This window comes from Leopardus geoffroyi, chromosome E1 (assembly GCF_018350155.1).
Source record: "Leopardus geoffroyi isolate Oge1 chromosome E1, O.geoffroyi_Oge1_pat1.0, whole genome shotgun sequence".
In the NCBI taxonomy this organism is placed as follows: Eukaryota; Metazoa; Chordata; class Mammalia; order Carnivora; family Felidae; genus Leopardus; species Leopardus geoffroyi.
The window spans coordinates 11,862,434-12,343,313 of NC_059330.1; the positions used below are offsets into that span (position 1 = coordinate 11,862,434).

General features: G+C 49.4%; 7 protein-coding genes, 4 long non-coding RNA genes and 1 pseudogene across 28 annotated transcripts; 6 read left to right on the top strand and 6 right to left on the bottom strand.

Annotated features, from left to right (window-relative positions):
* Positions 1–3,903: 3,903 nt before the first annotated feature.
* On the bottom strand, positions 3,904–37,073 carry NT5M (5',3'-nucleotidase, mitochondrial). 4 transcript variants are annotated; one of them, XM_045487627.1, is made up of 5 exons: positions 36,602–37,073; positions 32,789–32,889; positions 20,657–20,717; positions 6,080–6,212; positions 3,904–4,727 (listed from the first exon to the last, which is right to left on the bottom strand). In XM_045487627.1, the coding sequence occupies exons 1-5, from the start codon at positions 36,869–36,871 to the stop codon at positions 4,585–4,587; spliced, it is 708 nt and encodes a 235-aa protein (XP_045343583.1). In that variant the 5' UTR covers positions 36,872–37,073; the 3' UTR covers positions 3,904–4,584. The 4 variants fall into 4 exon arrangements, with proteins under 4 accessions (XP_045343583.1, XP_045343584.1, XP_045343585.1 ...); XM_045487628.1 differs by having other exon boundaries at positions 6,098–6,212; positions 36,602–37,055; XM_045487629.1 differs by lacking the exons at positions 3,904–4,727; positions 6,080–6,212 and adding an exon at positions 15,949–17,266 and having other exon boundaries at positions 36,602–37,060.
* A 4,430-nt stretch (positions 37,074–41,503) lies between these two features.
* On the bottom strand, positions 41,504–54,682 carry LOC123603130. Of its 2 annotated transcripts, none has more exons than XR_006714753.1 (3): positions 54,305–54,682; positions 53,789–53,993; positions 41,504–42,097 (listed from the first exon to the last, which is right to left on the bottom strand). It is a non-coding gene; the product is annotated as an uncharacterized LOC123603130 (long non-coding RNA). The 2 variants fall into 2 exon arrangements; XR_006714752.1 differs by lacking the exon at positions 41,504–42,097 and adding an exon at positions 51,241–51,621.
* Positions 54,683–54,856: 174 nt separating this feature from the next.
* COPS3 (COP9 signalosome subunit 3) lies at positions 54,857–81,950 on the top strand. Its single transcript, XM_045487625.1, has 12 exons — positions 54,857–54,964; positions 58,551–58,680; positions 61,515–61,627; positions 61,720–61,769; positions 63,508–63,600; positions 65,016–65,195; positions 68,380–68,520; positions 70,414–70,587; positions 73,493–73,579; positions 79,974–80,087; positions 81,247–81,327; positions 81,628–81,950. The coding sequence occupies exons 1-12, from the start codon at positions 54,910–54,912 to the stop codon at positions 81,679–81,681; spliced, it is 1,272 nt and encodes a 423-aa protein (XP_045343581.1). The 5' UTR covers positions 54,857–54,909; the 3' UTR covers positions 81,682–81,950.
* A 6,540-nt stretch (positions 81,951–88,490) lies between these two features.
* Positions 88,491–107,484, top strand: FLCN (folliculin). Of its 5 annotated transcripts, none has more exons than XM_045487634.1 (14): positions 88,587–88,724; positions 89,328–89,406; positions 91,262–91,376; positions 93,462–93,734; positions 95,008–95,154; positions 96,235–96,456; positions 97,656–97,816; positions 99,763–99,854; positions 101,472–101,662; positions 103,153–103,266; positions 104,073–104,196; positions 105,207–105,338; positions 105,442–105,547; positions 106,213–107,484. In XM_045487634.1, the coding sequence occupies exons 4-14, from the start codon at positions 93,486–93,488 to the stop codon at positions 106,412–106,414; spliced, it is 1,740 nt and encodes a 579-aa protein (XP_045343590.1). In that variant the 5' UTR covers positions 88,587–88,724; positions 89,328–89,406; positions 91,262–91,376; positions 93,462–93,485; the 3' UTR covers positions 106,415–107,484. The 5 variants fall into 5 exon arrangements, with proteins under 5 accessions (XP_045343588.1, XP_045343591.1, XP_045343590.1 ...); XM_045487633.1 differs by having other exon boundaries at positions 88,598–88,724; positions 93,480–93,734; XM_045487632.1 differs by lacking the exon at positions 89,328–89,406 and having other exon boundaries at positions 88,491–88,590.
* Positions 107,485–116,264: 8,780 nt separating this feature from the next.
* LOC123603134 lies at positions 116,265–119,672 on the top strand. Its single transcript, XR_006714754.1, has 3 exons — positions 116,265–118,163; positions 118,452–118,687; positions 118,839–119,672. It is a non-coding gene; the product is annotated as an uncharacterized LOC123603134 (long non-coding RNA).
* Positions 119,673–120,066: 394 nt separating this feature from the next.
* On the top strand, positions 120,067–125,000 carry PLD6 (phospholipase D family member 6). The gene is made up of 2 exons (XM_045487646.1): positions 120,067–120,595; positions 123,083–125,000. The coding sequence occupies exons 1-2, from the start codon at positions 120,154–120,156 to the stop codon at positions 123,328–123,330; spliced, it is 690 nt and encodes a 229-aa protein (XP_045343602.1). The 5' UTR covers positions 120,067–120,153; the 3' UTR covers positions 123,331–125,000.
* A 1,760-nt stretch (positions 125,001–126,760) lies between these two features.
* Positions 126,761–128,323, bottom strand: LOC123604221 (annotated as a pseudogene).
* Positions 128,324–130,461: 2,138 nt separating this feature from the next.
* LOC123603132 (myosin phosphatase Rho interacting protein) lies at positions 130,462–284,296 on the bottom strand. Of its 9 annotated transcripts, none has more exons than XM_045487639.1 (26): positions 284,166–284,296; positions 250,635–250,712; positions 248,730–248,795; positions 200,187–200,338; positions 194,884–194,968; positions 188,897–189,122; positions 187,664–187,823; positions 187,310–187,462; positions 175,009–175,150; positions 174,007–174,120; positions 172,382–172,438; positions 171,057–171,125; positions 168,439–168,528; positions 164,237–164,346; positions 160,764–161,328; positions 158,388–158,504; positions 151,844–155,710; positions 148,217–148,364; positions 147,390–147,507; positions 146,372–146,531; positions 145,186–145,305; positions 144,346–144,432; positions 143,368–143,530; positions 141,928–142,013; positions 141,336–141,397; positions 130,462–137,455 (listed from the first exon to the last, which is right to left on the bottom strand). In XM_045487639.1, the coding sequence occupies exons 1-25, from the start codon at positions 284,286–284,288 to the stop codon at positions 141,365–141,367; spliced, it is 7,089 nt and encodes a 2,362-aa protein (XP_045343595.1). In that variant the 5' UTR covers positions 284,289–284,296; the 3' UTR covers positions 130,462–137,455; positions 141,336–141,364. The 9 variants fall into 9 exon arrangements, with proteins under 9 accessions (XP_045343595.1, XP_045343596.1, XP_045343593.1 ...); XM_045487640.1 differs by having other exon boundaries at positions 141,332–141,397; XM_045487637.1 differs by lacking the exon at positions 141,336–141,397.
* Positions 284,297–303,157: 18,861 nt separating this feature from the next.
* LOC123603135 lies at positions 303,158–319,652 on the top strand. Its single transcript, XR_006714755.1, has 2 exons — positions 303,158–303,327; positions 318,216–319,652. It is a non-coding gene; the product is annotated as an uncharacterized LOC123603135 (long non-coding RNA).
* Positions 319,653–331,099: 11,447 nt separating this feature from the next.
* On the bottom strand, positions 331,100–352,796 carry LOC123603136. The gene is made up of 2 exons (XR_006714756.1): positions 352,703–352,796; positions 331,100–331,391 (listed from the first exon to the last, which is right to left on the bottom strand). It is a non-coding gene; the product is annotated as an uncharacterized LOC123603136 (long non-coding RNA).
* A 7,232-nt stretch (positions 352,797–360,028) lies between these two features.
* On the top strand, positions 360,029–397,406 carry TNFRSF13B (TNF receptor superfamily member 13B). 2 transcript variants are annotated; one of them, XM_045487648.1, is made up of 6 exons: positions 360,029–360,132; positions 380,566–380,703; positions 384,489–384,734; positions 395,534–395,710; positions 396,087–396,349; positions 396,566–397,406. In XM_045487648.1, exons 1-5 carry the CDS (start codon positions 360,075–360,077, stop codon positions 396,335–396,337), a joined length of 870 nt encoding a protein of 289 aa, XP_045343604.1. In that variant the 5' UTR covers positions 360,029–360,074; the 3' UTR covers positions 396,338–396,349; positions 396,566–397,406. The 2 variants fall into 2 exon arrangements, with proteins under 2 accessions (XP_045343604.1, XP_045343605.1); XM_045487649.1 differs by lacking the exons at positions 395,534–395,710; positions 396,087–396,349; positions 396,566–397,406 and adding an exon at positions 394,830–395,533.
* A 9,916-nt stretch (positions 397,407–407,322) lies between these two features.
* On the bottom strand, positions 407,323–453,332 carry USP22 (ubiquitin specific peptidase 22). Its single transcript, XM_045487647.1, has 13 exons — positions 452,904–453,332; positions 434,666–434,798; positions 428,037–428,150; positions 426,136–426,237; positions 425,276–425,445; positions 424,112–424,259; positions 421,811–421,916; positions 418,734–418,892; positions 414,117–414,243; positions 413,129–413,220; positions 412,255–412,317; positions 411,178–411,327; positions 407,323–410,421 (listed from the first exon to the last, which is right to left on the bottom strand). Exons 1-13 carry the CDS (start codon positions 453,072–453,074, stop codon positions 410,379–410,381), a joined length of 1,578 nt encoding a protein of 525 aa, XP_045343603.1. The 5' UTR covers positions 453,075–453,332; the 3' UTR covers positions 407,323–410,378.
* Positions 453,333–480,880: the final 27,548 nt, after the last annotated feature.

Genomic DNA, 480,880 nt, shown 5'->3' on the forward strand with positions numbered 1-480,880 from the left:
CTGACCCGACCCTTATCTGCCCTCGGGCCTGCTGCAGGCTGAGTGCCTGAATACTCTCCTCTTCAGACGGAGGCCCATCCCTTGAGCACTGACTCGGCTTTAACCATGGACACCTGAGCCCTTAGGGAATTCTGGATTGGAGGACAGTGTTATGTAGAGGTCGCAAGCCCCAGAACATAGCTACGTGGGCTAAAATAGCTATGTGGGCTAAAATCCTGGTGGCACCACCGACCTGGCACACCCTCGGTCGGGACAGCTGGCTCTGCTGAGACCACAGCCCCATCAGTAAGTGGGAGTGACCACAAGAGGGTGGTTATGAGGCCACAGAACGTGCTCCTCAGCATCTGGAACGCGGAAGTACTAAGGAAATGACCATTAGTGAGGTTATGATGTCGGAATGGGTCCCAGTGGGGAAACCGTGACCCAGAAGAGTGGAATAACTATACTAAATCTTTCTGCCTCAGACCCCTGGCTAACCTGGAGGCCATGGCTCCCTCCAGGGGCTCTGGTCTTATTTCCAACATCATCAAAGGGGTAGATCTCCACTCCTGACAGGAGCTGAGCCTGTTGAGGCCAGCCAGTGAAGAAGGCAAGGGACCATGCTGATGGGCCATCTCATCTCGGGGCAGGACAAGCCTGGCTTTGCTACCAGGAGGTGGACTCCCTTTTCTGCAACTCATTAAACGGTGCTGAAGCCAAACACGTACTTCGTGGGCTTTGAAGAAAGTCACCTTCATTTCACTTGTGTGTATCCTGTTGGAAGGAAGGAAGGAAGGAAGGAAGGAAGGAAGGAAGGAAGAGGGGGCGAGAGAGAGGAGGGAGTATGGAAGGGAGGAAGGTTGGGAGGGAGGAAGGGAGGGAGGGAGGGAGGGCATGAGGAAGGGAGCGAGGGAGGGAGGAAGGGAGGGAGGGAGGGAGGGCAGGAGGAAGGGAGCGAGCGAGGGAGGAAGGGAGGGAGGGAGGGCATGAGGAAGGGAGCGAGGGAGGAAGGGAGGGAGGGAGGGAGGGAGGGCAGGAGGAAGGGAGCGAGCGAGGGAGGAAGGGAGGGAGGGAGGGAGGGCATGAGGAAGGGAGCGAGGGAGGGAGGAAGGGAGGGAGGGAGGGAGGGCAGGAGGAAGGGAGCGAGGGAGGAAGGGAGGGAGGGAGGGAGGGAGGGCAGGAGGAAGGGAGCGAGCGAGGGAGGAAGGGAGGGAGAGAGGGCAGGAGGAAGGGAGCGAGGGAGGGAGGAAGGGAGGGAGGAAGGGAGGGCAGGAGGAAGGGAGCGAGGGAGGAAGGGAGGGAGGGAGGAAGGGAGCGAGGGAGGAAGGGAGGGAGCGAGGGAGGGAGGGCAGGAGGAAGGGAGTGAGGGAGGGAGGAAGGGAGGGAGGGAGGGAGGGAGGAAGGGCATGAGGAAGGGAGGGAGGGAGGAAGGGAAGAAAATCATAAAGCCGAGAAGTCCTGGCCTCTGTCATCAGCTGCTGCAGGTGTCCCTTCCTCCCAGCACAATGAGGGCAATGATGGGACCCGGCAAAGTGGGTGCCACAGGACAGGCAGCACCTCCATGCTGGTTCTCTGCCCAGGCTCCACCTCCGACCTGACCTCCCCATCTCTTGTCCAGGTTCGTTCTGCTGCTGCTTCCCTCCTACCCTCTTCAGCAACCCCCTCCAGCCCCAGGCCCTCTGCACAGCTTTCCCTCAGCCAGGAGGGCTCTCCCTTTCTCTACCCAGACCTCAGCCAGTGCCGCCTGCTGGAAGAGGCCTGTCCGGGCCCGAGGCTGGCCAGGGCCCCACTCCAGTTGCTCCCGCAGCCCCAGACCTCTCCTGTAGCTCAGGGAATCACAGTGAGTTCTGGGTGGCTCGTCTGCTCATCCAGTGGGGCCGCATTCCGAGGCACTGACTAAAACATCTTTGCCGCTACAATTCTTTTTTTCTCCTTTAAATGAATTAGGCGGCTGAGGCCGCTGCCGCCTCAGGGTGAGGGATCCTGGATGAGCAAAGAACAAGCTCAGCAATCCGTAGCTTCGGAGTTTGTACACTCAGGCTGCCAATCAGTCCCGAAGGAGAGGCTGTGGGAGAGCCAGCCTGCTGAAGCCAGCACAGCACCCACGCCGTAGCTCTGTAAGAAGCAGACCTAGAATCAGGCCCGCGCGGGCTGGGAGCGGACAGCAAGGGCTGGCAGAGACGAGGGACAGAGTGCCTGCGAGGGGGCTCTGTGTCCTGGCCCCCCCACCCCACCCCAGCTTTTGCCCGTGGCCCTGGTGCTCCCTGCGGGTCACCAGGGGCCAGGAGCACGGGGAGGAGGCAAGCGGGCAAAGGGGTCGCACCGCCCCCCAGCGGGGCACAGTCTGGAGCAACTCTCTCCCTGTGGCCGAAGGGCCCCCCCCGTCCACCAGACGTGGGGGGGGACAGGCTATCCCAGCAGTGTCGGCACCCACTGGTCCGGCGACACCAGCGTGAGGATGAGGAAGGGGGTTCCCTTCCCACTGCCATTGACATGAAGAAAGGAGGCCCCTGCATCCGCACACCCCACCTCCCCACCACATATCCCAACACCCCTCCCACCCCGTGCTTGGGACACTCCCTGGGAGGAACCAGATGTGGCTGAGAAAAACCTGATGGGATTAAGTCTCTGTCAGGAGCAGAATGAGGCCCCAAGAGAGAAATGAGCTAAGTGGCTTGTTTTTTCAGAGAGCCAGGCTGGGTGGGTCTGGTTCACTGCTGTGGCCTTGGGCTAGCACCAACCCCTCGAGCAGCGGGTACTCCGTCCGTGGGCCCTCCTCCCGGCCAGAAGGTCAAGTCGGGCGAGGGTGCGGTTCTCACCAGGCCAGAGGCTGCGATGCCCTGCCAGTCCCAAGCTAGGGCGTCCCGGTGGATCTACACACGGTGACTACGCAGGGGCGGCTCTAGGAAGAAGCTCTGTGGGCCCGGTGGGCAGGAAATGGGCCCAGGAAGAAAGTATATCATGCAGGTGACACGGTCTCCTGGCCCTTAGACAGTGGCCATGTCCTCGAGTGGGCAGCCACAGAGGGTCTCTGGGGAGCAGCTGGGGGGCCAGCCCTTCAGGGTCTCACTTCGTCCAGAGCCACAGGCTGGGAGGGCCAGGACTCCTCTGGACACTGCCCTGCTTGGGCCAGGTGGACCCTGGATCAGGTGACTCAACCCCAAATACACTCCTTGTCAGGACGGACGTACAGAGCCCCCACCCCAGCCCCAGAGGGATACAGCTGCCGAGGTGGGGACAGCACAGTGGAAAACTGCTCTTACCCGAGCAGAGTCCTTCCTTCCTCATCTGGATGCCCGAGCTGGTGAGGCCCTGAGAGCCAGAAAGTCAAGAAGCTCAGGCTGGCTGAGCTTCAGCAACTTTCCCTCACCTTGTCTCCTACTTGACCCTACCTCCTGGGGCAGCCCTAGTGTACCTGTCACAGGGGGCCTGGCAGGAAGACCCCAGAGATGGGACAATCAGGGGTTCCCTGCAAGGGCAGTGGAGGGGGGAGGCCTTCAAGAAAGCCTGGGGATGTGATGGCTGGTTCGCATCACCCTTCCCAGCAGACTGAAAAGAACAAAAGTGGAGACTCTGACATCACCCCGCCCCCTCCCCACTTGGCTGCTGGGATCTCAGGGACGTGGGGTGAGAGGAGCACAGAGTGGGGGACCCTGCTCTGAACTGTGAAGGACAGGAGGGGCTGGAGACCTGGGGGCACAAGGAGGGGACCAGTCAGCGTGGTGGAGGGTCTACTCAGGGGACCACTATGGCCGCCAGCTTCTCCACCTGCCCATCCCTCCTTGGTCCCAAGTAACACCTGCAGCACCCATGGCGATGGGCGGGGAAGCTCCTCAGCCCCCCTCATCAGTGTGGGGGGCAACCCCCCAAGATGTGCAGCTGGGTTCCCAGGGGCCAGACGCCGAAGGACCTCAGGGCAAGGGCTAGAGGTGGCCACTCCTTGAGTGACACGTGAACAGCATTTATTTTCCAGGCCTTCAGCAGACGTTCCAGCCTGCTGACTGTGCTGTGCCCCGAGCAGGGCCCCAGGGCCGGAGGTACAAGAAACCTCGGAGCCGGTCAAAGGCAGGATGGCGTGCGGTGCCTGGAGACGGGCGTGCCCTGGAATTCGGGGTGTCTGCTGAATCCACGGTGGGTCCCAAGGGGGAGCGGGGACCAGGCGGGCAGGCAGGGAAGGGGCTGCAGCTCAGAATGAGGGCTCGGGGCCCTCTCACTCCAGAAGCACCTCACTGCTGGCACCCTCGCCGATGGGCCGCAGACCCGGGAGTGGGGACTTCCCTGAGGGGTGGGGGAGGCCTGCTGGACCCTCGGCTCCTTCCGGCCTGGAGCCCCGAGCCCTGAGCAGCCGGCCGTGGCCTGAGGTCAGCCTGCATGCCCCGGGGGGCACGTGTCTTGTCCAGGGCCCCTGGGCCAGCCCTGCCCCGAGATCAGTTTAAGGCCTGGCAGGGCTGGGGAAAGGGGGGAGACATGCAGTGGGCCCGGGACATCGGAGAGGGAGCCCCGGGCCAGAACACTAGCCCTCCCCCACCACCCCTCACAGGCCCTGAGGCGGGAGCCCTGAGGCCAGGGGCCCTGCGGAGAAGCCCGGACGGCGCACAGTCCAGCTCAGCGGGGCCGCTTGCTGTCCAGAATGGCCTTCCAGTCGTCTGCCCACGAGTGCAGCCTGCGGCTGGGAGGCTGCAGCTGCAGGTGCCGATTGTGACAGGCCGTGAAGAGGATGTGCTCCCAGCTGGGGGTCGGCTCGGCCCCTGTGGGCGGGAAAGCAGCACTTGAGGCCGGCTCCAGGAGGCCCGGGGCGTCCTCAGCAACAGCAGGCCTCTCTGAGACCCGGCTTCCCCATCGGTCAGGTGCTGACTGCGCCAGCACCGGCTCACTGGGGGGTTGCAAGGGTTAAATGAGATGGGCCACGCGGAGGAGCACTTGGGACGGCCCCCAGGGGACCCAAAGCAAACGGTGGCTTCCGTGGCGGTGGTGATGGTGGTGGTCGTTCTCACCACGGCCGCCCTCAGAGCTGAGCCCTGCTGACGCCCTGCCCTTCCCCTCCCTCGTGCTTGGCCTTCCCTCGCTGGCCAGTGCCGGCTTCGCAGCTTCCCACCTGTCGACCGTGGGTAACCTTCGATCCCTCAGGTCCACCTGTCCACACCAGCACTCTGGTGCTGATCCTGTCCCCCGGGTTACAGCCTGACTCCCCGGCTCCTCCTGCACAGGCCTCCCCCCTGCTCCCCGTGGTCAGAGACAGAAGCTGGGCGTGGCTCCGTGCCCCCCATGTGCCCTGACTCTCCTTGTGGAAGCACGTGGCTTGGGAGGTCAGGGGTGGGCACACGCATGAATCCCACTCTCTGGACACACTGTGACCCGTGTGGGGATAGATGGGTGTGTTTCCCAAGCCAGCTCCAAAGGCCATTAGGGAAGCGATATTCTGTATTCTCCCACTGAGGCGACCAAAAGAATAGGCGTTAACTCTGAAAGCCCTGATGGCTACCAGGAGAGCCTGACCGAGTACAAAGGCAAAGCAGAGCAGTCAGGAGATAAAAGAAACCGAATTCTGACTGGTGTGTGAGTTCCTAGATTTACCGCAGCAGAAGCCTTCCTACGCAGTTAGGTGCGCTGATGAATTTCCCCTCTCCTCTCGAAGGTGGTATAACCGTTTGTTTGTTTGGAGGGAGGGAGGGAAGGAGGGAGTCACCCATCAGCAAAAGGGACAAATATAGCTCCTTCAACTAGACACGTTACGCTTTTCTGTTTTCCAGCAGGTTCAGTCCACATTGCCCTTGGGGGAGAAAAACGGCTTTGTTGCTAAAAACAAATGTTTGGAGGCCGGCCTGGTCCTCATTTTACATGAGGTAAAAAAGGGACTCATCCGACGAGTCACCCCAGGAGCTGGGACCTGCTTCTCCCGACTCCCAGGGGCACCCCTTCCAAGGCCAGATGCTGCCGGATGCTGAGAATAACCTTGCCTTCCCGGTAGGGGAGCATTGGAGGCTGAAGGCCTAATACACATCTGGTGATTAAGTGGGGACCACTCAGGACAGGGGCCGTGAGGCCAGCCCTGCATGCTGTCGGTCCCAGTGGCTCCCAGCTCTCCACACTTGCTCCTCACCTGTGGCAGGCCACTTGCCTGTGATGTCTGGCCGGTCATCTATGAGAAGGTCGGCAGAGACCACGGTCTTGTCTGTGGCCAGCACAATCTGATCCAGAAAGTCGGGGCCAAAGTGCTTCTCCACCCAGGCATACTGGAACACAAACAGGGAGGGGGAGAGGAAGGGGCCATCAGGCCTGGGCACAGACACGGCTGGGGCACAGCCAGGCTTCTTCCAGGAGGAAGGGCCACCATCAAGATGTGACGATCCCGGTGGCAGCAGAGGAAACATACTCAAGGAGATGGTGGGACTTGTCCATGTCCCCATAGCTAGAAAGCGGCAGAACCCTGGCTCAAACCCAGGCTGCCCGCACTCCAGCTCCAAGCCTGCACATGCCTGGCCTACTCAACCCAACACTCATGCTATGAAGGCCTCCTGCACCTTTTATTTTTAATGTTTATTTATTTTTGAGGGGGCGGTACAGAGAGAGAGGGAGACAGAGGATTCGAAGCAGGCTCTGTGCTGACAGCAGGGAGCCCAACGCAGGGCTCGAACTCATGAACCATGAGATCATGACCTGAGCCGAAGTCGGACGCTCAACCGACTGAGTCACCCAGGTGGCCTGTCACCACCCATCATCTTTTTAAACAAAATTTTTTTAAGATTTATTTATTTCTGAGAGAGAGAGCATGAGCATGAGCAGGGGAGATGGGAAAGTGGAGGTAATGGGAGTATTACCTCACGGGACTCCTTTGGGGATTAAATGGGACAATGTACGTAAAAGTCTTAGCACAGTGCCTGGCACACAGAAAGTGCTCGTACAAGGCAGCTGGACAAAGGGTGCCACTTCTGGTCTCATCTCTCCTCTCCTGTGGTTCTGATGTGTCTGAGCTGCGGGACTTAAACAAACCATTTAACCTTCTAAGACCAGTGTCTTTGCAGTGTGGTTATGATCACATTAAATCTGCGTAGGACACAGAGTAATGCCTGACACGTAGTAAGTAGTTAATAGATGTTAAACTTTGAGAGCCCTGAATTATATGTAAAAAAAGCTACTAGAATAAAGAAGTTTAGCAAGATGGCAGGATACTAGGTCAATACGCAAAAATCACTTGTATTTCTACACCTTTGGATATTGAAACGAAAGAAACAATACCTTTACAATAGCGCCAAAAAGAAACATGAAACAGATTGACTCTACTCTTAGAAATAGTTTAGATGGTAAATTTTTTTTTTAATTTTTTTTTAAATTTTTGAGACAGAGAGAGAGACACAGCATGAGCAGGGGAGGGGCAGAGAGAGGGGGAGACACAGAATCCGAAGCAGGCTCCAGGCTCTGAGCTGTCAGCACAGAGCCCGACAAGGGGCTCCAACTCCTGAACCGTGAGATCGTGACCTGAGCCGAAGTCGTACGCTTAACCAACTGAGCCACCCAGGCGCCCCTCAGATGGTAAATTTTATGTTATGTGCACTTTACCACAATCTCCAAAAATTGTTTAAAAATACTTTAAAAATAAGGACAGGCTTGGGTGCCTGGGTGGCTCAGTCGGTTAAGTGTCCGACTTCGGCTCAGGTCATGATCTCACAGTTTGTGAGTTCGAGCCCCGCGTTGGACTCTATGCTGACAGCTCGGAGGCTGGAGCCTGCTTTGGATTTTGTGTCTCCCTCTCTCTCTGCCCCTCCCCTGCTTGTGCTCTGTCTCTGTCTCTCTCTCTCTCAAAAATAAATAAACATTTAAAAAATCTTAAAAAAAAAATAAGGACAGGCTTTATGCAAAAAAAAAAAAAAATGCACAAAAACGAGAAAAGCAAAATAGGAATAAATTTAACAAAATGTGTGCAAGACCTGTATGCTGAAAAAATACAAAATATTCCTGAAGGAAATTTCAAAGATCTAAAGAAATTGTCACTTTGTATGAATGACATATGTATGAATGTTCATGGCTCAGCAGATTCAATGTCATTAGCCTCCACTGATAAGATGCAATTCAATCAAATTCCCACCAGGCTTTTTGTAGAAATTGACAGCTGGTTCTAAAATGTATAGAGAAATACAAAGGACCTAGAATAGCCGACAGTTTTTTAAATGAATAAAGTTGGAGAACTCACATCGTTTTCAAGAGTTACTCTAAAACTACAGTAACCAAGAATGATATTCACATAAGGATAGACATTTAGATCAAAGAGACAAAATATATTTAAGAAACACACCCAAAGGTACCAGGGTAATTCAACAGAGGAACAGCTGGGCATCCACAGGCCAAAAAAAGAAAAAAACAAAACAAAACAAAAAACAACCCGACACACAAAAACTTTTATTTTTAACTCTTACCAGATATAAAAAGTAACCTGACATGGGCCGTAACCTAAATATAAAACCTAAAATTATAAACACTGCTCTTCCAAAGCCACAGTTAAGGAAAGGAAAAGACAAGCCACAGACTGGCAGAAAATATTTGTAAAATCCGCTATCTGATAAAGGACTTGTATGTAGAATATACAAAGAATTTTCACAACTCAGACGAAGACACAAACAGCCCAAGAAAAATCAAAAAATGTAAACACTTGGGGTGCCTGGGTGGCTCAGTTGGTTGAGTGTCCGACTTCGGCTCAGGTCATGATCTCACGGTCTGTGAGTTCGAGCCCTGTGTCGGGCTCTGTGCTGATGGCTCAGAGCCTGGAGCCCACTTGGGATTCTGTGTCTCCCTCTGTCTGCCCCTCCCCCCTCATGCTCTGTCTCCCTCTCTCTCTGTCAAAAATAAATGAACATTAAAAACATTTTTTTTAGGGGCGCCTGGGTGGCGCAGTCGGTTAAACGTCCGACTTCAGCCAGGTCACCATCTCGCGGTCCGTGAGTTCGAGCCCCGCATCAGGCTCTGGGCTGATGGCTCAGAGCCTGGAGCCTGTTTCCGATTCTGTGTCTCCCTCTCTCTCTGCCCCTCCCCCGTTCATGCTCTGTCTCTCTCTGTCCCAAAAATAAATAAAACGTTGAAAAAAAAAAAACAAAAACATTTTTTTTTAATGTAGACACTTTATCAAAGAAGGTATACAGAGGTCAAATAAGCACAGAAATGATGCTCAACATCGTTAGTCATTAGGGAAACACAGATCCAAACTGCAGAGACAGGTAACTAGGAACCTACTAAAACAGCTAAAATTTAAAAATATTGAGGGGTGCCTGGGTGGCTCGGTCGGTTAAGCCTCTGACCCTTGGTTTCGGCTCAGGTCATGATCTCATGGTTTGTGGGTTCGAGCCCCACATCGGGCTCTGTGCTGACAGCACAGAGCCTGCTTGGGATTCTCTCTCTCCCTCTCTACCTGCCCCTCCCTGGCTCATGTGCATGTTCTTTAAATAAATAAGTAAACACAGAAACAAACTTTAAAGAAGTGAAACACACACCCACCATACAACCCAGCCAATCCTACTTTCGGTATCTGCCCTGGAGAAATGAAAGCATATGTCCACCCAAAGATGTGGACATGAATGTTTACAGGAAATTTATTCACAACAGCCAAAAGCTAGGAATATCCCAAATGTCCATCAACTGGCACATGGATAAACAAATGACGATCCAGCCATAGAGCAGAAATATGTTCAGCCAGAGACAGGAATAAAGTCCTGATGCATGCAACAGCATCAGTGTATCTCAGAAGTATTATGCCTTTACTTTTTTTAAATGTTTATTTTTGTTTTTGAGAGAGAGAGAGAGAGAGAGAGAGAAAGTGTGAGTGGGGGAGGGGCAGAGAGAGAGGGAGACACAGAATCCCAAGCAGGCTCCAGGCTCCGAGCTGTTAGCACAGAACCCGACGCGCGGCTCAAACTCACAAACCTCAAGATCATGACCTGAGCCGAAGTCGGATGCTTAACCGGCTGAGCCACCCAGGCGCCCCTCAAAAGTATTATGCCTTCAAATGAAAGCCAGACACAAACTGTATGAGTCCCTACTATACGACTTTCCATAAAAGGCAAAACTGTAGGAACGAACACATCAGTAGTTCACTCCTACCGACAATACCCAGAGAGGGAAAGGGCAGGGAAAAGGGACTGACTGAAAGGGACACAAAGACACACTATTTTTTTTTTTTTTTTTTTTTTAGAGCACTTTTAGGTTCACGGCAAAATTGATCACAAAGTACAGAGAGTTCCCATATAATTCCTGTCCCCAAATATGCACAACTTCCCCCATTATTCACATCCTGCAACAGAGGGGGGCATTTGTTATATTCAGTGAACCTGTGTTGACACATTGCTATCACCCAAAGTCCACATTTTATGTGAGGGTTCCCTCTTGGTGTTGTACATTGTATGGACTTGGACAGATATATAATGACCTGTATCTGCCATGAATAATTTCACTGCCTGAAAATCTGCTCTCCATCTATTCATCCCTCCCTCCCCACTGATCTTTTTACTGCTTCCATAATCATGCCTTTTCCAGAATGTCATATAATTGGAATCCTCTGCTATTTTGGCTTCTTCAGATTGGCTTCTTTCACTCGTAACATGCATTTAGGTTCCTCCACGTCTTTTCATGGCTTGACGGTTCATTTCTTTTCAGGGCTGAAAATATTTCATTGCCTGGGTGTACCGTAGCTTATTATCCATTCACCTACTGTAGGATATCTTGGTGGCTTCCAAGTTTTGGCTATCACGGATAAGGCTTCTATACACATCTGCACACAGGTGTTTCCGTGGACTTAAGTTTTTAACTTGTTTAGACAAATACCACAGAGTGTGATTAGTGGATCACACAGTGAGAGTGTGTTTACTTGTGTAAGGATGTGCCCAACTGTGTTCTCCAAGTGGCTGCCCCATTTTGTATTCCCACCAGCAATGAACGAGAGCTGCTGCTGTTCCACATCTCCTCCAGCATTTGGTGTTGTCAGCGTCCTGGATTTTGGCCATTCTAACAGGTGCATAGTAGCATCTCACTGTTGTTTTAATGTGCGGTTCCCTAATGGCAAAGGATATGAGCACACTTTCATGTGCTTATTTGTTGAGTGTAAATCCTCTTTGATGTGGTGTCTGTTTAGGTCTTAAACCCATTTTTTAAAGTTTTCTTTTTTTAAAAAATGTTTATTTATTTATCTTGAGAGAGAGAGAGAGAGCGTGCTAGTGGGGGAGAGGAGCGCAGAGAGGGGGACAGAAAATTCCAAGCAGGCTCCACACTCAGCACAGAGTCAGATGCGGGGCTCGATCCCACAACCCTGGGATCATGACCTGAGCTGAAATCAAGAGTCAGATGCTTAACCGACTGAGCCACCCAGGTGCCCCAAGACCATTTTTTAATCAGGCTACCCACTTGCTTATTGTTGAGTTTTCAGAATGCTTTATGTATCTTAGAGAACAGTCCCGTATCACTTATGTCTTTTGCCAATATTTTCTCTCAGTCTGTGGCCTGTCTTCTCATTCTCTTGACAATATCTTTTGCAGAGCAGAAGTTTTTCATTTTAACGAAGCTCAGCTTAACCAACCATTTCTTTCATGAATCGTTCCTTCGGTGTTGTATTTAAAAAGTCCAAGGTTGTATTTAAAAAGACCTATCCAAGGTCGTCGAGACTTTCTCCTAGGTTATTTATATTCCAAGAGTTTTGCAGATTTAAATTCTACATTTAGAGCTCTAATCTATTCTGATTTCTGTGAAGGGTGTAAAGTCTATGTACAGCTTTCTTCCCCCTGTGGATGTCCAGTTGTTCCCGCACCATTTGCTGAAACGTCTACCTTTGCACCACAGTACTGCCTTTGCTGTTTTGACAAAAATCGGTTGGCTACGTTCATGGCAGTCTATTTCTGGGCTCTCCGTTCTGTTCCACTGATCTATGTGTCTCTCCTTCCATCGATACCATTTTGTCTCAATTCCTGTATCTTTATAGTAAGTCTTTTAAATTTTTTTTTAACGTGTATTCATTTTTGATGAGTGAGAGAGACAGAGCGGGAGTAGGGGAGGGGCAGAGAGAGAGGGAGACACAGGATCCAAAGCAGGCTCCAGGCTCTGAGCTGTCAGGACAGGGCCTGACGCGGGGCTCGAACTCAGGAACTGTGAGATCATGACCTGAGCCGAGGTCAGACACTTAACCAACGGAGCCACCCAGGAGCCCCCCCTTTAAAAAAAATTTTTTTTAAACATTAGCTTTTTAAATTTTATTTGTTTGCACTAAAACAAACAGTTCATCCATTTCTCCCATCCCCCACCTCTTACAACCACTGACTTGCTCTCTGCATTTATGAGCTTGGGTTGTTTTGTTTGTTTGTTTTCAGATTCCACATATAAGACAGATCATACAGTGTTTGTTTCTGTCTGTCTGACTTATTTCTCTCAGCATAATGCCCCCAAGGTCTATCCATGTTGTCACAAATGGCAAGATTTTCTATGACTGAGTCATTTCATTGTGTATAATAACTAAATTTCTTTATCCATTCATCCATCAACGGACACAGGTTGTTTCCACATCTCGGCTATTGTAAATAATACTGCAATGAACAAAGGGGTGCATATATCTTTTCAAATTACTGTTTTTGTTTTCTCTGAATAAATACCCAGAAATAAAATTGCAGGATCATTCGGTAGTTTTGTTTTTCATCTCTTGAGGAATCTTCATTCTGTTTTCCTGAGTGGTTGTACCAATTTGCGTTCCCACCAACTGTGCACAAGGGCTCCCTTTTCTCTACATTTCTCGCCAACACTTACTATTGCTGGTCTTTTTGGCAACAGCCAATCTAGCAGGTGTGAGATGACACCTCATTGCGGTTTTGATTTGCATTCCCCTGATAATTAATCATGTTGAGCATCTTTGCACGTACCTGTTGGCCATGTGTGTATCTTCTTTGGAAAATGCCTATTCAGATCTTTTGCCCATTTTTTAATCAGATTGTTTGGTTTGGGGGTTGTTTTTTCTTATGGAGTTGTATGAGTTCTTTATATATTTTAGACATCATTTTTGCAATTATTTTCTTTCATTCAGGAGGTTGCCTTTTCATTTCGTTGATGGTTTCCTTTGTTGTGCAGAAGCTTTTTGGTTTGATGTAGTTATCGCTTGTTTATTTTTGCTTTTGTTGCCTTTGTCTTGGTGCCAGATTCAAATCACTGCCAAGATGTCTGTCAAGGGGTTAACCGCCTATTTTTCTTCTGTTTTAAGGTTTCAAGTCATACATTCAAGTCTTTAATCCATTTTGAGTTAATTTTTGTGTGTGCTGTAAGACAGTGGTCTAGTTTCATTCTTTTGCAAGTGGCTGTCCAACTTTCCCACCATTTCTTGGAGGCTGTCCTTTCTCCATTATCTATCCTTCACTCCTTTGTCCTGAATTAATTGACCACACATGCATGGGTTTATTTCTGGGCTCTTTATTCTGTTTCATTGATCTAGGTGTCAGTTTTATGTCAAGACTATACTGTTTTGATTACTATAGCTTTGCAATATCGCTTGAAATCAGGGAGCGTGACACTTCCAGCTTTGTTCTTCTTTCTTAAGAGTGCCGTGGCCATTAGGGTCACTTGTGGCTCCAAATTTTTGGATTGTTTGTTCTAGTTCTGTGGAAAAATACCAATGGTTTTGTTTTTTTTTTTTTATAGCGATTGTACTGAATCTGTAGATTATTTTTGGATAGTATGAATATATACATTTTTTAAGTTTATTCATTTATTTTGAGAGAGATAGCATGAGTGGGGGAGGGGCAGAGAGAGAAGGAGAGAGAATGCCAAGCAGGCCCCACACTGCCAACACAGAGCCTGCTGTAGGGCTCGAACACACAAAACCATGAGATCATGACCTAAAAGCCCAAACCAAGAGTCAGACGCTTAACCAACTGAGCCACCCAGAGCCCCTGGATAATATGAAAATTTTTTAAATATGAATTCTTCCAATTCATGAGTACAAAATATCTTGACATTTATTTGTATCTTCTTCAATTTCTTTCATTAAGGTCTTATAGTTTTTAATATACAGGTCTTTCACCTCCTTGGATAAATTTATTCCAAGGTATTTTATTATTTTTGATGCAATTATGAATGAAATTTTCTTAATTTCTCTGACAGTTCATTATTAATGTAAAGAAATACAACAGACTTTTGTGTAGGATTTTGTATCCTGTAATTTTACTAAATTTGTTTACTAGTTCCAACAGTTTTTTGGTGGAGTCTTTAAAGTTTTCTATATATAATATCATGTCATCTACAAACAGTGACAGTTTTACTTCTTCCTTTCCAATTTTTTTTTTCTTGCCTAATTGCTGTGGCTAGGACATCCAATATTATGTTGAATAAAAATCCTGTCTTGTTCCTGCTCTTAGAGGAAAAGCTTTCAGCTGTTCACCATTGAGTAGAATATTTGCCGTGAATTTGTCATAATGACCTTTATTTTGTTGAAGTACATTCCCTCTATATCTGCTTTGTTGAGAGTTTTTATTAAAATGGATATTGAATTTTGTCAAATGCTTTTCTGCATCTAGTGGGATGATCATATAATTTTTATCTATTTTGTTAATGTAGCACATCACTTAGTTGATTTGCATACATTGAGCCATCCTTACACTCCTGGAACAAATCCCACTTGATCATGGCATATGATCCTTTAAATGTATTGTTGAAATCAGTTTGCTAGTATTTTATTGAGGAATTCTGCATCTGTATTAATCAGGGATATTGACCTCAAATTTTCTTTTGTGTGGCATACTTGTCTGGTTTGGGGATCAGGGTAATGCTGGTCTCATAAATGTGTTTCAGAGTCCCTCCACTCCCCTTCCATTTTGGGGAAGAATTTGAGAAGGGTTGGGATTAATTTTTCTTTGAATGTTCGGCAAGATTCACCAGTGAAGTCGTCTGGTCATGGACATTTGTTCACTGGGAGGTTTTTGGTTACTGACTCATTCTCCTTGGTAGTAACCGAGCTGTTCGGATTTTCTATTTCATCGCAATTTAGTCTTGGAAGGTTGTGTTTCTCAGAATCTATCCATTTCTTCTACTGTTGTCCAATTTGCTGGCATATAATTATTCTCAGTGGTCTCTTATCCTTTGTATTTCTGTGGTATCAGTTGTGACAACTCTTTCATTTCTGGTTTTATTTGAGACCTCTCTTTTTTCTAGCACATTATTTTCTGTATTGTAAAAGGCTGTTTCCTTTTTATCTTACTTCACAGTCATTTTTATATATAATTTGCATACCATAAAATTCAGCAATTTTGAGTATACATTTCAGTGGGTTTGCTTTAGTAATCCACTATGTTGTGCGACCATTGCCCATGTAATTCCAGAATGTTTCCATCATCCTCCCAAAAAAACCCTGTGCCAATTACCATGAACAGCCAATTTTTTTATAAATAGTAGTTGGGGCCAAAACATAACATGAGCCCCAGTTTGAGACTCTCCTAGGTAGCACAAGAGGTGGGAGGTACCACCAGAGAAAGTTCCTGAAATGTTGGCAGTATGACTCTCACTGCTCCTAAAAGAAATTATGGTTTATTTTGGCGGCAAATGATGTGCTTTTAGTGTAAGTCTTAAAGGAGGTTTAAGTTCTGGGAGCAGTTGGACAATTTTGGTGTGAAATATGTGAAGAAATTTCATTCATTACCTTCTGAAGTTCAAAACTTGGCCGACATTTTTTATTTGAGTTCAAGTGAAGAGGCTCACTTATGGGGTGGAAATGTTTAACATTTATTCTTTTTTTTTTTTTTTTTTTTTTTTTTTTTCAACGTTTATTTATGTTTGGGACAGAGAGAGACAGAGCATGAACGGGGGAGGGGCAGAGAGAGAGGGAGACACAGAATCGGAAACAGGCTCCAGGCTCTGAGCCGTCAGCCCAGAGCCCGACGCGGGGCTCGAACTCACGGACCGCGAGATCGTGACCTGGCTGAAGTCGGACGCTTAACCGACTGCGCCACCCAGGCGCCCCAACATTTATTCTTAAAATCAAACACAGAATCTAGCAGACATATCAGCTGGAGACCAGACTTCACATGAAAAGCACGTGTCCCATTGTTACGTCCAAGCATCTCACTTAATCCCACTTGTGATCGGAATACGGAAAAGTAAGAGTAAAATATCATGCTTGAGCATGAAGCATTTACCGTAGATTGTTTTTAAATCTCTTCGGGGGGGGGGGGAACCCTAGTAATATCGTGCTAAGTTCTGAATCAGGTGGAATTAGAAAAGGGGGTCAGCATAGCACAGGTACAGAGCACAGGCCCTGGAGTCAGACTGCCCAAACCTGACTCGCCATTTCTCGCTGCTGACCTTGGGCAGGTGACTTAACCTCTCTGTGCCTCAGTTCCCTCATCTGTAGAATGGGGATAATAACAATACCTACTTCAAAAGGCTATTATGAAGGTTAATGGGTCATTGCAGGTGAAGCCCTTGCCTGCATGTACATCTGGGTGTAAAATGTCAGCACGGTCGAGCCAGAAAGAAGGTTCTGGTTCTGATAACCTGAATGGTACCTAACTCTGACGCCCTAAGTATGATAAAGAAGCTGACCTCTTAGCAATTGGGTTTCCTTCCTTTGATTGGGTCTCGAGGGGAATCAACTAAGGAGAAAAACTCCCACGTCTGCTGCCAAAGGCTGATGCTGTCCTGGGGGCAGGCGCGGAGGGAAAAACTCTGTGAGAGGTCCAGGTCGTGGGCACCCACCGGGGTTGCCATGAGGGCAAAACATCCATCCTCAGTCGACGTCCTGAGACAGGACATCACTCCACCGCAGGCACCAGCAGAAGAATCAGCAGCAGCAGCTGCCCCCAGCCTCAGCTGGCCAAGGACAGAGAGTCCGTCTACTAGGGATGGGAGGGCACACAGATGGTGGGAGGGGAGGTGGCTACAGCTACTTTCATCTCTTCGCAAGACACAGTCAGTCCGCCTTCCCCTCTGGCTTCCGGTGGGGGCGGGGCGGGGGGGGGGAGGAGGTGACAATGTAGCTGAATGGTGACAGAGGGCTGGGAGATGAGCTTGCACCCCAGCCTGATCCCAAGCCCACATCCCAGCCAGGCCCCAAGGCCACCAGCCAACACAACTCACCCAAAGTTCCTCAAACATACCCCGCATTTTGCTGTCCTCATGTCTTTGTTCAGTACTCCACTCCCTCCACTGACCGACCCTCTGTGGCCCGGCCTGGCCCCTGCCTGACGCCAGCACAGCGCCAACCGTGTGACCCTCCCTCCCTGTAGTGCGGGTCATGGTAGACCCTCCTTGTGGGAGCCAGGAATTCTATCTCCCGGAATCTATCCTGTGGACACAATCATATGAAGATTTATTTACAAGATGACTTTGGCTATTAGCAATCATGTTTTTCCAAGAATACTTGGTGACAGAACAAAGGCTAAAACTACATTAAGTGGAAAGAGGATGCTACACCACAGGAAGTTTAAGTTTTGTTAAAATACATGTATTATATTTAATGTGCATCAAAGAGAGGGCGCCTGGGTGGCTCAGTTGGTTAAGCATTTGACCTCGGCTCAGGTCATGATCTCACGGTTTGTGGGTTCGAGCCCCGCGTCAGGCTCTGTGCTGACAGCTGGGAGCCTAGAGCCTGTTTTGGATTCTGTGTCTCCCTCTCTCTGCCCCTCCCCTGCTCTCTCTCTCTCTCTCTCAAAAATAAACGTAAAAAAATTAATACGCATCAAAGAGAAACTAGAAAGAAACACCTCAAAATATTAATAGTGTTTTCATCACAGGTAGCAGTTTTATAGCCAGGGTTTTGTTATTTTTTCCCTTTGTTTGGTCAGGGCATCCACTGCCCACTATTACTGAGCCCCTTCCTCTGATAACAGCACCTCACTTTTTCTCTTCAAAGACCCCTGGCCTTGATGGGATGTCAATCAGGATGCCCACCGTCCCCTGACCAAGGGAGGGGAACGTGACCTGAGCTCAGCCGGTAAGCCTCCCTCCTGGGAACGTGAATCTTGGGCAAACACACCCACGGACGGAGAACGAATGGGGCTGTGGTCTTTGCGAGCACAAGTGCTTGGAGAGACCCCCTGCTGGCTCTGGCTCCCCAGCGGCTTGTCGACGGGCTGCTCCTTCAGATCCTCTGGTGGTTCTCTGAGCAAAGCAACGGCCTCCTAATAAACCCTATTTTTCTTCAAGTTAGCGGGACGCCGTTGATGTCGCTTGCAACGAAGGAGTCCCAAGTGGTATCATCTGTGTTCGCTGGACTCTGAGCCCTCTGCAGTGCGCAGGCGCTGCTGGTGGGAGCAGCTAAGGGCGCGGGCTCTGGGACGCACGGCTCTGGACCAAGCCCCGCTGCCTGTGCGATCACCAGGCTCAGGGACAAGCTGCCTCGCCTCTCTCAGCCTCCCTCTTCGTCCCTCACATCAGAGGAGCACCCTGTTTCACAGGGAGCTGCCGTACTGATAATAAAAGTACAGTGCCTGGCATAGCTAAGGCATCAGATAAATGGCAAACGTGGTTACTGGAATATGTTTGATGAGTGCCTGTTGAATCTATGCGTCCGACAACAAACACTGAGTGCTGTTAGCGTGCCAGGCACTGGGACCAAAAGTAAGCAAGACAGACACAGTCGCTGCCCTCATGGGGCTTGCAGTCTAACGGGGAGACAGATAACAAGACACAGACGAAGACGTAAACCCCTTGCAAGTGTTTATACAGGAAACAAGGGGCTGAGGGACGGAACAGCAAGGCAGGGAAAGAACAAACTTTTAGGTACGGGCAGGAAACGGGGTTGGGGGGCGGCTGAGTGAGGCCTCAGGGAGGAGGAAGAACCAGGCACGCAGATGGCCCAGCATGTTTAAGGGCATGAGCCAAGAACACCGGGCCTGCTCGAGAAATAGGAACACGGAGCATCCGTTGAGAACGGAGGATCAGGAACTTAGGATGGCAGGAGAGACGGCTGGGCAGGCCTTGCGGGTTATGATGAGGAGTTTGTGTGTGTGCGTGTATTTTAAAGTTCCATTTTAAGTGCGGTGGAAAACTACTGAAAGGTTTTACAGCGTGGGACTCACTTGATCTACTTTGTAGAACCGTGTGGAACTGAAACGAGCAGGCAGTACGGACGGCTCTTTTGGCGGTTCTGGGAAGAGAAGCCAAGGTGGTGTGACGGAGGGAGAAGCAGGCGGATGCCAGGACCCCGAACAGGAAATACAACTTGCTGATGCCCTGGGCGTGGGGGGTAAGAAGGGCATCACCAAGATGGCTCTGTGGCTCTCAGACTCAGAGGCTGGTGGACGATGCCAGTTTACTGAGAGGGACAGACAAACATGAAATGGGGACATCAGGAGCCCAGGGGCATCAGGTTTGAGTTATCCAGAGCTCAGAGGGCGGTCTTGGGCGGAAGCCATAAGGTGGGAGGGTGGGCATCAAGATGGCGCTTGAGTCCACAGGCACGCAGGAATGGCTGCCATTTTCTCAGTCTTACTCCACTAAGCACCAGGCAATCACCCTGACCGCCCACTACAAGCACAGTTGAAATAGTTACTCTGGCCCAGTGACTCACCCCTGCGGGTACACCTGGTGAACTTGTTAAAACACACTGGGCCGCTCCCAGAGCTTCCGACTCAGAAGGTCACAGGAAGGGCTGGAAAACGTCCACTTCTACCAAACATCTGGGGGATGCAGATCCCGCCGGTCTGGGGACCTGACTTCGGATCATTGCTCTGCTAGAAGCAGGGGGCCAGGCCTTCAGTCCTAACTCCACACTTACCGATGGCAGGTCCTTAGCTCCCTTGAGTTTAGCGCAACTCATGTTAAAAGTCAGAGGGTAACCAGGGAATGGGTGAGGAGCACGGAATGCAATGGTGACGGCCAAGCGCCTCGCCTAATGCCACCGTTCCCTGCTCAGCAAGGGTGAGTTCCCATTGCACTTAACGCACACCCAAGGCACTCAATGTCGTGAGGACTGTGTATGTTTGGTTCCTAACACGGAGTTGGAGAGAGGAGAGACTGTGTGAGACACTTGAGAAAATTCCGTGCCGAGCAATCCCCCTGGGGGGGGGGGGGGGCGGGGGGGGCGGTGTTCTGGGCGCCCAGTCCCTCCTTCCTGGACTCGGGAGGCTGCCCCCACTTCCCGTGAACCCACCTGTGGTAGGAGTGCCCACCTCCCGGGCAACACGCCTTTCCCGTGGGTTTGGTACCACAGGTTCTCAATTTCCAGAAAAGCCCCAGCATTACATCATTCTAGTTCTTTCCAATAAAGATGACATGAGCATGTGTAGCAAGACGCCATGTAACCGCCTCACCTTTGTAAGACTTTTGTGTGAACAGAGTCAGGTGCCCCAGTATTTGGGTGGGGGTTGCCTCCACGGCCTCCCCTGGCACGTTTCTCTCATCTCACCCTTCACAAATGATGCTTCCCTAACATGGGGGTGGTCAGCCTCCCCAGAGAACCTGGCACCCTCCCCAGGGTCCACGCAGAGAACGTGCTGGAATTTCAGACTGGTGCTAGAGAAGATCTTTGGGAGAGGAGACGCTGGCACGGACAGGAGGGAGGGATGGGAGAAGAGGCAGACACGAGGCCGCCCGAGCTCCCGAAGGCGGTGCGGTGAGGGCCGTGCCTTCCCCCGGGGGGTACTGAGTGCCAGCACCCCTTACCCGCGGCACCATGGGGTAAAGGTGAGAAGAGGCAAAGCACCAGGCCCTCCAAGCAAGCTGCACATCTTACCTTCTCGTAGGGACAGTACTTGTACATCTTGATGGGGCTCGTGCAGATGAAGACATCAGTGCTGCGACAAGAGGAAGGAGAGTCAGCCTGAGCACCCACGTCTCCGCGGCCTTCGTCACCCCCACCCTCCTGCTCTGCGGGCGTCAGGCCCTCACGGGTCTGCACCCGTCACCTGGAACCGGAAAACCCACTGCCCTGCATTGCTGTCCAAGCCAGAGACATCTGCTCTGTCCCACAGCCCTGAACAGCCACGTGCGACATCACCTCCGGCCCCGCGACCAGCTCGGGGACGGGCATCCCACGGACGGCACTTCTGCATGTGGCCGGAGCCAGTTAGCTGGCGAATCTCTTGCCCTCTCGGGGATCTGAACGGGGAGATGCCGAGAGGAGGAAGCATGAGCGACGAGAGGCCTTAAAAGGATGCAGAGCAAGTTACCTGAGGGAGAATCAGGGCCTCATGCCATGCAAAGGAAAGAACCCCGTGAGGGAGGAGCCTTCGGAGGGAGTGTGCCCTCCAAGCCCTCCGGCGGAGGTGACAGAGAGCAGCGGCCCCATCCTCTGGGTCAGGCTAAGCGGCCGGACGATGGCAGGGAGGCCCCTCAAGACGGGCACGGGCTCTGCTGAGGAACACCGCCTCCCCACCGTCTGGCTCTGCTCTGGTGACAGTGGGGAACTGACAGGAAGGGCCTCATCCCCACGGCTCAGGGGCCCCGACACAGCCATCTGGTCCCAAACAGCCACATAAAGCCGGCATCGAACGAGCCCGGGAAGACTAGGTTTCCGGGCTCCTTTTCTCTTTGGCAAAAAGACGTCAGACTGCCAGGTCCCCTGGCAAGAATGCCTGTGCCGTCCAGCGACCCCTGAGGCTCGGCTCTCGTGGCGCTGCCCCTGCCACCCTCACTGTCCCCGCCCGCGTGCAGGGTCCGTCCCGTAGGCACTGAGCCTCTCCTCGAGGTGCGCTCTCACCCCCTGCCCGCACTGAAACCTGGCCTCCCACGAGGAACCTGCCTCCCCTGCGTGCCTTGCAGCGAAAGCTGTTTTTCCCTCACACCCCACGTGCTTCAGAGACACAAGATGAGGAGGCTCTTCCTCGCTTCCAGACCTTTCCTCCTGTTAGAGTGGATGGTCCGTCAGGTTCTAACAGGAGGCCTAGAGGCCAGCAGAGAGGAAGTGCCGGTCAACTCTGAGGAAAAGTCACAGGCGCGGTCCAGGCAGCACCCCGAAACAAGACCACGAGAAACCAGATCAAACCAGACAGGCCCAAGATGGCTGATAGAGTATCACTAAAATCTCCTCCCTAAGGGAGCCTTGACAGGACCCCCCCCACCCCCACCCCCGACCAAATCAGGAAGAAAAAGCGAGTAACCCACAGTCCTGGAAGGGACTGCCCCCTGCTTCCAAGAAATCTCCGACTCAAGGAATGACTATTCCACCCTGCTGCTAACACCTGCCGGTGAAAGACAGAGACTCAAACCCCCGTGGGCACAGCTCTCTCTTGAGCTCGCCGGGCCTCACCCCTCGAGAGTGTACTTCCGCTTTAATACACCCCCTGGCCTGTACTGCTCATCCGTTGCGTTGTGTCTGTCCTTGAAATCTTTCGGGAGACCAAGAGCCTCCTGCGACACCTCTGGACAGGCTGGGCCGAGGCCTCGGGACCCCGGGCCTCCCCCGTCCACACAGCAACACTCCTTCAAAATCCCTGACTCGGTGAAGCCTGTGCCCAACGGCCCCACGCCTGCTGCCCTTCCCAGCTGCCGTCACCTGCCACCTGCCCAGGGGCCGTCCCTCATCCCCCCCACCGCCCGAGGGCTCACCGACGCGCCTCCATCCTGCTGCGCACACACAGTGGACCCAACCCCACCTCCCAGGTCCGGCCTGCACGCCTCCAAAATCCTCCTCTGCCCCACCTCCGACACCCTTCCCACGGCCACACCTGGATTGTGTCCTCACTCTGCCCGCCACCTGCTGTCCTCCTGGCGGAGGCATCTTCACTCAATGGCAAGACAACAACCCCGAGGCTCAGCACACTTCTGTCATCCCTGGCCACCGCCCTCCCTCAGGTCCCTGTGGCCCCCCCTGCCATCTCTCCACTCATCCTTCTCTCTCTCCACCAAGGCCCTGAAAGAACCCAACTCTCCAGCTTCTACCTGCACCCAAGGAGCCCAATGTTGCACCTCATCAGTTTGGCCGTTTTAACCTTAAATTCATGACCACAACCCCAAGGCAGTGGTGCAGGAGCCCGGCAGCCTTTCCCCGCGAGGCCCCGCCGTGTGCTCGTGTTTCCGCTCCCCAGGACAGCCATGGGACCACCCCCCTTTCCTCAGACTTCTCGGCCGCGAGACCCCCCGTCTTCCCATCGTGGATTCTAGAAACGTGCCTGTGCCTGAACTTCCTTCTCTCGCTCGATGGCACGGGAGGAGCAGGCCTGCCTCCCTCCCTCCTCTCAAGGCAAGCCCTTCATTGGTGTCCTGGATTCCATCCCTTTATCTTCGCAAGGAGACACTTGCAGGGGCGACACTTCGCAGGGGCCCTGCGACACCCCCTTTCCCTGCGCTCCTCTTCCATACAACTCATTCGAGCGTGTTCTGTTCTCTCCCGTCTTGTAACATACATATACACACACACGACCTTGACCTCACACCCGCCCCTGTGACCTCCCACGTCTCTGACCCAATACATCTGCCAGGCGGCCTGCACTTGGTGACCCCACTTCCTCACCTCCGGAGCCTGCTTCAACCCACCCAGCCTGGAGCCCACCCCCTCTGCTCCACAGAAAGTGCCTGTTGTCACCAAGGACCCTCATGTCACCATACCCCACGCACACCCCACTCTCCTCTTGCTCACCAGCACCCGAGCGGCCGTGCCCTCCTCTGTGACAGCTCCTGCATTGGCACGCCTGCCCCTCGCCGGCCGCCCCAGCATAATCTCCCAGCTTCTCTGCTGGCTCTGACCCTCAGGGGCTCTTTGCCTACACTCCCTGCTCAGTGACGTCATCCAAGGCTTTACACGCCATCTTTATGCTGGTGTCCCCCCCCCCCCCACCTTAACTTCACAGTCCAGCCCTCTCCCCCGCATGCCAGGCTCGCATCCTTAATGGTCTACTGAATATCTCCATGTGGACATCTCGTCAGCATCGCAAACTCAGTTCTTCCAAAACGGAACATGTGGTCCTCCCCGCTCCCCAGACCTGTTCCTTCCCTAGTTAATGGCACTATTATATTCATCTAGCTGCTCAAGAAAAAAAAATGAAAAATCACGCCTTTTCCTACCCTTCCCCCAGCTCCAATATCCATCCCCAGACCTATGGGGTCTACCTCCAACGCGTGTTTCATTCCACCGACTTCCCTCCACGGTCCTCACCCCAGTCCCGAGCCCCACCATCTCTTACTGAGTTACCACAACCACCTCTGATGGTTCCTCAGCTTCCAATTCTGCCCCTGCCAAGCCTTCCTACCCCCATGCCCCGGCCAAGCATCCAGACTGACCTTTCTTTTCCCCCCCCTGAGGGAGACTGCGAGCAGGGGAGGGGGCAGAGGGACAGAGACAGAATCTGAAGCAGGATCCAGTCAGCACACAGCCCCACGCAGGGCTCAATCCCATGACCCTGGGATCATGACTTGAGTCAAAATCGAGTTGGACGCTTACCCCACTGAGCCATCCAGGGGCCCCCATAGTTAACATTTTGAGGAAACGTTTTCTCTAGTGTTTTCCACAGCAGCTGCACGCCTTTACAATCCGACCAGCAGTGATAAGGGTTCCAAATTCTCCACATCCTCGGCCACATTTATGATTGTCCTATTTTTCTTATTATTACGGTCATTCTCGTGGGTACGAAGTGGTATCTCATTACGGTTTTGATTTGCATTTTCCTACAGACGAATGATGTCGGGGCCAATTTTCATGCCCTCGTTGGCCATTTGCATATCTTCTTTGGAAAATTGCCTGTCCAAACTTAGCGCCCCAAGCCCATGTTTTTAAAATCTAAGTTAAATCCCATCATTGTCTCTTCGACCTGCTCCTCTGCCAGTGTGCCGTCCCTCCCACCCACACCACGCTCCCTGAATTCTAGCCACACTGGTCTCCTCTGAGATGTCACTCAAATAAGCAGAATCCTTGCCCATCTCAGGGCCTTTGTACCCTGGCTCCTTACTAACTAGCTCATTCTTACCACTTAGCTCTGAAGTCAAATGTCACCTCCTCAGAGAAACCTTTCCACCCCACCTGAAGCAGTCCCTTCCCCGTTGACTCTCAAATATATCGCCTGTTTATTGCCTTCACAAAGCTTGTTGCAAACTGAAATTATTTTTCTTTATACTTGCCATCTTCCCCACCGTATTGAAAACTCCTTGAGACCTGAGACCTTAGGTTGGGTGTCTTATTTTGTGCTGGCACGGTGCCAGGCACATATGAAGTGACACACAACATACGTGTTTAGTGAGTGAATGAATACATTGCCTCCTATGCCGGGCTCCGCGATCGTAGGCATGCTCACAACACCAACCCCACCTTTGGTGTCCTTCATCTTGCTCGTGGGCAAGCAACGGCCTCCCTTGGGGGTGCGTGTTCCAGGCCCCTTGGAGGTTAATGTATGCCCTGACCGGAATGTAGAAAGGCTTGCTCAGATCTCTCCTAATGATGTTGAGATACCTAGTAGAGGTAACATAGTTTCTTCCCCCGCCTTCTGGTACCCACATGGTGCCATGAGGTCTGCCAAGCCTTAGTCCCTCTGACCTCACCACAGTGCTCTCTGCACATCTCTTCCCTCTAGAAAATCTACGGCCTCACGTCAGGACTTGGCAGAGAATGGTTGTGCAGTTCTGGATCGCTGCTCACCTGATCGCCCCATCAGAGTCATCCTGAATTGAAACTGTGTAAACTGTACAGAGTCCCCAGAAAACTGTATGTTTTCTGGTCTCAAAGCGCCTTCTCGGTTTGGAGGACGCTTTACTGTCCCTCTTTCACCTTCTAATAATAGGTATTGAAAGGCATGGCTAAACACAGGCGTGAGCGGGGCACCTGGGTGGCTCAGTCGGTTAAGTGTCCGACTTCGGCTCAGGTCATAAGCTCATGGTTCATGGGTTCATGGGTTCGAGCCCCGCATCAGGCTCTGTGCTGACAGCTCGGAGCCTGGAGCCTGCTTCAGATTCTGTGTCTCCCTCTCTCTCTGCCCCTCCCCTGCTCGTGCTCTGTCTCTCTCTCTCTCAAAAATAAACATTAAAAAAAAAAAAAAAAAAACACAGGTGTGAGCACAACTAAACTTATCCTTATAAATGAGTGGTGCTAAGTAGTCCCCCTAGGATGTCAAATACTTGTTTTGGCAAACACTGCCACCGTTTCATACATGTTTGAAGTTATACATATTATAATGACAACTACGGGGAAAAGATCTGTATGCAAGAAAACTCCAGCAAAAACACCAAAATATAAGTGGTTGTTTCAACGTGATGAGGTTCTAAATGACTTTTTATCCTATATTTTAATTTTCCAAATTAACCATTGTTTTTTTAAAACAAACATTTTTCAGCCTTCTCTTAGGGACTGACCTCTGAAGCCAATTATAATCCCGACAGAAAGTGCTCATTGCTTTAGACATCATGAGTTCCTTTTATTCAGCACATACTAAAATCCATCATATTCTAGGGGTGCCTGGGTGGCTCAGTCGATTAAGTGTCCAGCTCTGGATTTCAGCTCAGGTCATGATCTCATGGGTTTGTGAGTTCGAGCCCCATGTTGGGCTCTGTGCTGGCAGCATGGAGCCTGCTTGGGATTCTCTCTCTCTCTCTCTCTCTCTCTCTCTCTCAATAAATAAATAAACTTAAAGAAATCCATCATACTCTAAGCACTAGGGAGATTCAGCTATGACTCATTCAGTTGCCGGCAGTGACTCCAAATCAGTTTTGGCTATTTCCACACGTCAAATGCCCCTTTCAAGGATAAGTCATGCTGACTAATGGCACTTTATATGGAATATACTATGCTGGTTGTTCTGGGGGAACATCTGCAGGAAGAATAGCATTTAAGTATCACTTAGTGTGTATCAAATTTAAATATAGAGCACAGACAAGAGGTGGGTGGGGGGATGGCTGAAACAGATAAAGGAGATTAAGAGTGCACTCACTATGATGAGCACTGAGTAATGTACATGATTGTTGAATCATTATATGGTACACTTGAAACTAACGTAACACTGTATGCTAATTATATTTCAATAAAAATTGTTTTTAGATGCATATGGAGGGGCGCCTGGGTGGCTCAGTCTCTTGATTTTGGATCGGGTCATGATACCAGGATCGTGAGATCAAGCCCCATGTCGGGCTCAGCACTGAGGGTGGAAGCTGCTTAAGATTCTCTCTGGGCACCTGTGTGGCTCAGTCATTTAGGCGTCCAACTTCAGCTCAGGTCATGATCTCATGGTTTGTGAGTTCGAGCCCCCTGTCGGGCTCTGTGCTGACAGCTTGGAGCCTGGAGTCTGTTTCGGATTCTGCATTTCCCTCTCTCTCTGCCCCTCCCCTGTTTGTGCTCTGTCTGTCTGTCTGTCTGTCTCTCTCTCTCTCAAAAATAAATAACCATTAAAAAAATTTTTAAAAAAAGATTCTCTCTCTCCCTCTGCCCTTCCTCTGCTCGTGCTCTAAAATTAAAAAAAAAATAATAAAATAAAAATGCATATGGCTTTGATCCAGCTAGTCCCCTCTTGTACAGAAATACTTGCCTGTGTACTCATTGTAGCCCTGATAAACAAGGAGCAATGAGAACCAACTTAAATGTCTATATGGAACGCATTAAATACATGATGGTATATGTATACAACAAAACACGATGCAGTAGTTACAAAGAATAAGATAGTTCGATAGTGTTGTTGTGGGAAGGTAGCTAACACATATTGTCAAGTACAAAAGAGAAAGCAATAGAATAATATAGAAGACCACATCCTATTTTATAAACAACAACTATTCTGTGAATGTTTATTCAGCAAACACCTCAGCCTGTACCCTGTGCCAGGTAGCACCCTAGGGACCAGGAATATAGCTCCCTGACCCCAGGGAGCTGACATTTGAGAGAGGAAGGGACAACACAGACACACAACATCAGCTTAGAGAACATACCCAGGGGATGGGGAGGAATAGCTGGGTGGGGACAGTGGCCTCTTTAGCTACAGCAGCATGGCCACTTTGAAGAGGGGACACGAAAGCTACTCAGAGCTAAAGGATTAAAGTCAATGTGGCCACACCAAGTTCTAGCAGGGAAATATTCCAAGAGGGTATGTTAAGAGTTCTGTAAGATCGGAAACAAGCTTGGTGCATCCCCGGGGCAGAAAATAAGCCAGCGTGCCTGAAGCAGGTGAAAAGAGGTTGGAGGGCGACACAGCGGGTAGCAGACCACCTCACGGGCCTGGCGGACTTAGGGTAGGAAGCCAAGAGGGACAGGGGGAGGGGCAGAGAGGGAGGCAGACAGAGAATCCAAAGCAGGCTCCACACTGACAGCACAGGGCCCTACGCGGGGTTCGAACGCACAAACTGTGAGATCGTGACCTGAGCAGAAGTCAGACGCTTAACCGACTGAGCCACCCAGGTGCCCCCCAAGAGGTAGTTTTAGGAGGCGACCAACATCACCAGAATTTGGTTTAAGAATATCCCTCTGGGGGCGCCTGGGTGGCGCAGTCGGTTAAGCGTCCGACTTCAGCCAGGTCACGATCTCGCGGTCCGTGAGTTCGAGCCCCGCGTCGGGCTCTGGTCTGATGGCTCAGAGCCTGGAGCCTGTTTCTGATTCTGTGTCTCCCTCTCTCTCTGCCCCTCCCCCGTTCATGCTCTGTCTCTCTCTGTCCCAAAAATAAATAAACGTTGAAAAAAAAATTTTTTTTTAAAAAAAGAATATCCCTCTGGCTGCTGGGTAGAACATACAAATTTATATACAGATAAACCTGTATTTGTAAACCATACAGATATGTGCATAAATGCATTTTAAAAGGTCTGTAAGCATACACCCCAAATTGTTAACAAGGATAGAAAGAGCGGGGTTGAGGGAGATGTACATGAGAGTGTGGAGAAAATGGGCAACTCACATTTTTTCACATATGTACACACTGCATTTTTCATAAGAATATACTCATGTATTACTGAATAATAATAATAATAATAATAATAATAATAAAGGGTAGGGGCACCTGGGTGGCTCAGTCAGTTGAGCGTCCGACTTTGGCTCAGGTCACAATCTCGAGGTTTGTGAGTTCAAGCCCCGCTTCAGGCTCTCTGCTGTCAGCACAGAGCCTGCTTCGGATCCTCTGTCCCCGTCTCTCTCTGCCCCTCCCCCGCCAAAAAATAAAAATAAACACTAAGAAAAAAAGGGTAGTTGCCACTGAAGATAGTCCGAGGAAGCACAGCCCCTGCTCGGCGCTGGTGGAGGAAGGACACAGCATGCCAGGAAGGCTGTTTTAGGACAGTGGGCAGATAAGGTATTCGCTCACTGTTCCCCTCCTACCTGACACCCCCTTGCCTTCTGCACCTGCCAGATCCTTTTCATTTTTCAAGATGACAGCTCAAGTGTCACCACCTCCTCTGGGGACTATTAGCCCCTGCCTTCTGTATTCATACATCTACCACACCACTTCTAGAACTATGTTCCAGTCATCTGTTTACTAGTGAACTCTTTGAAGGCAGGATCTCTTACCTACTTCTGTATCTGCAGCATCTTCTAGGAAGCCTAGCATGTACCAGATGCCTGACAAATATTCCTTAAGTAACATTTTAAACCTTGGCCTCTGTCTACTTTGGTACTAGATACAAAGCTACCCACTTAGTTACTGACTAGATCCCTCTCTCTCTCTGTCCAAACTTTGGGCACTGACTGACCTTAGGAATCTACCCTGTTAGGAGCCAAATGGAAGTACAAGACCTGTGGTATGGTCTAGACTTGCATTTTCACAAAAGCGTTAACAGGGAAGCTATGGGGGGAAAAATGGGGGGAAAAGTGTTCTAGGCTAGAATACATATGAAGAATGCTATATCCTCTGCTACCCCAGTGAAGAGTCATGATGCACACACTAGCAATCTGGAAGCCCTTAGAAGTCTGATCTTAATCCAATGCCCTCCATACTGTTTTGGTTAAAGAATACTTTTTTGTTGCATACCTATTAAATCTTGCAGGATAGTAACCACAGCAGCTAACATCTACTGAGCACTTACAATGTGCCAGGAGCTATATATACTGAGGACTTTCTCGTAACCCTCCTTCTACACTTGAAGAAACTGAGACCCGGAAAGTTTAATAACTTGCCCAACATCTCAGAGTTAGATTCGGGAAAAGCCCGGATGTAAGCCTGGGCAGCCCAACTCCAGTTAGGATATAACCTTAACCACTATGCTATCTAGCACCCCAGAATACAGTTGGCTGAATGCGGTCCAGGAAACGCTGATCCAAACCCAAATAGAATTTTGAACAGCTTCAGTGCAGATACACATACACTTTGCCCCTCTAGGCTCTTCCTGTAGGTGGAAGAAGTCGTACAACAGTATTCCACCATAAATCAAGTTCAAATCATAAACCAGAATGAAACACAGTACTCTGCAGGACCTGACTCAAGTCTAAAACTAAACTGCCAACCAAATGAGTCTGAAAAACTCTAACTCAAAGTTCTAATGGTGGAACTTTGAACACTGATGATTTGGGGAGGCATTTATATGGCACAGTAAAGACCAAATCATACCTTATGTTTGATTGGTCATGCAGGCTGGTAAATTCAAGCAAAACTGTGACCAATAAAAGTTTATGCAAGTCTAGAAATAAATCTTAAACACTTACGGTCAGTTGATGTTTGTCAAGGAAGCCAAGACCATTCAACAGAAGGAAAAAAGAGTCTTTTCAACAAGTGGTTCTGAGAACTGGATTTTCACTCACAAAAGATTGAGGTGGGACCCCTTCCTTACACTTGATGCAAAAATTAACTCAAAATGGATCAAAGACCTACATGTAAGAGCTAAAACTATAAAGTTCTTAGAAGAAATCATAGGAGCAAGTCTTTGTGACCTTGGCTAAGGCACATGATACTTAGATACGACAGCAAAAACACAGGGGCAAAAGAGAAAAACAGATAAAGTGAACTATATCCAAATAAAAACTTTGGGTTTCAAAGGACACCACCAAGAAAGTAAAGCAACAATCCACATGGGATGAGAGAATATATTTGCAAATCATATATCTGATAAGGGACTTGTTATCTAAAATAAAGAACTCTCAAAAATTAGCAATAAAGGGGCACCTGGGTGGCGCAGTCGGTTAAGCGTCCGACTTCAGCCAGGTCATGATCTCGCGGTCCGGGAGTTCGAGCCCCGCGTCGGGCTCTGGGCTGATGGCTCAGAGCCTGGAGCCTGTTTCCGATTCTGTGTCTCCCTCTCTATCTGCCCCTCCCCCGTTCATGCTCTGTCTCTCTCTGTCCCAAAAATAAATAAACGTTGAAAAAAAAAATTAAAAAAAAAATTAGCAATAAAAAAGATCAATAACCCAATTGAAAAAAAAATAGGAAAGGATCTGAATAAACATTTCTCCAAAAAGGATAAACATATGGTTAAAAAGCACACAAGAAGATGCTCAAAGCATAAGCCCTCAGAGAAATGGCAAATCAAAAGGACGATGAGATATCTCTTCACACCCACCAGGACGGCTACAGTAAAAAAGACCACACGGGGAGCCTGAGTGGCTCAGTTGGTTATAAGTATTCAACTTTGCATCTCAGCTCAGGTCTTGATCTCAGAGCATGAGTTCAAGCCCTGCACTGGGCTCCATGCTACGTGTGAAGCCTCCTTTAAAAAAAAACAAACAAAGCCCACAAGTGTTAGCAAGGGTGTGATGGAATCCTCATCCATTGCTAACGGGAATGTCAAATGGTACTGTCACTTTGGAAAAGTTTGGCAGTCCCCAAAATGTTATACATGGATTTACCGCAAGACCCAGCAATCCTGCTCCTAGGTATATATACACCTAAGAAAAATGAAAACATATGACCACAAAAAAAACCAAAACTTGTACATGAGTGTCCATGGCAGTATTATTCTTAATACCTAAAAAGCAGAAACAACCCACGTGTCTACTAACTGATGGACAGATGAACAAAACGTGGCATATCCGTACCGTGGAATATTACCCAGCCATGAAGTACTGATTTGTGCTAGGAAGCAGATGAACCCTGAAAACACAAGACGGCATAAAAGAAGCCAATCACAAAAGACCACACAGCGTATGTACATGAAATGCACATGAGATGTCTCGCACGGGCAAATCTACAGAGACTCGGAGTAGACGGTGGCTGCCTAGGGTTGTAAGGGAAGGAAAAGAAGGGGTGGTGACTGCTGATGGGTTTAGGGTTTCTTTTGGGGGTGATGAAAGTGTTCTGAAGTTGACCATGGTCATGAGTGCACAACTCTGCGAACACACCCGTTGAATTAGACACTTTAAATGGCTGTACGGCACGCGAACTACATCTCAGGATGGCTTTTGTGTTTTCTGTTTGAAGTCCTCAGGGAAGGCCATCATCTGTAACTGCTGATGGATTTTAGTGGGTGGTGATGGAGCGGGAGCTTCAGCTCACAGAAGCAACGGCTCCACCGGAAGCAAACAGAAATACCTCACACAATACTGCTTCCTCACCACCTTTCTCGTTAGGTCTCCCGTTAGGCCCCTTCGTACCCCTTACTCTGTTCCTTTTCAGCACTGCTCACAGTCCATGATTATCTCTGCTTGTGAGATTCTCTAACGTCAGCACCCACTCTCCGGCAGGGCTGGGAGCTCCAAGACGGCGGGACGATGTGTTGTTCGTCTCTGTATCACTGGTGTCCAGGAGCATCTAACAGAGTCGGTTCTCAGATATTTGCTGAATACGGGCTCATCCAGCACCCAGTCACCCAGATCCCGTTAGACTCGATATTTTCTCCTGTTACTGGATCAAAACACCTTACTAGCCTACAGGCTGAGTGTGTGTCACTCAGGGTGTTACCATGTCCAGGGCTGAAGAGACAAGCATGGAGGCCTGTGCAGGGACGAGGGAGAGAGAAGGCAGGGCGGCAGACGGTGGGGGCAGCAGGGGAGAAGGGGAGGCGCCGGCCGGGGGAAGGCGCAAATACTCAGGCGGGAAGACAAACTTACTTTTCTAGGTTGGCCATCTGCTTCACCGCTTCCACAGCCCCCGGTAGAGGCTCCAGGTCAAGAAAGAAATTTTCCGATTCCCATATGCTAATGGCCTTCTCCTAGAGAGAGAAACATGCGACTTACAGGGTACTCAGCACCTCGCCTCACCACAAGGACGGCACAGCTGGGAAGAGCTGCTGACAAGAAGAGTGTGAGCCTTCCACGCTCCCCTTACCCCCCAACATACACACACACACACACACACACACACACACACACACACACACGGACATATCCCAGGGGGAGGGCGGGTCACATGGAGTATGTGTGTTCCAGCCCCTCTCCAGGGGCTCCGACTTCAGCAAGGATCCAGCAGAGACCAGCTAAGGTGTCAGGGGCCATGAATTCTGAAGCCTGCTCTGCTAGAGGCACGGCTAGGGCCACCTGGGACCCAAGGTAGGTCATGAATCATATGCACTTGCTTGATTCGAACGGCCAGAGGCATTGTAGAGGCTCTGAGCATGGACCAGGTCTTGCCATGGCACTAGAGTCCTTGAATTCAAGAGCTGGAGGAACTTAGAGATTTTTCAGCGCACCTCTGTGCAGTGTAGGTTAAGGGGGGGCTGGTGGAGAGCAGGTGGAAGGCCAGTTGAGCAGAACTCCAGGCTCCTCACTCATATCAACTACGACAGCCCTTTTGTCTGCTTTGTGCATTGATATGTCAGTAAGTACTTTGTGTAAAACGTATTCTGCAGCTTTTAAAGTTTGAAAGCCATGGGGCGCCTGTATGGCTCAGTCGGTTGAGCGTCCGACTTCAGCCCAGGTCATGATCTCACGGTTTGTGAGTTCGAGCCCCACGTCGGGCTCTGTGCTGACAGCTCAGAGCCTGGAGCCTGCTTCGGATTCTGTGTCTCCCTCTCTCTCTGCCCCTCCCCCGCTCATGCTCTGTCTCTCTCTCTCTCTCTCTCTCTCTCTCTGTCAAAAATAAACATTAAAATTTGTTAAAAAAAATAAATAAATAAAGTTTGAAAGCCAAAAATCCAGACCTGCATCTGTCATATGAGAAAATCAAGGCTCTGAAAAGAGAAGGGTTTTTCTGAAATGTCACCCAGCAGAACAGTGGCATTGCTGAGAGCTGAACACCACCTCCCAAGTCCCAGGCTAGAAGTTTCTACCTCATGTTACGGGGCCAAAACCAAGTCTGCAGAATGCCACAGTTCTCCAGGCCCGGGACAAGGGGAAGGAAGACAGACCCAGGCCTCTGAGGAGCAGGAACCTGAACCCCATGTGTGTGGTCCAGCAAGGGTCTCTGCCAGGCCAGAGGCCACACGCTCCAGAACCACCGTGTCATACGGGCGGGGAGAACCCTGAGATCACACTGGCCATATTCTTGCAAACTGTGTGGGATTAAGCAAACGAGTAACTCTTGCTAATGTCTGTTCTCTCTTGTTTGAGCCTCACATCCCACAAGGGGCAAGAATTGCTATCCTTGGCTTACTGATAAGGAAACTGACGTTTACAGAGGAATTTCTTTTTCAAGGCCACTTATGGGTGATACTGTCAGAACATGACTTACGGCTTCTGACTCACACAGAGGCAGCATAGGCTGGTGGAAAGCGCACTCGACAGAGGGGTAAGAGGTCCTGGCCCCTTACTGTGTGACCCCGGCCTAACCACCTCACCTCAGTAATCGGCGTCCCAGCCACCTGACCCTCCTTCCATCACTAACTGGGCTCTGAAACTCTGGTCAAGGCACTTCCTGTCTCTGGGCTCAGTTCCTCAACTGTTCTGACCATGCGGGATTCCAAGTCAGTTAAGGGGCGCCTGGGTGGCGCAGTCGGTTAAGCGTCCGACTTCAGCCAGGTCACGATCTCGCGGTCCGTGAGTTCGAGCCCCGCGTCAGGCTCTGGGCTGATGGCTCAGAGCCTGGAGCCTGTTTCCGATTCTGTGTCTCCCTCTCTCTCTGCCCCTCCCCCGTTCATGCTCTGTCTCTCTCTGTCCCAAAAATAAATAAACGTTGAAAAAAAAAATTAAAAAAAAAAAAATGAGCACTGCCTTCCACCTCAGCCCCGGTGACCCCTCAGAGTACCGTGGAGACCAAAGGGGATACAGATAGAGCAGTGTTTTATAAAGCAGATGTGCCTACATAATTAAGCTGGGTTGACTGATTGGTTGTCTTTAACTGTAGATGCTGGGCCAGCTCAGCCCAGGTGAGACCCGGGGATGTCCTGCTGTGAGCTGTGCTGGGGACAAAGGGCACGTGTCCATTTATTAAAATCCCATTTCCTGCAATGTTCCCAGAAGCAGAACTCAGCACGTCACTCCCAGAACACCCCTTCCTTCGTGTCCCAGGAGCTCTGTTCCTTTGCCTCGTCCTTAGAAAATGGTAATTCATCTCCTTAGTCCTGGGGCCTGCACACTTGTACAAAGGACTACAAAAGCCACTGTCCTTTCCAGGATGGGGGACGGGCTTTATTTTATTGCCCTAATACACTTCTGGAAGGAAACAAGGTGCCCAGACTGTCAATACCGTGCACCGTCTATAAACGAACACACACACAGAGCAGGGGGGTATGTTACTGAGGCCGCAAAAAAATTACTAGGGTATTCTCTCCACTTCGAAGTTGGTAATCAGCCATTAGAGCTGGGAGGAGTGAGCACACAGAACTCTGGGAAAGTCACCTTCTGAAGTGCATGGTGTTAAGAGGGACATGGTGCTTGATTTTCTTTTCAACCTGCCTCTCAACAGACCAATTATTGTCAAGTAACCTTTTCTAAGTCGAAAGAAAAGTTACTTGTTAGAGCAGGACAGAGAAGAGGACTTTGGGGTGGCGAAAGCTAAATGTGCTTCGGAGGCAGACGGACTTGGGTTCCAATCCTAGCTGAGCCCCTTACTGGCTATATGACTTAGGACAAGTTTCCTCGCCTGCATGATGGAGATATAACATCTATCTCACATGGGAGATAATGCAGTCAACCTACGGATACAAAATAGGCTCTAATACCATCATCATCATCATCAAACTTCTGGTGACCTAGGTGACCCTAGGTGGCCAATCAAGGGATGCCAGAAAACATCCAGCCTCTTTAAGTGGGCAAGGCAAAATCCTGTTCCTTCCACCAAACAGTTTAAGCTCACAAACCAAGCCATCTGTCTATAAACGTGCCTGGATATTTCCCCTCCATCCATCGCGGACTCAGAGAGCAGAGCACATCAGGAGTCAGGGGGATGTGGCGGGCTCAGGTTCAGCAGGGCCGCCAGAGCAAGGGGATAAACCAAGGAGTTGATCCCACCCCATCTTGACCACTGACGTATTGTGTGATGTGCAGCACTCCACTTCTCTGGACCTCAAATACCACTGGGAACTAATGCATTCATGGAAAAGGGCAAAAAAAGAATGGTAAAGACACTCATCAAATTCGCGAGGATGAAGAAGTGGGCACGTGACTGTGGCAGGGGTCAAAGAGGACTTTACCTGTAACATTTATTTCATTTAAAAAATTAAAAGACTCGTGGCCAAATGCACCAAAACTTAAAAAGTCTGCTGAAGACAGTATATTACGCTTCCTATTCTGACTTTTGAAAGGACAGCCACCAGCTCCTGCGCGCAGGGCTGCGCCCTCGGTCCTCCCCAGGCCCCCCTTTCACACGAGGACTACCCCGAGGCTTGGGGCGATGACCCACCCAAGGTCACGCGGGCTCCCGGCCCAGGACCGGGAAGGAGGGCCTCAGTCCCGCCGGGCTGGGCTCGGGGCCCCGGAGCGGGAACGGCTGCCCGGCTGCAGCGCCGAGCGGGGCCGGGGCGGGGGGGCGGGGGGGGGGGTGCTCACGCTCAGGCCGGGCTGCAGGCGGCCGTACTGCTCCGACAACCAGAAGCCGCGCCGGTCCTCCAGCGCGATGTAGGGCTGGTCGGGGAAGCGCGCGCGGAACTTCCTGAGGAAGCCGCCCTCGAAGTCGGCCAGCACGCCGTCCATGTCCACCAGCACCCGCAGGGAGCGGCCGCCCGCCCTGCCCGCCGGCTCGCCCGACCCCCAGCGCCGCCCCGCGGGGAACGCCGCGCCGCGGGGCCGCCGCGCACACCAGCAGCCTAGCCGGATCATGGTCCCTGGCGGTCGCTCGCCGCGGGCGCCGGGGCCTGGGCCGCGCCACCCCGCCGGGCCGGACCCGGAGACATGACCGCGATGGGGGAAAGAAACCCCTGCCGGCTCGGGCGCGCGGGCAGCGCGGGGCGCGGGGCGCGGGGCGCTGGACGCGCGGGGCGCAGCGCGCAGGCTCTGGCCCCAGAGCGAGGCTGCGGCACGCGCCCCGGCGGAGGCGGAGCTCAGGGGGGCGGGGCTTTGGGGACAGGCCACAGTCCCCTGCTCTCCACTCGCATCTTCTCCCGGGACCCCGGGCCTGGACTGCCTCCTCCCACAGCCGCAGCGTGACTGCAGGAGCAGTGCGCGCTGATGGAGCGAGGCTGTGTCACTGAGCATTCACTGTATGGGGCTGTGGACAAAACTGACCAGGTCCCTGCCATCCATCCTGGAATTTACCTCTTAGAAGGGAGACAGATGAAAAGCAAACAAACGTACAAAACGGGCAAAAAATTTTTCAGAGAGTGACAACAGTATGAAGGAACCAAAACAGGATGATGTGCCCCCGGAGAGCCTCCCTGCTTTACAGCGAATATCTGGGGAGAGGCTGATATAAGTAGGACAAACAAACACCTTGCAAACATTACAAAGCCTTCATAAAACTGATGATTTTCAAATAAATCTGTAAGTATATATTATTTTGTACCCTGGTACCCTTGCTTAAAAAAAAAAAAAAAACACGAAAAACAAAAACAAAAACAAACCAAAAAGCAGACGATGATGCAAAAAGCACCCGATGATGGCCTCTTACAGGAGGTGATGCTGGAGCAGAGACATAAATGATGAGAATAGGGGATGCAAAAAAACAGAAAGACTGAGCGGTCCAGAGAGAGAAAGCAGCAAGGTCAAAGTCCTGAAGCAGGGACAGAGGCTTTAGGGGGTAGAGAGGCCACTGAGACCACAAGCTTCATTCTTATATTTCCTTGGCACCATACTTGCTGAACATCTCCTATGTGCTTGGTGGTGGATATCAAGCAGTGAACAAAGTCCCCACCCTGATGGAACGGACATTTTTGGATCTTTCCGAAATTATGGTGAAGGAAGGGTAAGGTAGTCCACTCTGAGGCCAGAGAGGCAGAGCCACAAGGAAGCAGTGTGGAGCGGTTAAGAAAGTATTTGGGCTGTGCTGTCCCACTGACCCACGCTCCAGCCGGGGCACATAGTAGGTCCTCAGCACCTTGGCACAAGTGGTTACTCTCCTGACATCTCCCGGATTCAAGGGAAGAGACCAGGTCTGATTCGTCCCTGCATCCTGAATGAGTGAGTGAGTGAATGAATGTGATCCTGGAGTAACCTTGTCTGGTTACTCCCTGAACCCCTCACTAAGACTCCCCACTGTGTTTCTCCACTTGGATATTCATTCTTTAATTATGTCACCATGTGTTGCTTCCTAATTTTATTATAAAAGTTTTCACCCAGAGGAGTTGAGAGACTTGTATCATGAAGATACATATATGCCCACCACCTGGATTCCACAGTTAACAGTTTGCTGTATTTGCTTTACCATACGTCAGTGAGCCTCCCCATCCATCAGCCCATCTTATTCTTGGATGCATTTCAGAGTAAGCTGCAGACAGCAGCATACCCCACCCCTAAACACATTAGCCTAGGTAGCTTTAAGGGAGTTCAATATATTTAAAGGTAAATTTTACAAATGAAATGCACAAATCTTAACTTTATCATTCCATGAGATTTGACAACTCATCCCTAGGAATTCATCCCTAGGAAGATACGGAACAATGCTATCCGGATACAGTAGCCACTGGCCATGTGTGGTTGTTGAGTAATCAAAATGTGCCTATTGCACTGTGGAGTCAAAGTTTCCATTTTATTTAACTTTGAATAATTTAATTTAAATAATCCACATGGAGGCGCCTGGGTGGCTCAGTTGGTTAACCGTCCAACTCTTGATTTTGGCTCAGGTCATGATCTCACAGTTCGTGGGTTCGAGCCTCATGTCGGGCTCTATGCTAATGGCGTTGAGCCTGCTTGGGATACTCTCTCTCTCTCTCTCTCTCTCAAAATAAATAAACATTAAAAAATTAAAAATAAAAACAATAATGATCCACATGGCTGGTGGCCTGCATGTCAAACAATGCAGCTCTAGAACATTTCCATCTTCCCAGAAAGTTCCTTCCTGCTCCTCCTCCATCAAACCCATCTCCCACTGTTCTCATTTTTTTTTCACCATAGATGAGTTTTGCCTGTTCTAGAACTATAAATGGAATCATATGTTATATATTTGTTTTGTGACTTCTTTCACTTAGTATGTTTTTGAATCATTTGTGTTGTTCACGTTGTATCAGAAGATTCTCTTATTGCTGAATTCTATTTAATTGCAGGAATATATGTCATTTTGTCCATTTTCCCATTGATGGGCATTGAACTGTTTCTAGTTTGGGGCTATTATGAGTAAAGCATCTATGAACTCATACAAGTCTTGGTGTGGATTTTCTTCTCTCTTGAGTAAATACCTAAAGCGGGATCATTGAGTCCCAGGAAAGGTGTGTGTTTAGTTTTATAAGAAACTTCCAGATATTTTGCGAACTGATTGAGCCATTTTACACACCCATAAGCAATGTATGCGAGTTCTGTTTGTTCCACATACTCACCAACATTTGATGTTGCCAATCTTTTTAGCCATTCTGGTGGGTTATCTCACTGTATTTTATTTCTCATACAACACCATGTTTTGCTTCCTTTTTCTAAAATGATTTGCTTTATGGGGCACCTGGGTGGCTCAGTCAGTTAAGTATCCAACTTTGGCTCAGGTCATGATCTCACGGTTCATGGGTTCGAGCCCCACTTCGGGCTCTGTGCTGACAGCTCAGTGCCTGGAGTCTGCTTTGGATTTTGTCTCTCTCTTTTTATGCCCCTCCCCCACCTCTCTCTCAAAAATAGATAAAAACATTAAACTTTTTTTAATAAAATGATTTGCTTTGGGGCACCTGGGTGGCTCAGTCAGTTGAGCGTCCAACTTCAACTCATGTCATGATCTCACAGCTCATGAGTTTGAGCCCCGTGTCGGGCTCTGTGCTGACAGCTCAGAGCCTGGAGCCTGCTTCAGATTCTGTGTCTCCCTCTCTCTCTGCCCCTAACCCACTTGCATTCTGTCTCTCTCAAAAATAAACATTAAAATTTTTTTTTAATGATTTGCTTTATTGTTTACTTGTCGGTTTTTATTTTTTGTCTTCCCCTTTTGGAATGTATGTTGCATAAGGGTAAAACCTTGTCTGGTTTGTTTAGTGTTATGTCCCTAGTGCCTAGAACAGGGCCTGACACATAGTATGTATTCAATAAATTCACTTGTGGGGCACCTGGGTGGCGCAGTCGGTTAAGCGTCCGACTTCAGCCAGGTCACGATCTCGCGGTCCGTGAGTTTGAACCCCGCATCGGGCTCTGGGCTGATGGCTCAGAGCCTGGAGCCTGTTTCTGATTCTGTGTTTCCCTCTCTCTCTGCCCCTCCCCCGTTCATGCTCTGTCTCTCTCTGTCCCAAAAATAAATAAACGTTGAAAAAAAAAATAAAAATAAAAATAAATTCACTTGTGCATGCATTCAGCAAACAGTTTTTATGTGCCTTGAACAGAGTAGATATCACTAATCCCATTTGATAGGTGAACAAACTGAGACTAGGTGACAAGAGACATAGCCATGTTCCACATAGCTAATAATAAATGGCAATCAGAGCTAACAGATACGGATGCCTCCTATGTGTCAGGCACCATCTAGGCTCTTTCTGTGATTTGTCTCACTTAACCCACAAAGTTGCTAGGAAGAAAACTAATATTAACCCATTTGAAAGGATAAAAATACTGAAGCACTGAGACATTAATAACTTGCCTCTTGATGTGGTCATTTTAAATAAATGATTTTGGGGCGCCTGGGTGGCACAGTCGGTTAAGCGTCCGACTTCAGCCAGGTCACAATCTCGCGGTCCGTGAGTTCGAGCCCCGCGTCAGGCTCTGGGCTGATGGCTCAGAGCCTGGAGCCTGTTTCCGATTCTGTGTCTCCCTCTCTCTCTGCCCCTCCCCCGTTCATGCTCTGTCTCTCTCTGTCCCAAAAATAAATAAACATTGAAAAAAAAATTAAAAAAAAATAAATAAATGATTTTGATACATGTCCCTTCAAAAGATGGAGCTGAATTCCTGTGCCCTGGGATTTACGTATTCACTTCTGACCAATAACATGGTAGAAGAATAGGTCATTAAAAGGCATTGTGGCTTCTCTCTCTCTCTTTCTCTCTCTCTCTCTCATTACTCTCCCTGCCATGTCTATGGACACTCAAGCAGCCCCATGGAGAGGTCCCCATGTTAAGGAACTCAGGCCTTCTGCCAATACCCAGAGAGGAACTGAGACCACCTGACCTTAAGTAGTCATGTGAGTGAGCCACCTCAGAAACAGACCCTTCCACCCCAGTCAAGCTTTCGGATGATGTATCTTCAACTGATACCTTGACTACAATCTCACGAGAGACCTTGGCTCAGAACCACCCACCTCAGCTGGTCTCAGATTTGTAACTCAGAAACTGTGAGATGGTAAATGTGATTTCAAGCCTCCGAGTTTCAGGGTAATTTTACACATCAATAGGTCACTAATACACTAGGTCACTAGCAAGTGTTAGAATTGGGATTCAAATCAGTCGGATTCCAAGCGCCACCAAGACCACAACGACATCGATCTTTCACCGAGTGTCTCTCAGGGGCCAAGCTCTGTGAAATGGTCTCCATGCATTAGCGGCTTTGATCGGAACCTGGTACCTGATCTTTGCACTGTAGCGCAGTGACTGGGGACGCAAGTTCTGGAGTTTGACCGCCTCCATTTTAATCCTGACTCTGGCACTTACCAGCTATGACACTTTGACATGTCTTTAAACACCACTCATTAAATTTCCTCATTTGCAAAACAGGAATAATAATAGCACCTGCCTCATAGGGTTCTTGTGGAATGACATGACTTTTTGCACTTCAAGCTTTCAGAACTGAGTCATACACATGGTAAGCACTCAATGCGTATCGGTTGTATTACCTCACATATTGTTTTCTTTATCAGTCATGGTGACCTACGCACAGCGTGCAAGCACTTTATCGTGTTGTATCTTCACAATGACCCCACAGGTAGGTATCTTCATTTCACAGGGTAGAAATAGCCTCAGGGAGGTAGAGTAACTTTTCCCAGGTCACACAGCGGGCCTGTAAATCAAGTCCATATGACTTCAAACCAATCCTTTTCATCATATGACCCTCCGACCTCTGCATTAATCTAGATGTTCTGCTAACCGGGTTAGGGCGGACAGAGAACTCACATTTACTGCGGGCTTACTGTGTGCCAGGCACTGCGCCAAAGGCTTTCCATATGTTCTTTCATTCACCCACGGGCCATAGCAGTGATTCACTACATGTTTCCCCAGGTTCCTTCCTATGCTTGGCACGTGAAAGGCACGCAAAGAGTTCTTGGTGAATTGAAAATAGCCTACAGTGTGCCAAGTTGATTTTTATAATAAAAAGGATTATTTTGCCCTATTGGTGGAGGACCCCGCCTGCCAAAAGCATTGTCTTTGCATAAAATAGATAGGATCTCCTCCCACCCCACCATTTGGACCTGTGTCTTCTTCCACTGTCCAGGCTAGTGTTTGCTGGTGATTCCTTCCAGGCAACATGATGGCCGCAAGAATAAGGCTTCATAACTCCACGGTGGTAGGCGGGCAGAAGCTTGGATTAGCGTGCTGTTCTTGCTGTCTCTACACCATAGCTGTTTGTACCAATCCCCTCCCCCCCGGCCCCCCGTGCTGGTCTACACTGAGATGCCTGTGGTCCTGGCCTGTTGCCTCTTCACAGAGTCCTTGAACTGCAGCCTCTGTGTTCTGACCGTCTCCTTGCAGCCCTGGGTACACGTGAGCCACAGCATAGCCCGTGCAGGACGCTACCTCAGGTCCACTTGGTGCTGGACACCTCCCTCAGATATTGCAGGCCTGCCAGTGAGGAGCCGTGCTGATCTGGCACCAAGTTAACACGATCCTTCTCCAAGAGGGCTTGCCCCCTTCCCCGTTGATGCCAGGGAAGCTCTGGGAACTCTGTGGTTTCTAACTGACCTGCCCTTTGAGGCTTTCGACTCAAGAGTGAGAAGAAGCCAGGGCCAGCATCTGACTGCTTCCCTATCTAATTTTCCTCTCAAGCTCCTGGTTCCAGAAGCCTTTCCCATTTCTTCCTAGGTGTCTAGAAGCTCCCTTTGGATAGAATGCTCCCCACGGCAAAGAACACCATGCATTTCCTTTGCTATATGGAGGGAATTTTTAGAATTTAGAATTTTTTTTTAATGTTTATTTATTTTTGAGAGAGACAGAGACAGAATGTGAGTGGGTTAGGGGCAGAGAGAGGGGGGAGACACAGAATCCGAAGCAGCCTCCAGGCTCCCAGCCGTCAGCACAGAGCCCGACGCGGGGCTCGAACTCATGAGCTGTGAGATCATGACCTGAGCCGAAGTCAGATGCTCAAACGACTGAGCCACCCAGACGCCCCTAGAATTTAGAAATCTTAACCAAAAAGCTGACTTTGAATCAAATGACCTTTGTATTCTAGCTGCTGCTATTTCCCCTTCCCTTTCTGGGGCTGCATAAACCTCATGGCTTAAGCTTATACAGCAAAAGGGGTAAAGAGAAGCCAGCTAACTCATAAGGGGAAGGTACGTCAGGATGTTTTTCAGATATGCTCTGCCCAAGAAAAAAAAGAAAAGACTTCACCAAAATTTGAAACTTTTTATGCTCCAAAGGGGCCTACCTAGAAAGTAAAAAGATAACCCACAGAATGAGAGGAAATGTTTGCGAATCGTATATCTGGAACAGGACTTTTACTCAGAGTATGGAAAGAACTCTTACAACTCCACGGTGAAAAGACAAATAACTCAACATAAAACGAGCAACGGGTACGAACAGACATTCCTCCAAAGAAGATACGGCCAAGAAGCACAGAGAAGACCCTCCACATCATTGCTCATTAAGGAAACGCTAATCCAAACCACAGTGAGATACCGCTATATACTTACTAGCGACTAAAATTGAAAAGACTGAACATTCTGAATGCAGCAAGAACGTAAAGCAACAAGAAATCTCACGCATTACTGGTAGGCTTGTAAAATGTGCCACAACTTTAGAAAATAGTTTGGCCGGGGCCTCTAAAAGTTAAACTTAGAGTTACCATATGACCCAGAAATTCCACTCTTGGATATAAATCCAAGAACACTGAAAGACTATATCCACACCAAAACTTATACATGAATATTCATAACGGCATTACTCATAATAACCAAAAGGTGGTAATAACCCAATTGCCTATCAACTGATAAACAGATCAACAAAATGTGGTATTATCCATGCAGTGGAATAGTATTCAGCCTTGAAAAGGAGGGAAATTGTGACATGCTACAATACGATAAGCCCTGAAGACATTATGCTAAGTAAAAGAAGCCAGACATAAAAGGTCACATACTGCATAATTTCATTTATCTGCAATTTCCATATTAGGCAAATTCATAGAGATGGAGAGTAGGTTAATGGTTGCCAGGGGATGGGAAGAGGTAAGAGGGAATGGGGAGTGACTGCTAATAGGAAAGTGACTTCTTTTTGGCGTGAAGAAAATATTCTGGAATTAAGTAGTGGTGATGATTGCACAACTTCGTGGTATATGGAAAACAGCTGAATTATACAAGTAAATTGTAAAAGGGTGAGAGATTATGGCATGTGAGTTATATGTCAAAAACTGAACAGAAAGGGGCGCCTGGGTGGCTCAGTCGGTTGAGCATCTGACTTTGGTTCAGGTCATGATCTCACGGTTTGTGCCCCATGTCGGGCTCTGTGCTGACAGCTCGGAGCCTGGATCCTGCTTCAGACTCTGTCTCCGTCTCTCTGCCCCTCCCCTGCACATGCTCTCTCTCTCTCTCTCTCTAATATATTTAAAAAAAAAAAACAGAAAAAACTGAAAAGAAAAAATATACTATGCCTCGAGTATGTATGTTTCATAGTTTCCTTAGATATGAAGCAGATAGAAGATACCATGACATTTATAGTCCAGTCAGTTCTTATGTCAAAATTAAAGGCTCAAATAAATAATGTTTATTTATTTCTGAGAGAGAGAGAGAGAGAGCGAGCACGAGCCAGGGAGGGGCACAGACAAAGAGGGAGACACAGAATCCAAAGCAGGCTCCAGGCTCTGAGCTGTCAGCACAGAGCCCGATGCAGAGCTCAAACGCGGGAACCGTGAGATCATGACCTGAGCTGAAGTCGGATACTTAACCGACTGAGCCATCCAGGTGCCTCAGAGCCTCAAAGATTTTAAACACTAAGACATTTGAGTGTTGATTAGCTGTTTTGTTTTAGGATTTTAGAAGACATTTTTGTCTTTTTTCTCATCCTGGGGGAAAGAATTCACTTTTTCACCATTAAGAATCATGTTAGCTGTGAGCTTTCTGTAGATCCCACCCCCCTCCCCTCTGTTTTTAAATCCAATTAAGGAGTGCCTTTCTATGCCTAGTTTTCTGAGAGTTTTTTTTTTTTTTCAACGTTTATTTTATTTTTGGGACAGAGAGAGACAGAGCATGAACGGGGGAGGGGCAGAGAGAGAGGGAGACACAGAATCGGAAACAGGCTCCAGGCTCTGAGCCATCAGCCCAGAGCCTGACGCGGGGCTCGAACTCACGGACCGCGAGATGGTGACCTGGCTGAAGTCGGACGCTTAACCGACTGCGCCACCCAGGCGCCCCTTTCTAAAATTTTTTTTTTTCAACGTTTATTTTATTTTTCTGAGAGTTTTTTAAAATCATGAATGGATGTTGCATATTGACAAATGCTTTTTCTGCATGCAGCAGTTTATAGGATCATACAGTTTTCTCTTCTTCAGGCTGTTGTTGGCTGGATTACAATGATTTTCAAACAATGAACATCTCATACATTCCTGAGAAAAACCCTACTTAGTCATGGTATGACCTTTTTTTTTTTTTTTTTTTTTTTTTAATCTATTGCTGAATTCAATTTGCTTACATTCTGTCGGGGGTTTATATGCTTATGTTCATGAAGGATATTAGTCTGTAGTTTTTGTGGAAGTTTAAATTGTTGTTTAAGAATTTCTTCTTTTAAAATATAATGTGTAATGCTATACTATTTTCTCTAAGCACTGCTTTAGTTTCATCTCACAGATTTTGATACATTGTATTTTAATTTTCATTCAGTTCTAATTTTTTTCTAATTTCCCTTGAGACCTCTACCTCAGCCCCATAAACTGTTCAGAAGTGTGTTCTTTAATATCCGAATATTTAGAAAATTTTCAGTTATCTTTTTGCTTTTTTATTTCTTCTTTAATTCCATTATTTAGAGAACATGCCTTGTATGATTCCAATTCTTTTCAATTTGTTAAGGCCTGTCTTATGACCCACTACATGGTGTATCTTGGTGAATGTTCCACATGCACTTGAAAAGAATGTGTATTGTGCTGTTATCGGGTGAAGGTTATATTAAATGTCAATTAGATACAGTCAGTTGATGGTGTTGTTTGGTTTTTCTATTTCATTGTTGATTTGTTGTCTAGTTATTCTATCAATTACTTACAGGGCAATGTTAAATTCTCCAATTATAATTATGGATTTGTCCATTTCGGGGTTTTGTTTTGTTTTAATGTTTATTTCTTTTTTAGAGAGAAAGAGACAGAGAGCAGGGAAGGGACAGAGAGGGAGGAAGACACAGAATCCGAAGCAGGCTCCGGGCTCTGAGCTGTCAGCGCAGAGCCCGACGCGGGGCTCTGACCCACCAACTGTGAGATCACGACCTGAGCTGAAATCTGGTGCTTAACTGACTGAGCCATCTAGGCACCCCAATTTCAGGGTTTTTAAAGTCAATTTTTGGTTTATACATTTTGTGGTTCTGTTAGGTTTATATATATTTAAGGTTGTTTTATCCTCTTGGTAATTGACTTTTTCAGCATTATTTTTATCTCTGTTAATTTTCCGTGTAGGATTTATCACTACAGAATCTGCAAACACTATAAGGATAGGAGAATACTATGAACAACTGTCTGTACATAATCTTACTATGTTTGATATTAATACAACCACCTCCAACTTTATTTTCACTATGTTTTCAAAGCATCTCTCCCCATCCTTTTATTTTTTATCTTTGCACTAATTTGAGCTGAGTTTCTTATAGATAACATACACTTGGATCTATTTTTTGATACATTCTGACAATCTCAATTCTCTTATTAGTGTGTTTAAACCATTTATATTTAATGTAATTGTGCATATTGGATTTAGGCCTACTATTTCACTATGATTTCTCTTTGTTTCCTCTGTTTTTGATTTCCTGCCTTCTTTTGAATTATTTGAAATTTTTAGTATTTTTAATGTATCGATTGAGTTTTACTTTTTAGTAGTTACAATACATACTTAACTTTTCATATACTACTAGTAATAAATATTTTACCACTTCGAGTAGAATATAGAAACCTTACACTATAAGGTCCATTTACACTCCCGTTTTCTGTTGTAGTTGTCACATTTACATCTACAAACACTGGAAATTCCATCAAACCATATTATATATTTTTTTCATCATGCTGAATGTACTCTTTAATCCCCATCACCTATTTCACCCATTCCCTCCCACCGCCCCACCACCCCATGACTGTCAGTTTGTTCTCTGTAGTTAAGAGTCTCTTTCTTGGTTTGTCTTTTTTTCCCCTCTGCTCATTTGTTTTGTTTCTTAAATTCCACATAGGAGTGAGATGACACGGCATTTGTATTTCTCTGACTGACTTACTTTGCTTAGCATTATACTCTCTAGTTCTAGCTGTTGCAAATGGCAACATTTCATTATTTTTATGGCTGAGTAATATTCCATTATATATATACCACTTCTTCTTCATTCATTCATCTATTGGTGGATACTTGGGCTGCTTCCATAGTTGGCTATTGTAAATAATGCTGCCATAAGCATAGGGGCGCATGTATCCCTTTGAATTTTTGTATTTTTGTATTGATATTGTATTTTTGTTTTTGTATTGCGGGGGGGGGGGGGAGGGTGTTGTACCCAGTAGTACAATTACTGGATCCTAGGGTAGTTCTATTTTTTATATTTTGAGGAACACTCGTACTGTTTCCCACAATGGCTGCACCAGTTTGCATTCCCACCAACAGAGCAAGAGGGTTCCTTTTTCTCCACATTCTTGCCAACACTTGTTTCTTTTTGACATTCTGACAGGGGTGAGGTGATAGCTCATTGGAGTTTTGATTTGCATTTCCCTGATAATGAGTGATAATGAACATCTTTGCATGTGTCTGTTGGTCATCTGGATGTCTTCTTTGGAGAAATGTCTGTTTGTGTCTTCTGTCCATTTTTTAATTGGATTATTTGTTTTTTGAGTGTTGGGTTGTATAAGTTCTTTGTATATTTTGGATACTGACCCTTTATTAGATATGCCATTGGCAAATATCTTCTCCCATTCAGTAGGTTGGCTTTTATTTTTGTTGTTTCCTTCACTGTGCAGAGACTTCTTTATTTTGACGTAGTTCCAATGGTTTCTTTTTGCTTTTGTTTCCCTTGCCTCAGGAGACATATCTTAAAAGAAGTGGCTGAGGTTGATGTGAAAGAAGTCACTGCCTATGTTCTTCTCTGATTTTTGTGGTGTCAGGTCTCACATTTAGGTCTTTGATCCATTTTTAACCTATTTTTGTGTATGGTGAAAGAAAGTGGTGCAGTTTCATTCTCTGGCATGTCAATGTCCAATTTCCCCAACAGCATTTGTTGAAGAGACTATCTTTTTTCCACTGTATATTCATTCTTCCTTTGTCAAAGACTGATTGACCGTATAGTTGTGGGTTCAGTTCTTGATTTTCTATTCTATCCCATTGATATTTGTGTCTGTTTTTATGCCAGAACCATACTGCCTTAATCACTACCACTTTGAAATATAACTTGAAGTCTGGAATTGTGATACCTCCAGTTTTGTTTTTCTTTTTCAAGATTGTTTTGGCTATTCAAAGACCATAGTATAAATTTGGCTTTCAAGCATTACTAACTGGACTGAAAAAAAGAATGGGATGCAGCCTCGAGTGGAAACAGGCTGTGGTGTGGGCATGAGGAATTAAATTAGAGGTATCAAAAATACCTTTTGGAACTTTAAAGGTAGAAGCAGAAGGAAAGGAGAGTAGATCCTCCAGAATACAGCTAGGAAAGCTCTACCTTGACTACCCTTCTAGCTCCGTACAAGGCACAGCTTGTTTGGAGGAGGTTGTGCTATTAACATATAAAGGCCACTGATACCTGCTTGGTAGCATTTCTACAAAGTTGCCATGTGCTGCATGAAAAGAAGTCTGGACTGGGATTCTAGCAATGGAGGTCATATTCCTATATCTGCCACTAGTGTGCTGTGTGACCTCGGGCAAGTTACAGCTCCTCTCTGGCCTTCATCGACTCATCAGTAATAGGAAGGGGTTGACAAAATAGTCTCAGACAAATCGTTCTTGATTCTGTCCATCTTCTAAACAACCAACCAAACAAGCCAATTCTGCATGTGGCTGTGGGTAGAAACTTGGACCTGCTAAAGTGATCAAAGAAAGATGGTGAATCTGGGAATACAAAGTGCGTTGGAGCAGAGCGCAAGGAAGTAGGGCATGTTTTTGTCAGGGTTCTTTCTTCTCACCCGCTCACCCCACGTTGCTGTATACTCTGGCAGTGATGTGGAGGGCTGCTACTGACCCACTGACTGAAACTGAAGGCCTTTTCCACCCCCACATTTCACACTTGCACCATGTATACGGTGAATGGAAGTTCAGACTCTGGAGTCAGATATAGATTTAAATCCTAGTTCTGCCAGTAACCAACTACGTATCTTTGGCCAAGCACCTAAATCTCTCTGAGCATCAGTTTCCTCTTCTGAACAATGAAGAACAAAAGTTGTATTGAGGTGCCTGGGTGGCTCAGTTGGCTCAGGTCATGATCTCCCGGTTCACAAGTTCCAGCTCTGTGTTCGAGCCCATGTCAGGCTCTGTGCTGACACCTCAGAGCCTGGAGCCTGCTTCAGATTCTGCGTCTCCCTCTTTCTCTCTGCCTGTCCTCTGCTCATGCGCATGTTCTCTCTCTCTTTCTCTCTCTCTCTCTAAAATAAATAAGCATTAAAATTTTTTTTAAAAGAATAGAAGTTGTATCAAATGAGGATAGTCTACCTTAAGCTGCAGCAGTAATCAACCCCAAATTCTCAGTTGCTTAACAAAAGTTTTCTTCTCACTCATTATGGTAGGCAGCCTCCAAAATGGCTCCCAGGAAGCCCTGCCTCCTGGGAGTCATACTTGTGAAAAATCCCTGCTCATGGGTGTGGGCTGCACCTAGATTACAAAAAAAAAGGCTAGGACTTCAGTATTGCATCTTGTCCCACCCCTCTCGGAATCCACTTGCCATGTTATGAGTGGCCTTATGGAGAGGACCAAATGGCAAAGAACTGAGAGAGATCTCCAGCCAACCATCAGCAAGCAACTGAGGTCCTAAAGCTGTGAGTACCTGAATCCTTCTAATAACCATGCAAATGAGCTTGGAAGCCAACTGTCTCCCCATCAAGCCTTCAGATGAGATCACAGCCCTGGACAATACCTTGATTGTGGTCTTATGAGAGTCTTAAGGCAGAGGTACCCACGTAAGCTGTGACAGAATTCCTGATCCACAGAAATTGTGAGATAATAAGTGTTTCTGAAACACTAAATGACAATCCTCTAGATTTTGAGGTCATTTTTACAGAACTCCATGTCCAAAGTGGTCTGAGGAATGCTTGACCCACCCTAGTCAGGGACCCATGCTGATGGAGGTTCCATCTCAACACCTGCATCCATGGGCACCCTGACAGAGGAGGAACCGCACACTGGCACTTAAGACCCCTACCCCAAGAGTGACACATGCCACTTCTACTTGTGTTTCATCGACCAATGAAGTCACATAGTCACAGTCACACTTAACTTCAAAGGAGGGTGGAAGGAAAATAAATGGAATATTTGTGAATAGCCCCTATGCCTCACACAATAAAATCTGCCTCCAAGGATTTTTTGGGAGGACTATTAAAGTGCTGTATCAGGATCCCTGTAGCTACAAGTAAGAGGAAACACCATGGGAACTTAAACAATTAAAGTTTGGGGGTGCCTGGGTGGCTTAGTTAAGCATCTGACTGTTGATTTTGGCTGAGGTCATGATCTCATGGTTCGCAAGATCGAGCCCCACGTCAGGCTCTGCGCTGACAGTGCAAAGCCTACTTGGGATTCTCTCTCTCCCTCTCTCTGTGCCCCTCCCCCTCTCAATAATTAAATAAACTTTCAACAGTAAAACTGTAAACAATCAAGGCAAATTTTTGGCTCATACTTTTTGGCGAAAGATCTAGAGGAAGGATTACTGCAGGTAAAAATGGATACGGTGACTCAAAGATGCACAGGGCTGGTTTCTGTACCTCTCTTCTCCGTATTTGGAGATATTGGCTTCATTCTAAACCTTGCTCCCCTTGGGGCTCCGAGGTGGTTGCCAGAAGCTGTGGGCTTCCTTGCTCAATCCAGCAGGGAAGAGTGGTCACAGAAGTCCCGAGCTTTCCTCTGATTGGATCATCCTAGTCATATGCTCAGGGTGGCTTGAGGGGACTGGTGATGGCATGTGAGGATAGTTTCCCCGGGTCACTTTGCTCAGATCTCCAAGTCAGGTTCCCTGGAACCACATGAATCTCCAAATAGAAATGGAATGTGTGGATAGTGCCTGACACTGTTTTTTCTCAGTATTATCTACTATTCCTTTCCTTTTTTTTTTTTTTTTAACTATTCCTTTCTTTTGAGTCACTTTACTTGGTAAAGCTATTTCACTGATGAATTTGCAAATATCTAGTGGATCTGAAAATGCTTTACAAATTGAAAAAGCTGGACAAACCTAAGCGATTGTTATTATTGTTACAGACAAGTAGTACTCATGAGAGACACCAGGATCCTTCTCATTCACCATATTTTAGCCACACTGGCATTTCTTCCCGCCCAGAAACACACCAAGCTTGTTTGGGCCTTAAGATCTTTGTATACCATGTTTGCTCCTCTTTCTCTGGAATTTATTCCCCTGGAACTTTTTTTTTTTCTTTTAATGTTTATTTATTTTTGAGAGAGACAGAGACAGAATGCAAGTGGGTTGGAGGCAGAGAGAGAGGGAGACACAGAATCCGAAGGAGGCTCCAGGCTCTGAGCTGTCAGCACAGAGCCCCGCACGGAGCTCGAATTCACAGACTGAGAGACCATCACCTGAGCCAAAGTCAGAAGCTCAACCAACTGAGCCACCCAGGCGCCCCTCCCATGGATCTTTTTTAACGGCTCTTCTCATCCTTCAGACCTCAGAAACATTTCCTGACCTTCCTGCACCCAATCACCACGTGACTTCTTCAGACCCTATATTAACTATATGAAGTTATTTTGTTCATTTGCTTGCTTACTGTCTTGTTCCCCAAGCCAGAACTTCATGCAGGCAAGGACCTTCTGTCTTGTTCACAGACACAGGGCTTGACACATATTAGATACAAAGTAGATGTGTGTTCAAAGAATGAAAGAACAAATGATTAAGTGTAGCATCTCCACCCACTGGTGTGTCTTTCTTTATTGTAAAATGTGTCTCAAGTAATTGATGCATTTTACAAATGACTAGCCTTAAAAAAGATGTAAATTAGAATATACTCAAGGTTATCCTTATAACCCCAATCTCTTTCAGTCAGTTCCCTCTGGAGAGGAAGACAGAAAGGTAGAATGAGTCTTAGCTGTTTTGAAATGAGTGTAATTTGTATCCTGGCGCCTCTCTGCCAATTTAGTGTGCATCAGAATTACCTGTTTGTCTCAGATTACAGGTAACCACCCACCCTCAGAGTTCCTGATGCAGTGAATCTAGAGTGTGGGTTCAAGAATTTGCATTTCTAAGAAGTTCCCAGATAATGCTGATGCTACTGGTTGGAGAACCACATTTGGGGAGCGGTTGGCACAATCCAAATAGGCAACAAATTTTAAAGTAGGATTAGCAGCTGTGGCTGTTTTGAATTACTATAGTGCTCTACTCCACAATGTTTTTCAGCTTTCATTCAAATCCATGTATATCCGTAGAAGTGTGTCCCCTAAGTCAAAATATCTGTCTTATGCGTTGCCAAAGATCAAAGATTCAGGGTCAAGTGCTGCCATAGAACATTCAGGGGCATTTCCATCTTAAGTACAAGTGTTAAAGTCATTCATCTAAGCATATCCCAAATTCACCAATCTATTTCAATCTACTTTTTCAATATACAATTATTATTATTATTATTATTATTATTAATTATATTTCTTGTTGACTACTATAATATCTTCCTAAGTGGCTCTTTAAAGTCATCCATGACAACATTTTCTTTTCTTTTTTTTTTTTTTTCAACGTTTATTTATTTTTGGGACAGAGAGAGACAGAGCATGAACGGGGGAGGGGCAGAGAGAGAGGGAGACACAGAATCAGAAACAGGCTCCAGGCTCTGAGCCATCAGCCCAGAGCCCGACGCGGGGCTCGAACTCACGGACCGCGAGATGGTGACCTGGCTGAAGTCGGACGCTTAACACACTGCGCCACCCAGGCGCCCCATCATTTTCTAAGTGCAAACCCAATGATGCTACTCACTTACATAAAACTCTCAGCAGTTTCCCCATCTTCTCAAGGAAAAGTCTAGTATCTTTAACACAGCTGACTTGATGTGGTCCCTGCCTACCTCGCAGCCCCATCTCATACCACTGCTCTCCAACCATCCTGATCTACTTTCAATTCCTCGATCTCAGATAGCAAACTCCCTCCCACCACGGCTGTTCTCTCAGGAAAATTCCTTACCCCTTACCTTACTAACTCCTACTCTTTCTTCAGAGCTCAGCTTATGTCATTTCTTCAAGAAAGTCTTTCCAATTGTTCCCAGGCGAGGTCAGTTTCCTCTGTTGCATGATCCTACAGAACTTTGTTCCGTTCCTTAGAGCACAACTGCTTTTTTCGGGGTCTTTATCTGTTCATTATCTTCAGGGAAGAAGGAGCGTGACTGTTTTATACACCTAGCAGAGCACATTGTAAATGCTCGACAAATATGTTGGATGAAATTCAAAATGTACACTAATTTGCTCAGTCCCCACTATGGACCAGATCCCGTGGTAAGCCCTTAGAAGATACAGGAATGAGTAAGAAAGATGCTTCAATTTAAGGGACTCCAGGCCAGTTAAGAGCAATGGGTATGGTGTGGACTTTGGAGACAATTTTCTGCGACAGAGTGGAAGTGGCTATATGAGAGGAACAAAGTGCTTTGGGAGTCGACTGGAAGTAGGACAGATCAATTTCAAATGGGGAAATCAATTCATTCAACATATACCTGAATGAAAATGCAGTCCTCACTGTGTGCTGTGCACTGTTCTGTTTTAGTGATTGAGGTTATTGTAAGAATCTTACAGATGGCTAATACAAGGCAGGGGACGGCCAAGTAAATTTGTCCAAATCCACGCAGCTACTAAGTAGGAGGAAAGGGATCTGAATCCAGGCAGCCTGCCTGGCTCCAGTCTTCATTACAGGAAAAGCCTCGTGGAAGAGGTGGCAATTAATCCAGGCGTGAAGGATTTGGCTAGGTGGAAAACGGGACGGTCATTCCAAGCAAAATCCGGGAAATATGCGCCTAATTATGAGTTTAGCGTCTTCCTTTGCTCACAGGCCCACTAAACAGCAGGAGGAGTTTCACAAGGGAACGGCATAAAAAGCGAAGGAAAAGAAAGCCAACTTCCGGCTACGGTGAGTAGCGGAGCTGTGTCCATGGAAACAGTAACTGGCCCCCAGGTAGGTGAGATCTCGCGGTGCTTGAGCCGGCGGAAGTGACGTCCGGCTGCTGTCGAGGCCCTGTGGTGGATCGCCGCGGCCCCTCCTCCCAGAGCAGCCTCCTTTTCCCGCGTGAGCTGCCTCTGCTGCTCGGGCCGCCGGGGGGGAAACATGGCGTCTGCCCTGGAGCAGTTCGTGAACAGTGTCCGACAGCTCTCGGCTCAAGGTGAGGCCCTGGGCCGCCGAGCTGGGCCTGGGAGGGCCCCCCGGGCCGCGGGGACGGACTTGCATCCCTAGCCGCCAGCGCGGACGGCTGGGACGTCCCTGTTAGTGCCGAACCTCGCCTCCGGGGCTGGTCTCGGGGTTGCGGCGCTTAGACCAGGGCGGGATCGGGCGAGGCTGAGTTCAAGCAGCCCTCTCGCGCTCTCGGTCTTCGTTGCTCTAGTCTGCCGGCCAGTGTGCTCGGCCGCCTGGCTATCTCCCCTCCCTGGGGCCGCCCGGACCCTCCTCCCCCCGGCCCGGGCCCCTTCCACTCGGGCGCTTCGCTTGACAGTTTTGGGGGCGGTGACTTCCGCTGGACGCCTTCCCCAGCGCCCGTTGGTCTCTTCGGCCTCCCTTCCCTGCGCTGATTGGTGCACCGCCTCGTCTGTCCCGGTGGCGCCTGGCCGCCTCCGGCCTAGGCCGCGGGTAGCGGGCGCGAGGCGAATCCTTTCTGGGTGCCTTGGCTCGGAGGCTCGCCTTGGCCGGCCGGCGTGCCCTCGGGAAGCCTCCGCGCCTATTTTAGTCTTGCTGAATGCCGAGGGAGCACTCACTCGTAGGGCTGCATTTCCAGGGGTAGAACTGTGACCATTAATACTTAAATTTTCGTGCTTTTTGGTTCATTCAGCTCATCACCTGAGTATAGAGCACTGGACTCCGAATTAATTAGCTGCAGGCTGTGAAGGTCTCTTTAAGCACCCTGTTTCTTCATCTCTAAAATAAAAATAAGACCCTACTTCAGAGGGTTGTTGGGATTGAATGAGAGAAATCATGTAAAAGTACTTGAAACAGTACCTGTTATTTAGGGTGCGATAGATACAGTTGCAAATGATTGCTAACAGCTGTTAATTGTAAACTTCTAGGAGCTGCCTGACCTTGGATAAGTCACCCTTAATCTCTTGAATCTCTTTATCTCCATTTGTAAAAATGGAGGCGTGCGATTTACCTCACCGGTGCAAGTTAACTGACCGGGTTGAAGCCATGCCTAATGAAATACTTTTTTCCCCTTATTATTGATAGAAACTAGGTTCACAGGTAAGGCACAAACTTGCAGCCTCCATGAATGAAGGAACCATTCATTCATTCATTTATGCTACAAGTATTTGGTTTCTCCTTCCTGGGGTGTAGTATGGTTATTTAGATTTGGGTTGGAATCCTGACAGTGGCTTCTTGGGCCAGTTTTCTCATTTACAAAATGGGACTGGGACTATTTAGCATCAAGTGAGATCACTTATCTGAAAAGCTCTGTATGCGTGCTCTGCGAGTCACTGCGTTAGGAACAGTCAGGCAGAGACAAACAAGATACTTTCACTGCCTATGGCTTCTGTGCCTCATGCTCAGTGCATAGGAAATGTTTATGAGGTTTCTGTTTTTTCTGCACTTACTCAGAGTTTCCTAACATGGACCTTAAGTGAAGGGAACTTCATAATTTCCAGCTTTCTTTGATTAGAGGGAATTTCATTGGCCACATCTCTGGGCTCATGTCAGATGCACCCTGTGGCACTGCACTTACTGTGAATTCTTCCCTTGGCCCACAGTAGTTAACTATCTTACGATTTCATAATGACCCAGCTTTTAGTTTAAGTCTCAGCTCTATATTGGCTATTTAATTGGGGGGAAATGATGGACTGAAATGCTTGTTTCTGTGTGGTTCTTATCATTGTAAGTGTAATTATAGAGTAGTGAGTAAAAAGGGGGGGGGCGATTATTTAACTAGAAGAAGCTATTTTGTATTTACCAGTGAGATTTGTAATAAAATGATGGTATTTTCCTGTTCAACTTGTGTTATCATGAGAGAGAGTACCTAATCAGATCACAGATTTTTTTTATTCCTGCTTTGCAGTGCATGTGATAATAATAGTATATTTCTTTATTTTTGGAAAAAATTTTAAAGTATAGTATAGAAGCCTCAGAAACAAAATTACCAAGCTGCAGTCACTTGGATTTTAAATTTTTTGGTATTCACGTGGGTTTTTTTTTTTTTTTTTTTTTTGGTGGTGGGGGGGGATATGGGAAAAAACCCTCAGCTACTAAATAGAAATAGCTGATATATATAGCTTGAAGTTCAAAATGTGAAAGAGAACTATAAAGGAGGAAATTTAAGAAGTTGTTGCCCATGCCCTTATAGACATTTTTTTTAATGTTTATTTATTTTTGAGAGAGAGAGAGTGAGTGAGGGCCAGAGAGCAAGGGAGACACAGAATCCGAGGCAGGCTCCAGATTCCGAGCTGTCAGCACAGAACCCGACATGGGGCTCGGACCCACAAACCGTGAGATCACAACCTGAGCTGAAGTCGGATGCTTAATCGACTGAACTGTCCAGGCACCCCTGCCCATTCCCTTGTATAAACTCCATACATACCACCAACCACCACCAGAAAGACAGCTAGTGGAATTTGGAGGTATAGAGTGTGGCCATGGTGTCTCGGAATAACCCATCAAAATCAGTGAGTCTACTTCAGAGTACCAATTCAGGCCTAATTAGATTCTATACCTTAGTTGTGAAAACATAACATTGTGGTATGGGGGGGGGGCGCGGGGAATCGGTGGATCAATTAGGAGATTAATTAACAGGCTGTTGATTGATTCGCTGGTAAGTAAGCACTGTATTCTGAAACTGGAGACATGAGACAGCCTCTCCTCCTGAGTTTATGTTGAGTTACCCAACCACCACAATCCTAGGTGATGCAGAGAGGGCACAGAGAGAACACATTTTTCAAGTTAGCTCGGGGAAAGGGGGTAAGATGAGGGTCCAAAGTCCCAGGCCGATTGCTGCATGAAGTGTATGAGTCAGGTAGTAGAAGACCCAGGAGAGCAGAGTGAAGGAAGGAACAGCAAGCTTGCAGAATAGGATGTGTAGAGGCAGAAAGGTGAGACGACATGGAATGTTGAGTGAATTTTGTGAACTCAGTGTGACTAGAGAGTGTGTGTTGGGGGAGAGAGGGGTGGAAGCAGGTGGTAAGGCTGGGGAGGTGCAGCGGCCTCTTACCAGGCTGAAGCATTTGGACTTCTTAAAGCCTTTGGAGTAATTTGATTGGATTTTACATTTTGGGAAGGTCATACAGGTACAATATGAAGTATGGGTTGGAGGAGAGAAAGAGTGAGGTAAGGGGACCGTTTAGAAGATTTATGATGTAGTCCAGGCAAGAAGTGATGAGGGTCTGAATAAGGCAGGGGAGGGAGAAAGGAACGGAGCCAAGAGACTTAGGAAGTAAAATTAAAAGTAAAATCGTATTTGGTGGCATTTTGGATACAGAGAGGGAGGTGAGGGTGGTGGTGATAGTAATGTGTGCATTTCTGGCTTGGGGAATCGAAGAGGGAATAGAGGAAAAGTAGAAACTTTCAGGGCCAGAAGGAAGTAGGAGGTCTAGTTTTGAGTCAAGGCCATTTCACTTCTCTGACCCTGCTGACCCATTTCCCCACCTGAAATGAAGGAGCTACAAGTAGTCACCGTTAGATTATTTCTTGCTCTGAGGAATGAAGTCTGTGGTTATAGAGTTTCTCTAGTTTGGTTAGTGCTGTAACTGAATGATGGTGTTATTCCTGTTTTCCAGGGCAAATGACTCAGCTTTGTGAACTGATCAACAAGAGTGGTGAACTCCTTGCAAAGAACCTATCCCATCTGGACACTGTGCTCGGGGCTCTGGACGTACAAGAGCACTCCTTGGGTGTCCTTGCTGTTCTGTAAGAGGCGTCTCCTTTTACAGTTTAGTGCTAAACCTGAATGCTTGCTAAACCTGAACGCTACAGCCTTTCTGGCTATAGGTGTTTTTGTTTTTGTTTTTTTGGTGTAGAAAGCATACCATGTTAAACAACAGTGAGCTCTTTTGCACAATTATAAAGTCAAGTCCTCATAGTTACATTTTACTCCTCCTAGCTAATCCTTGTTTGTTATATTTTCAATTTTGGTATTTTTTAATTGTTTATACAAATTTTGAAATTTATTAAAAAAATTTTTTTTCATGTTTTATTTCTTTTTGAGACAGAGAGAGACAGAGCGTGAGCAGGGGAGGGGCAGAGAGGGAGGGACACACAGAATCCGAAGCAGGCTCCAGGCTCTGAGCTGCCAGCACAGAGCCCAACGTGGGGCTAGAACTCACAAACCGCGAGGTCATGACCTGAGCCGAAGTCGGACGCTCAACCGACTGAGCCACCCAGGCGCCCCTTGAAATTTATTTTAAAAAATAAGTGGCCATCTCAGTTGTGAGCACTATAGTTTGCATTTATCTGAATACTTTTATTCACATAATCTGTCAGATTGTCCACATTTTCTAACTTGGAAAGAAACTAGGGAAGGGTGATGTAGTAGGACACAGTGGAATATGTTGAGTGAAATTACCAGCGATCCAAAGGAACTTTGCTTCAGATTGCCTTCAAAGAAGTTCAAGCCGTTTAAGACCAAATTAAATAGACCTTATTTCAGTTGGGGTTCCTTGTAATTCTGTGTGCTTGACAGAATTCTTTTCCTTTCGATGTTTTAGTATTAGAAATTGGGATGTTAGGGTTGTCATGAAAGTCGAAGCAATATAAATAAACTGAGAGGAAATGGACTTAAAGCGAGGGTCTGGCTTCGCTGGCGCAGGGACCCCTGAGACAAAGATGTGTCAGGAATAGAGTTTAGAGAAGAAACTTCATCAGCATGAAAGGGTCAAGAGCAGTGCTCTACCACACAGTAGCCACTAGCCACAGGTGGCTATTTAAACGTAAATTAATTAAAATTAAAGCTTCAGTGGCTCTGTCGCACTAGCCACTTGTCAAGTACTCAGTAGCCACCTGTAGCCACTGTGTTGGACAGCACGGATACAGAACGGGTCTACCGTTGCAGCAAGTTCTTTTGGATGGTGCTGGCGGGTAAAGATTTTTACTGTCTGTGTTTGCTGGCTAACAAAATGGATAGCGTGCATATTTTATGCACATACAACCTTCTATGTGGCTGTGTATCAGGTGAGGTAAGGTGCATGACAGCATTTTGAAGCTATAAGGCATTTTACCATTGTATATCTGTAAAAGAAAGCCTGGAGAGAACCCTGAACTTGTTTCCCAGTACCCTGGATTTGAATTATGTTCTTCCAATTATAAGCCGTGGGGTCCTGAGCTGCCTGTTTTTATTTATAAGATGGAAATCACAATGCCGTGCTGATCTCTTGTGAAGCCCAAATGAGATCGTTTGATTGCATGTTGATGACGAGAAAGTTCAATTACAGATGTGAGGTGACATTGTTAAGTTGAATGATACTACAGAGAGGAAAGGACACATGCAAATATGTAGGAGAGATTGGGTTCAGGCAGTAATATCCATTTGGTTTTACTTGAAGTTAGTTTCAACAGTTCTCTAAAAAAAATAAATTAAAAAAAAGCTGGAAGTTTACTTTGTAAGCAATACCTGAGTGGTAGTAGCTTATCTGATTTCTTCCCCAAAACCTGTCTCTGGTCCCCTCTCAGAGTGTTTGTTGGAAGGCCCCATCTGCCCAGTGACTCAGGGTGGACCATCCGCATCCTGCCTCTTATCTCCCCCACTCCTCTGTCCTGCACATCAGCTGGTTCTTTCTCCCATATGGACCTCAGCACCCCCTGAAGTACAGTCACAGTCTCCAGCCAGTCGGAACTTCTCAGTCCTTGTGCCCCTTCAATCTGTCATCCTTAGAGCAAGAAAAACGACTGGTTTTTTGTTGTTGTTGTTGTTGTTGTTGTTGTTGTTTTAATGTTTGGTTATTTTTAAGAGAGAGAGAAACAGAGAGAGTGAATTGGGGAGGGGCAGAGAGAGAGGGAGACACAGAATCCAAAGCAGGCTCCAGGCTCTGATGTGTCAGCACAGAGCCAGACACAGGGCTCAAACCCATAAACCGCGAGATCGTGACCTGAGCCGAAGTTGGACACTTAACCGACTGAGCCACCCAGGCACCCCTACAACTGGTTTTTAAATGACGAAATAGCCCTAACTACATGGGAGCTCAAAAGAAAACTGGTTTTGAAAACTTTGGGTTAAAAGTTCATGTTCAGTTCCTTCACGAATATTAGACAACCTGATATTTGGCCTCGTTTAATGGAGTTTTCTTTTTTGAAAATTCTTTTTTGGGGCGCCTGGGTGGCTCAGTCAGTTGAGCGTCTGGCTTCGGCTCAGGCCATGATCTCACGGCTGTGAGTTCAAGCGCCTCATCAGGCTCTATGCTAACAGCTCAGAGCCTGGAGCCTGCTTCAGATTCTGTGTCTTCCTCTCTCTCTGCCCCTCCCCTGCTCACGCTATGTCTCTCTCTCCTTCAAAAATAAATAAACATTAAAAAAAAAAAAATTCTTTTTTAAGCATATTTTTCTCAGCCTTCATCTGTGTCTGTGTTCTGTGTTTTGACCTTGCAAACAACCGGGCCAGTCCCATATACTCTTTCCTAGTTTTTAAAAATATCGGTGACTCATTTACTTTCATAGAGCACTGGAGATAGGATGAACTTCTGGCCCCAGTGGCTTTTTCATTTTCCCTTATAAAATATCAGAAGGAATTGATTCTTTTCTCTTTATTCCAGATTTGTGAAGTTTTCCATGCCCAGTGTTCCTGACTTCGAAACCTTATTCTCACAGGTTCAGCTTTTTATCAGCACTTGTAATGGGGAGCACATTCGATACGCAACAGACACTTGTAAGCCAACTAACATTTTGTTATTTCCCACCGAATGCATTTTACCTGTGTAGTCATTGATGTTGTCAACATTTTGTCCTTGCCGTCTCTAGTTGCTGGGCTTTGCCATCAGCTGACAAACGCACTTGTGGAAAGGAAACAGGTAAGCAATGTTAGTCAAATATTTTAAGAAATCTCTGATTTACACAATGAACTCCTTTGTTAAGGTTCCAGGTTAGTACTGAGTATCCTAACAGATCTGTGTGGTCGCCAAGCATCTGCTGTGAGGACCTCCAGCTCGTACATCAGGTGAGGCCTCTCAGAGGCATGGGAAGTAGGGCCTCAAGGGAGGCTGCTGCTGGCAGTGGATGTTTTTGGAGCTACCGTTCTGGTGCCCTTTATGTAGTCATATACTGGGTTTTTGTTTGCTCAGACTTTGAACTTTTAATTATGACATTTTAGCTTTACAATAGGAAGAATCCCCATGTACCTTTCACCCAGATTCTCCGGATGTCAACATTTTACCCCACTTACCCTTTTCTCTCTCTCTTGAGCCATTGGAAAGAAAATTGCAGATATGTTACCACTTACCCTGAATACTTCAATGAGTGTTTCCTAAAAATTAGGACATTCTCTTCTACAACCACAGCACAATGATAAATATCAGGAGATGAACGTTGATATAATCTTTTAAACAAATCTGGCCTTATTCATATTTTGCCACTTACTTCCCTAATGTCCTTTACAACGAAGAAAATCTCAGGTCATGAATTCCATTAGGGTGTCCTGTGTCTTTCATCTCCTTTAATCTGAAACAGTTCTTTGGTCTTTAACTTTTGTGATACTGACACAAGTTATAATTTGGAGTGTTTTCAATTATTATTTGAAATTGAACTTGAAGATAGAGCTTGGAAGGAGACCAGACAGAAAGAACCATTTGGGATTTTGTAGGAATATTAAACAAATTGTGGTTTGAAAGAAATGGTTAAAAAAAATATTTATTGAAAACCTCATGTGAGTTATTTAGCTATTTTATATATATATGTATAAGTATATATGTGTGTGTATATATATGTGTGTGTATGTATATGTGTGTGTGTATACGTGTGTGTGTGTGTATGTATATATATATTTAACGTTTATTTTTGAAAGAGAACAGGGAGGTGCAGAGAGAGGGGGGACAGAATCCAAAGCAGGCTCCAGGCTCCGAGCTGTCAACACAGAGCCCGACAGAGAGCTCGAACTCACGGGCCGCGAGATCATGACCTGAACCAAAGTCATACACTCAACCAGCTGAGCCACCCAGACGCCCCTTATTAGCTATTTTAGAGTCCTATCTCCTGTTCAGAAACTGACTGCCTCACTTGAAACTTTGTCTTGTTATTTATCATCAGGGCAGGAAATGATCTGTTTGTAAGTTATGATATTGGTTTCAATAGTCATTTATAATCCATTAAAAGATGGTGGTGGTGGAGAGAATTTACAGACGATATCTAGACTGCCCTATGGTAAGATGCCAACATCCTTAGCCATAGTTACGCTTACTAAGCATAGGCTCTTTATTGTAAATGATTTGGAAATTTTTTGTTTGTTGCAATGTAAATACAATGAACTGTTGACAGAGTAATATTGCTTTTGATTATTGATCTTCATCGTAAGAAAAAAAGGTTTATAACCTAAAAAATGGTGCTGAATTACTCTAAAATAGTGTAAGAAACAGCTTAAGAAAGCGTTTTTTGACTGAATAGGGACAGATATTTCCTGAAAGAGTATGGAAACCTCATATTGTTCTTTAAAGGAACCTATCAATTAGTGTTATTTTTTATTTGTAAGTGACAACATAAGATCCAATGTGCTGCCATCTTTGAGAACTTATCTGAAAGAGATGTCATTTCTGACAGCCCCTGCGAGGAATTGGCGTCCTTAAGCAAGCCATAGACAAGATGCAGATGAATACAAACCAGCTGACCTCAGTCCACGCTGATCTCTGCCAGGTAAGCAGCAGGGGAGTGAGTCACATGGGGTCAAAGGTGGAAGTTGGGCTGTGCGCTTGCTCAATAAAGGAGAGCAATTTGGTGGGGACTGTGATGTGTTCTAGAAGTTGAAATGTGTAGGGACGTTATCAGTGCGGGAATTTGCAACTGGCTGCTGGAACGCAAACTATCGAATGGGTCTCAGCCAGCGGGCTTCTGAGATGAGTGAGGAGACCGGTTAACGTTTGCGATGTTAAAAATGTCCCAAGTCACTTTTATGTTATTTTATGTGGCTCAGACTCCGGAAGGCAAAAGAGAAGGTGGATAATGAAGTCACCTTGCTCATGAGCCACCCATCTCTTCTTTCCAGAGGAAATCAGTGTTAGTTTTTTGTGTATCCTTCCAAAGATATTTTATGCACATATAAGCAAATATGTGTATTTTTCTCTCAGTTTTTTCGTACCAGTAGCAATAATCTGTATGAACTCATATGTACATTGTTGTTTTCCTACTTGATGTATCTTGGAGAGGTCTCCGTATCAATGTTTTACAGCTACAGATTATACCATAATGCTCTGGGGTTTAAGCAGCTCCTGTGGGGTATGGATTGTTTCTTTAATAGCATGGTACCTGGATTATTCCAAACACATGTTCTAGTTTCACATCAAGGTGCTTTCTTTCTATTTTTTAAAAAACTTTTGTGCTTGAGGTATGACCTACACACAGTAAAGTACATCAGTCTTAATTGTACAGCTCTGAGTTTGTACCTGTAACTACACCTGTACCAGCATCATCCAGCTACAAAACGTTGCCATGTGCTTGCTGTCTTGAGTTTGAGTTGAGCAATTCCCTACGCTTACGGAAACGATTCAGAAATTAAAAAGAAATAATTGAAGAAAAACTGCCATTGTTATCACACCATATTGGTCTATGTCTATTCTGCTAATTCAAAAAGAAAAAGGACTCACTTGTTTGTGCATCTATAAGCCGAGTGGGTGCTGGGCAGGCTAAGTAATAGCTGAACTTTAATTCGTCTGTGGAGTGCTTTATCTCCTGCCTGCTTAGTCTTTTATAAACACATGCTGTTTGGTTCTGAATGCTTAGGAAAACGGAGTAATGTGTCAACACTTAGAACAGTTTTAATCAGTAAGATGGTTTAAAATGTTTTCTTCAGGGGCGCCTGGGTGGCTCAGTCACTAAGTGTCTAACCTTAGTTCAGGTCATGATCTTGCAGTTCATGGGTTCAAGCCCACACGTTAGTGCAGAGCCTGCTTGGGATTCTGTCTCCACTCCTCCCTCACTTGCTCGCTCGCTCTCAAATTTAAAAAAATAGTAAATAAAATGTTTTCTTGAACATTCTGGAATCTATGAATTTGCTCCTGCTAAAGCCTGCCAAGTACAATTAAAATGATGATTCAATGTAAAATTTTTCACAGCTTTGTTTGCTGGCAAAATGCTTTAAGCCTGCCCTTCCATATCTTGATGTGGACATGATGGATATCTGTAAAGAGAATGGAGCCTATGATGCAAAGCACTTTCTATGTTACTATTATTATGGAGGGATGATCTATACCGGGCTGAAGAACTTTGAAAGAGCACTGTACTTTTATGAACAGGTAATCATCTCTCTAAATGCCCCTGAGGTTCTGTTGAACTTGTATGCTCAAAGAAGTGCACAGCTGGTGTGGATTGATCTTGGGCCTCTGAGTTTCAGGTGGAGGTCCTTTCAAAGATCATTTGTCTGGGATCGTCATGCACATGGTGATAAACTGTCCTTGAGTTGAAGGGCAGTAGGAGTGGAGGGAAGAGCACTAATGAGTGGGGTCTGATCTAGGCTTTGCCACTCATATCCTGTGTGATTCAGGCTAAGTTCTGTATGTCTCTTGACCTTTACACAAAGGGAAGAGATTGAGCTGAATGATCTTTGAAATGTCTTTTTGTTCTAAAACAATGTGTGGTGTTTTGTTAAATTTTATTTATTTTAATATGTAAAACAGTCTCATGGTTCAAAATTCAAAGGGTATTGAGCATACAGTGGAAAGCCCCTACCTGCTTTGTCTATGTGATGGCCCTTGGTCTGTGTAATGACCTGTATAGTGCATAATTTGGTAGAATGTTTTAGAGTCTGAAAAAGAGATACAATATTGGCTAATACTAGAATTTTAAGAAATTTGTCAGAGGTTTAATATTTCTTATATTCCTGTCACATATTAAGATAATAAAGGATATTCTAAGCCTTGAAGAAGCTCACAATTTAGTTGAAAATGCTAAGACATAAATACACATGCATGTATTTATTAGCATTGCCTCAGGGAATTGTCACCAGAAGGTGCTGTTGGGCAGGGATGATGTCATTAGAACATGTCTAGTCAGGAGCATTCAACTGGCTCCGTCAGTAGAACATGCAAGTCTTGATCTCAAGGTCGTGAGTTCAAGCCCCATGTTGGGTGTAGAGCTTACTCAAAGAAAAAAAAAAAAAAAAAGGGGGGGGGATGTGTCTAGTCAAGTAAGGACCTTCAAGGTGACTTCTCTTTTTTTTTTTTTTTTTTTTAACATTTATTTATTTTTGAGACAGAGAGAGACAGAGCATGAACGGGGGGAGGGTCAGAGAGAGAGAGGGGGGAGACACAGAATCCGAAACAGGCTCCAGGCTCTGAGCTGTCAGCACAGAGCCCGACGCAGTGCTCGAACTCACGGACCGCGAGATCATGGCCTGAGCCAAAGTCGGACGCCTAACTGACTGAGCCACCCAGGCGCCCCAAGGTGACTTCTTTTTAAGAGTACATAGTCAAAAGGGGCGCCTGGGTGGCGCAGTCGGTTAAGCGTCCGACTTCAGCCAGGTCACGATCTCGCGGTCCGTGAGTTCGAGCCCCGCGTCGGGCTCTGGGCTGATGGCTCAGAGCCTGGAGCCTGTTTCCGATTCTGTGTCTCCCTCTGTCTCTGCCCCTCCCCTGTTCATGCTCTGTCTCTCTCTGTCCCAAAAATAAATAAACGTTGAAAAAAAAAAAAAAAAGAGTACATAGTCAAAAGCTTTAGTTCTTCAGAAAATTATAAACATATTTCATAGCCACTGGTCAAATGATTTTATAGTCCAGTATGATAGCTGACAACATATTGATGATCCAGAAATATCAAGATGATGAGGGCTTTGGAAAAGGCAGGAAAGTATGTAATGCACTTAGAAAAGATATTTCTATCCCAAATAATTAAAATGTTAAAAGTAAAACATTTTTGATACAGATAGGAACGTTTTTGCTGAAAATCTATTTATACCCTGATTTTGCCTTGACCAGCATTGTCTAGTGTTAGGGTACTTCATACAACTGTGTTTTAATAATATACATGAAGCTATAGATGGTATTAGTACCTTAATTTCAGAAGGTGATACAGATTTCTTACTGCTTAAAAAAAAAGAATCGAAGAGAGGGATGTACTTAGTGGAAAAAAATCAGATCATTCAGCTTACATAAAGCAAAAAGTGAAAGAAAGCAGCTTTGTCTTCTCATATCACACCACACATTGACCTACTTAGTTTACTGGTCTTCGGTCTGTGGGAATGTAAGTCAATTGCAGTTTTTCACTGTTTAAGCAATGCTGTAGTAGAAATCATTGCGCGTGTAAACATATGCACTCGTTTGAATGTTTCTGTAGCATCTCAAAGAAGCACCTTACAGGCTCAGTGGTTTGGGTTTTGATTTGGAATGTTTGAGCTGATTTGGGTACGATAGTTTTCATTTCTCCCTGACCTTCATAAATCTGGGTGAAAGAGAGTAGAAAGTCAGCCACAAAAGAGGAGGAGACATTTGCAGATCTCTGATAAGAGACTTGCAACCAGAATGTACAAAGACCTCTTACAACTCAACAGTAAAAAAACTAAAATTTAAAAATGGCCAACGAAGAGAAATTTCTCCAAAGAAGATACACCAACGACCCATCGGTACATGAAGAGATACTCCTCATCAGTAGTCATCAAGGACATGCAAATCACAACCACAATGATACCACGAGGACAGCCCGAATTAAAAAGAGACAGCCAACAAAAACGAGCATTGACAAGCAGGTGGAGAATTTGGGATCCTCATAACTGCCGACGGGAGTGTGAAACGGTGCAGCCACTAGGGAAAACAGTCTGCAGCTCCTCAAAGTGTTAAACATAGAGTTACCACCCTCGCCCAGCAATTCCACTCCTAGAAATATACCTGAGAGAAATGAAGACAAATGTCTGCCCCAAAACACGTACACTGATGTTCGTGGCAGCTTCATTCGGAGTGGCCAGGAGGGGAGACAACCCAGATGCCCGTCACCTGAGGATGAGTAAACAAAATGTGGTCTGTCCATATGGTGGGATATCATTCAACCATAAAATGGAATGATGCACCAGTACCTGCTACAACACTGAAGAACATTGGAAACAGAGAGGCCAGTGACAAAAGACCACAGATTTATCTGAACTGTCCAGACTAGGCAGATCCATAGAGACAAAGTGGCATGGTGGTTTCCTGGGGCTGGAGGGAGAAGAGAATGAGGAATGACTGCTAGTGGATATGAGGTTTCTTCTTGGTGGGGTGAAAATGTTCTGAAATTTGGTAATGGTAATAGTTGCACAGCACGGTGAATATACTGAAGCCACTGTCTGGTATACTTTAAGAGGGTAATTTTATAGCACGAGAATTCGTTCTCAAGACATTATTAAAAATACTCATAGGACACGAAATGTAAGAATTGTTTTTAATTAAAGTGATACGTGTGGCTGATTGATTGCCCTTTCTGCCCTGGTGTGCTCTCTCTTCTCTTGCTCAGGCCATAACTACTCCTGCCATGGCGGTCAGTCATATCATGTTGGAATCATATAAAAAGTATATTCTAGTTTCTTTGATATTACTTGGAAAAGTACAACAGCTACCAAAATATACGTCTCAAATTGTGGGTAGATTCATTAAGGTGAGTTTTTTAAATTGATTTCTTAGGTGACATGTTAAGTCCATAAGGAAATTATAATGATATGTAGTTCTGTAATTTTATTTTATAGTGATTTGGCTCTCCCGGCAGCTTCAAGTTAGCAGACATTTAATACATTTCATAGTGGACATTATTGTCTGGGAGCTGCTGTTCTTGCAGAATCTTGGCCTCTATTCCAGTCCATGCACCCTCTGATCACTGACCGGGGGGGGGGGGGGGGGGAGGGGGGGGCGGATTGTTACTTAGAAATCTGTTTTCAAACTTTTGCTCTGAGTAATTATTGCCATAGATGCCAAAGCTCCTGTAAAGACTGATGATGATCTTCTTCTTTGTTACAGTTTAGCGAAAGTACTGAAAAGACAGTGCTGAGTTTATGGAACTGCATCTGCCCGAGTGTTAGGAAATCTTTCTAGAGCCCCTGAATGAAAACCCCAAGTTCTGCTCACTGAACTTTTGTTTCCACTGAGGACCCAGCTTTGGACCACATTGAAAAATAGATTTTTTTTTTTTTATTTTGAAATACATCCTCATGGTTTAGAATAAAATCGGGCAGTTCAAAAGGTTATGAGGTCACAGTCATTTGGATAACAATTTTAACCCTGTTATTCGTACAGAACTCAGAATTTCAGGGTATCAATTTGAAAATCTTCCTAATGAGAAGATTTTTATGCTGTCTTGTTGCAGACAGCCCTGTGTCCTTCACTACAGAGCCTTGCTGTGGTTCTTAGGGCTCTGGGCTGCCTAGTCACAGATGAGGGAGGAGAGGGAGGTCCCTTGAATCCCATGAAAGAGTCAGAGGCAGGGTAAGTTTAAGGTAGCCATTCTCAGATCATTTGGGAGAACTCCCATGGTCCCTTGAGCTGGCCTGTTTGAGGTAGAGTAGTTGCGTAAGACGACGTCTTCATGACTACAGGGTGTCCTTCACAGCATTCGTGGTTTATGAGGCTAGCATCCATGGTGAAGAACACAGACTTCGGAGGAGAGACACAGATTTGAATCCGCGTTACACCTGTGCTCCTCATGACCATCCCACATTCTCTCAGACCTCTGCCCCAATCTCCTAATATTTAAAGTAGAGGATATTGGGGCGCCTGGGTGGCTCAGTCGGTTGGGCGGCCGACTTCGGCTCAGGTCATGATCTCACGCTCCGTGAGTTTGAGCCCCGCGTCGGGCTCTGTGCTGACAGCTCAGAGCCTGGAGCCTGTTTCAGATTCTGTGTCTCCCTCTCTCTGACCCTTCCCCGTTCATGCTCTGTCTCTCTCTGTCTCAAAAATAAATAAACGTTAAAAAAAAATTTTTTTTTAAGTAGAGGATAATGTATATAAAATGCATAAAGCAGCTTAGGCTCTTAGGAGGCCCTCAGCTGCTGTTGGTTCTCTTGCTCCTATCTTCCTTTTTGTCGAAAATAGATTGTCCTGTTGCATCTGGTGAGGGGTGTGTGTGTGTGTGTGTGTGTGTGTGTGTGTGTGTGAGAGAGAGAGAGAGAGAGAGAGAGAGAGAGCAAGAGAGTTGAGAATGATAGGAATCTTGCCTTCTTTTTTTCCCAGTGTAATTTATCAATAGGAAAAGAAAAAAGACACATGCATTTATTAAGTGCAGTATACTTTCACCTGCTATGCCGTTATTTGCTCTGAAATAACAAAGTTTTTTTGACAATACGTCACTCCATAGTGAATTTCTGTCTTTGGTCTTAAAAACTAGGCATTTGCTCTGGGTAACAATAGGTTAAGGTTAAGCAATAGGTTGCTTAGGTAACAATAAAGGATATTGAATATACTTGCGCATGATATAGTACCGTGTTTTCTTTTTGCTTCCTATACAAATTTTGTATCTCTAATGTTTCAATCTGATTTCTTCCCACCTTTAAATCTTCAGCCTCTTAGCAACGCATACCACGAGTTAGCACAAGTTTATTCAACCAATAACCCCTCAGAACTCCGCAACCTGGTGGGCAAGCACAGTGAAACTTTTACTCGTGATAACAACATGGGGCTGGTGAAGCAGTGCTTGTCTTCTCTTTATAAGAAGAATATTCAAAGGCTAACCAAGGTGAGGCAAGCGACGCCCTCAGATAGCATCTCCTGGTTCCCCCGGGGCCTCCCCCTCTTCTCTCTCTTCCTTCTCAGTGCTGAGGAAGCAGATACAGGGATAAAGTGTGGCAGGATTTCTTTACTAAGCAAGAGCTCTCACAACCGATGACTTAGAAAGAGTTTGATTTATACCTTTTGGTCTTTTCAGGGCTAGAACAGGGTTTTTGAGAAGAGGAACAGGTGAAGAGGAAGACAGGTAGGAGATATGGCTACATGGGGAGGCAGAGACAGGTAGCCTGAGAGAGGTAAACGGTCCCATGGGCAGAGGGGTGGCGCTAACGATGCAGACACAAGCCCCTTGTGACCAGCCGTGGACCCTCCCGGGCTGTGCTCATCTGTACTTGAACTTCTTGCTCGAACATTCAGCACTACCTCGACGTTGCCATTTAGGCCACAGGTGGACGAGCTATGTGCAGCTGAACTGTAGGAAGTAATGAAAACGACCTGCTGGTTTTGGATTAGAGGAAATATGCTTATTACCCGGTGTTCAAACGGTACCGAAAAGCACGAGAGAAAAATGAAATCCCACGTGACCTCCAAAGGCATGTGCTGCAAGTAACAGGAAGCGAACAGCCGCTTCAGCAAACAGGATTGGTTTTTCCTCTTGAGAAGTAGTGTAGTCAGAGGGGGCGTTTCACAGCCGGCGAGAATGTGGTCAGTCTGGCTCTGGGCATACCCTTTACCCTGCGGTAGCCGCGGGACGGGGCGGAGAGGCAGAGGAGCCAGAAGAGGGGGTGTCTGCTGCTGGGTGCCCTCTCCGTGGGAGGGCCGCTGGGCTCTGGGTGGAGTGTCCGGCAGTGAGAGCCTGGAGAAGCCAGAGGAGAGTGGTGGCAAGGGGACGGTCATGGAATCAAGTGAGCCGCGCAGGGGGGAGAGGGAGGAAGGCGAGGAGACGGCCAACGAACAAGAGGAGGAAACTCCTTACAAATACTCTAGAGAGAGCAACCCTAGCTGCCCCACTCCCATACGGAAATCAGAGGATTTGTAAAAAGTTGGTTTGTGGAAGGAAAATGAAAGAGAAAGTAGCTCAAGAAATATTAGAAACAAATGTAACCTGTCTGCCAGAGGAAAACTGACTTTATCTATGGGCAGACAAGGCCGGGACCTAAGAGATTCAGGGTAACAAGCAGCCTGATTCTCCCCACAAAAGTTTTTCTTTTGAGAACCACTCTGTCCCTTGCTGTGTCACCATTGAGAGGTAGCTGTTGACAAACAGATGCCCCCCGCTTGTGACTAGCACTTGCACGTTAGCTAAAAGAATCAAAATGTTAACACAGGTAAGAGAGGGTACCTTTCAGAAAAATGTTAAATTGCAGAATGGCAAATAAAAGTTAAATGAAGAAGGTTAAATCTTCACTGGTGGCTGTTGTGCTTTTAGGCATCATGTCTTAGTGCCAGAATTCTAGAAGGGGGAATAATCCACGGATTTTCTAGCCACGCCAGGCTCTTTCTTATTCCAAAGTCAGAAAACCAGACGTTTTTCAGAAAGTCTCAACAAGGAGACCGTGTGTCCATGTCGGTGACGGGAATGATGTTCTGTGACATTGCTGGCTGGAAGGCAACTAGGGACAAGGGGTTCTCACATGGGGCTGAAATCTGCCACTTCATGTTAATGTTTTGATGGACATTTTTCTAGATTCTTCTTGCTTCTCTCTCTCCTCTCTATGTAAATGGAGACACTCACAGTTAAATGTGATTAGGGTTATGTTCTAAACCTCTTTCCCTGGCAAAGTAAGCCTGTATCACAGTTCCCCTATATAGTAGTCTGTTTTATGGATGAATCACGATTGATTCATTCAACTGGTCCTCTACTGATGGACATTCAGGTGGAAGTTTCTCTTTATTTTGAAACAGGAAAAATGATCCATGTATTTAGAAATGTTGACTTCTAAGTCTTCATTTGTGTTCAACTGCTTATGTACTTTAAAAATTAACAATTACATTTTCTTGGATGCTACTCCCTGAACTAAAGTACACATAGACTTTTTGGTCATTGGCTTATTAATTTTCAACATCAGGGTTTTAACATGCTCTGCTCTGAAAAGGCCATTGCTGTAAATATTGCCAGCTTTCCTTAAAAAAGAGCTCTTTTAATTTGTTCCTGAAGGGGAACATTTTCATCAAGTCCCAAGCAGAGTTGTGGGAAACACTGGCTTCCTTCTAACACCCCATGTGTTTATACATTTTAGCTTCGCATTTTGAAGAATGAAAGTGATGTCAATTTTATTTAATAGGTAGTATGTTTACAGTACAAAATTCAAAAGACACACAAATCTCCATGCAGGTCCTATACCCCAGCCACCCCTTTTCTTTCTCTCTGAAGAAAGTGTTACCAGTTTCTTGGGTGTCCTAGAGGTTGTCTGTGTGCATATACGTACATATCCATACACACTGTCACGGGTACATAAAGTTTCCTTCCATTTACACAGCATGCCATGCACACTGTTCTTCATTGAATGGTGTACATTATCTTAGATTCCATTTCAGTTCATGAGAAGTATCCTTTTTAATTTTTTTTTTTTTTTTTAACAACAGCACAGTCATCTGTAGACTCAATTATACCAGACGGCACCAACGAATCCTTCTAGGTGGTCCCGGTGCTGCAGTAAAGAACTTTGTGTGTGTGTCACTTCACTTGCGTGTCTGTGTAGGATACATTTCCAGAAGTCCTTACACCTCTAGGAAACCGAGGACTAAAATTTACACGGGTTTCCTCAACTCTAAGTCATCTTCACAACAAAAAATTATTTTGCACAGTCACAGAAAGCAGATTTTGAGTGATTCATTAGAGCTCTGTACACATTTAGTGAAATTTACGTCCTCCGTTGTTTCTACCCGTGATTAATTCTACTTCTGAATTTCAGACCTTTTTAACACTATCATTACAAGATATGGCAAGTCGTGTGCAGTTATCTGGACCTCAGGAGGCAGAGAAATATGTCCTACATATGGTGAGTGTGTCTTCATTTCTAAAAAGTTCCTTGGTGGATTTTTGTCCTTAGAAAAGTAACAGGTGTTCATTATAGGAAATACAAAAAAAGAGAGAGAGAAAGAGAGGGACATCCAGAGTCAACCTCTGGACATTTTGGTTTATTTCCTTACAATCTATGGGGTTTTCCAGTCATAGGTACCCATGTGATATACATGGTATGTCCTGTTTGTCCTCCTTACTTATATTTGTAAAACACTTGTGAAGTACAGAGTCCTAGAGCAGTGCTACTCAGCATGGTGCTCTACAGTGAGGACATGACCTTGTAGCTGTATGGAGGTCAGGGCACACACACTCCTGCCCACACCGAGGAAGTCCTGTTCAGCTAGAGAGGGAGCAGTCGTTGACTGTGATGTGACTTGCGTTCCTTCCCTCCTTGTGGGCCATTGTCAGTTCATTAGTACGCTTAGAGTTAGCATTAACAATAAAGGGGGCTAAAGCAGACACTATCTCAGCACCTGCCTTCAGAAGTCAGATACTACCAGCATCCCTGTTTAAAGTGTCCCAGATGCATCTGTCCACTCCCCAAATTTAGAGAGGCAGTATTTAAATATGCACAGGATAACCCACCGAGTTGATAGATTATAATCTACCTACCTATTCAGTTATGTAAATACATGGCTAAGATCTGATCCGTCAGACCAGACTTAATGTCCTCAGCCCAGGTCAAGCAAATCTTAGGTGTAGAAAGTCAGCATTTTACATTTTTCTGCTGATGATGTCCCCTTTGATTTTAGGAACACTGCCATATCAGGATTAGGAATAATGAAACTATTTTCCACTGTGATAATGGAGTACTTTATTTCCATAGTGCAATTTACAAACGTTTTGAAGTTTTAATCTTTCATCCTAATTCTCAAAACACTCGCTCATCCCAAACAAACAAAACCTGTCTGACTTGACCAACCTTGGAGTGCTCGCTAGGAGCACCTTGCTAAACCTCCCCAGGGGTTTAAGCATCAGTGAGCCACACAGTACCCCCAGGAAACTCACTATTTGGTGGGTGAGAAGAAATACATGAGTGGTTATGACACCAGCAAGGAGTCAGAAGCTATGCTTTGAGGGATCAAAGGAGGAGGAAGGGGCTTTGAACACTGCGTGACCAACCCAGACGAACCCTGACAGGCTCTGGATCAACCAGGGGTGTTTTGTCTGCCAGGGGACATTTGGCAATGTCTGAAGACATTTTTGGTTGTTACAGCTAGGGGTACTACCATCTAGTGGATAGAGGCCAAGGATGCTGCTGTACGTCCTATGATGCAGAGGACAGTTTCCACGACAGAGAATTCTCTGGCCTGGTGTATCCATCCTGCGAAGCTTGAGTGTAAGCTCAAGACTTGCCCTAGAATATAAGGTCTATGAGGGTAGGGATTTTTTTTTTTTTTTTAAAGAAGACATTTTTTTTTAAAGCAGTTTGAGGTTGATAGCAAAATTAAGAGGAAGGTACAGAGATTTCCCGTATGTCCCCCGCCGCTGCACATCCATGACTTTCCCCATCATCACTAACCCTCACCAGAGTGGTGTGTCCTAGTTGTGACACGTGTGCGTGTGTCATGGTTGGTGAGCCAACCTGACACGTGGCCACTGCTGTACTTTGTGCAGGTTTGCACAGACGTATAATGCCATGTACCCATCATTATGGTGTCACACAGAGTTATTTTTACTGCCCTAAAAAATCCTCTGTGCTCTGAGACAACCACTGATAATTTTTATTGTCTGCATAGTTGTGCATTTTCCAGAATGTCCCGTCGTTGGAATCATGCAGTTATGTAGCCTTTACAGACTGGCTTCTTTCATTTAGTAATCAAGATTTAAGGTTCCTTAATGTCTTTCCATGGCTTGATAGCTCCTTTCTTTTTAGCGCCGAATCATATTCCATTCCTTGGATGTGGCACGGTTTATCCATTCACCTCCTGAAGGACATCTTGATTTGCTTTCAAAGTTTGGCAATTACGACTAAAGCTGCCGTAAACATCCCTGTGCAGGTTTTTGTGTGGACATAAGCTTTCAACTCCCTTGGGTAAATACCACGGAGTGTGATTGCTGACTCAGATGGTAAGACGATATTTAGTTTGGTACCAAGCTGCCAAACTGTCTTCTCAAATGGTGGCAACATTTTGCATTTCCACCAGCAGTGAAAGAGAGGTCTGATTGGCCCACATCCTGACCAGCATTTGATATTGTCAGTGTTCCAGATTTTGGCCACTCTAATAGGCGTATAGCGGTATCTTGTTTTAATTTGCACTTGCCTGATGACATACGATGTGGAGCAACTTTTCATATGCTTATTTAACATCTGTATATCTTCTTTGGTGAAGTCCCTGTTCAGATATTTGGCCCATTTTTTAGTCTGTTTGTTTTCTTGTTGAGTTTTAAGAGTTCTCTGTATGTATTTTTCTTTTATTTTAAAATAATCTCTCTGTCCAGTGTGGGGCTCAAACTCAGGACTCCCGAGATCAGGAGTTGCGTGCTCCACCCCCTGAGCCAGGCGCCCCAGTCCTTTGTATATTTTGCATAACAATTCTTTGTCAGATGTGTCTTTTGCGAATATTTTCTCCCAGTCTGTGGCTTGTCTTCTCATCTTCCTGACATTGTCTTTTGCAGAAAGAAGCTTTTACATTTAGTGGAGCCCAACTTATCCATCATTTCTTTCCTGGATTGTGTCTTTAGTGTTCTAGCTAAAAAGTTATCATCACACCCAAGATCATCTAGGCTTTCTCCTATGTGGTATTCTGGGAGTTTTATAAGTTTTGCGTCTTACATTTAGGTCTGTGACCCATTTGATTTAATTTTTAAGGATGGAGCGGCTGCACCTAGATTCAGTTTTTTGCTTGTGGATGTCCAGTTGTTCCAGCACCATTTGCTGAAAGGAGGATCTTTGCTCCTTTGTCAAAGATCTGTTGACTGTTGATGTGGGTCTATTTCCGGGCTGGCTATTCTGTTCCATCGATACATTTGTCTGTTCTTTCACCGATACCACATTGCCATGATTACCGTAGGTGTATAGTAAGTTTTCTTTTCTTTTCTTTTTAAGATTTTATTTTAAATAATTTCTACACCCAGTGTGGGGCTTGAACTCACAACCCGAGATCAAGAGTTGCATGCTCCACCAACTGAGCCAGCCAGGCTCCCCTTTAGAGAAGAGTCTTAAGGTCCGGTAGTGCCAGTCCTCCAACTTTGTTCTTCTCCTTTAATATCGTGTTGGCTATTCTGGGTCTTTTGTCTCTTCATGTAAATGAGAATCAGTTTATTGATATCCATAAAAATAACTTGCTGGGATTTTGATTGGGATTGTGTTGAATCTATGAATTGAATTGGGAGGAACTAACATCTTCATGATACTGTCTTCCTATTTAAGAACATGGAATATCGCTCTATTTATTTAGTCCTTTTGGATTTCCTTCCTCATCCTTTGATTTCCTCATAGATCTTGTACATCTATTGTTAGATTTATTCTTAAGTGCTTCATTTGGGGTGGGGAGGATGCTAATTGTATCGCTTTTTTTATTTCAAATTCCACTTATTCATTGCTGGTATGCAGGAGAGCAATTCACTTTTCCATATTAATCTTGTATCCTGCAACCTTGTTGTAATTACTTATTAGTTCCAGGAGGGTTTTTTGTTGTTCATACTTTCAGGTTTTCCATATAGACAAACTTATCATCTATAAACAAAGACACTTTTGTTTTTCTTGTCCTAACTTTTTATTTCCTTTTCTTGTCTTCCTAGACTTCCAGTACAATGTTGAAAAGGAGTGGTATGAGGGTGCATCTTTGCCTGGTTCCTGATCTTTGTGGGGAAGCTTTGAGTTTCTCACCATTAAGTGTGATGTTAGCTGTAGGATTTTTGTAGATGTTTTTTTTTTTTTTATTTTTTTTTAACGAGAGATAGAGAAAGACTGAGCATGAGCAGGGGAGGGGGAGAGAGAGGGGGAGACACAGAATCCGAAGCAGGCTCCAGGCTCTGAGCTGTCAGCACAGAGCCCGATGCGGGCCTCAAACTCACAAATCATGAGATCATGACCTGAGCCGAAGCCAGACACCCAACCGACTGAGCCACCCAGGCACCCCTGTAGATATTCTTTATGAAGTTGAAGAAGTTCCCCCTCTAGACTTAGTTTACCGGAGTTTTTATCATGAATTTTCATTGGATTTTATGAAACACTTTTTCTGCGTCAATTGATAGGATCATGATCTCTTTAGCCTGCTGATGTGATGAATTACATTAATTGATTCTTGAATGTCCATCCCGCCTTGCGTACCTGGGGTAAATCTCACTCGGTTGTGGTGTATAATTCTTATATATTATTGGATTTGTTTATATTTTCTTGAGGATTTTTGCACTTATGTTCATGAGAGAGGTTGGTCTGTAGTTTTCTTGTAATTTTTTGTCAGGTTTTATTAATATCAGGGTAATGCTGGCTTCATAGTAGTTGGAAGGTATTCTCTTTGCTTTTGTCGTTGAAAGAGATCGTACAGATTGGTATAATTTCCTCCTTAATTGTTTGGTAGGATTCACCAGTGAATCCTTCTGGGCCTGGTGGTTTTGTTTTAGAAGATTATTGATTCATTTTCTTTAATAGATACTGGCCTATTCCGATTGTATGTCAGGGATTTTTAAAAAAAAATTTTAATGTTTATTTTTGAGAGACAGGGCATGAGCAGGGAAGGGGCAGAGAGAGAGGAAGACACGGAGTCTGAAGCAGGATCCGGGCTTTGGGCTGTCAGCACAGAAGCCTATGCAGGGCTTGAACCCACAAGCTGTGAAATCATGACCTGAGCCGAAGTCAGATGCTTTACTGACTGAGCCACCCAGGTGCCCCAGGAACTTTTTTCAGTAAACATTTATTGAAATATCACTTGCCCAGAGAAAAGTACACTTAAGTTAATAGCTAAATACATTTTCACAAAGAGAAGACACGTGTGAAACCAATACCTAGATCAAAAATCAGAGTATCAGCATCCCAGAAACATCTCTCATGCCTGCTTCCAGCCCTACTCCTGGCTCGCCAGGTTCTTATCCTGGCTTCTCACATTCTATTTTGTATTTGTTTCTGAGCTGTATATAAAAGGAAATACACAGTATGTATTTTTGGGGGTCTGGCTTTTTTTGCTCAATATTATGAGCAAAATGTTGTATGTGGCTCCATTCATTTTCAGGGCTACAGTATCTCACTGTGATTATACTCATTTCAGTTGTTTCTAGTTCTGGTTATCACAAAAAGAGCTGCTGTGGTAAAGCTAGGTTTGCATTTCATTTGGGCATGTTCTGTCCACGTTTAAAGAGGCAGCTCTCCGTGATCACACAGAGAATGATGTATTCCATTTAATGTGTGTTGGGCTGGTTGCTGTTTCATTAAGCGGCATCTGTCCCTTCCAAAGCTAGAATGTGGAGCAGTGTGTTAGGAATAACGAGTCCTATTCAAGACTTCCTGGTTTCTCACTTTTTAACTTCAGGACAAGATTTGGCTGTGAGGGTCAAATAACTCCTCAGTCATTGATGCAAATAAAGAACATAGCCGTGAAACTACCTTGGGATCAGCATTAGCAGAAAAGATTTTTTGAAGGATCAGAAGAGAATTTGTACGGGGGTGAACCAAATGTGTTAGGGTTTCATGTTTTAAGGTGCAAGGCACTCGGATGTTATGCTGGGTGATGCAGGAAACAAAAGAAACATACACAATTCAATTCATGTGAAGTGTCCAGAACAGGCAGATCCCTAGAGCAGGAAGTAGTAGATTGGTGGTTGCCAGGGACGGAGAGGATGGGAAAAGGAGTCACTGCTCAGTGGGGACAGGGTTTCCTTTTGGGCGATGCAAATGTTTTGGAACTAGATAGAGTTGGTGGTTACACATTGCAAATTACACTGAATTGTTCACTTTGTTTTATTTATTGATTTATTGAGAGAGAGAGAGAGAGAAGGAAAGTGAGGGGGAGGGAGAGGGAGGGAGAACCCCAAGCAGGCTCCACGCTCGGCGCCAAGAGCGATGCGGGACTGACCTCACGACCGAGAGATCATGACCTGAGCTGAAATTAAGAGTTGGATGTCCAAGGCACCCCTGAATTGCTTACTTTAAAATGGTTAATTTATACTATGTGAAACTTAGCTCAGTAAAAAAAATACAAGAGCGGGTATACGTGTCTCTGTATGACTTTTGTAGCCCTTAGTATCTGCAGTGCTGTCTAGCACATAGTAGGCGTTCAGTAAATACTTGTTGAATAAACAGATGGTGCCTAAAAATAAACATACAAATTTATATATTGTTTTTTGTCTCCCCTCCCCCCGATTATATTGAAACATTATATATCCACATAGTATCTGAGTCTAAACTACTTTCCTGATTTCTTTTTTTACAGATAGAAGATGGTGAAATTTTTGCAAGTATTAATCAGAAGGATGGTATGGTCAGTTTCCATGATAACCCTGAAAAATATAATAACCCAGCCATGCTTCATAACATTGATCAGGAGGTAAATCTGAATGCCAGGTTTTGATTGATGTTTGAGATGCTGTATTTGAAATACTGCTCCCATGCTCCAGGATAATTTTAGTTGTTTGTTTTTTGAGAGAGAGTGCATGCAAGTAGGGGAGGGGCAGAGAGAGAGAATCCCAGGCAGGCTGTGCGTTGTCAGTGCAGAGCATGATGCAGGGCTCAAATTCACAAACTGTGAGATCATGACCTGAGCCGAAATCAACAGTCAGATGCTTAACCGACTGAGCCACCCAGGCACCCCTTACATACAGGTAGTTCCCAACTAGTTTCTGGGAACATTTTAGTTCCTACAAAGTTGTTTTGAATATGAGCATTGCTTAACCCTCTTCCAGATTGTATGGTTATAAGTCAGTGGTGGGTTGGATTTCCCAGCAACTCACCACAGCCTAGTTTAGCTACTGAAACACTTTAGGGTCTTACAGTCAGTATGCTTTTATCCACACCCAACCACCTTTCATAATGCAGAGCCTCATTTCTGCGGTAAAGTATAGTCAGAAGGTCAGAAACCTCTGTGTGTCAGGAGAGGGAGGAAGGGGGGTAGCTGGAGGAAGAAAGTCCTCCGTTGGGCATGGCCAGAGTGGTCCCTTTGCATCTTCCGAGGTCACGTGTTCTGACTGCCACTCTGGGTTCCAGACAGGAGTCGGGATTGTGTGGGCGTCTGTGTTTCTTACCTCACATTATGGAAGTAGATGGAACCAGATATTAAATCTCCGAAACCTGAAAGCAATGCATAGTAACATAGTAGACTTCCACACTCCTGGTTTTGCAATTTAAAATCCAAAAAAACCATGAAAACTGGAGGGTTTGGTAACTAAGTGTGATGGCGAATTACACCTGAAATGATGCATAGTCTTTATCCCACTTTGTGCATATTTTTAGGCCTCACTGCAAAAGATATTAATGTGTTTGATTATGGGGCATACTCTAGATCCTACTGGGATGTTAGGTAATATACAGTACTTGTACAGTATTAACTTTCTGCATTCAAAAAATTCTGACTCCAAACCTGTGTCGCCCCAGGGGTTTCAGATCATGGGACTGTGAACTTGTAGCACCCATATTAGTAGCCTAGGTTAAAAAGGAGGTAACTGACCTAGACTCGCTTACTAACCACCTTCAAACATGTCTATCACCAGATGCTGAAGTGCATAGAGCTGGATGAGCGACTGAAGGCCATGGACCAGGAGATCACAGTGAACCCCCAGTTCGTACAAAAGGTGATTAGGGTTCCCTTCATTAATTAGAAGTGGCCTGGACAGAAAAGGAACATGAACTTGATTTGAGGTTAAATGCTTATTAGTTGCCTGAAGTTCTTGAAAACCTTTGTGACCAAGTTCATGGAGAGATTCACTGAGAGCATTATCAAACTGCAGCCTGGAAGTATGCAAACTATGGCCTGTTTGTACACAGGGTGACCGACTGTCCTCACAGAAGAACAGGGTGTGCTTGTTTGGGGCCGGTGGGAAATCTCTGGCAAGGGCAAGTGTGAATACATCGTCTCACTTTCTTCTTTACAGAGCATGGGATCCCAAGAAGATGATTCTGGAAACAAACCGTCTAGTTACTCTTGAAACTAACATCCATCCTGAGTTAGATGAGAGAAACTGATCACCTTGGCCAGTGGCAAGCGGTAGGAGGGCAGCAGGGAGGACCAAGCCTGTTTCACCTGGACATTAAGAAATTACATTTTGTTTTGACATCTTCAGTCCCATATGCTTTAAGAAAACCATTCTCTCTGCAAAGAAAGGAAAAAAAAATGCAAACTTTAAAGTCTGTTGTGGATTTATTTATCCTGATTAATGTTGTTATTGCATTAAATCTACCTTTTTGTTTTAAATTACTTGAACATTAATGTGTCTTCTGTATCGCTTTTTTCCCCCTCTGAAAAGTTTTTAAGGGCTATGTTCATTGAGAACAGAAATGGTTAAACTTGAGGAATTTTTGGAAGATTTGAAAAGTCTGGGAGTCCATAACACAGAAGCTAATTTTTTATAATTAGAAGTAACATGCGTCTTGGTGACAGTACCCACTGTGAATCCGAGATGCTTTGTGCTCTTTCTGACCTGTGGGGTGGGCTCCACTCTTCTGCAGTCTTGAGACCAGGGCCGGGCTTTGCTACCTTTTCTTCCAGAAGGATTTTCAGTGAAGCTGCACAGCTGCCTTGTGATTATTCCCAGGGTCTCTCTGCAGAACTCTGCAATTTGTGTGACAGGGCTCACCAGTTAAGCCCGGGAATGGTGTGGAGTCTTTGTAAAGTATGAGAAGCCTGAATTAGAATTTAGTCCTTAAAAATGTCCCTCTCTTGCTAGCAACATTTCACTTTTTTAAATGTGTCAACTTTATAGTCGGTCACATTTTCATTATCAAAAAGAAATCTCATGAGTCATGTAAAAAGTTGCCCCTGCTAGGCTTTGGGGGGGCATGTGGTCTGTTGTGGTAACTACTCCGTTTTGCCGCAGGAAAACAGCCACAGTGAGTCCCAAGAAAATGAACACAAAAATAGGCCGAGGGCTGGATTTGACCCTTCGTCAAAACCCTCAAATTCTCAAGCTCAGATTAGTGCCGCTTGTGGACTACATCATTTCCACTTACTTTTACATGTGCCTATACTAAGGAGAGAACAGTTATTTCACAGAAATTTTCCTTTAATCAGCATAGCAAATTCCAGACTTTTTTTAAAAAACAAGTTGGACAACTTCTGGTTTACCTGGATGTAAATTAAAATCACCTAAGATGTGTTTGAGAATCTTAGTAGCTGTGAGTCATGACTGTTTAAAGAATAATTCTCTCGTGGGCTTCAAAACGAATTCATTAAAACACCACATTATTTTGAGACCGAAACTATGGTATTTAGGGCCCGGTCCTACTATATGCAAACCACATCCTGGCCCCTCCTCTGTCAGTGTTGTCTCCACTTAACGCCCGCCTTATTCTTTCTGATTCTAGGGCTAGAACTCTGCATACCGCATTTCTTTTTTTGCCAGCTAGAGGCAGAATGGAAGGCTAGAGAGGAAAAAAGGACAGGCTTCCTACTGTCTGCTTCCTGTTGAATAGTAAAACCCCAGCAACAGCTCTTCACCCTCGCAAGGATGGTTCAGCGCAACAGCGAGGACCAGGCTGTGATTCCCATGCTCCTAGAATTAACCTCATCACACCCCTGGAGAGATTCCAGAATCGGAAGGCGGGCCTCCCCCACCTGCCCCCATAGCCCAGTTAGTTCCACTGGGGACCTCCCACCTTCTAAATTCTGTTACTGCTAATATCTTCCCTTTGTTCCCCCAGCCCTGAGGGTGGGATCTTTCCTGCAGTTACTACCTTGGTGAGACATTTTCCCCCTTTCTCCAATACCTAGCTAATGCATCGATTAAATTATTTCTGTTAAAGAAACGGGTGAGTGGTTTCTCTCTCTTGACAGCAGTTACCTTTGAAAATCTTGGGTCAAGGAGATGAGTGGCCTCATTTGTTACTAAGAGAATGTAAGATTTCACACATGCTGCCTCTGAAAAATCTGGAGCCTGGCTATGCCCAGTGTCTTGGTTGAACAGGTATCAGAATCTGTTTGCATGAATAGTTAAGCTGAGTTCTTCTCAGCAGCAAATTACTTTCTGAACACGTTTACTTATGGATACCTGTTGCCTTTTGATGGTGCCAAAAGATGGTGAGTTTGTACCTAGGGAATTAAGGCTGTTCTGAGGACCAGGGATATAGCCTTGGGCTGGTGTTCATTGATGGACCTACCAGTTTTTTGAGGAATTTTCAAGTTTCATCTTTTCATGGTGATATCAGATGTTAATAAATACTCTGGATTAATGAGAACGATTGCCCTCAGATTTCAGTACCTGCTTCATGTATTTGTTTCTATATTTCTATTTCCTGCAGTTACTACCTTGATGAGACATTTTCCCCCTTTCTCCAATAGGTGCCAGGTAAACCACCCAAAGGGACAACATTTAGCTTTTCATACAGGCTTTCTTAAATGTGTGTGCTTGATCTGAGTGACCTCAGATTTGGGATCTTGTAGTAGAAGGTATTATTCAAAGAAACCTCTGGTTGCACGTTTTTGTATGGTAGCTGTTTTCTGAGCCCAATAATGGTAGCGATGAGCAATAAAGTGGGGGAGGAGGGCCTTCTGCCTTGGATGGACGGCACCTCCTTTGTTTAGTAAATTGAAACTCTAAACAAAGCTAGGTGATAGTACTGTAACGGATGCCTTAGTAACAGTAATGCCTTGCAGTCTAATCAGGGACAAATACTTGCACTTTTCTAACAGTTTGGCAGAGGGGAAAGTTAAGTCTTGGGTTTTTAGGTGTGCTGAATCCTTGGTGTCCTTTGGTGGACCTACCTTGTTCAAGTTCCCTCCTCTGTTTATGCCAATGGTCGGAATGGTATTCTGATTCTCTCCCACTGCTTGCTTTACAGAGATAGAGTTTTGGGTTTGTTAAGTTCTGAGTTTCTGGGTTTGCGACTTGAAATGGTAACCAATTTGTAGAAGAAAACATTATTTGCACGCAAGTCTGAGAAGTTGCGAAAGGCCCAGAGAAAATAAATGACGGCAAATCGGGTATTTATGAATAAGAAAAATCAATGGTAACCTTTTAAGGCAGTTGAATCAACGATGGTAAACAGAGACCAACTCCTATCTGCATCCTTTCCTAAAATCAAAAGTTGAGACAAGAGAATTTCTGTTAATTGTAAAAGGCATTTAACAAGCCTGGATCCATAATGACCTGGTAAAGTTTATCAGACATAAAGAAGCCACTTGGCATTTAATATTTAACCAGCAGCTAGTATTAGGTTAAAACGCAAAAAGCTAATCAGTTGAATTCTGAGGGGAAGGGTTTCTTAAAAGGTTTCTGAAAGTGCTATGGTTAAAAAAAAATGCTAAATTAACATTAGCGGCTTTTTTTTTTTTTAAGAGAAAATATTACACTATTAATAGTTCTTGCAACTAGCTGGACACCTTATATGCAGAGTTAATTGTCTAATAACCTAAAACTTCAAACTGACTTAGAGGCTTTGCATGAGTTCCACCTTCAGAACTCACTGTTTGCAGCCTTTCGACAGCCCCCCAAACTTAAACACCTCTGAGAACACAGAAAGTTATTTTAGATGTTGGACGAAAGGAAAGCTTAGATTATTTTTATAACAGAGAATCTATTGTAATACCCTTAAAATAATGAGATGTGATTAAAAATATTAGATGTAATTGCTTACAAATGAAACACACTTCTTCCTGAAACTGAAAACTGATTCAGGGACATGGTGGTTTGACTCATAAAGCCCAACTGTATTGTATAGCCATATAAGACCGTATGTTGGTAAGGGCATACCTAAAAACCTCTATGAGGAATTTCACAGTGAGAATTTGTTCAGTGGTCTTGGTTCAGTGGTTCAATGGTCTTGGCAACTTGTGTCCCTAAAGCACTCCATCAGTCTGGATGATGAGCTGGTCAATACCTAGTCAGTCAAGCCTTTTGATTAGTAGTAGGAAGGCAGAAAAGCATCAAGAAATCTTTAGTTCTGATTGAGCCCATTTCACTGGTGGGAAAACATGTTCTGGACTGTAAATGCCAGGATCCAGGAAGAGGGGCAGAGGGAGAGAGAATCTTAAGCTCCACGCTGAGCGCAGAGCCTGACGTGGTGCCCAGTCCCATGACCCCAGAATCATGACCTGAGCCAAAAATCAAAAGTTGGATGCTTAACTGACTGAACCACCCAGGCACCCCCATAAAATTCTTATTATGGGATAGAAGCTTTGAGCTTAGCATGGTATTTCATTTCGTTGAACATTGTTGGGCATTATTGCCTGCTTTCTCACTGATAATGTGGACTACATTTTCTGGCTTCCAAGATGTCTCTTTCAACTGAATGTCCTTGAAAGTTTATACTGTGTGGCAGCATAGTTTAATTAATCTTTGGCACAATTCATTGAGGCAAGGAATTGATTGGCATGTAGTTGTTACTTTTAAACAGATTTATAGGTTTGAGAAAGCACCTCCAGAAGATGTAGGTGGTGGTGCTGGAAAGGATACTTAATGACACAAATGGAGTCCAGCTATAGTCGAATGCACACTGAATTGCATTGAAAATGGCAGTGGTTGAATAAACTGTCCTCCACTTGGCACAGTCATTAGCCTATCATTATGAAAATAAGGATAATCTGAGCTAGGTGGTGTCCTCCACTAACAAATCGAGGAAGTTAATTCTTCAAATCAGTTACAATACAGGAACAGATATTTGTTGTTTCTTGGCTTAAAACCTGTCTAACCAATGTCAGTTTCAAGAATAGCTACCACTAAGAGGAAAAAAGGGAAAAAACCCCAAAGATTACCAAAAAAAGGAAAAAAAAAAAAAGAAGCATTTTCCTGGCTTTCTTGAAACAATAGAATATGCAAGCAGCTTATATATATGATGTAATATATATATATATAATATATATAATATGTAATATATATATTAATCTTGTAAAATAAAAATAGTCATGGTAACTGAAATTTTTGGAAAGGATTGTAAATTACTTCCTTATAGTGTGGAAGTCAGTTAATCAGATTTGTATTTAGCATTGCTGCTATGGTAATTTTTCAGGGTAAATCCTGTTCACTTTGACAAATGTTGGCAATGTTGGCAATGTTTTCTTTTAGAAATCGGAAAGGCACAGTCACATGAGGTGGCTGCAAACATTTCTTGCATCTTTCCACTAAGGCTTTCAAAGAATTCTGCAAACTCAATAAAATTCAAGTATCTGAAATTAAAAAAAATTTTTTTTACATTTATTTATTTATTGTTGAGAGACAGAGACAGCACAAGCGGGGGATGGGCAGAGAGAGAAGGAGACACAGAATCCCAAGCAGGCTCCAGGCTCCGAGCTGTCAGCACAGAGCCTGATGTGGGGCTCCAACTCACAAACTGTGAGATCATGACCTGTGCCAAAGTCGGCCGCTCAACCAACTGAGCCACCCAGGCACCCCTGAATTAAAAAAAAAAAAAAAAAAAAAAAAAAAAATATATATATATATATATATATATATATATATGTTTATTATTTTTGAGAGAGAGAGTGAGTGGGGGAGGAACAGAGAAAGGGGGACAGAAATCAAAGCAGGCTCCAAGCTTAACCAACTGAGCCACCCAGGCACTCCTCAAGTATCTGAATTGTTGATGGCAAAAATAAAAAAACAGAATTCCAAATCAGTATATCCTTGTGGGTTTTCTGTTATTTCCCTCAAAAATTATCTTGTGACTTACTAGCCAATATATTCAGTTTGTGCTGTTCAGTATCAAGAGGAAATGGAGCGGTAGGACGAGTAAACATATAAAGGCAATGCCTAACCTCATAACTCCCATAGTCCTTCATCTTTTATCACACCACTAAAAGAAGACAGAAAACAAATTGTAAATTTGTCTTCTGTCTTCTAACATGGAAATTCAGAGAGAAAGAAATAACCCGGCTATTTGAAATAACACAACCACCTACTTCTACTTCAAAATGGTTCATGCTTTTTCCCCAACACTTGAGACAACCGCCCTCTGGACACCCCGGCGGCAGTCACAGGGAGCAGGATTCCGCCATAAGGCGCCCAGAGAGGTCGGCGGTCTTTGGACCGGCCCGGACACAAGGTGGCAGCACCATCTCGTAGGTCAAACCGAATTTCCTGTGGTTCAGGGTGTGATTCACATCCCTCTAGCTCTTCACTTTAAGGACCGACGTGACACCTTGCACTGATGGCCTTAAAATTAATCTTTGAGTAGACAGACTCAATAACAGGCACCCGGGTCTTAAAGATATATATTGCTTAATAATTGACTCATAGTTTTAAAAAGCCTGGATGAATTATAGTTCGGGTAGGTGAGTGGGTCACGCATGCGCACTCAAGCCGCACCCCACCTCCAGTTACCGAACCGGCCACAGCACAGCGTCGCGCGCTTGCCCACGGTCATGTGACGGCCACCTCCCGGCCACCTGCCCGCACGTCCCACCGAAGACGGGGTCCGTCGGCAATTTAATAAAAGCCGCAGGTGACACTATAAGACATTACCCCGCTCTAACGTCAGCCATTCTCTTTCATTTTCTCTTCGGTGTGGACCGGGAGTACTATACTAAGCTGGCTATATTTTTCCTCAAATCTCTTTTGAAAATGTTTTTTAATTTTAAGCATCCTCCCCTCCCTCCCCCCATAGTTTCCTCCATTCGCCGGGCCGGCGCGGCTGAAACCATTCCGTACTTCTCGGTGGGGGGAGGCGCGGAAGCCTGGCGGCGAAAGACGGGGGTGTCGGGCAGCCGCTTCGGGTTCAGGTCAGAGCTCGCGTGGCCGGGCTCGCGCGGTCTTCCCGAGGGTGCGGGCTGGGTAAGGCCCCGCTCGCGTCGCGGTGCAGAGGCGCCCTCGGCCGACCCGCACGCCCCCCCTGCGGGGGTGGGCGGATGGTCCGGCCCGGCCGAGTCACGCGCCTCGGGCTGGGCGCCGCGGCTGCAGCGGCCGCTGGTGAGTGAGGCGGCCGGGGTTCCAACCGAGGGTTTCCCTGCCGGCCGGGAGGCGCGGGGACTGGCGGGTGTCCCGGCGGGCCGACGAGCTCGAGCAGGGGCGCAGGGCGGGTCGTGTGAGGAAGAAGCCGTCAGGTGCGCCGCGGCCCGGGCGCCGGAGCTGGGCTCGGAGCTCTCTCCGCCCCCTGGAATTCAGCCTCGCCGCGGCCCCCGGGGCGACCCGGGCCCCGACTGCCCTTGCGGGAGCGAGCCCCGGGCTTGTCCAGGCAGTTCGAAGAGGGGCTGTCGGGGCTGCTTCGTGGAACTTGAAGGGAGCCTGGCTTCCGGGAGGAGGGTAGTGGCGGCGGGAGGGAGTCCCTGGGGGCGGGGAAGGGGAATGGGCCCGCGCCCGTGGGCCTTGGAGAAGCCTGACCGCCTTCGGGTTAGCTGCGGGGACCCAGCCGGGCTCTGAGTTGCTGTGCGGTGTTAGTGATCGGAGTGGCCGGGGGCCAGAGTGGAAGGGGTTGCAGAGAACCTGAGATGTGGATGGAGGCGGGGCGGGGTGGGGTGCGGGGCAAATCCACGAACCGTAAAGGGATGGGGAACGTGACATGGGTGCAGACCCCATCAGCGTCGTCGGTTTATTCTCCAACGTTAGAGATGCTGCCGGGAGACTGCACTCTTGGCATCCCTCCCACCCGGGTTTTGCCTTCCTTCTGGTTTAGGGAAGAGGGTGTGTCAAAATTCATTTTTCCTCAGGCTGGCGTTCTGAGGCGGGCACTCTGATGAGCCGATAGGCCTAGAAGGATGGTAGAAGAGCACATTTCCCTCCAGTTTGGTGGGTATTGTTAGATGCGCCCTTATCACCTGGGAAAAATGTTTCCCCAAGAATTGGCTCATTGTGGGTTGAGGTCCCAGCTATTGGAGGCAGAGGGCAAGGGTTTGCTGAAAGGAGGTACTGGTTCTCCAGCCCGTGGTGTCCCGCCAGAGTGGCCCCAGGGGCTCCGTGTCACAGCAGAGAAAGTGCTGGAGGCATTGGGTTACCAACATTGTTAGGAAGAGATTGGGAAATAGCGGCAGGTGACTGTGTGTGCCCTACTGGTGTCACATATCAGGACACTTTGTAAACCAAAAACCAGGTGAAGGCAGTGGGAATAGGAAAGCCACCATGGTGTGACTGCGCTGGAGCTGGAAGTAATCCCCTGTGGAACTTTTCACTTTGCACCTGCCGAGATCCAGCTGCTGACCTAGTGAGACTCCCCTGTGGGAGACTAGGTGGAGAAGCCGCAGGGGATTCTGATGGTCATTACTGGCTAAGAGCTACTATGATACTGGATTTCTTTGCAAAGCCCTCTGTGATCCTCTGTGGTCCTAGGAGAAGACCACAGAAAGCGGGGATGAAATAGGCCCAGGGCCAGCCTCAGCCACTGGGGGAGGGGGGCCATGGGAAGGGCCCTGCCTCCTCCAGTTGTTTGGATTCTTTCTTGGAATATAAAGTCGAAGAGATTTGGCCAGGGTGGGGTGTGAGCGTGTGTGGAGATTTCTGCCTCCTTGGATTCCGGAAGGCCCGCTGGAAGCGAAGAACTGTTAGGCATACTCAAGCCAGTTTGTTTTCTTCAGTAAACATCTGATGAGATTGGAATTGGAGAATGAATAGAGAACTGATCTCCTGCTACTCAGAATTCTGATGCCGCGTGCAGTGGCTAACCTGAGAGGTGGGGGTTCCTCTGTTTCTCAGCTTTAGGGTGGTGCCAGATGAGGATAAATAAGATATTGGACATCACCTGGCAGGTAAGAGCTGGAGACAGGCTTTTTCTGTGTGACTTCAGAGCCAAGTGGTACCTCCCTGTCTTCCACTGGCTGCCTGGCACCATGGTACTCCTGATCGGAAGAGTCAGAAGTCTTGTCCTCTTGTCCGACAGGACTGCTTTTCTTTAAAAAAACAAAACAAGGGGGTGCCTGGGTGGCTCTGTCTGTTAAGCGCCTGATTTCAGCTCAGGTCTTGATCTCACGGTTCGTGAGTTCGAGCCCCGCATCGGGCTCTGCTGAGAGCTCAGAGCCTGGAGCCTGTTTCAGTTTCTGTGTCTCCCTCTCTCTCGGCCCCCCCCACCCCCCGCTGCCCCACTTGACTCTATCTCTTTCTTAAAAATAAATAAACATTAAAAAATAAAAACAAAATAAAAACCAAAGCAAAAACCAAAAAACTATTAGTGAGAGTAACCCAGGCTGACCATGGGTGCTGGGAAGTAGCTTAGCAACATCATCTCTGATCTTTCCATTCGAGGAGGAGAGAAACTTGTAGGTCTAAGGTCTGAAGGGTTGAATTGGCATGGTGTGGGTGCTGCCAAGGCAGTCCCCTTGTAACCAAGGATAGGAAGGATGAGGACCTTATATTTTTAAATATTTTGTATTTTTAAAAAGACGTATTTCTATCTAAAGAAATCCTTTACGAAATATTCCTGTAGAGGTGTAAAAGTTCAGCTCACATTTTGGCTGCAAAGCCAGCTTGCTGTCCGCTGCTGCTCAAAAGGCAAGAGGCCCGCGAAGCCATTCAGAGCCCTGGGCAGCCCCATGTCTTCTTCTGTGATGTTCTGATTTTAAGTCGGCGGTAACTGTTTGCTTTTTATGTATCACTAAGTCAATTGCTCTTAGAATTCACTCTAGTTGTTTTTTTTTTTTTTTTTCTTCACTAGAAAACGTCAGGTCTTAGAGCTGAAGTATGGCCGCCCTGCCTGACTCATCTGGAAATGGCCTTGCACGCTGTTGCGTAGGCGGGACGGTGGACGTGTGACTTTGCTGAGTATAAAGGTTCGTGTGGATGCTCTACACGTCGGGTGAAGCTTAGCCAAGTGCTGCTTTCATGCGAATGTTTTGCTGGAAGGAACCTTATTTCTCTTCCCTTTTATGTCTCTCAAGGAAGATGTGGCCTCTTTTTCCAGGGTTAATGCCTCTGACTTTGGGTCTTAGTACTAATTTTCTGAGGTTCTTACTCCATCAGTGGTCACCTCACCACCCCTTTCACAATGGATTCTTAAACCATCATTTTCCTTAATCTCACCAGAATGAGCCTGGTGGAACCCCTATTTAAATCTGGCTTACTTGGGTCTCGTGCCACTAGGCTCTCAGACTGCTGTTCCCATGGTTGTGCTCTTGAACCTCTCCTGCCCATAGAGATCCTCAATGAGTTCTCCACTTCCTGTGGCAGCAACTGCCCCCTTGTTACGGGCAGCTCCCAAATCCCCTGTCCAGTATTTTAATGTGGCGCCTACTGTGCGTGTCAGGAACTATTGTAGATACAACCTCAGGCTGACTCCTGTCGCCACTTAGGGAACGTTTGTACAGGGGAAGCGCAGTGCAGAGGAGGGGAGAGTGAGGCGGTGGGAGTGAGCGAGTGTTCTGGGGTGCTGGTTCGGGAGGCCTCTCAGCAGGAACGTGCCAGGCAGAACGAAATGGTGAGGATGGGGAGTCGGGTAGAGGTCTGTGGAGTGGCTCGGGGCTCCCTGATAGCACGGTCTGGAATCTCCACGCAGCTCTCAGGGTTTTCCAGCTACATGTCCTGCTGTCTCTCTAACCCTGTCTCCTCTCCCACTGCCCACTTCCCTCCGGGAGGTGCCCCAGCTCTCCCTACGTGCCAGGCACGTAATCCCCGTCTGACCCCCATGCCTGACTCACATCAGCCCAGCTGATCTCTCCAGTTTCTGTTTTGTGTTGGCCTCTGCCATTCCCGCTGTAACATTCGAGCTCCAGCCCCTCCCTCAGGGACAGGGGCAGGGCAGGGGCAGTAGTAGTCGTGGCAGCTGAGAGATCGTCTGCGAGATGCCAGCTGGGTGGCAGAGTAAGCGAGCTGGCTGGAGAAGGGAGGCTGCTGGGAGGACGTAGTGACGGACACACCACGTGGGGTTTTGAGGACCCTGTCACCCAGGACTTGCTCACCGCCCCCCATGCATGTTCGTACTGGGTCTGCCACTTTGTCTCCCTGGGTTCAGCTTCCTGGGCAGGTGCCTCTGACTGGCCAAGCCTTGGTCATGCCCATGCGGGGGGATGAGGACAGAGGATGTCTCGCCTTCGGCTCCGTGATGGGGGAGGGGGTCCCCAAAGAGAAGAGGGTTTAGATCCTGGCCACCGGCCACTATGCTCCTTTACCATATTTTTCATCAGAACCTATCAAAGGCTCTCCAATCTGTAGATAATTCCGGTCTTTACTAAGGCCTAGAAGGCTTCCTAAAATCTACCTCCTCCTCATATTCTGCCTTCATCACCCATCTCTGTAGACAGACCCCTAGTCCTGCCCCCTCCGCCTCCACGGCTCCCTTCAGCTCTCACTCAGCGAGCCCTTGTGTCCAAAACCGCATCCCACCTCTCCAGCACTTCTCTGCCCTGGCCTTGCCATACTGTCCTTCCCAAGGCTGGCACCGTAGGAGAGCAAGCAGTCTGTCACGTGTCCCTTCCCTCCTAAGGGTAAGCTCCGTGAGGGCGGTGGCCTATCACCCAGCACAACTGCTATTGATTGAATACATTGAAAAAGTGTCTCCTCCAAACCCCACTGTTACTTATTTGTGTCACGTTTGCCCTATTGTCACTCACACATGTGTTCTCTTCCGTGCTGTCTACCCTGTAGCCCTGTCACAGCTGTAACTGAAGGGTTTTCTGTGTGATCCTTGAATTATATCCTCCTTCCTCTGTTGTGACTCCTGGTCAGCACGGACCGAAGACGTGGTTTTTCCCGTACACCTGACACAGTGCTGGGTGGGTGACCCGCCTTTGCTGGTCAGGAAGCCTGTCGGTGGTGTCTTCCCAGTGCCTGTGCTCCAGAGGAGTTGGCAGGTTCTGTAGCGTGAACACAGGCTGGGCGCTGATGTTGTTTCCTCTCTTCCCTACCCCCCATACACACAGGCCCCCTTCTGTCTCCAGGACACCATGAACGCCATCGTCGCTCTCTGTCACTTCTGTGAGCTCCACGGCCCCCGCACTCTCTTTTGCACCGAAGTTCTGCACGCCCCACTTCCTCAGGGGGCTGGGAATGGGGACAGCCCTGGGCAGGGCGAACAGGCCGAGGAGGAGGAAGGTGGCATTCAGATGAGTAGTCGGATCCGCGCTCACAGCCCGGCGGAAGGGGCCAGCGCAGAGTCCAGCAGCCCGGGGCCCAAAAAGTCAGACATGTGCGAGGCAAGTGTCTCTCAGGGTGTTGGAGACGTTTACTTCCCAACAGGGACTCAGGCTGTGTATTTGACCTCCTGGAGAGTGGGCAGGACACCCTGTGGGACTAAGAGCAGTGGACGTGACCTCACGGGAAGGTGTGAGCACGGACCGTTCTTTGTGGGCCCTGTGGAATATGCTTGCTTCTTCTCATGTCCTTTTAGTTCTTTCCCTTCACCCCAGCGTTCGCTTTTTCAGCCCTCCCCTCTGCAGCTCATGTCTGCATGCCAGCCCGTCGTAGGCTCCGCTTCCTTCAGTCCAGTATTCTCGGGAAGTTTTCTCGTGGGGTCCTGGCTGTTACTTCTGGTGTCATTTTGTGAGCTCTGGGGGATGAGGTTTAAGTTCCCTCAACAGGCTGCTGCTTTGAGTGACAGCTCTAGGTCGGGACCTGAAATCAGAGGCAGTGTTAGACCTGTCACTGCAGTGTGAACAGGAATCCAACTGCATGAGCTTGGTTCCACTGCGAAGCAGGTATCATGCCCAGGATTGCTGTGTTTATTGCTGGAAACACCCGTGAGGAAGCAGAAGGTGGGGAGAGCCTCGCTGCTGTGAACAAGTGTGACAGCTGTGAAGGAGAAGGAAGGAAAGAGGAGGGCTGGGCAGAGTCCTTGAGCTGGAATTGCCATGTCCTGCATCTCACGGGAGGGGCTTGCCTCCATACCCTCTTGTGCAGTCTCAGGGTGGGGAGAGCCTCCGGGATGCGTGATCTCGGCACCAAGGTGGTGGTGGCTCCGGAGGGGCAGCAGCTGGGGCCACCAGTCAATCTGCTCCACAGCACACGATCTGAGCTTGTGTTCTCAGGCTGCTGCAGCAGCTTGGAAGTCTGGCAACCTCCTGAGGCCCTCAGTAAGTGGCTATGTCAGGACCAAGGACAGAGGCTGGCACATAGTATGTGAGCCACTTTGCAGCCCCGAGCCTCAGCTTTGCCTTCTGTAAAATGGGGATTCTCACCGTAATTATCTCATAGGGTTGCGCTTTGGACTATATGAGGTAATGTATGCAGAGCTCTTCATAATACCTGCTACGTAAGTGCTCAGATTAGACCTCTTATTCACACTCTTGATGATCTTTGTGATCTCTCTGTCCTGGTTTTCCTGTTCAGGAAACATTTGAGATCTTCAGATAAATACTCTAGAAGCCAGTTATTTTTATATGAAAATCGATGGAGTCTTTTGTTCCCATGTGCACAAGAAAGTTTGTTACCTGCTTCCTAATTGGTTCTCTTTTCCTTCTGGGGGGGCAGGGCTGCCGGTCACTTGCTGCAGGCCATCCTGGGTATATCAGCCATGATAAAGAGACCTCGATTAAATATGTCAGTCACCAGCACCCCAACCACCCCCAGCTCTTCAGCATTGTTCGCCAGGCCTGTGTGCGGAGCTTGAGCTGTGAGGTGAGCACCATGACCCCAGGGGGCACTCTGGGGATATCACACACATCCAAGGTGTCCCAAACAAGTTCAGTACTGGTTACAGTGAGGAAGACAGAGTCCTGCCCTGAAGAGGACGTGGATCAGTGAGTAGGAGCACGGAGCAGCCCCAGGTCTCTAGGACGCCAGAATAGGTTGGGTTGGACTCCAGTTTTCTAAATGGTTGCTAGCTTATAATTTCAAGCACCAGACTTCTGTTATCTGTTCATTCTTGGTGAATATATTTCTAAGATATTAAGTATTTCTAGGATATTTCATTTACCATATCAGATATCACTTTTTTATTGTCTCTGTCATCATTACAAGCCTTAGTGGTCACCGTGTGCTCTTAGAACCTGCTGAAGGGTAAATCAGTTTGTTCCTTAACTATACCCCACTGCTGTTTTGATTTCAAGTCTTAGCTCAAGTCTTTTGATTTCAAGTTCTTAGTCTGTGTTTGTATCTGTCACGAATTCATAATCCCAGTTGTAGAATTTCCCTTTTCCATACTGACTTGAGCCTCTCTGTTTTCACTTACGGTTGCTGTGTGCCTACCTTCAGCTCGTTCCCTCTTTTTGATTTCTTGTTGGCTAGTCTGCTAGAAGCAGATGATTGTGCCAGATAGAATTGTGTATAAAGTAAGAGTGAGTATGTCATGAGGGAGACCTAACTTTTCTCCTATAAACGAAGTATGCAGATTTCCTTGAATGGACCCTACGGTGACTATTTTGACCTTCTCCAGTATATTCCAGATGAGTGACAATGGCAAATTTGAGTCTGGAGTATTTACAGTATTTGAATAGGAGTTATTTATGGCTCAAGGTAGAAAAAAGTCACGAACCTACTTGCCCTTGCAGTCCATGGTAACGAACGTGATCTTTAGACAGTTTGATCCCAGGAGCAGATGAAAGCAGTTTTCCTGTCTTGGCCCCCACCTTTCCCACTCTTCCTATGACAGATGCTAGTTAATTAGGCCAGAGAGATAAGTCTGAGGAGGAGGGTTTGACTTTGTGTCACTAAAGCCAGCACAGGACTGTGTCCTGGAATGACTGCTGATTTTCACAGGTCTGCCCTGGCCGTGAAGGCCCCATCTTCTTTGGAGATGAGCAGCATGGTTTCGTGTTCAGCCACACTTTCTTCATCAAAGACAGCCTGGCCCGGGGCTTCCAGCGCTGGTACAGCATCATCGCCATCATGATGGACCGGATTTACCTCATCAACTCCTGGCCCTTCCTGCTTGGAAAGATCCGAGGGATCATTGACGAACTTCAGGGCAAAGCACTCAAGGTGACCCCACAGAAAGAGTGGGTGGCAGTGGGGGAGGAACTTCACGCCGACAGGGGGGTCAGAGCACGGGTGGATTTATGACCTCTAGGTCTTGGTGGCTGTTGCTCTGTCTGAATCTTCTGCCTTCAGACTCAGGGCTGGTGATGAGCCTCACCGTCAGTCCTGCTTGCTTTACGGGGCTTTCTGGAGTCCGCTGTTGTCCCAGTTCTCCTCCAGCTCTGGCTTCTTTACTGCAGTCGAATGCCCTGGTGTCTCCCTGGTGCCTGTGCTTCCTCTGACCTTCATTTCCGAAGCCTGTCCATTAATCGTGTTGTAGACCCACCACCAGCATAGGCCTCTAGCTGTGGCATCACGTCTCTCAGGATAGGCTGGGTCATGCTGTGGTAACAGACAGCCCCTGGACCTCGGTGGCTCAAAGCCACAGTTTGGTTTTTGTTCATGTTCTGTGTCCATGGCAGGGAAGTGGGGGGATCTGCTTACTGCAGTCAGCCCAGCAGGCGGAGCCACAGCCAAAGGGGAATGTTGCTCGTTTCTCTGCTGGAGGGGTAGACGGTGCTGGAGGGCCTTGTCTCTCTCTCCGTCATTGCCAGAACTAGGCACGTGTCCCCCCCACACCGGGTCCCTCCGTGGAAACCTCCGTGGGCCTGGGACTGGAAATACTTGCAGAGCAACACTGATGACCACCCCCACACGTGCCACCCGAGTACTGTCAAGTGCCTAATGAGCAGGTTGTGGGAGAGGGACAGGAGGGCACTTACCCCATTCCTCTTCCTCGGGTGGCTTCTAATCAAGATGCGAAGCAAAACCATTCTGTTTGGAATTGTGAGGCTGGCGGCACTTTCTGTGCCCTTCAGAGGGGGACTGAGTTTTCAGGAGCAGGATCCAGGATGTTGGCTGTGAATAAGCTGGCTCTGGGTTTCTTGGCTGGTTTGGTTTGGTTAAAAGGCTACCTCTTCCCAGGGCGTGTGGGTGGCTCATTCAGATCAGCGTCCGACTTTGGCTCAGGTCATGATCTCACAGTCTGTGAGTTCGAGCCCTGTGTCGGGCTCTGTGCTGACAGCTCGGGGCCTGGAGCCTGCTTCAGATTTTGTGTCTCCCTCTGTCTTTGCCTCTCCCCCACTCACATTCTATCTCTCTCTCAAAAGTAAACATTAAAAAAAAAAAAAAAAAAAAGACTAACCCTTCCCTTTGCATTTCAGGTATTTGAAGCAGAGCAGTTCGGATGCCCACAGCGTGCCCAGAGGATGAACACGGCCTTTACGCCATTCCTGCACCAAAGGAATGGTAATGCCGCTCGTTCGCTGACCTCCTTGACAAGCGATGACAACTTGTGGGCGTGCCTGCACACCTCCTTTGCTTGGTAAGGAGATCTTCAGGTCTTTTAGCACCGGTTAGAATGGGTACAGTCACGGTATAGTGGTTGGGTTATGCATGAATCTGGGGAGAAGGGTTGTTGGATGAGTTCCCCTCAGTGCCTCTCTGCTGTGTGCTTGTTGGCAGGCACTGACCTGGGCTACAGTCCTCCTTTCCCTCCAGGTGTCTCCCCCTGAGCGTGTGGCAGATTTACTTAGGTGGCACTCACTTCCCTGTGGTCTGTTGGTTTATTATTTAAAAAAAAAATTTTTTTTCAGTGTTTATTTTTGAGAGACAAAGAGTGAGCGGGGGAGGGGCAGAGAGGGAGACACAGAATCTGATGCAGGCTCCAGGCTCCAAGCTGTCAGCACAAAGCCCAACATGGGACTCAAACCCACGAACCGTGGGATCATGACCTGAGCTGAAGTCGGATGCTTAATCGACTGAGCCCAGGCGCCCCTATTTACTTAGTTTTTTAATTAATGTTTAAGAGAGAGAGAGACAGAGAGCATGAGCAGGGGAGGGGCAGAGACAGAGAATGTCAAGCAGACTCCACACTATCAGTGCAGAGCCCTGCTCGGGGCTCAAACTCATGAACCTCGAGATCATGACCTGAGCCGAAACCAAGAGTTGGATGCTTAACTGGCTGAACCACCCAGACGCCCCTCCCCATGATATGTTTAAAATGATGCTCCCATACCAAGAGCAGTGATCACCTCCCTTTTTTGTCTACAACAATAAACGTTTCTCTCACACAGCTCTGTGGGTCAGGAATTCGGGAGTGGCTTAGCTGAGTGGTTCTGGCTCAGGTTCTTAGGAGTTTATCGGTTGGGTCTGCAGTCATCTGGCAAGCTGGTGGTGCTGTGGGCGTGGTCACGTCAAGCACCTGTTGTTTGTGAGGAGTGTGCCATTCGCTAACACCTGCCAAGTCAGGAGGAAAGGATTGCCTTTGAAAACCACCATAGTCTGGCCTCTGGCCTCAGATCGCTTCTGTTCCTTCCATTGTAAGATGTTCTCACGAAAACTCCCAAACTCTCGTTCTTGTGCAGCAGCGGCCCCAGGTGTGGGGGCTCGTCGTCGAAATCAGGCCCAGGTACAGATGAGGCACCTAGAACGAAGGTCTTTGAGGGTGGCCCCTGACGACCTGTGACGTCAAGAGAAAGTATCTGTCTCCCCCACCCAATGTACAGTCATTTAGGGAGGTTTTCAGACAGACCCAAAATAGAAATAGTCTAATGAACTGCACACCCTCATCATCTAGCTGTAGTAGTTACAACATTTTACTGCTTTTTCTGTCTCCTCACTTTTTTCTGGAGTGTTTTCTTTTTGTTTTTTATTTTTTTTATTTTTTTTCTTTTAATGTTTATTTATTTTTGAGACAGGGAGAGACAGCATGAATGGGGGAGGGTCAGAGAGAGAGGGAGACACAGAATCTGAAACAGGCTCCAGGCTCTGAGCTGTCAGCACAGAGCCTGACGGGGCTCAAACTCACGGACCGCGAGATCATGACCTGAGCCGAAGTCGGACGCTTAACTGATTGAGCCACCCAGGCGCCCCCGGATTTTTTTCTTAAAGCACGTTTTAGTTGTATCATTTCAAACATAGAGCCATTATCCAGCAAAACTGACAAATTCCATCGTATCATCCAGCCCAATCCATGTTAAGTTTTCCTGTTTTGCCTCAGAACTGACCGTTGAAGTGGGGTCGGGTCACCCCTCCACTTGCACATTGTTCTCTGTGCCTCCGCCACCGACTCTCCCGTGCCTTTTGTTGGAGGACCTGGGTCACTTGTCCTGCAGAATTCTTGTTTTGGATTTAGCTCAATGCAACTGCAATGTGATCTTTTATCCCATATTCTCTGTAAACTAGTAGCCAGATCAAAAGGCTTGCCTGGCTTCAGGTTACGTTTTTCTTCTGGCAAGAACCCTTCACAGATGGTGCTTTGTTCTCCAGGCTCCTGAAAGCGTGCGGCAGCCGGCTGACTGAGAAGCTCCTGGAGGGCGCCCCCACGGAGGATACCTTGGTCCAGATGGAGAAGCTTGCGGGTGAGCTGGGAGAGCCCGTGCTGGAGGCCTTGCCTGTGGTGGCTGGCGGGGGCCACGTCACAGCCTCCAGGCCCTCCTCCGTCCTCATGAAGGGGACCCAAGGATGGGAAACCGGGGGGAGTATCTGCAAGGGCTTGCCCTTTATTCTTGGGTGTTTTTATCGTGATCTCCTGTCTCCTTTTTGACAGTCCTATGAAAGAATCTGCTGCTCTGGGCAGGTTGGGAAAATCTGCTAGTTGGGGTTGTTTGAGGGTGGAGAGGACAGATCGATTAAAGGTTTTCTTGTCCCTGTTTTACAATATCCAGGTGCATGGTCTCTCTAGACAGTCTCTCATTCTTTGTTCTTTAATGACAAAATGTTATGCTTCAGCTGGACCCAAGGTTTCTGTCAAGGATGGTTCCCAAGCCTTTCCAATGTCTGGGCAGTCCTCCCCAAGTTCGTGACCAGATCTGGGGCTCAGGGTCCTGGAGGTTTTAAGTAACTCCCCAGGTGATTCTGGTGCGCTGTGCACCAGCACAGGAACCTCTGGTCTCAATCCCTGCCGTGCTTTTCCCTCGGAGGTGATTTGATTCTTGGTGATCTAGGTCCACGGCCTCAGCTTCGGGGTTGGGTGAACCAGACTTGGGATGTATGTCGTGTGTGATGTGTTACCAGTAACACTTGACGTGCTTCAGGTTGCGTGTAATGGACCTTAATGAATCGGAGCTGGTTCTTCCTAGTCAGGTGACTTCGCACGCACTTGGATTCCAACATGCTTCTTTCCTGAGTGGGAGAAGGGGGTAGAGTATCAGCAGGAGCAGGGCAAGCTCTGAAAAACAAAGCCGTTGCCGTCCGCCTTCGTGTCCTCGTGGATCAAGTCGGGCCCAGAACCATTTGCTACTCTGATTAGAAATGAGAAATTTCGAGGCTAGTGAAGATGGCAAGGGTAGTCTGTTGGTGAGAGTATTTACACAGAGAGCGAAGCAAGTCCATCCGAGCTTGTAGGAAGGATAGACATGCAGGCACGCGGGGCTCTCTGTCATGTCTTGGACTGTAGTTTAGCTCCGAGCACACACTTGGATTTGGACAGACCTGGGGCCAGATCCTGGCTCTGTTCCTGTCGTGTTCTGTGTGCACAGATCAGGCCTCTTCCCTGCAGGTCTCACTCGGAACACGGAATGAAGATGTCCTCATTTGTGACAGTTGTCACACAGATTAGTGGAAGTAACAACTATTTCTTTATCTGTAAAATGAGAATAGCACTGACCTCAGGACACTTGGAAGGATGAAGAGGAATAGCGTGTGGCCGCCCCCAGCATAACACCTGCCTGGGGAAGTGTTCAGTGAATGAGCTGTCAGCTTGCTCAGCATTGCATTTTTCCATGACCGTGAGCATCTCCTAGTCTTGCAGGTGCCTGCTTCCTAATGCAACGTGAGGCTTTGAGCTAACTAAATAAGTAAGCAGACCAACCCTCCCTGCTCACCCCGGGGCTCTGAGAACAAGATGTATGAAAGCTGGCCCAAACCAGAAATCGGGAGATGCCTTGTGCTAAAGCGGACACGACCCTTTTGCATCCAGGGAATGAAGGGATCCAGGGGCAGCATGTTCATAAATGTCTGTGTTGTCCGCCTTGCAGACTTAGAAGAGGAATCAGAAAGCTGGGACAACTCTGAGGCCGAAGAGGAGGAGAAAGCCCCTGTCGTGCCAGACGGTGCAGAAGGGCGGGAGCTGACCAAATGCCCAGCAGAGTCTTCCTTGCTCTCAGACTGTGGAAACTGGCAGCCCCGAAAGCTGTCTGTCTTTAAGTCCCTTCGGCACATGAGGCAGGTAGGCGGCAGAAAAGCACACCCCCGCTCAGAAGCTCTAGAGAAGAGCCCAGCCCCCTCATCCAGCACGCTTTGTCCTTCTGGCCCGTCGTGTTCGAGAGCTGGCAGGAGTGTCGGTTAGGAGTAACCAAAAAAATCCTTGATGGCTGGCTGAAGACGGCAGTGGCTGTCTGGGGTTTCTTAGCCACAGGATGTGTGCTCCCCTTTTAGTGATGATGTGCGTGTCTGTTTTAAAGAAAGACCTGCGTGGTTGGCTTCTCACGGTTCTCTCATTGTGTCATTCTGGAACCTTTTAAAGGAATTGAACGTCACTATTGATTTGCCTGCAGCCTAGACACTTTGTAAAGTAGAAATGATGGCCCTTTTTACAAAAAATTGGAAAGAACCCAGATGTCCAACCAAAGGAATTGCATCCAAATGATGGGATGTCATTAAACACAAAGAAGAGAGCAAGCGGTGTATTGTGCAGGGTGGTAGGTGTGTTTATATGCGGTAGCAGAGACAGAGTCTCACGCAACACTATTGACCATGGTTATATTTGGTCATACAGGAGGAAGAGGTCACAAGATTGTAAGGACAGTCCCTTTTTATACTTTTCTGTGGCTATTTTTACAGTGAGCGTGAGTTTTATCAAAAGATATTTCTGTTTTGGAAAATGGAGTAAGGACTGATTTAATGGCAGATGCTCTGTGGGGCTGGATGAGGAACAGTCACCCATCAAAACCATGTATTTGGCTAAAATCATCCTTGTCGATTGCTCATGTAGTTTAAAGTTGGAAGGAATCTTAAATTCCATGGGAAGTGGGAGTATTTTTTGAAGCTATAAGAGTCTTCTAAAATCTCTAGTATTTCTAGCCTCCCTTTTTATTTTTTAAAGCCATGCTCATAAGTCATAGGATAACAGACTGAATTCTCCTAAAATGCCAGTATCGGGGAAGTTATAAAAAGTCGGGTGGAGAGAGGGACTGTTCTGGCTAAAGTAGGATAAAGATAGCAGAATAAATAAAACAGTCGTGATCCTTAAGTGAATCCTGGATTGAAAGAATAGCAACTATAGAGGATATTGTTAGAGGTTTGGGGATCCAGATACTGGGTTGGTGGCACATGCATGTGGGGCTTCTGGGTGTGGTGTATACTGGGTTGTGTTGGAGAGCCCTGTCCTTTCTGGGTGCTCAAGTGTCATGCTGCCTGTCCCTTACTTTCAAATGGTTCAGCAAAATAGTGTATATATAGAGAGAAAGTGAATATTGCAATTCTCTGCCTCAAGTGTTTAAAAATAAAATTGGAGAAAAGATCTCAAAGTGTGCAAGGGCTTTGCGGTTAGGCTTTCAGGTGCAAATCCAGAGACTTCCTGCTGCATCTTCCCGGCTGCAGGCTAGTTACCAGCTCTTCTCTCTTGACCCATCTCCCTTCCCTGTACAGAGAGCACACAAATAACTTGAGGTGCATGGAAGAAAATTCACAGAGAAAACCCTGAACTATATCTTTCAGGTCCTGGGTGCCCCGTCTTTTCGCATGTTGGCCTGGCATGTTCTCATGGGGAATCAAGTGATCTGGAAAAGCAGAGACGCAGACCTTGTCCAGTCAGCTTTTGAAGTTCTTCGGGTAAGAGGATTTTTTCTCTTAATTATTTTGTAGCAGGACCGGGTTTGTCTAGTGGGTTTTTTTTTTTTTAAATCCTGACTTCGGGTGTGAATGTTAAGAGGCATTAATGGCTCAGTGTAAAGGTTTGTGCCTGAATCTAAGATATGTGTTGTTTTCTCCACTGTGTAAAATGGCAGCCATCAATGGTCGTTCTTTCCAGTGGAAGGAGTCTGTGCTACCCTGATAGATTGATAACTGACTACCTTATACCCCATCCCTAAGTCCCTCCAAGAAGTCACGGGCATGGTTCACAGCTACCAGAGAAGCAGGTCTGGGTCACCACACGTTCCTGGGCACAGAACATTCCCAATGAGTCAGATGAGATGCAGGTCTACCATGCTGTCTGCGCCCCAGTGGCGCAGAGGGCGCCAAGGCGTAGGTCTGACTCTGATGATATTTAAGTCATCAGAAACCTGGTGCATGCCTCACATCTTGCTAGGCCTTTGAGGGCACAAGATGAATGTGACACAATCTATCAGAAAGCTTAAAATCTTTTTGTGGGATGAGGGAAGAGACAGAAACCGAAGATCGATAGATTAATACTGCAAAGCAAGAGGTAGCATAAGTCCTGTATGACTGATTGCCGGAATAGGAGTCGGGGCCGTGTGGGAGACACCCCAGTGGGGCTGTGTGACCAGGAATGCCTTCTGGGAGGAGAGAGGCTTTGCACTGAGCTGCAGAGGGCGCTTGGGGTGTGGGTGATGGAGACAGGCAGTGGCGGGGGACATTCCAGCTGGTGTCAGCCTGAGTCACTGGGTCCTCTCTAGACTATGCTGCCGGTGGGCTGCGTCCGCATCATCCCTTACAGCGACCAGTATGAGGAGGCCTACCGGTGCAACTTCCTGGGGCTCAGCCCCCACGTGCAGATCCCCTCCCACGTGCTGTCCTCAGGTGCGTACCTTTCCCGTCTGACCCGAGTCCCTGCGCCTTAGGGCACACGAGCAGAAGTGGGTCTCCGCCGTGGATGTGAGGATGCTGCTGGCTCGAAGCAGGAGGAGCAGCTTTCCCGGCGGCTCTGGGTGTCGATTTTCTGTCCGTGAAGCGGGTGAGGGTTGGACAAGGCGGCCTCAGAGTGAGGGTGGCTTGTCTGGATGTGTTCTCGGTGGAGGGCAGGATACAGTCCTGGGGGTGGGCACAACACAGATGGCTGCCAGGCTCAACCATGCCATTGTGCTCAGTTGGTGATGCCAACAGGATTCCAGAGACAACGACTCTTTTATGTGCCTTAAATCCATCCTTGATGTTCTTGAGTACAGTGGGGCTTGCTCAGCCCGGCTCCTCCCTCAGTGCTGGCAGGTTCCCTCCTCCGGGCAGAGCCAACAATCTAGTCAGCGTCCTCGTCTTTTGGTTTGGGGACTTTAGCAGTCGGCGTGGGTGTAAATCCCAGCCTCCCCAGGCAAGCCAGGGGCTTCTCTGAGCACCCGAGCACACCGATGCAAGGCGGCCAGGAAGTTGACGGGCAGAGCTTCTGGCGCCCAGCAGTCCTGAGCTGCTGCTGCAGTCAGCACCCGGGCTGGGTCCTGAGTCCCTCAGACGGCACCTGTTTTTGGAACACGGGTTCCTGGTGTCAGAGATGGGCTTGAATTTCTTCACCACTACTAACTGTGTGACCTTGAGCCAAACCGCTTTGTTCCCCTGTCATAAAATGGGGCTAACAGCGGGACCCTGCCACAAGGCTGTTTGGCATTAGCTGAACTGAGGTATGTAATCAGTAGTGACTGTAACATAATGCGTTCGCTGAGGCAAGAGTTAACCCTTAACCTGTATTCACAAGTACACCAGAAAAGGCTTTAGATGCCCAAGCGTTAGTCCGGGGAGGTGTTTCCGCTCTGTGATCCGAGATGACTCGGAGTGGCGGCGGGAGGCAGGCTCCCCGAGCGGTGCGTTTTGTGTCGCTGCAGAATTTGCTGTGGTCGTGGAGGCCCACACAGCCCCTCGCTCCAGCCTCCACCCGGTCGGGTGCGAGGATGACCAGTCCCTCAGCAAGTATGAGTTCGTGGTGACCAGTGGAAGTCCCGTAGCCGCGGACCGAGGTGGGCGCTGCTGAGCAGGGCTTCCTTTCGCAGGGGGAGCGGGAAGGAGGGTGAGGCTGCCTCTCACTCCCCATCGCGCTGACGGCCCCGCCCTTGTTCCCAGTTGGCCCCACCATCCTGAACAAGATAGAAGCTGCTTTGAGCAACCAGAATCTGTCTGTGGGTGTGGTGGACCAGTGCCTCGTCTGCCTCAAGGAGGAGTGGATGAAGTGAGCACACGCCCTGTCGGCCCCCAGAGTTGGCTTTCCCCGGGGGCGGGCTGGCAGCCAGCGGCAGTTATATTCTGCTGGCGAGAGCCAGAAGCTGTTTCCAGAAGAAGAAGCCGTGGCCTCCGTGAGAAATGGGGTAGAATAGGAGTTAACAGTGGGTTCAGATAGCATCTTCGCCATTTAGTCTGTTAGCTGGGTGGCCTCAAGCAGGGTCAGCGCTCCTCGTCCCCACGCGGGTCCTCTGTGACATGGGAGTGACACATGCCTCCAAGAGAAGCAGTTATTTTTGCTGCTTAATTAACTTTAAAAATCTGAAAGCCAGATAACAGACGTTCCCTTTCCGTTGAAGCTAACTAGTTATTCCGTTAGTAATTTTTCCTTAGTAATTTTCTGTCAAATTCAATTAGACCTTGTCCTGATTTAATAATATAACGAAGCTTGGGAGCACTGAACTCCTTTAATGAATTTAAAGAAAATGTGCGTTTTCCCCCACCCTGAGGCCCCAGCCATGTGACCCAGGGCGGAAGTGTGGGGCAGGCGAGAGGTCCTGGGGTGTGCAGGCGCCTGCAGGGCTCTGGCTGGTCCTGAAGCCGTCCGGCCTCAGCCCAGAGCCCTGGTGCGATTATGCTGTGGTGTCTGAGTGCTCTGTGTTTGATTTTCTTCAGCAAAGTGAAGGTCCTCTTTAAATTCACCAAGGTGGACAGTCGGCCCAAAGAGGACACGCAGAAGCTCCTCAGTATCCTTGGAGCATCCGAGGAGGACAATGTCAAGCTGCTCAAGTTCTGGATGACGGGTCTGAGCAAAACCTACAAATCGCACCTCATGTCCACCGTCCGCAGCCCCACGGCCTCAGAGCCTCGTAATTGACCCCGCCGTGGGAATCTGAGCCCACGTTCACCTGAAAAGCGGCGATTGCCATCTTCGCCGCTGAGCTCAGAGATGGGTCTCCGAGGGCAGTCACAGACCACTCCTGTTTCCTGGTAAGGAATGGAAACTGTTGGGGCTGAACTTTGCCCTCTCTGTGGGATTTGGGCCTGGTGTAGTTTTCAGTACCATGCCACAAGCCAGGTGGATTGCTCCAGCTCTGAAGGGGGCACAGAGACACTTGGGACACTAGGTCCCCTGTGTGTGTGCACCTCTGTGAGAGATGACCAAAGACAATGTGCATCTCCTGTCTCTCAAGGATTTCGATCTCAGAATTTATAGGGAAAACATGTGAGGCCAGTCCCAACTTGGGTATTTTGGCCACAGTAAAAAACCTCTCTTAAGGTTAATGTTTGAACCTTTCTGTTCTGAAACCCAAGACTTTTCCAGGTTTTATATGTCTTCGTGTATGTTTTGCTACGGTTGTGACTTTTCAGGGTCTGTGCCGATCCTCAGTCATTGTTAGTGATCTGGTTTTGAGCTCTAGGAATGGCTTTTGGGGTGGAATGGATGTTTTCCTCATCTTTGGGCCCTCTGGGGTTCATGTTCTGGAATCATGTAACTTCCAAGGCTTCTGGCCATGCTCTTGGGTGGTTGCTTTGGCATTTCCCTATAGCTTGAGGACAGGCCCTGATCTTTTTTCTTTTACACAAAGATGATACTTTGCTGAAATGTTGGATGGAGCCATTTGTCTTGCCTGACTCACTGGATGTGGAGTTGAGGAACCCACCACAGTTCTCTCCCATATCACTTTGCCCTTTATTGCTTCTTTAAACATTTACATTTGGCAGCAGGTAACAATTTTCAGAATATGGTGATTTAAGAACATTTTCTCATGCCAGTGTGCACCTTTAATAAGGATTCATGGCTTGGAGGGATTTTCCAGCAGTTTTGCTGATTTGTTTATAGTTCTTTGTTTGCTTAATTTATATTTAACATGGAGACTAAGTTTATATGACTAGGTATCTATCGTGCAAGAACATTGAGACACAATAAAGATGTATTTTTTTAAACTGTTGACTACGTGGTTTTGTTGGTTTGATACCTAGAATTTTCTTGGGATCAGTCACAGAAAATACCATGGCTAAAATCAAACCTGTGTTGATAGAACCATTTTGGAACTCTGGAGTCTGTTAAAGACTTGCAAATTCTAGAAGACTTGGACTGGACATTGTGGTCAGTTTTGATCAATTTCAGCTCGTAGCACAGAAGCACTACCATCCCCCAATCCTAGCCACATAGGTGTGCAGGTGTTCCTGGAGCAGCCTGCACACACCATATGGGAGCTATGGTGAGTAAAAAGGACCCTAAACTACAACCTTGGAGAATCTGTGCTCTGATCACTCATTGCTGCTTCAGATCACAGGTGCAAAGAGCCTGGCAGCCATTGTTTGCACCTCCCCTCACTGTTGCAAGCCCCTCCCCCTCTGGCTGCCAGAGGACTTAATGGTCTGATGCCCCTGCCCCCGCTTCAGTTTGTGTGTGTGTTTCCCCTTTCAGGAGCCAGACGATAAAATAGGATGTTTAGAAACAACTGCATATACAGGGGAAATTAGAAATTGTGCATGCCCAAGGAAAGGCTCAGAAAGACCTGAGAAAAGTAGAAGTTTATACCTCAGTCTGATCCTTGGCAAAGAGCTTACAATGATAGAAATAGAAGACAAAAAGCAGCAAACCTTGGGGAAGAGGGAAGTATCTGATTTTCACTTATCACATGATTAGATTTAAATGTTCAGTGTTCAACCAAAAATCACAAAGCATACAAATAAATAGGAAAGTATGTCCCATCCAAAGGAAAACAACAGAATTGGTCCCTGGGAAAGACTTTTAATGGCAGATATACTAAACAAAGTCTTTAAAACAATTCTCAAGATGCTCAACTAAAGGAATATGTGAAGAAAGCCAAAAAAATGTATGAGCAAAATGGAACTATAAAGAAACAGAAAACCTAAAAAAACCAGAGTTCCAGAGCTGAAAACTACAACTGCAATGAAGAATTCACGAGAGTGCCTCCAAGGCCAACTTGAGCAGGCAGAAGAAAGAATCCATGAACTTGAAGATAGAACGAACAGTGGACATCAGTGAGGCTAAGGAACAGAGAAAAATTGAAGAAAAGTGGACAGAACCTAAGAGAACTATGGACACTATCAAAAGGATCAACCTGCACATTGTGGGAGTCCCAGAAGGCAAAGGGGCAGAGGACATTCAAAGAATGGCTAGGAGTGCCTGGGTGTCTCAGTCAGTTGAGCATCAAACTCTTGATTTTGGCTCAGGTCATGATCAAAGAGTCGTGGGATTGAGCCCTGTGTTGGTCTCCGAGCTGAGCATGGAGCCTGCTTGAGATTCTTTCTCCTGCCCCCCACCTCTGCTTGCATGTTCTCCCTCTAAAATAAAAAAAATAAAATTAAATAAAAGAATGGCTAAAAACTAACCAAATTTGGTGAAAGATAGGAACATAAATATATAAGAAGCTCAGAATCTCCCAAGTAAGATGAACCCAGAGCCACACTGAGACACATTCTAATCAAACTTCCAAAAGACAAAGAGCAGATCTTGAAAGCAGCAAGAGAGAAGCAAATCATCACATATGGGGATCTTCAATGAGAATGTATACAGATTTCTCATCAGAAATGTTGGAGGCCAGAAGACAGTGGGCCAATATAGTCAAAGTGCTCAAACAAACAAACAAACAAAACCCCTGTCAACCAATAGTCCTATCCAGCAAAACTGTCCAAAAGTGGGGGAGAAATCAAGACATTCCTGGATAAAAGAGGAGGCAGTTTGTGATCACTAGAACTGCCCTACAAGAAATGCCCACAGGAGTTCTGCAAGGTGAAGTGAAAGACACCATCAGTACCTCAAAGCCATATGGAGAAATAAAGATCTCAATAAAGGTAGATCATGAGCAATTATAAAAGCTAATATTGTAGCAATGGTATGTAACTGTACTCTGTTTCCTGCATGACTTAAGCACACCTAATAATGTAAAAGTTAATATTGGGGTGCCTGGGTGGCTCAGTTGATTGAGCATCCCACTTTGGCTCAGGTCATGATCTCTCATTCCATGGGTTCACGCCCCACATTGGGCTCTGTGCTGACAGCTCAGAGCCTGGAGCCTGCTTCCGATTCTGTGTCTCCCTCTCTGCCCCTCCCCCACTTGTGCTCCCCCTCTCTCTCACTCTCTCAAAAAATAAAAACATAAAAATTTTTTTTTTTTTAATCTCCCAAGAAAGAAAACTCCTGAAGTCAATGGCTTTACTAGTGACTTCTACCAGACATTGAAATAACTAACTTGCAAAAAAAAAAGAAGAGGAAAGAACACTTCCTAACACATTCCATGAGCCAGCATAATCCTGATACTAAAGCCAGAAAAGACACTATAAAGAAAACTACAGACCAATATCCCTTATAAACATTGATGCAAAAATCCTCAACAAGATACTAACAAGTAGCATAGTAAAAGGTCCATACATCATGGCCAAATGGGATTTTATTTCTGGGATGCAAGGATGGTCCAACATAAGACTATCAGTGTAATATACCATGTTAGTAAAAGGAAAGGGAAAAAACCACATGTCATCTCAATGCAGAAAAAGCATTTGACAAAATTCAACACTCTTTCATGATAAAAATATAATGTGTAATCAATATAAAAATATATAATTATAACTATATATAATAAAAGTTGTATATGAAAAACCTGTGGCAAACATAGTACTCAGTTGTGAAAGACAAAGGTTTTCCTCGAAGATCAGGACCAAGGTAAGGTTGGCTACTTTCATCACTTCTATTCAACACAGGACTGGAAGTTTTAGCCAGAGCAATTAAACAAGAAAAAGAAAAGGCATCTAAATTGGAATGGAAGTAGTAAAATTATTTGTTTGCAGATGAGATGCTCCTTATATATAGAAAACCCTAAAGACACCACACAAAAAACATTAGATCTAATACAGGAATTCAGCAAAGTTGTACAATACAAAATCAACACAAAGAAAACAGTTGCATTTCTATACATGATGAACAATCTGAAAATGATTATTATAAAACAATTTCACTTATAACATCAAAAAGAATAAAATAAGAATTAACCAAGGAGGTGACAACTTGTACAATGAAAACTACAAAACAATTGGGGGGAAAAAAACAATTGCTGAAAGAAATTAAAGAAGACATAAATAAATAGAGGGATGCCTGAGTGGTTCAGTCGGTTGAGCTTCTGACTTCTGCTCAGGTCATGATCTCCCTGTTCATGAGTTCGAGCCCTTCGTCGGGCTCTGTGCTAACAGCTGAGAACCTGGAGCCGGCTTCGGATTCTGTGTCTCCCTCTCTGCCACCTCCCCCCACTAGCTCACGCTCTCTCTCTTTCAAAAATAAATTAAAAAAAAAAAAAGTAAAGAAATAATAATAAATGGAAACACATCCTATGTTCACAGATTGGAAGACTTAATATTGTTAAAATGTCAATATTGTCCAAAGCGATCTGCAGATCCAATGCAATCCAATATCAAAATCCCAAAAAATAATCTTTTGCAAAAATAGGAAAACTCATCAAAAAATTCATATGGAACCTCATCCAAACGGCCTAAACAATCCTGAAAATGAACAGATCTGGAGGACTCACACTTTCTGATTTCAAAACTTACTTTGAAGATACATAATAAAAAGTGTGGTATTGGCATGAAGACAGACATATAGACCAGTGGAATAGAATAGAGAGCCCAGAAAAAAAATCCTCACAAATATGAACAAATCATTTTTGACAAGTGTGCCAAGACCATTCAATGGGGGAAAGCACGGTCTATTCAACAAATGGTTCTGGGGAAACTGTCCACATGCAAAAGAACAAAATTAGGCCCTTACCTAACACCATATGTAGAAATTAACCCTCAAAAAGTAACTCAAAATGAAACCAGGACCTACATGTAAGAGTTAAGATGGCAAAACTCTTAGAAGAAAACACAGGGCAAAAGCTTCTTGATTTTGAATTTGGCAGTGATTTCTTGGATATGACACCAAAGGTACAGGTAACAAAAGAAAAAAATAGACAAATTGGCTTCATAAGAATTTAAAACTTTTCTACATCAAAAGACACTATCCACAGAGTAAAAAGGCAAGCCACAGAATGGGAGAAAATACTTGCAAATCATACTAAGGGATTAATATCCAGAATATATAGAGAACTCCTAAAATTTAACAATGAAACAACCCAATTCAGAAAATGGGCAAACGACTTGGATAGGCATTCTACTGAAGAAGATATATGAAGGTGGTTACTCTGGGGGGGGGGGGGGAGAGGGAGTGGTGGGGACAGGAAACAAGTGTTGGTGAGGGTGTGGGAAAATTGGAACACTTGAGCATTGTTGGAGGGAATATAAAATGGCTCAGCCACTGTAGAAAACAGTATGGAGATTCCTCAAAAAATTAAAAATAGAATTACCATATGACCCAGCAATTCCACTTATGGGTATATACCCAAAAGATTGGAAAGCAGGGTGTTGAAGAGATATTTGTGACCCATCTTCATAGCAGCATTATTTGTAACAGCTGAAACATGGAAGCAGTTGAACTGTCCATCGACTGATGAATGGATAAGCAAAATGCAGCATATCCATACAATGGAATATTATTCGGCCTTAAAAAGGAAGAAAATCCTGTAATATGCTACAACATGGATGAACCTTAAGGACATTATGCTAAATGCAATAAATAAATCACAAAAAGACACTCCGATTCCAATTATAGATCATACTTAGAGTAGTCAAAATCATAGAGACAGAAAGTAGAATGATGGTTGCCAGGGGTGGCAGAGAGGCAGAGAGGAGAGAGGGAGTGGCAGAGGGGGGGTGGGGGAGAGAGAGAATCCCAGCAGGTTCCATGCTGTCAGCACAGCGCCCCACACAGGGCTCAAACTCACGAACCATGCGATCATGACCTGAGCCAAAACCAAGAGTTGGGTGCTTAACCAACTGAGCCACCCAGGCGCCCCTTAAGATTTTATTTTTAAGTAATCTCTACATACAACATGGGGTTCAAACTCAAAACCCAAGATCAAGAGTCGCATGCTCTATCAACTGAGCCAGGACGTGCTCCATCAGTGTGAATATCTTTAATACCACTGAACCGTACACATAAAAATAGTTGAGATGGTAAATTTTATGTTATGTGCATTTTAACACAATTAAAAAAGAAAACCAATGACACCAGTGAGTGGCCAATTCTCTGTGGTATGGAAGTTTAAGCTGCTTTAGTGATTTTGGATGGTCTTCTCAAAGTTAGTGTTTGGAGTTGATCATGGAGACGAGGTAACTCTCATTTATTCCAAAGACATCTCTTGAATGTCTACAGGTGTGTGCTTAACATTTTGTTCAACTTTGGGGAATAGTTCGTCCATTAAAAATATTTAAAGACAAATCCGTTTGAAAGGAAGATGGTGGGAAGCGTACCCAGGTGACCTGGAACCCTTAAACTGGCAGCTGTAGGTCTTGGTCATCTTCTCAGACTGGGAGGGAACTCCAGGCCCACATGGGTAAAGGGTAAGTGTGGGGGGGAAAGATGACTTCCCACTGTGCCCCTTATCTTTGGGTACAGATGTTTCTCTTTTTCTGGGGAATGACATTCTCTGGAAACCTTGCTCTCATGTTCTAAAGAGGATTTTGCCAGTTGTCTGCCAGGCTACTGACTGACTTCCCTCGGTGGGTAGAACCCAATGTAAGTGTCAGGTTTCGTTTTATGGGAATGTGTGATCTAAATTTCCAACATACAATGAAGCTTTTATTGACAAGAATGGGCAGGTAGGGCCATATATTGATTGGTTTCTATGGGCAGTTGTGGCCTTTTTCACCTGAGAATGTGCAGCTCTTGAAGACTGATGGCCATCAGAGGTGAGGGTGCAGAAGACATGGTGGGCAGATGAATCTGTACTGACCTAGTTCGACTCCTGCCTTGGGGACTGAGTCTGGTTTTGTGCTTTTGTGGCTTTTTTGCACTAACTGGGAGAGAGAAAACATTCTGGGTCTTGAGCTTTCCCTTTGTGCTTGAAGGGTTGCAATACTTACACTTTTCCAAGAACAGACCATCTGGAGCATTTGTTCAGAGTGTTGGGCAATGACTTAAGCATCTTTCCTAAATTCCTCCATTTGAAATTCTTTTTCTTTAATGTTTATGTGTTCATTTTGAGAGACCATGCACAAGGGAGGGTGGTGCAGAGAGACAGAGGGAGAGAGAGAATCCGAAGCAGGGCAGAGCCGGACAGGGGGTCCATCTCTTGAACCGTGAGATCATGACTTGAGCCGAAATCAAGGGTTGGACGCTTAATGGACTGAACCACCCAGGCGTTCCTCCATTTGTAATTCTTAAGAATGTCCCATTAAATACTAGTGGTATTTAACACCTTTTTTTAAGTCCTGCCAAAGTTAGTAACATAATTTTTTACTTTGAATATTATTTTTTTGTCTTAAAGCCTATTTTATCTGATATCGATATGGCAAGTCCACCTCTCTTATGGTTGCCGTTTGCGTGGTGTATCTTTTTCCATCTTATTTTCAAACCACTTGTGTCTTTGAATCTACAGTGTCTCTCTTATAGGCAGCATATATTTGATCCTGCCTTTTTAGCCTGTCTGACAATCTCTGTTTTTTTATTTGGAGCTCTCAGTCTACCTGAATTTAATGTAATCATTGGTGTGGTTAGATTTACATGTGCCATTTTGCTACTTTTATTTAATTTTAGAGACAGTGAGTGAGTGGGGAAGAGGAGCAGAGGGAGGGAGGGAGAATATTAAGCTGGTTCAGTGTTCAGCACGGAGCCCGACTCGGGACTCAATCCCACGACCCTGGGATCATGACCTGAGCCAAAATCAAGAGTCACTCAACTGACTGAGCCACCCAGGAGCCCCCATTTTGCTATTTTCTGTATCTCTTATGTCCATTTTCTTTTTTTTTTTTTTTTTTAATTTTTTTTTTTCAACGTTTATTTATTTTTGGGACAGAGAGAGACAGAGCATGAACGGGGGAGGGGCAGAGAGAGAGGGAGACACAGAATCGGAAACAGGCTCCAGGCTCTGAGCCATCAGCCCAGAGCCCGACGCGGGGCTCGAACTCACGGACCGCGAGATCATGACCTGGCTGAAATCGGACGCTTAACCGACTGCGCCACCCAGGCGCCCCTCTTATGTCCATTTTCTATATATTTATATGTTTCTATATGACATATAGAAAACATTTAAGACTTAAAAATGTTTATATTGTGGTAATATATATAACCTAGAATTTTCCATTTAAACTATTTTTAAGAGTAGAATTCAGTGGCATATTATATTTATAATGTGTCTCATGTCTTTTTGTTCCTATTTTTAACGTGTTTATTTTTTATTGAATGACTATGTTTTAGAACATAATTTTAATTTTGGATTTGTAAACCTAGTTTTTTAAGTTGTGTGTGTGTGTGTGTGGGGGGGGGGGGTGCTCCAGGGATTACAATATGCATCTTTATTTTTGTTTTAATTTTTTAAATTTATTTTGAGAGACACAGAACATGAGCAGATGAGGCAGAGAGACAGGGAGAGAGAGAATCCCAAGCAAGCTCCACACTGCAGAGCCTGACATGGGGCTTGAACTCATGAAACCATGAGATCACGACCTGAGCCAAAACCAAGAGTTGGACACTTAACTGACTGAGCCACCCAGGTAACCCTCACATTTAGGTTTTTAATATATTTTGAGTTTATGGGTGCGTGGCTGGCTCATTCAGAAGAGCATGCAACTCTTGACTCAGGGTTGTGAGTTCAAGCCCCATGTTGGGTGTAGAGATTACTTAAAAATAAAATTTTAAAAATTCATTTTGAGTTTATTTTTGTGCATGATGTAAATGACTTCTTTTCATAAGAACAGTTTTAGGTTCACAGCAAAATTGAGGGAAAGGTACAGAGATTTCCCATATACCCTCTGCCCCAACACATGCATAGCCTTTCCCATTATTAATATTCCAACCACAGTGGGCAGTTACAATTGACCCTAATTGACAGTTTGCATAGACTTTATTTATTTTAATGTGTATTTATTTTTGAGACAGAGAGAGACAGAGCATGAACGGGGGAGGGTCAGAGAGAGAGAGGAAGACACAGAGTCTGAAACAGGATCTAGGCTCTGAGCTGTCAGCACAGAGCCCGAAACAGGGCTTGAACTCACGAGTCATGAGACCATGACCTGAGCTGAAGTCGGACGCTCAACCGACTGAGCCACCCAGACAACCCTTGCATAGACTTTAAAAAATAATTTGTGTTTCTCTAAGGAGTATCTGTGGACTCATTATCATTATATTTTCCTTTAATTCTTTGAACATTTCTGTAAGAATTGCTTTGAAGTGTTTTTCTACTAATTCCAACATCTGGGTCCACTCAAAGTCAATTTCTATTGGCTGCTGTTTTCCCTGTATGTTGGTCACACTTTCCTGCTGCTTTGCATGTCTATTATGTTTTCGTTGAAAACTGACATTTTAGATAATATAGTATAGCAATTCTATTACATTCTATTACATTTTTCTAAGGTTGTTTTTCTTTGGAAACGTGCCTGGACTTAAACTGTAGAATCTCTCCCTCTGTAGTGTGACGCTAGTGTGTCTGCTCAGTTTGTTGTTGTTTTTTTTTTTTTTAATATTTATTTTTGAGAGACAGAGAGAGACAGCATAGGCAGGGGAGGGGCAGAGAGAGAGAGAGAGAGAGAGGGAGACACAGAACATGAAGCAGGCTCCAGGCTCTGAGCTGTCAGCACAGAGCCCGACGCGGGGCTCGAACTCATGGACTTCGAGATCATGACCTGAGCCGAAGTCGGACGCTTAACCTACTGAGCCACCCAGGTGTCCCAATGTTTTTTTAAATCCTTATTTTTATTTATGTCTAGAGGTCACTGCTGTGTCTTCCTAATGTAGTAGTCAGCCAATGTTTTTAGGCAGAGGTTGTACCCAAATATTTTAAGCCTGTGAGAATCCTGTCCTCTGCTGATCGATGTGTTTGTGGGTTGGGAACCCTTTCAAGCCTCCATTGGCTTTCGCTCTTCCCTGGCCTCTCCTGGGTCTCTCCCATTCATGCATAGCTCCCCAGTTCACCAAGGATGTGTGGAGAGTGTAGGTCAGCTTTTCTATGGTTTTCTCACTTTGGGGCCCTTTCTGTCCTATTTTCTGGCTGGTCTTACCCCACCTTGGACCAGAAGCTTGGGTTGGTAAGGCTGCAGGTGTTTGTCATTCATTTCCCAACTGAACGAACCACTTTTAGCCAGCAAAAGTAAAAACCTAGATTTTAGGGTTTTGCAGCCGGTCCCACATTGGTAAGGCCACCATTTTTGCCAATTGAGCTGGGAGGGTGAACGGCTGGGAGCAGCCTCCAGCAGTTTTAAAAAAAATGATGCCTCTCATTTTATTGTCTGCCTTTGGTGGATTTCCAGCACCCTGAAGCAGTTGTTATTGACCATTTTCCCTAATACACACGCACACGCATGCACGCGCATATTTGGTTGGTTGGTTGGTTGGTTGGTTGGTTGTTTTTACAGAGAGGAATCGACTACCTCTTTATATAGGACTGTGCTCACCTTCTTCTCATTCTTTACTATCTTTTCAGGTGAAGAAAGTGAGTCTCAAAGAATGAAGCAATTCGCCCTAGGTCACGCAGCTGTGACGTAGGGGACCTAGAATCACACTGTGGGGCTCTATTTGTAAATTTAAAAAGGCACTTTTAAGAAGTATGGCTGACATACAATAATTTATACTCATTTAAACCATACACCCTGACAGGTTTTGACATATGCGTATGCACATTAACGCCATCAAGATAGTGAACATCTCATTGTATGTTTCTTTATACTCTTTCTTCCCTTCCCACATCTCTAGGCAACCACTGATTTACTTTCACTCTAGTTTGCATTTCCTAGAATTGCATGTTGGTGCAACCACACAGAATATACTTTCTTTTGTCTATCTTTTTTCACTCAGCATAATTTATCCATATATATCAGCAGTTTGTTTCTTCTTATTGTGAAATAGTATTCCATCGTATGGACAGGCGAGGGTTCGGCTATTTATCTGTTGATGGATGTTTGTATTATGTCCAGGTTTGGGTTATTACAAATAAATCTGCAGACATTTGTGTACAAGTCTTTGTGCACACACATAGACGTGTGCTTTCATTGCTCTTGGGTTATATTTAGGAGCGGTATAGCTGGGTCATACGGAAGGTAAACGTTCAACATTTAAAATAAGTTTTAATTTGGAATAATTTTAGATTTACTGACGTTTCAAAGATAGCACAGACAGTTTAGTTTCCGTTATTATTAGCATCTTACATCCCTATCATGCATTTGTCAAAGTGAAAAAACTGACACTGATACGTGACTATTAATTAAGCTCCAGACTTTTTCACATTTCAGCCCTTTTCCCAGTTACACTATCTTTCTGTTTCAGGGCACCACATTGCATCTAGTTGTCCAGTCTCCCTGGTCTCTTCTGGTCTGTTACAATTTCTAAGCGGTTCCCTTCTCTTCATGACCTTGGAAGTCTGGAAAAATACTGGCCAGTTATCCTGTGGAATGGAATAGCAAGTCCTTCCATCTGGATTTCTGACGTTTCCTCCTCGTGATAGAACTGGGTGTATGAGCTTTGGGAACAACCACCGCAGAAGTGAGGTGCCCTTCTCATCATATCCGGGGTATGTAACATTCACACATCTCTGGTGATGGTCACTATCACTTGGTTAAGGTGGTGTTTACAAGGTTTCTCCCCACTTTCAAAGGGGCAGAGAGATTTAGTTCTCCCTCCTGTAGCAAGGAGAAGCTACATATATTATTTGGAATTCTTCTGTAAGGAAGACATGTATCTTCTCTCGTTTCTTTATTCAGTCATTTATTTATAGCAGTATAGAGTCATGTATATTTATCTCGCACTTGGGTTATAAAAACTATTGCAAATATTTATTTTGTTTCTCCATGTGCTCCAGTTTTGGCCGCTGGAGTCTCTTTTAGGCTACTCCGGTGTCTTTTGTTCCTGCTGCCATGTCCACATGCTCAATTTCTGGTACTACAAGATGCCGAAAATACATCTACAGTCTCCGTGCCCAACCCCCAGAATCTGTTATTTCTTCAAGGAGAATGGTGTTTGGAAACTAAGATCTGGGACCTAGCATGCTCGTTATTGCTGGGGTGTCACTGCTTCTGGGCCTCTTGGGGGAATGAGGTATGTGAGGTATGTCAAAACTGACATAGTACGTATTTTACTATAAATACTAAGCTAACCATGAGTTCACTGTGGTGTCTCTGACCCCAATCCAGTACCAGAGGGATCATTCAAGCCTTCTCCGGTGCTTATCTCTTACCCCATCCAACAGAGAGAACCCTATCCGCTCCCACTATCCGCCAACCAACGACTAATGCACTCGACCCCAGTGCGCGTGTATGCAGTTCCCCGCCTTGGGAAATAAAGGTATCACCCAGAGTACAGTGTTGACGGGCAGCTGCTGTTGTGTTTAGCCTTGTGGTTTCCAGTTAAAACGTGGTTTCCCAAAGTTACTTAGATCAGTTCCTTTCCCCCCATCTGGGGAGTCTGTTTTTTAATGGATGGAAGTCATGAAGACCATCAGCTGGTTACAAGGAGGAGACTGTGGACTTATTTCCTTTCAAAGACCATAGACAGACTTCAAATTAACCGTGGAAATTCCTGACCAGGATTCAAGAACGAAAAAATAGAAAAAAGAAAACTTAACCCTTCTCTCTTTTCTCTCCCTGTGAAAGTAACAGCCCCTCCTAAGTGATACAGTGGGTCCAGTGCTTGCTAAGACAGGACCGCGGCCTTCTTACGTTTTCACCGTGCTTATGCTTAAAGCAGAACGAACAGGCATCTCCAAATAACAAGTTTATATTGGGAAAGTCTGTAGAAACACAAGGGGCTTAAGACTGGCTTTGGGGCCATCCCCATCACACCACTGTCTCTGACACTTTGGGTTCAAACCCTGCCACCAGCTTAAGCATTCCTTATTTGACACTCTCAGTGTGTTTCCAGACCCTTCTCCCAGCCCTGCCTAGCCGCGCCCCTAAAGCAAAAGGAAAGGTTTGAACTGAGCGGTCACGGCTGCTCTACTGCCCCTCAAAGGGAGGAGGACCTGGATTGTTGCAGGCTCTGCGGGGAGCGGAGCGGGTGGTATCGGGGCGCCTGCGGGGCTCACGCATTTCCACAGGGCTAGGCGGGCGCGGCCCGGTGCACTTGGGCAGAGCGCGCGCAGACGCGGTGGGGCCGCGAATAAGCCCAGAGAGGCGGTGTGCAGCCAGGCTGCGCGTGCGCAGGCGTGGTGGGACCTGTGGGAGGGGGGCACGGGGGGTGGGGCGCACGGGGTCTGCGGGTGCACAGGCACAGTGGGCCGTAGCTGGAGGGCGGTCGCACGTGCCTGGGGTTGCGCAGGCGCGGTTGGCCGGGGGTGGCTGTACAGGGCCGGGGCGCGCAGGCGTAGTGGGTGGTGTGTATGGGGGAGGGGGTCGGGCGCACGTGGCCGGCCGCGGCGCAGGCGTGATGGGCAGTGGGGGGGGGGGGAGGGGGCGCTGAGTGCACGTGGCTAGAGATGCGCAGGCGCAGTGGGTGGGGAGGTGCGGGCGCACGTGGCCGGGGGCGCGCGCGCAGGCGCCGTGGGCGGCGGGGCAGGTCGAGGCGGTATGGAGCGGTTACGTTGGCGGGTGGCGGCTGTGGCGACCATGGGTCTCGCGCTGGCTCTGGAGGCGCTGCCCTCCGTGCTGCGCTGGCTGCGGGCCTGGCGACGGCGAGGGTGGCGGAGTCCTCTGCGGCGCGAGGTGCTCTTCTTCCCATCGCAGGTGACCTGCACCGAGGCTCTGCTGCAGGCCCCGAGCGAGGGGCCGTCGGGGCCGCCAGCGGGCTGCCCGTGCAGCCTGCCCCACGGCGAGAGCTCGCTCAGCCGCCTGCTGAGCGCCCTGTTGGCCGCCCGCGCCAGCCTCGAGCTCTGCCTCTTTGCCTTCTCCAGCCCGCAATTGGGGCGCGCCGTGCAGCTGCTTCACCAGCGCGGGGTGCGCGTCCGGGTCATCACCGACTGCGACTACATGGCCCTCAACGGTTCACAGATCGGCCTGCTCCGCAAGGCAGGTAGGCCGCGCCAGAGAGGCTGGGAGTCCCGGCTTGGGACTCAGGTCCGTGGAGAACCTCTGGGGAGGGTCATCAGGCCCCCAGCCTGGCGAATGATGTGACCCCGGGGGCTTTAGGCAGTGGGGTAGAATGTCAAAAGCAGAAACTTGGTGGGGGGTCTGAGTATAGGTGAGACCCCATATATGTCCCCTGGTGGCCTTGTGAGGTCAGGATGGTTTTAGCCTGGAGAGACTCCAGGGCCGTCTGTAAAGAGCACCTGCCTTCACCCAGTGGGTGCACTTCTGTGCAGGGAGGTGTTAACGCTGGATACCTGAGTGTGAGCCCGGAGGAGTGAGCAGGCTGTGTGTTCCCAGCTAGTGGAGAAGATCTGGGGGATTCTCAGAGGCTGGAGGCCTGCCCAGCGACACCGGGGAAAGCGGACGTAGCTCCTGTGATTCCCAGTTTCTGATGACTGGCGTTGGCCTTGGGGGGCTGTGGGGAAAGCCTGTACCGGGTAGAGGCAGGGGATGTAGCCCCACCAGCTGAGTTTTTGACGTTGCAGACTGAAATGACAATGGCTTAGCCAGGCAGCACTCAGGAAATCAAGGGCGAACTGTAAAAACAAACCTGCAAGGCTCGCCGCTAGCGGACTGTCAGTGACCGTGTGCATAGGAGCGGGTGTGCCAAGATGGTGAAGGTGGGGCTTCGGGACTGAGGGGCTAAAGGAGGAAAAGTCATTTCACCTTAAATCCACTAGTGAATTTTATGCTGGGGCTTTTGAAATGAATAAAAATGATATACTAAAAAACGTGGAGCTAAAATGTTTAGATGGTGAGCAGTTAATTTGTTTCTCCGGCTGCAGGAGGACAGGTAAGACGGATACCTCTGGCTGGCCTTTCTCTTGCACTGGGATGGGGACGGTTGAAGCGGGAAGTATGAATAATTTTGCAAAGGGTCTAAATTCAGATTCTGGGCTTACCCGTGAGGTTTGTATTTCCTCCTCAGCCTCAGTATAACAGTGTGTTTTGCATGTGGGACTTAAGATCTGTTCTGAAGGTAGAGCTAACAGGAGTTGCTGGCGGGTTGGTTAGAGAAGCGGTGTTCGGGTCCCCTGGGATAGGAAGGTTACAAGGCAGGGTTGCTGGCAAAATACAGGATGTCCAGGTAAATTTGAAGTTCAGATAAGCAACGAATGCTTTTTAGTGTATGTCCCAAATATTGCATGGGACACACTTACTTTAAAAAACTATCTGTAGGGGCACCTGGGTGGCTCAGTCGGTTAAGCGTCTGACTCCGGCCCAGGTCATGATCTCACGGTTCGTGAGTTCGAGCCTCATGTCCAGCACTGTGCTGACAGCTCAGAGCCTGGAGCCTGCTTTGGATTCTGTGTCTCCCTCTCTCTCTGTCCCTCCCCTGCCCCTGCTTGCACTGTCTCTCGAAACGTTAAAAAAAAACCCTTTTTTTTTTTTAAATAAAAAAAGTATTTGTTGTTTATCTGAAATCACATCTTACTTTGGACATCCTGTATTTTTATTTGTGAAGTCTGGTGACTCTGTTGCAAAGCAGCCTATTTTAAACTGTTCTCTTAAATCACACATTTCTTATGTTCTCGTCCACTAAGCAGATAACCCAGGAGGTAGGCATTATTCCAGGGTTGAGGCAGAGGAGGATGGACAGACGGGTCCTGCCCGAGGGGAGTTTGAAAATGGTAGGAGAGAGACAAACAGGAAAACAAAAGGCAAGGATTACAGGCTCCGTGGCGAGTGAAGGAGGCAAAGCGAGGGAGAATTCGGTTTTGTAGCAGTTAGAACTCTTTCTGCTTTGGTGGAAAGGCCCAGGGCACGCTGGGAGTTAGGGGCCCCAGCCGGCTGGCTTTGGGGTGACACTTAATACCCTCACCCGAAGCACCCAGGGCCTGGCTTCTCCTGCAGTCTTCCTGCTTGAGGCCCATCCTCCCCTTATGCAGTGGGGTGTGGTGCTGGCGTGCGTGGCGTTGGCAGGGGTGCCCCAGTTCCAGGGGTGGGCCCAGTGAGAGCGTGAAGGCAAGGAAAGCCTGGCGAACGATTGTTGCCCTGACCCCTCTGGCAGGGTCCATGATGGGCCCTCCCAGAACCAGTAACCCGGGATTGTGCTGGTTGTTGCGTCCTTGAGAAGTGCGGGCGGGCAGACCTCACCCAGGTTCCAGGGCTGCCTGTTGGCGCCAGAAGGCAAGTTGTGTGAGTGTTGCCGTCCCGCCCCTCGGGACCGGCTGTCCCCACTGCCCCCCGGTCCTGGGCCACCAGGCTCCCCGTTCCCTCGGCCTTCCCTCCTGTGCGCTGGCGGCGGCTGGTCACCATCTGGCTCGGCCACCGCCTCCTGCCCAAGGGTGACGAGCTTCCCGTCTCCCCTACCAAGTCAGAACTAGAGCAGCAGCTGCTGGGAAACGGTCTGCACTTGAGGAGGGGCTCCGGTGTCTGAACGAAAGCGTTGGAAGAGGCGGTGGAGAAGTCTGACTTGCCCTTTTTGCAGGCATCCAGGTGCGACACGATCAGGACCTGGGCTACATGCATCACAAGTTTGCCATAGTGGACAAGAAGGTGCTGATCACGGGCTCCCTCAACTGGACCACTCAAGCCATTCAGAACAATAGAGAAAATGTTTTGATTATGGAGGATGAGGAGTACGTGAGGCTTTTTCTGGAAGAATTTGAGCGTATCTGGGAAGAGTTTAATCCTACAAAGTATAGCTTTTTCCCACAAAAGAAGAGGAATCACTGAAGCTGTGCTCTCCTCTGTCTTCAGAGTTCAAGGCGAGAACGGTGTTCGGTGTTACAGAACTTTTGTCTCCATAGTCGAAACCACACCATATCTAAAAGGATGGGACTCAGGACGGGCCTGTGCCCGCCCAGAGCGGCTGCCGGGTTCCGTGTCACACTGTGCAGTCTACGTGAGAGAAATCTCAATGTGAGGAAAAAACACATTCAGACTCCGTTCTCGTTCATTAAAACACTAAAGTGAAGTGCAGAGTGGGGTTAAGGAGGAAGGGGAATCCCTGCAACCCGAGTCTCTTGTTTCAGGTCAGCTCGCTTCCCACCAGTACGTTCGGCGACAGCTTTTCAGGAATGGGCATTCTGGAACGCGCCTCCTGCCTTGGGCCGGGTTTCTCCTGCTGTACAGAAAAGGCAAGATACCTCTTTCAGGATGTAAAGGCTGATTCCTCTTCCTGACTCTAGAGAATCTCTTGCTATGGCATCCGCTCCCCTGGCACTGTCTCCCACACTGTCTCCTCCTTTCCTGTTGGCCTGGCCCAACCCTTCCAGCACAGCTAACCCCCTGGGATGGGCCAGAGGTCGGCAGTCTCTCCATTTCTGCTGTCACCGGCTCGTGGGTGCTTATGGGCAGGTTTGAGTCCGAAGATGTTAAGGAGAGAAGTCAGGAAAAAGGGCAGGAGAGGGGGGTGCTGGGCACGGCAGGAGTGGGGAGCCGCCTTCCGGGCCCCCCTGCAAGCATTGGTTGCCACCACAGCAGGCAGGTCATTGTCCTAGCCGGGGTGCCTTGCATGGTGACCCTTTAAAATAAATACACAGGAGAAAAAAAGAACCCCACAAGTACCCAGGAGAATGTTCGTCTTCCACAGCTTCCCTTCTGTTTTCATCGTGGTGAGTTGCTCCGTCTATCAGCAAGGACTGGAAGTGGCCAGAGGCTGCTTCTGTTTCTGTGTGTTAAGCCTTTAATTGTTAGCATGCTTGCATTCAAGGTAATTTTGTGCTCTTAGAAGTGACCTTCACTGTACCACCTGTGAACTTGGCTAATTGGCATTTTTGGCTCAGCGTAATCAATCATGGGTTACCTGACCATCTGGAGGAATAAACTAGAAGAGGGCCTCTTTTCAGGCTGTGGCATCTCACAGATCTGTTTTTATTCTCAGCTCAGGGATTTGCTTTCACCGTTAATTAGAATAGCTATCTTACGTACATTTGTGAAATGTTATTTTTTCATTAACGTGTATCTTTATAGAGAGATTGTTCACATGACACCTGAATAGCGATTTGGCCATCTTGTCCTATTTCTGTATGTAATCGTCCTGACGTCTGTTGGGCGCATTTCACTTTCCCCATCATACTCATGGAGCCACCTGGAGAGACCACTCATCGTTGCATGTTTTTCCCTGTTTAAAGTTATCTTTGACTTACTGTGTTAGGCAAGTAAATGCAAAGTTAATTTTCCTGATTTAATTGAAGCTAACGAGTATAATACATGGATTGGAGCTCACAGGAAATGGTTTTGGACTGAATGTGTTTTTTTTCCCCAAGTTGCTTATGCACTCCCGCAGCCTGTGTTCTGGAGAGAAAACAGGAGGAGTTGTAGGATGTGTCTGTGTCCTGGATGCTGAAGCCGCATCGTCCTGCACGTCTGCATGTTTGAATAAAGGCGTTCTTACTCTGGAATGTTAGTAGTGTGTCTTTGCCTTTTGCAGATCCAAATCGTGAGTGCTGTTAATGAAACAAATACCATTTTGCAGCAGTGGATGACATATGGCTGTTTAGAGACTGCTGGTCAAGATAGGAGCCCCAGGCAGGAGTAAGACCTCAGTGTTCCTTGGGGGACCTTCTGAAGTGTTCTCCAAGATGTCCATGCCGCCGTGGCAGGATTTCCAGCATTTTCCTCCAACCTGTGAAGGTTGGCTTGCGTGCAGCTCACTCCCATTGGTATCTGGGTCTTTGCCGTGGCTTGCATCCCCTTCTTCCAGAAGCAGGCTGGTGCTCAGACGTATGTTAGTAACCATGCGCGCATAAGGTGACCTAGCCGAGCTGTCTGGATATTTTCAGGATTCTTAAATGATCTCGTAAGATTTTTTATTTAATGGCTTTGTTTATATTGTTATCTTCATTATCTTAGCAGTAGGAAATCAAATCTCACAAGATTCAGGTTTTCTGAAAAGAACTGTGGTAAGACAACACTTCCTCCTGCAACCCTTATGATTAGAAAACACCGTTGGAGTGGGAATTGGCCTCCACAGTGCCCACAGCTGTGAAGTACACCAGGAAGGTTTGAAGGAACCAATACAACGACATCGTGTCTTTTTAATTTATTGGGAGAGAGACAGACACAGTGCGAGGCAGAAGCTGCGAAGTTGTGAGATCATGACCTGAGCTGAAACCAAGAGTTGGACACTTAACCAAGTGAGCCACCCAGGTGCCCCAACAATATTGTGTGTGTGTGTGTGTGTGTGTGTGTGTAAAGTTTATTTATTTTGAGAGAGACAGTGAGTGGGGGAGGGGCAGAGAGGGAGAGAGAGAATCCCAAGCAGGCTGACAATGTGGAGCACGAATTGGGGCCTGAACTCACCAACTGCGAGATTGTGACCTGAGCCAAAATCAAGAGTCGGATGCTTAACCGACTGAGCCAACCCGGTGGCCTACAGCTGTCTTATATTTTAAAGCATGTTTTGGTTCTTTTGAATTGTTTTTAAAACAGCTGATTACTTAAAAAAAACACTTCATGGAGATTCATATATGAATCATACATGAAAAGATTCACCCTTTTGAAGAATGCAATTCAGTGGTTTTTAGTACATAACAGAGGTGTGCGGCCATCACCACTCTCGGATCCCAGAGCGTATTCTTCAGCCCAGAAAGAAACCATGTCCCAAGAGCAGCACTCTCCGTTCTCTGCCCCCTCCCAGCCCTTGGCGACCACTGTCTCCTTCCTATCTCTGGATTTTCCTATAAATGGAATCCTACAGTATGTGGCATTTTGTATGTGCCTTCTTTCATTCAGCATAATGTTTTTGAGGCTGTCCCTGTTGTAGCACGTGCGTGTCAGTATTTCACTTCTTTCTGTAGTTGAGTGATAGAATATTCTGTCACGTGGATATACGACATTAAAAAAAAACCCATTCATCGTTTGATGGACATTTTGGTTTCCACCATTACAAATAACGATGCTGTAAACATTTCACATGTAAGTGTTCATGCCGACATGTTTTCACTTCTCAAGTACATAGCTAGGAGTAGATTTTTGGGGTCCAAGAACTCTTGTCTGAGAAACTATCAGACTTGTCCATTCCAACCAGCAGTGTAGGAGGGTTTCTTCTTCTCCACAACCTTGCCAACAAAAAATTATTACTGACTTAAAATTATAGCCAGCTCACTGGGTGTGAGGTGGTGTCTCATCGTGGTTTTGACTTGCCTTTTCTTGATGACTAATGAGGATGAACATCTCTTCATGTCCCTGTCGTTTGTATATTGTCTTTGGGGAAATGTCTGTTCAAGTCCTTTGCCCATTTTTAAAATATTGGGTTGCCTTTTTATTGATGAATTATAAGAGTTATAAGTTATGACCTATAACTTCATATGAATTATAAGGATTGTAAGAGTTCTTTTTATATTTTGGACTCCAGTCCCTTATCAGAAATATGATTTGCAAATAATTTCTCCCATTCTCTGGATGGTCTTTTTTCACTTTCTTGGGTACTGTTGGCATTTGCGTGTTAGAAATACCTGTTTTTACCTCTGTTTGGATTTTGGTGTCATAGCTGAGAAACCGTCACCCAACCCAAGGTCGCAAAGATTTGCTTCTGTGTTTTTTTCTCGGAGTATTATTCTCTTAGCTCTTGTGTCAGTCTGTGAACCACGTTTTTTCTAGGTCTTATATGTTTATTCAGAAAGTGATTCAGCTATGGAATGATGCATTTTTAGCACTATGAAATACAATGTTTTGAAGTACTTTCCCCCTACAGTTCTGTTTATAGCAGGATTACAATCCTGGAAATTCTCTTATCTGAAGTTTTTCATGCATTCGGGTATTTTGCATGATGCCTGATGTGACCAGCAATAAAGATTGCAATGAAGTAGTGACTGTGATCATAACCCACTTGTAATCCAAAAGCAAAAGGGACTCTCTTTTCTGTACAGACAGCTGTGAAGTTACTAGGTAGTAACTGTCCATCTGAAAGGAACTGGCCATCTTTTTCCTGACCAATTAGTGTGTCAGGCTGAGAACCTGGACAGGACCACAAGATGGATGGCATCAGAAGCCTTCCCTTTACTTTGTATCTGATCCCAAATATTCGCTAAAGGCTTCTTTTTTGCCTGCAGGACAGAGCGCTGGGTTGCACACTGGAGAGCTGCTGATGCAGATTTGTATTTTCCAGGATTCTTCCAACACACGTCAGAGCTCTGTGGCCTCTCGTGGAACGGCCCCAAATAGACATCCTTTGGGGGCCCACTGGAAAGCTGGCATTTATGAGTTGAGGAAGTGCCTCAGTTACATAAGAGTGCATTCTGTAGGTAGTTTTCCAAGGCTCTTCAGTGGCATCCACTTAAACCCAGCACCAGTGCCAAAGTCCCAGCCCTCGCCTCCCTTAATATTGCAGCCACATGTGCTGGTATCTGGAACGGTGAGGACAAGGACACGTTCTGAAGCAGCTTGATGATCTTTCACATAAAAGTTTGTCCTGTGCAAGTTAAACTAGACAGCCAGTATAGTGCAGGGCATTTTCCAGTTTCTGCCTCTGGTTGTAAGTAGATAGCTCATTTCATCTTGCAGTTCAGTTCAACACTGTCGTGTTCAAAAACTTTCTGAAGTCCTCCAGAGCACCTGTTGCAGGCATTCTTCTCCCGACCAATTGCTACTTGCCTTGTTATCTGCACCAAAAGGTAGGTGACCCTCGGGGGTCAGTGGTGGTGGGAAAAGCAGTGGTTGGAATGGAAAGGTGAGGCCTCAACATGGCTGCCCATGCTACCCTCTCCGGTGTCTTCATTCTCATCCCTGACCCCCATTGGGTCTGCCCACTTTTGGGTCAGGTCTGTGAACCATTTTGAGGTTTTGTGTATGGTGAGAGGCAGGGGGTCCAACTTCATTCTTTTATATGTGGATAGCTAGTTGTCTCAGCACCATTTGTTGAAAAGATTATTCTTTCTCCACTGAATGGTTTTGGTATTCTTGTTAAAAATCAGTTGATTACCTAAATGCAATTGCTTATTTCTGGATTCTTAATTCTGGTCCATTGATCTGTGTCAGTCCCTGTGCCAGTACACACGCTGTCTTGACTACTTAGGCTTTGTGTCAAGTTTTGAAACCCGGTAAACAAGTCCTTTAACTTTGTTCTTCTTTCCAACATTGTTTTGGCTATCCTGGGTCCCTTTACATGTCTTTATGAATCTTAGGATCAGCTGATCAGCTTTTGCAGAAGCAGCTGGGATTGTGTTGAGTGTGTAGATCAAGTTGGAGAGTATTGCCGTTCTAACGATATCACATTTTCCAACCCGTGAACATGGGATTCCTTTCCATTTGTTTAAATCTTACTTTTTTTTTTTTTTGTAGTTTTCAGTGTCTAAGTCTTACACTTCTTTCAAAAAAGTTGATTCCCAAGTATTTTATTCTTTTTGATATTATTGCAAATGGAATTGCTTTGTTTCAGGTTGCTACTAAATACAATTCATTTTTGTATATGAATCTTGTATCCTGCAAACTTGCAGACCTCATATCAGTTTCAATAGATTTTTTTTAGTGGATTCCCTTGGGTTCCCATATACAAGATCATGTTACCTGCAGATACAGTTTTTACTTCTTCCTTTTCAACATGGACGTTTTTCCTATTTCTTGCCTGGCTAGAATCTCCAGTACAGTGTCGAATATATATGGTGAGAAGAGCTATCGTTGTCCTGTTGCTGATCTTAGGGGAAAGCTTCCAGTTTTTCACCATTAAGTATGAAGTCGTGGGGTTTTTATAAATGTTCTTTATCACACTGAATTTGCTTACTTGTATTCCTAGTTTGCTGAGTGCTTTAATCATGAAAGGGTGTTAGATTTTCTAAGTGCCAACTGATTTTCACAATTGCAATTACACAGCTTTAAAAAAATGTTAAAGTTATTAGAATACCATTAGGACCAATGTCTAGAATTTTTTTAAAGAACAAAAAATTATCGAAACTTTTTTAAACAACTGGAATAGCACACTGGAGGTATGCTACTTTGTATGTCTGTACTCTATTTTTTCTAAGTTTTTTGAACTCCAGAAGTTGATTTCCAATAGGTAGAGTCAGAATTTGTTTTTTTCTGTTTACTGAATAAAAGTTTGGATTTCCACACACTTTCATCTATTTCATTCTAAAGGGTGTGGCAATATTGGGAAAATCCAGTTTCTTATTTTCCTATTCTATTCAGTGGGCCACAACTAGAATTTTAAAAAATTTAACAGAATGTAGGGTGTATTCTTTTGTGAAATTTTGGGTTATGGTGTGTGTGTGTATTGGGTCATGAGATAGGATGTATTTTCTCTTTGAAACACCAAGTACAACTTTATTGTAAAAAACATAATAAAGAGGCAGATATGAGAGAGTTCTATTTCCTTGATTGATAGTTCTAGCTCCTTCCTCTCTTTAGTATTTTTTATGCTGCTTTTAGCCTCCCTTGAAGGTTTCTAGAGCAGAGCCAATGTACCTTCATTTGATTCATGATATAAAATATTTATTATGCATTGTATGTGAACATAGGTAGTTTTTTTTTTTTTAAACTTATTTTGAGAGAGAGCGGGAGTTGGGGAGGGACAGAGAAAGGTCAAGAGAGAGAGAGTCTCAAGCTGGCTCCCCGCTGTCAGCGTGGAGCCCGACGTGGGGCTCAAACCCACAAACCGTGAGATCAGGACCTGAGCTGAAGTTGGATGCTTAATCGACTGAGCCACCCAGATGCCCCACAATACAGACTTTTATGTGAAATCTCCTGATTTTAAAATGCTGATAAATCCCTAACTTTGAAAACACTTTTTTTTTTTTTAAAGCCAAACAAAACGAAAACCAAAAAACTCCAGGATAAGTCTCTAGGCTACTGACAGGTTTCCATATTCTGATCTAAATGAATATTGTGCATGTCTCTCCATTGAACAAACTCCCATTCACAGCATGCCAGGGTGATGCAAAAATAGTTTATTATGATATAGTTTATGTAAAGTTAGGTAATATTTACAAAGTAGAAACGATCAGCTGCATCCATGGGAATCTAGCATGTCACACAAAGGAATAAATATTTTGACAAAGGAACACTTCAATTGTGAACAGTTGTTCAGAAACGGTTTATTTTTTTAAAAAAGCCTCAATGAAACCATCAAAATGTTGAATTGTCGGAAGAGCGAGCAGCTTGGCTGACCGGGCTCACCTCTTTGGGAGGGCAGTGTGGCCGGACAGAAGATGCCACGCCCCCCCTCCACCCCCTGGCAGAGCCCCTGGGGCCGCCCCAGTGGGGGGGGGGGGCAGTGGGGGGCTGCCGAGCCCAGTGGCCTCCGCACACGTTCAGAGAACGTTACCACTTAGCATTAGTACAGAAATGAAACCCCGGTTAGAATTACACGGGCTTGTTGTTTGAACACGTTATCACCCGACTGTTGCAATAATTTGCTGTGACAGAAGTCACTGCTGTGGATTATTTCCAAACTTGTCACAGCAGAAAGTTATCTACACGTTCCACTTTGTTCGTGTATCAGCTCCCCCAGCAGTTTGGCCTAGCGTTGTCGTCCTTGGTCGCTGGACTGAGACGTTCCCTCTGACACAAGAGTGTATTTGTGAGAAAAGTTATTAAGAATTACAATTGGTGAGGAGTCACTTAGAAACTTTACACTTTATAAATATTACTTAGGAAAACCACATGAATTCTTAGCACTTAACTGGTTTTAAGTCCTAACAGTAAGTCAGTAGAGAAGTCATTAATACTAAAGGTAAATCCTAAAATCCATCGTAATTGGTTTTGTGATACAAACTTATAACACAATAATGACTTTAGTGTTCTTTATATAATCTATTCCTAGCTTCCTATAAAACAAAACTGAAATATGTGATACAACTAGTTGTGAAGGGCACAGACACGTGACGGGTGGCAGGCCGACTGTGTCCGGCGACCGCTGCTTTTCCAGAACTTCATTCCTTCCGGTGTTCGGACTGCATCCCGAGAAGCTCTCCCTTCCCCCACCAGCCCCCGACCGGCGCCCACGGACCATGTGCTTCACCCTCGGGGCCTCCGAGTCCTCCTGGGTCAGCCTATGCACCGGATGAGCCGGTTTCCTGCACGTTCCCTCCCCAAAGTGACGCAGACACACGATGCAAAGGGACCGCGCTGGCAGCTCTGCACCCTTGACACTTCCCACAGGACCTAGGAGTGGGGGACATGCAGACGCCCGGCCCGGCGAGGGGTCACGAGTCCCCCCATCCGGCCGCTCGGGCCAGAGCGGTGCCTTCCACGACGTCTCCCTACAGGCCGGAAATTGCCACGGAAAGATCTGGGGAAGATGTGCCCACTACGTTCTCCACGGTCCTGCTTTTCCTGGAGGCCTCCGAATGACTCGGCCGGGAGTATGACGGAGTTCTTCCAGAGAAAACGCGCGTGGATGCAGGCCTCCTGTTACTTCAGATGCTGGCATGCACTCCTGAAAACCGCCCATGAGGTGACCGAAGCTTTGAAGAAGGTGCATCACCCGTCAGAAACGGTTCCTTATCACTCTGGGTGGCATTCAGTGTTGAACCCAAAGCTGTCCTCCCTAGCTTGCGAAGGGATATTTTTAAACCCATACCAACTCTGTCACAAAAATCCCTGCGGTAATTTCTGAGTAATATTTACACCGCTCACTCTGTATAACGTAGGTTATTTCGAAGAAAGTAAACAGTGGCTTTTACACAGAGAAGCTGGAAGCCAGTGAGGCGGGCTCCTCTCCACAAGGCACGCCGGCACCTAGGGGGAAGGGGCCCAGGCTGTGTTGGGGCAGGTGGTCCTTGCTCCCTACAGTGGGGCTGGGGTGGTGCTGAGGTATTCCTCGTACTCTGCTCAGATTCCTCTGCTCAAAGACAAGAAGGGAGACCCCTTCCCTTTAATAAACCAGAATACTCGAAACTTGTTTTCAAAAGGGCAGAAGAATGAGGCTGGGTCTTTTCCAGCCGACAACCCTTGAGAGAAATAGATGTTCGTTTTCGTACTGTGTTTATGTCCTGTCTTCCTCACAAAGAACCCAAAACAAGTGGTTTTACCAGACTCACTTCGGGCTGGTTGTTATTGAAACTTTCCACCGTGGGAAGTACGGCCTCACTGAAAGCGTCCAGGTGTGAGAGCAACGGCACCCCATCCAAGTACCACGGACCCCGTCTCTGGGCAGACGCGGCCAGCTATGGAGCGGGGGATGCGTCCTACGATGTCCTACGTGGTGCTGAGAACAGTGGACTTTACCTTTTGACCCAATCTCAGGTGGATGGAAAGATCTCTCCTCGGATCAGGGGTCTCCTGTCTGAGCTCACGCCTTTTAGGTATCGTAGCGCTCGCTGACTGAGCGGACAGTACAGGGCTTCGTCTCTCAAGAATGACCCAAGGGGCGAGAGCCTGCGATGAAAGACTACACAAAGCAGCACGCAAATACCTGAACTGTAAGAAGCGTCAGCACAAGCAAGTTTTCGGCAGCACCTCCCCAGGCCCTGGTGAAGAGTGGACGCCGTGGCGCCGGGGCCCCGAGAGCTGCCCGCCGATCCCAGCTGATGGAGAACACGTCCGGGCGGCACGTCAGATCTGTTTGTGAAGCAAATTCCTATCTGACAGAATGCATGGCAGGAGCTCCGCTTCCAGGATGTTCAGGGTGGGAGGTGTTCCAAAGGACGGACGTTTCCAGACAAGCGAAGCTGCCGATGAGCACAAGCTTTTTTCCTTTTACTACCTGCTTCCCTGTCCTTTGTAAGAACTTTAAAAATCCCCCCTCCCTCCCACCTTTCTTGGTGATGAAGGGTCGCTGAATTCTGTAGTTTTCCGGCTTTCTGAAGTTGTGTGTTCAACGGAGTTAAAATTGTGGCAAGCTTCCGTGGGACAGCGATGCGGGCGCTTACTTTCAGGACTACTTTTAGATTTGAGAAGACATGTTGATGGGCCGCATTCTTTCCACTCTGAGTGAAAACAGCTCCGAGTGCCTGGAGAAGAGCTGGTGTGTGGTCAGCCGTGACAGAGCACACGGGGCCCGAGATCGGGTGATGCATGGGCTGAGTCTGCCGAAGGGGCCTGGGCAGCTCTGGGAGCCAGGGGAGTGGAAGCAGCAACGCACTGCCCACTGGCTCATCTGAGTGGGGAACACGTGGGGGTGCCCGCAGTGCTTCCCTGTAGCCGGCGAGCTGTCGGGGACCCCGGCACAGCCGCGTGAGTTGCTTTAAAGCCCAAGAAAAGTGGCCACGGGGCAGGTGCCTGGCCTCCAGCAGGGGTGGGGCAGACAAGTGCTGCCCCAGGCCCAGTCCCAGGCTAAAGACGGACTCGCCAAGGGGACCGCCAGGCAGCAGTGACAAGGATCGTGCTCGGTTTTCAGGTTAAGTGTTCCAGCTCCATGGTGAGATAAACACTATCAACTGGAACTCTAAAACTTGTTTTTTTATGCCATCGATTTTGTTTCGTGGCCTTATTAACAACTGTCACAGTCCCTTTCAGACAGACTCCGAGGGCCACAATTACGTTTCTTAGGAACCGCAATTCGCTCTCCCCCCGAGTCTGGCCACCGTGAGGCCCCCCGAGGCCTAGCTGTTGGGTCGGTGAGCTACTGACTGGTGAGTCCACGGCGTGACAGGTTCCTCTTAATTAGCCAGAGCCTGGGGCCTTTCCACTCACTGGATTCCTAGGGAGGAGCCTCTGATCCTGGCTCTTGACAAACCCACACACTCCTCCCATGGCCCCCACCTGTCGCCCCAGGATGGCCCTAACCTCCTCCATCAAGTTCAGACCCAGTTTGAGGCCTTACGGTGCAAGTTTCCATTTCCAAAGGCAAAGTGCTCTGCCGCACGTCTGCCAGGGAGGCCGCAGACAGCTACGGTCACTGGAATGCTAGCAGGCGCTGAAGTCACACACATCAATAAAGGAGCCTGACTGGCAGAAAGCGGCTCTTCGGCATGTGTGCGCACGCATGTGCAGACGTGAGAGCGCGGATCTTACGCACAGACCCCGTCGATGTCAAACGGTTCCATTTTCCCGTTCGAGTGTTTGATGGCTTGTCAGCTGCTAGCGAACCACAGAGGGACCAGTGACCATTTACAGGAAGATCATTACAACTGGGAAGACTCGATGCACGTGCTCATCTTCCACTGGGAAGTGGGGACACCCCCACTGCCCGGTCAGCACCAGGAGCAGTGGGAGCACCCCAAGTTCACAATCACCTACACTACCCCATCCACCGAAGGACCCTTCTCCATCGGCACAGAAAGCAACTCCACCCCCACAGCTTTATTCTTTCTTCTCTCAGGAACTTGGTGGCTAAAACCTCCTCGAGGTTCTGGGTGCTCTACGGAGACCATGCACAGCGGGATTGGGGTGCAACACAGAGGTGGTAAAGTGAAGCCCCCTTTATTCTGTTCTGTCTGCTCTCTCCAGCCAGAGGACCGGCTTATCAGCAGGTGGCTCAGATCGGGTTCTAGGCCATAGCCGTCACTATGCGACGCTCAGCAAGACCAGGCTAGGCTCGGGGCCTTTTCTGGAGGCTGCAGCAGGAGCAGCCTTTTGTTGGAGAGAAGCCAGGGCGCCCCGGTTTGTAGCCCGTTCCTGGTAACGCCCAGACTGAAGCAGCCCAGGGGAGCGAGTTCTGTGGTCTCTGGGGCGAGGAGGCGGAGCCCTCAGAGGCTGTGGTGACCGATCTGTCTGTCTTGGTCTCTGCCTTCCACCTCCGCATACTGCTGCTCCTGAGGTGCGACCTCAAGGGCTAAGTGATGAACACAGGTGCGTAAAGTGCTCTGACCTATTTAAAGTACTGCAGGTTTCGGACCCTCGGCACGGTCCGAAGGCAGGTGGGGCTGGATTTCATGCAGGGACCCTGCCAGGAAACCAGAAGCCAGAGAGGGCTGGAGGCAGGGGGCTGCCTGGAGAAGGGCTAGAGTCCCCAGAGGCAGCAGGGACACTCACTAAGGAAACTGCGGTAGAAGGGAGTTCTCCGAAGGAGTGACGTGAAACCGTGGTGCTGAGACGGTCTGTGCGGGGACCAGGCAACAAGGCCCCTGCCCCATCAGATCCTGCTGGCCATCACCTCACTCTCTGCCCTGGAGGACATACGTGTTAAATAGCGTTCTAGAGCCCAAAGAACGGACCACGGGATCCGGAGCATCCCATGCTGAGCGGCACACGCACAAAACCGTGGTCCTTCCTACAAATGCTGCCAATCTACACCAGGGGTGGTGCGGGGAGTGGTGTCTGGTGAGTAGCATTGAAAACCCAGACCTAACATTCTCTTGCCTTTAAAAACATGGAATAGCAGCAAAGGAGTGACAGGTGTGGGTTAAGGCTCTGGAGGTCGGTGCACAGAAGAGCCTCGATGCCAGTGGACGGCTCGGAGTTTATTCCCACCAGAAGACAGCACGCCCCAGGCCCTTCTGCCCGGCCCTTCCAGGGCTTTCCCTGGATGACCTTGTTAACCGAATCTAGAGACTGAGCAAGGTGATTTCCACGTTTCTACCCCCAAAGTACCCACGTACCCAGACTCCCCACCTAACGGAAGCATCGACAGAGTGAAAGTGCGCTCTTGGCAATAAAATCAACGGGAGACAGAGGCGGCGAGACCAGAACGAGCTCCTCCTGACACTCTATTGCAGCACTTCCGGCCGCTCTAGAGCCGCGAACGGCTTCCCACTCGGCGGGGCTTTGTTGACAGTCCTCGTCTCAACAGGATTAATGGTTTTCCGGGTGCCGGGACGGACACCCCAGCGTGAGAGGTTTTCGAGAACTGCCGTCGTGTTTCATGGCAGGTAAAGAGGTCTCACTCTGTTAGAAAAAGCAACATTGCTAGCACAGGTTTACTTTAGGCTCTCTGAATGCTGCGCGAGAACCTTTCAGAGCTCAGAGTAGAGTTAAAAACAACAGTGGCAGTTTTCATCTGATTCCGACATCCTCTGCACTTTCTTTTTGACTTAACATAGGGGTCTTCACTCAGCCTTCTCAAAAGCAATGTGGAGGTTTCTTTCAGAAAGGTTAAAGACCGGAACAGTCTTTCCCCTTGACTGATTCCCCAAGGGAATTCATCAGGCTTTGTAAGCACGGTCTGCAGCCCAGGCCACAGGTCAACACTCTTAAGTTGTTAGGAAGAGACCAGGGCTACTGGTGACCAACAAAGGAGCGAGCGTAGGAAGGAATGCGAGGGGCCGGGGTTTTGTGCAAGATTTAATAAAAAACAAACAAAAATAGGAATGGCTGCTTTCGACATTCTCCAGGTTGTGAACGGTTTCCCGCGATTATCTGCGGTGCGGCTCTAAGCTGAATTAGTGGGACCCATACAAAACGCCGTCCTTCTCCCAAGCCAAAGGTGGTGACCGGGGGTTGTGAACCGTGCCCCCCGACCTGCTCTCCCAGCTTCTCCCGAAGGCTAGTGAGCTGTCGGTGCCGCCACCTGATGCCCTGCTCTCTCCTAGTGACCCAGACGCGGCAGAGCGAGAACTGCCCGGGCCCCGACTCCGCACACACAGTGCACTCGGCAGGACGAGCTAGCTTATCGACAGACTGCTGGGCCTTAATACTGACGGTGAGTGCGGTGGCTGCGGCGGGAGGGGGCTCTATGCAGACCCGGCCAGGAGCGGACAGCCCTCCTGGCCCTCGCTGCCTGGCGGGTTTCTGGATACTGTGGGAACGAAGCTTTGACGAGGACACGGGAACTGGGAATCAACACAGTGGGGAACGATGTGAACAACCCATAAACCAGTCTCTCATGCATCCATACCCACAGTTAATGATGACAACGGTAACGACAACAATAATAATAATAAAAAATAAAGGTACAGACAAGAAGCGGCACTTGGGTAGTGCTGCCGCGAGCCGGGAGGGGTGTGTGTTCAAGTTGAACGGGACACAGCTAGTCTTTCTTCAAGTCCCTGGATTCAAAGAGCTTCAAGCGTTCTTGCACGGTCAGGCCTTCCTTCAGACTCTGGGTGGACACGAGGGCAGGAGAAAAAGAAACACACCGTTAACAGTGGGCCCAGCACCGTGCGTGCAGGTTGCAGTCAGGCAGAGGTGCGGGTGCCGGGGTGGAGGGCGGGGCGGGAGGGGCTCCTCGAGAGATTAGTGGGGCATGCTAAGGAGAGAGATGTCCCCTGTGAAACGGTGTTATCTGGATGAAAAAAGGAAAAAACCAGAGAAACAGACCACGTGTGTAAGCAGCTGAATTCCGAGCTTAGGGCTCTTCGGACAAGCAGCGATCAGATCGACTCAGCCAGGGGAGAAAGGTATGCCAAGAACTAGAAATCCGCCCGTCTGTGTCCTTCTGTGGGCTCTGTCCACATCTGGTCCCTCCGTGACCGTGACGCTGAGCCTCGTGAGGACGGCGGGGGCCCCCGCTCCCTGGGCTGCACCCTGGCAGCGCCCGCTTCCCTCTAACCTGCTCCTGGCCCGAGCTGCTCCCTGGCCAGCGGCCCTGGTGGCTTTACTGTCACTGGGGACCTGGGAACATGTCAACATATTTACTAAAGTTTTCAGAATGCGAAGCCAATACTCCCTTCAAGTGTGACCTCGGTAATTTTGAAATCTGTGTGCTCCAAGATGAATGACACTTCACTAACTGGGGGACAAAACAGTTCCCCCTGGCCCTTAGAGGCTTTTCCCAAAGATCTAACTTGTCGACAAGAAAAGGAACATCCTCAGAGCATGGCTGAGGTTACTTCGGCACCAGCTCGGATGGGGCTGGTTCCTCAGTGGCCACGTGATCTTCGTGGCCCGTCTCAACACCAGCCTCCGACTTGCCCACTGGCCGGCATGTGCCAGAACTCACAAAGGTACAGGCTCCTCTGGGACGTATGAACCTCAAGGGTGGCCTCGGGTACAGGCTCCAGGTGACCACTGTGGTTTTTAGCCAGAAATCAGAGCACCGTGAAGTGGGGTGGGGCGGGGGGGCCCGAGGGCCCGGCCTGCCGTTTCCTGCTCTGGCACACTCCTGGGAGCTCCCGGCGCGGCGCAGGCTGCTGCCTCGGAGCGCGTGTCTGTGAGCGAGGACTGTGGGACACAGCTTCCCACAGAGTTGGAGGCAGGAGAGGCGGGCCCTGGCGTCCCCCCACCCCATCGCCTAGAACAGCTCTGCCTGCTCTCTGTACTGTGGAGCTGTGAGCTCTAGGTGTGTAAATGAATGAAGTCACTGGTTTTCGTTTTTCTTTTAAATAAAGGGTTCTATGAGTAACCCTTCTAAACCCATTGGTCCAGATTGAGAAGCAGGCATTAGGGGCCCTGTTGAAGCCTGCCGCTGGGTCACCCGGAGGACTCAGCGGGGCAAATCCGTGTCCCGCCCTGAAGTGTAAATTTCCTTAATGCACATAACCACCTCATCCGCTCTCGGGTCTTTCCCCCAGTGCTTCAGGTCAAGGGGCAGCCACGGGCAGAGAAGCATCAGGTGCTGGACGTGGCCACGGTGCAGGAGGCTCCACACCTAAGTGCCAGCCGGCCCGTCACTTGCCACACCACTTTGTTCTGGCGGGGGACTTGGTGGGGAGGGTCCTCGGACGGAGGGAGAGCAAACGTTCCGCCTCCGGTGGGCTCTCTGGTGTCAGGAGTCCCTGCTGTGCTCGGGACAGGCAGTTGGGGAGCAGGGCGGCGAGGGGCAGCCCGAGGCCACGGGCTCAGGGTCACATACCGCTGTGCGCCAGAGCTGAGCTATCAGGGTAGAAAGTAAGTGATCCCCGTGCTGACCCTGTGCACCCAGACGAGGGCTCCCGGGGTATACACAGCCAGCTCCTCTGGGGCTCGTTCCTCCCACAGGGCTGGTCTCTCCAACAACTGCCTCCGTGACCCCAAACTCAGACCACCGGACGGGGGCCTCTATGAGGACCCCGTGGGAAAGGTCCGCTCTGGTCTCGATCTCAGAAAAGCCACGAGGCTCTGAAGCAACGGGCTTGCTTTGACTGTGTGGGAGCTGAGACTGTCTATCTTTTTGAGTGCGGCAGGATACGGAAAGAGAACATCAACGAAGGACATTACGAGGACACATCAGATCCCACATCAAAGAGCACCACCGACAGGTGTGGATTCTGGGCAGCCTCATTCCCGGGTCTTCCTGTGGTGGTGGGGTGGGAGCGGGGCGGGGAGGGATCTCCAAATACATCCAGGGAGAAGGACGGCGCACGTCCGAGAGTGAGCACCGGTGGATACTGCAAACAGGCCTAGGCCTGCCTGGCATCACAAGAGGTGTCCTTAAGGACATCTGCGAGGTCCCCTTCTACTCAGGCCAGGGGGACAGTGTGTCCCAGAGACACTGGAAACTTGGCCAAGTCACGTGGACTCGAACACATCTGGGAAAACCCCATTCCTGGCCTCCTTACCCCTCTCATTTGGGTGCTGGCACCTCCGAGGGTCTGAGGCTGCGCTGGGGGCCCCGACCTTCGTGGGTGTGCCCGACAGTGCCCTCACTCTCCACCTTGCCTTTAGCTGCCTCCTGGCCAGCAAAAAAGGTCTTCCCGGCACATCACCGCAAAGTCCCTTATTGGTCTTGTCACTGACTTTCTGGCCTTTCTTCCAGAAGGGACAAACTCAGACACACCCCCGGGAAACATAATGTGTTCCGACGGGTGGCCTGACCGCAGCCAGGTCCCGGGAGGGCGCAGCAGAAGCTTTTCATCGCCCGTCATTTGCCGGGATGGGCAACAGGCCTAAATCATTAACAGTGAACTTACAGCGGCTACGGTTCAACCTCAAATAGGAAGTAGAACCTTCAATAAGAAAACCGTAAACGAAAGAAGTTCTCCTTTTGCTAAACAGAGTGTTTTTCACGTTTACAGAAAAAGCCCAAACAAAAGTTTTCAATCAAGCCTCAGTCATATCTGGTTCTAAGTGACTTGGGACTGTAGAAGAATAAATAAAACCAAACTGACTAGGTTTGAAACTTGTGTTTTCTTAAAAGTCCTCCTTTTAAAACAAACCCGCTTCCCCCGAGCCATCGGGCTGAAGCCCCTCAGCCGGAGGATGCCGGCCCGTGGATCCTCAGAGCGAGCCGCGGACACACGAGCACGAGGAGCCGGTGTGTGGCCCTGGGCCCGTCGGCGTCACCGCCCACTGTGGTCAGAGAACTAATGAGATCGGGTCGGCTCGGCCAGAGGCACACCAGGAGTGAGAGGCTGTGTGACCGGGACGCCGGCCTGGTGGCAGGCTGGGGGTGTCCAGGCACGGGCCCACTGTCCTGTTTGTTTTCCGAGAGGCTGGTATTTCTCAGCCAGCACCTGGGTGCGCCCACCGCCTTCCACAGCACCCAGAAAGAAGCTTTTCCTTTTGTTAAAAACAGCCCCAAAGTGCTGGTAAACATTCAGCCCCGACCCCTCCTGGTCCTCTCGCTCTGCTGAGCCGTTTTCCTGGCCATCCCCACGACGTACTGGCTCCCTGAATACCGGGGTCCAGCCCTGCCTTGGCCCGTTAACTCGGTGCGGGGGTTCTCTGAGATGCAAGACCCTGTTTGCCAGTGGCGGCCGGGTCCCTGCCGGGTCCCTTCTGGAGGGTTTACCCCAGAGAACGTGGAATACGCCGATCATTCGACCTGTACTCTGACCACCGACGGGGGCCACTCGCGAGCCCACGCCCACCCGAGACGCCGCCTCTGTGGACCACCTGCCAAGCTAGGGGGATGCTCCCCTCGGCAAAGGGTCAAGCCTAGTAGGAGGTTCCAGTGCCCGTTAACCCGTTAATAACAGGTGAGGGGAACCTGACCCGGGCTGCGTATGTGCTTGCTGGAGCGATAAAACAAGGAGCTTGCTATGGAGGTGTGAGCCGTGCATGCAGCCTGCCGCCCCCTCGAGGGCGGCAGATGGGTGGGTGGTGAGAGGTGGTTTACCTACATGACAGGGGACCTGGAAGCGGGCTCGTTTCAGTTATCCCATGAGACCTGCTCAATTACGGACTGTCAGAGGAAAGAGCAAAAAATAAGACACACACAATAAATCCTAAATGCAACATGCTCGTTACTCCCACCCTCCGCCCGTCCTTCCCGTGGAGAGGCGCTTGGCCGGGTGGGGGCCATGCGCCGGGAGGTGCTACCACGTGGCTGGGGCAAGAGGCGTAGGCAGCTTCCTCTCTCGAAGGCAGGTGGCGTTGTATTAAATTAGGGACGTGTGCAGAACAGCGGGGCTGGCCCAGGAGGGCACTGGGGTGAAATCCGGCCTCGGACGTCTAAGGTCGAATTCACTCCGAGCCCTGCTTCTCAGAGGCCTGGCCCCTCAATCGTCACTGTCGAAACTTGGTTCCACCTCGGCACGAAGGAGCTTCTGGGGCTCGAAGCCACCAGAACTGGCCCAGTGGGTAGGCATGTGGAGCCAGATGAGTTCTGGGACCTGGGGACCCTCTGCTGCGGCCCGTGGTGGGCTCTGACTCCAGCTCCTCTCCCTAAAGTCCAAGAGCCCCACACAGCTGGGGGCAGGATGCCAGACTCACCTTGGACCTGATGTTTCTGAGTTGCCGGCTGACACAGGATCTGTCTTTCTTTAAAAAGTCAGGGTTGCTTTTAGATTTCATTATATCTGAAAGAACAAACAGAACCGTTACTTTGGTTTTAAAAAACCCCAGGGAACCAGACTGAATGTTAAAAAATCTCCAAAGCTTGTTTTTATTGCCACACTCATGACATTTCCTTACACAGCTTTGAGAGAGCACAAAGCCAGTAACCGTAAAACACACTAGATCCTTCTCGGAACAACTCAAAGCGCGGGAAGCACCGGAGAACGCCTGTGTGCACGCGGCTAGGCCGTCCTCGCCGGTGCGGGACACTGGCTCAAGTGGCACTCGGCAGGGTGGCTGGCGCGCTTCACTCTGGGACCGCGCCGCAGCGCTAACTGCCGAGCGGACCAACTGTCCCGCTGCTTATTTAACCACACCTTCCCCCTGACAACCCGGGACTGTTACGACCCATCGTAACCCACCCCCACGGAGACAACCCCATTCGCAGTCTGGTGCACAGTCCTGCAGGCTTCTTAAACATGGCTGCTTAAACGAACGTTCGCTGGGTCGCACCGCACCCCGTGTCCTGCTGGGGGTGGGGCTTACACTTAGCACACTTAGGGATCTCTTTCCACGTCGAGACACAATCTCTACCTGGCCTCTTTTAAGAAGCCATGATTCTCTATTTGCTGCAACTGCTAAACATCCTTGTTTGCACATCTCTGTGCTCTTGGTTCTTCAGAAGTTAAACTGGCAGGTCCCAGGATATATGCATTCTCCCCCAAATTCCACGTCTTCCTCTCTCCATGGCCCCTGCCACCCCAGGCTCCGCCTTGGAAGCGGCCACTGTCGTCACTTTGTCAGCCTCCAGGGTTAGTCTACAGTTCGATTATAGATGGTGCTCTCGTGCTGCCTGCCCGCCTCTGGCAGCAACACAAGTGACCTTTCTTCTACCTGGCGGCCAGCACCCCTGCGACCGCTAGTGCTTGGCTGGTTGAGAGACAACATGTCTTCGGGGGGGGGGGGACTGTCCTCCCCTGCCCCTCCCCTCCCCTCTCCTGCCCCCATGGCCTCTTACAGATTTTATGGTTAAGCCCCAGGGTCAAGCAACTGGTGACAGCTGCTGTCACCAAGCTATTGAGTTCTTGAGGAAAACAGAAAAATGCAAAAAACGCAACCTGTTATTACTGGGAAAACACACGCTAATGGAGCAACGTCCCCTTCAAAGCCATCAGTACACCGTCCCCACCGGCGTGCCGAGAGGAAGATGGTTTCCCAACCCTGGGGAGCCTGTGGAAGCCAGGGCACCCTCCAGCCCCAGTGCCTTCTCCGAGGAAACTCAGGTCGAAATACAGAGAAGACTCTTCTGCCTTCACTCGGGTGCTGGTGAAACTGTCTGACCACAGCTCGTCTGGGCCCAGAGCCTGGAGGACTCACCATATCCGGACACAGGGGTGTTTTCAGGGGATTTTTCACCCAGTGCTTCCGTTGCTGCTTTCAGCTGCTCTTTCAACCTGCTGATGTCACAGTCGGCCTTTGCTCTCACGATGCTGAGCTCTGTGTAGATGTCCTTGTACTTGTCACTAGCATACTTCTTGTCCTTGGGGATAAAAAGGACAGAAGCAAGTGGTGGTTAGGGCCAGGCCAGGTGGTCCGTCTCCCGGGGCTGGAACGCTTCTGCAGAACGACTGAGGGATGCCGTGGGCAGTCAGGAGAGGCAGGTCGACGCCCGTTTTCCAGAGGCAGGAACTCAACACAAAGTCAAACAGGCATAGCTGAGAGTCCGTCTCAACATGGGATGAGACTCCCTGGGAGCTCTGGCAAGCACGGGCATAGACTTGACCCACTGAAGACCTCCCGGAAAACCCCTCCTCTGTCTTGGATTTCCTAAGTGACTGAATGGCCCCCAGGGATTCCATCATCTCCTCTCTGATTCCAAGAATGTCCTGGTGGAGATAAGTGGGCTTCACCAAACTCTCACTTTCCAGGACAACATTTCTGTTTGGTCTCACAGTCCCTGCCAAAGCACACAAGAGGCATGGAGAACAAGGACCTGCCTAAATGCTGTTTTAAGAGAACTCAATTTTGAGGGGCGCCTGGGTGGCTCAGTCAGTTAAGTGTCTGACTCTTGATCTCGGCTCAGGTCACGATCTCACGGTTCTCTTGCACGGACAGTGCAGAGCCTGCTTGAGATTCTCTCACTCCCTCTCTCTCTCTGCGCCTCCCCTGCTCATGCTCTCTCTCTCTCTCTCTCAAAATAAATAAACTTAAAAAAAAAAAAGAAAGAACTCAATTTTTTGAAACCACGTCCCTCATAAAAATGAAATCCACTCTAGAAGAGCCTGCGACTGGAGTGCACGGGACCTCCACCCTGAGCCCATCTCCAGATCTGTCTCCCACGGCAGGTGCCATTACCCGCAATGCCGTCTGTAGCTCGTCCTTGAGAGAGCTGATCTCCTGTTTCAGGTACTGTATTTCTGACTCCTTGACCCGCAATAAGACCTAGAATGAGAGAGAGGTTAGGGACTGACGTTCAGCAGCAAAGGGACTTCCAGAGTCTTGAAAGCAAAGATGAGGGCCGAGCAGGGAACCTCTCCATGCCCTGGGAAGCAGATACTGTCCTCGTCCTCCTCCCTGCCAACATGCGGCCAGAAACGCCACCAAACACACTTAACCATTGCTAACAGCCTGCACATCACATACAGAAACAGAAAGGAATCACTGCGATTCCTCCTGGACCCAAGAGTCCTGTTTCTCGGCCGAGGGGCCATGGTGAGCTCCCGGGACTGGGCCCATGAAAGCATCCTGCTGAAACTTTTCCTGACCTCACTCAGCCTCCCTTCACGTCACTGAGCATATTTTCATGACCAAATTTTAACTGAATGGGGAGAAAGACTCTAAGTGCTTTTATAAAAAGACATACAAATCAATCATCCTGACTTAAAACTGCAAGCAGCTGTGGTGTTCACACAGCTATTAAATGTTTCACTTCAGGTGGTCGGTATCTGTGGTGTGGCCATGGGGTCAAAGGTCCCCGTGGCCTCCCAAGAGGTCCCCCACTCCTGCCACGGACCCCACGCTGCCTGGCAGCTAGTGTCTTTTGTCGCCCTTGGGGTGATCTGGATCCTTCCACGTACTTCCCCTCCTGCTGTCTCCGACTCTCATCCCTGCAATGATACCATAAGCTAAGGGCCACCTCTCGGTCCCCACCTGGGGCTCGTGTGGTGTACGGCTCGGGGAGGGGCTGAGTGGTACCTCTAACTCATAGGCATCCTTGCCCTGTGTGAGAGGTGAGCCAGCGGCCTCTCCACCGGCATCCCCGGTCAGCAGCGTCCGTAACCGTGAGATCTCTGCAGCCAGGCGGTTGTTCAGCTCCTGCGAGACAGCAACACAGCACAAAAGGATGCTTAACCGAGCCACCTGGGGGCAGCACTCACACGACACAACCAGGAGAGGTGGGTTTCCTGTGTGAGCACAGGAGGCCACAGGCAGTGCTTGTGCGCACACACACCGTGGCGTTTTAGATTTAACGTGTGAGTCTGTCACCGCCTGTGATTTATATCCTTGCAGAAGCTGTTCACGTGGGCTCTGTAAGCATCTGCTGAATTGCGTATGCAGGATGCCGTAATCCTCGATACCTTTCTGTCACCATAACTAGCGTTTCACGTGCGTTTCACGGTTTGCTGAACTGAGTTTCCACAGGGTTAGGCCCTTCTTGCCGTCCTCCCTGCTCACTTTCTGAACCATTTTTTCCAACTAACAAGTGGACATGTTAGGCCCCTGCAGTGACTAGGCAGAACGAGTCCCACCATAGCGCCCTCCTACGGGTTGACCATAGGCCCACGGAGACCTTGAGTCTGGAGCTGGCCAACTCAGTGCCTGCGGAAGACCAGCAGTGGGTCACGCAGATAGTGGTCCAATTTGGTACAACAGGGTAGCTTTTATCAAACTATATCTACCTTGAGCCTTTCCATTAGCCAGGATTTTAAATGTACCCCGATTTTCTGAACAATAGGCAAAATTTAAAAGAATAATCTGACAAAAAAAGTGTGAACAGTGTATGGACTCGACTGGGAGATGATTAAATACAGTCCCAGCCTCGGGGACAGGAGACCTGGACCAGATGCAATGCCGCTCCCTCTCGGGCCCTGCTCAGCAGTCACGAAGCAGAAATCCAGAGACGCTCAGGAGAGACTGAGGCATCTCAGAGAGCCCAGATCGGCTGGAGCCAAAGTGACTCCGAAGTGAAACAGCTGGTTCAGGTGGCAGACGGTCCCAGCTCCGCCACCCGCAGGGAGTTTCCGTCAATATGCCAGGAGACGTCAGACGTCAGGGAGAAGCCTGTGGATGGGGGGCCGCTCCGTGGCTCAGGAGCTCGGGGCCACCGCACGTGAGGCCCGGCTCCCAACTCCAGCTCGGGCTCGCCTGGCCGCCGGCTCACCTGGTTGTGGGCGTTGAGCTCCTGGTTCTCACGCTGGCACTGCCGCAGGGCCTGGCGCTCGGCCTCCAGCGCCTGGGCCAGGTGGGCGTTCTCCAGACACTTCTGCGAGTACTGCTCCGAGAGCACCTCCAGCTCCCGCTGCACGGACTGCAGCTCCTCCCTGGGGAGAGGCCACCGCTCACCTCTGCGCCCTTACGCCCGGGGCCAGGCCTCTAACAGGCTCTGTGAGCCCCTTTTGCAAAACTTGAGGAACGATGAGACACAAGGCAAAGGCTGAGCAGAGAGGGGGGCCCGTGCATTCATTCTGTGGCCTCAGCAAGTTCGTATCCAGCTAAAACAGGGACACTTAAACAGTACTACAAGGCGCCCGGGGGGCTCAGCTGGTTAAGTGTCTGACTCTGGATTTTGGCTCAGGTCGTGATCTCGCGGTTTTCATGGGATCCAGTCCCGTGCCGGACCCTGCACTGACAGTGCGGAGCCTGCTTAGGACTCTCTCTGTCCTCTCTCTCCGCCCCTCCCCTGCTCGCGCATGCTCTCTCTCTCCAAATGAATAAACAACGAAAAAAGCACCGCAAGCTTACAGAATCTGTCCTGTAGCCTGACTTGCTCCTCTCCCAAGTAGCTTAACAGTCCCACGGACAAAACTCTCATGTCAGCAGAGAATTCACTCTAGTGATTTGTTTTCAACGCTAACTTTTGAGGTACTTTGCGTCTGATAACCGGGACCAGGCTTTAACCATGCTCAGAAAATCAAAGCCTTGTGATGCTGCTGTCAGCAGCCTGGACCTCTTGGAAAAGGCTGCTTCTTCCACTAGTGGAACTGGGAAGGTGCTCGGCCCCTCAGGAAGGGTAGCTGAGGTGCTCTCAGAGCCCTCGGGCCTCCGCCAATGCCCACCCTTGGGACCCGTGTCCCTGTGGCTCTTACAAAGCCACAGGAAAGGTGTCCCTCCCCGTCCGAAGGGCTTCCCTCCAGCCCGGCCCACAAGGGCCGCCTCCAGTGGGCAGGAAGCAGACTCACAGGTACTGCCGTCGTAGGGCCTCAATGTCCGAGTTGATACTGCTGATCTGGGACCGCTGGCTCTTCTCCAGCTCGCGTTCCATCTCCTCCCGGTGGGCGTTCTTCATGGCTTCGATGGCTGCAAAGACATGGCCATCAGCACGAGAGGCTCGGGGGGCAAGGCGGACAGGACAGCCTGATGGCTGCCCACTGTTAAGTCACTTGTGGTCTCTCGAGCGGTCAGGCAGGCTTCTCCCAAACCGATTCTCCGAGGCAGGCACGAGCCAAGCAATTTCCAGGGGACTCCCACCACAAGAGGGATGCAGGTGCATTTTTTCCCCCGTGTGTTAGAAGAGAGCCAAACTGATGAAATAAGTGTCGACACTGAAATCAAGCATGAGTTTACAAAACAAGCACGTGTTCAGGTTGGTGTGTTTGTTTCTTCAACCCTAAAATGACAAACCACCATAAAGTAGGGTTACACGAAAGGAAGGTAACACAAAACCGACGGCACCAACGCTTGCTCAGGGCAGAGCGCGTCGGCCCTGTGATACGGTCTCCTCGCCAGGTAGAAGCCGCAGCTCCTCTGTGCTGATGTTACCGGGCACTGGGGGCAGAGGGGGTCTCATGTGGTCAGAGGGCTGTGGACAGCCCCTCAGGTGTAGCTGGGGGTGCCGGCTCTGGGCCTGCAAGCCCTCGGAGGGCCCCCCAAACCAGAGAACTGTCAGAGAAAGATTCTCTTGGATAATGAAGCTTAAGTCTCAAGCAAAAGCCCGTGCAGTCAGCTCAGGAAGCCGGCCACCTGCCACGCCCCTGGGGTTAAACTGGCTCCCAGGCCCAGCTCCCACCTGAGATGGTGGCCGCCGTCTCCTCAGCCAGCAGGCGGTCCTTCTCCTCTCGCAGCTTCTCCAGCTCCCGTTGGTGCTGCCTCTGCAGGTCCTCGATCTTCTTCTGGTGCGTTTCTTCCATCGCAGCAAACCCTCGCTCGCACGTAGCCTGTAAGATGCAAAAGGGACTCCATGGATTTCTTTACCTTTCAGCTGGGTGTTCTGTTTATCAGTGCGCCAGCAGCCCGGCCCCTCTAGGCTCCCTGGTCCAGGCGGCAGGCTCCTTGACACCGCGCACGGAGCCAACGGAGCATCTGACGCCTGTGTGCAGGCTCCCACCGATGCTGCTGGGTGTTTCATGCTATCGGCATTTAGAAGAGAGTTTATAGCTCTGTGCTCTCTTATTTCCATGATTGTTCTGAATCCTGCTTTGTGGAAAGTCGGTACTGTGGTGGGAAGAGGCTGCAGTGGAACTGAAAATAGCTGATTCTGGACCTTTAGAGAATTGCTGCTGGGCAGGACTGACCACAGGGAGGGAGAAGAGACTGGCTGTGTCTGGTTCGAGTTATACGGCACCAAACAGGGCATTTCATAAGCAGTCACAAACAGGGACGAGTCTTTGCCAGCTGGAGGGAGCCAGGACCATCATCCTGTGAATGATGGGGACTCTGGTGAGGACAGGGGGTGGGGGTGGTGCACACAGCCCAGGGGGTCTGGCCCTGCCACTAACCAGCTGGCCACCCTAAACTGGTGTCCACTGGGGGACTCAGGTTAGGCCACACGATCTCTTCTCTTCCAGCCTGCATCTTCCTTCTTCCTCTTTCAAGGAGGACAGAGAGGGGCACTGATTAACTAACTGAAACGAGGGACATAACAGAACTGCTTTCCAAGCCTCTCCGGTTCATGTCTTGTTACAACGCAGGCTGGTTTATTACCTGGACACGGGTTTGGGGGAAGCACACAGGTACGCCCTAAGACGGGATCAAACCATCCTACACATCCACACAGAGAACCCCGGGCATGGCTAATCAGACTGCTCTTATCAGAGGGGCAGATGAACGTGCCACACGGCTGTGAGAAGGTGGGATGTGCAGCTATTTTGGGCATGGAGGTACACTCTCTGTCTCAATCCCTCGCAAGATCTCATTCAGAGTAGGGATCAGGCCTTTCGGTGATTAAAAAACAAACAAACCTGAAGAATATGGCCATGTTAGATCCCAAATGCAAAGTATGGTGGGGCTACTCCCTCCCAACCTATATGTTCTTTGGTCAATCTTCTTGCACATGGATTCAAGAAAGGACACAAAGGAATCAAATCACCACACTTGGGTGTCCCTGTCTGAGCCACCGCAGTAACTGAGTGGCCTGAGATTCTCTAGTCAGTATTTTTGAATTCGTGGTCACGGTCTCGACTTCATCTCCACAGACTGGCTGCACTGTGCAAATGGTCTTAACTCTTGTCCACCACGACCTGGGCATTACTTCCCCCAGGTGGCTCCCATCTGGAAGCTGGGGGCCTCCGCTCACACCACAGGCCAGCTGGAGGAAGTGTAGGGCTGTGGCTCCCGGCCCCCGGCCCTCTCCAAGCCCCTCATCTTTCCTCTGGCATGCTCTGGTTCACAGTGAACACACAGCTAGTAGGTCTTTTAGGGTTTAGTGTGACTTGAGTGCTTTAGAATACTTAAAGTTAAGGGTGAAAATTCTTCCTATAGAAAACATGGAATGATCTTTAAAGACCAGCTGCTTCCTTGGACAGCATACGTGTTTAAAAAGGATTCCCCTGTAAACAAATTTTAATTTTGAAGCCAGTAATCCCTGGGATCAATACAAGTCTGTCAATGACTACCGTGCAGAGTTGTGAGGGGAGGTGTCAGCCTACAGCTGTCAGAAGAGGGGCTGTCGGGCCAAGACCCTGGTCTCCCTGACCCAGGCAAAACTCTGCACAAAGTAACGGCCATCAGCCAGACCCCCTTGGGAGTTCTGTCTGGTTGTCATTTCTGTGTCTCGAGGGGGTGAGAACACAGAGGATGGGCTGGATGCTCACAGGCACACGACAGAGGATACACAGCACGAGCAGCGTCCAGGTCCCCAGAGTCACGCTACCAGAGGCCCCCAACGTGACTTCTCGCTAACTAGTGGGATCACGTCACCTGTTTGGGTCTCATCGGTGCCCAGCTGACTGACACAGGGCTGAAAGTGCCTCACTGCACAGGGACTGTGCCGGAACACGGAGGGGAAGCAGTTCACTGTGACACAAGGTGTGAATGTGCCCAGGCGCCCGGCCACACAGACCCGCTGGGCATCACGGGAAGGAGCGGAGTCCTCTCCCGGAAGGGCACTAGGGAACAGTGTCTGTGCACGCTGCTTTGGAAGGTGAACCTGGCCCCCATCTGCAGGCGGTGCTCACACACACTGAGCGCCACAGGGGGCGTCACCTGTACACTTTTGTTAAAAGAACAGTGAAAACGGCCTCTCGGCCGTCGGAGGGCTTGCCGACGACCACACGTGCTCGTCCGTGGTCAGCGGGCTGCGCCGTCACACAGACGCCAAGACCACACTGCTGACTCACAGCACGTTTCTGTTCCGCTTCCGGGGCCACAGGGACGAGCGGCCCACTGGACAGCAGCGTCAGCCCCGCGTGTGGCGGGAGCCAGCTCTGGGCGCCGGCTGAGCGAGGCGCCATCACGCTAGGGACCTGCCTGGGGACGGACGTCTTGCGAGGAGCCTGGGCATTTACTGCGCGCAGCCCCGAGGGATGGGGGTGAAGCTCAGGAGGAGGGTGCTGAGAAGCTGAGGGGAAGCTCCGGGCAGGCGCAGGCAGGCACCTCTAGCTATGACGGGGGCGGGGGAGGACCCGGACTGGCCCACGCGCCCAAGGCCCCAGGGAGCCTGGGAAGGTCACCTTGACACGACAGGGCCTGGGTACTCTGCCTAATGAGGCAGAGTGTGAAATGCGGTGGGCTGTGGGGGACAGTTGCTGGGCAGAGGTCATCCCTCTCGGCCCCCGGAAAAGGACACCAGTGGCCGAGAGGCGTGCTCAGTAGAGAAGCCCATCTTTCACAGAGTGCCCATTAAGTGCCAGGTCCCCACAGGGAGCTGGAACGGGAGAGGGACCCTCGACACCATCTTTTGGGAGCCCCAGCTCTGCTCTCTTAGGACAGTTAGAAGGAGGCACCCTCTGAGGGAGCCTCCGGCCCCTTCTCCTGGGTGCTTCTCAGGTTTGCATCTATACCGGCCTGGAGTGGGTTCCTCAGGGGCAGAAGAGAGGGTGAGGCTGGGACAGGGACAATAGAGGCTTCCCTGCTGGGGCACACAGAGGGACAGAGCAGAGAGGTGATGGGGACACCACACTCCCTGTCCCGCGGTGCTCCTGCTGTCCTTCCGCGAGTCCTCCTTGGGGGATGGGGGGGGCGGGGTGGACGTTGAGCAGAAGGCTAGACCCTTGCCCAGGCCCTGTTCTGAGACCACAGCATGCCAGCGAGGGGTCAGGGGAGGGACAGCTTGACTCTGCGTGTTCAGTCACCCAGAGCCAAGAACCGGGTCTCGGCTGTACCCTGAGAGCCCTGTGAGGCAGACGCTGCCCCCCCGAGACAAGCGGCATGATGCCCGCCCCTCAACTGCCTTGCAAATTAAGCGATGCTCCAGAACCTTAAGGTTCTCAAAGTCTTTCTGGTACTTCTCCCGCAGCGTGGCCGCATTGCCCTCCAGGTCCTTGTGCTCCAGCTCCTCCCGCATGATGTCCATCTGGGCCTCGAGCTCCTGGATGCGCTCTCTCAGCCCTGTCATGGAGTCAGCCTCTCCCCCGGTTGGCTGCGGAGCGTCCCGGGGCCGGTCTGCGGGCCAGCTAGAGGAGGGGGGCTGCCGAGGGCCCCCCGGGGGGCCGGGGGCCGGCAGGGCTTCGGGGGGCCGCCCCTGGTAGTGGTGCAGGGCCTCCTGCAGGCAGCGGAGGCTCTGGGCGTAGTGCTCCTGCAGGGTCCTCAGCTCCTCCTCGTGTATGGTCTGCAGCTCTTTGATCTTGAGCTGGAACTTGTCCTCCAGGCTCTGCATCTGCTCCACGTGGTGCCTCTCCATGTCCCGCCGGTCCCTGACCGAGGCGTCCAGCTGACTCAGGACTCTGCTGTGCTCGGCCTGCAGCGTGTCCCCTGCCCTGTTCAACTGCTCCACCACACACCGGATCTCCTCCTCGTACCTCCCTTGCAGGGCACACATGTTCTCGCTGTGTTTGCTTTCTGCTTCTTCCAGACACCTCTGCTGATGGTCCAGCTGGGCGACCTTGGCCTTGAGCTCTGCATTCTCCCTTTCGATGATGGCAATCACTTCCAGGTACTCGCTCTTTTGCTTCCGGAGAAGTCCCTCATACTCCTCCCTCAGGGCCCCGACCGCTTGCTCGTGCTCCTGACAGGAGGTGCCCCTGCTCTGCCAGGACGCCTTGTAGCACCGGAGCTCCTTTTCATACTCCAGCCGGATTCTGCAGGCTGCATAACACACCTGAGCCTGAATGATTGCATCCTGAACTAATAACGAAGAATACTGACCGAGGCCTCCCAAGTAAGTGTTACAGGACAGATTCTGGGATGCCTGGAGAAGCTTCTGGCAATCTCTTACTGATTCCACCGGGGGGAGCGAGGTTAAAGCGGCAGATATCTCCCCTAAGAGGCTGGCCTTATCTTTAAGCTGCAGGGCGAGCTCCTCCTGAATGGCAACAAGGGCCCTGGAGCTCTGGGTGGACAAGTAGAAGGGCTCCTGGAAGCCGGCTCCTTCTTGAGGACTCAGTACTTCTCCCAACGGGCTCAAGTCCCAGGATGCCTGCATGCCATCTTCAACGCCTGCGGGAAGCTGGAGGGCTTCGGAGACCTGCTGCATCACTCTCTCAAAGTCGGGGGTTCGGTAGGCCCCCAGGATGTCCCCGAGCGCGCGCTTGTGCTGCTGCAGCGCCATCTGGGTCCCCTGGAGGGTCTCCTGGATGCTCTGCAACCGGCGGTGGAATGACTCCCTCACTGACTGCAGGGCGAAGCTGAGCTCTGCCCTGACCCACGTGGCGTCTGCCAGGGCGGGGACCAGGGCTTGCGGGACGCTCTGCTGCCCGCCTCCTGCTGCACCGGCCGCCTCTCCTCCCAGCGTTCCCAGGTGCTTACTCAGGGACTCCACCTGGCTCCAGAACTCGCCATCCACCAGCACCTTCTTAGCCCAGGTGTCCGCTGGGGCCCCAGGACAGACAGCAGCACTTTCAGGTTCCAGTGGCGACTTTGCTGACTGAGAAATCTCGTGCAGAACACGCGAGATATCCGATGTTGTGTTTTGTAAAGAGTCTGCTATCTGGTTGATCAGTGAGGCTTCCAGGGCTATCTGGTCAGAAAGGAGTTTCAGCTGCTCCTGCTCACTCAGTTCAGGCCGGTGCAGTGGCTGTGAAGTTGCCTTCCCCAACTCCGAGAAAGCCCCTTCCTCTGGCTGGGCCTGCGCCCCGCTGTCTGCAGGCGCTGGCCAGCGGCTCCCGGCCTGGACGCTGCTGCCCGGCGCGTGCTCCACGCCGACCAGGGGGCCCGCTCCCGCCTGTGTTTCCTCCTGGCTGGCCACCGGCAGGGATCGCAGCTGCTCTCGGCAGTTTTCTAAGCAAGCCAGAGCCTGGCTGTTCTTTACCTGGAAGTCGCCCAGCTCCCCGACGTGATTTTCGACCATCTTCGCCCTCGCCTGTCTTTCCTGCTCCAGCTGGGAGGCCAGCACTCCGACCTGGAGCAGGCTGGCGCGGAGCTGCTCGCGGAGCCGCGCCTCGGTGCCAGCCCACTGCTGGTGCAAGGCGAGCAGGGCCTCCTGGCTCTGGCCCTGCTGGCTCTCCAGCTTCACCGTCACGTCTTTGAGCTTCTCCTCCGTGATGTAGAGCTTGGTCTCCAGGGAGTGTATTATGGAGAGATAGGTGTCGGAGTCGCTGGCCGCGGGCAGGGAGCTGGGGGTGGCCTCTGACGACATGCTCTCTTCCGAGGGGGACCGGTCCTGGCTGGTGTCGGAGGACGTGCTGCTGGTCCAGGTCTTCTCGGACCCATCTGGGTGCGTGTATTTTTGGCACTGGATCGTGGAGAACCGGATTCTTTGCCTTTTAACGCCAGGTACTCCCTGGTCGGGTTTTGTTGTGCTCTGAGGGGGCCCCTCCCTGTCGGGCACCTCCGACTTCAGGGTCCCCGGACTCTCTTCTCTCCTGGGGCTGCTGTCACCACGCTCCTCCCCTGGGACAGCCCCCGGATCCTCATCCTCGAGCCTCGGATGTGGGAAGGCTGGAGGCGCGACGGCGGCTTGGGGTTGCGGGCCCGACAGCACGATGCCGTCCTCCGCCTCTTCCGGGCAGCTCCGTGGCTCCTCCGCGTCTTCTGATGACTCCTTCACAAACTTCCTTAAGATCTCTTCCTTTGCCTGGAGCTTCATTTCTGTCTCCTCCAAGCTGCTCCCCAAGGCGACCATTTTAACCAAAGCCTCATTGAGGTCCTGATCTTTCTTTTCCAGAACCTTCTCGTGCATCTCCTTGATGTGTTTCAGCTCCTCCTCCTTTTCTTTCAGCAGAGTGTGCATGCTCTGCAACTGGCTGGCCACCCTCCTGTAGGAGTGCTCCAGGCTCTGGCAGTCGGCCTCCCTTCCCCTCAGCTTCTCCTGGAGCTCGGCGACGTCCCCGTCAGACAGGGCGACGCGGTCCATCAGCTCCTGGAAGCGCTGCCTGATCAGGTCCCGCTCGTCCCTGAGGCTCTGGACGTGCTCAGCCAGCTTGTGGATGCTGGCCTCCTTCATCTCCAGGCGCTCCTCCAGCTGGCGTACCACCTCGCTGCCCTCGAACTTGGCGCTCAGCTTCTCCTTCTGGAGGACCTCCACCTGCTGCTCGTGGTCCTGCAGCTGGTCCTCGTAGGCGCGGGCCTTGTCCTCCACCTCCTTCAGGTTCTGCAGCAGCGCCTGCTTCTCCTTCTCGCAGCTCTCCAGCAGCGCCTCGTAGTTGCTCTGCAGCTTTTCCTCCATCAGCCTCTGGGCCTGCTCGCTGGCACTCAGCTGCTGGCTGAGGTCGGCGATGCGCCCCTGCAGCCGCTGCGCCTCCCTCTGCCGGTCGCGCTGCAGCGCCTGCTGCAGCTCCAGGTCGCGCAGCTCCTGCGTCTTCTCCAGCAGCAGGGCCTCGGCGCCCTTGAGCTTCTGCTCGCTAGCCTGCAGCTGAGCGCTGAGCGCGGCCTCGCTGTGCTGCCGCTCCTCCAGCTGCTCGCGGACCTTGTCCTTCTCCAGCTTCAGGTCGCCCTTGAGCTTGGCCAGCGCCTGCTCCTTGATGGCGAGCTCGGCGGCGGCGTTGCTGAGCCTCGCCTGGAGGCTCCGGATCTCGGCCTCGTGGTGCCGGATCGCGTCCTTGGCCTCCCCGTAGCTGCGCTTCAGGGACTGGATCTGCTGCGTGACCAGCTCCTGGCGCTGGCACTGGGCCTCCAGCTCGCTTTGGAGATCCTGGTTGACTCTATGGAGCCTCTGCCAGGCACCGGATGGGGAGGTGGCCACTTCAGTCTTAAAAAAACCGATTAAACACTGGTTAGTAACACTCGGGCCTCCCCGTTCTGAGTGTCACACCTCTGGCCAGGGTCAACCACAGAAAAGCTCCTTGGTGGGTTTGCCTTTTATCCTCGGCATAATTTGTTTTTTTTTCAATTAAGAAAAGAATCCGACAAACCGTCTTAATTTTTTTGGCAAGTAGCTGCTTCTAGGTAAACAGAAAACATGGACAGGGACATCACACGGCTCTAACCAAGCGGCTTCTAGGAGAACTAAACCAAACAAAACTGAATAATGGAGCACACTGATGGGCAAAACGAAGACCAGACCGGAGGACAAGAGATCGCTGGGAAGGACAGGGGGAGGAGCAGAGCGGCGGGATTTGTTTGTTTGTTTGTTTGTTTGGCAACACAAAGGGTACCCGGCTCTAGGCAACAAACCCTAAGAAAGCCAGGACTGGGGTGCGGGTGGTGGGTGGCGGGTGGCGGGTGGCACTTCCTTCTAGGACGGGGAGAGAAGGAAGGGAGGCCACTGCTCGGGAGCCAGTGAGGTGACAGCTGAAACATGTTCCTTTGGGAAGCGGAGCCCGTCCTCTACAGTAACAGGAAGAACTAATCTCTACCTGCAAGAAGACAAAATGAGGGGGAAATGGAAACCAGGGAGTAAAACGTGATCATCAACGAAACAAACAAACCTTTGTGGAATTCAAAATAAGAAAGTGAAGCATGCAAGAAACAAAACACAAATGAAACAAGACTCCCCCAACTGAAAGGCATGCAGAAGAGACAGAACTAATTAATGCAGGGGGAAAAAAACGAGAACATGAACAAGAGTGAGAAGAGCCCAGCCTAAGAATTTGGCCTGCCTGTGGCTCGCTCTAGGTCTGGTCTGCTGGCAGGGAAGCCACAGATGTGACACTCAGTTATGTTACAGTTACACTCCACGACATCCGAACATGCAGGCTCCTCCTCCCCAGCACCAGCAGTGCAGTGCCTGCCCCGGGGTAGGGGCTGACTCCTCCTGACCCTCAACCCCAAAGGCCCCCTCCCCTGCTCGTTCCCAATGACTTGGTTAGAAGCCTGTTCAAAGCGCCAAGGGAGGCTAAAAGTCACAGTTGTTAGACCTAGCGGAAAGGCCAGCCCCGCCCAGCTTCGCCAGGGGCTTTGGCTCAGGCTCATGCAATCATCCAGGTTAGACACGGAGGCAGGTTCTTAGGTTAGCAATGTGCAAAATCTGCTGCTAGTTTCTTTGCCACCTGATGTGAAGTGAATTCGTGCAGGTTTAAAAAGATGCTCCCTGAACCCGGAAGGTCTACACGAAATGACCCAGGAAGCCCTAGAGTGACATTTATGGGAAGGAGGGACACCCACCATCACCAGTGCCTGGTGCCTGAGAGTCTGACCTGGGCATGGCCATAACTTGGCTTGAAGGGGCGGGGGAGGGGGTTCCAGGGCACACGAGACACCCAGGGCCACGGTCACAGCTGGGAGAGAAAGAGAAGGCAAGGGGAACACGCAACAAGAAACGGCACGGAGACAAGGTAGACTCTGCCCAGAGGTCCACGTGCTGCCTGGCATGACTCGGACCAAGACGACCGGCGTGCCGCAGTCTGGAAATGCCGACACAGCCACGTATCACAGAGACTCTGGGTCACTGAGAGCTGGAAAGGCCCTTGGGGTCAAGTTCTAAGTCTCCACAAGCAAGGAGGCTGAGGCCGTGGGGAGGGGCACCAGCTTCTACTGGTCAGTGGCAGGACCCTGACTGGAAGGCCGCATCCTCAGCCTTGGCCGAGAGCTCAGGTCCTCCCCCCCCATCACCCCATCTTGCATTTCCCCAATGCTCCTTCGTCGACCACCTCTCCCCAGCAGCATGTCAGCAGGATGGGGCAGGAGTGTGTAGTTTTGTACCCCAGAACTTGAATAGGGCCTGGGATGCTGGCCGACCCCGTCCAGGCGCCCTCCTGCCTGGCGACACACTGGGGCAGTGCCCGCCGCTTGCTGGCCAGCACGCAGGCACGGAGCTCCCCAGTCTCGGAGAGGCGTGGGTTTGGATCTCCGCTCACGACTGGGGCTGCTGCCCTTCTTATCAGGCTCCCCGTTAAGCCACTGGAGGAGTCAGCTCATGGCTGGGCGACCACACTTTCCCTCGACACTTCAGCCTGGGCAGAAAATAAGAAGGGGGCCACTAGGCTAGTGCTAATAGCCCCAGGTTGCCCTGTAGCTGTGGGACACACAAGGTCACGGACAAGGAACCAATTTTAGCTCTGCCACTTACAGTGGTAAGGAGGCACTGGGCTGGCTGTTACTCATTTTCTTCAGTTGGTAAAATGGGCCTAACACTGCCATTGTGAAAGCAAGTAAAAACGACAAATATGTGACGTTTATAATAAATACACAATTAAGTACTCTGAGAGCCAAGAAGAAAGACAACTAGAATGACTTCATTAACAAACAAACAAAAAAACCCCTCAGATACAGAGGTTTCAGGCACATTCTCCAAAATGTCATGCTAGGGTGAAAAATGAAGACGACCCATGACACAGAGCCCTGATGCTGCGGCAGAGGAGCCCAGAGGCACGGCACCGGGGAGAGGCTGCCCCCCACTCAGCCAGGTTTTGCACATTCCTAGCCTGCCTGGGCCCTTCACACCGAAGGCCAAGTGAACGAGGGCCGCAGCAGCCCCTCAACCCTACCTGCAGCACGTAGCCCTCCCGGGCGCTCTGTTCCCGGCCCAGAGCCACCCTCAGCTGGTCCTGTAGGAGCCGGTTCTGCTCCAGAAGGTCCGAGGCCTCCTTCTGGCTCTGCTCCAACTGTGGACAAAAAGACACACATTTTTAAGCAAAGTGATGGCAATGAATAGACAGAGCAGCACAGCACAGACCCACAGAGGCATTTCTTTCTTTCTTTTTTTTTTAATGTTTATTTTTGAGAGAGAGAGAGCACAAAAGGCAGAGGGACAATGAGAGAGGGAGACACAGAATCCAAAGCAGGCTCCAGGTTCTGAGCCGTCAGCACAGAGTCCGATGCGGGGCTCAAACTCGCGAACCGTGAGATCGTGACCTGGGCCGAAGATGGACGCCTAACTGACTGAGCCATCCGGGTGCCCCCACAGAGGTGTTTCTAGCTCCCGCTGGGCCAGAGCACAATGGGACTCCCCGGCTGGCCTTCATGTGGCCACATTTCAGTGCATGTGCTGATCACATCTTTACCTGCAGCACTTGGAACTGAAGGTTCCAGCTCAAGCCATAGATAACAACAGGAGACTTTTCCCTGGGTACCCACAAAATTCCCACATCCCTAGAAGGATGTGATGGGCAGACCCCACCAGCAAACGAGGGCTTTGTGCCTGTTGTCAGAAGATCACCCTGGGGCGCCTGGGTGGTTCAGTCAGTTGAACGTCCGACTTTGGCTCAGGTCACGATTTCACGGTTTTTGAGTTCAAGCCCCAACTCAGGCTCACTGCTGTCAGTGCAGAGCCTGCTTTGGATCCTCTGTCTCTCTCTCTCTTTCTCTCTCTGCCCCTCTCCTGCCTCAAAAATAAATATTAAAAAAGAAGAAGAAGAAGGAGACGACCACCCTGCTGGGGTCCTTCTGGTTTCCTCAGTGGCCACTGATGCCCTGGGGCAGCCCTCACTACAGGCTTCCGCCAAAACAACTCGTTTGACCACTTTTTTTTATAACAGATTCCATACAAAATTCTGTTTGCAGAAAGGGTTCCTGAAGGGTTCCATAAGACGTACGAAGCAAGTGAGCTACGTCACACTCTTCTTGCTTTCAATGGCTTTGAATTCAGTCATTCACCCATCCACCTGTTCTCCAAACACTCCTTCGGTGCCTACTGGATGCCGGGTGTGGGCGCCCCCGGCCCGCCCGCTGGAGCGGCTGTGGTAAGTGGAAGCTGCATGTGCAGCGGATGAGCTGGGCGCCGCCAGGCTAGGCTGTGGGAGGTACAGAGACTCCTGGCTTTCCGACTCCGCTGTCTACAGCAGATTCGTGGCCTGACATGTGTGGCCTGCAGGCCAGCAGGCCCATTTTGACAGTTTAGAGCAATGGGAGTTTGAACTGTTTTATTGCACCTTGACTTTATTATTACATTAATGTGTGTAGAAAATGGAAAAGAAATTAAAGTGGTGATGTTAGTGATGAAGGTCAGCCTTGTGAACTTGACAGGAAAAAGGTAAGAAGTGAAGGCAGGCCGAAGTGACAACCCTTCCACTTCACTTGGCGACTTGTGTCAAAGAACACATTTAAAACACCCTGCTGCTGAGTGCTCCTAAAAGGCCGTCCACTGCTGGACCTTCTTGTCCAGGAAACTCCCTGTTCAGACTTAGAAATTCACTATGGAGTTTCCCAGATTTGATTTCTGGACATGCTTTCACGTACGAGTACACCGTTACAAACGCAGGGACTGGCTCATCTCTGCATCCCAGAGGGCAGCCTTCAAATCGGCGGCAGGGCAGCAATCCTGTCACCTGGGGCCTCTGTTTTACATCTCGAATCTACCTGACTAGCTAGAATCCAGCCTCTGCCTCCTGCTACCTGCCCCACTCCCCCCTCAGTTCCCATCAATGGTTACCAGGCTGCTGCGAAAGCCTCGGGGCTTGGCTCGTCTCTGCCTCCAGCTCTGGCCCCTTCAAACCAGGGCCGCCTACCAAATGTGGAAACCTAACTCTGCTTACGCCCCTCTCCTGCCTCAAACAGGGTAGGACAAGGACCCACCTGGGCCCTGGGTCCCATTAGCCTAGTCTCTGGCCACCTCCGGCTATATATGGCATTCTCCTCCCCCCCACCCCCCCATATGGCTAATGCCTTTTCCTTCTGAGAAAGCCTGGTGTCCCCTCCCTGCCACCCTGCACGATCTGGCACTCTCTAGTACCTCTCAGTGCCTACACTGTACTCTAAGGACCTGTCTGTCCATGTGTCTGTCTCGCTGAGTGGTCTGAAAGTCCCTGAGAGGAGGGACCACATTCCCTCAATATTATGTGGCTGAACCATTCAGGCCACCACCAGGCACAGTGGGTGCTGGGGAAGGCCGTCGCAGGGAACCCGGTCACCTGTCCACCCATTACCTCCTTCTCCAGCAGAGAGGTCAGCTCGTGGGTGGAGAGCCGGTCACTTCCATCCTCGGAGGAGGACAGGTGCAGGGGGGCAATGGGCACCTGCTTTTCTTCCCGGAGAGGAGTGGTCTCCACCTGATGCCACCGCTGCTCAATTTCCACATGGACGTTCTGGGTCTTGAGGTCGGTGGTCATAGGCAGCCCTGGGCTCCGGTCAACCTCCATCCGCAGGGCCGTGTCATCAGTGCCCGGCCCGTCCACAGTATCGAGCATTCCAAAGCGCTTACGGCGTTCTTCCCGCCGCCGTGCACGCTCCCGCTCCAGCTCACCGGCCTCAGCCTCGGGGTGGGCGTCAGAGGCCCCAGTGGCGCTGGCCCTCTCCTGGGCCAGGGCCTGCTGGATAGGGCGGAACTCGGCCCAGTCAAAGGTCTTAGAGCGCCCCTCCCGCCTCCGCTCACGAGCCCGGCTCCGCTTCTGCTCGGGGTCTGGCTCTCCACGCTCCACCTCTGGCTTCTCACTCGGCCTTGGGCAGGTCTCAAAGGAGGAGCTGCTCCGGTTCTTTTCCTCTGGCAATGAGCTGGGGAACAGGGGCGGAGAGCCTGTCAGGTGTGGCTCCTGGTGACAGCCACCCATCCAGGTGGGGCACCCAGCTCCACCACGTTTTCTTTCTGTGCAGCCAGGGTTCCCGCAGGAGAAGGGAGGAAAGAACACTGCCTTTGCCCATGTCCCTTCCGTGCAGGGGGACCCAAACCGGGTTCTGTGTGGGGATGGGAAAGGAAGAGCCACAGATGGCTCAGAAGTTTCCAGTCTCAACCTCGGAGGGTCCTCTGACACAGGAGATGTTGTAGCGGAGCTTCATGATGGAGACCCCATCAGGCTGCACCAGGAAGGGGTGACAGAATGAACGAGACCCAACCACTTTTCTCAAAAGGCTCAAGGGTTTTTAAAGAAGCAAGTAAATAAACCAAACAGTCTGTATTTTAGGAACACCACTGCGGGGGCTGGTGTGACAGATGGATCAGAGAGTGAAAGGCCCGAGACCGCTGTGGCCAAGTGAGAGAGATGGCCCAGGTGGCAGGCACATGCCCGCACCATGCAGCGGCCCACCCTGTGCAGGAAGTGAGAGGGGAGCAGGATTCAAGGGCACCTCTGCTTGCCAAGTAAGGAATCCATGCCTTTATCTAATATGCCCCAGAGCAAAGATTTCTAGAGAGGATGCCACCTGAGCAGGGGTGAGGTGGGAGCATGAGTTGTGGCGGTTTAAGGTCCCCAGCCTGAACAGGGTGGCCTCTGGTCCTGCCCAAGCTGGCAGAATAGAGCTGTAAGCCACTCAGGGCCACGAGGGCCAGTGAGGGCGGTGGGAGTGGGGGTGGCAATGCTCCAGGGAGCGCCTGTCTTCAAAGACAGTGGGGGTCAAAGAGAAGGGAGCCTGAGAAAGAGGTGCCTCGGGGAAAGAGAACATGGTCGTCACCATGCTCTGGCCATCTGTCCCAGGGGCTTCAGGGTGGTGGGACCTGCAATTTCCCCATTTAAGACCACATGTGCATTTGAATGACAGTTCTCCAGAGAAGACCTTCCAATGCCACTGAGCAGAGAGGCTGACCCGGGCTTACAACTGTGTAAGGTGTCACGCCCGCACGGAGAGCTGGCAGCCACCATCGCAGCACCACAAGAGGAAGCCCCTCCAGCTCCCAGGCAGGACGCCCCTGTAACTCTCCGCCACAGACACAGGGTGACTATGGCGCCTGGCTCAAACCTGTGCCTCTGACGTCTGTATCTGTTTCTAGTACCTTCTTGGGACTTGGACCACCTGTAAGTGCTTAAAAAAAAAGTCCAAGTTTTTCTCAAACCATAAAAGCTGACATAAAACAAGCAGAAAGGCTGAAAATGGGGGGAGAGTGAGGACCCCCATAAGTTTGAGATGTGCTAATTCTGAAGTAAATTCTCGTCAGGAAGACAATCACTAAGTCAACCTTCCCACACAAATAAAAGCCCTGGCCCCTGTGGGCCTGCAGTCCCTGCACAGAGCCAGCACGGGACTGCGGCAGGGAACTGTGAATGTCAGCCTAGAAGGTGCCTCTCAGGAGAGGCGTGTGCACACGCGTGTGCTCGTGTGTCACTTCACACCTGTTCTGAGGCCAAAGCCACATGCTTGCCCTGTGACATCCCAAAGGTGACTTCCCCCCAGCCAGGACCCTCGGTCCCCACACAGGGCCAGGCCCTGGACAAGCAGCCAGCGCCGGCTGGGACACAGCAGGCAGGGGAACGCTGGGGCCAGGACGGTCCTCTCTTGTCCACCACCCACGTCACCGTGGCAGCAGCCTTGCCAGAGAACCCCGACGTGTCTTTCTTGCTTTGCTATGGGGGCTTCCTCAAGGTGCTCAGGGTGTTGACCTTGTAAAGCTTTAGTCTCTGCTCCTGGCTGGGAGAGAGCCAGGGGGCAGCCAGAGGCCGCCAAGGGACATGGCCCAGTGAGGACGAGAGTGCCCCCTTCATCTCTGCAGGCAGGGGACATCCCATTAACAAATACGCCAGCTCTCCTAATAGGACCCTTGAGAGCTTGCCCTGGCCACCAATGCCTGGTCTTACTGACAGAAACAACTCAAAATTGTTCATTTCATAAATGAAGGAACTAACAATGCCAATAAACACAAGAGAGAACACTCTCTTCCTCCCTTCTTGTTCAAAGAGGTGCAGTGTCACCAGGACGGAGGCAAGGCCTTGACAGAGACCTGGCATGGCCACAGCTGCCCCAGGCCTCTGAGGGGCACACAGCCCAGTAGCGGCCAACAACACGAGAAAGACACTTGAAGAGCCATTCAAACTACCTGCCCTGAAAAGTGGGAACAAGAGGGTCTCAGGACAGGATGGGGCTCTGAAGTCTTCAGGTGAGAACGCTCAAGTTCTGGGCATCATGGAACCAGCCCCCCACACCAGAACCTTCTTTCTTTTAAAATGAAAATGGGTTTCTGACCCTCACAGCAGAGGAGGAAGGCATGTGACATGCAAATCACGAGGTACAAACCACAGAGACTTTAACGTGAGGGAAGAACGAGTTTTTCAACTCAAGCTCTAATGCGGAATCTCAAATAAGTTTTTCCTGGTTGTGTACAAATCCAACAGATGTAGGAGTGAAGCAGAAAGACCAAGAAGACATGCTCTGGTGGCCCGTGAATGTGGCTCCAGGGCTGCCCAGCGCCCAGGCCAGAGGGCCTCCTCCTGCTAGGTGCAGTCCCAACAGGGGCACAGACACTACTTGTGCAGTTACATCGGCCAGGCTTCAAGGAGGAAAAGGTAACCTGCGGCAAAAAACCAGGAAGCCAAAGGGAGACCGTGTGGGGCCAGCCGATGGTGGGACGAAGGGTGGAAGGAGGTGGCTGTGCCAGGACAGGTGCGAGCTCGGGTCCCAAAGGAGCCACAGATTCGGAAGGGAGCGGGGCGGCGGCCAGAGGGGAAGGCAGCTCCCTCGGGCACCCAGGTCTTACCTCGTCACGTCCGGGGCAGAGGTCGGGTGGACGTGCTTCATGATGGTCTGGATCCAATTCCGCCGGATTCCAGATGTCATAGCAGAGAGCGTGAATTCGCCCTCCTTTGTCTACACAAAAGATGAGCCCTTATCAGTGACTGTCACCTTCCAGCCCCCAAAGGATATCCAGCGAGGTGGCTGTCCTAGAGCACCGTGTGCACCCCACCGGCCCTCAAATAAGAGCCGGAAAGTAAAGGAAGGAAAGAGCAAATATGCTTTCATGGCAGACTCAGCCACCTCCCTCCGTTTCCTGTGTGCCTACAATGTCCCCGGCACCCAGATGGCTCCCCTGCTCTTCAAGGGGCTCACAGGGGAAGGAGACGGCACGACCCGACAACAAAGCCAGTGTGTGGGAACGGCGGGTGGGAAGGGGACCCCCGGGCCGGGGACATGGCCCAGTGCCACGCAGCCACACACAGCAAGTACACAGGCGACCGGGACACGAGTGGCAGGCACGGGACTTAACAGGCGGTCTGGGCACGATACGGGCCACACGGTGAGGCTGAGAAGGGGCAGGGAGACCCACTGGGCCGCTAGGGCAGTGGTCCAGATGGTGACAGAGAAGAGGGAGGTTCTGGAGAGGTAAAGGAGGTGGCTGGCGCTCAGTCCCTCACGGAGAAGATATGGGAGGGGAGCCAGACAGGGGCTGAGAGTGGCAGCAGGGCCAGCAAGTGAAGGGTGGCCTCTGGGACACAATCCTTGCGTCACTGAGCCACCCTGCCTGGCACCACCCAAGAAGGGGAGGGGCAGGAAGCACAGGTAGGTGGTGGTCTCGCGGAGTCCATTTCCGGCTTCTGCATTCCAGGCTCCATGTCACACAGTGAGGGTGTCAGGACTGTTCGCTATGCTGCTCAGGCTCATGAGCGGGCCTGTGAGATGCGCCAGCCGCTCAGCTGACGGGAAGATGAAATCACCCGACGGTTTGGGGATGGGTGCCGGCACAGCCAGGGGCCAAAATACCAGAGACCGCGAGCTGACCCAGCGAGAGCTGACCCAGCACGCCGCAGAGCGTAGCTTGCTCACGACCGCCTCCTCTAGCGCAGGCCCCCGCCCGCATGCCCAGTCAGACGGCACACGGCCCGCGCCCAGCTCATCTCTCCTTCTTCTTTGGCTTCCCCTCCATGTACGCCAAAGGCAGGGGTGCCGCTCAGAGCTCTCCGAAGCACGGGCCCCTCACGCCCCCGGGACCAGCTCCCACGCACCCCTGGGTCCTCTGCTTCCTCTCGCTCCAGGTGTGGGTGCTTCTGGAGTCTGACCTCAGCGATCTGCACGTTCTCACCCATGAGCTCAGCTCTCACCTCCAGCGAGCTCTTTCCCAACCGGGTCCATGCTCGTGGCTTCCTATCTAATGCTCTTAGGGAGTCCACCAGGGCCTCAAACACACTGCTGGCCAGAATTCCAGAGGCTCTCCTCCTGGGAAGCTGCCTCTACCGCCCGACTTCTGCACAAAACTCACCATGCTCCGGGGTGCGAGGCCTCACACCTGCTTCCTCCTTCACCTGGCAGAGCCACGGCCCACGCACCCTTCCACCGTGGGCCCTCTCGCCACTTTGCCTGCCTCCTGCCTCTACTTTCCCACCTTTCTAAGTGCCCTGCACGTCCTGCTGGAGGGGTCTTACTGAGGCACAACTGCCTTGCGCCCTCCAACACGTTCTAGAGCTTCCTCCAACCTCAGGACAAGACAGCCTCCCGACCTGGCCCTCAGGGCTCCCATGTGTCACCCTCACTTGGCTTCTGCACTCCGCTCCCTGGAGGGTGCCACCAGGTCCGGCGGCCGGGCAAGAACACGTGCACGCTCAGCTCTCAGCTGTGTCTCTCAACCCCCTAAAGCTGCCTAGTGGCCCGGGCCGAGCCCCTCCTGGAAGCCACCCTCCCTCATTGAGAGTAGCCCTAGAACGGTGAAGTTGTGACGAGCTCAGTGAGAGGCGCTGACTTAGTGATAAAACACTCCTCACCCCCAGGATGCCCACCCAGAGAAAACTGCTCTTTGAAACGGAGAGGTAGGGCTGACCGTGGGGGGACTCGGCACGGACCCAGACAGCCAGAATTCACCCCTGCCTCCAAGGCCGCCCGACGTGTTGGCTCACCAAGCCCGTCTATTCCTCTTGTGGGTACGAGGGCAGAAAAGCACCACAGCAGGGCAGCACGGGCCGCCGAGATCTGTCGGCTTCTGCTCCAGCCCCGGTGCCAGGTCATCAGTGCAACCTCCAACTAGGACGTGGCATCCCCACAGCTGCCCCCATGGAAGGAACGCCACGACCGGTAGCCCGGTGGGCTGCTGACTGGATTTTGCCTTATAATGAACTCTCCAGCCTTCGGGTCTGAACCTTGGCCTCCTCTGGCTTGGTTAATATGAGTCAGTCCCAATGTGCCTGATCTACTCTAAGTCCAGAAATACAACTGAGCTTTCAGATGCAAAGATCTAAAGGCAAGATCCTGCTGGGGCGCCTTGGCGGCTGGGTCAGTTGAACGTCCGACTTCGGCTCAGGTCATGATTTCACGGTTCATGAGTTCAAGCTCCGCACTGGGCCCTGTGCTGACAGCTTGGAGCCTGAAGCCTGTTTCGGATTCTATGTCTCCCTCTCTCTCTGCCCCTCCCTTGCTCACACTCTTTCCTTCTCGCTCTCAAAAATAAACAAACATTAAAAAAAAAAAAAAAAAAAAAATTAAAGGTGAGAGCCTGTTAAAGGTAACCCCCCTGCCTGGAGCTCTAGCTCCCTGTGAGAAACCAGCCCCCAGTGGCAGCTCTGGCCAGCTGCTCACCATCACACACTCCTAAGGCTCTTGTGACAGAAGGATTAGCTCTGCCCAGAGAGAGGTCTGGCATTTGTCCCAGCTCCTGGGAAGTAACCTATTTAAGGTGGGGGCTGGTCACTCCAGAAAGACCAGCCGTGAAGGGAGAAGGCTGGGGCTCTGGGACACATGAAATCAGCCGACGTCTGGGGAGAGGGCCAGAAATTGCGCTCGATCACATGGATAGTTAACTCGATCAGCAACAACCATGAAGCTTTGATAAAAACTCTGGACATTGACTGGGTGAACTTCCTGAGCTGGAAGCTCTGGGTAGAGCCACACATCACCCAAGAGGGTAATACATTCCCGAGGACTTGGAAGGTTTGTGGTTAGGGCCATCCCGGTACAATTCTCCAGGTGTCTTCCTCCGGCTTGTTCTGGTCTCTATCCTGCTGCTACAACGACACTACAATTGTATGTACAGTGCTCCTATGTTCTGTGAGTCTTTCTGGCTAATTGTTGAGCCTGAGGGTAGTCTGGGGCACCCCTTGATCTTGTAGTTGGTGTCAGAAGGCAGATACACCAGTTGGAGATTGTGCCCCTTTTTTTTAAACTTTTTTTAGCATTGTTTATTTTTGAAGAAGAGAGATACAGAGTGTGAGCAGGGAAAGGGCAGAGAGAGAGAGACACAGAATATGAAGCAGGATCTAGGCTCTGAGCTGTCAGCATTGAGCCCGACATGGGGCTTGGACCCACAGACCGCGAGATCATGACCTGAGCTGAAGTTGGACGCTTAACCGACTGAGCCACCCAGGTGCCCCGACTGTGCCCTAATCTTGAGCCTGGCTGCCTCCAGGTAGCCCTCAAACCACCAGCTTTAATGAAATGGCCAAGAATCATTTTATTTTTCCTATCATATTTCTTTTTGAGGGCAGGGGCAATGCCTTGCTTGCCTGAGTCCCTCACAAGATTGTGGGGGAACAAAAGACATGAATAGATGGATAAATGTCCAAATGAAAGAACAAATCAGTAAAAACCTAGTATTCAAGGCTTAACTAACACTTCTATTTTTATTCCCCAATCCCATTGTCTTTCCCCAACACCAGCATTTAAAAAAAAGAACCTTAGGTAACAGAAAGCTTCTAAATGGTACCTAGAAGAAAGATGCTAAAGATGCTAACATCTAATTGTTTTGTTCAGATCACAAGTTGGAGTTGGGATGAGGTGCTAAGGACACAGGAAGGCACAGGTCAAGGCACTCACGCTGACAGAAAAGAATGTATGCTGATCATGCCTGTGAGAGGTCAGGCTTATCCACAGGTGTCCCTGGACCAGGACATCACGTTTGTGGAGAAATGTCCCAGCGGGTCAAGCCCGTGTCCCCCACCTCCACACCAAGCCTGTGTCCAAGCTCCACCCCAGGCTCACATGTATCTGAAAGCCGTAGTTTCTCTGGACTGGATACTCCGTGACATCATAACACGTGGATAAGTCAATTTCCCCGTCCAGGTCAGCAGCCTACAGAGAAACAGGAGAGGATCTTAGGTGATTTTAGAAAGTAAAAGTCAGCACTGAGGCAAGCGAATTTCCACGTTAGCTTTATTTTTCATGGGCATGTCCACTGACCAGTGAGGACACTGCCTATCTTTGGCTACCTGGAAACAGCGAGGCTATTCCCCTGAGCATCCTGCCAAAGATATCCAACCCCTGCCAACGGTTCTCAAACGTGTGGTTGGAACCCTTATGCTCTTAAAAACTGAGGACCCCAAAGAGTTTTCATTTATGTGGGTTTCGTCTACGGATGATATTGAACACAGTAGAAATAAACGTGAAAAAAAAAAAGTAAACCTATTTATTTGCTCATTTAGGAACACAAACCATTTTAGTTTTTATTAAAAAATATTTTTGAGTCGGCAAGAGATTTTTGCAAATCTTTAAATGCTTGGTTTCCAAGGACAGCTGGATTCTCTCATCTGTTGCTGCATTCAACCTGTTCGATGTATCATTTTGACTGAAGTACGGTTGACCCTCGAACAACGTGAGCTGTGTGGGTCCAGTTATACATGGATTGTTTTCAAGGTAGCACAGTCCTGTAAATGTATTTTCTCTTCCTTAGGATTTTCTTAACAGCCTTTTCTTTTCTCTGGTTTATTTTATTGTAAGAATATAGTATATGCTGCACATAACATATAGATATATGTTAATCTATTGGCAGGCTATTAGCCGTTACGTTTTGGGGGAGTCAGAAGTTATATGCAGGTTTTCAACTGTGCGAGGGGTCAGCACGCCCAACCTCTGCATTGTTCAAGGGTCAACCGCATATGAAGACAGTCCAGCGTAAGGAGACATATTTTAATAGTTGTTTCTGCCCCCCTCCCCCCGGTTTTGAGGAATAATCGACATACGTCACTGTATAACCCGAAGACGTACAGCATGATGGTTTGATGTACATATATCGTGAAAAGGTGTACTTTCTTAAAGGTGAACTGCAGAATGGAATCGGCAATCCTGTCAAGGACCTTTCCATACTGTTATATTAAAATCCATGGTTTTCTCCTGCCCCCCGAATGGCTCTATTACTCGTGCATGATTTTCTAACTTTACGTACTGGTCATCTGGAAGATACCAAGTTACGTGTATCTTCCAAAAGTTGACACATTTCATTACATCAGATCAGAACATCTGTTAGTGTGACCACCTACTCCATTAGGAGAGTCTGTCAATACAGGGAAGTTGTCAAGTTTGTGACAATGAATACGAATTTTCCAAAGTTCCAGTTTCGCTTGTAAGCTCAAACTGTATCACTGGCAACAAACAGTGGATTGTTTCCTTTGAAGGAATAGGCTCCCTTGGTGCATTTTAAAGCAAATGTCTGCCAGACACCAAAACGGAATGAGCAGTTTGTCTGTCAGTTGTTCTGTCAAGTGCAGGCAGTACTGCACGAGGAGAAGCACGAGGGGAAGTCTGTCTGGCAGCGCAGACGGGGTGCAGGTGCTTCCAGCGAGGGACCCACTACGTTCTATTACGCAGCAAAGGCGCCTTATGCTCACTGCCCATTTTGAATCACAGAATACAGAAAAGAGGAGTATCTGAGAATTGACACTTTACATGGCATTTTAACTTTTTCACAATAGTTTTGAGTATACCGGTCCGTCAGCCCCCCGAAAGGGTCTCCAGGGGTCCACAGACCGCACTCTGAGAACTGCTGGTCTACGCACACACTACCAACCACACGCTCCCGCGTTCCTTGATTTCAGGCAGCACCAGGGGCCTGCCGCCCACACTGCTCTCGTCTATCCCGTATCACTAACATCTCTCCGCTGCAGCCCGTAAGCGTTCAGGCTATGTAAATGTATATAACGAGCTAAGGACGGATATTAGATTCTTGCCAATCTTCTGCTACCACAAAAGTGCAGGAATGACTAACCTTGGGCTATATGTGGGAATATATCTGAAGGATCCCTGGAGTGGATGCAAGGGAAAAGGTAGGAACACAGACTCAAAAAACTCAAAAACCACGGTATTTTTTAAGGAAGAGAAAGAGCCCCTTCTGGTTGGTCTTCAACCATGAAATCAGGACAGTCAACTGGGCCACCTGAATTCATTTGCCACATCCCATCTTTGTCCAGAAGACAAAGAACAAGATTTAGTTCTGTTTCAAGACATTCAATTCTCCGCGAAACCTTTGTAGAAAAAACCAAACTGTTCATCCTGAGTTTTAAAATAAGACATCTTTCGGTGTTTTTCAAAGAACAGAGAAAAGAGAAGCCACTGAAACACTCTGCACCCAGGTGCCTCAAGCAGAGACTCAAAACAGCCCAACATTTCAGGAAGACTCAGTCACAAGAACATCAAAAGCTGATGATATTATGCTCAGACTTCGCACCAGATCTACACTAGAAAACCCAAGATGGCCACTCGGACACCTGTCAATAGACACAGGGGATGTCAGCCTAGAGAAGCAGTGTCTGGGAGCCTTGGGCTCCTGGGTGTCGCCTGGACCCCCAACTGTCTCCACAACTAGGAAGGAAGCCAAAAACACTCACCTCCTCAGCCACCGAATCCCTGTAGTATCTTAGGCTTTGATCAGCAAGGACAAACCAGTGCTTCTTCCACTAAAAGGGAAGGGAAAAACCAGACTCAACTACCATGCAGCACATCTACTGCTCCAAGGCAATCCACAGCCAGAGTCCTGGGGGCACCTCCCAGAGCACAGGAAAAGCAGAGGGCAGGCGGCCCCTCCCACGAGTGGCAGACACACACAGGACTCTGCTCAGGCCGCAGGCAGCCATGCGCGCATGACGTCAGGGCACTTGCTAAGCCGCGGCTCCCCCGTGACAAGGCAGCATGGAGAGCTGGGGTGGGCCGCAGGCTACGGGCTTTCTGTAACCCACAGTGGTGTGGCTGGTGAAAAGTGCTTCGCAGTCCTCGATCTCAACTCCAGAGGCTGCAGACAGGGGGCTGGGCCCCCAGAGCTGGAAAGTGGCTGTGGAAACAGCATCTCCATCCTAAGGGGCTGCCTGTGAGCCACAGCCACTGGCTGGCTAACCAGAGGGGCACGCCCACCTGCAGCCAGCAGGAGCAAACCAGCCAGCCAGATTCCCAAGTCTTCACTGTGAGTAGCAAGGAGGGAGACTTGAGTCTTCAGGCAAGGCCAAGGGGATTGATATGGAGAAGAGAGAAAAAGAGGATGTTTCGGCACGGCTGCTCAGGAAGCAAGAAGGGGAGCTCAGGAGGGCAGGGTTTCGGGGCCTCTCGGTAGGAACTAGCAGACTCCTCTTCATGCCTCCTTGGAGGCCTGGCCTTCCAGCCCCAAGCAGGGTGGAAGTGGGGTGGCAGGTCCAGCTGCAAATGGCTCTTCCTGCTGGAGTCTGACGGCAAGAACGATCACACTGGCTTCTCTCAGGACCGCGGCTGAGCTGGAGTCCCCGGCAGAGTCTAGCAGCCCTTGGTTGCTGTCAACGTGGCCTGCCTCAGACGCATCCACAAGCCAACAACACCAGAGGCCTCCCCCATTCCTGGGAAGCCTGGGCTCTCTGGGAACTTTTAGGAAAGACTACCAGGTAGGGAGCTAGTGCTGTAGAACATTCCCCTAGCCTGAGGTTGCGATCCTTGCTGGGTGCAGGGTGGTGGTCTTCTCCAGCGGCCCCCGCCTCTCACTGCAGAACTGAGAGTGGGGGCGGCTGTGTACCTCAACTTCCCTGAGGAGATGGGGGTCTTGGCCACAGTCCTGGTCAACCACACAAGAGGTCATGCCGGAGGTGGGGGATCGAGCCAGCACTCCCACCCCTGCTGGGGACAAGGCCAGGCAGACCCCACCCCTGCTCCCCAGTCTTTGAGGGGCCACAGCAGCCCAGCCCTGCACACTCACCTGGCCGTCCTCATACTGCTTGGTCAGCCAGCCTTTCTTGAAGTTCAGCAGGTCAGGCTAAGAAAGGGAGAAAAAAGAACAGTTCAGAAGAAGGCACTCTGAGCTATCTCAGTCGTGGGGAAAGGGTGACTGACTGAGGGGCAGCAGGTGTCTCTGTCCGCATGAGGTGGGCAGCGGGAAGAGGCATTTCTCCACCTGCCAGACGAGCCAGGATGGCCTGCCTTGCCCAGGCGGGTGCTGCCCACAAACCCTCCACAGATTCATGTGTCTTCAAGGAAGGAGACGCCGGGCTCAGCGGGATGATGGGGAGGGAAGGGCATGGCCTCAGCGCCCTGCGGGCACAGCAGCAGCTAGGCTGCCCAGACGCTCTGACGGAAGCCTGCCCAGCGGCAGAGGACGGCCCAGAGGGAGAGTCAGTCGGTGTTTCACACGAAGGTGAAAACCTGCAGTGACCACTAAAAGGAGAAATCAGAAGTTCCCGCAGAAGCCACAGGAAGGCGGAGAGAGGAAGACGGAGGAGCGGAGACCAAGCGTGGCGTTGAGCAAGATGCAGGAGCAACCTGCCGAGACCTTGGGGCCACCTATCTACCAGGATGAGTTTGAGTCTCCGTTTCTCGGCAAGATGCAAACCCAGGACAGCTGACAGCAGATTGGGGGAGCTGGCCCCGCTGGGCTCTACTGCACCCGTGTCCTGGGCCTGGGGAGCAGCCCAAGGAAGCACTTTAGGCCCACCCGCAGCCCTGCCGGGCCCTGCTTGTGTTCACAGCTGGGCATCTGTCAAGTTGACACCTGAAGAGATGAGGATCATCCTTCCCCTTGGCCCACGTGCTTGCTCTCACTTTTCTACAGGTATATCTCCACCTCCACCAGAAATGGGCTGTGATGTCTTTCTGTATCTGAAGGACCGGGAGGGAGCTGTTCCAGGAGCCTCTGTGCCAAACCTCTGAGCAGCACCCAGACTCCAGGAAAAGACAACCCTCTTCCAGGTAAGAAGCCCTCCTATCCTGGCTCAGTTCCATGTGTGTGGCTGGTGGCTCCACACCCTAGGGGTACAAGTGGCACCAACCACTTCTCAGAAGACCGCGGACAAGGCAGAGAGGAGCCCCGGGTCACCATGTGCATAGCTGTCCTTCATTCCCGGGGCCTCTGGCCGGCCACTCTCGGCTCCCCAAGGGAGCGAGGGTCCCGTCTGGCCACTCCCCACCTGCACCTCCACTGCTGCAGCTCAAGTGACCTCGGGCAAAGGCGTCTCTCCTGTCCTGAGACACCATGAACGAGGCAAGGGCTCCCAGCAAGAAGGGGCTCCTGCCTCCAAAATGTCACAGAAACAAACACCCAAAGCAAGAACAGAGGTTCCTTGTTGCTGTGGCCCTGGTTCTCTGAAATCAGGATTTTGCTGCCTTGGCCAAGTGGCCTCCTCTACTTGTGACCTCAGAGCTCAGGACGCCTATGTATCCAGAAAAGGGAAAAGGAACACCACATCTGCTTCCCACGCACAGACACAAAGGCCCGTGCAGAGGGGACAGCCAGCATGGACGCACGGACATAAGCAGACAGTGACCCCAAGTGACAGAAGCAGCAGGAGCGGCGTCTCCAGGCTTTGGTGTGCGGGCGCCTGGGCTCACCGTCAGGGAGGACTCCGTGGACCTCCTGTCCAGTGACTTGGCTCTTCGGTGTGGAGACAGGGGGGAGGCCGAGGTGTCCGGGAGAGGAGCTGTGGGGGCTTCGCTGGGGAGGTCCTGTGGCAGAGAGCAGCCGCCAGTCAGTACAAGCCAGTAAAGTCAGGTGGGGAGCAGGGAAACCAGGAGCCAGAGCTGTGGGAAGGTCAAGAATGTTCCCAGGCGAGGAGGAAAGCACTCTGTCTGGGCTCTGTCTGGGCAAGTCTGGACCAGAGCAGGGACGGGAGCCAGTGTCCTGGGACTCCTCGTCCGGCTCCTTCCGCTTTCACGCAGCGGGTTCAAAGACGCATTAGTTGTTAAAGCAGCCTTTTCTTTCGGATGCGCTAGTCACCGTCACTCTCCTGGTCCCATCCCCATCCCCTGGCTTCTCGGGGTCGCGGAAGGAAGAGCCCCAGGCTCTGAGGCAGCGAGCAGCAGAACACCTCATGAGCCCAGACAGGGGCTGGGGAGGAAGATGAAGATCGGACACAGCAGGGCCACAAGAGGCAGGTGGGCTGCCTGGGAGGAGGAGGAGGAGGAGGAGGAGGAGGATTTCAGAGAGACCTGCCTTGTGGACTAAGTAGAGAAGCGAGGGCACTGGCCGCCACTCGAAAGAAAGAGGAAGGAAGGTGCTCAGCCTCGCGGCCGGGCTGCCTCGAAGAGAAAGAGAGCAGCTCCGGTTATGAGCTGGGACCTAAGGCTCGCTAGACTGGCCTTTAGCAGAGATGGGTCAAGTTCTGACAGGAAGACGCAGAAGGCAGGCCTCGCCCTCGAGAAAGTCACTAACTGGAGGAGAGGAGAGACATGAGCAAACAAGTAGGAAATGAGAACAGGAAGCCCAGTGGAAGTGCATCCGGGTGCGTCTGGGGGCCCTGTGAGGAGGTGTGGGGCCATATGCTGATGGCGCCCCAGTGGCCGCACGTGGCACCGCTTGGGCCTCAGCGCTGGCCCCAGGCCCCAGACGCTCACCCGTTTCCTGGGAAACGCCCTCTTCTCACTGCGGCCCTGGCGAGTGTCACTTGATGGCGAGGGCCCGGCTGTCGAGTTAGTCTCCATGTGCTCTGCCTTCTCAATGTCCAAGGCCTCAAATTTCTCAATGACCTGGGACCTCCTACAAGAGAGGACATGGGGCTGCTGAGGGGGAGACGGGGTCCCCCCACAGCCTGAGGCGGGCTTGGTCTTCAGTTACAGAGGGCTCCTTCAGCCAATACCGCCATGCCTGGCCCATCCCAGTCTTCCCTGGGCCTCCCCCTTCGCAGGGCGTGTGGCCTATGCACACAGGACACTTGGCTAGCTCACCGGACACCCCGGCCCAAGCTCCCTCTCCCACCACCGTGGAGGGGGAAGCCATGCAGGGGCTGGGAGCAGCTCAAGGGCAAGGGCCTCCCCTTCCCCCCAGCCTGTCCTTGCCCTCTATCCCCACGCTGGAAGCCCTGCATGGTCTGTTGACACACTTGGCGGTCACACAGCTCATTGCCTGGCCTCCTCTCCTGAGCCACAGACATGATCAGAAGGCAGCCACCACCTTGGAGGGTGGCAGCCTCAGTCCTCATTGCAACCCTCAGCAGACCACGATGCAGCCCCCACCCCAGGGCAACCAAAAGTTAGCAAGAAAAAGGCCCATGAATTAACATTGTTTCTGCCAACAGTAAAAAGAATCAAAAACCAAATTAAAACAAAAACAAAGCGAGTTGATTTCGTGTGAAAGGCCGGCGCATCATCAGGCCATCTACGGCTGGAGACGGAGCTGAGATGGGAGCGAAGCAGGCGAAGGAAGGGCGAGTAACGTCACACAGCGACACAGCAGGAGAAGGTGGAGAGGGGCAAGACCTGAAAGAAAATAAGGCTGGAAAATGAATAAACAGAAAGGGACTGCTTTTTAAAATCAAATAATGGTAAATCAAAATTATCCAAAGAATTAAAGAAACAAAAACCCAAGGTGATCACTGAGAAGGGGAGACCATCCTTGTCCCTGAGTCACAGGGAGTCGCCATGGTGGCTGAGGGCAGGGAGGCCAGGGGGGGCACGTGGGCTGAGGCCTAGTCCTCACCCTTGGGGGCCTGAGACTTGGGCACTGTTTAAAACAGGGACAAGGCCCCAAATGGAGTCACCTGTGCTAAGCCCACATCACCAAACTGAGACTTGATATTTAATTACAGTTTCAACCTCTCCCAGGAGTGGAATCTTAACCCAGCCAATCTGGAATTACCTGGTCAGCACTAGTGAGGTGCTCTGCCTGAGAGCCCTGTGCTGTCCCCCAAAGGAAGGTGAGCTTGCCTGAAACAATGCACGTTTTGCCAGTAACTTCCTTGTCCCACTCCCTTCTGCCTACAAAAGTCTTTCATTTTGTACAGCTCCTTAGAGCTCTCTTCTATCTCCTGGATGGAATGCCGAATCACTGAATAAAGCCAGTAAGAGCTTTAAAATTTAAAATTTGCTGAATTTTGTTCTTACAAATTTGGTGGCAGTGGTGGGACTCAAAGGAAACTTTGGACAGCTTCAAGGACAAGGAGAAACACAGCCAGCTGTGGTACCTGTGAACCCTTAAAGTTTTCGGTCTTTCTCACCATTTCCGAGGGCCATGGGAAGATCCTCTTGGTTCTGAGCTCTGCTCTCTTCGTGTTGAGCTCCTGATCTAATTGGTTCCCTACAGTCCCCCACTCGACTGGACCATGCTGGGAACTGTGGCTAGTTCAGTCTGTAGTATTCCACTTGACTGGAATCCCCCATCCTTGGTTTAGTACTCAGATTCCCTACTGGGGGCTTCTGATGGTTCAGTGTGCATTCCCCATTTCATGGGAATCCTAGTCCACAGTCCCCATTCTTTGGGGTCTGCTGCTTCACCACCTTCCCTAGTCCCCAGTTCCACGCTGAGAACTGCTGGTGGTGCACACAAAGCCTTTTACTGGTTAGAAATGTCTCAGCTACTGCTGGTGCATTAGCGTGCACAGAAGGTAAAGGCTATTGCTAATGAGAATCTCAGAAGCCAAAAGCTACAAAACTGGTGGGCACAGGCTGAGCACTTAAAAACTCTTAGGAGGGCTCGGCACCTAACTCTAAGGCTCCCATGTCAAGATAGGCTGGTCATGGATGGACACAAGAGCGACACTAGGTCACCTGCCAACCTCAAGAAGCTTTCCGTGCAACAAGGTACACTGTAAAACACCACACCCTTCCCAACCCAGCAGCACCCTTTTAGGCATCAATTTGGTTCTGCGAGACTCGAAGACTTAGCTAGAAGAAACGGGATCTTTAAATTCTATAGTTGAACACGCTGACTTCCAGCACACTTACACTTATTTTATGGCTTAAGAACTATAAGGGCCAGAAACTATAGATACCTACAAAAATGCAAAATCTTACTAAAGACAACCAAGAATCACAGGGGCTGTTATGGGAGTGTCCCAATTAGACAAGATCATTTATTTAAGAAGTGCACTTAAAAGCAGGGGTTCCTAATCAAACAAACAGAATGGGATACTTATTTTAATTGGTATGCAGAAGCTTCCAAAGGCTTCAAGATTCCAAAACAGTTTCATTGAAAGTTTTGTTGTAAAGGCTAATGAAAAATTAAAGACACAGAAGGTATCTAAAACAACACATAGGCCTCTCCCATTACACCTTCCGAGGAGTCTAACATCAAAACACTGGCTCAGAAATGAGTATCTCATTTGTAACCAACTGGACCATTAGAAAAAATTTTGTCCTCAAACATTTTGGGTAAATCCCTCAACACCAACTTGAATGCTTTCAAATCTGCCTTTGAAGGAGGTGCCCATATGGACCCTCCCAGAGGTGGTGGGACTCTGGGGAGCTCCCTGGTAAACTGCTACATTATTCTCTGAAACAGCCAACGGAAACTAAAATTAATGAAAAGCCTTGCCAAATTCTGGTAGATAAGAGAGGCCACAGAGGGGATCCTGGGAGAATTGGCAGAAGCCAGACAGTGAGAATTCATACCTGAGTCAGCTCTCCTGAATGCCCAATTCAGAGACCAAAATAAAATTTCACACTCTCCCTTCCTTTCCAAATCCAAACCCACTGGCTCTTGATCGTCTCTTCAGGGACAGCTACTACCTTCTTGCTTGTTTTGTGTCCTAAGAACTTGGCTTAGTTTTCGGCCCGGATGGGGCATACAGGTTGCTGGTTCTTTTTGGCTCTCTTTGAGAGAAACTCTGGATCTTGGGAAGGTAGTAAGTATCCTTTACATCCTCTTTGAGTCCCCACTTACATTAACGGGGAGTTGTTCAATACTGCCAGAAACATTTGTTTGTCCTGGCTGAAAAGTGGCAAGATATTTAAAACAAGTTTTTAAGTAGTTCTGTGGTTACAAGTCAGCCAAGTTGGAAGCGGATAACCAGAGCCTGATAGGGTTGTTTAGGCCTTCTCCCTTAAGCTAGAATGAAACTATGTACCAGAAGAAAAGAAAGTATCTGAAACCTCTGTGAAAGGATATATTAGAACATTCCAAAGACAAACAGTTCTAAATCCAGAACACAGAAATCTTTTGATTTCCACCCAAGTTGGAAATCTCCTTCCTGATACACAGAAGCAAACTGAGGATAATGTAGCTGCACGAGTGGATCGACTTACGATACCGTTTAAGTCAAAACTCAGAAATCTTTGAGGAACTGGAGCAATTGTTCACAAAACCAGAAATTCGGCTCTAGAAACACTTCACAGTCCGTCTATCCTTTTTTACCAATACCAAAAGCTCCTCTACAGATCTCCAAAGGCTTGTAAAGTATTGTAAAAATTCTGGCCTCAGGAAACAAAAGGCCTTCTTGGAAGCCTTTATATTCTTTCCTTGTGCCTTTGTGATGTAAATGTTCTACCTGGTCTTCTCTGGGACCTCTTATCTAAGGGTCTACTCTTTGAAATACCAACTCCAGGGAGGGAATTCTGATCAGAAAAGCAAAAGGGGGAAAGATTATTTGGAACATGAGTGAACGAAAGATCGTAAGTGTCTTCTCCATAAAAATAAAAAGCTCTTGCCATCTGACCAGGTAACCTTATTTCATCTGCCAGAAACACAATTTGGATCCAACTTCTAACCAGTGCATTTTATATTAATGTATCTTTCCACGGCTAAAATTTTAGAATGGAAGCTATGAGATGTGTGTGTATGTGTGTGCGCGTGCACGTACATGTGTATTTTCTACCTATAGATGATACTGCCAAAATTAATTTGTAAAAGAGCTCTCTCAGGTCATGATCTCATGGTCCATGTGCTTGAGCCTTATGTCAGGCTCTGTGCTGACAGCTCAGAGCTTGGAGCCTGCTTTGGATTCTGCCTCTGTCTCTCTCTCTCTGCCCTTCCCCTGCGTACGCTCCCGCGCACACACTCTCTCTCAAATATAAACATTAAAAAAAATTAAAAAGAAAGAAAAGAGCTCTATTTAATTGGCTTCAAGAAAATTAAGTACTTATATGAATTAAGTACTAACAATATTCTAAAACTTACAACAGAGAGTAACCTAATGCTTTTTAGATTCATGTGCTCTAGGAAAATATTTCGTATTAACACTGATTTAAGTGTGTTAATTTAGTTAAAATAGACGTGTCTTCAGAGTTATCAGCATTAACTATAATACCTTTCCACAACTTTTACTCTATCTAGGTTTACTGGTCAAATAACCTCATGGTGTCTATGTTATAACAGACGTTGCTGGCTGACTTTGTCCAAATATTTCACAAAGTCTTCATGGGTAGTCTAAACACAACTGATCTATGAACTGAGATATGCAATTTTAGGTGAACTTTTCAGCAATAATTATATTTTTGATATGCCTACTTAAATGGTTTCCCTAAATCTTTTTGGTAACTTAAAAATCTGAAGAGTTTTACTAAATTAAATGAGTAGTAGTCATTGAATGCCTAGATCATTTCCAAATAAAATACTGAAACAATTACTGAACGTTGGTTCATCTCCTTTTTTGCTTATTATAAAGAAATTAAAGAGATTTGGGTCATTAAACATATTTTGTGCTACACTAAAAAAATCTATTATGAGAAAGCATGTTTCCAGAAAATACAAAATGTATTTATACATTTGCCAGGCACAGAATGCTAACATAAGACAGTTCACAATTATTTATTACTTTATTTTCACAAGATATTAAGTTTTTAAGGGATAACAATTGTAACACATGTAGGATGTGTGTTTCGGGTAAAAGAAGATATGAGGAATGGAGATCAATTTTTGTTGAAGGAAAATAAAGTAATTTTATCCCAAAGTGAGACTAGTTGTTTCAGAATGAAAAAGAGAAAAAAACAGGACAAAATCGGAATGTAAGAAAGAAAACTAGAGAAGGTCTGTGGAAGGGGAATCTTGGGAAAAGAATTTTATACATGGTCAAGCTAACATTAAAATGAACTTGAACTGAAAACAAAAAAGATAACTATTAACCTCAAAAGTAAGGTGGTACAGTATCAGAATTTGGTATTCTCTCTTAAAATAAGGACAAAATTTTCTAGGAGTATTGGTCTGCTATTGATAAGAAGTTGTGAAAGGGTTTTTACTTTTTAATTAACCTGCTGAGAAAACAAAGATTTTGTGTCTTATCAAAATAATGTCCTGTGTTTCATGTGGTCTTTATCAGGTCTTTGATCACTGAAGAAATCCTCTATTAAAAGAGCTTAGGGCTTTTGTTCTTGTTGTTTTACAATCATGTAACTTTCTGTATTTGCCTATAAAGTCTATAAAGTCTATAACTGCCAGTTTGGTTAAGTGATAACAGAGTGTTGTTTCCTACTGATCTGAGATCCTATGTGACCAAGTGTTTTAAAACCTTTTGGTATTTTGACGAACTTCTCAAAAATGCAATTCTAAACCAAGTCTTCTTGACCTAGCAGTAACTTTGGGATTTTTCAGAGGATCTCTAAAAATCATAAAAGATTTGCTCTCTCTCCTTTTAAAAGAGAGATGTTCACATTGCATTACATGGGCAGCATTATCACATGTGAGGCTAAGCCTTCTTAGGTTCTGATATGTCCTGATGCAATGTTATCAGTCATAATTCTAGCTGTTATCTTAAAATGTTGAACCTCACAAAAATAACCAAATTTCCCTGTCATTTCCATTATGGTGAACTCTCGTCTGATCTTTATGGGCATTAAAAAAAAATTTTTTTTAATGTTTATTTATTTTTGAGAGAAGAGAGAGAGTGTGAGCAGGTGAGGGGCAGAGAGAGAGGGAGATACACAATCAGAAGCAGGTTCCAGGCTCCAAGCTGTCAGCACAGAGCCCGACGTGGGGCCCGAACTCACACACTGTGAGTGAGATCATGACCTGAGCAAAGTTGGGACACTTAACCAACCAACTGAGCCACCCAGACGCCCCTAACTATGGGCATTTTTTTAAGTCTTCTGTTATTTACAGAGAACTACTGTTTTACTCTGATGCTTTTATGGAAGTGTTCATGGAAAGGACTTTGACAAATAAAGATTTCTAATAGCTTTAAGACCATAAAAATGAACTGGGGAAGAATTTCCAAACTAATGAAAAAACTGGGTTCAAGCAGAACGAGAATTACATAGGACTGAATGAACTGAGGATGATTATAATTTTACATGACCTTTTGTTTGAAACGCTGCTAGTTCCTTAATGTTTTGCTCTTTCAGATCTAGGGAAACCTTTTCACTCAAGGGATCTATGACCTACAGCAATTTCGTAGGGCATACCTTTATGGTTAAAACACTTACTTTTTCTCTCTACCTGATCCCTCCAGAATTCGTAAACTCTTGAGTATTCTTTTCATGGCAATATATTTAGTTATTTGTAGAAGTTCAATAAAAATTTGTTCTCCCTAGAAGAGGACACAACTGGAAACACTGGCTTTATTACCAAGGCTTTGACTGGAATGTTTCATTTTGGAGATATGCACAGACTCAGATCTGACCAGACAGCTTTAAGGAGCTGCTTGGAAAAATCGGGCTGGTACCTTGCTATAGGGTTCCCAGCAGCCTTCCAGGTGCTGGTGACTTCCTGACAGGCCTATGAACCTCAGGACATTTGGAGGGAACTTTGACAAGAGAGAGATTCACCCAAACTATAGGTATTGCAAGTAAAATCTAATGGTGAGTCCTTGGCTTGGCTTCCTGGCCTCAGAGAAGAGATCAAAGTTCCAGCAAAGCTGTCTTAAAAACAGCTTATATGGTTGCTATTTTTGCTGTACTTATAAAATCAGGCCAAATTTAATGCAAACCAAGTAATTTTACTGTGACTATCTTTTTAAAAATGGGAATAACTAGAGAGAAAAACTTTGCATCTTCGTAGGTATGAGATTCTAGTCTGTTAATTGTCTTTGAGGTTTGTTGGGCTCCATACCTGTACATAACTTGGCCTGTCTAGTTTTTGCAAATATCTGGCTATGACTCTAAACTAACATTTCCAATTTTCTCTCCTCCTTCTGATTTGGAATCACTAAGAACAAAGACTGCCTTTAAGGGTACTCCTCACTCCCCAGATGGCAACCAAACTTTAGAGAACTGAACCTTGGGTCTACATCTCCTAAGTAAAAAGGGCCCCACAGCAGCTGGAGACCTCAAAATCAAACTAAGAAGAAAAGTAGCTGATATCAAAAGACTGCTTCTACCCAAGATGCTGCATCAAGACTTCATTCTTTAAACATGAAATGAAATTCTTTCTTCTTCTCTTTCCTTTACTCTGGCACTGGTCTGGAAAGAATGCCATCATCCATATCTGTCAGGCCATTACTAAGGGAGGGGGTGAGGTGGGATGCGGGGCGGTGGGGGGGGGGGACCTTTTGGATTGCCAGATTTATCATAAACAAAGAGCTCTTATCTGTCAGTTGATACTAGAGATCTCCTGGTCCTCCCCATGACCAATTTCTCTTCTAGTCCCAACTGACCCCCTGAACTTAGGAGTCACTTACAGAATCTGACTTTTACATCCAGAACATCTAGTGCCCTGTTTTCACCTTTGTACAATTATAATTGTACTCGCCCAATAGATACAAATTCCTAAGCAAATCACAGTACATTTGCATTCTGGTGTTCTTGTGATTATCTAAGTCAGATCTGTCCCCCATTACAAAAAGATCTCACTAGCAGTACCCATCTTTGGAAGGCCAAGGTTGTTCTTGGTAATAGGATATCCCTTGATTATTTTTCAGCTAAATAAGAAAATGTCTGTGCTGTGGTCAATGCCACTTAGCGCACCTGGATTCATACTTCTGGGGAAGTTGACACCTGGCTACATTAAATCACTGAAAAAGCAACTTCACTTAAAAAAGTGATTCCTGGGGCGCCTGGGTGGCTCAGTCAGTGAAGTGTTCGATTTCGGCTCAGGTCATGATCTCGCGGTTTGAGTTCGAGCCCGGTGTTGGGCTCTGTGCTGACTGCTCGGAGCCTGGAGCCTGCTTCTGATTCTGTGCCTCCCTCTCTCTCTGCCCCTCCCCCACTCATGCTCGGTCTCTTTCTGTCTCAGAAATAAACATTAAAAACATTTTTTTAAATAAGAGGAGGAGACTGCTTTAAAAAAAGAAAGAAAGAAAAAAAGACAACAGACCCAGAATAAAGTCACCTTTGCTAAATCCAAGTCACCAAATAGTGGTTAATCCCTAACTTAATTATAGTTTCAACCTCTCCCAGACAAGGAATCTTAAACCAGTAAATTTGGAATTACCTAGTCAGCACTAGTGAGTTATCCACCTGATAAGACCCCTGCTGTCCCTCAAAGGAAGGTGACCTTGCCCAAAACAATGCACTCTTTGCTATTATTAACTTCCTTGTTCCACCCTCTTCTGCCCATAAAAGCCTCTCTCTTCTACCTATAAAAAGTTTTTCATTTTGTACAGCTCTTCGGAGCTCCTTTCTATTTGACAGACGAGATGCTGTGTGATTCATGAATTGTTGGATAAAGTCGATAAGATCTCTAAAGCTTACTCAGTTGAATTCTGTTTTTTACAACCGTGACATGCCACCAGACCAAGGCCTGCCCTCTCAGGGACACCCAGGCAAGTGCCCCAAGGTCACCCCACAGGAAGGGTTTTTACTTTCATTCTGGACTAGTGGCAGAGTCAAGGGGAGCAAGCGAAGGGCCTCTGAGCCCCAAAGATAAAAATATAAGGGAGACTAATATCTAACTCTAGAAGGAAAAAGAGGAAATGGGCTCAAATCCTGAGACCCCGCCAAGAGACTCAAGAAGGGTTACCAGTAAAAATGGATCTCTTAGGGCTTCTTCATCCCAGAAGCTTAAGACCAAGGGCAGAATTCTCGGGTCCTCTGGGCTCTCCGCCCCTCTCTGTGCTCACACACAAAGCAGGAGCTCTGGGGCCCTAAACCTCTGCAGAACCTTCTCCAGGAACAGAGCTTGCTCCCAGGCCAACCTGCCAGAACCAGCAGCGCAGGCAGCAGGCAGCAGCGGTTGAGGGAAGGCGGCAAGAGAGGGTGTGTGCAGCGAGCGCAGGCAGCGCGGGCAGCGGCAGGAGCTCCTGGGAGCCACAGGAAGCTCTTGCAAGCGCTCAGCCTGCTTGGGTGGATGGGGCCCCAGGCGCCACCACCCTGGAGGTTCCAGGCCCACGCACAGACCCAGGTACCACCACTTGCAGAAGGGGAGCCCCTCCAACTGACCCTGGGGCCTAGAGAGCCCTGGGAAGGCCGCATGGAACGGCGCCCCACCGAGTCACCTGCGGCTCACGAGCCACCGGCCTGCCAGGGCTGCAGAGAGGGGAGTCAGATGAGGAAAGGAGAGTGGCACTTGATGCGGCCTCTCCACACAGAGGGGGGTTTCTGGTGAGGTCAGCCATGGCTTATTTTGCAAGGTGAGTGAGACGCTTTTAAACTGGTTCCCTTGAGGTACTGCAGGTGTGGCAGGAAACGTCCCCCTGGGCTGGCTGACAGAGAGGAGGCACCTGCACCCGTGCCCCGCCTGACCTCTCCAGGTTCCCGGCCCAGGTGAGGGGCAGGACCACAAAAGACCTGGTCCTGGTGTCAGTCACCAAGAGTTTAACAAGGGCCATGGCCTCCCCCATGCGTGTTTGGCAGTGAGTCACCATCCAAGAAACATCTGAAAAGCTCTGGAGCAAATCTGAAGAGCAATCTGAGCGGCCCATAAAGGATTGCTTCAGGGCCTTGGCCTGTCAGGTGACCACCCCCCACTGTGCCCCCCCAACCTGGCTCCGGGGCCAGCCTGGCTCAGCTGTGGCCGACGTCCTGCCAATATGGGGTTCTGCTCTATTCAACCAGGACGCAGGGATCCGATCAAGCACAGGGTGAGCTAGAGTGCAGGCCTAGCAAAGTGACAGCAGCCAGTCAGATGTCATTAGGGTAAGAAAGTGACATTACAATGTGAGGACGCAGAGCGGGTGGGCTCCAGGGGTGCCAACACCAGGTGGAAACCCATCTCCATGGTGGCAAGGAGCATGCAGAGAGGAAAGCCCCAGAGATGCCATCTACCCCAGGCTACTAGACAAGAACAAGTTCAAAGCCAAGCAGGTGTGCTGAACGTTAATTCTTCGGTCTGCCGCTGAACCAGGGCACAGCTGCCCACTCGGGAGCCTCCAGGATCCACAGCCTGCCTGCCGGCCAGTGCAAGCCTCTTCTGCTCTGGCCCACAGGCCTCCTAGTCTCTGGCAAGCCCTCTCAACTTATGTATTTACTTAACTGCTTTAAGGGCAGCTGTGGTCCCATCCTGGGTCACATCATGGGAGCAGGGTCTTTCCAGTTAAGGGCCCGGTGGGGATGTGCAGCCTAGCTCTGTTACACCAGGCTATTCCTGTGAGGAGTCACCCTGCTTCTGAGGCCCCATCTCTGTGTGTGACCCAGGCACCTCTTGGGGTTGCTAATCAAACAAGAAGACAGCCAGGGCTTGAAGGCCGCCTCCCAGGCATCAGGTCAGCTTCCTTCTCCCTCTGCCTAGGAATCAGGCACATCTGCTTTCTTCTCAAGACCAACAACTCTGGGCATCTCCTTATTCTGGAGGTGGACCCACAAGTGCACAGGTCCCTCCCACCTGGGGCTTTGGGAGAGCAGGTGGGTATTAAGAAAAGGGAGCAGGAGAGAAAGGCACCCTGCTCACAGCTGGCCCCTCGAGGAGGGGAGCTCATCGCCACCCTAGCCTGTCTCTTCAGCATGCCGACTCTGAGCTTTAGTTAGGCTTCGGCAGGGTGGGGAGGACATTCTGGGAATGCTTTGGGAATTTAAGTCTGAACCTCTTTTTTCGGAAAGAGGTTTCATTCGGGAACCTAATGAAAATTTCGGACTTTCTTTTCCCAGAAAAATGTACATATGGACTCTCCAATCATTTAGGGGGGTTCGTGGACCTCCAGCAGTTCACCCCCGGACCCGGGTGAGACCCCTGTTGTCAAGGCTCTGTTTACAGACTCAGGGATGAAGTTCCTACTGGAAGGGGGCACTCCGGTGCAGTGATCCGGGTCAGGGCCTCAGAGATGGAACCAAGCTCTTTCCATGGCTCTCTGGGAAGCACAGGGCCGGTGGAACAAGAGAAAAGGAGGACAGAGCCCTCCTCTCTTCACACCACAGTTGAGTTCCATGCCTCTGTCCCAGGCCCTGTCCCAGTTCTCATCTCTAAACCCTGTCTCTCCCCAGGAAGCTGTGGTTCTGTGAGCCTCCCCATGTCATGTTTCAGCCAAGCCCGGATGAAGAGCGATGCTGTTGGATGCTCGGTAACCTCACAGGCTACCTCAGCTTCCCTGTGACTTCCCGTGGCTGCCCACCCCACCTCCTTCGGTTCCCTCCACCCGTGCCAGGAGCGTAAGGGCAAGGGGAGCCAGCCCCTACACTTCTGGGCTTTCCCTGCCTTCACAGGCACCTCAGAGAACAGAAATGGACCAGGAAAGAACAGATGCAGCCACATAAGGCCCAGCGGCCCTTAATGTATCAGTGCCAGGAGGCACTCACAGGAAGCAGCTGGCCTCTGGCCCAGATCTCTCGGTGTCCAGAGAGGGATCCTACATTTCTGGCTACCGGGGGCTGAGTTCTGTGATCAGAGCCCAGGCTCAAAAAGGGAAGGCTCCCCACACACTCTGAACAGAAAGGGAGAACAAGTGTGCTCCCCCAAGAAATGCTTTGGGAACGTGTGCATGCATGTGTGAGGTGAGGAGAGGAAATGTGTGCATGAGAGTGTGTGTGAGGAGACATGTCAAAAGCATGTAAAAGAACACAGGAGTGTGTGTGTGTGCGTGCGTGCGTGTGAGTGTGAGAGAGAGAGACAGAGAGAGAGAGAGAGACTGTGAAAGGAGGGGCGCGTGTCTGTGCACATGTGGCCCTCTAATCCCCTCCTTACCTCCGCTCGTTGCCAAACAGACGGGCCACCTCTTCCCTGCCAGGGCTCCGGGCCCGAGTCCTACGCTCCAGCCGCCTTCTCTCCACTTGGAAGGCTTCTCGGTGGCTGATCCTGACGGCCTTAGGGACGTCGGCCAGGGCGGCATACTGCCTGCTGGCTTTAAAGGCAAAGGTGCGCCCCAGTCTCTCTGCTCCCCGCCCCCCAGCGCTGCTGGAGTCCGTGTGGGCGGGGGGCCGGCTGGCCACGTCCAGGGAGCCACGGGAGCTGCCGCAGACAATTCGGCCGGGGGGTCGAGAACCTGGGGAAGGAAGGGGATGACCAAGCTCCTGGGAGGGCGGTCCGGGGCCACTATACCTGTTGTTGGGGGTGCTGGGGCTGGGAGGGGAGAGCGGCGGGGGCAGCTGCTGCTCCTCGGCCTTCAAGTCCTGCTTGGTCTTCTCCAGGGAGAAGTAGCCGCTCTCTACCCGGACTTTGCGGCCACAGTCCATGCGGTCGCTGCTCATGGCGCTCTCCTCTGGAAGAGACAAGGGAGGCGGGAGACACACTTAGCCTGCTGCCATCTTTGGTTTCTGGGAACTTTTTAAAGTCCTATATGGCTCGCCCTACTGCAGAACCTTGGGACAGGAATGAAATACCCTTCCCACACAAGTCCCTCATCCATCTCTCTCCTAACCTGGCTGCCCCTGTTAGACTGCCTGGGGGTCCCTGAGCTTCTAGTCGGAGGGCTTTTGGGGGGAGCAGGATCCCTCGCCCCCGAGAGAGGTCCCACCAACAACCGCTTCTTAGCAAGCATCAAGGAGGAAACCAATGGCCAAGTAGCCGTTCGGCCTTTTAGCACATCTGGGGACGGCAGAGGCAGGGGACTTCTGCAGGAACGAGGGGAATGGATGGGTGCTACCCATGAAGAGCTGAGGCAAAACGTATTTTGGCCTGAATGAACTGGGTCAGTCCTAACTGTCTTGTCTTTAATGAGCTGGACAAAATATAAATGGGAGAGGCCAGCCTATGTCACGCGGAGCCCTCGAGGGCCCAGGCCAGGGAGGCAAACGGTGCCTCGCTGCCTCTGCTCTGGTAATTCCAAAGCGCTAAGTGAAGGGAGCACAGCAAAGCCTCCGGAGCACCCTCTTCCCTACTGCGTGCGCCCAGGGGCTGGGCAGGACGGGACAGGGAGAAGGACGAGGCTGCCCTAACGAGTGCTGCTCTCAGGACACGCTGGGCTGCCAGGGTCAACTAGGCCATGAACACAATGCAGCCACTGTGACAGGAAGGCCTCCTGGTACACAGACCTCGTTCCGGAGCAGTTTGATTCTCACGACACCCACCTGGGGCTGACGGAGCAGGTGCTGTCTTCCTCCTTTACAGATGGGACTGAAGAGCTAGAGGCGCGAGGCCAAGGCCGGCGTCCAAGAATCCCAGGCCCACCCAGGCCAGGCCCCTGCCGAGGGCTGACGGACACGGAAGGTGAAAGAGCCTGAGGCCCAGGGCTTAGGACTGGGCTGCACCGGTCCCTGAGTTCCCAGCACCAGCTCTGTGGGGATGGACGCCTGTTGCAGAGCTGTGAGGTCGGGCCCCAGGATTCCCACTCACCGTCTTTGCTCTCCAGCCCAGGTTCCCTCAGTGTGCTGGCAGCGGGAGGCTGGCTCTGGCTGGGACTCTGAGCTGGACTCAGGCTGCTCCCGTCGGGCTGGTCCTTGGCCCTCATTTCTTCCTGCCAGAGTGTAGACTTGGTGGTGGGGACTTTCTCAGCACTGGGGATGCTGCTGCTGCTGCTGCTGCTGCTGCTGGTGACAGCCATCTTGGCCGGCCCTGGTTCCTGGGGGAGAGAGCAGCGTCTGTGCAGCCACAGCACACAGCCTGAGCTGCTGCGCAGGTCCTGGCTGCCCGGGTGCCTGGCCACAGGGGACACTAAGGTCAACCGCACTGTGTCAGTGGCCCGGAATCCCTGGCAGGGGAGGCTCAGAACAGAGATATCTTGGTCAGGTGAAAGCTCCATCTGGATGGCACCGTGGCCGTTTCCCCTCGACAGCCCCAGTCAGTGCGCCCAGAGTGCCTGGTCCGACTGGCCTCAGGCCAGATTTGGTAAATACACGGAGCAGAGGCTTAGGGTTTCTGCCTGGACCTCCGACAGCAAACACACGCCAGTGTTCCCTGCCCACAAAACCACAGAGCCCAGAGCAGCGGACCAGGCACTAAAAGTGAGATGACAAGTGGCTGGCTCAGAGTCTGTCGTTCCTAGACTTGTAGGCGCTTAGGACACGAGTCACAAAAGATGGGGTGGGGTGAGGGAAGAACACACCATGGAGATGGCCACTGGGAAAATGCAAAGCACGTGTCCACACAACACCCATGCCGGGGCCAGCCCTTGCCCACCCCCCACCTTCTGGTTCTAGAAAGCTCAAACAGGACATCTGGGACACTGTGTGAAGGAAGAGTCATCAGATACAAACAAAACATCCAAGTACATGCATGCCCTCCCACCCCGCCACGAGCCCATATGGGAGCAGTGTCCACCCCACGTCTCCCCAGATCGAAACTGGTGCTGCTCTGTGGGAGAAGCATTCACATGGGAGGTACTTAGCCAAATACAGAAAGTCCGTTTCCAGAGCAGGCGCAGAACTGTGACTCAACCTCGAATCCAGGGCCTGGACAAGGGCCCGGCTGGGATCTCTAGCTGCCCTACAGCACCAGCTCACCCGGGCTTGGCCCAGGGTCCTAGGTGCCAGCTACAGAGGGCACTGCTAGCAAGACGGCTTTGCTCTCAAAAGCGAGACATGTCTCAGCTGCCTTCCCAAAAACATGGGGATTATGCACAAATGCCCACCTTCCACTCCCGTCCTGGCGGCCAAGTCTCAGTTTTAGAAACCTACCTTAACCCAACTCTCGAGGTGGGGCCCTTGGCGAGGATTACAGATGACACAGGTGATGTGTCTGTGCGCGAGCAGGGTTTTAACCGCCGAGATTAACCGCTGGGTTATCTGCCACTGAGCACGGACCATGTGCTGGGCTCTGGTACATCACTGTACCATCCAGTCCTCACCAACACACCTCGCAGGGGAGGCTGCCTGGGCTGAGAGGAGACGGCATGCTCATGCTCGCATGGCCAGTAAGGGGCAGAGTGGGGCTTCAAGCCTTTTCCATCACCAGTCACCCTCAGGAGTGGCAGTGGGGGGGGGGGGGGGGGGGGAGGAGTATGCTTTGGATGGGCATCCTAGAGGGCCCACTGAGAAGCCCAGGCACCAGGTATCTCAATGTGAAAAAACAGGCATTTTACCAGGTCCAAAGTCTTCCTTGGCTTTGCAAGAATTCCGGAGCCTCAAGGGATGGGATAAAGATAAGAAGGCTCTTCCCACAGACCCAAGACACGCCTGACTGCCCAACAGAGCTGTCACCAGACCTGGCTGAAGATTCCCTGCAGCTCTTACCCACCTTGTAAGAACTGGACTTCTTGTAAGAAAATGGCAATGGTTTCTGACAGTTTCCTGAGGGCTCCAAAAGAACCAGGCTCTAATGATCTAAGGAGCGCCAGCCCCAGGGCCACCTGTCCTTCCAGTCAGCCCACCGCCCTCAATCCATGCGCCCCAGCAACGCATCCCTCAAGCAGAATTCACTCCAGGTCCCCCTGCCGTGGCCCCTTCTGGCGACTGAGCCTTCTGTTCAAAGGCCAGAGGCTGGGCACGCTCTGGTGGGCTCAGGGTGGAGCTGGGACTCCTCCTAGAGAACTGGGTGGGGTGGGGTGGGGTGACGTGAAGATGGTCGGTGAATCCGTCCCCCCCGCGGAAGTCCAGCTGCACAAGGATACGGAGAGGTTGCCAGAAAGGGCCCAAGAGGAATAGGCGGCAGCTGTGCTTGTGAGGGAAGTGGCCTCAGCCCCACGCTGTGGGTGAAGTGCCCATGGCATATGCACACCCCTCTCTGATGCCTGTGGCTCCAGCACGGAGCAGGTGGGCTGCCACGGATTCCCAAGAGGCCGAGGAAATTCTAGGCTTGAGATCCAAGGAGCCATGACAGGGAGCTTGGGAAACAAATGCATGTCTCAGCACCTCGTGGCTACACACCCACCTTCTGGCCCTGGGCCTCCCAATCTGTGAGGGCTGGTCACATCTGCAGATCCCTCCCCACGCTCCCCACTTCTGGAAAACACCTCCCAGAGAGTGAGGGCCCTGAATGGCGGCCAAGGTCCACAGGCAGTTCTTTTTCTCTCCTCTGGAGGCTCTGCTTTCTCTTGCCTCTCGGCCAAGCCTTATCGAATCGGTGGAGACAGAGGGACAGTCTGGCAGCAGGAACAAAGCCACGCTGGCTTCCAGGAGAGGGGGCTGGGTGGGTGATAACAGGAAAGCCTGATCTCTGGGTAAAGTTGCTGCTCTTTTCCAAAGCGGATGTGTGGCGGCTGTGGGGCACTGCCTCTGCTCCCCACACTTGTCGCCGTTGGGGTGGAGAGGGTGCTGGGGGTCACAAGGACACAGACCACAGGTGCCTGTGGAAGAGGAAGGAGGCAGAGGTGCTGGGTTTCCTACGTGTTAGTCCCTGCATGGTCGGGGCTATCAGCGTTTCACTGCTGTAACGAGGTCTGTGCTGTTCATCTAGCAGCTCACAAAGGGCTTTGAAAGGTAGGGAGGAAAGAGAAAGGCAGGCCCGGGCCGCTGTCGCCTCCACATGCTAGCTAAGCAGGTACCCTCTCCAGAGGAGGTTTCACAGAAAGCCTGCCTTTCTACTTCCTGGGCACAGGAATGGAGCGGGGACCCAATGAAAAGAAGGATGTGACCTGGAGCAGCCACCCAAGTAGAGAACAAGACACCCCAGAAGAAGTGGCAATCCACAACACACGTGTGGGCCTGAGAAGAACCAGCGTACTGGACCAGTAGGGACATTCCTCCGGGCATGTCTCTGGTCACATTGAGAGGGGTCTGTTGTTTTACAGGTCTCTCAAGAAAGGCGGAGAAGCAAGGGCCAAGAGCCTGGCGGGCGGGGGCATGGGAGAAACCAGCATTCCAGAGCTCCACCTGATGAATCAAGCCTCCCGGCCCACACACTGGCAGGGGGAACACGCAGCCCCTGGCCCCAGACCTGGGATTTGGGGAGAGGGCGGTAAGATCTCCGTCCTTCCTGTCCTGGTCGTACCTGGCATGGATCATTATTCCTTCTCTCTAGGCATCTCGGTATCAGAAAAAGTCTTTCCTCTTGGAGGGAACAGGGACTGAGTAAAGCAGCAGCTCCCAGAACCTGTATCTCAGGCCTCAGGCTTTGGAGGCCCTGGCCAGGGCCAGCCTGACTCCCTGCTGCTCTTGGCTCTGCTGGGACCCATGTGCCCAGTCTAGAGGCTGTCTGCTCCCCCCTGTAGCTTGATCTTCATCCTCCCTCAGGGCCTGGCATGGGTCTCTCTCTGATACTCTCAGGAAACCACTTGGTGAGTGTACTCTCCATGGCCCCAAGTCTTAACTGCTTGAGACATCCTTCTTAAAGCGGGCCCCTGTGGGCTCGCCTCCTGAGTTTCTGGAGGGCACGGCACAGCACAGCGACACTTCCAGATCCCCACTGGTTTTATGTGAAACTCTCCCAGGCCACAGAGAAAGAGGCCAGATATGGGGTCCTGAGTTCCTGCCTCGATGGGGGGCCCACAAGGCTTTAGGCTTCCCTCCCTGTTCCATTCAGGGTAACAAAACACCTTCAGCATCAGGCTGTGGAGGGAAGGCCTGCCCAGAGATCCCCAACTCTCCTCTGGAGAGACCCCACATCACCTCATGAGACTGATTCACAAGAAGATGGGCCCCAGATGAAAGTTTACAGCTTCCAGAAACCAATGGAATCAAATGTGATGCTCTTGGGAACAAGGGGCAGAAAGAAGAGTCCCTGCCAGGCTGGCTTCGGCTGGGGCTCAGGAAGGGGTGAGCAGAGCAGGCTGGGACACCCACGTTCTAAGAGACTCTCAGGGAAGCGGGTGATCTCCCCACCCTGTGATGGCGTGGCTCCTGCTACCAACGGAAAAGGTGAAGCTCGGCCATGGCTAGCAGTATCTAGAGGGAGGGGACAGCCGGGGAGCAGGGACACAACCAAACTCCCCGGTCTGGGCCGAACGTGTCTATTGCACATGTCGTTGCCTTATTTGGAGGTCGGAGCTCCGCTCTAGCGATGTTTCCAAGACATCACTATAGAAACGCAGAGTAACCCTAAACGCTATTATTCTGCCTGGGATTTTTTCTCTCAAACCAGGCAGCTTTGGGGGATTTGTGTGTGTATCTGCTGTTCCCTAGTAGGAAGCCCCACTTTCAGTCTCCAGGAATGACTCCAACTGCATTTTGCTGACTTCTTGCCAGGTATACTACCTTCAGAGGATGCTGGCCTGAGACACCTTGGGGAGCGTGGACAGACAGCAGACAACAACCACTGGCTGAGAGCAGGCCCAGAGCCGCACTCCATCAGGGCCTGTGCAAGGAAGCCCAAGGTGGGTGTGTAGAGGGCGAGGGACCCAGGCCAGCACACACCTACCAGTCCTGCCCAGGCTGACCTCTGCCACTCGCTGAAGCAGAGAGTATCCAGTAAGGACTACAGAGCCCCAGTGGGTAGCCAGGTTCTGTCACGGGCTGGCTCCCTGTCAGACTCTGGGCCTTGCAAGATCCCAAGGGAACCCGATTCCCATTCTGCTCACTCTTAGAGTTGCTGTGAGGCTGGATCAGGCAGGGCAAGGCACTCGGTAACTGTGAAGTCTGGAGCAGAGAGGAGGAGCATTCGCTGAGCGCCCATCAGGGGCTCAGCGCTTCCCTTCTTGCCCACAAAAATCCTATAACCAGATCTCAAAGGGCCCGTTCTGCAAATCAGTTCACTGAGGCTCAGGAAGGTTAATTCGCTCCGTCAGGGCCCCGGGAGTGTGAGGAGCATGGCAGGGAGGTGCACAGCCCTTCTGGGTGCCCTGTGCCCCTGCAGAGGTGGAAGAGAGTGGCCTTTGGGAAAGTACTAGACCTGGTGGGACTATGCAAGCTACCTCCTGCTCTGGTCACATGGGAGGTAGGACAGGGGCCCACAAGTCAAGGTCGTACCAAGTTTTTTCCATTTATGGTCAAAGTTCAGAGCAGGAACAGAGCCCTGAGAGCCCCTCACTCGGCCAGGACACTCCCTGTCTGGCCTTCCTTCCCAGCCTGCTGTCTGTAGGATCATCTCCGTGTGTCAAGTAGAGCTGAACTGAGTCCCTTCCTCAACCGTGGTGCGCGAGGACATGCGTGTGCAGCAAGTAGCCTTCCAAGCATGCTGTGTGCTCCCTAGCAGCTGGCAGGACAGCCAGGGAAGGGACACGTGCTGTAATACTGCTGCTCAGCACTGGCCCACTCACTGGAAACCGCCTGGGGCAGCCCCAGAGCGTACACGAAGGCCACCCTGGCCCATGGAGGGTCCTGCCCTGTGGCTTGGAGAGGAGCGTACCGATTGCAGCCCACAGACCACTGGAGGGAAGGAGAGGACACGCAGGGCTGGTGACCGTCTCAGCCCCATCTGGATCCTTTTCCTCAGCCCTAGTTTTAGGCCGGGTCCTTCCGGGGAGCTCTCACTTCATCCCAGCTCTACTGAAACGATACCACTTTGCCTACCTGTGGTGTGGGAGGCTCCACCTTCCGCTTCTTCTTTTGGTTCTGCTTATTGGTCCTGGGATAGACCATGAGCATCTCTAGCCATCTGGAGAGAGAAGAGGGGGGGAAGCACTGGATCAGATCCCTGCTCTTGGGGACTAGGAACCTCGTCGGGTGGTCTAGACACCAGGCGCAACGCTTCCTGCTTGGGGGCATCCACCCAGTGGTCAGGCCTCTGGGCAGCCGAGCAGGGCAGAGCACGACCCAGATGTGAGCCTGCTACCACTGGGGCAGGAACTGCCAGAAGTGCAGCCCAGGACAAGCACAGGCTGTGTTGGGACCAGGCCCAGAGGCTGACCCCACAATGACCAGAGTGCAGGTGGGGAGGGCCATGTGGTCTCAGCCCAGGCACAAGGAATGCTTCACCCTGGTGGGGCAGCAGGCCTGAACCACAGGCCTCAGAGTGCAGAGCAAGCACCTCACTGATCCCATCTTCGGGGCTTCAACTTGGTTTTAAAATGGTCCTCCCAGAGAAGATTTGTTTAGCATACGGATGGGCTGCTGTTGGGTGTCCTTTAGGGCTACAGAGGCAGGAACCAAGAGTTGTGCTACCAAAGTTCTCTGCAGCAGATCACTTCCGGGGGCTGAGCTGATGACCTCCCAGACCCACTCTCTCACCTCTGGGCCCCACCACCTGCACAATGAGGGCTCTGGGCACCTCGGCTTTGGGGAAGGTCTGGCAGAGCTGCCCAGGGACCCACCCCAAGACCCACATGTTGGCAGGTCCACTCTGGACCAGGAGCAGAGAAGGCAGCAGGGGAGTGTGGGAAGAGCAGTGGCTGATACAGATCTGGCTGTGCGACTCTCTAACCATGACCTTGGGTGGCTCCCAGCCCCTCCGGGCTTCAGTCTCCCCACCTCTGGGGCGGATTAGGCCGTGACACATCCGCTGCTTGCCTCACCTGAGCTTCATTAACTTCTGGGAGGGTTGGGTGAGAGGAGACAGGAGGAGTGGAGGGCAGGAGGGACCTGGTGATGAAGGGCGCTCTCTCTAGAGGGCAAGGAACGGCAGGAGACTCTGGTCTCCCTTCTTCCTAGAACACGAGGGTCTGTGTTGGGCCAGCGGCAGCAGCTGAGCTGCGATGTGAGGCAGAGCCCACACCACCAGCGCCCTGGCCGGAGGCTGCAGCAACCCCAGGACCCGAGCCTGGGTCAGGAAGAAGGGTTTGCGCCTTTCGCACTTGCTGGTGCTTCTTTAATCTGGGACGGAGGAGGGGAGGCCAGTCACAGTCCGTGACCTTGCAGGACAGCCTTAGGAGGTGTGCTGGTTGTTGACAGCAGGCAACGGGGAAAGTGGGCTTGGGTGTGAGGAGTCACAGCACCTGGGCAGAGCCGAGCTCAGCTCCGAACAGGTAATTCTCAATTTGCTGAGAGAACGAACAACTGCCTGTCCCGCAGAGACCTAAGGCACAGGTCCTGTGGGTCACTCCTCTGTGGGCTGGTCCCAAAGCAAGAACAGAGGCCATGACTGTATCCGCAAGGACAGCAGATGAGCAGACTCCCTGAGGGCCTCACTCATATGTCATCTGAGGAACTCACATGCTCCTGGGGTTAAAAGACCCACTTTACAGCCTGCCACAGGGGCTGAAAATTCTTTTGGGCACTCTAACAAGCTGTCGAAGACCCCTCTCATAGCTTCACTTAGGAGAGGAGAAGAGACTGCCTGACAAAGTCACCTCGTCCTCCAGGGCCCCAGGAGCACGGGGAGTATGGCAGGTGGGTGCAGAACCTGTGGGGTGCCCTGAGTCCCTGCCCACGAGCCATTCAGGACAGGGCCTTGAGGAAAGAGATCTGTGCTGTGGTTGCACTGCTGACTGAACGGAGCTCAGGGAGCTGTGCTGGAGACTCAGAGGCTGAGCACAGGCAGGGGCGGGCTGGGCTCGGAATGTGTCCCCTGAACTCGGATTTCTCACGGAAGCCCAGTAGGAAGCGTGTGTAACGTCATTCGGATGTGTTACTATGTAAAATATACCCGGGAAGAGAAGAGAGGCAAGGGGTGAGTACGGACACGGGATCAGTCATGGATGTGAGTGCCAGGGACGTGGTAGAGTGTTCCCCGACTCTGACAGCAGAGCCAGGGTGAATAAGACTGAAGGGGACAAAGCTGAAAGGCAGGGGCTCAGAGAAGGGGGAAAGCTTGGACTCAGCCCAGCTGGAGAGCACGGAAGAGCCCCCCGCCTCCCAACCCGCCACCAACTCCTGCTCCCCTCCCAACTCCTCTAAAAGAGCTGCATTAAGCTGTGCCCCCAAACATCCTGAAGGCTCCTCCTGGCACAAGAGAGCCGGGAAAAAGAACTGCCAACTCTCTCCATCCGGCTCTGGGAGAGATGCCACGGGCTGCTCAGGGGCCTCTGTTCAGAGAAGACCCCGGGGAGAAGGCTGGATGGACTGTCCCCAACTGCTCCTGCTCGAAGTCAGTCCAGAGGAAGTGTCTGCCGCTCATTAGGGAGCTGCGTGCTTAGACCCATCTCAGGGTCTCAGGGACCAGATGAGAATACCTGGGCAAAGGAGCTGTGCCAGGTGGTGAGGATGCCAAGGGAGGAGTCCATCCACAAAGGCAAGAGGCAGACGAGGGAGAGGAGGTGGAGGCAGAAGTCTGTACCCAGGGGACACCGCCCCCCACCTGTCTCCCTGAAGGAGGCCAAGTGTCCCAGCAGGTGGTGAAGATAGGGAAGCTGTTGCCCAGGGGTGCAGGGACAGGCTGCCACGGTGAGCCCTGCCTGCTGGGCAGGGGTAAGCGAGGCCCGGACCCAGGATGAGGAGAGAGGAAAGCGCTGGGTGGCTTTGGCTCCAGGTACACCACCGGGCCACAGCACAAATCTCCTAACCTCACGACAGCCCAGCCTACTTGTGGGACCCTGAGAGAATGTGCATCTGGTATCATGGTTCATCAATGACTTTGCCCACACTGCATGGGAATGGCAGTCCCCATTCCCCATACAGGTGGTGACCTTAGGAGGTCTCCTGGCCTGTGGCAAGTGCCTAATGGTAGGATTCAGGCCACCTGCCAGAGGCGCGATCAGATGCCAGTTTCCTAATGCCATGTGGCACATCACTATATCCCTGACCTGGTCCCCTAGTCACACATGATCCAGCCTGTCCTGGGGACCCTGGACACCCCTTTCCCATCCCACCTGCTAACCAGAAGCCTCCACAGGACCTAGCTCCCAAGGCTAGATCTCCCCCTAGGAATCCAGCTGGGCAGTGGAGCCCCGGCCTGAGTGTTTCTGTCAGACAGGCCGCAGCAGCAAGTGTGAGCCAGGAAGTGCAAGTGGTTCTGTGCTGTCACTCAGGCCTGGAGGGTGGCCCTTGGTCAGGGTCCTCTCGTTTCTAAAACTTTAGTTTCCCAACTGTAGGATGAGGGATCTCTTTGTAAAAGACCTCTATACTTTTTTTTTTTTAAGTTTTTTTTTAAGTTAAGCTCGAACCCATGACCCCGAGATCACGAGTCGCACGCTCCTCTGACTGAGCCAGCCAGGTGCTCCACGCTCTCTACACTCTCAAACCATATGGTTCTAGAATTAAGGCCAGGGAGAGGCAGAGGCAAAGTGGTCCTCCTGTTTGCCCCCAGGAGTCAGAAATGCAAACCTGCCTCTCTCCAAGGGAAAAGGGCTCAGGGTGAACTGGCACCCCCCAGCATAGGGTCACCTGGTCACCCTGCAGTGCAGCTCTGGCCCTCTGCTCCTCCTTATCACAGTGTGGACTTGAACTTTTTTTTTTTTTTTAATGTTTTTATTTATTTTTGAGACAGAGAGAGACAGAGCATGAGCAGGGGAGGGGCAGAGAGAGAGGGAGACACAGAATCCAGAGCAGACTCCAGGCTCTGAGCTGTCAGCACAGAGCCTGACGCGGGGCTCGAACTCACAGACTGTGAGATCCTGACCTGAAGTCGGATGCTTAACCGACTGAGCCACCCAGGCGCCCCTGGACTTGAACTTTTGAACTCGGCAAGAACTGGGGACCTTCTGACCAGTATCCTCGCTTCCTCATACAGCAGCCTTAGCCTGAGATCCTGAAGGATAGTGAAGCCCAGGCCAGTGCTCAGTCTTTTTACTTATTGAAACCAAAAGGCTTCATGCTCGATTTCCCTCTATTCTGTGCTGCAATAATCAGCCCAGCACCCCTCACCCCCCAGGTTTACTTTCTCTCAAAGCTTTCTTAGGTCTTAAAGGACCAATGGGATTTTCCAAGATCCAGTGCCCAAGCTCCTGGCCGGGCTGGTGGAGCCTGCTCACTATGCACATGCTGGGTGGTGAGGTCGCACAGAGCTGGCAAGCGGTGCCCTGGGAGCAGGGACTCACCGCGTGGGCTTAGGAGCACGGAGCTCTGCCTCCCACCCCGGACCGTCGGCCTCAAACCTGGGCCCCCCTCCTGCTTCCAGGACTCCCCCTGAGCCTCTGCACATGGCATGGTCAGGGCAGTGGTGTCACTCAGAGACTTTCTTTCCTTCCACCTGGACAAAGAAGCCAGTGTACGCAGCAGCACTGGGGTGACCGTGAGCGAGACGCAGCCTCCTCCCTCAAGGACCTGCTGCTGTCTAAGGAAGCCACGTGTGCACGCAGACAATCTGCATCTTTTCTAAGGGCCAGCCGATGGCGCCAGGTGCCTCAAGGGGGAAGGCTTCCTGGAAGAGTGCACGCTCTGGCTGACTCTACCAGTCTGAGGGATGGAGGGATCATTCCCCACTGAAGGCACAGAGCCAGTGGGCAGCAGGGGCATATGTGGTGACAAGCAGCTCCGTGCTGGGACACGAGGGTGGTGGAGGTGAGGCTGGAGGGCTGTGAAGGGTCCCCCCGTCCAGGGCCAGCCAAGGAACCTGGACTTGTTCCCCAAGTGATGGCGTTTTCGGCAAGGTCAGACGAGCTCTGGGACTGAGCCCCTCACGGTTGAGTGACACCAGGTTGGGGAGGCGTGGGAACGGAGGTGGGGAGACCAGCGAGAGGCCTAAAGGAGACGAGGTAGCCCCGGAACCGGGCAGTGCCAGCAGAGGGAGGCGCCCGAGCACACAGGACATGAGGAGACAGCCTTGGTGGGTATGTGGACATGCGGATGACGCAAAGGCGGGTGGAGGGGGAGGCCAGTTTCTGGCGTGGTGACCAGGCACACAGTAGCGCTGTGAAGAGAAAGAGCGGACTCAGAAGCGGGGACACATCTGATGAAGAAAGGGACGGCAATATTGCCCAATTTGTGCCAAAGGGAACCGGTCCGAGAACCCGCTGTTGGGCAAGGAGCGCCTCCTCCCGAAACGTGTGGGGCAGACTCACCCGCTGATGATCTCCTTGGTCTCTGCCCGGATGAAATGCTCCTTCTCAGGGGTCAGGATGCACAGGGAGAACTTCTGGCCTGTCCGGGCCTCCCCATCCACCACATCTGTGCACTGGTTCATGTTGATGGTGCCCTGAGGCAGGGTTGTGGGCTGTAAGAAGATGGGGCGGGGAGTCACTCAGGAGCCAGCACTCATGGGTCAGAGTACGGCAGCATGGACTGTCCTTGTAGCCCCCGGCCCTCTCAACCCTTGTCACTTTGACAGGCACCTGAACCTCTCACGGCTGTGTGAGTCCCCAAATACAACAGACGCACGGGGTGGTGCTCTGCCTCGCCGCCACCCTCCTGGCCCCGCTTCCTCCCTACCCATCCCCGGGGAGGAGAGGTGACAGGTCTGTTCTTCTCGGAGGACAGCCAGCTGGACATTCCTTCCTAGCTGGAGAACAATATCCCAGCTGGTACTGGGGGAAGGGGGAGAAACAGGAAGGGGACAGCTCTGGGAGGACAGCTGAGGGGACAGAGGCAGCCAAGAGCCAGGTCTCACAGGGGTTACTGATCCAAGAGAGCAGTGAGAAAAGGCTCCAGAGGAGGTGGTTCTAAAATAGCAAGGTTATTTTTAGAGGCAAGGAGGGGGCCAGGGAGAAGCCACATCCTGGAAGGCAGGCTGTGGGGCTGGCAGGCTGGAGCCACACACATCATAAATGCTTTAAAGGTAGGCCAAGCCCACTCGGGGCAGATGACCCACCGTCACCTCCCAGGAAGCACCCACGAGGATTTGCTACAAGGCTGCCTGGCCAGCACCGGAATAAATTTTTTTTTTTCCCTTTTCTGACACTGTTAGACCCTGAGATTTGGGACAGAACGCAAGCAAAGAAGGCTTTAGATTCCTACTGGGGTGAGGGTCAGCAGAGAAGACCTTCCTAAAGAGGATCTGTTACCCCTGCGTCCTGTGGCCCTTCACCTTTCCCCCAAACAGGAAGATGCTTTGGGGAGGGAAACAAGGTGCCGTGGCTGTCACCATGCCAAGGGCAAGAGCTCCCGACCTCACCCAATATGGCTGCCAGCTTTCTGGTCCACAGGAGGGGGAAGGAGTATGCTTTCCAGCTCCAAGAAGCCTTTCCTCATGGAGCCTCTAGGCTCAGCCCGTCCTTCCTCAGGCTCAGCTCAGAATGCGGGCGGCAGGGCAGGAGAGCCAGCTGTTAGCTGGCCTCTGACTTCAGGTGTGGATAGAGAGGGGGCAGAGTCCCACTTCTGAGAGGGGGCACACCCATACTAAGCCTAGTGTGGTCCTTCAGTGAAGCAGACTTGTAGCATCTCTCCTGGGCCCTTCTGGAGAGTCTTTGAGCTGGAAAAGGGAGCTTAGTGGCTTATCCTGCAACCAAGCAGGGAGGTTCTTCAGGAGCAGGGAACAAGACTGGTAGCCTGGGACACCGCCCCCCCCCCCATCTGTCTTCTGGCTGGGGAGGCCCACAGGCGTCTAGTGCCTGCCCCCACCCCCAATGAGTAGTGCTCCCACCTTCCAACCCAGGGTGGGGCCACATGGTCTTCCTAGGCTTCCCAACCTCCTCAATCCAGGTCCATCACCTCCACTCTTCAGAATTTCTAATCCCAGGTCTGCTCTGGCATCATGCCACTGCCCCATCTGAACCCCCTTTGGGCAAACTAAGGGTGGTGACTTCTGCTCTTTTAGCTCAGCGTCCCGCACGCTGAAGCACATGTTCCCCCTTGCCACCGACAAGGCTCATGGATCCTCTGAGGTGGGTCCTTGTGCCTGAAACAAGAACACTGATGCTGTGGACTGCTGTGAGGATCAGGGCCCTGAGCAGGGCCACAGAGGGGAGAGGGGACAGCAGAGGGGCTTTCCCAAGGTCACGTTTCCTCCTTTGTCCTCGATGTCCACCCCAACTTGGACTCATGGGCGTCACAAGGTGCCAATGTACACCCACCTGTGGCACATGGAAGCGTGATGTAAGTTATCTATCTGTACTATTGTGCCAACAGCTTATAAACTATAACACATACGTAACACACACAGGGAAGTTAAAACACACCAACAGAAATTCTAATACTTTCCTCTCACTATGCCACCTGGTGGGCTTATCTTTAGAGACTACTGTGCCAGGGTTCAGGGTCACGAAACTGCTCACCGTCCCCTCTTGCACAGTAGTTGTGTTTGCTGGACACATGGCCACCGGCCACCAGCAAGATTTCCCAGCCAGCCCTGCAGCTGAACGCGGTCGTGGGACCTCGTCACCAGTCGTACCCTAAGACTTCCTACAACCTCTTTGTGCCTCAGTTTTGTGTGTGTGCAAAATGAGGTCTCTACCTCCTTCCAGGCGAGCTTTCAGAAGCGTCAATAAAAAGCAAAGACATAACAAGCTATGGCCAAAGGAAATGAATGTTTATTCACTATCTGTGTGTCAGGGTCTTATCGTAAGTACGACTTCTTCCATGCCTCCTTAAATATTACTTATGAGGCAGGCACTGTCTAAAATCCTATTGGACATGTGGAAAAAGGGAGCAGAGTCCACAGCTCCTCCTGAGTCTGCACAGTGCCACCGGGGAGAAGCCTCACCAGCACCGGGGCCACCGGCTGTGAAGGTGCTCACTCTCCCGGGCGATCACCGTTTGCTGGGCCTGGGGCCAGCACGTCCTCTTACCGATACTCCCGCAGCCCCCCCCCCTCCCCCCAGGCTGCCAATACCGCCACCCCCATGTGCTCCTTCACTAGTCTGCCCTCAAACCGTGGACCGGGTCAACCAAGGGTCTCCAGAGAGCCCCCAGGCACAGGTGTGGCCACACCCTTCTGCATTCTCAGAGCTGAGGAGAGAGAAGACCCTTGACAATCCAACTCCCGGCCAGACAAGGCCTCGTGCTTAGAAAGCGAGGGCAGATATCCAGGCTAAAATCCACATCCAGCCAGAGGGAACCCCTCACCCCAACACTGTCGGCAGAGCTCAGCTCCATCTGACAAGCTCCCTGCCCTCAGTCTGTACCTCCAGAGGTTAGGAATCCAGGCCTCCGACGAGGCCGAGCGACACCTAGTTTTGCTCAATTTCAAAAAAGAGGTGGCTGTCTGCAGGCCACCCAACTCTGCTCTGTTGCCAAGTTATGGGTAGGTCCTCAGCCGGCAAAGTCACCAGATGCTCTCCGGCCACCTGGGGGCTTCCGGTCCTCTTCTGGCCTCCACACACATCAGCCTGGATGGTAGGGCTGCATCAGTGTCAACTAATCCCGAGGCCGAAGACCACGGAAGCATAAAGTGACCAAGCGGGACGGCTAAGAGCAAGGCCTCTCTCCAGGGATGTGAGCACACCCTGCTGAGAACCCAGCCCTTCTGTCATTTGCCCCCTGGCCCACAAAAGGCCAAGGGAACCTCTCCCCACTGCAGCCGGGCACCTGCCAGGGGCTTGCTTTGGAAGACGCTGCCACAGCAGCCTTACCACCTGGAGACCCTCCACCCCCACCCATCCCAGGCACTTTAGGGAAAACAGGCCTCCTCCACTTCTTGTTGGATCTAGAAGTTTGGGAAGTTTCTAAGAGCCAGAGGGAAAGAAGAGGAAAGTAGCACAGATGTACAAGGAGAGGCCAGTTAGAGCTCTCCATGGGGGTCCTTCCCTCCAGGCAGCTGTGGTTACAGAACCAGTGGCCAGGCAAGACTTGGATGGACCGGGACCACTCCAATTTACACGCCCTCCCCCATTCAGATGGGGACACAGAGACAAAGGCTTTCCCCCAGGGCAAAGTAGTGCTCACAAAATCTTAACCCAGTCAACTGCAGGTCGTGCGACAGTTCGTGTATTTCAAGCGAATCTGCTCATGACTGACAGAGAAGAGCGCACTTCACTTTGGGATGAACAGCTGCATGGGCACACACACACACGGAATGAAAAATTACGGGGCAATACTTTCACCGCGTGCGCTGCGTTCTGTATTAAGTTCTCTCACACTCCCCACGACCCACTTGAGGAGTAGGAAAAGCAGTGCTACCCGGTGGTGACAGCGGTCAGCCAGCACTTCTCCAGGCTGCCAGAAGCAGGGGCGGAATATGCTCCAGGAAGGACAAGAAGACTCTACCTTTCAGTAGGAGCCGCCGTGGCAAGAATAATATTGTCTTCCGGGGTTGGGCAGGCTCGGAATAAGTAGTTACAGGCTCACTCTGATGACAGCCACAGGAGGAAGGCGCTCTGACAGGCTCGACACACAGATGCCCAGGCTGGGGCTCAGAGCGGGAAAGGGGCCTGGGGTCACCCAGAGCAAGGGTGGCCCGTGCTTACTGCAGAACCTGTCAGCAGGCAGGAGCAGAGAGAGCCCTCGCGGGAGCATGACCTCCTCCACCCTCCCCAGAGGTGACCATAACGGCTCCCACAAGCTCCCGTACGGAGGCCTCCCTGGCGGCCACACTGGAGGCATGGTCAGGCCGCTAGAGCCAGGTACAAGGAGAGAGCACAGCCTTTCTTTGGGATTAGGGAGGTTAGATCTGAATTTCCTCTGCAAGGAAGGTGGCCCTTGGGGAGCTCTGCTGAGTACTGCTCCCCATCTCAGGCGCCCCTGGAACCCCGCTCCCTGAGAGGAACACGCGCTGGTCAGGATCACAGAGACTGTCCCTTGGCTCTTCCTGCTACTGCCAAGCTGCTCAGAGTCCTGAGTCTAACGAATCATGAGTCCCTCCCTCAAGAGGTGGGACACCAAATGCCATCCAGGTGTAGACTGGGCCACCTGACTCTCAGCACCTGACTCTCTCCAAGGCCACAGTTCTCCCTAGTGAGCAGCTCTCTTTACACGAATATCCTCAAAGTCCAATTCTCAAAGGAAACTGGCAAGACCCATGGAAAAGGGGTCTTAAGACATACCCACGAATCCACCCAGGATTGGAGTGAGCAAAAGCCGCCACCTCACCCCTCTGAGAGCTCAGAGAAGCAAGCGCCTTCCACCAACCTCGGCCAAGGGCCCCAGCAGGTGCCCTCCACACAGAACTCCTTTCCTCCTGTTCCTTGCCTGGCAAGAAGCCAGCAAAGTCCCCCGCCCAAGCATCCTCCCACGCATTCCGCAGTCCTCATGGTCTGTGGGGTGGCTCACAACCATCCTTCACACCCGCGGTCTCGCCACAAGTCTTCGGGTGCCAGGTCTGTTTCTGTGGCCTCACGTGGCTCCTCTGGAGGGAGAGCCCCCTTCTGCACCCCCTCTGCCCTTTAGGGACTCCAACATGAAACCTGACTGCTGCAACTCTGCCTACAGGAGGAGGCCGGGCCAACCAGGCTGGGGGCTGTGGTGTGGGAGCCTGTCACCTGTGTGCCCAGCACCCCAGGAGAGGAGGAGCCAGATGACTGAGCCTCTAGCCCCTTGTTCCCCACAAAGGCTCAGGGACCTAATGTAGCCTCTGGGCTTTACGTTTCTAGAACCCAACGAGCCAAGAAGCGCACCACCTCTGGTACAGAGCCTTACATCTGCCGCTCACCACATAAGTCACCTTGGGCGAGCTGCCGACTTTAAGCCTCAGTTTCCACAAGTGTAAAACAGGAGTAGCGATATCCCTTACTTCAAATGTAAAATGAAGCAGCTACTGTGGACAATATTCTGGAGGTTCCTCAAAAAGTTAAACATGGAGTTGCCACATGACCCAGCAATTCCGCTCCTAGGTTTATACTCCAAAGAACTGAAAAGAGGTGTTTAAACAAAACCTGTACACAAATGTTCACAGCACCACTATTCACAATTGCCCAAAGGTGGAAACTGCCTAAACGTCTATCAATTCTAGTCATACAACAGAATGGTGTTCAGCCCCAAGAAGAATGAAATACTGACACGTGCTTCAACACAGATGAGCTGAGCCTTGAAAACATTAGCTAAGTGAAAGAAGCCAGAGACAAAAGGACACATACTGTATAATTCAGCTTAGATGAAATATCCAGAACAGGCAAATTTATAGAGACAGAAAGCAGATTAATGGTTGCTAGGGGATGAGTGGGGGAGTGGGGAATGACGAGTGACTGCTTAATGGGTAGGAGATTTCCGTTTGGAGTGTTGAGAAAAGTTCTGAAACTAGACAGTGGTGATGGTTGCACAACATTATAAATGTACTAAATGCCACTGAATTGTACACTTTGAAGTGGTTAAAACAGTACATTTTTGTGTTGTGTATATTCTACCACAATAAAAGAAATCCCTTACCTCACAGAGTTGTTCACAGGAAGTGAGGGCTCAGGGCTGGCACATGACCCAGGCTGCCTCCCTTGCTGTTTCCCAGCACACACACACACACACACACACACTCCCCACCAAGCAAGGGGATGGTGGAGAAAAGACCATTTATTCAATACATTTTCTGACTGCTTGCCCCACGGAAAAGAGAGGAAAGCACCGGACACATCTGTCTCCTACCCAGGGACAGAGAAGAGGCCAGCAGGGTGAAGAGAACGGGCCTGGCTGGACTGGAGGGGCCATGGGCCGCCCTCTCCCTGAGAAGGGAGAAAACGCCAGGCCTCCAAGCCCACACTGGAGGCCAGTGACTGGTCCTAAGATGGCCAAAAACAGGCTCTTGAAAATGATGGGCCAAACCAAGGGGTTTATCCAAGGGCAGCAGAGCAGTTTGCTTGCATTGTCTGTGTGTCCCAGGCGCTACGTCAAGGCCCCGGGAAAGATCAGAGTCTGGTTTCCCCATCACACTCCAATGCGGCCGGGTGTCTGCCCTTCTTTGGAGCACCAGACACTTCACCTGCTCTGTGGCCTAGCCCTCCTCCCCCGCCAGCTCCCAGGCGCAGGCAGGCCCACACGTGAGTGTCACACCCATCTCTTTCTCACTGCCCGCCCCAGAGTCATCCCACTGCTCACTGATCCCAGTCGAGCCAGGGAGCTGGGAGCCTCTGGGATGTGTTCTGTGGGAGGCACGCAGAAGCAGCTGGCATCCAGCGGGAAGGTCTGTGGTTTCTATTCTCCCAGGCACGGCACTCAGCTCCTCAGCACTGTTCCACAGTTAGGACCCAGGCCTAGGGGGCCTTGACTCTGCTGGTCTCCCCATGGTCGCCAGTACTGGTCCAAGAATGACCTTTCATGAGCACAAATGTGGCCAGGGCATTTTCTGTCTTAACTGCTCCCGTAGCTTCGAGCCCAAGCTCTCCTGCCCCGTGTTTGAGGCCCTCAGGAGCCCCGTCCTCACGTCCTGCCCAAGCTTACAGGCCTAGGTGCCCCACTGGTGAATAGGCTGGCCTCCTTTATAGCCATCTTCTGCCAGAGATGCCTGCCTCACATCCCTCACCTCCCCTCTGAAGGAAAGAGCCCTGCATGTAGCCCTGAGTCCACTTTTGGGTCTGCCCATCTCTTCTCCACAATAGATGGTGAGGTCCTCAATAAAATTAATTTGATTTTCCTCTATATGCCTACATTGGCACCATTCAAAATGAGCTTCAGCACTTATTTTTGAATGATATATGGGGGAAAAAAACCGACCCCTCTAAGTTTACGTTGCAGATTCATTGTATAAATACTATGCTTTATTTATAAATATTCTGTAACATACATACCACAACATTCTACTTACAAATATGTATTATTTTATTGGTTATTTTATTTGAGAGAGAGACAGAGACAGAGAATCCTAAGCAGGCTCCACCCCATGCCCCTGAGATCATGATAGCCTAAATCAAGAGGCAAGATGTTCAACCGACTGAGCCATCTAGGTGCCCTTGAATATGTATTATTTATAAAATAGGAACACCCAACCTTGCCCAATCTCATTTTTGCTAAGTGGGTAGCCGGATGCTCCATGTGCAAAGGTAACAAGTCCTCCACCATCTGAGGGCCATGAAGTGCAGGAGCCTGAAGGAGGAGCAGGGCCCAGAAAGGGCCCGACCACCAGAGGACCACAGTGTGCAGCCACCACCCCTGGGGCCAGCAGATGATAAAGATGAAACGCAAGAGGTGGGTGTGGCCATACTGCATTAATCCCATTTGTAGGAAACGGCCAGAGCACGTAAATTGACAGAGACAGAAAGTAGATCAAGGTTGCCAAGGCCTGGGGGAAGTTTAGGGGATGACAGATAAGGGGTACAGGGTTTCTTTGCGGGGGGGGGGGGGGGGGATGTTCTAAAATTAGATGGCTGTACAATCTTGTTACCACACTAAAAGGCAATGACCTATATACTTACAAGTAAAACAAAACAAGACATTGCACAGGTACAGAAATAATCGGCACGTGGCAGCCCTTTCAGAGGCCCACGCTGCTCCACTCAGGCCCCTGCAGGAAGAACACTCACAGCCTGCTGCCTCCAACCTAGGCCTGGAACGCGCCTGATGCCCCTCCCTCTGTCACGCGTCTCAGACGTGGAAGCCACGGCCCAGACGGACACAAGGACTAGAGCCCGGCTTTCCAATTCCTAACCCACCTCAACACATTACCTCTACTGCAGCAGCTAGAGCCAACCACCCCCAAAGAGCTAACTTGCAGCCTACCAGGCTCTGACAACAGGCGTCTGTGCGAACACATAGCAGCTCTGAGCTCCTGCCAGAGATGATGATGCTCCTGTCCCTGGGAGGTTCCCTTCAAGATTTGGCTCTGGCCTCAACCAGGGGCAGGATGGGCTTTCTGAGGCATTCAGGGCTTCCACAGATTCAGCAGAAAGGGACCCACAAATGGGGGAACACTGGCTAATCCCAAGCAGCAACGAGAGCTGTGTCCAGTGCCGTGGCCACACTGGGGCTGTAGCCTGGGAGCTGCAGGAAGAGAGGGGCTGCCCAGCCCAGTACAGTACATGCAGGGAGTCGGTGGGGTGCTGTGGAAATGACCCACTAAGGGCTCTGTCAACCAGCCAAACTCACTGCCTTTGTGGAGCATTGTTAGGGTTGGCTAAACTTCTTTTTTTAAGGGAGAAAAGAATACAACAAGGACCTTTTTCACTTGCTGCCAATGCCAGGAAGTTCCTTCTCACACCTGCTGTGCCAGACTGGCCTGCTGGCTTGGGCCGCTGGCTGGGCAGCAAAGACGTCTAGGCTCCCACCAAGCAGCCAAGGGCCCTCAGCTCTCCTTGGGAAGCCATCACTGCCCAGCCAAGGCTCACTTTGCTCCTAAGACCAGGGGCAAGGGAAGACGGGGAAGGGCAAGGAAGGCAAGGGTAAGACCTTTTATCCTCCTCACTCACCCAACCAGGATGAGAGCAGGACTCCACAAGAACCAAGTGCCCACTATACCGTATATGACAATTAACTCACGCTGAATCGAAGACCTAAATGTAAGAGCAAAAATATACAACTCTTAGAAGACTGAGGCAAACAGCTTCGAACACTGGATTTCACAAGGATTTGGATAGAACACCAAAAGCACAGGCATTAGAGATAGAAGAAATGAGACTTCATCAGAATTGAAAACTTTTGTATGTTGAAGGACACTGTCACAAGAATGGACAACCCACAGAATGGAAAAAAATATTTACAAATCACACATCTGATAAAGGATCAACATGAAGAATATATAAAGAACTACAACTCAACAGCAAAAAAAAAAACATATGAGCTAAAAATTTAGATAGACATTTCTTCAAAAAAGATAGAAAAATGGCCAATAAACACATGAAAAGGTGCTCAACACCAGTTATTAAGGAAATGCAAATTAAAACCACAATGAGATACCACCTCACACCTACCACGATGGCTTTAATACAAAAGAAAAGAAAAGAAAAGAAAAGAAAAGAAAAGAAAAGAAAAGAAAAGAAAGAGAAAAAGAAAAAAACAAAAAACCTGAAAACAACAAGTGTTGGCAAGGATAAGGAGAAATTGAAACCTTTGTACATTGCTAGTGGAAAGATAAAATGGTACAGCCACTGTGGGCAACAGTTTGGCAGTTCCCGAAAAAATTAAACACAGAATTACCCTATCATCCAGCAATTCCACTTCTAAATATATCCCCAAAAGAACCGAAAGCAGGGATTCGAACAGATATTTGTATGCCCATGTTCATTTCAGCATTAGTCACAACAGCAAAAAGGGAGAAACAAGCCAAGTGTCCACTGATGGGTGAATGATAAACAAAATGTGCCCCCTCCCCCCACAGGAATATTATCCAGCCACAAGAAGGAACGAAATTTTGATACATGCTATAACATGCACGAATCTTAAAAACATTACATTAAGTGAAATATACCAGACACAAAAGGACAAATATTAGTGTTTAAAACTCTTAGGGGTTCAGTTGGGAAGATAAAGAAGTTCTGGGGATGGAGGACCCTGATGGTTGCACAACAGCATGAATGTACTTAACGCCACTGAATTGCACACTGAAAACAGCTAAGATGGTAAATTTTGTGTTATGCATATCTGAAGACACACACATGCAAGTGCACACACATCCAGGCCAAGGTGGATTCCCACACTGGGAATAACCGCAACATGAACAGTAGAAACAGAAACCGGGCAATGGGTAGAAAGAAATGCGTCATTTCAGCCAACACGCTCCTTGTCTACAGGCGGAGTCTGGCCAACTGTAGCCCAGTTACAGCAGCCTTGCGTGAGGTCTCCCCAGCGGGTACGGAACAGAGGCAGCAGTGGGCATGAATCTCAACCCTCCCACCCTCCAGCTTCCTATTCCTCCCTCTCCCCATTCCTCCCTCTCCCCATTTCCAATCCTCACCTCGAGGACAGGAGCAGCGCCTCTCCCCCCAAAGGATGGACCCCAGAATCCTGCCGGGGATCAATATTCTCCTCTAGGGCATTGATACTTCAGAGCACAGCTGGACCTGGACAACATAAGAACTATCTTTCTGACAGGTGTGGTGACCTCAGGTACAAACGATGTACGAATGAGCATCTGTTACAGGAATGAGCCTTTTGACTTGAACACGATTAGTAAGGTTTAGCACGCTGGCCAAGTTCGCCCCAGAGCCCCAAGCTTACTTCCCTAGCTCCAGACCTTGAAGTAAATCAATCTCCTCCCCCCACGACGGAACCACTAAATCCTGCCTTTATAGTTTTGCCTTTCTCGGTTTCCACCTGGCACCTAAGCCCCCTCCTCCTCCCCAGTTCTGTTGCCTACCTGCCTGCGCAAGTGTCCCTTGTCTCGGCCTCTTCTCCTGGTATGTCCCATGGTCCCTACACTTTTTGGAGGCTGACGTGGAAGACTCCTGGAGGAAGTACGTTATCACCCGTCTGACTCACACAACTGGACCTGTGGGCCTGTGGCCCCCCGCCCCAACCTAAATTCTCAGGGCTCTGACTCTAGCTCCACTTTATACTTTTAATCCCATCTACTGATAGTGAAGGAAGTCTTCAAGGCCCTGCCTAAAGTCCATGTAATCACCTTAGAACTGGCTAGACAAATGTTTAGGAATAGACAGCAGGTATTTACTGAGCACCTACTTTATGCCAGGCACACACTGTGCTTGGTTGGTGCAGGGGAGAGGTGAGAACAAGTCAACGGGCCACCTTAGTGAAGCTCACTTCATTCTCATGGTGATAAACGTAAATAAAAAGAAAACAGAGCAGTGAAATAAATGACTGAAGGAAAGGAAAGCAAGTACAGCGCTAGGGAACGCCTGGGGGGTGGACCCCACGGAGGCCAACAGAGGCAGAGTGGAGGAGAAAGTAGTGCTGAGGCCGTGGGGCAGGGACGAGCCGGGGCCGGCCTGAGGAAGCTGGTGGGCAGGCCTGCTGGAGGACTGCAATGAAGGGGGTCCAGGGTGGCCACAGCCAGCCTGGCCCGGAAGACATGACCTGCCAAGGACGTGTGCCAGCAGAGGAGGCCTGGCTGTAGCTCACAAGAATACTCTGACCCCAGACAAGTGAGGCAGGCAGATGAAACGGTGGCCCAGACTGCGATGCTGATGGTGTGGGGGGCTGCATTCGGGTTATGCTGAAGGTAGGGCACAAAGGATTCGAGGCCTATGAGGCTAAGAAAAAAAGAGCACACGGGGATGACTTTTAGGATTGGGCCTCAGTGACTCAGGGCTAGAGCAGGTGCTAAACTAAAGGACTAATTTTTCTCTCCTTTTCTTTTTTCTTTTTTTTTTTTCTGTGCTTCGCCTATATTTCCAGCTACCTTTTTTTCCATCTCCCTGCTTCATAGAAAGTATACCTTCCTAGGCTAAAGCCACAAGTAATGGGAGGCAGGCAGGCAGGACAAGAAGGCAAGTGGAGCCACAGAGGCAGGGAGACAGGAGCCTGTGTAGACTGTCAGGGCTGGAAAGGCCTCTGGGAGACTGCTAAGGGCTGGCTAACAGGACAGTCTGTCTGGGGCAGGGGTGAGGCAGGAAAGGGAAGAGGATGTCCAGGGGTAGAGGACAGAGCAGGAGCACTGGTGGGGCAGAGTCTGAGGGACGAGGCAGGCTGAGGAGGGCGGCAATCAAGAAAAGGACTTAAATCAGCTCTCCTGTCAGATGCAAAGGAGATGGAAGCAATGTGTCTGTGGTCAACAGTCCTATGTCACTTCTCAACAGAAAGAGCTTCCTTCTGGGAGGGGATCATGTCCATTAGAGTGAAAGCCTGAGACATCAGGTACCCAGCAGGCAGTGAAGCGGGCCCCTGAGGGGTCAGGTGACCGAGGGGCACACAGGCAGATGGGCAGAACTGACCCCAGGCCCATGAAGCCCAGGGCCACCGAGAGGCCTCCAGGAGGCAAGGGCGGGGGGGTGGGGGGGGGGTGGAGGGAAGAATCATGTGAGCTGGGAACAGAAAGGCTAGTGCCGGTACCACCAAAAGAAATGCCCAGCTCCTCCCTCGTGGATGGGGGTCGGGCGGGATTTGGCACCTGCCGCCCAGCCCCAGCGGCAGCTCTGTCCGCCCCTGCTCCCCCCTCAATCCATCCCCGCCTGCTCCACGATGCCGCTCCAGGCAGCCCCAGCCCCAGTCCAAGGAGGCCATCTTCCTCCAGTGGAAGGAGCAGAGAGAAGGTGGCTTGAGAACAGGGCTCATACAAGTCAGGGCTCAACAAAGGCCAGAAATAAACGGAAAGAACCTGGTTCACAGGAGTGACAAGCGGTGGAGAGAAGGGTCCCAAATTGAGTCTTACATGAGTAGACTGAAGGGGCCAGGGCTACTTAACCTAGAGAATGAGGGCTGACTGAGGAGGGGCTAAGGATACAGAACAGGGCCGCTGTTGCCAAAAGTTATTAATTCAACAGACAGGCACTGGACACCAGGCCCTGGGGACAGTGATGAGTAAGACGTGGCACCTGCCACACGGAGGCTGGCGCTAAAATGAAGGTATGGACACAGCCTGTGGGAAGCAGGGTATGAGGACGCCAAGAACAAAGGAGTCAAATGTCCTAAAGGCTTCTCGTGGTACCAGGATCAGACCTGTCCAGCAAGGTCCCCACAGGACGGGCTAGGCTGAAGGGGGCAGGAGGTGCTGAGACGGAATTCAGCTAGAGATGAAGAAGGGCATTTACTAGGCTCTTTCAATAAATGAACATTTTGTCTCCATAAATCTGAGGCTGGCATCATCTCCACTGTGGATGCACAGAAAAAAAAAAAAAAAAAACACTCAGCAAAGCAAAGCAGCTACTACCAACAGCGTTCATCCACTTAGGTATCTACGGAGTACCTACTATGTGCCAGGCACGCTCTCTAGGCATTGGGAACACAGCACTGAACAAAAGCGACAGAATCTCTGACCTCATGAGGCTGACCTTCCAGGCTAGAGTCAGCAGGTAAAGTCAGTGAAGTATCAGGTTGTGGAAGGGCCAGAGTGGAAAATGAAGCAGGAGCAGGGATGGAGGAGCTTGGGGCAGGGGAGAGGGGTCTGAGCAGGGCAGGAAGCAGGAGGAAGGGGTGAGGTGCAGGGAACAGGTAGAGGGCAAGCCCAACAGCAGGGGACTGGGGCACAGGTCCGACCTCACACCATGCCTGGGACTGGAGGGGACCCGTGGGGAAGCGGGAAGGCTGCCAGCCCTCCCTCCAAGTGCTGAGGGAACCGCTGATGGAGGAGTCAGTCCTCAGTTCCCCCATTTCAGTCCTGCTGCCTTGGTCTAACCAGACAAGATTGTGAAAGAACCTTGTTACTAAAGCACAGCTAGTCCTGAGAGGGACTCCAGGCCTCCACTGTGGTTCATTCCCCAGCATAATTCCTCGCCACCATACCGGGCCTCCTGCTGTCAAGGCAGGAAATGGAAGCTCCTTGACAAAAGGTCACGGTGGTGGGTGCCCAGGGCCACTGGGAGATGGGGGGAAAGCCCCGGTGATGCTGCGATCATGACCCAAGCCCACCCAGTCTCCAACTTGGCTCCTACCATCCCAGCCCTGGACGAGCAGGGCTGCATACCTGCCTGGGCTTCCCGGCCAGGGGGTGGGGTCCGCCCTTCCTTCAAGGGCAACTCCACTGGCACCTCATTTGCCAGCCTTTCCTGGTTTCCCAGTCTACACTTCCTCTTTCTCTAAGTTTCTATGGTACTTAAAAAATTTTTTTTTATTTAATTTTTTAAATTAAAAAAAATTTTTTTTTAACATTTATTCATTTTTGTAAGTGAGAGAACACAGAGCATGAGCAGGGGAAGGGCAGAGAGACAGGGAGACACAGAATCCAAAGCAGGCTCCAGGCTCTGAGCTGTCAGCCCAGAGCCCAACGTGAGGCTTGAACTCATGGACTGTGCGATCACGACCTGAGCCAAGTCGGACACTCAAATGACTGAGCCACCCAGGCGCCCCCTCCGCCAAAGTTTTTTTAAATCAACTTTTATTTCAGGATAGATTTAGACTTACAGAAAGTTATGAAGCTAGTATAGAGTTCTCATATACCCTTCACCCATTTTACCCTATTATTAACACCTTACACTAGTGTGGTACATTTATTATAATTAATGAATCGATAGTGATCTATGATTATTAAATAAAGTCCCCACTTTATTTGGATTTCCTTAGTTTTTTCTTAACATACCTTTTCTGTTCCAGGCAGAAAGATCCCATATTACATTTACTTGTCATGTCACCTGAGGCTCCTCTTGGCTGTGACAGTTTCTCAGACTTGCCTTATTCATGATAACACTGACTGGCCAGGTATTTTGTAGAGTCTCTCTCAATTGAAATTTGACCGTTTTCTCATGGTTAGATTGGGGTTATGGGTTTGGGGGAGGGAATCCACAGAGGTAAAGCCCCCTTCTCTTCATGTCCTATCAAGGGCACAGGACTTAATCGCTGTTGATGCAGACCTGGCTGTGTCTGCCGGTTCTCTGCACTCTAAAGTCAGTATTTCCCGTCTCAGGAGGGAAGTCGCCACCTGTAGCCCACGAATAAGGAGTGAGGAGTTAGCTCCACCTCCCTCGGCCGGGGGGGGGGGGGGGGGGGGGGGGTTGGGAGTGGGGGGTGGTGGGAATCGCCACACAAGTTATTTGGAATTCTTCTGCAGGGAGATTTTGTTTCTTCTCCCTTATGTGTTTATTTCTCTATTCATTCATTTACCTATATAAACTTGTGGATATTCATTTTACACTTCAGGCTATAATCCAGTCCTACATTATGTATTTTGTTTCTCAAATTCTGTATTTTTTTTCTAGCTTCAGTCACTGAGGAGGGCTTTTTCAGTCGGCTCCTGTGTCTCTCTGACATATCCCGCCAGTATGTGCACACGTCCACTCTCAAAGTACTTCCTTACCGTCTGCAATGATAAGGCCTCAGAATGGACCAAATATCTCAGCCTGGATATTTCCCACCCTAGTCCTAGAATCGGCTAGAATGGACTTAGACACCAAGACCCAGGGGCTAGGCGTGCTCATTGCTCCTGGGGTGTTGCTGCCTCCCGGTCTTCTCAGCTGATGGCAAGGAAATACAGGTGCATATAAATCCATCTATGTCCATCTACCTACATCCATCCAGCTCTCTCTCTCTCTCTGTCTCTCCTTCTGTATCCCTATTAAACTAAATATACTGATATCTTCGACTCTAATCCAGCACCATGTGGATCCCTCTAGCCTCTCCCCTTGTTTGTCTGTAACCACCCACTCCAACAGTGGCCCCGCTGTCTGCCGTCCCTTTACTTAACTGCCGGATCCCGGGACACGTGCATCATGTTTCAGAACTCTTAACCAGTACCCCGAGGGAAAGAACCTTATCAACTAGAGCAAGGTGCTCACATGCTGTCTCGCTTGCCTTCAGTCTCATTCCATTCACTTCCAGAGGTACACACCTCCTTTTTACACCACTGCCTAGAATCTCTCCCAGTGAACTCCTAGGGAAGAAGAGCCTGCCAGAGTTCCCCGTATACCCAAGAGCTCAGCAGTGAGCAGGGCAGGTCTAGATGAACCTAGAACCCATCTAGAAGATGTTAGACCTTCTGTGTGAGTTCTGAGCCCTTTCTCCCACGATGTGTTCGATAAGGAGGGAAAGGAGAAGACTGGAGAAAAGACAGAACACACAAAAGGGAAACGGGTGGGAGGTGAAAAGCACCCCCTGGCCGAAGCTGCCCTCAGGCCTGTCAGAGTCGATGTCTCCCAGCACAGCAGGGCAGGTGGGAGGGAGCCGCTCTGAAAGGAGGCGGAGGCTGGCTGCAGCAACAGTGGCCTTATATGGAGATTCCCACGTCCCAGCTCCCAGCCTTCGGCCGCTGCCACCCTTCAAATCTGCCTTAGCTTGGGAGAAAGGGGTGCCTCTGTTCCACACGGTGTCACTGCTTTCCTCCCCAAAGGCCTGCCAGGTAGATCTAGGGAACACAGGCTGCTGTTTGCCACGGCAAGACTGAAAGCGATGCAGCCACTGGGAGCCGTAACCTCCACCGAGCCCCGTCTGCCGCAGCCTCCCACTCACGCCCAGTACTGCAGTCTGGAGGCAGGGAGAAGAGGCTCTAGGGGACCAGAGCCTCACCAGAGAGCCTAGGAAGAAGGGAAACAGTCTTAAAGCACAAGGTTTTGGAGCTCAAAGCAATGGTTCTCCACTTCTGCTGAATAATGGAATCACCTGGCAAGATTTTTAAATAGAGGTTCCAGGCCCAGAGACTCAGATTTAAATTTTCCGGGGTGGGGCTTGGGCGTCAGGATTATTCAAAAAGCTCCTTAGCCCTTCTAATGTCCACCCAAAGTTGGGAACAACTGCCTCAAGGGGAGACCCCGCTCTCTGCTGTCGCAGTGCGCTCAGCTCTGGGGCTGGCTGGCTGTCCCAGGCGGCCATCCAGCTGGATTAAGTCACTCACAGCTTTTGGCTGGGCCAAAGAGGACCTGATGAAAGCAAAGATGGAGAGGGAGAGCAGAGACAAAACACAGCTGTAAAGAGCCTGCTGGAAGAGGGGGGAGGTGGGGGCTGAGAGGGCACAAAGGGAGAGCAGATGCCAATGGAGAGGTCTCATAAGGTGCCCAGCACCCAGTGCTCGGGGTAGCAGCCTCAAAAACCCTGCCAGCCACAACAGTAAAGAAAATGCAGCCCCCGGGGCAGCCTGAGGGGAACGGGTGGGAGGGAGAGGGTCATTTCCCCTCCAGCGACACTGTATAAGAACCTTGGGAAAATGGAGACCATGCCAGGCAATCTTACCGCCTGTAAGAGATGTGACGGGGAGGGCGGGGGGAGAGGGGGGGTGGCCAGGGCTACAGCATGTCTGTGTGATGACAGGGGGCAAAGCCCAAGAAAGCCCTTGCCTCAGGAGGAGGTACCCCAAATAACCAGCAATTCAGGAAGCAGACTTCTGCCTCCACAGCCCCCTGCCGTGAGCTCTGGGTCCAGTTCTTTGGCTTCTGCTTGGTGCGAGCGTCTGGCTGGAGCACAGCGTGTGCAGGGAGCTTGCTGCCAATACCGGGGACACACCGAACCACAGGGTGCACAAGTGGTGTATGCGTACACACCCCTTCCCATCACCCATATGGCTCAGCCTCAGCAGCAACAGCCCTGGGGCCGTCGCAGGGCTCAGCTTAACAAGACCCACACGCACTGGAAGCCCAAAGGACTTCAAATGGCCCTTTGGGGAGAAACTCGCACATGTATATAAAGAACCCAAACATGCTAGAGACAGAAACTTGAGCCTGTGACATATCAGGAATCACTGGGCTTCCCCAGCTGTCCAGGTTTGGGAACACAAGGGGAAAAGAGAGGGGTCACGAGAGGCCTCTGGCAGGAGACCCTCAGGGATGACCTGGGCCTGGGTCTGTGCATTGACTCCACCTGAACACAGACCAGAGCGGAGCCATGGCCCTCCATCGCTTCCCTTCCCCTGCAGGGACACCAGACTCCAGGCTTCCCGTAGGCCTCAGGACAAAGGGCAGAGGAAGCCTGTTCTGTGGTCAGACTCAGGCATGTATTGGCAACAACAGCAGTGGACTCAGGGTGCACCTGTTAAAGTCTAGAGAAAGCAACCGGCCCAGGACTGAGTTCCCTGAAATCCCTCTAAGGACAGGCTCTGTGCCCAAATCCCATGGAGGCAGAAGCGGTCTGAACAGGGCCCAGTCCCGCCTGCATTCCATTGTCACCGGGAGGAGGTACAGCCACCTGGAGGAACACCCTCTTCTTCCCAGACCCCCGTACTTCTCCTTCATTGCCAGAAAAAACCCACAAGCACCAGCACCCTCCCTCTTGGGGTAGGGAGCCTGGAACACATCAAAACCTGACGCCCTTCTGGTTAAAAGGCAGGAGAAGCAGGAGCAAAGAAGTAAGAAACGTGTGGAAGATGCAAACCTTCGCTGAGAAGGGGGCTTGATGTCGAGTTTCTTTTCAGCTTATTCTCTGCTTCCAAAGATGACACCACCCCAGTGAAAGGATTCAGTAAGACCTGAGATCCTCTGCAAGCATCATAGGAAGGCCTGCATTTGACAAAGAAGTCCCAATCGTGGATGCTATGCTCTCTCTTGTTTCTTTCCTACTGACAATTCCCAACCAGTCTCTCAGAAATTCCCACCTCCTGGGGCTCTGCAGTGATATGGTGATGTCTTAAGAGCCACCTTTATAACCGGCCACTCCCAACATGTTCTTCCAAGGTTGAGAAAACTTACAGATTGGTCAGTTATAGGGTTATGTACACACGGGGTCTTTTTTCCCACAATGCTCATCAACCCTAATGAAAACCTAGTCTCTGAGATAGACAGAGGTCTTGCACAGGACAGGGGCTGACCTGCCTCCCCCTGAACCAGCTCTCCACCCTGAATCTCTCCAAATGGCCTGGCTAGAGCCTTCAACTGGTCAGAGGCACTGAGGCACTCAGAAGGACACAGCTCTGGACCAACACAATCCTGTGGTGGGCCATGTCCAGGCCCTGGGAGGCCTGTGGGTGGGCAGGGTACCCGGGAGAGTGGTCTCCAGAAGTGTTCTTGGAGAAACAGCCTCTCTCTCGGGACCACATCTCAACTCTTTTAAGACCACAGGCTTTCTCACAGCAGGCTCTGTGCATTCTCGTTGCCGCCTGCCACCATCAAGTCCCCTGGACGGAGGCGCTTCTGCAAGTTGACTACAAAGGGCCAAGAGGCAGAAATGCCCAGAAACTACCACAGGCTTGTTGGGAAAGACCCACAGTGTGGGAATCAAATTTCCTTTCACTCATCAACCATTCAACAGACTAATAAATACTGAGTGCCTCTGCTGTGTCAGCAGGGTTGAAGGGACACAGTGGCCCAGGATGGCACCCCATAGACATTTACCCTGGACGAGTTCCCCCAACCCACCTGCGCTTCCTGAACCCGGTGCTGGCTACAGAGGTGTGTGCCTGGTTTGTGAAAATTCATCAAGCTGTACCTTGTGATGCGTATGCTTCTCTGTATGTATGGCTTACATCAATAAAAGGTTTTTAAAAGCCTCCCTTTGGGTGGAAGATATCCTAAATGGTGCAGGAACTGTCATTTAAAAGACTGAAGTGTATGAAACAAGCCCTGCCCAAGTCACAGAGCATTGCCCCTTTCTGAAGAGCTGCATGGTTTCGAGAGGAACACCCCCTGGCTGGAAGAAGAGGTCAGAAACTGCCTCTCCTGTGCCAGGGCCTCCAACAGAACTGCCACCACCAAGTAGCCGGCCCGCCCCCTTCTGCCTCCGTGGAGGGGACTTAGAGGCACAGTCTTCCATGTGGCCTTGCAGACGAGGGCCCCAGGGGGCCAGAGCAGTTCTGCCCCAGTAAGAGCAGCGTGGGGTGGGAGGGTTCCACGCAGTCTCAAGGGCAACCCTGCCAAAATACATCTGCCACAGACAGTGATGGGTGACCATGGACTCAGAACATGGGTGACCGGGGAGCGGGACAGAGGCCACTGGGGAGCTGGCCTGGAGCCTACGGGTAGAACGGCCCGACGGCACCATCGCGCCCCGGCTCGGCTCTCTCCCGGCACGCAGGCAGGTGACCCTGCACGGGGCAGATGACAGCGCTTCCCGACACTGGAGGAAAATGATGCCCATCTCAGGTTACGCTGAATGAGATTAATGTCCACCTAGGATGAACAACCGAGGTCTGTTTCTAGTGTTTTGTGTGAGGCTTATGTAACCCTAGAGTGGAGAAACCATGATACAAGAGGAAATAGAGGAAAAAACAAAGCACACGCGGTGGACATTTGGGACTGTCCCAAAGATGCACTTGAAAGCAGCAAGGCCTCTCTCAGCACCACCCAATGCCAACCACTCCCCAAACTAGTAAGAACCCTAGGAGAACAAGCTTCTTTCAAGACAGAAAACCTTACTAAGTGCCCTAGAACAGACTGTCTCAGGGAAATAACAGAATGGGGGCTTAAGAACAGGGCTGGTGGCCCAGGCCGCTGGGCAGCAACTCTCTTTCTTGGGGGGGGGGGGGGTGGGGGAAGACAGAAAGCAAGACTGGAGGGGCGGGCTCACATTCAGAATGGAGGGGCGGCTCCCTGGAGCAAACTGGCTGGCCCAGCAAGGGCCTGCTCACCGAGCCCCTAGGGGGTGACCTCGGGGCGGGGTGGGTGGGGGGCAACTCAGAGAAGACACAGCTGAAAGAAAACAATTGGGCCTCTGTCCCTGTGACACTCTGCCAACTGCCAGGGGAGGAAGGTGACGGGGACAAAGGAAGGATGGAGAAGCAGTTCTGCCTTAGTGGTTCCCACCCAGACCTGACTGCAGCCTTGGACTGTTCAGCAGGAAGGAAGGATGAAAGATACAACTGCCCAAGGGCAGAAAACAACTTGTGCCCATCCTTCATGGGACATCTCTACCGGCGACACCGAAGTAACTATCAGAAAAGGGAAAATAAGTTCTGGAAATTCACCATCAACTTATACAGCCAGAGGCTCAGGACAGCAAACCCCATGGACGTGTGGCCCAAGCAGGATCACACCTGGTGTATTTCACCATGTATATCCAGGAAACCGCTGCCAACATGCCGAGAAATGCCAGGCACTGGGTGAGATCGTTATTCAAATGGTGGCACAGCAATGTGATTTCAGGCAAGTGACTTATGCTCTCTGTGCTTGAGTTCTTCTCATCTACTACATGGAGGTAAAAACAGTACTTGATTCATAAAGGCTGTCACAAGGGTTAAATGAGCTAACACGTAGGGAGCACTTAGGAACGATGTGCGACACACGCTGAATATCTGACAACAGGGGCACCTGGGTGGCTCAGTCGGCAGAGCGTCCGACTCTTGATTTCGGCTCGGGTCATAACCCCAGGGTGGTGGGATCAAGCCCCACACCAGGCTCCACGCTGAGCATGGATTCCCTCTCTTTCTCTCTGCCCCTCCCCTGTTCTCCCTCTCTAACAAGAAAACGAAGTTTATTGGAAGAATACATGACAAATAAAATATACATTCTTCATGATCATCCCAGATGTACTCAGAAGAAAACACATTCATTCAGAGAGGTTAAAAGATTGGCTCAGCCATCGAGAAAATGCAAATCCAAACCGCAAAGAGAGAGCACATCATCCCTACTGGGGTGAGTATACTGAAAAGGTACACAAGGGCGTGTTGCGGAAGGCGTGGGGAAATCAGGCCCTTCGCACACGGCCGGTCAGAATGTGAAACGGGGCAGCCGCTGTGGAAAACGGTCTGGGAGTTCCTCAAAAGATTAAACACAGAGTTACCACCCGACCCACAATTCCATTCCCAGATAGATGTCCACAAAAACTGCAAGCACAAACACCCTCAACAAAAACTACGTGGGTGTTCACAGCAGCATTAGTGGTAAGAGCCAGAGAGCGCAGACAACCCCGGTTGTCCACCTACAGAAGAACGAACACACCAAGTGTGGTATATCCATCTGATGGAATATTATTAAGCCTTAGAAAGCAATGAAATTCTGATATGGGCGACAACACAGGTAAACCTTGAAAACACTGTGCTTAGTCAAAGAAGCAGACCCAAAAGGCCACATATCGTATGATTCTGCTTCTATGCAACGTCCAGCATAGGCAAAGGCACACAGCAGAAAGTTGCCCAGAGCCAGTAGGTGTTGGAGGAAAATGGAGAGCAACTGCTGATGGGTGCACACTTTCTCTCCGAATGAGGAAAGTGTTCTGGAATTGGTTGTGTGGATGGTTGCACAACTCTGCCAAGACACCAAAACCCACTGAATTGTTTGCTTTAAATGCAGGAAATACATGGTATATGAATTACAGCTCAATCAAACAGTTACCAAATAGAAACTGCTCTTACTTGAAGTCACACAATCAGCAGGCTGCTGCGCCAGGGCCTGGAGGTGAAAGTCTCTGCTCAGCAGCCCCTCTGCGGCCCCTCACGGGCCTCCTTCCTGGTGGTGTGGGCGTGCTGGCCTCCGCTTCTCTGATATCTCCAAGTACCAGAGTTTATGAGAATTCATGCAGCCATGCCAAAGAGAAACTAAACTAATGTTACGTTTGCCACACGGAGATTTTGTAACAAGCACACCTCGTCCGTCTAACCTCATCACTATTCCTGAGGTTTCAGCAGGCCACTCCCCACGCATGGGGCCTTAGACAGGGTCCTCTCTGTAGAAGTATAACCAGGTTCTCTTCCGGGACGAGGCGGGTGCGAGAAGAGAAGGTGTAAGAATCACACGTACACACTCTCCCCACCCGGTTAAATCGCGAAGGCCCGGGATGTGGACAGCAGGGGCACAAAGGAGTTTCCACCTTGTCCTTCCCGCCCCAGACCAAACGAGCCTGAGGCTCCTCCCGGCAGGCCAGTGCATTCATTCAGCTCCACGGGGCTGGAAGCTCCTATCTCTTGGGAGGACTGGCCGTGCTCCCAGGCACATCTCTCTCCAGGTCTCATTCACACCGGTCCCCACCCCCGGGAACCCCACCAGCTGCCTCCAGCTCTCCTCCCCGGAGCAGCGTTTGCCTCCTCAGGTGTGCATGCAAGGCCTAGAGCAGCCCGGTCAGGAGGAAGGGCTCCTCCAATTTCCTAGCGCACCAGCAGAAACACAGTAGTGCTCAGACATCACCAAATGAACGAGCAAGCGAGGAGATGGCAAGGTGCCTCCTTTCTGTCAGAAGAGTTAAGGCCCTGAGTGCTCAGCTCCTGGGTCTAATTACAGAGTGTTGGGTCAGGGCAGTCATCGCAAAACAAGGTACCAAATGGAATGGTCAGAGAGAGTCATTTCCAGTAAGCGCCCCTCAGAACAGGGTCAGACAGAGAACAAAGACGCCCAGGTCGGTATGCTAGGTCTACTGGCCCACAGGCATCAGCTGACATTTATTTCTGTTTCTCAACCTTCCAGAACACTCTGGCACAAGCAGAGGCAGGTCTCTGTCACCGTGACAGAGCCTGCACCTCGGCTACCCCCCGCAAGGAAGCTGGGCTTGGGTCACAGAATTCTCTTCACATTTACTCCTCACAGAAACCATCCAGAGTAGGCAGGATCCCTGCGTCTGTGTGGAGGGGTGGCGGCTCAGACCCCCTGAGAAGCTGAGGGGGCTGTGTAAGTTGGGAAGGAACCGAACCAGAGGGGGTGCTCCTGGCCTGCTGGAGAACCCACACGGCGCCACCCGGCGGACAAGGCTGTCTGGCGAGCAGTCGGGATTGGTCACATGGCCAGAAGCGTCCAGAGGGCCGCACCTCGCCGCCACCGGAGTCCTCCTTGCCCTAACCGAGCCTCCCGGCTGCACAGGTCCAGCATCCCTCCCCGGCACCACACGCGCTCTACTCACCTCCCCCCTGAAGCTAATTAAACTCTTTAGGTTAATTTTAGTCCCAGGATTTCGACACTTGGGGTGAGTCGACATGCCGGGGTCATTTACTAGATGACACCTCAATCGTCTCTGAAATGTCGGCCCCCAACGGTAGATGGTGTTGGGGTCGCAGGATGAGACCCCTCCCTCAGGCTGTGAATGTATTCTACACGCTGAGCCCGTAGCTGCTAAAGTCATAAAACATTCCGCCTGTTTGGGGAAAAGTTAAATGCTCATTGTTCCCAAGAAAACACCCTACCTCATGTTCTAGGAGATGTCCTGTTGCTAAAAAGGAACAAAGAAGCTTTACTCAAAGATTTGATTATTCCAGCTTAAAATAAAACGAGGGCATCAGAAGTCAGGGAAGTCGTGTGCAAAGGGCCATTGTCTGAGGCAGGATGTAAGGAGAGCATATTTGAAACCAATCTGTTTTCCTGCAGAGAATTATGCTTCCATCTTTTTCAATACTCTTTTCACTCCCGTGATGTCTTGATACAGCAGATAAGAGAGGGAGACGCTCGTTCACCATGAGGGATCATATGAGGAAGGAACCGACATCAATGCTGACAGCCCTACTGGAAAGTACTTAAGAGACAACAGGGGCCATGGGAGGGGCAAGGCTGCCACAGCGAGAGCCTCTGTCTCCAGCAAAAACAGATTTGCTCTGGCTAGGGCATGAACTTCAACTTTCTCCATGTAAAAAGAGAAGGCCAGACAGAAGGATCAAAGTACAAGGTGAGCTGGTTCAGCTCCACAAGGCTTCCAATTAGGCAGCTTACTAAAAATAGAGGCCACCGCTTCTAAAACAGCCAAGGTGGCCGGATCCCAGCAAAGCCACTGCTGCCCTGGGGTCAGGCAAACATGTCCAGTCCGAGCTTCCCTCCAGCACTGCGGATGGTGAACACAGGACTCCAGAGCTAGGGTAGGACAGGGACAGTGACAGTCACTGGTTCCTCTGTACAGGAAGCTGACCGGACCAGAGAAGGAAACACGTGAGGCCTCCGTAGCTCTATACTTTACTGATATTTTTTTACTCTAGACTTTCACCAAAGCAGGAAGTGGAAGCAACTCAGTCCACAGCTGCCTGGAGTGACCAGGCCTTCTGACTCTCAGTCCAGTATTCGCTTTACCACATCACCCTGCTTTGAGGGAGACCAGACCTCAGGGGGCGGAGGGAACAGACTGAACACCTACGGGCAGGGAAGAGGAGAGGGAGAGCCCCGCAGGAAGCACTGAACAGGACGGGCTGTGCCTTGTCAGGCACACATGGGTTTTTCTGACCCGTGGGCATCCGTGCACACGTTATGGACACGCGCTGCTTCAGGTGGATGAGTTCCACACAGGCTTTCAACTCTCGGGGCACATGCCAGACTGGTTACAAAAGGGATGAATAAGTGAGGTCAAGCCACAGAAGGGCACGGGGTCTGGTTAGATAAAAGCAGGAGGAACAGCACCCAACTACTTTTCCAGAGGTAAGCCCAGAACAAAGGGCACGGGACGGCTGCCTCTCTATTGCCCCAACAACCCTCGAGAAGCTTCTCGCAGAGACCTGGACGTGCCAGAGTTCTCTAGGAACAGGTGCCCCTTAGCTGGGTTGGGAATGCAAAACATCGGGAGGGCGGGTGTGGCACCCTGGCCACAGAGGGGTGCACACTCAGCACAGTGGCCACCTGACACTCATCTCGTGGACCCCTCAAGACCCCAAGGTGAAGGCTATCACCAGGGCACCAGATAACTCCCAACAATAGCAAATAACATGCACAAGGTCCTTGCTATTGTCAATACTGCTCTCAAAATGGTTCTGAAGTTTCTGCGTTTTATCTTAAAAAGAACATGGAAAAACATATTTTAAAACCTGGGTATAATATTACCAAAATGTTAACCTCGGCTTCCTGGGTCTGAGAGCAGAAGGGGCTTCCCTTCAGGGTGACGCCTGCCTTCGCTTTGCTCAGAGGGCCTGACGACGAGAGCAGGACACGGTGGCCAGTCTCCCTTTCGTCTCCTCAGTGGCTAAGATGGATTCCCCAAATGAAACAGGAGGCTGCGAGGGACGACCAGGAAACACAGCTCCCCTGAGTTCTTGTTTAGTGTCCACAACCCTAAAAAGCTGTTATTACTCTCCCCATTCCACAGATGAGAAAATCCCCATTCAGGAAGCTTACAAAAAGCATTCCCGGTCAGCTAGCAGGTGGCAGAGCTGGAATTTGAACCCACACACACCAAACCGTATTATTTTCTGACAAACTGCTTGAGAACAGATTAACTGAATTTAGCTTCATTTGATACGCTGCACAGGGCGTGCAAAACCCCGCCTGGAACAAGCAGGGAGCCTGGACGGCACGGGTTGGCTGTGCTGTCTTCCCCTGCATGGTGTGGACGCTGGGCTCCCCCCAGGCCAGACTTCCCTGGGGTGTTCACGAGGGGCAGCAAGGCGCTCTGGAACACCTGCATCTCAAGTCAGAGGCCCTGTGTGATGGAGACCTCTCGCTTTCAGGCTAACTTGTCACCACTCTAAACCTGGGTCCTGTGTCCATTCAGGTCACCTCTGCCCACGAGGGCTGCAGTGGAGAGACAGAGCCTGGCCAGAGTCACTGAAGGACTTCTGTTATGGATGGAATGTTTGTGTCCCCGCCCCCCGCCAAATTCCTGTGTTGAAACCCTACTTACTGCCCAACAGGATGGTAGTAGGAGGTAGGGCCGTTGGGAAGTGAGTTAGGATTAGATGAGGTCATGAGGGTGGGGCCCTTAGGAATGGGATTCGAGGCTTCTCAGGGTCAGAAGAGAGCCTATGTCTTCTCTCTGCTCTCTGCCACATGAGGACACGACCAGACGTCAGCCATGCACAATCTGGAAGAGGCCTCACCAGATCCTGGTCGTGCTGGCACCTGCTCTCAGGCTTGCAGCCTCTGGAACTATGAGAAATCAACTACATGGTTTTGTGAGCCTTTCAGTCTGTAGTACTTGTTACAACTGCCTGGACAGCCTCCAGGAGTTGGTCCCCCACCCAGCACGCCCAAGGGGGGGATGCCACCCCTACAGAAGGATGGTCCACGCCGCCCTCTGTGGACTGCCCATGTGACAAGCTGACGTCAGAGAGGTGATGCCTGGAAGGATTTCTCCTCTGGGAATAACTAAGCAAGTAAACCTAAAAGGACCTATCATCATTTAAACCCCCAAATGTTCACAGCAGAGGATTTTTCTGGGTATCTGTTTATCTTTTCATCTTTGTGCTTTCCTGTTTTCACAAACTTTATACAATAAATATGTTAACTTTGTAACTGGGAAAAACAGTTGTAACAGCAAACAGTTTTTGTGGCATTTGCCCTCTTGCATGTGACCAATCCCCATGGTTCAAGATCCAAATCCATTCTTTACGTATTTTTGTCTACATTTATTTTTTTTGTTCAAAAAAATATTTTTTTTAATGTTTATTTATTTTTGAGAGAGAGACAGAGACAGAGACAGAGCGTGAGCTGGGAATTGGTAGAGAGACAGGGAGACACAGAACCCGAAGCAGGTTCCAGGCTCTGAGCTGTCAGCACACAGCCCGACACGGGGCTCAAACTCATGAACTGCGAGATCATGACCTGAGCTAAGTCGGACACTTAACCGACTGAGCCACCCAGGAGCCCCTAATTGTCCATATTTTAGCCACAGATTTCCTTCACTTTAAGATATCTGAACGGGAAAATTCAGTTACAAGAAAAGTAAATGAAGGGATGACTTTTCACAAGAGGATACGGCCACCTGTGAGTGCACTTAGGTGTTATACTTGGGAGTCCCCTGACAGAAGCAGTGGGGGTGTAGTACTGGGTGGCTCGGTCCTTCTATGACTGGGCAAGAGCTTACAAAGAAGGGGCCTGGTGAGGAAGAGGAGAGGAAGGAGGAGGAGGGCTGAGAAGCAAATGGCTTTCAGCTGGCTCCCCGTTTACAAGGCTTGTGCCTTTGACATGGCTATTTTTGGGTTTCTGAGTGGGGGGAAAAAGAAATTCTTCCCACAACTGCCTAGCTTGGCAGCTCCCTTGCCCTACACTCCCCCTCCCTGCTCCTCCCCGCCCCTCCCCAGCCCCTCCAGGATGAAGGAAGCAGGCCCTTGAGTATTTCTCTGCCCCCAGCCACCCTCTTACCCCCCAACCCCATGCTCTTAGAGTTTCTGTAGGCCTCACCCACTTGCCTGTCTCTACAGAGCTGGGAAAATGTGGAAATAAATAAAGCCTCAATTAGGCAGGCATCCAAGGTTGGGGGGGGGGGGAGGGTGCGAGGGGTCTGAGGCTCTGTCCCAATCCAGGAATGCCTGAGAAAGCTCTGGGAGCCTCAGGCAGCCTCTGAGGTTGGAGGCTTCCCACAGACTCCTTTTGGGTCTGTGCTGACCAGGCGGGGCCAGGGGCCTGGGAGCCCGGTTTCATCTCCATGCCGAGGCTCACATCTTGCTACCCACCTTCCCGTAGGAAGGCCTGGCTTCCTTTGGCCTCCCCACACACAGAAGGAAGGGAGGGGTCCTCACTCACACCCCTTCTTTCTTCCTCCTTGATTCCCTTCCCAGAGCAGGAGGCAGGACCCTCAGCGCGGACCTGGACCCAGGCACGGTGGCAGTGCTCCAGACCGAACAAAGGCAGTTTTCCCCTTTTAACTGTGGAAACTCAGCATTTCTTATTTATTCCATTCTGAGCCTGGAAAGAGCAATGAGAGGGAGATCTTATTTCTTCCCCCAAGTTGAGGGGTGGGGAGAGAGAAGCAGATTCTGTAGGGACGAGACTGGGCGGGGAGAGGCTCACAGATATTTTTAGAGACATGGGAATTCAGCAAGCCCCTTCTGCGGCCGGAAATGATCTTGTTTCAATCCCAACTCTGAAAGGCAAATAGGTGGTGGGGAGTAAGGGGCCTGGAAGAGGCAGAGTGTGGCAGGGGCAGCATCGGACTCCAGGGAAAAGGAGAGACGCGCTGAGGGCTAAGATCCCCGCAGGCCACTTCCTTCTCTGTGCTAGTGTCCAGTCTGCTTCTGCACGTTTAACAGCTGGGCCAATGTCACCACTTCACGGCAGCGCGGGCCGGGCACTGAGTGAGAGCCGGGTGCCAGCCGGGCCCCTAGCAAGGCCATCCTTCACCTGCCCCCTCGTGGCCCCCTAGCTCTCGGAAGTACAGGGAGGTGGGGGAATAGGGGGGCGTGCTGAGAATGTCAATCCCCAAGCTCCCTTTGCTGTTAGTTCTGGTTTGACAGTGGAAAAAGAAAATGGGACCTAAAATAAGATTTTTCTGTTTTACTTTTTTTAAATTATTATTATTATAGTTACTATTTTTTAAGGAGGCTCCACGTCCAGCATGGAGTCCAACACGGGGCTCGAACCCATGACCCCCTGAGATCAAGACCAGAGCTGAGATCAACAGTCGGACGCTTAACAGACTGAGCCACCCAGGTGCCCCTAAGATAAGATTTTTCAATTATCTGCAGGCTTCTAGTGAGTCAGGCTAACTCAGTACTTTAAGACCACAAATATGGTCTCAACCGTCTGCAGGGTGCCTCACTCAGAAAGCATCACTCTACAACCTTCAGCACGGCCACACAAAATCTGGGTGTAGGACACAGAGAAAAGGGAAATGTGGAAGGTGAGCAACCAGAGCACCCTCCTGCAGAATCAAGTCCAGCCAACTGATAGAATAGTATGTATTAAAAAGACCGTGTTTCAAAATAGGAGTATATAACTACACACTCTAAGAGGATACACAAACCATGATATTAACAGATTTTGATCTCTGGGTAATAAGACTTAATGGGCAGTTTTGTTCCTACATGCTTTTCTGTGTTTCCCAAATTTTTCACCATGACCATATTTCACTTCTGGCATTTGCGGGGAAATCACTTTTGTTTTTAGCCCCACCTTCTGCCACGTCGTGTGCTCTGACCAATCCTGCCTTCTGTACCGATCACTCCCCCTCTACCTAGACACACCTTCTCACCTCCACCTCCAGTTTATTCCTAACGTGGCCTTTTCCAAGGACTTCCAGAGCTTGCCAGACTGGCTCCTGTGCCTAGCCAGGGCATCTGTGTCTGTCTGTCTCTCTTAGTACTTATGTTCCCCATGATGGAGGACTCTCTCCTTTTCCTGACTATAGACTATGAGATTCTGGAGGGCAGGGATGCTTCTTTACCTTTATTTTTTCCAACTCCCAGCCTGTCCATGGCACCCAATAAGCAAGCAACAAGTCAAAATGAATTCAACCTCTCTCCTGGTTTCCAAAGGTCCCAGCAAAAGAGTCATCAGGAAAACATTTGGTGTAGGGAAAAGGAAAATACAACAGTGCTACGTGGCCTTGGGATAAGGACAGGCCTGAGCCCCTGATCTCCCTGACGGTATTTCTCAAGGCAGCCAGGGTATCAGTTGCAGAACCTGCCTCGTCTACGACAAGGGTCTTATTGTTGGTGCAGGTAGGTGACTGGGCCTGATCAGTAAAGGGCCTTATTCGCCAGAGGGAGATTAGATAAACTGTCTCCCTCTAACTTTTCTTGGAACAGCAATCATCATTAACCCTTGGGTTTCCAACCAAAAGAATGTGGAATTTCAACTATTTATGAAAGTATTTCTTCCTCATAAAAGGTGTTGAAGCAAATTATTCCATTTTCAAACATTCAATTCAGGAGACAAATGCACATACACCTAGCAGGCATGTGCGCGTTCACTCTCAAACACAAACACACACACACACACACACACACACACACACACACACACACCCGCCAAGTACATACAAAGGGCCATACAGACCCGGAGCCACAACGTGACCCACCCATGACAAAACAAGGAGAGAGAACAGAGAAACAGAGGGGTGGGGAAGGCAGGAGTGACTGACCAACAGGGGAAAAGCACCACACACCCTCTGTCTTCCTGAAATGCATGAGAGGGGCCTCCAGTTAAACATGGCCAGCAGAACATAGCAGTGTGCTCACGTTCCTGCTAAAACCTTAATAAAAATGGCCACAAGGGAATTTGTAAAAGGTATAAACTCTCAAGGACTAAAAACCAGAGAAGAGACAGCAACAGATGTGGGATATTAAGTGTTGGAACACAGAAGTGGCTACATGCACGGGGAGTGACTTGGTAGAGCAGAGGAAGCTTCTGGCCAACACTGCCTGGGAACACCAGCAAGCTCAGGGTCTGGAGACCCCAGGCATCTGTGACCAAGGAGGTGAGGCTAAGAGCAGGAGGACTGGTCAGGGCCTGTGCAAGCAGTCAGAGCCAGAGGCCAACTCCCATTAGCAATAACCAGAGGGTACTCTCTGGAAAGGCTCTGGACCTGGGGTAGTAGGCATCACTGGGGCAGAGGGGAAGGAAGGGTGGAAGATTCCTGAAAAATTGGGATCCCCCAACTTAAAGTCCTTCTGCTGCCCACAGGTCGCCCTAGCCTGCACAGGAGAACTGTACCTGGGGAAACCGATGAGCCCGAGAGAAAAGCCTCCTAAAACTGGCATTATCCATAGACTGAGAGGATTTATATTTGGGGACATTTGAGGGTCCCCCTGAAGTCACCAGTTTTCTGCCTGATTGTCCCTCCAAGGCAAGGTCAACCAGTCGCCCCCACATACACCTGCATTTGCACAGTCTTACTCTTAAATACAAATGCACAGCCAAGAGTGACTACTCATTGAGAGAGCCCAAGACCAAAACAAGGACAGAAAGAGAACCAAGAAGAAAGGGAGTCAGATCAGGTACAGAGTAGAATTTCAAAATAACAAATTATGAAATTACTGCATCCATGAAACATGAGTAAGATGCTATAAAAAGGGACAAAGAACAAAAAATGAGCCCCGAGAAACCAAAAATATGGTAACTGACATAAGAATCTGAATGAAAATAAGAAAACAGGACATTATCTGGAATAAGAAACAAAAGGGTTTAAGGCAAGGTTAATGGAATCTCAGGCATAACAAAGCAATGCAAGAAGACAGTAAAACTTGAGACTCCATCCAAAAGAACCGACAGCCACATAGGAGTTCTAGAGGCAAAGACCAAGAAAAACGAAGCAAAGGAAACCACCGGAGGAAAAAAATACAAAACAACTCTCTGGACCAGAAGGACAGAACTTTCCATGTTGAAAGGTACACAGGCTTCTAGTTCAATGAAAGAAAACAGATCCATACACCAAGGTATATCTTCATGAAATTTTAGAACTCAAGAGATAACAAGAAACTCTTCGAGGTTTTCAGAGAGAAAATGCCTCCGTTTACAAAGGATCAGGAATCAAATCCTTCGTACATGAGCTTCTCAACAGCGAATCTACAAGTTAAAGACAAAGAACAGTGCCTTCAAAATTCCAAGGGAAGATTATTTCCGGCCTAACACTTCACAGCCAGTCCAGCCACCAATCAAGAGTGTGGGCAGGAAAGGCATTTTTAGACATGCAGAGTCTCAAAACTCAAAAGGCTTCACCAAACACAGAATGAAGCAAAAGAGAACGATCTAAGAAACTTAGGAGCAGGAAGAAGGGAATTCCCAGGATGATGGAAGGCAAGTCCCAGGTCAAGAGCTATGCAGCAGGCCTGGAGAAGAGCCAGTCCAAATTGGAACAAGAGGATAGACGGCTCCATGCAAAATGTTACCAGGACACGAAAGAAAAGAAAGAAAAGAACAGAACCATTGCACTAGGTACTTGCCCACACCAAAAGGAGTTTTATAGTTCCGTTGGGAAGTTTAGGGTTCAACTAAGATTATACAGACAATCAAATGAAGGGGGAGGGTAGCAATTATTAACTGTGAGAAAAGCCAAATACAAGGAAATAAATATAATCATGGTTTACTACATGGCTTGAATGTGCACACTTTTTACATTTCCTAATAGTTTAAGCCCTACTGATTTCACCCTCCTACCTAATTTAACTGCACAGAAGGAAGGAAGGAAGGAAGGAAGGAAGGAAGGAAGGAAGGAAGGAAGAAGATGTGAGTCTGCATGTGCCTGCACATACGTGTGCACACGTGTGGCAAAGCCATGCACGTGAGAGAACTAAATCCTATCTCATGGTGTGCACAATCAACAGAGAATACCTTTAAAAACTCAAGAAATAGCAGTATAAATGTGTTATTCACAAACACAAAGGTCAGCACTAGAATCCTCAAGCTACAGGAATTGGAAATGGCCTCCTCTGGGAACAGGCTCAGGGGTAAGGAGGAATAGAGCAGAGTAATACTCTTGTATTTTAAGTATCATGGTTACATATTCGGCTTTCTAAACTATGTACTTATGTTATTTTGAAAAGAAATTAAAGCTCCCGTGATACCTTAAAAATTCCCTCCTGGCCCATTTTCAGCCGTCAGGTATATCAGAGAACACAGTAAGACCCCCAGGTAAATACTGAACTGTAGGAAATGGATACAGAACCCTCTGAAATACTGCCTCTCTATCACACCAACGAGAAAACAACTTCCACAGATCTGGGAGATCAACTCCCCAGGGCCCTCAAATCAAGCAGGCAGCTCTGGATACAACTTCTCTTTAGGATGTGTTCATAGATCATCTTCTCGTTGGGCAAGGCCACTGAAAATAAAAGACTGTTCCTCCTAAGTCAAGGAGCTCAAATAGGGCATTTGCTGGAGGAGAGTTTACCTGCTGCCCACAGGAGTTGTGGAAAGATCATCTCTCAGGTTGTTAACAGTTTCAACACTTGATTTGGGGCTTTCGTAGAGTTTAAACCAAATAACTGGATGTGTTCTAGGCAAATGCTTTTCTCCCAGATGGGGAAGAGCTAACAATATGTGGAGGGAACCAGCGTGGCCAAAACTGTGACCAGGCTGTCAGAAGTTCATACGTGCTATTAAATTAAAAGACTAAAGGTTCAATACAGAAGACCTCTCCCGTCTTCCATCCCTCACATCATTGCACAGGCCACCCTTACAGCCTCCCTTTGGAACAAACACCTGTGACCTCCCCAATGGTTAGTGAACGGACGAACGAACAAATGGAAGAGATACGTGCTTCCACGTCCATTCCTTTCTGCAGATAACTGGGCCTTCCTTTCCCTCTGGGCAGTGGTGGCGGCCCTCCCCTGGCCTGGCTGAGCACTACTCTGCTTGCCTCCAGAGGCCACAGCAGTAGGACGAGGAGTCCCATCCAAAGAAGACATCCTGACATCCATCAACGTCACCTACATGAACTTGTGTCTTTCCCTACAGGGCCTACGAAGAAAAAAAGATAAAACGTGGCTAAGTGACCCTATGAGGAAATGTTCACTCCTCTTTCCCTACTTTGGAAAGGCAGGACTTATGTTTATTTCAGTAACAGAAAGGCAGCTAAGAAGCTGGGCACAGTGATCTGATCCAGTGGGCCAACAGAAACAAATGACAAGAAACAAACATCAGGTGAAACCTTTGAGAATTCCCGCCAGCCATGCTCTGACCTCTCCATGCCCAACTTTCACCCTGGTAAGACAGAGAGAAGAGAAGGGTTAGAGACGTGCCCCTTTCTAGACCTAGTGCCTGAGGACAAACAGGGCTGTTGTTTGTGTCAAATACATGACGTGAACTGGTGTGTGTCTGACACGGACTCAGAGTAGTTACCCTTTTTCTGATCATTTAACATGCACTTTCCATACGATCATAACAAGTCTCAGCATAGGAAGCAGAGAAGGTTAAGTCTGGCGACACGGACAATGTCAGTTGAGAACGGGGGACCGAGCGTCTACCACACTTTGCCTTGTAACGCTGCCTATCCTCAGAGGAGGGACAGAGATGCCTTGGAGGATATGCTGGAAGAAAGCAATGAGATTGATTATGGGCCATCTGAGAGAGCCCAAGAGAGTGAGGGAGCAAGAGAGAAGCCCATGCCAGGTAGGACCCGGTGGGGTGTTCGGGTTATTTCTTGCTGAGGGCTCTGGTCTGAATCTCAGCCCTGCACCTGCCCTCTCCCAGTGCAGCAGCCACATGTCAGCATGAAGCCACATGTCAGCACAAAACAGCCAAACCCCATCTTCAAGGATACTTTGACTGCACTTGGCTCTCCCCAGTGTCGATGTTGATGTAGAAACCCGGCCCAGGCAAACTTGGGCCGGGGCTATTTTCCTAACCTTTCCTCATTAGAGCATGGATTGTGTTCTCTTCTCCATCTTGGAATGGAGTCCCTAAAATGTAAGAAACCTGACGTGTTCTCTCGCACGTGCTGCCATTCTGCTACCCCAAAGCCCAGGTCCATCACACTGCCAACCTCCTGGTTCTTCCCCATCTTTGTTTCCTCAGCTTTTCCAAGGCTGGAAGCCCTAGTGGCTTCCTCAGCCGGGTGCCGGACCAACCGATTGCATGACCCCGGATGAGGCGGGTCCATTCCTCCCACAATTACTGAGGGCTTACTACAGATGCAAGGGCTTGCTGGTACAGAAAATAAGGAAGTGTGTCTGTTTCTCAGTAGCTCATAGCTCGTTAAGGACCCCACTCTGTTCGCACACAATCCCAACTCTAGACAGTGAGAACCACTGCATGCAGGCAGAGATGTGTCCCTGTAACCTACCGGTGAGTGACTGAAGTGGGTGACCCCTCTTCCCCTCCGGCTTTCAATTTCCTCATCTTTCAAAGGCCTGAGGGCTAAACTCGAGGATGTCTCCGAGGACCCTCCCAACACCACACTACACCCACCATTCCCCTGGTCCCTTCAGATGCAGCCAGGGCGCCCCCCTGCATTGCTGGGACCAGAATGCGTGCCCATGCCGTCGGGTCTCCTGAGAATGCACTAGAAGTCAGGACCAGGCGCATCCTCCACACCCAGGCGTAAGTAAATCTCACTCCACCCCAGTGGGTTCTTCAGACATTAGCTGCCTTAGGGGAATGAGGAAAAGAGGTGGCCTACCCTCTACTGCCCCTTGTCACTTCTCTGCGCCAGCTGGGTACGCGGTGTGTCAACAGGTGCTAGTAATCCACCAGCTTTAGCACCAATCACACGACAAAAGTGTAAAGACTTCTGCTATCATTTATCCTGCCATACCAGAACTCTTCAAACATCAACCAGGCAAAGCTCTGGAATCCCTGAGCCAGTAGGGGTGTCTGGGCCCCAGCTCAGTGACGGGAACTGAGCCAGAACAGCTCCACCCACCGGGCCTTCGACCCATGACTTGATGCACGAAGCTCAGCTCTCTTGGGGGAAAAAAACCTTACCCTTGGGCCAGTTACTGCTCTCTCCACGGACCACGTGAAGGATTCAATGTGAACCCAGGGAGAACAGCTAGCACTGTGGCAACGTGATTTTTCACCTCTGCATTTATCACAGAGGCTGGCTTGTTCCAACAAAAGGTACGTGGCTACCTGAAGGAAGTGAACCTCAGGCTCCCGCCCCAGCCACAGCCACCATGCCCTTGGACAGACAGCCGGACGCCACTGAGAAGCATCTGTGCACACAGATTTCCAGCTGGGGCCCGTGCACCGCAAAGCGCCGTCAGCCACCGTGCATCTTCACTGGTTGACGGGAAGACAGCTACAAGTCTCACCAGCGGGTTCAGAGGAAGAAAAGCCAATGACTCGTATTAGACTTTGAAGGGCATCCCATCCACCTCCCTCCCACGCAGGCAAAGGTACAAACAGAAGCCCAAAAAGGTTACCTGACAAGGGACAGAGACCAAGTTAAACAGAAGCTGGGCTGGAATCCCAGCGTTGGAATCATGCCTCGCGACCCTCAAGGCGAGGTGCACCCATGTGGCTAGAAGTGCGGCACAAATGGGACCGTACAAAGTCCTTCAAGGCCTCCGTGGCTTCGGGGAGTTGCGGTCCTCCCCCACCTGCACTCCCGCACCTTAGTGTGCCACGGGGCTTGGTAAGCAACAGGACATTCGTTGGAAGTCAACAAAACCAGTCTTGCCACCAGGATGCACACTCCTTAGGAACAGCGCAGAGATTCCCCTCTCCCTCCCCACTCCCTGCGGGCCATGCCACATGTAGCGCCTTCCACTCTGAGGGGCTCATCTCGTCTCCAGAACTGACTCGAGTCAGAGCAACCGCCAGAGCTCCGCAATGCTAGTCTCCACGCTGCCACGACCCAGGCAGAATCACTTCTCCGTCACCCGCTCTGTTGGAAGGGCTGGTCCTTCCAGGCCCTTCCCTACCCTGACATTCTACTACTGACTGACTCTGAAAACAGACACGTGACACTCGCTGGGGCCCGTGACATCAGGGACAGTCTCTGGTGGCGCCATCTTTTCCTTTCCTCCTCTATGTCCTGCCTTTCCTCCTCTTCCATTCCCAGTGCCTCCGTGTCATGCCTGCCTGCCAGTGGCCCCCGTGAGCAGTGCCGAGCCTGGCCCAAACCAGAGCTGGGAGAAGACGGGGGGATAACAATGCGAAGAGGAAGCAGCCATATGCCCTGATTACTCGGAAGTCATTCTTCTGCCAGGAAGGGGGGAGCCCTCCCCACCATCTCTCAGCCTGGTCTAGGCGACGCCACTCCGCCCTGCAGACCCAGGCCAGCTCATTTCTCCGGTGAAACCTTCCAGGTGGAGTCAGCTCGCCCTCCCCTGTTCCCACTTTGTGATAGCTTCCATTATCATACCCTCTGTGTCGGTTGAGTAATGGCCCCCAAAGACAACCGTGTCCCAATCCCCAGAACCTATGCATGTGACTTTAGATAACAACAGGGACTCTGCAGGTGTGATTAAGGCAAAGATCTTGAGATGGGAGAGGAATCGCTTATCTGGAGGGCCCAATGTCATCACAAGTGTCGTCTAAGACAGAGGCAGCCGGAGATGTGACAAAGAGGAGAAGGAGATGTGACAATAGAAGCCAGAAGCAGCAGTGACTGAGGAAGGGGCCACAGGCTGAGGAACGCAGGCAGCCCCTGGAATCTGAAAAGAAAACGACACGGGTTCTCCCCTGGAGCCTCCAGAAAGAAGCAGCTCTGCTCAGAGAAATGGATTCTGGACTCCTGACCTCCAGAACAGTAAGAGAACGAATCTGTGTTGTTTTCAGCCACTAGGTTAGTGGTGACTTGTTATGGCAGCCGCAGGCAACTAACACCCGCCATGTTGCGTATCATTATCAGTCGGGACTTCATTCCCAGAATGAAAGCACCTTGGAGTTCACTTCTGACACACTGTAGGCACTCAACGGATGTCTAAGAATGAATGACTCATCAGCATGCACACGCACAAGGCCTGGACCAGCTCTTGTGAAGGATGCCCCTTCCTTAAGATCCTCCACCTGCCTGCCTGCTATGGCTCCTGTGATTTCACCAGTGGAAACACTCCCTGGCTTCAGAGAGCTCTCCCACCGTAAAGAATAGGCACTTCCTTTCCCTTCCCTTCCCTGCAGAGGAAAAGATTCTTCCGGAAAAGTGTTTTGTGGAGAGAAGGGAGGGCAGGAGACATTAAGACCCACACATTAGTTAAGCTGCCTACCCACAACTAATACTTTCAGTGGCTTGGCTTACCAGGACAGCATTGCCCATGTCCCAGGGAGTCCAAAGCAAAACACTCAGCCAGGGAGAGCAGGTGCAGGGGCAGCAGGGTCCTAACCGGGGCGGGGTAGACTATGAGGGCCCGAGAGGTAAGGGTGCCGGGACTTGGCCCCTGGAGAACTCTGCGGCCTGGCTGCGCGCTACCCAGCCCCACGTGTGCATGTGTGTGTGAGCACCACATGTGCACATGTAAACATACTAGTACGACTCGCTTGGCCTTGTTTTCTCAACCCCAAATGTTTTCTGTTGCTAACTTCTATAAAATGACTCTTTTTCGACAGTTCTTTCCCTGCTGCTACTTAATTAGTTCCCTAACCAATTACTCCAAGCTGTTCGCTTTCCTAATACCCAAAGTCATTTCTCTCTCTGCGGGAGGGAGCCACCCAGCCCGTTATCACAGACTCGCCGCAGGCCAGCCGCAGCTGCCACAGAGAAGTCAGCCCACAGCTCTGAAGATCTCCAATAGGGGTGCCGATCACAGCCCATCCTCGGTCGCTATCCCGGGGCAGAGGAAGGGCCACACAGATCCCTGTGCACACTCCACAGAGGTGCTGCTCCCACCCCTCCTCCTGTCACTGAAAGAGCTGTGCACACACAAAGGGCTGGGCAGATGGCACCCAAGTGGACAACGGGCCATAAAACCATATTCGGCCGCCTCTGTTAATGAATCATGGGTATCCAGAAGCCTTCTCACTCAGTACCCGCGGGCGCACTGGGGGAGGCACAGAGAACGTGGGTACCTCATAATGGCTCATGGACACTGAATACAGGCAGGCAGCTAATCACTATCTTGCCGCCCTTGACTCACCACTCATGTGACTGGGAAGGAAGGTAAGCACACTGGACGGTCCCAGTGAGACAGAAAGGCACTCGTTGGATAACCCGAGGTCACCAAATCCTCAGTGCTGTGTGAAAGTCAAAGATGGCGGGTACTCCGTGGGAAGCCTTCTTAAAATCTTTACAACAGTGGGGCGCATGGGTAGCTCAGTCAGTTAAGCGACTGACTTCGGCTCAGGTCATGATCTCATGGTTTGTGAGTTCGAGCCCCGGGTCGGGCTCTGTGCGGACGGCTCAGAGCTTGGAGCCTGCTTCAGATTCTGTGTCTCCTTCTCTCTCTGCCCCTCCCCTGCTCAAGCTCTGTCTCTCTCTCTCTCTCTCAAAAATAAATAAATATTAAAAAATTTTTGTTTTTCTAAATTTTAAATGTTCACAACAGAGAATCAAACACCGGAGTCAAGACAGTAGACCCATTTACCACACAGTCAGCTTGTCCCATCCCTAGGTATGTTATTTAATGTCCTGTCTGTGCGGGCAAATACCAGGCCCTGTCTTGAGGTGCTCACTGACCTAGAGAGGGAGACCAACATGGCAGAAGTGTCTCAGGGATCAGGGACAGAGGAAGGAGGATCACATGTGACCTGGACCCATGTGGGAGTGGTACCTTTGTCTTCTCTTGGTTCTTGCAAATAATTCAGGGTTACCTGCAGCAACCCCCTACCGCACCTGGCAAGGATTTCTTTGTTCCCATCTCCTTAACCCTCTTTACCCACTCATTCCTGCATGTTCTCTCTTTGCTCTACAAGGCTTCGGCCATCCATGTGAAAGATTCTAACTCTCCACCCCACACTTAGGCCCCTGTATGTAAAACAGCCCTCCCCACCCCCCCCGCCCCCCCTCACCTCCCCCACTCCCAAAGGGCAGCCCGTAGGCCACCAATCAGGACCAGGCAATCAGAACCTGGCTGCTTGGCTTACCGCACACCTACTGGTTGAGTCCCCAAGGTCAAGATTGTTAACCCCCTCCCTTGGGTTTCCTCACCATAAAATGGAGGTCTGGACCGGGTCATCTCCTGAAACCCGTCTGCTATAACAGAGTCTGCTCTGTTCTTTATCCAAATAGCCCCACGGTTAACCACTGGTGGCTTTCATGCCCCAGCTGCTCTGTATGCGAGATAAGTCACCCGGGCCAGCATACAGAGTTGTAAACGACAAGAAATGACAAGAAAAAGCTACCAGAGGCAGAATGCTGCACTTTGCAATAATGCCAGGCTCAGATGTCTTAACAAGCCCGTGTTCCCAAACTCCTCCCCAACTTACTTTAAAAGGAAAGGAGCGGAGGGTCTTAAATTTGGTCCCTGGTTTCATTTCCATTTGCCCTGAAGGTCCCAGAGAGACACAAAGAAAAGGTCCCTGCATCTACATGCTTCTTGCTAGTGGGTGAAGTCGCGTGCATCACAGTAAGTCAAACAAAAGTAGAAATGGCGTGTGGCACTTGTCAGCTTCACCACTGACCCCTGAACTTTGACAACAGGATTCAGCTGGGAAGAGTTCCCAGTCCCACCTGGGTGAAAGTGAGTCATTCCCTGCTCACTCACTTTCACGTTTCGTAACATCCACTTCCCGCAGGAAGCCCAGAGGCCAAGCACAGAGGGCCCTCTTATGACCCATCCCTCACCCTGTCATCCACTCCCTGCCACCAAGGGACACAAATTCCACCAGGACTAATGCCTCACCTTCCAGCCAAGCGACTGTTACAGTATCACTCCCAAAGAGCTGAAAATCGTTTTTTGGTTGTTGAGACGAAGTAAAGATGGGATAAGGGACACATCAAAGACCCCCGTGTCCAGAAAGCTAAAGCAGGCAGGGGTAAAACACCTCCATACCCTGGAATCACCTTGCACACAGCCTGGGCTGTGCCCAGCCCGACAGCCAGCACGCCGGGCCCTGCCCCTCCCCTCCCCTCCCCTGCCCGTCTCCCCATTACTTTCTACTTCTTGCAAACGTCAGCCCCAACATGGGCCCCAAAGTTAACCTAGAAAGGGGAGTCCTATTCACACATCGGCCCACATTAGCAAAACACTACTTTTGCAAATGTTTAAAAAGTCCATTATTTTGGAAAAATAAGTTAATTACGTGGCCGAGGCAAGAAGAGGTGCCTGGCCTGTATAGGCACGTGGTCTAGGCCTTCACGCATCTGGATAATTCTGCCACAGGAGGTCCGTCCAGTCACGGCATATTCTTCAGTATGGCTCGGGGGGGGGGGGGGGCTGGTGAAGAAGGGGTTGGGATTATCTCACAACTTTAACTGACGAGGCACCAAACTGCATCCGTTTTAAACGCTGCAGTGAGGTTCTCTGCGGAACTGCACTTCAAGTCAGAGCTCTCCCACCCGCGTGTGACAGTGGCCAGAGACCTCAGTGGAACCTGCTGCATCTGTAGGGCCTCAGGGCTTGCTTCCCCTCCCAACGGCTCCCCATCTTGCTCCAGGGGCTGGGTAGGGAAACGCTTCCAAGTTCACGGTCGGTTTCTGAAAGTGCCTGTATTACCACAGCGAGCACGGGACTAGCAAAGAGCAGCTGAGCAGAGGAGGGGAAGGAGGGAAACACAGGCTGGCTGAGGCCCCGAAACCCTCATGAGGTTCCTGTGGAGGGAAAAGGGGCAGGGAGGAGGGCCCCGCTCAAGGCCGCTCAGCCAGAAACAGAGGAAGGAGATTAAAACCCACATTTACTGGACTCCTAAACCAACACCCTCCTTGCATCCTTCAGGCTCCTGGCACCTAGACACAGCAGGCCTGCCTCCGTTCCCTGGAAGCGGAAACCTTGTGGAAAAGAATGAAGGCCAAAGCAAGGCTGAACGCGTGACAGACTCAAAAGTCAATCTAAAAGCATGGGACTAATGCATAAAATACCTTCCCAGGTTTGCCGTCTCAGCCCTACCCCTTGAACATGAGGGTTCCCTGCATCTGAGGAAGCTTCTCTGCCTCTGGGCACAGGCACAGGGAGGCACCCTTCACTCTTCTGACCCTACACATCTCCAACAGACGTTCATTCGCCAAGACTGCAGGCCTGAAGTTAGTTTAGCTCGACCGGCTTGAACACACAAGGGAAACTACTCTCGCCGCCAGTTTATGGCTACAGACAAACTCGAGGGGTGGGAAGGATGCCGAGGGCCCAGCCTGGCCCTCAGCCAGCACCATTACCCTCCCCCATTCAGGCAGCAGCTGCCGGAGAGTCAGCCGTGGCCAGACACAGGGAAGGACGGGACCGGACTGGACCACTGGGGAAAAGACACCATCATTCTCCCAGAAGGTGGCTCACCTGTTTACAAATCCCAGTTCCGTCACTCAGAAGTTGAGCGACCCCACCATATGCCTGGGCCTCAGTTTTTCCGTCTGTGAAATGGATACAACAGTATCTATCAAGGGAGTGTCACGAGGACGACATCAAAGATCCTGCCTGAAGAGCCAACACACACGCAGCACTGGGCCAAGCACGCTGTGCCTCCCCAATCTCCGTGACAAGCAGGAAGGTGGCCAACGTCCTCTCTTTCCTTTCAGAAGACTTCTCTGACCCTCCAAACCACCATGACCCCGAACAGTGTGCACATCGTGGCTTCGCTTTGATGTTCAATCTTCACGTGTTCATGGAGGGGTCCCAACAGACTGCGTGAGGTTCACCACGAGGGGGACCTCCTTTCGGCCACGTGTTCTTCCCCTGCAGCTTGCCTTGGATACAAGAGCCGCCGCGGTCACCAACGGATCGGACACATCAGCCCTTCTCTGCCTCGGAAAGCTCCAAGCGAGGAAGAAACAAAGCCAGAGCCTACGGAGGAGGGTCTCGAGCGTTAGGGCTTCCTAAGCATCACAAGCAGTGGTTATTTAAACTCTGGAAGGCTGGGCCTTGCCCTCAGAAGATTCTCATACAGGGGAACGCCTGGAAAAATATGCGATGGGGGACAGAACAAAAGAACCTCAGAGACAGTTCCTAAAGACAGTAGGGCCAAGCTGTGACGCCCCTCTTCCACGCTCTCCTATGGCCCTGGGCAGCTGCCCACCATTCAGGGCACATGACACAACACCGAAGTAGGTGAGATCTGACAAGAACCAAGTGGGCAAAGGTCCCGAGATCAAAGCAAGCTCCGGGATTCTGACAGGAGGCAAACCCTTACCGAGGAGCCAGGATCCTACCCCGTTAGCACTTGGCATCCGCGGAAGAATGCTCGCACCAAGCTCACCTCATGACACAGAGACAGATACTCTGAGCACAGACACCCCAGAGCGACTTCTCTGGCCGGACCTCTGCATTCTGTGGGATGGACAAACCCACGGCTGCCCCTGAAAAGGGCACGTCTCCAAGGACCAGAAGTGTTTTCCCCACGATGCCTAAGGATGTGAACGAAGCTAAGGGTCCTCGGCAGCGCAGCCCCTACAGAGTCGCGCAGCTCCAGTCCGTCCTGACTCTCAAGGCAGAGGATGGCGAGGTGCCCCACGAAGTGAAAGGCAACGACCCTCAGTACCACACGCTCGCCACGGAAGCGGAGCTACACTCCCTCTACGGCGTCCCCGCGGGAGGAACCCGGGGTCCGTTTGCTCCAGAGCCCAGACGGTTCAAGAGCATGAGACCACCAGAACTTTTAAAACAAGGAGATTCTGACACCTGCTCCAACACGGACCAACCTCAAAGACTTTATGCTCAGTGACATCAGCCAGACACGGAAGGACCAATACTGTAGGACTCCACCTGTATGAGGTACACAGAGTCGTCAAAATCACAGAGACAAAAGCAGAAAGGGGGTTGCCAGTGGCCAGGGGGCAGAGAGGCTGGGGAGTCAGCGCCACGTGGGGCAGAGTTTCGGGGCTCTGCAGACGAGTGGGGCTGCCAGCCGCACAACAGTGGAGTCTGCTTGACCACACAGCACCACACTCTTAAAGACGACTGCAACAGGAGGTATTGTTATACATAGCTGATAATTTAAAAACAAAACAAAAGAACCTTACACCGTCTTTTTGGCCTGGCTTCTAGGAGCTAAAAGCAAGAGGTTATGAAGGCAAGAGAGCAGACCACAGCTCAGCAGGTACGGTGCCAACAGAGCCCCAGAGCCACACGGCCCGGCACCGTTCCACCGCAAAGCTGGAGGCCCCGCCGTCGAGCAGGACTTGGCGCTTCTCTGAGAAACCCTCTAGTGGGTGACCTTTGGGCTCCGACGAAACCAGTACCTTAGCTTTACGCCAGTCTCCAGAAGCTTAAGGAGACAGGGCAGAATCTGGTACGATAACGGGCAGGTTACAGAGGAAGAAACAAAAGCAGAAGAGAGAGGGAGAAGTCTGGGTTTCTAGATCTTCTCCTCCGTCCACTCCTGAAAAACCAGCGGCCCAGCCAAACTGCTCAGGCTCCCACTTGTCTGTGAGGCTGCCCTGAGCCCACCTCACCTCAGCTTGTGTTTGGGAAAATTTCTTTCCCTTTTTTGGGAAATGTGCCTCTCCTCCACACCCACCAGTTACAGGGTATGTGGGTGTATCGAGAAAGAAATTTCCCAAAAAAGGAAAAGCGATTCGCAAAGGTTAGCCCCATCTCAGAGCTGCCGGGGAGAGAATGGCAACAGTCAGCCCGTGGAGCGGGACTAGGCCTAACGGCTCCAGACCCAGCAGAGGTCTCAGAACGAAAGAGCCTCTGGAAGCAGCCCCTGAGGCAGGCACAGCCCCAGGGAGCGCAGCCTTCCTCCTCCTCCCGGGACCTCCTGACAACCGCCAGGCCCTTGTCCGTTCCAGCCCAGGGGGGCCCGGGACAACCTTTCTCACACTGTTCTCTGGAGCCTTCCGGAGCGCGTTCTCCCCTCCAGTAAGAGCTGGAACACACAACACACCTCGTGCCTCTCCCGGAAGCTGGTTACTTCAACTCAACAAATATTTACTAGGCCTGTGCCACCCCAGCAAGGCCCCGGCTAGATGATGGAGACAGAGACCAAGAATTATCGAGGGCCTAGTGATGGAAAAAAAGTCACCATCTAATTGGTAAGATAACATTTAAACCAATGAAAACAAACAATAACATTGTATAAAAGTCAGGTAACAACTTGAAACAGATTGTGACTCGTGTTAAGGGGACAGCCCAGCCCTAAAATGCTATGACGTATTACAGGCAGTAGAGGAGCTCTGAGCAGGAGGGTCGAGGGGGCGGGCGGGGGGGGCGCGGGCTCGGCAGGAGCGGAAGGACCAGCAGTGGCTACAGGCTTCCCGGAGCCGGGGCCGCTGCTGTTAGAGACCAACCAACACCAAGGTGTGGCCATTATACAGCATGGTGGTCTGAGCACAGCGCAGGAAGTGGTACGTATATGCTCCCTGGGTAGCAGCTACGCACATAGGCAATCCTCCTAGACCTGTGGACTCCCAATGTGCGGGGCCCCCGGCAGAAACCACTGCACTCCAGGAACAGGCCTACCCCATTCCACGTCTGGCATTTACCACGCCAGCCAGCTGGCTAACGCTGCCCCATTCACCTCCCCCACTCCCAGGAAATCAGACAGTGGAGTCCTTCCTCACCTCAAGAACAGGGGTGAAAAGAAAGCAAGTCAAACTTATATTTTAATTCAAAAAATAAAAAAAATTTTACACAAGCCACTGACCAGATCACCCGGGAGGGTCTCTCAGCCTTAGCACTGCTGACATTTGGGGCCGGATCGTTCCCTGTTGTGAGGCCTGTCCCGTGCGTCACAGCAATCCTGGCCTCTACCCTTAGGTGTCCAGAGCAACCTGCACAGTTGCAAGAGTCGAAGATTCCAGACGTTGCCAAGTGGCCCTGAGAGGCACAGCGGTCCCCAGCTGAGGACCATGGCTCTACTTTACGTACTCTAAGAGAAACTCCCAGCACAGCTGCGTTCAGTTCAGACAACAGCCTGCCTGCAAAGCTCTCCCGCTCCAGGTCTCAGGACCCTGCCAGCCAGGCAGAGGCAGGCGTCTAGGCGTCAGGAAAGCTGACCTCTGGGTTGGGGCTCCAGGATTCTGGATTGTGCTCACTGGGGAGTGGCCAGGAAGAACAAGGCCTGATACGGACCACTGGGGTGGGAGAGGCCCCTCCAGCCCTTGCAAGATAGAGCCCACCTGCAACGGCCGCCAACGCTGACCATGGGCAGCTGGCATCTGACTGCCTCCTTCACCCAGCCTCTTGTCAACTGCAGGCCAGAAGCTTTCCTGCAACTTTCCCCCAAAGCACTTTCCTAACACAACAGGGAAAACCCTCACACACCTGAGATGCTGCTTTAAAGGTATTTCAACACAACTGATACTGTCTTTTTTCACTCACAGAAATAACGCCTCTCTACTCCCTGGAGGTGCAGCGTCTCTGCAATGCCCACACTAACATTTCAACACTAAATGGCACACCAGGTCAGCCTCTTCGGCTCCAAGGGCATCTGCCAGAAAGTGGCCCATGGCCCAAAACTCAACTCTGGGCATCCCCCACAATGCCCTCTCTGTAGCCCACGCTTTTCCCGGGGCTTCTTTTCCCATGTGGCTGGCACGGTCCCACCTCTGCCCCAGCGGCACGTGAAATAATACCCAACCAACATTTGGGTTGCTGGGAGACCAAAACGTACTGCAAGGTGTCAGTACTCACGGCTCACCAGCCTCAATTCTTTAGGAGCAGCTCTTGGGATGCATCATGTGCTCTCCATTTGTGCAGACACAAAGGCATCCACGGTAGCCACCCTCGCTTTGTGCATGTGCAACTGAGCTGAAGGGAACAAAAGACCGTACTGGACTCCAGTAGACCTACAGAAAGGTTTCCTGACCAGAATAATCGGTCTCCAAGCAAAGTCCAGGGAACTCTTTTTCGGGAGGGTTCACGGTGTAGCCCAGCCTGGATGTAAGCCAGTGACCTCTGAGGCTCCTTCTCTACTACTGTTAGGCTTTGGGGGACTTAAGAACAAGGCAGCCAAGCACAGGGAGGACAAAGTAAACTTCAAGGCTTGCAGAAGCCCATCTCCCACCCGGGGCCACGACCTGCACGATGGCCAAGCTGGAAGAGTGCAGAGGGCAGGGCCGGGTCTGCCTCCAGGCCTGCTTACCTTTTCCCTGAAGGAAACGGGTATCCAAGTGAATCGGTTCCCCTGTTCCTTTTTCTAGTGAATTCTACCACACCCTACCGATGCTCACCTCCAATCTACTTCGGACCACAGATGCTTCCATGGCAAAAAACCCTCTGGGGCCCATTACACTGTTCTAATACACTCACCAGAAAGAATGAGAAAGAAGGAACCAATGAGGCAATAGTTGATATAGAACAGGTATCATACCTGCTAATTCCATTACCTAAACATCATACCCACTAATTCAGCTGAGAAACAGAAAAGAGAAAGCATCACATCACAAATATTAGGACCCCCATTTGGAAATGGACTCACTTGTGGCCTTGTCACCCAGCTCTACTGACCACCCTAAAATCCAAATGTCCCAACAGCCTACAAGGTCCTTGGAGAGGACAGTTATCTCTGTTCACACTTCCAGGACCCTGCCCTCACTCCTGTAGTGAAAAGAAAATGAACTCTGGGTGGGATGGGGGTCAACCTATTTCACACAGTATGACCCGATTTTCCAGGACACTCCCGGTTAAAAATGCTGCCCACATAAATGCACACAAACTCAAGTGGAACAGGAAAAGGTACTACAATCTTCTGCCTTCAACCCTTCATAAAACTTGGAACTCAGTCATACTTTAGATTAGTTAGGAGACCGATCTCCGTAGAGAAAAACTCAGGCGACGTGGATGGAAAAAGAAAAGCCACAACAACTTTCCACCTGGTTGGTTTTCAGGTTTGCCTCTGGACCAAGAGCATAAACACTCATCCAGCCCAGGAAGCAGGGAGCAAACCAGAGCAAAGCTGGTGCACGGCAGGGCAGGAAGGAGCCCCGTGTCCTGTTTCAACGACCAGGAGAAAACTGACCCCATGGCCAGGAGGCCCCAGAAGGTCCAACAGGACGAGACTAACTGCGGCAATGGAACTGAGAGGCAGTCCTTGGACGACAGCACGTGAATGTACATGTGCTCAACTCACACACGCATGCCCAGGGTCGGTCCCCCACCTGTCCCCGCAGGCCCACAGCCTGTTCTGCTTCTCGCTAACTGGCCAAGTGGGACTCCTGTCAGCCTGGAACGCAAGGGCTTCCTCCCTTGCTACTCACTCTCACCTGTGACGATGCCGCCCAGCAAAGGTCTGGGTTCTCAGGGCCATCTCTCACACACACCCCAAGTTCTTCAAATTCCAGGCTCCCAAAGGAACACCCAAGCACACCGCTGTGCTTGCAGACGACCCAAGCGCAGCCGCGATGAAGGGGCCCTAAGGGAGGCGAGAGGCACGGAGGGGGCGCCGAACGACACTCACCATCTCGTCCAGGGCGTAGCGCAGGAGGCCGTGCTCGTAGAGGATGAAGAACCGCCGCTGCCATTTCTGCAACGGAGCATAGAGCGGGTGGTTAGGAGGGAGTCCCCGTGCCTGACAAGCCTATGTCAGACGAATGCCGGCTCCACGCCTTTCATTTCTGGGGCAGATGGCAGGAAAAGAGGGACCCAAGGCATAAGAATGGTAATTTATTAGACAGCCAGGGGAGTCTTTTCTGTATTTCTGTATATTCTGTGTTTTCTATGTACCCAGCACAGAACTTACCACATAACGTGGTGTCAGTTTTTATTTGATGAACTGTATGGCACAGTATGGAATAACCTGAGAATGCCAGGCCCTGATCCCCCACTTCTAAAAAACACCTAGGAAACTGCTATAAAAGGGTTGTTCCAATGACCCACAGGGAATCAGAGACAGGGAAAAGGCAGTCAGGCTCCAGTGTTCACTGAGGATAAGTGAGCAAACAAAAATCAAAAGTGAGGAGGAGGGAGACCCGTAGGAATGACTCTGATGTCCGAGGAGTGATCGACAGCGAAGGGCGCCCCTCTCCACGCTCCACCCAAAGGACAGGCCGTGGGGGCTGGCGGACCCCAAAAGCACTAACAGCAGAACAGAAAGAGCCACAAGAGCCAACGCTTTCCTTCTTGTCGGGGGGAAAACATGTCCAGCACAAGAGACTCTTGGTCCCTGAACCCCAGAGATCATCATGGGGATCCATGACCTATTTTGAACATTTCAAAAAGCCCAACAAAATTCATACTTTCATTGGCAATAAGGCCACAAGAACTAAGCTATCACGCCTCTCTGCTTTGGGCCAGAATTATATCATTCGTAATAATGTTTTTCTCATCAGAAGCTGGAAATGGCAATTCTGTATGACCCAGATATAAAACAGGAAAGGGAGCTGCTCCCTGGTTACTGCGGACATTGGAACACAGTCACCCCTGTCGTCCTTCTGCCTGGATGGCACAGGATGCCCAAATGGCCTTGCAAAGAGGACGTGGAAGGCTGGTCCCATGCTGGGTGTCCAGGGAGAAGCCACTTGAAATCTTCCTGAGAAACCTCTTCAAGGCTCCTATATGGCATCTTTAAAGTCAAAACCCATACCAGAAGTCATCCTAAAGATCCCAGGCATAATGCAAGGTCTGTGGGGCACCACGGCCCCCACCCCAGAGTGTAGCATTGGGGCCAGGGGGGCAGCAGAGATCAAGAGGCAGAGCAGAGGCTCCCTCAGGGACCAGGGGACAGGAAGGAAGAGGAGCTGGAGCAATTTACAGGGTATGGGCCGCAACACCTGGAAAAGAACACGTGGAAAAGGAAAGATGGTGTTTTAACTAGTCATCCAAAGAGGCCCCCAGGCAGAGGAACAAAGTACTGTTCGGGACAGTGTTGGTTTAATCGTCTCAATGCTCCAGCGGACCTGGGTGCTCCCGTACTGGGCTGGGGTGCCCAGGAGAGATGGGGCCAGAGCAAAGCTGGCCCTCCAGTCCCTCATCCCTTCACTAGTGCTCATCTGCTGATCCCCTCACCTGGGAGGAGAGATGAGGCAAGGAGGGAAGGAGCTAACTGGAAGCCTAATTAGCATAATGCAAATGTTTGCTGAACTGCTATTCTGCTTTTTACATTTAACTGTTTCTGGAGTCAAGCTGACCCAAGAAACAGGAGGCACCAGGTGAGAGCAGCTCCTTTTCAAGGGTGGCATAACTAGGATCATGGAGACTTTTCCTGTTGGACCTACAAGTCTGCCAAATGGGGGTTCCCTGCTGATCCTGCCATCTCACGACCCACTGTTAACTCCCCATCTCCCTTCCCCACTCCGTCGACTTGCCCCTAGAAGGGTCCCTCTGGAGCTCCTCCCACTTCGAGAATTCATTCTGACAACCTTACCCGAGACCGATGTACTGGGTTGTCAAAGTCAGTCCCATCTGGAGCCAGGAGCAGCCAGCCACCATAAATAGGTTTTGCCTGGAGGAGAAAAAAGAGGGCAGAGGTCATCAGTGCCTTGGACCGGAGAGAGAACAGGTTCGGTGGTCAAGCTGAAGATAAGCACTCACTGAAACCAGAAGTCACCCCTGCTTAGCACACACCAGGCATGTCACTCCCCAGGCCGAGTCTCCAAGAAAGATGTTTGTGACCAAGAAGCTCCCGAGGGGTCTGCAGAATCTGGTGTGCAGCAGGTAACACGAAACCCAGCAGAACCCTGAAAACCTGGAGAGCACACGGACTCCTAAGAAACACATGCCTCCCTCAAGTTCTTGATCAAGCCACCACGGTCAGGAAACAATGGTATTTTCAATCACCAGGTGAGTGTAATGCGTGCTGGGTACTAGGTGTATCACACAAACAACAGAGTCAAAAGTCCTCATTCTAACGATACAAAAAGGCCTGGGAGAAGAGACACCGCTTTAGTGATCCCGGCTAACACTGGCCAAAGAATCACCAACTTCCCGGCTAGGTGACATTGGGCTGAAAATGCTGGGTCTCAATTCTCCCACTTGGAAGGTGGGGGTGATGATAACTGCATCTATTCCCTACGAGACGCATGTGAGGACTGATGAGGTAACGTAAGTAAGACAGCACAGGAATATAAAATGGTGCAGCCACCGTGGAAAAATCTGGCAGGTCCTCAAAGAGTTAAACATAGAATTCCACACGACCCGGGACTCCACTCCTAGCTATACACACCCAAGGAAACTAGAAGCAGGTGCTCAAATAAAACTTGGACATGAACGTTCATAGCAGCACTCCTCACAATTGCCAAAAGGCAGAAACAGCCCCAATGCCCAGCAACACGTGAATGGATAAACAAAATGTGGCCTATCCATACAACAAAGTATTAGTAATAAAAGGGCATGAAGTACCGGCACATTCTACAACAGGGATGAACACTGAAAACATGCTAAGTGAGAGAACACAAACACAGAAGACCACATTTTGTATGATTCCATGTACATGAAATATCCAGAATAGCTAAATCCACACAAACAGAAGGCAGATTAATGGTCGCCAGGACATGGAGGGAGCAGGAAAGGGAAGTGACGGCTAACAGGTATGGGGTTTCTTTATTTTTTTAAAAAAACGTTTATCTTCTTTGGGACAGAGACAAAGTGAGCTCAGGAGTGCAAGCAGGGGAGGGGCAGAGAGACAGGGAGACAGAGGCTCTGAAGCAGGCTCTGCACTGACAGCACAGAGCCCGATGAGGGGCCCAGACTCACAAACCGCGAGATCATGACCTGAGCCGAAGTTGGACGCTTATTGGACTGAGCCACCCAGGCGCCCCATTCTGAATGGTACGGGGTTTCTTTCTGAGGGTGATGAAAATGTTCTGTAATTAGGAAGTGGAGATAGATACTCAACTGTGCACTTTAAAAGGGTGAATTTTGTTGTTGTTTTTTTTTAACGTTTATTTATTTTTGAGACAGAGAGAGACAGAGCATGAACGGGGGAGGGTCAGAGAGAGGGAGACACAGAATCTGAAACGGACCGCGAGATCATGACCTGAGCCAAAGTCGGCCGCTTAACCGACTGAGCCACCCAGGCGCACCAAGAGGGTGAATTTTATAATATGTAAATTGTATCTCCAAAAAAATTGTATGAGAAAAAGCCCACTAAGCACAGCGTTTGGCCTGTAAGTGCATAATAAGCATTAGCTATTCATTTTTTTATGAAGAGTTCCCCCAGCCCCAAGACCCTGACAGTAGGAACTCAACATGAGTTAAAAGATCTAGACAGACACTCTGGCTCCACATCCCTTTTCAGCCATACCCAGCTGGCAAAGAGCAGCTGGAAAAGGCACAACCAAGCCAATTTGTCCACTACCCTTTGGGGGGCAGTAACACAAATTAAAACCCAAACCCCTACACCCATGACTAATCTCTGGGAAAGCCTTAGGGGTCCTCTTAACATGCTTTTTATTCAACACTTTCCAAACTGGACACCCTGTCTGTCACACCACCTCATTTTATAGCTGTGGAATCTGTGACTCAGAGAGGGAAGGTCACTTGCCAGAGGTCACACAGCATTCCAGGGTAAGCCAAGAACCTCCCCCTTTCTTGGCTTCTGCAGGGTCCTCAAGGCCCCCAGGGGAGGCTCTGGCTTTTCCCCATGAAAGTGAACAAAGTAAGTAAGAGGGGCTTCAGGCAAGGGGCATGGAGTGGGCTGAAGAAAGGGAGTGAGGGACTGGCTTTGATGAAACACAGGAGGTGGGTGCTGGCAGAGAACCAGGGGTTAGAGGGACACGACCCAGGAGGGCCACGGGGGAGGTGGAATGAAATTCTGCCTCGGAAAGCACAAGCAAGGATAGTAAGGTCTGTTTTCTCAGCAAACACGAGCAGCGCCCAGCCATTCCCTAAGCCGGCAAGCAAACCACTCAGGAATATGCACACACAGGATGGATGGGTCAGGGCCAGGGGGGGATCCTGGGCCAGGTGACTTCGCTTCTTGGACGGCAGTTCCCTGACGTGTGAATTCAGGAGGCTGGACAACGATCCCGTCTGGTTTTGACTGCATGCCACTCTCCTACTCTCTGGCTGCAGGGCTTTGGGGTGAACTCCTATCATAGCTACATCTACCTGCACTTTCCCCGAAAGGAGCAGTGGGAGACCGGAGGTCCCCTCAGATCCTGGCCCGCTCCTACCACAAACCCATCACTGGCACCGTTATTCACTCAACACTTACTCGAACCTACTGTGCGCTGGCCCCGTGTACCATATGCCAGGGAGACTGGTAGCACCCGCCTCACTTTGCCACGTCCTTCTTGCTACAGACCACCCAAAGGGGACCCTTCCAGGTGGGCAGGCTGTCCCGAAAAGTGGGAAGGCTGGGCCAATGGAGGACACAGGGCAGGAAAACAAGTGCTTTACAGGAAGAGCAAGCTGGGAAGCAGGTAACGTTCCATCAGGAGCATTTACCAAGGCAAATCCATAGGGACAGAAAGCAGATTAGTGGCTGCCTAGGGCTGCCTAGGACTGAGGGGATGGAAGGACTAGGGGGTGACAGCTAAGGGATAAAGGGTTTCTTTTTGGGATGACGACAACGTGCTAAAATTGATTTTGGTGATGGATGCACATCTCTGGGAATATACTGCAAATCATCCAACTGTATACACTTCAAAATGGGTCAACTGTACGGTATGTGAATTTTATCTCAATAAAGTCGTTAAAAATCATTTCCCAGTGTCAGGCAGTGGGGAAGCAGAGATAAATAAGAGACTGCTCCTACCATCATAGCTGCATAGTCCCAAGTAAACGTAAACTAGTGAGTCATTCTCCCAAACCTTGGGAGGGGCGGAGGAGGGGGCATCACTATGTGAGTTTTCAAGTGACTCTTGCCCCCGGCCCCTGGCCCCTGGCCATATTTGGGGAAACTCCATTCGAAGACACCAGGACAAAGGCTTAAAAGGGCAATGACCCCAGTCCACGGGTTTGTAGAAGAGAAGCCAGAACGTGCCAGACAGAGCTTAGAGAAGAGCCAGAGGCAGCAGGCACAGACCTGACAGGGTAGGGGTGCAAAAAGGAGCTCCTAAAAGGGTTGCCTTGGTACCTGGAAGTGGATGCCACGAACCTCCAGGTGTCCACTGTGCAATTCTAGGGTCATCAGGAGACAGGAAGGTACCCGCCACCCTACACTGCCATCCAAGCGAGCAAACAGGAGGTAGGGCGGGAGCAACCGTGACGGAGGTGAGGGGCCCCCCTCCCCCCACCCCCACAGAAGTGTGGCCTGGGGTGGAGAAGACTCTGGGGACAGGCATAGTCAAAGCAAAGGCATAGGGGTGGAACGAGTGCGTCTGTGGAGATGGAGAGGAGGAGCCAATCTAACAGCACAAATCCCTCCTTAAAACTCTCAGGCATCTCTTACTGCGAACATCGAGACTAACCGTTTCGCAAGCCCAAGAGCCACACACCGGAATACCCCACTCTCTGATCTTCTTTCCCAGATAACCCATGGTCCTGACTTGGCCACCCGGCTCTTCGTCCTGCAGGCACGGGAAAGGCATCCCAGGAAGCCCAACCGCTTCTCCCACGATTTCTCTGACAGCAGACCCAGCCACATCGGTATGTCCTTAGTGCCACCAGAGCCGCTCTTGTAAGGCAGCATTCCTCCCTCTCTGGCCTCATCTGCTTTGCTGGGGCTGGGCCTCCGACAAGCTGGACAAGGCATTCTCCTTCTGAGAGCCCCATAATAACCTGAAACGCAGATTTTGAAACAGACAACCTAAAGGAGCTGGCACAGGGGAGTGAGCTCTAGCAACTCAGTGGTATCCTAGCTTTGATGTTGCTTCCTGGCTGGGGCACAGGGGCGGGGGTGGGGAAGAGGGTGAAGGGGAGAGGCAGGTATTTGTTGTCGATACTGAGGATCCAAGATGCGCTGTAAGGACCCAAAGGAAGGGACTGAGTTCTGTTTCAAGCAGGCCACCCATGCTTCAAGAGGAAGCATACTGGTCCAAACCCCATTAATAGTCATGATAGGAGAGTGTCCCCTGAGCTCTTTCTCTTCCCATTAAACTCAGCCTTCCCTCACAGATCCAGTAAACCAGACGCCGCACTTCTGGCTGGTCTCTAGGGAGAGGCTGTTGGTGGTCTGGCACACTCCTCAACCATAAGCCCTTTCAAAAATGGTTACTTGAAACTTGTGCTTCCTGGGAAGCAGGTAAGACGTTAATTTGCCCTATCCCTCTTACTAAGTACAAGTAAAACCCTGGACACTGTATATAAGAAAAACATAAGACTCCGCAAGGTGGAGAGAAAGTGGCAGAGAAGGGGGCTGGGGACTTTGAGACCTAAAAACAACATGGAGACGTGTGCCCCTGGGTTCTCTTTTTGTCTCACCGTCCCAGACCAGGCATTAGAAGAATGAGCAACCAGGAAATGCCAACAGGCACAAACAAAAGCCCCAATAAAAGCTGCTCTCTCTAGCTGAAGAACCAGGGAAGGAAGAACCTGGTAAGACAGAAAATTCTTAGATTATAACTGCCCTATTCCAGCCAGACATGACAGGAAAGCCTCAGCCTAGCCCCATGCCAGCAAAGGCTTCCACCTTGCCAGCAAAGAGGTGCCCCACCACCCCTATCAGGAAGGTGTCGGGAAGCCAGACAGGGAGCCGGGATTTTTCACCCCCACCCAGCAGTAACAAGGCCCCCTCCCTCACCCTGGTGGGGCGGAGTCAGAGGAAGCCATGTGGGGAGCTGAACTCTCACTCCAGCTCTGCAGGAACAAGGAACCTCTTGCCTCAGGTGTCAGTGGAGGCCAAGTGGAGAGCCTAGACTTCTACTTACACCTAAAAGATGTCAGCAGCCGCCCCTACATCCCCATTGGAGCAGTGTCTGAAAAAGCCTACTGAAAGACAAGGGTCAAACACAATCCACAGTCACCTAAAATAACACAAAAATGTCCAGGTTTCAATGGAAAAATCGCCGGCATTCTAAGAACCAGAAGAGTCACCAACTGAATCAACAAAGACAACAGTGTCCAACTCTTGATTTCAGCACAGGTCACAATCTCATGCTTCGTGAGATGGAGCCACGCACTGGGCTCTGTGCTGACAGTCAGGAGCCTCCTTAGGATTCTCCCTCTCCCCCTCTCTCTGCCCCTCCCCTGCTCAGCGTGCTAGCATGCTCTCTCTCTCTCTCTCTCTCTCCATATAAATAAACTTTAAAAAACAAAAGAAAGGAAATGATAAAATAAGGAAACTTGGATCATCATCAAAGAACACAGTAAGCAAAAATACATGTAATCAGGCTTTCCCTCTCTTGAGTTTTCTACATTGTGTTTGATGACTGAAGCAAAATTATAACACTGTCTAATGTGGTTCTAAATCACATAGAGGAAATATTTAAGACAGTTGCCTACAGAAGGGGAAAAGGTGTAAAAAGAAGTACTACCTGTACTTCAACTGGTAAAACGACACCACCAGTAGACTGTGACACCACCAGTGATGAGCTGTGTACATAATGTAATGCCAGGAGCAATTACTGAAAATCTATACTGAATAGAATCACCACATATAAATCATGAAATTGATCACTAAAAAAAAAAAAAGTTGAAGAAGAAAGAGAAATAATAATCAAAGAGAACACACAGGAAACAAAAAATAATTATGGCCTAACATATCAATAATTACATTAAATGTAAATGACCTAAATACAACTAAAAGAGACAAAGATTTTTTTCAAATGACCTAACTACATACTATAAGAAATTTACTGCATATATAATGATACAAGTGGGCTGAAAGTAAAAGAATGGAAAAGATACATCTTGCAAATATTAATCAAAGGACAGCAGAATTGCTATATTAGTATCAGATTAGAATAAAGAAAATAACCAGAGACAGAAACATTATATGGTGACAAAAGGATCACTTCCACAAGACAAAGCAATCCTAAATGTATATGCACCAAATAACAAAACCGCAAAATAATGTGAAGCAAAAACTTCACAGAACTGAAAGGAGAAATAAATCCACAATTATAGTCAGAGACTTCAACACTCCTCTCTCTACATCTGACAGACAAATTAAAAAATCAGCAAGAATACAGAAGAAATCAACACCACCACCAACCAACGGAATCTAATCGACGATTATTAGAACAATCCACTAAACAACGGCAGAACATGCCTTTTTTTAAGTGACCACAGAATAGCTACCATGATAGATCACATCCTGGGCCATAAAACAAGTCTCAATAGATCAAAGAACTGAAATCATAGAGTATGTTCTTTGACCACAATGAAAGGTAAAAGGAAATCTCCAAACATCTGGAAGCTAAACAATATACTTCTTAATAATCCATGGGTCAAGGAAGAAACCTTAAAGAAAAATGTTAAAAGTAACATATCAAAATTTATAGGACACAACTAAAACAGTCCTGAGAAGGAAGGTTATAACATTAAAATGCTTACATTAGAAAGAAGGAAAAGCTTCCAACCAATAAACTCCCACCTCAAGAACCTAGAAAAAGACGTATAATATATACCCAAAGAAAGAAGGACATAAAAAACAGAAATAATTAAATTGAAACAGAAAAACAGTAAAATCAATGAAACAAAGAGCTGGTTCTTCGAAAAGATAAAAAAAACTGACAAACTTCTGGCAAGCCTGATGAAGAAAAAGGCATAAATTAAAATCAAGATTCAAATAGGAAATATCACTACAGATCCTACACACATAAAAAAAATAATAATAATATGAAAAACTCTACAAGCATTAATTTGACAATTTAGATGAAATAGACCAATTTCTTAAAATCACAGATAATCTGAATGATCCTCTATTAGGGAAATTGACATACAATTTTAAAACTCCCAAAAAAGAGGAGTACCTGGATGGCTCAGTCGGTGAAGTGTCTGACTCTTGGTTTTGGCTCAGGTCATGATCTCACAGTTTGTGGGTTCAAGCCCCGCATCGGGTTCTGTGCTGACAGCTCAGAGCCTAGAGCCTGCTTTGGATTCTGTATCTCCCTCTGTCTCTGGACCTTCCCCTGCTCACGCTCTGTCTCTGTCTCTCAAAAATAAATAAATGTTGAAAAATAAAAAATAAAAAAAACTCCCAAAAAAGACATCTCCAGGCCTGGATGGTTTCATCAGGGAATCACAAGTGTTCAAAGAATTAACACCATAGTCTTTTCCACAAAACAGAAGAGGAAGAAACACTTTCCAATTCATTTTATGAAGGTAGTATTAACCTGATACCAAAATCAGATACATTATCAAACAAAAAAACAAAAACAAAAAAAACCACAACTATAGATCAAAATCCCTCATGAATATGGATACAAAAATCAACAAAATATTAGCAAACGAATTCAGCAAAAAAATTAAAAGAATTATATACCATGACCAAGTGGGGTTTATTCCAGGTATGCAAGACTGGTTCAATATTTAAAAACTCAGTCAATATAATCCACTATATTAACAGCCTAAGAAAAACTATGATCACATCAATTAATGTAGAAAAAGCGTTTGACAAAATTTGATACCTATTCATGACGGAAGGGAATTTCCTCAACTGACAAAGAGCATCTATAAAAACCTACAGCTAACAGTATACTTAAGGTAAATGAGAGATGAAATGCTTTCCCTCTAGGATCAGGAACTAGGCAATGATGTCCACTCTCAGAACTATAGTGCTAGAGGGGCGCCTGGGTGGCTCAGTCAGTTGAGTGTCCGACTTCAGCTCAGGTCATGATCTCTCATGGTTCGTGAGTTCAAGCCCCGCGTCGAGCTCCGTGCTGACAGCTCAGAGCCTGGAGCCTGTTTCGGATTCTGTGTCTCCCTCTCTCTCTCTGACCCTCCCCAGCTCATGCTCTGTCTCTCTCTGTCTCAAAAATAAATAAACGTTAAAAAAAAAAAAAAAAAGAACCATAGTGCTAGAATTTCTAGCCAGTGCATTAAGGCGAGAAAAGGAAACAGAAAGCACATAGATCGAAAGAAAAAATAAAATGTTTACACATGAGACAATTTTCTATGTAGAAAAACATGAAACGTATTTTTAAAAACTCCTAGAGCTAATAAGTGAGTTCAACAAGGATGCAGGGTATAAGATCAGGATACAAAAATCAATTGTATTTCTATATACTAGCAGTGAATATATGGACACCGAAATTAAAAATATAATACCATTTACAATCACTTAAAATAATGAAACACTTAGGTGTAAATCTAACAAAGCATGTACAAGATTTGCATGCTAAAAACTACACAACACTGATGAAAGAAACCAAAGAAGATCTTAAAAAATGGAAAGACCTATTATGTTCATAGACTGGAAGATTCTAAGATGTCAATTCTCTCCAAATTGATATACAGAATTAATGCAATCACTAATCAAAAGCTCAGTAAGACTTGTAAATATAGATAAGATTACTCTGAAACTTATACGGAAAGTCAAAGGAACTAGAATAGTTCTTTAAAAATTAAAAAAAAGAATAAAGAAAGAGGAATTCACCTACTCAATTACATGATTTATTACATATCCACAGTACTCAAGACTGTTATATTAGTGGAAGGTGAGACACATAGATCAATGGAACAGAAGAGAGAACCCAGAAATAGACCCACACAAATATGTCCAACCCAATTTTTGAAAATGGTGCTAAAGCAATTCGATGGAGGAGAGACAGCCTTTTGACGAAGGTGCTGGATGGAGCAACTGGACATCCACAGGCAAAAAAATAAAGTTCACTCTTCCATAAAAATTTACTCAAAATGAAACACAAACTTAAACTAGCAAATTGGACTTCATTAAAATTACAAACTTTTGCCGTACAAAAGGCCCTACCAGGAGGGTGAAAAGATAACCCCACAGAGTGGGATAAAAATATTTGAAAACCACATAGCTAACAAAGTATAGTATATAAAGACCACTCAAAACTCAATAGTAAAAAAAAACAATCCATTGGGGCTCCTGGGTAGCTCAATTGGTTAAGCATCCGACTCTTGATTTCAGTTCAGGTCATGATCTCACGATTCATGAGATCGAGACCTGCATCGGGCTCCACACTGACAGTGTAGAGCCTGCTTGGGATTCTCTCTGCCTCTCCCAGGCTCATTCATTCTCTCTCTCTCTCTCTCTCTCTCTCTCTCTCTCTCAAAAAATAAACTTTAAAAACCAAAACCAAAACAAACAAAAAAACCAAAATGATCTGTTTGGAACCATGGGCAATAATACACAATTATCAGAATGGCTAAAATTAAAAATGGTGACAATACCAGGGCGCCTGCCTGGGTGGCTCAGCCAGTTGAGCGTCCGACTTTGGCTCAGGTCATGACCTCACAGTTTGTGAGTTTGAGCCCCCCATCGGGCTCTGTGCTGACAGCTCAGAGCCTGGAGCCTGCTTCGGATTCTATGTCTCTCTCTCTCTGTGCTCCTCCCCTGCTCATGCTCTGTCTCTCTCTCAAAAGTAAATAAACATTAAAAAAAAAAAAAAATTGGTGATAATACCAAATGCTGGCAAGAATGTGAAGTCTATCACTCACACATTACTGGAGGCAATGTGAAACGGTACAGACACTATAAAAAAGCTTAGTGGTTTCTTAAAAAAATAAGCATGCAATTACCACGTAATCCAGGAATTGCACACCTGGGTATTTATTCCAGAAAAATAAAAATTTGCATCCCACAAAAACTGTACCTTTATGAACGGTTATAGAAGCTTTATTTGTAATAGCCAAAAATTGGAAAACCAGATGTCCTTCTGATGGTTGGTAAAAGAAACTGGTACAGAGGCGCCCAGGTGGTTTAGTCAGTTAAAGCCTCCGACTCTTGATCTCAGCTCAGGTGTTGATCTCAGACTCGTGTGTTCAAGCCCTGAGTTGGGCATGGAGCCGACTTAAAACAAAAACAAAAAAACAGAAACAAAAACTGGTACATAAACACGACGGAATACTAGTCTGCAGTAAAAAGGAACAAACTTGATATATACAATCTGGGTGAATCTCCAAAGAATTATGATGGGTGCGGCGGTGGGGGGGGGGGGGGGGGGGGGGGGGCGGGGACAGTTCTGAAAGGCTACATGTTATGTTAATTCCATTTATATAAAATTCTTGAAATGTGCAATTTATAGAAATGGAGAACAGATTCATGGCTGCCAGGGATTAAGAGACAGTGGTAGTGGGAGGGCAGGAGGCTTGACTGTGAGGGACATGCAGGGATAGAAATGCCTTGCATCTTGACTCCATCAATGTCAATATCCTGGTTCTGACATTGTACTATAATTTTACAATGTCACCACTGGGGAAAACTGGGTAAAGTGTAGGTAGGATTGCTCTGTGTTATTTGTTACAACTACATGGGAAACTACATTTATCTCAAAATAAAAAGTTCCATTAAAAAAAAATAGACACACCTGTTACTTCCTGCATACTCCCCCTCCACCCACATACAGGCATTTAGCCCTGGAAAGGGACCCTCCACAGCCCCGGAGCACAAAGGCTCCAGCCATGAAGACCTCTGTAGTCCACAAGGGTCTTCCCCAGCCAGGATGGTCCTCCATGGCCCTCAGCTACGCTGCACGAGCTCCAGTGCCCTTTCCAAAGCTTCTCCCAGAGGCCACACACACCCACGTGCGTACGCCCTCTTGGGCCTGTCTACTTGACTGTGGCGAGGTTCTTCTGCCCCTTTCCCTCTCACCATCCTCCGGGCAGTTCTGGGTTACATCAGGGAAAGCCCAACTATCTCAACTCAGGCCAAGTGGGCAGGCTACAGGCAGCGGAAGACGCAAATGTCCCGGCCTGCTTTACACAGCATTGTCAAGCTGCCACACTGATGCTTCCCAGAAACATACAGGCCTCTGGACACAGCCGTCCGATCACAATCAGCTCCAAGGCATCCAGAACATTACATGCTCGGCTTTCGGCAACACGTGGCCTGTCTGAGGCTAAAAGAGCAGGAAGTCAGTGATGGATTTCTAACAGGTGGTTAACCTCGCTTTTCCTGTCCTCAGATTCACCCACCCTGAGTGTACGTGGTGTTGAGAAAGGCAGTCAGACATATTGCACAATATGACACCGGAGAGCGAGCACCCAAAACTGTGGATACAAAAACGTGGGTCCCACCCTTCCCTGCCCTTGATAACATCCCATCCTCCTGAAGACCCTCTATGGTCTGATGTCCCCTTTCTGTCCCCTACACAGGCCCCCTCAAAATCCCACACCCCCTTCAAGTACAGGAACTGACCCAAAGCCAAGTGTTTACTGGGAACTTACTGTGGCTGCCGCTGCCATTAATCCAGGACACTGCCACCTCCCCCTTCTCTGAACTGCTCTGTTATACTTACACCTCCCAGGGGGAAGAAAAATATTCCAGGCCTCTGGGCTAATGCACAAGCAGTTCTCTGTGTAGAGGGCTCTTTGCCCCATTCTGCTCACCCTCCCAGGTTCCAAATCTCCCGACCCCAAGCCGTCTACGTTCCTTCCCTCTTACAACACCTCAGCTCGCTGCAGACAGGAATCCCGCCTCCGTCTAGCACAGCACCCGGTACAAAGCAGGGCTGCGGTGACTGAAAAAACAGGTATGTGAATGACGCAGTGGACTCCCAGTCGCCACCACACGGCCGAGAACTGAGCATTGCTGGTAAGGCCTTCCCAGCCAAGACCTGGGTGAGCTCAGTCCACACTTCCAACCTCCACACTCGGAGCTCCCGGTTGCTCATCGGTTCTGCTCAGCACCTAACCCTGGGGACAGCCAGCAGGCTGCAGGGCAGGCAGACAGGCTGAACCTCAAGGGCACTTCTCCCTTCTCTGAATCCCATCTCCAGTCTTGCTGCCGCGTGTGCCACGCTGGCAAAGACACAAGGCAGAAGCACTGCAGAGAACCTGGCACTTTCCGAGAGCGGCCGCATGGCCGTCTGTGGCGGGAACCACGGCGTTTCCGTGCTCCAGCAACCCCAGGACCAGAAACTAAGCCTAAAGAAATAACACAGAGAAACAAAAAGTTCCCCTCATGATTTAGTAGGAGGAACTCAATGTCCAACAAGGGAACGGCTAAATGAATGCTGATTATCAACTCATGAAAATATTACACAGGCATTAACTGTAAATAACTATGAGGAATTCAAGAAACCCTTGAGAGTATGTACCCGCGGGATCCCATCAAGCCAGTGCTTCCTGCATAGGGCCAGGTGGCTTCATTCCATCTGTCTCCTGGGTGACCGGCACCCTCTGGAGGTGTTCAGGAGAATGTTCCCAGGAGATGCTGTGAAGCTGGAATCAGTCAAGGTGGAATCACTCAAGGTATCAGACAGAGATAAAAACATGACATGCACACAGTCCCTGCCCAAGGGACTCTTGGTCTAATGAAGGAGACCAGGCATGTGAACAAGCATCCAGGGTAGGATGTAAAAATGTGGTCTATTATTACAAAATGCATAATAAGGACAGAGAAAGATTGAGAGCCAATGAGAAAACAGCCATTCTGTTGACTGCTGGTGTTTGCTTCTATCGGTTTTAGGTAATGGTACTACATAGCACTTACGAGATACTACTTTTTCAAGGGAGGGGAAGAGGTTTGCCTGACTGTGCATGCATGATTTCCGATATAGTACCAGCAGAATATCTTCCAAAAAATGGCGGGGGCGGGGGGGGGGGGGCATTTGACTGTTCCTGGCAGAACAAACGGGTGAGATTAGGGAGTCCCTCCGCTCTCCACCAATGGCATGACCTGACAGCTCTGGTTAATTAGTGTGAAGACCTTGGCCTGGGAACCAGAAGGCCCAAGTTTAAGTCCTAGTTCCATGACTCAGTTGCTATTGTGGCCCAGGGCAAGACATTACCTCTGTGAATCTCAGCTTCATCACTACAATAATAGAAAAATACACAGATATTTTCCATACCATTTTTTAAAAATTTCTATCAGACACTGACACACCCTGGGTCACTGAACAATCAATGCCTCAGAGTCAGGGACATACATCCCAGCACCCACACAGGGCTGTGCACACAGCTGGCACTCAAACCAAACTGGGGGGTGGTGCCTGGGGACCAGCAGCACTCAGTAGAGTGAGCCCCACAGTGGAGGCGGTGAATGGGGACCCCAAAAGAGTGTGATGGGCAGGACTGCAGAATATCTGAGACCAGTCCAGAGGGACCCCAGGACTCCTGACTCTGAGGGCAGGGGCAGAGCATACAAATCCCCACACAGGCTCTGCCATACCAGGCTAAATGCCTGATTCCAAGCACAGTGACCGTAGTCATAAAAGTTCTTTAAGAGGAAAAGTCCCACAGTCCTGAAGAAGGATCTGTCTCTGTGGCGGCCAGTATTCCAGCTTTAGGGGAAATTCATGGGGCAAAGATTTCTCTGGGCCAAAGGTGGGGGATGGGGACCTGCACTCAAGCATGAGCTGGGGGCAAATGGCCCTTGGTAGAGGATTCACGAAAAAATTTATGGGCAGAATATGTACAAATTACATCTATAGTTTTGAGGCTGGTTCCCTGCCCTTTTTTCCCCCAAAAGAGTTTCTGTGAAAACGCTTCCAAACTCATGGTAAACGGGCTGTTTAATATTCTGCATTTTGATTCTAAAAGGAGAATGATGCCTGGGTAGCAGCCTTCTGGCCATCTTTATAAGCTTGTAAATCAAGGGAGATTTCAAGGTCACTGAGACATTTAGATGTAAGTCAGTAAAAGGAGAAGTGAGCACATGTCAGCCAGTCTCAGGCCTTAACCTTGACAAGACCTTACTGTGTCCTATGTGCCCACCTGCCCAGCCCAGGCCAGGGGAGTTAGCACACAACTCTGACCATGCCCACTAGGACCAAAGCCCTCAGGCAAGTACAGCTTCTCTTTTAGAACAAGCCTGCCGGGGCCAACCATCATCAGTGAGGGTGCCAGCCATCACTACAGACCGCCTGAGAGGCCACACACACACTTGTTCCCGAAAAGGCCCTGTGGTCCAAACGATGCTGGGACTCTTAAGACTTGTCCATGGGGTCTATGGGGTCTCAAGCTCCAGAGAATACCACAGTGTTGCTTTCCAGCCATTCAGTTCTGAACCCAAACTCAATGTGGGCACCAGTGGTTGCCAGCACGGGCTTCTAGGGCCTGTCATCTGCCTGTGAAAGTCGGCGGAGAACAATCAGCCACCACTAAGATACTCACAATCGTATAGCCATGCCAAGTGATTCAACGTGATCAGACCCCCGGGCAGGGACCAGGGTGAAATCCTGGGCTTCCACGTGAAAAAACACTGCTGCTTCCCAGCTGGCAGGATGGCGGCAAGTACATGGCCTGGAGGACACACACTCCATCCGAGCGAGCACAATGGAGAGTCTATTTAAAATGCCCATCGGTTTCCTGGCTTGGTCACATCTGTCCTGCTTCTCACTGTCACGAGAGCTAACCTTCACAGCTTACGAGGCTGGTCACTGCTCCACACCCTTGACATTCTCTTGTATTCTTTGATCTTCACAATAAACCTGTGAGGTACGTACCATTACCACCTCCATTTTATATTCAAGGAAACCGAAGTGCACAGGAAGATGAAGCGACCTAAGCAGGGTGTGAGCCAAGACCACGTGGCCCCCTATCCGGCCTATAACCACTCCACACTGCTCCACGTCAGTGAGCCGCTTCCAAAAAATGCGAAGGCTGGAGCCATCTGAACAGGAAGCAAGTTCCCAAGTTGGGTATTCTCCCAGAGGGTCTAGTCCTGACCAGCACATCACACAGGGTGTCCCCCCAGACATCTCTGCAGACAGGCCCAGGGCCTGGGCGTGCATGGCACCTGTAAGGAGTTCATCAGTATGGGATGAACCAACCACAAGCCACCCTCTGTGGAGCCACCCGTACAGCTTGGCCAGGCACCATGGAATGTTAAGGTGTTCTAGGAGTGGACAAAAATCGTGGGGGTTTTCTCTGGCAGGATGAGTCTTTTCCTCCTGTGCAAACACATAAGTGTGAGCACAGGCCCCCACCTCCTCCCCATCCCAGATAAAGTAAAATAAACCTGTAATTTACCATTCAAACAGGGATAATTTGGGGAAAGAGTAGAGACCCTATTAATTATACCAGGACACGTGACCCTGAAACTCAAGAGCAATACAGTTTACTGACCTTTGGTGCCAAAAGCCAGGATGCAGCACCATCGAAGCAAAGATAACAAAGCCACTGAGAAGACCCACAATGAGACAAAGGCACAAAGAAAGGGAAAGGGACTCGGCACCGGGGCAGAGAAGAGGGGTCTGGGAAAGACTTCTGTAAGAAGTGAGCAAAGGAGGGGTGCCTGGGTGGCTCAGTCGGTTAAGTGTCCGACTTCGGCTCAGGTCACCATCTCACAGCTCATGAGTTCGAGCCCCGCATCAGGCTCTGTGCTGACAGCCCAGAGCCTGCTTCTGGAGGCTGCTTCAGATTCTGTGTCTCCCTCTCTCTCTGACCCTCCCCCGTTCATGCTCTCTCTGTCTCAAAAATAAATAAACGCTAAAAAAAAAAAAAATTAAAAAAAAAAAAAAGTGAGCAAAGGACCAACTTCAGAAACTGAAGCCAGGGACGTGAGCCCAGGAAAAGCAGACAGAACTGGGCCAGAAGAAGGCCAGCTGGCGTATGCAGAGGCTCAACCTTCCTTCCAGAGGATGCAGCAGAACCTTCCACACATCTGGGCATGCACAGCACCTGGCACAATACTTCCATCTGGCAGTGTTGTGGCAGCACGGGCTCGGGGAGGAGAGGGCACATCCCACGAACTCCACGAGGCTCGGGAGCATCGGGGCCCACTCCTCCAGAGCTGCCTCGGAGACCCCAAACCTCTAGACAATCTGCAGACAGTCCCACCCTTTGGCCAAATCAGAAGGAGCATCGGGAGGAGGCAAAGGCAGTAAAATAAATATTTGCTGAAACAACGATCTGACTCTGAAAAGCGTTACCGGACGGCACGCTGGTTTCAGCACAGAATGCTTCCGCACCGCTGACACATACTTGACCAGGCTGCACACATGGGCGGGAACACGCGGGCCACCACCCTGTCCACTCAGTGGGCGGAGGGAGACCTGGGGTAACCAGGACAGAGGAGAACGGAGGTGGGATCTGTGGTATTAGCTACACATGGATAGCAAATGTCCAACAGGAAGACAGGAAGATGGCACATGAAGATGTCAAATAACGGTTTAGTGAAGTATGAATTATGCGCACAAACCAAGAATGAGGTGGGATAGTTATCTGTTTTGGGGTATTTTTGTAATGGCTTTCGTGAGATATGATACACATACCATGCAACTCACCCATTTAAGAGTACAATTTTTTTTTTAAAAGTGAGTACAATTCAATGGTTTGTAGTGCATCGATCACCACAATTTTAGAGCCCCCGATTTCTGCCACCCCCAAAAGAAACCCTGTACTCTTTCGCTATCATTGCCTAAAGCCTCCATTCCCCACCCCCACCCCAGTCCCCGCAACCACTAATCTACTTTGTGTGTCTACAGATTTGCCTCTTCTGGACACTCCGTATGAATGCAATCGCATAACAAGTGGTCTTTTGTGACTGGCTTCCTTTACTCAGCACGATATTTTCCAGGTGCACGCACGTTGCAGTATGTGCTGGTATTTCTCTCCTTTTTATGGCCAAATGATATTCCATTTACGAACATACCACATTTTGTTATCTACCCATCTGCTGCTGGACACTGGAGTCGTTTCCCCCTCTTGGCGGCTGTGAACCTTCATGTACAATTTGGTGACTGTTTTTCAACCATCTTTACGAGAGATAAAAGAGGTAAACACCACTTATCAATGTGAAGTCTGGACAAAGCCAAAAGAAGGAAAATGGGTTGAAGGAGGTGCTGGAAAGGGCTTCCTGTCAGCAGATTCAGGGCAGGTAGCACTAGCTATACGGACCAAGCACAAGCTGAAAGCACCTCAAAGGAAACAGACGCAGGCCTTCCATATGGATGGGCTGCAAAAGGAAGGGCGGCGAGCAGAGAAGAAAGGGGCAGGGAAAATATTTTTTTTTAAAAACAGATGCCATAAAAAGTAGAGTCATAACAAAGATTGTGGTGTACCTAAAAGATCTGAGTCCATGGAGATAACTTCCTTATCCAACATTAAAGACATCAAAATTCCTGTCCAGCCACTGACTCCAAGGGGCAGGACCTGGCTGAGGAGCATTACCTCAAAGAGAAGAGGTAACTTTCCTCTGAGCGAAATTCTGAGGGTTGATCCAAACTTCTTCCTAAAAATAAAATTTAAACCTCCTAATTGTGTCACACATACCTCGGGGGCCTCCAAGATTCCCTTGAATCCCTTTCCCATCCACCTGCTTTGAGGGCTCAGGACCCGATCATCACTCTGAGACCACAGAATCCGAATCTCCCTCTCCACCCTGACTTCTGATCCAAGCCCCATCCCTGTATCTTCAGGGAAAGGCCATTGCCATGCCTCCAACTCATGGGTCCAAAGCTCCAGGTCAGGAACTGGGATGGGGTCCTAGAAATTACCAAGCACCACTAAGTGAACAGATGAAAAGATCAAGGTTGTCTTGCCTTCCGGCCACAAGGCAAATCAGTGACAAAGCCTCAAGGAGAACCACCTGAGCCAGTCTGTTAGTCCTTGGCCGCCTCTCGCTCCCCACAGCAGAACCCAACCCTGTCACTCACTAGTCTAGTCTCTACCCTAAAACGTTCCAGTCGCCTCCGACCCCTCCTTTCCAAGAGCTGCAGAGTGCAGTGGGGAAATGTAACAGCAAAGCCACCTCTTTCTCCAAGCCTCAGAATCCTGTCTGTGCAGTCAGAAGAATATAACCAGGGTGCCTGGGTGGCTCAGTCAGTTGAGCATCTGACTCTTGATTTCAGCTCAGGTCGTGATCTCACGGTTTGTGGGATGGAGACCCGCTCTGGGCTCTGTGCTGACAGCAGGGAGCCTGCTTGGGATTCTATCTCTCCCTCCCTCCATCTCTCTCTCTCTCTCTCTCTCTCTCTGCCCTTCCCTTGCTCACACAGGCACACATGCACGCTCTCTCTCAAAATAAACATTAAAAAAAAAAAAAAAAAAAGAATATAACCTGCCCCATACTCTTCACATTGAGTCCCTACCACATGCCCTGTACCCACACTTCATTTATTCTTCAGAGAGCCCTTGGTGGCAGGAAGTAAGGGTGAGTCAGTCCTGGAACGTGCCTGCTGCTAGAGAGGGCAGGCACTTGTCTCCAGTGGTCCCCTTATCACCTTCTGCCCTTTGCACGTCTGACGCCTCACTCCCAGGGCTGCCTCCGACCCCCGCCCAGATTCTCCATCACATCAGCCCGGTCATGACAGGCGTCCTCACTGCCACTCCTATCACGGCCTTCTAACAAATGGTCCACAAGGGCCAGACCGGTGATTTTCAAAGTGTGGCAGTTGTTCCCCTGGGTGGCTGAGTCGGTTAAGCATCTGACTTCAGCTCAGCTCATGATCTCATGGTCTGTGAGTTCGAGCCCCGTGTCAGGCTCTGTGCTGACAGCTCAGAGCCTGGAGCCTGCTTCGGATTCTGTGCCTCCCTCTCTCTCTGCCTCTCCCCTGCTTGTGCTCTGTCTCTCTCAACGTAACATTAAAAAATATAATAATAATCAAGAGCTTAAATAAAGGGTCACCAACACAGAACGTGTGGGAACTACTGACCAAGCCAATCATCACCCCAGCAAATCCTCGGGTCAATGACTGGCCCGTCCTGCCCTCACGACACCCCTGCTTCCCTCAGCGCTCTGCTCAAGGTGTCACCCTGGCCCGATTATACTTCTCTGGCTCTCTGTCAGCCTAAACACAAATGAGCCTTCAGGTCCATCTCCAAGTTTCTACTCAGACTCCTTTCTCCTCAACAGCACTACCTTAAAAGGCCGCATCTCACACCAGACTCACCGCAGAGGCGGTTACATACAGTCCATCTGGAAATGAAACAGACTCCTGCACACGCCAGGCAGGGAAACCTTCCTCTCGGCGAGGCAGACCTCTGCCAAGGAGAGGAGGCCTGGAGAAGGGGCTGGGCTCCACAGGGGCCACGCCCACTGTGGGTCCTCTCCCCCGAGGCCTGCTGCCAAGGGAGGCTGAGATGCCAGAACGACCAAGCGTTCACGACCTGAGCGTTCCTCAGGAGTCCCATACGTACACTGCACATACACTGCACTTACGTCCTTCTGTATACATCAAACACTTTAATCTACTTGGAAATATGTTTTAAGTTTATTTATTTTGAGAGAGAGAGAGAGTCCATGTGGGAGGGAGGAGAGAGAGAGAGAGAGAGAGAGAGAGAGAGAGAGAGAGAGAGTCCATGTAGGAGGGACAGAGAAGAGACAGATAGAGAAAATCCTAAGCAGGCTCCACACTGTCACCGACTCGGGGCCTGATCCCACAAACTGTGAGATCAAGACCAGAGCCGAAAACAAGAGTCGGAGGCTTGACTGGCTGAGCCCCCCAGGGGCCCTCTGTTAGAAAACAGCCATGCAGGGGCTAGAGTAAATCAGTGGTTTTCGAACGGTGAAGACAACTGGAGTTTGTGCTTTGGGAGCCAGGGCAGAGCACGGGGTGGGGCGGAGCCTGGTAAGGGTGGTGTCACAGGTGACACCACAGTCTCTCCTCCTAGCCCTCACATCTGAGTTCTGTGTTCCATTTCAAGGGGCTCTGTGCCCCACTACTAAAGAAATGGTCTGAAAACTGATGGCAGAGTAGTGAACAGGCCAGATAAGCTCTTTTCCCTCTAATTTCCCCCAGGATCCCTTGGAGGCCCCAAGGCAGCAGCTCCCCACGCACCTTACCAGCCGAGTACCCCCGCGGCGCCCTACGTCGTCTGGCCTTCAACTTCCAGGCCTCCTCCGCCCCCTCCCGCCAATATTAAAGCCCCAACTTAGCTCCTTCCTGGCAGCTCCACTCATCTTCAGGTTAGACAAAAAGGAAAGGAAGGAGAGACTGAAGCTCAAAGTGGCTCAGCCACCGCTGAGCACGGACACAGCCCCTCTACCACCACGTCAAAGCTGCACACCGTGCCTGCAACCCGGAGGGTTGGCCTGTACCCCAGCTCCCCACCCTGGACTCCTACAAATGAGGAACTCCGGGCTTTCAGCAGCGCCATGCGCACCGTCCTCCCACCCGGCGGTCTGCAGTGCTGGCGTCTGGCCTGATGTACTGATTCAAAACACAGCAGAATTAGCAGGGGACCCGGCAACTCCACGCCTCGGCCTCCAACCAGAAGAACCAAAAGGAGATGTCCAAACAAAACATATATGCGAACGTTCACAGCACCATTCACAACGGCCAAGATGTGGAAATAGCCCAAACATCCATCTACAGATGAACAGATAATCCAAATGTGCTATGCCCACATACTGGAATATTATTCAGCCATAAAGAAACAATGAGGTACTGATTCATGCTATCACATGGATTAAGTCTGAAAACATGCTAAGTGCAAGAAGCCAGACAAAACACTACATATTCTAGGATTCCATTTTGATGAAATTTCCGTAACAGGTAAATCCATAAGGACAGAAAGCAGACCAGTGGTTGCTGGAAACGGGGGTGGGGAGTAATGCCTTAATAGTTACGGGTGTTCTTTAGGGACGATAAAATGTCTTAAACTACAGAGTGGCAAGGGCGCCTGGGTGGCTTAGTCAGTTAAGCATTCGACTTCGGCTCAAGTCATGATCTCGGGGTTCGTGAGTTCGAGCCCTGCGTCGGGCTCTGTGCTGACAGCTCAGAGCCTGGAGCCTGCTTCAGATTCTGTGTCTCCCTCTCTCTCTGCCCTTCCCCCGTGCACATGCTCTCTCTCTCTCTCAAAAATAAACGTTTAAAACATCTAAAAAAAATTATAGCATGGTAGTGTTAGCACATTATGAATGTGCTGAATGCAACCAAATTGTACACTCCAAAATGGTTAATTTCGTGTTATGTGAATTTCACTTCAAAAAACAAAAACCCCAAACAAAACCCACACGCATGGCTCCTTAGATCCTCAGCACAGAGAGAGTGAAGGAAGGAACGCAGCTGATGGCCTGCTCTCGGTTCTCCCCTCCCACACGTCCCAACTCAGCTGCCCGCTCACCCCTCTACCCACACACATGCCCTGCAAGCCCAGCCCATGCTCAGGGCTCCTCCCGGGATTGCAGCAGCTGGAGGAAGAGGGAGAAAGTGACATTTTAAAAAACCTCTTCCCTGTTCAGTCTTGACAAGGAGCCCATGGCCGCGGGATTTTTGGAACATGACGCCATTTGTGGCAAAGGGAGGAATGCTAGAGAATGCGTGGGGACACATTTCTGGGGCTTTGCAGGAAAGAGTCACACCCTCTCCCTTAAAAAGCAGCGCTTCCCATTAAGAAACAGGTAGGACAGGAAAGTGTGATAGGAAGGAAAAAAGAGACAGGAAATCTAAATAAGTTCAGCCCTAGCCTCATACTCCAACCCCACCCTTCCCAGCACCCACGGGCAGAAACCCAACGTCCAGAAGGCCCACCTGACCCCGCTCAGGTCAGCACGGGAAGGAGTCGGAGGAGGAGGCCCAGCGTCACACTGTCTGGGTTTGCATCCCAGCTCTACCACTTACTGTATCGCCCTTGGGCGAGTTACACGACCTCTTTCCAGCTCAGGTTTCTTATCTCTCTACTTCATAAGGCCGCTGTGAATATAAATGAGTTAACCGTGGCCTGGCACACAGCAATTACTGTTAGCTACAAATGCCATCGCCTCCACAACAAATCATCCCAGAGCATGTCAACTGCTCCTTCAATTTAAGTATAAGAAAACCTCCACATCACGGGAGGCTGCATGGCCACACTGCTTGGTCCAGCTCCCCCAAAGAGGACCCCTAGGCTCACCGGGTTTCGAAGCAGGAAGGGAGCTGGAGGGACCAAGAGTCGGCAGGCTGTCTGCAGAGATGGCATCTGCCTGTTAGAAGAACTTGTTTGAGGCTCTCACAAGGAACCACTTCTACTTGTTTAGACCCTATAGAAGGGTCCCCTCGGCAGAAGGCTCCCTCCCTGGAAGTGTGTGGGATTTGTAAAGCCTGGGGACAGGGTGCGGGGAGGACACTGGAAGGACCCACCAGCTGGCTGAGGTGAGTGAATCAACACTGGTGACCAAAGGGCCAGGACGTGCCCTGGCCCGATCTCCCACCCACCTGCCCATCAATTTGGAACGAGACCTGGGCAGCCCCCTACCCTCCTCCGGCAGCTTCACCAGGCCAGGGGCACAAGGACTTTGATTCCTAGACAAGCGTCCCGGGGACACCAGCAAGAGTGTGGCTTCTCTCAGTCCTCCCCTACCTTGTTGAAGACAACTCAGGACACTTCCATGCATAGTGACTCCTGAAATCAGGATCTGCCACTGTCATTCACGGGACCTGCACCTGGCACTTCTCTGAGCTTGGCCGGGGCTCCGACGTGGCTGCTGTGCTGGCCACTGCCCTCTAGAGCAGCCCACGTCCTCTAATAGTAAGTCTCAGGCTAATGGCACTTGGCCCCTTCACTTCCTATCCTCGACAAATTCTTAAAACCAGTTCAACCTTTACACTTTAAACATGTTCTGAAAATCAACTCCACACAAGCAAACGGACTGCGGCCTTTCCAATCCCAAGGGGCTAACGTGAGGAAGTTGCTAGGGTGGTGCCAAGCAGCTCAGCAGGAGAGGAGGCAGTCTGGGCTTTTGTTCTGTGGGCGTGGAGGTAGACAAGAAACACAGCTGGAGGGGTAGCTGTTCCACAAAACCAGGGAAGCAGGTCCCCTCTCTGCGTCTACGTTTGGGAAAACGAACCCAATTTCCTAAGCGCCCCCGATGTACGCAAACATTTACAAATTTGGCACTTACGACTTACACCACCTTCCAGCATTAATATCACAGGCAACCAAGACATGGGTAATATATAGACCCCAGTTTTCAGAGGAAGGACACAGACACTTCAACTCTGAGAAACCTGCTCCATCGGCATGAACACAGAGCCAGGACGGGAACCCAAATCTGAGCTGAAAGCCCCCACCGCCAACCATTCCATTCCCTTACGTGAGCACATTAAATGAAAAGTGGGACTGTGTCAGATTTCTAGGTCAGAGCAGGTCCCCGGCGGAAGACAAACGAACGTCTTAATCCCAGTGAGCCCTGAGGCTCCCCGCACCCCAGGTCGCTCACCAGCCCGAGTGGAGAAGCTCTGGGTGTGGCACCTGGAGACCCAGGAGACGTGGACTCTTTCTGTGGCTCAATGGAGACTCCCAGAAGTTGCTCCCCCTTCCTCTGGCCCTTTCAGCTACCGGCCAGGACCCGTAGGAGGTAAAACGCTGCATCTCAAAGGGTGCCACAAAGCCTCCCTGGTCCGTCTGTTAAAACCAGTGTTTTAGGACCTACAGAGACCAAGGACACAAGATCTCCTGATTCTGAATTCCTCTGGGGGAAAAACAGTGCTTCCCGTTCAGGGCTGTGCCAAAGGTGTGGTCACTGCCACAGACCAGCAGCCTACTGGGGGACACGGACCACCCCAAGGCTGAGAAGATTTTAGGACTTGCACCATGTCCTGCACCACTGCCCTCCCCACATTCACCCCCGTGCACCCCAGCAACTAAGGAATCCAAGTCAGGGCAAGGCCCTGTTCCTGATAGTAAAGGTTAACACTTTTTATCAAACATAGGGAGGTCAAACAGAACTTTGGAAAACCCACACTAGCTTTCCTGTGACCTAGGCAGGTCACTGAACTGGGTCTCAGTGGCTCCATCTGCTAATTGGGGATGACCCCTCACCTGCTTAATTACTGGCACGGGGGGGGAGTTTAATCACCCAGCCCCTGCAGGCCTCTCCTCCCAGAGCTAGGAAGTAGAAATCCCTTAAACAGCTTTGATTTTGTCTGCAATACCCAGCCTCCTACAGAAATAGCACCAAGTGAACAAGTCAAAGTGGCCTTCCCAAGAAGAGGGAAGACAGGTTCCTGGTCTCACAAAGGCGGCATGGGAACTACATGGAACCAGGTTCCATATCACAGCTCCATTGCTAGGCAGCTCAGTGACCTCGGACAGACAACCCAACCTCTCTGAAACTCAACATCTCCTCCCCTACAGACGACCAAGCTGCCGAGAGCGGAACGAGACTGTGGCATACAACACGATGCAAAACAGTGGAGGCTCAGGGAACCTGGGTGGCTCAGTCGGTTAAGCGTCCGACTTCAGTTCAGGTCACGATCTCATGGCTCGTGAGTTCGAGCCCCACGTCAGGCTCTGTGCTGACAGCTCGGAGCCTGGAGCCTGCTTCACATTTTGTGTCTCCCTCTCTCTCTGTCCACCCCCCCCCCCCCAAGGCTCTGACGCGCGCGCACTCTCTCGAAAATGAATAAACGTTAAAAAAAGATTAAACAACCAAACAAACAATGGAGGCTCAGGAGGGTCTGATGTACCCATCTTACTGCAAACTGCCCCGAAGACGGGGCAGGTCACCATCCAGCACCGTGTGCAAACATCAAGCTGAACATAAAAGGAGAAAGGAGCTGGAAGGGTTACAGGCTCCAGGCAAAAACCAGGCTGTGGTTTCAAGTGAACTAGGATGACCCTGACTGAGAAAACCAGCGAGTGGTTTGGAAGATTCCAGTTCCAGTCTCCAGAGACAAAATGCCAGCGAATCAACCCATTGGCTCTCTTGCCCCCAAAGGAAGTGATAACATAAAGGGAGCGGTGGGGCTGGGCATTCAGGGGTTCCAGGCCGGAGCAGCTGTGAAAGTGTCCACAGATGATCCTACGGAACCCTAAACTGCTAAAACTGGAGGAACCACAAAGTCTAGGGCACTTTTCAAACCTGCCCCTCACAGCCTCTGGAGATGACCAGAGGACCCACGGGTGAGAAGCAGAGGTGGCTGAGAGGCCAAGCTCCAGGCTCCAACCTTGTATCACCCAGAACCGTGTCACTTTTTCTGTTTCACACAGGGCATTTCCACAGAAGATTCCTTGGGGTGAAAGGCTGTGCGATTTACTGTACCTCTGAAAACTAATGACCTGGTCCAACTGTGCCATTTCAGATGGGAAAGTGAGGCTCTGAGAGGGAGTTTCTAAGGATAAAAGAAAAGCCCGTTTTCTCAGGTTAGATACTTCTAAATCAGCATCCAGCGCTCCCCCCCCCCCCCCCCCCCCCGTATTAGGATGTTGGCAGTAGGATATTACCTCCCTCTTGTCTCTTTTCCCTCGTTGCAAGACTTTCTGGTCTCTTTCAAGACTAAATGGCAGCTTGGGAACAATTTAAAGATAAACATTCCAAGTCAAATTTCTTTATTTCAGCTAAACAGCATCAGGGTTCTAGTAATCAGGAAACAGCCCAAACAAAGACTATTCCCCACACGACAGGCCGTCAGCATGCTTCCTGGAATATTAATTACCACAAAGGGGGTTCAGTAACCTCCACAGGCCCGGCCAGCACCCTCCATCCATTCCATTAGTAGACCACTCCCTGTACACAGAATGGGGGCACCAGCTTTATAGGTGGGAAACCAAGGCTCAGAGAATGTAAGTGACCTTCCTGGGTCACCCTGCACGTCTGTGCCAAGAATAGAACACAGGTCTTCGATTGTAGTCCTTCTGTGTGGCGAAGGAAAAAGAACTCAGAAAGGTCAAGTAGCAGGCTAGAACACAGGGAAAAAAGCAACTAGAATATAGCTGCAAAACACTCACAAATACAAAGGGCTGTGTCAGAATGCAGTCATGGTGTCCAGTGGGAGGGGGCCGGGAGGGGGCATGCCAGTTTACCCCCCAGGCTCTCACTGGCACCCTCCTCCCTTCTGCTTCTGGAAGGAGAGTGAGGGCCGGAGCCCCAGAGCTCTCAAACACCACTAAAAGGAGTCAGCAAGACGTGACGTTCGAAGAAAGAACCCTCAAAAGTTGGCAAGAGACACCAAGCGGAGGACACAGGAGGAGAGAACTGTTCCAGGAATCCTCAACGCAGGCTGTTGGCACGACACCCCGAAGGGGGAGGAACCTCCCCCCCCCCCCGCCTCCCGGGCACGGCCTTTACACTCTGTGCCTCCCCCGAGGGTCTCAAGGGCCTAGCTGTGGGCCCGGCTGCCCCATCCAACACTGTCCAACGCTGCCAGCACCAGCCCGTGTGGCCAGAGCTCCCAGAAAGCAGCTAGCCTGAACCAAAAGGTGCCGCAGAGGTAAAAGAATAACTTCTTCATATTTTGAAAGGATAATACTTTGGATTTGTTAGGCTAAATAAGATAGAATTACAATGAATTTCACCTATTTCTTTTTACCTTTTTTTTTTTTTTTTTTAAATTTTTTTTTTCCAACGTTTATTTATTTTTGGGACAGAGAGAGACAGAGCATGAACGGGGGAGGGGCAGAGAGAGAGGGAGACACAGAATCGGAAACAGGCTCCAGGCTCCGAGCCGTCAGCCCAGAGCCCGACGCGGGGCTCGAACTCACGGACCGCGAGATCGTGACCTGGCTGAAGTCGGACGCTTAACCGACTGCGCCACCCAGGCGCCCCTCTTTTTACCTTTTTTAATGTGGCACATAGACAATTTTAACCCACAAATGTGGCTCACATTATAGTTCTATTGGACAGGGCTGGTCTACCCCACAGGCCAAATCTAGCCACTAGCTGGTTTTAAGGCCCCCAAACCACGAACGGCTTTCACGATTCTAATTGATTATAGAAGTACCTTCATAAACTCCTCAATTTTGCCTATTGGCCTACAAACCCTAAAGCTTTTACCATCTGGCCCTTTAAGAAAGAGTTGTTTAATCCCCAGGTCTAGACCCTAAACACAATCAGATATGCACTCCAGTGACACAAGGAGCAGAGGGCAGGTTTGGGATACGTATGTGCGTGTGTTATCCTTGCACACTCAGTTTTAAAAATGAAGGTAAAGGGGCGCCTGGGTGGCGCAGTCGGTTAAGCGTCCGACTTCAGCCAGGTCACGATCTCGCGGTCCGTGAGTTCGAGCCCCGCGTCGGGCTCTGGGCTGACGGCTCAGAGCCTGGAGCCTGTTTCCGATTCTGTGTCTCCCTCTCTCTCTGCCCCTCCCCCGTTCATGCTCTGTCTCTCTCTGTCCCAAAAATAAATAAACGTTGAAAAAAAAAAATTAAAAAAAAAAAAAAAATGAAGGTAAAAGCCACGTAACATAAAATTAACCATTTCAAAGTGAACGAGTCAGTGACATTCAGTACATTCACAATGTTAGGCAAACGGCATCTCTATCCAGTTCTAAAACATTTCATCACCTCCCACAAAGAGAACCCCAATCCCATCTGCAGGCACTCCTCTCTCCCCCTTCCCCCAGGACTCTGGCAACCACTAATGTGCCTTCCCTTTCCATGTATTTACCTATTCTGGACATTTCACGTAAACTGAACCGTGCAGTATCTTTGTGCCTGGTTCTTTCATGGAACACATTTTCGACAGTCAGTCAGATCGCAGCATGGTCAGTACTTCGTCCCATTTTTACAACTGAACAGCCCATGATCTGGATATACCAAAATCTGTTTACCCATTCACCCACTGACGGAAATCTGGGTTGCTGCTACCTTTGGCTGTTATGAGTAGCGCTATCGCAGACGTACGCATGAACGTATTTGTTTGAATACTTGTTCCCGATTATTTTGGATATACTTAGGAGTGGAATCACTGGGTCATACGGTAAGTCTTTTGAGGGAATGACAACTATTTTCCACAATGGTTGCACCATTCTCCATTCCCATGAGCAATGCATGAGGTTCTAATTTCTCCACATCCACACCAACACTTACTACCATCCCTTTTTTCATACAGCCATCCTAGTGGGGGTGCAGTAATACCTCACTGTGGTTTTGATTTGCATTTCCATAATAACTAATGACACTGACCATCTTTTCCTGTGTTTGTTGGCCGTTTGTAAGGTCTGGGATTTTTACATATCCCCTGCCAAACACTCTACCAATGTGCACATAAATGATAAATCTTCTGAAAAGGATGAGCATGAAAGCTCCCCGTTGCTTATGAGACAAATGTTAAGTGAAATAAAGAAGTTCCAGGCCCTAGTTCTTTTTTTTTTTTTTTTTTTTTAACATTTATTTATTTTTGAGACAGAGAGAGAGCATGAACAGGGGAGGGTCAGAGGAAGAGGGAGACACAGAATCTGAAACAGGCTCCAGGCTCCGAGCTGTCAGCACAGAGCCTGATGCGGGGCTCGAACCCACAGACCGCGAGATCATGACCTGAGCCGAAGCCGGACGCTTAACCGACTGAGCCACCCAGGCGCCCCTGGGCCCTAGAACTTCTAAGAATGTCACAGGAATAAAGGGAAATCATGATTTACGGATACCAAGTCCTGGCACGCCCACCTGTGTCTGGGACTCCCACCCCAAGCCCCCAGCACCCCTGGCAGTGGAGGGCAGCACAGTGAGGGGCACCATGAGACTGAGAGGGCTGAGAGGAGACGCAGGAGGGCTGGAAGGGGCCTGGCGGAGACCAAGACCAACCTCCTCATTCTCCGGACGGGAAAATCGAGGCCCGAGGAGAGAAAACAACCCAGCCAAGGTCCCACAACAAAACAGCAGAAGAGGCAACTAGAACTTAAGTTCAGATGCAGGACTCCTTCCACAAAAGGCACGCTTAAAATCGTACAAGTCGGTAGGAGAATGAGACATCACGTCAGGTCAAGAGCCACCACCAACCCCAGAAACCCACACTAAGGCTGGGAAGGGGATCTAGAAGCCAAGAACCCTTGGCTCCAGACCTACTGGTCCCACTGACCACCAACCCCTGTGATTCACCTCCTTTCCCCACCTGCTTCCCTTGTTTTGCTCTAAGTGGCTTCCTGAGTGACTGACTGCACTCACTCCCCGGACTCCAGAATTCCTACCCAGCCCACACCACTCATCGAATCACCTACTTGCCTGAGTGGGTGATTGCACCTAAGAACCAAACCGGACCTCCATCCCCATGAGGTCAAATTTACGTATTAATTTTGTTTCCTCCCCACCCCACAAATCTACTCCCAGTCTGTTATTCTCAATCTTTGTAAAAGGTACTGTTATCCACCCAGGTCTTCTCAATCCCCACCTCCAATCAACCTCCAATAATATCCTGTCCCTAGTGTCTGATGGCTCCTTCCATCCTGGCCAACACGGACCTGGAGAAGACCTTTACTGTAATTTACCTGGATGATTCAAGACAGTCTTTTAGAGCTTCTGCTTTAGGCCAAAATTATTTTCCTAAAACACAAGTCTGATGGATTAGAAAGTTATGCATAAAAATAACTACAGGGGAAGTATCTGAGACTTTATCATCTTGAAAACAAGACCTTCATAAGCATGAGATTAAAACTACAAGCTAAAAAGGAAACACGGAAATTTAACTGCATTCATATTTAAAACTATCACTTAAAAAAGAGAAAAAGAGAAATGCAGGGAGAAAATACCTGCAATATATGACAGGTTCAGATTAACATCTAGAGGAGGAGACAGCAAACTATAGTTTATAGGCCAAATCCTTCCAGCTGCCTGTATGTGTAACTTTGTAAATACAGTTTTATTAGAAACAGCGATACCCCCAGTTAGTTTGCGTATTGTCTAAAGTGGCCTTGCACTGCGGCTTTTGCACTACAATGACAAAGTTGTGTAGTCGCTACAAAGATCATATGGCCCACACTGCTAAAATATTAACTATCTGGCCTTCTAGAGAGGGAGTCCACGGACCCCTGACTTAGGATATATACAGAAAGCTCCTACAAACCAGTTTGGGGGAGGAGGAGAAGGCGGGGAAATTGACCCAACAGAAAAACATATGAATGGGCAGTCAACATAAGAAACAAAACACATGTAATAAATATTATAAAAAGAGGCTTAACCTCACAGGTAATTAGGGAAATTATTAAAGAATTAAATCGTTTTGATAACTTCCAATCCTGGCAATGGTATGACACAGCCCTTTTTGGAAGGCAATTTAGTAATATCTGTAAAAAAAAATTCAATGTGCTTGATGTCAACCCAGCCATTCTATTTTTAGCTATCTGCCCCCAGAGGAATACTTGCATTCGTGCACGCACACACACCCAAAAGCATTTAGAAAACTGTTTGCTGAAGCATTCACAGGCTGTAACAAACCCAGAAGTAACCTTGCTGTCCATCAATAAGGGAATGGTTAAACTATGGCACATCCCTAATGGCGTAATATGCAAAATAATTTTGGTGTATTTATATGTCACACCATGAAAAGAGCTGTAAGACACATCATTAAGCAGCAAAAAAAAAAAAAAAAAAAAGAAAGAAAAGAAAAAAAATGTTCCTGAACAAATACATATATAGTTTAAATACATATATCATTTAGGTTAAATAAAGGTTTTAACTGTGTATTCAAGTCCATATGCATATAGGGAAACACACAGGACTGAAGGCTAAATGCCTTAAAAAGGGGGGTGGTGGCCACAGTGATCACTGATCTATCTTCCAGCCTTGAAGGTCTAAAATAAGCGAGGGCAGGGAGGGGCAGCAGGAAGCAGGGCCTTGGGGGAGACTGATGGGAACCAATTGGCTGAGGTTTTCTAATGGAGCCAAGAGGATGAGAGTAAGGCTGGGGGAGGCCGGATGCAGAGAGCAGCAGCTAACGCTGCTGGCAACAGCCCTGCGTCTCCCTCCTTCTCTTTTCAAGAGCAGTTTCTTCCTGAAAGATCCCAGGAGGTGGAAGGCTGGCCTAATCTCTCCCTGCACAAATAACCCCACTCATTATTTCAGAAACTACCATCCCAGTTGTGCCCTGGAGGACTCAGGCCTGTTTTAAAATCCACAACTGAACCGTGAATACAGCTGAAGAGTAAAGTACTCCAAATATGCAACACTCTCTCTCTTGATCCAATTAATAATCAACAGAATTAAAAAAAAAAAAAAAAGAATTTAACAGATTCAATTCAGATATGCAGATCCTATTCTAGTTTCTCTAAGCTTCAGAACCAGAAAACAGTCCTTATGAGGTGTAAACATCCAATCTACCAATTTTGGCAGTTGCCTGGAATAACCAGAAAACTCTCTCAGAACAACCCTTGCCAAACCCATAAAATTCCTAAATCCAGGTGTACTATTCCGTAGGTGATTTTTGCTTGTTTAATTGTTAAGAGTTTAATAAGATACCATTCTTTGCTTTTCATAGGGTGAGAGAGGTAAGCCAGGGATCCCTACTCCCAAATTTTAGAAAAGGAAATGAAACTATACAGAGACAAAAAGAACGTATTCAAGGTCACACAGCTGAAAGTGACAGCGAAGACAGAAGAAAGGTCTCCTGACTCCTGGTCCAAGTCCATCATCACCACATCAACTGCTTCCCCCCAAAAAAGGCATCCAGTTGAGAAGACGGGAGTCACCCTTAAAAGCCCACCCCTGAACATCTTACCAGGAAGCTGAGTTCTACTCTTCCCAAACTGACCTGGCCCTTCTATCCTAAAAATCTATGACTTTGCAGCCATGAGTGTTTGGTTAAGCTTTCGGTTTTGGATGAAAGGAGTCTTTTCTGGCTGTTGGGATTCTGCTCTCAGAGAAAGACACCATGTCTCAGGCCATAACCCCGGCCCTGCCACCCCACTCTGGTCTGCCATGTAAACAAGTCAAACCCTGTGAGTACTTAAGTAGCATTAAAAACAGCCAGGCCGTACACTTCAAAGCAATGTTTTCCATCTAAGGGGTTCTTCTGCAAAAGGAGTGGCTACAACTAGGTCACACCGGACCGGAATGTGAAGGGAGGTCCCCTGGCCTCATTCGGGGTATGAGAGAAAGCTCTGAAGAGGACTGAGACTGGGGGAGAGGCAAAAAGGGGCCACAGATACAGCCCAAGGGGATGCAGACAGGGCTTGATCAGGAAATCCAAGGAATCTGCTTGGCCCAAAGACCTCCAAGTACTCCAAAGAATCCTGGGGATCCTGAGGATTCTCTGGTACACTGGGAGCTCAGAGAGGAGCAACCAGGGCAGGGGTGCCCAAAGGCCAGTGGGGACCGCAGCCCAACTTCTTAGGGAGCTGTTACGACACAAATTCCTTCATCTCCTAGATCATTCCAGGAATGGGGCTCCACGACTCTGTATTTTTAGAATGTGACTCTGATGCAGGTTTGGAAGCCGCTGAACTAGTCCACAGCCCTCATATGGCAGACAAGGCCGTGAGAAGTGAACGGACTTTGCCGAAGGCACGCAGGTCTCCCCATCCCTAGCCAAGCGACCAAGAGAGCTGGGAGAAAAGGGTGGGGAGAGGAGCCCCCAGCTCTCCCATCAACAAAAAGCCCTCTAGTTCAAGTTCAAGCGCCAAGACCCTCCTCCTCAGACTTGAGGACCATTCACCTCTCTCCCATCACTGACAGTGACAATGATTCAGAAAACGGACAAGCTGGGTCTGACAGGAGGGAAGCCCACAGTCCACCCTGACCGTCCTGCTCCCCTGGCCTCTCTGGGTGCAGAAGTCAAAGTCGGATCCTAAAACAGACTCTATGGGGGGTACTGCGAAGCAGCAAGCAATCCCCAAGCGCTTTGTTCCTCCTAAGAAAAACCAGGCATTTTTGAGTCACCCAAAAAGCATGAATCACACGGCAGGGCTATGGGAACGGGAAAGGATGTTATTTTTCGGCATACTTGAGGATTTTCCCTTTGTCCCGGCTCTATCAATACACTTCCCGCTCCCTCCCTCTCCCCCCCCCCTCCATCTCCATCTTCACCACCCTCCCCAGGACTCATGTACATTCTCTCTGCTCCGTTTTTATTTTCCCCAGGATCCTTCAGACGCACCCCCACCCCCGCCTGCCTCGGGAACTGGGCAACGTCCGCTCTCCTTTCCAGAGAAGGATGGTGGTCTCACCGGCGTCAGAACTGGGGGGAGGCGGCCAGCGCCCCCTGCGAGCCACTCTCGCCCGCCTCGGCCGACTGCCTGCAGCACCTAGCGGGGCGACTGCGCCCCCGGAAACTTCCAGCCCAAGGGGGCCGCCGGGGGTCTGGGGGCCGCCCAGCGCAGGGCCCCGGTCTCCGCCTCGCGGTCGACCCCGGGACCCCCCACCCGCTCACCTGCGTCAAGTCCTCGTCGTTGAGCAGATGCGACTCGCGGGGCTTAAAGCAGTTCTGACACTTGCTCTTGTTGAAGATGTTGGCCTGGAATTTCCTACACGGGTTCTCCTTGGCCGCCGACATGGTCGGCGCGGCGGCGGCACAGGCCCGGCGGCCCGGCCCGGCCCGGCGCGCGCTCCGCGGCGGACGGCGGACGGCGGCGGGCTGGCGGCGGCACCATGCACGGCGGGCTCAAGCCGGGCTCAGCGCGGGCGCCGAGGCATGCCCCCGCCGGCCAGCCGCCTCACAGCCGGGCCGCGGACGCAGGCCCGGCCGCGGCCGGAGCGCGCGCCCCCGGCAGTCAGGGCGGCCTCGCGGGCCCCGGGACGCGAGCGGGGCCTCTCCTCGCACGACGGCGCTGCGCTGCACGGCGCGCCGGGGCACCTCGGCGCCGAGCCCCGCGCCCGGGCCCTTAAAGAGCTCGCAGTCCCCGCCGCCCGCCCGCACAGCCGCCGCCCGGCCTCCGCGGGCCCATGGACGCGGCCTCCCGGGCCCGCTGCCTCCCCGCGCTCCGGCCCGCCTCCCAGGCGCCGGGTAGTTGCCGGTCCCCGGGGTCGGTCCCCGCCGCCACAGCTGCCCTCGGCGCCCAGCGGCCGCAGCAAATGGTAGCGGAGCGCCTCGCGCACTCCCGGGGCGGGGCAGGCGGGTGGGCGCGCGGGCGGGCGGGCGGGGGAGGAGGGAGCGATAGGGGCAGCGCGCGGGGAGGGGCCACGCCCTCCACGCGATCGGCAGCGCCTCCGGCCAATAGGAGGGGAGCGCTCCAGCTAACAAAGAAAACCCTCGGCCAGTGGAAATCGGAGGCGGGGACAAAGGGTAGCCGGGCGCAAGGTAACTTGTGTAGGCGAAGGAAGGTGGGGGCGCCGGGATGGGACGTTCAGGTTTGGTGGACTGGCGCCGGAGCTGGCTGGGTCCTGACAGCTGCACGGGCTGGGGCGGGGGCTCGCGGGGGAAGGGGCGGAGCCGACCTCCCGGCTGGTTCTGCAAACCTCTCACTTCCAACCTCGTCTTTCCGCGCCCTTTCTGGACACCCGAGCCCAGCTCTGAGCGGATTAATTTGACACCTACTGTGTGCCAGCCCCCTCCCCGCCCTCTGCGCCGTAGTTATCATTATCCATAGGGGCTACTGTCCCGAGTGCTTGATATGCGCTAGCTCATTAAAGTTTCACAGCCTCTCCATCATCATCCCCATTTTACGTATGAGGAAGCTGAGGCTCAGAGAAGTTAAGAAATAGGAGGTAGAGTTTCAAGGGATGACTAAGAGAAGATGTCAGCCTTGAAGAGCTGTCAGTTCTATTATGGGAGATTAGTGAAGGCTGACTCTATGCCAGGTACTGAGCTAGGCATTCTTTCCCCCATTATGTGTTTGAGGAAATTAAGGCTCAGACGCCTGAAGTAATTTGTGCAGGGTCGCTCTGCCAGGGGGCCAAATTGTTACTCCAATCCTACACTGTCCAGCCTCATGGCCAAAAGACCTCCTGGGAGAAGGCTAAAGGAGGCACAGGCAGAAGATCCAGGGACCCAAAGAAGCGGATGTGCCCTCTTTGGGGAATTAGGGGTGGCTTCAAGGAGGAGGGGAAATTTAAGCAGATGGTGAGAGGTTGAGAGCGGCTGGAGGTGGAGGTTAGAGAAAGAAGGAGCAGGACAGAAGAGGCGAAAGGGATTCACAAGGCCAGATCACCCAAGGCCTTGGGCCTTGGATCCCAAGCTCGGGAGTGTAAATGTCATCCTGCTGGCAGCCAGAAGTTGACCACGGGAGTCTTTAAACAGTGGGGTGAGCTAACTCAGCCCTCACAGAGGAGGTGACATTGAAGCATGTGTTAACAGCAGCGACAGCAGCTGTTGCTTAGGGAATGAGAAGGTTTTAGGAGAAGTAGCAAATGCTTCCAGAGCTGTGTACTTTTCCACTGATCATCTGGTGAATATCCCAGGGAGGTGGATTTCAACTTAGTGTGAGAAAATGCTTTCCTCCAAAGCAAACTGAAGGGAGGTGGATCAAAGTCCTGTGGCAGCCTAAGGGGGAAGCCCAGCTCCACCCCTCTCTAGCTCTGTGGCCTTGGGCAAGTGTCTTCACCTGCCTGCTGCCTCAGTTACCTCATCCACAAAATTGGCATGATTATATGGTTGTTGTGAGCATTACATGATATAATGCTTGTGCAATATTTTGCATAATGTGGCCAAATGTTAATTGGTGAATCTAGGCAAAGAGTGTTTATTGCACTATCCTTATAACTTTTCTGCTGGTTTAAATTTTTGCAAAATAAAAAAGTGCACGCGTAGGAGAGGAGACAGACCATTCTTGCCTGCAGAGAATACTCAGAAACTGATACCAATGATGGCCTCTGGGGAGGGGTGCTGGGTGGTTGAGAGGTGACCTACTTTTAATTTTCACTGTAAGCCTTTTTGTTCCCCTCGGATTTGGTAATGTGCACATGTACACTTTGTTTTAAAATAATTCTTAAAAGTCCTATCCATGCCTCAAGGCAAACTCAAAGGCCACTTGCCTTAAGAAAATGCTTGGCATGCTCTGCTCAAGTCAGTGGACACATCCAGCACCTGCCTTGAACAGGAAGGGTCCACAGCTGGGGGTATAAAAAAACCTTTGATTCAGGCCTGCCTGGAAGGAGCTCAAATAGAAACAGGAGACAGACAAATTCAATGTAGGGTGTTGTAGGGGTCCAGACAAGAGCACTCAGCTCTGTATGCAGCTTCAGGGAGGGCTACTTGGAGGAGGCAGTGCCTGGGCTGAGTCCTGAGCCCAGGTATACTCAGCCAGGAGAAGGTAGAGTGAAGGCATTCCAGACAGAAGGAGCACCGTGAGCTCAGGGACTTGAAAGCAAAGGGTGTATCCGTATATAGAAGCACCTCGACATTACTGGGCAGTGCAGAGAAGCAGGAGGGACAAGCAGTGAGAGCGAAGGGTTGGCACCTGATGTATGAATACCTGTAATGATACATTAAAGCTCAACCTCCTCAGGGAGATAGGGGGTGTTGTTGTTGTTTTGGTTATCATTATTATTATTTTATCTCCATTTTACAGAAAACACACATGAGGCTCAGGGCATTTAAGGAATTTGCCTGTGATCACACTACAGACCCTCTAAGTGAGGATTCAAGCCCACACAGCGAACCGTTAACTGAATTTTTTAGATTGAGCACTTGAATAAGGGCTGTTGGCCTGGAGAATAAATCAGAGGCAGAAGACTAGAAACACAGCTTACGAGGAAACTGCTATAACAGCCCAGAGCCACCACCCAGCCTGGGTGGCTCACTCGGTTGTCTGACTTGGACTCAGGTCATGATCTCACAATTTGTGAGTTCGAGCCCCACGTCAGGCTCTGTACTGACAGCTCAGAGCCTGAAGCCTGCTTCAGATTCCGTGTCTCCCTCTCTCTTTCTGTCCCTTTCCTGCTTGTGCATGTGTGCTCTCTCTCTCAAAAATAAATAAATAAACATTTTAAAAAATATATATTTAAAAAAAATAGCCCAGAAAGTAGAGATGGTAGGAGCCTGAACTAAGACGGGGTCAGTGAGAGAAGATCAGAATGAACTTGGGAAATATTTAAGAGTTGGAATAAGCATATTTAACCTTTCATTGTGCTGCTGTCCAAAACTCGACTAGACTATGACTGCAGGGCCGGATCTTGGTCACTGCCGCATTTCCTGTGCTGGCTTCAGTGCCTGGCACATAGTAGGTGCTCACAAAGCACATGCCGAGTGAATGAATGAAAACTTACTCTTCTGGCTTGTATTGTCGTATGTCCCACAGCAGACTATAAAACTCACACAAACAGGCTCTGTGTCTTATATAGCCTTGGCTTCCATTTCCAGGAGTCTGGAAGAGCACTTTGCACAAGGCCAAATACTCAATGTAAAATGTTCATTGGGCTGTACACTTAAGATTTGCTCACTTTATTGTATACATCTCAATGTATAATGTATATTTCAAATAAGCAATAAACAAAGGAACAGGCCAGCAAAGGCCTCTCAAGTGGGCCCCAAGTGCAAGGAAGTCCTGCTATGTGCATGGCATCTTAGGAGGGAGCAGAACTCTCTCTCTCTCTCTCTCTCTCACACACACACACACACACACACACTCACACATACACACACACACACACATCCACCCTCCAATCAAGCTCTAGAACCTCCCCCACACACAGGCACAAACATAGAAGTAACCACTATTTGATCTCTATCGCTGTAGGTTAGTCTGGTCTGTCCTTGAACTGTGTACAAGTAGAATCTGTACTCTGTGTGTCTGGCTTTTCACACTCAACAGTAGGTCTGCCAGATTCATCCGTGTTGTGGCGTGTGTCAGTACCTCATGCTTTTCACTGCCAGCCGCAGAGTCCACGGTGTGGCTAAACTATAGTTCACCTAGCCGTGCTCCTGTGGGTGGCCACCAGGGATGTTTCCACTTTGGGACATTATGAACAAAGCTTTTAGGGACATCCTCATGCATGCCTTTATTTCTGTTGGGAACACCCAAGAGGGGGACAGCTGTGCTTTTGGTGTAAGTGTCACGTTTAACTCAACAGGAAACTGCCGAACAGCCCTTCCAACCTGGGAGCTCTCTCTTCTCTCTCCCTTTTTCTTCTAAAGTTGATAATAAGGTTTACCTGGGATAACATGTTAACTCTGCAGCTTACCAGGGCCTTCCCATGGCAAGTCTGAATCAGTGTATCTGTTGGAGGTCAGGAATCTGTTTTTTAAATAAAGGTGCCAGGCATTTCTTGTCTTTAGGCAAGTTTTGGAAACAGTGGATGGGGCCATGTTTCCCAAATCCTGCAGGATTTAAAAAATACCTACTCTGAGCCTTCATTCCCAGGTATTCTGGAAAAGCTCTGCAGGGATTCCAGTGTCCATGCGGGGGCGAGGACCACTGGTTAAGGGAGCGTGAAGAGGAAAAGGCTTTGAGGTCAGACAGAGCTGGGATACTCCCAGTAGACGTCATGTCTCAGGTGGGTGTTGCTACATAAAACCACCCCATCCCTACAGAACGGGTGGCTTAACCACTGTTTTATTGCCTCTCACTGTTCTGCTGGTCTTGCCTGGGAAGTTTCATACAAGTACAGTCAGATGGTGACCAGGCCTGGGTCCTCTGAGGGCTTGACCGTAACCCCAAAGCGGGCCATCTGGACCACTCCCTCTTCTTCCAGTCTCCGAGCCTCCTCTCTCCCCCATGGCCTTTCCCCTTGTCTCTTCAGTGGCACCTCAGGGTTCCCCAAAGTGTCCCAAGAGGGAGGAGCAGAAGCTACCGGTCGTCTCAAAGACTAGGTTGGCATTGGCATGCTGCGTCTGCATTCTATTAGCACAAGGCTGCCCCAGACTTGTGGGAGTGGACCACACAAGGGCGTGAATCCCAGGAGATGTGGTTCGCGGGGGCCAGCTCTGAGACTACCTCCCACAAATAGCGTCTACGTCATAGGGTTACTATGAGGACTAAATAAATTCATATACGTGACATGTTCAGAACGGTACCTGAAGCATAGTAAGCGCTTCAAAACTATCAGCATTTATGATTATGCCCACAACCCTATGTTGGCAAATTTTTTTCTGTAAAGAGCCAGGGAGTAAATGTTTTAGGCTTTGCAGGCGATACGGTCTCTGTTGCAACTACTCTACCCTGCCATTGTCACATGGAGGCATTCACAGATAATACATAAATGAATGAATATGGCTGTGTTCCAATAAAACTTTATTTACAATGACTAGTATTCGGCCAGGTTTGGCCGTCTTTCTTGGCTCCCCTCTTTTCCTATCACTTGAGCCTCCCCGTACTGGCCAGTCTGTCAAAATAGTCTCCCTGGTCCCGGCCTTCGTCTAGCCCCTGTCAGGGAATTCGTGATCGTGGAACACTGACAGTGTGCTGGGCTCTGTGCTGGGGGTGCTGGGAATCCATCACATATAACCTCACGAAGCCCAACTATCACCCTTTGAAGTTAGCTCTGGCAGTGACAAGTGGTGCCTGATAGGGGTCTTTGTACCCTGCCCCTTTGGGGACACTGCCCCCAGTCTCCCCAAAGCCACCCCAAATGAACATATACTTTAATTAAAATGCAGGTACAGTGCAGCTTTGAGAAAAGCCTCCTAGCCCTTCCCTGATGGCCACCTGGGATTAGTATTATTCCCAGTTTACAGATGAGGAGGCTCAAGTGGCCTCTTTTCCGGCTGGGACTCTATGTTGCTCTTCTACCGCAGGCACCAAATGACAATAATCCTCAGATATGTACCGGAAGAGAATGTCACACACTGAACATACAAAGTCGACCACAAGGGCCATGTAGCCATTCTGTTAAGATTTGAAATATACATATCCTTTGACCTAATGATTCCACTTCTGGAAAGGTACGTTGTAGAATTACTCACACAGATACACAAAGATACGTCGCATACAAGGATGTTGTTCACTGCATCATTGTTCTTAAGAGCAGAGACCTGGAGATGTGCCAGCTATCTGCCGTGAAAGGATCAGATAAATAAATTATGGTTCTTTGATCCAGGGGAGTGCCACCAAGCTATTAAAGAACGAGAGAGTTTTGAAGCTGCCAACCGTCTGCAAAATATGAAGCTTGAACCCTAGTGGGTAAATGGTGTATACAGTGGTAGCTCATTCCTGTTTTAAGTATATATGTATCTGCAATATACAGTCAGTATTTGCATAGGAAAGGTCTAGAAGCACATACACCAAACTGTTGTAATTAATCATGGGAGATAAAAGAATGGCGACTCTCACCTAAGCTCTCGATTTCTATAGTATATAAAAACTTTTCTTAAACATTTTTTAATGTTCATTTATTTTTGAGAGAGAGAGAGAGAGACAGTGCAGGCAGGGGAGGGGCAGAGAGAGAGAGAGGGAGACACAGAATGTGAAGCAGGCTCCAGGCTCTGAGCTGTCAGCACAGAGCCGACGCGGGGCTTGAGCCCATGAACCGTGAGATCATGACTTGAGCAGGAGTAGGACGCTTCACTGACTGAACCACCCCGGTGCCCCTGTAAAAACTTTTTAAACAAGCTTTCGGCTTTTTACTCAGGTAGAGAGAATTGTACTTTGAAGGTCAGCCTGCCGATCACCCAGCTTCAACAATCAATTCAAGACAAGTCCCATTTCTGGTAAAACCCCATCCACTTCTCCCCTCCCACATTATATTGAAGCAAATCCCCAACTAATATCATTCCTTCCATAAATACTTCAACGTGTGCCTCTAAAAGATAACTATTTTTAAAAAGTAGCCACAATGCCTTTATCACACCTAAAAAAATAATTCTTTAATATCATCAAATGTCCAGTAAGTAATTTCCAGTTATCTCATAAAAACATGACTTATTTTTGTAATATGAAAAAATAAAGCTTGCAAAAGAAAAAAATGTCAATCCAGACAGTAGACTAGTATAACTTTCCTGGAGGTTTGTTTAGTGATACTTATCAAAAGCCTTGAAACTGTGCTTATCTTTTGACCCGGGAGTGCCAACCCATGAATTTATTCCAAGGAAACGAAAGAGGGACACAGATACCGTTCGCCAGGGTGTGTGGTGCCTGTTACAGAGAAGTTGCTTGAAAAATATTTGTTGGATCTGAGGTTGAGCCGCAGCTTGTCCTTTGCAGCTTTGTTTGTAAAAGGAAAAACTGAAAGCAGCAGGAACACACGACATGAGGGTACTGGGCTAAGTAAGTGACGGCAGACCCATGAAATGAAATGTTGTCCTGCCACTTAAAATCAGGTTGTAAGAGCACATGTAGCTCCCCCTCCTTCAATGGGTGCAACTTAGCCCCCCTCCCCTGGAATGTGGAGACGTCTACGCAGTGGAGTGCAGAAGGGAGAACACTACTTTACCCTGGAGAAATCCAGCTCCCTTACCTTAACACCAGCAGTGGATAAATCATGTGGATATCAGGTATTCCCTGATCTGATGTAAGGGGCACCTCACCCTTGTGCTCTTTTCTCACAAAAACCGCAACCCTGGTCTCATCGTTAGAAAAACATCAGACAATGGGGCGCCTGGGTGGCTCAGTCGGTTGAACGTCTGACTTCGGCTCAGCTCATGATCTCGCGGTCCGTGAGTTCGAGCCCCGCATCAGGCTCTGTGCTGATAGCTCAGAGCCTGGAGCCTGCTTCGGATTCTGTGTCTCCCTCTCTCTGCCCCTCCCCTGCTCATGCTCTGTCTCTGTCTCTCTCTGTCTCTCTCTCTCTGTCAAAAATAAATAAACTTTAAAAAAAAAAAAGAAAGAAAGAAAGAAAAACACCAGACAAGCCCACATTGAGGGGCATTCTACAAAATCCCTGAGGAATGTTCTTCAAAACTGTCCAGGTCACGAAAAACAAGGCAAGACTCAGTGTCATGGACTAGAGGGGCTGAAGGAAATGACTTTGACTGAATGCCACGTGGGACCCAGAGGGGGTCCTGGAACAGGAAAAGGACATTTGTGGAAGAACTGGGAAAATCCTAACAAAGTCCGTAGCGTAGTTAACGATATTTTACTAATGTTAATGTTTCCATTTTGGCAAACGGACTGTGGTTATACAAACGAGATGTTAACGTTAGGGGAAGCTAGGTGAAGAATATATGGGAACTCTGTTGCTCTGTCTGCTGTAAATGTAAAATCATTAAAACATTTAATATTAGGGAGCAGCTGAATGGCTCAGTCAGTTATGCGTCTAACTTAGGCTCTCGCAGTTTGTGAGTTCGAGCCCTGCATCGGATTCCACGTTGGCAGTGCGGTCTGCTTGGGATCCTCTCTCTCTCCCTCTCTCTCTGCCCCTCCCCTGCTTACTCTCTCTCTCTCAGATAAATAAATAAACTTAAAAATTTTTTTAATATTATTTTCTTGGAGAAAAACCAGAATGTATGTATTTATTAGCATAGAAATATATTTATGATATGTTAAGGGAAAATCTGTGGACGGCCTCATACAGTTTCTGCCGAATGAGCCCATTTTTGTAAAAAAAAAAAAAAAAATGTACTAACAAGGTGTGTGTATACACGTGAGTGGATGTACCTGCACATACACACATAGGCAGGAAAACAAAAGCCTGGAAGCATATACTTCCGCGGCTGTAGCCTCCAGGGGCCAGGCAAGTAAGGAGAGCAGCGATTCGGGTGACAGCTGGAATGTTCGTGGTCCTTCTAAAATGGACCGTGACCTCGCGGTGCCAGCCAGCTGCGGTCCCGCGGGACCCGGTCTGGAGAGATCTTCTCATTTTCCAAAAGAAACCCAAATCCAGGTTGTTACCCCAATGTCCAGGGCCCGCTCCGCTGTGGGAAAGAGTCGTTCAGGGTCTCACAGCCGAGGAGAAGAGGCAGGCAACACAGGCGACCAGCTGGACTGCCCCCGCCTTGGCCTCACCATCTGCACCGGGGCCTGGAGGACAGCCAGCTGTCCGGGGCAGGGAGAGGCTGCCGCTTTCCGGCCTCTGCGGGCCTGCGTGCGGCCAGGCTGAGGGGTGGAGGCTCATTGCCTGCATGCCTGGGTTCTGACCCTCTGGTTCACCAGGTCGCTATGCGGGCAGTCGCTCTGTGGGTGTGCGTGTGGGCGTGTGGTATGGACATAGCATCTCCTTGGGCATCCGTGTCTGTGCATGTCCGCGTGGGTCTATCTTTCAGGGTATACATAGGCACGGCCACGTTATGTTTCTACACGCGTATTGGCATGCTGATCCATGGGTCCGTGACTGCGTACATGAGGGTAGTACACATGCACACATCTTTGTATCTGTTGCAACCGTGTGAGATGATGCCACACGTTTGTGTCTGTGAGCAGCTGCGCGAGCTGGCTGGCCCCGATGCCCGCGTATCTGTGTTTCTACGGGACTGCCTATGTGTTTACACTGGCTGTGCGTGTATCTGCTCTGTTCAGTTGAATTGCATCTGCCTGCACGTCTGTTGCGTGTATGGGGGTCTTGGTTGTGTCCGTGCCTCTGTGTGAGTACATTCCAGCATCTGTGTCTGTGTGTTGTGTTTGGCTGAGTGTTCCTGTGTGTGTGCGTGTGTGTGAGTGCTGGATGCTGGGGGGCCTGCCCACTATAGCCAGGCCCATTCTGAGCCCTGGAGATATAACAGTGGGGGGTTGGGGGTCAAGGTTTGAGTCACTCACGATCAGTGCCAACTTCTCAATGCCCTGTGCCCGGTTCTTGTAAGTTGCCATAAGAAGCACGTAGAGTCCAAGCACCCCCCTGCCAGCCCCTGAGCCCCAATCACTGGGTGAGAAGCACAAGGGTGACCAGCTGCAGGGGCCGGGCTTGGGGGACCCCAGAGTCCACTCCTGGTGCACAGACACAATGCAGCTAGCCGCCAGCCTGCCTTGGCCTGGCTCCTCCCATGCCCTTGGCCTGCCAGTCTTTGGCCCAGGCCACAGCCCCCACAGCCTGCTACCACTGCATCATCTCCCACAAGTACTGCCTGAAAGCCATTTGTTTATAGGAGACGAGTGCAGCGTAGCCTGATTTGATCACTCCCCAAACATAGGCTTCTGGTACAGGAAGCCTGTCTGGTCATCCTTCCTATGAAGTGACTTGGGGGGTGGGAGGGAGGAGGGGAGAACCAAGGAGACCGGTAAGTGAGGGGCAGTTTGGGCACAGTAAAAGAAACAGGAAGTCTCAGAGCCTTGAGGCCGGAGGGGCCCTTGGAGACCAATCCCCTGTTTTATAAATGGAGACCCTGAGCCCAGACAAGGCAAGATCCTGACCTGAGGCAACACAGCAAGGCCCGGGCAGAACCAGCATCGCCTTTAGAGACCTGGGTAGTTATAGAATTCACAGGCCATAGGATTCATTCATTCATTCATTCATTCATTCATTTAACAAGTATGAATTGGGCACCTACTATAGCCAGGCCCATTCTGAGCCCTGGAGATAGAACAGTGGACAAGACAGACACGGTCCTTACCCTCACGGAGCTTATACTCCAGAGACAGACAGTAAACAATGAAGTTAATGTCAAATCATGTAAAGGATACGAGATAAGAATATGCTTCATGATACATATGGTACCAGTGGGTACCGTGCTAGGCCACACAGAGAGAGAACATTCTCATCATTAAGGAAAATCCTTCCGACGGCACTGATCTAGAGAGTGAACAGAGGGACTGCGGTATTGGAGGGCCGAGGACGGTGACATCTGGGCTGTCCTGATGAGGAGCCAGCCAAACAGCAATGTGCCAGGAAGGGACAGCAGGGGCAATGTCTGTGAAGTAGGAATGAGCACGGTGTGTTCAAGGGACAGAAGAACGGTGAGGAGAGAGGACAGTGAGACGGGGTTGGGGAGGTTAACATGGGCCTTTGGGGCCTTGATAAGGTTCTATTTTCTATTTCTGTTCTATTTTCGGGGCACCAGGATGCCATGGGCAGGGAGGGAGTCAAGCAGGGGAGTGACATGGTTTTTAAAATTTATAGAGAATGGATTCATGGGGAGGGCGTAACAAGAATGGAAGGACAGAGACCTGAGGAGATTGCCGTCACATCGCAGAGAGGACGGTGACTGCTATTGGTGATGGGGGAGAGGGAGAGAGCCACCAGCCATAATCAAAACTTAGGGTGCTGGACCAAGCCATACCTGAAGCTAAGATCTGCCTGATTCCCAAGCTCCCATTTCTTCTCTCCTTTTGAGTACCAAGCACTGACGTGAACACCTTCATGAGCACCACCCACCTCTTTCCCCTCCCCCACAGGCTGCCTGAAAAGCCTCCAGTCTCTGTATAGAGCACTCAGACCGGTTCCCCAGGCTTCACTCAGTGCCCCAGGTCCAGTTGCCCGTTCCAGGATTTTGCCCCCTCACCGCATCTTGGGGCTGATAAGATAGGCCCATCTGTTGCCTTGGGTTTGTGGGAAGAGGCTTTATGTCACTGGTGGTTCATTAACTTTCCCCACCATGATGGTTATCTCGGAGCTGGTGAGGAGGAGGCAGGAGGAACCAGCTCGCTCTGGTTCCAGGGGGCCCTAAAGGAGAAGGCTTGGGCTTTACTTGATGTGGGAGGGACTTTGGTTTGGTCTCAGGAAGAACTTCTTTTCTACAAAAAGCTGACGGCATAGCTGTGCGTTACTAGTGGAGGCGACTCCCAAGGGTCCCAGAGTGGTGCCGGTAACCCACTCCCTAGAATGGGTACTGCAGAGACTGCTGTCTGTCCCTCTCATGCTCAAAGCTCATGCTTCCTCGGGAGCTTTGCACTCGTCCTTCTCTCTGCTGGAATGTTCTTCCCCCAGGACCCCATCTCCACTAATGGGCATTGACACCCTGAAGTCTGGTGTGTCTGTCTCCTTCTGGACCCCGAGTCTGAAACCATGCCTAGCACGTGGTAGAGGCTCCCATGAGGTTTCCAGAATGAATGGGAGGCCCAGGTGAGCATCCCCTGGCGGCCACCATTTAGAGAGCTTGCTCTGTGCCGGGCACCTTACCGCATGCCCTTACCACACCCCCAATGGCCCTTGGAGGAAGACGTCTTCACTCCTGTTGGCTGGATCCAGAAACCGAAGCTGGGGGAGGTAAGGTCACGTGCACAGGCGGTTTGTAGCGGCCCTGCCCGGGAGAGGCCCGGTAATGACGAAGGAAGGGCCAAGGTTGGGTGAGGCTGCAGGCACACCGACTTTCCACATGACAGCTCCCCATTCATCCCCAGACCTCCACTTCCTGCCAAGCCCCACCCAGGCACCCCCACTCGCCCGAAGTCCTCAGGTATGACCACTTGCTCAAGGGCACTCGCTGTGGTGCTCAGTGGCGGAACCGGCGAGCCAGAGTCACGCAGCTAAGGAAAGGGACACAGCTGAAAGTCTCGCCCATCATGACCCTGGGCACGCCCGTGGCTCCACAGTCACAGGGCAGGCAGACCTGCCCGCGGAGTGCACTTGGCCATGCCCTGGGCTCACAGCAGCTGGGTGGATTTGGGCAGCCTCTCCGAAGAAAGAACGGGGCTCACTCTTAGCGATCCACCAGGATTCCTTCCTGACCGGCCCCACCAGGGGGTGGGACTGTCCAGGCTGAGAGGGTGGCTGAGGAAAAGGTTGCAAGAAAGCTGGTTCCGTCCTCCCAGCAACCTCTGAGCGGCGCCAGGAATTAGGACCAGAGTCCCCATCACTATCTGACCTTTCAACTGCACACAAGTGTGACTTTTATCACGAGAGGGCGAAAAAGCAGTACGTGTTATAAGAATAACACCTGTCAACACCCAATGCCAGAACCATTCTAGGCACTAACTCACACAACTCGCCGAGGAGAGGGTTGTCGTCACCCCCATTTTCCAGCTGGGGAAACTGAGGCCCAGGTAACGTGACCAAGTCCACAGTGAGCAGGGGAGCCAGGACTCACACCTGGTGTGCTAGGGTTCGTGATACCCACCCACCGCCCAGCCCCAGCAGGCTGAAGTTCTGGATGCAAACCGTAAAGGGTTGTGTACTAGTGAAGAGCATCTTTGGTCTTTAGAGCCTAATCTGCATGGTGGCTATGGGACCGTGACCCTCATGTCTTGTCCTTGACTGTAAGTTCCTCGCGCACAAAAGAATGCGTCACAATCACCTTTGCTTCCACAGGCCCCGGTCCAGAAGGACCACATGACACAGTGTGCCATATGATGGCGAGAAGTGCAGCCTCCCGTTGGTGCGGGCGCTTTGAACGACGGTTTAATGGAACACACACAAACTAAACAGAAATGGCACTTATGTCCACCCAGAGAAATGTACAAAAACATTCACAGTGGCCTTATTTGCAATTTTTTAAAATGTTGATTTATTTTTGAGAGAGAGAGAGATGGAGGATGAGCAGGGGAGGGGCAGAGAGAGGGAGACACAGAACCCAAAGCAGGCTCCAGTCTCCCAGCTGTCAGCACAGAGCCCCACGCGGGGCTTGAACCCACAGACTGTGAGATCATGACCTGAGCCGAAGCCGGATGCTTAACCGACTGAGCCCCCCCGGGCGCCCCACGTAGCGGCTTTATTTGTAATAGCCAAGAACCAGAGACGGGCATGTGGTATGGTCACACCATAGTATATTCACACACCCAGTCACACTCAGCAGCAAAGACTAAATTACTGATAAGTGCAGCAAAAAGCTCAGAAGGCATGTTGAGGGCAAGGAGCCAGACGCAAAAGGGAACGTACTACAGGAATCCGTAGGCAAGAATTTCGAGAAGAAGCAAGTGAGTCTGTGGTGCTGAAAGACCAGTGGCTGCCTCTGGTGGAGGGCATTTCGTGGGAAGGTGGGGGGCCTGGTGGGCTGCCGGACCTGCTCTGGAGGTTGGTCCAGGCTGTGGTCACACACGTGCGTCCGATTTATGGAGTTTATGGTGTGGGACTTATAGGACATACGTTTTCCAAAAAGTGAGTAACTGTGAAAAAAAGAAATGCAGGCTTGGGAGCCTAGCTTAAATCTCGCTGTCGCTTCCGAGCTGGGTGGCCTCAGTTAGGTACCTTTCCTGGCTCGCTGGGCCCCCATCGCTCAGGACGAGGATAACACCACTACTGTAACAACGGGGTTCTCTCGAGGGGCAAAACGGGGCGTAAAGCACTTAGCACAGTGCCTGGCCCAGAGGAAGCGTTCAATGATTGGTAGCTATTATCGATAATGAAAGATTTGCACCACAAATCGTGAGGCGTTTAGTCCACAAATATTTACTAAGCGCTCCATGTGCCAGACGCTGGGCTGGGCTGTGCAGACAGAGCAGGGAACAATAGACTTAGCCCTTTCTGTCATGAGTTGACGTTCTGGTTCTTTCACCCGGTCAACACGCACGGCCCGTGACTTGCTCACAGTTGCACAGCTGATAAACACTTCGGCCAGGGCTCACATTCAGCCAATCCGGCTATTCCAGAGGTTCCTGAAGATAGTCCCTGCCCAGCCCCTGGCCCTCTGTGCCTGTCACCATGAGAGGGAAGATGGCAATTCTGGGAGTTAAAATCCATGAGGGGGTGTGAGTTAATGAGTAATCCGCAGCTGCCATGCCTCCCAGTGGGAGAACGGAGGTATATGCCCCACCTCTTCAGGGTCCCAGGGGGATTAGTAGCAACCTACTCACTACAGCACATTGTACTAGCCTCCCTCCCTCCCCAGTCTCCTTCCTTACCTGCCTACTGGTACTTTCTGGGGTCACATCTCCCCACAAAACGATTTGTCCCCAAATCCCCAAATCAGAGTCTGCTTTTTAGGAAATCCACCTGAGAGAGCTGGCCGTTGGCCACGTGGTGGGGAAGCAAAGAGATTGAGGATGGTCCCTGGCTAGGAGGCTTGGGTCCAGCTGCCCTCCAGACAGCTAGTCATGAAGGCTTCTCTCTTTCAGGAAGGTCCTGCAGAGAGCAGGGAGCCTTGCTGTGGCCTTGACATCACCTGGCTGCCCTCCCCAGTCCTGAGTTTGCCGGTGGCCTCCATCACAGAGGGGACAAGGCTGGCTCTCAGCAGGACTGCTCATCTAGAGTACCTCTTGGAGAAGCAGGTGGCTCAGGCGTTCCCATGCCCTCCCCTGCCCTGAGCACCCAAGACACCCAGCCCTGGCCCCATAGTGCTCTGGCTCCTACTCTCGGCCAGATGACAAGCCCTGAGGCCAAGTGGCCTTCCCTGATGGTCTCTGAGGCCGGATTTTTCTTCTTTTCCCCTGCCCCCATGCTTCCTACCTGTGTTCTGTTCCTACAGCCTCCAGGACTTTGTGACCTTTGTAGGGCCGGGCAGGCTCTTCTGGAGTCTGGTGTTGGGACCATAGGGCACGGGGTGGTTTCCAATCCAGCGTCTGGGGTGTGGGTAGCAGATCCTTATTGGCAGGCCAGGGAGATGCTGCAGGCCTGGATTCCAAAGGTCGGGATCTTCAAGTCCATCCTTCTGTGAATCCTCCCAAACTCTGTGCCGATAGCCATGGCAACAGGAATGGTAATAGCGTCTCCTTATTAGGAGATGGGATCTTTACAGAGGTGATCAAGTCGAAATGAGGTCATTCAGGCAGGCCTCCTCCGACATCACGGCATGCTTATAAAAGGGGGAAATTTGGACACAGAGACAGACAGACGTGCACAGATGGAAGACAGCCATGTGCAAGCCAGGGAGAGAGGCCTGGAACGGATCCCTTCCCTCACAGCCCTGGCAACACTTTCATTGGACTTCCGGCCTCCAGAACAGTGACACAGTAAATTTCTGTTTAGTTCCCCAGTCTGTGGTGCTTTGTCATAGCAGCCCTAGCAAATGAATATACATCTTTCTTGAGATATATTTCATATGTCACAAAATTCACTGATTTTTTTTTTTTTTTTTAGCGTTTGTGTTTGAGGGAGAGAGAGAGAGTGTGCAAGCAGGGGCGGGGCAGAGAGAGAGGGAGACACAGAATCCGAAGCAGGCTCTGGGCTCTGAGCTGTCACACAGAGCCCGACACGGGGCTCGAACTCATGAACTATGAGATCATGCCCTGAGCCAAAGTCGGACACTCAACCAACTGAGCCACCCAGACGCCCCTCCACATTTTCTTTATCCATTCATCTGTTGATGTAGAATCTAATTTATTTTATTTTTTAAAGTTTATTTAAATAAACTCTATACCTAATGTGGGGCTCAAACTCTGGACCCTGAGATCAAGAGCCACATACTCTACCGACTGAGCCAGCCAGGAGCCCCTAATTTTACTTTAGAAAAAGGATTTGAGGGGTGCCTGGGTGGCTCAGTCGGTTGAGCTTCTGACTTTGGCTCAGGTCATGTTCTCATCATTCGTGAGTTCGAGCCCCGCGTCCGGCCCTGTGCTGATGGCTCAGAGCCTGGAGCCTGCTTCGGATTCTGTGTCTCCCTCTCTCTCTGCCCCTCCCCCACTCATGCTCGCTTGCTGTCTCTCTCTCTCTCTCTCTCTCTCTCTCTCTCTCAAAAATAAATAAACACTTTTAAAAAATGTGTACTGGAAGGGACAGAGGATGAGTCTCCAGCCATTGAAGAGAGATAATCGTTGCTGACATTGGAAAGGAAAAGATGGGTTGAATACTAAGGAGAAAGAAAAAATGTTCCTGAGCCTTCTCGCCCGAATTCCTGCTTCCCTGCTGACCCCAGTGTCCCAGGGACAGGGACCACGTAGGCTGCGTTCTCGGCTGCCTTCCCAGTGGGGCCCAGACCAAGGCCAGTGCTCAGAGAAACTGTGGACTATCCTCTGAGGGTGGCGGGCCCGCCGCTGTGGAAAGGGGTGCGCTAGGCTCCCGTGGCCCTGCCTAGGTCTCCAGTCACTACAGCCTTCTCTCTCCCCACCTGAAGGTTCATTCCAGCCAGACTTTGGCAACCTGCCTCATGCATTGATGGGAAGCTCACTCCCTCATGAGGTGGTCTCCCGCTATCGAGAGCTCGGCATGCTTCGAGGTAAAAGCGCTCAGGGGGCACCTGGGTGGCTCCGTCGGTTGAGCGTCTCTCGAGAGAGAGAGAGAGAGGAGAGAGAGAGAGTCCGATTCTTGATTTTGGCTCAGGTCATGATCTCGCGGTCTGTGAGTTCGAGCCCCGAGTCGGGCTCTGTGCTGACAGCTCAGAGCCTGGAGCCTGCTTTGGATTCTGTGTCTTAAAAAATAAATAAAAATAAAAAATAGTGCTCAGAGGGACAAAGCACCGCCAAGATCCCACGGCAGGTGAGAAGCACGATCAGGGCTCCGGCTTATTGTATGCCCCATACCCTCCTTGTTAACTCACAGCACCAGCAGCAGACTGGAGCCCGGGACTCCCCAGCTTAGCTGATGGTGGGGTCCCCGCTCCCCTAATCCATGGGAGCATCCTGCAGGGCCCATCTTGGCCGGACCAGGTCCATCTCCTGGTTCCGCTTGTTTATAAAAGCTTTCTCTGGACATTTGTGACGACGCGTTGAGACAAAGCTGTCTGTGTTTCCTTGAGTCTGTCTGGATTTCACCCTGCTTATATTTAGCAGTGGAGAAATCTACAGTTGTCACCCAAGGTGATGCCTTAACTGTCAAGAACTGTGCCCTGATGGTGGAATTTTAGGTGTGGTGGCTGAAATGTGGCCCTAGGCCTGGAGGAGGGGCTGTTTCAGATTCTCCTGGAGGTGGTGAGGAGGGGAGTGGTCCAGCTCGTCTCAGTCTAAGGAAAGGGCCACGCTCTGCCCCACCCCCGGGGCTGAGAGAAGGTACAAGAGCGTTTCTCAGGAATGAGCTTCAGAGGGAGCCAAGATGTGGCGGGGGGGGCGGGGGCAGACCCAGTCTCCCCTCCCACGGGACTGGCATTCTTTCCTGGAAACCTTGCAAGATGTCTGTGTGGCTCCCTGCTGTGGCCCGGGGTTCCACGGCATCCCCGAAATGCCGGGAAGGGCAGGCACGCTGGGCCAAATGGCTGCTGCCCCCATTGCCCCGAATTATGTGCAGCTGAATGGGTGGGCCCCTCCTACTTCATCTGAGTCCCAAGAATGCTGTCATCTGGCCACCCACAGCCTTATCAGCTTGGCCTTTCTCAGGATTGCTGGGACAAGGGGCGTGGGCGTTCTCAGGACTCCAGGGGATGATGGGAATGCGTCTTTGCCTCCCCAAATCGCCGGCTCTCAAAGCTGGACGGACCTTCAGCTCCCTCCTCACTGAAGGGGAAACTGAGGTCCAGAGGGGACGGGGGCTTGCTTGCGGTCATGACCGATGTTTCAGTGCAAGGGACCCTTGCTTCTCAACCTTCTCCCTAGAAAAGAGTGCAAACCATGCCACTTGGGGACCGCGTCAGGGGGCAGCGCCCCTCAGAAGCCCCAGTCACAGCATCGGAGGCTGGTGGTGATGGGGTTTCAGTGGGAAGGGCCAGCTGGAGTTGACACAGCACTGGGCGAGGAGCCAGCAGGCTGGGCTTTAGCCCCTGCTCACCCAGACTTGCTGGAAGGATCCCTAAGGAACGTCTCCTTCCAGTTTAGGAGGCTGGAGGCCAGAGGGGTTAAGCAGGAAAAGGTGAGGTCAGCACAGCAGGTGTTAGATACGAGGTCAGATCACTCCGGGCCTCGTGGGTGGAGTTGGGGCCCCGAGGAGCCCATAAAGCGGGGGAGGGAGAGATCTGACTTCATTCCTTCACTTGCCTCTTAATTCCGGCTGTCGGTTCACTGTCCTTGCTTCCTGACCGGGGAGACAAGCGTCTTAAACAAACCCAAACCTCTGAGAACACAGGGGGTGAGGCAGGGCAGCCGGGCCTTGTGCACAGCGCTGCCAGGCGGATTTGGGTAAATCCTCTCTCCTTCCGTTCCCCCCACCACCTTCTCTCCCAATGTTCCTTCCCAGACAGACCAAACATTCTCACGGAGAGGAAGGGTGCCCCTGCAGCCACTTGGAGGTGTGTGGGGTGGTGGGAAGAAACTGGCATCAGCTGTACTTGTCCAGGTACTGTTTGGGGACCCAGGGCGATTCCCTTCCCGCCTCTGAACCTCAGTTTCCTCAAGTGTAGAGTGTAAAAGAGCCACAGCCCAGCTGCCAGTCCATCTTCCTCCAGTTCGGCTCTCGGGTCCTGCCTGCGTAGGAATCTACTGAAAACACAAATTCAGTTCTGACCATCTTCCCGCTCAACGCCTCCGCACAGCGCTTTGCAACATACCCAGAGTGACACTTGGTTGGCCCCCATGGCTTCCTGGACCTGACACTTGGCCCCGCTCCCCTCTCCTGCTCCATTTCTCTCTCCCCTGCCAGCTTCCCTTCTGGAGTTTCAAAATGTCTGCTCTTTCCTGGCCTTGGGGCCTTTGCACTCGCTGTCCCCTGCCTGAACTATGTTTGCGGGACACCCTCTCTGAGTCAACTTCCTCATCTGTCCCCTAAACCTGCCTCTCTGCCCTTGGCCCTCGGAGCTACCTGCTTGCTTCCTGCCCGGTACTCAAGGCTTTGAGGATGGGAATGCTTGCGCCATGCCTGGCTCCCCCCCCCCGCCCCCCCAGGCCACAAGCCACAGTGGATCGGGCAGCAGATCACCTTGTGCCCGTCTCTGCCTCCTCAGCTCTGGCCTGGCTGGAAGTGGGACACTGGAAGTGTTCAGGGATTTAAAAAAAACAAAAAAACAAAACCCAGATTCTGGAGTGCCTCCTGTGTTTTCGGAAGGGCTGAGGGCTGAGCCAGGGTGTGGCACCAGGGCAGATCCGGAGTGGGCCCTGTCCAGGGAGGGGCCTGGGACTCAGAAAGCCTCTGTGGCCTTTTCGGAGCCACTTGCCCCTGAATGGGTGGACCGGGGTCCCAGGGGCCTTGCACCCAGCCAGACAGGTTCCCCAGCCAGTTTGGCAGGATTGCTGTGGCCAGTGTGGAGCTCTGCACCTGTGGCCTGGTTACCTGGTAAAAGGTTTTAGACTCTGGGCCCAGGGGATCTGGCCTCAGTCCCCCTGGCTCCCTGGCCTTCTCTGCATGAACCTCAACAACATCCACCCGGTGATTCCTACTTGTAGGGGCTCTGCTTGGGCTGGGGGCCAGCAACGAGTGGAGTGGCGAGGATGGGTCCCCAGCCTTTTGTGGAGTTTACAGGGCGGGAATATCAAGTTATACCCAGTGGCTGGGGTGTGGGAGGAGGGGAGCAAGGGGTCTCTTGCAAAAGCTCTACCTTAGTGTCCCCAACCCAAGATAAGATTCTGAGGGTAGTGGCTAATGCAGAGGTGATCCAGAAAACACCCATGGGTGCATGGCGAGGTGAGACGCAGAGGGGAAGGAGCCCAGATGGGTGGCATTGGTTGGCAGGCCCCCAGGTGTGGGCACCTGGGGCTGCTCCCCCCGCCCCCTGTGCAGATCCCCCCAGGGTCAGCCCAGTCCCACTGCCAGCCAGCCAAGGTACTGACCCACCAACTCCTGCCAGGCGTTGGCTGCTGCAAGGTTGGGGATGATAGGATTAATTCTGAGGTTCCCCTCTGGTGCAGTGTGTCACTGACAAAGCACTTCCTGGGTGTAGCCTGGGATGGGTTCAATGACAGCGTCTGCTCCAACTTTTAAGGCCCTTTCTGAGGCCATCTAAGGAGTGGCAGGTTCTACAAATCATACCTCTTCCCCTCATCCCTCACCGTGACAACATGCGCAGCTAAAACTTTTAGGGGACGTCCGGTTGTCCCCAAAATTATTCAGGATAAACGCTAGTCTCTATGGTCAAGGCAGCCAGCAATGGTCCGAGCCTTAAGTGAGTTGGATCCCACTTGCATTCAGCCTCGTCCAGCCTGCCTGTCTCTGCCTGCGCTCGGTTCCAGCCAGGCTGCCTTCCAACAGTTCCCGGCACCTCAGTGGCCTTTTCCAGCCTCGAGGCCTTTGGTCATTCCTACTGCCTATAGCATCCACTCCGCCCTGTTGTTTCTGTTCTCACCTGGTCTTGCTCAGGCAGCAGTCGCCTGACCAACACCCCTTTATACTGGGACACACGCCCTGTGGCCTCCTTGTCCCTGTATTTCAGATGGGGTTAGGTGTTCGCTTGTTGAGTGGCCCTGTCTGCATGCTATGGTACCCAGTCACTCAGGAATGTTTGCTGAAGGAATGAACAAACACTCGACAGCGATCCAGAACCAGACTCCCAGGCCCGCAGGTGCCCCTAACTCAGAGCACAACCTGGTCACCGTCTGCTATGCACCATGTCTCCGGCCATGAGGGGCCACTCCCCAGACGTAATTATCAAGGGAGATCTGCTCTTCACATTCCCGGAGCCAGAAGCACAAGCAAACTCTAGATCAATCATTGCCATCACCTTCCAAAGGAAGACAGCAGGACCTGAAGCCCAGACATAAGGACAGGGCAGAGGAGCCTGCCAGTGGTTGGTAGGTTCGCTGGTTGCCTTGGGCCTGGAAGTGAGACAGGCTGTAGAGAAGGCAGAGAGTCCTGGGTGGAGGAGGGAGACCCCAACTCAGACTCTTCCCCCTGGAACCTTGACCTGGTAAGGGAGGGCATATACATCAAGCTTCCTTAAACCACTGAAATCCACTCTGGAAAGTTAAGCCAAAACGAAACAAGCCAGGAATGTATTGGGAGACTATAGATTAGCTCACAGAAGCAAAAGAGTAAGTGAGGAACCAGACGTTGGAAAGGGCTTGTCGGGCCAGGAGATTTAGGGAACAGAATTCATGGGCAGCTTTTGGGATGAATGTACTTTTGCTCCCATCCTTGAGTCATTTTGCTCACGACTCAAATTTCCTTAATATGTAGAGAGTTCCTATAAGTCAACAAGAGAAATAAAATCGCAATAGGAAAATGAGCGAGAATGTGAACCGACAGCCCACAGAACAGGGAACACAAACGACTCTTAAACGTATAGAAACGATGTTTAGTCTTATTCAAAATAGAAGCCTGCTTTGGAGCCTGTGTCGCCCTCTCTCTCTCTGCTTCTCCTCCACTCACGCTCTGTCTCTTTCTCTCTCTCTCTCTCTGTCTCAAAAATAAACATTAGAGAGATTAAAAAACGAAAAAAACAAAATAGAAGTGCAAATTGAAACCACAGTCCAATACCAGTGTTCATATATCAGATTGGTGTTAAAAAGGTTTCTACACTCGGGATGATCTCCTGCACAAACTATTAAGTGAAAAGAGAAGGATTCAAGGACAGAGTATTGTGTACACGCACGTGTCTGGTAAAGCCTGTTTCCTGTCTCTTCATTCCGGATCCGCACCTTCGTCCTGTAGCAGCTCCTGTTTTTGGGCTCTGCCCAGGTCCTAGCAGGGCTGTTCCCACGCACCCCTGTCCTGGCCCGCCTGTGCTTTGGCTTTTACTGTCCATACCTGAGATTCTTTAGAGGGGGCTTTTACTGGAGCCGTTTGTCCCTCCATGCAGAGAGCTGGAAGTGTCCCCCCAGGATGGCCCTTCGCTGGTGACTAACAGGTTGGGGAGCGCGAAAGCCCAGCATCCCACTTCAGCGTGGGGAATGCTGACACGGGAGGCTCAGTCTCCTGGGGACTCTGCGGGAGCTGCCCTTGGTAGGTCTCTGCCAGGGCTCCCAGCCTTACCTGGTTTCTTCCCTCTTCTGTCTGCTTCCCCCGCTTCCCTCACCACCCTCTCCAGGGTGCTCCTCCTTCATACATCACTGCCACATAAATCAGGATCTGCTTCTGGGAACCGTGATCAAGTCACCTCCTCTCTCCTCCACCTGCTCTTTCTTTTTCCCTGCCTTCCGCCATGCACGGAGGGCTTATAATGTGCTAGCCATCTCCTTACAGTAGTGTCGTGAATACTATTAATAAAAATACTAAAAAATAATGTTAGCAAAATAGCCAACATGTACTGAGCGGTGTCTACGTACCAGGCCCCGAGTTGAGCACTCTGTATGCATTACCCTGTCTAATCCCCACCACAATCCTTATGATGTAGGCATTATGATGGCCCCCACTTTACAGGTGGGGGAACTGAGGCTCCCAGAGCGAAGCAACTTGCCTCAGGTCCTGTGTAGGAAGTGCAATTGGCTTTGAACCCTTTGTGTTGAAGTTTGTCTCTGCTGCCAAACTCATATCCACTATTAAATGGAACATCGCATGATGTGGTGAGTACGAGAGTTCCGTGTGTAAGGCAAATCTGCAGTTTCAAAGCAGGCAAATAAGGAAAGATCATTCCTTGTTGCAAAGGATTCCCTACTTTGTGATCTTTCCTTCAAAAACACACATCCCACGCTCAGGAGCAAATCCCGGATGAGAAGTAGGATTCCAAGGTAGCCCCTGGTTTGCAGAGGTGGGAAGGGAGCCCCACCACTGGGAAAGGTGTCCCCGGTCCCACTGCCGTGAGCTATTCTATTCAGCCTTCTGATTTCCTGAGACTGTGGGCGGGAAACCGGGTGGGGGACAGAGTAGAGAGGCTATTGGTACGTTTGCATACTTTACTAGAGAGACTCCTTGCATTTCAACCCTGCTTCTCCTTTCTGACCCATGTGCCACACAGAACCACGAGACTCCACCCTTGGTCCTGAGCCTCCATGTACTGACGCCAGGCAGGTAAGTCTGCCTAGGGAGGAAGGAGGGTTCCTGGAAGCCAATCCCCCACAGAGATGGCTAGAAACAACTTAACTATACAAGGAAGCACCTGGGAATGTGTAAGTATAGCCCACTCAGCCCAGAGACCCTACCTCCAGTTTGTCTCCCTGTGGTGTTCACAGTTCTCAGATGTCTGTGGCCACTCTAACACCACCCTATTCCCCGGGGGAAGAGTGAAAGGGAAGACAGACCGTGGTCTTGGCACACTGTGGTTAGATATCTTTCTGATGCAAAGTTTTATGCAGCATATGCTCAGGCCACAGATGGCTGGTCATACAACAGACCAGCCAGAGGCCACCAACATTCTCGGAGGCCTCTTGCCCGAGAGCTCTGCCCAAGAGAACCTTCCACATTGGATGCATGGGCACTCTGTGCCCTTCTCTCCGCGGGGCTGGAAAAACCAAGGCCACTTCAGAGGAAGCTAAGGGCCCAGGGAGATACCGAGAAATCAAGAAATACGTAGTTGTGATTCAGCAGGTGGGCCCTAAAGGACATTAGCTCCCGAGGGGACAAGGGGATGGAGTTGTCCTGTACCTGGCCCTCTTGTTCTCCTGGAGGCCCTGTCCTGTGGATCCTAGGAGGAATCTGGGTTCCTCTTGTCCTGAGCATCCCTGTGATAAGGCACCTGAGCTCACTTGAGCAACTGCTTGCGACCAGATGGCCTGGAGCCTGCACAGGATCTGAACAGGTCCTCCCTGCACTTTCCTCGTATTTCACTGCTTTTCTAGATCCAGGGTCTTATATTCAACCCCAGAACCTGGAAGTCAATCAGGGGCTTTTGACTACGTTGACTGATAAAAATATCACCAGCTGGAAGCTACAAACAGTGTTCTCCACTGTTTCTCTGTCTAGAAAAGCAGCCGACACATAAGAGGCTTCTGATGAATGAAGGACAGTAATTGTTTGTTGAGCCCTTTACAGAAGCCACAGGCACACCCCTGTTGTGGGTTATCTCCTTCACTTCCAAGGGTAGCCCTTTTCCAGATGGATAAATAAAGCCTCAGAAAAGAGAATATACTTGTCCAGGGTCACAAGGGCGTGATGAGACTGGGATTCGAAACCGTCTGCCAGCCTGAGTACTGCCTTGATAAAGATAGAAAGAGGAGGGGTCTGATTCCAGCTTCAGGAACCAGGCGGCAGAGAGGGCCAGAGCTCTGGCTACACCGGAATGTTCCCATGACCCTCTTCTCCCTGTCTGCTCTTTTCTTCTCCACAAGTCCCACTGTCCCTGAGCAGACTCTTCCCTGGGAGTGCAGGGCAAGTAGCAGAAGAAGGAGTGGGGTGCCCAGAGGACCCCAGACCCATACCCCTCGTGGAGAGCAGCTCCCTGCAGGTTGAGTGCCTTTGCTGGTCAAGAAGGGACATGGGTATCTGGGGAAGAGACTGAGGGAGGAAGAAAGGAGCCGTTCCTCTTCAAAGGGGTGTCAGCCCTCCAATCCCAAGGAACCCTCAGTGTTTTAGTCTGCAGAGTCCGGTCCCAAAACTGCAGGAGCCCAGCGCCCTAAGAGGACCCCTGTTCATCCCTTGTTTCTGGGCAGATCCTCTGGGCAGTCATCTCTTAGAGCCATTGAATCCCTGAGCATTGAATATAAATATAAAAACCAGAGTAACCTGTGTTCTTTCTCTTGGTTCTCGGTTCTAAAGACATAGAAAAACACAACAGAAAGATAAAATAACCCACCACTTAGAAATAACCAAGTCCCCCAACATTTTATGATGGTAAATTCCAAACATACGGAGCAGTTGTAAGAATCACGCAGAGACCTCCCACACACTCACTACCTAGATTCTGCAGTTCACATTTCCTCGTTTGTGTGCTCACAGCTCCATCACCCAGCCTCTGTATATCCATCCATTTATCGTATGTTTTTTAAGTTTATTTATTCATTTTGAGGGGGCGGGGAAAGGGCAGAGAGAGAAAGGGAGAGAGAGAGAAACTCCCAAGCAGGCTCCACACTGTGATCACAGAGCCTGATGTGGGGCTTGAGCCCACAAACCCCGAGATCATGACCCAAGCCGAAGTTGGATGCTTAAATCAACCAACTGAACCACCCAGGCGCCCCCATTTATCTTATTTTTGATGTATTTCCTACTAAGGTGAAGACAACAGTGTGCTCTCCCGAAACGCTTCAGCATGAATATTATTAGAGTGAAATCGTTAAAAAAAACCCAAAAAATTTTCATTATGGAAATTTTCAAAAGTTGAGAGAATAGTATGATTATACCAGAACATCCATCATCCAGCCTCAGCAATTGTCAACATTTTTACTGCCTTGTTTTATCTATCCCGTCTTTTTTTTTTTTTTTTTTCAACGTTTATTTATTTTTGGGACAGAGAGAGACAGAGCATGAACGGGGGAGGGGCAGAGAGAGAGGGAGACACAGAATCGGAAACAGGCTCCAGGCTCTGAGCCATCAGCCCAGAGCCCGACGCGGGGCTCGAACTCCCAGACCGCGAGATCGTGACCTGGCTGAAGTCGGACGCTTAACCGACTGCGCCACCCAGGCGCCCCTATCCCGTCTTTTTTTTAATGAAAAATCACTAATTTTCTAATACTAAGTTTTACCTTACATTATAAAAGTAATACATACTTGTAATAGTAATTGCTAATAGTAATTGATTCAGGCATTTGATGGATGTTCCATCTGTGGGTAAAAACTTGGTGGGGAGTGGCACCTGGATGGCTCAGTCGGTTGAGAGTCTGACTCGATTTCAGCTCAGGTCGTAATCTTATAGTTCGTGGGATCAAGCCTCCCGACTTGGGATTCTTTCTCTCCTCTCTCTCTCTGCCCCTCCCCCGTTCTCGTGCACCTTCCCACCCTCCTCCCCCCCCCCAAATAAATAAGCAAACATTAAAAAAATTATTGCAAAAAAAGCTTGGTGGGGAACAGGATATTCACACAGAAATATCACTCAGAAATTACATATTACTTGGGGCGCCTGGGTGGCTCAGTCGGTTAAGCGTCTGACCTCGGCCCAGGTCATGATCTCACGGTCCGTGAGTTCGAGCCCCTGTGTCGGGCTCTGTGCTGACAGGTCCGAGCCTGGAACCTGCTTCTGCTTCTGTCTCCCTCTCTCTCTGCCCCTCCCCAACTCACACTCCGTCTCTCTCTCTCTCTCAAAAATAAAAGTAAAACATTAAAATTTTTTTTTAAAATATCACTCCCTAGTAAATCTGTCCATAATTTCTTTAGCTGTTCTCCTTTGCTGGAGTTTGTGTATTTTTCTGCTTTCTCACCAGTGTAAGTAATGCTGCACTGAACAACTTTAAGTTTTAATTTATTTGAGTAATCTCTACACCCACCGTGAGCCTGGAACTCGAGGCCCAGATATCAGGAGTCCCATGCTCTTTCGATGGAGCCAGCCAGGTACCCTTGAACAGCTTTGTATGTTCACCTCTGCTGTGCCTCCGATCGGTCTCTTCAGGAAGATTCTAAGGAGGGAGAGCAGAGAGGAGGACGGCTAGCTTTTAAAGGCATTTGGTAGGTCCTGCCAAGTGGCCTTCCCGCATTCCAGAAAGGTTGTACCAACGGGCACACCCACCGGCAGCGGAGCACCTGTACCACAGCTCGCTGGCAAGCTGGGGATTAGTATAAATCATTAAAACACTTACCAATTGAAGACATCCCCAATGCATATTACTGTTTTCTTTGATTATGAATATGCCTGGTTCTGTGGCTTTCCTTCTGCGTATTGTCCGTTTGCCTCCTTGGCCCTTTCTCTGCCTGTCGGGGAGTTTTTTTCTTATCCATTCTGGGTGGTTGTGGGGATTAACATGAGTTAATGCTTGTGAGGAGCCAGAACAGCACAGAGGAAGCATCCCGCCCCACTGGCTAGGGTGCCACCCCACTGCCTGGGTCAAATTCTGATTCTGCTGCCTGCTGGCTGGGCCGCCTACCCTCAACGTGCCTCAGTTTCCTCCTCCGTGTTAGGGGTTACTATGAGGATGGCAGGAGATGCTGCGTGCAAAGTGCTCAGAACTATTTCCCTCCCTTACCGAGCCCTCGCCAAATGCCACCATTATTTGTGTATTAAGGAAATCAGCCTTTTGTTCTATCTGTTGCCAGTCACTTCCTTTTCAAATCTGAGAGCTTTTTAGTGTCACTGGGTAGGCTCCCGCGGGGGAAGGGGGGGGGGGTGAGGAGCTGAGGAGTTTAGTGTTCACTGAGCAATGTCTTGGAAGGAATGTCTACTACTTGAAAACATTCTCAGAGCCATGAAGATAGGCTGGTTGGCCCCGAACCAAAACCCAAATCAGTCCCAAGGAAGATTTCGCAACTTCCTTTGAGAGATGCCTCCCGGTATCCCAGGCTTGGGCCGGAGAGTCCTGCTCAATGGCTAACCCAATTTTTTCCTGCTCCCCCGGCTTCTCTCCACCCTCCTTGGGTGGAGACAGCAGGGACTTTAACCCCAAAGAGAGCTCTCCCAGGGTTTGGCAGGTGGGACTCACCTCAGAGCCAGGTGAGGCCCGAAGAGGGCGAGACCAGGCCCTCTCTGTTTCAGCCCACGCCCTGTTTCCATTCCCTTCCCGTGACTCAATAGGGGAGGGGCCTTGGGGCCACTCACCCTGTCTTCTCAACCTGCCCCTCATTCCTGGATTCCTGGAGGGTCTCTCCGGTCTGCCTGGAGGAGCAGGGGCAGCCGGAGCCAGAAGCGGGCACCTCAGTTGGGGTGGCTTGAAGAGGCCACACCCACTCTGACTGCCCCGCTCGAGTCGTTCACCTCCTGGCCTCTGGAACGTGGCCGGGAACTTGAAGTTGTATCTTGGCCCTACCTCTGTCCCCCATCACCTGACCTCCTGGGTGACCCTCCTGTTGGCACGAAGACAATTGTTCCCACTGCCCCACGTGAACCTCTGCGCCCCCCGCTTGAAAATCAGCCAGCTGGGCGATGTCTTAGAAGCTCTTCCCATGTGTGAAAACCATGCTGTCAAGAAAAAAGCATTTCTTACCCTGCAGCTGTGTGAGGAGCTGGGGGTCCCCATGCCAGGTCCCCCAGCCCCCAAGAGGTGACACCGACAGAATGCCATCAGCCTCAGTACCGAGCCCAGTGAAACCGCAGGCCTGAGGCCTTCTGGATCTCAGCACCCAGGCCTCTGGCCTGGCTTGGCCCCGGCGGACGGGACTGACTCCTGGCTGAGCCGGAAGAATAGCACCCTCAGCGGGGAGGGACTCAGTCCTGCTGGGACTTGGGCCCCAAGGGGAGGCGGGTGCTGCCCAGCAGCAGCCCCCAGGGATGGACTGAGGAAAACGCCTGGCGCTTCGACAGTTTGGAGGAGTCGGAAAGCATGGGAAGGGGTCAGGCACCCGGGAGACACAAGAGCTTACGTGCACCCAGGGATGCTATTGCATTCTGTAAAAACGGGGAACAGAAGTTCTCCAGCAGCAGACTTGAGAAAGTGGGACGCCATGGGCTACTACACAGCAAAGAAAAGGAACAGACTCCTCTTACATGCAGCTGCGTGGACTAATCTCACAGAGTGGGACTAGAGAATCCAGACACGGGAAGAGCACCAACTGCACGGTCCCATGCAAGTTCAAGAATAGGCAAAGCTAATCAAGGCGATGGGATCGGAGCAGTGGTGTCCCCGGGAGTCTTCCCGGGTCGACTGGGATGGGCTCTATCTCTACCCAGAATGTGGCTAATGGGCTATACAACTAAGTGGGTGCGCTTTGCTGTGAGTTCTACAAGAAGAGAAAGGAAGAATGTGGAAGCCGTTAGAGCCCAGCGCTCTTGATCCTTGAGCATCACTCGTTCAGCCCTCCCGTAGCCCCGGTGAGATTGGAGCTAGAGCGATCGAGGCCAATAAAACAGATTGCTGGCTGCAGCCCAGAGTTTCTGAGTCAGCCGGACTGGGGTGGGGCCCAGGGATTTGCATTCCGGACACCTTGTCCATCCACAGGCTCCTGAGAACTGCTGGTCTGTGTGTGAGAATAGAAGCTGTTGCAACAGGTGCCCCGGGAACCCCCCAAGTCGGGGAGGATGCAGGCAAATTCCGAGGGAGGTGCCCTTGGGGATAAATAACCTCTGAAAATGCTAAACAAGCAGGAGGTGGGGGTTCCAGGAGGGGAAATCGGTGGGAGCAAAGCAAAGAGGAAGGCAGCATTCCAGTCCCCAGGGGTGCAGGCTGGGTGAGGGGACATGTAGCTTCTGCTTGCTTTCGTTTTTGTTTTTTGTTTGTTTGTTGTTTCGAGTGACAGCTTGAAAACAAGAGGAAGGGCACGACTCCTCTAGAACGCCCTCCCTCCCCCAACGCCGCTGCTACTGTGGGATTATGTTCCAAAGTCAGGGGATGAAATAAGTCATTCACCTGTGACAACCCCATAAGTGCCCTGTGGAGGGCGGAGTGGAGCCCGGCTCAGTAACAGCAGATGTCATGTCACTGTTGGGCACCAGGTGACATCAGCCGTGTGCACTGAGTGGTTATGCTGGCTGACACACTGGGTGAAGACGACCCAGCGCTGTCCTGTAACCTGTGGGGGGGTGGGGAGGCTGGTGGGAGCAGAGGGAGGATGGGACTAAGCGGGGAGGGCCTGCCCCTGTTGGTATATGAAGCATCTGCCCTTGACCACCTTCTCCACAGGCCTCGTGACCTTGCTTTCGGCACTTCCCCGATGCTGCTATCTTTCCAACTTCGTCTTATAGCTATCATGCTGGGTACCATGTCAACCCTGCTATCCAGTAATTTCATTTCTAGGTGTGTGTGTGTGTGTGTGTGTGTGTGTGTGTATGAATTAAAAAAAAAAAAAAGAAAGAATTAAAAAGAAGGAAAGAATTCAAAGCAGGGACTTGAATAGGTATCTCTATACCCAAGTTTGTAACAGCATTATTCACAATAGCCAAAGATAGAAAGAGTCCAAGTGTCATGGATGCCAGAATGGAGAGACAAAATGTGGTCTATCCATGCAATGGAATATATCCAGCTTCAAGAAGAACGGAAATTCTGGGCACCTGTCTGGCTCAGTCTGTGGAGCATGTAACTCTTGATCTCAGGTTTGTGGGTTTGAGCCCCACATGGGGTATAGAGATTATTTAAAAATAAAATCTTGAAGGGGCACCCGGGTGGCTCAGTCGGTTAGTCATCCGACTTTGACCCAAGTCATGATCCCACACTTTGTGGATTCAAGCCCCGTGTCGGGCTCTGTGCTGACAGCTCGGAGCCCGGAGCCTGCTCTGGGTTGTGTCTCCCTCTCTCTCAGCCCCTCCCCTGCTTGCACTCTGTCTCTCTGTCTCCCAAAAATAAATAAATGTTAACAAAAACCTTACAAATAAATAAATAAAATCTTTAAAAAATAGAAGAGAGGAAATTCTGGCACCTGCTACAACACGGATAAACCTTGAGGACGTTGTGCCAAGAGAAATAAGCCAGACAAAGAAGAACAGATGCGGTGTGATTCCACCTACCTGAGGTACCCAGGATGGTCACACTCACAGAGGCAGAAAGTAGGGGCTGAAGCTGGGGGGGGGGAGCGGGAGGGGGAGTCAGTGTTGAAGAGATACAGAGTTTCAGTTTGGGAAGATGAAAAAGTTCTGGAGATAGGTGATGGAGATGGTCGCTCAGTAATGGTCGATTGTATGTGATGTACGGTTTACCAAAGGAAAAGTCGTTGTGTGCCCAAAAGGGGTGCCTCCCTCTGCCTCGTTTCCCTCACCCCACCCGGCCCCGACTAAGCTTCTGTGCTGAGGGCCGGGGCTGGCGGGCTGCTTACATCTTTTCCAGAGGCACTATGTTTCTGACAGACTCCTAGTGTGGACAAAAAGAATGGAACCCGGCACTTAGGCTATAGATTTGGTCGCAGGTACCAATGGTGAAATCCAGTTCTCCCACATACAGTGTGGAGGCAGGCTGTGCAGGGCTGGCGTGGTGACCCTTCTTGGTGTGGTCCTTCAGGAACCCAGGCTCCTCTCTCGTCATCCCAGGGGTGTTTCTCTTGCCTATGGCTCAAGATGGTTGACCACCGTGTCCACGTCCTTAGCTACAGGGGGAAGAAAGGAGAGGAGACACGTTTCCTTCCTTTAAAAGACACTGCACTGGGGGGCCCCTGGGGGGGGGGGCTCAGTCGTTTCAGCGTCTGACTTGGGCTCAGGACATCATCTCGAGGTTTGCGAGTTCGAGCCCCGCATCAGGCTCTCTGCTATCAGTGAGGAGCCTGCTTCAGATCTCCTGTCTCCCTCTTTCTCGACCCCTCCCCCACTTACACACACACACACTCTCTCTCTCTCTCTTTCTCTCTCTGTGTCTCAAAAATAAATAAATGTTACGAAAAAAAGAAAAAAAGAAAAGACACTGCCACTGGGTGTCTGTACCGGAAATTGCTGCTGGGTGGATGGGCCGTCCCCTGTATCCCCTGCAGGATGTCAGCTGCACGCCCCCTGCTCTGGCAGTCCTGGAGGTGTGCCGCTCCAGTCGCCCCTCCAGAGAGAAGCTTCCACAGGAAGCGCTGGCCAGCCCCCAGCCGTGGCACCTGTAGGAAGCTCCTTCCTGGCTGGCCTGGATGTGGAGTGCCCAGCAGGCTGGCCATGGCTCCCCGCTGATCCCCCTGCCCCCGCCTCCTTCGTGGGCTGGAGCCTCTCCCTTCCCGCTCACATCCCCCCGACACATCTCTTGCGTTTCCAACTCCAATGCTGGCTTCTCCGAGGACCCGAACGGACACCTTTGCTCCATGCCACATCCGCAGCACGTAGAAGGGTGCCTCGCACTTAAGGAGGCACTCAGTGAAATCTCCCAGGTGAACAAGAAACTACAGCGGGGATTCAGTACATGCGTGTTGACCTGAGCAGACTTCAAAGCAGCTGGGAGCCAGTCATCTGCCCGGTTCACCTGAGAGTGTGGGGTTCCCCTGTCACATTCGCCGGAGCCCTTTGCCAATGAAAACAGGAATGGAAAGTTAGAACCAGACCCACTCCAGCCGCAGGGCCCCCTTCCTGCCACCTGCAGGGTGGGGTCTTCCTGAGCCCCATGGAGGGCACAGAGGGAAACATCCGCTCCTGGCCACACAGGCCTTCCTGGAATGGACATCCTGCGGGTCCCAGGCCTGGGGGCCAGGAATGACAAGGAGGCTGCTAGGGGCTGGCGTCCCAGGATGTGCGCCCAGGGCAGACCGTGTCCCCCTGGAAGCCTGCTGGGCTGGAGTGTTGGCAGTGATGCGTTTTTCCCCTGCTGCAACTCCGTCCGTGGAGATGTTTTCAAAGCCCTGCGTGTCCCCCACTCTCCCTGCTGCTGGCCAGGAGGCAAGGACAGCAGCCTCCTAATGACCTGTTTGTTTATCAAAGAACCGCAGAGTCCGCTGTAGGAGCTTGCATTGCGTCCTTCTCTGGACTCCTGGTCTGTGGGGGCTGTGAGGGCACGTGGCCAGCTTGGTCCATAGACGATGCGCCGCATGAGGCTCAATAACGCACGGGGGACGGGCCAGTGAGGAGCTGCAAATGGTTCGGGCCACAGGGATTGACATGAGGGAGTGTGTTCCGAGAAGGCAGGAAGGAGGCACGAGCAGGAGCAGACCGGGGGTAGCCGCAGATGATTCTAGGTCATTCCAGAATGATCTGGATGATTCCAGAATCGTCTGGAAGACTGGATGATTCCCTCCTGGTAGAAATAATGACATTGTATGCTGACCCTGGGGCTGAGCTGGGAGCGAGCCCCACTTGGCAATGGATGGTGATAAGCAGCTGTGTTGACTGTACTTAAGAAAGGTGTTGCTGTCAGATCAGAGTCGTATGATCGGGCTACATTCCCGAGGCTCCAGAAAGGAGGAAAGTGAGAGGTGGACCTCAAGGCATGTCAGAGAAGTGGATGGGAACAGTGGAGGTGGGGGGTTCTAAATGGGGTCATGAGCAAGGCAAAGGGGTCCTGAGAGTTTGCTCTTGTGGGGGCGGTGGTAGACAGATGGCCACCTGGTTTTAAAAGGACAAGAGAGGGGCACCTGGATGGCTCAGTCAGTTAAACGTCTTGACTTCGGCTCAGGTCATGATCTCACAATCCACAGATTCGAGCCCTGCCATCAGGCTCTGTGCTAATGGCTCAGAGCCTGGAGCCTGCTTTGGATTCTGTGTCTCCCTCTCCCTCTCTGACCCTTCCCAGCTCGTGCTCTGTCTCTCTCTTTCTCTCTCAAACATAAATAAAAACATTAAAAAAAAATTTTTTTTGAAAAGGACCGGAGAGGCTGGGACAGAGGGACAATCAAATCTAGAGAGAACGGCAGGTCAGTCTGAAGAGGGAGGCCAAGGATTGGAGTTTAAGAGGGGGAATTCAACATAGAAACCAGAAGTGACAAAGGAAAAGAATGACAACTCTGACCACATAGACACGAAAACCTTCCAAAGACAGACACCAAACCGGATAAACACACGAACCCCCCCTCAACAAGGCTGAAACTGAAATGATGAGCTGAGGAAATATTTGTAACCTATCGACCATGACAAAGGGTTCAATCCATTGTGTAAAAAGACCTTACAGATCAGTAAGAAAAAAGCAAACAAATAGCAATTTGGAAAAGGACAAAAAGGCCGTGCGCAGAAGTGCCCACAGGCATCCAGCATAACGCCGAACACGGAATCCTGTCGAAGAGGCAGGAAGCAAAATGACAAGATGCCACTCTGCCCAACAGGCTGGCACAGATTTAAAAGTGAATACCCAGTATTGCCGAGGATGTGGGGAAAGAGCCCTATGGGTCAGAGTATGACTCCGTGCAGTGTCTTGGGGCGGGAGGGGGGCAACTTGGCAACGTCTATCAAGTTCTAGAATTGTCACATGTGCTTCTCCTTTGATCTAAGAATCTTTATCGTCTGCAATACCAGGAAGTACCCAGGTGTCACCTGTCCCCACTCTGACCCTATGCCAGAAGGTGGGATGTTCCAATTGTCTTAAAAAGGTGGGATGCCCCAGACCTAGTGTGGTTTTCTCAGTGATATAAAAGGGTCACCTCCTTGCAGTCGACTTTGTGAGCAGGACCATGTGGCCCTGTTGAGGGAGACGCTGGGAAGAGAGAACCCTGTTGTTTCACTTAGGACCAAACCTTGAAGACCTGTGGTGACATCTCTATTCATTAGGAACTGTGTCCAATGACAAGTAGAAGAGACCTGGAAAATAGTGGCTTAGATAAAAATAGAGGTTTATTTTCGCAGGCCACAGAAGTCAGGGAGTCCCAGGACAGTTCTAGCCCATTCTCATGAACCTACAATCCTTCTGTCTCTCTGCTCTGTTATATTCAGTTTGACTCCATCCTCAAGGTCACAAAATGGTCACTGGAGTGCCAGCCATCGTGTATACACTCCAGGCAGGAAGAAGAAGGAAGAAAACCAAAAGGGCACCCGCTGTTTTCTTTTTGGAGCTTTCCTGGAAAACCTGCCCAGCAGCCTCTGCTTCTATCTCATCAGCCATCTTTATTGGCTTGGGAAGTGGGAAATAGAAGTCTTTTGGCTGCTCACCTGGTCACTTTGAGCAGGCTCTTGTTCCACATCCAATCCCAGTTTTCTTTTACCTTGTTTGGGATATTGAGGGACAAGGAACTCTCTGATGCTTGCAACTGCTAAAAGCAAGTCAGCTTGATTTCTGAAACAAAATGCTTTAAAACAGGGGCTTTGCTAATGTGTCTGGCTCTCCTCCTTCATCAGAGACATGCAGTGCACCCTTGGGAAGAGGGCACAGGCCTTTCCTGAGGAACATTAGAGCCTGCTCACGGCAGGTGCTTGCTGAGATAAGGAAAGGTTACATTACATGCTAATGTCGGGTGGAATCATGCTCTGTGGGGTGGGGAGGAGGAGATTTATGTATGAATTTTAGGCTGGTTCTGGAAGCGGAGCCCTGAGACAAATAATTGTGTATTTTTACGGAGGAGGGTTAGCTCCCAGGCACCCCGGCTATGCCTGTAGGGAGAATTGGCTCCAGGGGCCCCAGGGTGTCCTCTGAAGGGTGTACAAGTGAGTGGCTGCAGGAAAGCTGGGGGGTGGGGACGGGGGTCAAGCAGCTACATCATGTACCTTATTTACTGTCACAACCCCGAGAGGTCAGATAGGGAAACTGAGGCTCAAGGAAGGAAAGTGACCTGTTCCGAGGGTCAGAGCTGGGACTCTAACCCAGACCCGAGTGTCACCAAAGACCCAGGTCACCGCCAAAACTTATAGTCCTCCCTTGCTTATCCAATAAATCGACCGGTATTTGCTGAATGCGCCCTGCACACAAAGCTTGGGCCTCAGCCCTCCGGACGGGAGGCTGCCTGCTGCGGGCGCTCCTGCCGGCTGAGCCTCAGACTCTCCTGGCCAAGTTTCTTTGTGATGTTCCCGGGAGACAGGCAATCTCCGATGTCATCAGAGTGGCTGGGTACATCAACTCGGAGCCTCCTGAGGAGCGGGTCCCAGGAGGGCGGACGGTGGGGCCCTCCCGAGGGAGGTCCAGGCCAAGATGGGCTCAAGAGGTCTGTGGTTTGACCCCGGCGTTAACCAGGCCGGGACCAGCTTGTCCTTGGAGGGAAGTAGGTGACACCGACACGGCCTGCAGTTCAAGAGGGTGTCTCTGGGAGCTGTGGGTTCTCACACCAAGATGGGACCTCGAGGGGCAGCTGGCTTGCACACAGTCACCCGGGACTCGGAGCCCGCAGGCACGCCAACTTTACTGGGGTTTTACTGCTTCCTGCCTGTGCAACCTTGGGCAAGTTAATGAACCTCTGGGCCTCTGCTTCCTTTCTAGAAAGTGGGAGAAGGCATCATGGGAGGGTTGGGGGGGGGGACTCTGAGTTACTGAGGTGGCTCCTGGCACAGAGCAAACAGTCCACGGGGTTGATGATGATGGTACAAAGCATCGACGGGACCGTCTGCGAGCAGAGGGCCCTTCCTTCCTGGCCTGCGGTAAGGTGGCCAGATGCCTCGGTGGGGACTTCCCGGCTCCCGGCCTGTTCCCTCTGAGCTCAGCTCTCCCGCGTCACGCGGCCGCCACGTTCACCCACACGGCTGCATTCGTGGCCGATGGCTTCGGCCTCTTGCCCGTGACTAAGGACAAGGATACTGCCAGCTCGTGGGTTCTCAGGTGCTTACGATGGACCGGATGCCGTGCCGGAGGACGTTCCACACATTTTCTCAACTCTACCCCAGCCGTCTTGCTCATTCACGCCCCCTCCCTGGGCCGGTGGTCCAGGGTGCTTTCAGACGAGGCTGTCTGTCCTGCCTCCGTGCCCCAGACTGTGTGTTGGTGGGGGGCCCGGGAAAAGGCACGGGGCCGCGTCCTGGGCCCAGCACACAATAAGGGCTGCGAACGACGGCTGAGCAAAGGAGTGACTGAAGGGACGAATGTGTGAGTGAATACTCTGTCGCATGACCAGCTCTTCTTGGGGATTTGCCTCCAAGTGTTCTGGGCAAGGTGCAGCCAGAGAGGAGACTTACAGCAGCCCGGCCCTGGCAAGGGTGGGGACGGGCACGAGGGGTCTGTGGCCTGAACTCTTGGACATGGGAGTAGGCTGGGGGAGGGGGGTGTTCATCAGGCTCTCAGGGTCCCCCCACCAGAGGCCTCTTCCTCTTTCGACTTCCTGCCTGGAGCAGAGCTGCCCACAGCTGGCCCCACCCCATGGAGCCTTGAGGGGCATCCCAGCCCAGCACTGGTGCCATAGGGGGGCCTTCAGGGGCTTTTGGAGGGACCCAGGAGGCCCTGTCGAGGGTGGAGGTCAGTGCTGCAGGGATGGGGGACCCTGCTGGATGTGGGAGGGCTGTAGCCAACAGCGGCAAGGTATTCCTGGAGGCCAGCGGCTGCCTTGATCCACCCGCAGGAGAGCACTGGACGGGAGTCCCGTGAGCATGGACTCCGGGTCAGACAGGCCCACTTCTGCCCCGTCGTGCTGTGACCTTGGTTTCCTCCTCTGTGTAATGGGACGCACCAGGGCTACTACGCGGACCCCTCTGACTCCTGCACACTTGATGGTGGGTCGGCAGTTCTCCGCCCTCTGCCTTCACTGAGCTCAGGTAGGCCTCCTAACAGGTGAGGCTTGCAGACACACAGAGAGGCAGAGGAACTGCCCGAGGTCACACAGCTACCAGGTGGCAGTGGCCGACACGGGACCGATCGCTTCATGCCAAAGGCTGGGAACACCTGTGACTGCTCCTTGGGGCTTTTTTCCAGCCGCAAGGCCAGGGGGGGTTAAACCAGCTGGCGGTCTAGGGAGTTACCGCCCAGGAAACAGTTCTCAGCCAACGGGGATGTGGGATCGGTGGATGGCTCCCGCAGCTCTGCCCCTCGCTCGGGGGACGTCCTCCACACTCCCTCCCAGGGCTCCCCAGTAGGACTGAGCCCCAGCGACCCGGTGGTGACACTGTTGGTGTCACCAAGAGTGCTTTGCTTCCCTGCCCTCCTGGTTCCTTCGCTTCCCTGCCTTGCTTGCCCACTGTCCCGACAGAACCGCTCAGACCAGGTCCTTGCCCTTGAATCCTTGTCCCAGGGTCTGACTCTGAGACGCTGACCCCCCAGGTCAGGAGGTGGGCCCAGACAGTTGGGCTCCAGAATACACATTCTTCAGCACAACTGTGATTCCTCCCGTTGAGAGGGGGCGGCCTTCCCTGTGAGGCCGAGCCCCCAGGGACAGCATGACACAAGGAAGGCAGAGGCTAGGGTTAGCTGTGTGTTGTTTCATCTGGGGTAGGACAGTCCCTACTTTGGAAGGTCCCTCCTGGCTCCTGCCTTCCAAGACTCTTTATGTGGTTACAGGCGGCCCCGACGAGTGTCATCTCGATGAGGGTGAAATGTTTCTATTTTTTTTTTTTTTCAACGTTTATTTATTTTTGGTACAGAGAGAGACAGAGCATGAACGGGGGAGGGGCAGAGAGAGAGGGAGACACAGAATCAGAAACAGGCTCCAGGCTCTGAGTCATCAGCCCAGAGCCCGACGCGGGGCTCGAACTCACGGACCGCGAGATCGTGACCTGGCTGAAGTCGGACGCTTAACCGACTGCGCCACCCAGGCGCCCCGAGGGTGAAATGTTTCAAGAGGGTGTAGACACAAGATTCCTGAGCCTCTGAGATCTTCCGTGAGGCCTTCCTTCTAGCCCCTCACCCTGTGCCTGTCTCATAGTATCCCTCACCAATGAAAGGCTTTCAGTCTCTACTTGCATACCTTCGGGGACAGGGGGCTCACTATCAAGATTCCTTCTGTATGGAAAGCTTGTCTCTCTATGGAGCCAACGCCTGCCTCTGCACTAGCCTGGCTTTGCCGTCTAGGTGCCAATGAAAATCCTGCTGGCATTGGAAGAGCAGAGGCCCAGGCAGTGTGACTCCTGAGCTGTCACTGTCCTTCCCTTGGCCCTTCTTGGACTCCCGAGGTGCAGGCAGGCAGACCAGGCACAGCAATTCTTTGCTTCTTCCTCTTCCTCTTCCCCAACGTGAGCACATTCTCTGCCCCTGAATGCGCTAGGCAGCTTTGAAGCGTTTACATGTCACGTGAACACAGTTACATAAACATTACGTGTGCACGATGTTAAGGATCATAAGTGCAGAGGTTTCAAGGTGAAAAGATTCTTTGTCTTTTTTTTTTTTTTTTTCTGAAAAGATGTTTGAACGTGGGACATTTTAGGAAGAGACTGACAGGCGTGGGTGGTTCTGTTTCGGAAACCTGCCTTCCCTGGCTTCTAGGCTCAGCTGGGCGGCTGCAGGATTAATCAGTTGCAAATCTGATTATTCTCGCCCGGCTCTGGGTTTAGAGCTCACATTGCAAGCGCAAGCCCACATCCCTGATGTCACAGAGTAGGCTTATTCTCCCATGATGGGCACCCACGCTTACAGAGGGTCCTTGAGAAACAGGCACTGGAGAGACAGACCTCCTACGCGGAGCCTATGGTCCTGCGTGGAGCCGACCGCCAGCATCACCTGTCACAGCAGTGGCCAGGGCCCTGGAGGGCTGCACAGAAATCCGACAGCTCGTAATGGGGACATTTGTTCTAGTCTGGGCAAAGGCTTCCCGGAGGAAAGAACCTGTTTTCTTTTTACTTCTGTTCTCATACAAAGTATGCACTTTTAAGAATGCAGCTTGATGAACTCTTACCACTGTGGGCCACCGTGCAATTACCATCCTGACCAAGGTAGAACGTTTCCAGCTCCTTGAAGGCTCCCCGCACCCTGTCCCAGCCAGTGCTTACCCCCCAAAGCGATCATTCTTCTCAGCCCTTTTGCCACAGATTAATTGAGTTCCATGTGCGCATATGGAATGAGCATTTTTGCGTCTGGCTTCTTCCCCGAACAATTTTGTCTGTGAGATGCATGCGCGTTGTTGCACGCGGTAGTAAGCCACTGTTTTTCGTGGCTGTGTAACATTCCACTGCGTGAATACACCGTCGGTTGTTGATACGTTCTCCCCTTGATGGATATTTGGGTTGTTCCGATTTTTTTTTTTTAACATTTATTTATTTTTGAGACAGAGAGAGACAGAGAATGAACAGGGGAGGGGCAGAGAGAGAGGGAGACACAGAATCCGAAACAGGCTCCAGGCTCTGAGCTGTCAGCCCAGAGCCCGACGTGGGGCTTGAACTCACGGACCGTGAGATCATGACCTGAGCTGAAGTCGGACGCTTAACCAACCAAGCCACCCAGGCGCCCCTGGGTTGTTCCGATTTTTGCCTACCGGGAACAAAGATGTTAGGAGAACGTGGCGTTTTCAGCTGAGTTAACCCGATATGTGGAGGTAGACGGGGTAAGGGGGAACATTCGAGAAGGAGGGAGTGGCACCTGCGAAGGCCTTTGGCAGGAGGGGTCCTGCAGGCAGGGGTGGCTGAAGGGGGCCACTTTCTGGCATCACAAACTCGGAAGATATCAACAGCAGCGCCTGGGCCCCGAGCCGCTGCTGAACTGGCACCCGGTGCATGGCCCCCGCATCCCTTCCCACGCTTTATGTGCCTCCCTGGCCTGCAGAGGCTAGAACGCCGAAAGACCGCATTTGCCAGGCTCCTTTGCAGCTAGGCTCTGGCTGCGGGTTAGGGTCCATCAAGTAAACACGGTGAGTGAGAGGAAGGAGGCAGAGGGAGGGGGGGCCGTCTTCTTGCTGCTTTGGCTGTGTTCTGCTGTCTAGCAGGGTCACTGGGTCGTGGGATTTTCTGTGGCAGCCTCCAGGATCTGATCTTGGGCTGCTGAGCTGTAGGACAGAGCCCTGATCCCGGCTCCCTGCACCGAGGGAGATGTGCGTGATGGCACCCACCGTCCCCCTGGCTGCGGTGGGGGAGGCGGCGCCCTCCCACCCTGTACACAGGTTCTGCAGGGATCTGGGAGGCCCCTCCCCCAACTCTGGCGAAGGGTCTCTTGCCCGGCCCTCCCAGTGATTTTGTGAGTACCCATCACTGTATCAAAGCCAGTGTGCTTCATACACCTGGAGGTGCTCACACCCATGGGGATAGCCACTGTACAAAAAAAAAAAAAAAAAAAAAAAAAAAAAAACCTAGAAAATAACAAATGCTGGTGAGGATGTGGAGAAATCGGAACCCTTGGCATTGCTGGTGGGAATGTAAAATGGAGCAGCTGCTGTGGAAAGCAGCTGGCAGTGCCTCAAATATTAAAAATAGAATCTCCATATGATCCAGCAGTCCCACTTCTGGGTCTGTATCGAAAGAATTGAGAGCAGGCTCTCGAAGAGACATTTGCACATCCCTGCCCATTGCAGCATTATTCACAGTAGCCAAGGGGTGGAAGCAGCCCAAATGCCCATCGACAGGTGAGTGGATAAACAAAACGTGGGGTGTGCACGGAATAAAAGATTATTCGGCCTTCAAAGCCCATGAAATTCGGATACCTGCTTAACACAGATGAACCTTGAGGAAACCATGCTAAGTGAAGCAAGCCAGTCACGAAAAGACAAGTCCTGTACGATTCTATTTATATGAGCTTTCTAGAGCAGTCAAATTCACAGAGACAGAGAGCAGAATGGTGGTGGCCAGGGGCCGCGGCAGAAGGGAATGGAGAGTTAATGTTGAATGGGGACAGAGTTTCCGTTTTGCAAGATGAAAAGAATTCTTTTCATGAAAGTGGTACATTTATTCTATGTGTATTTTACCACAAGCACCCCCCCCCCCCCAAAAAAACCCCTCCAAAACACCTGGAGATGTTTCACATGTGCTACAAGCTTTGCCTTGTGGTCGGAGTCTGTTGTCTTGATCGGTTCACACAACCTCCGTGAAAAACAGGTGCACTAATCTGGGCCCATTTTACAAGCAAGAAGCTGAAGGTCGATGAGAAGTGTGATCAGCATGGCTGGTAAACGGTCCAACTGGGACTGGCTCTCAGGTCTGACTCCAGACTCTGTGCTCTTTACCTTTCCCGCCGCCTCAGGCCACCCACTGGCCCCATAAAGAACGGGAGGTGATGAGTCCCTTGGGGAGCCAGCATTTCCCACCTCTCTGGGGCCTGCCCAGAGGGAAGAGGAAGAGACCATTGCCCAGGGATTCCGCTGGAGGACGGTGGGGTGATTTTGCACGGCATCTGCCGTCCTGAGGTCCTGGGGGCAGACCCCTTCCTCATTCTCAGTGCGTGTGGATCAGGCCGAGTTGGGGATGGGGGTTGGGCTCCTGGAGCAGGCCTCAAGAACGGGGTTGGTTCCAGGCAGCCCAAGGCTGAGCCTCCGAGCAGCTCCAGCCAGGCCATCCTGATAGGTCAGGACACCCCAGCGCCCCTGTGGACGTTTTCTGTAAGGTCACACGTTCCAATGCATACGAGGGATTTCTAAGCAGGGACACCAATGGGGGAGCATGGGGTGGCCCATTGCCCTCCAGCACCCGGGTTAAGGGGACAACGACCCTTTTCCCTGGCCAGGGTCGTGCATCCCTGGGAAGTGTCGTCCTCTGCCGCCTCCATTCCACCCTTACATGGAACAACATGAACTCTCCGAAACCCACACCCTTAGAAGGGAGAAAGAACTCATTCCATCTCTGTGTGTCCCCGGGGACCAGTGCCCTGCCAAGGGAGGGCAGCTCAGCCCCTGCCTGAGGCCTCATCGGGAAGGCAAAGCAGTGGGGCGCTTTGGCGCTCACCCCCCAACGTCTGCCATCCTGGAGGCAGCAAGCCCAGGGCACCCTGTGCTCCTCTTAACCTGACCGGGGACTCCAGGCCCTGGGTGGGGGAATGTGGGGGTGGGGGTGGGGGGGCGGGGAGCTGGAGCGTAAACCAGGGGTGCCACCTGCTGGTGACAAGTGGGAAAGCCTGTAGCCCTCTGGGGAGGGGCCCACCCATAAGGAAGGAACAGAGGGCTTTTTTGACAAGGTTTTCCTCAAGGCCGCCGTGGCTTGCTGGGACTGCTGTCACAAAGTACCCCAAATGGGGGCAACAGAATTTTATTGTCTCAGTTCTGGAGGCCAGAGTCAGAAATCAAGGTGTTGGCCTGGCCACGTGCCCTCCTAAACCTCTAAGGGAGGGTCCTTCTTTGCCTCCTCCCCAGCTTCCGGTGGGGGCCAGCATTTCTTGCCATTCTTCCACTGCAAATGCAGCCCCCTCCAACCTCCGCCTGTCTTCAGGTGGCCTCCCTCCCTGTGTATCCTCATCCAAATTTCTCTTTTCCTGTAAGGACATGGGTCATTAGATCAGGGCCCACCCTAATCCAGTATGACCTTATCTTAAACTGATTACATCTGCAAAGACCCTCTTTCCAAATATGGTCACATTCCTAGGTACCAGGCAGGCATGAATCTCGGGGACGCATTATTTAGCTCACCACAGAGGCCCAACTCAAATGCTGCCTCCTCCGGGCAGCCCTTTCCCCCACCCACCGGGACCACCTCCTGTCCCGAGTTCCAGCGAGGCCTGTGGGGCCTTGGGAGAGGTTCTGCACCACGTTGCACTGGACACATCAGTTGTGTAGCATATTCTGTCCCCTACATCTTCCTGTCACCACCCGGCTGGGGCATCACCTGCTCTGAAAGCCCAGTTGGAGCCCCCAGCCCCTCCCTTGTCCTGGTCTTAGGTGGTATGAGTGAGACAGTGCCCAGGTCAGTGCTCAAACTACAGAGGATTCTTCTTTTCCTCTCGAGTCACCATCATTGATGGCTAGACTCGGAGTGCTCAAAATGGAACTCAGCTTTTACAAGACGAGCCCATGGAAAGAACCCTCCGCTTTCCATGGTGCAGCGGCGGCTTCATAAAATCAGTCTCAAGAAGGCCTGCGTTTATCCAGGTGGTTAGTGGAAAGGCTATAGCTGGCGTGGTTTAAAGCAGCAGCCCAGTGACTCCTGTCTGCCCGTGCCGCTGCATTCTCGAAGAGATGTGCGTCCCTGCCAGCCAGCCGTGCCAGAAACGATCTTCAAGATAGGTTTGATTCAAGGGTTTATGAAGAATAGGGATGCTTTGGGTAGGGGGAGTGGATTTCTGCCCAAGGTGGTTCCTACATACGACAGACAGAGCAAACCGATGTGGCCCACAGAAGCAGCAAAAGAGAAATTGGTATGTGGAAATGTGCCTTTGAGATTTAAGCGTTTTAAGATATGAATCGAAGGGCCCCTGGGTGGCTCAGCTGGTTAAGCATTCGACTCTTGATTTTGGCTCAGGTCATGATCTCTCAGTTCGTGAGATGGAGCCCTCCGCGCTGACAGCACAGAGACTGCTTGGGATTCTCTCTCTCCCTCACTCTGCCTCTCCCCCACTCTCTCTCTTTCAAAATAAATAAACATTTAAAACTAACTCACTAAAATAAATCAATAAATTGTGAATCCAATGTGGAGAGTGCCAAAAAGGAAAAAGAAAGTTACGTTAGCACATTATGCCACGTTGGAATCTAGAGTGGAGGGGGGCGGGGGTGGTGGGACAAATGATGTGTTGTGGACCCCACCTAACCCAATCAGTAGTAAGGCCTTGGGGATCCTGTCCACTTCCTGTCATAAGAAAAAAGAAAGCATATTTTCATAGTAGACAACAATTACGATCATATCAGACGATAATCACTAATATTGTATCATCCGTATCTGTTGATGCTTCTTTACGGTCTTCATGAAACCCATTGTAAGTGGCTGCAAAACATTCTTCCCACTGGGCGAACATGACCCTTAACCAAGCTCTACTGCTGGATATTTGGGAACTTTCCAGTTTGGGGCTCTAAAAATGATACGTGTATTATTTATTCTGCATGGATCCCTGGAAGTGAAATTCCTAAGTCAAAGGGAAGAATGATTTTTAGGTTTCTTTATGAGAGATTTCAAACTGTTGGCCAGAGACCCAATTTGGCTCTTAGCTGAGTTGGATTTGGCCCGTGCAAATTAAAAAAAAAAAAAAAAAAAAAGTTTAGAAAATGTTTAAAAGTAAGACTATGTCCCATTAGATTTCATATTTCCACCAATCTTGGAAAATCAGAGCTGCCCAATCAATCAATGTAATATATCCCATTAATAGAATGAAGGAAAAAAGCCACATGATCATCTCAATTGATACAGAAAAGGCATCTGACAAAAAGCCAACACCACTTTTGATAAAACACCACACTGGGAATAGAGGAAACTTCTTCGGTGTGATAAACGATGTTATGAAAAGCCCACAGCTGACATCATACTGAGTGGTGAAAAATGAAAGCTTTCCCCCTGAGACAGAAACAAGACAAGGATGCCTGCTTTCACCACTGCTACTCAACAGAGTGCTGGAATTCTGGCCAGAACAATTAGGCAAGAAAAAGCAACAAAAGTCATCCAAATTGGAAAGGAAGAAGTAAAACTATCTATATTCACAGATGACATGAAAATTCAAAGACTCCACTGAATAGCCATTATTGCTAATAAATGCACCCAACAAAGTTGCCAGGTAGAGGATCAACACACAAAAATTAGTTGTATTTCTATAATAGCAATGAGCAATCCCAAAAGGAAACTAAGAAAATAATTCCACTTATAGTGGCATCCGAAAAGAATCAAATACTTAGGAATAAATTTAAACAAATAGGTTAAAGATGTGTATACTGAGAGTTACAAAATATTGCCAAAAGAAATTAAAGAATGTCTAAATACACAGAAAGACATCCCATGTTCATGGATTGAAAGGCTTAACGTTGTTAAGACGCAATACTACCCAAAGCAATCTACAGATTCAATGCAAACCCCACCAAAATCCTAATGGCCTTTTTTTTTTTTTTTTCTTTAGAATGGAGAAGCTGATCCTAAAATTTGTATGGAACTGCCAGGGACCCTGAATAGCCAAAACAATCTTAAGAGAGAAAAACAGAGAGAGAAAAGTTGGAGGAATCACACATCCTGGTTTTGAAACTTAACTACAGAGCTATAATAATACAAACAGTATGGTAGTGGCATACAGAATAACATATAAATGAGTGGAATAGATTGAGAGTCCACAAGTAAATCCATACATATATGGTCAGTTGATTTTTGACAGGGGTGGCATAACCATTCAATGTGGAAAAAATAGTCTCTTCAGCAGGTGGTGCTGGGACAACTGAATTTCCACAGAAAATAATGAAGTTGGACCCTTACCTCACACCGTCTATGAAAACCAATTTAAAATGGATCAAAGACCTAAATGTAAGAATAAAAATTATAAAGCTCTTTGAAGAAGACCAAGGGGGAAAGGATCTTACATTGGATTTGGTAAAGATTTCTTGAATATGACACCAAAAACACAGGCAACAAGAGAATAAATAGATAAATTGGACTTCATTAAAATTTAAAATGTGAAGCAAAAAAACACTATTAAAAGACATACCCACAGAATGGGAGAAAATATTTAAATGCATATAGCTAATAAAGGTTTAGTAACCAGAATAAATAAAGAACCCTTACAATTCAACAACGAAAAGGCAAAAAATCCAATTTTTAAATGGGCAAAGGACTTGAATAGACAGTTCTCAAGCACAGGAAAAGATGTGTAATGTCATTAGGAAAATGTAAATGAAAACCATAATGAAATACCACTTCAGACCCACTGTGAGGGAAATAATGAAAAAAAAAAATGAAAAAAAAAAAAAAACATTGGTGTGGATGTGGAGAAATTTGAACCCTCTTACATTGCCGGTGGGAATGTAAACGGTGAAGTTGATGTAAAAAACAGTTTGACAGTTCCCCAAAAGGTGAACATAAAATTACCACATGACCACACGTTCTCATTCTTAGGTATATACCCCAAGTAATTGAAAACAAATACTTGTACAATATTATCCAGCATTATTCACAATGGCCAAAAGGGACGACAACCTAAATTCCATCAATTGATGAAGGGATAACAAAATGTGGTCTATCCGTACACTGGAATATTATTCAGCCATCAAAAGGGAATGAACTGGGGGCGTCTGGATGGCTCCATCAGCGATTGCCTCTTGATCTCGGCTCAGGTCTTGATCTCAGAATCATGAGTTCAAGTGCCAGGATGTGCTCTTGTGCTGGGTGCAGAGCCTAGTTTAAAAAAAAAAAAAAAAAAAAAAAAGAGGGAATGAACTGCTGATATACGCTACGGCATGGATAAATCTAATAAAACATTCTGTTGAGGAAAACAGCCGGACACAAAAGATCATATATGGTATGATTCCATTTTAATAAAATATCCAGAATAAGTGACAGAGACAGAAAGCAAATTAGTGGCTGCAAGGCCTGAGGGGAGGACAGGATGGGGAGTGACTGCTAATGGGGTAGGGTTTCCTTTTCAGGTGATGAAAATGTTCTGGAACTAAACAGTGGTGATGGCGGACCCCTCGGAAGCCCTCAGCTGGGACGAACGGCCCAGCCAGGGGAGAGACAAGGACTGCTCAGGCCTCTGAGTCAGTGGACTGATGTCAGTTATCTTCGCCGCGGGACCATCTTCCTCCAACACTGTGGAGTATGGCCCACCATGCGGCTTGCGCTTAGAAAAATTACAGTGCATTTTTCTAAACCTGTGTAAGTGCAAACAGCTTGTCTATTATCTTTGTAAATAAATATCTTTGTATCTTCACAGCACCTAGGAAAGGCCTTAAACCATAGGTGCCCAGTATAAGTTTGTTCTTTTCCAAGATTTAGATCTTATCACCCCCCACCCTCACGGAGGGATAAAAACCAGCAACCAGCATATGGGGTGAAGCAAAAAACTGCCGTTCGTACATCTGTGCACCCAACGTTCGTCAAACATGCAGTACATACTAGGCTCTGTGGGCGGGTAGAGCTGGAACAATGTCTCCGTGCCTTTATCAGGGTCCAATTAGGAGACAGAAGCCACACCATCATTGGAATACAGAATGTTTAATACAAAGGATTACTGACAAAGGATGGGTGTAACAAGGGATTCACTGAAGAGACGTAAAGATAATTCTAAACAACATAGGATAGCAGAATGAGGAGCAGCCGCTGGCCCCAGGGCACAGATGGAGCACCCAAGGGAGAGAGCCCACCACCCTGTCCACTGGAGCCAGGGCCGAGATCCAGACCTCGCTGGATGGGGCATGGCCGCGGTATGCCGCCTGGCAGAGGAATGGGGTGCCAGCAGGCCTTGCTGGAAATCCACCCTCCGGAGTGTTGGGAACGCCGCCCACAGGGGGGCGCCATGCCTCAGAACTTGCGGAAAGGTATCTAGAAGGTGCCTGGGGAAAGTTGTCGCCTGTGTGTGTGTGTGTGTGTGTGTGCGCGCGCGCGCGCGTGTGCGTGCTGTATGTGCATGTGCGCGTGTGTGTGAGTTATACGGGATAAGATGGTGTCAGGGAGTATCTTTCTGATAAAATGACATTTGAGCAGAGACCTCAAAGAAGCAAGGTAATGACAATGTAGGTATTGGGTGGGCGAAAGAGAATTCTGAGCAGAGGAAATAGCAACTGAAGAGGCCCCAAAGCCGACCTGGCTGATGCGCTCAAGGAACTGCGAGTAGCCAGGGGTGGGGTGGGGGGGGGGGCCTGGAGCTGGGGAGAGAGCAAGGAGAGAAGGTAGGAGATGTGCTCAGAGATGACATAGGACCTCGAGACCAACAGGGCAACGTTAACTTTCGTTCTGGGTGAAACATGTGCATTTCAAAATAATAAACTCACAAGTGTGTGTAAGGGATTATGGGAGTCTGGAAGCAGGAAAGATCGGCTCTGATTTGGGTGGGGGCTGAGAGGAGCAGGAGATTCCAGAAAGAGTGTCCATAAGCCAGGAGGGAAGACAGCTGGTTGGAGAGGCCTCCCCCAGCCCCTGGAGCAGGGGCTGCCTGCCCTGTCCACGGCAGGCATGCATCAGGGAGATGAGATGCAGATCAGTGCCTCCTGATAGAACTTTCTGTGATGTTTGGAGCTGATCTCTATCTGCATTGTCCAGTATGATAGCCACCAGCCAGTAGGGCTTTTGAGCGCTAGAAAGGTGCCTAGTGGGACTGAGACACTGAATTATTAAAATTTGGTTTACATTTACACTTCAATTGCCGCAAGAGACTAGCAGCTACCACGCTGAAGATTACACGTCCGTGTTGCTTCCATGCTCCATATAAACCGATTCAGCCTCAAGTGAATAGAACTCACCTGGGCGCTAAATAAAGCAAGTAGGACCTTGCCTTGCTGACCACCTCCCCATGCCCCGCCCTGCTGTTTGGTCTGGGCCACACCGAAACTCTCAAGGTCAGCTCATCACCACATCTCATTCTGAATTAGCAGTCGAGAGATATTTCCATTCTACTAAAAAAAAAAAAAATGTTCTCTTTTTACACATAAACCTTGTTCTTTGCCTGCTAGGTTAGTCTCCCAAACATCTGCTCCTCTTATGATAGGAGTGGGAAGGAGCTGGTCAGAACGAAACCCCACGGCCACAGCAGATGGTCTCATCTGACATTAGCACCTACCTTTCCTACCGAGAGCCAAGAATATTCAGGTTGCTAATTTGAACCCAAACAGTGAAGTTCTCTCCCTCTCTCCTTTTTGGGTTCTTATTCTGTAATTTCAGTTTTCAAAAACAAAACCCTTCCGTATGCAAAGTTCTTAGGATGGTTGTGGTCTCCAGCATGTTCCTTGTCAAACAAATGCATTCTGCTTGTGGTTTTAGAGTTTCATAATCATGCCATGTAGGAGTTGTGCTGTGCAGGTTTGAAGGAAGGCTGGCGCAAGGCTGTACGTGAAGGGGATCGGATATGGAGCATTTTTTTTTTAATTTTTTTTTGAATGTTTATTTTTGAGAGAGAGAGAGAGAGAGAGAGAGAGAGCGCAAATGGGGGAGGGGCATAGAGAGAGGGAGACACAGAAGCAGAAGCAGGCTCCAGGCTCCGAGCTGTCAGCACAGAGCCCGACGTGGGGCTTGAACTCACGAGCTGTGAGATCATGACCTGAACCGAAGCCGGACGCTCAATCAACTGAGCCACCCAGGAGCCCCTGGAGAATTTTCGATGAGCGACCAGTGTGAACCAGGGCTCTTCAGCACTACTGACATTTTGGGTCAGGTCATTCTCTGTTGTGGGGCTGTTGTGTGCATTGTAGGATGTTTGGCCGTGTCCCTGGCCTCTACCCACTAAATGCCAGTGGACACCTGTCCCCTGCCCACCGCACCACCATTGAGACAGCAATGTCCCCAGACCTTGTCCCTGGTTCCCTGGGAGGCGGCAGAACGGCCTGGGTTGAGAACCACTGGTATAGATAAAACCGGGATGGGGAGAGGGATGTCGAAGACCTCCAAAGTCACCACCCCCCACCTTGGGGATGAAACCGTTAACACGATGGACCCCCAGCAAGTGAGCATTTCTGTGTCTCTCAGCATAGACAGTGTTGTTTTGGGGTTTCTAAGCTTTAAACAGGAAGAGTACGTTCTGTAAGGTACACATGCCAGATTCTTTTTTTTTTTTTTTTTTTTTTTGCCAGATTCTTCATCCATTGTGTCTTAAGTGTCAGGCCCTGGGGATGTGGTAATGAATAAACATATTCATTAATTCACTCAACAAATATTTATTGCCTACTATGTGTCAGGCATCGTTCTAGGCACTTGGTGGATTAGTCAGAGTACTGCAGAGAAACAGAATTATGTATATAAGGAAAAAAACATATATATTTACATACACCATGTGTAATACCATACCATGCTTGCAAATTCCATATATCGTACTATATTTACAATTCATTCTGCTTTTCATTTTGGATTTCACTCTCCACTTGAGTCCTGCAGTTGGTCTCAGGCAGTTAGCCTCTGCTGGCTCTGGCCGAAACAATTACAAGCATACACACACACACACACACACACACACACAAATACACATACACATATATAGTCAATATATATGGCTATATATGTATATATATATACTATATATACATAGTCCATATATGTACATATATAGTTCTGTTTCTCTGGAGAACTCTCAAGAGATATATGATATGTATAGAGATGCAATGAACCTAGAATATCCAAAACAACTTCGAAAAAAGAATTAAGTTGGGGAGCCAACACCAGCTGTTTTAAGCTAGTGTTAAAGCTATATAGTAAAGTAATGGCATGCATAGTATAGTATAGGAGAGTAAAGTTATTTCTAGAACATAGTAGTACCATATATAGCTATGTGGTGTTGGTGTACAGGTTGACAATGGAACAGAGATCAATAGAATAGAATAGTTAATAGTAATATACCACATATAAAGAGTAACCCAAAATAGATCATAAGCTTAAGTGTAAAACCAAAAGTATACAACTTCTAAAAGAAAATGTACGAGAAAACCCTGGTTAGGCAAAGGTTTCTTAGATATGATACCAAAAGTATAATCCATAAAAGAAAAAAATGGATCAAGTGACTTCATTCAAATTAAACTCTTCTGCTCTTCCATAGATGCTGCTAAGAGAATGAAAATACAAGCCACAGACTGGGAGAAAATATTTGCACTACTTATGTGATAAAGGACTAGTATCAGAAGGTATGAAGAATGCTCCAAAACCCAACAAGAAAAAGAACAACTCAATTTTTTAAAAGTGGGCAAGGGGCACCTGGGCTATTTAGTCAGTTAAGGGTCTGACTCTTGATTTCAGCTCAGGTCATGATCCCAAGGTCGTGGGATTGAGCCCTGTGTTGGGATCTGTGCTGGGCAGGGAGCCTGGTTGAGATTCTCTTGAGATCTCTTGCTGTCTCTCCCCTCTGTCCCTCCCCTACTCATGCACAGGCACACTGTCTCTCAAAAAGAAAAAAAAAACACCAAAAAAAAAATGGGCAAAACATGTGAACAGACACTTCCAAGGTATATGTATGTATATGGATGGCCAATAAGCACATGAGAAGATGCTCAACACCATTAGCGATTAGAGAAATAAAAATTACAGAAAACCATAATGAGATAAGCATGACACGCCTATTAGAATGGCTAACATTAAAAAGACTGACCAACACCAAGTGTTGATGAGGATGCTACTGAAACTTTCAGAGCTACTGAAACTTTCATTCCCTGCTGGTCAGAATGTAGACCGTAGGGCCATTTTTGATATTAATCTGGTAGGTTTTTGAAATTTTAAATACATACCTACGACACAGATTCAGAAATTCCTAGACGCTTACCCAAGGGAAATGAAATACATCCATACAAATGTGTACCTGAATGCTTATGGCATATACCAGCTCTGTTGGGGAATTGGCAAAAACTGGACACAACCGAGATGTCCATCACCAGGCGAATGGACGTGTCCATACAGAGGAGTATTACTCAGCAATGAAAAGGAGCGAGCGTGTCCTGGAAGGGGTGTGTTCTCCAGAACCCTGGGGCCAGGGTTTTAGAGACGGAAGAGCTAGGCCCCTCAACCCTTCCCATGGCTCCCATCTCACTCCGGAAAAAACGACTTCTGCACAATGACCAGACCCTCCACACTGTTCCCTCAGCTGCCTCCCCTCCTTCTCCTCTCCCCTCACTCCCTGCGCTCCGGCCACACTGGCTTTGCTGCTGTTCCTCAGACTCGCTGGGCCTGTTCCCTTTGCCTGGAATACTCTTCCATGGAGAACCACACGGCTCCCTTTCCCTCCTCCTTCAGGTATTTATTTATTTATTTATTTACTTATTTATTTTAAATGTTCTTAAAATTTTTTTTTAATGTTTATTTATTTTTGAAAGAGTGAGAGAGAGCACAAGCAGGGGAGGGGCAGAGAGAGAGGGAGAACCGAGGATCCAAAACGGGCTCCGTGCTGACAGCAGACAGCCCGATGCAGGGCTGGAACCCATGAACAGCGAGATCAGGACCTGAGCTGAAGCCGGACGCTCAACCACCTGAGTCACCCAGGTGCCCCCAGGTCTTTACTTAAATGTTACTTTGCACCTATGGGACACTAAAAGACCTCCAGGTCCTAATTCCTGGGCCCTGCGAATATTCCCTCATCTGACAAAGGGACTTTGCAGATATGGCTGAGGTAAGGATCTTGAGATGGGGAGAGGATCCTGGACTATGGGCGGGGGCGCTCAGTGTAACCTCAAGAGTCCTATGAGAGGGAGGGGGAGGGAGGGCTGCCATAGAAGAGGCAGGTATGGCTTTGAAGAGGGGGGAAGTGGGGGGCACCTGAGTGGCTCAGTTGGTTAAGTGTCTGACTTCAGCTCAGGTCATGATCTCGTGGTTCATGGGTTCAAGCCCACTTTAGGCTCTGTGCTGACAGCTCAGAGTCTGGAGCCTGCTTCGGATTCTGTGTCTCCCCCTCTCTCTCTGCCCCTCCCCTGCTCCCACTCTGTCTGTCTCTCTCTTAAAAATAAATAAACATTAAAAAATTTAAAAAGAAAGAAAGAAGATGGAGGGAGGGGCCAGGAGCCAAGGGACGCCAGGAGCACAATTCGTGAAGCTGAGAGTGGCCAGGCATGGATTCTCCCCTGGAGGTTCCAGAAGGAGCCAGCCTCCCCTCACCTTGACGTTAGCCCAGCAAGACTGATTTGGGACTTCTGACCTTCAAAATTATAAATGGGGAAACGAACAAATGAGGGAATAAATGTGCGTTGTTTTAAGTCACCGGTTCGTGGCACTTTCTTCACCCTGGCAGCCGTAGGAAACTAGTCCGCTATCTTCCTTAACATTTCGGTCCCCATGCCTGGAACTCCTGTCTTCCTTCCCTGCTCCATGCTCCCTCGTGGCCCTGATCAGGCTATAAATTTCACTTATCTTACGTCTTGTGTGTGTCTCCCATAGACTCCAAGGACGCAGGGGTACTTTGTTCTATCCGTGCTGTATTCCCACAACTTGGGATGTAGGAGGGCTCAGCAAACTACGCGTAGAAACGCAGCAGTGGAACATGTATGTACAAGATCTTCATATTCAGAACAGCACGGGAAATAATTTAACAGCAGCCACACGGGCCTTGTTTACGACTGGTCGAGTTTGTTCCATGTTTCCCTTTTCTAAGCCACAAAGCACCGCACATATGGTCTCTGTCCCCTTTGACCGGGTCCACGAGTGCCATCCCCTCCCCAGAAGGAGTTTGTGAGTTTGGTTTGTGTGTTTCCAGGTCATTTCTGATATCTTAACACCCGTGTGCAAGTGTACGTGAGTTATGCCTAGGTCTGTTTAAAATCCATACCGATGGTGGGGCGCCTGGGTGGCTCAGCGGTTGAGCGTCTGACTTGGGCTCAGGTCATGATCTCACGGTTCATGAGTTCACGTTGGGCTTTGTGCTGACAGCTCGGAGTCTGGAGTCTGCTTCAGATCCTGTCTCTCTCTCTCTCTCTCTCTCTCTGCCACTCCCCCAGTCCTGCTCTCTCTCTCTCTTTCTCTCTCAAAAATAGATCAACATTTAAAAAAAAAATCGACACCATGGGACGCCTGAGTGGCTCAGTTGGTTAAGCCTCCGAGTTCGGCTCAGGTCATGTTCTTGCAGTTCATGGGTTCAAGCCCCACATCAGGCTCTGTGCTGACAGCTGGGAGCCTGGAGCCTGTTCGAATTCTGTCTCTCTCTCTCTCTCTCTCTCTGCCCCTCCTCAGCTCCCCAGCTCCTGCTCTGTCTCTGTCTCTCTCTCAAAATTAAATAAATATTTTAAAAATTAAAAAAAAATCCACACCCATGGAGCCACAGGGTAACCCGCCTTTCTCTACTCATCACTGTGTTCTTGAGAGACCCAGGGTGGAGATACGCGTAGGCCTGGCTTTCTTCTTTTTCCCGCTGCACATGCTCCACGACAAGCATACATCACATTCGATTCATCCCTTTCCCTGCTGATGTCTCGGGCAGGGTCTGGGCGGGAAACAGACCAACCACTCAAAGCGAGAAGGAACTGAATGAAGGGACTCTTTGGAAAGGTGTGGGCAGGGCTGAGGAAAACAACCCACTGAGCGGCTTTACCTCTGTCCCCCGTTTCGAATAGTGCTGCAGCCAACGTGTTTGTCCTCCCGCCCACGTGCAGAAGCTCCTCCGAGGTCCCCTGTGAGGGGACTGGCTGGGCCAGGTTATTCTCAGACCCTGTGATCCCCTTGAATCTGGTTTTATGTAAGGAAGTAGGGGGTGACTATCTCGATCTATGAGCGTGTGCACCTCAAAAGGAATTTACCCCGAGTCCCCTCTTCTTGGAGTCGTCCAAGAGGACTGTGGATGGCCTTTCTTCACACGGCGATGTCCCCTACAGATCTGTCTGCATGTCCCTACCGAACAAATTGCAATTCATAGAATGATGTAGGGCAAGGAATCCTGGGCCCAACCTCAGCCCCATTCCTGTGACTTTGTACACGTGTCTTCGTCCATCAGGGTCAGCGACAGCGCAGCCGGAGCCCCACCTTGCCAAGAACCGGTGGGGGGTGGGGGGTGGGGGGCCAGGTCTGCTCGGGGCCCTGGGGAGCGCCTGGCAGGTCCTGCAGAAGCAGTTCTTTTCTGCAGAAAGAACAAAAGTGCCCGCCTTTCTCTCACTTCCTTTTTGGGGCCTGGGAGGGTTGGCCTGTGAGTGGCCAGCTGCTATTTCTGGGCCTCGGCTGCTCTGTGTGAAACCCCAGTCCCTCCCGAGAGGAAAGAGTGGAGGAAGGAGGGGGGTGCCAGGTGACCTTGCCCTTGGTCTGCGGTGCAATGGGCCCAGGTGTGGCGGTTACAGTCTCGAGTAAAACCGACCCTAGAAGGTCGGGACGGTTCTGGCATGGCAGGTTTCCTAGCAGAAAAGCACTGTGCACGTGCTATTCATAGACGCTCAGAATAGAGTGGGCTGCCTGTTGAAGGATGGCATCCACTCTCCCTGATTTTGACAGAAGGGGAAACTGAGGCTCAGGATGTTGAGTGCCAGGTCTGAGGTCACACACTGAGCTTGGGACAGAAACAGGACTAGAACCCAGTGTCTGGACTCCCTCCTCAGGGAATGATAGGGTTGCCTATGTGGAGCAGAGGCGAGATGAGTTTTGAGGGCCACTGAACGTCTTCCCCCTCCCCTAACCACCGCCAGGCTGGTATGGTCCAGAGCCCAGGGTGTCTGTGAGGTGGGGGAGGGAAGGCACGGTTGGGAGGCAGAGAGGATGCTATACCCATCCGGGGTCTCCAGGCCTCCATCCCTCCCTCTCCTACCCACCTTCATGATTCATGTTGGCCTTTTCTTTTTTTAAATTTTTTAATGTTTATTTATTTTTGAGACAGAGAGGGAGACAGAACGTGAGTGGGGGAGGGGCAGAGACAGAAGGAGACACAGAATCCAGAGCAGGCCCCAGGCTCCGTGCTGACAGCTCAGAGCCCGACGCGGGGCCCGAACTCACGAACTGTGAGATCATGACCTGAGCCGATGTCGGACGCTTAACCGACTAAGCCGCCCAGGCGCCCCCATATCGGCCTTTGGTAATCTTTCCTTTTGCACCATCTGGGTCGCTCTTTGGTGTTCCCTGGAACCTGATTTCACTGGAACAAAAATGGCTGTGTGGTATTCCTTCCTTCATTCCTTCTCCCTCCCTGTCTTCTCTGCCTCCCTCCTTCCCTCTCTGCCTCTCTTCTTCCCTGTGCTTGTTGAGCATGTACTACCTACTGGATACCATTCCAGAGATGGTCAGGGCTGTCCTCATTGACAAGGCAAGATTTGAGCCCAGATTTGTAGGAAAGGAGGTCTGACCCAAGCAGCTATCCGGGCAAAGAGCATTCTAGGCAGAGGGAATAGCAGGTGCAAAGGCCCTGAGGCAGGACCATGATCGACATGCTGGACGTGCAGGTGAGTGACTAACGTGGCTCAAAGTGGGTAGGGATCAGGGAGGAGGTCAGAAGTGGTCATCTTCTCCCACAGATGTGGGAGGTGGTGGTGACACAGGTGGGGGAGGTGGTAGTGACACAGGTGTGGGTGGTGGTGACACAGGTGGGGAGGTGGTGACACAGGTGTCAGTGGTGGTTGTGACACAGGTGTGGGAGGTGGTGACACAGGTGTGGGTGGTGGTGACACAGGTGGGGAGGTGGTGACACAGGTGTCAGTGGTGGTTGTGACACAGGTGTGGGAGGTGGTGACACAGGTGTGGGAGGTGGTGACACGGGTGTGGGTGGTGGTGACACAGGTGTGGGAGGTGGTGGTGACACGGGTGTGGGAGGTGGTGACACAGGTGTGGGTGGTGGTGACACAGGTGTGGGTGGTGGTTGTGACACAGGTGTGGGGAGGTGGTGACACAGGTGTGGGAGGTGGTGACACAGGTGTGGGACTTGGTGGTGACACAGGTGTGGGTGGTGGTGACACAGGTGTGGGACTTGGGGATGATACAGGTATGGGTGGTGGTGACACAGGTGGGGAGGTGGTGACACAGGTGTGGGTGTTGGTGACACAGGTGTGGGTGGTGGTTGTGACACAGGTGTGGGGAGGTGGTGACACGGGTGTGGGTGGTGGTGACACGGGTGTAGGAGGTGGTGGTGACACAGTTGTGGGTGGTGGTGACACAAGTGTGGGAGGTAGTGACACGGGTGTGGGAGGTGGTGGTGACACAGGTGTGGGAGGTGGTGACACGGGTGTGGGAGGTGATGACACGGGTGTGGGAGGTGGTGGTGACACGGGTGTGGGAGGTGATGACATGGGTGTGGGAGGTGGTGGTGACACGGGTGTGGGAGGTGGTGACACAGGTGTGGGTGGTGGTGACACAGGTGTGGGAGGTGGTGACACAGGTGTGGGACTTGGTGGTGACACAGGTGTGGGTGGTGGTGACACAGGTGTGGGACTTGGGGATGATACAGGTATGGGTGGTGGTGACATAGGTGGGGAGGTGGTGACACAGGTGTAGGAGGTGGTGGTGACACAGGTGTGGGAGGTGGTGACACAGGTGTGGGAGGTGGTGACACGGGTGTGGGTGGTGGTGACACAGGTGTGGGAGGTGGTGGTGACATGGGTGTGGGAGGTGGTGACACAGGTGTGGGAGGTGGTGACACAGGTGTGGGTGGTGGTGACACGGGTGTGGGAGGTGGTGGTGACACAGTTGTGGGTGGTGGTGACACAGGTGTGGGAGGTGGTGACACGGTTGTGGGAGGTGGTGGTGACACAGGTGTGGGTGGTGGTGACACGGGTGTGAGTGGGGGTGACAGGTGTGGGTGGTGGTGACACAGGTGTGGGTGGTGGTGACACAGGTGTGAGTGGTGGTGACACAGGTGTGGGAGGTGGTAACACAGGTGTGGGAGGTGGTGGTGACACGGGTGTGGGTGGTGGTGACACAGGTGTGGGTGGTGGTGACACGGGTGTGGGAGGTGGTGACACAGGTGTGGGAGGTGGTGACACAGGTGTGGGACTTGGTGGTGACACAGGTGTGGGTGGTGGTGACACGGGTGTGGAGGTGGTGGTGACACAGGTGTGGGACTTGGTGATGACACAGGTGTGGGTGGAGTTGACACGGGTGTGGGAGGTGGTGGTGACACAGGTGTGGGAGGTGGTGACACCGGTGTGGGAGGTGGTCGCGACACAGAGGTGAGTGGCAGCTGCCACATAAAAGTGGGCAAGGTGTGCTCCTTTAGCCCAAAGTGGTTGAAAACGTCCCATGGCCCTGTTAACGGGGCCAAAGTTGGGGCAGACAGTCGGTGTGGAGGGACAGCCAAATGCTGGCCTCGCCCCCACGCGGGGCGTCAGGCCTTCCCTGAGGAGAGGGGTGCCGGCGGGTTAGGGGCGGCCGGGAAGACGGTGGCCGGTGTGAGGCTCGCGCACACAGCCCCTCCCCCGCTTTGGGGAGGTCCTTGCGGTGGGGGAGGAGCTCGAGTTCTGGGGCGTTGGCAGCCATCCTGATCCCAGAGGTGGGTTGCTTCTGGAAACAGAGATCCAGGGCTTCTCCTCCAGGGACAGATAACGACTGGCACCTCGGGTCCCCCTGAAGCCTTCCCATTGGGCCATGAAGCCGTCTTCTCCCTTATTTCTGAGGAAGGGAGAATTGCGTCACTCGTGGTAGTCCACGCTGGGTGAAGAGCTTAACATGCTTCGTCTCGCCCAGTCCTCGCGACGGTCCTGTGAGGTAAGGACCACCGTCATTCCATTTCACAGATGAGAAAACTGAGGCTCAGAGAAGGTATGGAGTCTGCCCAAGGTGTCCCAGCGGCTAGGTGGCGGAGTGCGACTTGACCCAGGTCTGTCCGGCACGGCCTGAGCGGCTGCTGGAATCCTCCCGCACGGCTGGAGGGAGGTCAGAGGTCCAAGCGCTTTGGAAAGTAGTTATGTGACTTGGCAGAATTCGCTAAGGCCGTGCCTACGCCTCCCACGAGCCAGCAATCTCACTCCTGGGTACGTGCCCAGCAAAGTCTCTCCGGGAGCTCTGTGGACTCGGGCCTGCAGGCTCGCCCCACCTCCGCTGCCCGCTCCTGGCCCCCGAGCAAGTCCACAGTGCGCCCTGGGGACCCGGTGGGACCCCAAGGCCTTGCCAGGAGACGTGCCGGGTCCCGCCTTGCCAGTCACAGACCCACGTGAGGTGGGTTTTCTTCCGCACTTGCACCGCAGCCGGCTGCGGGGGCCGGGGCCGGGGTCCCGTCGCCTTGTCCTAAGCCAGACTTTAAAGAGATTCGGGAAAATGTTCAAGGGCTGCTCGTCTCGCTAATTCCCCTTCAATACATACTGACTTCCTCATAACAGTATGTTATTTATCTTGACAAGCCGTGGGTGGAGCTAGAGAGTATGACGCTAAGTGAGAGGAGTCGGTCAGGGAAAGGCAAGTACCATACGATTTCACTCCTATGTAGAGTTTAAGAAACAAAACCCACAGCAAAGGGGAAGAAAAAACTGAGAGAGAGACAAACCTAGGAACAGACTGTTAATTATAGGGGACAACCTGATGGTTGGGGTCGGTGGCAGGGTTGGGATGGGGATGGGATTAAGGAGGGCACTTGTGATGAGCACAGGGTCGTGTATGGGACTGTTGAGTCACCATAGTGTGCCCCTGAGACTAGTATAACACTGCATGTTACCTCCCTGGAGTGATCAACTTAAATTTAAAAAAAAAGAATGAAAAAAAATAAATCAATAGGTAGGTCTTTAACTTCTCAGTTTTAATTTCTGACGCGGTCACTACTGATAGGTGTGCCCACAAACAACAGCTCTCTGGGCTCCTCCACTGGGATCGGGACCAGGCAGGGGTCCCCGGGGACAGATGGCAGGAAACACAGGCCCAGGCTCCCCGCAGGCTCCGAAACCCTTCCTGTCGGGGTCGTCCGTGGTGCTCCTCAAAGCTGTATGGGTCGTGAAAGACGAGGAAAGACCGAGAAACTGTCACAGGTTGGAGGAGACTGAGGAGACAGTGTGCGTTGTGAGGGGGGCTGGATGGGACTCTGGAACAGATACGGGAGAGTCGGGATAAACGGGTGACATGGAACAAAGGCGACAGTTTGTATTGTCGACCCAAGTCGAGTCCAGAGACTGTTATTACACGCTGAGCACAGGCCAAGTGTGTTAGAGTCCCCCGGAAGAAGAGAACCAGCAGGAGGCACATACATAAAGAGAGAGACTTATTTTAAGGAATCAGCTCATGCAATTGGGGGCTGGCAAGTCTAAGATCTGCAGCACAGGCTGGCGGGCTAGAGACCTAGGGAAAGAGCTAGATGTTGCCGTTACAAGCCCGAAGGCCATCTGGAGGCAGAATTCGTTCCTCCTCAGGGAAACTCAGTCTTTTGCTCTTAAGGCCTTCAACTGATTGGATGAGGCCCACCCACTTTGTGTGTGTGTTGGGGGGGGGGGTCATCTGCTTTACTCAAAGTCCACATGTTTCACTGATAATCTCATCCAGAAATACCTTCACAGCGATATCTAGATTAGCATTTAACCAAATATCCAGGCCCTGTGGCTCGGCTGAGTGGACACATAAAGTTAACCATCCCAGCAGGGAGATGGTGGGACTGAGATGTCAGGGATCCAGGTATGGTTCTTAGAAACAGCCCCACCTTCCTTTTGGTTTCTTCCCGGGCTTATCAGGATCTCAATACAGGTTTCAGGTGCCCTGCAACCCAACAAGGGCCTCTCGTACAACGAGGCCCCGAACACCGTGCAAAGCAGAGCCCTTGGAAACGCAGCTCTGTGTGAGACCAGACAGAAAGATCAAAAGGAATGGCCCCCTCCCGCCTCAGACACCCTAGGGTGAGCTCTCCTACCTGGGAGTCGAGTTTAGCACTTTGCTCTCGCGTTGTTGTGCTTAGACCTTTATACAACTCTATGCAGAGTGATGTCCTCTCAGCCAGGCAGTGGACACCCGGAGGACAGAGACCCGGATTGCCTGTCGAGTAGCAGTGATGGGGAGCTCACTCCTCAGCTGAGGCAGCCTTCGGATGGTGCTGACTGAAGGAGTTCTCCTCAAAGTTGCACTAGCACTCTCGCCCCAGGTCCTTCACACCCCATGGAACCTACACAGGATGACCCCCAGGATGGCACCTGGGGCGTGTGAGGACTGTCACTGAGCCTTCTCTTCAGAGGAGGCACAGTCTTGTTCCTCACGACGGACGGGCTCCAGGCTGCTGGGGGCCCTCCTCTGATCACATTCCTGTTCTGGAAGGCCCCTTCCCGCTCTCCACGGGGCCTGGCCAACAGCAGACTCTCGATAATCGTCTTGAATAACAAAGCGAGCCCATTCGAAGAGCTAAGTCGTAGTCCTGCCCAGCGTTCTAAAAGTTCACTTATTCAATAAGTATTTATTGACTTCCTACCATGTGCCAGGCTCCGTGTTAGGGTCTGGGAATAAAATGGTCCCCCAAACAGACGTGACCCTATAAGGGCCCTGGCGGATCCCCCTCAGGCCTCTCTGCTTCCCTGTACCCCAACTTCCAACCGCCAGGGCCCATGGTTCTGACTCCCGGGAGGCTGTCATGGTCATGCTCGCTGCTGAGCAAGAAGGAAGTGCCAGGGGATTGATACGCCCCGGGAACAGCCCTCAACCAGTAAGACTGGTAGGGACTGGTGTGTAAATATCCTGCCCACCCCCCCCCCCCCCGCCGCTTCCCCAGGCACAAGTTTTACACCATTTCCCAGACTTGCCCTCTGGGATTGAGCGCCAGGTGCCCACCATGGCAGCTGGCATAATAACATACTTTCCTGGTTGCTTTTCCTGCCTTGTGTCATTTCCCTACCCCTTACCTGCAATTCCCGAATGAACAACTTGTGCTTCATCTTCCTCTCGGGGTGTGCTTGTGGGGAGGGCAGACTAAGACAGCCCCGGCCCTCACAGGGCTTCCAGCTAGTGAGAAGATGGATAATAAATGGGCCATAACAAATCAATATATAATTTGAAATTACGATAAGGGGTGTGAAGGGAAGAACAGGGTACATATGAGGGGCCAGGTGGAGAGAAGTGTGAATGTACCGCTCGAAGGTGCCAGAGCGCAAGGTCAGGAAAGGCTCCTCAAAGGAAGTGACATTTAAACAGAGACCTGGAGGATGAGGAAAAGGAAACAGCATTCTAGATGGAGGAGAGCATGTGCGAAGGTCCTGGGGCACAAAGACGCTTGGCATAGTTAAGTTACAGGAAAAGAGCCTAACATCTCACTATAGTGTAGTAAGCAAGGGAGAGAGTGGTATGACAGGAAACTAGAGGGCCGGGCGGTATCGAAATCAGGTATTGTCTGGTGAGCAGAACAAGAAGTTGTTACTTTTCTCTCAAGATAACGAGGGAGCTTCCAGCAATGGTAAACTAGATTATTTCAGACCATTCCTCCCGCTGAGAATCCTAGAAGAGCTGGACAAAATTAAAAAGGAAAACCTGTCTATTGGAAGGTACCAGATAACTATCAAGGCAGTGAGAAATTATGGGGATTATGGGGCCAAGATCTGGGAGAGCATGGATGCCCAGAGAGGAGGTGAGGCTGGCTGTCGATACCACTTTTCCCCTCAAGGGGATTACCGACTTGAAAGCAAGGTTTGAGAGGCTGAGAGGTTGAGCAGAGCTTTTTTTTTTAGACTCCGGTAGCTTACTTAGAATTTAGAACCTGCCAAGGAAAGAGTGTTTATTAAACATCCAAAGGTTTGAGTCGGGATCCGTAAGGGCTGTGTGTTAAGAATAAAGATGAAAAGGACACAGACAAGCCCTCATAGGAAATGAATTCCAGCTTCAAGGCATATCAATTCCTGACTCAACTAAGGGGATCTGGGGCTGCCCAGCTAAGGTGATCCCAGCTTAGCTCCCTGCCCAAAGCAAAAGTAAAAAGGAAGACGCCATCAAGTTATCTGTAACTTTTCATACTCAACACCCGGCCCTACAAGAATACAAGATTCGCCAGCAAATCAGGGGAAAACACGCACACACACACACTAAAGAGACGCAAGATGATCTAGATATTGGAGTTATAATATGGATTTTGAAAATAACTGCAATTAAATGTTCAGTGAAGCGGCACATGGGTGGGCTCAAGCGTCCAACTTCCGCTCAGGTCATGATCTCACGGTTCATGGGTTCGAGCCCCGTGTCGGGCTCTGTGCTGACAGCTCGGAGCCTGGAGCCTTCTTCGGATTCTGTGTCTCCCTCTCTCTCTGCCCCTAACCCACTCGCATTCTGTCTCTGTCTCTTTCAAAAATAAATAAACATTAAAAAAATTAAAAAAAAAATTTTTTTTAAATGCTCAGTGAGTTATAGGACAAGATGAGAATTTGGGCAATGAATGGGGACTCTGTAAAAGGGAATCATAAAATGAAACATACTCTTGCCATGTGATCCAGAAATTGCCATCCTTGGTATTTACCCAAGTGAACTGGAAATTTATAAGAACATTAAAAACCTACACATGGACGTTTATGGCAACTTTACTCATAATTGCCACATCTTGGAAGCAGCCTTCAGAGGTGAACGGGTAGATAAACTGTAGTACATCCAGACAATGGAATACTATTCAGTACTAAAAAGAAATGGTTATTAAGCCACGAAAAGACATGGAAGAACCTTAAATGCGTATTAATAACTGGAGGAAGCCAATCTGAAAAGGCTATGGACTGTATGACACAGCTTTATGACATTCTGGGAAAGGCAAAACTATGCAGACAGCACAAGGTTCCGTGGTTGCCAGGAGTGACAGTGGCGGGAGGCATGAGCAGGCAAAGCACAGAAGACTTTGAGGGCAGTAAAACAATTCCGTACGATACTAGAGTCTACACATGCCATTCCACATTTTTCAAATCCCATGGAATGTACATCAGGGTGATCCCTAATGTAAACTGGGCTTGAGTGATGATGACGTTTCAACGTAAATGCACAACTGTAACAAATGTCCCACTTTGATGTGTGGTGTTGATGGTGAGGAGGCTATGTATATATGGGAAGCGGAGTAGGGGCATGTGTGAACTTTCTGTATTGTCTGCTCAATTTTGTTGCGAAGCTAAACTTGCTTTAAAAAATAAAATCTCGGGGCGCCTGGGTGGCGCAGTCGGTTAAGCGTCCGACTTCAGCTCAGGTCACGATCTCGCGGTCCGTGAGTTCGAGCCCCGCGTCGGGCTCTGGGCAGATGGCTCAGAGCCTGGAGCCTGTTTCCGGTTCTGTGTCTCCCTCTCGCTCTGCCCCTCCCCCGTTCATGCTCTGTCTCTCTCTGTCCCAAAAATAAATAAACGTTGAAAAAAAAAATTAAAAAAAATAATAAAAAATAAAATCTATTATTTTTTTAAATAATAGAAGAAAATCAACTGAAGGAAAGGAAAAGAAAGGAAAGGAAAGGCAAGGCGGAAGGGAAGGAAGGGAGTAACAAAAGGAAAGGAAGGAGGGAGGGATGGAGGGAGGGAGGGAGGAATGGAAGGAAGAAAGGAAAGGAAGGGAAGGAGGAAGAAAAGGGAATCAAGTGGAAATTGTGGACCTGAAAAACGGGGTAAGTGAAATTAAAAACTCAAAAAATAAGTCTAATAGTTGACTAGATGCGGCTGCAGGGAAATGGAAGAAAATGGAAGGTAGCTCACAGGAAAATATCCAGGCTGAAGACAAAAAAGAGAAAAGGAGAAAAATGAAATATGGGACATGGTATAAAAGACCTAACACAGGCGTAATTGGAGTCCCAGAAAAAGAGGAGAGAGAAAGTACTGGACAGTGGTGGTGGTGTCAGAAATAATGACGAAGCGTATTTCAAATGAATGAAAAGACATCCAGCCATGGATTTGAGAAGGACTATGAACTCTTAGCAGGATAAATACAAAGAAAACCACACCTAAGTACAGCCCGATAATATCACTGAGAATCTAAGACAAGAAGAAAAAGCTTAGAAGTAGACAGAGAAGACAAAAAAATAGATTTCAGGGCGCCTGGGTGGCGCAGTCGGTTAAGTGTCCGACTTCAGCCAGGTCACGATCTCGCGGTCCGTGAGTTCGAGCCCCGCGTCGGGCTCTGTGCTGACAGCTCAGAGCCTGGAGCCTGCTTCAGATTCTGTGTCTCCCTCTCTCTCTGCCCCTCCCCCACTCAAGCTCTGTCTCTGTCTCGGAAATAAATAGACATTAAAAAAATTTTTTTTTTTTACATAGAGAGATTTCAAGTAGGGCCTGATATAATATCTGATTTACATTTTGAAAAGTTCATTTGCAACTGCTGGAGGAGAATGGGCGGTAGCAGGTGAGTTAGGGGCCCAGCAGAAGGCGAGGCGAGGTGGGTACGAGAGTGATGGCAGTGAGGATGGGAGGGAAGCAGCCATGGGGAGGAGGTTCTGTATTTCGGAGACAGAATAGACCACTTGGTGATGGAAAAGACCCGGGAGGAAAGGAAAGAATCAAGGGTCGTCCCCAGACTTCTGGTTTGAGTCATTCAGTAAACGGTGGTCATTTACTGAAATGGGCAAGAATGGGAGAGGGAGTGGCTTGGGGTATGTTATGTTGAGTAGGTGATTTGCTGTCTCTGAGCCTCATTATCGTCTTTCCAAAGTGGGGTCATACTTGTACTCACCTCAAAGCTTCATGACTACTACTATCATAGACATCCAAGTTGAAGTGTCTGGTCGACAGTTCAGGGCAGGCAGCTGGAAGCAGGATCTCACCATTTGTACCCTGGGGTCCCTGTGTCCTTAGCCGCTTTAGACCCAACAGAGCTGAAACAACTAGGCCAGCCCAGCCATGTGGTTGAGGGGGCCCAAGAGCTAGTTTAACCACCTGTACTGGGGCCAATTTCCCACTTAATCAGGAAAAAGGAGAAAAATACGCTAGCCTTGAATAGTAGCAGGAGATTAAATTCAAATCCTGCAACACAAACGGTCTTAAGTATTTTTTTCTCCTTCGCCCAAAACTTTTTTTTTTTTTTTCAACATTTATTTTATTTTTGGGACAGAGAGAGACAGAGCATGAACGGGGGAGGGGCAGAGAGAGAGGGAGACACAGAATCGGAAACAGGCTCCAGGCTCTGAGCCATCAGCCCAGAGCCCGACGTGGGGCTCGAACTCACGGACCGCGAGATCGTGACCTGGCTGAAGGCGGACGCTTAACCGACTGCGCCACCCAGGCGCCCCTTCCAAAACTTTTAAATTCTGCTTCTGCAATCTGATGCTTGCTAACCTGCCTTATTCCATCTGCATTTATTGTTTTGCGTTTGCTAGCTGCTGGGAGATCAACACTCACCCTCTCTCTTCTTGGAGGGAATTTTCCTGTGAGACTGCGAGGCTGCACCAGAAACTGTGTTTGGTTTTTTTGTTTTCCCCAAGCGTTGATCTGATTCAATTCAATTCAATCCAACTCAGATATATCTGGAGGACTTTCTCTGTGCCAGGTACTGAGGGAGTCCAACGTATTATTTCAATCATTTCTCTGTTCAGTAAACATTTGTCTGCTACTTCTCAAATCCACCCCCGCAGGCCTTTTTCGAGCTCACTGTGCACTCACTGTGGGCTTCCCTGGAGGAACTTTGACCTTCACACTGCCATGTCTCCAGCACCCCTGCACGCAGTAGGTGCTCAATTAATGCTTGTGGACTGAGTGAGTGAACAACTCTGCCTTTGGTCCGACATGTCCTCTCTGAGAGGGTCCGGGGTCCCCGGCAGAAGAACGTCAGGGTCAGGCAGGAGCTCAGGCTCATATTTGGAGCTTGATGAACATTTGTAACCCCAGCCGATCCGGCACCCACTGGGAAGATCATGGGCTCCGGGGTCAGATACTATGGGAGGAAACCTCAGCTCTGCCCATTCTTGGCAATGGGGAAAATGCTCAGTCTCTTTAAGCCTCGACTCCCTTATCTGTAAAACGGGGGCCTTGGTGGCATCTGCCTTATTTTGAGGATGAAGCAATTTAAAATAAAGCTTGTGCCTGGCACATCGTAGTAGTTCAACTAACTATGGTCACTGATTATTCTCCTAATGCCTCCCCCCAGCACACACACACCATTGCCTTCACTGTGGGGCCCAAGCCCCTTTTCCAGCTGATCTCCTACTGTGTACAGATAAGGGATGCCAGAGGCCTCAGCACAGAAATCGGCAGCTAGTCTCCTCCTCCCTCTCATTCATGCAGCAACTGTCTGTTGGGTGCCTTTCACGTGCCAGGCACAGCTCCAGGTACCAGGGACACGGTGATGTCAACATGAAGCCCCTGCCTGCCGTAAGGCCTGCTGAAGCTTACGTTCCGCTGGGGAAGCGGATGATCTGCCAGTAAGCACGTGAACAAGCTCACTCTAAGCAGATGTGAGCGCTCAGAAGGAAATAAACCAGATGAACGTGGCAGCGGGTGATTGGGTTGAGAACGCTGGTCATGGCTGAGTACCTCAGCAGGGAGAACGGCAGGGGCAAAGGCCCTGAGGTGGGGAATGTGTCTGGCTGGTCTCCTGGAGTGAGCAGGGGAGAGAGGTGGGAAAGGAGAGCAGTGATGCAGTGGGACTAGATAGTGTGGGGCTTTGTGCAGGTTCCGTGCCTGGCTTTGTACTTCTAGCCTCCCCCCTGCCCGGGACGTCTGTGAATCAGTGGACTGTGGATGCGAGTGCTCGCTGAGTCACCTCTGCCTCACTGTGGGGCCCAGTCTCATCTTCTCACGAAAGACCCGGTTCACTGATTTTCCTTCCCTGAATTGGTCGCCGCCCAGCAGAAGCCGAAGGAACCAAAATCTTGAGGGCTTTGTTCGTTTTTAATTTCCAACCTTCTCATCCATTCGTTTATTCACTCAACAAATCTTTGTGAGACGTATATGACATGCTGAATATTTTGCTGGGCTCTGAGGACAACTCACAGACCAGCCCAGAGCCTAGAGACTTCAATGCCTCAGCTTTCCCATCTATAAAATGGGCAGGCTGGAACTGACGTCTACGAACTACTTCTCTTCTAGAGTCCGGATGACAGTGGAGACGTCTGTAAATATCTCTGCCCAACATCACATGTACAAGAGAGGGCTTGGAGGGAGAGGCGGAGAGACTCCTCTTGTTCCCAAACTTAAGAGATAAAAGGTCCCCCCCTGTTGAGTCTCGTAGCTCCATTGCCCACCCACTCCGGCTCCGACCGATCCAAAAACTGTAAAAGGTTTAAGAGATGACTGACTCACCTCTCCTTCCTGAGCTGCAGTGAGGAAAGAACTTTAAGCTGCCTTCTCTGTTTGTCTCCTGATCCAGAAACCCGAGTCAGTGGGCTGGGAGCTATTTGCAAGGCTGCACTTTTTGGTTAACAAAAAATTTCTCTGCTCATAGCCAAGGGGAGGGGCGGGACAACCAGAACCCCACTTCTTCTTTTGGTAAGAAGTCACCTTTTCTTCTCTCCGGGAACTGTCTGGGCATGTGGGAGGAGTATGGAGAGGCGATGCTGCCCAGAGGGAAAGGTTTGGGCGCTGCGGGTAGCCCACTTACCAGCTCTATGACCTTAGGCAAGTCACCGTACCTCCCTGACCCTCAGTCTCCTCTTCGGTAAAATAGGAATAATAATAAATAGGTTTCTGAGAGAATTAAATAAAATCTATAAATTGCCTTGTGCATGGTAAGCCAATAATCGGTGACAAGTATTATTAACACAAATACAGGGACATTATGAATCGAGAATAATCGCATTCCCTCCATGATATCCACCTGTTAGCTAATATAGCACCTCACTGGCTTAGGGTGGGCTTCAGGGGCACCAGATGTCTCCACGAGAGTGAATAGTAGTGCATCCCCCCCCCGCCCCCTGCCTCTTGTCACGTTCCTTCCTTCCCAGTGAGTAACTGCAAGCCTTCACGTGGCCCAGCGGCCAATAAACATCGGTGCACAGCCTTGCTGGCCATCAGGAAATGCAAATTAAAGCAACAAGATGCCAACGCGCACCCATTAGATTGCCAGAACATCTGATACCAAATGAAACAGTCTGAGGCCGCCCTATGTAGATCAGAGCTGCGGGGATGGGATAGTGATACCCTGCCAGTGGGAATGAATCTCAGTGTGGCCAGTTTGGCAACAGCTACTAAAATCGGGAAGGTGCATGCCCCACAATTCAGAGGTCCTGTTTGAGAACGTCCCCACTAGAGAGACTTTCACGTTTGCACAAAGAAGCATGCACAGGCCTGCCCAGGATGGCACGATTCATACAGCAAGGAATTGGAAACAACGTAAATGTTTCTCAACAAGGCAGGGACAGAAGACTAAATGAGAATATGAGGCAGCAGTTAAAAGGAATGAACTAGCTCTGTATGAATTAATATGAGTCGATCTCCACAATGTTGGGAGAAAGTAGGAAAATGCATAATGGCCTACACAGAATACCATAAATAGTGATATACACTGTATCATTCACAGATAAACACATACTTATAAAGGCATAAAAAGAAGCCCGGAAGATGAAGCCATCCTTACGATGGATGGTTCCATCGGGGGAGGGGAGGGGTTGGGGGGAGGGGGAGGGGGCCGGGGAGATTTCAGAGCTATAATGTTTTCTTTCTTAAAAGAAACATTTGAGGGGCGCCTGGGTGGCTTGGTCGGTTAAGCGTCCGACTTCGGCTCAGGTCATGATCTCACGGTCTGTGAGTTCGAGCCCTGCGTCGGGCTCTGTGCTGACCACTCAGAGCCTGGAGCCTGTTTCGGATTCTGTGTCCCCTCTCTCTCTGCCCCTCCCCTGTTCATTCTCTGTCTCTCTCTGTCTCAAAAATAAATAAACGTTAAAAAAAAATTTTTTTTAAATCTTCAAAAAAAAAAAAAAAGAAACATTTGAAAGTGAACATGCCAACCGGCTCACACATAACTCTGGGCGGCGAAAATATGGGCTTTGTTATCTTACTCACGGTTATGTTCTGTGTAGTCTTTTCAACCAGAGAAATGAAAAGGAAGCCCGTCACTGAAAACACCGGCTAAGGAATGTGGAAGGAATGATAGCTTTAGAAAGCCACCGTATTTTAAGTGCTAGGCTTGTTTCAGATGACGACCCTCGGTGAATGGTGGTTGGGGACCAGGATGTGGAAGGTGCCAAAGTGCCACCTGCAGGGGACACTAATTGTGGAGGGGGCGTGTGTCGCCAGCTTAACAGGTGATCCAATCCGGCCTCGCCACGTGGGGGACAGTTGGCCCCACGTACCATTTGATGAGATTCAATAGGAAGAACACCCCACCCCCTGGGAGGGCTTCTCCCCCAAATCCTAGAGAGTGCCCAGCCGTAGCATTCCACTTCCAGAAAGTCACACAGGATAGAGGAACCTGTTAAACCACAGCCGAGGAAGCAGTCAGAGAGGCACATGTGGGGCGTTCTATAATAGAGAGGCTGAGTCCATGTCAGACAAAGAAATGAAAGGAAAAGAAGATTAAAAAAAGAAAGAAAGAAGAAAGCGAAAGGGAGGGGACTGTTCTACACCCCAAAACTGGCTATAAAGAGACACAATCGCCAAATCCCATAGTTGACCCTTGACTGGATTTTGATTCAAAAGAGGCTGCCAAGGGGCGCCTGGGTGGCTCAGACAGTTAAGTGTCTTCAGCTCGGGTCACGATCTCACAGTTCGTGGGTTCGAGCCCCGCATCGGGCTCTGTGCTGACAGCTCGGAGCCTGGAGCCTGCTTCGGATTCTGGGTCTGCCTCTCTATCTCCGCCTCCCCCGATTGCACTCTGTCTCTCTGTCTCCGTCTCTCAAAAATAAATAAAACATTAAAAAAAAAATAAAAAAAAATAGGGGTGCCTGGGTGGCTCAGTTGGTTAAGCGTCCGACTTCAGCTCAGGTCATGATCTCGCAGTCCATGAGTTCGAGCCCCGACGTCGGGCTCTGTGCTGACAGCTCAGAGCCTGGAGCCTTCTTCGGATTCTGTCTCCCTCTCTCTCTGCCCATCTCCCACTTGTGCTCTCTCTGAAATAACAAATGAATAAACTTTAAAAAATAAATAAATAAAAATAAACTAAATAAATAAATGGCACTGTAGAGGTTTCTTTAAAAAAAAAAAACAAAAAACAACAAAACAAAAAACAAAAACGGAGGCAGCCAAAAAAAAGCTTTGTAGGACAGCAGGTGAAGTTTGAATATGGACTCGATATTGGGTGGTGTGTTGAATTACTGCTGATTTTCTTAGGTGTGGAAATGGCAAGTCTATGGGAGAGAACGTCCCCGTCTTGGGAGATGTCCGCTGGAGCGTTGAGGAGTGAATGTCACAGTCTGCAAAGCTTTCAGATGTCCCCACGGGAAAGTTGATAGGAGGACACCCATGTGAACACTGGTTAAGTCTTGCAAGACGGTCTGTGGGTATCCCTTCTACGTTACTTTTTCCTCTTCTCTGAGTTTTGAATTTTTCACCATAAAAATTTTGAGGGAAAATTTTTTTTAAATGGAAAGAGAAACTAAGTCTTCCCACCAAAGCTGGGGCTCTTCCTGTAGAAACTGCCCTTTGCTCCTTTGAAGCAGGTTTTGCTAAAGGTATTTAGCATTTCTGAGAAATTAGCACAAATCGAGGGAATAGGTACATTAGCAATACAGGAAATTCACATCTGAGTCGTATATGTAAATTGCAATCATGAAAATCAGGGCTTTCACTGCATTTCTAAGAAATGTCCTTTTTGGGACACTCTTGCTTTTGTCTTACCTCTAGGACTCTCTCAGAGAAGGTTCAAGAGTACGGCCTCAGAGGGACCGGGGGAGGGGGGTTGGCAGACAGCAGGCTGTGGAGAAGACAAACCCTCGCTGCCTCAGAGAGACCAGAACACCTAGCTTGGGCAAAACGTTCTCAGGTCCAAAATATCACCAACGCCCTCGTGTAGAGGGGCACAGTCTCATTGGAAAATATCAGTCAACGTGACAGCCTTTCCTCTGACCAAGTAATCCACTTAGGGAATTCAATCCAGTCTGTGAGACACAAAGACAAAATGTATGTTAAATGAACAGATATATAAAGGGTTTAGAATAGTGCCTGCAACATGGTAAGTGCCACATAAATGCTCGCTGTTGTTATTATTTCCAATGAGCATTTTAAGAGCTTGTTTAAAAAGGTAAGATTTGATTGATAGGATATATCAAGTGAAAAAAGGTCAGATGTTTACAGTGTGTTTAATCTGTATAGACCAGCAATTGTGTAAAAAAAAAATGTATGTTGGGTGGGAGGGCTGAGGCGAAATCTTACCATCCATCGACACACACATGTGTGTAAATGCCAGGGCTTTGCGGAAGCCTGTATGAACCAGATCTGGTCACAGTTGCTGCCTCCAAGCAGGGAAAGGGCCGACTAGAGTATCTAGATATGAGAGAAGTTTCTTTTTTGTCACTATATTCCCTTTCACACCGTGTGAATTTTTCTTTACCGTCTGCTCATTTTCACTGTTTAGGTCCACATATTTGAATGAATCCGCTCCCAAACCTGGACATATACAAGGGATCTTTACCCTGGGTTCCAGAACTCTTCTGTCCCCTTAAGTGTGGAGCTTAAAATTAGAATCTTGCGCCCCCCGCCCGCCCCGGGAGACAGCTCGGAGAGGGCTGGTTTCAGAATGAGGCTCAGAAGTCTCCAGCACCTGTTCTGAGGGAGCCCAGGGAGGAGGGGACTCTATTTTCATGGGTCGTGAAATCTGAGCTCAGAGGCAGCAATAATAATAATTGTGAACAATTGTGTGGCCCTGGTGGGGAGGGGTCACGTGAGCTTTGGTCTGTGCTGTTCAGCTTCACATTCATCCATTAGATCAGGAGAAAATGAGGCCCTTGGAGGTTGGACGACTCCTTCCAAAAATGTCCCATAGCTTTGCTCTGTCTGGCTTAACAAAATCTGACACCAACCAAAAGAAGTCAGAAGAAAGTTGTGGATAATCCCCTCTGTATGTTCCTGTTTCCTTTTTTTAAACATAATTTATTGTCAGATTGGTTTCCATACAACACCCAGTGCTCATCCCAACAAGTGCCCTCCTCAATGCCCATCACCCATTTCCCCTCTCCCCCATCCCCCATCAACCCTTAGTTTGTTCTCAGTATTTTAAGAGTCTCTTATGGTTTGCCTCCCTCCCTCTCCCCTGTATGTTCCTGTTTATACGAAGTTCAGGAACAAGCAAAAATGAATCTATGGGGACAGAAGTCAGGATCATGGCTATTCTGCGGTGGTGGGGTGACTTCCTGGAAGGGGCAGTGAGGGGGCCTTCTGGGGGGGCTCCAAATGTCCAAAGTCCTGATCTGGGTAGCGTTGTCTGGGTACGCACATAGTAAGCATTCATTGACCTGCACGCTCAAAATTCATGCATTTCACTTCATGTAAATTACACTCCTGATGAAAGAAAATAGAAAGCAAATAAAATCCATTATCTGTAAAAGGTGTTTGAGCGACAGCGCTAACCAGCTTCGATCAGCAATGAGACTTTAGGAAACTCTACCATTCTGTTCCTGGCCACCCTACAAATCAGATTGGATTGTATTTGATTTTTGTTTCCTGCCTAACCCGTGCCTGCTTTCTAACTCCAAAGTGCTATCTCATTGAGCAAGGCAATGTGTGTGGCTGCAGAAAATAGCAATCAGTCTAGCGGGTCTGTTTCTGGAAGGCACAGCCTGCTCGATAGACAGAGACTGCTTTTTAACGGTCAGAACTAACCCCCCGGGAGCCAGCTGCTTTGTGAGGCGGTGAGAGCCCCAGCTCTGGGTAAGAAGGTAAGGAGGAGACTCACTGAGGGCAGCCAACATTGACTCTGGGCTTTCAACAGGCAGAAAGTTCCTGGCAACAGTGTCGGTGACTGCCTCTGGCTCCCAACCCCACCCCGCAGCTTTGTTACTTTTCACTGACACAAGTAATACGTGAGTATCTTCTCTGTGTAAAAATTAAAGCGTTACAAATAGGACTAAAGTCACCTTTGACCATCACCCCCAAACCTCGTCCCATCTTGTTCTACCCTGAGGCAACCATCGTCATCATGCCCACTGTGTAGGGGGCCATGGAGAATGCGATTCATGACTCTGCTTCACGAAAAGGTATCTTACCGTAGGTATCAGGCTACAAACTCCTTTTTTTTTTGTCGTTTTTCACTCAGCGATTTGTCTTGACCATCACTCTACATCACTGCCTACAGATCTGTCTCCTCTAGATCTATGAATATCTCCATTATAATATCCCTGGTTACGACCTGTGAACCTCACTTTATCCGGCCATGCTCTGTGGGTTGGACATTTATGTTGTTTCCAGATGCTCCCTAGTATTAGCTAGGCTTCCGCGAACAGCGCTGTGCACCTGCGGCACGTGGAGGAGAATTTCTGGGTTGTGGGTTGGGTGTAGGCTGTGCGTTTTCATTGGTCCTGGCAGAGTGCCCTCCAAAATGGTAGTACAACCCCCTCCCTCCAGCAGGGCGTGAGGTCACATTGCCCTAGATCACCTCTAGTTCTCGGCATGATCAAAGTTTCAGATTTTGCCAACCTGACGGATGAAAATTCCTTCTTCATCGTTGAGGTTGTGTTTCTCTGATTTTTGAGTCCGAGCACTTTTTAAGGCTTACCAATCATTTGTATGGCCTCTGCTGTTGTCTCAGGTCAGGTTCATCCAAATCAGCCTTTCGCTTTCCTCCCTTCTGCCCTCGCTCCTGTCCTAACTGCTTCCTGGGATGCCCTCCTGCTTCCCCTCCACCTGCCTGATTCCTTCCCAGCCCTCAAACTTCCTTCCTAGATGCCATGGGCTCCTAAATTTGTCTCACGCCAGTCTTAATCCCATGGAGGGAGTTGGGAAGCCATGGAAATCAAGTCACAAGAGTGTGATGAGGGCTACGGTGCTAATCCTCCAGATTGTTTCTTGAGAACTTGCTACATGCTGAGAACTTGCCCTAAGAATTTAACTGTGCCCCTTCCATTCTCCCAACAACCCGTGAGCCAGGAACTGTTGTTATACCCACTTACGAGGAGAGAAAATGGAGGCACAGAGAAGTTAAGTGAATTGTCTCCAAGGCTTTCTGCTGGTAAGTGGCCGGGCTGAGATTCAAACCCAGGCTGTCCTGCTCTAGTGTCGGCCTGTTGAGTGCTTTGACACGGGTAAGGATAGGGCTTAGGAAGCACAGAGAAATCAGGGATGGCTTCCCGGAGGAGTTGGCCCCTCAGTGGAGCCTGAGGACCAAACAAGAGATGACTCCGCAATGAAATAGGAAATGGTCGTCAAGGAAGGGGGAAGGGCCTGAGGCTGGAGAGCTGGTTCGTCCTGGGTGCAGCCTGGGGTGTGTGCCAGGGGGCAGGAAACCAGGTCCAAGTGCGGGGTCAGGGCCAGATGGGGGTCATACCAGTCTATATCTCATCTCAAGGCCAGACCAGCCCCCCCCTGCTCTGCGGGCCCTGCCGGGCAGCATGCAGGGGAGGCTCCGCAGACAGCACCGTTGGGGACTCCTGAAGCACGCCCAGGCCACCCGCCTCGGCTCCTACCACGCAGGTGCAGGGGCGGGAGGGGGTGCCGCTGATTTACATCCTACAGGTTGGGGGGAAAACCCAGGAAGTGCAGCTCAGGCACTAATCAAATCTAAGGCTAATAATAAACGTCCTGAGTAATGAGTGGCTTGGGCCGGAGCAGGCGAGGTGGCCGGACCCGGGCGGGCCCGGAGTGGTGTGAGTAGCCGGGGAGGTGGCCGGGTGGGGGGGCAGTGGGGGCAAGGAGGGCTTGGCCAGGGGCGCCCCGCCTGGGTTCGGTGGGGTTCGGCGCGAGTAGCACCCACAGCAGATGGACAAGCTCGGGCTTGTCTGGGGGCCACCCCAAGTCTGGGGGCTCTGGGGGTTTGCAGCTTGCACGCCGGGAGAGGAGCTGGGAGGCTGGAGGGTAGGTATGCACCTTCTGCATCCATCCCCTGACTTTAACAATTATCAACGTATGGCCAGCCTTAGATCGTCTACGCCTGCCATTTTCCCCCTCCAGCCCCACTGGATCTTGTTAAAGCTAATAACGAACATTGTATTCTTTGATGTGTGGATGCCTCAGCAGCCATCTCTTAAAAACTTTTTCAGAAAACAACACCCAGAAAACTAACCATCATGGCCTGACCAATTCTGAAAAGACTGACCCCCTAGTACTAGGACCAAATAGCCGATCAGGGTTGAGGTTTCCCAATTGTCTGATCAATGTCTTTTCCAGTCGGTTTGTTCAAATCAGGATCTGAGCACAGACCACATTCTACCTTTGATTGTATGTGTTAATCTAGAGCAATTCCCATCTGGTCTCATTTATTCCCCCTGCTGTTTATTTATCGAAGAACCTGGATCGTATGCCCTGTAGAATTTTTATCAGGGTTTTAAAGGTTCGTTCAAAGTGACAGAGCAGGAAGCATAGGTTGCTGGAGCCGATGGGACCCACGCTGCTGCTCTGTCCCCCACACGTCAGGCAAGGAGTCTATCTTTTCTCTGATTCCTTTTTGCATCCAGTGACCGTGTCCCCAGACAGGTCCCCAGCGAAGGGCTCAAATGTATAACATTTCTGAGACAGCCGGAACAGGTGAGGACACCCACCTTGACGCAGGGTGAAAGTGCCGGGGCCTCCAGGACCACGGGCTGAGAATCGGTCAGAACTGTGACCCAGTGCTGAGCGAGGCTGCCTGGCACAGCAGAATCAGTACCGGCCTGCAGTCAGGGGTTCTGGCTCCTCATGTTCACGGACTCACTGTGTGATCTTGGACGGGCCCTTCACCTCTCCAGACTCTGTTTCCCCAGCTGCACAATGAAGAAGAGTCTCTGCCCCACCAGATGTCCCTCAAAACCTCACAAGGGCTTCGAACCCTCCAGAAGCCCTCTTGAGGAGTCACAAGCAAAGGTTCCGAGAAGGGCTGTGGAACTTCCTCAGGCTTCTCTTCTGCCCAGCCTGTGTCGGTCCTGGGGTTTTCCTGCCCTTCTTTGGGGACGGATGATGGTTCTGGGATTTTATGTAGGTCCAGGTGGTGGTTGGGGAGTGGGGAGCAGCCACGGCACCCTCTGGTCTGCTGGTTGTCGGCCATCCGCCCCACTATGTCCCCATCAGTCTCCACAGCTTGCTGGCTTCCAGACCACGAATGAGTCTTAGAAGCTCTCTAGGGCTGCCCTGTCCAATCTAACCCACTGCCCACCCAGCCATCCCTTCACAGTGGGTTAGCACCCTCCCTCTCCTCTCCCCAAATGAGGGAAGGGTCAGAGGTCTCTTTTTAATTTTGTGTGATTCTTCGGCGTTTTAAATTTGCTTGTTAAGGGGCGCCTGGGTGGCTCAGCTGGTTAAGCAGCCGACTCTTGATTTCGGCTCAGGTCATGATCTCACGGTTTGTGAGTTCAAGCTGTGCGTGGGGCTCTGTGCTCTCAGCTCTGCACAGAGCCTGCTTGGGATTCTCTCTCTCTGCCTTTCCCCCCTCCTCTCTCTCTCTCTCTCTCTCTCAAAATAAATAAGTAAACTTTTTTAAAAGTTGGCTTTTTGAGTAGGTAGTGGTCACGCTTTGCAAGCCCAGACAGTATAAAAAGGTATATAATATGAAGTCTTCTTCCCTCCCTGCCCCCCATCTGCCCAGTTCCTGCCTCCCCTGGAATAAACAGCCTTACCGACATATAATTTACATGCCTGAAAGTTTACCCATTTAAAGTGTACAAGTCAATGTTATTTATTATAGTTACAGACTTGTGCAATCATCACTATAATCTAATTTTAGAACATTTTCACCACTCCCCACCCCTCAGTCCCTCCACACCCCCAGCCTTAGGCTTACCACTGATCTACTTTCTGTCTCTATCCATTTGCCTAATTTGGACAATTTTATAAAAATTGAATGTGGTTTTGCAACTTTCTGTCTCTACCAATTTGCCTACCGTGGGCCATTTTATAAAAATTGAATGTGGTGCTTTGCGACTGGCCTCTTCTTCTTAGCATGATGGGGTTTTTTTGTTTGTTTGTTTTTTTAATTTTTTTTCAACGTTTATTTATTTTTGGGACAGAGAGAGACAGAGCATGAACGGGGGAGGGGGCAGAGAGAGAGGGAGACACAGAATCGGAAACAGGCTCCAGGCTCGAGCCATCAGCCCAGAGCCCGACGCGGGGCTCGAACTCACGGACCGCGAGATCGTGACCTGGCTGAAGTCGGACGCTTAACCGACTGCGCCACCCAGGCGCCCCTAGCATGATGTTTTTAAGGTTCATTCATGTTGTGGCACATGTCAGCACTTTGTTCCTCTTTACGGCCAAATTATATTCCATTTAATGGACATGCCACGTTTGTTTATCCATTCGTCGTGTGGTGGACATTTGGGCCGTTTCTGCTGTTTGGCTATTATGAATAATGCTGCCGTGAACTTTCGTGTTCAAGTATTTGGGTTGACATATGTTTTCATTTTTCTTGGAAGTGCGATCGCAGCAGCTTGTGGCAATTCTGTGTTGAACATTTTGAGAAACTACCAGATTGTTTCCCACAGTAGATGACCATCTGATCATCTTGCTTCAAATTCTCCACATCCTCACCAACACTTGTCATTTTCCATCTTTTCATTATAACTATCTTAGTGGGTATCTCAGTGTCGCTTTGATTTGCCTTTCCCTAATTGACAAATGATGTTGGGTGCCTTTTCCTGTGCTGATTCAGATATATTTTTGGAAAAATGTCTAACTCCTTAACCCATTTTTAAATTGAGATGTTTCTTCATTGTTCAGTTATAAGCATTCTTTATATATTCTGGATCCCTTAACAAATACATGATTTGCAAATGTTTCCTCCACATCTATGGACTGTCCTTTTCTTTTCTTTCTTTTTTTTAAATTATTTTATTTATTTTGAGAGAGAGAGAGAAAGAGGCAGAGAGAGAGGAAGAGAGAGAATCCCAAGTGAGGCTCGATTTCACAAACTGTGAGATCACAACCTGAGCCCAAATCAAGAATCGGACACTTAACCAACTGAGCCACCCAAGCACCCCCCCCCCTTTTATTTTCTTGATGGTATTTTGTGAAACACAAATGTGTTTGATTTTCATGAAGTTTAATCTCTTCATCTTCTCTATAGTCATTTATGCGTTTTGTGTCATTGCCTAACCCCAAATAATGAAGATTCACTCCTGTTTTCTTCTAAGCTTGTCGTTTTAGCTCTTACATTTAGATCTACGATCCACTGTGAGTTAATTTTTGTGTATGGTGTGAGGTAGGCGTCGAAATTTGTTCTCTTACACATGGCTATCCTGTGGTCTCAGCACTATTTGTTGAGAAGATTATCCTTTCTCCCATTGAATTGCCTTGGTACCCTTATCAACTGAACATAAATGTTAAGCTTTATTTGTGGACTCTCAATTCTATTCCATTGGTCTATGCTTATCTTTATGCCAGTATCACACTGTCTTATTTACTATTGCTTTGTAGTAAGTTTTTGAAATTGAAAAGTGTGAGTCTCCCAGCTATGTTTTTCTTTTTCAGGATTGTTTTGGCTCTTCTGGGTCCTTTGCGTTTCCATAAGATTTTAGGATCAGCTGTCAAATTCTGCGGAAAAGCCAGTTGGTATTTTTATTAGGATTTCATTGAATGTGTAGAATAATTTGGGGAATATTGCCATCTTAACAATATTAAATCTTTCGATCCATGAACATAGGCTTTCTCTCCATTTATTTAGGTCTTTAAATTCTTCTTTCAACAATCTTTTGTAGTTTTCAGTGTACAAGTTTTACACTTTTTGGTTAAATTTATTTCTAAAAATTGTATTTAAAACACCATTTTTTGTTTCTTAAGTTTCTTTGCGGTGTTTCGTTACATATATACCAACTCTTATAGATTTGAACTTCTCCCCTCTGCAAAAATAAAGAAAGAAGGAAGGAAGGAAGGAGGGAAGGAAGGAAGGAAAGAAGAAGGAAGGAAGGAAGGAAGGAAGGAAGGAAGGAAGGAAGAAAGAAACCCTGTTTATTTTTATTTTTGTTTTTCCACATAATATATCTTGGAGTTCTTTCATAGTAATATATAAAGAGCTTCCTCATTCTTTTTTATAGGTGCATAGTCCAGTATATAAGAATATTATAATTTACTCATTCACTCCCGTATTGATGGGCAGTTGGTTTTTCCCCAATCTTCTGCTATTACGAACATCGCTGCAATGGATTTATTCTCTCACACTTTGAGATAAATCAGAGTTTGATCACTATATCAGTGGTCAGTACATCAGTAATTTTGACAAATGTTGCCAAATTGCCCTCCACGAGGGCTATCCCTGTTTCCCCTCTTTCCATGGTGAATGAGAGTGCCAGTTTCCTTATGGCCCTGCCAATAGAAGGTGCAATTAAGCTTCTGGATTTTTAAGTCTATTAAGGGAAGATAGAATCAGCATAGTTTGAATTTATCTGTCTATTAGGAATGAGACCAAACATCTTTATGATGCTTTCCCCTGTGAACTGTCTGTTCATTGTGTTTGCCCAATTTTTTATCGGGTAGCTGGCCTTTTCCTTTCTGTTTAGAAATAAAAGATGCAAATGTTTTGTTTCCATTTTTCATTTGCCTTTGGACTTTCCTTGAGGAGTTTTTGGCCATGTTTGGTGATTTTTTGTTTGCTTGTGCTGTGTAGTCTATTTTATCAGTCCTTTTACAGATTTTGGATATGGTGTCATAGTTAAAAAAGTCTTTCATATTCCAAGGTTATAAAGAAATATCAGGTCATTTTTTTCTTTAGAATTTTAATAATCTTATTGTTTTCCACATTTAAATCTTTGGGCTATTTTTTTAATAGAGGAGAAATTATTTCCTGTGCCCAGTTACTTTAAAAAAAAATTGTTTTTATGTCTGTTTATTTATTTATTTATTTATTTATTTAGGTTTATTCATTTTTGAGAGAGAGGGACAGAGTGTGAGCAGGGGAGGGGCAGAGAGAGAGAGGGAGACACAGAATCCAAAGCAGGCTACAGGCTCTGAACTGTCAGAACAGAGCTGGACATGGGGCTTGAACTCAAACCGTGAGATCATGACCTGAGCCAAAGTTGGGCACTTAACTGACTGGGCCACCCAGGCTCCCCATAATGTTTACTTATTTTTTGAGAGAGAGAGAGACAGAGTGCTAGCGGGGGAGGGGCAGAGAGAGAGGGAGGGGCAGACACAGAATCCGAAGCAGGTTCCAGGCTCTGAGCTGCCAGCACAGAGCCTGACACAGGGCTCGAACCCACCAACCGTGGGACCATAACCTGAGCTGAAATCGGACGCTTAACCGACTGAGCCACCCAGGCGCCCCTCTGGCTCAGTTACTTTGTCTCTGTCAAGAATATCCTCCCCTAAGTTTTGAAAGCAAAAGCCAGCATTTTTTTCTCCTCTCCCTCTGCCAAGACACCTTTACCCTGAGTCCTACTTGAATGACAGAAATGCAGGCAGGGGAGGGGGCAGAATAAAACTTAAATATTGTCCCAATCCAGCTGTCTATAACACAGTGCAAAAATGGAGACTGCTTTTCATTCCACAAGTCTTTACTGGGGACAATGATGGACAAGGTCATTTATGAGGTCATTTATCAAGGACCTACTGTGTCCTGCTATTATGGAAGGCACCGGATACAGAGATGAATGAGAGTGTCAGGAGACAGAATGGTGACTCCCAAAGGTCAAATTACAAAACAAGAACCATCACCAGGAAGGCATGCTCAGGCCACACGGTTGTCCAGGAAGGCACATGTAAGAGCTCAGAGGAGAGGCAAGGGGGCGAGGCAGCTATGGGGGCAAGTGTTTTTAGAAAATTATGGTGCTTAAGCCACAGGTTGAGGTTGTGGGAGCAGTTCCCAGGCCTGGAGTGCTAATTTGATGATACTATTATTATTAATAATGATGTCACAATAATTCTCCATCATTATGACGATATGGTTTTATATGACCATAAGATGATTTTAATTGTGACTGCAATTAATCCATTATATTTTTTGCCACTTATATCAGACTAATAACGGCCACTTGGCAGCTTCGTCTCTGGCCAGTTATACGCATGTCACGTACACGTCCCTGAGGGAAACTTCTCTGCAGAGGGAAGCCTGGAACGTCCATTTTGCAGATAACGAAAAGCGAGGTTTTGTGCCCTTTCCCAAGGGGATCGGTAATGACACGAGGCATAACTGTGCTTTCCCCACCACAGACCCCTTTGCTCTCTCACGCATGTTCTGCCACTGAACTGTGGCAAACCGATTTTCAAAATGAGCTAACAGGAGGCAAAAACTACAATGGGGAGAAATGGTCGCCCCCTTTCTACAAACACGAACCTGAGAGGGGCCCCTGGTTAGGCGTCCGACTCTTGCTCTCACCTCAGGTCTTGACCTTGATCTCAGGGTCATGAGTTCAGGCTCCATGTTGGGCCTTGTGCTGGGCGCGAAACCTACTTAAAAAAAAAAAAAAAAATTCCCTATAAGCACAAAACTGAGAAAGTGACTTGACTAGTACTCCCGGGACTCGGTTTAGTTCTGACTTAGATCCAGCGTGGGGATGGTGGGCTCACCACCCTGACAATCTCTGAAAGGTAGTTTTGGGTGCAGGTGGGGGCTCCCAGAGGTTGGTCTCAGAGCTATTTTCAATACCTCAGAAGAGCCTGGTAAGAAATCACGTACAACGAACTGAAATGAAAAGCCACCTTCTCATTTCCTTCTTTGCCTCCTCCCCACTCCCCCCCCCCCCCCCCCCCCCCCCGCCTCCTCTCCCTTCTTCACGGGAATAAAAGCGGCTTCTAAGTGGTCATTGCCGGTTCTCCCACATGTGCCCCAGGTGTCAGGCTGTGACCTCCTCCGGGGCACACACCCCATCTCTTCATGTTGGAATCTCCTTCTGACCCCTCCCCCCACCCCCGACAGCCTAGTTCAAAGCCCCCAGCTCATGTGTTTACTCAAAGATGGGTGAGAAATTCCTCCTGTCTTGAAGCTTTTTATGGTCCCTTCTTTTCAAGTCACATTGACAGATTTTCTTGGCAAAATTCCAAAGAACGAGAAGGAGCTGCTGAGGCTTTTATCCATCTTGCTTCTTTCTCATGGGGACAGGACCCTCTCCCCACCATGGCGAAAGACACAGGGTTGTCTTGGGTCCTTGTGGCAGGAACTGGCCCTTTTAATATTCCCTTGACCCAGGTCCAGGCCTTGGCCAGTACAATACTCCATAGTGCAAGGAGTGGCAATGTTAATAAGGGCAATAGCTCAGGGGGTTAACCTTTTACTAATTGCACAGTACCATACCAGGCAAAGCACTTGCCATGCATGTAATAACCACAATGGCCTTATGAAGTCAGCAATAACATCCCCATTTTACAGATGAGGACTCTGCGTTTCAAGGAGGCAAAGTTCTGCCCAAGGTCACACAGCTAGGAAGTGCTGGACCCGGGGTATATAGTCCAGTGGTTTCCAGCCATTGCTACCTGAATGTCCAGAATATGATATGCACACACTGCTAGTTCTTGACTTTTCGATTTTAGACATTGTGCATTAATTTCCTGCTTTCTAAGATGAGAACTCAACTCTTACATCACCCTCTGTGTACCCACCACCTCCCCTCCACCCAGTCTCCCAGAGCACGGTGTTTAGTTAGATCCGTGGAGACGGAGAGCAGTTCTGGCCCCAGCAATGGGGCTGACCCCATGGCAGATGTGGCAGGACCAGCTGACCATACTCCCGACAGCCTGCGCATCTGTCCACTCTGACGCCCTCAGGATTTCCAGAGAGTCCATCAACAATGGAAATTCTTTTGGATCCCCAGTGCTCAAGGGTAGACTGCCAGCTAATCAGCTTGCCCCCAAATGTAAAACCCTCCACGGTATTGTTCTCCCTTTTCTTCTCCCTCTCTCTCCTAAGTCCTGGTATTGCCTTTGTTCCTTGACAGTGGTCCAATGACTGTCCCCGCTCACGCAGATGAGGAAACTCTTGTATGGGAAGCATAAGTCAGAGTCCTTGAGTTATTCACTGACAGTTGCTCACACGTTTATGATGCTGTGAATTTTGTTCCCAGCTGAACTATCCGTGTGCTATGATATCCCTGGCGTTGACAGCTCCTGAGTTCTCTCTGCACGTGTCAGCGATTTATCCTCAGCTCTGTGACAAACCCAGCCTGTCAGTTGGTCAAACATACTCAATTGTCTATTATTTCAATGTTCATCAGAGACATTCCTTCCCTCTTTTATTTTAGCTGGGACAGTGTTCCCTCCAGGCCTGCAGGCAGCTGTCCCCCGAGATTTCCTTCGGCATCATTCTGAGAATTTCTACCTGCACCTCTTTGCTGAGATGGATCCTGTGTTTCTCCCCGACTTGCCACCATTTGGCTTACTCCCTACATTGGATGGAGTGTATCCCCTAGCAGCTTACCAAGTCACCACTATCTAGATCCAAAATCTCTCATCATCCCAGCTTTCCCCTCCCCTCAGCCCCTGGTAACCCCTGGTCTACTTTCCGCCGCCATGAATTCCCCTATTCTAGGTGCCTCGTGTAAGCAGAATCAGACAGTAGCTGTCTTTTCATGGCTGGTTTATTTCACTTACCATAAGGTCTTCAAGGTTCATCCGTGTTGCTGCATGTGTCCGTACTTTGCTCATTTTAATAACTGAGTAATATTCCAATATATATATAGCACTTTTTATTTATCCCTTCATTTATCGATGAACACGGGTTTTCCACTTTCGGTCTATTGTGCATAATGCTGCTGTGAACGTTGGTGTACAAGTATCTATGTGAATAGCTGCTTTCAGGTCCTTTGGATGTATATCTAGGAGTGGAATTGCTGGGTCATATGGTAGCTCTATATGTAACTTTGTGAGGAAATGTCAAAGTGTTTTCTGTAATAGTTGCAGCATTTTTCATTCCCGCAATCAATACATGAGGGTCCCAATTTCTCCACATTCTTGTCAAGACTCATTATTTTTCACTTTTTGGATAATTGCCATTCTAATGAGCATGAAGTGGTGTCTCACTGTAGTTTCGATTGGAATTTCTCCAATGACTGGCGATGTTGAGTATTTTTATATGCTTATGGGCCATTTGGATGCCATCTTTGGGGAAACGTCAACTCAAGTCTTTCACCCAGTTTTGACTTGAGTAGTTTCTGTTTTGGCTATTGAGTCTCAGGGGTTTTTTATGTCTTCTGCCTATTAATCCCTTATCAGAGATGTTATTTGCAAATATTTGCTCCCATTCTATGAGCTTTTTGCTTTTACTGTCTTTTTTTTTTTTAATTTTTTTTTCAACTTTTATTTATTTTTGGGACAGAGAGAGACAGAGCATGAACGGGGGAGGGGCAGAGAGAGAGGGAGACACAGAATCGGAAACAGGCTCCAGGCTCTGAGCCATCAGCCCAGAGCCCGACGCGGGGCTCGAACTCACGGACCACGAGATCGTGACCTGGCTGAAGTCGGACGCTTAACCGACTGCGCCACCCAGGCGCCCCTGCTTTTACTGTCTTGATGGACAGAAGTTTTTAATTTTGATGAAACCCAACATATCTAGGTGTTGTATCAAAAGCGGAATTGCCAGATGGAATGCGTAAAGGTGTTACCCGGTTTTCCTCTAAAAGTTTTATAGTTTTAGTCTGAAGTTTAGGTCTTTGATACATTTGAAGGTAATCCTCCAACTCTTCTTATTCTTCAAAATTACTTTGGCCTATTCAGGGCCCCTTGCAATTCCATATGAAGTTTTAGGATGAATTCTTGTATTTGTGTAAAAAAGTCACCGGGATTTTGTTAAGGACTGTAATGAATCTGTAGATCACTTTGGGGAGTATTGCCATTTGAACAACATTAAGTCTTACAGTCCATGAACATAGGATGTCTTTTATTTAGGCTTCTTTAATTTCAGCAGTGTTTTGTAGTTTTTCAGGATATACTTTTTTTTTTTTTGTCACCGTGGTTAAATTTATTCCTAAATATTTTATTCTTTTTTTACGCATTTGTAAATGGAATTGTTTTCTTAATTTCCTTTCAGGATTGTTTGTTGCAAATATGTGTGTGTGTGTGTGTGTGTGTTTGTGTATGTATATATATACTTGCATATAGATATATTTGTGTATATATATATGTGTGTGTGTGTATGTATATATATATATATATATATTTGCGTGTGTGTGTGTGTGTGTGTGCATTGGTTTTGTATCCTACAACTTAATATTAGTTCTAACAGATGTGTGTGTGTGTGTGTGTGTGTGTGTGTGTAACTTTTAGGGACTTGACATGCAAGATCATGTCATCTGTGAACAGAGATCATTTTATTTTCTCCTTTCCAATTTGGATACCTTATTTCTTTTTCTTGCCTAATTTCTCTGGCTAGAACTTTCAGTACTATGTTCAATTGATGCAGGAAGAGTAGGCTTTCTTGTCTTGTTGCTGATCTTAGGAGAGAAGCTCTTAGTCTTTCATCATTGGGTAGGATGTCAACTGTGAGTTTTTTCATATATGGTTTTTATCATATTGAGGAAATTCTCCTCTATTTCTACTTTACTGGGTGTTTTTTTTAAATCATGGAAAGATGTTGAATTTTGACAAATGCTTTTGTCTGCATCCATTGAGATGAACATACAGTTTTCTTTCCATTCTTTTACTGTGGTGTGTTGCATTGATTGAGTTTCATGTATTGATCCATTATTGCATTCCAGGAATAAATCCCACTTGGCTGTGGTGTAGAATTCTTTTAATATGCTGTTGGAATTTATTTGCTAATATTTTGCTGAGAATTTTTACATCCATATTCATAAGGAATATTGGTCTATAATTTTCTTTTCTTGTGTTGTCTTTATTAGGCTTTGGTATCAGTGTAATGTTGACCTCATAGAATGAGTTAGGAAGTATTCCCTCCTCTTCAATTTTTTAGAAGAGTCTGAGAAACACTAATGTTAATTCTTCCTTAAATGTTTGGTAAAATTCACCGGTGACACCATCTGGGCTTTTCATCATGGGCCTTTCATTGAGAGGTTTCCGATTACCGGTTCAGTCTCCTTACTTCTTATATATAGGTCTGTTCAGATAGTCCTTCTTCGTGTGTCAGTTCTTATAGATTGTATGTTTCTAGGAATTTGTCTATCTAGGTTACCCAATTTGTTGGATGTATAATTGTTCATAGTATTCTCATAATCTATAAAATCTGTAGTAATATCCCCACTTTCATTTCTTTTTTTTTTTAATCTTTCTCTCTTTTTCCATTTTATTTTATTTTCATCATGATAGGTGTACTCTTTAATCCTCAGCCTCTATTTTCCCCTTCCCCCCACCCTTTTCTTCTCTGGTAACCATCAGTTTGTTCTCTACAGTTAAGAGTTGGTTTCTTTTTTTGTTTGTTTGTTTACTTTTGAGAAAGACAGAGAGTGTGAGCAGGGGAGGAGTAAAGAGAGGGAGAAAGAGGATCCAAAGCGGGCTCCATGTGAGTCTAATGTGGGTCTCGAACTCATGAACTGTGACATTACAACCTGAGTCAGAGTTGGACGTCCAACTGACTGAGCCACCCAGGTGCCCCAAGAGTTTGTTTCTTGGTTTGTCCTTCTCTTTCTCACCCCCCCCCCCTTGTTCGTTTGTTTTGTTTCTTAAATTCCACATACGAATGAAATCATATGGTATTTGTCTTTCTCTGACAGACTTATTTCGCTTAGAATTATACTCTCTAGCCCTATCCATGTTGTTGCAAACGGCAAGAGTTCATTCTTTTTTATGGCTGAACAATATTCCATTGTAGATCTATATCACCTCTTCTTTATCCATTCATCAGTTGATGGACATTTTGGCTGTTTCTATAGTTTGGCTATTATAAACAATACTGCAGTTAATATAGGGGTGCATGCTGTTGGTGGGAATGCAAACTGGTGCAGCCACTCTGGAAAACAGTATGGAGGGTCCTCAAATAATTAAAAATAGAACTACCCTACGACCCAGAAATTGCACTACTAGGTATTTATCGAAGGGATACAGGTGTGTTGTTTCAAAGGGGCACATGTACCCCCTTTCATAGCAACACTATCGACAATAGCCAAAGTATGGAAAGAGCCCAAATGTCCATCGACTGATGAATGGATAAAGAAGATGTGGTTTATATATACAATGTAATACTACTCGGTGATGAAAAAGAATAAAATCTTGCCATTTGCAACAACATGGATGGAACTAGAGGGTATTATGCTAAGTAAAATAAGTCAGAGAAAGATATATGATTTCACTCTTATATGAAATTTGAGAAACTCAACAGATGAACATAGGAGAAGGGAAGGAAAAATAAGATAAAAAGAGAGAGGGAGGCAAACCATGAAAGACACTTAAATACAGAGAACAAACTGAGGGCTGCTAGAGGGAAGGTGGGTGGGGGAATAGATGAAATGGGTGATGGGCATTAAGGAAGACACTGGTTGGGATGAGCGCTGGTGTCATATGTAAGAGATGAATCACTAGGTTCTACTCCTGAAGCCAAGACTACACATATGTAAACTAACTTGAATTTAAATGAAAAAAAAAAAAAAAAAGAAAGAAACATAGGGGTACATGTATCCCTTTGATTAGTGTTTTTTTTTTTTTTTTTTTTTTTTTGGTAAATACCCAGTAGTGCAATTTCTGGGTCGTAGGGTAGTTCTATTTTTAATTTTTTGAGGAACCTCCATACTGTTTTCCAGAGTGGCTGCACCAGTTTGCATTCCCACCAGCAGAGCAAGAGGGTTCCTTTTTCTCCACATCCTCACCAGCATTTACTGTTCCTTGTGTTGTTGATTTTAGTCATTCTGACAGGTGTGAGGTGATATCTCACTGTGGTTTTGATTTGCATTTTCCTGATTGTGAGTGATGCTGAGCATCTTTTCATGTCCCACTTTCATTTCTGACTTTAGTAATTTGAATCTCTTCTGTTTTTCTTAGTCAATCTAGCTAAAGATTTGTCAATTTTGTTAATCTATTCCAAGAACCGGCTTTTGGTTTTGTTGATTTTCTCTAGTACAGTTTCTTTGTTCTCTATTTTATTTATCTCCACTCTAATCTTTATTATTTCCTTACCTCTGCCATCTTTTGGTTTAATTCATGCTTCGTTTTCTAGTTCCTCATAGTGTACAGTTAGGTTACGATTTGAGAATTTCTTCTTTTTTAGTGCATATGCATTTACAGTTATAAATTTCCCTCTTAGCGTTACCTTTTCTGTATCCCGTAACTTTTGGTAACTTGCGTTTTCATTTTCACTTATCTCAAGATATTTTGTAATTTTCCTTGTGATTTCCACTTTGAGACATCAGTTGTTTAAGAATATGTTGTTGAATTTCCACATGTCTGTGAATTTTCCAGTTTTCCTTCTGTCATTGATTTTTAGTTTCATTCTATTTTGATCAGAAAAGATACTTTGAATGATTTCAATTTTTTAAAACCTGTTAACGTTTGGTTTGTGATCCAATATATGGTCTACTGTAGAGAATGTTCCATGTACACTTGAGAAGAATGTGTATACTGCTGTTGCTGAGTGTAGTATTTGTATATGTCTATTATGTATCATTGATTCATAGTGTTGTTCAAGTTCTCTATTTCCTTATTGATCTCTTGCTTGGTTCTTCTATCCATTACGAAAAGCAGGGTATTAACATATGCAAATATTATTGTAGAACTATCTATTTCTCCCTTCAATTCTGTCAATTTTTGTTTCATATATTTTGGGGCTCTGTTGTTAGATGCGTGTATGTTTATAATTGTTATTACCTTCTTGCCGTATCAAACTTTTCATCAATATATTTTGTCCTTCTTTGTTTCTTGTAACCTCTTTTGACTTAAGGCCTATTTTGTCTGACAATAATATAACCGCCTCAGCTCCCTTTTGGCTATTATTTGCATGGAATACATTGTTCATTGTTTTTAGTTACAATCTCTTAGTGTCCTTTTATCTAAAGGAAGTCTCTTGTACACAGCATATAGAAGGATACTGCTTTCTTTTTTTTTTTTTTTTTTCCAACGTTTATTTATTTTTGGGACAGAGAGAGACAGAGCATGAACGGGGGAGGGGCAGAGAGAGAGGGAGACACAGAATCGGAAACAGGCTCCAGGCTCTGAGCCATCAGCCCAGAGCCCGACGCGGGGCTCGAACCCACGGACCGCGAGATCGTGACCTGGCTGAAGTCGGACGCTTAACCGACTGCGCCACCCAGGCGCCCCAATACTGCTTTCTTTTTTAATCCAATTTGCCAATTTCTGCCTTTTAATAGGGGAATTTAGTCCATTTACTTTGATGTGATGACTGATAAAAAAGGATTTACTTCTGTCATTTATCTGTTTTCTGTATCTTATGTTTTTTGTTCCTCAATTTCTCCATTACTCCCCTTTTTTGTATGTAGTTGGTTACTTGTAGTGTAACATTTTGATTCACTTTTTCTTTCCTTTTTTTTAAATGTTTATTTATTTATTCAGAGACAGCGAAGTGGGGGTTGGGGGGAGAATCCCAAGCAGGCTCCATGCTGTCAGCAAAGAGCATGACACAGGGCTCGATCTCACAAACCGTGATATCACGACCTGAGCCAAAATCAAGAGTTAGATACTTAACCGCCTGAGTCACCCAGACGCTCCTCCTTTTTTGTACTTTTAAAGGTTATTTCCTTAGTGGTTACCTTGGGGAATATAATTAACATTTTTTTTTTTTCAACGTTTATTTATTTTTGGGACAGAGAGAGACAGAGCATGAACGGGGGAGGGGCAGAGAGAGAGGGAGACACAGAATCGGAAACAGGCTCCAGGCTCTGAGCCATCAGCCCAGAGCCCGACGCGGGGCTCGAACCCACGGACCGCAAGATCGTGACCTGGCTGAAGTCGGACGCTTAACCGACTGCGCCACCCAGGCGCCCCTAATAAACATTTTAAACTTATAAAAACTTAATTTTAATATTAACTTAGTTTTGATAATATACATTTTCTTGCTATATCTCTGTCCCTTCCCATTTACATTGTTATTGTCATAGATTACCTCTTTATGCATTTTATGCCCATTAACATAGGTTTATAATCGTTTTATGCATTGGTACACTAAATCATATAGGAAAAAAAAAAAAAAGAGGAGTTACAAACCACAGAAAAAGTACAATAATACTTGCTTTTATATTTATCTATGTAGTTACCTTTACCAGTGTCCCTTATCTGTTCTCATGGCTGTGTCTACATCTAAGGTACTTTCATTTCAACACAAAGGACTCCCTTTAGCATTCCTTGTAGGGCAGGTCTAATGAACTGGGAATGAACTCCCTCAGCTTTGAAGGATACTATTGCTGGATATGTAATTCTTGGTTGGCAATTTTTTTTTTCTTTCAGGACTTTAAATATATCATCCCACTGCCTCTTGACCTCTATGGTTTCCAAGGAGAAATTAGCTGTTAATTTTATTGAAGGTTACCTGTATGTGAAAAGTTGTTTCTATGTTGCAACTTTTACAATTCTCACATTTTGATTACAATGTGTCTCAGTATTGGGCTCTTTGAATTTACCTTATTTAGAATTCATTGAGGCTCTTGAACATATATTTATGTGTTTCCTAAGATTTGAGAAGTTTTCAGCCTTATTTCTTTTTCAAATATTATGTCCTTTTCTCTGTCTCTCTCTCTTCCTCTCTCTTTCTGGAACTCCTAAAAATGTATGGTGGCATGTTTGATGGGGCCCCACAAGTCCCTCAGGTTCTGTTCGCTTTTCCTCATTTTTAAAAATTTCTGCTTCTCAGACTAAGCAATTCAATTGTCCTTTCTTCTGCCTGCTCAAATCTGTTGTTGAGCCCCTTTAGCGACCTTTATTCATTTCAGTTATTAGATTTTTCAATTCCAGGATTTTTTTGTTTCCATTTTTTTATTTAAAAAAATTATAAAAATGTATTTTGAGAGACAGAGACAGAGAGAGAGAGAAAGAGAGAGAGTAAACACAAGCAGGGGATGGTCACAGAGAGAGGGAAAGAGAGAATCCCAAGCAGGTTCTGTGCTGTTAAAGCAGAGCCCAACGTGGGACTTGATCTCATGAACCATGAGATCATGACCTGAGCCAAAATCAAGAGTCAGATGCTTAACCGACTGAGCGACCCAGGTGCCCCTGTTTCCATTTTTAATAGGCTATTTTTAGAGCAGTTTTGGGTTCATGGAAAAATTAAGTGGGAAGTACAGAGAATTCTCCTATACCTCATTCCCCCAAACATGCACAGCGTCCTATACGATGAACATCCTGCACTAAAGTGGTACATTTGTTACAACGGATGAACCTATGTTAATACATCATCATCACCCAAAGTCCATAAGTTTACACTAACGTTTATTTTTGGCGTTGTACATTCTACGGGATTTCACCAACGTAGAAGGACATGTATCCACCATGATAGTATCAAACAGAATAATTTCAGTGCTCCCTTCCCCAACCCCTAACAACCACTAATCTTTCTACTGTTTCCATAGTTTTGCCTTTTCTAGAAGGTCAGATAGCTATAATCATGCAGTAGTAGCCTTTTCAGCTTGGCTTCTTTTAGTTAGTAATATGCAGTTAAGATTCCTCCATGTGTTCTCATGGCTTGATAACTCAATTCCTTTTTTAAAAAATTTTAATGTTTATTTTTGAGAGAGAGAGAGAGAGAGAGAGAGAGAGAGAGAGAGAGAAAGCATAGGGGCAGAGAGACAGAAAGCGAGACATAGAATCTGAAGCGGGCTCTAGGCTCTGCATTGTCAGCCCAGCGTCCAATGCAGGGCTTGAACCCACGAGCCATGCGATCATGACCTGAGCTGAAGTTGGACGCTTAACCCACTGAGGCACCCGCGTGCCCCAATAACTCATTTCTTTTCAGTGCTGAGTAAATTCCATTGTTTGGATGTACCACAGTTTATTTATCCATTTACTTACTGAAGGAAACCTTGCTTGCTTCCAAGTTTCGGTTCCCGTTTTACAACTTCTATCTCTTTATTCATATTCTCATACTTCATTCATACATAATTTTTTGATTTCCTTTAGTTCTTTGTCCATGATTTTCTTTAGGCATTGAATATACTTAAGACAGTTGATTTAACATCTTTGACTAATATTTCCAACGTCTGGGTTTCCTCAGGGATAATTTCTGTCAAATTCTTTTTTCTGTAAATGTGCCATATTTTCTCATTTCTTTGTATGTTTCGTAAGTTTTCTGAGAACTGGATATTTTGAGTATTCTGTTGTAGTAATTCTAATTCTCCCGTTTCTCGGGGATGACTGTATCTTGCTTGTTGATGGCTGGAATCCATTTGTGGCTTTTCCAAACTATTTTTGCAAAGTATGTATTTATTGTGTGTGGTCACTGAAGTTTCTGTTCCTTTATCTCTGCAGTCAGCCAGTGACCGGACAAAGGTTTCCTTAAATGTCTGGCTCCCAAGAGTTGGGGGGAGAAGAGCACCATCTCTTTTAAATTCCCTGGAAGCCACCTCAGCCATTGGGGGTTGAAACAATGGTCACCAACCTCTGGGCCAGCCCCTCACTGATCAAAAGCAGCAAACAGCAATCCGAACCTACAACCCCAGTGTTTGGAGGACAAGGTCCTCCTCACCCATCAGGGTTCCAGCAAGTTTCACCGGCAACGTGAGCAGCTGCCTGCACGGCGGCACACATGGGGTGGGAGACCAAGGAATACTAGCCACCACCATGAAATACATTGAGATGCACCAAAATTCCAAAAATGTGCCAGCTTCTTCCTCCAGTTCTCCCTGGGATAACTTCCAAAACAGTCACTTCAGATGGTCGCTGCTAGCTCAACATCTGTTAGGAGGGAGGGCAGATTACTGGCGCTTCTACTCTGCCGTCTGGCCTGACTTCTCACATCCCAGTTTTGATTTGGGATCTCCACTGACTTCCTAACGGAACTCTGTGGGTAGCCTGCTTGTTCTCGAGAAGGTTTTAGAACCTGCTCTTAATCTCTGGTCCTCCTACATTTTATGATGATGGGTCACGGCTTGTGAGGATTTATTGTGCCAGACACCCGACTGGTTCTTTGAATCTGGAAGCTGTATCCTTGAAGTCTGGAACTCCCATTTAATCAACCTCTGGGCTTCCTGAAGTGATTCTACAATTGTCGTATCTTTTCTCTCCCTATTTTCTAGGAAGTTTCTTCAATTACATCTTGCAATCCCTTCTACTGATGTTTATATTTTGGCTATTATATTTTTAATGTCTAATAATTCTCAGTTGTTCTATACATATCCTTTTTTAAAGACAGTACTCCATTCTTTTTCATGAGTGTAAAAATTCATCTATCTTTCTATCAATATCAATATCATCAATATCAACTGTTGCTATTGTTGCCTTTTAATTTTCTCCAGTTCCTTGCATTGTCTCTCTTGGCTCCCAGCATGTCCCTTCTGCTTGCTTTGTTTGAGTTCTCTTTCATGTAGGGGTGGCACTCCAATATCGGGTGACCTGTGGCTTTTGGCTCAAACTCAGATTGAGGCAGAAACAGCTGTTGGAAGTTCTGGGTAAACGAATGGGGTTGTTAATGCAGAAGCTTTGCTCTCAGAGGGTCAAGCAGCAAACTTGGCCATTTTCTTGAGAGAATCTCCCAGTTAGTGCTTTTGGGTCTTTTCCTCTGGGTCGGTTTTCCCAGAGAAGGGTCTGTTGATTCCCTGCCAGTGGCTGGATGGGGAAGGAGACGTTTTTTAAAAACATGGTCACACTACTCCTTAGGTAGTATTTTGGGGAGTGTGGACCTTAGGGCTGCCCTCAGCTGCGCCTGAGAAGACACCAAATCTTCTGCTTGGGTTGGTGAGAGGCTGTTACCTGCCTGGACATGGAATCCGGCTGGGGTCAAGCTGTCTTTCTGTACATTTTCAACCAGTCTTTCTTTCATTGTTTTGCTTTCCCATCTCCCGTTGTCAGAGGTACTTGGTACCTCCAGTTCCAGAGGCTTCCTGGGGTTCTGTGGCTCAAGTCAGCTTCCTTCTCCCTGCGGGCATCAGAGAAAAGAGACCTTTAACTGAAGTCAGTCACCCCAGTCCACATGCCTTCCATATTCCAAAATGTTGCTCACATCTGTCTCCTGGTGCAGTAACTTCTTCCGCTCTCTTTCCCTTTGAAGATAAATATCGTTTTGGATAAGCTAATACCAGGAAATCAGACAGAAAATTCTAGAAAACGTGGTGCGTTCATAAAATGGGAGACTCGTCAATACAAAGCAAATGATTGAGAGAGCCTCAACAGAGAATGTGTCCCAGATATCTCGTGGAGCCAACGACCAGACACAAAAGTTCAAGGATGGGCAATATTAATGACCTACAGGGATAAAAGTCAGAATGGAAGTTACCGGCGGAAGTGAAGTATTGGACGGGAGGGGACCCAAGAGAGTCTTCAGGGAGCCAGAAATTTCTAGGCCTTGATGTGCGTTGTGACACAGGTGTATACATATGGAAAAATTCATCAAGTCGTGCACCTAAGATCTGTGCATTTTACACACATCATTTTGTGTGTCTCATGCCGCGGCACAAGAAGGGAAGGGGAAGGACATTGACATTTATTGAATGCTTGCTGTATGCTAGGCACTGGCTGGATCTGCTTTTCTTTTTATTCGGCTAATGAGCACCCAATAGGTCCTAGGCATTCTCTAGGTTCTGAGGGCCGAGCAGTGAACAAAAAAATTAGAGTTCTTGCCTGCGTGATGCTCGCAGCTGATGGGGGAGACACTATCAAAGTGGTAGTGTCTGCAGTCATAAAAGTGAAGTGAAAACAGTGCCAAGTAGTGCAGAAGAAGAGGACGGTCCTAATCTGGGAAGAGAGCCGGGCTTTTCTGAGGAAATGACATGGAAACAGTGACCTAAAGGATCAGGAAAAAATAACCAGCAGAGAGGGAAGAAGGGCATCTTATGCAAAGGGACAAGCAGGTGAAAAGGCACTGTGGTAGAACGAGGCACATTAGACAGGACAAGGAACGAGGATGAGAAGGGCACAGCTGGTGCAAGAACAGTGGCCCCAGAACTGCCATCTCACACATGGGGAAACTGAGGTTTGGGGACTTGAGATGGTTGCCCCGGGTCACCCAGCAAGTGCAGCTGGGGTTGGAAGCTAGCTGTGTCTGGTTCCCCCTCTGCGTGCCGGGACAGAGTAGGAATGTGAGTGGGAGAGGCTGGGTTCTGACCTACGGCAGGGTGCCAGCTACCCTCATGCTCCCTGCCTCTCAGCTCCACAGGGCCTGCGGATGGGGGTGGCCATGGGTCAGTGCCCCGAAGAACAGTACTGGGATCCCCTACTGAACATCTGCCTCTCCTGCAAACTCATCTGCAGCCATCAGATTCCACGCACCTGTGCAGCATTCTGCAGTGAGTTCTGGGGCCTGAGCCCCACGGGCTGGATCACCCCTTCCTTCCCTGCAGAGATCCCCCTGGCCCGTTGCACTTGGGTGCCTGAGAAGGAGGTGGGGGAAGGAGATGTACACTGTGGCACCCCTTTACCCCTGGGTCTTTCTGCTCTGGCCACGCTGGCCGCCTTGCCGTTTCTTGAACATGCTGTGTTTCTTCCTGCCTCAGGGCCTTTGCACATGTTGTATCCTCTGCTTAGAATGCCTTTCCCTGTTATTCTTCCCTCAGCTCCCTCCTATTCAACCAACCTTCAGGTCTCAGGCCAAATGTCAGAGGTCTTATCTGATGGCCTAATATATTAAATCCCCCTTTGTCATTTTCTGTTCTGACTTGCTTTTGACACTTTTTATTACAGGAACTATCACAGAGGATAGCATAATAAATCCCTATCTACCCATCATGAGCTTTATAGATTCTGCCTTTTTATTCCCCAACCATTTTTCTTTTTTGCTTGTGCATTTTAAAGCAAATCCAAGAGCTCATGTAACTTTACCTGTAAATACTAGATCATGAATCCCCAACACATAAAGGCCTTCAAAATATAACCTTAATATCTCGTCACCCACAGCAATAATTCCTTAGCATCATCTGTACTCAGGCTATATCCAAGTTTTTCTGATTGTCTTGAAAAAGATATTCCGCTTGCTATTCTCTTATTTTCAATGTTTGTTTATATTTGAAAGAGAGAGACAGTGTGAGCAGGGGAGGGGCAGAGAGAGAGGGAGACACAGAATCCGAAGCAGGCTCCGGGCCCTGAGCTGTCGGCACAGAGCCCGACGCGGGGCTCGAACCCACCAGCTGTGAGATCGTGATCTGAGTGGAAGTCGGACGCTTAATTGACTGAGCCACCCAGGTGCCCGTGTTTGTTATTCTTTTTCATAACTTGTTTTTTTCCTCGATGGAACTTCTCATGATTTGTGTTACATTCTTTTGTGTGTATTTGTTTCATGTATACCTCAACCATCAGTCCGTGAACTCCTTTTGAGCCTAGCACCGTGACTGAAACATAGTAAGCGATTCATAAATACTGATTGAGTAGACCTCAGAAAGGCTGAGTTGCTTGCCCAAGGTCACACAGCATAATAATGGAAAAGTTAGGATTTGAACCAGGACTCTCTGACTCCAAAGCCATGACTCTAAACTATTCACGGTTGACTCTTCTATCATTAGGAGGTAGAATATTCATTGTGTCATTCCACGAATATTCATGGAACTCTCTAGCCCCTTGAAAATAGGAAACTGATGTGATCCTTTGAAGGGACTATCATCTGACGGGAGAAATAACTACAATCCAGGGGAGAAGAGTAAAGTACCATAAAACGCTACAGTTGGGAGAGATGCCCCCCCGGCTGATGGGTTGGGGGGCAGGGAAGCATTTTTGGGGTAAGCGCACCGGAGATAGATTATTAAGGGTCTGTAGACGCGGCAGTCAGATGCAGGGGGCAGGGCACTCCAGGAAGGACCAGTATGGGCAAAGACAGGGAGGTAGAAAACACAATAGGAAATATCAAGGTCATAGGGGAAGTTTATGGGGTTGGGCAGTGAGGGCTGGTGGTCTGGGGAGCTCAGACAGCACCTGCAACAGCCACGCCGGGGGCCCTGAGGAGGGGGGGGGGGTCCACACATAAGACCCCGGGAACACCACTGCCCTCATGTCAACTCTGTCTCATGAGTGGCGGAGCCAGTGGTCCTATGTGACTTAGTGGGACCCCGGGGCGGAGACAGGGCAGGGGGAGGTCACCGGTCCCATCTGAATCTTCCCTGAGATCCCAGGTCGACCGTCTTCCTGGTCTTTTCCTTTCTTCGGTCAAGGACATAAGAGCTGGTGTGTTTGTGCTGCAAAGAGGCACCAATGAATATTCTACTTAAACCTCCCATTCACCCAAATGTCTTATCACGCATCGGGCACTGTGCCGGGAACTTCAAATCCTCATAGCGACTCTAAGATGTCAATATTATTATTACCTCTGTCCTGGAAGTGAGGAAACTGAGGCATGGAGAGGCTAAGACCCCACAACCTTCAAAGGTAGGGCTAGGGATGCTCTTAAACCTGTCTGACCTTGAGGTCTGTGTTCTTACCCTCTATCTGGCACTGCCTCTGGAATGTGCCCTTAAAGATCTGTGTGAGTCCCATTTTCACATAAATAGAATCTTATTGTAAGACAAGGGAAACTTGCCCTGTGAAAGTATAGATTGCTGTTATGCACTCAAAATTGCTCTCTGAGGGGCGCCTGGGTGGCTCAGTCGGTTAAGCATCCGACTTCAGCTCAGGTCATGATCTCATGGTTTGTGAGTTCGAGTCCCGCATCGGGATCTCTGCTGACAGCTCAGAGCCTGCCGCAGATCCTCTGTCCCCCCACCCATCTCTTCTCTCTCTCTCTCTCTCTCTCTCTCAAAAATAAACATCTTTTAAAAATTCCTCTCTTACAGCAAGTGTGATTAAGCTGTAGTCTGCGTGGCCTCTGCTCCTTGGCACTGACCCCTGTTTAAGCTCTTCTAATTCTCACTCATTACGACAAAAGAAACACTATTAATTTGAGCTTTTCCCTCTCCCTTCCAGCCCCCTCCCTCAACTTGCCAAGGTGGTTTCTGGCCTCCTCCTCCAATCCTTATGTTAATATGAAAGGTTACACCTTTATGAAGTTGGGAAAATGCAAGTACACGACTTATGTGATGATGTAACAACCCAGACTTCAATTTTAAAAGATAACTAGAAAATTCTTATGTTTAGAAGCTAAGAAATGCACTTTTTAAGTTGTTGTGGGGTTTTTTTAAGTTTTATTTATTTACTTTGAGGACAAGAAATAGCCGGTGCATCTGTGCGCAAGTAGGGGAGGGGCAGAGACAGAGAGAGAGAGAATCCCAAGCAGGCTCAGCACTGTCAGCATGGAGGCCATGGTGGGGCTTGAACTCATGAACTGTGAGATCATGACTGGAGCCGAAATTAAGAGTCAGATGCTTAACTGACTGAGCCACCCAGGTGCCCCAGGAAAGGCACTTTTAAATAATCTATAGGTCAAAAAAGAAGTAATAATGAAAAGTAAAAATAGGGTAAAGTAGATATAGGAAAAATATTACGGATCAAAAGTATATATTGTAGCTAAGACAGTATTTATTGGACAATGTATAGCCTTCCACTCACGTATTGGGAAAGGCCTTGCATCACTCTGGAATTTCTTCCGGGGAATTGCATTGTGATTTTTATGTTTAATGTTTACTTATATTTTTATTTTTTTTAATGTTTATTTATTTTTCAGAGACAGAGAGACAGAGTGTGAGTGGGGGAGGGGCAGAGAGAGAGGGAGACCCAGAATCCGAAGCAGGCTCCAGGCTCCAAGCTGTCAGCGCAGAGCCTGATGTGGGGTCGAACTCACAAACCCCAAGATCGTGATCCGAGCTGAAGTTGGACGTTTAACCAACTGAGCTGCCCAGGCATCCCAATGTTTATTTATTTTTGAGACAGAGAGAGAGAGAGACAGAGTGTGAGAGGGGCAGAGAGAGAGGGAGACACAGAATCGGAAGCAGGTTCCAGGCTCCGAGCTGTCAGCTGTCAGCACAGAGCCCGACGCGGGGCTCGAACCCACAAACCGTGAGATCATGACCTGAGCCGAGGTAGGACGCTTAACCGACTGAGCCACCCAGGCGCCCTGTGATTTTTTTTTTAAACCGTGAAGCCCTTGGAGGCCAGATTCACGGGTCCCGCAGGTCCCTGTCTCCCAGTAGCACCGCTCGTTTCTGTCCCCCAGAGTCACTCAGCTGCCACAAGGAGCAAGGCAGGTACTACGACCAGCTCCTGAGGGACTGCATCAGCTGTGCCTCCATCTGCGGACGTCACCCCAAGCAATGCACGTACTTCTGTGAGAACAAGTTCAGGAGCCACGCGAACCTCCCGCCAGAGCTCAGGAGACAGCGGGCCGGGGAAGCTGAAACCAGGCCAGACGACTTGGGAAGGTACCAGGGAACAGAGCACAGAGGCTCCGAGCCAGTTCCAGGTAAGCCCCCTGAGGCCGGCCTGCACGGTGCCTGAGGGTCAGGGCAGGAAGCAGGGCCCGCGCCAAGCCTCCACGAGGAGGGTCTGCAAAGCAGGAAGCGCAGAGTCAGGGCAAATGGCCAGAAGGCAGGGGAGGGTCATCACAGGATAGAAAAAAGTTTAGGCAAAAGATCTAGAAGTCTGTGGGCCAGAAGGAAGCGGGGGCGGGGGGGGGGGGAGCCAGGAAAGACCTGGTCATTGAGAGTCTTATAACGGAGGCTAAATGAGTTCTTAAAACATGGGCAGCAGCTAACCAGCAGAGCTGACCTTGTGAGCAAGGTCTCTGATTCCAGTTAGACACAATGGGCACTTCCTAAGAATGAGAGGGACCGAAATATCACAACACAACTTATGCTGGGGGTTGGCCACTTGGGATATGGTGAGAAGGGTCCCTTGAACCGGACATCTACTGCGGGCCAAACATTGAAAGTGTTTAATGATCCTCCCAGAAAACACCTCTTGGCTTACCCCCCCTGCTCGTGGTGTCGGAAAGAATGGGAGGGGGGTGCCACGTGGATCCATAAACACTTGAGATAGTTACGCTGCTCTCGGCCTGTCAGGGGAGAGACAATAGTCCTGAAGGCCCCTGGGGCCCCGATTGGTTTCTTTTCTGTGCTGTGACTTTCCTCACAATGACATCATCTCTGTGATGCCAGAGCTTAGTGCCAAGACACCGAAGGACAGGTGTCGTGCACCCTGATAATGGAGGTTGCCCAGCTCCATGTTCACCTCGGTTAGACTGTTGTCTTTTACTCTTTTCTGTTCTTCTGTCAGTGAGCTGTTGCTGTGTAACAAGCAGTCCCAAAACTCAGTGCCTTATTATTCTTCTGTATCTGGATTTTGGCTGGGGTTAGCTGTGTTCAGCTGGCTCAGCTAGACGTGGGTCTGCTCCACGAATCTCTCTTCCTATTCCTGGGACCAGCAGGCTGGCAAGGCGTGTCCTTCTCGTGATGACGGCAGGAGTACAAGAGGTAGAAATACACCAGGCTTCCAGCTGCCTAGGCTGGGGACACGCATTGTATCATCACTGCTACCTTCTATCACTCAAGTTGCAAAGCCAGTCAGATTCAAGGATGGGGAAAGAGATGCCACCTTTGGGTGGGAGGAGAGACCAAGAATTTGCAGCCACGGTGAGGTTGTGGCTGCTTTTAATCTGGCACAGCATCCCTTCTCATGAGAACTGCAGATCTGCATGCAGAGGACGTGGATAGATGTACGGGACCATGAAGTGGGGCTGGGGGGGCACCTCCGTTCCTCCGGTGTCTGTGACCTGTGTGTCTAGCCTGCCGTTGGCGGTGTATTTGGATTCTTCCAGCCAGACCCAGAACTTTCCCACCTCTGATGCACTAGAGTCCCCTTCAGATCAATCCCACCCATTTTACGGATCAAGAAATGGAGTCTCAGAGTTTAGGGTTACTTGCTGCGAGTTGTGCGCTGAGTTCATGAGCAGAGCTGAGCTGAGATCCAGGCCAAGCCTGGGGGGTCCCAAAGCGTATCCCCTCTGCTGGAGCCAAACTCCCAGAGCGGCATGCACGGGGTTATCGCTTCCTGAGGGTAACCCGTTGTCCGTGGGACACGATTAGCTATTCCTGTCTGTGATGACCCATCGCAAGCCCCATCCCTACAGGGCACCGGGTAGAATCTGGGAGCCTCATCTGGGCTCCAGGAATAGATCCCCCAGGATGTGTGGATGGGGGTGTGTAAGGACATGGTGGGGGGGCGAGTCATACCTGACCCTGCAGCATTAGCGGCCCCAAGCATACCACAGCCAGGGGACACCACGCGCCCTCCCAGGGACTCAGGGAGTTAAAGACCGTCTTGTTGTGCCCTGCCCCAGGCCCGAGTCTCTCCAGAGGCCTGGGGCTTAGGTCCCTTCTGCTCTGTCCTCTGACAGCTGGGTGTGCTGGTGGGGCAGGAGCTGGGCTTGGCATGGATTGTAAACCCGGGAGGACCCGGTGTGGACCTGTTCGAGGGCGTGGACTACAGGATGTCACGTGACCAAGCTTGCCTCTGGCTGCGGCCAGTGGTGGAGCTGATGTGATCCCGTCCCCTGTGGGCTCCACAAATCCGGCCACCCACCCCACTCACTCCCACCCCCACCAGGCCCCACCTCAACCCTACTCGGGGTCTCTCACGGGTCCCTCCCAGGTTGTCATTCCTTCATGTGACATGAGGTGTCCAGAGCACGACAAATCCTGTCCCCCGCCCCACAGAAGTCACAATCTGACGGGAGAGTCAGACATAGACAAGACTCACGCAAATGGTAAATTAATCGCGGTGCGTGGTGGCAACGTAACCCAGCCAGGGGTGCGATGGGGGGCAAGGCAGCCTTCTCTGGGGGGAGGGGGCTTGGGGCAGACTGGAGTGATGGGGGGTGGGGCTGCGGAGCCAGACCCTGGTTCCATCCTTCGCTGTGTGACCGTGAGCAAGTTCCTTCACCTCTCTGAGCCTTGGTTCTGTGAGAATGGGGTCACACACCTTCGTGGGGCTGTTGTGCAGAGTACAGGAGAACGCTCACTGGGGTCAGTGAGTGCCTGCCGTGTGTACATAACCGCTCGTTTAAAAAGAAAAGGTGGGCTTAAGAGACAAGGTGGAGGAAGTCTGCTCCAGGCAGGGGGAACAGCACGTGCAAGTGTTGTGAGGAGTAAAGTGGCTGTGACATGAGGGGCCGAGAGGAGCTTTGGGCCAGAGGGGGAGCCCGAGGAGGGGGGGAGGGCTGAAGCCGGGACAGCAGAGCACGCTAGGGGGCGGACAGAGTCCGGAGAGGGATCAGGGCCCATGACAGAGGGCCCTATCTGCCAGGCTGGGGAGACTGACGTGCTGCTGGGGGCAGGGAAGTCGTGGGAGAGGTGGGGACTGGATGGCGGGGTGTCTCGACGCTGGCAAAGGCAGCAGGGGCCGTGAGAGCCTCTTTCTAGCAACAACGAAGGCCACAGATGACAAGGACTTGGATGGTCCTTGAGAGGCGGCACATTGGCATGGGATCGGTGGGACGGAAGGGCCCTCACGTCTGAGTGGCCGTGGAGGCCTAGAGCACAGCAGGGCCACTCAGCCTCTGGGATGACCGGGCACCAGGGGACCCCTTCTGGGAATAACTTAAAAGTGCATCAAACAGGGGCATCTGGGTGCCTCAGTCGGTTAAGCATCTGACTCTTGATTTCAGCTCACTCAGGTCATGATCTCCCAGTTCACGAGATCGAGCCCCACATCAGACTCTGCACTGACAGCATGCAGCCTACTTGAGATTCTCTATCTCTGCCCCTCCCCTACTCATGCGCAAGCTCTCTCTCTCTCTCCCTCTCTGCCCCTCCCCTACTCATGTGCATGCTCGCTCGCTCTCTCTCTCTCAAAATAAAAAAAATAAACATTTTTTAAAAAGTGTAAGGGCCCCTGGGAGGCTTAGTCAGTTAAGCCCCCAATTTCAGCTCAAGTCATGATCTCACAGTTTGTGGGTTTGAGCCCCGCGTCGGGCTCTGTGCTGACAGCTCAGAGCCTGGAGCCGATTTTAGATTCGGTGTCTCCCTCTCTCTCTGCCCCTCTCCCGCTTGCGCTCTCTCTCTCTCTTTCTCTCTCAAAAATAAAAATTTTTAAAAAGGGCATCAAACAAAGCACATAGGGCTACAAAGAAACCAATGACATTGAGATACTGTCAATATAGTATCTCAAAATATCAAATCAAATTAAACATTAAATCAGAGTATTACCAAAGTATGGCACAAATTGCAACCTCAGAATGCTTCTCTATCTGCGTGCTTCTCTATCAATGCATTAAATGGCGAGACGGGGCGGTGGGCTGGATGACGACAGGTGATTTCAAACTGCCAGGAAGCAGACAACATCGCAGGCTGCCCAGACACCTGGGGCTCTGCTATTGACAAAGCCACAGTCCGCTGCTTGTACAACTCGGGGCCAGCCTCTACAGAGGGTGGAAGCGAAAGCCAAATCTCAGTTGGCCATCAGTGAAATAAAAGATGTATCTTTCTTATCCGAGCCTGCGGAGCCCCCAGACCCTATCCCTGGGTCCCCTGGTCCCCACGTTAGGAGCTCTGGGTGGTGTTGGGAGCAGGGCTCCCAGCGAGCCTGCCGGCACCAGGATTCCAGCCCATGCTCTGGGTGAGCCAGGGAAGCTTCTGGATGGCTTGCGCCTGACTGTCCCCACCTGTAGTGATCACGACAGCACACAGGGCTCTCGTGAGGCCTAACTGCCTCTGAGACTTGGGGGCACGGGGCCGCGCCTGGCACTTCAGGGACGTCGTTGGGTGGGACGAGCAGAATGTGGGTCCTTTCCCGGGCTGGCGATGTCAGCGTCCTGCGGCTGCCGTAGCACCATGCCACAAATGGTGGGGCTTAACGCAGGTGTCCTTCTGGCCGTTCTGGAGGCTGGAGGGCTGAGATCGAGGTCTCTGCAGCTGTGCTCCCTCTTACGGCTCTGGGGGAAGATCTTTCCTCGCCCTGTCCAGCTGCTGGTGGCCCCGGGCCTTGGCGTGTGGTGGCCCCCATCTTCCTGTGGCTCCACTCTGTGTCTTCTCTCTAAGGACACTTGTCATTGAATTTAGGGTCCAGCCTGATCCACACTCTCTCTTCTTGAGATACTTAATTACACTCACAAAGGCTCTTTTTTTCCGAATAAGGTCACAGTTGCAGGTTACGAGGGGGCATCTCTTTGAGGGCATGGAATCAGGGTCGGCGGGGAGGAAACCAGAGGGACCCCAGAGCTCTGAGTTGGGTCCCCCATGGGCAGGTGATGCCAGCCTTGGAGGCAGCCAGGACTCCTCACATGGGTCCAGAGCTCTGGGGAGCATCTCACTGGAGAACTTGGATTTCATGGGCCTGTAGGGTGGCAGTTTTGGTCCCAAGAATGAAAAAGATTCCCTGGGGACCCAGGAGGTGCGAGGAGAAAAGGGCTGAGAAGGAAGCCTTCATGGGAGAGGGGTCTGCCTCTGAGGGGTCAGTAGAATCTCCCCCAGACACACTGCAAAGGAGCAGTTGGGGAGGTCAGAGCAGAGCCCAGAGGACCGTATGTCCACAAAGGCAAACAAGGAGGAAGGTTCTGGAAGGAGTAGGTCACACCGCAGAGAAGTGTGCAAATGTCCACCAGTTCTGGCCACAGTGAGGTCAGAGGACCCTCTGAAGGGCCATTTTCAGGCGTCCCTGGGTGGAGGCGGTCCTGACCTGAGGAAATGGTGGGGGGCGAGGCAGGGAGCCCCTCTCTTACCGTCCACGAGGCCTCTTCCTCTCCCTTTCCATGCTTAGTCCAATCCCTTATCAGGCCTTCAACATCCCCCGTCAGTCCGTTTCAACCTCATTCCACCAGATGGGAATGCGCAGGGGCAGGGTGGGGGACACAGGGGCACAGACTGCCCGCCAGGGCCCCGCGTGTTCACTGAGCAGCTTAGGAAGCCGGGCCTGGAGCTCACAGCCCCACCGTGACGATCACAGGCGGGGGCGCCGAGGCTGGAGGAGGTGAGGGCGCATGGGAGCCGGGCGTCCGCAGTGTCCAGGGTGGGGGGGCAGCGCCGAGCTGTGGGGCACACGCACCCCAGGGAGAAAAGGCCCAAGGCGGTCAGAGCTGGAGCGCCGGCTCGGCAAACGGGAAGCACGACAGACCTTTAAGAAAAAGAGACACAGGGCCTCATGCATTTGCCGGTCACGTGTGCAGGGTGGGGAACAGCCGTTTTCTCACTGGGGGCCACAGCCATAGAAGGATTTGGGGGTCGGGGAGAACGCCACTTTTGTCCCAGGAATCGCTCAGGGTTTCCTTTGGTTTGGGAACTACAGCTCCACAGGGTGGCCCTGGGGGTTGGTCTTATGCTTGGCTTTTCGTTTGTTCCCTCAGGGGAGGCAGTGCAGCCCCACCCCACCGTGACAGGCCCCACATGCCCCTCTCCCCAGGGCCGAAGCTGAGGTCCTCACTAAAACCCTCTTGATAAAACACGGGGGCAGAAGCCAGAGAAGAGAGCGTGGACCAGTGACCTAGACGTGAAGGCACGGAGAGGACCGTGGGGAAATCGGGCAGTAGCGGCAGTGAGAGCCCGGGGGGCAGGAGGCTTCCTTCGTCAGTTGGAGCAGGCTGAGCAAGTGGAAAGGCCGATGGGCCTGATCCAGGGCCGGGGAGAGGGGCTGCACAGGAGCAGTGGCCAAGTCTGTGTAGGAGCCCTTCCCCCAGCAGGATGGAGGGTCACTCTCAGAGGGGGTGGCCCCAGAAAGAATGGGGACTCGGGGATCCCAGGCCCTGATGAGGGGGTGTGAGGAATGGGGGGGATGTGGTATTCTGGAAACAGAGCCCCCCATCCTTTCCCAAATTGTCTCCCAAAATGGCAGCCAAGTGTCTCTCTCTCTCTCTCTCTCTCTCTCTCTCTCATACACACACACACACACACACACACAATAGGGGGGCCTTCCGCGGGCATTTGCAGGCCCCCAATAGCCTAATAGCGAGGCTCACACTCACTGCAGGAAACCCCTCCTCAAGGCAAACTGTGGACCAAGTGTCACCGGCATGTGCAGAGGGAAGGAGGGACAAACGGAGTGTCCGGGATGCTGAGCTGGCCATCCGCACAGACGCAGCCCACAAGGTGCTCCCAGAGTCTTCCCAGAGGGAGGAGGGGCAGAAATCCCCCACGTGTCTGGCGTCCTGCAATTGCCACCCCAAACCCACTCCTCCCCTATGGACAAACTGCCCCGCCAGCTGAGCTGTGGCAGCGTGGGGACACCTGGTGACTTTTGCTGGGCCGGTCCTCCCAGGCCCAGCTGCCTCGTATGTATTTACTTGTATTACGTCATGGATGCCAAACAATGCTGATCGGTATATCATTGCCCATTTTACAGATGAGGAAACTGAGGCCTGAGGAAGCAGAGTAAAATGTCCAAAGCCACGTTCGCCTCAAGCAGTTGTGGCTGCAGGGCCCAGGCTTAAAATCATGCCTTCCTGCCCTCAGCTGCATCCAGCTGAGGCAGCGGCATCTGGATTCTTGCACAGCCCTTGCCAGGGCCACAAAGGCCCCTTTGCTCTAAGTGACAAGTTGTCATGTGAAGGTCCCTTAACTCTGTCCCTAACAGACCAGTTATAATGTTGACCGGCTGGCCAGCCTCAACCTGAGCTGGGGACAGCAGCAGTCTGGGGGAAATTCTATTTTTAGATAAGACAGGGCTTTGAAGACAGTAAAACGAAACAAAACAAAAACAAAACCCAGCTTGCAAATAAACTGTCCTTGGGCTAGGGCCAGCCTAGCTCCCAAGCAGCCAGAAGCTTTGAGTGGTGCATCCTGGTGGCGGTTTCTGGGAACTGCACCTCCAGGGGCTGTATCCCCAGGGCTCGATTTTCAGACAAGGACAGAGAATGCATCCCTTTTTCTCACAAAAACTTTTGATTGTGTCCCTTTGCTGCTGGGGGGGGGGGGGGAGGGGCAGACAGGGAAGCACGGGGCAAGGCCTCTCTGTCTTGCAGGGTCCTGGTCACTGAGGGCCGACAGAAGGCCACTTCTGAGGTCGTGGACCCAAGTGATCTTGGAGATTGAACAAAGAGCAGAGAAGTGCACACTCCCCACCTCCAGCCCCCAGGAGAGTCTGGGCGCTCACCGCTGCCAGACCCAGTGCAGGGCCCACTCGGGTGGCACACGAAGCAGCGGGGACAGCTTTCCCGTTAGCGGCCCTGCCAGCTGCTGGAACTCTATGACTTCCCTGTCCTCCTGGTGCGCCTTGTACATGGTTCTTTGGACACGCGGACCGCTAGAGCAGCTTCGAGCTGTTTTGTGTTTTGAATAGACAACACACACAAATCACCTGAGAGAAAAAGAAGAAGGTGTGGGGGGAAGTCTTCAAGGTGTGGGGAGAGACACAGAGAGAGAGACAGAGCACGAGCAGGCAAGGGGCAGAGGGAGAGGGAGACACAGAATCCGAAGCTGGCTCCAGGCTCCCAGCTCTCAGCACAGAGCCAGACGCGGGCCTTGAACTTACCAACCGCGAGACCATGACCTGAGCTGAAGTGGGACACAACCGACTGAGCCACCCAGCCGCCCCGGGGACATCTGTACTTTTAACCTGCCCTCCTCGTCCTGGTCCAGGAACTCTGCAGAGCATGTACTAGCGGCAATCACCAGGCAGGAACTAGGTCCACTGGCCGCAGGGAACAGCAGATCGCTGGTCTGGGCAGAGGGGCAAGGAGCAGCTGGGACCAGCCCCTCAGGAGCACTGTCACCGTTTGGTTGTTTACTGCAGCACCCAAAAGCCACTGAAAACGTAGTGGCCTCCAAAGAACCGCTTTATTATCTTGTGTGGTTCCGTGGGTTACTGGGCTCAGCTGGGCAGGTCTGGTGTCTGCTTGGGGTCTCCTTGTAGCCACAGGCAGGTGGCGCTGGGCTCTGAATCTGGGATGGCTGGGCCTCGCTCCTCCCCACGGTCCCCTCTTCCCGTGACTTCTCCAAGGGGCGCCTCCAAGTGGCCCCTCCAGCTGACCTTCTCGAGGGGTGGCTCAGCGTTCCCAAGAGAGCAGAAGCAGGGGCTGCGGGCCTTCGGAGGGCGCAGAGAGGGGCTGGCGCCGATGGCCTCTGCCGTCTGAGGTTTCAGGGAGGCCCAGCCCGGCCCTGATTTGAAGGGCAGGCTGTGGGGAGGTGGTTCTCTGGGGACCATCTGTGTGTACTTGCTGCCAGGTCTGGGTGTTAGAATTTGTGCTGAGAACATCTGAAATACTCAGATGTTTGGAGTCCCTCCTTGAACCCACACGGCCGTGCATCTGTGCTTAGCAATCTGGTGGCCGGGCAACCGTCCCTGATGCGGAGGCTGCCGGCCTCTCCCCTGCTAAGCCAGCTGTACGAGGTCATCTTACTCCAGAGGCGAGCAGGAGCAGGTAGGCAGACGGAAAGACCTGGGGGTTGGGACGTGTGGATGGCCGGCCTGCTCTGCCCGAGGCCCTGTGACCTCCCTTGGTTCCTCTTTCCTCTTCGGGCCTCAGTCTCCAGATCTGTGGCACTGGCACACGGTGAGCCGCACTGGGGGTTCTCTGCATCCCCCTCCTCCGTGGCTTCTCTGAGCTCTGGGCAGGGGACAGAAGGCCAGCACCGCCCACCCAGAGCTCCCATTCTCCCTCTGTAAATGTCAGGTGGCACCTGCCAGCTGTTACTGTATAAAAATCGTGACTCTGAGGAGCGTGTGCAAGGAAGAGGGCAGTGCCCTTCCCGCTGCCTGTGTGTGGCCAGCCTGGAGCACTGGCCTGGAGCCCGTCAGACCCGCCCCCGGTAGCAGCTGCGACTGTGGACAGCGTGACTTTGAATCCCAGTCTTGTCACCTGCAAAGTGGGGTGTAAAATGGCGCAGTCACGGTGGAAAACGTCTGGTTTTTCCTCAAAAAGTTAAACGTAGAGTTACCCTCTGGCCCAGAAATTCTACCCCTAGGTGTATACACCCCAGAAAACTGAAAGAGTGCGTCCAGACGCACACTTGGGCACAAATGTTCACAGCAGCATTATTCGCAACAGCAAAAGGTGATAACGACCCAAAGGCCCATCGGCAGCTGGACGGATAAACAAACCGAGGGGTGACGGTACAATGGAACATTATTCAGCCACAGAAGGGAGGGAAGTCCCAACACACACGACAATGACGATCGGCCTTGAAAACACGCTCAGCGAGGGAAGCCAGACACAACGGGCCACACATTGTGTGATTCCATTCGTGTGAAGTGTCCAGAACAGACACATCCGCAGAGTCGGAGTGTAGCTTCGTGGTGCCAGGGGCTGGGGCAAGGGAGATGGGGGGTGACTGCTAGGGAGTACGCGGGTGACAGAAATGTCTTCAGATCAGACAGTGGTGATGGTTGCACGACCTTGTGAATGTACTAAAACCCACAGTTGCCCGCTTTAGAATGGTGAATTTGATGGCATATGAGTTATATCTCAATATCCAAAGGTGGGGTGATCAGTCCTCGTTCAGATTACGGAGACACTGCCCGAAGCACCTGTATATGGTAAGGGCTCGGTGGGGGGCCCACACCATGCGTCTATTACACACACACACATACTGACTCTGGCTCATCTGTCCTTTTCTACCTGGGGCCTACGGAGCACCCCAATTCCAGGAGCCAGGAGAAATTTCAAGGGGACAGCTTCGGCTCAGGGCTGCCTTCCTCTGGCACCCAAACCAGAGGCTCAAGGCCCTGGGAAGAAAAGTGACCACTCCAGCTCCCCAGGACTCTCCTGGTTTGCTGGCCCAGATTCATCAGCAACTGCGCCCGGCTCACTCTCAAAGTATGCTTCCCCAGGACGGCCCCCTCTTACAGGAGGGCCCAGGTCGAGACAGAGACATCCTCCCGGGACTATAGTCTGTCCGTTTTTCCATCCACCGCTGGTAGTGTCCCGATCTACATCCTGTAGCAAGAGCAGACGTAAAAAGGGCGAGCTCCAGAGGTATCCAGCTCTGAGGTCTTGGAAGAAGTTGCCACCAGCCTGGGGTGGAGGGGGGCTGATTTCTTCCGGAGTCCAGAAAAGGGTCCACACGAGCCAACTTCAGGGTGCGGAAGGGAACCAGCTTCTCCAGGAGCCAGACAGGTCCACAACACGCCAAGGGCCGGGGGCCGGGGGCTCCGCCCTCCAAGGGGGCACGGGGATGGCCACGTGGCTTGCTTGGGTCTAATGAGGGAAAAGAAAGATGGTAGGACAAGGGGGATGCTAGCCCGAGGAGGGGACACTTCAGGGAAGGGCCCTGGGCGGTGAAGGGCCCCTCCTGATCTCGGGGCCTCATGGCTGTCTTGCAACCCCCCCGGCCCCAGGGCTGAAGCTGAGCGCCGACCAGCTGGCCCTGGTCTACAGCACACTGGGGCTCTGCCTCTGTGCCATCATCTGCTGCTTCCTCCTGGCCGTGGCCTGCTTCCTCAAGAGGAGAGGGGACCAGTTCTCCTGCCAGCCCTCACCGGCACCGTGTCAGACCCAGGCCAAGTCCTCCAAGGGTGAGTGTGAAACGGGCACTTGCACCGCATGTGGGGCCAGCTGCGGGAGGTCCCTCTGTCCCCGCACTGGCCCTGCTTCCGAACGGGAAGCATCTTTTGGGTCTTGGTGAAATCAGGTTCCACATGGAGACAACAGATGGGGCACCCGAGGAAGGGTGGGGGTCCGGCGATGGCCATCGGGTTGGCAGGGGCACTCCCGGAGGGGTTCCCACACAGCCTTCCCCAAGCAGAAGGGGAGCTGGCGCCGGGAGAGGGGGCTGCCTGTGCGGCGGGGGCGGAGGAACCCGACCGCCCGGCCGCGTGTCCCCTCCATGCAGGGCGGTAGAGAAGGGGTCAGGGCCAAGGCCAACGCCATCGCCCTCTCACCTTCCGTCAGATCACTGGATGGAAGCTGGAAGCGCGGAGGGCGCGTTGCCAGAGCCGGTGGAGACGTGCAGCTTCTGCTTCCCGGAGCGCAGGCAGCCCACCCAGGAGAGCGCGGGCGGGCCCGGGACCCCCGGCGCCGCGCGCTCTGGGAGGTGGGGGCGCCTCGGCCGGACCGCGATCGGACAGCCGTGCGCGCGCGCCCCGGAAGGCGGCCTTGAGGTCCTGTGCGCTCCTGCGGAGGAGGGAGGCCCGACCTCCTGAAATGGGGGCAAGGTGAGACCGGGAGAGAGATGGGGGTAGGGGAGAGCGGCGGAGGAGGAGGGGGGAGACAGGTGGAGGAAGGGGGAGAGAGGTGAAGGCACGGGGAGGAAGGCGGAGGAGGGGGGAGAGGTGGGGCAGAGAGAAGACAAAGGGGGAGAAAAGAGCTGGAGGGAGGGAGGTGCGAGGGAGGGAGGCCTGTCACCAACTTTATCCACGTCTCCACTGTAGGTCGCCATCACCTAAACACCTGCAGTGAAGTCATACCTACCTGCTGGCCACAACTCCCAAAAGCCCTTCTTTAGAAATAAAACCCTCCCCGGCTGCCCGCTCCTCCCTTTCTCTGGTTTTCGTCGTGTCTCCCCCGTGATGACTCTGGACGTCCCACCCTTCCCGCTGCCACCACAAGGGGTCCGCCTGGTTTCTGAGGACCTGCAAGCTGAGGGTCCCACCAGGCTCTCGACCGAGCTCGTTGACCTGTGCTGGGTGGGAAGCGGGTGGGTGGGGAGGGTGGGGGTACACGCTGGGACTGTGTTGCGCCTTTTCGTTCAAGAGGGGAAGCCAGAGAGACGGGAACGCTAAATGGCCTGAAGGAGGCGTGCCTCCCACCAGAGGCCTGGGCTCTTTACATTTGTTTTATTAAACAAATTCCCCACCACCGTGCCTCCTTAGGCACAGCAAAGCACAGTGCAGTGTGTGTGTGTGTGTGTGTGTGTGTGTGTGTGTGTGGTGGGGAAGGCACAGGCTGAGCCCAGTGCCGAGCTGCTCTGAAAGCCCCCGGCTAATTGCCCGGATGTCAGCAGGCGCGTTCTCGTTGGCACCCCCCTTTGGCCCCATCTGGCCACCAAGCTGCACTGTTCGTGGCTGAATATTCTTCTTTGAATCAACTCACCTTTTCTTCTAGACCGACTCTGACCTCACGCTGCATTTCCTGCATCCTGACTGATAATAAGCAATAATACCTGAACATCCACAAGTGTTAGATGTTACCTAGAAGTAAAACCTTGGATCGCGAGGAAATTCTGCCAGGGTCCCGCAAGACGAGCAAGCATGTCTAATAAATTTTAACCTGATAAACGAGCGCCGTCTTGCCTTACGGGTAGCACGTGACGCCGAACGTCACAGGATCACACCTGAGCCAACGGTTCTTGGAATTTGCCCTGATATGCAAATGCTTTGGGCACACGCATGTTTCCGGAATGAGTTATGCTTGCAAACCAAGGTTTTACTGTATTTTATATGTTGAGTACCATCGAAACCCGCATTTTAGTCGCCCTTAAAAGGCATACCTGTTCTTAGAAGCATTTACCCAGTGAGACAAATACATGGTTCTGTAAATCAAAGTAATTCATCCTGTGCCACCCCAAATTACCTGGCACAACTGTGAGGTTCACATAACACGCTTTGGGAGGTGTAGACGGGAAGCCTGATGCTTCCCCCAATGCGCTACAGGCCGTATCCGCTTCCCAGGGCTCTTCGAACAAAGTAGGACACGCTGGGTGGTGTCCCCCACTTCTTGAGGTGTGACATCTGCCGTCAAGGTGTCTGCTTCCTTCTGAGAGTCCTCCTGAGGCCCGGGAGGGAAGGGCCCTCTGTTCGGCCCGCGCTCCCCCATGTGTGTCTGTGTCCACACTCTTTCCTTTTTATGAGGACACCAGTCCTACGGGATCGGGACCCGCCCTCACGTCTCATTCAACTTGGTCACCTCTGTTAAGACTCTAGCTCCAAATAAGGTCACTTTCTGGGGACCTGGGGTTTAGGGCTTCAACACATGAATTTGGGGGACACAATTCAGCCCATCACCCAGGCCCCCCCCAAATCCACCTCTGCTTCATATCCCTTGACAGGCAAGTTGACTTCTAATTTTTTTCAGACATTCTTAAAAAATTAAAAATTTTAATTTTTAACAATTTAACGTTTTAAATTTTAATTTAAAATTTAATTTAATGTTTAATGTTTAATTGTTTTAATGTTTGTTTATTTTTGAGAGAGAGAGAGCATGAGCAGGGGAGGGACAGAGAGAGAGGGAGACACAGAATTCGAACAGGCTCCAGGCTCTGAGCTATCAGCACAGAACCCGACCTGGGGCTCAAACCCACAAACCGTGGGATCATGACCTGAGCTGAAGTCGGGCACTTCACCGTCTGAGCCACCCAGGCGCCCGTGTTCGATCAACTCTTCAAACACCACTATTTTTGCTTTAGAAGGTCAGTACCTTTCAGAGTGATTAAAAAGAAGAAAAACGAGGGACATCTGGGTGGCTCAGTCTTCCGACTTGGCTCAGCTCATGATTTCATGGTTTGTGAGTTTGAGCCCTGAATCGGGTTCTCTGCTGTCAGGGCAGGGCCCACTTTGGGTCCTCTGTCCCCCTGTCTCTCTGTGCCCTTCTGCTCGCATGCTCTCTGTCTCTCTCTCTGTCTCTCTGTCTCTCTCTAAAAAGTAAACATTTTCTACAAATAAGAAAAACAATGCCCTTTATATTTACCTTACTCTCTGGAAATCCTCACTGTTTGGTGTAGATCCAAGTCTGTTAACACGTTCCTTCGTCTGAAGAATTTCCTTTAGTTCTTGTGCTGCAAGTCTGCAGGAGATGAATTCTCTCCATTTGTGTCTGTTTGAACAAGACTTTATCTCTCTTGCGTTCGTGAAAGATGTTTTTTCTCTGGGTATGGACTTTGGGGTTGCCAGTTCTTTCCTTTGAGTATTTTAAAGACATTATTATCCCTGCTTGGCATAGTTTCTGACAAGACATCTGCTTGGATTCCTATCTCTGTTCCTCTGTAAGCTGTGTCCTCAATTTTCTCTCTTTCTCCTACCTTTGTAGCAGTTAGAATATGCTGTGTCTAGGAGGGTTTTTTTTTTTTGGGGGGGGGGGTAGGTTTTTCACTTATCCTGCTTGGGGTTCTCTGAGACTTCTTGATCTGTAGTTTGATGTCTCTCATTATTAGGAGATAGATGATATAGATATAGATATAGATATAGATATAGATAGATAGATAGATATAGATAGATAGATAGATATAGATATTATACATATCTATATCTATATCTATATCTATATCTATATCTATATCTATATCTATATGCCAGTCATTATCTCTTCCAGCTGTTTGATATCATCACAGCTCTGGTGCCCTATTGTTTGTTTTTTTTTTTTTCCTTTCCATTCTTTCTTCTCTTTGTGTTTCAGTCTTGGTCATTTCTATCGACCTTCAAGCTCACGGCTCCTTCCCTCAGCTGTGTTGAGCTTACTGACGAGCCTTCGTCTGATTTACGTGGGTTTTTCTTTCAGTTTCCATGGGACTCTTCCTTGTAGTCTCCAACTGCCTGCTGAAGTTCCCCCATCTCTTCAGGCATGCATTCTACATTTTCCATGGGAGGCTTCAGCTTCTTCATCTTTTAATTATTTAAAAATTCCGGCCTAATACGGTCAACACCTAGATCACCTGAGTCTGGCTCTGTCGAGGGATCTGTTTCTGGGCAGTGGGTTGTTTTTGCCTGCTGTCTGGCGTGTCTTGTAATATTTGTAATGAACTCCAGATCCGTGCAGGGCGGTGGGCAGACTGAAGTAACAATGTGCCCGGAAGCGGGCACGCCTTTTCTCCTGCCAGGCTGTCAGTGGGAGGGGGTGAGTCGCCCACGTCGTGAGCTGAGCCGGATCAGGGTTGGTTGGTGTTAGGTCACCTTCTGCGCCTCACTGGCTTCAAGTTCCCCTGGCGTTGCCATGTTCTTGGTGGCAGAGGGTGGCCGGGTTTGCAATATTCCTGCTACACCCTTGGCTCTACACCTTCCCTGAGTGTCTCTGCCTAAAGAGGGTCTATCTCCATTCTTGGCCTTCCGTCGGGGGTAGACTACCCTACTTGGTGCTTGCCAGCCTAGGCAGAGGCGGGAGCTGCCTGCGGTCCTGTTCCATCTCAGTGGCGGGCAGGCCACGTTCCTGGGCTGGGGGAATCAGCCTCGTCCGGTGATCCGTCCCTCCCCCTAGGAATGGACCCCCTCTCATGAGTCGGGCCCATGACAGCTTCCTGCCCAGCTGCAGTAGAGGGTATGTCCCTTCCTACCGCCCGCGATGGGTTTGAAGTCTGTGGACAAGAACCTGCAAGTGGGTGCTGACGCCCCTTGTTTGCAGTTTCCAGAAGTTCTATGCTCTCATGCTAATCCATACTCAGCCTTCGGCAATTCTTTAAAGCATTGGAAGGACTCCTCTCGCCCACTCGCGTGGCGGCTCTGCCTTCTTCCCTGTGGCCGCCATTCATGTCCCCGCTCTCCTTGGAGGCACCTGCCTCCCTTAGACTTCAGGCTACTTGGTTGCCCTGTGGCTGCAGCTCACAGATGGGCTCAGAGAAGACACGGTTTGGGGGGTCATCCAGCTTTATTATCACTTAGGGAAGAGTGGTCCTCTCTCTGGCTTCCTACTTCCTAGGTGCCACTGGAGGCCAGGGAGATCTGTTAAAAATATCACGTACATCCTGTCTTTTCACGGCTTAAACCCCTCCAGTGGGTTCTCCACACAGAACCAAAGCTCAGCCTCTTCCGAGGGCCTTTGAACCCCATGTGCCCTGGCCTCCTCTCAAACTCCTCTCAAACTCCGCTCCTATCACACTCCATGGCACCAACGAGCCTCCAGCCCCACTCGCCCTCGTCCTCAGAGAGGTTTTCCTTTCCGCAGGCCTGCCCTGAGGCCTTGGCCTTTGCTGTTCCCTCTCCCAGGAATGCCCTTCCCTGCATCTTCACTCGGGTTGGAAGGGGTGCTCCTATCGTGCAAGCCTCAGCTCAAACGCCACCTTCTCAGAGGCCCTTTCCCTCCACAGTTTCCCTTCTCCCCGATTTCCCAAAATTTCAAAAATCTCCCAGATACGATCTTGGAACAGAGGAGACAGGGAAGGGAGAGACTTCCTGCAGCTGTCCTTCTCTGGCTTCTGATATTTTACTGGGGCTACCGGGCCGGCGGCTCCCAGCCTTAGCTGAACATTAGAATCCCAGGGCGGGGAATCCGTAAAACTTCCCGAGGCCTGGGCCACACCTCAGACCAATTAAATAAGATTATCCGGAGTTGGGGGGCAGGCCTCAAGAGGCTTTGTAGGCTCCCAGGTGGTTCCAGGTGGAGAACCAAGTGGCCTGGTCCTAAAACGGGCCCTGTCACCCACCAGCCTGACATTCGGTCTCTTTCCAACAGGACAGGTCCCACATCTCTGCCTCGCAAAACACCCTGCTTCTCCTCCCTAATTTTTGTTGACACTCTCTCATTATAGACTAATCAAAGGAAAATCCCAAAACGTGTCCCAGGAAAGGGGCATCTGTGCTTGTTATGCATTTTCCTGTTAGTCAGAAAATACACCGCAGATGCCAAACAGCCCCGAGCTTTGCTCTCGGGCTTGGGGCTTTAGAGAAATATTTATAGAATTCTTACTACATGCCAAGCAGTTTTCCTAAGCAGGGTACAATTGTTTTCCATAGAACAATCCTGTGAGAGGATGCTACTAGTGTCCCCATTTTATAGGGGAGGCTCATGGTTACCCAAAGGTACCCAGAACCAGGATTCAGGCTCAGGCGGTCTGGCTCCACAGTCTGCCTCTTAATCACTGGAATATACTACAGAGAGGGTTCAAATTACAATGTAGAATATTAGGGAAGCTGGAACTTCTATATCTTGGCACGCAGAGCGTGCTCCTGACACAGGGCAGGGAAACCACACGAACCCGCTGGTGTGGAAAGCATGAACCATCCTGGCTGGAGACCAGGAGGAATTTTTCCACCGGCTCCTGGTGAGAACCAGGTCACAACATCGGTCAGAGGTGCAGTGGTCACACAACGTGCTTCCTGCAAGCCCTCGAGACTCGGCTTTTGGAATCAAGGGGAAACCGCCAGTGTGAGCAGGATTCCACGGGAGACCGCAGGGAGCTCGCTAAGGTGTGTCCCTCTGAGCCTCAGTTTACCCGTCTTTGAGGACACGCTGTTCCTTTTGCCTGGAACGTTCTACCTCTGAGAGCCTGTGCTCAGTCTCACTTCATTCAGGTCCCTGCCCCAAGGTCATTTAATGGGAGAGCCATTTGACCACCTGTGTCAACAGCATGCCCACTGCTGTCCTGCTCTGGCCCCCGAGCCTGTCTCTTCTATGCAGCCTGACACATATGTGTCCCCATCAGACCGGACGCTCCATGAGAGCGGGACTGTGGCCTCTCACTTCCTAGTGTCCAGAACAGTCCGAGCCCTGCGGGTGTCAAACAGTCGCCAAATGAATGAATTCAGGAGCCCAACGTGATCATTGCTGAAGTCATTTCTAGTTTGAACATCCTACAAAGAGGCAACTTATTTACCCTTCCTCTTCCTCTCTTAGCTACTGGCATTTACATCCATTGGTGACTGGTTTCATCACCAGGAGAAGCAGGGAGAAAAACATCTTTAGACTCATCCAACGTCAGGGTTGGGAGGGAGATTCCCGACCACCCGTTTTAAGCTCTGCCTCTTCCTCAAGAGAGTCTCGAGCCCCAGGAGGCACTGCCAGAGAGCACGGAGCCCCAACTAGAGGGGTCATCTCTTGTCCCCTGAGAAGAGTCTTTCCTGCTACACCGAACCGCTCTTTCTGGAAGCAGACCGAGACAGGATGGAGGGGGTCTCGGGGAGCTCTCCTTGGTCCGTGTTAGTCTTCACAAATTTGTGGCATGAAGGGGCGCCTGGGTGGCTCAGTCAGTTAAGCGTCCGACTTCGGCTCATGTCATGAGCTCACGGTTCATGGGTTCGAGCCCCGCATCAGGCTCTGTGCTCACAGCTCAGGAGCTGGAGCCTGCTTCGGATTCTGTGTCCAGCCCCCTCCCACCCCTCCCCTGCTCGCACTCTGTCTCTCTCTCTCAAAAATAAACATTTAAAAAATTTAAACAACAACAACAGATTTGTGGCATGAAGCGTATGGGTCTCAAACTTAGATGGCCCCCACATTGGAATAAAGTGCACAAGGTTTCAGGCGGATACATTTCTTCCCATGGAAAAGGCAGAGTACGCCTCCCTCACTGGCAGACCTGTGGGGGAGGGGGGGGAGCCAGGGACCCGGAGAGAGCCAGGGAGGAAACCGTCCTGCCCTGTGAAATTGGTCCAGGTTGATGCTTCAGGTCTGCTCTGGATTCCACTGGCCATCGTGCCTGCCGCGGGATGGGACCGTGTGCCTGTACTAATGCACGAATCTGAGAGTCCCAGGAGTCAGAGATGTCACTGAGCGTGATGGGCACTGTGGTGCACGCCCCAGGACCCCCAGGCCTGAAGCCCTCGGTTCCTCCTCTGGAGAGCTGCTTGTCAGTGGCTCTAGTAACTGCCCTCTGATCAACAGAGCCACCTCACCTGCACCATTGCCCTGTCCTGCTGAATGTCACTTCCTCAGCGAGGCTCCCAAGCGCCCTGTAAGGTTTCCAGAGCACAGTCACCTGAGTTTGTCCGCATGTCTCACAGATACTATGTCAGCGCTTACTTCCCTTCCCGTAAGTTCCTTGGGGACAGGACCTGGCCCCTTTTTGCTCAGCGTCATATTCCACTTGAGATATTCTTTTGGGACCGGAGTCCCAGGCTGAGTAGGAGAGTCCACGAATATTACGGACCAGGCACTATGTTAAGTGCTGTGGATACGAAAAGACTAGATCTGGCCCATCCGCATTTCTACATATCATTCTTTTATCGATGCAGCCCAAGACAATACCTTTTTTTTTTTTTTTTTTTTTTTTAACAACAACAAGTATTTTCTGCTCACGTAACCTGTCCGTCCAGCCACCTACAGGTTCTCCTCCATGTCATTCTTTATCCAGGACATTCTGGTTGATGGACGCTCCTTAACCGAACGAACACTGCCAGTGGAGGCAGAGGGGGAAAGAGAGCACAGGGAAACATGTACTGGTTCTCAGAGAGTCTGTCCAGACATTGTACACACAAGGTTTTTTTAGTGGAAATCTGTTCCGTCCACTCTGTGGTTAATTCCCCAGTTCCCAAGTGTATAGTGTGCATCCTTGGCCATTAGCAGGATCCCTGTATTGACTGACTTTTTATCTGCTACACGAGGGCTACTGTGGTTGGAAGGATTATGTGGAGATTCCTGGAACTTCACCTTCCCGGCAGGGCCATAAACCAGGAAGCAATATGTAGTCGTGGGGGGGGGATTTCCAAGGGTAACGCGCCATCAAAGAATTAAAAGACGCAGCAGTGATAATGCCTATCACATTCCCACTTAACTCCCCCGCACGGCCTGTGCCGAAGATGTGAGAGAACGATGGCAGACTACTATAAACCTAATCCGGTCCTGTCCAGCTGCAGCTGCTGTCACAGAGGTAGTGACAGCTTTCCTGGAGCAAACCAACATGGCGCCCGGCACTAACTATGCATCCACTGACCTGTAATGCATGTTTCTCCCACACCCATTTGTAAGGACCACCAAGGCAGTCTGGTTTTACTTGTCAGGGCCAACAGCATACCTTCACGGCATACACTTGGGGCCACACGAATTCAGCTTTCTGCTCCAAGAATCTACATACACACTGACCACCTTGTTGTTCCAGAATTCATTGCTCTGGTCCACCATACTGATGACATTTTGCTGACCACATCTGATAAGCAGGAGGTAGTAAATTCTATAGAGCTTTAGTAAGGCAAGGGAACTAAAGCATGAGAAATACGCTCCCCAAAACTCAGGGGTCCCCAACTCAATGAAGTTTCTGGGGGTTCAGCAGTCTGAAGCCTATCAAGATAGCCTCCTCGGGGCGCCTGGGTGGCGCAGTCGGTTAAGCGTCCGACTTCAGCCAGGTCACGATCTCGCGGTCCGTGAGTTCGAGCCCCGCGTCGGGCTCTGGGCTGATGGCTCGGAGCCTGGAGCCTGTTTCCGATTCTGTGTCTCCCTCTCTCTCTGCCCCTCCCCCGTTCATGCTCTGTCTCTCTCTCTGTCCCAAAAATAAATAAACGTTGAAAAAAAAAAAAAAAAAAAGATAGCCTCCTCAAGGTGAAGGACAAATTGCCTCCACTCGCACCACCTACTGTGCAAAAACAATGGCTGACAGGTGTTGGGTGTTGGAGGCAGCTTACACTGCATCTGAGTGTGTTACCTCGATCCCCCTACAGAGGCTCCATGTGGCTCCCAGTGTCAAGTAGGACCTAAGTTCAGGCTGTCACACATGTTGTACTACCACTCCAATCTTATGATCCAGAAGATCCAAGGATACTTAAAGTGTCCCTGGCAAATAAGGATGCTTTGTGGACACTCCAGCAAGGACCAATAGCAGAGAAACGGCATAGAGCTCCAGGATTTCAGAGCAACTCCAATCTATGTCCTCCTCTGCAGATATACGTGCTTTCTAGAAACAGCTTCTGCTTGTTCCTTAGACGCAGCAGCCCGGGCAAGTAATCACAGGACGCCAGTTGACCATGCAGCCTGGACCTCCCATAACGAAAGGAGTGTTGTCTGACCCGTTCGGCCTTAAGGCTGGGTGTGCGCAGCAGCCATCCACCGTCTGGCAGAAATGGCACGTCAAAGGGTGAGCGTGGGCACGTCCGGAAGGTCAGCTGCAGGAGTAGGTGTCTCAGACTTTCAGCGGACACCTGCTGCATGGCATCGTTTTTTGTGGCCAGATGACTGACGACACTTAAGGACAGTGACGAAGGAAGGTCCTCCGAGGGGAACTCCGAGCCGTACGTCTGGTTACCTGCCTTGTCTGGAATGAGATGGGGCCAAAAGTACTGATCTACATGGACTTGTGGTGAATTGCTAACAGCTTGGCTGGATGGTCAAGCATCTGGAGCAGGATTCAAAGATTAGTGACAAGGTCTGGTTGGGGACAGACCTCTCAAAATGGGCACAGGCTGTGAGGATGTGTGTATCCATATGTGCCTGCCAGAAAATCCCTATAGGGGAGGCTATTAATGATCAGGGGGACAAAATGGCCTGCCTTGTAAATGCAGTCAGGGTCCTTCCCCAGTCACCATGCTTGCTGGATGGACCCATGAACTAAGTGGCCATCAAGACGGGTGGGGACTAGAACAGGCCCAACATCTTAAGCTTGCGCTGCCCAAGGCTCACCAAGCTAACGACTGCTACGTGAATAACCAGAGGCTATTATCCACTGCAGACGCCCCCCTACCCGCCACTCCCCTCTCACTGCAGCCAGAATACAAGGGTCTGAGGATAAGGTGCAGGAGTGGGGTTGACACTTTCCAGTCTTATACTTAAGAACCCAATTACAGAATCTTTTTATTCTAGGCCAGGAAAGTTTGGGCGTTGCTGGTTTGGTGGTCTTAGACCTTAAGGGGGATAAACTTCCCCTGAGGGTCACAACGCTGGTTCCAGTTCATTTGAAGAGAGTGCCTAGGACCCAGAGTGATTCTCTGGCATCTCTTGGTATTTGCATGTAAGGGAAGTAAAGGAACTTGCAGCAAAGGTCTCTAAAAAAGAACAATTCTGCCATGAAGGTCTGGGTCAACCAGGTAATAACCAGCTGGGGGAGGTTCTGAGGACAAGGGAAGTGGGGAGGTTGGAGGGGAAGAAGGATGTCACGAATGTCAACTACAGTCCTGTACCAATTACAGAATCAAGGGCAGTGCAAACTGGACACATTTTCGCCTTATTTCTACACGCTATTTTCTCATTTGGGGAGCTGACTGCAAAACCACATGTATCGTTATACCACGTCCCGGATCCTGTCGTCGAACCCTGGTAAGGATTCCTGCATTTAAAGAAGTTCCTGAAAGCCCGCGGTTGTCCCGAGTCCATAGGTATGTCCCCACAAGAGGAGTGGGCCAAAGAGCAGTGAGCCCATCACAGGACATGAGGAAACGTGGGGTGTGTGGACTCCCCCACACTCAGAGCAGTCGCTAGACTGGTCCAAACCAAGCATGAGGTCTGGCCGCGGGCCTTGGCGGGGTTCCCGTCACGACAAAGTGTGCCCAGGCATCCACACAGTGTGGCCACTCATCCACCGTGCCCTTTTCAGCTGCCGTCATTAGGAACAGAAGAGCTGGCCAGATTTCGGAAGAAAATGTAGCTTTATTATGACATAGGAAAGACTACAAGCCATTAAGGTAGAAGGGTCGACAGTTCCTTAAAATGACAGGTAAGAGGGGGGTGTAAACATCTTGGTAATAAAATCCACAGCACGATCATTGGAATCTTTTTCTCACGATTTTCGTTTTCAAGGTTATAGTAAATGAAACAGTCACTTGAATCGTCAAAAGAATGGCAATTTTACCCGGTGAGAGCAGACACACCAAGCCAAACTACAACAGCACGGGGCGACGTGTCGTGGGGGCGGGGGCGCTGCCGCAGGAAGGAGACCTCAGACTGTCCTTCGCCCTGGAGCAGAGGCCCGGCCGCTCGGGCCGCCCGCCCCGCTGCCCCGGCCCGGACACTGCTCAGAACGCACAGCAGACTCTGAAGATGGAAAGCTGGTCTCACCGTGGAGCATGGAAATGATTGCCAACATCTCAGAAAGGCAGGGTGTTTTAAAAACACTGGTGGGGGCGCGGCGGGGGGGGGGGGGGGGGAGGTCACCCAGTGATCCCTTAGTGTCAGACGCACTTGGTAACGACCTGAACACCTATACAGGGGTGGTTACTAGGAAATGAGAAAGCCATTTTCTGGAATTTCACAGCTGGATCGGGAGCAAAAGGAAAAATTCCCAGGTCCGTCACGGAGGATTTAGTTCCTAACGTGGTAAATTCACACGAAAACGCCGACGGCAGGATGCCCTGCTGGCAGCACGGGGAGAGGGCAACCCCTGCGGTAACAGCTTGGCCAGTTCTTCCTGCCACAGGGGGGCTTCCCGGCACAGGCAGAGAGCGCCAGGGCCAAAGGGAAGGCAGAGGATTCATTTGGGTATAAGCATTTGATGTCTACAAAAGATTAAGGTGGCCTGTCTGTCCCCAGTCCTCCTGTTCTTGGAGCAGCCGAGCTCCTGAACACGAGCAGCGACAGACGGGGGAAGCGGGGCTGGCCAGACCACAGGGAACCTGCCAGAAAACCCAGGACAATCCAGTAAAGCCAGGCCACAAGGCAGCAAAGCACATGGCTCAGAACTCTGCAGGCCAAGTCAGCTCTTCTCCCAGGGTGCTCCTTATTAACGGGCAACGGCTCTCCCCAAAAGACATCTTCACAACACGGCCGGCCTCTCTCTCTCTCACACACACACACACACACAGACTCAGCACACGTGGCCATTTCTGGAAATCTGCACCCATCCGTATTTCTGATGACGCCTGCTATCTTCAAACCCTTATTCCTAAAATGAGAATGAACTGAGCAAGTGCTTTAAAAACTGCATCACTAGGGAGTTCGTCATGTGTGATGCTGCTGCAGCAGATGACTGCTGTTTCACGTATTCTAGCGTCTTCCACGCTGAGCAGTAACTACTCCACTCCTGCTGCTGCTACCACTTCCTAAATTGACTAGGCTAATGAGCCGGATGTGGTCCGCTGTTTCCGCACGGCCTGCCGGCTAAGAACAGTTTGTACATTTTTATGTAGCAGGAAAAAAAATTTCATGACCTGTGAAAACTGTCCAATTTCAGCGTCCACGGGAAGGTTTCCTGGAACGCAGCCACACTCACGTCTTTATGTATTACCTATGGCAGAGACCACTTGGCCCACAAAGCCTGAAATATTTACCACCTGGCTCTTTACGAAACGGCGTGCTGAGCCTGAAACAGGATTCTCCTCCTCTCCAGGAAAGAACATTCCACAGTTCAGATGCAGACCAGGCTCCCGGGACAAGCACTGCTTGTTGCGCGAATCATATGCTAAAGCAGCATTTCCTCCCCCACATCTCTGGGTTGGTAAGTTCTCAGAAGCGGACAATCTAAGCTTGGGTGTGGACAGACAGATGCATGCAAGGTATCTTACAAGGAACAATGCAAAGTGTTTCCATCTCCTCAAGCGGCTCCTCCCTCTCCCCACCAGCTCGATCACAAAGCCATTTTCTCCCTGCTACCATTCAAACTACACCAAATGCAGAGCAGAGGCACACGGCAATGAAAGCAGGCCCCACCGGGGGCCACTCCCACTTCAGTCCCCCACGGGAGCCGCCAAGCGGCGACCGGACAAAGCATGAGGAAGGGAAACGAAGAAGCCACTGAAAACACTTCATTGACTCAAAAGATTAATATGACAGAGACACTTAGCTGCAGCCTGATTCTCCTCTGCTGCGTCTGCCTGGTTAAAACCAGGACACGGACACTTCCGGAGGGAAGGGCGGAGGGGAAGCAACAAAATCGGCCCCGATTCAGAAGCAAGATTCACTCTCGAGAGAATAAAGGAAAACGACCTCAACTTCAGTATAAATTCAGTAATTCATTCACGTTACTACCATTACGTTTATGAAAGTCACCATCGTGGAAAAAGAGAGAAAAGGGGAGGGAGGATTAGAAAGTGCCTATTTCTAAAAAAAAAAAAAAAAACAAACAAACCAAGAGAGAACACCTGGGCTGACGCTTCCACATGCAGTTTGATGCTAAGTTATCTGCGGAACAGATGTGCCTGGAAACCCCAGGGAGTGTCTTCAGTTCCACAGGCTCGGGGGGGGGGGGGGGGGGTTCCTCTGTATCTGCTGACAAGACGGCGGCTAAGAGTTCCACACTATATATATATTTAATACTAAACTCACAGAGAGAAAGGTACTTGCAAAGTCCTTTGTCCTCACGCAGTGTCTTTGGCTCCTCTACTTTCCTGCTTTAATGGACCCATGATTTAAAAATGGACCCCCCCCCCACCCTGGCCCCCGCACATTTTCTTGAGGAGCACAGGAGACACCAGGGACGCGTCCACTCTGCCCCCGCCCACGCAGAGCACACCCGCCTTTAAATGCTTCCGTGGCGCGGTCCCCGGGGCCTCCTTCCGAGCGCAGCGAACGCCACGACCCCCCAGGCACCGACCCGGGCCGCCGCTGGGCCCAGGCCACGGAGGAAGCCGGCGCTCTTGGGGGCACTTCCGTGGGGGGAGGTGGCGTCACGCAGTCGGGGAGGACGGGGACCGTTCTGTGAGGCTCTGCCAACTCATCGCCCTCATCTCTCCTGTCCGGCCGCAGATAAGGCTACTCGTATTCCAGGAACTGTTTGTGGTAGAACAGCAGGTACCTGAGGAGGCGAAGAGGAAAGCAAGCTTCTGTTGTAACTCATGAGAAGGGAAAACAAAACCACCCCCGCCACCTGCCACTGGCCTTGCACGGTGGCCTTGGCACACGCTGCCAGTCTGACTGCTTGCTTGGTTGGGTTTTGAGTCTTAGTTCCCAAGGGGGAGGGTCCTTGCCCCCGCCTAACGCTGGAGCCCCAAGCCCATCCTCCCACCGGCCCACCGGCAAGTCGTGAGCCCCATCAGTCCTGCCTCCCGCTTCTCTGGGTGAGACCCCACAACGGTGTCTAGTCCAAACCCGCCCCTTTGGGTGGCCTCTTCAGGCCCACAAACTGTGCTCTCAACACAAATTCCCCACCGATTCTAGCAAGAGGCCTTCCTGCTGCCAGTAAACACAAAGGGCAGATGCCTCACAGAGTTCACGGCAGCTCATCCCAGCCCACCCCTGGGGCTGGGACCCCACTGACAGTCTTAGGAGGAATAGGGATTTAACAAAGCGGGGGGCCAAGGAGGAATACGATGGGTAGAGAAGAACGAGCTCCCCGAGAACTGATGTGTCAGCTCACGTCGTGGGTAAAATAAATGACCGCGTGGTCTGAATTAAGGTGCGATCCAGAGTGACCAAGAGGTATATCCTCTCCTGGCCAGCGACCGACCCAGGCTGGCGTCCTGTCCAGAACAAGCCTCATTAATTCAGCGACTGACGGTGAAAATCCCTGAATGGCTACACACTCGGGGAGTCAGCTGCTACCCAGACATACCCCTCGCTGTCCAGCACGTCCTCGATGCTGGCCTTGGTGATGATGGCATCGTCACATTTGAACCACTGATCCTTGTGCTGCCGGATGAAGCTGGTGTAGTGGCCGCTCTCCAAGGTCCCTTGGTGGTTAACTACCGCAAACAGGGAGTACCTAGCGTGGGAGCAAGGGTGAGGGGACAGAGGGTGTGGGGAGGGGGCGTGGTTAGCTCAGCGGTATCACGGTCGGAAACCACAGTCTGAAGCGGCCAGAAGCCTGCAGTCAGTAGCCCCCCGACACTAAATGGGAACACCCCAGGAATGAGAGCTGGAGCACAGAGGGTAAGAAAGCCTGCCTAGCCCCACTTGGCTCTCGGGCTGCTTTGCGGGAACCACATTTAGTGGAAGTGGGGACAGCAATCCGTCCTGGGGGTATTGGAACCACGCTCTGCCTTGTGCTTTCTACCACACCACCAGTAAAAAGGGTGGTGGAGGAAACAACAGAGGCTTTGGGGCGCCTGGTGTGGCTCAGCTGGTCAAGCGTCTGCTTTCAGCTCATGACCTCCTGGTTCATGGGTTCGAGCCCCACGTCGGGGTCTACGCTGACAGCTCAGAGCCTGGAGCCTGCTTTGGATTCTGTGTCTCCCTCTCTCTTCCTCCCTGCCCCCGCTCATGCATGCTCTTGTGCTCTCTCTCTCTAAAATAAATTCAACATAAAAAAAAAAAGAACAGAGACCTTATTGCAATGCCAGTGAAGATAGAGGCCAAGAGGCCTACAATTCAGACTCCGAGCCTTCGCTCTAGAAATGCAGGGGCCAGGATGACCCTCGTGCATGCACAGAAGCCAGGAGAGACGGGTCAGGTTCCTACATCAGCGAGGTTTATGGTGCAGCTAGCTGTGAAAAGTCCTTTCCTAACAGGGCTTAAGCGTTTTCAACAGGGGTCGGGGGGCAGCAAGACAGGCAGCGGGGCCAGGGGCCGAAAGAAACAGGAGGGCTGCCACCACGGGGCCCTCCCTGCCAGGCCTACCGGAGGTCCCGCCCCTCCCCCCCACCCCCCCACCTTGGAGATGCCCAGGGCAATCCCACAAGGTGCCACTTACTTATTGTCATTATTGAGACTATCCGTTGGCTGCTGGTACTGACCGTTCATCCTGCTCTCTTTGCTGTAAGAAACAGAAGCAAGACTCAGCATCGTTGGAAATAATAACCAAGCAGACGCCTGGCTCAAATGATGTACCACTACGACCGGGGCCTCCTACACCAGACACGGCACCAGGTACGCTCCAGGCATGCTTTCTAGGTCTTCCAGCAGCTCTCCCTTCTAGGGGAAGACTATCCCCAGGTGAAGGTGAGGCGATGGGAGGCTTAGGCTGGCGAACTGACCTGCCCAGAGCGTCTGCCACGAGGCGCAGAGCCAGCCCAGATCAAACTGACCCCATGTCCCGGCAAGGAACAGAGTCTTCCCCAGGCGCTTCCAAGGATGAGCGGCTGTGGCGACACCTTGCTGCCTCAGGCCAAGTTTGTGGTAATTTGTTACAGTGGCCTAGGAAACTAACACATGTCTAACATATTAGGGAAGGCTGCCCTTACTTGGAGGATAGATTTGAGGTGGTCTAGGATATCAAGACTTGAAAACAAGAGAAATGGAATCTACAACTGCAAAATCAACCGTGTTTATCTGTAGCCAACATCAGTCCCATCGGCGATCATGCTGTTTTCTCTCGGTGATCCCACCTCGACAACCTGCCAAGTCTGAAACCTGATCGAGGATCACTAGGGAGAACCCAAAGCTGAAGCAGCACATCTGAGGAAACTAAAATGTGTCTTAGGTCAAGATCAGGATAACAATTCAGTTTTAGCACATATGGATACATCCATGTCTAAACCGGCTCATCGGGACCCCAGTGCCAATCACTGACCCCATAGAACCACACCCTCCTGATCACAGATACGGCTTAACAAACCCTTTCATACCTGGACGCCATGAAGGGGGTCATGTCCAGTTCCAGGGGAAAGGACACATATGTGGTGATCTTCCTCCTCAGTTTGGCCGAGTGTTCAAATCGCTACAGAAATTTGGGGTGGGGGTGGGGGGAGAGAAGGAAGAGGATGAAGCTCTACGGGTTTCCCCTGATGGTGCCTCTCTGTGCACTCCCAAAAGTGGGCTTTCCCTTTCTGAATTGCCCTTCGGCCACGTCTAGAGCTAGCAGATTCAGCAACGGGATATTAATCCATACAAATCTAATTTATACAGTTCAAAAACGAAGTCTTGAAACGATGGGATTGTTCAAAGTGATCAACACCAAGCGTACAAAAAAGTAATCCTACGACAAACCTGGCAAAGTGCAAGGTAGTAGAAAACAGAATATCCATAACGTCTGGGAGCAAAAAAGAACATACTGTTCTTTTCACCAGACAAAGACATTCCTCTGCCTAGACTCGGGCCACCAAATCCAGCTAGAAAGCCAGGAATGGTTCGGTTTTGTTTTTTGTTTTTGAAAGGGCCATAAAATAAAACAAAGATTAGAACACAAAGATTCTGTGTGGCTGTGAAACCTAAAATATTTACTGTCTGACCCTTTACAGAAAAAGCTGACCCACCCCTGGACTGGATCATAATGCTAAGGGTCTTGTTTGCTTTTAAAAAGTAAAAGGACAACAGAAAACTGATGTCGAGGGGGGAAGAATCCGGGTGGGAGGAGAAGTAAAATTTTAACCCCCCCCCCCCCACCCCAGTAGAGCAACTCACATCCTATTTTCATCATGAGGTCATTACTTTCGTTTACCACAAGCCTCTCTGGGCAACAGAAGACGGGGAGAGAGTTCCAACCTACCACCCTCTGGTTTCTCCAGTGTTCCTTCCCGAGTCACCGCAGCTACAAGACACACTTCCTACACCAGACCAAGAGGCTCTCAGTTGTACTGGGGATTAAATATGGAGTCTGCCTTCTGGAAAACTTACTTTGAGATGAAAGCAGGCTACAATGGGCAGTTTCTTCATGGTGAGCTGCTTAGTGGACTCCTGGTAGCTATGGCAGCCGCTACACTTGATCTTGGCGCTGCTTCCTAAGTGCTCTGGTCTCGTGAATCTATGAGACATTTGTATTTTTAGGAAAAAAAGGTGGGAGGGGTGAGAAAAGGAAAAGACAGAAAAGAATCATTTGACCGCTTTTGATTGGCTAATTTCCCTACTTGAAAACATGCGTATAGTCAGGGGTGTTCGGATTTCAGAAAAAGGAGATGACGCTCACACAAAAACTGTACACAGATGTTCTGAGCAGCTTTATCTGCTTTAATAGCAAAACAAAAAACAAAAGAAAAACCACGAAAGGAGCAACCCAGATGTTCCTCAGTGTACGAAAGGTTACGTGACACCATGGAATACTGCTAGTCAGGAACAGAGAGGGACAAACTATGGATCCACACAACCGGAAGAATCTCCAGAGAATTACGACTGGGGAGGTAAATGGGGCCCTAAAATTACATGTCCTAGGGTTCCATTTACAGAACATTCTTGGAATACTGAATTTACAGAAATGGAGAACAGATTCCCGCTGCCAGGGGTTAAGAGACAGCAGCAGTGGGAGGGCAGGAGGAGTGGCTGTGAGTCGCGATGCAGGGCTGGGTACCAATGTCAGTACCGTGGTTGTGATCTTGAACTCTGATTTTACAAGATGTCATTTACCGGGGGAAATGGTAAAGAGTAAAGGGTATCCAGTTATTTCAGATAAATGCATGTGACTCTGTCTCTCAAAAGTTAAATCTAAACAATGGGGAAACGAACATTTTCTAGTGGTGAAGACAGATCACAACATAGAATAGAAAGGTTGCATTAAGTAAGTCGGCAGGCATTTCTGTCACAGGTGGTGGTTACTAGAGGGAAAAACGCATGAAACAGGATGTTTCAATAGGACTTCTGCCAAATTTTTTAAGTTTAAAGCTGAAAAACAAATAAAATTCATGTTTTCACATGGGGCCTGGAAATCTTTCTTTATGCTTTGGAAATTCTATGATCTCACCAGGGGCACGACGACGCCCCCTTATGACCAACGCTGGCCCTGCCTGCCCCATGTAGTGCCCGGGAAGTGGAAATCTGAGGAGAGCAGTTAGATCTCGTTGGGGAGAAGAAGGACGGAAGAAGCCATCTGTGTTCACTGTAACCTGCGAGAACTAGCCCACAAACGCAATCAACAAAATCCAGAGTATGCATAATTCTGTGGAAAATGAGCTTCTCGGCACAGAAACAGCAAGAAAACAAAAGGGGGAGCGGAGGCCTACGGATTGGGAAGGGACCTGTGAAAGCAACCAACCAAATGTAATGTGTGGTCCTAGTCTGGGATCCTGATTTGAACAAAGTGCATAAAATAGTTTTTTATAAAAACAATGAGGGTAGTTTGAATACTGGATACCTGACTGGAGGAGAGAAGAAGGCACCTGTGTTTAGAGTGAAGACTTTGGATATACCTGAACCGCCACAACCCTACCCCACGATCCAATCTTCCAACTCCGAACAGTTTGGCCCCATCCCAACCAGACTGCTCAGGGCCACCCCAGGGGCCGCACCCGCCTCCCTAGCGTCTCCACAAACTGGTCCAGCCCACACTGGCCATGGCAGGCCCAGGCTCGAGTACTCAGACCATGCGTCACTACTGAGCAGAGAGCACTGTGCACTGAGGAAGAACACTGACTTCTAGATCTGGAAGCCCGATGCCAACCCACAGCTACAATTAGGCCTAGACTCTGCTGGTCTGCAAACATTCAGAAAGGCGATCGACGGCGGAAAGCAAGCGCCCAGGGCAACAAACCTACCAGGCCTGGCTGCAAAGAACACTTCCTTAATGGAGCCCCCGACCCGCACCATCCTCGCCAGAGAAGGAACGAAAGCCAGGTACTCTGCTCGGTAACAGAGGCTCCAACTCCCCGAAACGCAGCGTTCTGTGGCTTGTCAGTCAGACCGCGGGTGAAACACTCCATCTCTCCTCCAATCTGATTCACACAGTTTATGCCAATTATATGCACTTGACCACCTATTCTTGACTAAGCTACTGACCAGTAAGCACACTGCTTCTCACGATGAGACGCTTATACAATGTGCACCAACGGGGGTGCCTGGGCAGCTAAGTCGGTTAAGTGTCCGATTTCGGCTCAGGTCATGATCTCACAGCTCGTGAGTTCGAGCCCCGTGTGGGGCTCTGTGCTGACAGCTCAGAGACTGGAGCCTGCTTTGGATTCTGTGTCCCTCTCTCTCTCTGACCCTCTCCCACTTGTACATGCTCTCTCCTCTCTCAAAAAATAAAAATAAAAAAAAATAAAATGTGCATATAAGTCAAGAGTCATCTTTTGAGGTTTTCCCATTTTTAATTCTTCTGGAAGTTCCTAATCATCTGTCATTTTTCTTTCCATGTGCAGTGCCCCTAAGCTGAAACACACCTACCCCCACCCAAATCCCTGTCATCTCTGCCAAACTATGTGAACTTTCTGACACAAAATATGTCAACTAAACCTGCTTCAGCGCCAAGAAAATGTACTGAACAAGTCCCGCGGTGCCAGACACGAAGAGGATTTGGCTTCAAATTCACATAGCCGTAAGTAAAGAATGGAAGGACGACGGAGCCCAGGTCACAGATCTTGTCAATTATGTATCCGGATCACCCTCCACTCGTGTTCGGGGAAATTCCAAACCTAGGTGGGAGGCAGGGCTGTCTCCCTTCATGGAGGTTTACCACAAAAGCCAGGTCATTGCTTTTCCCACCCACCTGCATGGTGGGCACACGACCTAGGCTTGACCAGCCGGATGCCCGTCATCAGGCCTCGGTATCTGGAAAAATCATACTAAAGAAGCAAGTGCAGGAGGAACTTGTACTGTCAGGGAGCAGCATCTCAACTGCACCTGAGGGCAGCCGGCCCAGCAGCGGGCTGCACCTTCCGGATGCTGGTCGCCGAGCCTCTTCTGGAGACCACCCGCTTGCTGAGCAGGCTTTTCTCTAGCCTTCCTGTGGATTCTGCGAACTCCCTAGTACCTTTACCCGCTTAAGCTCACCAGAGTCCATTTCTGCCGTCTGCCGCCTCGCAAGCCCTCCGGCCTGGCATACGCGGGCACGCACTCACTCGCGTGTCTACGAGACGCCCATCGCCACGGGAGGGGCCGCGGGGCCACACAGAGGTGGTATGAGGCCGTCTCCTCTGCACTGAGAAGACACAGCACGTAAACGCAGCAGAACTGAGAGCAACACAAAGAGTCGGAGCCCACAGAAAGGGGGACATGGAAACCTAGGAAAGCGACAGGCCCGTTCTCAGGAAGGCCTTCGTGGTCCCGCTGAGAGTCCACCTCCTCCGCAAAGGGTTCAGGGCGCACAGTGAGCGCTCCCTCAGGGCAGCTACAGAGGGGTGACCGCCTCCTAGCCGCGCCCGCACTTGCTGAAGACTCAGAACGGAGGGTCTCTGCAGCCACGGAATTACAAACACCTCCGCCGGCTTCGTCATCTACTCCCATAGCGGAACTGGAAAAGGGACCCTTTGCAAGTGACACAAACTGGAGACAGATGTGCTCCGCCTCTTCTTGGCCACTCGGGCAGGGACCTGGCTCCGCGGCACTCCTGCTCCCGACCTGGCATTCCCTGTGCATCTCAGCTTGCCGAGCGCTCCCTCCCTGCCTCTGCGCTGTGGGCAACCTTCCAGTTTTACTGAAATTCATAACTAAGTTCAACGGAGTTGTAAAGACTCCCTTGGAAAATGGTGGGGTTTTTTGCTTTGAGCATTTGCTTGTTGTCCAAATTACAAGTCTGATGCCCCACTTACATCTGGACCTATCAGTGTGACAAAGCCGATGCACTGAAAAATTCTACACGTGCGCCTTTGAGCCTGCTGACGTACAGGGCAAGATAAATGCCAAGAAGCTTGTCCCTCTTTTTAAGGAACACCTCCGCCCAAGAACGTATCTACAGCAACCTTTAATTCAACAAAGGTTGTCGAACACTAAACTCAACTAAAATAAAGCATGGGAAGGGCTTCCGTTCCGCAACATTGCAGGTGACACCAGCTACCTTAACACGTTTCACAGCAACCCTGCCCTAAACCTCAGCACTTGTCGAAATCGGTGGTGTGGTAAAGGGACACACACAACACCATGAATAGGCTAATCGCCTCCAGGAAGGGCCATGTGCCACAGCGGGGGGCCAGACTCGGGTGCAGAGCATTAGTCCCAGAAGGTGAGGGAACTTCAACTTCAACTTCTGCTCTGTGGCTCCCTGTTAACGGACACGGGGCGGGGTGGGGAGCGGGGGTAAGCAGCCGTGCCACACACAGGCTACAAGCAAAGCCGGCTGAATGGAAATCTCTAGTCATCGTGCAAACATGTGACAGACAGACCACGGGAGCCACCTGCAGGCTGTCACATCTTTCCTTGTTGTCTACACAGGACATGTGAATAAAAATACTACTGGGGCCCTGGGGTAGCCCTGAATTTATCAGGACTTTACTCTGACCAACCACTACCCCAAAGAGCCTCAAGGCAAGGAGAGACAAGTGCCTGCAAGGAGAGACCATCCTTCTTCTACAAAAGCGTGGGCGGCTTTCTTACCTTCGCAAGCAGTCCGTGAGCGTAGTGGTTCCCGCTACGTGGCTTTCCCCATTCACCACGCTGCCCTCGCTGCCTGGGCTCAGGGGCCAGAACTGGGTGGAAGAGCCAGGCAGGTCTAAACTAATGTCCCAGAAGGGGTCGATGGTGGTGGAGACTCCACTAGAAGCAAGAGGAGATAAACGCAGAGGTGAGAAGGGACAGCCAGGCAGCTTCAGGGGCACCCCCTGGCGGATGGCACCTTGACGTCCTCTCACAGCTCTGCCCTTTCATCCAAAGGGCATCGAAGGTCAGAAAACACACTGAGTGCCCCCGCACACCAACCCTGGGCCCCCAAGGTGGCCCTACAGAGGAACAGCAGGTAAACCACTTAAGGCAAAGGTTGCCCCTAAAGCAACCATTTCCAAACCCAGGAGATCATCACAATCATTTTGGGGTTTTTGTGAAAAATAGAAACTTCTGGGCCCCACGTCCAGAGACTCTGAATTGATGGATGTGTGGCCGCAGCATCTGAGAACCGCAGAATGTTTGCCTGGGAGCTGGAAACCGTGGGCCTACGTGGAATGGAGACATCAAGCACACCTGACGTGGAGAGAACACCGACCAGGCACAGCCCCACAGCCGGACAGTGGCATTTAATGCTCTATTTAACAAAGCCGGTTTCCTCTAGTGGAGAGGTCTATTTTAAAGGACACAGAAAGGAAACTCACAGACTGGAATGTTACTACAAATATTTAAGCAGGGTATTGGGGCCCCTGGGTGGCTCAGTCGGTTAAGCGTTGGACTCCGGCTCAGGTCATGATCTCATAGTTTGTGAGTTCGAGCCCCGCATCGGGCTCTCTACTGTCAGCGCAGAGCCTGTTTGGATTCTCTGTCTGCCTCTCTCACTGCCCCTCCCCAGCTCGCACTCTTTCTCTCTTGCTCTCAAAAATAAACATTAAAAAAAATAAAATAAAATAAACAGGATATTAATCCAAGACAACCTCCTGCTGAAGGAGCTCAGCAACACACAGCCAACGAGGAGGTTCTTCAAAACTGTAAGTCTAGGGGCACCTGGGTGGCTCAGTTGGTTGAGCGTCCCACTTTGGCTCAAGTCACGATCTCACGGGCCCCACTTCTGCTGTCAGTGCAGAGCCCACTTCAGATCCTCTGTCTCCTCTGTCCCTCTCCTGCTTGCGCTCTCTTAAAAATGAACACAACTTTTAAAAAAGAAGGAAAAACTGTGAGTCTAAACACTGCTTAGAGCAATGGCCCACGATGACACAAGCTGTGTCACAGAAAACGGTGTTCGTAACAGGCAAACTGTTCCCCTTCTGGTATCTAGTCCATCCTATACAAAGCGCAAGTGGTAATCCCACAGGTTCTGAAATAATTTTAACGGATCATGACTAGGGTTTTTTAAAAAACTGAAAAAAAAAAAAACAAAAAAAAACCAGGAGCATGAGCTGAGGTCGAAAGGGAGGGTTCCTGCAACCTCGCCAGTCAGTGCCTTCTTGAAGCTCCTGGAAATAAAAGCTCTGCATGCCAAACAGAGGCTCCAGCTGTAAAGAATCAGAGACGCTACTCTGGAGAAAATGGAAAAGGAAACCGTAAAATAAAAAGCAACCCACTCTGGAGCACGTGTGCCAAGAATCTGCCGCGTGCGCCCCAGCCCCCCCCCCGGGAGGCAGGGCTCTTATTCAGCTCCTGGTGTCAGGGACACCGGAGAGCAGAGATGGGGGGGGAACACAAGAACAAAGGTGGCCTCAGCACGAAGGGCCGCTGGTCCCTGGGGACCCTGCTCTGGACGACCTGCTAATGTGCATCTTCTCTACTGGAGCCATTTTATCTCAACACATCTGGTGACTTGGCTGCTTACACTGAACCTCTCCTTCTACGATGGCATATTACCCAGCCATCAGAAAGAATGAAATCTTGGCATCTGTAATGACATGGATGGAGCTAGAGAGTATGACGCTAAGCGAAATAAGCCAGCCAGAGAAAGACAAATACCATGTGATTTCACCCCTATGGAGAATCTGAGAAACAAAACAGATGAACACAGGGGAAGGGGGAAAACAAAAGAGAAAGGGAAGGAAACCACAAGAGACTTAACTGTAGAGAACTGAGCACTGGAGGGAGGTGGGTGGGGATGGGGGGTGGGCTAGATGGGGGATGGTATTAACTAAGGAGGCAACTGTTGGGATGAATAAGTAATGAATCACTGAATTCTCTATCCGAAGCCTATTTTACCATACGTGTTAACTAACTAGAATTTAAATAAAAACTTTAAAAAAAACTATAAATTTTGAGAATTGTATGTTCCACAAAAGTAAAAAGTAAGTTCAAATCAAAATTATCAATCTAAAAAAAATAACAGAATCTGCTTCACATCTGCTTGCTGCTGCAGATGCTCCCCTATAAGGACCAAATGTTCTTTTTTTTCTCTTTTAACGTTTGTTTATTTTTGAAGGAGTGTGAGCAGGGAAGGGGAAGGGAGGGGACGGAGGATCCGAAGCGGGCTCTGAGCCGACAGCAGAGAGCCCGACACGGGACCTGAACTCACGAACTGTGAGATTAGGACATGAGCCGAAGTCAGATGCTTAACCGACTGAGCCACCCACGCGCCCCACCGAACATTGTATTTATCTGCACATCACCAAAAAGGCGCTGTGGTGGCACCAACTTTTAGCTCTAAATATAAAACTTTTTAAGTTTGAGACAGAGAGTACGCATGCGTGCATGCACACACAGAAGGGGCGGGGTGGGTGTGGGGGGAAAAAGAATTCCAAGCAAGCCCCACGCTGTCCACGCGGAGACCGACGTGGGGCTCCAACTCATGAACCACGAGATCCTGACCTCAAACCAAGAGTCACGCTTAACCAACTGAACACTCAGGCGCCCCTCTAAGTGTAAAACTTTTAAAAACTGTGCAGAACGCAGCAGTTTCGGCGGCTAAACATGTGCCACGATGTTCAACAAGCAGCACCCAGAGTGAAATCGGCCCTGGGGTCCCACATCACGGTCTGGCCGGCACGGCCCCGACAGCTTTCTGTGTTCCAGAAGAACCCTCGGTGCAGTGCGGGACGCCTCGCACTTACTGGCAGACTTGGCAGGTGACGTCCGACTGCAGTCCGCCCGTGAAGATCTGGTCTATGATGCAGTTGCAGTGGTTGGGGTTGTTGGCCTTCTTCCCGTTGTCATCACCTGGGGAAAGACCGCAGCTGTGTGATCTGCAGCTGTGCCCCCAGAGTCCGCACGTTTCCAGGAGCCACAACCCAAGGGGCAAGGCCATTCGCCTACAGAGGCGTGAGGAAGCCAGAAGTGCCGACGCTTTCGAAAGGGCACAGGAAGATACTTCAAAGAGGAAGACTTGGCGGGAAAAGAGGAAACAACCCGGCTGGCTTATTCTCAATTCTCTTCTTTGTCTCCACTCCCTAAGATCTGCTTGGCTTCTACCTTGGCACCAAAATGTATCTAATGCCCAATAGCTGGGGAGAGTTACGGATTCCCTTTTCCACGTATGGAATGACCGAAGAGTTTTGCGGTGGCGTGGCCCCGGTGGACTGTGCCTGTGGCGAGCCCAGGGAAGCCCCCCCTTCCCTGCGCTAGTCCTGCCCGGGGCCCTGACTTCAGGAAGTCCCTGTGCAGCACTCCTGCCGGTCTCTGCTCTTCTCGTCAGCTCCTGCTCTCCGGAACCTCAAGAACAGCTCTGCTTTCCTTCCGATCGGTTGGACCGAGACAAGTACTATTCCCATCCTCTCTACTTCGATGTGTGTGCACATACAGGGGTACCAAGCTTACGTGATGGAGCACGGTACACATTAAGAAATACTGTAAATACATACCATGGAACTTTCATTCAACTAGACCATGGGGATAGACTATTTGTGCCTATCTATATATATTATATATCAAAAAGGTTAAATTATTACACAGGAATAAAGGATGCCCATTAGGTCTTTTGACAGCAAGAAGACACAGAGGAAAATAAGCCAAAAGACACCGGATGGTCATAACCACACAAAAGAACACAGTCAAGGGCATGGCAGGCCTGGCTAACGGGCCTTCCTGTGTGCTGTGACCTAGCAAGGCTGAAGGAGAATTCTCATGACTGTGCTTCTAACGAGAAGAGCTGGACGTTTCTTTTGACATGTGAAATGGAATCATGTCAGAGAACGGGATCACAATCAGTGTATTGTTTTCATCACACGAACGTTGTTTTAACACCAGTGCATGGTCAAGCAGTTGATTTTCAGGATAGACTAATGCTGGTTACAGAAGTTTCCTGATTATCCTCAAATGCTTGGAATAATAATTTAATAATCTTACACAGTGGCTCTTTTCTGTGTGTACGTTGTACTTCGTGCTGGGAAACCAAACCCTACCCGAGCCACGAAGCACTGTTTCTTAGGCTTCCCAGGCAAGCACTGAAAGGATCGTGTGTGTGTCTTTCAGGAGAAAACAAATGAAGTACACAAAAAAGCCAGAACCCAAAGCCACCGACGGCTGATCGGAACAAGCCGCCTTATTTCAGGTTTGGCTTGCCTCTAAGTTGTAATGTGAGACAACACAGGGCATTTGTGAGAGCAGCTCAGTGACCCGAGAGAGGCTGGGAAGGAGCCGCAGGAGGCCGTTCAGCAAGACCTGGAAAAAGTGGACTCTGCTCTTTAACAGAATCCATGGAAGAGAAAAAGAGCCAGTCAGGAATCCCTTACCACCAGCTGTACCAGCCTGGAGGCCACAGGTCACCCCGGCACACTCCAGCTACACTGGGGCGTGCAACCTGAACGGGCCGCATCAGCACCGCGTGGGAACGCGTCAGGAACAGAAACTCCTGACCTCACTCCGCGCCCAGCAAAGAGGAACACCAGCAAGCCCTCCAGGGGCTTGCTGTTATTCGGCGGCGTGTTATTCGGTCCTAATCTCCTGTCCGCTGTCCCCTTCCCCAAAGTCTCAAAACCCACACGCATCTGAGACCCCTGAGGAGGCTGTGACCCTCTGGGGCTGGGCTGTGAGACAGAAGCCAAGATCCAGGGAGCTCCTAAGAGAGATCTGAAAAAGCCCTTGGCGGGACCCAAAAATGAACGTGACTCAGGGTCAGGGAAACTGCCAAGTGTGAAGGTCTGGTTTGTGTTCTCAGCTGTCTGGCTCCGTCAGAGCAATGACCAGTCCTTCTGGAGACCCGTGACGGGAGGGAGCTGGTTTTGATGGCGTCTGAAGCATTTTTACAGGCCCGCTGCCACGCTTTTGCACCCCAGCAAGGTCAGAAGACAGCACCCAGAACGTTTCCTCCGCCCTTAGAAACAAACTGTGAAGAACCTCTTTGAGGTATTAACGGCTGTTTCTTACGGGAGATGAAAACCCCACCAGGTCACCGCGGGCTGTAGCAGGCCCCCCACCTTTGCAGTGCCGGTGCAGGACGTCCAGCGCCGCGATGAGGAACTCGTGGGCATCCTGCTGCTCGTACCCCGCCAGGTGCCGGGCGTGAGTCCACACCAGGTGCAGCAGCTTGTACGGGATGTGGGGGGACCGGTGCCCAGAGTAAAACTGCTCAGACACACACACACACACAGAAGGAAATGGGGGGGAAGAAAAAAACCTGTCAGGAATAAATATCATCCTCTGAACCCAAAGCACACACAATAAAAAAAATAATTAACAACTGCCTAGAACTTCTTACGGCTACTCTGACAAAAAATGGTTCCAGTTTACTCCCCCCCACTCTGTTTATTTTGCAAACTGCATTTTTCTTTGGACTCACTGGACTTTTTGAATCCGTCCTCTCCCTTCCGTTTTCTACAGTTAGGCCAAAATGAGGAATTAGGAGCGCCCGGTAGGCAAACCAGGTGGGCAGCTGCTGAGTGGGAGTGAAAATGCTGCAGCAAAGGTACCGACAGAAACAGACGAGGCTCCTCTGCCGGACCCCGAAGTACATTCGGGTCCCGTCGACAACCAATGGGGCGGCCGAGCAACTTCAGCCCAGGCACGCTTTTTGGCCACTAGGCGCACAGGATCCAACTCAAGGATACCTAAGCCCTGTCACGCTCTAAGCGATGATCAGGGAGACAAGGACAGGCACGACCTGGGAGCAGCCTAGGATCCAAATAGGACAGAACCCGACGACAGAGACGTTCTGGTGAAGCACACTCAGGTCTAGCAAGGGAACAGAAGTTCCACTCTCCTCGAGAACAAAGGAGGGAAGCGGTGTGCGCGCCTACGTGCGCTGCTGTGAATCAGGACGGCAGACCCGTCCCCCAGAGGAGGGAAGCATGAGATGCCACAGTATTTACAGACAAATGTCTTCCACCGGCTATGCCCTTTTCCAAGGGCTCTTTCACATTCTCCCAGCCAGCAGTGTGCCTCAAAGTGATGCCTCCGGTCCCCACCTAACAGTTCCCTTTGGAAAAGGGCGATGTTCCATAGCAAGTGCATATGTTAAATACTCGCCGTGTGAGGTTTCAGAAATCTGCTCCCTTTATTCCGTCAGCCTTATTTTTTTTTTTTTAAAGGGAGAACACAAGTGGTGACAGAAATGTTACACTGCCAGAGTCAACGGCGCTCACCTCCTGAAAAAGCGAGGACATCTCACACACCAGACACGAGCTGGGGCTCTGCATTTCACACCGGTGCCTGTCGGAGAGGAAGAAGTCCCGCAGGAGCGGCGTGTGGGTGAGAGCCTGGACGATGCAGTTCATGAAGCACGTGTTTCCAAGGTTGATCAGCCCCCGCAGACCTGGGCAGGAGGCAGACGGGACAGCAGGGCTGACGGGCACTGAACTACAAGTCCCACTGAACCCCGATGGCACTGCTGTGCCTCCCTTTACATGTACATGCTCGTTGCCTTTCATGCATTCATTCAAGAGGCAAAAAGAAATGCAGTATTTTCCAATTGTTATGCCACTTTTATGGGAACTGTCCTGAGGAATGTTCACTATCACCCTACCCCTCACTTCAGCTGTTATATCTTGATAGAACTGCTCACAAATATTCTAGAACGATGGAACAGGTCAGAAAGGAGCCTAACAAAACCTATTAAAAAGTTTCTAAAATGTATTCTTGAAGTCTTACCCCAGAGAACCATCTCACACACATCCTTTTCTCTCTCACTGAAGATTATGTACAGCCTCCACTTGGTCAGAATAAACTTGAATCTTTTCCCAGGAGAGACCATCAGGGCCACGGGGCAGGGACCATTTCCGCCCATCACCATCAGGCACGTTAGGCCTACTGCAGCCCCCCACAGAGGACAGATGCTCCAGAAGTAGTTGGGGGTGGAGGGCAATTGATGGAATGAGTTATACACAGGTTTACAGAGAGCTGTACTATGAGGCCCACCTGTTCACATCCATTGTTAAGCCCAGAGAAGCAAGCTCACTGGCAGCGAGGACAGACGACCGGCTGCTCCAAACACCCGCCCACCTACCTATGGTGCAGTTAGAGGTGATCTTTCGCCTTTTCGGGTTGTGTTTCAGCAGTTCAAGCTCCCGTTTGGTTGGTTCCCAAGTTGAAAACTTCTCCCCAACGCCTAAGCGGATGGAAGACAGTTCCAGGCGCCATGAGCTCAAGTTTCATCAAGTGTGTTTATAAATAAAAGTGATGGTGATAGAATACTTAATCGGGTTGTATTTCAAAGCGGGGCATCCCATAACACGAGGTCTTTCTAGAACCATATTATATTGCAATGGGCTAAAAAGAACACTTAAAAGGAGTTTCTTTTAGAAAATGTGTGAATAAGCCGTTTCCCGTGAGAAAGAAAGCAATACCTCCAGTTAATGCCACAGTCACGCTAATGCCAAGATGGATGTTTTTTCAAAGCCTTTAATCTTTGAATAGAGAGCCTGTAGCATCAGCCCTGGGGCGGGGGGTGGGGGGAGGCAGTGCTGCACTTGGCACTTAGATGAAGGCTCTCCCGTGAACGAGTGAATTGACAGGGAGAAAATGCACTCGCTGTTTGAAAATACATGTCGAACAGCCAAAGACAATGGCGTAGATGCCACTAAGTGTCACACTTCATGCAAATACCGATTCACTCAAAGGTACTTGTTCCTTGCAACCTAAAATTTCTGCAAAATTTAATAAACTTTAAAAGATATAATATCTCATTGACGGATGGAATTGTAGAATGACTTTATGTAGAAGAGGTCGATTTTATTCTGGGACATGCATTTCTTAGCTCCTGTGCGTTAAATGTCCTTGCCAAAGAAATGGTATATTCGGACTTAGTGGCAATGTTACTAAATTTCTGAGAGGGAAAAAGAGTAGGAAGTTGGTAAAGAGACTGTTCTTCAGAAACAATCCTGATCACTGACAGTACCTGTTTCTATTGTTCCGCTCTCAAAAAATGGGGTTGTTTTAAAAGCAGAGCAATTGGGGGCGCCTGGTTGTCTCCGTCAGTCAAGCGTCTGACTCTTGACTTCAGATCAGGTCATGATCTCCGGGTTTGTGAGACCGAGCCCCACATCGGGCTCTGTGCTGACAGTAGGGAGCCTGCTTAGGATGCTGTCTGTCTCTCTCTCTCTCTCTCTCTCTGCCCCTACCCCACTCACACTCATGCTCGCTCTCTCTCAAAAAAAAAAAAAAAAAAAAAAGGCGGAGCAATTAAGGCCAAAAACTGTAAAACATATGTTCTCCTTGTGAGCAGTGATGAGAACCGTCACTAGTTGAGAAATGCTCACCAGCCACACGGGGTAAACTACACCTACTACCATTGAAACCTATGCACATCTGCCTAAAGAAAGAAAAACAAATCAAGGAACCAAAAAATACATCAATGAACAATAAAGAAAACCGCTGCATAATGTTTGTGTCCATCCCCGACAGCACCCCTTGAAGAGAGCCCGTGTGAGGCCAGGGAAGCGACAGCAACAGAGAACCCCACGCTGGTACCACAGCCACTGTGAGAGCAGAAAACATATACTGGTCTCTGCCCCGGGTTGCTGGCACAGAGCTCCCCAAACTCTTGTAACCTCCTAAGTGATAAGAGCGTGAGCATTAGGAGCAGCTTCTGTTCTAATGAGGTGACTCTCGGTGGGTTCCTGGAGGCGGCTGGTTGCCAGAAAGACCGAGCCTCGATGAGAAGCTTGGAAGGTTCAGCTCCCTCCCCACGCACCTGTCTGGCCAGTCACCTGACCTGCCTCTCGCCTACAGGAGGGAGGGAGCAAATCAGAACCCAACCTGCAAAAACCTAGCTGCGATCCTAGCTCTCTAACACTCACTTTCTCCTTAGATGTTGGTCTTTCTCTTGGGAAGTTCTGCCCTTCAGACACACGGGGGGATGCAGGACTAAGAAACAAATCAGGCACACAAATCTAGGCCAAACCAAACCTTGCATTTTCCAAGCCTTCCGCTGTTCCTCTTTGGCAATGATTTCCATGTCTTTGTCGTATATGTAGTCCTGACACAAAAAGCAGTAGATCCCTCCATACATGAGATCTATGGCTGCAAAGAGAATGGAGGGAAGAGATCAGATTTAATTATAAATGTACAGGTAACGCTTAAGGTCACAAACGAAACTCCTAAGTGTTTTAGACATTTCACTGTTTATACCATTTCCCTACTCTCGAATCATAGAACCCACCTGTTGCAAAATGATTGGTCCCTCCCATTCAGACCTCTATCCCAAGCAGGTGGGGTGTATACTAAGCAGGTGTATTTTCCCCGGAAGTTCCTATGAAGGGCTGAAGAACCCAAGAGAGGGGTCAACGTCCACATCTCACAAAGAACCTAACTCTCAAGTATCAGGACCTTCTGTCTTTTCTCTGAAAGAGTGGGTTTTTTTTTGTTTGTTTTTTTTGTTTGTTTTTTTTTTTAACGTTTATTTATTTTTGAGACAGAGAGAGACACAGCATGAACAGGGGAGGGTCAGAGAGAGGGAGATACAGAATCTGAAACAGGCTCCAGGCTCTGAGCTGTCAGCACAGAGCCCAACGTGGGACTTGAACTCACGGACCGCGAGATCATGACCTGAGCTGAAGTCGGCGGCTTAACCGACTGAGCCACCCAGGCGCCCCAAGAGTGGGGTTTTTTTAAACACAGGGGAATTTTATTTATTTATTTATCTTGTAATGTTTATTTATATTTGAGAGAGTGAGAGAGAGAGAGTGCCTGTGGGGAGGGGCAGAGAGAGAAGGAGACAGAATGAGAAGCAGGTTCCAGGCTCTGAGCTGTCAGCACAGAGCCCAACATGGGGCCTGAACTCACAAACTGTGAGATCATGACCTGAGCTGAAGCCAGGCGCTCAACCAACTGAGCCATCCAGGCACCCGAAAGAGTGGGATTTAAAACAAGGGAAAACTTTCATGGAGTACGATCAGCTCCTAAGGATTCTCGGCCACCTGACACATAAAACCGTTTTACTATATCTAGAATTCCTACAGGATTACAAAAAGGGACACAACAGCCACCGGCCTACTCTCGCTTCAAGGACAGCTGTAAAATACCCTCTAACCAGAGAATCTTGACTTCCTGACCCACAGAGCTGACTGCTGCTCTCACTCATTTTCTCAACCACCTCATCTATAGAACCCGGCCCTTAGTTACTACATTAGAAAGGAAGATAAAGTCCTTTAAGCACCTGGAAGAAAGGTACTATCTCCACTCAACGGTTAAGAAGAATTTTTTTGGCTGAGATTCACCAAGATGTTTGAGAGGCAATGCAGCACGGAGGCAAGAGCTTTACAGATTTACAGAAACTGGTATTAATCCCAGCTCTGCCATGTACCTTTATGGACCACTCCACTTCTCTGAGCCTCAGTTTCCCCTTTGGTATAATGGTGATAGTAACAGCACTAACACCTCATGGGTTTGTGTGGTAATTTTGTAACGTCACAGTACACCTAGTATACAGTAGTGTCTTCATAAATCACAGCTCTGATCACATTCCGTGCCTTAAGTTACTATGACACAGATCGGTAATACTGTGGTGGATCTCTGAAGTCCTCTGTAGCAGGTGTACGAAGGCTCAGTTTAAGAATCACAATCTGGGGCGCCTGGGTGGCTCAGTCGGTTGAGCGTCCGACTTCGGCTCAGGTCACGATCTCATAGCTTGTGAGTTCGAGCCCCGCGTCGGGCTCTGGGCTGACGGCTCAGAGCCTGGAGCCTGCTTCAGATTCTGTGTCTCCCTCTCTCTCTGCCCCTCCCCCGTTCATGCTCTGTCTCTCTCTGTCTCAAAAATAAATAAACATTAAAAAAAAATTTAAAAAAAAAAAAAAAAAAAAAAAAAAAGAATCACAATCTACCCCTCGCCCCTCCCCGCAAACTGACAAAATTCCTACAAATTCTTTGAAAGTCCCCATCAAAGCTCTGCGGACAGCTCGGTTCCTCCTCGGGACTTCGTATTCCTTGAATGGGAAAAGTTCCTGGTGTGGAGATACCAAAGCCAGAGACAGACTACAATGAGGTGGTACAGAAATTTTCAGGAATGTAGAGACATTCGATACAAAATATGCCAGGGGTGCCTGGGTGGCTCAGTCAGTTGAGATTCCGCCTCTTGATTTCAGCTCAGGTCATGATCTCATACTTCGTGACATCGACCCCATGTCAGGCTGTGCACAGACAGCATAGAGTCTGCTTGGGATTCTCTCCCCCTCTCTCTCCCCCACGTGCTCTCTCAGTCTCAAAATAAATAAATAAACATAAACAAACAAATAAAGTGCCAAGCATGCAACCAACAGCCCAACTACCAGCCTGGGGAAGGCATTTAAACATTTCAACGTGTGTTCAACTCGTCCTAGACAAGCTCTTCTTCAAGGCACCTTTCCACACCCTTTCCACACCCTTCACTCACTGTGTAAAATGAATGAGGTCAGCTGGGGTGCCAAGACCACTCAGTGGGGGAAGAACAACCTTTTCAACAAATGGTGGTAGGATGACCAGAAATCCAAAAACAAAAGAATGAAGCTCAATCCTTACATCATATACAAAAATGAACTCCGAATGCATCAGCAACCTCAATAAAATGCTACAAGTATAAAACTAGTAGAAGAAAACATAGAGGCTAAGTCTTCATGACCTCAGATCTGGCAATGGACTCTTAGGTTTGACAACAAATACACAAGCAACTAAAGAAAAAAATAGGTAAGTTGGACTTCATCAAAACTAGACTTTCTACACCAACGGATGTTATTAAGAAAGTGAAAAGACAACCCACAGAATAGGAGAAAATATCTGCAAATCATGTCTCTGCTAAGGATTCACTATCCAGAAGATATATACATATATCTCCAAGGTGTGTGTGTGTGTATGTGTGTGTGTGTGTGTGTGTATTTCCAAAAACTACACACACACACACACACACACACACACACACACACACACACACATATCTCAGAAAGTACAACAAAGAGACAAACAGCTCAACCCAATTAAAAACATGAACAAGTGACTTGAATAGACAGTTCTCCAAAGAAGATATACGAAGGACCAAGAAGCACATGAAAAAATATTTACCATCACTGGTCATTAGGAAAATGCAAATCAAAGCCACAATTAGACACCACTTCACACCCACCACGGTGGCCAGAGTTATTAAAAAAAGAAAGAAAAGAAGTGTCGGTGAGCATGTGCAGAAACAGCAACACTCAGGCACTGCCGGCAGGAACGTAAAATGGTGCAGCCACTGTGGGCAAGTTTGGTGGCTCCACAAAAAAGTCAACACGGAAATATCATATGACACCGCTAATTCGCTCTAGCGAATCCGCTCTAGGTATACATCTTAAAAAAAGGTAAACGTATGTCCACATAGAAACTTACACATGGATGTTTATAGCAGCTTATCATAAGGGCCCAAAGGTGGAAACAACCCAAATATCCATTAATGGATACAAAGATAAGCAAAATATGGAAGGTCCACACAATGGAGTGTTACTCAAACATACAACGCACGGACTACTGACACATGCTATGGCGTGGATCGGCCCTGGAAACATGCTAAGAGAGAGAAGCTGGACACAAAGGGTCATATACCGTATAATTCCTGTTATGAAATACTCAGAATGGGCAAATCCAGAGAGACAAAAAGCAGATTAGCGAGTGCCAGGCGTTGGAGGGAGGGAAGAATTAGTTCCTGGAGGTGGGGTATTCTTCTGAGATGACGACGAGGTTGGAGAGTAGAGGGGTGGCGGTTGCACGACTGGTGAGTGACGAAAAGCCGCTGGACTGTATGCTTTCAGATGCTTCATTGTACATCATGTGAGTTTCACCTCAACATAAAATTTAAAAGCCCAAAGCAACACCTCCCATCAAGGTAGCTCCCCCGGAAAATTATTTCATAGTCAAGATGAGGGTACACTGGCTTCCTTGCGAATTCCCAAAGCCATCAGCTCACAGAAGCACCGTGCATGCACCATGCAAGGTCCTTTTTGTTTGGTCGCAGGGTAACCTCGAGAACGGAGGCAAAACACTGGCGATTCATAAGCGAACTGATATCCCACACCCACCAACACATGCTCTAACTCTTGAAAGACACACGCACACACAGAACAAAGCTAAAGGCATTACTTTTACACCTCTGTGGCTCATACAGACAAAATCTAAGTACCCTTGGACTCAGCACAAAACCAGACCTGCATGAAACTAGAAGGTACGAACACAAAGCAGCTCCAAGTCTGTCACCTTACTCTGCTGTACCCGCCCCACAGCCGGCTGGAATATTCCAACACCCAGTTTGGGACACCAACCCGTACAGGTGGAAGCATACCAGCAAAGCTGAGGGACTACCCCGAAAGAGGGGAAGTTCTCTTCCCTGAAGTGTGTATTTATCACACTGCATTAAGGCAACTTGATAGGGCAGGGCCTCAGACTGCTGTCAGACCCTCCTCGTCCCATGCCACCCTCGCCCGTCCCTCCACAAGACCTTCGACAATGGCCTTACTCTACCAATACTCTGTTTTTAAGTGCACCGTCCACAATATTCAGACAAGACTCAGTTCAGGCCTCCGTGCTACTCCAACTAAAACCTGGATGCCTGATGAGAACTTCAGGTCTCAACATCGTACTACCACATATCCCCTGGGAGGCAGAAGAAGTGGACCACCAGGAAGTCGAGGTCCCTCACTCCCCATACCACTGCTCAATCACTTTGCCCTTGAACATCCTGCGAAATACTCTGTATGAAAGGACAACCAGAGTATCGCCAGCCTAGAAGTTGCTCTGGAGATAACGGGCAGGAGCTGCAGTTGGACGCACAGGGCGGAAGACGAGCAGGTGACCTCCTAAGTGGGGGAAACGGAGACCAAACCGCCAGGCAGGACCAGGGCTGCCCATCCCCGTTCTTCTCCTCCAGCACTTTGCCGCTTCGGCCTCGCTCTCCTGTGCCCGCCACCCTCCTGTCCACCTGGACACAGAAACTAATTCTAGCTTTTGGTTAAACACATACACGTGCAATCTCCAGTACGTTCACGGACTCAAACGCATCTTTCTCCGATTTCAAGGTTTTGTTTCTGAAAGCCAGCCTTCTAAAACTTACTCGTTCCAGCAGAAGTAGAGAACGAGTGTATCAATCAGGTTAAAAATGGACGCATCTCGGGGCGCCTGGGTGGCGCAGTCGATTAAGCGTCCGACTTCAGCCAGGTCACGATCTCGCGGTCCGGGAGTTCGAGCCCCGCGTCGGGCTCTGGGCTGATGGCTCAGAGCCTGGAGCCTGTTTCCGATTCTGTGTCTCCCTCTCTCTCTGCCCCTCCCCCGTTCATGCTCTGTCTCTCTCTGTCCCAAAAATAAATAAATGTTGAAAAAAAAATTAAAAAAAAAAAAAAATGGACGCATCTCTGAAGTGATTTTTGTAGACGATTCTGCGTAACAATGTAATTCTTCAGATAGCTTTTTCAAGTGCAAATATACTTCCAATTCTCCATAACCCTCTAACCACATGGAATCACAGCCCGGGCATAACAGCAGAGCCGCCTAAATGGGGCTGGTCGGAGAACAGATACGGCAGCATTACTCATTTGTACCGGTGAAAGCAAAGATCTACAGTAAGTGAGTACTACAGAGTTTGATCACATCCACACGGTCCTGACCAGTGTCTTTTGCCTCTGGTTACTCAATGTAAGAAGAAATCACGAACTACCTTGTTCCTCTGTGGACAGAGCTCATGACAGCACTATTAGGTCCATTAGCTCTCCTTCCAAAAAGGCCAACGAGCTCAATGTCACAACCTGAACCCCTAGCTCCAAGCACCCTTTTCACTCAGGCTCAGTCCAAGTTGTTAGTTACAAGTAAGTCCGGCAGAGAGGACTGAGTCCTTACATTCCATTTCCACTACCTAAAAAGGCCTAAAAATACCTTTAACTGGCAATACCGAGCCGCCGTGAAGTCATAGCTCTTTGGCCTGGACCTCGTGAAAGGGACTTTCTTAAGGCCAGCCGAAGAGCCTCCCCATCACTCAAGAGAAAACGTCACACATACTAAAGGAGAGAGACACTTAACGAACACGGACAGGAAAGAAAGCCAAGAGCAAAACCCCGCCTCGTGTAATTTCCAGAATGTGCGACGGCTTGAACCTGCAACTACACGAAACAATTGATCTTGATGCCACGGTGCCGTCAGCCTTTTCGTGACTCTGTATTATCGAGAACCATGAAAATCCACCATAGGAAGCAATAAAAATCACTCAACTCCACGCTGGCGTTAATAACTAACATTGCAGGGCTCCTGTTTGGCTCAGTCGGTTAAGAGTCTGACTCCTGATCTCAGCTCAGGTCACCATCTCACGGCTGGTGGGTTCGAGCCCCACATCGGGCTCTGTGCTGATGGCACAGATATTAACATCCACTTGAGAGCCCCAAGGCCAGCTGGGTGCATAAGCCTGCTGAGTTCATCTGTTCATCAACTCGCCCCTGGAGTTGCACGAGGACTTCAGACAGGGCCCCGGATGAGCTGGGAGCCACGACTCAGGGAACAGCAGGCCGGGTAGTGGCCGTCCCCACACCAGGGACACTCATCAGAAGGCGCCTTACCCAGGTTGTGCCGCTTGGACTTCGCATGCTCGTGAATATGTTTCTTTGTGAAACAGCCAAAGAAGACACAGTGCAGGCAGGAGTGGAGCCTGTTCAGGTGGACACCACAGACGTGACAGACACACGACTTTGCCTGAAATTGAGAGAAGAGAATTAAGAGCCAGCACATGGCACGACAGGCCTTCTTACCAAGAAAGCAGTCGAGCAAAGTGACCCATGTGGGGAAAGGAAATCACAGCATACCCTGTATGACCTGAGAGACCCTCCATTGATCCTTTCAACCGCCCCAAAATGTACATTAGCTCCTTTAGCTCAAAACTAGGTCCATGTAAAAAACCTCAGCCCAGGGGCGCCAGGGTGGCTCATTCGGTTCAGCATCCGACTTCACTTTGGGTCATGATCTCGAGAGGGGCAGGTTCGAGCCCCACGTCGGGCTCCGTGCTGACAGCTCAGAGCCTGGAGCCTGCTTCGGATTCTGTGTCTCCCTCTCTCTCTGCCTTTTCCCTGCTTGTGCTGTCTCTATCTCTCAAAAATAAACAAACGTTTAAAAAAAAAAAAAAAAAAAAAGCTCATTTACCACGTAAAGCTTGAGGAGCCATCAAAGTCTTCGTGTTCTCCTCCTGAGTCCCGACAGGGCACCCCAACCCTCTCAGCTCCTGTCCCCAACCCAGCCCGGGGGCTCCAAGCCTAGTCACCCTTACCATGGATGTCACTGTGCGTTTGACATTCCAGGTCACAAGACCACAGCAAAGTTAGAAGCAATCAACCAACCAACACACAGGGACGCTGAGTCAAAGCGATACAGAAGAAGAAGAAAAAGAAACAGTTTGTTGCCAAGAACTAGACCACAGAAACCTAAAACTCTAATCTCAGCAACTGCGAGTCGTTAGGATTCTCATACACCCAACACCCAAGGACGCCACTGCTTTCTCGCACAATATGACAACCACACCGTAGTCACTATAAACTCCCTGCAGATTATCAAATTCAATTTCCAACCTCCGAGACGGCAGCACGGAACACAAGTCTCTTCTGTTCTGACAGGTGGGCGGGAAGCAGGGAGACGGAGGAAAGCGGAAAATGAACAGGGTCCGGGAAAGGGAAGGTTACAACAGAAAGGGCTGCCGTACTACCCGCCACGTGCACTCTAGACCCTGGTGCCGGGGGTTTCAGAGGACTTAACCTCATTCAGTCCTCACAACCCTCCCACCCCCCAACCCACCCCGGGCGGGGGAAAGGCTTTAGGCTCTTCCGACACCCAAAGAAAGCTATTGTATATGTTTGTGACCATGGGGGTGGGGGACACAGGGAGAACGTGGACTAGGACGCGCCTACCCCAGCAGCCCCCTCACCCTGGAGGCAACCTACTCCTAAGCTTCACTCTGCACACACAAGAAGGCGGCAAGTGCCAAGCCCAGGGGTGACAGGCTGTGCCTTCACCTAGAACAGAGGGTGTGGAGGGAGGAGAGGGTCTGGGGACTAGGCTCAAACCACATTTACTATAAAACACGAACCACAGTTTTTACTTAGATGGAAGCTGCCTTATGGGCAGGGAGGGTGCACGGATGAACTCCTTGAAGACAACAGAGCCTAGTGCCTGAAGCCCGAGGTCGGAAGGCAAATTAGGTGAGCCAGAACCGTACGCACGCTGTGGCCGAATCGCAGACGTTTCTGCACGTCAGGTTCTCCGAATGCCCACCCAGCCGGGAGCTGGGGAGAGATCCAGATCCTGCCCAGGAACACGGGATGGAGCAAGGCCCGAGGGGCATCCCGAGGACCACAGACCCACACCACTCTCAGGGTGCCAGAGCTGATCCATCACCTTTCAGCTGCTGGTGGTTTTATCTCTGGGCCCAAATTTAAACCTGATCGTTAAGGGGCGCCTGGATGGCTGGCTCAAAAGACTAAGCGTCCGACTTTGGCTCAGGTCAAGATCTCGAAGTTCACGAGTTCGAGCCCTGCATCAGGCTCTGTGCTAACAGCTGAGTCTGCAGCCTTCTGATTCTGTGTCTCCCTCTCTCTCTCCCCTTCCGCATTCACACTCAGTATCTCTCAAAAACAGACATTAAAAAATAAATAAACAAACCTGATCATTAAAACCGTATTTCTTCTTGGGGAAACAATTACTCTCAATGGTCAGTACTTATGTTTGTTAATACGAAGAAGCTACCTCTGAGAACCCCGTAAGGTTCGCCCCCAATGCAGGACTTCCCAGTAACACCACCAGGGACACGTGGGGCCTGGTAACTCTTTGCGTGTGTGCGGGAGGGTGTGGGGTGTTTCCTGGGCACCACGGGATGGCCAGCAGCATCTCTGGCCTCTGCCCACGAGATCACAGGTGGCACCCTCCTGCCGCTTGAGAGCCACCAGTCCTAAAGCAAGGCCACAGGATGCTGCGGTCTGTGTGGAAGACTTTTCTGAAGTGCCGTGGTAACACAGGTAGCAGTTGTATCATCGATTTATTCGTCCAGTGACAAATCGAAGAGATTAATTCACTGTGACTGCTTTCAGGAATACAGAGGACGTTTTCAAATTACATATACAATTATATTTGATGTAAACAAATGATATAGGTATCAAGGAAAATTCCCCGTTAGTTATAAATACTATAAAACCACAGATTCCTGGAGATTCTTAGTTACCACCACAAGCTAGAATCTGTCTGCCATTCACTTACATTCAATTACAGACAGAAAGAATAGGAAAGATTAAGAGGTATCCTTTATTTTTACCACTCAGGATATTTTAAAGGCATTATCATGATTTTAAAAAATTCCTCTAAGAACTTGAAACAGTAAATCCAATTCTATAGAACAAGAAAAATTCAACAGTAGCATTGCCCTGAAAACATAAGCTTATCTGAATAATTACATAACTATCACACTTACTAATTTTCCCTTAAAACACACAAAAAGGTTGTTTTGGGTTTTTTTTTAACGTTTCTTATTCAGACAGAGCATGAGGATGGGAAGGGCAGACAGAGGAGGAGACACAGAATCCGAAGCAGGCTCCAGGCTCCCAGCTGTCAGCACACAGCCCGATGGCAGGGCTCGAACTCACATACCGCGAGATCATGAGCTGAGCCACCCAGGCGCCCCTACACACAAACAGTTTTTTAAAACAGATAAAAATTAAACTCTGAGTTTTAAACGTAAAAATATGCCACCTGTTCTTTTGCAGAATTTCATGAAAGAAAAATCTGCCTAAAGAAAAAGATCCTAGCTGCACAAAAAGAAACTAACAATTACAAAGAAGCAGATCAGCTCCAACTAAAAACACAGAAGGGGCGCCTGGGTGGCTCAGTCGGTTAAGCTTCTGGCTTCAGCTCAGGTCACTATCTCGTGGCTTGTGGGTTCAAGCCCCGTTTGGGTTTAGTGCTGACAGCTCAGAACCTGGAGCCTGCTTCAGATTCATTCATTCTCTCTCTCTCTCTCTCTCTCTCTGCCCCTCCCTGCTTGTGGTCTCTCTCAAAAACAAAACAAAACAGAACAAAACAAACCCCACAAGTAAATAAACATTTAAGCACACAGAAATTGATCATGTCCTGATACTATCAGGTCAGGGAAAGAAAGCCTAAAATATAAATAAATACACACACATATTCAATATTCAGCTACATCTCTTCATTTCAATAAAGTTCGTGCTCAATACTTTTTTTTTTAAGTTTTATTTATTTTGAGAGAGAAAGTGTGTGCATGAATGGGGGAGGGGCAGAGAGAGGGAGGGAGGGAGGGAGGGAGCGGGAGAGAGAGAGAGGGAGAGAGAGAGGGAGAGAATCCCAAGCAGGCTCCGTGCTGTCAGCACCAACTAAGCCACCCAGGTTCCCTGCCCCCACCCCCCACCCCCGCCACTCAATACTCCTTTTAAGGCAGCAAATCAGATTTTATTACATGGTGCGCCCCTGACACGTTCACCACTGATGTATGCCACAAATCTATTATCCATAAACACGAATGACTTTGCCACACACCCCGGCCATGAACAGTTCTTGAACTGGTGTTTGAACATAAATGGACACCTTTTATGAGCCACTGACTCTAACACCAAGGGGGTCAAGTGAGAAAGAATGGGAACCAGCTTGAGGAATTCCCACTAGGCAATTCTGGTACAATTTGAACATAAAAATGAATACGAATGGATTACAGTGCACCTGGGTAGCTCAGTCAAACAACAGACTCTTGATCTAGGCTCAGTTCATGATCTCAGTTTGTGAGATCGAGCCCTACAGGGGGGTCTGTGTGAACAGGGTGGAGCCTGCTTGAGATTCTCTCCCTCCCTCTCTCTCAAAATAAATACTTGAAGAAAAAAAATGGATTATACACTGAATAAGAAAGAATCCCCAAGTCCATTCATTCTGATATTACGACACACACACAGTCTTAACAGACTTGGTCACAGGAGAACTCCCAACTAATCAATGTAGTAGGAAGGACAAAAATACAAATACAGAATCTTCACTTTATAATCATCACGGTAATAATGGGTTCAGGCAAGAATCAGCCATGGATGCTAAAACCACAGGGTAGAAAAATACTGGGTCACTCACAATAGTTAGAAAGAAGAAGAAAGAGCCCAAACGTCCATCAAAGGATGAATGCATACACAAAATACTACATATACACAACGGAGTATTATTTGGCCATAAAAAAGAATGAAGTTCTGATACCTGCTACAACATGGATGAACCTTGAAAACATAATGCAAGGGGCGCCTGGGTGGCGCAGTCGGTTAAGCGTCCGACTTCAGCCAGGTCACGATCTCGCGGTCCGGGAGTTCGAGCCCCGCGTCGGGCTCTGGGCTGATGGCTCAGAGCCTGGAGCCTGTTTCCGATTCTGTGTTTCCCTCTCTCTCTGCCCCTCCCCCGTTCATGCTCTGTCTCTCTCTGTCCCAAAAATAAATAAACGTTGGAAAAAAAAAAAAAAAACAATGCGAAGTGAGAGAAGCCAGACACAAAAGGTCACATATTGTGTGATTCCATTAATATAGAATGCTCAAAAGAGGTAAATCCAAAATGACAGAACAGACATTAGAGGCGGCCAGGGGCTGGGGAGAGAGAGAGAATGGGGAGCAATGAAAGTGATTTGAAAGTTGGTAGAGATAGGATGGTGACTGTACATTATGAATACATTGAATTGTTCATTTTAATTTTTATTTTCAAATTTTCAATTTTATTTTACTTATTTACTTATTTTTTATTTTAAAGAGAGAGAGAGTGCACGCGCGCGCACAAGCAGGGGAGAGAGAATCCCAAGCAGGCACCATGCTCAGTGTGGAGCCCAATGCAGGGCTCAATCCCGGGACCTGAGCTGAAATCAGGAATCAGACACTCAACTGAATGAGTCACCCAGGCGCCCCATGAATAGTTCATTCTAAAGTGGTTATTTTTTAAGTTATGTGAATTTCAACTCAATTTTAAAAAGATACACTGTATACACTGTATGTTAGCCAACTTGACAAATTATATTTTTTATTTTTTTATTAAAAAAAAAAATTTTTTTAGGGGTGCCTGGGTGGCTCAGTCGGTTAAGCAGCCGACTTCGGCACAGGTCATGATCTTGCGGTCCGTGAGTTCAAGCCCTGCGTAGGGCTCTGTGCTGACAGCTCAGAGCCTGGAGCCTGTTTCAGATTCTGTGTCTCCCTCTCTCTGACCCTCCCCCGTTCATGCTCTGTCTCTCTCTGTCTCAAAAATAAATAAACGTTAAAAAAAAAAAAAAAATTTTTTTTTTAATTTTTTTTTTAATGTTTATCTTTATTTTTGAGACAGAGAGACACAGAGCATGAGCAGGGGAGAGGCAGAGAGAGAGGGAGACACTGAATCAGAAGCAGGCTCCAGGTTCTGAGCTGTCAGCACAGAGCCCGATGCCGGGCTCAAACTCGTCAACTGTGAGATCATGACCTGAGCCGAAGTTGGACGCTCAACCGACTGAGCCACCCAGGTGCCCTGACAAATTATATTTTAAAAAATACACTAAATGACTTACATATCCGTGTGTGCATGCCCGAGTACACATGTGGATGTGTGAACATATGTCTGTATATAAGTGTACTGGGGCACTAGATATTTAATTTCAAAGTATCACCCCAGAGATCACTTCTGTTAACTGAAAAGGCAAAAGAGAACTCTGGCCAACACACACCACCTCATTCAAACCCTAACATTCCCCAAAACAAACAACTGCTGAATCTAGATAGATGTGTATGATACTCATTTTAGTATTCTTGCTATTTCTGTAGGTTTCATATTTTTTCAAATAAATCAAGGGAAAACAACTACTAAATAATACATACCTTAAGACTCAATTAATTTCATTCCTAAGTTTAGGTACAAGAGAAATGGGAACTTACACATGACAGAAATACATATATCAAGGACACCAGAAGACACATAAAAGAATATCACAATGGTAATACCCCAAATGTGAAAATAAGGGGCGCCTGGGTGGCGCAGTCGGTTAAGCGTCCGACTTCAGCCAGGTCACGATCTCGCGGTCCGTGAGTTCGAGCCCCGCGTCGGGCTCTGGGCTGATGGCTCAGAGCCTGGAGCCTGTTTCTGATTCTGTGTCTCCCTCTCTCTCTGCCCCTCCCCCGTTCATGCTCTGTCTCTCTCTGTCCCAAAAATAAATAAATGTTGAAAAAAAAATTAAAAAAAAAAATGTGAAAATAATAAAATATTCATCTGTAGCAAGAAGAATAAGCTGTGGTAGAGCCACTGAGTGGGTACCAGAGCAACGAAAAGGAATTCATGGTACATCCAGCAAGGGTACATCCTCACAACATGGTACATCCTCACAACAGAGCACGGAGGCGGCTGGCCACAGAAAATTACATACTGCCTGCTACCGTCATACAAAGTCCTAAAGCCAGCAGAGGTAATTTCATGGTCACACATGGGTGGATAGTAGATTCTCCTGAGGGAGGAGGGTTGGGACCAGGAAGGGGATCAAAGGGGACACCTGGAGCGTTGGGTGTCAACTCTCTCTGTGCGGCCAGGACATGAACATGTTTACTTCACAGAAATTCACCAAGGAGTACGCTTCTTCAAGGGGAGAAATAAAAAGGGGCCCTGGGTGGCTCAGTCGGTTGAGCGTCCAACTTCGACTCAGGTCATCTTATGGCTTATGAGTTCGAGCCCCGCATCGGGCTCTGTGCTGATGGTTCAGAGCCTGGAACCTGCTTCGGATTCTGTGTGTGTCTCTCTCTCTCAAGAATAAATAAAAAACATTAATATAATAAAAAAATTAAAATTAATAGGAATAAAAACCCATAATACAAAATAATAAATAGAGATAATATATATGGTTAAGCTGAGAAACACAAACCAAATATTATGAAATTTACAAGGAGAACAACATCAGGTGAGTGAACACTGGGGAAGTCAGAAAGGTCTGTATACAAGAGCAGAAGCTCGATTCTATGGAATTCTATAGAACAAGTGTTTCTTACAAGGGGTGTGAACTCAATTAATATGGAGTCAAGAGAATTAACTCAAAATGGGAAGCCCTGCCATCACTAAGAACAAGAAGGAAAAGCGTTTCCGCGTGGACCTAACTGCTTCCTCTGGGTGACCATTGTTCATGTGTGTAAAACCCAGGACACTCAACTGCAGGGCACCCACCAGTGAAGGCCTTTTACTGAGTTGATGGATTCAACAATTAAGAGACCAGTTCTCGGGGCACCTGGGTGGCTCAGTCAGTTGAGCATCCAACTTTGGCTCAGGTCATGATCTCACAGTTTATGAGTTCAAGCCTCACATCTGGCTCTGCTCTGGCAGTGCAGAGCCTGGCTGGGATGCTCTCTTTCTCTATCAAAATAAATAAATAAAGTTAAAATGTGGACACGTATCTACCTCATACAGCTATTATGAGGGTTAAAAGATTCGGTGCTTTTCATGGACTGAGAACACTGCCCATAGGATTTGTAAGGCTGACAGTGGCTCCCTAAAAGGTGTGTCCCTGTCTTAATCTCCAGAACCTGTGAATGTTACCTTATTTCAAAAAAGTATTTTGCATATGTAATTAAGGGTCTTGAGATGAGATTATACCTGATTATCTGGGATGGCCCTAAATGCCATCCTGAGTGTCCTTGAAGGAGACGCAGAAAGACCCCATACACAGGAAAGAAGGCAAGCTGAAAGAGGAGGTCAGAAACTGGAGGGGATGGGGCCCGGTCGGCCACAGGCCAGGAGTGGTTCCCCTGTCTCCAGAGACCCCTGGAGGGGGCGTGGTCCTGCCAACACCAGATTCTGGGATCCTGGCCTCCAGGACTTGTTCTAAACCAGTTTGTGGTCACTTGCTAAAGCAGCTGCAGGAAATAATACAGGGTTGACGTTAGCTATTATTATTCTAACTCCCGCAAAGGCTAGACACCCCTGCACCACACACCGGCCATCTGAGTGGGCCAGGGAGAGGCACAGGGACATGTGCTTTCTGGAACAGTTGGCTGCCGCAGACGGCAGGTTTCCCCGGTCAGCTGATCTTACAGCTTCCTGCCAGGGAGGCACTGCACACGGTCCTGGATCTGCAGAGGCAGAGGGATTCCGGAGGCTGGTGGGGGATCCAGGAAACTCAACCTGGAATCTACTGCTCTTGGAGTCCCCGAAAAGATTTTTGTATTAAATCCCTTTCTCCTAGGAGTTACTTCAAGTAGATTCAGGAGCCCACAAGTAATCCTGAAACGCAACGGGGACTTTTATGGATAGGAGAAGCAGATAGGATCAATCATTTAACAGTTCTGTTTGCAGCTATAGGGATGGGGCTAGAGAGGACTGTGCCAGGCAAAAGAAGCTGGAGAAAAACAAATATAGGATTTCACTCAAGTGTGGAATTTAAGGAACAAAACAAACGAACAAAGGAAAAAAAAAGAGAGAAAACAAACCAAGAAAGACTCCAAACTATAGATAACTAATGGTCCCCAGAGGGAAGGTGGCTGGGGGTGGGGTGGGGCAAGGTGGCTCAGTAGGTTAAGCATCCAATTTCTGGCTCAGGTCATGATCTCACTGTTCATGAGTTGGGCCCAAGTCAGGCTCTGTGCGGACAGCCGGGAGCCTGGAGCCTGCTTCGGTTTCTATGTCTCCCTCTTTCTCTGCCCCTTCCCTGCTCACACTTTGTCTCTCCCTCTCTCAAAAATAAACATTAAAAATTTTTAATTAAAAAAATAGGTGCCAGGGGTTAAGGAGGGCACTTAGGATGAGCACCGGGCGATGTACAGGTGTTGAATCACTGTATTTTACACCTGAAACGAATATTACAGTGTATGTTAATTAACTGGAATTTAAATAAAAACTCAAAGGGGCGCCTGGATGGCTCGGTCGGTTGAGCATCAAACTTCAGCTCAGGTCTGATCTCACCATTCATGCTGACAGCTCAGAGCCTGGAGCCTGCCTTGGATTCTGAGTCTCCCTCTCTCTCTGACCCTCCCCCGCTCACTCTGTGTCTCTCACTCTCACTCAAAAATAAACATTAAAAAAAAACTTAAAAAAAAAAAACAGTTCTGAGTTTACATAGTACAAGAAATGCACTGAAAGTCCATTCATTTGGCCCCAATATTAACAGCATTTCTTTGGATACCTTAATGTCTATTATCTCCTTTCTCACACCCTCCTCACTACCCCAAGAAGGATCGGAGGGGGCAGAAGACGCATGGCCCTTTAAGTCAAATATAGGTGGACTCACCCATAGGATGACTCAGGTGTGCAGTGAATTTTGAGTCCAGCTTAAAGAAAACTACAAACAGGAGACAGCACCTTAAGAACTAACGCACACTTCACATATTACCTGTGACCGGAACTACTACTAAATCTGACAATTGTAAAGAAGGTATGTTTAATTGTTACGCATTCTCTTCAATGACTTTTTCAAGGGCTCAATATACTGTTTTACCATCATAGGCTCTGATCTAAGCAAAGGGACAGGAAGACACAACATTTTCTACATGAACTGAGGCACTAAAAGGCAAAGACGTAACTGAAATTAAACAATCTCCTCAAATTTCCCAGTCTCAGAAAGCAAGACTTGGGCCTTTTGAATCTCAACTAAAATAGATTTAGTTCAACTCCTTCAGGTACAAATGTGGCAGTGACATCACTGTGATATAAGAAAATACATACTGTATTCTGGTCTTCCTTCAAAGTTCCAAGCACAGAGCTCCTAAACCCCTCGGAATGTTTAAGTGATGAGATTGAAAAGGGTGTCTTTTGTTATTGAAACAAGTCCCTTTCAACCAGTAAGTTATCTTAATGAGGGGATAAAGCTCAGGGAGGGCCTCAGGGTGGGGTCTGGATGTTAGGGAACCAACAGTGTGATCAGAGGGCTGGAACTTTCAGTCCTATCCCAACCTCCACCAACTGGGCCAATGATTTGATCAATCATGTCTGTGTAATGATTTGATCAACGCCTGCTTAATCGATCATACCTTAACTGATCATTATGAATGAAGCCTTCATAAAAATGCTAACAGAAAGGGTTCAGAGGGCATGTGTGTTGATTGATGCAACCACGCACTGGGAGGGTGAAGCACCCTCCACTGAGACCCTCCCGGGATCCAGGACCCTCGTGTGCCCAGGACCCTCCTGGACCTCATCCTAAGCACCTCTTCATCTGCACCCTTTGGAGTATCTTTTAAAATAATCTAGTAAACATGAGTAAATGTTTCCCTGAATTTTGTGAACCATTTTAACAAATTACTGAACTCGAAGAAGGGGGGTCCTAATCAGTTGCAAACAGGTGACAACGTGGGCTGGATATCAGGTCCGTGTTTTGCTGAGATTATACTTGGGAATACTGGAAAACATTCCAGAATAAATTAAGGGGGAATATGAACTCCACACTCAAACTAATCTAATTTGAAGGTTCAGACTTGATGTTCACTATCAGTGCCCTTGGATAGATTAGGAGACTTACCTGCCAAGCCTACCTAAAAAAAATGTATCATGGGGCGCCTGGGTGGCGCAGTCGGTTAAGCGTCCGACTTCAGCCAGGTCACCATCTCGCGGTCCGTGAGTTCGAGCCCCGCGTCAGGCTCTGGGCTGATGGCTCAGAGCCTGGAGCCTGTTTCCGATTCTGTGTCTCCCTCTCTCTCTGCCCCTCCCCCGTTCATGCTCTGTCTCTCTCTGTCCCAAAAATAAATAAACGTTGAAAAAAAAAAAAATGTATCATGAGTAAAAAAAAAAAAAAGTGTATCATGAGTAACAAAACCAAAATGAATTTATATATGAAAAATGCTTTACAAAATATAAAATACTATGTAAATATAAAGTACTATCATCATAATGAGAAATCAGTGAACTTTTAAGGCACAATTAGGCAGTCAGAGCGTGTCAGGATGGAGCGTGGTTGTGACAAAAGAATCTGATTATATTACAAATAAATGTATGCCATAACTCCAATGTAACTGGTGTGGGGCAAGTTGCCTAAATAACTTGGAAATGAGTGGAGAGTGTAAAACTAAAGCCCAAAGGAGCCATACCTAACCCTAACGATGCTTCTCAAAGGTGGGGGCGGGGGGCAGATTAACAATTCTGAAACCACTATTAAAGGGGAAAAATTTCCCTCTACCCTTTAAGATTCTTCCAGCTGGTCTAAGATTTAAATCGACACGAGACATATTAACAGAAGAGAAAAAAATTTACTTATGTGCACACAGAGACCCAATACTGAAGTTAAGACCCAAAGACATGAAAAAAGACTGGTAGTTTTTATACTTTTTAGACAAAGAAACAATAAATCTGAGAGGAATTGACAGGACAAAAACTTCTGTTCAGGAACTTCAATTAAGAAGGAATTCCACACAGAATCTGGGCTGGGGTAGTAAATTGGTAAAAAGTAACAAAGGTTGTTCAGCCTTTTTGGTTCTAGATTCCCCACCTCTGACCGTAAAGATGTCTCTTTAGCTCCTGGAAAAAGAGGGTACCTTTTGACACGGAAGATTTATTTCCTGCTTTCTGGAGACAAAGGAGGATCAGAATGTTCTTGCATAGGTGGTTTTTAAGGAACTTTTAATTAAAAATAAACAATATGCCAAAGTGTCACATTTGGGGGTGGCCTACCCTTGCCCCCTTAAACAGATAAGTACGTGGATGGTTGATAACTTTCTATGTTGGACAGAGAAGTTACAGATAAGTGAAAGGAGAAGACTAGAATGACCCATGTGGTACTGGATTAGAGTTGGGAGACATCACTACCAACTCAGGTATAGTTTAACAGGAGTGGAGGTGAATAACCATAGACTTGTGTGTACGTGAATTAGTATATGCCAGCCAATTCGGAGCTGTTTCTTAGCTCTGTCCCCCGAGGGCTGAGAAGCCACAACATTGGTACCAACAAGCACAGCCACTGCCCAAACCATATATTCTAATTCTATTCTCCAATAAAAGGAACTAGGACTCCTTGGAGAAATGGCAGATTCTAAGACCGGGGCGGAAAATATACAATATAAGCCTAGAAAGTCTGACGGTACCAGAAAGGACAGATGTCCTCAAAAACCACCACCAACCGACCAAAAATTGGTGAGGGTATGTCAAAGTGACACAGAAGACAACCGGAAGAACTCTCACTGGCTAAAGCTGGAACAGCCTGAGCAACAAAAGAGAGCACTGGATTATAACCCATAGTATAAAACATCCCTGAGTCCACACTGATACACATGGTTGAATAAATACTAAAGGAATGAGAAAGTACAAATATTTCCTATATAAAATTTCCAAATAATTTCTATAGATATTCTGGCCTCAAGGAGGCATCCACTCCTCAAGTGGACATGTGCAGAGTGACTCTGTTCCACAGAGGACAGTAGGGAAAGGAGGGAAGGAGCCACTTCACAGAAGAGCAGCCTGACAGCCCTGTGGTCAAGTTCACGACCAACAGTGTTAAGTCATGTTGACCGCACCACCTTTGACAGAACTTGGTCTTCCCCAAACCTGTAACCACAACTAAGAACCATGAGAAAAACATCAGACAAGCCCCAATCGAGGGGCATCCTAGAAGATACCTGAGCAATATGCCCCCAAAACTGCCAAGGTCATCAAACACAAGGACCGTCTGAGAAGATGTCACAAGCCAGAGGAGCCTAAGGAGACATGACAACTAAATGTACTGTGGGATCCTGGGTGGGATTCTGAGAAAGAAAAAGGAGATCAGGGAAAAATTAATGAGATCTGAATAAAGTATGATTTCTAGTTAGCAACAATGTATCAAGCTTGGTCATTAGTTGTGACAGATTGTACCATGGCAACTAAGATGTTAACAATCAGGGACATGGGAGGGGGGGAATCTGAATAAAACAGGCGGATTATATCACAGAGGATATATATCAATGTTGGTATCCTGATTGTTAATATTTTATTATAGTTTGCAAGATACTACCTTTGGGGGCAACTAGGTAAATAAAGGGTACAGGGACCTCTCTGTATTATTTTTCACAACGGCATGGCAATCTACAAGTATCTCAAAGGAAAATTTTTTTCTGCTTTGGATCTTTTACTTGCAATGACTTGTCCCCTGCTTCGTATGAATTGTATAGTGTTTTGTTGTAAGGATTTGAAAGATCCACGGCATCGATAAATAAAGCAAAAGTGAATTCCTCAAAGCAATAAAATTTGAAAAGAAAAAAGTTTACTCAAAAAAAAAAAAAGACCTATCCAACAAATGAACTGAACTTAGAAAGTTCAAAAACAAAGGGCTTAGTGGCTTTCTCACCATCATGTTTAAGTGCCTAGCTGAGTCAGTGAGGACTAATCTGTTTCACTGGTGGGGCCAGCGCCCGGTTTATGACCTGCCAGTGTGTCCTGTCACCCCATGTAGTCTGTCTAAGCCAGTAACAGCAGAACTGTTATTCCCCAATGATGATTTCTATTAAAAAGTTCAAGTACTAGAGATTCATTCGGATCTCAGACTCCAGGACTAAAGCAGCGCTGATAAAGGGAGGACCAGTGTTGAGTCCTACAGCACATCTTTTCCTAAAACACAGGGCAAAAGTACCACTCAAGATAAGTAAGACCATTTCCTACCTCCTGAGCCACACTTCCACAACACTGACTGTAAGAGCTACTCTCACTGTAAGCAAGTGTCCATAGGCTAACAATCTATATTGTTGCTTTGTAAAGATTCAAAATCAAAGGGCACTCCACTTTTACTCTAAAAACTACTATCCTCAACTTTTGCTGCACATTGTTTTTATATGTTTTCTTTTAGCTACCTCCCTCCCCATTTTTTTCCATAAACAAAAGTGCACTTTTAATTTTTAAAAAAAAATTTTAATGTTTATTTATTTTTGAGAGACAGAGCGTGAGCAGGGGAGGAGCAGAGAAAGAGGGAGACACAGAATCCAAAGCAGGCTCCAGGCTCCAAGCTGTCAGCACAGAGTGCAACGCAGGGCTCGAACTCACAAACCACTGAGATCATGACCTGAGCCTAAGTCAGCGGTATATCTGCCTGAGCCACCCAGGCACCCCGAAAGTGCACTTTTTTACACGCATCTCAGGTTTGATGTCAAGTAGACAAATCACATTTCAGTATCTCAGCAAACAAAAACATAAAAATGTCTTGCCTAAGATTATTCCTTCTTTCCACTGATTACCAGGTTTAAGTTTTACAAATTCTTAGTAAATTCTCCAAATTGAAAGCTTGAAAAAATGGGGAAAATACACAACGCTATTTCCACTCAATGGAGTATTAACTGCACGGCTCAACAGATTTACGGGCAACAAGTGAAAAAAGGAACCAAGATACACAGCATGTATATTTACATAAATAAAAACGTGTAGCTTTGCTTTATATGTACACATGTGTTTATAATTTTTAAAAAATTTGAAAGACCCAGGCATCAAACATAATGTCTGGAGCCAGAAAAGACTCACCTTACATATTCAATAAGCCCGGAAGGTGTTTTATTTTTACACATTAAGAACATGTTTCACACGGTCACTTCTGTTTTTTTAAAATACACAGATTCATGAATTTTAACCTTCCTCAGTAAAACTTACCAACAATTAAGCATCTAGAATTATTTACGCATTCTTTTATGTATGTTCAGGCTCTAACTACCCTATGTGTAGGAATTATCATTAGGCATCCACAAATACTCTAAAATTTAAAGCAGATATTTATTATCTTACTATGTGATACCTACTATTTAACGGGTTTTGACAATTCTGATTTCAATTCCTCAAGATAGAAACCCAGGGCTCAGAGCTGACTCTGGACTGAAGAGAAAATGAGAGGTCTAACAATTAGGGAATCATTCCACTTTCTTCCAGAGGGTACCTAATTCCACATCTAAATGGTGGTGTGAAAGACCACACATGTAGAAACAGAACAAATGACAGGTGTTTTCATTTGCTAGGTAAGTTTCCTTCTCTCCAGCCCCTTTCTCAAACAAAGTATTTCCCCAAGAATTTCTACCCCAAAGGGCTGGTTGCTCTAGGCCCCAAATTTTGTGCCTCGGAAGCCTTCCAAAAAAGTTTCCTGTCCAGATTACTGACCAAATTAAACCAGAATCCATAATAATCCAAAATACTCACAGTATGTTTGACAACTCTTCTTCCCTTGTGGCAAAGTATATTTGATAAGAGAATTTACTACAGCTACAAAGAGGGCTGTGTTTTGAGGACAAGCGGCTGGAAAATTTTAGTCACAGAAGTCGTTCAAAAAAGAGAGGGGTCATTATTTAAAAAATATTACCTGTTCTCCCAAGGGTCCATATATTCAAAATATAACGTAGACTATATTAAGTCATAATAACCAGCAGCACTGTAAATTCTTGATGTTTTTATTGCCAGTTTCTTTTTCACACACAAAAACCCTAACGGTAAGACATGTGCTATATGTAACACATGCCAGAAATGCAGAGTCCACTGTGGTAGCACTGAGTCCTGAATGGTGGGAACAGTTTTACATTCCGTAGTAGGTAAGTTTTACTGCAAACCAAGCCGAAATTGGATAGAAAGTTATCAAATCTGATCATGTTCTTCTCACTCTGTGCCTATTAAAAGAAGAATCAAAGTTGGATACAAAAACCATTAACGCTTCTACTTAAAGTTCTAACTCTCTTTTCATCCAGGGCTGCGTTTCTATGGTTACGCTGCAGCTGCGACTTCAACCTCAAAAGGTACTTTATTTACAAATATTATAACTTAAATTGAAATATTTTAGTAGGAAACTTCATATTGTTAAAACCAAAAATATACTAAGCCTACAGATCTGCTGAGAATCCCACGCAAACGGACTAATGTGTATTGTTCATTGCTAATGGTCTGGGTTAAAGGATTTGTCAAACCAACTCTTCCTTGGCTGGGCCACTAGAGAGTGCTAGAAATGCAGTTATATAGGACCCAAAAGATACAAAATACACCCCCCCCCCAAAAGTGTGGAGCATAAAAGATGAAGGACATTAAGATTCCTCGCTGGTATACTACCAAAAAGTATTGCCAACACTGACAGATCTGAAGTTTGAGAGTATTTATCACCACCTCTTACCTGTCTGTAGCTCGAGTTCTTACTAGTGAATAACAAAGAATAACAGCTTTGAAACTAAGCAAGTGACATTAAAGGTTAATCCAAAACACAGCGCGCGCGCACACACACACACACACACACACACACACATACAGTGATTCCTTCCTTTAGGAAATGAGACAAAGCTAATGATGTGTTAAACTGGACTGTTAAACAAAAATTTTTTGTTAAAGAATTACAGGGGTGGGGCGAGAGAGAAGAAAAAAGCAAAAAGCAGGGGATTCCTTACTTAATCCAATATGGAGAAGAATCTTACAGAGATCATATAAGCCCCCACCAATGAACTAATATGCAGCGGTAACAATACAATCACCTGAAGACTGATGGTTTCAACCAGGCTATTTTTTTTAAAAGCATATAATTCCATTAGCAAGAATCTCACTCTGATCCTAAGAGAAATCATTCCCGATTTTAGTTCATTCTAAGAGGTAATGCTTCCCAACACCGTTACTGTTAAAAAGAAATAAAACCGGTGCTTAACATTCCCTACAATCTCAGGGGATGTTAGTTCCCCCCCCCTCCCCCCACCACACCAAAAAGCTATTCAAGGTGGAACCTAATACACCTCCCAACCTTCCTAATATGCAAAATCACGTCACACTGTACCAAGGTTTATTCATATAAGAATGCCGTTATTTTCCGATTTCCAAATCATTAATAAGCCCAATAGGACATACATCTGAAAAATAGAACGCTAAAAATGTAATTTCTTCAACATGTCACTGGAGGCGATCAGTTTCTGACTAAAGTCTCTTAACGAGAAGGCACGCCACTCTCCCACCTTCCCAACAGACCGATCTTTTCTTGTAAATCCATTCCTCCGTAGCTACAAGCGGTTCTCCAAACCACAACCGTGCTGATAACGAAGTGGCTCTCCCGGATATAGGTCTGAACACTGGCTTGACTTGTTCCATTCCCAACGGTCATCCCCTCCACCCACGTCCAAATCTGAAATGAGGCGGGGCGTTGCCATTTCCCTACAGTCGTTCCTGCGGACCCGGGAGCCGGTGAGGTGTTTTGCCCAGGCACCAAGACAACTGTAGCTTCACCCTAACAACTCCCGATCCCGACACGTGGTTCCGTTTCCCTGACCCAGGTGAGCTTTGATGCACACTCCTTCTAGAGCCCAAAATGGTGGCAAGCAGCTGGCCCACAGCAGGCCACCCAACAGTCCCCGGAGTCTTTGTCCCTTTTTAGTTTTCTTTGTCTTACGTTTTCTTCACTGCCCCCATCCCCCCCGCCCCGAACCCTCCCCCGCCCTGGAAGATTCCCGGGTGAGGCCCAGCGCTGGAACGTGGGACACCTGCCTCCTAGGGACCAAGCTTCCACCACAACCCTGGAAGAGAAAACCTCCCGGTTCCCAGATCTGCACTCACCCACCCCCGGAACTGGACACGCCCCAAACCCCGCCCCTGCTCCGTCCCCACCCGCGCAGCGGAGGGGCGGAGGAAGGTGGGGGAGGGGAAAAGAGGGCGCGGGAGGGAGGGGGCGGAGGGAGGATGGGGGGGGAATTGGAAAGGAGAAGCGCCCTACCACCCCCCCCCCCCCGCCTGCGAACGCCGCCCAAAGGGGTCGGCAAGAAACTAGCAAGCCCTCCCTTCCTTCTCTTCGCCCCCAACAGGGCCCAAAAGCCCCATCACAACCGGTTCGCCGGGCAGCGCTGCAGCACGAGGGGTCTCCTCCGGCCCCCAGCGCAGCCCGCAGTTTTCCGGGGGGAGAGGGGGTCGCACCTTGCGCTTGCGGGCCTCCGCCGTGCCGCTCCACACGAAGCACTGGTAGATGGCCCGCAGGTTCTGCTTCCAGTTGTCCACCTTGAAGCTGCTCAGGTGCGAACAGCCCGGCGGCGTCACCACCAGCTCCGCGTCCATGGCCTCGCTCTCCGGCTCCGGCCGGGAGACCATGGGGGGCAAGGCCCGGCCGCGCGCGGGGGGCGGCGAGGGGGACGAGGACGACGCCAGCGCGACGCGGGGGGCTGCTCGGCGGCGCGCCCCGGCCGGCGGGAGACGGGCGCGGGAACAAAGCGCGGGCGGCCGCGGGGCCGGCGGACAAAGACCCGGCTGCGCGGACGCCAAGGGGGAGGCGGTGGCCAGCCAGGCGCCGCCCGCGCAGCGCTCGCCCGGTTCGCGGAGCGCGGCGCGGGGCGGGGCGCGGAGGCCGCAGGCGGAGGTTACGTCATCCCCCGCCGGGCGCGGGCGCCGCACTGCGCAGGCTCCGGCCGCTCCCGGGCCCGCCCCGCCACCCCTCCGCCTCCCGAGCCCGCAGGCTCCCGGGTAGTCCGCGCCAGAGTGGACGGCGGGGCACGGAGCCGACGGGGGCCGGCCCCCCCGCCTACACCCCGGCTCGCAGGTCTCCCCGCAGCGCCAGCGGTGGTTGTCGTTAGCTGTCAGCCCAGGCCGCCTGGTTCAGAGCTGCCTCTGGCCAAGCTGGCCACTTGCCACTCCCGGTCTCCCATGGAGAACTGGGGAGGAGGGGGCGAGCGGAGGATTGGGTGCTGCGGTGTGTCCGTCGGGGCACTGAACCGGTTTGCACCGGCCTGAGCTCTGCCGCAAAGAGGCGGAGCCACGGGCTGGGCCTTGCAAATCCACGCAGTCTCCCCTGGCCTCCGGCTCCGTGCCAAGCCCCCGCCTGGGCTTTCCCACCCCAGGCGGTACTCCCTGGTTCGCTGTCAGTTTTGTTCGCAGTAGGAGTCCCTCATCTGGGACTCCTCAGGCCTCTCCCATCTTTGTACCCTGTCTGGCAGTTGCCGGGCATTGAAATGATTCAGATCATATCCTACTTTGAGAATCCCACAGCGGATGCTATGATTTCACTTATGCGGAATTGAAGAAACAAATGAACGAAGGAAAAAAGGAAACCTAGACTCTTCGAAACAGAACAAGCTGGTGGCTGCCTGACGGGGGACTGGGGTGGGGGCTCGGGCAGGGGGTGGGCATGGGTGAAATAAAGGGGATTAGGAGTACACTTATGTTGATGAGCACTGAGAAACTAATATAACACTTTATGTGAATTACACTTCAATAAGAAAAAAAATTCCACATTGGTATGTAAATTGATGAAGCCACTGTGGAAAACATTAAAAACACTAAACATCAAACATGGAAATACTGGGGCGCCTGGGTGGCTCAGTCGGTTAAGTGGCCGACTTCAGCTCAGGTCATGATCTCGCGGTCCGTGAGTTCGAGCCCCGCGTCGGGCTCTGTGCTGACCGCTCAGAGCCTGGAGCCTGCTTCAGATTCTGTGTCTCCCTCTCTCTGACCCTCCCCCGTTCATGCTCTGTCTCTCTCTCTCTCTCAAAAATAAATAAACGTTGAAAAAAAATTAAAAAAAAAAAAACATGGAAATACTACATGAGACGGTGAATCCACAACTGGGTATTTACCCAAAGAAAATAACACTATCTCGAGGACATCTACACCCCTTTGCTTATTGTAGCACTATTTATAATAGACAAGATATGGAAGCAACCCAAGTGTCCATTGGTCCATGAATAAAGATGGGGTATGTATACACAATATAGTATTACTTGGCCATAAAAAAGATTAAGAGCTTGCCATTTGCGATAACATGTACGGACCTAGAGAGTATTATGCTAAGTGAAATAAATCAGACAAATATCGTATGATTTCACTTATATGTGGAATCTAAAAAACAAACTGAACAAAGCAGAAACAGTCCGGTGAATACAGAGAACAATCTTGTGTTTGCTAGAGGGGAGTGGGAGATGGGGGGATGGGCAAAAAGGGGTGAAGGGGATTGGGAGGTACAGCTTCCAGTTATGGAATGAGTAAGTCACAGGGATGAAAGGTACAGCATAGGGAATACAGTCAATGGTATTGTAATAGGGCTGTATAGTGACCGATGGTAGCTACCTGTGGTGAGCATAGCATAATGCACAGAGTTGTGGAATTACTATGCCGTACACCTGTAACTAATGTAGGACATTGTGTGTCAACTATATTTCATTAAAAAAAAAAAAAAAAGAATCCCACAATGTAGTGGAATAAATAGCAATATTAGCGGGCAATTACAATAGTATGAAATTGCAGAGATAAAGGAAAGTCCAGGTATGAAAAAAAACACTCCAAAACACTTCTCACCCTAATCCTGCCCAGACAGTCATAGTGGAGGGGATCTGGAAATGTTTAGTATGCCTTGCATAAGTGTAGAAGGAGGCATAGGAGTTGGCCAGTTTTTAAAAATAAACAACATGTTAAAACCGGTGGGGGGGGGGGGTGGCGGGCGCCTGGGTGGCTCAGTCGGTTAAGCGGCCGACTTCAGCTCAGGTCATGATCTCGCAGTCCGTGAGTTCGAGCCCCGCGTCGGGCTCCGTGCTGACTGCTCGGAGCCTGGAGCCTGTTTCAGATTCTGTCTCCCTCTCTCTCTGCCCCTCCCTCACTCATGCTCTGTCTCTCTCTCTCAAAACTAAATAAGTAAAATAAAATAAATGACATGTTGAGAGATTTGCCTTCAACAGTATTGCCCACCACCCATGAGACTACCGTGGTCTAAAATGTTACTTTCTGTATCTGTTTTTTTGTTGTTGTTGTTTGTTTTCAAATTTAAAGAAATGTAAAACACCTATGGAACTATGTTTCCAAGATGATCTAACCGTCCCTCAGATGGCAACTGTGATCTCTGGAGACAATACAAAAACAGACACCTGAAAGCGTTGGAGAGTGAACCAAAGTGAGAGTTTTGGGACCTGCCCAAAGGAAGTAACCTGTTTTTTATGGTTTATACGTTGAGTGCAGGCTACACTCGGAGGAACCCAACCAGGGAGGCTGAAACTCTGATAGAAGACTCCCCTCTTTCTTGACTGAGGAAGCGGAGAACAGAGTACAGACCAACCAAACCACCGAAAAGTGAGGAGAGAGAGAAGGGGAGCCCCAGAGTCTATGTGTAAACTCTGTCTAAGCATCTAGTTGACCACTTAGCCATTCATGGCTGAGGCAAATTCCAAACAGCCCAAGTAGAACAAAAAAAGCAAGCAGAGATTTAAGCTGCCACCTAAGGAATAGTTAAATTCTAAATTCGTGCCAGCTGAAACAAAAATATCTACTCTCTTTGGAGGTATATGACAAAATCCATACTGAAAACAATATGACATTTATAACATTCAGGATACGATTCAAAATGATTTGACATATGAAGAAAAATATGAAAATACAATTCATTTTCAAGAGAAAAGACAGACGTGAACAAAATGGCTATGATAACTGTGCTTTGTGAAGGAAAGGACAATATCCTTGAAATGAATGAAAAAATAGGAAATAGCCTCAGGAAATACAACCTATATATAAAACCAAATGGAAGTCCTGGAACTAAAGGATACGGTATCTCCAATAAAAAGGTTGCCAAGAGGGCTTAAGACCAGAATAGGAATGACATAGGAAAGTAAGGAAACTTGAAGATAGATCAAAGGAGGGGTGCCTGGGTGGTTCAGTTGGTTAAGCATCCAACTTCGGTCCAGGTCATGATCTCACGGCTCATGTGTTCAAGCGCTGCATCGGGCTCTGTGCTGACAGCTCAGAGACCGGAGCCTGCTTCAGATTCTGTGTTTCCCTCTCTCTCTGCCCCTTCCCCACTCACACTGTCTCTCTTTCTCTCTCAAAAATAAATAAACATTAACAAAATAAAAATAAAGAAAATAGATGAATTGAAATGATCCGATCAGAACAAGGAAAAGATATTGAAAAACTGAACAGAGCCTCACAGACCTGTGAGACAATATCAAAAGGACTAACATATGTGTAATTCAAGTCCCAGAAGGAGTGGGGAGAGACTATGAGAGTGAAAATATATTTGAGGAAATAATAGCAGAAAATTTCCCCAGTTTGGTGAAGGATATAAATGTACAAATTCTAAACGGCCATTGAATCCCAAGTAGAATACGTGTGAAGAAAACATGTCTAAGCACGACATGGTTTACTAAAAATAAATAATAAAGAACAAATCTCTTTTTTTTTTAATTTTATTTATTTATTTTGAGAGACAGAGTCTGAGCAGGGGAGGGGCAGAGAGAGAGAATCCCAAGCAGGCTCCATGCCAACAGCACAGAGCCCGAGGCAGGGCTCAAACCCACAACTGTGAGATCATGACCTGAGCCTAAATCAAGAGTTGGACGCTTAACTGACTGAGCCACCCAGGTGCCCCAAGAACAAATCTTGATAGCTGCTAGAGAAAAACAAGACATTATATACTGGAGAACAAAGGAACAATGTTTTGAAAGTATTGAAAGATCCTTAGGGATTGCAAATGGCAGGATTTCTTTTTATAGCTGAATAACATTCCATTGTGTTTATATAGACACAACACATTTTCTCCACTGTGGTCAATGGAATATTATTCAGCCATAAAAAAAGGAAATCCATATCATGGATGGACCCTGAGGGCATTATGCCACGTGAAAGAAGTCAGAAAAGACAAATACCGAATGATCTCACTTATATGTGGAATAAAAAAAAACAAACAGAAAACAGCAGTGTCTGAGTGGCTCAGTCGGTTAAGCGTCAGACTTGGGCAGAGGTCACGATCCCACAGCGGTTTGTGAGTTTGAGCCCCGTGTCAGACTCTCTGTGCTGACAGCATGCAGCCCGCTTTGGATTCTCTGTCTCCCTCTCTCTCTGCTCCTCCCCTGCTTGTGCTGTCTCTTTCTCTCTCAAAAATAATAAACTTTTTTTAAAAACCTATGCTAACACTTAAAATAAAACAGAAAGCCAAAAAACCCAAACTCATTGATGCAAAGGTTAGATTGGTAGTGGCCAAAGATGGGGATGGGTGATAGGCAAATTTGAACGGTGATGGACATTAATGAGACATTATTGTAATCACTCTGCAATATATATATTTATGTCAAATCATTATGTTGTACACCAAAAACTAATATAATGTTATATGTCAGTTCTATCTCAATTTAACAATGACAACACAAAAATAGCAACGCCAAAGTTTTATTTAACTTATTAACAAGGGAACAACAGGAAGACATAGGTCAAAAGATGACATGGGAAAATGGGATTTCGATAATCAGTGGAAAAAAGGGAATGATGAAATAAGATTTTCTAATTATTGCTTTAAAACTCGGTTACTGGGGCGCCTGGGTGGCGCAGTCGGTTAAGCGTCCGACTTCACCCAGGTCACGATCTCGCGGTCCGTGAGTTCGAGCCCCGCGTCGGGCTCTGGGCTGATGGCTCAGAGCCTGGAGCCTGTTTCCGATTCTGTGTCTCCCTCTCTCTCTGCCCCTCCCCCATTCATGCTCTGTCTCTCTCTGTCCCAAAAATAAATAAACGTTGAAAAAAAAATTAAAAAAAAAAAAAAAAAAAAAAAAAAACTCGGTTACTGTCCTAAACAGTGGTTCTCAAACTGGAGCGTATAACAGAGGAAACTTGGGATGCTGGGCTTCACCCCTAGAGTTTGTGACTCCCCTAGAGCGGAGCCTGAGAAACTTCATTTCTTATACATCCCCAGCCGGTGCCGATGCTGCTGGTCCGGGCACGACACCCTGAGAACCACTGTTCTCTAAGAAAATGCAACTGCAAGCTTTGGGATAGTCTTTTCTGCTGGTCATAAAAGAAAATCATCGTACCTTCCTACTGTCTATCATTAATTTTTAAGTTTTGAGAACTGTAAAATGTCTGGTTCCTAATTGATTAAATAGCAGGTTAAGCAGAGCTACGTTTCCTTAGAGAACAGATCGTGTCTGGCACATTCAATGTCATGCAGCCATCTTTCACTCTGTTTCCAAGCTTTGGATAATATTTCTAAATAGTCGTGCTGATTGCACAAATGTGTTGCCAAATTAGAGATTGCCCTAATCACCCGGGACAGTGTTTTCCGGTAACAGGAAAAACAGCGGAGAAGAAAAAATATCACCATCCTTAGGTGTCATCCTTTATAGGTTTCAAAGGGATAATACACATATTATCTCACTTGACCTTTGTCATAGCCCTATGAGGAAAGTGGTTTGATCTCGTTTTTTAGGAATAAGTAAACTGAGCCTCAAAGGAACTTAAGTCACCCACTCAAGGTCACAGCGAATGTGGAGTGTGTCCTTTGCATGGAATGAAATGTGAATGGAGTCCTGCAGTCCGTAAGCATGTGGCTCTGGCCACAGCCTTGCAGCCTCATTGCCCCTTATCATTCTGTTGTTTTGTTGCTAATTCAGTTTTACAAAATGAAAATCTCCCTGGTTCGCCCAACAAACTGGGCCCTCTTGAAATAGCCTGGCTATTAAAATCCCTTCTGTATAGAAGAAAGGGCAGAAGAAAGATTTTTCGAAAATAGCTAGGAGTACATATACATCTCTGCAAGGGGCAAAATATGACATTCTGTGTCAGAAATTGCAACACCCTGTTTCGGAACCTGATGAATGTTTTATTAGTGAGAAATGCTTTTTTGACCACTGTGTTCTGTCACTTACCAGCCTGCTGAGGAGGCCCCAAAGCAAACTGCAGCCCCTGGCTGGTCTCTAGGCTCTGGTGATGGGACCACCTCGTGCTGAGTCTTGAGCTGCCTCTGACCAGGAAGGCGACCCTTTAGCAATCTGAACACGTAGCGAGCTGGGCTGGATGCTCTGCAGCCTAGCAACCATGTCCGTTGCCAAGGGACGAGAGAGGGACAATGGCTCTTCCTTTACAGAGCCACCGGTGCCTCCCCTCTCTCTCTGTCTCTCCTCGCTGCCTTTCTCCCTGCTATTTTGTACTCCTGTCTCCGTGTCATCTCTGTGGTCCCTGACAAGGCGTTTCTGCCTGTCTCTGGCATGCAGGGAAAACTGATGAGGCATTGCAGTCGGCGAGGGAGGGGACAGCTCAGTGCTGGGCTGGCCACATACTCTTCCCTAAGTGCCTAAGACTCCCCTGCCTCCTCCCAAGGAAGGAGGTATGTGTGCGCGCGTGTGAGTGCCCATCAAGGCACATTTAGGGGTCATTGCGTGCTTGAACCAGACAACCTTTGTCTCATTTACAGCCCCCATCACCTTGCTGCCTACCCTCTGGGCTTCCATCCCGACCTGTCTCTGTCCCCACTTCTCATTCTCTCCTGAGCACAGGCGGCAGAGCATAGAGGATAAGAGCAGAGGTCTGGGGCCAGACCGCCTGGGTTCAACCCTGTCTCCAGTACTTACGGGTGTGTGACTTCCAACAAGTTAATTGTGCCTCAGTGTCCCTATTTGTGCCATGGGGGTGACAATAGCAGCCACCTCGAGGACCTGTTGTGAGGATTAAATGAATGAGTTACACCGAGCAAAGAATTTGGGACAACACCCAGCATATGGTAAATTTGAGTCACGCATTTGGCCCAATCATCATACTTACCGCACGATTTGGAAGTACAGAGACACAGACCAGATGGGCTCATACAAAAGTAAATATCAACACCACTAAAGCATTGATTATATCCCTACTGTGTGTCAGGCATCATACTGGTCATGTGAGAGCCAGCATCCTGCAGGGGGGTGTTATTAACCCCCCCATTAGAGAAGGGACCAGGACTAGACAAGCTCGACCACCTGCCCAAGGTCACATGCCATCCAACCCCCAAAGCCAAAGTCTTCCCATTGTGCCCTGCTGCTCTGCCTGCGTGGTGGACCAGAAATGAGTCCCCCTCTGATTTTCATACTTCCTGTTAATTCCACTATTGTCCCATAATAAAACAAATGTAGACTGCCTTCAGCAAGCTGACCCCATCAGCTTCTGGAAAGACAGGGAGGAGGAATGAGTGGCTGCCTCCCCAACCCATGAGTGGGGAGGGCTAAGAGGAAGAGCGTGTCCGTCAAGGCCAAATTCGGCAAACCTCACGCTTTCCGAGGCTCTAGCACGGAAGTTGTCCACACTAGCGGCAACTGGGCAGGAGATCGGTTCCCTGGAAACTTCCAGCCCCCCATCCCCTGCAGTCCTTCTCAAGGGAGTCCTTGACACTTGGATAGTAGGACACCAAGAAGTCTTCCTCGGCGTGAAGCGGGATCCGGCCATCATGGGACTACTTTGTGTGCTGGGCTCCTAAGTTTTGCCAAGGGACGAGTGACCTAGGATGTGCCGACAGGATGGGAAGACCACTCGTTAGTCACCTCTGCGGGGAGCCATAAGGGAGTCACTCATGTGGGGTGCCTTCCCCTCTGGTATCGGGATGCCTGAGGCCCAAGGATGATGAGAGCTCAGCTGAGCAGACTGCAAAGTTGAGCCCTGTGAGGGCTGCGATGTGATGGATCCTTCCAGGGCCGTCTCAGTCCAGGTGGCAGCTGGGGAGCGGGTAAGTGTTTGCAGAGCACGGGAGGAGGAGGGCCACCCTGGGGCCGCCCCTTACCACTCAAGTCAGGTGATTCAGCTGGCCTTGGGATGGGGGCTGGCGCCCGAGGCCCTTATTTCTATCCTCTGGATGTGCTTTTTCAGTCCCCAGAGTTTTCCTGTTTGGATGATAAAAAGTTCTGTTTTTCATTTCCTCCACTGCTCCTACTGGACGAAGAAGACCTCTCTCTCCTCCACACCCAGGTGGCATTCCGGCGTGTTAGAGACCTGGCAAGACAGCAAGCAGAGCTGGCCACGGAAGGAGGGCTTACAGACAGGGTGAGAGGGCTTGTCTGCAGGGTGCCCACCCCGCCCTCCATCCCCCTTCCCCTTGTGGCCTCCAGACTGCCATGTCCAGAAGGAGGGCCGGCCAGCACCTCCGCTCTGGACCAGTCGCCCACCATCTCGTCCCTGGATGATCGCTCTCAACCCCAACGGGTGTCCCTCCCTGTCCACCCTCCTGCAGCAGTCGGGGGATGCTGTCGGAACAGGCACCCCCGGGTCCTGTCCTCCGCTCAGAGCAATGTCCAACACGTCACCCAGAATCAAAGCTTGGTCCTTGAAACGACCCAGAGCCCATCAACAGAGGAATAGTCCAGTCAAAAAATTGTGGTGCATCTATCCAATGGCCCATTACTCAGCTACAAAGAGGCGTGAAGTTCTGACACACGTAAAACATTGATGAAGCCTGAAACCCTATGCTAAGGGGAAAAGGCCAGACACAAAAGACCGCATATTGTATGATTTCATCTCTGTGAAATGTCCGGAAATCCGTAGAGGCAGGAGGCAGATTAGTGGTTTCCAGGGGCTGCAAGGAGGGAAGAGTGGGGAGCGACTGCTTAATGGGAGTGGGGTTTCTACCTGGAACCATGAAAGTGTTCTGGAACCAGACGGTGAAGGTGGTTGCACAGCAGTATGAATGCACTTAATGTTGCCGAATTGTACACTTCGAAATGGCTACTTTTATGTTACGTGAATTCCACCTCAATACAAGATGTTTTAAAGCCTCGCATTAAAATGAGAACAGTGGCTAAGGTGATAAATATTACCGTTTGTGCATTTTACCACACACGCGAGAAAACGAGTTAAGATTTACCATGTGCCGACCCTCTACAGCTCCCTCCTCCTGCCGTCTTCTTGCTCTCCCATGCCAGCCACACTCAACTCCTTCCAGGCCCTCTCACGCACCAGGAATGCTTCTGCCTCAGGGCCTTTGCACCTACTGTTTGAGGCCTGGACAGCTCTTCCCCAGGTATGGCTTGGTCCCTCACCAAGTCTTGCTCAGCGAGCAGTTCCAGACCCTTCTATTTAAAATTGCAAACATCTCCTCACTCAGCGCTTCAGATGTCTCTTAGCCTGTTTTGTATGTCTTCTTATCATATCGCTTTTTTATCTTGTTATTTTCTGTCTCTCTCTCTCTTCCTGTACCAGAATGCAAGCTCTTTGCAGGTAAAATTTCTTAAAATTGATGTGCACCCAGGGTCTAACCCGTGCCCAATACTCAGTAAATGCTCGTAGCTGGGTCAGTAGACTCACCCGGTGGCCCATCTGCCTGCCCAGAGGCTCCAGCACCATTCCCCTTGCCAATCCAGTCTCTCCCCTCCCCCTCCCAATCCTGTAGCCCCTCCTCCTCAGGGTCCCTGTCCTGCTCTTCCTTCTGCCTGAAGAGCCCACACTGTGCCTTCATGGGATTCTTCCTTTTTGTCCATCACTAAGCCCTTCTCATTCTTCCTTCAAGGAAAGCCTGCTTCCTCCCCTTCCACATCCATCGTCAGTCCTGAGTCTCCCACGGCCAGTGACCCAGCCTGGTTTCTCGGTCCCGTTAGCCCCGAGCAATCTTGTACAAGTACAGATCAGATCGTGTCTCTCCATTAGTTCGCGTTGCCCTTGGAACAAAATCCAAACTCCTTGCCATGCCCTTGGGGGTCCCGAGTGACCCCTCCCCTCCCTACTCCCAGCTCAAGGGAGTGGCACTGGCTCTCCCCCTGGTTTTTACTGTCACTCAGGTGCACGCTGGGCAGTCAGACGTCAAGCGGCCTTCCTTGCCCTCCCTCAGAAGCCTCCCTGCACCCAGCAGGCGCCCGGCCTGGTGTCCTGCTTCATTTCTAGCATGGCCCCAAATCTTCTCTCATGGTGTGAGGCTAGGAGAGCATGGAGTGGATATCTGGTGCAGACCAGCACTCTGCAGCCCCCACTGCTCTCTGAGATCACCAGGGAACTTTTTTCCTTTTCAATTTTTCATTTAAATTCTAGTTAGTTAACATACAGCGCAATATTGGTTTCAGGAGTAGAGTTTGGTGATCATCCCTTACATACAACACCCAGGGCTCATCTTGCAAATGGCATTTCTGTTAAAGGGTTAGTATCTAAAATCTACAAAGAACCTATCAAACTCAACACCCCCAAAACAAATAATCCAGTGAAGAAATGGGCAAAAGACATAATGGACATTTTTCCAAAGAAGACATCCAGAGGGCTAACAGACACATGAAAAGATGCTCGACATCTCTCATCATGAGGCAAATGCCGATCAAAACCACAATGAGATACCACCTCACCCCTGTCAGGATGGCTAAAATCAACCACACAGGAAAACAACAGATGCTGGTGAGGTTGTGAAAGAAAGGGAAATCCTCTTACGCTGTTGGTGGGAAGGCAAACTGGTGCAGCCACTCTGGAAAACAGTATGGAGGTTCCTCGAAAAGTTAGAAACAGAACTACCCTACGACCCGGCGATTGGAGCTGGAGAGTATGATGCTAAGTGAAAGGAGTCTGTCAGAGAAAGACAAATACCGTATGATTTCAGTCATATGTGGAATTTAAGAAACAAAAGAGCAAAGGGAAAAAAAAAAAGAGAGAGTCAAACCACGACCTAGACTCTTACCTATAGAGAACAAACTGGTGGTTACCAGAGGGGAGGTTGGTGGGGGGATGGGGAAGTAGGTGGCGGGGATTAAAGAGTGTATGTAGCATGAAGAGTGCTGAGTAATGTATAGAATTATTGAACCACTATATTTTGTACCAGAAACTAACGTAATACTGTATGTTAACTGTCCCAGAATTAAAATTTAAAAGCTTAATAAAAAAAAGTGTACTTAAAAAATAAAAAGTTTGAAAAGAATGAAAAAAGTCATGCAGCCATTCAACAAACGTTATTCAACGTCCAGGAAATAGCAGGAACAGGTTCTTTTCAACCCCAGCGACACATTAGAGTGATTTGCGGGACTGAAAAACGTGTACATTGATGCCTCTTTCTTGCCCCAGAATGATTGAAAGGAGTTTGAAGGGCACGGGGTACGGACATTAGTCCTTGATTAAAAAGTGAGAAAAAAGTTCTTGGTGTTTTGATAAGGATTGCATTAAATGTGTAGCTTGCTTTGGGTAATATAGAGATGGTAACAACATCTGTGCTTCCAATCTGTGAGCGTGGAATGTCTTTCCGTTTCTTTGTGTTGTGTTCTTTCATCAGTGTTTTATAGTTTTCAGAGCACAGGTCTTTTACCTCCTTGGTTAGGTTTATTCCTAGGTCTCTTAATTCTTTTTGGTGCAGTTATCAATGCAATTGTTTTCCTCATTTCTCTTTCTGCTGTTTCATTCTTGCTGCATAAGAAACGCAGCAGGTTTCCGCGCACTGGTTTCGGGTCCTGCAGCTTTACTGAATTTATTTCTCAGTTCTAGTACTTTTTTTGGAGGAGTCGTCAGGGTTTTCTACCTATATAGATGGTACGATGTCATCCGCAAATAGTGAAAGTTTTACCTCTTCTTTCCAGCTTGGATGCGTTGTATTTCTTTTCGTTGCCTCACCGGCTAGGACTTCCAGTACTATATTGAAGAAAAGTGGTGAGAGTGAACATCCTTGTCTTGCTCCTGATCATGGTAGAAAAGCTCTCAGTTTTCCACCACGGAGTATGATGTTGTCTGTGAATTTTTCTTACGAGGCCTTTACTATGTTGAGGTATGTTCCCTCTAGACCTACTTTATTGAGGGTTTTTGTCACGAATGGATGTTGTACTTTGTCAAACGCTTTCTCTGCATCTGTTGAAATGATCATATGGTTCTTATCCTCTCTTTCATCGATGTGATATATCACGGTGATTGATTTGTGAATATTGAACTGTACTTCCACCCCAGGAATAAATCCCACTTGATCATGGTGAATGATTTTTTTTTTTAATTTTTTTTTCAACGTTTATTTATTTTTGGGACAGAGAGAGACAGAGCATGAACGGGGGAGGGGCAGAGAGAGAGGGAGACACAGAATCGGAAACAGGCTCCAGGCTCTGAGCCATCAGCCCAGAGCCTGACGCGGGGCTCGAACTCACGGACCGCGAGATCGTGACCTGGCTGAAGTCGGACGCTTAACCGACTGCGCCACCCAGGCGCCCCTGATTTTTTTTTTTTAAATGTATTTCTGGATTCAGTTTGCAAGGATTTTGTTGAGGATTTTTGCAACAGTGTTCATTAGAGATATTGACCTGGAGTTCTCTCTTTCTCTCTCTCTCCCTCTTTTGTGGCGTCTTTATCTGGTTTTGGTATCAAAATAATGCTAGCATTCTAGAATGAATTTGGAAGTTCTCCTTCCTCTTTTATATTTTTGAATAGTTTGAAAAGAATAGGTATTAACTCTTCTTTTTTTTTTTAATTTTTTTTTCAACGTTTATTTATTTTTGGGACAGAGAGAGACAGAGCATGAACGGGGGAGGGGCAGAGAGAGAGGGAGACACAGAATCGGAAACAGGCTCCAGGCTCCGAGCCATCAGCCCAGAGCCCGACGCGGGGCTCGAACTCGCGGACCGTGAGATTCTAACCTGGCTGAAGTCGGACGCTTAACCGACTGCGCCACCCAGGCGCCCCAGTATTAACTCTTCTTTAAATATTTGGTAGAATTCACCTGTGAAGCCGTCTGGTCCTGGACTTTTATTTGTTAAGAGAACTTTGATTACTGGATGATAATTGGCCTGTTCAAAATTTCTATTTCGTCCTGATTTAGTTTTGGAGGGTTATATGTTTCTAGGAATTTATCCATTTCTTCTAGGTTGCACAATTTGTTGACATATAATTTTTTATATTTTCTTACAATTGTATTTCTGTGGTATTGGTTGTTATTTCTCCCCTTTCATTTGTGATTTTGTGTATTCGAGTTCTCTCTCTGTTTTCTGTTTGCTTGTTTTTATGAGTCTGACTAGAGGTTTATCAATTTTGTTGATTTTTTTCAAAGAATCAGCTCCCGATTTTATTGATTTGTTCCATTGCTTATTTAGTTCCTATATCATTTATTTCTGCTCTAATCTTTGTGATTTCCTTCCTTCTACTAGTTTGGGGGTTTTTTTTGTTCTTCTTTTTCTAGCTCCTTTAGGGTAAGGTTAGGTTGCTTATTTGATTTTTTTCCCCTTGCTTCTTGAGGTAGGCCTGATTGCTATAAACTTCCCTCTTAGAACCACTTTCGTTGCATTCCAAAGATTTTGCGTCGTTGGCTTTATTCTCATTTGTTTCTATGTAATTTTTTATTTCTTCCTTGATTTCTTCTTTGACCTATTCATTATTAGTAGAATGTTGTTTACCGTCCATGTTATTTTGTGCTTTTTCCAGATTTTTTCCTGTGGTTGATGTCTGGTTTCATACCACTGTGGTCAGAAAAGATGTACGGTATGACTTCAATCTTTTTAATTTGCCGAGACTTGTTTTGTGGCCTAATATGTGATCTATTCTGAAGAATGTTCCTTGTGCACTTGAAAAGAATGTGTATTTTGTTGTTTGAGGATGGAATGTTCTGAATATGTCTGTTAAGTCCATCTGGTCCAGTGTGTTATTCAAAGCCACTCCTTCCTTGTTGATTTTCTGCTTAGATGATCTGTCCAGCGTTGTAATTGGGGTGTTAAAGTCCCCTACTAGATTGTATGATTATTGATTAGTTCCTTTATGTTTGTTATTAACTGTTTTATAATAACAGTTAATCATAATATCTTTTACATATTAACTGTTTTATATTGGTGCTTTCATGTTAGGTGCATAATATTTACAATGATTATATCTTCTTGTTGAATTGTTTATTATTACATAGTGTCCTTCTTTGTCTTTTGTTACAGTCTTTGTTTGAAGTCTATTTTCTCTGGTGTAAATATTGCTACCCCACTTTCTTTTGACATCCATTTGCATGATAAATGCTTCTCCATCCCTTCACTTTCAATGTGCAGGTGCCTTTAGGTCTGAAATGAGTCTCTCGTGGGACTCCTGGGTGGCTCAGTCGGTTAAGCGTCCGACTTTTGATTTCACCTCAGGTCACTGTCTCACATGAGATTGAGTCCCGTGTTGGGCTGCGTGCTGGGCATAGAGCCTGCTTAAAATTCTCTCTCTCCTCCCCCTATGCCCTTCCTCCACTCACTCTCTCCCTCTCAAAAATGCAAAACATTTTATATAAATAAATAAATAAATAAATAAATAAGTCTCTTGTAGGCAGCATATAGACGGTCTTGTTTTTTAATCCACTCTGTCACCCTGTGTTTACATCTCTCTTTTTCCTTAGAGAGAGAATGTGAGCAGAGAGAGGGGCAGAAGGTGAGAGAGAGAGAGAGAGAGAAAGAGAGAGAATCTTAAGCAGGCTCCACACTTAGTGTGGAGCCTCAGGCAAGGCTCAATCCCATGACCCTGGGATCGTGACTGGAGCCAAAAATCGAGAGTCAGATGTTCATCTGACTGAAATCGCCCAGGCCCCCCTGCTTATCCACTCTGTCACCCTATGTCTTTTGATTGGACCATTTAGTCCATTGACATTCAAAGTAATTATTGATAGATATGTATTTTTGTCATTTTATTACTTGTTTGGTGGCGGTTTCTATAGATTTTTCTCTGATCCTTCCTTCTCTTGCTCTCTTTTATGGGTTGTCGTCAAAGATTTAGAGAGTTTTATTGTGTGTTGAACTGTGTTCCCTCCACCCCAAAGTTGTTTCAGAGTCCTAACCTTTAGTGCCTGTGTGTGTGACCTTATTTAGAAATAAGGTCTTTAGGGGCGCCTGGGTGGCGCAGTCGGTTGGGCGTCCGACTTCAGCCAGGTCACGATCTCGCGGTCCGTGAGTTCGAGCCCCGCGTCGGGCTCTGGGCTGATGGCTCAGAGCCTGGAGCCTGTTTCCGATTCTGTGTCTCCCTCTCTCTCTGCCCCTCCCCCGTTCATGCTCTGTTTCTCTCTCTGTCCCAAAAATAAATAAAACGTTGAAAAAAAAAATTAAAAAAAAAAGTTTAAAAATAAAAAAAAAAAAAAAAAAAAAAAAAAAAGAAATAAGGTCTTTACAGATGTGGTCAAGTGAAGATGAGGTGATGCTAAATTAAGGTCAGCCCTAAATCTAATGACTGACATCCTTACAGGGAGAGAGGGAGACTGCAGACACACGAACACATAGAACGAACAGAGCCAGAGGTTGGGGTGGTTGCACCACTAAGGGGTGCTAACAATCATCAGGAGTCTGGATGGTTCTGGCAACCACCAGAAGCTGGGAAGAAGCAAGGAAGGATTCCCCCCTGGAGCCTTCAGAGAGAGCACAGCTCTGCCAACATCACGATTTCAGACTTCTGGCCTTCAGAACTGTGAGAGAATACATTTCTCTTGTGTTATGCCGCCTTGTTTGTGGTAATTTGTTACAGCAGCCATCGGAAACGGATACAGATTTTGGTACGTGGAGGTGGGCTTCTGGTGGAACAAATACCTAAAAAGGTAGAGGGGCTTTGGAATAGGGTGTCGGGTAGAGGCTAGAAGAATTTTGAGAGCCTTGACAGACAAAGGCTAAATCAGCTTGAAGAGACTGCCGATAAAAATGTGCATGTTAAAGGTGGTTTTGCTGAAAGATCCTGAAAGACGTGAGAAGAGTAAGCTTCTGTAGTCTTAGAGAATACACATACATGCCATCACGAGCAGAATATTGGCGTGGCAGCCTGCCGTATGAATGTTAAAGGCTCCCGGTAAGGCTTGGAAGGAAATGAGCACATCATCGGACACTGGAGAAAGAGGAATGCCTCTTATAATATGGCAGAAACTTGGCTGAATTGCGTTCTGTTGTCAAGTGGAAAGTAGCACTTGCAAGGGACGAACTTGGATATTTATTTAGGTGAGGAGATGTCCAACCAAAATATGGGAGGTGCAGCCTGGTTTCTCCTTCCTGCTAATAGGAAAACGCAGGAGGAAAGACATAAATGGAGGAAGAAATTGTTAAGCAAGAAAAGGAACTAGAACCCAAAGACTTGGAAAATTCCCAACATACCCAAGAGAAGAGAATATGTAAGAGAATACCAAGCGTGTGCCTGGAGAAACCTTTGCTGGAGAGATTAGGGGCGTGAGTTGTGAATCTAATCAAAGATCCCTGCAGAAATACAAGGATGCTTTAAGATTCAAGTCCCCAGCTGGGACTGAAGAGGAAGAGAAAAAAACGATATCAAGACACACAGACAGACATGGGGAGAAGGCTATGTGAAGACGGAGATAGAGACTGGAATGAAGCATCTGCAAGCCAAGGAATGTCAAGGATTTCTAGCAACTTCCAGAGGCAGCAGAGAAGCATGAAACAGTTTCTCCCTCAGACCCTCCAGTAGGCACCAGCCCTGTCAACACCTTGATTGCAGACTTCCAGCTCTGGAAGTGTGAGAGAATAGATTTTGTTTTAAACCTCCCGGTTTGAGTTCATTTGCTATGCTAACCCTAAGAAAATCAAAACACCCACTTTAAAAAGTAATTACCTAGCACAAGCGTTTAGAGGGGCCGGTATCCTGGCAGGGCAAACTGCTATAAGCTTTTAGAGGGCAATATGTATATAAATATAAACACTTGTACCATCTGCTTAAGCAAAACTACTTCCTCTGTGTTCACATCTTTGCACAAAGGAGGGCATTTCAGGAGAATTCATCGCCACGTTGTTTGAAACAATCATCAGGAGTCTGGATGGATGCATTAGGGAACACCCTTTCAGTGCAAAACCTCACAAAAAGAAGACGCCAGTGTCAGGAGCGTTCTATTTCTTCAAAACCAAGAAATGAGACCTGAGAAAATATGGTGAATTTTGTTTATTTATTTTTTAGAATGAAATTACAACGTGGGGATTCAAGAGCAAAATATACAACGTGGAGGCGGGAGGGGGGACCTCGTAGGATGAACTGTCCCATTTCTTAAGCAAGTAAATTACAAGGAAGGAAAAACAGACACATGAGATCTACAGCTTAGGAGAGATCGAAACTGGGTTCTGTTTCGGGCGTGGCAGGGCGAGCTTCCACTGGAACTGACGCGTGTGCAGGGAACTAGAAACTCGGAACAATAACCACGAAAGAAACAAAACCAAAGCAAGAACAATGACCACAAGATATCAGAGAGTGAACAAAAGCGGGCAGTTTCTGGAGTGCAGTCAACACCTGGGCGAAGGACTGACTCACAATGAATTTCGTGTCATTATAGCTTTTAACCTAAGGGTAAGCAACGGTGTCTATGGCATGGGATGGCTCAAACTCCAGTAGAAAACCTATAGTTGTTCTGACCTGAAAATCCAGAGTTCAGGCAAACCACAGCTGCTAGCACCTGATAGAGGAATTCTGGAAAAAAACAGGAGCCAGAGAAAAGGAGCTGCAAATTCCGTATGTTAATGGATCCCAGTCTACCTTATCCCCAAAGCAACCCAGCAAAGAATAAAGAACTGACCTGAGATTTGAGCTGTCATCCAAAAAGACAGAATCTACAGTTAGGACTTTGTTGTTGTTTTTGAAAGCACTCTTCGGAGGACCGGAACAGAGTTTAGAATCTCCACAACATAATATCCACAGTGTCTATGTTAAAATAAAAAATTACTCCGCTATGAAAAACCAGGAAGAAGTCACCCATTCTCAAGAAAGGAGACTATCCTTGAAGATTAATCCTAAGATGACCCAGATACTGTATAGCAGACAAAAATTTTAAAGAATTATGCTCAGTGATATAAAGCAGAAGTCACCAAACTTTTTCTGTAAAAGATCAGATAGCAAGTATTTTTGGTTTTCTGGGCCACAGAGGATCTCTGTTGCAAACTGGACTTAACTACTCAACTGCAATTGTACCGTAAAAGCAGTCATATGAGACAGAGACGGAGAGGGTGAGCAGGCGAGGCACAGAGAGAGAGGGGGAGAGAGAATCCCAAGCAGGCTCTGCGTTGTCAGCATGGAGACTGATGTGGGGCTCGAACTCACAGACCATGAGATCGTGACCTGAGCCGAAACCAAGAGTCACACGCTTAACCGACTGAGCCGCCCAGATGCCCCTGTTTCGCAATAAAATTTCGTTTATGAAAATAGATAGCCAAATTTGGCCCACAGACTCTCATTTCTTGACCTCTGAGATGGAGAAAAACATTGTCACAATGAATGAGAAGATAAGAAATCCCAGTAGAGAAACAAAAAATACAGAAAGAACCCATAGGAAGGGCGCCTGGGTGGCTCAGTCGGTTGGGCGTCCGAGTTAGGCTCAGGTCATGATCTCATGGTTTGTGAGCTCGAGCCGCGTCCGACTCTGTGCTGACAGCTCGGACCCTGGAGCCTGCTTCTAATTCTGCGTCTCCCTCTCTCTCTCTCCCTGCCCCTCTCCTGCTCATGTCTGTCTCTCTCTCTCAAAAAGAAATAAACATTAAAAAAATAAATAAAATAGGCAAAAGACTGGAACAGGTACTCCACAAAGGAGATATACAAATAGCCAATAAGCACGTGAAAAACACTCAACATTGTTAGTCATCAGGAAAATGCAAATTAAAACTATAGTATACATCCATTACATACCATTACACATTTGTCAGAACAGCTAAAATGAAAACAAGTAACAACATTAAATATTGTGATGATGTGGAACAATTGAAACTCTCACATCATTAGTGGGCATCTGAACTGGGACAACCCACTTTGGGAAAAAGTTGTAAAATTAAACACACCCTACCCAGTGATGCAGGCTTCCACTCTTTGATACGTACCAAGAGAAATGAAAATATACTTTCACGAAAAGACTTGCAAAATAATGTAGCCACTTTATTCATACAGCCCCAAATTGGAAACAGCCCTAGATGCCATCAATAGGAGAATAGGTTAGGGGCACCTGGGAGGCTCAGTCGGTTAAGCACCGACTTCGGCTCAGGTCATGATCTCGCGGTTTGTGAGTTTGAGCCCCACATCAGGCTCTGTGCTGACAGCTCGGAGCCTGGAGCCTGCTTCAGATGCTGGGTCTCCTCTGTCTCTGCCTCTCCCCTGCTCACACTCTGTCTCTGCCTCTCAAAAATGAATAAAACGGTAAAAAAAAAATAGAATGGGTTAAACAAATGATGGTGAATTCATTTGTTGGAATACTACTCATCAATAAAAAGAAATGAATCACAACTACTCACAACAAAGATGAATCTCTAAAACCTTTTCCTGAGTGAAGGAAGCCTTACACAAAAAGAAGCATAGTATATGATTCTATTTATACTCAGTTCTAGAAGAAGCAAAATAAATCTGTGCTGAAGAAAACCCTCAGAATAGTGGCTGCCTCTGGGCGATAGCAGGTGAGCGTTGAACAGAAAAGGGCATGAGGACGCTTTCCGGTTTATGGTAAATCTTGCTATATTTTGACTTCTTTATACGTGTTTTTGTCAAAACACAGAATATGCTACCCGATATTTGTGCATTTCATTGTATATAATATGTTCTTTTTTATTGTGGCAAAATACATGTAACACAAAATTTGCCATTTTAACCATTTTTAAGTGTACAATTTGGCATCATTGATCACATTCATAAGGTAACAGCCATCACTGCTGTTGTATTATACCCAAAACTTTTGCATCACCCCAAACAGAGATTCTGTAGCCACTAACCAACCAATGACTCCCCACCTCCTCGTCCCCCACCTCCTGGTAGCTTCGAATCTACTCTGTACGAATTTGCCGGTTCTACATGTCAGGAGGTCAGCTCCGCTGGGAGAGAGAGAGAGAGAGAGAGAGAGAGAGAGAGAGCTGAGTTGCCAGGTGTTGGAGCAGATGATTAGAGCAACAAACCCAGAATGCAAGCGTTAAGCTTTAACCACTTACTGAGACGATCCAGGCGAGAATCTAAAACTGGAGAAGGCCGACTCCCCCCCCCCCCACCCCGTTCCACTCATGAAACGGTGTACCTGTTGAGGAGCAGGGGGACCGGCACAGGTGTGGGGGGTCATCTTACTGTGGAGGGAGTCCCAACAAAAGGCAGTTTTATTTTTATGAGGCCTGAATTCAGAGGCAAGGCGAGGGAGAGGGCTCAAAGTGGGAAAGTATTGAGTACTGAGCCCGGGCGGAGAAAGTGCCTTGGAGGTTCCCCTAACATCCCTCCCCCATAAAGAGGCCTCACAGAAGCACCTGGAGATCTCTGCCCAAGGCTTCAGATAAAGAGATCTGACAGCGAAGGCACGAGGGCCAGGAATGCACACAGGCAAGGAGCGGGGCCAGCCAGGGGGCCTGAGTCCTTGACTGCAACTCTCCTTGGAGACTGAAGGGCGCCTGCCCGTGCCCAAGCCCAGTGTGGGGAGAGAACCTTGACCCACACCACCCCCCTCCCACCACTTCACCCCCACCCACGCCAGTGAGGCCTGACTGGGTAAGCCTTTGTGATGGCCTGTGGTCAGGCCTCAAGGTCACCCCAAGGTTTCCAACCCTTCAGCAGTGTTTTGTGGCTTTCAGAAGAAGGACTTTCTTCTGCCCGTGATCTTCTTGTTTTCTGCGTGTCTTATGAGTTTCTCGCTCCTCAATTCTATGACTACATTTTAGGTGATATAGTTTAGTTATTTATTTAAGTAGTTAATTTATTGTAGCGTATCACTTTTATGTAGTGTATTTCCCTCTTCTTTCTTTTTCTGTATGTTTTTTAGTTATTTTCTTAGTGGTTATCTTTTGGACTACAGTTAACATCTTAAACTTATTAGCAACCTAATTTGAAGAATACCCACTTTGGTTTCCATAGTACACACGCTGCTCCCTTACTTCTCCCTTTCTCTCTCTTTATACTGTTGTTTTCACAGTTTACATTTTTATACATTGTGTACACCCATTGACAGATTTATAAATATTGTTTCAGGCATTTGCCTTTTAATCATAGGCGGGGTGGGGGGGGGGGGGAGGGGAGGGGGGAGGGGGGAAGAGGAGTTACAAACCAAAAGTACAATGACATAAGTCTTTATACTTAACTCTGTGGTTATCTTGTTTTTTTCTTACTTCGTATGGCTTCAGGGTACTGCCCGTCTCCCTTTCATTTTAGCCCAAAGGGCTCTCTTTAGCATTTCTTATAGGGCAGATCTCCTAATGACTTTGAATTTCCACATGATTTTTTAAAATATTTTTTTTAAAGTATTTATTTATTTTGAGAGAGAGAGAGACAGAGCCCGCACGTGAGTGTGGGAGGGGCAGAGGGGGAGGGAGAGAGAGAATCCCAAGCAGGCTCCATGCTATCAGTCTAGACCCTGACTCAGGGCTCAATCCTATGAACTGTGAGATCATGACCTGAGCTGAAATCGACAGTCGGACCTTCAACTGACTGAGCCGCTTAGGCGCCCCTCCTAAGCATAGTTTTGCCAGATGTAGAATTCTTACTTGATGGTTTCATTCTTCAGCGCTTTAAGTATGCTATCCCACTGCTTTCTGGTTTTCCATGGTTTCTGATGAAAAATAGGCTGTTAATCTCATTTAAGGTCTCTGGTACACGCTGAGTTGCTTTCGGCTGCTTTCAAGATTCTTTATCTTTGGCTTTGAGAGACTTATTACATTACATGTCAGTGTCAATCTCTTTGTATTTATCTCTTTAGAGTTCACTGTGCTTTTTGGATGTGGAGACTCATGTGTTCCTTCAAATTTGGGAAGTTTTGGGCTGTTCTTTCTTCAATTTTCGGGTGTGTCTCTTTCTATCTCTCTTTCTGAGACTCGCTTGGTGCATATATTGCCACTTTTGCTGGTGTCCTGCAGGCTTCTCGGGTTCTGTGCTTTTTCGTTCATTCTTTTTTCTTTCTGCTCCTCTGACTGGATAATTTTAACTACCTTATTTTCAAGTTTGCTGATTCTTCTGACTACTCAAATTTACTGTTGAACATTTCTAGGGAATTTTCATTTCAGTTATTGTACCTTCGAACTTTGGAGTTTCTAGCTCCTTTTTATACTTTTTCTCTCATTTACATTTCCTACTTGTTCATACATTATTCTCCTGATTTCCTTTACCTCATTGAGCACATTAAAGACAGTTGATTTCATGTCCTCAAGTAATATGACCAATGTCTGGGCTTCCTCAGAGATAATTTCTGTCAAATTCTTTTTTCCCCTGGGAATGAGTGATATTTATCTGTATGCTTTGTAATTTTTTAATTTATAATTGGACATTTGAGTATTCAGTGTGGTAACCCTAGAATTAAATGCTTTGTATGATCTGTAATTTTTTATTTCTAATTTGACATTTGAGCATTATAAGGTGGTAATCCTAGAATTAAATCTTCTCTCTCCTCAGAGATTGTTTTTGTTTCTTGCGGAGGGCTGCACTTGTCTGTTTGTAAAGTGACTTTTCCAAAATATTTTTTAAACTTTGTATTCCTTATTGTGTGTGGTCACAGAAGTTTTTGTTCAATTATTTCCATGGTCAGCCTGTGACCTGATAGAGATTTCCTTCAGTGTCTGGATCAAAGAATAAAATAAGATAAACTAAAAGATGATCTCTCTTTGAATCTTCTGATAAATGCCAGCTGATGGAGCAGCCTCTTCAGTCATCAACTACTCCCTTGGTTGCTGTAAATGTCTGATCACGTTGTGGAGTTCTGACATTATTGATTCTGATGATTTTTCCCAGCGTAATGGCTCTTTCAGTGGACCACATACCAAGCTCTGAATCTTCCATTTTCTAAGATGTTACTCTGTATGTAAATTCTACATGAAAAGAAAAAATGTAAAAAAAACCCATAGATTCTAGTTAATGATATGCATGGTAAAGTATTTAGAAGAAAGTATATGGTAGCTGAAATTTACTTTTAAATATATAACAAAATATACTGGCTTAATGAATGGATAGAGAGATGATAAACATGTGATAGACTAAGTATACCATTCAGGGTTCAACTAGAGAAGCATAACACGTAAAACATATATATTAAGAGATTTATTGCAAATAATTGGCTTACATGATAGTGGGGGCTGGCTGGGAAAGCCTGGAATCCAGGAGCAGGCTGTTGGGAATAGCAGACTAGAACTCATGGGTGTGGGTTAAAGCTTCTTTTCTCAGGGAAGCCACAGGCCTGGTTTTAAGGCCTTTCGATAATCAGGCCTGCCAAGAGTATTCTAAGTTATTATGAGATTATTCTAGATTTAATCATATCAACCAGATGCATTCAGGCAACATCAAAATTAATGTTTGATTGAGTGTTTAGGAACTGAGTCTAACCAGGCAGACTCATGGAAAAGACCATCACAAGAACATTTGGGTGAATTTGGATATATCTGAGAACCTTGAACTCATATTTAACCCAGTCTTCCTTGCTTGAAGGCCATGTAATGACCTCATTTGAGGTAGTTGCTTTGTAAGGGGTGAGTGATCTTCTTCCAGGGACTCCCTCCCCCCCATCTCTCCTCATTGCCTTCAGACCCTAACTACAGTCAGATCCCAGTGTGCCCCAAGGAGACAAATACAATGTCTGATGCCAGAAGAAATATATTACGCACTGGAAGAACTACAAGACGATGAAAGAATTATAAGATTTTACTAACTTACATGCCAAAACCTGGGAAATGCATGGAAATGGATTTTACGGGCATTGGATCAAGGGGAAAAGAATATTTTGTTTGATTAGACAGAATTTAGGGATATGGATTCAGTTGCCAGGATTTCTGGATTTGAAATATTAGCTTGAGTATCTGGAGGTGGCTTTAATGGGTTGTTTCATTGGCCGATTGAGACCCGAAATCATCTCAGCCCATATTCAATGAGGCTTCAGTTATTCCTAGTTTAACACTGAACAGCTGTTCTTACACTTACGTGTGCCTATTAGAACGCAAGCTGGTGGTCTTCATTCCTGAAGATTCTAATGCAGGAGGTTTGTGGCAGGAGCCAACAATTTCCATTCACATATGTATGAAGAATACATATTCTTGATATGTATGAAGAATAAATATAAACATATAAATATATATATCACATATTTATCATCTCTCTTTCCTCTGTCATCTCTCACCTGCCAGCCAGTTGTTGAGAGAGCCAGACCCCTTTGTATGTTTTACATGGAAAGTAAAAACTTTCATTCGGTGCTCAAAACTAAGATATGAGACTTTGTCTTCAATATCTTTTTCTTTATCGTCACCGCATTACAGAAACTGGGACATAGAAAAGTTTGATAACTTGTCTGAGGTTACCCACAGCTAGGCCAGGGAACCAGGCAGTCTGTTCCCTAAGCTCTCTTTGACTCTCCCTGCCATGTTCTGGCCACCACCTGACTTGGAAGTCCTTGCTACGCTGAAGGTGTAGCTGGCCCCAAGTGACTTACTAGCCCCTGTTTGTTTGTTTGTTTGTTTCTAGCTGTGTCCTAGTTATTAGGAATACAGAGGATGAAAAATGCAGTCACTTCCCACATGAGTTTAAAGTCTTAAATGGGGGCATCGGACAATCAGACATTGATTATAGAGCATGGTGGAGATATGCTAGCAGAGGGCGCTGGTGGTCCAGATGAAGGGCGCCTCACCCAGCCTTAGAGGTCACAGAAGGCTTTCCAGAGGTGAGATACTGGAACCAAGTCTTGAAAACCAAGGATTATCCAGATTATCCAGACAGAGAGAGAGGGAAGGATTGTCCCATTGAAACTGTTCTGTTTTGGGGCGCCTGGGTGGCGCAGTCGGTTGGGCGTCCGACTTCAGCCAGGTCACGATCTCGCGGTCCGTGAGTTCGAGCCCCGCGTCCGGCTCTGGGCTGATGGCTCAGAGCCTGGAGCCTGTTTCCGATTCTGTGTCTCCCTCTCTCTCTGCCCCTCCCCCGTTCATGCTCTGTCTCTCTCTGTCCCAAAAATAAAAATAAACGTTGAAAAAAAAAATTTAAAAAGAAACTGTTCTGTTTAGTGGGGCTCCTGGGTGGTTCAGTTGGTTAAGCCTCTGACTCTTGATTTCAGCTCAGGTCATGATCTCACGGTTCATGAGATCAAGCCCCACGTTGGGATTCTCTCCCTCCCTCTCTCTCTGCCGTTCCCAGCTTGTGCATGTTCTCTCTCTCTCTCTCTCTCCCAAAATAAATAAATAAACACTTAAAAAAAAAAAAAGAAAAAAAACTATTCCAGTTATCTATTGCTATACAACAAATCATTCTAAACCTTGGTGGCTTAAAACAATAAGAATCATTACATTCTCTCATGGTTACGGGAGTTGATTGGCACGGTTCTGTGTCAGGATCTCACCCAGTTACAGGGAGATGGCTGGAATCCTGGGCTGGATTCCAAGAGCTCACATCCCAAAGAAGCTGGGAGGAACTGATCTCACGTTGACTTGGAAGTAGTGTGGCCTCGTCCCTCCATAGTTACCAGCCCTCCCAGATTCAAGGGGAGAGGTGCTACCTCTCAATAGGAGGAGCATCAAGGTCACCTCTCTTCTCACCACTCAGATGTAATTCAAACACAAACAACCCTAGACCATAAAATAGGTGCAATACAGCTCAATAAAGAACAGACTTTCCCATAATGACTCCTTCCATGCATTTTGGACTTTTTTTTTTGGAGGGGGTTTTTGGGGGGTGTCCCTACTTTGCTGGTGCTCTATGCATGTGCTCAAACTATATGTTAGGCGTTCCAGGCAGAAGGAGCAGCGTATGAAAAGAGAAGAAATAGAAGAACAAGGTTAAGTATACTTGAGTGAACAAGTATTGACAGGTGAATGGGGAGATATCATGCGGGAAGGTTGTTAGGGGACAAAGGATGAGTGGCCTTGAGAACCCATAGCAATAGCATGCATCCTTTTGTTCTTAGTATTCTAGGCACTTTTCATGTATTAATTCATTTAATCATTCAACAATCCTGTAAAGTGGGTAATATGATTACTTTATTTTACAAATGAGGAAAACCCGTTAAACATTTCTTCAGGTTCGTGTGACTAGTGGGAGGCAGGGATAGGATTTAAGCCCAGGAAATCCCGCCCCAGAACCTGTTCCTCTAACCACAATCATTATGTCACTAATCAAAGGAGTTTGTAGTGCAGCCCAGAGATGATAGGGAGTGATTTATTAGAAGGTGAAATTTGAATAAAATGAAAGTAGAGAGTTCCCACTAAAACCTTCCGAGCTGATTTCAGATCCTATGGGAATACTGACTCAAGAATGAAGTGTTAACATCCATCAACAAGAACAATACAGGCCCCAAATGACATTGCTCAGGTCAAAGCCCCGAGTCAGTAAACCAAGACTTAATACTTAACCTAAATGCAATTTCTGCCCCCCCCCCGCCCCCCGGAATGTAACCTTTAACCACTCAACATGGGAATTCCTGGTCAGCACTAGGAAGTTTGCTCATAGACCTCTTCCATTCCCTTTGGGAGGGTGACCTTGCCCAAAACCATGAGTTCTCTGCTAACGATTACCTTTTTTTCTGCTCCCCCTCTACCTTTAAAAACTCTTCCAATTCTGGAGCCCTTTGGCATTCCCCTCTACTTGCTAGATGGGATGCTGCCCGATTCACGAATCAATAATAAAACCAATTAGATCTTTAAATTTTACACAGTTGAATTTTTCTTATTTAACATGCTTTATAATGCATGCATTATAACATGCAGCATAATACACATACAGTTGTTATACTAAAGTGCACTAATCTTAAGTGTACACATGAAAAATGTTCACATACGTACGCATGTATTCCCAAATCAACATGTAGACTATTTCCTGTACCACCAGGCTTTCTCAGCCCTGCTCCCCATCACAATACCAGCCCCCAGGGAACCACTATTTTAGCCTCTGCCGCCTCCATCGCCTGTTCCTGGACTTCATGAAATGGTACTCAAATTTGTCTTTGTGAAAGATCACTCATCGCTATGTCTGTGATATTCATTCATTTTGCCTGTAGTCAATTCTTTTCCGTTGCTTTGCTAACAATGCATTGAATGATTACACCACAAATTGTTGACGAAGGTTTGGGGTCGTTTCTGCGTTTTGGCGATTACTGATAAAGTAGCTGTGCACATTCTGGTACATCTCTCTTGGCAATACACCTACCAGTGGAATCACTGGGCGGCAGGGTGGGCTACACCTTCACTCCCTCAATTCCGCTGCCTTGCCCGCGGCAATCCCTGGCCCAACATCCAGAGGCCACGGGTTACTTTCTGAACACTAGGACCCTTCAGCATCAGCACTTAGGGAAGACGGGAGGTAGACACAGAGCTCAGCACCCCCTCCTCGGGACGCCGGGGCTTGTCTCCTCTCGGGTACTGACATCTCAT

Excerpts from the sequence above, each read along its gene's own strand:
- TNFRSF13B (XM_045487648.1), top strand. The coding sequence starts at position 360,075 with ATGAGTGGCTTGGGCCGGAGCAGGCGAGGTGGCCGGACCCGGGCGGGC. Across the intron at positions 380,704-384,488 it reads CACCTGTGCAGCATTCTGCA|AGTCACTCAGCTGCCACAAG; the intron begins GTGAGTTCTGGG and ends TCTGTCCCCCAG. Across the intron at positions 384,735-395,533 it reads AGGCTCCGAGCCAGTTCCAG|GGCTGAAGCTGAGCGCCGAC; the intron begins GTAAGCCCCCTG and ends CCCCGGCCCCAG.
- LOC123603132 (XM_045487636.1), bottom strand. The coding sequence starts at position 284,288 with ATGTCGGCGGCCAAGGAGAACCCGTGTAGGAAATTCCAGGCCAACATC. Across the intron at positions 200,339-248,729 it reads GCTACGCCCTGGACGAGATG|CCCACAACCCTGCCTCAGGG; the intron begins GTGAGTGTCGTT and ends ATCTTCTTACAG. Across the intron at positions 175,151-187,309 it reads CTGTTTGGCAACGAGCGGAG|GAGGTCCCAGGTCATTGAGA; the intron begins GTAAGGAGGGGA and ends CCTCTCTTGTAG.
- PLD6 (XM_045487646.1), top strand. The coding sequence starts at position 120,154 with ATGGAGCGGTTACGTTGGCGGGTGGCGGCTGTGGCGACCATGGGTCTC. Across the intron at positions 120,596-123,082 it reads CGGCCTGCTCCGCAAGGCAG|GCATCCAGGTGCGACACGAT; the intron begins GTAGGCCGCGCC and ends CCCTTTTTGCAG.
- NT5M (XM_045487626.1), bottom strand. The coding sequence starts at position 36,871 with ATGATCCGGCTAGGCTGCTGGTGTGCGCGGCGGCCCCGCGGCGCGGCG. Across the intron at positions 20,718-32,788 it reads CAGATGGCCAACCTAGAAAA|CACTGATGTCTTCATCTGCA; the intron begins GTAAGTTTGTCT and ends CTCTTGTCGCAG. Across the intron at positions 19,156-20,656 it reads AGTACTGTCCCTACGAGAAG|GGCATCAGCAAGTTGTATTT; the intron begins GTAAGATGTGCA and ends CCCCACGCCCAG.
- COPS3 (XM_045487625.1), top strand. The coding sequence starts at position 54,910 with ATGGCGTCTGCCCTGGAGCAGTTCGTGAACAGTGTCCGACAGCTCTCG. Across the intron at positions 73,580-79,973 it reads AGAAATATGTCCTACATATG|ATAGAAGATGGTGAAATTTT; the intron begins GTGAGTGTGTCT and ends CTTTTTTTACAG. Across the intron at positions 81,328-81,627 it reads ACCCCCAGTTCGTACAAAAG|AGCATGGGATCCCAAGAAGA; the intron begins GTGATTAGGGTT and ends TCTTCTTTACAG.
- USP22 (XM_045487647.1), bottom strand. The coding sequence starts at position 453,074 with ATGGTCTCCCGGCCGGAGCCGGAGAGCGAGGCCATGGACGCGGAGCTG. Across the intron at positions 421,917-424,111 it reads CCTGCACCGGCACTGCAAAG|GTGATGACAACGGGAAGAAG; the intron begins GTGGGGGGCCTG and ends GTCTTTCCCCAG. Across the intron at positions 410,422-411,177 it reads GACGTGCTGGACAGCGAGGG|GTACCTGCTGTTCTACCACA; the intron begins GTATGTCTGGGT and ends TCGCCTCCTCAG.
- FLCN (XM_045487632.1), top strand. The coding sequence starts at position 93,486 with ATGAACGCCATCGTCGCTCTCTGTCACTTCTGTGAGCTCCACGGCCCC. Across the intron at positions 103,267-104,072 it reads CAGCTTTTGAAGTTCTTCGG|ACTATGCTGCCGGTGGGCTG; the intron begins GTAAGAGGATTT and ends GGTCCTCTCTAG. Across the intron at positions 105,339-105,441 it reads TCCCGTAGCCGCGGACCGAG|TTGGCCCCACCATCCTGAAC; the intron begins GTGGGCGCTGCT and ends CCTTGTTCCCAG.